Genomic DNA, 540,281 nt, shown 5'->3' on the forward strand with positions numbered 1-540,281 from the left:
GCCTCTGGGAGGGCTCACGCCAAGGAGTACTCCCCCGAACTTCTGCTGCCAGTGTCCTTGTCCCTGTGGTGAGCCACAGCCATCCCCCCCGCCCCTGCCTCTGCAGGAGACCCTCCAACACTAGCAGATAGGTCTGGTTCTGTCTCCTATGGGGTCACTGCCCCTTTGCCCTGGGTCCTGATGTGCATACTACTTTGTGTGTGCCCTGACAGAAACAGTGGAGGCCACACACAGAGTGGAGTCTCTGTTTCCCCCAGTCCTGTCAAAGTTCTGCAATCAAATCCCGCTAGCCTTCAAAGTCTGATTCTCTGGGAATTCCTCTTCCTGTTGCCAGCCTCCCAGATTGGGAAGCCTGACATGTGGCTCAGAACCTTCGCTGCTGTGGGTCGACTTCTGTGGTATAATTGTTCTACAGTTTGTGAGTCACCCACCCAGTGGTTATGGGATTTAATTTTATTATAATTGCGCCCCTCCTTACGTCTCCTTGCAGCTTCTCCTTTGTCTTTGGACGTGGGGTATATTTTTTGGTGAGTTCCGGTGTCTTCCTGTCGATGATTGTTCAGCAGTTAGTTGTGATTCTGGTGCTCTCTCAAGAGGGTGTGAGCGTCCGTCTTTCTACTCCGCCATCTTGAACCAATCTCCAAGGACTTTGTTTATAAAACAAATATAGGCACACAAATGCCTCAGTTTAATTTAGGCTTTCTTGTGATACTAGTTACTTTGGCCCACTGAATTTATTAGTTTGGTTTGGGTACAGCTTATTTGATTATGCACTCAAAATGCAAATTTTCCTTTTGCTTGTTCCTTTTTCCTTTTGAGAAAGTGGACTCAAGCAATGGCTGTCTAGTGTAGGGGAATGCCTTGGGAAATACCTTGACAAATTTGAATTGTTCTGATGGCTTGAATGCCTTGACTGCTGTGCTGATTCCTAATGAAATGGACCAGTTCCTCTTCATGAGTTTTTTGCTTTGCTCCTGTTTACTTTCCTAGACTCTCCTTCAAGCTTCCCTTTATGATTCTTCTTTCTACCATTAAGTTCCTTCCCATCCTTTCCCCATGGTAATTCATGGTAAAGGATTTCCTTTCATCCTCAACATGTTTGATGAATACTTCCTCCATCTTCCTGACCTAATAAAACATGAATAGACCCTGAGGACCTCACTCATCTGCAGGGGTCTCCACACTTTAGTTTCACTCTCTTACTGGTTTTTGAGGATATCCATCATTTATATTTATTTATTTATCTATTATATGTATTTTTTTCTTTACTAATATTTATGCACATCATAAAACATACACAAAAGAGTTTTTAAAAAATGAAGGAAATATTTCTTTAAAATGTTTTGTCACTGGTCATGGTTGTTTTCAGAAGTGAATATGTATCTGCATGTCAAAAAGTGAAAAAATTATTTTGGCTGACTTCTTGTCAGATATATGGTCATTGTTTTTTCCTCTTAATATAAGCAATTGTGTCCTTGTATTGAACAGGAGAAGAGTCAGCTCTGCTATTTTGAAATGCTCACTAGAATTATCTTCAATTCAAGATGTTTTCTAGGAATATTTTAAGCCATCCATCCATTTTGGGTTAGTTTAATTTAAACTATACAATATAATTTTAAAATTTATTTAACTGGATTTATGTACCAGGTAACGAGTTGGCACTGTCAACTTCTCCAAGTTCTGGAACTCCCAATCATCCCTCAAAATACCTCTTTCACCCCCATAGGGATCAAGTGGTGGTGTCAGTGGAACCTGCATATTAACATGGGCAAAGCTTGATTTACTTCTTATTCAATTTAGATAAGTATAACTATAAGTCCTAATATTTTCTTCCCACATCCTCAGAGGGGAATGGCCAGAGGACCATTGCTTTAATTTAATAGTTTAAGAAAAATGTATTGAATGCTTTTTTTGTATCATAGGGTCAAGTTCGAAATGTACAAAAATGAATAAGAAATGAATTTTACAGCCTAAAGCAGAAGGCAGACACACTTAAAGAGATGTATCAATGTAGTGTAGTAGGTACCAACATATTAATGGAGGGTAAAGTGTAAGCTGTGGGTTTTGGAAAGGCTTCCTGGAAAAGATGAAGTCTGAACTGAATTTTGCAGAAGGAATAATGGTTAGTTCAGTGAAGAGAGGTGGGAAAGACTTTTCGTGTAACCAAAATGTGACAGCATGAAACAGCATGTGGTATTCAGTGGACTTTAAGTAACCTGATAGTCCTAAAGTATGAACGAAGAGAAGTGGAGTAGTCAGAAAGGAAGCCAGGGATGTAGATAGGAGCCATGGCCACATATGCCAAAGAGCCTGGACCCTATTCAGCTGGCACTGGGAAGCCAATAAAGCTTCATAGTGGGGAGTTGGGTTTTTTTCTTTAGGTAAGTCCCTCTAGCTACAATATGGAGTGAGCATGGGTATAAGAACATACCACAAAGTCACTATAAACAAATTAATATGTATTGGATGGGAATCAGAACAGAAAACTCAGAAGTAGACTGAAGTACATGTAAGAATTTAATATATGACAAGAAGGATAATTCAATTCAGTAAGAAAAGAATAGATTAGTTCATGAAGAAAATAAAAAGTAGACTACCATCTTATTTTTTAAAAATTTACTTAACTTTGTACACACTTATATAGACATACAAACTAAATTTAAAAATAAATTATAGAAAAACCAAATACTTAAATGTTAAAGAAAAGCAATAAAAATCTTACAAAAATGGTAGGAGATTACATGTACAATCTAGGCATTGGAAAGTGTTTCCTAACCAATGCTGAGAAGAGACATATTTGATTATATGAAAATTAACATAATGCATATGCAAAAATGCCATAGACAAAGTCAATAAACAGTTCTGGAAAAAATGTTACAAAAGCAGATAACGTAATAACTGTTAACATCTATAATATGTTGGTTGGGTTCTTTGAGAAGCATGATGAGTTAGAGGTACAAAAGGTTTATTGGAAAGTAACACAATAGAGGAAAAAGGGAGGGGCAGGATTGGGCAGGAGGAGCCTAGGTACAGACCTGACAAAGTCTCAACCAGCCCAAGGGGCAGCTCTGGAGCAGTGATTGCCTGTTGGAGGAGCCCTGCCACGGTGGAAATGGCCAGGACCCATTGGCTGGAGATTGCCCAGAGAAGAGAAGAGCTTGTCCTCAGCCATCAACGCCTCACTCATTCATTGGCAAGGGGCTTCTTCAAGAAGAATAAGACCATGGGTCAAAAGTTGACGTGGACCCTAAGTTACTGGACAGCTGAAGGCTGCCAGTGAACCATACGCCTTGCAGCTGCAGAGTGAGCCCTTTATTGAAGCAGAATCTGAGTGTGGCATCTCTGTGTTTGACATCTAACTCTCACAAACTGAGAAGAAAAAGGCATTTAATCCAAAGGAAAATTAGTCGAAGCACATGTATAGTTTACTGAAGATTAAGTCTAAATGGCCAAGAAACATTTGAAATGTGCTTAGTAATCTGGAAAGTGCAAATTACAATAATGGAATATAATTTTATACCTATAAGAGGCAGAAATTAATGAGAACTACAACACTCATTGGGATGGAATATAAAGTGTTGTTACTCTTTGGAAAATCTATCTGGCATTATCTAATAAAATAAAAAATACATATACCCTTAGACCCAAAATTCTACTCCTGGGAATCTATCTGATGGAAATGAAATGACTGATTCATAAAGATGTGTGTACAAAAATGATTATTACAACATTGTTTGTAGTGGTAAAATATTAGACATAAATTGAATACCCCAAATAGAGAAATGCCTGGATGAACTATGATATATCCATACCATGGACTATTATGCATTAATTTAAAAGAATGAATTAGTAGATATTGCGGATGAGGTGGTGGGATCCTTACCAGGTATTGTTGAATGAGAAAAGGAAGTTTCGAAATAGTATATATAAAAATGTCTCCCCCTGCTTTTTTTGTAAATCAAACAATGACAAAAGCACACTCTATTTATATGTGTATATCTACATATATGAATGTAAACCAAAACTGAAAAGATGCATACTAGGTTGTTAATTTGAGTTATTTTGCAAGGAGGGAGAGGGTTGAGTGGTTTGAGGAGTAGAGAAATGTGCAACACAGGTAAAAGAAGATTAAAAAATTATATGAAAAAATATGCATATGATCATATTTATGCTGTTATTTCTAAATCTCTTAAGAAAGGCAAAACCAGGCTTATACAGCTTGCAGGGAAGAAATAAATGAGAAAAATATGTCACAGAAATGGAAATGATCATACAAAATTTTATTGAATATACAAAAATTTTTTAGTTTTTACTGGTTTAATAGATGCCAAGATTGTTTATTCGCTGCGCAAATCAAACAGTATCTGACCATATGAACCAATAGCATGGTTGTGGAAAGAACAGGGCTTTCGGTAAATTTATGTGTCTGTATCAGGAGAGTTTAGAGACTACTATAGTAACAAATGACCTCCAAATCTGAGGGACTTACCACAAAGGTTGCTGTCTTGCTCATGTTTCATGTTCATTGCAGATTTACTTCAGCTCTGCATCGTGCCATTTTCAAGATCCAGCCTATGTCTGGTGAACAATTAATACTGTGGCAAAGGAAAATGAGATAATGGTAAGTATATACTGGCTCTTAAATCTTCTGTACACAAGGAGTTCTTCCACTCATCTTTCATTGGCCTAAGCAAGCCACATGCCTGTGCCTGCTGTCAATGGGATGAGGATGTATTAACTCTTGCATAGAGAAGCATCAGTGAACATCTCCCAGAGTAGGATGATCTGCTTTACAACAAAGAGTATTAATGAAGTATTTTTATGTGATCATAATAATGAATGTCGTTAATGATTGGTGAGTGAGCAGAATTAATGATGAGAAATAAGAGAAAATATTTTTTATAATTCATTAAGTGCTTGTTTCTCATCCTCTGGGTGTACAGGTAAGAGACACCCCTTTTGATTTTAATTTAGTTTCAGTCACAGATCACAGACTATTCTTGACATTTTCAGAACACAAACTAAAACCATTTTAATCTGTATTTTGCATAGGAAAAATTCAGGTAGATGGAAGGGTAAGATTCTATTGTATCCACATATTTTATTTCTCTGAAGTTTAGAATTAATAGCAGTAGGTTGATGAGAAATGTAACGTTTATCAAAAATCAGAAAAATATTCCTTCCTTTAGAAGTGATAGTCTGGGGACTTCCCTGATGGTGCAGTGGTTAAGAATCCGCCTGCCTATAAAGGGGACATGGGTTTGAGCCCTGGTCCGGGAAGATCCCACATGCCGCAGAGCAACTAAGCCCATGCACCACAACTACTGAGCCTGCACTGTAGAGCCAACGAGCCACAACTGCTGAGCCCACATGCTGCAACTACTGAAGCCCATGCACCTAGAGCCCGTGCTCTGCAAGAAGAGAAAACACCGCAGTGAGAAGCCCGTGCACTACAACAAAGAGTAGCCCCTGCTCACTGCAAGTAGAGAAAGCCCGCATGTAGCAACGAAGACCCAACACAGCCAAAAATAAATAAATAAAATTAAAAAAAAAGAGAGAAATGATAGCCTGAAAATAATAGTGTTTGGTACTTTTTGCTTAGAGTTTAAGTATTTGCTCCTAAAGAATCTTCCAAATAAATTCTATCTGCAGTTATCAGTTTAGTTATTGAAAACTCAGTTTGGCTAGCAGAAACTTTAAAGAAAGCTCTGTAACCTCTCATTAAACTAATTATAGTATTGTACTATGTTTGTTGTTTGTTATCTCACTTCACAGTTTCAATTAAATTTTAGTCCTGTGCTTTTGCTCAATATTTCAGATGATTCTTGCAAGATGTTTTTTTCCCTAATCTTTATTTTGTTTGGCTGTGTTGGGTCTTCGTTGCTGTGCGCGGGCTTCCTTTAGTTGCGGTGAGTAGCGTCTACTCTTTGTTGTGGTGCGCGGGCTTCTCATTGCAGTGGCTCCTCTTGTTGCGGAGCATGGGCTGTAGGTGCGTGGGCTTCAGCAGTTGTGGCACGCGGGCTCAGTAGTTGTGGCTCCTGGGCTCTAGAGTGCAGGCTCAGTAGTCGTGGCGCACGGGCTTAGTTGCTCTGCAGCATGTGGGATCTTCCCGGACCAGGGCTCGAACCCGTGTCCCCTGCATTGGCAGGCGGATTCTTAACCACTGCACCACCAGGGAAGTCCCTCCCCTAACCTTTGAAAACAATTGTGACATTATCTGAACAGTTTCACCAGGACATTTTATAAAGAGCAGAGAATGGCAAAATTCCCAAGTGCAGTTCAACAGCTGTTGCTCCTCCACTGTGGGTTAAGGGTAGAGGCACTGTGTCCATGGTGACCTATTTGAGTCAGTGAGGGTGGGAACTGTGAGATTCTCACAGAGGTTAATGACAGAGCAAATGCTAGCAATCCAGTTTTCACTAGACATTTGGCTTCTTAAGGGAAATTTATGTTTTTAAAGAAAGGATCCACTCTCTAATTTCCTCATTTTAATAAAGCAGATAAACTTGTACTAAACCAGAGTTATACACCTGAAAACTTATTTGGAGCCAAGAAGTGCTTATGAAAGAGACCATACTTTACTCTTGTCTTACATTTTAATTTAGAACATGCATTATGATTTTGTGCTTATTTAAATATCTCACTCTGCTTCTTCCAAAAGATTTGAGGTAGGCTACAGCAAAGGCATAATAAGGCTAACAAAATAGGTATAAGAGTAATGCATCATGATCAGGACTTCCCTGGTTGTGCAGTGGTTAAGAATCTGCCTGCCAGCAGTGGTTAAGAATCCACCTGCCAATGCAGGGGACATGGGTTCGAGCCCTGGTCCGGGACGATCCCACATGCCGCGGAGCAACTAAGCCAGTGCGCCACAACTACTGAGCCTGCACTCTAGAGCCCATGAGCCACAACTACTTAGCCCATGAGCCACAACTACTGAAGCCCACTCACCTAGAGCCCGTGCTCTGCAACAAGAGAAGCCACCGCAATGAGAAGTCTCCACACCGCAACGAAGAGTAGCCCCTGCTCGCCGCAACCAGAGAAAAGCCCCTGCGCAGCAACGAAGACCCAATGCAGCCAAAAATAAAGTAAATAAAATAAATAAAAAAAAGAATTTGCCTGCCAATGTAGGGGACACGGGTTCGAGCCCTGGTCCGGGAAGATCCCACATGCTGCGGAGCAACTAAGCCCATGTGCCACGACTACTGAGCCTGCGTTCTAGAGCCTGCGAGCCACAACTACTGAGCCCGCGTGCGCAACTGCTGAAGCCCGTGCGCCTAGAGCCTGTGCTCTGCAACAAGAGGAGCCACTGCGATGAGAAGCCTGTGTACCACAACGAAGAGTAACCCCCTCGCCACAACCAGAGAAAAGCCCGCGAGCAGCAACGAAGACCCAATGCAGCCGAAAATAAAATTAAATAAATAAATAAATAAAAAAATCCGCCTGCCAATGCAGGGGACATGGGTTCGAGCTCTGGTCCGGGAAGATCCCACATGCTGCGGAGCAACTAAGCCCATGCGCCACAACTCCTGAGCCCACGCGCCGCAACTACTGAAGCCTGTGCGCCTAGAACCCGTGCTCCTCAATAAGAGAAGCCACTGCAATGAGAAGCGTGCGCACCGCAACAAAGAGTAGCCCTGCTCGCCACAACTAGAGAAACCCCACACACAGCAACAAAGACCCAACACAGCCAGAAGTTAAAAAAATAAATAAATTAAAAAAAAGTAATACATCATGATGAAAGGAAAGGAGTGCATTAGAGAAAGAAATATGACTCTATATTTTCTTCTAGTGGGTCCTGTGATACTGACAAGCATTAATGAACTTCATGTCTTGGCAAAATTGGAGGAAGAATCCCCATCACATGCGGATGAATTAGATTTGGGGTTTGTACCTGGGGTGGGGGAAGAGGAGGAGGAGGAACCTACCCCATATTCACTCCTGTATCACAAGTGTCAGGCATTGGGTGTATGTTTGATTTGAAGAGGTTTATATTATAAAACCATACCTGGAAACAGCTCAAGTTGTTAAATAAAACAAATAAAGAAGAGAAGCAAGTTTTCATAGGGGTATCATTAGTGCCATTCTAGTGGTACTTTTCATAAATGCCTTTGTGGCTTCTGCATCTGTAGGGAACATAACCACGACCTGAGCTCCAACTCCAGGATCTGTGTCAAAGTAAATTAACACATAGAAAATAATTCAACACTGACTCTATTTTTAAAAGACCTTTGCCCTGAACATACAGACTGTTCCCAGATGACTGGCCTGGGGCTCCTGATAGCATATTTTAGCCTCAGGGTCTATGTGGGGTGATTCCTGAGGGGCAGTGGTAATGGACAAACACCTGGCATTCTGTTCTCATGCAGGTAGTACAGGTTTGCAGCAGCCATCAGACATTGAAGAACATTGTCTGTAATTAGAGATTTCTTAAATATTTATTGTCTTTCAGTACTTGGAAGATTTATTAAACTGATGAACCTAGATCTATCCTAAACAATTAGTAGCTTCTCATTTTTTTTTTTTTTTTGGCTGTGCTGCGTGGCTTGTGGGATCTCAGTTCCCTAACCAGGGATTGAATCTGGGCCACAGCAGTGAAAGCCCGGAATCCTAAACAGTAAGCCACCAGGGAATTCCCTGTAACTTCTCATTTTTGTAGGACTGTTATCAAGAAGTGGAGTGTCCTACTTAGAAATGAAAGTAGTTGATTTTTATGTTTTAGTTACTGAAATAGAAGGGATGAAGGAATACCTGTTGAGAAAAGGTAATCTTGAATTTTAAGAGGTTGTATTAAGTTTTGCTTATCTTTCATTGACTTAGCATATATTTGCTCTACTATAATACTTATACTATAAATTACCCTGCAAATTGCTTTTTCTTGAACTAGCAAATCAAAACGACTACAATGTGTATTGGGGAGCTCGGTGACTGAATATAAAGATATATGTGGCTCATTTGAAAATGCTGTACTCATATTAAATGCATCTTTGAACTGGCTCTTAATATCAAAATATTCTTTCTTACGCATATGTGGATCACAGGATAAATGTGTTTCTTCACACACTGATAAATCAATCAGCCTTATACTCCGTCATGATGAAACAGAGGTAATGCTGGTGTTAAGAGAAGAGGTAGTTGTGCCTAATGTGAGTGGTCCCAGATTTGAAGGAGTGGTTCTTCAGAATAACTGAAGTCTCCAGGACCATCCCGGGACTTGTACCCTATGAGAGCCTTGTGTAGTACAAAGAGCCACAAGCTTCAAAGTCATCATCTGGGACTCAAATCCTGGTTTTGTCACTTGAGCAAGTGAATTGACCCTTTTGATCCTATGTTTCCTTATCTGTAAAGAATTCTTCATAGAGGATTATCTGGTACATAGAAAGCAGTGATAAGTTCTCTTCCCAACTGTGATTTCCTGGTAATGTATGGAAAGTCTTACTATTCTCACTGGATTTTTCTTAGGCCCAGGGTTCTGAAGTGACTAACCTGAGCTGGAAGGACTACATTGACATACCAAGCCTTCAGTTCTGGGCTAGGTATTTTCAGATTTGCTGCAGCTGGCTAGGTTCCCATCAGTTGTTTTTCAGTCCAATTCTAGATTTCATGTTACTCCAATTTATAAGCATCCTTCTAATTTTGCAACTACTTGCTTTGGGTCTGCTCTGAGTTTTGCCCTAGGATGGAATTCCAGGATCCTTGACGATAAGAAGTCCTCAGTGACAGAGCCCTTTTTCTTTATCAGAAGTGGTTGTTTTATTCAGCTAGAGGACTGCAAAGGTAAAGATTCTGTCCACAAATATTTATTGGGCACCTACTCTGCCAGGCATGGTTTTGGGAGCTGGAGGTACAGCACTGAGCAAAATAGACAAGTTTTTTATGCACATGGAGATTACATTCTCCATTTCAGTGGGGCAGAGACAGGAGGTCAGCGTGAAAGACTATATAAGTAAACAATTCCATGGATAGGACAGTTTATTTACAGTGAAAAAATCCTATGAGAAAACAAAACAGAATAATATGAGTGACATGGTATGTGTGTGAGGTTGAAGGGGCAACTTGGGACTTGTGGTCAGAGGAGACCTCTCTGAGGTGGTGACATTTGAATTGACAATTTATGATTCTTACATCACTTCTCCCTCTCCCTCCTATTCCCCCAACTTCCAATTTGCCCATGAAGTGGTTGTCACATTACTTGGTGAATGATTGGGAGACAGGAGTTGTGGGTCATAGTAACTTGGAAAGGGTTTTTTTTTAAATGGAGGGTAGGAGTGTTTATATGGCTGCTGATCTTACCGAGTCTGGCTACACCTTGCTCTCAGTCTTGGGAGTGGGGCCACAGAGTAGAATCTGTGTATGGGTAGGAGCAGGTTCAATGGAGGGTTCTTTATTTTTAAACTGGAAACATGAATATCAAGAGAAGCCTTCTGAGCTTATGCTAGAGGACAACAGTATGAAAGACTTGATAGATCAGGGTCCAACTATATTCTCAAGGCAGAATGAATTAGACAACAGTCTGAACAGATGCTCAGAGCAAAGATGCGTGTGTGTGTGTGTGTGTGTGTGTGTGTGTGTGTGTGTGTGTGTGTTTGCCTTCACATGAGGGTGAGAGAGAAGGCTGCTAAGGGAGAAAAGAGATAAGAGAAGATTTCAATTGGCCATCATCTAGTTTAAACACACAAAAAATTTTATACACTGCATGCTATACTTTCTGGTTTATTTTTTTGAAGACCACTGACTGTAAATGTTAGTAAGGTGACACTAATTTTTCTTTTTTTTTTTTGCGGTACGCGGGCCTCTCACTGTTGTGGCCTCTCCCGTTGCGGAGCACAGGCTCTGGACACACAGGCTCAGTGGCCATGGCTCACAGGCCTAGCCGCTCCGCGGCATGTGGGATCTTCCCGGACTGGGGCACGAACCCGTGTTCCCTGCATTGGCAGGCGGACTCTCAACCACTGCGCTACCAGGGAAGCCCCTGGTGACACTAATTTTAATATCAAAAAATAATATCAGGATGGTATACACAAACCATTTACATGGGAAATCCCTGTAAATGACATTAATATCATAGAACAAGATGATGAGTGAGATAACCACAGTTTTACATTTCTCAGAGGACAACCCAAGAATGGAATTTTTATGAGGGTAACACATAAAAATAAAGCTCTGAAAGCAACTGTAGAAGACAGAAATAAAACATAGTAATACCTGAATACCAAAGAAAAAAGTGGTAGGTTAAAATAGGTTATATTTGTGAGTATAGCAAGTAAAAATATTTCTGAAGATGAAGGACATGTATGGCTGTTTTAAGTCTGGGTGACCTTCTACTTCCTCTTGTCTGTGGGTTATAAGGGCAGATCAGTTGAAAGGAAACTAACTGAGTTTCCTCTCCTGTCTTTTACATATGAGAAAGAAAGAAAAAAGCATTTGCTATTATGGATGCAGTTCTCAGAATCTCACTAGAGGGTGGTGTTGGTTCTAAAACCAGAGATTGCTAATCTGGTACATTCATTACCAGGCTGCATTTATATTTAAAGAAAAGGTAAAATCAAGCCTTCTCAGTCTTCCCTAAAAGTTCGTAAATGTCAAGTCTGAAAACTCCCAAGGGCCTCATCCAGTTCTGGCTGCTTGCAGCCCCAGAGGAGCCAGATAAAGTAGTGAAGAGATTACCGGAGGAGTTAAGTGGCAGATTCTAATTTCACCTCTTGCACTAACTAGTAGACAAGAAACTAAAGCTCTGTGGGCCTTCATCTCATCTGTAAAATAAAAGGGTTGCGCTAGATGATCCCTAAATCCCCTTGCATCTCTAAAATTCTGACATTCTAACAAATTCTGGGTCTAAAAGCCTGAAGAATTTCTCATGTTCTTAGTCAAAGGAACAAGTAACATCTCAAATTATAAAATTATTAATAATTAAAATATAATTTAATGTTATAAATAAGGTTTAACAGAGATTCTAATATTAAAAAGCCTTTAAATTAAAATGTCAAATCTTCTGTCCTACTAGGAAACCTCAGAGCCATCCTTTTTTCACCTATCTGAACATTCTGTGGTTAATTTCACTGCCTTAATGCATCATTCAAGGATATCGCTCCTCTTGCTAACTTGCTGGAAATGAGCAAAATATGTTTATACAGGATTATCTAGAGAAAGGAGGTTGAACCATTCATTATCAAATAGGGATGTTTTAGGATAGAGATTAAATCCCCTACCTCACCTTGTGCTTAGCCAACATGCATCATATCTACGCTTTGTGAGGAGCCACTCTCCAGAGGATTTAGTTGGTTTGGCTTCCTATTACTCTCACCTCTTTTTATCTGATTCCATTTCCTTGTCATATTTATTCACATTGCAGAGTGAACTGAAGATGTTTACACGGAAACTGAAGCAAATTATCCAACAACAGGGTCCCAGTAAACCCTAATTTATCTCTGCATGGACTTAACTTCTAAAGGTGAGAGCCTGCAATTAACCCCTGATGGTGCGAAGCTGCACTCCGCGTCACGCCAAAGGCTTTGACCTTAATACTCAACACCCCATTTCCTCCAAATTGCTTTGCTTTGCAAACGAAGGTTTCCTTTCCCCCGCCTCTGTCCCATCCCCGGATTTTGTTGCAACTTCAGGTTCGTTTCGGACATCTAAACTTCCCAAAATACACACGGAGCGCCTCCGGGTGCGCACACGCGCGCTCTCACACCCCACTCGAGTACACAAGCCCGTCTGGGTCGGCTCCCGGTTAGAGAACACATTCCATTCTTCGCGCTCGGGCACACCCCTCCCTAGTGGGGATTGGTCGGGCCGACCCCCCCCTCGGCGAGGCGAGACTCCTAAGAGGCCCAGACGCCTGCCAATCCCCACGGGCTGTCAAAACAAGTCCTTCCCTCCCTGTCACAACAGAGCGGAGTGGAGGTCGTCGCCGCCGCCGCCGCCGCCGCCGCCGCCGCCGCTGCCGCAGCCGCCGCACTTCCTGGGGCCACTGCGCCGCCGTCCGCGGGCAGGTGGTTGGTGCGCCGGGCAGCGGTCGCCGGGCTCCAGCCCCTTTCAGGCCGCGCGCGTCCCGGCCTCAGAGGCAGCCCGGCCAGGCGCCCGATGCCTTTTGTCTGGCGCAGAGCGGGCGTTTGCATCACGTTTCGGACACCTCCCTCTCCTTTTCGCCTCTCCTTCTCCCTGCCGCTCACATCTCACTCCCGCCGCGGTCCCCCCAAGGACTGCCGGCCTCCTGGATCAAAGCCCGCGGACGTCTCTACTCGAGCGATGTCTCCTCTCCAGAAAGTTGCCGCCACCGCCGCAGCCACCGGGCGGTGAAACAAAGTCTGGCGCGGTCGCCTCCCGGTGCATGAGCGCACCCGTGCCCAGAGGCTGGACTCCGCTGCCGGGCGTGCCGCCTCCCCCCGGGGAGCCCGAAACGCGCTCGGCTATGGCCGAGGGCGCAGCCAGCAGGGAGGGTCCAGCGCCGACAGACGCGGCCGGGAGCGAAGACGAACCCCGAGTGGGCCCGGACGCCGCCTCCGGGGATGGCGTGGCGGCGGCCCCTGGGGGCCAGTGGAGGGACCGTCGCAGCGGGGTCGCGCTGCCCAGCGCTGCCGGGGCCCCGGCGGACAGCGAGGCCGGCCTCCTGGAGGCTGCGCGGGCGACCCCCCGGCGCAGCAGCATCATCAAGGTAAGCGAGGCCGCGCGACCCCGGGAGCGTGGGTGTGGATGGTGGACCGTGGATGGGTCACGGGCCGGGGCAGGATGTATGGTGTCCGGAGGCCACGCAGGCTTAGCATTGTTTTCTCCCATCCCCTTCATTACCGAACCTTCCTTCCTTGTCCGGAGGTTCCCAGACTCAGTTCTTGGCTGTGAGAAGCAGAAGTGACCTTTTTTTTCTTGACAGAGGAGGAAAAGTTCCGTTCTGCGTCTTTGCGTTTTCATGGATGCTTTTCCTCATCTTCTCTGAAAGTTTCGCTAAGCCGTTGATATGCGGAGGAAGGGAGGACTCAATATAAATGCAGACCCGCGGGATGGTTGTGCACTGCTCTCCAAAGAGAAGTTAGCTTTTGCCGCACAGTAAAGGAAATGCACAGTTTACCCTCAAGTGAAGCAAAACAAAACAAAACAAAAAACCCCAAACCCTCGAGACTCAAACTGTCCTGAGATCTCACGAAGCGTGAGCTTTCCCCGTAGGCAGGCAGAGTTTTCAGTGGCCCCTGCAGCAAAGTAAAGAGCGATGTTGGAGCCCAGAGTTTCCGCGCTGCAGAGAGCGCAACCGAAAAGCAGCCAATCCACCAAGCAGCACCCCGGGGCCTTGTGGTTACCACCACATGCAGGGAAAACGCTTCTCGACCCCTCAACTACCAGTCAGGGTTTCTCTCCATCCATCTTCCTTCCACCTGGGGCTTGTTTCCTGTTTGAGATTTCATCTTGGTTGCATGACATCGGGTTAAGGTCCCCTGGAAGTCAGAACCCTTCCACAGGCTTTGGAAAAGGGCCTTTTAGCGTAAATGCACGTGGGTAATCTTTGGTACGCGATGTTAAAACCGATCTTGGTAGAACAGTCAGTATGAAACTACTTCCATGTAAAAGTAAGCCAAAGATGATAATGAAGGATGGACTTGGAACTACTTACTATTCAATGTACTTGTGTTAATACATTAAAAACCCTTGCTCAGGTTTAAGCTGTGTATACACCACATAATACGTGTCTCTTTCTCAAGCTCTAAACTGGAGCTCCTAGTGCCGGTGTGGGTAGACTGCTCCCCTAGTCCAGCCAGCCAGCTCCAAGTATAGTCTAGGCTTTTCCCCAGTACTGACACATGGAAGTTTAAAGCCACACAGGGAGATTTCTATATTAAAAGAAGAGTGGGTGGTAGTTACAAATGACTTGTAGTAGTTTCTGTTATTTTGTGACTTTTAGATTATGTGAAAAGAAGTGTTCTATTCTGGGTGTGAATTTGGATAAAAAGGAAATGATCACTTTTTTTCCTTTTAACCCACAGGTCAGAAAGCATATTGTTTTGAATCTTAAAAAAAACATCACAATTAGATAGCACACATTTTGGAATCTAAGATATAGACACTACACGTGTTGTGTGAAAACAAGAGCCTCAAGATAGTTTAAAATATACCATCATAAAAAGCAGTGGGCTTTTTTGTTGTGTTGTAAAAAATGAAAGTAACAGAGCGTAAAGGAATATACAAATTCTTGCAGCTAAGTTTGCACTTTTTAAATTTTAGTTATGTGCTGGTTGATATTCTCAGAAGAGTCCTTGCTGAGTAATGATGCCTCTGTTGTTTTGAAGTTTCTTTTTGTGACAAAAAAGGAGGGAGACAACAGAGTAGCAGCTTGATTCTTTCCCTATTTAATAGTAAAATAAATATTTAATAAATGACCTTTAAAATTAAAGATACCAGAAAATGAAGTAATTATTATTATTATCTTAAGCTAACTCTTATTGAAAAAGTAATATATGCATATGATAGAAACAAATGTTGCAAAGGAGTTTGAAGGGAAAACTCCCAGCCACTCCACATTCCCACTTACATGGTCCACCCCCATAGCTGTTAACACTTTCTTGTGTATCCTTCCAGTAATATTCCATGTATATATAAGCATATGTATCTGTACTTATCTGTGGTGAACTACTGATGCTGCTGACTTATGTAATAAAGTTTCGCTAGAGTTTACAGGCCTCATATCTTCAGATTTGCTCCAAACATTTTGATGTCTAGAGGGTTGTCTAAGGTCATTGTGGTGGGTCTGTTAATCTTCAAGGATAACCTGGTAGGCCATTGGTGGGTAGCGGTCCTTGGGGTCTATTCCCAGAGCCCTTCATTATCTTACAGTGGGGAAAGAGGCAGTTGGTGGACTCTGTGCCACTCCCTCTCTGAGATTAAGGACCTTTCTGTTGACATCTTGAATCTGCTGCCCCATGGTTTGTTCACTTTAGCATAGTAAAAATGAGAATTTCTAAAAAAGGTCTAGATCATATAAGAAATAAGTAGCACATGTTCTGTATTGAGAAAAGATTGCATTCTTCATAGTTTTGCCAAGAGTTCTTTTTATTTGGCACTGAAACATACACAAAAAAGAAAGGCTCTAGTACATTTTATATTAATCAAACTATTAAATGCTGTTCCAAACAGCCTTAGTACAGGGATAATTGATATTCATGATCATAACTCTGAGCCACTGAAAGATTGTGAATCATCAAATATCAAATTATTTTCAGCTCAATTTAGGTATTGTTTCTAGTCTAATTGTTTGACTGCTAATTCTCTATAAACATGGATATTAGATAAATCAGAATAGTGCATTCCTCTATCATGCCAGAAAACAGACTGTCTTGTATATTAATAAAAGGAATGTTTTCAGTAAATTTGCCCTCCCTAATTTGCGAAAATATGTGTTTAGTTGAGAAAACAATTTCATTCTGAGCTGATGAAAACAATAGCATTTATCTTTACACATCTTTGGAAAGTCTTCTTTCTACTATAATTATGTTTCTTCCCTTATATGCCCAGTCCTAAGTTTTAAAAAATTTGTGAGAGTTAAACTAGGTTCTCTTTAACCTGTCCATTTTTTCCCTGTGTTTTCCTGTGTGAGCTTTTGGGCAGCATTGACGTTGATAAATGTTGCATGTTTTTTGGTAAGTTCATTGTTATATACCACAATATTGCAGTAGACTCCATCTTAATTGCTTCTTCATGACTTGTGGTTTAAAATTGCTTCTTCATGACAAGTTAGTTACATGCAAGGTTGATAATATCTAAAAATTATGTACTGTTGTAGGTTCAAATATATTTCTACTTAAGGAATTAGACCATTTAACTATCTGGTACTTGATATCAAATTTATACATTTAAAATATTTAACATTTTAGATTATAGTTTACAGCTCTATAACTCTATAATAGAAATTTTTGGAAACAGAAAGCAGTGTAGCTTATTCCTTATGCCAGATGGCAGGAATTGAGATATAAAAGAGCAGTTGTGGGACTCCCCTGGCCGTCCAGTGGTTAAGACGCTGCACTTCCAATGCAGGGGGCGCGGGTATGATCCCTGGCTGGGGAACTGAGATCCCACATACTGTGCGACCAAAGAAAAAAAAAAGCAGTTGATTTGTCTCCCACTATATGTAATGTATTAGAAGAGTTCTACTTTTTTCCTTTTGATTCTACTTCAGTATGAATTCTTGAGAAGAAATTATCACTTGGATCCCATGGACATAGGTGTGTGGGATGAAGATAGGAGCTGGAAATGAGGTGCTGAGACGTGCACTGAAGCAGCTAGAGTAGTGACTTCCATGTTCATGTCTCTTATTTTATATTATGGCCAGTCTCATTCTGTCATGTTCATTGTGGGGCTGGTGTAGTGAGTTTCTGAGCTGCAGCCTCAAAAATGCACCTTGGGTACCTATTGACCCATGTAAAAGTTATGGCTCTCCTCAAACGGGCAAGGGAAATTTTATTCACTTTTATGAAATGCTGCCTACTATGAGTCAAGTACTAAACTAGGAGCTTTCATACATTATAATCAATCCTCATAGCAAACTCTCTAAAGTAGAGAAGGGAGGCATGGACAGCTACTGATACAATGTGGAGTCAGGATTCATACCCATGTCTGCTTAACATGCTGATTCTCAGATGCAGAAAGCCCATAACCCATGAATACTTTTTTAGGTTAGAAACAACATGAACATCTAAGAATGTGGCATATTCTTCGGCTCCCAGGCTTGTGGGTAAACTATCTTGTCTCAGCTCCACCTCTCCAATTCAGAACACCTGGAAATGGATGACTCTAGAAAGGGATTGCTGTTGCTTTTGTCTTTGGTCGTTTTGTTAGGCCTGTACTGTATTTTAAAAGGTAGAGCAGCTTGGCAGATGTTTTACTTGCTGTCAGTATATGAAAGGTACACCTGTTCTTTTACGCCCGGCCCACTTCTCCCCTGCCCATGCACACAATTGAGTTTGTGAAGGACTGTATTCTCTTTTAGACTGATATATGGGGCATAGGAATATGTATTATTCTAGAGGAGTGATGCAATAGGGGGTATTGTGTGGGAGCTCTGAAAACATTCTGAAAACATTTCTTATAGAGACAGTTATGAAGGGAATTAAGTGTGATTGAAAAATAACTCAAAAATTTTAGACACATTATAAGTTAAATAGGCTTCTGTAGATTGGCGTGGGAATTAATCAGAATTTATAGACCCTTTTTCCTGTAGAAATATGTGTTAAAAATTCCAAATAATCGACTTATGGGTGAACTTTGGCTAAACAACCTGATTGTACAGTGGGGCTGGCCAGCCTTACTGCGTGCAGTTAGTGTGCCTTGGTTGTTTCAGTCGTGGGTGCTCCTCCTGAGGAATGATTCATAAATAGCGTTGAATTTCTTGCGTGGATTTGTTTTATTATCCTAGTAACTTCAGTCAGAGTGTTTACTTTTCCTGAAATTGCCATAGAAACATGGTCACATTTCACCTTAGAAGTGGTTGCTTCTCATTGTGGTGTTTTTCTGATGTGATTTCTTATAGCATCTCTCAAGAGAATTCAGAATAAAATTTTGATAGAGAGCCTTGTCATGTTTTGATGAGAGATTTTAGAAGTACCTGTTGATTAGTGCTTGCTACTACTATCAGAATTTACAAGAATTTTTTTCCTTCTTGGAAAATATATTAAGGTTTAAAAGGTAGACATTAATTGCATAGCCACTGAGAGGTCAAACATACATTGCAATTAAGACTGAAGAGTTGTTTTCCCAGCCTTTCCCCTTTTACAGTAGAGAAAAAAGGTAATTAAATTTTGTACAGTAAAATGTCAATTGAACATTTATTACCAAATAACACCTCAGGCACCACAGGGTATTATGAGAAGACATCAGGGACAGCCGACTTTACCTTTGGTGCTACTGAACAAACAATCCATGAATGCTTCTAGGTAATGCCGGAGCAACTGGTCAGGCAGCATGCTGGGGAGTAATTCAAAGAAAGAATTACAGCAGGTTTCCCTGCTCCCCCAGTGACTGCTCAGCTTTAATAACTCTGAGCATTAAACATAATTCCATTTTCAGTAGCAATGTCTAAACTGAGACCTGTATAAGATTGTACATTAAAAAAATTATCCAGCTGAAGATGACTAAACAGAAGTAAGAGGCAAGAGTAAAGTTCCTTTCTGAGTTTCCACTGGGGTCTCAACGCTAGTAAATGAACCATTGTTTATTAGATGGGGAGAGAGAATAATTTGATTACACTTCCAATCTAAACCTAAGGTAATAAATCAGTAAACCTATTATAGTGGAACCTGTGAGTTCTACAAAATCTCATATTTTGATGTTTTCTAATAATGTAAAAAAGGTTTATTTGTAGTATTATCAAATCTTATTTATCTTCGCATCCCCAGTTCATCTCTGTATCCCAGTTCCTATAAAGGTTATGATAGACAGAATTTATTATAATTAATGAGTATACTAAATTGATAAAAACAATTAGAACCGAATAGTCAAGTTCTATAATGACAACATTCTGTTTTGTTTTAATTCTTGGCCAATGTGTTGTGTATTTCAGCTAACATTAGATGGCAACAAAATTATAGTGTGACAAAGTATTGGAATAGTCCTTTGGATTTAAAATTGGATTTGATTTCTAGTTTAATTTGTAACATTTTATGTGGATGTGTTGAAGAGAGATATAATCTAGTTTATTTTCAACAGTACCATTTTAATTTACCTCACTAATAATTAAACTAGCATTATTTTGAGATAAGTAGGATTGTACATTGTGAGTAGAAAAGAATCATATTTATATTATCATTATCACTCCAGGAAGAAGAAAGGCAAGTTAATTTTGAAAACAATATAATCCATCCAAAACAAAACAACATAACAACTAAACTACTTTAGTAAGTGTGCTTAGTTCCCAAAGATTTCTTAATTTGTATTTGTGAATTTATGATACCTGTTACTGGCAAGGATATTGTGTTTTTCCTTAACCACACAACTTTGTATTCAAAAGTTTAAAATCTTTGAAAGATAATATCTGCTTTCTTTTTTTTTTTAACATCTTTATTGGGGTATAATTGCTTTACAATGGTGTGTTAGTTTCTGCTTTATAACAAAGTGAATCAGTTATACATATACATATGTCCCCATATCTCTTCCCTCTTGCGTCTCCCTCCCTCCCACCCTCCCTAATATCTGCTTTCTTAACTCTTTCACACTGACTTGTTCAAAAGCCTGTTAACAGGTGCTAAATCTATACTAGACTAAGCTCAGGCAGTATGTATAAGTAGGCACACTTGTATCATTGTATAGTACTATGTAATGGTTAGAAATGATAGATTATACTCAGAACACCTTCCCTGTGAGATGTTGAGGAAGATAAAAGCACAAGGAAGTAAAAAAGAGACAAAAGCCAAACAAACAAAAAAACCCCTTTACTGTTAGCTGGGACCAAGATTACAAGGCAGAACTCTAGAAAGCTGGACCTGATCATGTTGTAGGTACTTTTCTCTGAGGCTCAAGTGATTTCAAACCAAAGCAGGCCAAGTAGCCTGTGTTCTTAAAGCCCATATCTTTCATATCAGATCTGACAGCTGATGATGAGGGTGGGCTGCTCAGGAGCTCACCCCATCGGGCTAGAGAATAAGGAGTCAGCAGGAGGAGAATGTGTTTCCCCTCCAAATCTCCCTTGGCTCAGGCTGGGTTAGGGTCTGGCTCAGGAAAAGGGCAACTGTGTGGGAAGCGTGAGTGTAAACTGCCTTGCTCTGCTCCCCTTCAGGTCAGCACGTTGTTGGGTGAGGGGAGAAAGAGGATACCACGCCATGTGCACTCTGACCTTTATCTCCTTTGAAAACTTCACCTCCACAAAACAGATTCTATCAATGTCCTTGAACTTGCAGTCTTGTAACCATTTATCATGACTAATTTTTGGAGGCGGTAGTAGGGGCAGAAGTGGGGGATGAAGGTTGGCAGAGTCTGTGCTCCCCCTGGAGACTGACATGCAAGATGCAAAGACATCTTCAGCACTTAGTGAACTCCCCTTTTAAAATACTTTGGAATTATTGATTCCATGCTATAATTATTATATATTTATATATGTTATTAATAATTAAATGCTTTATTTTGATGTTTAATCTAATAGATAAAACACCTAGTACATCTTGCAGAGATTTTCCTGTTGAGAAATTTTCTTATAGCAAATGCTTATATAAGTTGTATGATGAGTCTGGCATTGTTCAGTTAATGTGTATTAATTCATTCAATCCTCACAATAACCATATGAGTTTAGTATTTTTAATTGTTGTTTCCCTTTTTACAGTTGGAGAGATATGACTTGCCTAAGGTCACACAGCTAGTAAATGCAGAGCCAGGAAATGGACCCAAATGGTCTAGCTCCAGAGGTTGCTTTTAATCTTTATGCTGTACATCCTCTTAAATAATATTGATTTAAACCTTAGCTAGTATGCATGAAATAGCAGACATTATATAGCTACCTTAAAAACTAAGTTTAGCTGACAAATCGAAAAGAAACTATTCTGAAAACAACTTCGGGAAACTCTGATAAGGATTCTTTGATTATGTTTTTTTAGCTTCTTAACCTTTCATGTAAAATACCCATGACTTTACAATAATATCGTACACTACTTTCCCTTGAGACGACTGGAAGTCCTCTTAGTACATTTTTACTCTTTTATCAGAATTAGCATCTTTACCATGTAGCAAGAATTTATGATCCAACTTTGCTGTAAATTACACAGGCTAAGGATGGACTGTTACTTAATCAATGCAAACTGATATGATTTATTTTATAGTTTGATAGTTTTGTCTTCCAGCATCAATAAATCAGTAAGGAGTATCTGAGTCTCTAATCCAAGGAAGTTGGAATTTTGATAAGTGGTAGTGGATATGATGCTTTACTATTAATATTTCTTCCCAATTACATTTGAGGTAGGTGAGTTCATCACACATATGAGGAATATCTGAGGAATTCCATTAAACTGAAAGTCTATTTAATCATTTACTTCCTTTTTTGGGGGGTGGAAATTCCAAAAAAAAATGGGAAATTTAAATATGTGAGTATGTCATGAAATTACTGTGCTTGTGGCTACTCTATTGTGTTGATGGTAGTGAGTCCATTCTGCTATGCAGAGATACAGTACCATGGCCAAATCGTACCCAGAGGTTTGTCCCCATCACTTGGAGACTGGCCAGGTGTTAAAGGCACAGTCAACTCTCGTGTTGAAACACTCCTCATATGTCAGGTTTAATTACCTATGTGCCATTATATTAAATTATTGAAAGGACATAGGACTTTGGCTTTTTCTTTCTCTTCTCTCTCTTTTTTTCTATTGCAGCATTTGCACAATAAGGTGTTTAGTCACATTCTCTTAAAGTGGAATTTTTTCTTTTGGAAAAAACAATAAAGCTTTCCCCAAACATCTGAAATTTACAAGAAATATTTTTCCTAATACCTTCTCATATTCAGTTAGTATGGAATCAACCTGGTTTTGTGATAAATGCAGTGGTATGTATGTGTGTACACACTTAATGCTAGACACATTGGAAGTCAGAAGCCTCAACAGCAGGTGACCTTTTTTTCCCCAGCTTTATGTCCTACAGCTGGGATGATGGTCTTTATCCCAAGACATGTTTTTTATGAAAGTAACTGCGTGGGCTATGAGAAGCCACACTCAGAAATGTTAGCCAAACTCAGAAAAGTTTGGTCAGAAGTTGAGATTTTTGTGGTTTGGGGAGAAGAGAAAGAGGATCAATGTGTGCTAAAGAGAATGGAGTTGGATGGGACCATGTTTATAAATGGAAAAAGTAATGCTTCAACAAATAGCTCTCTACCTAGATCATTCTGCCGGAAGTTGTACATTTGGGAATTCAAATTTTGGGGATTTTGATGGCTTTTTGGTTCTTCTGGAGAGTCTTTTAACTAATTAACACCTCACACCTTAACACACCTAATAGTGAATACTCAGCTTAGGGCCCTTTGAGCCTAGAGATTCCTGAGAAGGATCTAAGAAGGACTGGTCTAGTTTGTTGGTGGGAATGCATGGCATTAAAGACAAGTTTTGTCTATTTTTCTGTTTTTCTAGCCCTAGCCCTAAGAAAGTCCAAGGAAATTCTTCATAGTTGCACCCTTAGCATGGCAGGGTCACCAATACAGAGAAATGGCTTCTGGTAAACAAGATATCATAGCAGTTGGTGTAACAGGATGGAAGTAGTTGTGAGTGCTGGAATTAGCCATCACAGCTTAAAACAAAAGACTCTAAGATTCCATAGACTCAGGGGACCGTGAACTGTTGTGTTCAGCCACCATTTCCAGTCTTACAGAGAGGCAGCCTTTACTACTGCTCTTGTCCACCCCTTTTCCCCAGGCTAAATAAGGGGAGGACTTCGAGGGAGGAGGTAACCTTGGAAGAGGGTTATGGTTTCTGAAGAGAGTCTTTTCCTTCCACTTTCCTCATTTTGGGTGGAAGATCTCATGACCCTTTCTGAAGTTGAGAGAGAAAGGACTCAAGAGAATCATGTATAAAGATTGGGCAGGTAATGGTGGTGGCATGGAACAGTTCCCCTCTCCACCAAGTCTCCCTGTAAGTTGGGACTGATGCTCATCTCTTCTCTGGAAGATACTGAATTACCAGACCATCAGAGCCCTGATGCCATCTTGATTGTGGAGGAAGATGGCCAGGCATCTTGCTGTGCCCCACCCAAAGAACCCATTTGAGCATAGGGACTCTAGTAACAAGAGGCTGGGGCAGGGGCTGGGTAAGTGGTGGGAGGAAGAGGTCAGTGTCCAAGCCAGATCTCTAAAACCAATATGATGAATATGCAGGAAGAAGGGCACTATGGAGAACCATCAACTCCACTCAGAGTCAGCATTTGCATGCCTGCCTCACAGAGGGAACCAACAGTAAGTTCAGTGTTAACCTGAGGAGCAGAGAAAGCCAATCCAGTGGGGCCTTCAACTTCCCTACGATGCCATCTATGGAGAGACTGTGGCCTTTCCTATGCCTCCTCCAGCCCAACCCTAGAAGGGAAGTGTAGGGAGGAAGAGAAAGAGAGAAGCTGGTAGACCTACCCCCAGCCATGGCAACTGCCACCACCATTTTAGCTTGCTTTGGGGGCTATGGGATGGAAAGAGGACCTTGAATTGAACATGAGATTGAAGTTTTAAAATGAATAGGAAAGAGTTTTTAAGGACTTGAAAGAACCCTTCTAATAACTGAAAGAGACTGAAACACTGTGGAATCTGAGTGAGTTCAGTTATTAGCGGTAACTGGAGTACCCAGGGGCAAGGGGATCTGAGATGGCATAGTTGGGAGGGAGCAGTTGTGGGAAATATAAAACTCACTTGTTTGTACTCCAGCAACTTAAGACTGCTTAATTATCCAATTACATTATCATAGAATGTAATCTATCCCATTCTTCCAGGGAGCCACTAGAGAGATTGTTTATGACACCATGGATAGGTTATGGAGGCTTCTTTTACAATTTCATGGTATAGAATAATAACAGGCACAAACATTGTCAAGATCTTACATTATTTTTAATTCTTACAAGAGTCTGGCAAGACATAGCTATGGTTATCATTTCAACCTTACAGAAAAGGAAGCCAAGGCTCTGTGAGGTAGAGAAACTTGTTCCAGGTCTCACAGATATTAAGTCTGTGTGTCTTTGGTAGGGTAGGGGTGGGGGAGGGCAGAACTTTTTCCTCTCTATTTTCTTTATGCCTTAAACCTGCAACCCCCAGTATCCCAAATTTCCAAAAAACAAACAATGATTTAAGAATACGTTGATCTGGTTGCATGGGGCCAGTGTTAAAACTAAGTTAAGGTGGTTCAACCCTGCATTGTTCTGCAGTGAAAGCAACCACCACATCTCCTGTGCTAGGGACACATATTTCAGTTGAAAGTCAGAAGGATCTAAGAAACAACAGTAGATTTGAGGGGATTGTCTTGGCATACCTTCTAGATGGCAGGTTTAGGTTTCTTACTCTTCAAAACCTACATTTTAGAAACCCTAAATTTTAGTTTTCTATTGTTGCTTTGATAAATTATCATAGTGTCTTCAAACATAAACTTACTATCTTACAGTTCTAGAGGTCTGTAGTCTGAAATGTGTCTCGCTTCGCTAAAATCAAGGTATTGGCAGGGCCATGTTCCTTTTTGGAGGTTCTAGAGGAAAATCCTTTTTCTTGCCCCTTTCAGCTTCTAGAATCTGCTGCATTCTTTGGATCACAGCCCCTTCTGTTTTCAAAGTCCAGCAACAGCCAGTGGAGTCCTTCTCGTCTCACACCACCTTTAACTTTTAGTTTTTACCCTGCCCCATTCTAAATCTTCTGTCTCCCTCTTCCATATTTAAGGATCCTTTTGATTAAATTGGGTTCACCCAGATAATCCAAGATAATCTTCCTATTTTAAAGTCAGTTGATTAGTAATCTTAATTCCCCTTTGCCATGGAACCTAACATATTCACCGGTTCTGGGGAATAGGACATAAAGACCTTTGGATACCATTATTCTATCATATCCTGGTTTTAGAACTAGGTCATTGTTGTAGCGATGATTTTTTTTCCCATTCCAGATGAATTGTATTAGATTCTTTAAATACAAATATAATTTGTTACCAATATGAACAGTCCACTGGATTAAGATTTAGGATTTTGATAGTAGTGTTAATAAAAAAACAATTAGTTTATGGATTTTGTGAACATTTCATTTCTAACTGCATCTGCATTTTTACATGATATACTTTTTATACATTAATATATAGAGCTTTAATAGAAAATTAAACTAAAATATCCTTAGAGTTTACCTCATAATAGTTGAATCTACCTCTTTACAGATTTGGAAACTGAGACTTAGGGGGATTACTGACTTCCACAAATCATAAAGCAAATTGGTGGAGAATTGGTACCAACATCTTTCAACTTTTTATGACCTCAACTTAATAAGATTTAAAAAGAAGGAGATTCAGATTTCTGGATTTTATTCTTAGTATATCCTTCACAAGAACTGAAGAATGACTTTCAGGTTCTCACAACATTCTTGTGCATTTGATTTGGTTCTGAGTAGAAAGTACTTCTGAAAACTCTCTGGGAAAATTGATTCAGCTGATCTGTTTTGGGCAGATATCCTCTACTGTCTTCACCGTTAAAAGTCTAAAACTTTATAAATTATAATTGGAAAGAAGAGATGATGCTCCAGACAGAGGAAGATTTTTTTTGTGGTTAAAGATGTGGGTCTTCCTTTTTTTTTTCTTTGAGAGGTATTTTGATGAGTCCTGGTGGCTAGTGTGTAAGACCAATTATTTATTTTACCTGCTTTCAACTTAATTGAATAAGTTTCATTAGAAGAATGCAGCAATGACCGGGGTCATTACCTGTGTTCCTGTATGTATTGTCAGAGGAAAGGAGTTTCCAGCCTGTATGGCAATGCAAGATGTTAAAATAAGAATAAAGCCCACAGTTTCCTCAGTGGTGCATATATTAAAGAGTAATTTCCAGGCAAGCCCACATCATAGAGAATGAACTACTGTACGGTTTCATGGATAGCAAGACCAGCTTATGGAATATTTTCCATTGTATAAAGCCTGTTAAAAGCCAGAAGAGGGAAATAGCATTCTCCACTGACATTGGGATCAACTGAGGATGGGGTGGGTTTAGTGGCATTAAATAAAATTTAAAAAGTTGGAATCATAATTTTAAAAAATCCTGGATGTGGATATTAGATATTTATTTAGATAAAATGAAAACTTTCCTCCAGATATTTTTGTTGTTCTGAACTTCAAGAAAAGTCTGGAGAAACCAAACTGTGACTTACGTCCTTTAACAACTATGCCTAATATGTTATTTTCTTTGAAAAAAATCTGCTTTCTTACAAGGTACAAAACATTGCTCTGAGGCTTTTTATGGACATAAAAGCTCAACTTTGTGTTTATCTGATTATGTCTTAGATCCTTCTGAACTCTTATTCATGGTTCCAGTTTTGACAGTTGAAAATGACTTGAACATTTTAAAACATTTTTAAACATTTAAAGCATTTAAAGTAGATGACTAAGGTAGATTATTTGTCTTGTTCCTATAAGGATCTTGATACTATGACCCTCGAGGGACTGTCTTTGTAGTTTTCTTCAAGCGCTCTTCTTCTTTTATAATTTGGGTGTTTTCCTTCATAAACTATTCTGTTTCTATCTTCCAGAAGTGTATCATTGGTGGTACAAACAAAAGCATTGTTTGCTTTAGATGGCTGGCTCGACCTACATCAGAATTTTAACTTTCACTATTAAAAGTCTTTATTAAAAGAGGAATTTAGCTGAGAATATTTATACACAAATCTCTGAGGCTTTGGAATGAGGGAGTTCATTCTCCATATTTATAAATACTTGCATTTATTGGGAAGCTAAGTTGCTCTACGAAACATATGTTTTCTTGAACAAGATAGAAGTTTATTTCTCTAATAAGTAACATTCCATAACTAGGCTGTTTCTTCTGAATCAGGTAAGTGGCTCCGATCCATAAAGTAATTCAGGGATACAGTTTCCTTTTGTCTTCCTTTTGGCCATCCTTTAGGATGTTGTTTTGTCCCTTTGATTAAACTGGCCCACTACCACATCCCCCTTCTGTCCCATAGGAAGGGGGAAAAAGATAGTGGGGGGCAAGCAGTTTGCTTTTAAGGAAGTTATCTGTAAGTTGCACATATCACTTCTACTTTTATCCCATTGGCCTGTTAGCGATATAGGTATACCCAGCTGGGAAATGTAGTCTGTATCTAGGTAGTTATGTGCTCAGCTTAAAGTTTAGGAGATTCTTATTAGTAAAATGAAGAAAAAGAGACTGTAAGTTTTGTTAAGGTTAAAATAGTTAGTCACAGAATATATTCTTAACTGGAGAAGGAATCAAAGTATTTTGTGATCTGAGGGAGTTAAACATGACTCTGATATGTTTTTAGGTTCCCACTGTTTGATCTGGTAAGGGCTACTGATGAGAATATGGCTCATGTGCTATTAGGTCCTATTCCAATACCTGTATGAACCAGTTAACTTCAAAATTATGTTTCACAGGCATGAACCACACTTTGCATCCTGACTTGCAAATTCATACCATATGTGAAATACAGAGAAACCCCAAACAAGGACAATCCAGGATATCTAGAGTAACTACCGTGTACCATACATGGTGGGAAGGAATCTGATGGACTGTCTTAGGTGAGCATTTGGAGGGTGTCAGGTGCATAACTGCACTAAAATAGGAGCCTCTGTAGATGTGGGGATAGTGGCCTCTAGTCAGCAAGGAGCTCCCTTTCTTACAAGGGAGGCAATTCCATTTTCAGGCTGCTTTTGTTGTTTGAAAAATTCTTATGTTAAGCCCAAATCCAATTCTTCTCTGATGCATTTCCTAGTCAGTCCGATTTCTCCCTCAGGAGCTAGAAAGAGTAAGTGAAATACTCATGTGACAGCTCTTGACATAGTTGAAGGGAGTTATATGGATGTCTCCTCCCACACTCCCACCATAGTAGTGAGCCCTGACATTTATTGAGTGCTTACCATGTGCCAGACACTGTTCTAAGCACTTTACATGTATTAACTAATATAATTCTCACTAGGTTTATGAAGTGGTGGATATCTACCCTATTTTCACAGATGAGGAGATTGAGGGACAGGCAGGTTAAATAACGTGCTCAGATTCACATAGCAAATAAGTGGTATGTCCTGATTTGGCAGTGTTCCGTTTAAAATGTTGTTCCTAGATTACAACATTGGTTACAATACTAGGGGCACTGTGGTCCACTATAGTGGACTGTTTTACCTCCATTTTTCTGGAGGCTGTATTTCTATGAATATAATCATCAGGGGAATTTTCTTTCTGGGGAAAAAAAAAACCCAACATGTTCCATTGACAGCAGTTCAGCAAGTTGTCTTTGTGTTCCAGATGCTGTGCTTCTGAATTTGGGAGGATCTGATGGGTTGAATGGAGCCAGGCTTGATATGGCAGCGGCATTCAGTTTAATATGATATATAAAGGCATTGTATTTTTCTTAAATAGGGGCATAATTGGTAAAAAAAAAAAAATACTAGTTAAGATTTTCTTAATAGCTGTGTGAAACAATAGAGGTAAATTGGGATTAAGAGAATGACTAGAAGTTTCCAGAATTTGGTGCTAAGTCTAGGAGGTAATATAGCACTGCCATTAAAAGGGTAGGCCCTAGAATTGGACTGCCAGAGTTGGAGTCCCGATTCTCTACTTACTAGCTCTGTGATATCAGGCATGCAGCTTAATCTCTTTGACCCTCCTTCAGCTTCATTATTGTAGTAGAACCCACCTCATAAGGTGGTTGGGAGGATTAAATGAGAGGAGTCATGTAGAGTGCTTAGCTAAGTAAGCTAAGCACATAGTAGGCAGTCAATAAATGTTAGTTATTATAATTTGGAAATGGAAAAGATAAAATCTGAGACTAGTATTGAGGTACAAATAGTCAGGACTTTTCAAAGACATAAAGGAATAAAGGAATCATTAAATAAAAATAATTCTTAAGATTTTGGTCACAGAGGACTTTGAAGAGAGTGGTATCTTTGAGTCATGGAGCAAAACCTGTCTTGTGGCTGTTGTGTATAACCTGATTAAGGTTGGGGTGTTCACCTTTCTAAAGTGATGGGAACTCCACTGTCTCTGCTCACGGTCTTTGGAGTTGTAGAGATTGGTTATCATTGTTTTTTCTCTGATTTCTTGCAGCATTACAAAGAAAAATGCACAGAAACTTTGATTTTAATTGATATAGTCAGTTATTAAAAAAGAAAAAACAAACCTGCCCATCCCTACCAAAAAAGTTCTGTAAACCAACCAGCAGTGTTTCTAATTGTTACCCTCTTTACTCCTTCTTGACAAGACAATTGCACAGGTTTTGCTAGAGGGTCAAGTTTGTGCAAAGATGGGTTTCAACTTCCTCAAATTCTAGAGTAAAAGAGTGAGCTATATGTGAAAGTTCAACTCAGTTCAGTGAATGATTTTTAAGTACTTACTGCTTATGACACAGTGCTGTGTGCTCGGCTTTGATTATTCTCTTGTCTAAAAATCTCATAATAATGAACTTTTTTCTTGCTAAAAGTTGATTGAAATTTTAGAAAAAGCTCCCATAACCTCCACCTTGGCATTTACTCAGCCTTAAGGGACACTTAAAACTTGATAAAGACGTCTATTAGAAATAGCTTCCTCATTAATTTAGCTAAACCTTTCACATTTCAATTTCCCTTTACAATTCAACTAAATCTTTGCTTTTATTAAACAGAGACCTCTCACAGCTAATTACTTCCGACTCCTTTTTTTCTCCTGGAATTAGGCTCATTTTGGGAAAGTTTGTGAGTATAAACAAAATGTGAATGAAAACTTGGCTCAAAGTATTAAAAAAATCATGTCTGACTCAGACTCAGGTTTACTGTGTGTTTAAATTTGTTTTCCTTGTTAGATTGTAAATTGCTTAAAAGGAAGAACTCATTCAAACCTCTCAGTTTGTGGTCTCTAAAAGAGAGCGTATAATGCTCTGTAAAAATGGAGACCTTGAGCTGTGTGTCACTTCTCCAGTTGCAAACCATTCAGAAGAGGACTTGGAGAAATGGTGGAGCACAAGATGGAAAAAAGCCTTGGTCTCTTAACCACCATGTGGAAGCTTATCTTCTGACACTTAATGATTGGAGATTGGCTGCCTGGCAACTGCTGACCAGGCTTGACATTTAAAACAGACATAGCTGTGTGGCTGACAGGGTCTTGGTGCTCCAGCCTGGTGTCAGGCCTGAGCCTCTGAGGTGGGAGAGCCAAGTTCAGGACATTAGACCACCAGAGACCTCCTGGCCCCATGTAATATCAATTGGCAAGAGCTCTCCCAGAGATCTCCATCTCAATACTAAGACTCAGCTCCACCCAACAGCCAGCAAGCTCCAGTGCTGGATACCCCATGCCAAACAACTGGCAAGACAGGAACAAAAACCCACCCATTAACAGAGAGGCTGCTTAAAATCATAATAAGGTCACAGACACCCCCAAACACATCACTGGAGGTGGCCCTGCCCACCAGAAAGATAAGATCCAGCCCCACCCATCAGAACACAGGCACCACTCCCTGCCACCAGGAAGCCTACACAAGCCACTGAGCCAACCTCACCCACTGGTAGCAGACACCAAAAACAACGGGAACTACAAACCTGCAGGCTGAGAAAAGGAGACCCCAAACACATTAAGTTAAACAAAATGAGAAGACAGAAATATGCAGCAGATGAAGGAGCAAGGTAAAAACCCACCAAACCACACAAATGAAGAGGAAATAGGCAGTCTACCTGAAAAAGAATTCAGAGTAATGATAGTAAACATGATCCAAAAGCTTGGAAATAGAATGGAGAAAATACAAGAAACATTTAACAAGGACCTAGAAGAACTAAAGAGCAAACACACAATAAGGAACAATACAATAAATGAAATAAAAAATTCTCTAGAAGGAATCAATAGCACAATAACTGAGGCAGAAGAACAGATAAGTGACCTGGAAGATAAAATAGTGGAAATAACTATTGCAGAGCAGAATAAAGAAAAAAGAATGAAAAGAATTGAGGACAGTCTCAGAGACCTCTGGGACAACATTAAACACAGCAACATTCAAACGTTAAGGGTTCCCAGAATAAGAAGAGAAAAAGGGTCTGAGAAAATATTTGAAGAGATTATAGTTGAAACTTCCCTAACACGGGAAAGGAAATAGTCAGTCAAGTCCAGAAAGTGCAGAGAGTCCTATACAGGATAAATCCAAGGAGAAACACACCAAGACACATATTAATCAAACTATCAAAAATTAAATACAAAGAAAAAATATTAAAAACAGCAAGGGAAAAGCAGCAAATAACATATGAGGGAATCCCCATAAGGTCAACAGCTCACCCTTCAGCAGAAACTCTGCAAGCCAGAAAGGAGTGGCAGGATATATTTAAAGTGATGAAAGGGAAACACCTACAACCAAGATTACCCTCCCCAGGAAGGATCTCATTCACATTCGATGGAGAAATTAAAACCTTTACAGACAAGTAAAAGTTAAGAGCATTCAGCACCACCAAACCAGCTTTACAACAAATGCTAAAGGAGCTTCTCTAGGCAGGAAACATAAGAGAAGCAAAGGCCTACAAAAACAAACCCAAAACAATTAAGAAAATGGTAATAGGAATATACATATTGATCTTACCTTAAATGTAAATGGATTAAATGCTCCAATCAAAAGACATAGACTTGCTGAATGGATACAAAAACAAAACCTGTATATATGTTGTCTACAGAGACCCACTTCAGACCTAGGGACACTTACAGACTGAAAGTGAGGGGATGGAAAAAGATATTCCATGCAAATGGAAATCAAAAGAAAGCTGGAGTAGCAATTCTCATTTTAGACAAAATAGACTTTAAATTAAGACTATTACAAGAGACAAAGAAGGACACTACATAATGATCAAGGGATCAATCCAAGAAGAAGATATGACAATTGTATATATTTATGCGTCCAACATAGGAGCACCTCAATACATAAGGCAAATGCTAACAACCATAAAAGGGGAAATCGACAGTAACACGATCATAGTAGGGGACTTTAACACCCCGCTTTCACCAATGGACAATCATCCAAAATGAAAATAAATAAGAAACACAAGCTTTAGATGACACATTAAACAAGATGAACTTAATTGATATTTATAGGATATTCCATCCAAAAACAACAGAATACACTTTCTTCTTATGTGCTCATGGAACATTCCCCAGGATAGATCATATCTTGGGTCACAAATCAAGCCTTGGTAAATTTAAGAAAATTGAGATTGTATCAAGTATCTTTTCCAACAACAGTGCTATGAGACTAGGTATCAATTACAGGAAAAAATATGCAAAAAATACAAACACATGGACGCTAAACAGTACACTACTAAATAACCAAGAGATCACAGAAGAAATCAAAGAGGAAATCAAAAAATACCTAGAAACAAATGACAATGAAAACATGATGACCCAAAACCTATGGGATGCAGCAAAAGCAGTTCTAAGAGGGAAGTTTATAGCAATGAAATCCTACCTCAAGAAACAAGAAAAATCTCAAATAAACAACCTAACCTTACACCTAAAGCAATTAGAGAAAGAAAAACAAAAAGAAAACCCAAAATCAGGAGAAGAAAAGAAATCATAAAGATCAGATCAGAAATAAATGAAAAAGAAATGAAGGAAACAATAGCAAAGATCAAAAAAACTAAAAGCTGGTTCATTGAGAAGATAAACAAAATTGATAAACCATTAGCCAGACTCATCATGAAAAAAGGGAGAAGACTCAAGTCAATAGAATTAGAAATGAAAAAGGAGAAGTAACAACTGACACTGCAGAAATACAAAGGATCATGAGAGATTACTAAAAGAAACTATATGCCAATAAAATGGACAACCTGGAAGAAATAGACAAATTCTTAGAACAGCACAACCTTCCAAGACTGAAACAGTAAGAAATAGACAATATAAACAGACAAATCACAAGCACTGAAATTGAGACTGTGATTAAAAATCTTCCAACAAACAAAAGCCCAGGACCAGATGGCTTCACAGGCGAATTCTATCAAACATTTAGAGAAGAGCTAACACCTATCCTTCTCAAACTCTTCCACAGTATAGCAGAGGAACACTTCCAAACTCATTCTATGAGGCCACCATCACCCTGATACCAAAACCAGACAAAGATGTCACAAAAAAAGAAAACTACAGGCCAATATCTCTGATGAACATAGATACAAAAATCCTCAACAAAATACTGGCAAACGGAATCCAACAACACATTAAAAGGATCATAAACCATGATCAAGTGGGATTTATCCCAGGGATGCAAAGATTCTTCAATATATGCAAATCAATCCATGTGATACACCATATTAACAAATTGAAGAAGAAAAACCATATGACCATCTCAGTAGATGCAGAGAAAGCTTTTGACAAAATTCAACACCCATTTATGATAAAAACTCTCCAGGAAGTGGGCATAGAGGGAACCTACCTCAACATAATAAAGACCATATATGACAAACCCACAGCAAGCATCATTCTCAATGGTGAAAAAGTGAAAGCATTTCCACTAAGATCAGGAATAAGACAAGGTTGCCCACTCTCACCACTATTATTCAACGTAGTTTTGGAAGTTTTAGCCATGGCAATCAGAGAAGAAAAAGAAATAAAATAAATCCAAATTGGAAAAGAAGGAAAACTGTCACTGTTTACAGATGACATGGTACTACACATAGAGAATCCTAAAGATGCTACCAGAAAACTACTAGAGCTAATCAATGAATTTGGTAGAGTAGCAGGATACAAAATTAATGCACAGAAGTCTCTTGTATTCCTATACACTAATGATGAAAAATCTGAAAGAGAAATTAAGGAAACACTCCCATTTACCACTACCACAAAAAGAATAAAATACCTAGGAATAAGCCTACCCAAGGAGACAAAAGACCTGTATGCAGAAAACTGTAGGACACTGATGAAAGAAACTAAAGATGATACAACAGATGGAGATATATACCATGTTCTTGGATTGAAAGAATCACTATTGTGAAAATGACTATACTACCCAAAGCAATCTACAGATTCAATGCAATCCCTAGCAAACTACCAATGGCATTTTTCACAGAACTAGAACAAAATGTTTCACAATATGTATGGAGGTACAAAAGATCCCCAATAGCCAAAGCAATCTTGAGAAAGATAAATGGAGCTGGAGGAATCAGGCTCCCTGACTTCAGACTATACTACAAAGCTACAGTAATCAAGACGGTATTTTATGAGACTTCCCTGGTGGCGCAGTGGTTAAGAATCTGGCTGCTAATGCAGGGGATACAGGTTCCCTTCCTGGGCAGGGAAGATCCCACATGGAACAGAGCAGCTAAGCCCATGCACCACAACTACTGAGCCTGCGCTCTAGAGCCCATGAGTCACAGCTACTGAGCACGAGTGCCACAACTACTTAAGCCCACGTGCCTAGAGCCTGTGCTCCGCAACAAGAGAAGCCACCACAATGAGAAGCCCGTGCACCTCAATGAAGAGTAGACCCCACTTGCTGCAAGTAGGGAAAGCCTGCGTACAGCAATGAAAACCCAACACAGCCAAAAATAAATTAAAAAAAAAAAAGAAGTATGGTACTGGCACAAAAATAGAAATGTAGATCAATGTAACAGGATAGAAAGCCCAGCGATAAACCCAAGCACATATGGTCACCTTATCTTTGATAGAGGAGGCAAGAATATACAATGGAGAAAAGGCAGCCTCTTCAATAAGTGGGGTTGGGAACACTGGACAGCTACATGTAAAAGAATGAAATTAGAACACTCCCTCTCACCATACACAAAAATAAACTCAAAATGGATTAAAGACCTAAGTGTAAGGCCAGACACTATAAAACGCTCAGAGGAAAACATAGGCAGAACACTCTATGACATAAATTATAGCAAGATCCTTTTTTACCCACCTCCTACAGAAATGGCAATAAAAACAAAAATAAACAAATGGGACCTAAAGAAGCTTAAAAGCTTTTGCACAGCAAAGGAAACCATAAACAAGATGAAAAGACAACCCTCAGAATGGGAGAAAATATTTGCAAATGAATCAACAGAAAAAGGATTAATCTCCAAAATTTATAAACAGCTCATGCAGCTCAATATTAAAGAAACAAACAACCCAATCCAGAAATGGGCAGAAGACCTAAACAGACATTTCTCCAAAGAAGATATACAGACTACCAACAAACACATGAAAGGATGCTCAACATCACTAATCATTAGAGAAATGCAATCAAAACTACAATGAGGTATCACCTCACACCAGTTAGAATGGCCATCATCAAAAAATCTACAAATAATAAATGTTGGAGAGGGTGTGGAGAAAAGGGAACCCTCTTGCAATGTTGGTGGGAATGTAAATTGATACAGCCACTGTGGAGAACAGTATGGAAGTTCCTTAAAAAACTAAAAAATAGAACTACCATATGACCCAGCAATCCCACTACTGGGCATATACCCTGAGAAAATCATAATTCAAAAAGACACATGCACGCCAATGTTCATTGAAGTACTATTTACAATAGCCAGGACATGGAAGCAACCTAAATGTCCATCGACAGATGAATGGATAAAGAAGATGTGGCACATATACACAATGGAATATTACTCAGCCATAAAAAGAAATGAAATTGAGTTATTTGTAGTGAGGTGGATGGACCTAGAGTCTGTCATACAGAGTGAAGTAAGTCAGAAAGAGAAAAACAAATACCGTATGCTAACACATATATATGGAATCTAAAAAAAAAATCGTTCTGATGAACCTAAGGGCAGGACAGGAATAAATACGCAGACAGAGAATGGACTTGAGGACATGGAGAGGGGGAAGGGTAAGCTGGGATGAAGTTAGAGTAGCATTGACATATATACACTACCAAATGTAAAATGGATGGCTAGTGGGAAGCTGCTGCACAGCGCAGGGAGATCAGCGTGATGCTTTGTGACCACCTAGAGGGGTGGGATAGGGAGGGTGGGAGGGAGGCTCAAGAGGGAGGGGATATGGGGATACATGTGTACATATAGCTGATTCACTTTGTTATACAGCAGAAGCTAACACAACATTGTAAAGCAATTATACTCCCATAAAGTTGTTAAAAAAAATGGGACCTTAAATAAATAATGACCAATATCAAAATAAATCCTGAAAAGTAAGAAGAGATGTGAACCATAAAATTGGCAGCTATTACTCAATTTGTTGTGAGTAATAGTATGGTTAAGGGGCAATGCTATCTATTTTTTTCTGCAGGCTTTTCTGCTAAGGCTGCTGAGAATCCGAGGAGCATCCCTCTGGTCTTCTTTCTTAGGTATTAAGAAGGGTTCTTATGAGTGAGGTGCAAGTGGATATAAAGGATGTAACATTTTTGGCCTCTCTCTCTCTCTTTTTTTTTTTTGCGGTACGCAGGCCTCTCACTGTTGTGGCCTCTCCCGTTGCGGAGCACAGGCTCTGGACACACAGGCTCAGCGGCCATGGCTCACGGGCCTAGCCACTCCATGGCATGTGGGATCTTCCCGGACCGGGGCACGAACCTGTGTCCCCTGCATCGGCAGGCGGACTCTCAACCACTGCGCCACCAGGGAAGCCCTGGCCTGTCTCTTTATACTCCTTAGATTTAAACACAGCCTCCTTTGTTATTATTATTTTTGGTATTACGTTGTTTTGTTTTTAAAATTGAGATATAATTGACACGTAACATTATACTTGTTTCAGGTGTACAGCATAATTCTTTGATATGTGTATATATTGTGAAATGATCACCCAAGAAGTTTAGTTAACATTCATCACCACATATAGTTACAAATTTTCTCTTTCTTATGAGAACTTTTAAGATCTCTTAGCAACTTTGAAATATACAATATTCTTAACTATAGTCACCATTACATCCCCCTGACATTTATTTTATAACTTAAAAGTTTGTGCCTTTGACCACCTTCATCCATTCTCCGCATTCCATATCAGCCCCCCACCCCTGCTCCTACCTCTGGCAACCCCCAGTGTAATCTATTCTCTGTATCCGTGAGTTCAGGTTTTTTGTTTGTTTGTTCTATTCCACATATAAGTGAGATCATATGGTGTTTGTCTTTCTCTGTCTGACTTATTTCACTTAGCATAATACCCTCTAGGTCCATTCATGTTGTAATAAATGACAGGAACACCCTTTTTATGGCTGAATAATATTCTGTGGCATATATACCACAAATTCTCTATCCATTCATCCATTGATGGGCACTTAGGGTGTTTGTATATCTTAGCTACTGTAAATAATGCTGCAATGAACACGAGGGTGTAGATAGCTTTTCGAGTTAGTGTTTTTGGTTCCTTTGGATAAAAATACCCAGATGTGGAATTGCTGGATCTGCAGCTTCCTTTATTAAGGCCTCTGAAAGAATTGGAATTTTGGCTGGAATCCTTGTGCAAACCAATCATGGATTCAATATGAACTGGAGATAATGTATTGCAGCAGCTATGTGGGGGCCCAATCCTAGCCCCCACCCCCAATAAACGTAATTGAGGAGCCAGTGTTCTTGGAAGTTTAAAAGCTGTAAGCCTTTTCAGTAGAACATATAGGCAGTATTCCCTAAGTTTATCAGCTATAACCTTGATTTTGACAAGAAGGAACTAAATTAGAAAATATTCTATAAACACTGGGGGGACTTCCCTGGTGGAACAGTGGTTAAGAATCCACCTGCTGGGCTTCCCTGGTGGCGCAGTGGTTGAGAGACCGCCTGCCGATGGCAGGGGACACGGGTTCGTGCCCCGGTCCGGGAAGATCCCACATGCCGCGGAGCGGCTGGGCCCGTGAGCCATGGCCACTGAGCCTGTGCATCCAGAGCCTGTGCTCCGCAACAGGAGAGGCCACAACAGTGAGAGGCCCGCATACCGCCAAAAAAAAAAAAAAAAAAAAAAAAAGAATCCACCTGCCAATGCAGAGGACATGGGTTTGATCCCTGGTCCGGGAAGATCCCACGTGCCGTGGAGCACCTAAGCCTGTGCGCCACAACTACTGAGCCTGCGCTCTAGAGCCCACGAGCTACAACTACTGAGCCCGTGTGCTGCAACTACTGGAGTCCGCGGACCTAGAGCCTGTGCTCTGCAACAAGAGAAGCCACCGCAAGGAGAAGCCCGTGCACTGCAATGAAGAGTGGCCCCCTGCTCACCTCAACTAGAGAAAGCCTGCACGCAGCAATGAAGACCCAACGCAGCCAAAAAAATAAAATAAAACAAAACCAGCAAGGAAAGTGTATTTATATATATAACAAAAATTGGGAAATGTTTACATTACCCTTGGTTTATTCTTTTTTAGTCTCATCTCACCAACTCTGAAGAGAGAGACACCACATATTAGACTTTGTGTCCTCTATAGCTCCTACTAAGTGTCAGGCATGTACTTGATTTATTTCTCTCCTGAGATTGAATCGATGACTTATTTTCTTCCATATTCCTGGAAGGATCCTTTATCTGAGTTAATGCAGTCTACCATTTCTAGGTTCACTTTCCTTAGTAGGAACTTAAATCTTTGGGAGACAGCTTGGGCAGGGAAGGGAACACAGACTTCAGAATTTGATCTGGGATCCTGGAATCTCAGCTTTGCTACTTACTGTGTGATCATGAGCAAATTTTTCTGAGCCTCGGTTTCTTCGTTGGTAAAATGGTATTTATAATGGCTGTTCTGCTAATTTGCTGTAAGGCCTGGAGGTGAGGAATATAATAAATATATCTATAGATATATTTGAGATATATTTTAGGCTGTATGTAAAAAAGAGAGGACTTGGCGATCCATTTCACTAGCAGCTCCTCTAATAAAAATACTGCCTATTGGCCAGTAATGGAAAGTCTATAACTGTACAGAAAATTTTAAGACATGGTTTATATACATTCCCAGTAGCTGTGGTCAGTATTTCCTTCTGAGTGGTTTTTCACGCACCCTCCCAACAGCAGTGTACTAGTGTTTTAAGAAGCAGTCCTATTGGCTGCCACCATCTCTTAATCAAACCATGTAGGACATTCATTCAGTCACATTATCCTTCTGTTATCTGAAGATGCCTTCCCTGCAGTCCCTTAGGTTAATGTGTGTAAATGTGGGCCATGTCTGGCATCTGAGGTCTGTCATCTACCTGTATCTCATTCTGTGAGCTACAACTAAAATAAAAACAATGTTAAATCTTTAGGTAATTATACATAAAGGAATTTCTTAGTTATGACAGATCTTGACTCTTTCATTCAAATACTGAGAAATTGAGTTGATACATAATAACACATATGCCAGGGCCGGGAAGGATGTGGACCTCGTATCTCATTATTCAATGTTTTATATTATTAATTCATTAGATATATGTTTAATGTCTCTGTCGTGGAGCCAAGGCCATTGAAATTTGACTCTGCTAACAGCCTTTTTGGCAATGTTCATCAAATTTTTTTTCATGCCATAGTACACTTGGCAAACTTACTTTTAATGATTGATTCATTCATCTGTTCATTGATGCTTCTGTTATTGTGCCAAGACTATACTTTGTAATACGGAAATTCAAAAGTGACGCAGACATACTTTATACCCAATGTATTAAAATTATAATCCCAAATAGAAAGTAGTTGCTGTAAAAGGGTATAGATCTGAGCTAGATGCTTAAAAATGCTTATTGAATAAATGAATGCACCCAGGCCTGTATATGTGTTTGCTGGATATTTCTATACCCCCGCCTTTGCTCTCCTCTGTGTTCCCCATCTCATGAATAGCACCACCATTCCCCCAGTTGCCGTTGCTAGCGATCTGGATGTCATCTTTGTCTCCCTCCTTCTCTCTCCCGTCACATGCGATCTATTACCATATTCTCTTTATTCTATCTCCTGAATAGTTGTCACTGCTACTCTGGTTCTGGCTACTTCCGCGTTTAGCTTCTATTACCATGGCACCTTCTTCGCAGGCTGTCTGCCTCCCACCACCTTCTTTTTCCTAATCTATTATCCAGAAAATAGCTAGAGTCATGTTTCTAAAAGGCAAATCTAACTGTATCACGTCCCTCCTTAAAACTCTGTTGACTTCCCAATGCCCCATGAATAAAGTGCAAATCCCTTCAGGTGGCTCAGGAGGCCGGCTACAACATAGACCCCTCCCCCCACCCTTATCTGTCCAGGTCCATCTCCTACCACTTCCTACTCTCACATTCTGTTCTGTGAGATGATACTATATACAAAGCATAGGGCACTGCCCATAGCTGCTCTATATACGTTAGCTATTCTTATTCTCGACGTGCCGTCTCTGGAAGTGGCACAGCTGGAAGAAAATGTTTTTAGTAGCATTAAACAAGGAGGTTGGAAGGGAGAGAAGTTCATAGTTGACAAGAGGATATAATAAATTTGTGTAGGTGCTGGCAATTTGGATAACGGGTAACATGATAGAGATTAAGAAATTATTAAATCCACTAAACTTTTGAATAACCTTTTTTGGGGGGTTGGTTTTTGAAAAATAAGTCAGTGTAGCATATGAAAAAGGACACTGTTGGATCTTAAGTTTGTTTCCTGAGATTATGATCTAGTTTAGAAAAGTTGCCAGATATTCACTTTTTAAGATTTACATTGTTTTCCAAAGTTCCCCAAATGGCCATGGCACTGTTGTTAAGTGTTTGGTTGGCTACAGAATTTCCTTAAATTGTGATTTTTAGTCAATGGAATATGATGACTCACAAGGAATGTAACTGTTTGCTGTTTTAGCTTACTGATCTTTGTGTGGTCAAAAGGCTACATTTCTCTTACTGTCACAGATTATAAAGTGTGTTTGTGTATAAGGGAGGAAATAAAACTTAATTTAGCTAACATTTAACATCTAGCGTGACAAATATTATTAATAACGAGTTTTAATCATTTAGGTCATGCTTTAGAGATGAATAGTGAAAATTTTGTCACTACTGTTTTTCTGTAGCATTGTAATTGGGTTTGAAGATGTTTTTTCATTAGTTTGGAGTAAATAGATCTTTTGAAAATATCAGTATCTCAGTGATATTGCTTTATTTAATGAAACTTTGTGCAAGAGATTGGTTGGTTTATCTGATGTCTGTTGTCGAATTTCTTTGGAATAGTATAAACACTACATAAAGGATTTTCTTATATTGTTGAGATATTTTGATGATCAAAATTACCTTTGAACTCAAAACTTATCAAAACTGACAGTAAAAAAAAAAACAAAACATTTTATTTAATGGCTTTGAATTTTTAAATTGGAATCAAAATTTTAATTTTTGGCTAATTCAACATATATGTTTGATTAAGTAGAATTGTTATCTAGCATAGAATTTAAAAATTCTTATGCCTGGATGATTATGATTTAACAATGAAGTATGGATTTTGGAAAAACGTTTAGTAATGGTAAATAAGATGTTTAGAATAAATCTTTTAAAGCGTCTCACAACTTTACCATGTTAAGCAAACCTTTATAAAAGTATCCACATGGTGATGTGAAATGCATGTTTATGGGCAGAAAATTGATTGCTCTGATCACTTTTATAATTATGTAAATAAGTCCATAATTGAATATTCTAGTCATTGCCATTTGGGTAAAAGCACATACTGAAAGCTGTTGTGCCCCTTTAGGAAGCATATCAAGAAGAGATGGAAACAGAGTGACTTTAACTGTCTTAAAATAATTCTTTAAATGGTTACCACTTTCTTTCAAAAGTTAGGAATCCTATTGAATACATTATAGTTCTTTACACAGGCTGCCAGCTGATTGTGTAATTACGGGCCATATAGCACAAAGCATGACTTATGATGCTGTTGTTACAGTGTGTTTACTAAATAGAATGAAAAATAGAGAATATAGTATCAGCAGTATTGTAGGTAGGATTGTCAGACAAAATACAGGATGCCCAGTTACATTTGCATTTCAACTAACTCAAAAAGGTATATGCACCCCCCGTGTTCATAGCGGCATTATCATACAATAAAATACATTATTTCCAAGACATGGAAACAACCTAAATGTCTATTGATGGGTGAATGGATAAATAAGTTGTGGTATTTTATGTATATCTATATCTATATCTATCTGTATATATTATGGAATATTATTTAGCCATAAAAATGAGGAAATCCTACCATTTGTGACAACATGGATGGAACTTGAAGGCATTATGCTAAGTGAGATAAGTCAGACAGAAAAAGACAAATACTGTATGATCTCACTTACATGTGGAGTCTGAACAAATACCCCTCCCCCCAAACAAACAAACAAACAAAAACTTACCCAAACCAAACTCATAGAAAAAGAGATCAGACTTGTGGTTACCAGAGGTGGAGGGTTGGGGGAGGGGGAATTGGATGAAGGTGGTCAAAAGGTACAAACTGCAGTTACAAGATAATTAAGTACTAGGGATACAATGTACAACATTTATGACTACAGCTAACACTGCTGTATGATATATAGGAAAGTTAAGAGAGTAAATCCTAAGAGTTATTATCACAAATAATTTTTTCCTTATTTTCTTTTTCTTTCTTTTTATTGTATCTATATGAGAAGATGGATGTTAGTTGAACCTATTGTAATTATTTCATAATATATGTAAATCGACCATTATGCTGTACACCTTAAGCTTATACAGTGATGTAGGTCAATTATTTTTCCATCAAACTGGAAAAAATTTTGCATTTCAGATAAGCAACATATAATTTTTCACTATAATTATGTCCTATGCAAAAATTATTCATTGTTTATCTGAAATTCAAAATTAACTGGGCATCCTGTATTTTTATTTGTTAAAATTGGCAATCCTAGCTGTAGGTGATTGGGTAAAATATAGGTAACAGTAAAGGAATAGATTTTTCTAATGGAACTGAATCTTTCCATAAGATTTCTCCAGAATCAAATGAAGAATATCTTGGTCACCAAGTTGGTAAGTCAATCTGTAGCTTGGATTTGAACCCAGGGAGTTAGTCTTAAGAGCCATACTCTATCACTACCTCCCACATACTGGTGTTTGTGTTAGTGAAATTAAAAGTAATGTAATTCTAGGGCTTCCCTGGCGGTGCAGTGGTTAAGAATCCGCCTGCCAATGCAGGGGACACGGGTTCGAGCCCTGGTCTGGGAAGATCCCTCATGCCGCAGAGCAACTAAGCCTGTGCACCTCAACTACTGAGCCTGCACTCTAGAGCCCGCGAGCCACAACTACTGAGCCCCCGTGCCACAAGTACTGAAGCCCGCGTGCCTAGAGCCTGTGCTCCGCAACAAAAGAAGCCACAGCAATGAGAAGCCCAGGCACCGCAACAAGGAGTAGACCCCGCTCGCCGCAACTAGAGAAAGCTGTGCACAGCAATGAAGACCCAACACAGCTAAAAAAAAAAAAAAAAGTAATGTAATTCTAGGGAGTTCCCTGGTGGCTTAGTGGTTAGGATTCTGGGCTTTCATTGCTGTGGCCTGGGTTCAACCCCTGGTTGGGTAACTGAGATCCCGTAAGCTGCATGGTACGGCCAAAAAAAAAAGTAATTCTAATATCCTACATCTTCCATCCTGTAGTATACTGAAGTTTTGCATTATTAGAGTCATTAAAATACATCTTTGATTTTATGCTAAGAATTGAACTCAGTTAATAAATTGAATTTTTTCTTTTCTAGTTAGTTTTTTTTTGTTTGTTTGCTTGTTTTTTTTTTTTTTGCGGTACGCAGGCCTCTCACTGTTGTGGCCTCTCCCGTTGCGGAGCACAGGCTCCAGACACGCCGGCTCAGCGGCCATGGCTCACGGGCCCAGCCGCTCCGCGGCATGTGGGATCTTCCCAGACTGGGGCATGAACCCGTGTCCTCTGATCTGCATCAGCAGGCGGACTCTCAACCACTGCGCCACCAGGGAAACCCTAGTTAGGTATTTTTGACTTGAGAATTTTCAAAAAACATGTAGATTTTTGCTGTTCTATTTTTAAGCGGTGCTTATTAGTTTAACAAATGTTTTTGTTTGCTGCATGATTAATAATACTTTGCTTTAATTTTCTTGTTAAGACTAAATTACTGTGTTTGCATCATGCAACTGGGAAGCAGCCATGATTTGGAACTGCGCACTCTTCTGCTTGTTTCTTTAGCTTGGCTGGCCTCTGTCTGTTCTGCTGCAGGCATCCATCATCCAGTGATCTTTCCATGCTATAGGACATATTTTTCCCCCCCATGAATGACAGTAGTTGCCCTTTATGACCTAGCCCTCATTAATAATTAGGCAGGTACCACATGTGAGATCTTGCAGTAATTCATGATCTGCATTCATTCATTCATTTATAAATATAAATGCATAAAATCTAACAGTCACAAAAAACTTGAAACTGGTACTATTAAAATATGAAGATGGAGAGAGGACTGAGGTTGGCGGCGTGAACACAGCCTGCAGGGCGTTGGTGCGCCGCGGCTGGCCGGGAGAGAGTCCGGGGAGGGGTCTGGACCTGCCGAAGAGGCAAGAGACTTTTACGTCCCTCTTTGTTTCCTGGTGCATGAGGAGAGGGGATTAAGAACGCTGCTTGAGAGAGCTCCAGGGACGGGCGCGAGCCGCGGCTAAGAGTGCGGAGCCCAGAGACGGACATGGGACGCTAAGGCCGCTGCTGCCGCAGCCAGGAGGCCTGTGTGCGAACACAGGTCACTAGCCACACGCCCTTCCGGGGAGCCTGTGCAGCCCGCCACTGCCAGGGTCCCGGGATCCAGGGACGGCTCCCCCGGGAGAGCGCTCGGCGCGCCTCAGGCTGCAGCGTCACGCCGGCCTCTGCCGCTGCAGGCCCGCCCCGCACTCCGTGACCCTCCCTACCCCCCGGCCTGGGTGAGCCAGAGCCTCCGAATCAGCGGCTCCTTTAACCCCGTCCTGTCTGAGCAAAGAACAGACGCCCTCCGGCGACCTACACGCACAGGCGGGGCCAAATCCAAAGCTGAGCCCCTGGGAACTGTGAGAACAAAGAAGAGAAAGGGAAATCTCTCCCAGCAGCCTCAGAAGCAGCGGATTAAAGCTCCACAATCAACTTGATATACCCTGCATCTGTGGAATACCTGAATAGACAACGAATCATCCCAAATTAAGGAGCCCTGTGGATGAAAGGCTCTTGGTGCTGCAGCCAGGAGTCAGTGCTGTGCCTCTGAGGTGGGAGAGCCAACTTCAGGACACTGGTCCACAAGAGGCCTCCCAGCTGCACATAATATCAAACAGCGAAAATCTCCCAGAGATCTCCATCTCAACACCAACACCCAGCTTCACTCAACGACCAGCAAGCTACAGTGCTGGACATCCTATGCCAAACAACTAGCAAGACAGGAACACAACCCCACCCATTAGCAGAGAGGCGGCCCAAAATCATAATAAGTCTACAGACACCCCAAAACACACCACCAGACGTGGACCTGCCCACCAGAAAGACAAGATCCAGCCTCATCCACCAGAACACAGGCACTAGTACCCTCCACCAGGAAGCCGACACAACCCACTGAACCAACCTTAGCCACTGGGGACAGACACAAAAAACAACAGGAACTACGAACCTTCAGCCTGCGAAAAAGGAGACCCCAAACACAGTAAGATAAGCAAAATGAAAAGACAGAAAAACACACAGCAGATGAAGGAGCAAGATAAAAACCCACCAGACCTAACAAATGAAGAGGAAATAGGCAGTCTACCTGAAAAAGAATTCAGAATAATGATAGTAAGGTTGATCCGAAATCTTGGAGATAGAATGGACAATAGAATGGACAAATTGCAAGAATCAGTTAACAAGGACCTAGAAGAACTAAAGATGAAACAAGCAACGATGAACAACACAATAAATGAAATTAAAAGTACTCTAGATGGGATCAATAGCAGAATAACTGAGGCAGAAGAACGGATAAGTGACCTGGAAGATAAAATAGTGGAAATAACTACTGCAGAGCAGAATAAAGAAAAAAGAATGAAAAGAACTGAGGACAGTCTCAGAGACCTCTGGGACAACATTAAACGCACCAACATTCGAATTATAGGGGTTCCAGAAGAAGAAGAGAAAAAGAAAGGGACTGAGAAAATATTTGAAGAGATTATAGTTGAAAACTTCCCTAATATGGGAAAGGAAATAGTTAATCAAGTCCAGGAAGCACAGAGAGTCCCATACAGGATAAATCCAAGGAGAAATATGCCAAGACACATATTAATCAAACTGTCAAAAATTAAATACAAAGAAAACATATTAAAAGCAGCAAGGGAAAAACAACAAATAACACACAAGGGAATCCCCATAAGGTTAACAGCTGATCTTTCAGCAGAAACTCTGCAAGCCATAAGGGAGTGGCAGGACATATTGAAAGTGTTGAAGGAGAAAAACCTGCAACCAAGATTACTCTACCCAGCAAGGATCTCATTCAGATTTGATGGAGAAATTAAAACCTTTACAGACAAGCAAAAGCTGAGAGAGTTCAGCACCACCAAACCTGCTCTACAACAACTGCTAAAGGAACTTCTCTAGGCAAGAAACACAAAAGAAGGAAAGGACCTACAATAACGAACCCAAAACAATTAAGAAAATGGGAATAGGAACACACATATCGATAATTACCTTAAATGTAAATGGACTAAATGCTCCCACCAAAAGACACAGATTGGCTGAATGGATACAAAAACAAGACCCATGTATTTGCTGTCTACAAGAGACCCACTTCAGACCTAGAGACACATACAGACTGAAAGTAACGGGATGGAAAAAGGTATTTCATGCAAATGGAAACCAAAAGAAAGCTGGAGTAGCAATTCTCATATCAGACAAAATAGACTTTAAAACAAAGACTATTAGAAGAGACAAAGAAGGACACTACATAATGATCAAGGGATCGATCCAAGAGGAAGATATAACAATTGTAAATATTTATGCACCCAACATAGGTGCACCTCAATACATAAGGCAAATACTGACAACCATAAAAGGGGAAATCGACAGTAACACATTCATAGTAGGGGACTTTAACACCCCACTTTCACCAATGGACAGATCATCCAAAATGAAAATAAATAAGGAAACACAAGCTTTAAATGATACATTAAACGAGATGGTCTTAATTGATATTTATAGGACATTCCATCCAAAAACAACAGAATACACATTTTTCTCAAGTGCTCATGGAACATTCTCCAGGATAGATCATATCTTGGGTCACAAATCAAGCCTTGGTAAATTTAAGAAAATTGAAATTGTATCAAGTATCTTTTCTGACCACAACGCCATGAGACTAGATATCAATTACAGGAAAAGATCTGTAAAAAATACAAACACATGGAGGCTAAACAATACACTACTTAATAATGAAGTGATCACTGAAGAAATCAAAGAGGAAATCAAAAAATACCTAGAAACAAATGACAATGGAGACACAACGACCCAAAACCTGTGGGATGCAGCAAAAGCAGTTCTAAGGGGGAAGTTTATAGCAATACAAGCCCACCTTAAGAAGCAGGAAACATCTCGAATAAACAACCTAACCTTGCACCTCAAGCAATTAGAGAAAGAAGAACAAAAAAACCCCAAAGCTAGCAGAAGGAAAGAAATCATAAAAATCAGATCAGAAATAAATGAAAAAGAAATGAAGGAAACAATAGCAAAGATCAATAAAACTAAAAGCTGGTTCTTTGAGAAGATAAACAAAATAGATAAACCACTAGCCAGACTCATCAAGAAAAAAAGGGAGAAGACTCAAATCAATAGAATTAGAAATGAAAAAGGAGAGGTAACAACTGACACTGCAGAAATAAAAGAGATCATGAGAGATTACTACAAGCAACTCTATGCCAATAAAATGGACAATCTGGAAGAAATGGACAAATTCTTAGAAATGCACAACCTGCCAAGACTGAATCAGGAAGAAATAGAAAATATGAACAGACCAATCACAAGCACTGAAATTGAAACTGTGATTAAAAATCTTCCAACAAAGAAAAGCCCAGGACCAGATGGCTTCACAGGCGAATTCTATCAAACATTTAGAGAAGAGCTAACACCTATCCTTCTCAAACTCTTCCAAAATATAGCAGAGGGAGGAACACTCCCAAACTCCTTCTACGAGGCCACCATCACCTTGATACCAAAACCAGACAAGGATGTCACAAAGAAAAAAAACTACAGGCCTATATCACTGATGAACATAGATGCAAAAATCCTCAACAAAATACTAGCAAACAGAATCCAACAGCACATTAAAAGGATCATACACCATGATCAAGTGGGGTTTATTCCAGGAATGCAAGGATTCTTCAATATACGCAAATCTATCAATGTGATAAACCATATTAACAAACTGAAGGAGAAAAACCATATGATCATCTCAATAGATGCAGAGAAAGCTTTTGACAAAATTCAACACCCATTTATGATAAAAACCCTGCAGAAAGTAGGCATAGAGGGAACTTTCCTCAACATAATAAAGGCCATATATGACAAGCCCACAGCAAACATCATCCTCAATGGTGAAAAACTGAAAGCATTTCCACTAAGATCAGGAACAAGACAAGGTTGCCCACTCTCACCACTCTTATTCAACATAGTTTTGGAAGTTTTAGCCACAGCAATCAGAGAAGAAAAGGAAACAAAAGGAATCCAAATCGGAAAAGAAGAAGTAAAGCTGTCACTGTTTGCAGATGACATGATCCTATACATGAGAACCTAAAGATGCTACCAGAAAACTACTAGAGCTAATCAATGAATTTGGTAAAGTGGCAGGATACAAAATTAATGCACAGAAATCTCTGGCATTCCTATATACTAATGATGAAAAATCTGAAAGTGAAATCAAGAAAACACTCCCATTTACCATTGCAACAAAAAGAATAAAATATCTAGGAATAAACCTACCTAAGGAGACAAAAGATCTGTATGCAGAAAATTATAAGACACTGATGAAAGAAATTAAAGATGATACAAATAGATGGAGAGATATACCATGTTCTTGGATTGGAAGAATCAACATTGTGAAAATGACTCTACTACCCAAAGCAATCTATAGATTCAATGCAATCCCTATCAAACTACCACTGGCATTTTTCACAGAACTAGAACAAAAAATTTTGCAATTTGTATGGAAACACAAAAGACCCCGAATAGCCAAAGCAATCTTGAGAACGAAAGAAGGAACTGGAGGAATCAGGCTCCCAGACTTCAGACTATACTACAAAGCTACAGTTATCAAGACGGTATGGTACTGGCACAAAAACAGAAAGATAGATCAATGGAACAGGATAGAAAGCCCAGAGATAAACCCACGCACATATGGTCACCTTATCTTTGACAAAGGAGGCAGAAATGTACAGTGGAGAAAGGACAGCCTATTCAATAAGTGGTGCTGGGAAAACTGGACAGCTACATGTAAAAGTATGAGATTAGATCACTCCCTAACACCATACACAAAAATAAGCTCAAAATGGATTAAAGACCTAAATGTAAGGCCAGAAACTATCAAACTCTTAGAGGAAAACATAGGCAGAACACTCTATGACATAAATCACAGCAAGGTCCTTTTTGACCCACCTCCTAGAGAAATGGAAATAAAAACAAAAATAAACAAATGGGACCTAATGAAACTTAAAAGCTTTTGCGCAGCAAAGGAAACCATAAAGGAGACCAAAAGACAACCCTCAGAATGGGAGAAAATATTTGCAAATGAAGCAACGGACAAAGGATTAATCTCCAAAATTTATAAGCAGCTCATGCAGCTTAATAACAAAAAAACAAACAACCCAATCCAAAAATGGGCAGAAGACCTAAATAGACATTTCTCCAAAGAAGATATACAGAGTGCCAACAAACACATGAAAGAATGCTCAACATCACTAATCATTAGAGAAATGCAAATCAAAACTACAATGAGATATCATCTCACACCAGTCAGAATGGCCATCATCAAAAAATCTAGAAACAATAAATGCTGGAGAGGGTGTGGAGAAAAGGGAACCCTCTTACACTGTTGGTGGGAATGTAAATTGATACAGCCACTGTGGAGAACAGTATGGAGGTTCCTTAAAAAGCTACAAATAGAACTACCATATGACCCAGCAATCCCACTACTGGGCATATACCCTGAGAAAACCATAATTCAAAAAGAGTCATGTACCAAAATGTTCATTGCAGCTCTATTTACAATAGCCCAGAGATGGAAACAACCTAAGTGTCCATCATCGGATGAATGGATAAAGAAGATGTGGCACATATATACAATGGAATATTACTCAGCCATAAAAAGAGACGAAATTGAGCTATTTGTAATGAGGTGGATAGACCTAGAGTCTGTCATACAGAGTGAAGTAAGTCAGAAAGAGAGAGACAAATACCGTATGCTAACACATATATATGGAATTTAAAAAAAAAAATGTCATGAAAAACCTAGGGGTGAAACAGGAATAAAGACACAGACTTACTAGAGAATGGACTTGAGGCTATGGGGAGGGGGAAGGGTAAACGGTGACAAAGCGATAAAGAGGGATGGACATATATACACTACCAAAAGTAAGGTAGTTAGCTAGTGGGAAGCAGCCGCATAGCACAGGGAGATCAGCTCGGTGCTTTGTGACCGCCTGGAGGGGTGGGATAGGGAGGGTGGGAGGGAGGGAGACGCAAGCGGGAAGAGATATGGGAATGTATGTGTATATATAACTGATTCATTTTGTTGTGAAGCAGAAACTAACACACCATTGTAAAGCAATTATACTCCAATAAAGATGTTAAAAAAAAATATGAAGATGAAAAACATTGCAAGCTATCTTGGTTAAAAATCTCTTGAGAATGGTTCAAATGACTTAGCCTGATATTTTATTTTTTGACATCTTTTTGTCTTTTCTGCTCTAGTGGAAACTTTCTTCATAGGGAAACTTGTTAATAATACCAATTGAGAATATTCAAGAGTAAAGAAGATTCTTTGATTAAATAATAGAAAAACAGACCAGGAACTAGTTAAAAAGATGATAAGGGCTTATTTACTAATTAATTAATTTAATTAAACATACCGATGTTGAACTATATCAATAAATAGACTGTCTTTCAGAGTTTTTTTTCTTAGTTTACATTTTATATTTTAAAAACAAACTCCATGAAAGAATCTAATGAGATTATAATGAGTAGTATAAAAAAGTATCAATTACAGTGATACAATATTTGTATTTAAACATGTTTATCATTATTTCAGTATGCAGCTTCAGATTATCTTGAAATTTCTTAGTATGACAATCATACAACTGAAATATCCATGATTTAAAAGCCTTCTGAACTCTGCATTAAAATTATAGAATTTGTAGGAAACCAACAAAATGGGTATGATGTTGAATGCTACTTTTTTATTGTGGTTAAATATACATAACATAATTCACCATTTTAACCATTTTTAAATGTACAGTTTAATGTCATTAAGTACATTCACATTATTGTGCAGTCATCACCACTGTCCATCTTCAGAACTTTTCATCATCCCAAACTAAACCTCTTTACCCATTAAACAGTAACTCCCCTTTCTCTTCTCCCCCCAGTGTGGCAACCACCATTCTACCTTCTGTCTTTGTGAAGGCCATTTTCAATATTGCTAAAAATTGATACCCACTAGTAAAAGGTCCAACATGAGAAGGTGGGAAAAATCGGGGACTGGAGTCAAACCCTTTCTGTCATTCTCCAGTTAGTAATTTGGACCAAATTGTCTGACTTCTGTGAGTATCAGTCTTCCCACCGCTAAAATGAAACTAGGTATTTACTGTGCTGTTGGGAAGATGAGATAATGTATGTAAAGCATCTGGCTTCAGACTATTATTGCATATATAGAATGTTCTCAAAAAAATTTTTTAACATCTTTAGTGGAGTATAATTGCTTTACAGTGTTGTGTTAGTTTCTGCTGTATAACAAAGTGAATCAGGTATATGTACACATATATCCCCATATGCCCTCCCTCTTCCGTCTCCCTCTCACCCTCCCTATCCCACCCCTCTAGGTGTTAACAAAGTACCGAGCTGATCTCCCTGTGCTATGCGGCTGCTTCCCACTAGCTATTTTACATTTGGTAGTGTATATATGTCCATGCCACTCTCTCACTTCATCCTAGCTTACCCTTCCCCCTCCCCATGTCCTCAAGTCCATAGAATGTTCTCAAAATATTAACTCATTTTTTCAGTTAGAAAAGTTTTAAATGACTTCTGCAGGAGCCAGTAAAAATTAGCTTAATATTAGGGCACTGTGAATTCAAATCTACCTATTACCCAGAAGGTTTACAGCATGTTACAAATGACGTTTTTTCTTCACCTGGGAAAGTAGAAATTTCAAATTATTGCATTTTACAAACTGAAGTTTTAAACAGTGGTTTCATATATTTACAGAAATAAAAAGTTTAGCTTTTGCCAGTAGAGAACTAAATAGTTATCAAACTCATGAATTTTATTTTTGGTTGGTGCTTTTTTTTTTTTTTCAATCATTCTCTGGTTCTCCTATTCCAATTATCCTGTTTGTAAACAATCCATGTTCATTTGTCTAACTGACTAATTGTCACTTCCACCTTAGGGCATGTGGAGGAAATAAAAGGAGGTTTAATTTAAGTTTGCCAAAATTTTGTTAACTCTGGTAAGTATTTATAAAGCAAGTCTGTATTATAGGAATCAAGGAATGTGTTAATAACAGCCACCCAAATAATCAAGTTGTGGAAACTTAGCCAAATTTTTAAGTTACCTATTTAACTATTTTTGATATACCCATTGACAATTATTTACTGAGCAATTTCTTATTGTAAAGTATCAAGGATTAGTTTCTATGAGGGATTTTAAAAAGTCTAAATTATGGTCTCTTCCCTCCAAAGAGTTTACAGTCAGTCCTCTTGGAAAGGGTTCCATCTTTGCATTAAGTTTAAGGTTATAGTTCAGTAATTTCAGGGGCATGGACTTTGAGAGAAAGATGACAGTTTAAGCTGTAGTCATGTTGTATCTGAGATGAAGATGAAATATCCTAATTTAAATGAGGCCCTGGGCCTCAGAACAAAAGACTGGAGAATTAGCTACATAAAGGGTTTTATACACATTAATCAAAAAAGCAGAATGTTGACACAATTTGTAAATCTTGCTCCCTAAATAGTAAGTATATTTTAAGTGTTCAACAAAAGGATCAAGTTTCATAATAATTATCAGTTGTTATTTCTTTCTGTGGTCTCCACTTGCTTAGCTATTTTCTCTTCTTAAAGATAGAAGAATCTGTGTTTGAAGGGCATCAGGAATATATTAGGATTGCACCTCAAGCTCAGTCTGCTTCAGGCCACACATCTTCACCACTTCCTCCAGACAACTGGGTGCCAAAAATCCAATTTGGCTGCATTGAGGGTGGGCATTGGAGGATGCGGGGGTGGAGAGCCAGGATTGAGTGGGGCAAATGGAAAGGCTTCTAGCAATGTCCAGGGGATGAACCAGTGATTCACCTAAGTGAGTGAAGAGTTTCAATACACAAAGTTAGAGAATAACATTGTTAGCTAAAACTAGATTTCTGGAAAAATTTTGGGGACTTTATTCCCAAAGCTGTGTTAGTCCTTAATTATCATAGGAATCATTTGGTCCATATTGAAAGTGGAAGAAACTTTCATCCTAATTAGAATACTATGCAATTTAGCATCACCAGGGAAGGAAAACAGTAGCAGTATTTCTGTTTGAAATCGAGGGCTGCTTCTTCCAATTACATCTTTCAAAGAACAAAAAGTCATTAGTGAGTTGAATTTAGCCATGCATTTAATAATTCTTGAATTCTCCAGTTTGTATGTGATGCTTCAGATTTCTTTCCTCAGTAGCTGAACCTGGCCAGTCAAGTTCAAGATGAAAAATATACACAAATATGTATAAAATGGATAACTAATGAGAACCTGCTGTATAAAAAAATAAAGAAAACAAAATTCAAAAGAAAAAAAAAGATGAAAATACTTAACATTTAAACTGGTCTTAAAGGACCAGCATGTTTCTGAAGAAGCCCACTCCAGGGGCTGTGGATTTGTTTGAGCTCTGTTGCTACTCATGATGCATGGCAAATCATCTTTCAGGGTTTGAGTTACCCTTTGGTTCTCTCAAGAGGTCAAATCTGATAAACTGGCTTTTGCTTTCCTCACTTAAAACGGGAGGGCCCATGTGATTCCACATTTGAAGAGCTTTTAGATGCTCCAAAGAAAAGCACTTAACTAACTGATGAATCGTAAGAGTCCTAATGCTTTTAATTGTTAATATTTAAAGTTCACTTGGTAGTGGGAGAAAAATCTAGGCGGTGGATATTTCCTCAGTTTTAGTGTTGGGAAAGGATAAAGCTCAGATTTTCAGGAAATGAATGACTCTAATTTGAGAAATATTGGATCAGAAAGGACATGATCATGCTCTCGGTTTCTTTTAGGAAAAAACTCAAGAATAGAAAAAGTCTTTAAAAAGCCTTCTGTTTGTACTAGGTACTTCTTTACCATTAGAACCTAAGTCTGAAGACACTGTTCAAAGGAAATATAAACATGTGCATCACAGAATGATTGACATTTGACTGTAAGGGGATGAGTTGCAGTGGAGCTTCTGCTAGGTATGCTTCCTATTTTACTTTACAGGGGAGGATGGAAGTTGGCAGCAGAGGAACTGATTTGGTTTTACGTGGCTGTGTCAGTAATGTGAGCCAGAGGTGCCTACATCCTGACCCACAGTAGAACCAGTGGTTCAGTTGTAATTGACCCGTGAATGATTTTCTCCCTGATTCATCTAAAGAGGCCACTTTGAGAATCCTCTTAGGAACCTATTTTGGAAATATGACAGCTAGTAAAATTGTAAAGATGAACAATCCACTGTTTTAGTGCGTAGGCATTTAAGTGGAAGACTATCCAATGGGAAAGGTATTGCCTTCTATATTCACTCGATTTTTGAATCCCTCTAATGCTGTCAATTTTTATAAAAGAAAACTTTAATACCACATTATTTTTTCTTGTATCTACTTTTGAACAGCAGTTGTTCTCAACACTACTGTAAATACTTAAAAAGAAAAACGTTTCACTAACACAAGATTTATTAATTAATATCTCTCTGTCAACAGTGTACAGGGTAGTTTTATAAAAAACTTTGAAAATGACCTTTAGAAATTGTCTAGACTCATGGTTCATGTCAAACAAACTTATATTCTAAATAATAATTCTAACAAGCCACGTCAATATGAAATGCAAGAATACAGTGCATTACGAAGTAAAATGAAGTTTAAAGAAACAGGTTTTATATTTCATATCTCTAGGGAGTCCTTTAAGCTGGTTAGACTATTCAGAGAAATTACCTATATATGATTAAAAATAATTGCATTAGTATGTTCCAAAGCTGCATTTTCATTTCTTTTGTCGTTTTAACTTTTGGAGAGTATAGCTAGAAATACCTATTAGAGATGAAGTCTAGGAAAATAAATGTAAACAGAAACTCAGGCTGAATTTAGTTTTCTTCTCTACAATAACTCTTTAAAACCTGGCAACAGAAGACTGTTTTCTTATCTGCAAAGTATTATAGCAGAAGATGCAAGATAATCTCTAAATACAAAAGATTAGATTTCTAAGGGAAGAACATATCTTAAGAAAAGTAAATGAAACAGTTAGCTAGAGGGGAGGGAAATTTCCTTATTTCACCCTGAAACTCGGTAGCATTTCTGAAACAGAGCTTGAAACATTGGGAAGAATTAAAGATAGCTTGGATCACCTTCTTTGGCAGCTCTTCTGCACCCAATTTACTTTCCCCGTGTGGGGTCAGTAAGGTACTTCACCTTCAAAGATTTTGCAAAACTTCATTGGTTGATTAAAATGCGAATAGTAACCTTTTGGTGAGAAATTTTCAATTTTGTCAGCCTTGGAGAACTGTCCGCATATGCTTTAGGTGAGATAACATGCTTTCAAATCTGAATTTTTTTTTTTTGCGGTACGCGGGCCTCTCACTGTTGTGGCCTCTCCCGCTGCGGAGCACAGGCTCCTGACGCGCAGGCTCAGCGGCCATGGCTCACGGGCCCAGCCGCTCCGCGGCATGTGGGATCCTCCCGGACCGGGGCACTTATCTGTGTCCTCTGCATCGGCAGGCGGACTCTCAACCACTGCGCCACCAGGGAAGCCCTCAAATCTGAATTTTTATGTAGGCTTGCTTACTAACGTATGTTTGCTAACTGAAATCTACTCTTTCAAGCTTCTTTGCTTTGTGTATTGTGGGGAGACTGAGAGTGAGAAAATAAAAGATTTTAGCAGAGCTCAAGCTGCTCAATTTTATTTCAAACAATTTTATTTCTCCCTGATGAAAAGCGAGAGTCCCACTCTCAGCACCATCTTCTGTAGAAATAGGATGAATAAACTCTCCTAAAATGTATGCAAAGTAAAGAAGGATAGGATAGAGGCCATGGTCTCTGGGTCCAGAGAGATATATATCTATCTCCAGATTATCTATCTATCTATCCATCCATCTACCTCTACAGATCTAGATCTCTCTCTCTCTCTCTCTCTGTCTATACAATTCAGCTCAAGGCAGACATTAAGTGGGTGAGTTTTGGTGCTGTGTATATTGGCTACAGTAGACTAATAAGCTATTCAATCTTATTTCTGTGGTTTTAGGTTTGCATCATTTAATATTTATAGCACTTCTATAAGATTAAAAAATTAAGATATAGGGGGAAAAATGACACAGGAGCTCTGATTTCCTGCCTTTGAGGAACAACATATAATATTGTCAGGAAAACAACAAATATGAATAAGATGGAATCCCCTAGATCTCAAGAAGCCGAGAATTAAATCCAATAAAGAACTTAAGATAGTTGGGATAAAAGATAAAATATTTTGTGATGCATGAGTGCCCAGCAATTTACAAAATAATTATTTTGTAATTATTCCTAATTTAATTTGACATAGGTAAGAAAGAAGTAGTGCAAACATTTAGGGTAAGAAAGAAAAGTTGTGCAAATGCAGTGGTTAGATGCTAAATTTGGCAAGGCAGAGCCATATACAGATGAAATACCCTCAAGGATGTTTTATGGGTTTAATATATTGACGATGAAAAATAGGTCTTGTTCTTTAGGGAAGGATCTAGGGAGCTGTGCAGTTGTATTGCTGGTATGAGATTTATGGCTTCTTTTCCACATTTTTTAACTATTAAGTAGTGGGCTGGGTCATTGAGCAAATGTGTGTTCTTTGGTTTGCATGAATGGTATGTACTTTGAATTCTCAAAATAGAACTCCAGTTTATTTTCTCAGTAGTCCCAGTGAGAAAAGCTATATTTCTTAAATATGGTCAGAAAGCACTTGGGGAGGAGTGTTTACTGTAGGAACCTGTGATCATCTGCAGGCACTAACATAAATATGTTTCCATTCCTGAGCCCAGGGGGTAATCTGATAATTAAACCTGGGGAAAATGTAAGTAGGTTTATTTCTTCAAGCTTGTTTTAATATTGTAAAAGCAACAAGTGAACATGGAAAAAAGTTCAACAGTGTAATAGAGTACATAATGAAGAGCAAGTCCCAGAGCCCCAGCACCCCAAAGGCAACCACTGTTACCAGTTTCTAGTGGTCTTCCACACAATGGATGTTTTCTTTTTGTAGTGAGAATGTTTTTATTTTACCTCTGGAAAGGGTAAAGGTAACTATAGTTCCCCAGCAGTGCAGTCAGCAAATGATCTTTTTTTTTTTTTTTTTTGCGGTATGCGGGCCTCTCACTGTTGTGGCCTCTCCCGTTGCGGAGCACAGGCTCTGGACGCGCAGGCTCAGTGGCCATGGCTCACGGGCCCAGCCACTCCACGGCATGTGGGACCTTCCCGGACCGGGGCACGAACCCGTGTCCCCTGCATCGGCAGGCGGACTCTCAACCACAGCGCCACCAGGGAAGCCCAGCAAATGATCTTTAACTTCTCTTTCCAAGGCAACTTTGAAACATGAGTTTTGAAGAGTGGGATTAAGCACGCTGACCCAAGAGATATAGATATTCGGATTTTTGTGAAGACGTGCCCCCAATGATACTGACATTTAGAGCTGGAATTGATAGCTTTTCTCCTCCTGCTAAAACATGGAAGTTGAATGGTTTAGCTCTAATTATGCATTTATGTTTTATTCTGAATGATGCAAGGGAAAATACTCAAACATTTTAGATCATCAAAACACTTTTCCCACTCTCAAGGTTGTCTCTCCGCTGTATGTGTGCTGAAATGACAAGCTGTATTTAAGACAGCAGAAAAGTTGGCAATATTTGTCTTAGAATAAGCTTTCACACGCAGCTTCAAACACCTTTGTGGTTTGGATTGTATTTTGACAGTTGCTAGGTAGCTTGAATCAGAGAGTACAGCTGTGCAATTTAAGATGATTTTTTTTTTCCTATTCTAGCCTCTAAAGAGAGCTCAATGAAATAAAACTATAATCAGACTTCTAAAGTGTTAAACTTGACCAAACTATTTAGAACCCACAAAATAGAACAAAATAGTTGAATCTGGACTGAAACACATATATATTAAAGTATACCAGTGAATTTAAGTCCAATGAAACTAGTTAGGCTCAGTGTAAACAGATGAACTTCTGAAGTTTCTGAACTGTTTTGTTGAAAGGAAAACGTTGGGTTTGGGAGCATGCAGACCTCGGCACAGGTGAGTGTTTGGCACTCATTAACCATTAAATTCCAATATGAGTATGCTGTTTATGATAGAGAGTCAGGGAGAGAGGCAAAGATTTCTGAAAGGAAAGGGTAGAAGAAGATGTTGAAATTCCCCTTACCTGGTAAAGTGGGAACACTCAGGATTTGAAACTTAGAAGTGGGTTCTTGTAAAAGGAGAAAGGAGTTTTCCTTGTGGGTCTTCCTGGAGACAAGGACTAGACTGAAGTACGTTTGACATACATGTGGACAACCATTTGTTACAGACTGTAATGGACTGCTGTAGGAGAGCAGTGTTCACAAAAGAAACAGGGAAGGAAAATTAGCTAAAAACTTGGCAGAAGGCTGTCCAAGGCAGATCTTGGAGAAGGGCCGATTGAAAAGGTTAGAACAAATGGTGTTGGAAATAGACAAGGTCATGATTTTTCTGGGTAAGGGGGACAGTCAAGCCAGCTACCCAGTGTTGTGCTGCTGCCTGGTTTGGGCCTGATTCCTGTGATGGTGTCTGGAAATCCGGACATTTACCTGTAGAAATATAGGGCCATGGAGCTGGGAGATGAAGTGCTGCATGCCCTGGGGATAGAGCAGGAAATCAAGAGAAGGAAAATTCCTTTCTTGAAGTAGAGGGAATGGTCCCTGCAGCCAACATGTGTACTTGCAGATCTGTATGTCTTTGTGTTCTGATACATCACAAGGTATTTCTTATGCTCTAGGTGCTTGATTGAGTTGATGCTGAAGATTTGGTACTGAGGGAATTAAGTAAGCGGGGCTCTGTTCCCAAGGCCACAGTCTGCAGAGTGTAATCTGCCTCCCTGCCTCCTTTAATCCCTGGATGATGGTAGCAGGCAAAAGAATAGCAAATGCAGGGGACGGTAGGTTTGCAGTGCCGTTGGCATTCTGCCATAAATGTAATTTAAAGGCCATAAAAATAATAATGGAGAAGAAATTAGTCTTTTTAAAGGGGGGATCTTTCTTAAGCGTTACCTTGAATTTTAAAGGAACATTTACCCAGCTGTATGATCAAACTAATTAGGAGCTGCCCAGTTAATACAGAGTAATGAAAATTGAAAAATATATCAGTAATGCCTTTTTTAAATTAAAAAAGTAACACAGACAAAAAGTAAGAAATTTGGAGAAACCTAGAAGTAGACGAGTGGTAGTTTAAAGTAAAATATTCTCTTAGAATATTCAACGGTGGGGTGGGGTGGGATGAGGGGAAGAAACTTCACAAACCTTGAGGCAATCAAAAGGGTTCGAAGAGTTACAAAGGAGAGTGGACACATCTCTTTTAAGATGTGTGGAACTGGCCTTAATTCAGTTGGATCAAATGTAGAAATATGTACCAAAGAATGGTCTCTCTGGGGACATCATTAAAATGAGAATAGATTATCATTTGAGAGACTGGTTCAAGTTTACTCAGGTCCTCTTGAAATGGCCCTGACTGTTGAAGCATGTATCTGAAATTGCCTTCTTACCCAAATTTTCATTGCTTCCATTAAACAGAAACGTGGGCGTGTGCTCAGGGACACACACACACACACACACACACACACACACACACACACACACACACACACACACACACACACACACGGCAGCCAGAAAGTCTGGCCACACTTACCAGGTACTGGCAGGCCCTTGGGCAAATAATTTAACCTTTCTGAGGTTTAGCAGGTCCTTCATTATTGACATGACAAGATAGAATCAGATTTTCTCCAAGGTCCTGTTCAGCTCTAACCCTTTGGTTCTAAGGCATTGATATCCTCTCTTTCTGTCTCTGTCTCACTCCACCACTCCACCATTTCCTCTTGCATTCGAGGTAATTAAACTATTGCCGGTTCAGACATTGAGCTAAGTGCTTTTCTGAGCTTATGAACTCAAGGAATGCAGGAATGATATAAGAAAGTGTAAGTCCTGCCTGGAATTCTGAAAATGTGATTGCCAAATTGTCTTCATAAATAGAAGCGTGTGTTCGTGTGAGAGAGAAAACATACAGGAGATGGGAACAAATGAGCAAGCTTACAATTTTTAGTAATATTTGGAATGAAAAATTAGGATTGTGCAGTACTTGTTGAGATTATGGGTTTCATAAAGGGAATTAACCTGAAGGACATTACACTTTAGGAGAGTTACTTTATTGCTTATACTTTTATCTCCCTTCTGATCTTAAAGAAGACAGGCCATACTCTATACAACAACTATACTCAGCTACTCAAGATCTTCATTTTCTGTTGCATGTGAATGTAATGTTTGTTACATGGAGATAGGATTTCTGGAAACTTCAGACTTCGGGAGCAGTTCTGTGTCTAGAAGTACATAGAACAAATAAAACAAAAACTCAGTACAGATGTTTTGGGTAATGAAGAGGTTTGTGAATATCAAGCAACGACAAGCCTAGAACCTGAAGATTTTTTCTACGGCACCGTGATGGAAGTATTGATTAGCTAGTTGCAAAGGAAAGCAACTATGCTTGGCCTCAGGGGGTCTTTATTTGAAGAAGCACGTGAGGTAATTCGTGTTTATGAGAAAACGTGGTGCCCGAATCACCATGTTTAGAGTCACTGTTCTGGGAAGTGTTTTCCATGATCCAAATAATACAAGGAAGATTTTCTAATAATACAGAAAACCTGGGTACAAGTGGGAAGAGACAGAAGAGACAAGAATTGGAGGAAGTGGGGAAAAGCAGCGGAGACAGTGGGGGAGAAAAGACAGCAGCTCCAGGGGGAGCGACTTCACTTCTCTCACCCTCACCTGCAGGTCCTGGTGCAGAAAGAGGCATGGCAGAGGAGACCAGGAGGTTGGGAGGGTGCAGTTTTGAACCAAGTTCAAGGGGCTTTAAACTCACACAAGGTGAAAAAGTAGGAGAACTGGCTCCATTCACATGACTCCCTCTCCCCCATGCTCTCATAATTACATATTAAGATGGAGTTTCTGCACTCGTGTGAGCCCACGTGAAAAGTAGCTTGCGGCCCGGCATTTGGATTTGCCATTAAGAGTGAAAGGTGAATGTAGAACGATTTCCAGATGACATTCCTCTTGTGTATAAATAAGGATGGCTGGCATTTGATTTTGCCGTGTATTTGAAAACTGCAGCAAATGCAGTGAATGAATTCAATGACAGGCTTTGGCCATGTTTTTGATGTACTGGGTGGTGATAGCTGGAGGTAAGAGGGGCATAACAGCATGTAGAATGAGGGCAAAAATGTCATTCAAGGCAATGTGCCTCTCAGTTCTTGGCAATCCCTGCTGCACAGCTGCAGTGTGGCAGGGTGGGGGAGGGGGCAGGGAGGACGGCAGGGAGATGGCACCACTGTAAGCAGCGGCAGCCTGCCCTGAGTCTGTAACCATCCTCTTAAATCGCTTTGCGCTCAGGGTTAATGCATCACATTGCATCTTTTCACTTAAAATGTTTACCTTTGCATTGATTGATTTTTTTCAATATTCAAATACATACAGAGATGTTAATAGGTGCCAGTCATATTATGATTCTAAGGTGGTGGGGTTGTTGGTAGCTTTGGACAAAACTCTTTAAACCTCTCCTATTTCGGTCCTTAATGATGAAACTAATTGTTCTCTCTAGGAAACAGAGCTGGGCTTGAATCCCTATGCAGCCAGTAGGACACATATTAAAAAAAATTTTTTTTATTGTGGTAAAATATACATAACAAAATTTACCATTTTTAAGTGTACAGTTCTGTGACATTAAGTACATTCACATTGTGGTATAGCCATCACCTCCATCTGTCTCCAGAAATTTTTCATCTTCCCCAATTGGACCTCTAAGCAATAGCTAAACAACCTCTAACCAATTGGACACATTAAACAATAGCACTCCATCCCTCCCTCCCCCCAGCTCCTGGCAACCACATTTTATTTTCTGTCTCTATGAATTTAACTACTCTATACCTCATATAAGTAGAATCATACAATATTTGTCCTTTTGTGACTAATTCATTTCACTTAGCATAATGTCTTCAGAGTTCATCCACGAACTCTTACCTATAAGACTTGCCCAGGGGCTGCCTTCTCCCTGCTTCTCCCCAAGCTATGCTACATGCCCCCTTTTATGCTTTTATGGCACGTCTATTACTGCACCTACCATACTGTATGGGGATTATCTCTTCACTCTGTCTCTTGTTTGTAGGTTCATTCAGTACATACATACTGAAATATTGACTATGTGCTCAGTGCTGGGGATTCAGTGGTGACACAACACACATAACATCTATCTGCAGGGAGCTCCATCTGGACCAGTTTCTCAGGGTGTGATGTATAAGACCGCCTGTATCAGAATCACTGGGGAGTTCTGATGACCCACTCTGGGCTCAGACATCTGAATTGGTAACATTCACCTTGGGTGGCTCTTGTGCAGGTTGGTCTGTGAGTTAGGAGATTCCATGAGGGTGGGCCCTGTGTCAGTCCAGCATCTCATCCTTAGCCCTGAGCATGATTCCTGGCGCAAATAGCCATGCAGAAAATAGCTGTTGCAGAAGTAGGGTCCTCTGAACTGAAATGAGGTTGGAAGGACATGCTCCTTATGGGTCCTGGGGTAGGCATGGCCAGCAGTAGTATGAGGTGACGATTAACTCTACCTTTTTCCAGCAAGGGAAGTACCAAGTCAGTTCAGGGCTTTAATCATTTATTGACTTTTTTTTTTTATGCTAAATGGGGCTTCTCTGCTCAACTTCATCTCTAGGAGATTTCCTAAAGGAAAAAGATGGGCCATTTTCACATTAAATTACTTCAGATTCATGCCAATCTTTTTTTTAATTATTATTTATTTGTTTATTTATTTTTGGCTGTGTCGGTCTTAGTTGCCGCACGTGGGATCTTTCTTTGCGGTGCGTAGGCTCCAGAGCTGGTGGGCTCTGTAGTTGTGGCGCTTGGGCTCAGTAGCCCTGTGGCATGTGGGATCTTAGTTCCCTGACCAGGGATTGAACCCGAGTCCCCTGCATTGGAAGGCAGATTCTTAACCACTGGACCACCAGGGAAGTCCCTCATGCCAATATTTTGAATGTTAATGCTTCTTTAGTTCCTAGGGAAAAATCTTTTTGAATTAGCTTTCATTAAGGATTACAATGGTTGAAAAGGTGTATCATGCAAAAACTTGACATTAAGTTCTCTGGATGACATAATTTATACTGACATTTATATATACGTAAATAGTTTATATGTACATAATATAAACTCGTTTGCTAGGATGAAACTTGTCTACTAGGATTCGTAGACGATGCTTTTTTGCTGAACTGAAGAGATGTTTATTTTTGATTATAAGTGTGAAGGAGAAAACGTAGGTAGATATGAATTATTTAAAGGCCTGATAATTAGTAGCAGTCAGGCTCTACTTGAGTTTATTATGGAGTGGCTCAATTGGATGACATCATTTTTTTGGGTATTAATAAAATGCTGTGCTTTCCTCCCTCTTTGGCTTTTTGGTTTAGAACTTAAGTTAAATATCATTCTGAAAATTACTTGTGTTTAAGATAAAGACAGAGTTTTTGCAGCCAGTCCTATGGTCATTGTGAATATTCTTTTGGATAACTGAATTGGTCAGGCACTAGGATAAATACCCCTGTGGTTGCTGAGGCCCTCTTTTAGCTAATATTCTAGAAGCAAATAACTCAATAAACCTCATAACTACTCATGTCAGTAAACTCATTAAGTTTAAGGAAAATGCAGAAGTAATTTTGATAAACTGAGCATTGGACTAAGAGAATAACATCTTTCCTTGCATCAGTGCTTGTGATTAGCACCTAGCATTAGTTTCTTTTCATCTGAAATGCTTACCCTTTCTTTTCTATCCTAACTAAATCCACTCTTCATTTTACCTTTGCCCTCTTTCCCACCACTCTGCTATTTTTTCAGAGCTGAAACCACTTAATCTCCACATGTGGGTTCTGCCCTGTTTTAGGGTTTGGTAACAATCCTGTTCAATAATAGACCTTTTTCTTGTTCTTTGTGACCAAACTTCTCTATTATTACCTTCCACCTTGACTGGTATCCTAGTTATTCCGGGCCTGGGCTCCTACTTGGCTTCTGTAGTCTTCTCTGGAACAGCCTGGTTGGATGGGTTTTAATTTACCTGCTACCACGTCTTCCTAATGCCAAGAGCTTAGTTATTCAGACCTTTATCTAACTCTACTGGTTGTCTACATAGGCTTGCCCACTTGATGTCCTTCACCTGTCTCAAAAAATCTCCCCATTTGGGTATTTTTCATCTTTATGTCCTAGTCTTCCTTAATAGGGCCCATCCTGCTTCAGCTGAGTCCTGATTTGGAGAACCAAAGCCCAATTCAGTGGCTAAATTATCAACATCTGTGCTACTGATCACTGAAAGATAAATGTCTGGTTAACCCCCATGTCTCAACCAGTTGTTCAAATGTGCCATATGAGCACAATAAAATATGTCGTTTCAGAATGTTACTCAGTAAGGGCATATGTTTTAGCCTGACTGCCTCTTTTTGAGCTAAAACAGAATTCAGCCATATCTAAGCAAGGGTCGTCACCAATTTTCTCCCCACTGCATAAGCCTTACTTTCTAAGGTGATTCTGAACTGACCTTTAAAAGCATAGCAGGCAATTTTGATTTGCTTGTTTAGTTGTGCTTTTCATTGTTTTGATACTAGAGAAAACACACATATGCAAAATGGTTTGTAAATGAATGCAGGAGCTCATGGACCCCTTATAGGTCCATAGGCCCATAGGCCATAGTAACACTGTGATGGAACTCTGACTGTTCTCTTGTGATGATTATATAAACCATGTAAAGACAACCTTTAAATGAGATGGAAGTGGATTTTTCTGAGTAAAGGTCTCGCTTGGTGAAAAAAATGAAGTTGAAATAAAGTCATGATTTTATCATCATAAGTTCTTGGATTTATGTTGTTTGGCTTGCTGTTACTACAGTGATAGTTTTATAAATGTTACTTTTATTATTATTTTTTTTTGCGGTACACAGGCCTCTCACTGTTGTGGCCTCTCCCGCTGCGGAGCACAGGCTCCGGACGCACAGGCCCAGTGGCCATGGCTCACGGGCCCAGCCGCTCCGCGGCATGTGGGATCTTCCCACACCGGGGCACGAACCTGTGTCCCCTGCATCGGCAGGCGGACTCTCAACCACTGCGTCACCAGGGAAGCCCATAAATGTTACTTTTAAAAGACAATCTATCAAAAGCTACATATGCATGGAATGAATGTGAAAAATAGCAGAAGTATTTATTTTGAACAGAATGTTATTGTCAAAATCTTTTTTATTTATTGTATGTATACATTCAGTTACAAATGACATAAAAATGAATTTTGACTAGCAACCAAAGAACATACTTTATTTGAATCATTTGGAATTTTATTAAAATTTAAACCTGGCATATTTTAATTGGAAGTTTAAGAATGACAGCTAGTCTAGTGGTTTGTATAATGTATAGGATAAGAAATCCACTTTAAAGGATATTTCACAGATTTGTTGCCAAGTTTCCATAACCAACGTATAGATAAAGATGAAATGAACCCTTAGTTTGACATTATTTGCAATATTTGTGACTTAGCAGTTATTATCTACATTATTCTGTTGTTTAAACTACTTGTTAAAATACATTTTGATGGGGCTGCTTGAAGTGTTTTTGAAGTGGTCCAACTTTGAGAAGATTGTATATAGTATTGAGGATTCTCATACTTTTAAAAATATTTATTGGGAATTGAACACTTTTAAAAAGATCACTTTGATAAGGATAAAGGAGAAAGTCAGTAGATTTATAGAATTTTATAGCTGAAGGGACCAGAAAGGTCACCCAGGCCAACTATATCAGATGGAGGCTCAGAGATGATATGTGGCTAGTTGAGGTCTCTGATCCCTTCTTGCATTTTTTTCCACTGTATCCCGCTGCCTGGTATGCTTTTAAATCGCCACCAGTACAACCTTTGCAGAGAGCTTTAGGTAGTTTCCCCAGCAACTTAATTTTTTCCCAAGGTTAAACCTTACACAGAAAGTTTGTTCTCTGATAGGAATAGGTAAATTGAATAAACTACTGCAGTACCCCTGTTTAGGACTTATAACCTTGAAACTGAGCTGCAAAACAAATGATCAGCTGATTGGATCAGCTTAGTGAGGTGAAAAGCTAGAAATTCCTTGAACACTAACAGCCTATGAAATGTTAAATGAGAAGAAATCTGGTTTCCATGTAGTAATGATTCACCTGTTTTTTTTACTGGAGGTCATTTGAAGGGAGAGGGAACAACAATAAATATAGCTGAATATAGAAGCATTAGAAATTATTAAAATCTGACTTTACTTATTCTGTATAGGCAAATTTAGCTGTGTGATTTTAAGAACTTGATGTAAACAGACCAGGCACAAGGAGACCAGGCCAGGGAATAAATAGAAAAGTGCCTTGGCAAGGGCATAACAGGTAGGAGAGCAAAATAGCTGTACTCAATGTTTTTGGCATTATATAACTTTATCTATGAGGAGGTTGGCATATGGTAAAAGGGATCCTGAAAGAAAGGAGGCTAAATCCTAATGTTCATTGCACCACTGTATACAATAGCCAAGACATGGAAACAACCTAAATGTCCATTGACAGATGAATGGATAAAGAAGATGTGGTACATATATACAACGGAATACTACTCAGCCATAAAAAGAATGAAATACTGCTATTTGCAGCAACATGAATGGACCTAGAGATTATCATACTAAGTGAAGTAAGTCAGAAAGAGAAAGGCAAATACCATATGATATCACTTAAATGTGGAATCTAAAATATGACACAAATTAACTTATCTATGAAACAGAAACAGACTCACCAGACATAGAAAACAGACTTGTGGTTACCGGGGGGAGGGGTTTGGGGGAGGGATGGATTGGGAGTTTGGGATTAGCAGATGCAAACTATTACATAGAGAATAGATGAACAACAAGGTCCTACTCTATAGCACAGGGAACTATATTCAATATCCTGTGATAAAGCATAATGGAAAAGAATATGAAAAAGAATGTATATATATGTATAACTGAATAACTGTGCTGTACAGTAGAAGTTAACACAACATTGTAAATCAACTATACTTCAATAAAATAAATTTAAGAAAAGAAAGGAGGCTAAAAGGATCCCCGATTTAAGGCACTCAGTCTGCATTTTCTTCATTTAATCAGAGAAATGGACAGGAAGCCACGTCCTCTTGCTCCTGCTTCAGAGGGCTGTTGAGCATACCTAATGACATGAGAAATGCTCAGATGGGCTGTTAGAGAACTCCATTTTCCTGGGGATACATTTGGGGATATTGAAGTAGAGGTGTTTTCAATTAATATAAAACTTGGTGTGGAGCAGGTCACAAGGTAAAAATGAAAACATGAGTAGTACCAAGAGCACATGTTTTGGAAACAAAGGAATCTGAGCTCTGATCCTGGTTCTTTAGCTCACCATCCATGTGCCTTAAAACAAGTGACAGCCACTCAGAGTTGTAGCTCCTCTTTGTAAAAAGGAGTAGTAATGTTAACTGTTGAAGTGAATTTCCTATGACATTAGTGAAGCCTAGTTTATGAAGCCGCCTGGGAAGGACAGTATCCATGTGTTCCCATGCCATATGTTTTCAGTTTTTTTTCCATTCTGTTTCTCCTCTATCACTTCCCCTTGTATGAGGTGGCACTGGAGTGGCCATGGACGTTTTTGGGTTTAGTGTTATATATTTATGCTCTTTGTAATTTTGTATTATTATCTTATTTTTGTATTATGTACACTATTTTTTTCCTAAGGAGAACTCCCCAAATTTTATAAACTTTATGCCTCACAAAACCTGGGTCTGCTCTGATTCACTTCATAAGATTCTTACTATGATGAAGTGAAATAACCATGTAAAGCACTGTATTGGTTCTTTATTGCTAAAAACAACGCACCCTCCAAATGTAGTGGCTTAGAACAAGAACTGTTCTATTTCCTCATAATTCTGTTGATCAGCACTTTGGCCTGAGCTCAGCTTGGTGGTTCTTCTGCTGGTCTCCTGGGCTCACTTCAACAGTAGCAGTCAGTTGGAGACTTGGCAGGGACAAGATGGTCTAGGATGGCCTCACTCATATGTATGGCAGCTGTCAGGCTGTCAGTTGAATTACGTTGTTTCTCCTCCCTGGGGCCTTTCCAGTGGGCTAGTTCAGAGCTGATCACATGGCACAGCATTCTGAGAGGGAGAGAGTGAAAGCTGCAAGGCTTACAGCTCCTACAGTGCCACTTGTGCTGCATTCTACTTGTGAAAGCAAGTTGCAAGTTCAGCCCAGGTTTAAGAAATGCAGACATAGGGGCTTCCCTGGTGGTGCAGTGGTTAAGAATCTGCCTGCCAATGCAGGGGACACAGGTTCAAGCCCTGGTCCAGGAAGATCCCACATGCTGTGGAGCAACTAAGCCCATGTGCCACAACTACTGAGCCTGTGCTCTAGAGCCCGAGAGCCACAACTACTGAGCCCGCCTGCCACAACTGAAGCCCGCACACCTAGAGCCCGTGCTCCACAACAGGAGAAACCACTGCAATGAGAAGCCCGCGCACCGCAATGAAGAGTAGCCCCTGCCCCCGCTCACTGCAACTAGAGAAAGCCCGCACGCAGCAACAAAAACCCAACACAGCCAAACATAAAAAAACAAGAAGTGTCGACATAGACTCCACTATTTTTTTTTTTTTTTTTTTTGCGCGGGCCTCTCACCGTCGCGGCCTCTTGCGCTGCGGAGCACAGGCTCCAGACGCGCAGGCTCAGCAGCCGTGGCCCACGGGCCCAGCCGCTCCGCGGCATGTAGGATCCTCCCGGACCGCGGCACGAACCCGTGTCCCCTGCACTGGCAGGCGGGCTCCCAACCACTGCGCCACCAGGGAAGTCCCTAGACTCCACTCTTGATAGAAGAAGCTGCAAAGAATTTGTGGCCATTTTTAATCTACCACAAACTCTGTGCCTGAAATAGAAGATGCTTCTTCCTCTTCCCACCTTGCTTCTTATTAAATAAACATGAATTGAAGAGAGGCTTCCACAGAAGAGAAAAATAGATGAGGATTCCACTGGTGAGTCTGATATCTGATTTTGTAAATTCTTTTTCTTTCCAGTTTAATGAGATATAATTGACATACAACACTGTGTAAGTTTAGGGTATGCAGCATAATGATTTGACTTACACATATTGTGAAATGATTACCACAATAAGTTTAGTTAACATCAATCATCTCGTATAGACTATATGTATATATTTTTTTCTTTCCTGGTGATGAGAACTCTTAGGATTTGCTTTCATAAATATCATACGGCAGTGTTAACTCTAGTTATCATGTTGTACATTGTATCCCTAGTACTTATTTACCTTATAACTGGAACTTTGTGTTTTTGACCACCTTCATCCAGTTCCTCTCCGTGTAAATTTTTAATCCATCATTTAAATTAGATTGAATTTTTAATCCATTCATACCTTAATAAAAATAAAATACTTAGAAGTTTTATGGTATTTTAATAAAATATTTATATATGAGGCATTAAATCTCTTACCTTTATTCAGTTTATATCAAATAGAGAATTTACTAAAGACAATTTGGATTTGTAATAAAAGTGATTAATAATTTAAAATACAGGAAAAAGATATATTTAGCAGTTTATTAATAATGGCTATGACACTCTGCTAGTTTAGTGGAATTGTATACATGGCATTAGAACAATCCAATAAAGCAAACTTCTAGAATTTTCCCCTTCAAGTGATAGTTGTCTGTTTTTTGAGTAATTAAATCAATCAGTCTAATGATAGATGAGTTACGTGCTGTGTTTTATAAAAGCCTGTTAAATGGTTATGAGAGTCACCCAGGTCCTCCTAGTGATGCTATGATCGTAATAATCACATCACAGCTGAAAACAATCATTTGGAGAATTAGTTTCAAACACTTGGTTTTTATATAGTTGACAACAATAAATGTTTCTCTTATGAATACTAACTTGACTTTATGACTATTGAAGAGATAATAAGGAGTGAAAAGAGATATGGAAAATAAAAGGACAAGGAAGTACAAGCTGTTAGTTGTCTTTAGTTTCCTTAGTTGCAAAGGACAGAAAATAGAAAAATGGGAAATTACCAGCTTATTTAAAGGGAGAGTCAAGAGGAAGACGTTTAGGTACAGCTGGACTCAGGGGCCCTAGATGGAAGTCAGGACCCAGTTTTTCCCTCTCCATGAGTTGTGTCTCTTTTATATGTGTTGGTGTCAGTCTCCGGCTTGATTTGGGAGCAATTTGGCTGTAGTAGTTTATATCCCTATATCATTTTAGGCTTAAGCACAGTGAAAAAATGTGGTTGTTTAGGAAAAGCCCCTGAGATTAGCTCTGATTAGTTGTGTGGGGTTTGACATGAGTCATGTGTCTGTCCATCCCCAGATGGTATGACCAGGAGGATAGAATACATTAATTGTCTCAAGCCTCTCTCATGCTTCACATGCTCTTCTTCTGGAGCTAGGTCAGGTACCCTCATTCCAACTCCACTGACTGAGGTCGGGAAAGAGTGGACCCCAAGCAACAATTGGGGGCTGTTGTTGAAATAAGGCGAAGTTATGATGGCAAGTGAAACACAGCTAAGGTCTATTACAAATGTAATGTGCATATTCTTGACAGAGTAAAAACAATAATACATCTTGAATTAGAGATGGTTATAAACAGAGGATATTTTAGGTATTAATTTTTATGTAGTTATTTTGCTCTCAAACCTCTGCTAAGTAGATACAGATAAGAATTTGCACTTTCTGGTCATTATTTCAAAGCATTTGTTAATGACAGTATTCTTTCCGCCTAGTTATTTAGCAGTAATAATGTTCCCATTTTACAGATGGAAGACACTGTATATGATGAAGAGGCTTGATGTTGTTTATAAAATACAATATTGGACAAACTTAAAAGAAAATCTTTTCTCCATTAGTAGACTTTGTAAATTGTGTTAAGAAGTACTCAAAGTATATAGCTGTATATATTTTATTTGCCCCAATCAATTTTTTTTTTTTTTTTTAGCGGTACGCGGGCCTCTCACTGTTGTGGCCTCTCTCGTTGCGGAGCACAGGCTCCGGACGTGCAGGCTCAGCGGCCATGGCTCAAGGGCCCAGCCGCTCCACGACATGTGGGATCTTCCCGGACCGGGGCACGAACCCGTGTACCCTGCATCGGCAGGCGGACTCCCAACCACTGCGCCACCAGGGAAGCCCTGCCCCAATCAATTTTTAAAGATAGTCTGTAAATATTAATCTGATATTATTGCTATCTTTGAGAAGCTTGTTATATAATACTATTTGTAGAATTTGGGGACACAATTAATGTATTACTTTAAAAACCAAAAAAAAAGTCTAATTTATTTTACCTGTTGGTAAAATTCAAGTCAGATATGAATTAACTCCTGCCAATTTGGCCTCTTTAAGAAGTTTAGGGGCTTCCCTGGTGGTGCAGTGATTAAGAATCTGCCTGCCAATGCAGGGGACATGGGTTCGAGCCCTGGTCCGGGAAGATACCACATACCGCAGAGCAACTAAGCCTGTGCACCACAACTACAGAGCCTGTGCTCTAGAGGCTGCGAGCCACAACTACTGAAGCCTGTGAGCCTAGAGCCCATGCTCCACAAGAGAAGCCACCGCAATGAGAAGCCCTCACACCGCAATGAAGAGTAGCCCCCGCTCACCGCAACTAGAGAAAGCACGCGTGTAGCAATGAAGACCCAACACAGCCAAAAATAAATAAATTAAAATAAATTAAAAAAAAAGAAGTTTAGGGGTTTTATGCCATAAGGTATCATGAAATTGCCTTTTTTGGTCATAGATTATAAACAGATGATCATATAATCAATTGTCCAAACCAGGACATTGTTGTGAAGGAGAGGGGATAATTATAGTGGGAGATCAAGAGTAATCTAGACAAATCAGCACTTATAGTCACCTATGTATAAACAATATAACCTTTATTAGTTATAAACTTATTAAATTATCTATATGAGGAGCAGCAAGAGACAATGGAACCCCCATAAGACTATCAGCAGATCTCTCAGCAGAAACTTTGCCACCCAGAAGACAGCAGTATGACATATTTAAAGTGCTGAAAGAAAAGAACTGCTGACCAAAATTACTCTACCCAGAAAAGTTATCATTCAGAAGTGAAGGAGAGATAAAGAGTTTTCCAGACAAGGAAAAGCTAAAGGAGTTCATCACCACAAAACCAGCCTTACAAGAAATGTTAAAAGGACTTCTTTAAGCTGAAAAGAAAGGGTACTAATTAGTAACGAGAACACATATAAAATAATAAATCTTCCTGAAAAGGTAAATATACAGTAAAAGTAGTAAATTAATCACTTATAAAGCTAGTATAAAGGTTGAAAGATAAAAGTAGTAAAAATAACTTGATTACAATAATTAGTTAATGGATACACAAGATAAAAATATGTAAAATGTGATATCAAAAATATAAAATGTGCAGGGGAGAGTAATAGTATTGAGCTTTATAATGGGATCAAACCTAAGTTGTTATCAACTTAAAATAGACTGTTATAAATATAAGTTGTTATATATAGACCTCATGGTAACCACAAAGCAAAAACCTGTAGTAAATATTTGAGAGAGAAAGAGAAAGGAATGTAAACATACCACTAAAGAAAGTCATCGAACCACAAAGGAAGAGAGCAAGAGAAGAAAAAAGGAACACAGAAGAACTACAAAAACAGCAAGAAAACAATGAACAAAATGGCAATAAGCACATACCTAACAATAATTACTTTAAATGCAAATGGGCTAAATTCTCCAGTCAAAAGACATAGAGGGCTGAATGGATAAAAAAACCAAAACCCATCTATATGTTGCCTACAACAGATTCACTTTAGATCTAAGGACATGCACAGTCTGAAAGTGAAGGAATGGGAAAAGATATTCCATTTAAATAGAAATGAAAAGAAAGCTGGAGTAGCTATCCTTATGTCAGACAAAATATACTTTAAAACAAAGATGGTAATAAGAGACAGAGCAAGGCATTACATAATGATAAAGTGGTCAATCTAACCAGAAGATATAACATGTGTAAATATTTATGCACCTAACATAGGAGCACCTAAGTATATAAAGCACATATTAACAGACCTAAAGAGAGAAATAGATAGCAATACAATAATATTAGCGGACTTTAATAGCCCACTTACATCAAAGGCTAGATCATCCAGACAGAAAATCAATAAGAAACCATCGACCTTAAATGACATGTGAAACCAGATGGACTTAACAGATATATATATATATATATATATATATATATATATATATATATATATATAATGTTTCATCCAAAAGCAACAGAATACACATTCTTCTCAAGTGCACATGGAACGTTTTCCAAGATAGATCATATGTTAGGTCACAAAACAAGTCTTAATAAATTTAAGAGGACTGAAATCATATTAAAATATTAAACATCTATTCTGACCACAATGGTATGAAACTAGAAATTAACATCATGAAGAAAACAGAAAAATTCACAAATGTGTACAGATAAAACAACATGCTACCCATGAGTCAAAGAAGAAATCAAAAGAGGAATAAAAAATACCTTAAATATACCTAAATGCCTTTGCTCATGCTGTTTTCCTTTAATTGAAATATTTTCTTTTCTCTTTTGTGTTTCCAAACTCTATCCATTCCTAAAAGCCCAGTGAAAGTCTCATATTCTCTCACTTTGAATGAATGTAGCCCATATTGGTCTTATTCTTCTCTGAGTCCCTATTGCTCTTATTGTCATATCCATAGTTTTGTATGTGTTCTCTCCTTGCTTCCCCCACTCTTCCACCTGCTAGATTGTGATATCCTTGAGGGTAGGGGAACTGGGTCTAATACTTCTTTTGTGTCCCTCTTTAAATATCTGGTATAGTGTTGGGAATACATTGGACAGATCATTTGCTATTCTAGATGGGAGCATAGGATCTGTGAATCCTTCTTGAGTTTACCCCATTATAAATTTTAAAAACAATTTTGACTAAAAAAAGTCCAAATATAGATGGAAATGCTAATTAACACATTAAAATAAATGAAACATGTCAATGGAATCCAACTTCGTGCTTCAAATGAAGTATTTTAATATTTTAAATATTTAATATGGATTAAGATGAGCAGAATTGAATAGCTAGGCAGAAATTTATGATAGCTTTTCTTAGATTAAACACTAAAAATATCTTGAATTTTTGCATTGGTTGAAGCTTCAGTTTTCATTTTTTTTTTAAAAGAATTAGTTATATCTCCTCATACTTTCACATTGAGTTAATTTGTCATTTACTCTAGTAGACAAACAAAAATGAGCTAATTTACCTGAATGTTGGTATGACAGATATTGTCAGCACACACTCTTATTCTTGGAGCCTTTTACTCTGTTCCAGTGGACTTCCAGCTGTCAGCATCTGCATCTCTGTGTCTGAGGGCTGCCCTCAAAGGCCACTTTGTCCATGGTCAGCTGATTAGCTCTGGAGAATTCATATTCCCCCTTCCCCACCCAGCAGACCTCATCCAATTACTCTCTAGGGCTGGTGTATAAAATACCCCACCCAGCTCCCCTGCCCTCAGATAAGATAATTCTGACACTGTTTTGCACCATTTTCAAAGGTTTCCCCAGAAAATTCAGCTTCAGGCACCCACCCTAGCAGCTTATTTGAGAGATCACCGTTTATTAGATGCTTTCCTTTCCTTGTCTCACTTCCCCACTTTCCTACCATTGTTCTCTGCACCTCCTGAATAAACAGTTTATACTTGAAGCCTTGTCTTGGGGTCTGCTTCTGGCAAATCCAAACCAAATCACAACGTTATGCATTATTTTTATTACATTTCCAAGAACTTACTAGATGAACTCCAAGAACCTACTAGATTAACTAGATCATGGTTTAGGAGCTCTCAAGTATTTTACATAAAAGGCATTGCTTTTAAAGCTAAAGAAGGCCCTGTGGGATCAACAGTACACGCTAAAGATCTGGAAGCGTTATCTAGCAAGACTGGAGATGCATTAGCAAACACAGGAAATCTGGTCTTTGGCGGAAGCCCCTGACCTGAGCCTGGAGAGTAAGACTCAAGTTAGAGTGATGAGCCTTCCTTATGCTATGTCAACATTGCTTCGGGTTTGCTGCAGAGCTAGTGGTCCAGAGAGGAGGATTTCTATGACTTCTTTCACTCTTACATTTCCTCCCTTGCCTGACTGATGCCGGCAATGATTTCATTTTATTCTTCCTAAATCTCAGCCAGTGCTATGTGCTTAGATAGTGAATACTTGTTGATTAATGGGCTGCTATGTGCTAAACACTGTGCTGTCAGGAACTATAGCAAATTTTGTTACGTTGGTTACTCTTAGCATCTACAGGTCTCTTTTGGACCATAAGGCCCCTGGTCTTTGTCACTGTTACTTTATAGAGAATTGTCAAATATTCCATTTTCTCTTCAAGGAGTCCTTGGCAAGATTAGCTTTTAATTATTTATTTTGGAAGACCAGTGATAAAATAGTTGTGAAATAAGTACTACTGCTGACCTTTTGTTTCAACTCTCATTAGTTCTTTGCAAGGTCTTGTAAATGGCAACTTCCACATGCTCAGGAAGTCTTCCAGCCGTCACTGGCGGCACTCTGGCCACCCCACTCTGCACCTTGCTTTTCTGGCTGTGGTTTGCTGGGATCCCCAGGTTAAGTGAAAACTACCAGCCTCTTCTCTACTCTGCTCAGGGGTTTCCTGTGGCTCATCTTCCCCAACTAGATGTCCTTATCAGCAGTTTCTTAGAGGTGTCACTTTGTTACTCTGATCTTACAGAAGTACTCATAAAAATTTTTAAGAATTCCTATATGCCATGAATTGCTTTTCTCAATTTGGAATCATACCTCTTTAACTGCTCTTAATCATTTCAGTGACAACTATATGAGTATACTGTGTGCTTTAAACATGACAATGATTGATCCTATAGGTAAAATACAAAATGGTAATTGTAAACAAGGGGCAAGAATTTTTATAATTGAAAAGCCTATCCACCTCATTACCGCTGCATTATTCATTAAAAATGGGCATAATCTTAGATATTATAACTTCTTCTGGAAGTTCTGTGAACCTTTTGTGTCCAGTCAAAACTGCATACTCTGTATATTCTTATGAATATTGCTTCAAGCTAAACAAATGTCCATACATATTTTTTTCCATTTAAATACATTGCTAGGCATTTACCGGCCAGTGAGCTGACTACAGCAGCATCTTTCTCATCAACTGTTGCTTATCTGGCAACCTAAACTAGGTGGAACCTTGCCAGGAAACAGGTATAAAGTTGACTTTATCTCATGAGATGACCTGAGATATCCCAGTGTTTCTGTACTGCCTATTCTTGTGTACTTTATTCACTAAAGAGCCCCTTGAAGACCTCCATGCAACATCTGTTCTTTTTTATTTTACATATGATTTTAACAGGTTTGGTTTGGTTATGTGATTTCTTGGTAGGAGGGGGAGGAGAATAGACTGCCAGAGAAAACATGAAGAAATTATACTTTATTAATACTTAAACTATGGATTAGACTTGGGTTGGGTAACATTTAACTTCTGAAGGGAAGATTTGAATCAGGTTATTAACCATCACCCCTGGCTGGTTAACCAAAGTTTAACCACCCAGGGGTGATGATAGCATTAAAAAAATTAAATAAAAATGCCTGATTCTTGGCAATGATTATAATAATTAAAAAATACTTAAACTAGATAAACTTAGTGGAAGAGTGGATTATAGTTACATTTTAATTGAAAACTGATAACAATTATGTTAGAAGGCTTCAAACTGTTTATTCAGTGCTGATTAATTTGTCAAGCAATGAAATGTACTCTTTACAATGTCCTCTCGTCCTTACATCCTGTCTTTGAGATAGACATTAGTATTGCCACTTAAAAAATAAGAAAACTGAGGCTTACATGAATGAAATGATTTGCTCAAAGCTAAGTTGTAAGTGACTGAACTAGAAAGCCTCTGTTGTGGACGAATGGATAAAAAAGATGTGATATACACACACACACACACACACACACACACACACACACACACACACACACACACACAATGGGATACTACTCAGCCATAAAAAGATGAAATCTTGCCATTTGTGGTAACATGGATGGACTTTGAGGGTACTATGCTAAGGGAAATAAGTCAGATGGAGAAAGACAAATACTCCGTGATTTCACTCATATGTGGAATATTAAATAAAGAAATAACCAAACCAAGTCAAAACAAACAGATAGATAAGTGGTTACCAGAGGGGAAGGAGCAGGGGCAGAGGCGGGGAGGGCAAAATAGGTAAAGGGGATCAACTGTATGGTGACAGATGGAAACTAAGTTTTTGGTGGTTAGCATGCTGTAGGGTATACAAAAGTAGAAATATAATGTGCACATGAAGCTTATAAAACATTATAAACCAATGTTACCTCAATAAAAAATACATTTAAAATTCAATTAAAAAATAAAAGCCCCTGTTATTTCTATCATTCCAAGTTACATCCCTAGAGAACATTGCATAATGTACTTAGTGGAATTATTGTTTTAAGAGTAATACACTCCTTAGAGGGACTTAATAGTAACCTCTTTTGACTCTCCTGAGTTTACATTTTGTCTTTTTTGCTCCTGAAAGGATATGTAGAAATCTTGATTATTTTGGTCTCTATTTATATAAATAACTTTCCCACTTTGTGTCTATCAGTGACTCTAATAGTACTGTTTCTGGCTTCAGGCCTGATGCTGTTTGAATCACTGTCATATATTTGCACTTTGAATGTTTGTGGTGAGGAAATTGTGCAAAGAAGGGACAGCCAGGAAGGCATCAGAACCCCTTTCAAGATAATTGTGGCAACTGCCACCAGTGGTACAGATTGAAAAGAGCAGATAATTATGTAAAAGTAATTTCTTTGCTGAACCATCGCTGACGCAGAGAGCAAAATAATGGGGACAGATGTGACTGATAGAAGTTTTGATGTTATCCTAGTGTTTGGTTTTAATCCCTCCCCAGCCCTTAATACTACTGATTTTTATCTGTCATGTAAAAATAGAGGGAACAACCCGGAGTAGAAGGTGTGCTGTAATAGTAAGTTTCATGGTGAGACTTCTTACATAATTCAGGGATGGCATGAAAGAAAACCACAGCATTATTTTCTGGCTTCTTATCTGATTTAGTAAAATGATTTTGAGAATACCTTTTTTTTTAACATCTTTATTGGAGTATAATTGCTTTACAATGGTGTGTTAGTTTCTGCTTTATAACAAAGTGAATCAGCTATACATATATCCCCATATCTCGTCCATCTTGTGTCTCCCTCCCACCCTCCCTATCCCATCCCTCTAGGTGTTCACAAAGCACCGAGCTGATCTCCCTGTGCTATGTGGCTGCTTCCCATTAGCTGTCTATTTTACATTTGGTAGTGTATATTTGTCCATGCCACTCTCTCACTTTGTCCCAGCTTACCCTTCCCCCTCCCCATGTCCTCAAGTCCATTCTCTAGTAGGTCTGCGTCTTTATTCCTGTCTCACCCCTAGGTTCTTCATGACATTTTTTTTCTTAAATTCCATATATATGTGTTAGCATACGGTATTTATCTTTCTCTTTCTGACTTACTTCACTCTGTATGACAGACTCTAGGTCTATCCACCTCATTACAAATAGCTCAATTTAGTTTCTTTTTATGGCTGAGTAATATTCCATTGTATATATGTGCCACATCTTCTTTATCCATTCATCCGATGATGGACACTTAGGTTGTTTCCATCTCTGGGCTATTGTAAATAGAGCTGCAATGAACATTTTGGTACGTGACTCTTTTTGAATTATGGTTTTCTCAGGGTATATGCCCAGTAGTGGGGTTGCTGGGTCATATGGTAGTTCTATTTGTAGTTTTTTAAGGAACCTCCATACTGTTCTCCACAGTGGCTGTATCAATTTACATTTCCACCAACAGTGCAAGAGGGTTCCCCTTTCTCCACACCCTCTCCAGCATTTATTGTTTCTAGATTTTTTGATGATGGCCATTCTGACTGGTGTGAGATGATATCTCATTGTAGTTTTGATTTGCATTTCTCTAATGATTAATGATGTTGAGCATTCTTTCATGTGTTTGTTGGCAGTCTGTATATCTTCTTTGGAGAAATGTCTATTTAGGTCTTCTGCCCATTTTTGGATTGGGTTGTTTGTTTTTTTGTTATTGAGCTGCATGAGCTACTTATAAATTTTGAAGATTAATCCTTTGTCAGTTGCTTCATTTGCAAATATTTTCTCCCATTCTGAGGGTTGTCTTTTGGTCTTGTTTATGGTTTCCTTTGCTGTGTAAAAGCTTTGAAGTTTCATTAGGTCCCATTTGTTTATTTTTGTTTTTATTTCCATTTCTCTAGGAGGTGGGTCAAAAAGGATCTTGCTGTGATTTTTGTCATAGAATGTTCTGCCTATGTTTTCCTCTAAGAGTTTGACAGTTTCTGGCCTTACATTTAGGTCTTTAATCCATTTTGAGCTTATTTTTGTGTATGGTGTTAGGGAGTGATCTAATTTCATACTTTTACATGTACCTGTCCAGTTTTCCCAGCACCACTTATTGAAGAGGCTGTCCTTTCTCCACTGTACATTCCTGCCTCCTTTATCAAAGATAAGGAGACCATATGTGAGTGGGTTTATCTCTGGGCTTTCTATCCTGTTCCATTGATCTATCTTTCTGTTTTTGTGCCAGTACCATACTGTCTTGATTACTGTAGCTTTGTAGTATAGTCTGAAGTCAGGGAGCCTGATTCCTCCAGCTCTGTTTTTCGTTCTCAAGATTGCTTTGGCTATTCGGGGTCTTTTGTGTTTCCATACAAATTGTGAAATTTTTTGAGGAACAGTGCCTTTTGCAAAACACTGATGTGTCAGTGTCTCAGGCTGCCCAGGAAGGATTCTTTTGCACTATAAACACTTGAAAGAGCAAATCATTATTAGAATTTTCTGTAATAATAGCTGCCAATTATTGAGCAATGTGCATTAAATTAAATGCTTTAATGTATGATTTCATTTAATATTTACAATACTCTGAGAAAGATATTATGGTCTTATTTTAAAGTGTTAAGAGCTTGCCAGTGTCACATAGTAAGTGGTGGGGATTTGAGCCCAGTTCCCTGGGATAGCCTAACCAGAGGACCATTTTGGTATGCAATCTCCAAACACTTGATTCAGCTCAGGCGTAATCTCCCCAGGAAACTTCTTTGACCACCACCCCTCCCCCACCCAAACCACTACAAAGCAAAAACAACAAAATCTATAACTTAAATAAAGTTAGGTTGTCTCTTTAGTGGCCCCTTCCCCCAGTGCTCTGCATACATTTCTGATCAGTGTGTTCGTAACCGCTCAGCTGGTAAGACATCTGGGTCTGCAATGTAGATGTGCGTCCGACAAGGAAATCTGTGCTTTCCCCTGGGTACCCCATCACCCACCACCCCACAGAGACCCTGAGAAGCTCTTTAGCCAGTCAACCCTGTGACCTTTCTAAGTGACTTGCCTTCAGTAAGTGGGAAGCTGGGACGGGTGCTTAGCTCCTTTGACTTCTGGTTTGCTCAGCTGTACCGCAGCTTTATTGCTGTTGATACTAAATTCCAGTCTTGGATTAAAAGATTTTGTGAGCAATTCTTTGACTAATATTTACAATTGCAGGAAGACATAAAATTAAAAAAAAAAGTCAGTTGACCTGAAACAGTTTGTCAGGTTTTTTTCCCCTGGCTTAAGCCAAGAGCTTTCTGCTTAGTTCATCAGGTCCTTCAGTGACCTTCATTTAGTTTTAGGTGGCAGAGTTCCTGCTCCATGTAAGTAGAGGAAGTTCTTTGAGTTAAATATAGCAAAATCAGCACAATACCAATCACCTATTTGATTCCTTTTTACAAATTCTCGAAGGCATTTAAGATTTTGAATCTCTTTGCTGCCTGCTTCTTGCCTCCCGCTTCATTTATATCCTCAATCTCTCTCTCTCCATCCCCCTCTCTCCCTCCCCCTCTCTCCCTCCCTCTTCCTCCCTCTGTCTCTCCTACTTCCCCTCATTCTCCCTCTCCCTCTCCCTCTCTGTTTTACCTCTTTAAACTGTTGGTAGACATCAGTGCCCACCAGAAGTTTATACCAAACATATGATCGGTGCCCCTTGCTGGGAAGCATTGTATCCTCATGGTTAAGGGCTATGCTGCAGATCCACATTTGTATTCCAGCTCTACCATTTACTAGCTTGTGACCCTGGCCAACTTATCCAACTTCTCTAAGCTTCGGTTTTCCCGTTTGAAAAATGGGGACGATGATGATGATAATGTTGATGATACCTATCTCATAGTATGATTGACAGGATTAGATGAGGGAATCCTTATAAAGTGCTTGGCACATAATAATTTCTCAGTAAGTGTTAGGTACTTCTATGACTAATGTTATTATAATAATTATTATTTTATTATTGTTGCTGTTGTCTAAACTGCTTTGTCTATTCTGTTTTGTTTAAAGTGTATACAAGATGGACTTGAAAAAGAGTTCTCATAATAGAAAAGAAGTCAATGACTACAGGATGATTGGCTGGAATACAATTATTTGATAATAATGAACATTGATTAGGCTCTTAATAGATGTTAACACCGTTCTAATGTGTTTCACATGCACGATCTCATTGAATCATCATGTATGGTAAGAGCTATCACTGTTACTCCATTTTTTTCTGATGAGAAAACTGAAGCACAGAGAGATTAAGTAACTTGTTCAAAATTTCTGCCATGCACCATATTAGAGTCACTCCACTGGCTTTGACGGAATACTGGAGGGAGCATTTCCAAACTACTTATTTTTGTTATAGAATTATTCAACTGAAGTTTATGCTTATTCAATAAAAATTATCCACTACAAAATCATTCAAAAAAAACTTTCCTGTTAAAACACACATGTCCTTTGGGGTAAGGGTAAAAAGCCTCAGCATCTGATGGGAGCCTGGAGACACAGAGTGCCCTTTTTCTCTCTGGTAGCTGCCTAGGTCACATAATCAGTGTCAAGTCCAGTGCCTGTGGCCAGTGGAGGAACAGCATGGACCCTGCAGCAAGATGGTGTCATCAAGGTGTGACGGTCAGTTCCTAAACTTTGTGGCAGAGAGGCTTGGAGAAGCTCTTCTGGGCTCTGGCTGCCCACAACCAGGCTATAATTGGCCTCTGCAAAGTAGCAAGCACGTGGGCTCTGCTACTGCCACCCATCTGGCTGTGAGTTTTATGAATATGCAAGTAATGGAACCCTTACTTGTGGCTATCCCTGGGACTGATGAGTCACAACTCATACATCCATATGGTTCACAGTGTCACACAACCAGGGGAGGGAGTGAAGGGAAATAGAGCTTTTAGATTCAGGTAGTTGGCCTGCACTACATCTGTGTCTTGCCACTGTATCAGACCACCTTCCTTGAATAGGAAAGTCTTAAAAAACAAAAAACAAACAAAAACAATAAATAAAAGACCTGAAATTGGTGTCTCAATCTTTGCTAGATTCTTGGCACACCATAATCAGGGCTTAAATTGTGATGCAAAACACAATATATTATATATTATTAAATATAATAATATTATATTATTATATTAATATGAAAATATATTTATTATATTTAATTACTTAATTATTATATTTAATAGGATTAAATATTATATTAATTTGAAAATATATTAACAGAAAATGAAATTATCTGTTTAGAATAACCTCGAGAGATTTTTCAAAAGAGGCCTTAGTCCTACAAATCATTAAGAAAAGTAAAAAAACACCCTCATCTAAAATTTTTAACTGCAAAAAAATTCAAATTAAAAATTAAAGTTATCTTACATAGCTGTTTTAGATGTAGATTAAGTTTATGACTCAATAATTATATTTTTGTATTATGTAGCATAATTTTGTGTTGAGATACAATTTGCATGGTACACTGAGGTTTCTTATGTATTGATAGTATGTAGTATATTTGTGCCTGTTTTAGGGTTTGGAGCATAATTTTATTAGTTTAAATTTATAATAGTAAAAATAACTAAAATGTTCTTTAACAGTAGAATAGATAAAAATGGTTTACATTATTATACGGAATAGTACATAGCAATGAATGAGCGAACTACAGCCATGCACAACCACAGGAATAAATCTCACAAGCATAGTGTTGTCTGAAAGAAGCCAGACACAAACTAATACATGTACTGTGTGGTTGTGTTTATATAAAGTTCAACAATAAGTATAACTAAACTATAGTTGGAATGATCAGGATAGTCAGGGTGTAAGGATACTTGTTACTTTTGGGGAGGCGGAAGGGGTTAGTGATTGGAAAGGCAGAGAGAATATCAAAATGATCTACTTGTTCACCTGGGTGGTAGTTATATAGGTTTATTCACTTTTAAAAATAATTCATTGACCTTCATTTACATTTTGTGTACTCTGTTGTATGTATGATATACTTCAATGTAAAAATGTAAACAATTATTAAAGAAGTCATATTTATTTGATATCTGCTATTTGCTGGCCACATGACATTCAATCGTCATATCATTTCCTCGAGAAATACTATCTGCTTTCCTGTCATTCATTCATGGTTTCCAAGACGGCACTGGGGTTAAATAAAAGGTAGAATTGCTACCATTTTTTTCTCTACTGTGAACAATTTCCAAGTTGTCTAAATATTTTCTAGGTGGCTGATAAATTTTATTCTTGTGCACAGCAGATGTGTGAGACAGGCTGGTATTGCTGTCTCTACTGTTCAGATAAGGAAAATAGACACAAGGAGGTAAATGTTTTGCTGAGCCAGGAATTGGAATGCAGTTCTTTTGACATTCCTCTGTGTTGTCTGATTATAGAGCTCTGCTATAGTCATAGATATCTTAGAATTTCAAAATACCTTGACTCTCCGGGAAAAAAAGATTTCCATGAGCATGAAGAGACTCTAACCATAAAAATATTTTTGTAGATTAAATTTACATTTGTATCTAAGAACTATGGATAAGCACATTGCAGGGGTGGAGAGGGTACTCATGGATGCAAAAAAAATTTCTGAGCACTGGGTATTGTGTCCCTCTTTGGGGAAAGCAGATCCAGGAATATGACTATAATACAAAATGATAAAGGTTTGCACAGGACTTTGTGGGACCACAGAGGAAGGGCCAGTAACCGGCTTCATACGACAGTAATATTTGGGAGGTCTTCTGAAGGAGGGGATGGCTGAATCTAATCTTAAATATATAAGGTTGTATTTAAAACTAGATAGGTTGTTTAGATTTTCTTCATTTTTTCCCTTGTGATATTTCCACCTCCCAATTTTAGGAAACTTTAGATTCTCATAGAACATATAATATTTTTGAATTTGAAGCACCAGATTGAATTTCCAGAGATGATGGCAGGAAGCTCCTTGAAGACAGGGTGTCTTAATAATACGTTCTGGGGCTGATTTTGGAAGGGACTTTTTTTTTTAAAGACAGTTTTTTAGAGTGGTTTTAGGTCCATAGCACAATTGAGAGGGAAGTACAGGGATTTCGAATACACTTCCCTCCCTCATGGATACATAGCCTTCCCCTTATAGCATCCCCCACCAGAGCAGTGCATTTGTTACAACTGATGAACCTATGTTGACACCTCATAATCATCCAAAGTTGATAGTTTACATTAGGGTTCACTCTTGGTGTTGTATATTCTATGGATTTGGACAAATGTAGAATGACATATATTCATCATTATGGCATCAGAATATTTTTACTGCCCTAAAAAAACTCTGTGCTCTGTAGAAGGGGCTATTTTTGGTAGGAGTAATTTCTTCAGTATATACCACATTTGCCTTATTTGTCAGCAGATCTAAAGTGCTGAGCTGTTAGGTTCAGTGTTGTTTGGATGTTTTATTTCGGCCAAACTCTAACACCGTCAAGTCATGCATATCAAATAAATTTGATTGAGCTGTATAGAGCCTTTTGATGGTAATAATTTTAAAAAACAAGTACTATGGATTTCATTTGTAGGCCTTTAAATGAGCTTAAGGTTCCCAGGAAGCAAAATCTCATGTACATTACCTAATACCGACATAGGAAACCTCCCAAGGTTGACATTTTCATTTTCAGATCTGATGTCTGCATCATCTTACTCTTTTTATTACTTTCAGTGCGTGATCTCTTGTTTGTAAACAGACCTAACCAAATTTCAGCAATGAGATTCAGTTACAGAAGGAGAATATAATAGCATCAAAACCTTTATTCAGAAGTAGTATTTTGCATTTCCCAGTAGACATATCCTAGCATGTCTAATGACATTAACTAAGGTGGCTCTCTAAAATATTTTATAATCACTTCTAGAGTAGTTAGATAATAAGTATAATTCCTTGAATCCTGTTTCTTTTTTATAGTAGGAGTACCTTGAAAATTCAAGTGGGAGAGAACAGGGTGTTAGTGATACAGCGAAAGAGGAAACTTGAGGGACCTGTGTTTATTCATGGATTTTGAAAGCTGATCATACCATTTAAAAAAAATAGTAAAATGGAAAATATTGGCCCATCTTACATGGTAGCTGAGGGAAATATCTCTTGAAAGTGAAATTCTCACCCTTTGCCCTTTTTCCAAGTCCCCTAAATATTTGTAACAACCTATTAATGGAGGCCATAAAAAGCACTTATGGTCCAGAAATAAAAAAAGACATATATTTTACTTTTTTTTTCAGTTTTTGAATTTTATTTATTTATTTTTATACAGCAGGTTCTTATTAGTTATCTGTTTTATACATATTAGTGTATATATGTCAATCCCAATCTCCCAATTCATTCCACCACCACCACCTACCACTTTCCCCCCCTTGCTGTTCATACGTTTGTTCTCTACATCTGTGTCTCTATTTCTGCCCTGCAAACCAATTCATCTGTACCATTTTTCTAGCTTCCACATGTATGCGTTATTATACGATATTTGTTTTTCTCTTTCTGACTTACTTCACTCTGTATGACAGTCTCTAGATCCATCCACGTCTCTACAAATGATCCAATTTCATTCCTTTTTATGGCTGAGTAATATTCCATTGTATATATGTACCACATCTTGTTTATCCATTCGTCTGTCAATGGGCATTTAGGTTTCTTCCGTGACCTGGCTATTGTAAATAGTGCTGCAATGAACATTGGGGTGCATGTGTCTTTTTGAATTATGGTTTTCTCTGGGTATATGCCTAGCAGTGGGATTGCTGGGTCATATGGTAATTCTATTTTTAGTTTTTTAAGGAACCTGCATACTGTTCTCCATAGTGGCTGTATCAATTTACATTCCCACCAACATTGCAAGAGGATTCCCCAAAAGGCATATATTTTAACAAGTGAATGGTAACCTATTCTTAGCCAATATAGTAGCCTAATTTATCAGCCCAGCACTTACAGGTTTAAAAAAGATTGTGCTCTCAAATATGAAAGAATATTTAAATATATATAAACAAGAAAAGAAATGCATGTAAATATACTACCTTAATTTCTTAGAGCATATCCTGAAAAAAATGTTTTTGGGAGGTTAACATAAATGAAGCCAGATGAAATTATAGTGGTTTTGCTATGGTGTCCTTAAATAAGGGCCCTTGGATGAACTTCTTCAGGGGGTTCTTGAACCCCTTAAAATTGTGTACAACATGTGGTAAATCAAAGCATTTCTTCAAGGGCAGGGTGGGTCCTCTACTTTTATCAGGTTCTTAAAAGGGTTAAAAACCATTGACTAAACCAATGTGACCAGTGTGTTTTTATTAGAGAGAGTGGGTAAATAGTTGGAAAGTATAACAAGCCTGTAAAATACGTCCATGTATATGGTGACAAAGATGGACACTTACAGTTCAGGGAGTGCAATAATATCATGCCTATCTTATTAAAATATTTGCATAGAGTACTTTATTCCCTTGGTTGTGATGTAAAACTTTAATTTTCCTCTGCGTCATGTTGCCTTGCTCTGGAAACAGTGAGAAATAATATTCGCCATTATCAGAGCTGTGTGTAATTCAGAAGTTGGTACTTTTTTCTGTTTATTCTTCTCCTATTACCAGTTTGCTTGTACCACATCATAGAATGAATGATGGATAAAGCAAGGGCGATCTGGTAGCAGCTAGCATTTGACTTGTCACTGAGGATGAGCTTATTGGATTTTGAATGGGCTACTTCATGCCCCTGAGAACAATATGCAGCTGTTAAGTACATTTTGCTTTTTGTTAAGAGCAAAGAAAACTGTAATTAAGCTCAGCCTATATTTCAGTATATAAATGTGTTTTAATGGATTTCCATTTTCTTGGTACACACAAACAAGATATCCCTTAACTCCATGATGGAAGTGCTTCAGATTTGTAATCTTGGATCTGTGGAAAGATAAAATGTGTTTCTGTGTGTGTGTGTGTGTGTGTGTGTGTGTGTGTGTGTGTAAAATTCATTGAAAAAGTATGGTAGAAGAGTAGTGTTTCCCTTAGGACCAAATTGAAGTCTCCAAAGCATCTTTGATCCACCTTTGACTAGACCCCCACAGTGATCTCCAAGGCTGTGAATTACAAGTTGGTGGAGGGAGAGTCAAGGAAATATTTTACTTCTTTCTTTCTTTCTCCATAGTTTCCCTGAGATCTCAAACTGGCAGCCAGCTGGCTGAATCTGCCCACAGACATGTTTTATTTGGCCCATGCAGTGTTTTAAAAAATTTTGTGCCAACATTTTAATAGGAAGATTTCACATAGTAATCTACATTTCTGGCTTGTCTTGAGAAATCAGAAGATAGGGGAACACTTGGCTGGAGCTGAGAAGCAGCTGTCCCCCTCCCCCTGGGCCACGGCCTCCTTCTGCAGCTCATTCAAATGCCCCCACCCCACCCCCAATGAATTTATGCACTTATTTACCTGCTGGATTACTGGAGGCATCTGAGTTTGAGACTAATTTAAGGCTGCCTTTCAGACCATCTTAGTTTTCTGATTAACAACCACATTTTGTATGAAAGCCATATTCTTGATCCTCGAGAGCCTTATTATTTGTTATTACATTGACATCTGGCCATCAGATCTAATAATTTTCATGTTCGAAGGATTTAGAATTCCTAATTATTCCTAATTTGGGTCCAGGATGGGAAGGGAGTGCAGATAAAGAGAACATAAATACCTAAAATGCTTATCTTTCCTAATACACATTCAGTTGTTGCTGTCTACCAAAACTGGTCTGAAGCTGTAGCTTTAGTGGTGCTTTTAACTAAATTGTGCTTGCTGGTTTTGGAATTTAATCCTAGAATTGTGTGTGTGTGTTAAGAAAAACAGCTGATTCATTTAACAGGCATTGAAACATGTAGACTCCTAGGACATTATACTTTCTTTATGCTTTGAAGTATAATGGGCAAATCCTGAGGAAAATTTAATAGATTTTGGGTTGTCTCTTTAATTCATGAGGCTGCTACTTTCTAATTTCTAAACTTTCAATTACTTTGGTCAGGATGGAGGGAGAGACAAATTTAGGCAGCCTTTCTTTCCAGTTCTTCCAAATTACTCTTCCTGGTAAAGACAGAGAAATCTTGCCAGAACTCATACTCAACTTGTTGGAGGGCTAGCCTTATCTTGTTATCTAAGGTCTATGCAAACCACTTCTAATCCCAGTAGATTCTGCAGTTTAGACAGAGGGGTTGAAACATGAGGTGTTTAGTAATGTTATGAATCTGAAGGTAATTCTTATCTAACTTTTAAAAGGAAAAAATAAAAACTTTTCAAGTGTGGTAATTTGGAGTAATTATATTTCCTTCAAAACAATTTAGTTTTCATATATGCTAAGCTAGCAATGCAATGGAAGCATAATAGCACAAAAGCTCAAGGGATTTGAATGTGGGAATGGGTAAATGTTCTATAATGAGTGAGAAAATTCTTGTCCAACTTTAGGAATAAAAGCTCCACAAAATTATGAATGTTTTGGCAATGCTTATTTATGAACAGAGAAGTGATCTAATGATTATGTAATTAGGTTTCTTCATTTTTTTTTCTTCTTTTTTTTCTCTTAGAGGCAGCCAAAGGACTTTAAGTAAACCACTTTAACTTGCTAAGTTTCCCCCAACAGTGAAATTTTTGGAAATACATTTGAATGTTCTCAGTACAGATTATATATTATTTCTGTGATTTTTGAGACTGATCAGAGGAGACACCCATTTTTATGTGAAAAGTAAAAACAAGATACCTTAAGAAAGTTGAAAAATTTTTATTGCTTTTCTACTTTTAAAGTCATATAGTTTTTACTTGTCTTCAGATGTTCCAATATACAATGGAAAACATAAGAAAAAAATTGAATACCTTTCCTTGTCTATTATGGGAAAGGTAAGAATATGCCTGGTTAAGACTTTATCTAGCACATCTAGGGTTTAGGATGAAAAACATTTATGTATAGATGGAAATTGGAACATTTATAATCTATGCAGTTTGGTCTTGCTTTGTTCCTTCACTCATGAAATATAAGTACATTTAAACTCTGTGCTAGTTTGTCCTAGAAGGACTAAAACATGGACTTTGTCCTTAAGGAGCTTAAATCTCCTTAAAGTCATTCATATTCCTCCCTTATGGGAACATCACTTAGGAAAATATTCAGATTATACGTATCATGGTCAAAAGCGAACATTTACCAGGGCCTGACAGTTTTTGTCTTCTTATAGGAAGTTGCCTTTACCTTATTAGTGCTTGACGATTTACTGGTTAGACTATAACTGTATCTGGTTTATTTGTTTACGCAGATTTATTTCTTTAAAGCTATGCATATCGGAAAATGTCTAAATATGCAGAAGTGTACCTTTTATTTATTTATTTATTTTAAATTTTTATTTATTTATTTATTTTGCGGTACGCGAGCCTCTCACTGCTGTGGCCTCTCCCGTCGTGGAGCGCAGGCCCAGCGGCCATGGCTCACGGGCCCAGCCGCTCTGCGGCATGTGGGATCTTCCCGGACCGGGGCACGAACCTGCATCCCCTGCATCGGCAGGCGGACTCTCAACCACTGTGCCACCAGGCAAGCCCAGAAGTGTACCTTTTAAAGCAAAGTCAATCTGAATCTAGGGCTGTAATAGGGAATTTAAATTTATTTACTTTATTTATTTTTTTTTGTCTGCGTTGGGTCTTCCCTGCTGTGTGCGGGCTTTCTCTAGTTGTGGTGAGCGGGGACTACTCTTCGTTGCAGTGCGCGGGCCTCCCATTGCGGTGGCCTCTTCCGCCATGGAGCACAGGCTCTAGGACCGCGGGCCTCAGTAGTTGTGGCACGTGGACTCGGTGGTTGGGGCTCATGGTCTCTAGACCATAGGCTCAGTAGTTGTGGCACACGGGTTTTGTTGCTCTGCGGCACGTGGGATCCTCCCAGACCAGGGCTCGAACCTGTGTCCCCTGCATTGGCCGGCAGATTCTTAACCACTGCGCCACCAGGGAAGTCCCTGTAATAGGGAATTTAGATTGGAGCACCCTGTGGTTCTCCTTCAGAATTATTTGATTAATAATTTTCTGTCAGCCTGGGAGCCCCCTGAGTGCAGGGACTGTGATAATCTCTGCAGTATCTCCAACTCCTAATACATTTCTTGGTATCCAGTAAATGCTCACGGTACCTTGCCTGACTGACAAATGAGGGGTGATCAGCCACTAGGGTTTCTGTTGCTCAGGTGTGTAGGTCTCAGCACACTGTGAGGAAACTGTGTGACTCTGGGAGAGACAGAGGTTAATGCAACAATCATGCAAATAAACATAAAATTCTTGCCTTACTAATCAGATTTTCTCTCTTTTTTATAAGGAGGACAGCCCTCTTAGTTTTGTGGGCAGAGCACAATTTGTGAAATAGCCCAAGATTTTGCGTTCTAGGTGGTGTCTTCCATCTGAATTCTTGTGCATCTAGTTCAGACTAGCTTCATGGCTTTGCCAAACACCACTTTGCATTGCAGCAGTCTGACTGGAAGAAAGAGCAGTACCTGTGTGTGTGTGTGTGTGTGTGTGAGAGAGAGAGAGAGAGAGAGAGAGACCTAGTTTTCTGTATCACCTCTGCCAGCAACTGTGTGACCTTGGCAAGTCACTTAACCTCTAGGCCTCAGAGTCCCTCCTTTCTAGGTGTTGTCTTGGTTTTACAATGCCAGGGTTGGGATTCTTAACTGCTGTGGCCCCTTTAAATTCCAGTTGGCTATTTGAATGCATATATTAGTTTTTCTATTAGCCTGTATGCTCCTGGAGGTCAGACTGACACATTTTGCATATGTGTGTTTCCAAACTTTTTATTATAGAGAATTTTGAACACACACAAAGCAGACAGATCAGCTTAGTGAAACCCCTAGAATTCATTACCCTGCCCCAACCATCAATCTATGAACACATGGCCAATCTTGTCCCATCACGCCCCATTCTCTTACCCTCCTTTATTTGGAAGCAGATCTTAGGTATGTCATCTAATCTGTAAATATTTTATATTTACATCTTTTTTTTTTTTTTTTTTTTTTTTGCCTCTCAGGCATCTAACACAGAACCTTGTACACATTAGATAATAAGAAGATAAATTCTGAATAAATGAACGAGAGTGGGCTGGGAATGGCACTCCAACACACACCCAAAATTATACACATTTTAAACGTTTAATAAAATTTGTAAAGCTTTAGCTTCTCAGAGTGGAGGAGGAGGAGAAGCCAAGGCTTCCAGCTATTGGAATCCTTATGTGGTTGGAATATTAAAGAGTGCCTTTACCTATTACATGTAATCACCCCATCACTAGGGAGCCCAGCATGCTCCAGGAAGTTAAGGTACATGCCAAAGATTAGCAAAAAGCCACCCAACTTTATGGCTGCATCTTGAGGAACTATCTTAGTGGTAGTAGGGGACACAACCTAAAGGCTTTGCAAACTATGAGTTTTTAATTTACTGAGAACTTGAAAATTCATAGGAAGGGCTCAGCTACTTCTCTTTATTTTATATTTCCTATTACCTGTTTCCTAAGCTTTCTCTATCTTCTCTAAAACAGCCTGTTTACCCTTCTTTCTTTTCTTCTCATTATTTTTCTGACCATGCTCAGGTCTTCAGGGGAATTTGCTGAGAGCATTGAATTAGGCGGAATACATTTTAGTCAAAGTATGTGCTTGCTTTGGAGGTATTACTCCCAAATGTATAGGCAATGTAGTTTGTATAACACCATGAATAAAATAGTAAAACAATCCTCTCCCTATCTTAGTAAATGGCGCCACCATCCACCAGATAGCTCAGTCTAAGAACTTGGGATTCATTCACCATTCCTTTCTTTTCCTTATACCTCATATCCAAATAAACACCAAGTCCCACAGCTCTGAAATATATCCTTAAATCTGAACCATCTCTCCATCTCCACTATTAAATCCACAATTCAAGTCACCATTATCTCTCATCTGGGTTATTTCAGTTGCCTCCTGACTGGTCTTCTTGTTTCTTTTCTTGCTTCTCTACAGAACACTGCCTGTATAATAAACACAATGATTTTTTCAAAAAATAAGTGAAATCATATCACTTTCCTGCCTAAAACCATCCAATAGCTTCCCATTGCAATAAAAATAAATGCCACCTTCTTATCTTGTCCTACAAGGCCTTCCATGGTTTGGCCCCTGTCTCTCTAAACTATCATCCCAGGCGTTCATGCTCCAATCATAGTGGCCATCTTTCTGTCCCTTGAATGTACCAATTATGGGCTACTGTTAGTGAGAGAGTAATAAGGAAGGGGTGGGGTCAAACCAGAGTATGTCATACCTTACAGCAGTAAAATAAAAGGCAATGAGAGAAGTTGTAACATGCACTATAGATAAGCTTAGGTTGAGAACAAGAGCATGAATTTCAGAACCCTTTGTGTTCTCTTTACTGATGATTGGGAGAAAGAGGAACTATGGCCTGCTCCTTCTTTGTGTGGAAGAAGAATAGGTTTCAGTGATTATGATTTTAAAAAGAACAAAGAAGGCAGGAACAAATGACTGTTATCAGGCAAGAGAAGTAACCATAGAAAAGATAATAAATCAGTCATAAAGACCTCCAGTTCTGTTTCAAAGGTAAAGATCAGCCTGAAGCACATTCTTGAGCAGTTTTGCAGGATCCAAACCCTTTCTAGCACTCAACCACCAGAGTAACTGGAGCCTACGGAAGGATGATGCTGACCTTTGCTAACCCCCATGACTTCACTCAATAAGGTGCCTGGATTTTGTCAACCTAGAGTGACCTTTGCCTCATTTTAATGCTGAAATCTCCACCCCAAGGGCAGAGATTGCTGCCACTTTTAAACATTCAATGTTTGTTTGAGCCTGTTGTCACACTGCACAAGCACATCTAGAACCCCACTTCTACACGGGAGATTACTCTCGCCCTTTCATGAAAATGCATATACATCCTTAGCTTAAAACTCCCTGATCTTGCTCTTCAGGGAGTCTGTGCTTTGAGAGCTGTCTCTTTGTCTCCTTACTTGTCACAGGAATAAATGCTTCCACCTTGACTGAAAGTGCTTGGCATGTTCAATTGCTATGTACGTACCCCAAGCGACTGACCCACTGAGTCTGGTAACACTACCTCACACCTTTGCCCTGGAGCAGTATTTCCCATTTTTGTATGGCTAATGCAATATTTGAGTGGCGTCTCAGCTCAAATATCCTTCCCTCAGGTAGGCCTTCACTGACCACCTAGATAAAATAGTTCTTTCTAACCTCATGTCTAAGTTACCCTCTGTCCCACTTTCTAATTATATTTGATTCAGTGTTTGACATGTACCTCCACCCAGCTAGAAAAAAAATTTGGCCATGTGCTGAATTGACTATGGTGTGGGAGAAGAAGCACTCTCATACACTATCAGTGCAGAATGCATTAGTTAAAACCTCTCAGAAGGGCAAATTTTCCAGTATCTATTAGAACTAAGAACTATAGCTTTATGAGGGCAAGGGACTGTAGCTGCAGTAGGCGTTCAGGAACTTATTGAAAGAATGGTGATTCTGAGGATTAAGTCACCAACTGTTTGATCCCAGTTTTTTTTTCCTCCTCCTTTTTTATTCAATGCCCTTTATCTCCTATTTAAAGTCTCCTCTGCTAAGATGTTAACACATATCCTTTAAAGTCAAATTTCTCAAATGGGTGTATCTTAGCTCCTTGGGCAAGGCCTCAGGATTAACCTAATTCATCTTCCTGGAATGTAAATTTTATTAGAAGGATTGTGAGAAAAATACTTTTCTACCAAAAAGTTTGGAGATAGTTAAAGTTTGAGGACCATCTAGGTTTCTTGGGGACGGAGCTCAGTATCTTTGACATTAGGGACAATTTAGTGGAAAAGTTTGAGAAGCAATGATTAAAGGTATTAGCTCTTAGAAGGATATTTGCATTTTAATACAGAATTCTTCGATTCATCATGAAGTGTCTATTGAGGAATTGTGTTTACCAGTAAGCATAGTTTAGCTTGAAGCAGTAGGTGCTGAGTCTTCCTGAACTGTACATTTGCATATTCTCTTCAGTTTGCAAAATGCTTATATTATTATAACGTATATTATTTTATCTAATTGAATTTTTTTAATTGAATTTTTATATCAGCCAAGTTGAGTATAAGCATGGGATCTGCCTGCAGCCCACAAATAATCACTACGCATGCAAAGCATTAAACTTTTCAAATAGCATTAAATTTTAAAATAACTGAAATGTGGAGATGATTGGTTCAATATGACAGAGTAGAAGGACATGCTCTCACTCCCTCATGCGAGAGCACCAGAATCACAACTAACTGCTGAACAATCTTTGACAGGAGGACACTGGAACTCACCAAAAAAGATAACCCACATCCAAAGACAAAGGAGAAACCACAATGAGACGATAGGAGGGGCGCAATCACAATAAAATCAAATCCCATAACTGCTGGGTGGGTGACTCACAAAATGGAGAAACTTATACCACAGAAGTCCACCCACTGGAGTGAAGGTTCTGAGCCCCACATCAGGCTTCCCAACCTGGGGGTCCAGCAGTGGGAGAGTTCCTAGAGGATCAGACTTTGAAGCCTACCAGATTTGATTGCAGTATTTCGACAGGACTGGGGAAACAGAGACTCCACTCTTGGAGGGCACACACAAAGTAGTGTGTGCATCAGGACCCAGGGGAAGGATCAGTGACCCCATAGGAGACTGAACCAGACCTACCTGCTAGTGTTGGAGGGTCTCCTGCAGAGGCAGGGGGTTGCTGTGGCTCACCGTGAGGACAAGGAAACTGGTAGCAGAAGTCCAGGGAAGTACTCCTTGGCGTGAACCCTCCCAGAGTCTGCCATTAGCCCCACTAAAGAGCCCAGGTAGGCTCCAGTGTTGGGTCACCTCAGGCCAAACAACCAACAGGGAGGGAACCCAGCCCCACCCATCAACAGACAAGTGGATTAAAGTTTTATTGATCTCTGCCCACCAGAGCAACACCCAGCTCTACCCACCACCAGTCTCTCCAATCAGGAAACTTGCACAAGAATCTTAGAGAGCCTCATCCACCAGAGGCAGACAGCAGAAGCAAGAAGAGCTACCATCCTGCAGCCTCTGGAAGGAAAACCACATTCACAGAAAGATAGACAAGATGAAAAGGCAGAGGGCTATGGACCAGGTGAAGGAACAAGATAAAACCCCAGAAAAACAACTAAATGAAGTGGAGATAGACAACCTTCCAGAAAAAGAATTCAAAATAATGATAGTGAAGGTGATCCAGGACCTCGGAAAAAGAATGGAGGCAAAGATTGGGAAGATGCAAAAATGTTTAACAAAGACCTAGAAGAATTAAAGAACAAACACCTAGAAGAATTAAAGAACAAACAAACAGAGATGAACAATACAATGAAAATACACTAGAAGGAATCAATAGCAGAATAACTGAGGCAGAAGAACGGATAAGTGACCTGGAAAACAGAATGGTGGAATTCACTGCCAAAGAACAGAATAAAGAAAAAAGAATGAAACGAAATGAAGACAGCCTAAGAGACCTCTGGGACAAATTAAACGCAGCAACATTCGCATTATAGGGGTCCCAGAAGGAGAAGAAAGAGAGAAAGGACCCGAGAAAATATTTGAAGAGATTATAGTCAAAAAATTCCTTAACATGGGAAAGGAAATAGCCACCCAAGTCCAGGAAGCACAGAGAGTCCCAGGCAAGATAAACCCAAGGAGAAACACACCGAGACATATGGTAATCAAATTGACAAAAATTAAAGACAAAAAAAAAATTATTGAAAACAACAAAGGAAAAATGACAAATAACATACAAGGGAACTCCCATAAGGTTAACAGCTGATTTCTCAGCAGAAACTCTACAAGCCAGAAGGGAGTGGCATGATAAATTTAAAGTGATGAAAGGGCAGAACCTACAACCAAGATTACTCTACACAGCAAGGATCTCATTCAGATTCGGCAGAGAAATCAAAAGCTATACAAACAAGCAAAAGCTACGAGAATTCAGCACCACCAAACCAGCTCTACAACAAATGCTAAGGGAACTTCTCCAAGTGGGAAACACAAGAGAAGAAAAGGACCTACAAAAAAAGGACCTATATTCATTACTGATGAATATGGATGGAAAAATCCTCAACAAAATACTAGCAAACAGAATCCAACAACATATTAAAAGGATCATACACCATGATCAAGTGAGATTTATCCCAGGGATGCAAGGATTCTTCAATATATGCAAATCAATCAATGTGATACACCATATTAACAAATTGAAGAAGAAAAACCATATGATCATCTCAATAGATGCAGAAAAAGCTTGTGACAAAATTCAACACCTATTTATGATAAACACTCTCCAGAAAGTGGGCATAGAGGGAACCTACCTCAACATAATAAAGGCCATATACGACAAACTCACAGCAAACATCATTCTCAATGGTGAAAAACTGAAAGCATTTCCTCTAAGATCAGGAACAAGACAAGGATGTCCACTCTCACCACTATTATTCAACATAGTTTTGGAAGTCCTAGCCACGGCAATCAGAGAAGAAAAAGAAATAAAAGGAATACAAACTGGAAAAGAAGAAGTAAAACTGTCATTCTTTGCCGATGACATGATACTATACGTAGAGAATCCTAGAGGTGCCACCAGAAAACTACTAGAGCTAATCAATGAATTTGGTAAAGTTGCAGGATACAAAATTAATGCATGAAATCTCTTGCATTCCTATACACTAATGATGAAAATTCTGAAAGAGAAATTAAGGAAACACTCCCATTTACCACTGCAACAAAAAGAATAAAATACCTAGGAATAAACCTACCTAGGGAGACAAAAGACCTGTATGCAGAAAACTATAAGACACTGATGAAAGAAATTATAGATAATACAAAGAGATGGAGAGATATACCATGTTCTTGGATTGGAAGAATCAATATTGTGAAAGTGACTATAGTACCTAAAGCTATCTACAGATTCAGTGCAATCCCTAGCAAACTACCAATGGCATTTTTTACAGAACTAGAACAAAAAATCTTAAAATTTGTTTGGAGGTACAAAAGACCCTGAATAGCCAAAGCAGTCTTGAGGGAAAAAAACGGAGCTGGAGGAATCAGACTCCCTGACGTCAGATTATACTAAAAAGCTACAGTAATCAAGACAATATGGTACTGGCACAAAAACAGAAACATAGATCAATGGAACAAGATAGAATGCCCAGAGACAAACCCACACACCTATGGTCAACTAATCTATGACAAAGGAAGCAAGGATATACAATGGAGAAAAGACAGTTTCTTCAATAAGTGGTGCTGGGAAAATTGGACAGCTACATGTAAAAGAATGAAATTAGAACACTCCCTAACACCATACAGAAAAATAAACTCAAAATGGATTAGAGACCTAAATGTAAGACTGGACACTATAAAACTCTTAGAGAAAAACATAGGAAGAACACTCTTTGACATAAATCACAGCAAGATCTTTTTTGATCCACCTCCTAGAGTAATGGAAATAAAAACAAAAAAATGGGACCTAATGAAACTTCAAAGCTTTTGCACAGCAAAGAAAACTATAAACAAGATGAAAAGACAACCCTCAGAATGTAAGAAAATATTTGCAAATGAAGCAACGGACAAAGGATTAACCTCCAAAATATATAAACAGCCCATGCAGCTTAATATTAAAAAAAAAAAAAACAATCAAAAAATGGGCCAAAGACCTATATAGACATTTCTCCAAAGAAGAAATACAGATGGCCAAGAAGCACATGAAATGCTGCTCAACATTACTAATTATTAGAGAAATGCAAATCAAAACTACAATGAGGTATCACCTCACACCAGTTAGAATGGGCATCATCAGAAAATCTACAAACAGGGCTTCCCTGGTGGCGCAGTGGTTGAGAGTCTGCCTGCCGATGCGGGGGGATGCGGGTTCGTGTCCCGGTCCGGGAGGATCCCGTGTGCCGCGGAGCGTCTGGGCCCGTGGGCCATGGCCACTGGGCCTGCGCGTCTGGAGCCTGTGCTCCGCAACGGGAGAGACCACAACAGTGAAAGGCCCGAGTACCGCAAAAAAAAAAAAAAGAAAAAAGAAAATCTGCAAACAACAAATGCTGGAGAGGGTGTGGCGAAAAGGGAACCCACTTGCACTGCTGGTGGGAATGTAAATTGATACAGCCACTATGGAGATCAGTATGGAGGTTCCTTAAAAAACTAAAAATAGAATTACCATGTGACCCAGCAATCCCACTGCTGGGCATATACCCTGAGCAAACCATAATTCAAAAAGAGTCATGTACCACAATATTCATTGCAGCACTATTTGCAATAGCCAGGACATGGAAGCAACCTAAGTGTCCATCGACAGACAAATGGATAAAGAAGATGTGGTACATATGTACAACAGAATATTACTCAGCTATAAAAAGGAACGAAATTGTGCCATTTGTAGAGATGTGGGTGGACCTAGAGACTGTCATACAGAGTGAAGTGAGTCAAAAAGAGAAAAGTGGTGCTTCCCTGGTGGAACAGTGGTTGAGAGTCCTCCTGCCAATGCGGGGGACATGGGTTCATGCCCCGGTCTGGGAGGATCCCACATGCTGTGGAATGGCTGGATCCATGAGCCATGGCTGCTGGGCCTGCATGTCTGGAGCCTGTGCTCTGCAACGGGAGAGGCCATAACAGTGAGAGGCCCGCGTACTGCAAAAAAAAAAAAAAAAAAGAGAAAAACTATGATTGTATATTAACTCATATGTGTGGAACCTAGAAAAATGGTACAGATGAACCAGTTTGCAGGGCAGAAATAGAGACACAGATGTAGAGAACAAACGTACGGACACCAAGGGGGGAAAGTGGCGGGTGGCGTGGTGGTGGGATGAATCAGGAGATTGGGATTGACATGTATACACTGATGTGTATAAATGGATGACTAATAAGAACCTGCTGTATAAAAAAATAAATAAAATTAAATTAAAATATAAACAAAAACCAAACTGAAATGTAAGTCCTCCTCCCTAACCAGAATCCTGAGTCCTCAGTTCCCTTGTTTATAGGGGAATTTCTTGGGTATCTTTCCAGAAATATTTTAATATTCTGGCAACTGAGCACTAGCTCCGATCTTAGAGTATGATCTCCTTGCGTTCTTTTTTTCCATTCACAAATGAGGAGTATACAGTAGTATTCTGCTTTTTTTAAAGAAAAAATGTAGAATTTTACATTGGGCTGTTGTATTCTGTTGTATGAGGTACACAAAGTTTATTTACATTATTTCAGATGGGTGTACATGTTCATCGTCTTCAGTATTTTGCTGTAATAACTGATGCTCTCAGGAACATCTTTTACATGATAAGCATTTTTTTCTTTGCCCACATAAATAAAGTAAATAATAACTTTTTAGTAGTAGTATTGCTGTGTGTCAAGGCTGTATGTTTTCAGTTCTGCTACCTATGGAAATTTGCCCTTCAGGAAAGCTTTAACCAGTGCATTCTCCATGATGGTGTAGGAGAGTAAATTTTTCCCTAAACCACGGTCGATTCAGCACACGACCAATTTTTAAATTTGTTAATAAGATAGTGAGAAAATGAAGCTTATTTTTACTTGAAGTCATTTAGTTGACTGAGATTAAGTCTTTTTAATTCAAATATTTCAAAGTTATTTACATTGAATTCTTTGTAAACTCTTTGGTTATCTTTCTCTTCTAATTTTCCTGTGAGTTGTTGGTCTTTTTCTTTTTTTTTATTTGTAAAGACACAAAATATATTAAGATATAAAATTAACCCTCTTCTGTCATATATGTTTTAAATATTTGTTCCCAAGTAACTGTTTAAGGTTTTTAGGAGCAACCTTTGACTTTAAATTAGGTGAAAGTGTGCTTCATTTGAAACAAAGATTTATGAACTGATGGAATGTCACAGAGAGAGCAAGAGATTCAGAGGAAAAGTCAGGAGGTTGTCATAAATATGGTGCTTTCTAGCCTTATGAACTTGGGCAATTAATGTCAGGGAGTCTCATTTTCCTCAGCTGTAGCGTGGGGATGGTTACAACATTTCCTCATAGAGTCATGAAGGTTTGGTAACATCATGCATGTGAAAGTGCTTTATAAATAGTACTAAGTGAATATTAGTTTTTATTACTGATTTGATAAGTGAGCTATTTATTTTTTAAGTGAACTATCTTTTACATTGAAATATAATGTTTTGGGAAATTAGAATTTCTGCCTTGCTTTTTTGGAAAACAAAACTAATTATCATATCTCAGATATTTTTCTGCCTTTAGTTCATCTCATGATTCCTGCTGATTCAATAGTTAGGAAAGGCAAAGTTTTTTCTAGTCATGAGACTAGAGAAAAGAGAAGCATGGTTTAATAATGCTAATGAGTAATAAAGGATGATACTAATATTTGAGAAGTGAAATAATTATGTTAAAATGGTAGAATTATTATTTTCCTTTTTCAGAATTTTAGTGGAAAAAATCTGCAAAAATGCAGTTCTTTTATTTGTAGCTTTCATATATTATAAAAATATGATATTTTCAGGTTGTATATGTGTGGAGAGAATGTGTAGAATTAGAGCTTAAATTTTTTTTGATTTGGGAAAGAACCTAGAATTCATCTAGCCCAATGCCTGTTTCTACAGGTAAGGGAGTCAGAAATTCTGAGAAGCAAAGTAACTAGCTTGAGTAATGTGGTCACTGCAGAACAAAAGGGAGGAACTCATTCTGTCTCCTCCCTTCTGTTTAGAGTCCCTTTGACCTCCTGTGACATTTTGGAAGCATAGGTTGCATGTCTGCATGTTTCGGGTTTATGACAATAGCTACGTTTCTTCTAAACTTGTCAAATGAGCAGTCATGTTTCTTGAACCTAGGGAATAATAAGTTGTAGTCACATCTTGCCTTTTGGGAGAGATTATTTTGAGCTAGTTTAAAAAAATGGCTTTAAAAATTCTTATATTTCAATTTACTGAATTATAATATTCTAGCAAGCCTTTTAAAGTTTTTTTCCCTCTATTTACTTTATGTTTTAATGTAGTAAGGACATTTTAGGAGAAGCTAAGTAGGAAAAGTGTTCAAGCTATTAATCTATAATGATCCATATTTTTCTGTTTCTATTCTTCAAGCAGAGTATATATTCAAAGCGTTCAAAATTGATCCAAACTGTAGTAAGATCCTACTGGTTATGAATGAAATTATTTCTGTTTTTATCTCTTTGTAAATCTCTTTGAGTTGCTTTTGCTTTAAGTTGAAATTAATGAAAAAAATACCAGATTAATTGACATGTTCTTCCTGTTGTTGGAGGTATAATTTTAAGTTGTTTTAGTTATTTTTCTTCAAATCATCTTTGTTTCATGTAAAATATTAATTGAAATGAAATTTGCTTGAAGGTTTTCCTTATACTAGAATGAAAAAGGCTGGAGGCATCCTTTCATTCTTCTCACCTACCCTTCTCATAGCAGAAGCAATGCCCCAATTTGGTGATAGTAACTGAAAGTCATTGACATGTGCAAGGACATCCATTTTTGGTATCATGCTAAATAAAGTAAAACATAGTATTTAACAAATCATCTTGGACAGTGAACATTATGAAAAGTGAGAGAAGAGCCAACAAGGGAAGTGTGATGAGGTTGGAAGCTGATTTTCACAACTGAAAAAATTGACAACAGGTAATTTCTTTAGGCTGAGGCTAATTGATATTGTCAAAATTGTTTCCACTGAAAGCCACAGTTTTTATTAGAAATTTATTAGGTAAGAAGATGTTAAAGGACATTTAAATATTTTTCTAAATCCCAGATAATAAGAGGAACGTTGGTGAGAGCCAGTTGCTAAGGACTACCGATTTCCTACATTCTTCTTCTTAGCAACAACATTGCCGGCCTTTGGATCATTGCCAACATTTGGATCATTGCCAACCTTTGGAAATCCCTGTCCTTGGAAGCTGAATAAGTGAAGCTATCATTTACTATAACGACACTCATTCCATAAGCATTTAAAATAGGAATAGCTTTAAAATGTAAAAAATATTATGCACACTTGTGAAAAATTCAAATAATAGATATAAAGAAGACAATAATGTAATTCACAGTCCCACCAATCAGAGATAACCACTGTTAACGTTTTTGTGTATATTCTTTAAGATCATTTTGTACTATATTTGCAATTTTCTTTTTCTTTTGCTATAAAAAAGGAAAGATTGTGGTATCCTTCCAATCAATATATAATCAACATCATCATTTTTAATGAATGCATAGCATTCCACTGGATGGTTGTACTGTAGTTAATTTAGGTAGTTCCCAAATGATGGCGCTTAAGCTTGTTTCAGTTTCTTTTTATCCTAGTATGAGCAGTGCTGCAGTAAATCAGCAAATATTGGACACCTACTGTGCCACACAATGTGGTAGATGTTAGGGATACAAGGATACATAGTACACATTTCCCATATTCAGGGACTCAAAGGGGAAACAGCCATGGAAACATGTAACTGTAATACTGTGTGAGGTGGACAACAGACCTCTGTGTGGGGCCAGTGTTAGCACTAAGGATGGAGTGCCCCCCTGCTTGGGTGCATCTGGAGGAACTTGACCGAGAATGAGAGACTTAGTCCTGAAAGTTTGGGCGATTGTTTCCCAAGAATCACCTGGGAGAGCTGGTTAAGATCACTCCTGGTTAAGATCACTCCTTGCCAGCTTTATTCCCATAGAGAACGTGATTCAGAGGGTCAAGGGTGAGGCCCCAGGTGGTTCTGTTGCAGGCGGCCTTCCCTTTACACTTTGAGAAATAGGCATAAGGCGGGTGGAACACCACATGATAGCGGACCTTGACTATCAAACTGAGGACTTTAGACTTATGTGGTAGATGATGGGAAGTCACTGAAAATTTTGAGTGTCATTATTAGAACTGTGTTTTAGGTAAACTAATCAGAAGGGCAGACTATTATGGAAGAATTTTCCTAGTTTCTGTACAAAGGTAGTTAGCTCTTCTTTGTTTGCTAGGGATTTTTATCAACAATAAATAGAACTTAATGCTGGTTGGGCAGAGAACAGTGCTTCTCAACTTTTAATGTGCTTATGAATCACCAGGGATCTTGTTAAAGTATAGATTCCTACTCAGTAGGTCTGGGCAGATGGGAGAGCTGACCTGCTTTTCTAACAAGCTTCCAGGTGATGTTGATGGCCATGGTCTGTGGACTACACTGGCATACAAGATGTGCTAGTAGAAGGTTTCAATTAAGTGAGGATTTCCATTTTATTCTTTACATGTGAATGTGCCTTATGGTCTCAGAACTTTGGTAAGCTCATTTTGCAAATCTGTTATACAACAAAGTTATATTTCAATTGACTCCTTTCTCTATGCAATAACACCTGTTTACTTATGATTTACTATGTGAAAGTATAAATGGGGAGCCATCCAATATGTGTATGTAACTGGGAGCCAGTTTTTGAGTTAAATCTTAAGTCTTTTCAAAGAATTGAAAAATGCTCTTGAGTTTTCACAGAATAAGAGGTTTGAATTGGTTAACTGTATTGAGTCACAAAGTTACTATTGGTTATTTCTTGGTATAGTCTTTCCTTCTTTTGTTTGCAAAAAAGTTTATTTGTATCATTATTTTTATTTGTATCATTTTTTTAACATCTTCATTGGAGTATAATTGCTTTACAGTGCTGTGTTAGTTTCTGCTGTATAACAAAGTGAATCAGCTATATGCATATGTATATTCCCATATCCCTTCCCTCTTGCGTCTCCCTCCCACCCTCCCTATCCCACCCCTCTAGGTGGTCACAAGCACCGAGCTGATCTCCCTGTGCCATGCAGCTGATTCCCACTAGCTATCTATTTTACATTAGGTAGTGTATATATGCCAATGCTACTCTCTCACTTCATCCCACCTTACCCTTCCCCCTCCCCGTGTCCTCAAGTACATTCTCTACATCTGCGTCTTTATTCCTGTCCTGCCCCTAGGTTCTTCAGAACCAATATTTTTTTAGATTCCATATATATGTGTTAGCATATGGTATTTGTTTTTATCTTTCTGACTTACTTCACTCTGTATGACAGACTCTAGGTCCATCTACCTCACTACAAATAACTCAATTTTGTTTCTTTTTATGGCTGAATAATATTCCATTGTATATATGTTCCACATCTTCTTTATCCATTTATCTGTTGATGGACACTTAGGTTGCTTCCATGTCCTGGCTATTGTAAATAGTGCTGCATTGAACATTGTGGTACATGACTCTTTTTGAATTATGGTGTTTACAGGGTGTATGCCCAGTAGTGGGATTGCTGGTCATATGGTAATTCTATTTTTAGTTTTTTAAGGAACCTCCATACTATTCTCCATAGTGGCTGTATCAATTTACATTCCCACCAACAGTGCAAGAGGGTTCCCTTTTCTCCACACCTCTCAGGCATTTATTTGTAGATTTTTTGATGATGGCCATTCTGACTGGTGTGAGATGATATCTCATTGTAGATTTGATTTGCATTTCTCTAATGATTAATGATGTTGAACATTCTTTCATGTGTTTGTTGGCAATCTGTATATCTTCTTTGGAGAAATGTCTATTTAGGTCTTCTGCCCATTTTCGGATTGGGTTGTTTGTTTTTTTGATATTGACCTTCATGAGCTGCTTGTATATTTTGGAGATTAATCCTTTGTCAGTTGCTTTGTTTGCAAATATTTTCTCCCATTCTGAGGGTCGTTTTTTTGTCTTGTTTATGGTTTCCTTTGCTCTGCAAAAGCTTTTAAGTTTCATTAGGCCTCATTTGTTTATTTTTGTTTTTATTTTCATTTCTCTAGGAGGTGGGTCAAAAAGGATCTTGCTGTGATTTGTATCATAGAGTGTTCTGCCTATGTTTTCCTCTAAGAGTTTGATAGTGTCTGACCTTATATTTAGGTCTTTAATCCATTTTGAGTTTATTTTTGTGTATGGTGCTAGGAAGTGTTCTAATTTCATTCTTTTACATGCAGCTGTCCAGTTTTCCCATCACCACTTATTGAAGAGGCTGTCTTTTCTGCATTGTTTATTCTTGGCCTCCTTTATCAAAGATAAGGTGACCATATGTGAGTGGGTTTATCTCTGGCTTTCTGTCCTGTTCCATTGATCTATATTTCTGTTTTTGTGCCAGTACCATACTGTCTTGATTACTGTAGCTTTGTAGTATAGTCTGAAGTCCAGGAGCCTGATTCCTCTAGCTCCGTTTCTCTTTCTCAAGATTGTTTTGGCTATTCGGGGTCTTTTGTGTTTCCATACAGATTGTGAAATTTTGTGTTCTAGTTCTGTGAAAAATGCCATTGGTGGTTTGATAGGGATTGCATGGAATCTGTAGATTGCTTTGGGTAGTATAGTCATTTTCACTGTTGATTCTTCCAATCCAAGAACATAGTATATCTCTCCATCTGTTTGTATCATCTTTAATTTCTTTCATCAGTGTCTTACAGTTTTCTGCATACAGGTCTTTTGTCTCCTTAGGTAGGTTTATTCCTAGGTATTTTATTCTTTTTGTTGCATGGTAAATGGGAGTGTTTCCTTAATTTCTCTTTCAGATTTTTCATCATTAGTGTATAGGAATGCAACAGATTTCTGTGCATTAATTTTTGTATCCTGCTACTCTACCAAATTCATTGATTAGCTCTAGTAGTTTTCTGGTACATCTTTGGGATTCTGTATGTATAGTATCATGTCATCTGCAAACAGTGGGAGTTTTACTTCTTTTCCAATTTGGACTCCTTTTATTTCTTTTCTTCTCTGATTGCTGTGGCTAAAACTTTCAAAACTATGTTGAATAATAGTGGCGAGAGTGGGCAACCTTGCCTTGTTCTTGATCTTAGAGGAAATGGTGTCAGTTTTTTACCATTGAGACAGTGTTGGCTATGGGTTTGTCCTATGTGACCTTTATTATGTTGAGGTAGGTTCCCTCTCTGCCTACTTTCTGGAGAGTTTTTATCTTAAATGGATGTTGAATTTTGTCAAAAGCTTATTCTGCATCTATTGAAATTATCAAATGGTTTTTATCCTTCAATTTGTTGATATGGTGTATCACATCAGTTGATTTGCATATATTGAAGAATCCTTGCATTCCTGGGATAAACCCTACTTGATCATGGTGTATGATCCCTTTAATGTCCTGTTGGATTCTGTTTGCTAGTATTTTGTTGAGGATTTTTGCATCTATGTTCATCAGAGATATTGGTCTGTAGGTTTCTTTTTTTGTGGCATCTTTGTCTGGTTTTGGTATCAGAGTGATGGTGGCCTCGTAGAATGAGTTTGGGAGTGTTCCTCCCTCTGCTATACTGAGGAAGAGTTTGAGAAGGATCGGTGTTAGCTCTTCTCTAAATATTTGATAGAATTCACCTGTGAAGCCATCTGGTCCTGGGCTTTTGTTTGTTGGAAGATTTTTAATCACAGTCTCAATTTCAGTGCTTGTGATTGGTCTGTTTATATTTTCTATTTCTTACTGTTTCAGTCTCGGAAGGTTGCGCTGTTCTAAGAATTTGTCCATTTCTTCCAGGTTGTCCATTTTATTGTCATACAATTGCTTTTAGTAATCTCTCATGACCCTTTGTATTTCTGCAGTGTCACTTGTTACTTCTCCTTTTTCATTTCTAATTCTATTGATTTGAGTCTTCTCCCTTTTTTTCCTGTTGAGTCTGGCTGATGGCTTATCAATTTTGTTTATGTCCTCAAAGAACCAGCTTTTCTTTGCTATTGTTACCTTCATTTCTTTTATTTCCGATCTTATCTTTATGATTTCTTTCCTGCTGTCTTTGGGTTTTCTTTTTGTTTTTCTTCCTCTAGTTGCTTTAGGTGTAAGTTTAGGTTGTTTATTTGAGTTGTTTCTTTTTTCTTGAGGTAGGATTTTATTGCTATAAACTTCCCTCTTAGAACTGCTTTTGCTGCATCCCATAGGTTTGGGGCCGTCGTGTTTCCATTGTCATTTGTTTCTAGGTGTTTTTTGATGTCCTCTTTGATCTCTTCAGTGATCTCTTTGTTATTAAGTAGTGTAGTATTTAGCCTCCATGCGTTTGTATTTTTTAGATATTTTTTCCTGTCATTGATATCTAGTCTCATAGCATTGTGGTCGGAAAAGACATTTGACACAATTTCAATTTTCTTAAATTTACCAAGGCTTGATTTGTGACCCAAGATATGATCTGTCCTGGACAATGTTCCGTGAGCACTTGAGAAGAAAATTTATTCTGTTGTTTTTGGGTGGAATATTCTATAAATATCAATTAAGTCCATCTTGTTTAATGTATCATTTAAAGCTTGTGTTTCCTTATTTATTTTCATTTTGGATGATCTGTCCTTTCGTGAAAGTGGGGTGTTAAAGTCCCCTACTATGATTGTGTTACTGTCAATTTCTCCTTTTATGGCTGTTAGCATTTGCCTTATGTATTGAGGTACTCCTATGTTGGGTGCATAAATATTTACAGTTGTTATATCTTCTTCTTGGATTGATCCCTTGATCATTATGTCGTGTCCTTCTTTGTCTCTTTTAATATTCTTTATTTTAAAGTCTATTTTGTCTGATATGAGAATTGCTACTCCACCTTTCTTTTGATTTCCATTTGCATGGAATATCTTTTTTCGTCCCCTCACTCTCTGTCTGTAAGTGTCCCTAGGTCTGAAGTGGGTCTCTGTAGGCAGCATATATACAGGTCTTGTTTTTGTATCCATTCAGCCAGTCTATATCTTTTGATTGGAGCATTTAATCCATTTACATTTAAGGTAATTATCGATATGTATGTTCCTATTCCCATTTTCTTAATTGTTTGGTGTTTGTTATTGTATGTCTTTCCTTCTCTTTTGTTTCCTGCCTAGAGAAGTTCCTTTAGCATTTGTTGTAAAGCTGGTTTGGTGGTGCTGAATTCTCTTAACTTTTGTTTGTCTGTAAAGGTTTTAATTTCTCCATCGAATGTGAATGAGATCCTTGCTGGGGAGGGTAATCTTGGTTGTAGGTTTTCCCCTTTCATCACTTTAAATATGTCCTGCCACTCCCTTCTGGCTTGCTGACTTTCTGCTGAAAAATCAGCTGTTAACCTTATGGTGACTCCCTTTTATGTTATTTGTTGCTTTTCCCTTGCTGCTTTTAATATTTTTTCTTTGTGGTTAATTTTTGATAGTTTGATTAATATGTGTCTTGGTGTGTTTCTTTGTGTTTATCCTGTATGGTACTCTCTGTGTTTCCTGGACTTGAGTGACTATTTCCTTTCCCATGTTAGGGAAGTTTTTGACTATAATCACTTGAAATATTTTCTCAGACCCTTTCTTTTTCTCTTCTTTTTCTGGTACCTCTATAATTTGAATATTGGTGTGTTTAATGTTGTCCCAGAGGTCTCTGAGACTGTCCTCAATTCTTTTCATTCTTTTTTCTTTATTCTGCCCCCTGGTTGTTATCTCCACCATTTTATCTTCCAGCTCATTTATCCGTTCTTCTGCCTCAGTTATTCTGTTATTGATTCCTTCTAGAGTATTTTTAATTTCAGTAATTGTGTTGTACATCACTGTTTGTGTGCTCTTTAATTCTTCTAGATTCTTGTTAAATGTTTCTTGAATTTTCTCCATTCTGTTTCTGCGATTGTGGATCATGTTTACTATCATTACTCTGAATTCTTTTTCAGGTAGGTTGCCTATTTCATCGTCATTTATTTGGTCTTTAAGTTTTTACCCTGCTCCTTCATCTGTAAAATATTTTTTTGTCGTTTCATTTTTTTTTTTTTTTTGATGGGTGGTGCTATATTCCTGCCTTACTGGTTGTTTGGTCTGAGATGTCCAGCACTGGCGTTTGTAGGCAGTTGGATAGAACTGGGTCTTGGTGATGAGATGAGGGCCTCTGGGAGGTGTTGCTCTGATTGATATTCACTGGGATCTGAGGTTCTGTGTTAGTCCAGCGGTTTGTACTTGGAGCCCCCACTACAGGGGCTCGTGCCTGACCTCTGGCCTGGGAACAAAGATCCTGCAAGCTTTGTGGTGTGGAAAAAAAGAAAAAGGAAGAAAGAGAGAAAAAAGGAGCAGTACAATAACAAAGAATAAAAAACAAAATAAAATTAGAAAGATAAAAATATATTAGGAAAAATAAAACTATAGTTGAAACAACTGCAAGAAGGTAAAATTGTTGTATTTTATTAAAATAATTGTAATTAAAGTAAACAACTATTTTTAATTGTTTTAAGGGGGAGAACAAGCCAGAAGGAGAGAACAATAACAACATGTAAAGAACAAAATAAAATTAGAAAAATAAAAGATTTATTAGGAAAAATAAAAATATAAAAGAATCAACAACAATGAATCAACAAGATAAAACAGAACCTCAATCTAAAAGAGGAAAAAAAAAAGCCTTGGCTCTGGGGGTGGAGTTTAGGCAGGGGCGGGGTTTAGGGTGGGGTGGGACCTAGGCAGGTGGCGGGTGATGTTTGAGTCTGGAGTGGGGCCTAGGCGGGTTGATGTTCAAGCATGGGGCAGAACCTCTGCTTACGACCTGCGTGGAAGGGGAGAGGCAGCACGTCCAAAGGAGGGCCTCTGGAGTGTGGATTTCCAGAGTTTGGAGGTCGGGTTCTGAGTGAGGGCATGTGGATGGGGTTTAAGCCCAGATCATTGGAGGGGGCCTCTGAGTGTAGAGGTAGGGCCCTGGGTGGGGGTGTAGGGGTGGGATTTGGGTTATGCATGGCAGGAGGGAGGTTCCTAGGGCAGAGGATTAGGCCCAGGAGCCCAACAGGGAAAGCACTGGCCCTGTTCCCTTCTGTTCTTCTGAAACCCCCCCACCATCTCCTCCAGGGTCTCCCCCATCTCCGCTGGACCTGTAACTATGGGTGGGTCTCACTGGGTGTAGGAACTCCTCCTCTCCCCCAGCCACCCCTCGGGGTGCTGGTGCCAGAGATCTGGCCTTTACTTTTGCTCCCCCTTCCCTCCCTCCCACTCCCTCGGGACCTGCACAGCTGGAGGGGGCTTAGGTGGGCAGAGGGTCAGGCCCGGGACCTCAGCAGGTTCCCGGGGGCCCAAATGGGCAGGAGAAACCTGGCCATGTTCCCTTTTGATCCTCTGCCCTCCCAATGGTTCCCCAATTTCCCCCTTTGGGTGTGGGATTCCTTCCCCTCCCCCAGCCGCCCCTCAGGGGCTCCAGACCTGTCCTGCCTCCACTTCTCCTCCCCATTCACTCCCCCCTACGCCCCATGTCCTACCACTTGCTGGGGGTTCATCCCATCCCCTTAGGTGTCCGTGGTCCCCCACTAGTGCCTGGTAGGTGCCCTAGTTGTGAGGAGACACGAATTCCACGTCCTTTTAGTACGCCATCTTCGGTATAGTCATTCTTTAATCAAATTTCTTAATCAAGTATGACCAACCAACCAATGAATTAAAAAGTAAGATTTAGAATATCTGTAACTTTAAAGTACCTCTTTTGTTTGCCTTGACTACACTTAACCTGTGTCTCCATTAGATTTGAACCCCTTTGGTGTATAGATTCTGTGTTGGCTAGACAGGTAGCATAAATATCCTATAGGGAAGAACAATTAAAAAACCCATTAAGTAATATCTTTTTAGTGTTCTTCAGTGAACTCAGTGCCATAGTATATTTGCTGTAGGATTTGGGAGTAGGAGAGGTGGCAACTAAACATATACTGTACAGGAGCATACAACTTTTACATTCAGGATGCACTTTAGGGTTTATTCAGAGTTGGACCTTTCATTTGACCTCATAACAATCATGTGATATAGGCAGGGCAGGCATCATTATCCCTGTTTTAGAAATGTGAGAAGACTGAGGCTCAAAGAGGTGAAATGATTTGCCTAAGTTCAAAAGCAGTCATTGTCAATACCTGGTTTAGAGTCCAGTGTATTATCCATCTCAGCATGCAAAACTCAAACTCAAAGTGAGTTAGGGGCTTGAATGCTTTAGGTTGGTTAGACTTTAACTGGGTACTTACCACTGACATTGTTTTATCTGTTAGGGAAATGTTTAACTTTAAGCAATAGAAGGCTTGACTTAAAGTGGCTTAAACAAATAGGTGTCCAGTGTTTTCATATAATTAGAAACCTGGAACTAGCAGTTTCTGGTGCTGGATTTGCTGCTGAGTGACCCAGACTCTTTCTGACATTTTGCTCTGCCATTCTTGTACTCTTTGACTTTTGTCCTCATGTTTGCCTCTTCATAGTTGCAAGATGGCTGCCCCAGCTTTGGGCAGAAAAGGATGGAGTGTGTGTGCAGTAGGGGGGATGCAACTTTATCTGTTCCTCTTATCAGGAAAATCAGAAGCTGCCCGGAAATTTCACCAGCTGACTTCTATTTGTCATATTGGCCAGAGACTTGAATCTCCTGTCCCCTTCCCACACCTTATAAAAGAGGCAGGAAGGTCAATACTAGCTTCATCAGCCTTAAAAGTAGAGGAAGACAAGGGAGAAAGGTGGTTGGCAATGGGTGTTGAGTAAGCCAGCCTACGGTGTGTGTCACAGTCTTACTGTAATTCCATATGGAGCAAACAGCATTGGATAAACACCAGTTGAACATCCCTGTACATTCTTGCCACTGTGTGAAATTTGTGATTATTTGTTCTGAGTGCTAGGCAGCTTTTTCCTGATCACCTCCTATGAAAGTCAAATTTGAATAACTTCCATATCACTTATTTTGGTGTAATAACATGGGGGGCTGTTATGGGAGGTTGGGTTGTTTGTTTTTTGTTTAGTAGTTCTTTACCAGCATATCTATTTCATGAGATTATTTGTGAGATAGTTACACAATTACTTTATCATCCTTTGTAAACATTCATTTTCTGCGTGCTTATAAATTAGGAATGAGTAGGAATTAAAATGTGTTTGCTGTCTCTAAGAATGGTTGTCTAGACAGGATGAGCAGGACTTGGGTTGTGTGTTTGCCTAGGGCTGAGTGTTTCTGTGGACAAGCACAGGCCTATTCATGAAGCTACTTGTTTAAATTATAGCAAAATGATAACACATGTTCCTTTTCCCAGTTTAGTGGTGTAGGAAGAGAAGTTTTGGAGTCAGACGCACTTGTGTTATAGTCCTGGGTCACCTCCTGAACCACAATCTCCTTGTTTTTCCTATGAGGATTCATGATGTGACCCACGTGACTGGCAGCACCACAGAGCTGGGGTTAGAGAAGGTACTTGTTGTGTTTTTAGCTCCTTTTTCCCTCTGTAGTTCCTTGCTTCCCCTACAGTACCCTGGCTTGTTGAACTTGGAAGCAGTTTATCTATTTCCCTTGATAAAAAACTTTAGTTTTTGTTTCAGATAAAACAATGTCAGTGGGAAAGGGGAAGTAATTTAGAAATTTTGGCCCAGTGGACTTCCCTTCTGATTAAATACACAGCAATCCTGTGTAATGAAAGAAAGGCAAGTACCCAATTAAATTATCATTATCACTTTGGAGAAAGGATATCTCTACTCAGGTTAAAAGTGCTCCCTCAAAATGAAATCCACTGCTGTCTTTCTCTACCTTTCTTTCCTCTTCGTCCCACCCCAGTAAGCTATCTTGAGCCAGGGAAAGTATAAAAAATGCCATCATAAGGCCATTTTGAAAGGAAAACTCTAATTTGGATGTGTGAAGCTAAAATAAGAATATGGGTAAATCAAAGATCATTTTAATTTTTCTTTTTGTTGTATATTTTTCATATACATGTAACCAAATTTTCATATATAGAAATTCATGTAATTTTTTTTTTTTTTTTTTTGCGGTAAGTGGTCCTCTCACTGTTGTGGCCTCTCCCATTGCGGAGCACAGGCTCCGGATGCGCAGGCTCAGCGGTCATGGCTCACGGGCCCAGCCGCTCCGCGGCATGTGGGATCTTCCCAGACTGGGGCACGAACCCGTGTCCCCTGCATCGGCAGGCGGACTCTCAAGCACTGCGCCACCAGGGAAGCCCCCATGTAATTCTTAATGAAGTCAATAAGGGCTACTTTCTGATACAGATAGTATTGTGATATTTGTAAAGAAGGTTGTAAAATAAAATACTACCATCCTTTTGGTTTGCTAGTTTCAATGAGCAAATTTCATTATGTTTACTTTAAGCAGCATACCTTGAAAGCATTTTTTTTTTTTGCCCAAGTTTGGTCAACAACCAAGAAGCACTTCAGTAATAAGTTGGATCTCACCACACAAATGCCATGTGTATTTAATAGAAGAAAAGTTGGGAACTTTGCAGTTTGGTGCCATAGAATGATCAGGAGAACCAAAATTAACATATGAAATATGGGCTTTGAATGAGAAGACTTGAAGGAGAATGAGAACATCAGTGGAAGTTCTAAGGCATGTGGTTTAAAAGCATATTGGAACTATACCCTGCAATTCCTACTGAGATGATCATCTTTTGGTGATACTGTTGCATATAATGAAGTCTTTTATTGGTAATTGCTGTTCTCATTCAAGGATTGTATAGAACCCTTTGTTTTACAGGAAAAAATACATGTTTGAGATGGCTAGCTGACATTAGAATTATAAAGCTGAGGAACAGAAGAAATCAAACTAGGTCTTAAAAATGGAACCCATGACTTTGACCTAGTTGTCCCAGGCTTTCACTGAACTCAGTGAGGTAGATTATAAACTGTGCACGATTTAGTGGAGGCATCTGTATTCTGCTCATGCTGAATTTTAAATTGTTCTCAGAGATTATTTTATTCGGTGTACAAATATATACCAAAATAAACACAGTGTAAAAATACTTTAAACACTCTTAAACAGATTAAAAAAACTTTCATTGTGGGACGTGTCAGATTTAAATAAGTAGAATAGTATAAATAAAACATAGAGAACCATATAGTGAGTCCTCCTGTATCCATCCCACAGCTTCAACAATTCACAGCTCATGGCCTGTTCTGTTTCCTCTGCTCCTCCTTCCACTGCCTTCTTTTCCCAACATGAATTGTTCTGAAGCAAATCATATCATTTCATCCACAAATATTTCAGTATGTGACTCTAAAAGATAAAAACTATACCCAATATTAAACAGTATGAAATGGCTTTTTTATGTAGTAGAAGTGTAAAATGTGTGAAGGGCGTTTAACATCAGGCATATTAAATTGCACATCCACATGATTTTCACACATCTGACTACTTCCAAGCTCATTTTCTACAAGCTACCGCTTTTGCTGCTTAATGTTTGGTGGTCTTTGTTTACGTATAATTTAGTGAAAATGTTAGAACAGCTTTGAGTTTGTTTTCCTTTCATTGGTGGTTTTTTCCTAGATGGAATTTTCATCTCTGCAGAGTAGCTGATCTTGTTTTACATGGAAATATTATCTGGGAGAACTGTTGCACATGATCTCTGGTGACTCTCCAATAGTGCTCTTCGGTCTTGAAACCACTCCCTGTATTTGACAGCAGATGGAAAGAGGATAAAAATCCCTAAATTTAAGATTTGATATTTAAGGCACACATGGCCATTTTCATTTGGAAAACTATATACAGTATTGCTTTTAGTATTTTCTGATTAAGCTACAAAGTATAGATGAACATTTTCATAATGATACTTTTGGGGATGAGGCAGTGACCTGTTCTTTTGTTTTTTGTTTTGGTTAATCTGTTATATGTAGTATCTGCTTGTGCTAGATTAGAGGATTTGATTTGACATTGGTTGGTTTGCAGATTAATGTATAAGGGCATATATAATAATGAAGTTTTATTTTTGTAGAAGAGAATGGTTGTAATATAGAGTGTTTTTGGTTCAGATTGTGGTTCTGGAGTCAAATTGCCCAAAGGTTTGAGTACCTGCTCCACCAACTAATAGCCATGTGGTCTTGGCCAAGTCACATAACTTCTCCAAATCTCAGTTTCCTTATCTGTAAAATCAGAATAATAAGAGTACTTATCCCTTGTATTTTTTTGTTTGTTTGTTTGTTTTTTTTTGCTGTACGTGGGCCTCTCACCGTTGTGGCCTCTCCCGTTGCGGAGCACAGGCTCCGGACGTGCAGGCTCAGCGGCCATGGCTCACGGGCCCAGCCGCTCCGCGGCATGTGGGATCTTCCCGGACCGGGGCACGAACCCGCGTCCCCTGCATCGGCAGGCAGACTCTCAACCACTGCGCCACCAGGGAAGCCCTATCCCTTGTATTTTTAAAAAATATGGGTTAAATGAGATGAAAACAAAATTATTACTAATTTTGGCTTAAATTCAATAGAGATATTTGTTACTGAACATTTTTTAAAGATACTCTCATCACTATAGTGACCCAAAACATAAGGATTGTTGGTTTCTGGATGTCAGGTGAATGTGCATTATAAATTGAGAAGTATTAAGAGACACATTTGTTACTCTGAGGTCTGTTAGCTGCTAAATATGTTATATGAAAAGTTTCATACACTTCAGGCCTGTGATCTATTCAGATCTAGTACTGCATATACAATATTGCTTCAAGAAGCATTTGATGGCTGAAACCAATCTTCTTTGTCATTTTAGAAGTGGCTCTAGTTTACCTTAAATCCCATTTAGGTTAAGAAGCTGTTGGTATTTCAGTTTGTGCCATGTGTCGTACTAATGAGTCCAGCAGGCTCGCCATCTCCATGTAGAGTAACCAGGCACGTTGGCTGGAGAGGCTTATGTCCACTTTGAGGAGGTGGAGCGTAGCACAGTGTTCTGGCATCTGCTCCTTGAGGACTAGGCCTGGTTGGGCTCTTACTAGTCCACAGGACTTGACAGCCTATCCTGAACCCCAAGCCTTTGGTCAGGTTGAATTTTAGTCCTTGGTTGGCTTGATGGGTCCTTGGGGGCCTTAGCTTTGCCCTGGGATAGATTACCACATCCAAGGGCCTCAATAGATGGGGGACAGTGAGACATGCTGAACAGCGAAACAGTACCAAAATGAAATTGGAGAGACACCTACCTGCTTCATGGAGTTGCCAGATCCCACTCTTGGGTCCTATGAACTTAGAGCTTGTCACTCTCTAAGTATACTTTGTTTTATTTTTGTCAGGTTGGCATTTCACACCCTAGAGATGCTCAATGTGTCATTTGCAAAATTTGAAACATCAGATTACTCAGTCTCTTCTAGTCCATTTATAAAATGTACAGAGAGGCTGATCTTGGCATCACTCCGAGAACACTCATGCTTGGCCCTTCTTCCATCTGAGAAGTACCTCTTCATCCCTAAATTTGTGCTCCTCTCCTGTTTCATGTTTCTGATGGAACATTTCTCATAATACCTATAATTTATTAAAATGAGATAGTGGGACTTCCCTGGTGGCGCAGTGGTTAAGAAGCCACCTGCCAGTGCAGGGGACATGGGTTCAATCCCTGGTCTGGGAAGATTCCACATGCCGCAGAGCAACTAAGCCCATGCACCACAACTACTGAGCCTGCGCGCCACAGCTACTGAAGCCTGGGCGCCTAGAGCCTGTGCTCTGCAACTAGAGAAGTGCACCGCAATGAACAGTAGCCCCCGCTTACCTCAACTAGAGAAAGTCCGCACACAGCAACAAAGACCCAACGCAGCCAAATAAATAAATAAATTTAAAAAAGAGATTGTTTGTGTGTATGTGTGTGTTTCTTTGTTTCCTTCATCTTTGACTCAAACATCCTGGGTTCAAATCTAAGTCCTGGCACTTTTAAATTGATTACATTCACCTCTCTCAGCCTCTGTTTCCTCAACTGTAACATGAGGGTAATGATAGTACTTACTCCATAAAGTTGTGCACACTGCATATTGCACTACAGCGCAGTTAGCACAGTGCCTGCCATATCTTAAGGACTCACAAAATATTACTAGTTTTGTTATTGTCATCACCACACCAACATACTTTCTCTTTAACCAAAATAACACTGCATGTTTCTGTCTCCTTTTTGTCATGTTCCTATTTGCCCTTCAACATTTATTGAGTGTCCAGTGGACAGATCAGGTACTGTTTTCTAGGCCCTGGAAATAGAGGGTTGAGCAAAACAGAGTCTCCATTAAAATCAAATTTCTGTTTCTGCTATTTTGGTAAATTGAATTGGCAAAGATCTCCAGTGACCTTTTTGCCAAATCTAAAGAATTCTTTGGTCCTGCTCTTATTTGATGCTTTGTAAAATTTGAAACTGTTAATTATTCCCTTCTTTAAACTCTCTCTTTCCTTGAATGCTCTAGTACTATACTTTCTTTTGATTCCCTTCCTAACTTTCTGACTTTTCCCCTGACCACTGACCTGATTTCTTCACCTGCCTTTTATTCTTTAGTTTTCTGTTCGATCCATTTATTTTTCTTCCCCTACTCTTCTCAGAGATTTTAAACTGGTGACTTGAGAGGAACTGAATTACTAGCACACTATGTCACATCCAGGATGCTTTAGAGCCAAGTTTTGTCCATATGGAACTATCTGAATACCTATGGTTATCAGCAATAATTAATTCAAGGGGACAGTATAGTTTAGATGATTTTGCATTTTACAGGGCCATTTCTATTGAGAAAGTAATTTAAAAAAATAGTAGAAAGTTTAGGAACCTTAATTAAATGAAGTCTTCAGCTGGTGTAATCTGATGAGCTGTAGAGTTTTCTAATTATCCATTGTTATTCATTGACCATATCAAGCAGGCTCCTGCTTCAGGGCCTTGGCAGTTAGGTATTTTTCTCCCAGGAACGTTTTTCTAGATTTTTGTAGGGTTTGTTCCCCCACTTCACCCTTCACCATGCTACTGAAAATAGTGCTCTCCCCGTAGCACTTTCTAGTCATTTACTGCTTCACTTTTCTTTATAGCACTTAATACTTCCTGATGTACATGTGTCTGTTATCTGTCTCTCCCACTAAAATTAAAATTCGTTCTTGAGAGCAGGAATTTGTGTGGCTTGATCATGGCTATATTCCCAGCATCTAGAATAGTGAATGGCATGTAGTAAGTGGTTAATAAATATTCACTAAGTGACTAAATCAATGCAGAAGAGTTTACTGACTTTGCAGAAGAAATGTTTTAGGATGTATTGAGTAGTACAAATTAAATTCCAAGTTTAGGTGAAATGGAGCTAAAGATCATGATTGCTTTTATAAGAGGAGTAAGGCAAGTAATGATTAACAATAAGTGGAATGGACTCTTGGAGGAAATAAAATAAATCTTGGGGAAATTAAGAAAAGGATAAGAAAAAAGATTGAGGCAGGCAATTTAATGTTATTCGTTTGAATGCACTGTCCAAGAATCTAAATATTCAGAAATATTTGTGCAAAAAATGCTGTGGCTTCCATGAGTGTGTGACAGAACAGTCCTTGGACCTTGGTACAAAATCTCTGAAGAATCTGGGCAAGATAAATTGAGTGTCTGGGATTTCCTCTCAGTTTATATTATTATCTCTTAGTCTCCTATTCTTTTACTGGTGTTTTTATTTTCTATTCAATTATTATTTATTGGTTGCTTGCAAAGTGAAAGGTTTACCGTAGATAACTTTTTTTCAAATCAGGAAAAAACTTCATTTCCTATAACCGGTAAAACCTAAGGGCTTTTCTCTTGCTTGAAGGTACAAGAGAATGTTGGTTGAAGTGGGTATCCTGTACCCACCCCCAAAGTTTCCACACCTACTGTGATTTTTCTCCAAAGATTGTAAACAGTCTTTTTTTTTTTTTTTAAACCCTTTGCTGTCAACCTGTCTGTTACTCAACTTTACCACCTTGAATTTTCAAAAAAAGTCTCTGAATTAGACAAAAAGTGGATTAGGTATACATACATATATGTATATGTATACTCAATACATATACATTGAGAAGTGATGTCTTTTGGGATTGAATCTGTGACTAGTAGGTAATTTGCTCAATAATAAAGGTATGTTTTTCTAAAGTGTACCCCTTTCATGGTAGGGACTACAGACAATAGAAGTTAAGATTTTACTAATCAGAATATGGAATCAGTATATGAGGAGACTTTCAATCTATTTTATTCATCATTACTCGGTACAGATTGAATACTTATTATGTGTGAGACATTATAAAGTATACAAAGTTGAGTGAGAAATAAGTAGTTTATAATCTAGCAGAAAGGATAGGGCAAGTGTACAATCATTGCAATACAGGTGAGCACCATAATAAATGAATAAAATAAAAGCTGATGAGGTGCACCAGACAAAGGCATTGCGGCTAGTCAAGATTCAGAAAAGGCAAGAGGTAGGAAGTGGTGTTTGTGGTGGATCTTGAATAAGATTTTCTGATGAATGGAATGGCAATCCATATGAGCAGAGGCATGGAGGTGGAAAATTATGGGTCATGTTAAAACAACAACAATGTTCCAGAAGAAGCAGAAGGGAATGAAGTCGAGAGCTAGGGTGGAAAATTTACCTGTGATAAGAAGGAAGAATACTTCCAATTTAGAGAGAGAAACAAAGACCTATGGGGTGAATATTCAGAGTAATTTGAGGTGTAGGGGTAAAGGAGATAGTTTCATAGCTTCATACTCATTAGATTAGGGGGCAAGTTCATCTTTTGAGAAGGAAGGGGATAGAAGTTACCTTCAGATCCACTTATTCTAGAATTTTGCTTCAGAGATAGAGGTCTTGAAAGGTTGTGGCCTTGTCCAAGGTGACAGTTTGACACAGGAAACTAGAATCCATATCCTGTGATTTCAACTCCAAGTGTTCTTTCTTGGTAAAAGTCAAAATTCCCCAAAGACCTATATACCAAAAATAATTTTCTAAGTTAAGCATTTCTCATCAAATAAGTAACTTTGATCTGTGAACACGATAATTCAGGCTATAAAAGAAATCAGATGAACCCTTATAAACATGTCTTCTTAGAGGGAAAAAAAAGATTTATCGCTTTCAACTGAAATACCACAATAGAAGCACTATCTATGTGTTAAAGCAAGGATAGCATCCTGGCTATGGCCGAGGAGACTGAGTAGGGCCTTTTCTTTACTGCCACACTGTTTTTGTGGGCCTGGTGTCCAGCTATCCTGGTACAACCAAGAAAGAGAACTCTGGGACTGCTGCTCTTGTGGATCTATAGACCCTGAAATGGATAGTTCCAAACAATATCTTATTTTCAGTTAATTTCATGGGTTTTTCATAATTTGAAGTTAGATATTCGAAATGGTTTCTGGTCATTCATGCCACTTGATCATGCAAGGATGGGGTGGCAACATCAGTAATTGTTGGATTTCAGGCAGCATTTGCAAGTTTGGGGTAGGCAGCTATGTCTCAAGTGTGAATGCAGCATTGTATCATGGGCATCACATGAGCTTAGAGGAGAACAAGAAGTTAAGGTCATAGAGGAGAAGTTTCGGTAGACAGTATAGCCCTATTTTTTTTAATCTCTGGCAGAGGCAGCTCCCCAGTAGTTTTGTGGGCTCAAGGATTGTTTGCACAGATATAAAAATGAACTTACTGGGATGAAGAGCAGGATGGATTTACCACCATTGGCATTTAAAAATGGCAAATGCCAGGCTTTTCCATGTGCACACATATGTGTGTTAAGAGACTGAAAATCTTGAGATAATCCTTGTGTCAGCATAGGGGAAACAGTAGATCAAGTCCTAGGAATAAACCTCTCTGATTCTAAGTGAGTTGAGATCCTTCACAAGAGGGTGTTTGAGGTTCTGAGAGTTCTCAACCTGGATTTCAGTTATGAGATTTAGTTTCAGAGGCAGATTTTAGCATCCAGGGCAGGAAATTGATGATTCTGCACTTGTGTTACTGTTGATGTAAGCAGAAGCTACATTTTGCACAAAATTTGTTTCTAAGATCTGTTGACATGGATCATGAGATTTTATAGGCTGTAGGGTGGTTAACCTAAACAAACATTTATGGAAAGCACCAAAAAGAAATTTTGGTCCATTAGTGGGCCAACTGATGTTAGCATGTTTCAATACGATTTTTTTTTTCTTCATTTCAGTCTTTATTAGGAGAAGTTCTAGGAGTTCTGTAGCTCAGGGTTGGGAGTCTTTCCTCAAATGACCAGATAGCAAGTATTTTAGGATTTACAGGTCATGTAGTCTTTATTGTAGATATTTAAGGCTAGCTACTATTTTAATGCGCAAGGAACCGCAGACAGTATGCAAATGAATGGACTTGGTTATGTTTCAATAAATCTTTGTAAAAACAGGCGGTGAGCCATAGTTTGGTGACCTTTGCTCTAGTCCAATGTCTGTATTTTACTAAATCCCAGAAAAGTGTCTGGCTAAAGGTTATACAATGGCAGTCTTGGGACAGAAATCTAGATATCTTCCTTTCTACTCCATTAAAAACTTTAAAAAGTTTTAATTACTAAATAATTACAAAAGAGCATTCATTAGGTATGTTGAAGGTATAAAAATAACAAAGAATTGAATTTCCATGTAACCATTATAAAGTTAGTTTAAGAAAGGGCACATTATCATTTCCTTTGAAGTTCTGTTTGTGCCCCTCTCCAATCCCTTCTTTTTTTTCTTTCCACTCTAGAGGTATTCACCTGCCTGAATTTTGGGCTCTTTATTCCTTTTTCTTCATGATTTCACCCCATGTATTCCTATTCTTTTAGTAGGGTTTAAAAAGTTATTCTTACATGCTTTTATTTCATTTCTCTAATAGTATTAGAAAGTTTAGAAGGAGATAGCCAAATTTTGCTTAGCGAAGAGTTGCAGATTTCTCTTTTGTTAACTCTTGGCAATATGCTGAGAAGGTCCAGGAAGCCAGAGTAGAGTGCCTACAGTATCTGACTTTTAATTCACCTCATGCCTATTCTTGGGTTTCTCATGCCAGAGCAGGGAACGTCATGAGCTGACAGCCAAGTGTAGGAGGTTAGTGGCTTTCTACTCCCACCCCCATTCCTGAGGAAATTGCTGTGGTAAATTGGGGCCGTTTCTAGGAATGGCAAGTTCTAGTAGTCTGACTGTGATTTTATCTTTGAACTAAATGCATATGATAGTACCATATTTTTCCAAATTCTATTAACTGGAGAAAATTTTTTAAAGAAAAATTTTGTTTGTGGCATATAGTAAACAAAAAGGTCAACCTCAGGCATAATATTTGGTCAACAATCAAAAACATAAATAATGCTAATATTCGTGAATATTAGATATGTGTATATTAGATATGACTATCTTTTAGACAAATACATTTCCTTACTTTCTTGGTACCCGAAACTTTTTTAAAATATAATTTTTAGGACATGCTTTTGGTGACTCTGTATGAAAAACACTTTGAGATCTACTTACACAAATGCTCCAGTTTTTTCATACTTCTGTAGATAATTCACCTCGCTCACTGTAGGTTGTTGCCCAGGGATAGTAAAAAGTTTGAGCTGATCCATCTGCATGCCCCACCTGGTCCCCTCTGTGACTGACTGTGACTGGTTGGTAGGTTATATTCTCTGACCATACCTGGTATGAAAAGAATTGGGGTTTTGCCATGAAGGTTGGCACCATGTTCCAATATCTCTCTCAACTGTCTCAAAATATTTTTCAAATTTCTATCCCAACTACACCTCCCTAGAGGGATGCATATAAGATGTTGCCTAGGTTTTGGACTTGTTCAGTGGATGGGATGATGGTCCCGTTTACTGAGATAGCAAAAATAGGCATCATACTTAGGAGAGAAACTATGATTCAGTTTTGGACTGAGAATTTGAGCAACCCATGGGACATCCATTTGGAGATAAGAAAGAACATCTCAAATATTAGAGCTGGCCAAAATTGGAATAGGAATTTATTCTTTATTGCTAGATATATTAAAGAATGCCTGCCAGATGCTTATTGACTTTTGGTTAAATATTTCTAGCAATAGAGAATGAATTACCCATTCTATCTTGGAAGAGCTAAAATAGTTCAAAAGTTCTTCCTTATATTGACCCTGAATCTGTTTTGTTCTATCCAGTGATCCTTTCTTTGCCTTTGGAGCTATTCATAACAAGTCTACTTTCTCTTCCATGCCTCAAAAGAAATTTATTCTCAAATATTTTCTTCCTTGGGATCAAGGTTACCAGTTCCTCATTTAACATGTTTGTAATACCGATGCTTTCTAAGGTATCTTCTTACCAAGCTATCTAAAACATAAATATTGATTAAACTTGATTAAGGGAATAAGCACTTCCTGCTCATGTCTTCATCTAATGACATTAAATATCGTTAACTCTTTTTAAAAAAACTCTCTATATGTTTGCAGTATAGAAGAGGTGATATTCTCTGAAATAGATGTTTTTCTTTCTTTATATACTCTGTCATATTTTAAAAAAACAGCTTTAAAAATAGAAAATTGATGTAAAGTACATTACACTTTGTTAAATAAAAGATCACTTATAATTTTCTTAAGAATTTATCTCATTGTAGAAAAGTACTTGACTTCTTTGTTTCAAGAGTGAAGATAATGATTATTTAAAAGTCTGTAAAGTTATAGAAGAATATCGTCACACAAAAAAGGCCAAACATGAGACTTTTGCTACTCCTTTGGTGGAAGATTTAATCTTCACAGATTAATGCGGCAATTTCCCATTGCTTCTATTTCAGAAGGTATGCACCCATTTAGTTAACTGATCTCTCTTTTCTTCCCTTGGAAACTGTTTTGAGCTTGGAATTTGTTGTTTAGATCATCATTCTTATGTCAGAGAAGAACTGGAGAGTCTCCTTCAGGTACTTGGCCTAGCCAGGACAAGTTTCCATTTATAGCTGGAAAAACCTTTGTCATCCATTCTGGTTTGAGAGAATGCTATTAAAAGTTCATTCCCGAGTTCTTTTTTGCCAAGGAACAGCAGTGGGCACTGAAAATTCATACCCGGAAAAACCACGGTTTGCTCCAACATAGAGGACTGGCTTTGTGTCCCGAGAACCTTTCCAAGGTATCCTCGGTCACTCCCTTTATAGCGCTTACATGTACATTTGTGGGTGGCTGTTATTGATTCCTTCCTGACCCACTTCCTACTCATGTCCCTGGGAAGCCCCAGAGACAGCTTTTGCAGAGATGAATCAAGGCAGTGCCTAATCTCCTGACTCATAGCCAGAGGCTCCTCAGTTACTCTCTGAGGTTGGGATCTGTTTACCTCAGAGTTTGCTCTCTGAGAGGATATTTGGAATTTTGGATGGTGGCCTGGAATTTTGGAGAGTGGAGTTCTCTAGGGAAAAGTTGTGCTAGTAGCAGTCAGCTTGTAAAGTTTATACTGTCTGCCCTTTGATAAGGGTCATATGATGTAGTAAATGTTCTTTGGGAAAATGAAAAATCCAGTAGACCTTCAGTTCTGGCTTTGCACATACTGTGGCCTCCAGGCATCAGTACAGGGAAATGAGAAGGGAGCTCTATCTGTACCTTTCTTTCGATCCCCACCTCTTGCAGTTCTATTCTGCTTTCAAGCTCATCTTCAAGTTAGAGTGAGACAGAACCATGCTTAAATCTTGGTCCTCACTCAAAGTATGAAACTTTGGTCAAGTTAATTTGTTTTTCTTATCGGTAAAACGGGGTTATTAGGCCTATTGCACAGGGTGTTAGATGGGGACTAAATGAGATTAGACGGGTTAATGTATATAAAGTGGTTAGCAAATCTTCTCAGGAAAACAAGTGTTTTTAGACAAAAGAGCATGAACTTTGGAACCATTCACATATGGGTTCTACCTCGTTCTGTCTGTTCTTTCCCAGCTGCATGATCTTTAATTAAAGACTCCAAGCATTTATGTTGTGTAATCCTCAGCTTCATCCTATGTAAAAATGTATCTTCCTCAGAGGGCTATTTTAAGATTTAAGTGGACCATCTTGTCCTACTTAGGCATCAATTAGTTGGTGCCCAACAAAAGTTAGCTCCATTTCTCACTTCCCTTCTCCAAAAGCTTTTCCCAGGCCATACCTCTACCCCACCACTCCTCAGAAGCAGTTATTCCTTGTCTTACCCTTTCAGTTGTTTTTTGTTTTTGTTTATAACTTTACCCCATAACTTATTTCATTTTGTTTCTCACTGCATGTCTGTCTCTTCTCTACTTGATGGCAATGACTTGGAAACAGAGTCTTCAGACACAGAGGCCTCAGACACTGAACCACATTTCTTTTCTCCCAGCAACTTGGAAAAACCCCCTTGAAGTCTCTTCAACTTGAACTCCAGGTTAATTAAGAGTTAATTTCTTAATTCTCATCTGCCCGACTCAAATATCCTGCAGTATATTACGAGAGAAGTAAATAACTTTGTGTTCAATGTGATGCGTGTTACATTTGGTACTTACTTCAAAGTTCAATAACTTTGTGTCTTTGTTTTTGCTCTGAAAAGTTGTAAGAGGGAAGCTGGAATCAATAAAGACTATTCAGAAATGAAAGCTTTACACTTTGATGTAAAATTAATGGACATGGCGTTCATTTAAAACAAATTAAGCTTGCGCACATTGTAAAATGAATCCTAATCCAGAAAGTTGATACTCTGGGTACAATGCACTTTATTTAAATGCCCCAAGTGGGAGCACGTATTTGTGATATCGATTTACTCATCTTTAATAACAGTTTAGTAATTTGGAAAAGAGAAACCTTTGAGGGAATATGCAAAAATCAGATTTTCTTCAGGAATAGAAAAAAATCATGTTTCCTTCAGAGATGATAAAGATTTAATACAAATTAGATCTGCGTGGCACAGTATATTTTGCCTTTTGAAGATCATCCACTGCTTGCTGGTATCATGAGCATTAGGTAGGCAGAATTCGGGAGTTCCCAATATTGTTAATCATTCCTCTCTTTTCCGTCTCTTCTTTCTCTAGCATCTTATTTAATTTGTGTGAAATGCATATAACCTGAGTCTCATACCTGAGCACTTTTAGAATATAATGTTGGTTGGAACAACAGATCAAAAATGGTGTTCAGTAAAACATTGGCCATCTGCTCAATGACCTGTAACATAGCCTGTGCTTCTTGTCCCAGGCTCCAGTATCTGCTGCCCCTTAGTCCCTGCCAGAACACACAGAGAAGCATTCCAAGCCCCTGTGGAATGCATTCCTTGCATGCATAGCAATCTCTGGAGTCATGCTTTTGAAGAAAATGGAGAGAGGTGCTACAACTTCATACATCGTAACATGTCCAGGGTTATTTCCTGATACCAGACCCTTTAGGTCTCATTAAAAATAGGTTTGAATTGGGTGCCTTGGACACTGCTACAGGGAATATTGAAGCTATTCACTGCCTTAGCTATCACACAAAGTCATGGTTGAGGAAGTGGGTGCTGACTGTGAACCATTAACTCGGTTTTCTGACTAGGCAAGGAATGTTAAAATCTTTCTCTTTTTTTGCCAGACCTTTAGATTTTGGTTTGGGAAAGGTCCATTGACTTCAACAGTGTAATTGTAATTCAACAATGTAAGCTGAAATACAAAGAGGTAAAATTATGGGAGCAAAGCGGAAACTGCATTTAGCATAAAGGATAGGAAGTAAATAGCTTTCCCTGTGTTGTGACTTCATGGGTGTTCCCCACTCCTTCCTTCTGAAGGCAGAGGTGGCTTTTAGTTACCAGGCAAAAAATGCCTATGTGAAAAGACTTGGAAGGTTTTCATGTATGTGTTAATCATATGTGGTACTCCCAAGTGCCACTTTGCCAAGTTAAGAGTCTCATACCCTAATGAAGTTGCTAATTCTGTTCTCTGTCAATAATATGTTCAGCTGTAGAAAAGCCTGCTTCATAGTGAAAGCTTTCTTAGCATAAGTGCAAATAAAATAAAAGCAGCAAGAAACAGCAACCAGTTTATAGGGGTGTTGCAAACTGACCTAAGCCAATGTGTTATATGGGACTGTTAGTGATAGATAACAGCTGCCAGTAGTTAGGGTAGGCAATGGTTAGCTTCTTTACTACACTCCCCTACCAGGTTACAATGACATTAAGACTTGACCAAATTCCATCACACACACAGACATGTTTCAGATATTTTAAGATGAACATTAATTAGACAACTTGTTCTGTAAACTTAATGAAGCTGCAAGTGGCCAGGGAAGAAATGCTTTGTCCACATATGGCATGGCAGATTCCCTCAAGATAAGACAATATTCTTGGGGCAGGATTCAGTTAGCCCTTTCCCAGAATCCTCCAAACCTATGGCTGGACTCAGGATTGTTTAGCATAGCCTTCAATGCCATCTTGGAGGGTGGAGGCGAAGGGTCTCCTAGGTTCCTATGCCCTTTTCATGCTAGGGTGGGAAATGTCTTGTAATATTTTCTAACCAATTCATGTATCTTGAATATCAATAATTTTGCCAACAACAGTCCATTTTTAACATCCATTGTACCAAATAATAAGCTGTATTTTTTTCTTTGTTTTAAAAGTGAAGTATAGTTGATTTACAATACTATATGAGTTTCAGGCTTACAGCATAGTGATTCAGATTATACTCCATTAAAAGTTATTGAAAGTTAGTGGCTATAATTCCCCATGCTATACTGTATATCCTTGTTGCTTATCTATTTTGTACATAGTAGTTTGTATCTCTTAATCCCATATCCCTAACTTGCCCTTTTCCCCTAACAAGCCATTTAAAACTATGAAAATTCACTTCTAACATTCATTATGCTAATTAGTAAACTCATTTCTAACATTCATTATACTAATTAGTAAAGCCTCTGGTTATGATCAGAGATAAAGAGATTTGGAGCATTTGTAGTAGCCACTGATAGTATGACCTTTCTTTCTTTCTTTCCTCCTTTCTTTCTTTCTTTCTTTTATATTACTCTATTTATATTTTATGTTTATTATCTGTTCCCCCACACTAGAATGTAAGCTCTTCAAAGAATTTATCTGTTCTGTTTCACAGAACCCAGTGGTTGTTACATAATAGTTGTTCAATAAATATTTATCATTTGAATAAATGCACTCAACAGAGGATTGTTAAACAATATGGAGGATGAGGTCCTGATAAAAGGAACTGTATACCACATTATCAGATAGTTGTTAAATAATATGAGACTTCAAATTCCTGTATAATATCAAATGGAAGAAAAATTTTGACCAAAAATGTTTAATAAAGATGTCTGTACTAACTAGAATAAAAAGACTGGAAAATATAGGAGCACAGAAAGAAAATTTGGTGACCATCACTATCTGTCACAGGACAGACTGTAAATAATTTTGGTAGAAGGCCCAACTCAGTGGATGTGTAAACTCTGAGATGAATGCATCCCAATGATTATATACCATGCTATTGCAGTAGAGTAGGGTTTAATCAGAGTTTAATCTCTAAACTTTGTGCAGCAAGATGCAGACTCTGGCTCAGAGCTGCTTGAGTGTGAATCCCACCTCTGCCACCAATCAACCGTGTGACTTTCGGCAAGTTACAGATTCTTGCTGACTCAGTCTTTTCATTTGCAAAAGAGGATAACTATAGTACTTAAATCATAAAGTTGTTGTGAGGATTACATGAATAATATTAATACTCTTGAAGAGCGCCTCACACAATAAATAGTGCTACACAAGTGGTAGCTAAGTATGGCCTTTCTGATGAAATGTTCACTAACTATCCCAGGAGGGTGAGTCCCTGATTAAGGTAACTGAAACCCTTTAGCTTAACTTATTAATTCATACATTCATAATGCTGAAGCATTGGAGAGTAAATTGCAGACACTGTGAAGTGGGATGTAAAGAAAAAGAAAAAAATGAATATCTGATTTATATTTTCATGCAAATGTATAGGTCCTAGTTACTTTGTATTATATTTTTAGGTTGAAACGTGTCCTCAGCACATGAAAGAGATACTGTTAAACAAATTTATCAAATAAGAACCCTGTGTGTCTCAGGGTGATATATTAAGTCAGTTAACTCTATGTTTATTGAGTACCTACTCTGTGCAGGGGATACTGAGATGAAAGGACACAGTTCTTGCTCTCAGCCCACTATGACTGGCATAGATGGGGTCACGACACAAGGCGATGGCTGCCCAACTCCAGGAGGCACCGTTCCTTGCAAGTAAACAGTGGACCAGCTAGTGCCTGGAAAGGAGCAACACAGTGGCTGAGCAACACTTGTTTCCTCCTAAAGTAACCTGGAACATGACTCATCTTGTTGGAATTAAGAGTGGGATAAGGGAGAATTTGTTTAAAACATTGTTAAGGACATGGAACTCTTCCCAAGGAGCCAAAATACCATTTAGAGTTCCAAAGATCCTGGATTCTTGTTTTGGCCTCATTCCTTAGCTTGCAGTTCAGGTTAAGAACAATCCCATCTTCCCAATGAGATTGAAGTGATTAATAAACTTGGAGCTCAGAAGGAGTTTAACCTTCAAATAATCTGCTTTCTTTTTTTTATGTTTGGAAGCAATAATGATTCACATGATTAAAGCTGATCTCAAAGATAATCCATTAGAAGAAGTAATGGCAGCATCAACCATGCAAAATAAAGTAGCAGGATTTGTACTACACAGTCCCATTTTATAGAAAGCCAAGAGGTCCAAATCTTACTTCCTGCCCATATTTAAATGGGGAATGAGTTTAGGAGGGATTTTAAGTGTCAAGTGTGAAAGAAAGAGATGGAATAGAAGACATTCTTTCCAGGAACTCTGTGATAAAGGGAAGTTTTTTCCCAAACTTAACATTTTACTTTTTAGAAGGAGGTTAAAAAGAAAAAAAGTCATGGTGACAGCAGGATATGAAGTTCCCAGTTGAGTGGTGCTAAGACTTAAGCAGAGGAAGGTAGAGCATCTTAACAGCACGTGCTCCTCTCACAGATGTGGCTGGCTAATCCTCAGCGAGGATTTCAGGTGTCCTAACGATGATTTCTAGCCCAGCAGCATTCACTTCCATGAGGCACTGACACCCCATTTGTTTCTGATAAGGGAGTGATTTCCCCTCCATCTTAAAGCTCCAGCTCATGTGGCTGGTGGGACGTGGTGGTGGGGAGGCTGGGAGGCATTGAGGGGTCATTCAAAATTTTGCCAGTGACACTTCCTGAGGTATCTTAGCCGCAGTGCTTTCTAGAATTAGCAGAAGATTTTTCAGAGGACAATGGAAGAAATGGCTAAAGTAGCATCAAACAATACAGCAGATTTAGTTGCTACAGTTGAGGAATCTGATAGGCACAGTTCTGTGCTGCTTGTGGTCATGTAATTTCTATGACTTGGAGACGTTGGAATCTTCCTTTGTCCTAAGCATTACATCCTTGAGGCAAAGACTGTGCCTCTCTGTATCTTACCTCTTCTGTATCTTACTCGGTAGCAGTACATTTCCAGCATTAAGTTTCATTATTTTGACTACTCATCTGTTGTTTGTGGAGACGAGTGGTTGTTCCATTCCTGTTTCATAGGTAATGATGATTTTTTTCATAGTTTCCCAAAATGACTGATTTGGTGTCTCATATGAAGTATTTTTAAAAACTGAGAAAGAATATAAATTGTTTTTAGCTTTTTAACCTTTAGTTTCTAGGCAGCATGAATATTCCATAGTGGTTAAAATCACAGGCTTTGGACTCCCTGGATTCAAACAGTGGTTCAGTTGCTTACTAGCTATAAACACGGGCAAGTTTCTTAATGTTCTCAAAGTCTCAGTTTCCCAATTTATGAAACAGGGATGCCGATAGTACCTAACTTTTAGGGCTGTGAAGGGTAAATGAAATAATCCATGCAATGCGCTCCAAGTATCTGGCACTAGTTAGCACTCAAAGCATAGTAACATGATCATCATGGTCATTGTCCTCATAGTCTTATCATCACCAGCTGCAGCAGCTTAGAGGACAGGATGTAGTAGTAATAGTTAACAGGGCAGGCTTTTAGAGAAAGCCAATTCAAATTGCATACCATGTGCTGCCCAAAAATTAGAGTGAAGGGAAAATCAAGGATGGATTCTGATACCCAGTGCCCAGGAAAATAACTTACGATAAAGAGTTATCGCTAAGCAGACACCTCACTAAAGAAGATGTACAGATAACAAATAAACATATGAAGGAGGCTCAAAATTATGTCATAAGGGAACTTCAAATTAAAACAACAATGTGATATCACTGCACATCTTTTAGAATGGCAAAAATCCAAAAAAAAAAAACCTGACAATACTAATTGCTGGCAAGGATGTGGAGCAACAGGAACTCTCATTGATTGTTGGTGAGAGGCTGTCTGGCAGTTTCTTACAAAGCTAAAAATAATCTTACCATACGATCCAACAATTGCACTCCTGGGCATTTACCAAATTGATGTGAGAACTTATGACCACATAAAAACTTAAATGTGAATGTGTATGGTAGCTTTATTAACAATCACCAAAAACTGGAGTCAACCAAGATGTCCTTCAATTCGTGAATGGGTAAACAAACTGTGGTATATCCATACAATGAAATATTATTCAGTTTTCCATGGGGATATGAGTAAACAATTCTGATGTAGCTATACATGTGAGCTGGAAATGAACAATTAAATAAGTGAGTGGTAGATGGTGGGAGCCAATTTTCCCACTGTAGGTGTGAGAGTTTACAAATAAGCCAGGGGAGGAGTCTAGAATAATCCATGTGGTAATGGATTAGAGTTGGAGACATCAGTATGAACTCATGTTTAGCTTAGTATGGATAAAAATGGATACATATAGAGATATTTATAGATTTGTGTATATACATGGGTTAGTATACACACATATCTCCTTGCTCTGACAGCTGAGAGTACCTAGAAACAATGACATTCTAGTAGCAACAAGCACACTTCTTGTACATATCTTGGTTTCTAATACCATTCTCTAATGAAAGGAACCAGGGCTCCTTAGAGAAATAGATGATTCTCTGGGCAGGACAAGTCATTTTAACCTCTATTGGACAAGACAGAATTTGCAAGTCTATAGACAAAAATTATTTTGCATTGCAGTCAGTTACCTACAATTTACAGTGTTGTAAAATAACATCCATAGAATCAAAATCAGATAACTCAGAGGGGTGTTTTCTAGACAATACATAGTTTTCTACTGAAGCACAATTTTTTTTCCTTTAGGGCATTTATCCCATATACCATTTGCCATGATGATCTTTCAACATAACTAAAAAATATTGAGGTTGTTCTTGGAAGTTCCACCTTCTTGCCAATTCTAATGTTCCTTTTGTCTTTGAAAACCCCATTCATTGACTTCCGTTATGGCTGTCATTAGTTCTGTTCTGAAATATTTTGGCTCTCTGCCTTCCTGGCACATAGTAAGATTGCATTTCTCACCTCCTTTGAAGTTTGGCATAGCCACCTGACTTGTGATGACCAATGAAATAGGAGAGGAAATGACTTATGTTTTTTCCTGGAAGAAATTTTAAGAGCTGGTGTGAGATTTGTTACATTCGTTTTTCTTGTCTTGCTGAGTGAGGAAATATGTATCTATCTTCTGTATGCCTTCTGTATGCCTAATTTTCTGAGTGGTTATGAAGAGCTGAACCATTTCCCACCCTTGCCACATGACCTGTGTTGGACTTGTAGTGTGATGAGAAATAAATTTTCATGATGTTAAGGCAGTGGAAGAAAAATCATAACATCTTTAAGTCAGAGTGCTTGAGTTTGAATCTTGGCTACACCATTTCCTAGTTTTGTGATCTTAGGCAAGCCTCTTAACTTCTCTATGTTTTGATTTCCTCATGTGTAAAATGAGAATAATAATAATGCCTATGTCATAGGTCATTGTGATGATTAAGATAATATATGACATGCCTCGACACAAAGTTAATAACAACGGGGTCCTTGTTTATCCTTTTGTCTTTTTGGTTCTGTAACTTAAAATTTATCAGTGGTCTCTCAAATTAAACTTTTGAATGTAATATATTAAGCACAATGCTGCCCAGAATAGTATAGCTATTCCTACAGGGTAGTGTCATAGGGACAGCTGTTCCATAGACTGTCTCAGAATGCTCCCTGGGAGGCTCACTTGTATCATCTTTCTCTCTAGTGCTTTTGATGTTGAGTGGCTTGTGAAACATGAGAAAACTGGATACCACACTATAGTATGAGATGCTACATCAGTGACAGGCAGAGCACAGAGCGCTTGAGGAAGACAGATTTCTTTTCTTGGAATTGGAAATTGTTACTATTTTTCTAGCTCCTGAAATGGTATCCTCATCTTTTCTTTATTATTAGCCAAATGGTTGCTTCATTTTATTGTAATATTTCTACTAAGTGAAGTTGATGAAATGTTTGCAAAATAGAGCAGTGTATAATAAAATATGTAGAAGTACCTAAGTTTGCTCACATAGTTTAACGTATACCCAAATTATTGTAGTTATTATGGACAGTGTATAGTGTAAAAAGATACACTTGTTATGGTTTTTTGCCCTCTAGAAGGGAAATATATATATATATATATGTATATAAACTAAGAATGGAATGAGTTGGCATATTTTCTGTAAATATATTGCAGCTGTTTTCCCAAAGTGGACAAATATCCAGCATTATTTGCAAACCAGTTTGATGTTCATTGGAAACCAAAGCACATAAGCCCTTTGTATTTTGATTTATGAGCAGTTTAATTTCCCAGCTCAATAAAAAAGGATATAGAGATGAAATTGAAGGTATATTTATGCCTTTAGTATCTAGTGATTATATTTCTCTGAAAAGTTGGTTTATATTAAATGATAGCAAGTATTTTAATCCATTTGGGCTGCTATAACAGAACACTATAGACAGGTGGCTTATAAACAACAGAAATTTACTTCTCACAGTTTTGGTGACTGCGAAGTCCAAGATCAAGGCACTGGCAGATTTGATGTGTGGTGAGAGCCTGCTTCCTGATTCATAGATGGTCATCTTCTTGCTATAACCTCACAACAAGGTGAAAGGGGCAAGCGAGCTTTTTGGGGATTCTTTTATAAGGGCAATAATTCATGAGGACTTTGCATTCATAACCTAATGGACTCCTAAAGGCCCCACCTACAAATACCATCACATTGGGTGTTAGCTTTCAACATACGAGTTTTGCAGGGATACAAATATTCAGAATATAGTAGTAAGCCACTCAGATTATGTAAGGCATGTATCATTTGCTGAGTGTTACTTATAATGTCACAAAACTTATGGGATAGAAAAATAAGAGGCACCTGTATTAATTGGAGTCCTTTTCAAAGTTTGGGGCTGAAAAGTTTTTAGCTGTGGTAAGAATGTATGCCTTGATTATAAATATTGGCATGCAGAAATGTACTCATATTTAATTCTGACAGATGTAAGCTTCTGATAAAGGCAATGTAATTTAATTAAACTGATAAAAGTTGAAAATATAAATACAATTTTAATAAATAAACAAGCATTTTTTTAGCCTATGTTTGGAGAAACTCATCTGTACTTACCCTCAAAGATCTCTCTGCTTTGTTGCTTAATTTCTACGCATCTCCACTCTTGTTCCTGCCTCTCTACCTTTGATCACACTGTCTCTCCACATGAAATGCACTTCTTTGACCTTAAGGTCCAACAGAAATTGTATATCTTTTCCAAAATGTCAGCTGACTTCTCTGGCCCACACTGATTTTTCTCAGAATTTCTACAAATCTTGTGGTTGGTTCTTATAATCTAGCGGCTATGCAATCTTGTGTTATTATCTCTGTATTTTGTGTTCCTGTATTTTTTCCCCCTTGCATTTGGGCTGTGTGATTTAAGAAAGCCCCCTATATACAGAGTTCTGGGCACTGATAGAGATATCAAGTGCAGGTTGATGGATGAATTCTTAATTGCTGGGGAATTGAAAGCAGTTATATCACGATACACAAACGTCTTTTCAAGTGACTCTTCCATTGGTATTAACCATGGAGGAAGCTCTGATAGATTCACCTTTAGATTTGAGCTAATTTTAATTGTGGTAAATTCTAATAACAACAATAATAGTAGTGGCTAAGATTCATATAGTGCTTACTCTGCCATGCATTGTATAGAGTATTTTACACATATCACTCTATTTAAGCTTCACAACAACCCCATGAGCAATACTGCGATTGTCAACACTTTACAGACAAGGAAACAGAAGCACGGAGGGCTCAAGCTGTTTCCTGAAGGTCCAAAGAGCTGAGACTGACTCCACAGTCAAGGTCTCAAGCATTAGGCTGACCTGCCTGTCCGCATGGGGCAGGTGGCAGCTCAAATATCTTTCTCATTTTGCGGGTCTTCAGTAGAAAAGTAAGCATTATATTCTGAGGACTTAAGTGGTTGACTGAAAATCCTGAATAGTGAAGGATTAAACAATTAGGGTTTCCATAACAATTGGGGATGGTCTAGAATTGAACATAGAATAAAGTGAAGGGAATATCAGTTTCTAGCTCTGGTTTTCCTATCAATTTGTTGAATAAATTAGGGGAGTAGACCATCCTGAGATGCAACAAGAAATGGCTGTTTTTAAGATGGAAAAAGTGGCTTATCACTCAAAGGATTAAGAATTCCTCTTGACTTTTCCTGATGGACTTTTGTGAATAGTGATATAATTATTAATAATCTCCAATTTATGAATGTACTGGCTAGGAAATTATCAACAGCATATACAGTTTCCCACACTGAAAACATTTAAGTATTTAGAAAAATGTTGGTTTTTATTTGGGTGATAAAGTAAAAAAGATAAAATATATTCTTCAGAGATGTGGAGGATTTATTTATACACTAAAACTGTGTTGAGGAAGTCTGAAAAATCAGTTGACTAAAAAAAAATCAGTTAGCTTGAATTTTGGGTGGGGTAGCTCAGTTCTAGCCAGTGGATTGCTTAATCAGTCATCAATGCTCAGCTTCTGGGAAGAAATTTCTTCCCAAGTGAATATAAGTAGACTTTTTTTTTTTCTTTTAACATCTTTATTGGAGTATAATTGCTTTATAATGGTGTGTTAGTTTCTGCTTTATAACAAACGGAATCAGTTATACATATACATATGTTCCCATATCTCTTCCCTCTTGCGTCTCCCTCCCTCCCATCCTCCCTATCCCACCCCTCTAGGTGGTCACAAAGCACCGAGCTGATCTCCCTGTGCTATGCGGCTGCTTCCCACTAGCTATCTGTTTTACGTTTGGTAGTGTATATATGTCCATGCCACTCTCTCACTTTGTCACAGCTTACCCCTCCCTCTCCCCATATCCTCAAGTCCATTCTCTAGTAGGTCTGTGTCTTTCTTCCTGTCTTGACCCTAGGTTCTTCATGAACTTCTTTTTTTTATTCTTACATTCCATATATATGTGTTAGCATATGGTATTTGTTTTTCTCTTTCTGACTTACTTCACTCTGTATGACAGACTCTAGGTACATCCACCTCACTACAAATAACTCAATGTCGTTTCTTTTTATGGCTAATATTCCATTGTATATATGTGCCACATCTTCTTTATCCATTCATCTGTTGATGGACACTTAGACTGCTTCCATGTCCTGGCTATTGTAAATAGAGCTGCAGTGAACATTTTGGTACATGACTCTTTTTGAATTATGGTTTTCTTAGGGTATATGCCCAGTAGTGGGATTGCTGGGTCGTATGGTAGTTCTATTTTTAGTTTTTTAAGGAACCTCCATACTCTTCTCCATAGTGGCTGTATCAATTTACATTCCCACCAATGGTGCAAGAGGGTTCCCTTTTCTCCACACCCTCTCCAGCATTTATTGTTTGTAGATTTTTTGATGATGGCCATTCTGATCAGTGTGAGATGATATCTCATTGTAGTTTTGATTTGCATTTCTCTAATGATTAATGATGTTGAGCATTCTTTCATGTGTGTGGTGGCAATCTGTATATCTTCTTTGGAGAAATGTCTATTTAGGTCTTCTGCCCATTTTTGGATTGGGTTGTTTGTTTTTTTGTTATTGAGCTGCATGAGCTACTTATAAATTTTGGAGATTAATCCTTTGTCAGTTGCTCCATTTGCAAATATTTTCTCCCATTCTGAGGGTTATCTTTTCATCTTATTTATGGTTTCCTTTGCTGTGCAAAGGCTTTTAAGTTTCATTAGGTCCCATTTGTTTATTTTTGTTTTTATTTCCATTTCTCTAGCAGGTGGGTCAAAAAGGATCTTGCTGTGATTTATGTCATAGAATGTTCTGCCTATGTGTTCCTCTAAGAGTTTGATGGTGTCTGGCCTTACATTTAGGTCTTTAATCCATTTTGAGTTTATTTTTGTGTATGGTGTTAGGGAATGTTCTAATTTCTACAAGTAGACTCTTAAGCTTTCCCAAATTTAACATTTTCAGTTTCCAGTATTTGGGAATGGACCTTAAGCTCTGCAATGCAGTGCTTTATAATTCTGTCAAATCATAAATATGACTTTGAGAATACAAGGCTGGTTTGTTGGAGCCATTCACAGTCAAGGAGAAAGTCTATACCCATATCTTCTCATGTGTGTATTTTATAGAAGAAATCATATGCTGTTTTTGTAATTACAGAAACCTGAGGACATCCATCACGAATGTTAATGGTCTACTGGTTGTACTTAAATTACAATTGTTTCCATTTACTCACTTATTTACTCGCTAACTCACTCACTGAGACCTCCTCTGTGCCTGCAGAACCTCCTACCAAACCCTTCCCTTACCTTTGTCATTAGCCTCTTCTCATTTTGATCTCTCTTCTGACCAGTGGCCTGATTCTCACTTTCAAATGCCCCTGAGTATCACATTTAAAGTCACTTCTTTCATAGCACATTTATCTTTTTTTCTTCTGTATTCCAAACACATTCTGAATCAAATTCAATCTTAATTTGAAGGGCACCTGTCATTGTATTCAAACTATGCTGTCTGCCTGTTAATGGCTTTTGGTTTGTCTTTGCTTTCTCTCTCATCTTTATGAATGCTTATTTGCTGCTTTACAACATGTGTGAACTTCCTGTTCACAGCATGTCAGCAAATAACTTGTCAAACTTCAGTGGGCTCTTGGTGATTTCTTTTAACCTCTAAAGAGTATATGGAGGGCTTCCCTGGTGGTGCAGTGGTTGAGAGTCCGCCTGCCGATTCAGGGGACACGGGTTCGTGCCCCAGTCTGGGAAGATCCCACATGCCGCAAAGCGGCTGGGCCCGTGAGCCATGGCCACTGAGCCTGCGCGTCCGGAGCCTGTGCTCCACAACGGGATAGGCCACAGCAGTGAGAGGCCCGTGTACCGCATTAAAAAAAAAAAAAAAAAGAGTATATGGAGTGAACAGTATCAGGACAGCAATGCTACAGAGCCTCCACACAGCCCCTCTGGGAGAGGTCAGGGTTGCCATCAGATCCTACAATGGAAACTCAGAAATATATGGTGACATCTGAACAGAGAACATGAGAACATGTCAAGTATGGACTGAACCTACTTCTTGATTTTCCAACGCCGTTTTACCTCTCCAAAGCAAAATAACAGATTTCTGTTTCCTGATCCCAGTCTGTCCTTTTAGAACCTCTCCATGTTAACATTCTTCTCTTTGTGCAGTGTTTTCCAAATGTCAGCCATTCACAATCACATTTTTTGTTATAAGCTTTCAAACTCAAATGATAATTTCCTTGATATTTTAAAAATTTGTCAGCCTAAATATATTCATATGACATTTCTTTTTCTAATCATTACCGTCAATAAAAACCTCACTATCAATTGCCACAAACATAAATAAGATGAAAAGAAAACAGTCTTTTTGTATTTTCTACTATTGGCCTCTGTACTTGCTGAACCTGAGCCTATTCTCTTTATCTTGCAAAGGGAGAGCAGGAAGTGTTCTGGTTATCAGTTGCTGCAAAACAAACCACCCAAATTTGGGGCTTAAAATGACATTTTACGACTATTTCTCACATTTTTGTGGGTTGACTTGGGTCATCTGGTTGTTCTCAGTTGGGGTCTCTCATGTGGTTGCAGTTAGCATCTGGAGCGGGAGTCATCTGAAGGCTCAGCTGGGCTGGATGTCATGATGGCTTTCTTATTTATTTATTTATCTATGGCTGCGTTGGGTCTTCGTTGCTGCACGCGGGTTTTCTCTAGCTGCGGCGAGCAGGGGCTACTCTTCGTTGCGGTGCACAGGCTTCTCATCATGGTGGCTTCTCTTGTTGTGGAGCACGGCCTCTAGGTGCACAGACTTCAGTTGTGGCATGCAGGCTCAGTAGTTGTGGCTCGTGGGCTCTAGAGTGCAGGCTCAATAGTTGTGGCACACGGGCTTTGTTGCTCCGCGGCATGTGGCATCTTCCTGGACCAGGGATTGAACCTGTGTCCCCTGCATTGGCAGGTGGATTCTTAACCACTGCATTGTGATGACTCTCTCTGGTTGGGCAATAGATGCTGGCGGTTTGCTGAGACTTCCCTTAGGATTGTACTGTAGGGCCTACACATCGCTTCTTCATGTGGCTTGTCCTTCTCACATATAGCAGCTGGGATCTAAGAGTAATTGTTCAAAGAGGTCTTGGTGGACCCTCCTGGGCTTCTTATGGCCTAGCCTCTGAAGTCTCATAATATCTTAGTCACATTCTATTGGTTAAGAAGTCACTAAGGCTAGTACAGATACAGGGATAGAATGGCAAAGAATTTGTGGTCATCTTTAATCTACCACAGCTTACTGTTAGAGTGGTGTTAAAAACTAGCACCAAACTTAGATGTTCTCTATGTTGCAATCAGAACTGAACCAAAAAGGGAATGACTTTCTCACTATGTAAATCAATGTTATTTAATTCCATCTCCATTCATCTCTTAAACTCATCTTGGTGCTGGCAGTGAGCACCTCCTTACTGTATTCACCCTCTTCTGTGTCTCTTGCCTTTGATATTTCAAGTATTAATTTGGCTGGTATGTTCTCACATTCTCATTCAGAGGGTTACCTTCTGCCTTTTGCTAATGGTAGTATACAAAGAAGAAAGATAGAAAGCCCAGAGAAGCATTGTGATAAACAGAATTAGCTTTTTCAAGGCAAATAGCCAGGTATTATATAAGTCAACTTAGAAGGCATCTTTACAAAAATTCTGGAGATATAGCTACACTGGTTTCCAGATTTAGCAACTTCTCTGGCTCATTAGGAAGGACTATTTGGGAAGAGGGATTCTTAGTAGACATCTTTCTTCATGGGTCAGACTTCTGATTCAAATGTGTGGGTGAGATTTTAAGATTTTTCCCAGGAGTTAAATGGTGTGGTTCCATTCCTAAGATGAAATAATTTGAGCATCAACATATGTGTGCATTATGGAAAATTTTAAGATTATGCAGTTTTTGGGAATAATCCAAACAGATACTTATACTTAGCATTAGTGAATTTATGGCAAGTGCATGTGAAAATTGATAAACAAATAGGGTGTAGTATTTTTTTTTCTCTTTTAGGAAAAGCACAAAGAAAGACCTATTATTTTGTTTTGAAAAATGCACAAACTATTAAACTTAAATTTGAAAACAAAGGTCATTGTTATTGAAATTTGACGGTATGAAATATTTTTTTGTTTTTTTTTTTTGTTTTCATCTTTTTAACCAACTTGGTGAAAGACATCCTAAACGCTACATGAAACACAACAGAATATTTTTTTCTTCCAGTATTAAAAAAAAAATGACACACAAATATTTTTAAGAAACTTCTATATAATCAAGGCAGAGATCTGGAGTAAAAAACACCTCTAAGTAATCATGTTCTTCATTTCTTATAGTTACAGTCAGAAATTGCTTCCTAATCATAATTAAACATTGTGTACCGGTGTTTAAAATGTTCCTAGATGCACATTATTCAAAAAAATCAGTCTGGCCAAATATTTTTTGCCAGAACCAACATTCCTGAGAGCCTGAACTAAAAAACTGGTAAAAAAAGGAAAAGATATCCAGACTCCACAAATGTCTCAGAATTTGTCTTTAAATGGGAGAAAAATTTAAAAAACACACATGGAACTTTCTGAAAGGTCTTTAACAAGCTACCTTGGGAGCTCTACTCAAAAAAAGAAGTTGATGTAACTAAAACAGATGTTTCAGTGCAGCTCCAAAAATCTTTATAAATACAGCTATTTGGAGGGATGGTCCTGGATCAGAAGAAGTTTTATTCCTTGTGTATCTACATTAGGTGTGCATGCCTCATCTCAGTTGTCATAATTATCCCTGTAATTTCCTCCTGAGTAGCGGTCATAACCACCCTGGCTTCTGCCGCCATAGTCTCTGGACCTTCCATATCCATATCCTCCAGGTCGGCTGTCATACCTGCCACTTCCATAGCCCTGGTCCCCACCACCTCTAGAGTAGCTGCGACCACGCCCATAGGCCCCAAAGGCACCCCCTCTTGTTCTCCGGGCCGACTTGCCCGCGTGGTCTACACGGATCTCACGACCATCCAGAGACTCTCCATTCATGGCTCTCATGGCATCTGAGGCATGCTCTGGATTGGTGAAGGTGATGAAGCCAAAACCCCGGGATCGCTGAGTGTCCCAGTTCTTGACGACAACCACCTCAGAAATAGGTCCGAAGCTGCTGAAGTGGTCTTCCAGAGCCTGCTCATCAGTGTTGAAGTTGAGCCCTCCCACGCAGAGCTTCCCTTCTTCAGAGGACATGGCGGTAAATTCAAGTCCTGGAAATTAAGTAAAAGGCCGAAGAGACAGCTACCGCCAAGAAACCGGCTATGAAATATTTTTGAATTGGTGTATTGCTTTATATTTGCATCTAGTTATTATGTGCATATATTTCAAATAAAGGTATACAGTTTCAGAACATTCCTTTCATACAAGTGTCAGTGCTTCCTTTAACCTTGCTCAAAACATTGTGTTGTGGATAAACATGCAGGGTGATATAATAGTTCTTCATTTTGGACAAGCAGTTTCTTCTAATTTACATTATCGCTCAATATAAATGGCTTAACTGTCAAGGTTAAATCTCCTTGGCTCTGTACTCAGTGACATTAAGCAAGCAAATGTTGTTTATTTGGTAGTAAGTCCTAACTGTGAAGAGCTATTAGGAGCTTCCAGGCAGTTAGTTATACAAAACTTCTTTCTTGACCCCATTACATTTTTAAAGAAGCAAGATAGGTACTAGCTAATGCTTGAAATATATCTTAGATAAATATTTGAGATGTTGTGAATGGAATCCATGCTAACATTATTGTCACTGGCACAGTTTTTAGCTCTGAAGTTTTCTGAAATGGATTATTTTTTGAAAGTGCTGTTAACCATGGTTAGGGACCTGTCTGTCTCTGTCTCTCTGTCTCTCTCTCTTTTAAATTACACTGGATCCCACAATTTAAAAAGTTCTTATGAGAACAGTATGATGAAATATTAATGATGGAAATATATATTTGAATTTTCTTTTTTTGTGGGTATTAAATCACTAATGGGTCACTCTACTGATGAGTTTCCCTACTTTTGCTTAATTTCAAGATTAAATTCAGTCAAACATATTTATTTATTTTTTATTTATTTTTTTTTTTGTGGTACGCGGGCCTCTCTCTGTTGTGGCCTCTCCCGTTGTGGAGCACAGGCTCCGGGCGCGCAGCAGTCAAACATATTTATTAAGAGTTGTTAATAACTTAGATGCTACAATAGTAAATGAAATAATAGGATCTCAATTACGTACACATCTGGGCATAACAATGTAAAAATAAATATACCTAGAAAAATATCTGAAGAAAATATACTAGCATGTCAATAATCACTGTCTTAATATGTTTGCATGATATTTTTCCCTTTGGTAATTTTTTCTTTATACCTTTCTTTCATTTTAACTTTCTAAAATGAGAACGTTTTAGCATAGGCATATGTCAAATAACTGAATGAAATCCTGTAATTGCTAATGTTTATGCTTCAGCTGGGTTGTTAGTTTTTAAATTATGTTCATAAATAAATGATTAAAGAAAAGGTATCTAGGTCAGCCATTTTCTAGCTTCATTTGTGCCACAGTGACATTTGTTATACACATCTCGCCCCTATTAGTTTTATACATTTATATTAGTGGTCTTATAAACACTCCAGGTGGAAACAGCTCTGCCTTCTAGGTGATGAGGCAGTATGTTCCTCTACCTATGAATGAAGCTGCTTCCCCTCTTTCACTCTTTGTTCAGTGGCCAAGAAGTCTCCCATTCTTCACTTGGAAGTGACTGCAGCTCTTATTAGCAGACCAGCAGAAGTGGCCTGGCCCATTTCTCTGACTCAGAGTGACTCACTGGGATCCTCAGCAAAATTCCTTCCCCTTGTCTTTTCAGCTTTCAGGAGCTTCAGAAGGTTAGGTAGAAGGGATGTGAGTGATTAAAGGATATTTTATAGGAATAATTGAAAGCTGTGTATTTTATATATTTTGACCTAGGTTAGAGGACAGGAATGCTATGCATTCAGATTCTGGGCAGATGTGAATTCTCACGAATAACCATGAAAAAGATAAAAACAGTGCTAGGTAACCAGCAAAGTGAGTGATACAGAAGACTTTGTACTTCTGCCTCTTCTATCTTTGTTTCTCATTCTTCAACTTGTATGATCCCTTATCCTTTCTCTATCAGTGTGAGGTTGTAGAATAATGGAAAAAAAGAGAAAACAATATACTTAATACCAATCCATTTATTTAATCAAATTTGTTGCCTAAAATTGTCCTATTGCATTTATTTTCTCCTGTAATGCACACATGTGTCACTGAGTGAGAGAAGAGGAAGCCATTCCCATGGGGTGAATCTTCATGGAAGAGTGTGCAGTAATTTGTGCAAATGACTACTAGTCATAAGACTTCTGGATTAAGGAAAAAGCCATTACAACTGCTGTGTATAAGTGAACAATCGAAAAGTAATTAATGTGGTTTGAAATGGACTATGTGCCATCTTTTAACCTGATCATACTTTTATAAGAGAAGATAGTGATCTTTTAGCATATAATACTTACCATATATCTCAACCTCCCATTTTAAAGAGGTGCTTTTGAAAATATCAGTTAAGGAGAATCTCCAATTACTACATTGCTTCAAGAAAACATACTATTTTGATCGTTAGAAACACGACTCCATCAGATCTGCTCTTCACAAAATAGAATACATGCAAATGATGTGACTGAACTCAACCTCAGATGTTTTGCAGTTGAATTATTTGGTGCAGTATCTTGAGAGAAAGATGTTTGGGTTATTTCATATTTGATGACTTTGAATATGTGAAAATTAAGGGGTTAAAAATAAAATGCAATAACTGGATATTTATTTTTCTTAATAGTTTATTGCGTAAAGAGACCTCATTTTTCTACTGTGCCTTATTCTTTGATACTATTCATTTCCTTGTAAGTTTAGGAAAAGTGATGTATGTTCTTAGATCTCCAGTTTATTGATTTGTATCAAACGTCTGCTTTTATCAGTGGTCAGGCCTGCTGAGCTACAAAGTATGAACAGTGAAAGGGACTTTGTAATCCAGTAGGTCATCTGCCTCCAGAATTTTCAGAGAACCATTTTGCAACTGCTAGGACAAATCTTGAGGGGGCATGTGTGCAGTTTTATTAATTGCATTTGTAATTCACAGAAGTTCTTACATAAGGAGAAAGATGGACAAAGTGTTTTTTTTTTTAAAGTTTTTCTTTCTGTCTGGAAAGGGTGTATTTGGTTTATTGTATCTTCTATTATCTCCTTTTCTATAAAAATGTTTTAGTGAATGATGTAGAAGTTATTCTTTATGATACTCATGCTTCATTCTGTATCAAATCTCTGAGTGATCAGGGCTTGTGCACAGCAGAGTTGTGAGGGACAGGTTGGCTGGAGGATGGCAGGGAAGGTAAGTGAGGGGTTTGGGCCAAGTCACATTCTATGTTCACTGTCTTAAACTTCTCACGGGTAAATTCCAGCTGGAGTGAAAATAAGGGCCACCTTGACAGGGAAAGGAAAGTGGGAGGTGTCTCAGAAGGGAAGACATAACCTACGCAGTGTCTATTGCCGGCAGCCAAGCCCGGGATCGCTTTGTCCCTATAAAAGTGTTTAAATCAGGCTGATGGAAGTCATTTTCATTATACACTTTCCTGTTGCCTCACCCACCTCAGAGCAGTGGTCTGGAATTGGTGCTGTAATTTATACTACTCTGAGGATATTTCTTTTTTTTTTTAAAGAGGATAAAGTCATTGAACTGGACTAGAATCACATGCAACTCAGCTATTGCTGTAACGGCAAATTATATGGCTGATCTTTAAGTTACTAATTTCTTCATCCAAATTCTGCCCATTCTTTTCTCTTCCATGCAGAAGTTACCAGTACCTTTACACAAGTGGACTTGATGGGGTTTCTGCCTTCCTATCTAGAGACGGCTTTTCTGAGAATGATTTCAGGGACATTAGGATGGACCCTGTGCCCTTCTTCAACCAATCTACCAACCCACGGACCAATCAATCCTTTTACCATGGGACAGAGCCCTTATTCCCAGGTTTAAATTCAGTGTAAAGTATAGAGGACTATGATAAAACTCTTTCTTGAATGTTTTTATTACTACAAGATCAGTTGAACATGAAAGGTGAAATGGAGAGGCTAAAGGTGTTTTGGGAGGTTACTAAACTGGAGGGCTGTGGTCATTCTACACACTATATATGTGTATTCCCGGTTTTGTTTAGGTTGGACCATCAAATATTCTTCATGGATCAGCATCGGGCTATTTTAGAAGAAATTCTCTTGAGTGGTGAATGAGTAAGACATGGTGTCACTAAAAGACCCAAAGAATGATCAGTTTCTCTGTTTTAGGCTTTGGTGGTCCTTCCCACAGTTTTTCTGTTTGGCCATTGCTACTAAAATTGCAGAGCCCTCTGCTACTTGGTTATCCGTTCCACAGTCACCGTCTGACATGAGATGGGGCTAGTTTCTGTGCTGATCCTGTGGAAGGAGGTTGTGTTGGGAACTTGGGTTTTTTCTTCAGCTTGTGATGGCTGAGGAATTGCCATCCTAAAACACCTCTTTACTGCACTGGAAACAGTTATTTCCCATTTCCACAGACTTGTGCTTTCTTGAGAACTCAAGATCGTGTGTGTGTGTGTGTGTGTGTGTGTGTGTGTGTGTGTGTGTGTGTGTGTGTGTATAGAAAGATGATTTCAATTTCGTTTAATTCAAGAGCCATTCCTTAGTCATCTACTATTAGTAAGACACTCTGCAGGTGTTGGAGGGGTTCAAGGTGAGGCAAGGACTGTGGCCTCGAGTTAACATTAAAGTCAGTGGGGACTTGGGGTTCAGAATGGAGAAGAAATAGAAGACAGCATTTTAAGCATTACACTGTAAGTGCTGAAAGGAAAGGGAGATCACATCTAATAGGGAAGACATCCAGATTTGGTCAGGTCTGCTGGTTTGGGCCTTGTTTTCTCCTCTTTTGGTGAGGCTTAGGGTCAATCTATAAAAAGTAAGAAACTAATAAAGGAAATATTTTAAAGTACCTGCTCCTAGAAACAAAGCATGTGTGAGAGGAGCAGTTACTGGCTCTCTGCTTTTCTAAAGGCTTGCCCTTGATGTAAGGCTATGGAAAGAGAACTTGTAAAAATTTCAACGAGTGGGGTGGGCACCATTTCTTAGCCGATTCTTACTTATTCAGGAGCTCATTATCTAGTTGGAGAATTATCTAAGTTGCCCTCTTTTTCTCCTCCTTTTCTTTCTGCCTCTTGTCTGATATTTGTGTCATTTCTATATATTAATTCCTTCATAGCAGGTAGAAAGGAAATGAAAAAGATTAATCGCAAATCTAGAAAGACTGGTTGAGGAAAAGGCTGTGATATTTGGACACAATGAGAGTAGTAGTTGGTAAATTGGCTATTTATTCTGGTTCATCATCATCATTATGGATAATGACTGTGGAAGTCAATGGCACTGGGCCTGTTGAGTGACTTAAGATCAAGGTGTATCTTGGACAAGAGTGGGAGGAAAGTTCTTTATTTTATATATTGTCCTGAACTATGGCCTACATTATATAATGATTTTTTTGAAGTCCTTATGCTTTTCTTCTTCTTTTTTTTTTTTTGATACAGTATTTAAATTTCTGAGCCTAAAATAGACTTCCTGGAAAAGGAAGCTAGGTTAGAAATGGTTATAGCTGCAGAGATACACGCTGTGAGATGCTTCCAGAAATCTGTAAGGCAGATAGATATAAGCGCATTTTGGCTTGATACACTTAACTCTAATGCACCTCATCCAATTAGAATTTATGGCAACTGTCATTCAATATTAGCAGCTATAGTTAAAAAATGAGTACTTTAAAATGAATGTGTTTATGGTCCCTTCTCTTATCTCAGGAAACATGTTGGTTTGCCAGCAAGTGTTTTTTTCTTTTGTTAGGATCCTTTCTAGGTTGTAAATGGATAGGAAGGGATTTCTTTCTTCAGCTCCTTTAAAAGTAGTATGAGCAAGGGATAATATGATAAAGTGCCTAATGTATCCCCAAACCGACTTTCACTGAGTTCATGGAAGTTTATAAATATGCTGTAGTGAGGGAATGTTCATTAGAGACGAGAAGGAGATTACTGTTCATACCTTTGACTTTGTGAAGGCAGCATATCCACATTCACAATGCCTTCCCCATAACCATAGCAATCAAGTCAGGATGTTTCTCTCTCTTTTTTCTCTCATATTGAAAAGCATTATTAGAATGTTTAATACTATTTGGATGAGTATATTCAGGTAAGAGAGGCATAAGTTTGAATTCTGACCTCTGGATAAAATTTTCTAAGGTCCATTTCTCTCTTTGTCTCACCTCTCTCAGCAGCTACTTCTATCGATTACAGCAGCTACTTCTATCGATTACAAGTACCCATGATGTTCTCTGCCATACTGGCTTCTCAATATTGTAGAGATTGTTTGGACAAAGACATTTTAGAAATAAATGTTAGATATAGAATTTTGAAAACAAACACAAACTACACACAGTTACAATGAAAGGTTAAATAGAAATCAATCAGATGTTTGATATAAGGATTAAAGAACTTGAATTCATTAATCCCAAAGAGAAAGGCTGAGGGGAAGGTCAAAAGAATTATGAATTTTCCATGTAGAGGAATGACTGACTTAGGACTCCATCCTGTTCTCTAACCATTTAAGATGGTATCTGGCACCTGGGCTTACTCTACGCTTTGTAGTTGGGATGGGTCAGGCAATGATCCCCACGGCTGGTGATGAATAGAGAAGTTACTCCCAAATTACCTTTGGAACAGACTTGTTTAAATTTCAGATTTTCACCTTCGACTCTGATATGACAGCTCCAAGTCTGTGTCTCACAGACATCTCAAGTTTTACATGGTTAAATTTCTTGATCTTCCCCTAGAAATATGCTTCTCTTCTAGTCTTCATGAGTAAATAAATACCTGTGTCTTCTTAGGACCTTGGGATCCATCTTTGACACATCTCTCTACATTCAGTGCATCATCAATCTGTGTTGATTGTACTTCCAAGTGAACCTTTGCTGCACCAACTTCCCAAGTCCACCTTCACTGCCACTGTGTTAGTCCAAGCCACAAACTTCTACACCTGGATGTCCGCAGTTTTACCTTCTAATTGATCTCATAACCTCCACATTTTCCTTTCTTCAAGCTCTTTTCCATACAATGGTTAGACTATGGAACAAGCTATGCTGCTGTAATCTAGTATCCCTGAAATAATGTGTTTCAGACAAGAAAGACATTTAATTCTCTCTCAAGTAATATCTAAGCTAGGCAAGTGTCTTCAGCTGCTTGGGCTATTCTAATATCCTCAAAACATGATTTCTATTTTGGGCCCTAAACTCCACTTGTTACTCTCTTCCACCAGTGAGTAGAGGGTTAAGGGCCTGGTGAACACATACCCAGTCCTTAAAGAGGACTGCCTAGAAGCTTGGAGAGTTTATATAACTTCCTGAAGGTTACACAGCTATTTGGTAGTAGAGCTGATTGGATCTGAGGTTTGTGTGACTCAAAAGCCCACGAGACCACTTGTAGGGGGAAAGAAAGAAAACATATAGCTGTTGCACTCCAAATTAACATTGAACCTATTAAAATCCATATTTTGCAATAATTATGTAAAATTTTCAATTATGTAGAGATAAAAATGGCATTATTAAGAGTGAAAAGATAGAGAAATAGAAATAAGAACGTTTGAAAACTATATTTGTGAATGATATGAAACAAATATATCACTATCATAAGAAAAAATAATACCTTCCACTGATGGGGGTGGGAATGGAGGCGAGACAGCACTAATGGCACCCTTTTTTTGTGGGAATTCTTCACTAGGTGGAGCAAAATACTCAATAAAATGAAAAACAATTTTCTATCCAACTTCTCGGTTATATCCATTTAAGCTTTCTTTTTTATTATTCAAACAGAAAGTCACAAAAATTATAATCATCCTCATCAGTTCACTCAGTCCCATGTAATTAACTTTTTTTTCCATCTTGATCTTTTGTTAGCATTTTTATGAATTCATCAGTTTTCCATTAGAGCTCTGAAAATGCTTATTCATTCAGTTCAGCAGTATAGTCAGTTACCAGAAACCTGTACTTGTCAGTCTTTTCCATGAATTCCTTGAAGATGAAACCCTTTTATAGGAACATTTTTGCAAAAGCATCAGAGTACACCTAGAACTGTCTGTAAATGACAAAAGACTTAAAAATGACCACGGTTAAAGATTTTTTTTTTTTTTTTTTTTTTTTTTTTTTTTTTGCGGTACGCGGGCCTCTGCTGTGGCCTCTCCCGCTGCGGAGCACAAGCTCCGGACGAGCAGGCCCAGCGGCCATGGCTCACGGGCCCAGCCTCTCCGCGGCATGTGGGATCCTCCCAGACCGGGGCACAAACCCATGTCCCCTGCATCGGCAGGCGGACTCTCAACCACTGCGCCACCAGGGAAGCCCACGGTTAAAGATTTGATGAAAGTTCATAATAATGCAATTGACAAGGAAATTTAGTTATATCTGAGATAATACATTTTAAAGTAATAACTAGAATTATGACTTATAACATTATACCAGAACATATAAGATTTTTAGAAATTTCATGTAATGTCTGAAATATTTATATTAACATATTTCCATACAAATAACCCAAAGAAGGTTTAGTATTAGTTGTTTTTTTGGTTTGTTTGTTTTTTTATACTGCAGGTTCTTATTAGTCATCAATTTTATACACATCAGTGTATACATGTCAATCCCAATCGCCCAATTCAGCACACCACCATCCCCACCCCACCCCGGTTTTCCCCCCTTGGTGTCCATACATTTGTTCTCTACATCTGTGTCTCAACTTCTGCCCTGCAAACTGGTTCATCTGTACCGTTTTTCTAGGTTCCACATACATGTGTTAATATACGATATTTGTTTTTCTCTTTCTGACTTACTTCACTCTGTATGACAGTCTCTAGATTCATCCACGTCTCAACAAATGACTCAATTTCATTCCTTTTTATGGCTGAGTAATATTCATTTAATAGCTTCAGTAGGGAGATGTTACACAGTGTAATTAGCTGCTCTCAAGTTAACATAAAGTAGAAAACAGGTGAAATCAGACTTCAGGATACCTAAAGCAGTGGCTCTTAATCCTGGACACAGGTTGAAATCACCTGAGGTGCATTTAAAGCTTCCTGATCCCAGCTGAAGCCATGTCCATGAAATCAGAATTCTGGGAATAAGACCTGCACTCGTTTGCTAGGGCTGCCATAACAGAGTACCACAGTCTGGGTGACTCGTGATCATTTATTTATTTACTATGATATATTTTCTCACCACTCTGAAGGCTGGAAGTCCGAGATCAAGGCGTCTGCAGCATTGGTTTCTTCTGAGGCCTCTCTTCTTGGCTTGTGGATGGTGGTTCTTTGCTCCCTGTTGTTCCACATGGTCTTTCCTCTGTACCTGTTTGTGTCCTAATCTCCCCTTCTTGTAAGCACTCCTATTCTTATAAGGATTGGGGCCCATCCTAATAACTTCACTTGACCTCTTTCGAGAACCCATTGCCAAGTACAGTCACATTCTGAGGTACTAGACGTAGGACTTAAACATATGAATATGGTGGGGGTTTGGGGGGCAACTTAGCCACAACAGGACCAAAGGATCGATGTTTTTAACCTCCACCCTCAAGAGATACAACATGCACCCGAATGTGAGTCAGTGCCCTGCTTAGGATTCTCAAACCTGGCTGCATTAGAATCACCAGGCAAGCTTAAGAAAAAGGAGAAAACACCAATGCTTAGGCATCACCCTCAGAAGTTTGATTTCATCTATGTAGAAGGCAGTATTGTTAGTTTCCAAAGGCTCCCAGATGATTTAAATGTGTACCCAGGTTTGATCATTGCTGTCCTAAGATATGTTTAACTGTATAAACGAAAGCATATTTCTTACCTTTCTCTCAGTTTTTTCTTTGAAAATTTGTTAAGAAATACAGCTTCTTTCTATGAAAGATGTATATGTAACAAAGAAGAATTCAGGTCTAAAAAAAGAGCTATATACTTCTAAGGTGGTATAGTTTCAAACTATGGGTTTTGATATTCTTTTGCATGTGACTTACAGTCTTTTTTTTCTCTGCTTAATGGAGGTAAATCAAAGGAACTAGGGCATATCACTCAGAAAGTAAATGAAGTGAAGCAACTGACATTAAAATGATTAACTAAAATGTCATAACTTTTAGTGAAATTTCTTGATGAAAGAAATGATGTTTTTCAGCTCTCAGAAGGAAGCTAGAAAAAAAAAAAGGAGGCTAGATTTTCCTTTCCAGATGATATAAATATATGATAGAAACTCATTGATTTAATCAGGCCAATTTCTGTGTTTTGAAGTAAAGCAACTTATCTGGCATTTTTCATTAAGGCTGTATGACAGCTGGCTGCTTCCTAGAATGCAGTACTGTGACAGAGATTATTTTATAAAGCTGTGGATCAGCTGCCCTTGTAATTTGCTTAAATTAATTATATGTATTTCTTCACTCTCTGGGCTTAAAAAAGGCTGCACTTGGTTGAGGAAACAGTACTATTGTTTCATTTACAAAAGACCATTTCTACTGTGCTATGTTACACACGGACACACTGTCTTTCCCATTGTGCCTTAATACTATTTTTGGTTTCATTTTTTTCAGAAAGTTATTTTTAAATAGTATGATTTCATTTTAACTGAATTATGTAGCTTTAATCAGGCAATTTGGAAGGGGTATTCAACATCAGAAAAAGCATCATTTAAACTATAAAAGTATACAGTTCCAGGAGAGTAGTTAATTTTTATTTGTCCTTTCTCTCTGTTGATTTCTGACACAGAGACCTGATGATGTGAGCTTTTATCTTAAAACAAAACTATGATTACATCTCTGCAGTAAGTAATCACTTTCTAAAGTTGTGTGGTACCCATGTCTTGCTGAAAGCTCTACAGGAATTCAAAGGGCTGAGATTAAACTGGACTTAAATATACCAGTACATTTAGATATTTTATTTTAAAACACTTAAGAATTCAGCCCTAAGAAGTTCACTAGCAAAGTACCCAAAGGCAAAACCAAATCATATGTTTTCCTTTTATTCAAACTAATGACTGACCTGGGACACAAGTGCCCACATGGACTGAGGTAATGATTTTCTTAGTGACAGGAGCTGCTTTTGGTTAAAAACGGATTGAATGGAAAAGAATGAGAAATGAGGTTTTTTGTTTTGATTTTAGTCATTTTTTTTACCACGGAACCAGAGGTGAGGTTTGGTCACAACTCAGTGCCGCTGTAATTCCCAGTTACTGTGTGGATCATAAGCTCTCATAATTCTCCTTTCTCTGTTTCTTCCATTGTTGTGAGAAAATAACAAAACCTCATAGATATGCCTCATGGCAAAGTTTTACATTTTGCCCCTACGAGTGCCTTTAATACTGTTTGGAATTCTTTTATTCGTACCTCGGGGATCCCTATCCAGTGGCTTCCAGATTTAGCTACTCATAGAGATCTCCTGGGGACCCTGTTAAAAATTGATCCCCCCGTTTCATCCTGGACCTGTTGAATGCTCCTGAGGATGGGGCTGGGGAGTCTTTCTGTCTGACTGCCTCCCTGGGTCATTCTTGGTGAGATCAGCCTTTCTCTGGTCCAGGGAATGGTCTTTGGGGACTCCTGGTGGTTCAGTCTAAGAGAATGACTGTTCTTAATTCCTTCCACTCCTGTAAATTCGCATTCCTAATTTCCCCCTAAGGAGATGACTGGGCCTTTCCTTCACTTGAAAACTAAGGCCAGCCAGGAAATAACCCTCATATTCCCTCTGTTTACCTCAGAAACATGTTTCTAGATATCATCTTTCTTTGAATTTCATAGGGAAGGGCTTCCTGGTTGAAAGTAAACTCCTCCATTTTTGCTTCTCAATTCATCCATTTCCATCTTTAGTTTCCCTTCACACCACCATCTAACCTTTAACCTTTTTAAAAAAATTTAATTGCATCGTTTCCCTTTGCCTTTGAACAATCCAGATTTCCCCTGTCTGGAAAATTCTTTCTCCCATGACCCTTGCTACCACTGAAGTAGTTGAATTTCTCAGTCTTTTCCCCGTCAAACTTCCAAAAAGAATGATTTATTTCTTCCTTACCACTAAGTTTTTCAGTTCTTGTTCTTACCACTCTAAACCACCCGCCTCAGTAATTTCCTCTAATTATGAAATCAGTTTTCTTTTCTAGCAGTTAGATCAGTGTTTCAAAGCAGAAAATAAAACTGTGAAGAGAACTATGAAAAGAAAAGGTTTTTCTTCTTCATCTTCTTTAGAAAATGAAATCAGAAATACACAAAGGATGAATGAGTTATCTATTGTGAACATCTGATGAGTAAGTATGGTGGCCCCAGTAAAGGTTCTGGCATCCCCCAAAAGATAAGGTCAGAAGATAAATCTGTCCTGGTTTATCCTTGGCATGGGTTCATCACAGGTTCTCTTGTTTAATGGCCCATAACTAAGACTTTGATAATCGTACTCGGTGATGAATACTCACATATTTTATTGCAAGATGTTTTAACCAGATCTTTCTTGATTTGGAAAAAATTTTTCTGTTGCTACAATGTGGGAATCCCTTTATTATTAGAATATCAGAATAATTTCCACATTCTCTGGGGTTGCCTATAACTTACAAACTATTTTATTTTTCTCTGTATCTAAACTAAGTAAATCAAAACAATTATGATGAAAGTATTTCATGAAAATGATTAAGTCAAATACTTCTGTAAAGCAGACTTAAAACCCCCCAATATTCTTTTCTTCTCCTACTGCCTTGTTCCACTTACTAGACGAACCACTTCAATGTTTTTACCTATTTGTTCTAGTATTTACTTCCTTACTTGAAAAGAATATGCTTCTTGATTAATCAGTTTAATTCCTATTAGGGTATATTAGGATCTTTACTCACTTATACCTCCTCTTCCTTTAAGTTCAAAATCCCATCATGAACAGATAATTTCTAAGCATGCCCTGATCTGAAATGAGTATACTACAAAGCTGCACTGAATCATTTGGTCTATGTAGCAAAGTCAAAAATTTTACTTCTTCCCTATATAATTTATTATGTTTAAATGTTTGGTTAATCTTTTCCCAATATCTTATTATGTCTATGTGAGTGCTTTCCACAGCTGAGTAATCCACAGCGTGACTGCATTTCTTATTTTTGTTGTCATTTTTACCTGGAATAAATAATTGCCTCATTTTTTTCCCTTTGTTTAATTTTCTTTGAATGCTATTTCTTCCAACATCCTATAACAGTTCTGTAAAATATCTCTCACTACAGTGTTCCACGTGCTCAAGCAGTCAGATAATTTACCACTTCCTTTTTTTTTTTTTTTTTTTTGCGGTACGTGGGCCTCTCACTCTTGTGGCCTCTCCCGTTGCGGAGCACAGGCTCCGGACGCGCAGGCTCAGCGGCCATAGCTCACGGGCCCAGCCGCTCCGCGGCATGTGGAATCCTCCTGGACCGGGGCACGAACCCATGTCCCCTGCATCGGCAGGCGGACTCTCAACCACTGCGCCACCAGGGAAGCCTCTACCAGTTCCTTTTCTATTCCTGCTTCTTGGAGCCTCTGTCTGCTGCTCCAGTATGCACTGTCTTCACTAGGCCTGAGGCACAGCTGTTACTCTGGCAGTGCCATTGCCTCTCTCCTGTATTTCCTAAATCCACATCCTCTTCTTTCTCGGTTTTTTCCTTTGTTTTGGTGGGACATATCCTATAGTGGCTTCTTGAGAAAGGTGCTTGGGAAAAGAATTTTTACTCTTTGCATGTCTTACTGGACTACTTCACTGTAGGATGATCAGACATGTTAGCTAGATTTTTCATTGAGACCCACCACCCCTCCCCCCTCCCCGAAAGTATCACTATTTATAAATCTTTTCTCTTGGGCAGTTTAGTTTCTCCAGAGAATGCTCAGTGTCCTGCCAGGGGAACGCAGTCTGAAGGTAGATGTTCTCGAGTTGAACAAAACACAGATTTTCATATATTATCCCTGTTTTCAGCACCGTACCTTTCACTTGACCTCTTTTGTGACTTCTGTGCCCCAATCTGAAACCCCCATGGTTCACTTTCTCTGGAGAGTAAACCTCAGATTTCTAGTGCGTGGTAAAGATTAAGACTTGGGAGCTATGGTGTGCTGATAAATGTTTAACAACTAGCTCTCTGAAAAAATCAGAACAAACCAAAATTCTGATTTGTAGAATTTGCCAGTTCCTGTAGTGTAAATATTCCCACTATGGTTGATTTCAAGCTACCAGTGTGAGGTCATTTCAGAGTTGGCTCTTGCAAGCCAGTAAAAACCAGCTGCAGCCCAATGATTGAGAGCCTAAATATGCCTTCATTTTTAGCAACTGCCCTTACTTTCATCTTCACAGTACCCAGTGTCTCCACTTCCTAAGCATGTACAGAGGCAAATTGGTTTGCTGCTTGTAGTCATTGGCTTGACTTTTCTCCACTCTGCTAAAATGTTTCCTGCATCTGCTTTCCATCTTCAAATGTTAGATTATAGTTACGTCATTTCATTGAAGTTGGAGTTTGTGTTTCCTGTCAACTTTGTGGCTTTAGAATTTTGAGAGAAGAAGGGAGTGAAACTGCCTTTACTTTGCCATCATCAAACTGAAAATTCTATTCATTTTTCTAAATAAAAGCTAGAGTTATGGGACTTCCCTGGTGGCGCAGTTGTTAAGAATCCACCTGCCAATGCAGGGGACACGGGTTTGAGCCCTGGTCTGGGAAGATCCCACATGCTGCGGAGCAACTAAGCCCGTGTGCCACAACTACTGAGTCTGTGTTCTAGAGCCCACAAGCCACAACTACTGAAGCCCCCGTGCCTAAAGCTTGTGCTCCGCAACAAGAGAAGCCACCTCAAGGAGAAGCCTGCGTACCGCAACGAAGGATAGCCCCTGCTCGCTGCAACTAGAGAAAGCCCGTGTGCAGCAACAAAGACCCAACTCAGCCAAAATAAATAAATAAAAACTTAAAAACTAAAAAAGAACTAGATTATAAAATGACACCTGTTGAATATCATATATCATATGTGGAATCTAAAAAGATGATACACATGAACTTATTTACAAAACAGAAATAGACTCACAGACATAGAAAATGAACTTATGGTTACCATAGGGGAAGGGAGGGGGAGGGATAAATTAGGAGTTTGAGATTAACAGATACTACACTACTATATGTAAAATAGATAAACAAGAAGGACCTACTGTATAGCACAGGGAACTATATTCAATATCTTGTGATAACCTATAATGGAAAAGAATCTGAAAAAGAAAAAAAATATATTAAAATGACACCTGTCATTGTTAATAGTATTAATATTTTAAATAATCTTATCTACATCTTTAAAAGTCTAACTTATAGTATAAGATGCTGAGAAATAATTTTTGACTTTGCTACACCAAATTATTCAGTGCAGCTGTGTCATATTAATATTTCAGATCTGGTCATTTTTGGAAATTATAGCAGTTCATGGTGGGATTTTGAACTGAAAAGATGTGAAAGAATGTGGGTTAGTTGAGAAAGATGTCAAAATTTGAGTTACCTTATGTTGGACCCTCATAGGTGCTTTATCAGATATTGCAGTCAAAGGCATTATTGAGTTCTGAGGTAGGTTTTGTTTTGGTGGGGGTGGGAGGAAGTTGGGTGAGGGTGGGTATAGGGACATGTTTATTCAATTTTCAAATTAGAAATACAGAATTAGAATACAAAACGTCCTAATAAAATGTGCACACCTTTTAGATGTTAATAGCACAAACACCCTGTTGCTCTTTCTATTTTGTGGTCAACAATGATCTTTGAGACAAGATAGCATAGTTGTTAAGCCACAGGATCCTCTTTGCTTCTGTCCCAGAATGTGACTCTGCCAGTTGCTAGTCATCAGTCCTTGAGCAAGTTTCTTTATCTCCTGGTGCCTCTGTCTTCTCATCTATAAAATTAAGATAGAATAGAAACTCCTCATAGGCTTGCTTTGAGGATTAAATGAGTTAATCTGTTAGCACTTCTAGTGTGTGAAGCATAAGTGCTCAATAAACAGTAGTTATTATTATTGTTACTCTTGTTGTCATAGTGATCACCAAATTGGTATTGGTTCATACCTGTCTACTTTTCTTATTAAGATGTACATTAACATACATTAATGTCACATTAATGTCACATATGAACACACTTTTTTGGGGCTGTGTTGTTGTGTGTGTTCCATAGCTATTTTGTAGCTTCATCACCCTTCTGATAATTCAATTTAACAGACAGAAATTGAGTGTCAACCATGTATATAATTTTTCTATGCTAAATGCCGAGTTACAGAGTTTCCCAAATGGATTTGTTATTTGGAAAAAAATAATACTAGAAACTTTCCTCAACCTTCACACCAAAATGAACTCCAGATGGATCAAAGATTTAAACCAAAAAAAGAAAGAAAGAAAGAAAGAGCCATAGAAGTACTGGTAGGAGATATGGGTGAATATTTTAATGTATTTGGAGTAGAGGAAGCTTTCCTATTTATTGACATAAAAATAAGAAACTTTAAAGTAAAAGATTGGCACATTTGACAAAATAAAATTTTAAGTTTTGACTTGGGGGAGGAATCAAAACAAAGTCAAGAGTGAAACACAAACTGGGAAAAATATTGACAGCACATATGAAAGATGAATAAACTTAATTGTCAGTCAATTGGAAAATGGCAAACAGCCTAAAAGAAAACTATAGGAACAGGCTATTCACAGAAAAAAAAAAAGTTACAAATGGTATGTATAGAATTGCAAAGGTCCTTACTATAATTTAAAGAAACTTAAATGAAATAAAAGATATTTTTCATTTATTGGGAAAAGTGGTATGGGTGGAGGGTGGGAAGAGACCCATGTGAACACATAACCACTGTTTTCAGAGTCAAGGGAGAATAGCCTTTGGGGGTAGGATTATCTTGGCCTCTGACCTGAGTACCAAGCTGCCTCTCTATCTCTGCTTTCAAGATACCCTCTTGAATGCCCTTCCTCTGTATTTTGTTTCCTTGGAAAAATGCCTTGGCAGGTACTTGAAATGTAATGAGGACTTCGAGCTCTGCATTAATCACAGGTAGCAGTTACCTCACATTCATGTGAACTAAGCATGTTCAACATTAAAAAAGGCTCCCTTCTGAAAGAACCAGAGTTGGCTGGTGCATGGCCATTCTGTTGGATTTTGATGTTGTTTTCTGAGAACTTCTCCTGTAGATTCCCGTGCACATCTTCTTTCCTCTCTAGTGGAAAATAAAACAAGACAGAATAAACCCTTAGGGCTTCTGGGGGAGAAAGAGACTACATTGGTTTGTTTGTAGGTTCATTTATTCAATAAATATTTATTGAATACTTATTGTGTGTCAGATACTATTGTAATCATAGAACATATAGGAGTGAACACAAGTTTCCATGGAGCTTGTATTTTGGGGGTAGGGACAGTCAATTAAAAAATTAAACAAGAATTTCAGATGACTCATAGGAAGAAGATAAAATCAGGTAATAAAGAGTAGAGGGAAAATTGATTTGAGGAGGAGCTTCAAGATGGCGGAAGAGTAAGACGCGGAGATCGCCTTCCTCCCCACAGATACATCAGAAATATATCTACACGTGGAACAGCTCCTACAGAACACCTACTGAACGCTGGCAGAAGACCTCAGACCTCCCCAAAGGCAAGAAACCCCCACGTATCTGGGTAGGGAAAAGAAAAAACAGAGACAAAAGTATAGGGACCGGATCTGCACCAGTGGGAGGGAGCTGTGAAGGAGGAAAGGCTTCCACACACTAGAGGCCCCTTCGCGGGCGGAGACTGCGGGTGGCGCAGGGGGGAAGCTTAGGGGCCGCGGAGGAGAGCACAGCAACAGAGGTGCGGAGGGCAAATCAGAGAGATTCCCGCACAGAGGATCAGGGCCGACCGGCACTCACCAGCCCGAGAGGCTGGTCTGCTCACACCCGCTGGGGCGGGCGGGGCTGGGAGCTGAGGCTCGGGCTTCGGTTGGATGCAGGGAGAGGAATGGGGTTGGCGGCGTGAACACAGCCTTCAGGGGGTTAGTGCATCACGGCTAGCCGGGAGGGAGTCCGGGAAAAAGTCTGGAGCTGTCGAAGAGGCAAGAGACTTTTTCTTGCCTCTTTGTTTCCTGGTGCGCGAGGAGAGGGGATTCAGAGCGCCGATTAAAGGAGCTCCAGAGACGGGCGCGAGCCGCGCCTAACAGCGCGGATCCCAGACACGGGCATGAGATGCCAAGGCTGCTGCTGCTGCCACCAAGAAGCCTGTGTGCGAGCACAGGTCACTATCCACACCTCCCCTCCCGGGAGCCTGTGCAGCCCGCCACTGCCAGGGCCCCGTGATCCAGGGACAACTTCCCCGGGAGAACGCACGGAGTGCCTCAGGCTGGTGCAACGTCACGCCGACCTCTGCCGCTGCAGGGTCGCCCCGCACTCCGTACCCCTCCCCCCCCCCCCCCCCCCCCCGGCCTGAGTGAGCCAAAGTCCCTGAAGCAACTGCTCCTTTAACCCCGTCCTGTCTGAGCGAAGAACAGACGCCCTCAGGCGACCTACACACAGAGGCGGGTCCAAATCCAAAGCTGAACCCCGGGAGCTGTGCGAACAAAGAAGAGAAATGGAAATTTCTCCCAGCAGCCTCAGGAGCAGCAGATTAAATCTCCACAATCACCGTGATGTACCCTGCATCTGTGGAATACCTGAAGAGACAGCGAATCATCCCAAATTGAGGAAGTTGACTTTGGGAGCAACAATATATATATATATTTTTCCCTTTTTCTCTTTTTGTGAGTGCGTATGTGTATGCTTCTGTGTGTGATTTTGTCTGTATAGCTTTGCTTTTACCATTTGTCCTAGGGTTCTGTCTGTCTGGTTTTTTCTTTCTTTTTTTTAGTATAGTTTTTAGTGCTTGTTATCATTGGTGGATTAGTTTTTTGGTATGGTTGCTCTCTTCTTTCTTTCTTCTTTATTACTTTTTAATTTTTTAATAATTATTTTTTATTTTAATAACTTTATTTTATTTTCTCTTTTTCTTTCTTTCTTTCTTTTTTCTCCCTTTTATTCTGAGCCGTGTGGATGACAGGCGCTTGGTGCTCAAGCCAGGCATCAGGGCTGTGCCTCTGAGGTGGGAGAGGCAAGTTCAGGACATTGGTCCACCAGAGACCTCCCAGCTCCATGTAATATCAAATGGCAAAAATCTCCCAGAGATCTCCATCTCAACACCAAAGCCCGGCTCAACTCAACGACCAGCAAGCTACAGTGCTGGACACCCTATGCCAAACAACTAGCAAGACAGGAACACAACCCCACCCATTAGCAGAGAGGCTGCCTAAAATCATAATAAGGTCACAGACACCCCAAAACACACCACCAGATGTGGACCTGCCCACCAGAAAGACGAGATCCAGCCTCATCCGGGACTGGATGAACACAGGCACTAGTCCCCTCAACGAGGAAGCCAACACAACCCACAGACGAACCTTAGCCACTGGGGGCAGACACAAAAAACAACGGGAACTATGAACCTGCAGCCTGCAGGAGACCCCAAACACAGTAAGTTAAGCAAAATGAGAAGACAAAGAAACACACAGCAGATGAAGGAGAAAGGTAATAACCCACCAGACCTAACAAATGAAGAGGAAATAGGCAGTCTACTTGAAAAAGAATTCAGAATAATGATAGTAAAGATGATCCAAAATCTTGGAAATAGAATGGAGAAAATACAAGAAACTTTAACAAGGACCTAGAAGAACTAAAGAGCAAACAAACAATGATGAACAACACAATAAATGAAATTTAAAATTCTCTAGAAGGGATGAATAGCAGAATAACTGAGGCAGAAGACCAGATAAGTAACCTGGAAGATAAAATAGTGGAAATAATTACTGCAGAGCAGAATAAAGAAAAAAGAATGAAAAGAATTGAGGACAGTCTCAGAGACTTCTGGGACAACATTAAATGCACTAACATTCAAATTATAGGGGTCCCAGAAGAAGAATAGACAAAGAAAGGGACTGAGAAAATATTTGAAAAGATTATAGTTGAAAACTTCCCTAATTTGGGAAAGGAAATAGTTAATCAAGTCCAGGAAGTGCAGAGAGTCCCATACAGGATAAATACAAGGAGACACACACCAAGACATATATTAATCAAACTATCAAAAATTAAATACAAAGAAAAAATATTAAAAGCAGCAAGGGAAAAGTAGTAAATAACATACAAGGAAATCCCCATAAGGTTAACAGCTGATCTTTTAGCAGAAACTCTGCAAGCCAGAAGGGAATTGCAGGACATATTTAAAGTGATGAAAGGGAAAAAACAACAACCAAGATTACTCTACCCAGCAAGGATCTCATTCAGATTTGATGGAGAAATTAAAACCTTTACAGACAAGCAAAAGCTAAGAGAATTCAGCACCACCAAACCAGCTTTACAACAAATACTAAAGGACCTTCTCCAGGCAGGAAACACAAGAGAAAGAAAAGACCTACAATAACAAACACAAAACAATGAAGAAAATGGTAATCGGAACATACATATTGATAATTCCCTTAAATGTAAATGGATTAAATGCTCCAACCAAAAGACATAGACTGGATGAATAGATACAAAAACAAAATATGTACATATGTTGTGTACAAGAGACCCACTTCACACCTAGGGACACATACAGACTGAAAGTGAGGAGGTGGAAAAAGATATTCCATGCAAATGGAAATCAGAAGAAAGCTGGAGTAGCAATTCTCATATCAGACAAAGTAGACTTTAAAATAGAGACTATTAGAAGAGACAAAGAAGGACACTACATAATGATCAAGGGATCAATCCAAGAAGAACATATAACAATTGTAAATATTTATGCACCCAACATAGGAGCACCTCAATACATAAAGCAAATACAGCCATAAAAGGGGAAATTGACAGTAACACAATCGTAGTAGGGGACTTTAACACCCCACTTTCACCACTGGACAGATCATCCAAATGAAAATAAGGAAACACAGGCTTTAAATGTTACAGTAAACAAGGTGGACTTAATTGATATTTGTAGGACATTCCATCCAAAAACAACAGAATACACTTTCTTCTCAAGTGCTCATGAAACAGTCTCAAGGATAGATCATATCTTGGGTCACAAATCAAGCCTTGGTAAATTTAAGAAAATTGAAATCATATCAAGTATCTCTTCTGACCACAATGCTATGAGACTAGATATCAATTACTGGAAAAAAAACTGTAAAAAATACAAACACATGGAGGCTAAAAAATACACTACTTAATAACCAAGAGATCACTGAAGAAATTAAAGAGGACATCAAAAAATACCTAGAAACAAATGACAATGAAAACATGACGACCCAAAACCTATGGGATGCAGCAAAAGCAGTTCTAAAAAGGAAGTTTATTGCACAACAATCCTACCTTAAGAAACAAGAAACATCGCAAATAATCTAATCTTGAACCTAAAGCAATTAGAGAAAGAAGAACAAAAAAATGCCAAGTTTATCAGAAGGAAAGAAATCATAAAGATCACATCAGAAACCAATGAAAAAGAAATGAAGGAAACGATAGCAAATATCAATAAAACTAAAAGCTGGTTCTTTGATAAGATAAACAAAATTGATAAACCATTAGCCAGACTCATCAAGAAAAAAAGGGAGAAGACTCAAATCAATAGAATTAGAAATGAAAAAGGAGAAGTAACAACTGACACTGCAGAAATACAAAGGATCATGAGAGATTACTACAAGCAACTATATGCCATAAAATGGACAACGTGTAAGAAATGGACAAATTCTTAGAACAGCACAAACTTCTGAGACTGAACCAGGAAGAAATAGAAAATATAAACAGACCAATCACAAGCACTGAAATTGCAACTGTGATTAAAAATCTGCCAACAAACAATAGCCCAGGACCATATGGCTTCACAGCCGAATTCTATCAAACATTTAGAGAAGAGCTAACAGCTATCCTCCTCAAACTCTTCCAAAATATAGCAGAGGGAGGAACACTCCCAAAGTCATTCTACGAGGCCACCATCACCCTGATACCAAAACCAGACAAAGATGTCACAAAGAAAGAAAACTACAGGCCAATATCACTGATGAACATAGATGGAAAAATCCTCAACAAAATACTAGCAAACAGAATCCAACAGCACATTAAAAGGATCATACACCATGATCAAGTGGGGTTTATTCCACGAATGCAAGGATTCTTCAATATATGCAAAGCAATCAACGTGATACACCATATTAACCAATTGAAGGAGAAAAACCATATGTTCATCTCAATAGATGCAGAGAAAACTTTCGACAAAATTCAACACCCATTTATGATAAAATCCTTGCAGAAAGTAGGCATAGAGGGAACTTTCCTCAACATAATCAAGGTCATATATGACAAACCCACAGCCAACATCGTCCTCAATGGTGAAAAACTGAAAGCATTTCCACTAAGATCAGGAACAAGACAAGGTTGCCCACTCTCACCACTATTATTCAACATAGTTTTGGAAGTTTTATCCACAGCAATCAGAGAAGAAAAGGAATCCAAATCGGAAAAGAAGTAAAGCTGTGACTGTGTGCAGATGACATGATACTATACATAGAGAATTCTAAAGATGCTACCATAAAACTACTAGAGCTTATCAATGAATTTGGTAAAGTAGCAGGATAAAAAATTAATGCTCAGAAATCTCTGGCATTCCTATACACTAATGATGAAAAATCTGAAAGTGAAATCAAGAAAAAACTCCCATTTACCACTGCAACAAAAAGAATAAAATATCTAGGAATAAACCTACCTAAGGAGACAAAAGACCTGTATGCAGAAAATTATAAGACACTGATGAAAGAAATTAAAGATGATACAAATAGATGGAGAGATATACCATGTTCTTGGATTGGAAGAATCAACATGGTGAAAATGACTATACTACTCAAAGCAATCTACAGATTCAATGCAATCCCTATCAAACTACCACTGGCATTTTTCACAGAACTAGAACAAAAAATTTCACAATTTGTATGGAAACACAAAAGACCCCGAATAGCCAAAGCAATCTTGAGAATGAAAAATGGAGCTGGAGGAATCAGGCTCCCTGTCTATACTACACACTATACTACAAAGCTACAGTAATGAGGACAGTATGGTACTGACACAAAAACAGAAATATAGATCAATAGAACAGGATAGAAAGCCCAGAGATAAACCCACACACATATGTTCACCTTATCTTTGATAAGGGAGGCAAGAATATACAATGGAGAAAAGACAGCCTTTTCAATAAGTGGTGCTGGGAAAACTGGACAGCTACATGTAACAGAATGAAATTAGAACACTCCTTAATACCATACATAAAAATAAAGTCAAAATGGATTAAAGACCTAAATGGAAGGCCAGACACTATAAAACTCTTAGAGGAAAACATAGGCAGAACATTCTATGAAATAAATCACAGCAAGATCCTTTTTGACCCACCTCCTAGAGAAATGAAAATAAAAACAAAAAGAAACAAATGGGACCTAATGAAACTTAAAAGCTTTTGCACAGCAAAGGAAACCACAAACAAGATGAAAAGACAACTCTCAGTATGGGAGAAAATATTTGCAAATGAAGCACCTGACAAAGGATTAATCTCCAGAATTTACAAGCAGCTTATGCAGCTCAATATGAAAAGAACAAACAACCCAATCAAAAAATGGGCAGGAGGACTTCCCTGGTGGCGCAGTGGTTGAGAGTCCGCCTGACAATGCAGGGGACACTGGTTCATGCCCCAGTTCGGGAAGATCCCACATGCCGCAGAGTGGCTGGGCCCGTGAGCCACGGACACTGAGCCTGCACGTCCGGAGCCTGTGCTCCACAACGGGACAGGCCACAACAGTGAGAGGCCCGCGTACCGCAAAAAAACAAACAAACAAACAAACAAAAAAAAAACGGGCAGAAGACCTAAATAGACATTTCTCCAAAGAAGATTTACAGATTGCCAACAAACACATGAAAGAATGCTCAACATCATTAATCATTAGAGAAATGCAAATCAAAACTACAATGAGATATCATCTCAGAGCGGTCAGAATGGCCATCGTCAAAAAATCTACAAACAATAAATGCTGGAGAGGGTGTGTAGAAAAGGGAACCCTCTTGCTCTGTTGGTGGGAATGTAAATTGATAGAGCGACTATGGAGAACAGTATGGAGGTTCCTTAAAAAAGTAAAAATAGAACTACCATATGGCCCAGCAATCCCACTACTGGGCATATACTCTGAGAAAACCATAATTCAAAAAGAGTCATGTACCACAATGTTCAATGCAGTTCTATTTCCAATAGCCAGGACATGGAAGCCACCAAAGTGTCCATCGACAGATGAATTGATAAAGAAGATGTGGCACATTTATACAATGGAATACTACTCAGCCATAAAAAGAAACAAAATTGAGTTATTTGTAGTGCAGTGGTTGGACCTAGTGTCTGTCATACAGAGTGAAGTAAGTCAGAAAGAGAAAAACAAATACCGTATGCTAACACATATATATGGAATCTAAAAAAACAAACATAAAAGACATGAAGCACCAGGGGCAAGATGGGAATAAAGGCGCAGACCTACTAGAGAATGGACTTGAGGACATGGGGAGGGGGAAGGATAAGCTGTGACAAAGTGAGAGAGTGGCATGGACATATATACACTACCAAACGTAAGGTAGATAGCTAGTGGGAAGCAGCCACATAGCACAGGGAGATCAGCTCGGTACTTTGTGACCACCTAGAGGGGTGGGATAGGGATGGTGGGAGGGAGGGAGATGCAAGAGGGAAGATATATGTATATGTATAACTGATTCACTTTGTTATAAAGCAGAAACTAACACACCATTGTAAAGCAATTATACTCCAATACAGATATTAAAAAAAAATAAGAGTAGAAGGGTGGGGGTAGTCAGATAAATATATATATATATACATATGATACATATGTACACCCATTATGTGTACACACATGTACATACACATGCATAATAGTGCTTCTTAAACTTTAATGTGTACCAGAATCACTTGTAGGACTTATTTAAACAGATTGTTAAGCCCCTCCCTCAGAGTCTCTGATTCAGTAGAGGCCTGGTGTGGGGCCCAGAATTTTACATTTTTAACAAGCTGTTGGGTGCTGTTGTTGCTGCTGCTGTAGAGACCACACTTTGAGACCCACTGGTGTAGGGCACTGAGTGGTCCTAGAAAACTTCCAAAGAGGTGATATTTGGGTAAAGAACTGAATGATGGATGAGAAGGGACCAATGTTGTGAAGACGATCAGTGGTGGAAGAAGAGGGTAGGAATGAAGAAGAGCTTTCCAGATAAAGCAGAGAAACTGTGGATTGAAGGAAGCAAAGAGGCTAGTGAGGCTGCAGAGTAATGACTGGAGGGGAGAATGGCAGCAGCTGAACTAAGAGAGGAAGATAGACAGTGGGCAGGCCATGGAGGACAGGGGTCCTCTATTCTGAAAGCATACTTAAAAAACAAACAATGCCAGAGCCCACCTCCAGAGACTCTGATTTAATTAATCTGGGTGACAGTTATTTTTAAAAGCTCCTTAGGTAATTCTGTAATATCAAGTAATTCTGATAAGCAGTCAAGGCTGAGAATAATGGAGACAGGCCCTTTGTAGCTGTGTAAAGTTGAGATTTTATTTCAAATGTGATGAAAAGCCATTGAACTGTAGAGGATGTATTTGGATTTAATTTCCAGCTGCTAGAATGAATTTTGTAAGAGGTTAAGAGTGAATGAGCAGACCAGTTAGAAAATGTTACAGTTGTCCAGGTTGAAAGTGATGTTGGCTTCAGTTTGGTGGTAGTAGCAGGGATGATGAGAAATGGGATGCTGGATAGTAGATGGGATTTGGGGTAGAACAGAAAGGACTTGCTGATGGATCCTTGGATATTGGAAGTGAGAGAGAGAGAGAGAAGACTCAACTATGACTCCAAGGTCACCTTTCAACTGAGTGAGAGGTGACACCATTAACTGAGAACATTGGGGTAGAAACAGGTTTAGAGAGAAACTAAAAATTTTTAATTTTGGTATATTAACTCTAAGATGCCTCTTAGGAACAGTTAAGAACCAGATTGTTTTAGGGAAAGGGAGTGGAACTGAGGGTGAACTGATGCCTTGCTCTTTTGACAGGCCCATTGTGATCGCTAGCCAGGATAGTATTAATTTTAATGTGGATTTCACATGCATTTTGGAAAGTGTAACCTCTCCTGTAATGTGTAACTTTTTAAATGGGTGGATAGAATCATGCCAGGAGCTTTCAAGAGGCTTAAACCCATGAGCTTAAGCTGGTGGGCCCATGGTAGGCACTCAATATATATTTGTTGAATTAATCAATGAATGAATGGGTGAACTTACTTTTATACATGAAGCCCATTTGTCATTTTGATGGGCAATGTGTCTTCAGATCACATGGTATAAGGGACACCAAATATCCAGTGGTCAAAGTTTATGTCTCGATTAGATTGTCATAAAGTATTTAACTGGTCAAATGAATCCACGAACTCCAAAAGGGCAGAGGGTTTTTGGTGTAAACAGTGTTGTGTTCCTTGTGTTACTACGATCTCCGAAGATCTGTCTCGTTTCTAGTTCTGTATCGCTGTATTTTTGCTCATTTTCATGAGCTAGTGTTGTCTGTGATTTCAGCAGAATCAGACCAGATTTAGAACATGACTTTACAGAAAGTTCTCCTGCTTCTCTGTATTCCAGGGCCTGCCAGGCACAGTAGGGAGAGGGTTCAGGGGCAAGAGGTCCTATAAGCCAGCTCGGTGCAGTGTGGAATGTGAGATCAGAGCTGACTTACCTGAGATTTCAAAGATGATCAACATCTGCCTGTAAGTATCTCTTCTAATGAACCAAAAGTCAGAATTTGTTTCTGAAAGGAGAAATCAGTTCCACAACTAGAGAGACCAGAGAAGCTGCTGAGAACTCTTCCCAGACTGTGTTCAGATGCCCAGACTTGTGCATGAACAGGTGGAGCCTCTCCCTAGTCATGCTGCCATATCCCTAGATTATGGAGTGGAGAGCCACTCAAGCTCATTTCTCCTTATTAGCTGCATTCAGGGACCAATGATTCCACTTCAGTCTTGTGTAATGAGAGTTAGAAGTTAAATCCATGATCTTAACAGTAGTCACCCAAGTTCTTCTGAAGGGAGAAAAACTCTATCTGTGAATGCCTTGATAATCCATGTAGAGGCATAAAACAAAACTGGAGAACACATTGGAGGCTAGACCCAAGGTAGGAGAGGGGAATGGTTAAGTTGACACCTGACCTAAGGAGGGGAGTTTGTTGTGCTCTTTGAAGGAGGTAAATAGAGAAAGGAGGGAGGAAAAAGAGGCTTGCAGTTGCTGCAAAGTTGGGTGAAGAGACCTGTGGAAATAATCCGGTGTTAGGGTGGCCAAAAGATAATTTAAGAGGAGAGATGTTCAGTGTTCTACTTGAAATTGTTTACTTTGCTGTCATGTAAACTCCTTTTGCACCTCCCTTTGAATAACTGATAAAGTCTCATATTCATGGAAGCTTTATGTGAGTGGAGAAATGGATGGGGAACTCAAGAAAGCTTGAGCTTCACATTGGGTCTACTGGTGGAGAACAGAGAGGGGGCTGTGCAAGTAGATGAAGAGCTGATTTTGAGAATACAAGTTCTGCCCTCATCCTTACCTTACACACATCTAAGGAATCCTCAGAAATTTGGGGCAGAGCTTTGGTGGGAGACCCAAACTCCAAATGACACTTGAGTTGTAAGATTTGGGGTAGCAAAAATGATTTCTCTCAAAAAAATTAAGGGTTCTAGCTCTTTTAACGTGATTTGGCCTCACTGGCTCTTCTTCAACTTTACTAGCTCTTTCATTAAATCTGCACTCCCGACTCACAATCTTTGTACTGTTTCTCTAACTGGTGCAGGTTCCTTTGTCTAATCTCTCTTTGGTTTGCATCTGGTTCTCCTTCCCTTGTTCCTGTGGCACTGGGGGAGACCAGTTCTTCCATTTCATACCTGGGGGCCTATTGTACCCAGTCTAGCACCTGAACCCTGGAGACATCTGGTCACCCAAGAAGAGAGGTCAGACATGACTAATATTCTGGGAGATTGTTTTCCTGAGCATGAGTATGGGTGAGGCATTTGTTTTTCAAAGGTCATGTATTATATGGTCACATGATTTAAACAGGTAAGGATTTATGGCATATCAAGTAATATTAAAAAATCATTTAACTCGAGAGGAAGAGGGCAATAAAAGATTCATTCTCAGCCATTTTGTAAACCCCAGAACCAGCACTTTGAAAATACTCTGTGTACTGCAAATGTCAAAGTCAGCATACATGTTTTTGGAGGAAATAATTACAAATGCTAATATGAGGTAATTAAAAATATTTTAATGTTTCTGTTAGGTCTGTTTTGCTACTTCAGAAGTTGCTATATCTAAGTAGGCAGGATTGTAAGATAGGAATATATTTATATGTCGATACTGGCCTTTTGACTTCATTCTTACAGTTGCTTAATATTCTCTTATAATGAAATTGTTTCCAGTAATAAAACTGCATTGCAAAAACTTCTTAGGTTATCTGAGGCCAAAATTAGAAACCTAAAATAATAAAGAAAATAATTCTTGCCTGAGGGCTTCTCTAAACAAGAGAAGCGTGGCTGTGCAATCACTGTGAATGTACTCCCTCCTGTAGAAGTTGCTACTTAGGAGGTTTATTGTGTTCCAGCTACGAGTCTGGAGGTGGGAATGGTGGAAATAGTGAGCTGGGAAGGTCAGGAATACATTAGGTTACCTGACTTGAATGATTATAAAATTTACGGCCCATGGTTAAGTTTGGTGAAGGTTTATTTACAAAATGAAAGAACATGTATGTTTTCATACCATGCTGATTGTTGAAATAAAAATTGCATGTATTGATATATACCTATAGCGGTCTGCCATTGTTGTTTATACAACACTCCCCTCAGCCTTTCTTCTGGGAACAACAACCCCTTTCCTTTGGGAATGGCTCAAGCTTCCTGTGGGCACCACCTTGTTCTTTATGTGACCCTGCCCCTTCGCTACTCCCATCTTTTCTCTTACTAGGGCCACAATGGACTGGCCAGGAGTGGACATCTGACTCAAGCTGGTCCTTCCCCTGAAGTTTGCAAGTGAATTGAGAAGGAGTCCGTTCATTTTTTCTGGGAAATTTATAAGATGTGAAACCCAGGAGCTTATAATAGCAGATTTACTGCCCAGAGAAGAAAGCCAGTCTATAGTGAGAGGGTCAGACCGTAGAGAGATACATACTTCCTGCAGTTTAAGTGGTCAATCCTTTAATATCGTAGGATACTTTAGTATGCTCCCTATATATTTTCATGCTGCTTAAACTAATCTAAGCTGGATTTCTGTCACTTAGCAAAAAGCATCCTGATGAACATATAGGCACTGTGCATAGGAAAGATTATTAAAAGCTGAAAGACTGTGGCATCAAAGTAATCTTGAGGTTTATAACACTCTGAACTGGTTGGTTGTTGGACATGACTGAGGAACATTGACTTGTGTCATAGAAATCTTATTAATTGAGTGACTAATTGTCTTCTGATAAATATTTAATATTCCACAAGGCTAGTCCAGAAACCTAAAGACTAATCAGTCTCTTTTGGTTAGTTAGGACAGTTGTTCAAACTCATTCTCTCTTTGTGATGAGCATTCATGATTAATACACTAGAACTGATAGGACCCTGTTACTCTGTCCCCTAGCAGAGCGAATAGGTCCTTTCTTAAACCTTAGTCAGGATAGCTTTGAGGCCATTTATTGGCATTATAGCTAAGTAGTGAAAGTTTATGTTCTGTCTTAAACCTCTGCCCTGAGTCAGTACTCTTTTGCTGATCAGCGAAAGAATTTGATACTCTACTTTGCTGAAGTGAAATTCATTGATAATGGCTTATTTTGTTGCCTTCTCCAGTTAGTGCTTACCTTTTAACTCACTGGAGTGAGTTAGTTGTGGATTTAAGATACTATAGTAATAAGAAGGGGGAAATGACTTTTTGTGGAAACAGCACACAGTTATCAGCAGTCGAAGCCATTAAATTTATTGATGCTGAAATTCTTCCCAGGGGTGAGTCTCCCATACAGCATAACCATTCTTGGTAAACAGTGTTTTATATCATACATATATTCTGATGTGGAACCTACATTATTGTTCTTGTATGGATAAATCATACCTCCATATAGTATAATAATAGGTATCATTTGTAGAGAGCTGCCATATTCTAGATACTGCTGGTGCTTTCACACTTTATCTCATTGATTTGATCTTCAGGAAAATGTTATGAAGTAGATATTATCATCATTTTGCAGGAGAGGAAAACTCAGCACAGAGAAGTTAAGCAGATTGGCTAAGGTCCTTTGGCTGATGAGAGAACATAACTCAGAAAACACTCACCAGTGCTGCTTCCTTCAAGTTGGACTCCTTGCCTGTATGAGTTACCTCCTTACTTGCCTTTAGGTGGGGAGTAAGTAGTGGTTGCCATGGTTAATCCCAAGGTAGAAAAAGCCTTTGGCATCTGGCCATGATCATAATTTAACCCAGCTGTGGAAGAGTCTTGATATTAACCAAGAATCACTAAATGGTACACACAGACTGGGTGCAGATTGAGTGTCTGCTGTTTTGATCAGAGGCTAATTCCTTGGGAGTATTGGGAATTATTAGGTGATAACCTTATGGTGATTGAGTTACTGATTGAGAACCTGTGGGTCTTTTAATAACTTATTATAATTTTGATTCCTAGAGGCATGTTAGGGATATTCCTTTTTGAAAGTTCTAAATGGATCATAATACTATACTTGCTTGTATATTAATATGTCAACAATCAACATCTCATCATTAACTCCATTTTAGAGGTATCTGCATTAATGTATTGATATTCTCCTAATAACTGAATTAGATCTATAAGGATCAAAATCATTTCTCAGTGCTTTTATTATCTTTTCAAAGTGTTTTTAACAACACATTGTGTATTCCAGAGTTATTTTTTAAATGTTGTTCTATTTTTCCTAACTTCCTAAGTATACTCCAATGCCATAGTGGAATAAATCTGCATGAATCTTGCCTGATCCACAATATGGAAACAGTACACATGTCCATGGTGGGGAAAAGCTGGAGCAATCTTGCCCCGTGTGTATATGGCTGGACTTTTACTTTTCTGCCTTGACTGTGATCCAGTATATAATACTGGGGTTGACACTCCATCATTTGGATATTTAGAACTGAAGGCTTGTAATAGACAATGTGGAGGGCAGTGAAAAGAATCTTAAACTGGCAGTGTGAAGACTTACACTTTGCCATACCAGCTGTGGGACCTTGATCCTCATTTTTTTTGGCCTTGGAAGGACGTAAATGAGAGAAATGATCTGCAGGTAAATTTAAACCTTAATGCTGGAATTCTGTAATGCTAGATAATTGGAGCTCTGTTTTCTGGTGTCTGATCACAAACCCTTTTGGAAATAGAAGAAAACACCACAAATTATGTTGTTCACTGGGTTGGAATAGAAATTGAAGGCAGGAAGGCCTGCAGAGAGCCTCAGCTTAGTTTCTTCTCAGATAACTTGCCTCCTGTTTCCTTTAAAAGGATGGGGAGAGATTTTAATCTCTATCGATTCAGCATCTGTGGTTTCTTTCATGAGCAAGCATCATAGTGGATGTCAAGAACTATGTGGTAATTTACAATTATTCCATGGCATCATGTAATATGTATTTGAGAATAATTGTTTAGAGGTGCTTTCTTGCTAAAGTATGATTATATTCAGAAAGGAGGAGCTTTGTAAGTGACGCAAACTTCAGAGTTCTATGAATTTCACGTTTAAGCTCATTAACGGGCAGGAGCTAGTTTAGGCATTCTGTGATGTGTGCTGTTCTTTGGTCCTTCCTCTACATGGCAGTTGTGGGAAAACCTCTGACAGGAGATAATGGTAAGTTATCTTAATTTAGAGGCTAAAAAGTATTAAAAGAAAATTTCTCTTTGAGAAGAAACATTAGAGGAATGTTTTAAGAATTTGAGGATGGTATGTTGGGAATTACACTGGAATTGGGAAGTTTCTAATTCCATTGAGCATAAACATTCATTTTCTTAGCAGTGAATATGCTAATTAATATCAGAACACTCCACATATTAGGATCAGGTACCACTTCCGTTAATCTTTTCCTTCCCATATCTGTACTCATTACCTTAATTTAGGCATTTACTGGTACTCTGATGTATTATTGTAGGAGTCTCCTAGTTTTCCTCCTGACTCTCACTCTTTTCTAAAAACCACTTTGTACATTCACAGAAGAATAGACACGATGAAAAGGCAGAGGGCTTTTTACCAGATGAAGGAACAAGATAAAACCCCAGAGAAACAACTAAATGAAGTGGAGATAGGCAACCTTCCAGAAAAAGAATTCAGAAAAATGATAGTGAAGATGATTCAGGACCTTGGAAAAAGAATGGAGTCAAAGATCAAGAAGATGCAAGAAATGTTTAAAAAAGACCTAGAAGCATTAAAGAACAAACAAACAGAGCTGAACAATACAATAACTGAAATGAAAAATATACTAGAGGGAATCAATAACAGAATAACTGAGACAGAAGAACAGAGAAGTGACCTGGAAGACAGAACGGTGGAATTCACTGCTGCAGAACAGAATAAAGAAAAAAAAATGAAAAGAAATGAAGACAGCTAAGAGACCTCTGGGACAACATTAAGCGCAACAACATTTGCATTATAGGGTCCGAGAAGGAGATGAGAGAGAAAAAGGACCCGAGAAAATATTTGAAGAGATTATAGTTGAAAACTTCCCTAACGTGGGAAAGGAAATAGCCACCCAAGTTCAGGAAGCTCAGAGAGTCCCATACAGGATAAACCCAAGGAGAAACACACCGAGACACATAGTAATCAAACAGCAAAAATTAAAGACAAAGAAAAATTATTGAAAACAGCAAGGGAAAAATGACAAACAACACACAGGGAATGCCCATAAGGTTAACAGCTGATTTGTCAGCAGAAACTCTACAAGCCAGGAGGGAGTGGCATGATATATTTAAAGTGATGAAAGGGAAGAACCTACAACCAAGATTATTCTACCCATCAAGGATCTCATTCAGATTTGATGGAGAAATCAAAACTTTACAGACAAGCAAAAGCTGAGAGAATTCAGCACCACCAAACCAGCTCTACAATGAATGCTAAGGGAAGTTCTCTAAGTGGGAAACACAAGAGAAGAAAAGGACCTACAAAAAAACCCCAAAACAATTAAGAAAATGGTCATAGGAACATACATATCAATAACTACCTTAAACATAAATGGATTAAATGCTCCAACCAAAAGACAGAGGCTTGCTGAATGGATACAAAAACAAGACCCATATATATGCTGTCTACAAGAGACCCATGTCAGACCTAGGGACACATACAGACTGAAAGTGAGGGGATGGAAAAAGATATTCCATGCAAATGGAAATCAAAAGAAAACTGGAGTAGCAATACTCATATCAGATAAAATAGATTTTAAAATAAAGAATGTTACAAGAGACAAGGAAGGACACTACATAATGATCAAGGGATCAATCCAAGAAGAAGATATAACTATTATAAATATATATGCACCCAACATAAGAGCACCTCAATACATAAAGCAACTGCTAACAGCTGTAAAAGAGGAAATCGACAGTAACACAACAATAATGGGGGACTTTAACACCTCACTTACACCAATGGACAGATCATCCAAACAGAAAATTAATAAGGAAACACAAGCTTTAAATAATGCAATAGACCACATAGATTTAATTGATATTTATAGGACATTCCATCCAAAAACAGCAGATTACACTTTCTTCTCAAGTGCGCATGGAACCTTCTCCAGGATAGATCATATCTTGGGTCACAAATCAAGCCTCAGTAAATTTAAGAAAATTGAAATCATATCAAGCATCTTTTCTGACCACAATTCTATGAGATTAGAAATCAATTATGGGAAAAAAAACGTAAAAAACACACACATATGGAGGCTAAACAATACGTTTCTAAATAACCAAGAGATCACTGAAGAAATCAAAGGGAAATCAAAAAATACTGAGAGACAGGGCTTCCCTTGTGACGCAGTGGTTGAGAGTCTGCCTGCCTATGTAGGGGACCCGGGTTCGTGCCCCAGTCCGGGAGGATCCCACATGCCACGGAGCGGCTGGGCCCGTGAGCCATGTCCGCTGAGCCTGTGCGTCTGGAGCCTGTGCTCTGCAGCAGGAGAGGCCACAGCAGTGAGAGGCCCGCGTACCACACACACACACACACAAAAAAAAATACTGAGAGACAAATGACAATGAAAACACGATGACCCAAAACCTATGGGATGCAGCAAAAGCAGTACTAAAAGGGAAGTTTATAGCAAGACAATCCTACCTCAAGAAACATCAAACATCTCAAATAAACAATCTAATGTTACACTTAAAGGAACTAGAAAAAAAAGAACAAACAAAACCCAAAGTTAGTAGAAGGAAACAAATCATAAAGATCACAGCAGAAATAAATGAAATAGAAACAAAGAAAACAATAGCAAAGATCAATAAAACTAACAGCTGGTTCTTTGAAAAGGTAAACAAAATTGATAAACCATTAGCCAGACTCATCAATAAAAAGAGGGAGAGGACTCAAATCAATAAAATTAGAAATGAAAATGGAGAAGTTACAACAGACACCACAGGAATACAAAGCATCCTAAGAGACTACTAAAAGCAACTCTATGCCAATAAAACGGACAACCTGGAAGAAATGGACAAATTCTTAGAAGGTATAACCTTCCAAATGTGAACCAGGAAGAAATAGAAAATATGAACAGACCAATCACAAGTAATGAAATTGAAACCATGATTAAAAATCTTCCAACAAACAAAAGTCCAGGACCAGATGGCTTCACAGGTGAATTTTATCAAATATTTAGAGAAGAGCTAACACCCATCCTTCTCAAACTCTTCCAAAAAATTGCAGAGGAAGGAACACTCCCAAACTCATTCTATGAGACCACCATCACCCTGATACCAAAACCAGATAAAGATACTATAAAAAAAGGAAAATTACAGGCCAATATCACTAATGAACATACATGCAAATATCCTCAACAAAATACTAGCAAACAGAATCCAACAACACATTAAAAGGATCATACACCATGATCAAGTGGGATTTATCCCAGGAGTGCAAAGATTTTTCAATATACGCAAATCAATCAATGTGATGCACCATATTAACAACTTGAAGGAGAAAAACCATATGATCATCTCAATAGATGCAGAAAAAGCTTTTGACAAAATTCAACGCCCATTTATGATAAAAACTCTCCAGAAATTGGACATAGAGGGAAAGTACCTCAACCTAATAAAGGCCATATATGACAAACCCACAGCAAACATCATTCTCAATGGTGAAAAACTGAAAGCATTTCCTCTAAGATCAGGAACAAGACAAGGATATCGACTCTCACCACTATTATTCAACATAGTTTTGGAAGTCCTAGCCACGGCAATCAGAGAAGAAAAAGGAATACAAATTGGAAAAGAAGAAGTAAAGCTGTCAATGTTTGCAGATGACATGATACTATATATAGAAAATCCTAAAGATGCCACCAATAAACTACTAGAGATAATCAATGAATTTGGTAAAGTTGCAGGATACAAAATTAATGCACAGAAATCTCTTGCATTCCTATACATTAATGATGAAAAATCTGAAAGAGAAATTAAGGAAACACTCCCATTTACCATTGCATCAAAAAGAATAAAATACCTAGGAATAAACCTACCTAGGGAGACAAAAGACCTGTATGCAGAAGACTATAAGACACTGTTGAAAGAAATTAAAGATGAAACAAACAGATGGAGAGATATGCCATGTTCTTGGATTGGAAGAATCAATGTTGTGAAAATAACTATAGTACCCAAAGCAATCTACAGATTCAATGCAATCCCTACCAAATTACCAATGGCATTTTTTACAGAACTAGAACAAAAAAACCTTAAAATTTCTGTGGAGAACCAAAAGACCCTGAGTATTGAAAGTGGTCTTGAGGGAAAAAAACGGAGCTGGAGGAATCAGACTCCCTGACTTCAGACTATACTACAAAGCTACAGTAATCAAGACAATATGGTACTGGCACAAAAACAGAAATATAGATGAATGGAACAGGATAGAAAGCCCAGAGATAAACCCACTCTCCTCTGGTCAACTAATCTATGACAAAGGAGGCAAGGATTTATAATGGAGAAAAGACAGTCTCTTCAATAAGTGGTGCTGGGAGAACTGGACAGCTACATGTAAAAGAATGAAATTAGAACACTCCCTAACACCATAAAGAAAAATAAACTCAAAATGGATTAGAGACCTAAATGTAATACTGGACACTATAAAACTCTTAGAGGAAAACATAGGAAGAACACTCTTTGACATAAATCACAGCAAGATCTTTTTTGATCCACCTCCTAGAGTAATGGAAATAAAAACAAAAATAAACAAATGGGACCTAATGAAACTTAAAAGTATTTGCACAGCAAAGGAAACTACAAACAAGATGAAAAGACAACTCTCAGAATAGGAGAATATATTTGCAAACGAATCAGTGGACAAGGATTAATCTCCAAAATATATAAACAGCTCATGCAACTGAATATTAAAAAAATAAACAACCCAATCCATAAATGGGCAGAAGTCCTAAATAGACATTTCTTCAGAGAAGACATACAGATGGCCAAGAAGCACATGAAAAGCTGCTCAACATCACTAATTATTAGAGAAATGCAAATGAAAACTACAATGAGGTATCACCTCACACCAGTTAGAATGGGCATCATCAGAAAATCTAGAAGCAACAAATGCTGGAGAGGGTGTGGAGAAAAGGGAACCCTCTTGCACTGTTGGTGGGAATGTAAATTGATACGGCCACTATGGAGAACAGTATGGAGGTTCCTTAAAAAACTAAAAATAGAATTGCCATATTACCCAGCAATCCCACTATTGGATATAAAGCTAGAGAAAACCATATTTCAAAAAGGCACATGCACCCCCAATATTCACTGCAGTTTACAGTAACCAGGTTATGGAAGCAACCTAAATGCCCATCCACAGATGAATGGATGAAGAAAATGTGGTACATATATACAATGGAATATTACTCAGCCATAAAAAGGAATGAAGTTGGGTCATTTGTAGAGATGTGGATGGATCTAGAGACTGTCATACAGAGTGAAGTAAGTCAGAAAGAGAAAAACAAATACCGTATATTAATGCATATATGTGGAACCTAGAAAATTGGTACAGATGAACCGGTTTGCAGGGCAGAAATAGAGACACAAATGCAGAGAACAAACGTATGGACACCAAGTGGGGAAAGTTGTGGCGGCGGGGGGGGCATGTGATGAATTGGGCGATTGGGATTGACATGTATACACTGATGTGTATAAAATTGATGACTAATAAGAACCTGCTGTATAAAAATATAAATAAAACCCAAAAATAAAATTCAAAAAAAAAATGGTGTTGGGGGCTTCCCTAAAAAAAAAAAAAAAATACCACTTTGTATCTCATCAGATTGACCAAACCCAGCTATGGCCAAGTCAAAGCCTTTAGTAGTTTCCTTCTGCTTAGCAAATAAAACCCAAACACTGTAGCATAACAGTGAAGGTCTGTGACAGTCAGGTGAGATTTCAGCCTTGTCCCCCACAACTCTGCAGCCAGTACTCTAAGTCCCAGTAGATTTGAATACTTGCTTTAGTCGGTTGTTCTCTGTTCTCTCCTTCATAGACATCTGCCTGTGCCACTTCTTTACGTATTGTCCTTCCATCTTATAATCAAGTCAAGCCTGACTTTTCAGGTCTTCTCAAAAGCCCTTAACTCCATCCATTATTTCCAATTCACTTCTGTTAGAGAAATCTTTCCTTCCTTTCGCTCTGCTAGAATACTGAAACTCACTTTAAGAATTATGATTAGTCCTTTGTGTTATTATTGTTTCTTATATGTATGTTCTTTATATTATATCCTTTACCTAGATTATTAGTTTTTGGGGTCGGGGCCATATCTTTTTGCTATTTTTGTTTTTCCCTTGAACAGTACCTTGCACAGGTTTGGTCTTGATAACTGCTAAGTTCATGCGTGAGTGAATGAAGAGTTTTGTTGAGTCCCCTTCTCTTGTAGCTTCTTTATTCTTGCTTATTTCATTGATTTTGAAATCTCCCACTAATGTGAAGTTGGTAAGTTTTGTGTGATACTGGGCACGCATAGATGTGTTAGTCTTCTGTTAGGCTGATAAGTTGTAACCACTGCTGTCTAGTCCAGAGTCTAGTTTTTGGATTGCTGATTCTCTCACGTATCCTTAGACCATCTCCTCTACAGGGAACAGCCACCCCACTCTTGGTCCATCTGCCTCTGCTCAACCAGGATGTCCCCTCCTGGAGAGCCCCTCATCCTGATTCAAGCTCTAAATGAAATACTGATATTTTTAATGTCCAAAGCCTTATTTTCCCTTATTTTTCCTTGTTTTCATGGGCATATTCCCTCTGTTCCAAGTCAAATCTTATAGTTATTTTTGGTCTCCATTATTTTTATTTTTCACCTTCAAGTCCTTAATTGTGCCACATGGGATCTGCAAAATTTTCCACATGTTTTAAGTTGTCCTAAAGCAGATGTGCTCTGTTAAAAGACTACTTTTAACTATCTCAAATTCAAACGCAAAGAGATCTCAAGTTTATATTTAGAGCTAAATTATCCAAAAGCCTACCATATTTCTGGCCTTACTCAATTTCCTCTCAAGTGGTTTCTTTTTACTTGTGTGTTAGCTGCTGTATTTGTGCAGGTTCAGTTTATTAGCTGATAACTGCTCTCAGGTTAAGAGTTTGGTGGAATGAAAGATTGAAAGATGAGTGAATTGGGCTTTTTTTTGGTGGGAGGAGACAAATATTCCATGTGTCATTATTTCTAACCTCCTTTTGTAATGTCTGTTTGTATATCCTTCTTTAGATATCTTTCTTTAGGTATGTTTTTTTTAGATATCATCATGAGAATTAGTGAAAGAATGTTGGATCAAAGCCATTATGTCAGTGTGAAAATTTAATTCGACAAATATTTATATTTGAATGCCTGTTGTGGAGGCTGTCTAAGCTAGGGGCTGGAGAGCTAAAACATAAATAAAATATAGCGTCAACCCTTACAGAAATAGAGAAAGAAGAGGAGGTACACTGCAGAAAGACCACACTACCTAAGAAAATCTCTCACTCTTCACACTACGTGGTACACATATACAGCAAACTCTGTTACATGTTATAGTCAGGTGTGGTATTAAGGTTTATTGAATGTTCTAATCTCTAGAAAGTTACCATTGATGTTACACGCAAATTACCAAGTTACAAAGAATTTGCATAAAATGAAACATCTAACTACACTGATCTTTGCTTTAGCAAGTATTTCAAGATCTTAAAGTGCCACTGTGATCTTGCTATAAATATCAATTAGCATGATACTGAAAATGTGCCAGAACACCTGTGATGAGAGAGTTTGGTAATAGCTACCATTAATTAAAGGCTAATTATGCATAAATGTTTACAACCTTTCCTTGTTCAATCCTCGCACCATCTCTGAGATGTGAGGTGTGAAGTATACTCTACATTGAAGCACAGGGGTTAAGTAACTGGCCCAAGGTCACTCATGTAGCTACTAAGTGATGGAGTTGGGCTTCAAACCCAGGCAATCTGGCTCCAGAGACTGTGCTCTTAACCACTAATCTATTTTACCTCTTAATTACTCCAGCGTTCTCAAACTTTGGTGTGCACAGGAACCATCTTGGGGAGCTGCCAAGATGCAGATTCCTGGGCCCCAAACCTAGAAAGCTGGATTCAGTCCTTCTGGAGCTAGACCTAGGAATCTGTATATAAACAAGCCTCTACAGGATTCTGTAGTGCTGCAACTACACTCTGAGAAATACGTGTTATATGTGCTGTCTCCAGGTGTTGTATATACATACACAAAGACATATCTGTAATGCCGTCTTCCACGCCACAAGGACTCCTGCTCCAGTACAGTATACTGGAACATACTCTAGGGAAAGAGAACAATTCATTTAAAAATTTCCCCAAACTAGTTCTGTGACTTTGGCCAAATCAGTTGTATTAGGTTTCTCCAGAAACACAGAATCAATAGAATGTGTATATATTTATTGTAAATAATTGGCTAATACAATTATGGAGGCTGGTGAGTCCAAAATCTGTAGCGTGGACCAGCAGGCTTGATACGCAGGAGAGCTGATGGTGCAGATGAAGTCCGAAGGCATTCTTCTGGAGAATTCTCTGTTGTTCAGCAAGGGCACTCTTTTTGTTCCATTCAGGCCTTCAGATGAGAGGATGAAGCCCACCCACATTATGGAGAGCAATCTGCTTTACCCCAAATTCACTGATTTAACTGTTAATCTCATCCAAAAATACCCTCCAGACTGATACGTAAAATTAATCATTATATCATGTATTCCCCCCAGGTTCCATAGTTTAAAATCCCACTGGTAAAAGTATCAGGGATTGGGCTAGGTGATCATAACTATATAACAGAGGCACCAAACAGGTAACCAATGGGACACACCCTGACAACTGATGGCTTTAGTTTGGCTCACCCAGGGTTACCCCATCCAGTGTTTTTAAACATTTGCATTACTGGTAGTTGCTAACAAATTTCACATGAAAATCTGTATTTTGTGTTTTTAAAAAAATTTATATTGAGGGATAGTTGATTTACAATATTGTGTTAGTTTCAGGTATACAGCAAAGTGAATCTGTTATATATATACATATATACACTCTTTTTTAGATTCTTTTCCCATTTAGGTCATTACAGAGTATTGAGTAGAGTTCCCTGTGCTATACAGCAGGTCCTTATTAGTTATCTATTTTACACATAGTAGTGGGTATATGTCAATCCCAATCTTCCAATTTATCCCTCCCCCCTTACGCCCTGGTAACCACAAGTTTATTTTCTACATCTGTAAATCTATTTCTGTTTTGTAGGTAAGTTCATTTGTAGCCTTTTTTAGATTCCACATATAAGCGATATCATATGATATTTGTCTTTCTCTGTCTGACTTACTTCACTCAGTATGACAATCTCTAAGTCCATCCATGTTGCTGCAAATGGCATTATTTCATTCTTTCTTATGGCTGAAGAATATTCCATTGTATATATGGAATATATATAATATGGAACACATCTCTTTATCCCTTCCTCTGATGCTGGACATTTAAGTTGCTTCCATGTCCTGGCTATTGTAAATAGTGCTGCAGTGAACATTGAGGTGCATGTATCTTTTCAAATTATGGTTTTCTTTGGCTATATGCCCAGGAGTGGGATTGCTGGATCAAATGGTAGCTCTATTTTTAGTTTTTTAAAAAACTTGGTAATCTGGCAACATCGTATGGCCACAGCGTAGCTGAGTCACAGATGCCACCTGTTGGAGGGTTTTGTTGTCTCCTGGATCTCCACCACTGCCCGTATGTCACTCACTTTGTTCACAACATTTATTTCTGTGAGCTGCTGAGCCCCTGTAGGCATTTGAGTTTTGGACCCTTATCTCACTAGCTACCAAACATCTGTGGCAGCTCCACCTCCCTGATTAAAAATGACAGAGGGAGAAGTAGGATTCCTGACATACGTGAAAGCCTTTTCCTGGTTAGGAAATAGCTATTTCTTCATTGTGTGCAGTGTGGTTTATCACCCTTCCCAGGGTTGCCCTCTCTGGGCTTCTCAGATCACTACCTTCTTTTGAATTAATAAAAGGGATGGTTTTATATTCCTGCATACTTTTTTTGGTAGGCAATGATAGAAATTGTGAACTGGGTTCTTCAGAGTTACTTAGTGGGGTCACCAGATACAAAGATGGAGGAACATTGATGTAAGAAGAGAACCTGCTAATTTTGCATGGAGTTGAATTAGTTCAACAAGCAGTTTCAAATGTGAGAATTATCTTTCCTATAGCCAGGCTGGCTTTATAGGAAAACAGAATGGGCTGTTGTTTAAAGTAAGATTTCCAAGGTAAAATAGTTTTATAACTTCTGCAGTTGTTCTCTGAATGCTAAAATGACTTCAGCCAGGACAAAGCCTTTTATTTTGTAATGGGAAAAAGTTCAGCCTTTTATTGCATCATGGGAAAGAAAGCAGAGACCTCTGAGAGTAGCAACACATGGCCTAAATTGACACAGGAACAAAGTGATGATATTAGATCCATATTGCAAATACATTTTAATAGGGGACTAGGGAAAAGAAAAAACCCAGGGGCCTTGTAGGTCTGAAAATAGTAGAGGGAAAAAGGGAACAGTAAGGGAGAGGCTTAGAGGACGAGGATTTTCTTTACTAATGGCTTAGTATGGCTAAGCCAGCTACATCCTTTTTACATGTTAACATGACTATGGCCACTTTTTTTGGGACAAAATATGTATAAATTTTCTTCAGGACCTTGAAAATTAATTCCATCAGGCATATGCTTTGCAAGCATGCTCTATTTTTCTGTGTTTAAAAAAATGCATTTCAGATGTATGGCATTATTATGGTTTCTCTAGAAGTCAGCCTTCATAAAAGTAATTCAGGAATGTTAGAATCTTTGTCAGTTTCTTGGCAAATAGTGTTCGATTATATATTTACACTCCATAGGACACACAATTTTAGAAGTATTCTGGAATGTTTCCAAACTGTATTTTGGAATTCAACATTTAGTTACTCTTTATTAATCCCAATCAATAATAGTTTATAATAATCATAAATGTGTTAGCTCTAAATAGCTGCTGTATTCCATTTCATCAAGAATGTTTTCCTTTTTCCAGAGTGTATATTTGCATATTAAATTTTGTATGCAGAGTTTTTCCCTTGATACTTGGATTCCTGTGGATAATTTGTATGAAGATCTTCCGGAGAGAGAATGCATAGGTTTTAATGTCTAATGTTGGATTTTCTGCTTGGGAGGCATATGCTTACCTATAGATTTTCCATTTTTAGAACATTTCTTATTACTTTTTCTTTCTATTAATTTTGAACATATTAAGGTCATCATTAACTCTAACCAGGTGCTTATTTTCATCTTGATTTGTAGCTTTCTTATTTTTAAATCCACCTAGTAGTTTATTTCTAAATCCCTTTTTCTTTAAATCATAGGAAAAGAAATATTATACTAAGCAAAAGTTTTATGCTTCCTATGCTGTCTTTTGGAGTAATTTTAGTAAATTACTGACTATAGCTCTTGGAAGATTGCTTACTATGCTATTCTGTTAGGAACTATAGTCTTGTTTGGCTCAGAGACAAAATAAGCTTAGGTCCTAGGGCTTTGGCAGTTAATGTCTTTTCCTTCAATCAGCTAATAGACTATGTGAGAGGTAGTTTTGGAAGTGAAACTTTAGACCTCAGGGGGTTATGTTTGATCTACAAGATAGGTAATAATGGTGCTTTCTATTGGCCCAAAGGCTGAGATACTTCCTGTTTCTCCATCAGGTAAAGGTGGAAAGTAACAAGAAATATACTGTTTCAGAAAAATAAATAAATGGACTTGGAGAAAGACTGTATCTGTTTAAAGTAGTAATTCTATTATAATCAGAAACATGAATAATTTGTATTTGAATAATAGAAGTGATTCAACTTGTAAGTTTAATCCTTGGAATTTACATGGCATAGTATAAAGTTTTTATTTTGAAATGAGAGAAAACTAAATTGTAAAAGGCTCTATGTCCTCAGAATAGCTTGCAGATTTTGTTCTTAATGCTTTTATCTTCATTTTTGTCCTCCTTCTCCCTTTAAAGATATATAAACACAAAAGGAAAGATGGTAAATGTATTGATGGGTCATTTAGGATGTCAGTGGAAAGACCACCCCTGAGCAAACTGCTGATGCTTAGGATTGCCATGTGCAGTTTAGGACACTTAAAGAAGAGTAAAACACATGTTTTGACCATGTTACCATTTGATTTCACCACAGGTGGATTGTCCATGGTGGTTTTAAGTCTCTGCTTAGCTTTTTCTTTACCTCACAGCTCTTCTGGACCACCTATCTTTGTGTACTGACTAGTGCCAACTAATTTCTTACATAGCCTTGGCCCTACAGTAGCATCAGTCTGAGACAGTAGCAAACCTGGAAAAGGAGGTTGCTGCTCCAGCTTGGAAATTAGAAGGGGTAGTTAGTGAGTTTAGGATTGACATGTATACACTGCTGTATTTAAAATGGATAAACAACAAGGACCTACTGTATAGCACAGGGAACTCTGCTCAGTATTATGCAACAACCTAATGGGAAAAGAATTTGAAAAAGAATAGATACATGTATATGTATAACTGAATCACTTTGCTGTACACCTGAAACTAACACAACATTGTCAATCAACTATACTCCAATGTAAACTAAAAAGTTAAAAAAAAATTAAAAAAAAAGAAGGGCAGGAAGTTGAGCAGGTATTGACACCATGGAACCCCAGGGAGATTTGTCCCTGCACCCTTATGAAAACCTGTTTTTCTATTATGCAGGAGAACACCGTGTTATGTTAGAGGTTTTGTTCCCTTTCTGCTCACTCATTGATAACTGTCCTAAGTTTAGAAGTAACCTGGGTTTCATTAGATATATACCAGCAATAGGGCCTGTTGCTAATTAGACCTGAAATTATTACCTGCTTAAAGATAGGAAAACCACTTTTCACTTTGTTCATTAATTTATTTTAGGGTTTGTATGTGTGTGTGTGTGTGTGTGTGTGTGTGTGTGTGTGTGTATGACTCTCTGATGACTTGTATGTATATTCATTATCTACTTGACAGTTAAAAAGTTGTTCAGAAAAGTTATGTCTCCCTCATGGCCCTAGATGAAAAGGTAAGAAACTCAGAGAAAATAATTACATCTTCTCTCTTGGTTTATTTTTAATATTAGTAAAATGTCAGTGCTCTTTAAATGCTGAACTTTTAAAAAATTTATTTTATTTTTTTGGCTGTGTTGGGTCTTTGTTGCTGTGTGTGGGCTTTCTCTAGTTGTGGCGAGCGGGGGCTACTCTTCCTTGCGATGCACGGGCTTCTCATTGCGATAGCTTCTCTTGTTGCAGAGCATGGGCTCTAGGCGTGCGGGCTTCAGTAGTTATGGCGCGCACGCTCAGTTGTGCTCACGGGTACTAGAGCACAGACTCAGTAGTTGTGGCACACGGGCTTAGTTGCTCTGAGGCATGTGGGATCTTCCTGGACCAGGGCTCGAACCCATGTTCCCTGCATTGGCAGGCGGATTCTTAACCACTGCATCACCAGGGAAGCCCTAAACGCTGAACTTTGTAATGCACGTGTACTTTGAATTATTTTGTTCAATAGAGAGGAACATGAAAAAAATTCTATGGTTCCTCATGTGGCTCAAAGTCCTGAGCCATCAAAACTGGAAAAGTTATAGTCATTTTGGGTGACTTTCAGTTTCTCCCTTGTTCTTGTAAGGTCCACTGTCTTCCATACACTAATCTCTAACAGCTTCCCACTGGTAATAATATGTGTCTGGTTGAGTAACTTTTAGTGAACATAGCCATTATTGAGCTTAATTGTATTTCATTTATTATTCCAGTGACATTCTATTACCTCAAGATAACTTACAAGTCTAATTTACCTTTGTGGATATTGCTTTTGTGTATTATATTATGCGCTAAAATTTCAGCACTTTGATTATTTTCTGTTTTCTAAAGGCCCCAAAGTCAAGCTGTCTTCCGTTGTCTCTTTTAATCTTTACAAGTATATTGAATTAAGTTGGATGGACCTCTGGTCTTGGGAGAGCTAAGTTCAAGTGGTCACATAAAATCCAGACTACGGAGGGCCCAAGAGGACAAGCCAGAGGTCCGAATGATAAGGTGAATGCACTGCATAGAATGATCAGGGGCCTGCTAATAATGATAATAACAAGAATAGCTATCAGTTTTTGGATACTTATTAGGTTTTGGATTCTTTATATACATATTAAACTAAAGCAATCAGCTGGGAAGGTAGGAATACAGTTTAAACTCTTTTTCTTTGCATTAAAGTGCTGCCAGCATACCACAGTGGCAACTTAGTTTTCCAGTTTTAGTTTCCGTTCCTCACTATCAAAATTACTGTATCTTGTCAGAATGGTCTATTTATGGTTGCCTATAAACACACCTTGCATTTTTTTTAAAGAACTGTTTCATTCAGATAAAATTCACATAACCATACAATTCTCCTATTTAAAGTGTACAGTTCAATGGTTTTAGTGTATTCACAGAGTTGTTCAACCATCACCACAATCAATTTTAGAACATTCTCATTACCCGACCTTCCCACAAAAAGCCACCCTCATTAGCAGTCACTCCCTGTCTCCTCTCCACCCACCCTTCTGCAAGCCACTAATCTACTCTCTATCTCTATAGATTTGCCTATTCTGGACATTTCAAATAAATGGAACCATACTGTATATGGTCTTTTGTGAATAGTTTCTTTCTCTTAGCATAAAGTTTTTGAAGTTTATCCATGTTGAACCAAGTGTCAAAATTTCATTTCTTTTTATTGCCAAATAATAGTTTATTGTATGAATATACCATTTTTTTAATCCATCAGTTGATGGACATTTGGGTTGTTTTAATTTTTGGCTACTGTATATATGCTGCTGTGAACATTCATGTTCAAGTTTTTGTGTGGACACATGTTTCTATTTCTCTTGGGTATATACCTAAGAGTGGAATTGCTGGGCCATATGGTCCCTCTATGTTTATTCTTTTGAGGAAGTAGTAGACTGTTCTCAAAGGCAGCTGCACCATTTTACACTCTCATCAGCAGCAGTTGCTTAGGGTACTAATTTCTCCACATCCTTGCCATTATTATTATCTTGCCTTCTAATTATCTGTTTTTTGGTTATAGCTATGCTAGTGGAGGTGAAATGGTTTCACATTGTGTTTTTGTGTGTGCGTGTGTGTGGTACGCGGGCCTCTCACTGTTGTGGCCTCTCCCGTTGCGGAGCGCAGGCTCCGGACGCGCAGGCTCAGCGGCCATGGCTCACGGGCCCAGCCGCTCCGCGGCATGTGGGATCTTCCCGGACCGGGGCACGAACCCATGTCCTCTGCATCGGCAGGCGGACTCTCAACCACTGTGCCACCAGGGAAGCCCACATTGTGGTTTTTAAAATAATTTTTATTGGAGTATAGTTGCTTTACAATGTTGTGTTAATTTCTACTGTACAGCAGCATGAGTCAGCTATATGTATACCTATATCCCCTCTTTTTTGGATTTCCTTCCCATTTAGGTCACCACAGAGCACGGAGTAGAGTTCCCAGTAAGTTCTCATTAGTTATCTATTTTATACATAGTATCAGTAGTGTATATATGTTAATCCCAATCTCCCAGTTCATCTCACCCGCCTCCCTTTCCCCCTTGGTATCCATACGTTTGATCTCTACGTCTGTGTCTCTATTTCTGCTTTGTAAATAAGATCGTCTATACCAATTTTTTCAGATTCCACATATATGCATTAATATACAATATTTGTTTTCCTCTTTCTGATTTACTTCACTCTGTATGACAGTCTCCAGGTCCATCCACATCTCTACAAATGACCCAATTTCATTCCTTTTTATGGCTGAGTAATATTCTATTGTATATATCCTACTGGATGTGAAATGGTATCACACTGTGGTTTTGATTTGCATTCCCCTGATGACTAATGATGTTGAGCGTCTTTCCATGAGCTTATTTGTCATTTGTATATCTTCTTTGGAAGAATTTGGAGAAAATTTATTCAGATCCTTTGCCTATGTTTAAAATGGATTATTTGTGTTTATACTGATATGTTGTGAAAGTTCGTTATGTATACCAGATAAACATTCCTTATCACTTATATGAATCAATATTTTCCCTCCTTCTGTGGGTTGCCATTTCACTTCTTAATGGTGAAGTACAAGAGTTTTTAATTTTAATGAAGTCCAACATCTCTATCTTTTCTTTTGTTGTATGTGATTCTGTTGTTATAATTAAAAAGCCATTGTCAGCAATAGGAACATACACATTGATAATTACCTTAAATGTAAATGGATTAAACGCTCCCACCAAAAGACATAGACTGGCTGAATGGATACAAAAACAAGACCGTATATATGCTGTCTACAAGAGACCCACTTCAGACCTAGGGACACATACAGACTGAAAGTGAGGGGATGGAGAAAGATATTCCATGCAAACAGAAATCAAAGGAAAGCTGGAGTAGCAATTCGCATATCAGACAAAAGGCTTTAAAATAAAGACTATTACAAGAGACAAAGAAGGACACTACATAATGATCAAGGGACCAATCCAAGAAGAGATATAACAATTGTAAATATTTATGCACCCAACATAGGAGCACCTCAATACATAAGGCACATACTAACAGCCATAAAAGGGGAAATCGATGGTAATATAATCATAGTAGGGGACTTTAACACCCCACTTTCACCAATGGACACATCATCCAAAAGGAGAATAAATAAGGAAACACCAGCTTTAAATGATACATTAAACAAGGTGGACTTAATTGACATTTATAGGACATTCCATCCAAAAACAACAGAATACACTTTCTTCTCAAGTGCTCATGGAACATTCTCCAGGATAGATCATACCTTGGGCCACAAATCAAGCCTTGGTAAATGTAAGAAAATTGAAATTGTATCAAGTATCTTTTCTGACCACAATGCTATGAGATTAGATATCAATTACAGGAAAAAAAACTGTAAAAAATACAAACATATGGAGGCTAAACAATACACTACATAATAATCAAGAGATCACTGAAGAAATCAAAGAGGACATCAAAATATACCTAGAAACAAATGACAATGAAAACACGATGGCCCAAAACCTATGGGATGCAGCAAAAGCAGTTCTAAGAGGGAAGTTTATAGAAATACAATCCTACCTCAAGAAACAAGAAACATCTCAAGTAAATAAACTAACCGTACACCTAAAGTAATTAGAGAAAGCAGAACAAAAAACCCCCCAAAGTTAGCAGAAGGAAAGAAATCATAAAGATCAGATCAGAAATAAATGAAAAAGAAATGAAAGAAATGATAATAAAGATCAATAAAACTAAAAGCTGGTTCTTTGAGAAGATAAACAAAATTGATAAACCATTAGCCAGACTCATCAGGAAAAAAAGGGAGAAGACTCAAATGAATAGAATTAGAAATGAAAAAGGAGAAGGAACAACTGACACTGCAGAAATACAAAGGACCATGAGAGATTACTACAGGCAATTGTATGCCAATAAAATGGACAACCTGGAAGAAATGGACAAATTCTTAGAACAGCACACCCTTCCGAGACTGAACCAGGAAGAAATAGAAAATATAAACAAACCAAACATGAGCACTGAAATTGAGACTGTGATTAAAAATCTTCCAACAAACAAAAACCCAGGACCAGATGGCTTCACGGGTGAATTCTATCAAATATTTAGAGAAGGGCTAACACCTATCCTTCTCAAACTCTTCCAAAATATAGCAGAGGGAGGAACACTTCCAAACTCATTCTACAAGGCCACCATCACCCTGATACCAGAACCAGACAAAGATGTCACAAAGAAAGAAAACTACAGGCCAATATCACTGATGAACATAGATGCAAAAATCCTCAGCAAAATACTAGCAGAGTCCAACAGCACATTGAAAGGATCTTACACCCTGATCAAGTGGGGTTTATCCCAGGAATGCAAGGATTCTTCAATATACGCAAATCAATCAATGTGATACATTATATTAACAACTTGAAGGAGAAAAACCATATGATCATCTCAATAGATGCAGAAAAAACTTTTGACAAAATTCAGCACCCATTTATGATAAAAACTCTCCAGAAGGTAGGCATAGAGGGAACATACCTCAACATAATAAAGGCCATATATGACAAACCCACAGCAAACATCATACTCAATGGTGAAAAACTGACACCATTTCCTCTAAGATCAGAAACAAGACAAGGTTGTCTGCTCTCACCACTATTATTCAACATAGTTTTGGAAGTTTTAGCCACAGCAATCAGAGAAGAAAAAGAAGTAAAAGGAATCCAAATCAGAAAAGAAGTAAAGCTGTCACTGTTTGCAGGTGACATGATACTAGACATAGAGAATCCTAAAGATGCTACCAGAAAACTACGAGAGCTAATCAATGAATTTGGTAAAGTAGCAGGATACAAAATTAATGCACAGAAATCTCTTGCATTCCTATACATTAATGATGAAAAATCTGAAAGAGAAATTAAGGAAACACTCCCATTTACCATTGCAACAAAAAGAATAAAATACCTAAGAATAAACCTACCCAGGGAGACAAAAGGCCTGTATGCAGAAAACTGTAAGACACTGATGAAAGAAATTAAAGGTGATATAAACAGATGGAGAGATATACTATGTTCTTGGATTGGAAGAATCAGCATTGTGAAAATGCCTATACTACCCAAAGCAATCTACATATTCAATGCAATCCCTAGCAAACTACCAATGGCATTTTTCACAGAACTAGAACCAAAAATTTCACAATTTGTATGGAAACACAAAAGACCCCGAATAGCCAAAGCAATCTTGAGAAGGAAAAACAGAGCTGGAGGAATCAGGCTCCCAAACTTCAGACTATACTACAAAGCTACAGTAATCAAGACAGTATGGTACTGACACAAAAACAGAAATATAGATCAAAGGAACAGGATAGAAAGCCCAGAGATAAACCCACGCACATATGGTCACCTTATTTTTGATAAAGAAGGCAAGAATATACAATGGAGAAAGTATCTTCAGTAAGTATACAACTGAAGACAGTATCTTCAGTAAGTAGTGCTGGGAAGACTGGACAACTACATGTAAAAAAATGTAATTAAAACACTCCCTGACACCATACACAAAATAAACTCAAAATGGATTAAAGACCTAAATGTAAGGCCAGACACCATCAAACTCTTAGAGGAAAATGTAGGCAGAACACTCTATGACATAAATCTCAGCAAGATCCCATTTGGCCCACCTCCTAGAGAAATGAAAATAAACAAATGGGACCTAATGAAACTTAATAGCTTTTACACAGCAAAGGAAACCATAAACAAGACATATGACAACCCTCAGAATGGGAGAAAATATTTGCAAATGTAGCAAATGACAAAGGATTAATCTCCAAAATTTACAAGCTCATGCAGCTCAATATGAAGAAAACAAACAACCCAATCCAAAAATGGGCAGAAGACCTAAATAGGCATTTCTCCAAAGAAGATATACAGATTGCGAACAAACACGTGAATGGATGCTCAACATCACTAATCATTAGAGAAATGTAAATCAAAACTACAATGAGGTATCACCTCACACCAGTCACGATGGCCATCATCAAAAAATCTAGAAACAATAAATGCTGGAGAGGGTGTGGAGAAAAGGGAACCCTCTTGCACTGTTTGTGGGAATGTAGATTGATACAACCACTATGGAGAACACTATGCGTTTCCTTAGAAAACTAGAAATAGAACTGCCATGTGACCCAGCAATCCCGCTGCTGGGCATGTACCCTGAGAAAACCATAATTCAAAAAGAGTCATGTACCACAATGTTGATTACAGCACTACTTACAATAGCCAGGATATGGAAGCAACCTAAGTGTCCATCAACAGATGAATGGATAAAGAAGATGTGGCACATATATACAATGGAATATTACTCAACCATAAAAAGAAATGAAATTGAGTTATTTGTAGTGAGGTGGATGGACTGTCATTCTGAGTGAAGTAAGTCAGGAAGAGAAAAATAAATACTGTATGCTAACACATATATATGGAATCTAAAAAAAAAAAAAAGGTTCTGAAGAACCTAGGGGCAGGACAGGAATAAAGATGCAGACATAGAGAATGGACTTGAGGACATGGGGAGGGGGAAGGGTAAGCTGGGACGAAGTGAGAGAGTGGCATGGACATATATACACTACTGAATGTAAAATAGATAGCTAGTGGGAAGCAGTCGCATAGCACAGGGAGATCAGCTCGGTGCTTTGTGACCACCTAGATGGTTGGGATAGAGAGGGTGGGAGGGAGACGCAAGAGGGAAGAGATATGGGGATATATGTATATGTATAGCTGATTCACTTTGTTATAGAGCAGAAACTAACACACCATTGTAAACCAATTATACTCCAATAAAGATTTAAAAAATAAAATAAAAAGCCATTGTCTAATCTGAGGTCATAAAGATTTACTCCCCTGTTTTCTTTTAAGAATTTTATAGTTTTAGCTCTTACATTTATGTCTTTTATCCATTTTGAGTTAATTTTTGTAGGGGTTCAACTTCATTCTTTTGCATAGGGATATCCAGTTTTTTCGGCATATACCTTGAATTTTGGGCCTTTTTTCCCCCCCAGAATACTCTTCTCTCTTCTTGGCTGTTGAAATCCTTTGAGTCAGCCCACCTTCTGCTTCCTATGAGATGTCTTGTGAGCACCTTAACTTAAAGCAATTTCTCTCCTTTTAACTTATCTTTCCATGGATATGTACTTTTCCTCTCTGCCGAGCTAAAGGCAGGGAACTATATCTTATACTTGCTGTGATCCACAAAGTGTTAACTGATTAGTGTTGCCTTATGCCATTGTCAAAGTCAATGAAAGGCTGGAGGAGCAAGAGGTTTTACTTGGTCCAGTAATTCTGATGTTCTTAATAGTCTCAGATGCGACTATGTTTGAGATGCAAGAAGGAATCAGAGGTGTTATACCTAATTCATGGCAATATTCTGTAGATCCTTTTGACCTTATTGAGAATTATGCTAAGTACACTAAAAATTCTATTATATAGTGCATTTTTAAAGAACGATAATATTGACATTTGTTTAAAGCCTTCAGGATTTAGTAAATAGTTATTAATATTTGGTTTTTGTGTGGAAAGAATTTGAGAACAAGGTTTCTTCTGGTAAGAAATTCTATGTGTTATTATCTAAAATGCTTTTACCTTAAATGATTGACAGAATGAGATGCATCTTTAGTAACAACATAGGTAAGTGGATATTCTGCAAATTGTTATTTTTTTTCCTGGATTTTAACATTGATGACACTGCCATTTCCAGGGCTAATACAGAATTGTCTGCCATTTGACTACTATGTGAGGATATGATTTGGGGGATAAGGTTGTATTTGATGAGAAATGCTGTAAGTTATTTTGCATATCAAATATGCTACCTTTAATGATTGACAGAATGGGACATGTCTTATGCAATGCACGGCAAATCAGTAGATATTCTGCAAGATACAATTGTCTTTTTCTGAAGTTTATATTACTGAACCCAGTCACCTAAGCAGACACGTGAAGATAAGTTGTCTTCTATTTTCCATGAGTTATTCCTTGGAAGTTGGCATCCAGCAGTTCTACATTCCTTGATACTTTTTTAAAAAACTAAATTTATTTATTTTATTTATTTATTTTTGACTGCATTGGGTCTTTGTAGCTGCATGTGGGCTTTCTCTAGTTGCAGCGAGTGGGGGCTACCCTTTGTTGCAGTGCGTGGACTTCTCATTGCAGTGGCTTCTCTTGTTGCAGAGCACAGGCTCTAGGCGTGTGGGCTTCAGTAATTGTAGCACGCCGGCTCAGTAGTTGTGGCGCACGGGCTTAGTTGCCCCGCAGCATGTGGGATCGTCCCGGACCAGGGCTCGAACCCGCATTGGCAGGCGGATTCTTAACCACTGTGCCACCAGGGAAACCCCCTTGATACTTTTTAATTCAATAATCTCACAGCTCTGTAATACATAAAATCTTCCCAGATATATAGCTAACACCTCTCCAAATAGCCAGGGAAGCCTACAGGGCAAACGAGAAGGTTTCTCAACCAGTCTCTCAGTAACTTCACAAGATATTGCTTAGGAAATTGAAATTGTCTTTTTGATACTATGTTCAGTTTTTCTTTGCATTTCTTATTCTGCTGGAGGTTCCCAGAACATGGTGCTATGTTAGTCACTGCAGAGTACTTCCCTCCTTCCCCCTTTTCTGAGATACTAGAATCGTCTGGGTGATCTGATGACTGTTTCAGAGATGGCTGTTTTATAATTTCGGAGTGAGTGGTTTAAAAGGACAGTTTCCACAGAATTACTCTCAGAGTGCATGTTTGAGTCTAGTATATATTGTACTGTACATTTTCACAGGGTGTTTGCAGCGGCAACTTGTACTCTATGATAGAGATGAGCTATCTGGTTTCTCAAGGCTGGCCTCTGAGCTAATTAGGTGGGACTGTCTTCCAGCTGTGTAAGGTAGTTCCAGGCAAGTACTTACTATTTCTAGCTGCTACTCCATTGGTGCCAGAAGTCACTTTGCTCTCCCCTGAACTCCTTTGGCATTTTATCTGTCCCACGCTGAGTGCTGTCATTACCTTCCACCCCCTGTTGTAGCTTAACTCTAGCTATCTCCCTCTTTATCTCCCTTCTTGCTTTTCATATTTTTTGACTAAGGGTGTTTGCCTAAGAGATGTGGTAGTCACTAGTGTTGGGCAGCAAATATTTCAGCTCTCAGCTTTCTGGGCAGGTGATAGGACTGCACTTTCCAGTGCCTCTGGCTACATGTCTCCCTTTGGCACAGAAGTAATGCATGTCATTTTCAGGTGGATGCACTTGATAGCTGGTGCTCAACTCCTGCATTTCATCCTTGTTAACTATGATCGTGTGTTGAGATGGGGCCTGACTCCCCTGCTGACATGCAAAGGACGTGTAGCTTGAGCGAGAAATATATTTTTGGTGCTTTAAGCAGCTGTGTTGTTGGGTGGTTTGTACACAGCATAACATGACCTGTTCTGACAGGTGCACTAAACCTGTGCTTCCAATACAGTAGCCCTTGAAATATGGCTGGTCCAACTGGAGATGTGCTATAAGTGGAAAACACACACTGGATTTTGAAGACCTGGTATGCAAAAAAAGTATGTAAAATGTCTCATTAGTAATTTTTTAATGTTGTTTACATGTTGAAAAATATTTTGGACATATTGGGTTAAATAAAATATATTATTAAAATTAATTTCACCTGTGTCTTTTTACTTAAAAAATTATACATGTGGCTTGCATTATCTTTTTGTGAGACAGTGCTGCACTGGACCATAAGCTTATTGAAGACAGGAGCTCTGTCTGTTTTACCCTTACTTTCCCACAACATTTATGAGTAAACTATTTCCCCATTCATATTTCATTTAACATTAAAAAATAATGCAGGGCTTCCCTGGTGGCGCAGTGGTTGAGAGTCCGCCTGCCGATGCAGGGGACGCGGGTTCGTGCCCCGGTCCGGGAAGATCCCACATGCCGTGGAGCGGCTGGGCCCGTGGGCCATGGCCGCTGAGCCTGTGCGTCCGGAGCCTGTGCTCCGCAACGGGAGACGCCACAACAGTGAGAGGCCCGCGTACCAAAAAAAAAAAAAAAAAAAGCAATCTTCAACATGAATCTTATTTGTATTTTGTGTTTAATAATCCTCTCTTTTATTTCCCGTAGCTAAAGAATAAAATCCTTAATCTCTTTAAGCCATCAGAAAATTAAATATGTTTATGTATGTTTATGTTATTTAAAAAAATGTTGCACAATATAAAAATTCTGGGATTATGATCATTAAATATTTGTCCTGATCAAATTTTTAGCGAGGTCACTCTTTATGTCTAGCGTTTTCTTATCTTTGTAAAAATAACCAAGAAGTCCCTGTTTTTTCAGTCATAATTGTGACCTTTATTTATTTGCAAGTGTCATCCATTTATGTTATTTAATATATAGTCTTGCCCTTTATATGAGGCCTTGTGCTACAAATCAAAAAGAAACAGAAAGGGAGAAACAGAGCAGCCCTGAGGACCTTCTGCAATGTCAGGTGTGGGGGACCCCACCCACGTGAGGAGGCAGGGCTTTCAGTTTCTAGATGAGTGAGATAGATAGCAAAATAGGCGGTGAAAGGGGCCCCTGAAGTAACAACACATCTTTAAAAAATAAAGGGTAGAGGAAACACCAAGTAACAAAGATGATGGAAAATATTTTAAGCATCTTTAAATATAAATTATAATAAATTATAGCTATTGGCATAAAAGTGTATGAACTTGGAGTTATGGAAGGACATATACTATGTTGTTCCATTGGCTAAGGAGGGGGGGGAAGAGGTGGTACAGGGGAAGGGAGGATAGATGGACTATAGAATAAGGATGGACTTATCCACAAACCAACCTATGTATGATTTCATTTGCATAAAATCATATATTACGTGTATGCATAGAAAGACATACAACATGTCGCTTACCAAAATCTTAGTGATTATTCTCTCTCTAGATGGTGGCTGGATTTCAGGTGATTTTTACTCTCTTTGCTATATATTTTGAATTTTTTCCCCAAATTAGCATTTATCATTTGTATAGTCAGTAAATAATTTGAACCAGAATTTTTGCTTTTATGAGTAACATCAGGACAAAGTTTAAGGAACCAACCCAGAGGCTGCCTATATTGTTTGCATTCTGTTGAAATAACTGTCAAATTATTATATATTAAAAAAAGAAATGAGGGAGGAGGTTGGTGAAGGGGAAATTGGTGAAGGAGATTAAGAGGTACACACCTCCCGTTATATAATAGATAAGTCATGGGGATGTAATGTATACCATAAGGGATATGGCCAATAATATTGTAATAACTTTGTACGGGGACAATAGTTAGACTAATTGTGATCATCTCATAATATATGCATATGTAAAATCATTTTGTATTACACCTAAAACTAACATAGTATTGTATGTCATCTATAGTTCAATAAAAAAAGAAAAAATTTAGTAAAAAATGTTGTAAACAGAAAAAAAATTTAAAAAGGGTAGCGAATCAGATATGTACTGAGTGAATGCATTCATTTTGGTAATCAGGGACTTTTTAAATGAGCACATTTGTAAGTGTGGTAGTCTTCTCCCTGAATTATTCTCCAATTGACTTCCTAACTGACAAAGGGATATAGCTGGTTCAGATCATGGAAGCATCTTATCTAAAAGTGAACATTTCTTCAGAAAGAAAGAAAATGTTTTGTAAGATTATAGAGCATTTGGGAATTATGCCATGAGGATACATGCTGAATAATGTCAGTTTTCTAGGCAGGCTGCCAAGTTTTGTCAAAGAAAGGCAAATATGAAGTTTGTTTTGCAATATCTGGAAAACTTGGAACTCTAATTTCTTGGAAAATCTTTCCAAGATAAATTTAGTGTGAAGGCATTCTACTTCAAAAAAATTACACGTAGCAAGAGGAAAGGAAAAACAAAGTGGAACAGACGTAAAAAAAAGGAGGTTTTTCTTCCCCCCAAGAGATTGTCACCTTGTTGAATTCAATTACATGTCTGACAACCTCAGAAAGCATCCTCCTAAGGTTAATTTTACTGAAACTCCTGAGCAAGGGCAAAATAAAGAAATTATCCTTCACGATCAGTTCACTTTTTTTTCCATCTTCAAAAATGCGCAAAAGAGGGCTTCCCTGGTGGCGCAGTGGTTGAGAGTCCGCCTGCAGATGCAGGGGACACAGGTTCGTGACCCGGTCCGGGAGGATCCCACATGCCGCAGAGCGGCTGGGCCCGTGAGCCATGGCCGCTGAGCCTGCGCATCCGGAGCCTGTGCTCTGCAACGGGAGAGGCCACAGCAGTGAGAGGCCCGTGTACCGCAAAAAAAAAAAAAAAAAAAAAATGTGTAAAAGATAAGGTGTTATGTATGAAAAGCATTCTGAATTGCTGGGGGATCTTGAGTTATTTAAACTTCCTGGGTTCCATTTTTCTTATTTATCGAACCTAGAGGATTTGGATTGTAAAACCTAGTATGGTCTTTTCTGGTTTTATTTCATTTTTATTTATTTGTTTAATTGAAGTATAGTTGATTTGCAATGTTGTGTTAGTTTCAGGTATACAGCAAAGTGATTCATTTATATATCTATATATCTATATATCTATATATAACTTTTTCAGTTTATTTTCCCTCATAGGTTATTAAAAACTATTGAGTACAGTTCTCTGTGCTATGCAGCAGCTCCATGTTGTTTATCTATTTTATATATAGTAGTGTGTATCTGTTAATTCCCAACTCCTAATTGATCCCTCCCCTTTGGTAACCGTGTTTGTTTTCTATGTCTGTGGGTCTATTTCTGTTTTGTATATAAGTTCATTTGTACCATTTTTTTCTTTTTAGATTCCACATATAAGAAATATCATGTGATATTTGTCTTTGGCTTCCTGGTTTTATTTATTTTTTTAATCTTTTTATTTTTCTGGTTTTATTTTAAAAAGTAAAACAAAATCTATTTTATGATTTGTGACATATTCATATATCATTTGCTATGTATTAGCAAAAATTTTTAAAAAAAGGTCAAATTTTTCTATGGTGTGAAAAGCTTTGTGGGTAACTTTATTGCATTGCCTAGAACTACGACCTTCCTCAAAGTCCCTTCAAGTTGTCAGCACATTTTGAAAGCCTTTGCATGGTTGTCACAAGTGTCATGGTGTTTGACAGGAAGAATCCAACTGATGCTGGTTCTTGTCTGTGTCTACAAGATGGCTGTACAGAGAAGGAGATTCAGCAATATTCCCCATTGCAGGGGCAAACGTCCCTTGCCATCAAGTCTTCTTGGAGCCCCCCTGCTGCTGGTGACTCTGTCTGCCTGGGGTTGGGGGGTGGTGATGCTGCTCAGGTTCTTCAAGAAACACAGTCTGGGTCTTTGTCAAGAGAGTCCTAGCTGCTCTGAGAGGCTCTTAGCCAGAACAGTGCATGCAGGTATGAACTATGAAGCTATACCAGGGTACATTTATTGAGTGGCTACTACATGCCATCTCAGTGACAACAAATATGAAAAAATAAAACAGTATAATTCAATAGAGAAAGACTAGAAGGAGATACCAATTAAGATTGGGAAAGCCTCATTGAGGAGTTAATATTTTCTCCTCCATGAAAAGGAGGAGCCAGCCATGAAAAGGTCTGGTGTTGGGATATTCCAGGCAGAGGAACTAGCAAGGGGAAGGTAAGGATGAGCTCCACATGTTCAAAGAACAGAAGGAAGGCCAGTGTGACCAGAGTGCAGTGTGTGCAGGGGAGAATGACAGGAGTTGAGGTCAGGGAAGTGGGTAGGCATGAAGTCAGGTGTACCTTGTAGGGAAAAGTTTGGATTTCATTGTAAGAGCAATGAACCATTAGAGGGTGTAAGCAAGAGAATGATACCATCTGATTTGTGCTTTTTATGGTTCCTCTGGCTGTTTGGTGGAGAATGGACAGTGGAAGAGTAGGGAGAGTGGTTAGTGAGTTAGTAATCCAGTAACCCAGGTGAGATGTAATGGTGACTCAGGCAAGATTAGTGGCAATTGAGAAAGAGAGAAGTGTTGTGGCTTTGGGACATATTTTAGGGGGCAGCCCACAGGGCTAGTTAATGGATGCTTGTAGGGCAATAAGAAAAAGTATAAATCAAGGATGACTCCTGTGTTTGGGGCTTGAATAACTAGGTAGATGGTGGTGCCATTTACTGAGGAGGGGGAGGTCTGGGGAGGGACTGGTTGGGAAGCATGCCAAGAGTTCTGCTTTCACCATGCTAAGCTGGAGCTGCCTATTAGCTATTGAAGGCGAGATGTTAGAGAGGTCTCTTGGACCTCATTGGAAAGGTCTGGACAGGAGGTTTAAATTTGGAAATCATTGTCCTGGACCTAGTATGAATTGTGAAAAGCTAAATAAAATTGTAAACCAGTCCCATTGTGTCTGTAAACCAGACACAATCTTGAGTGTGTCCTACTTTCAAAAAAAAAAAAATCTCCTTTATGAAATGATACGGTAGTTATTACTCATTACTTAGGCTTTTTGTAGGAGTTGATTATCAGGTAATTAAAGTAACCACTTTTATCTGATAATTAGAATTAATTTACAAGTGCCGTAATAGGCTGACTCACTGAATAAACAAAAGATAAATTTTTTTGCACAAAGTGTGCCTCTGCAACTATGTGTGTGAAGTTCCTCTTCAGGTCTTTTTAGGCTCAGCTGAATTATTGGGAGTTTAATTCAGAATTTTCATTCGTTTCCATTGCTAAACCAATAACTTTTTCCTCCAATGGTACTGTATACTTTGGGAGGAATGCTGTTGGGGGAGATGCTTATGCCTCCCTCACCCTGAGATATCCCTTCAGAAGATGTTTGCACTGGCAGGCCTAGCAGCTTGGAAGCTAGCTGTAGTCGTAGAGAAACCCTTCACCTGAGCAAGTGACCACTAAATGTTACATACATTATCTTGAAATTTTATTCAAACCTCTGCAAAGTCCGCAATTTAATTTCCATTGTAACGATGAGGAAACAGAAGCTTGAGGTCACACGGCTAGTAAATAGTGGAGTCAGGACTCAGACCTAGGTCTGCCTAGTTCCAAATTTATTTATGATTTTTATTTTGCAAGGCTGTTAAACTACCAAAATTCCCCTTAGTTTATTCTCCCTGTTCTGTTTTCCGCTATCAACCCTTATGCCAGCCAAATACCCAATTAGAGGCCACCACATTTCTCTCTAAAAACGCTCTCCCGAGGTACACATGCCCACCTCTGATGCTTCTACTTTCTGTCCATAGATTTCAGCCCCAGCCCCCATGCCATACCTGCCTTCCCCTCCCTTGCCCTTCTGCTGCACTCTAGTATTCTACTAGTTGAACAAACCTCACATTCTTAACCTTTCCCTTCAACATTTCCCTACAGTCTCGCCAAAACTCAGTCTTGGCTTTATTCTAAGTTATAAGTTTCTGAGCCAAATTCGTCACTAGTGGTCACTTCTTCTACTTTCTCTGACACTCAGAGTGAGGAGTGGGGTCAGCAAATTTCCTGCTTCCACCTGTCAATGACCAGACTATTGTTTGTTCACTGTCTCTCAAGAACTTGTGGTGTTTTTTTTTTGTTGTTTTTTTTTTTTTGCTGTACGCGGGCCTCTCACTGTTGTGGCCTCTCCCGTTGCGGAGCACAGGCTCCGGACGCGCAGGCTCAGCGGCCATGGTTCACGGGCCCATCCGCTCCGTGGCATGTGGGATCTTCCCGGACGGGGGCACGAACCCGCGTCCTCTGCATCGGCAGGCGGCCTCTCAACCACTGAGCCACCAGGGAAGGCCCCAAGAACTTGTGTTTTGAGCATCACTCTATCCTTGTATACCACACTTCTTCCATCTTATATTCAACTCATACCTTGTGCTTGCATCTTACACCATTAAGAGTCTGCTTTTGCTCACTTCCTCTTTCCTCTGTCATCTTGAGGAACCTGAACACTTATCTGCTATTCCAATCCCTGTCCTCAGAGAGCTTCAGTTTCTGAACCTTAAGCAAATTTATTTCTATGACACTCTTGCTCCTCGTAGGCACAGACACACTCCTCATGTGAAATGATCTTCTCAGGCCATGTTGGTTATGGTTCTACCTCTTAATCTTTTCTCCTATTGAATCTTGGCTTTACTCTTCACTGAAACAGCTCCTTGCTCCATCTATTGCCTTGACATGTCACATTGGCCTTCCCTGCCTTCCCTATCCATAAGGACCTTTTGGCCTGACATTTAAATTTTTGGCCTTCAGGCTCTGGTCCCCATGTCCTGTTTTATTTGCTTTGCAAATCTCCAATTCTGAGTAGACTCCACCCTCTGATTTCTCTACTCCTTCTTTGACATTACTGAGTTTTAAAAAAACCAAAAAAGTCAAAAACCCTATTTTTTTTACAATAGAGAAAATTTATTTTAACATTTTAACATGTAGTCTCAAATCCCGTGGTTAGTTAAATCAGTGACTCAATAGCATCATCAAAGACCTGGGATCTTTCATCCTTCCTCCACCCTATTGCTCCTGTTAGGTCAACTTCAGCATGACTAATTGTCTTCCTGATTGCAGGACAGCTGCTGCAGTTCCAGGGGCCATACAGAGATAAGACTCAGCAGAAAAACTGGTCTGATTGATCTTACCACAAGTATCAACCCCTCAGTTAGACCTTCTCTGGCTCCATTGCAATCTCATTGCTAATTAGCTCCCAGTTGATTTCCCTACTGGGACTAATCTGAGTCTTTTTCAATCCCAATCTTGTTAAGCCCCACCTACTTTCTTTCTTTTTTTTTTTTTTTTGCCTCAAAATTTTCTCCCATATCTGTTCCTATTGCCCCTCCCCTATTGTCCTACCCATTCACTCCATTTTACCTGCCCTGACAAGTGACTCTTCCTGAAGCATGGTGTTGAGCATGCCACATTTTGTTCAACCCACCTACACTACAGTGGGTCCTTCAAGTTCAGACTCCTTCCTGTGGCATTCAAGGTCCATCAGTCCATCATGACCTGGCCCCATCCTACATTTTCAATCTTAATTTCCATTATTCCTGTTCATGTATCCAATGAGCCAGTCAAACCGGAGATTGGCCATTCCTTCAATGCTACCCAGATTTTCCCACTTCTGTCATTGTTCCCTTTTACTGAAGAGGACTTCCCTTCAGCTCCGCAAATGAAATTACTACACACTTTTGAGTGTAACTCCAGTGCCACTTATTGTAAAAGCTTTTCTGATCTCTCTCATTCCCAGGGGGAAATGGTAGTTTTTCTGAATTTTGAAGTCCATTGTCTTAGGTCATTTTTAATTTTATATGATTATTTTTATATACCTCCACTATCGATCGCTCTTTAGCCCCAGTTTTCAATATTTCCCACTAATATCATTTGAACAATTTTTCAAGTGCTTGGTGTTTTGTCATTTTAGTTGTTGTTTAGACTTTGTTTCTGGCCTATGATCCTTCTTAAGCTAAAAGTATCTGTTATGTGCTTAGAGGACATCCGGCTTTGAGGTCCTTTGGGACTGCGCATAATTTTGCCTGGAAAAATCACAAATGCTGTAGTGAAAACTGTTCCCCTGGGTATTTAGTTCTATCGATAGGAGGTTTTTTGTGTCTCTTCAGTTTTAATATAGTGTTTTAGTTAAGAAATAGCAAAAAAGATTTAAACAAGTATAACCAAGTTAATATTGAGGTACCATTTTATCTGACGTCCCGCAACTCATTGATTCTACCTTTATTTTTAATTTTTTTAACATATTTATTGGAGTATAATTGCTTTACAATGTTGTGTTAGTTTCTGCTGTATAACAAAGTGAATCAGCTATATGTATACATATATCCCCATATCTCCTCCCTCTTGCGCCTCCCTCCCAATCCCACCACTCTAGGTGGTCACAAAGCACCGAGCTGATCTCCCTGTGCTATGCAGCTGCTTCCCACTAGCTAGCTATTTTGCATTTGGTAGCATGTATATGTCAATGCTACTCTCTCACTTTGTCCCAGCTTACCCTTTCCCCTCTAGGTGTCTTCAAGTCCATTCTCTACATCTGCGTCTTTATTCCTGTCCTGCCCCTAGGTTCATCAGAACCATTTTTTTTTAGATTCCACATATATGTGTTAGCATAAGTATTTGTTTTTCTCTTTCTGACTTACTTCACTCTGTATGACAGACTCTAGGTCCATCTACTTCACTACAAATAACTCAATTTCGTTTCCTTTTAATATTCCATTGTATATATGTGCCACATCTTCTTTATCCATTCATCTGTCGATGGACACTTAGGTTGCTTCCATGTCCTGGCTATTGTAAATAGTGCTGCAATGAACATTGTAGTACATGTGTCTTTTTGAATTATGGTTTTCTCAGGGTATATGCCCAGTAATGGTATTGCTGGCTCATATGGTAGTTCTATTTTTAGTTTTTTAAGGAACCTCCATACTGTTCTCCAAAGTGGCTGTATCAATTTACATTCCCACCAACAGTGCAAGAGGGTTCCCTTTTCTCCACACCCTCTCCAACATTTATTGTTTGTAGATTTTTTGTTGATGGCCATTCTGACTGGTGTGTGATGATACCTCATTGTAGTTTTGATTTACATTTCTCTAATGATTAGTGATGTTGAGCATTCTTTCATGTGTTTGTTGGCAATCTGTATATCTTCTTTGGAGAAATGTCTATTTAGGTCTTCTGCCCATTTTTGGATTGGGTTGTTTGTTTTTTTGATATTGAGCAGCATGAGCTGCTTGTATATTTTGGAGATTAATCCTTTGTCAGTTGCCTCATTTGCAAATATTTACTCCCATTCTGAGGGTTGTCTTTTTGTCTTGTTTATGGTTTCGTTTGCTGTGCAAAATCTTTTAAGTTTCATTAGGTCCCATCTGTTTATTTTTATTTCCATTTCTCTTGGAGGTGGGTCAAAAAGGATCTTGCTGTGATTTATGTCATAGAGTGTTCTGCCTATGTTTCCCTCTCAGAGTTTGATAGTGTCTGGCCTTACACTTAGGTCTTTAATCTATTTTGAGTTTATTTTTGTATATGGTGTTAGGGAGTGTTCTAATTTCATTCTTTTACATGTCGCTGTCCAGTTTTCCCAGCCCCACTTACTGAAGAGCCTGTCTTTCCTCCATTGTATGTTCTTGCCTCCAAAGATAGAATCAATTGAGTTGGGTGATGTCAGATAAAATGGTACCTCAATGTTAACTTGGTGATACTTGTTTAAATCTTTTTTGCTATTTCTTAACTAAAACACTATATTAAAACTGAAAAGACACAAACAACCTCTACCTTTAAAATAACTGTGATATCTATCTCCTTCTCTCCATTCCCACTGCTGGTGCCTCACTTCGGACCCTCACCACCTCTGTCTGCCACCAGTTTCTTCCCACTGCTATCTGTCTCCAGCAGACTTGTCTCCACTGAAAATAAAGTGGTGATGCCACTCCTCTGCTTATACACAGTTTTTGTTTCTCTGTTCCTTCTAGAAGTTAAATTCACCTGTGGTACCTCAAGTTCCCTTTAGATTCCCAGTTACCTTCCAGGTTCATCTCTAGCCACATACTCAGCTGTCTCTCCTGTCCCGGCCATGCTGAGAGTTTCACTACTCTAAGAAAAGCCCATGATCTTCTGAAGCCTGAAATATCCTCCTTATTTCTTACCCTGGCCAATTCCCATTGATCATTTAAAACCAGCTCAAATATTGCCTTGTCTGTGAGACCTTTCCTGACATCCTCAGAAGTGGCTTCTTTTCTGTTTTCCTATACCATTCATTCATTCATTCACATATTGAAGTCCAGATGGTGAAAAATGCTGGGATACAATGATATGTAAGTCCTTCTATATGGACTGTAAGATGCTGTGCAGAGAAATGTACAAAAAAATGACAATACAGAGGGAATGGAAGGGATCAAATTGGAGAGATCTCAATGCACTAGAAAGAAATACTAAGATTTAGTGACTGATTAGATGTGGTGAAATGCACAAAGTGGAAGAGAATAGAATAACCCCCAGATTTCTGCCTTGAGTGATACAAGAGGTATGTGAACATCCATGGAGATAGAAATAAAAGGAAAAAGAAGATCAGATGGGAAGTATGAGTGCAGTTTTGTGGTGCCTCTAGGATATGAGTGGATATGTCCAGCATACAATGGGATATATGGATCAAGAGCTCAGATGAAATATATTTTGGGGAGATTCCAACAAGTAAATGGTAGCTGATGTCTGGGAGACTTCTGAACATACAAGGTACTTGATTTATACCTTTCTTTTGTTTCCATACCATATTGTAACATGATGTGCCTTGTTTCCCGCATAAGGACACAGACTCACTTATTAATTTACCTTGTTTCCTGTCACACTGCTTTGTGCATAAAAATTTCATTTCAAATGAGAGAATGAATGTATGAATTCACTCACCTGTGCCTTAATGATGAGTGAGAGAAGAATGTAATAATTTATTTAATAAAAAAATTTATTGAGCACCTTCTATGTACTGGGCAGTGTCCTAGACACTGGAAAGATAGCAGGGAAAATGACAGTGAGGGGATAATAAGAGATAATGTCTGAGGACTTCCCTGGTGGCGCAGTGGTTAAGAATCCGTCTGCCAATGCAGGGGACATGGGTTCGAGCCCTGGTCCGGGAAGATCCCACATGCCGTGGAACAACTAAGCCCCTGCGGCACAACTACTGAGTCTGCGCTCTAGAGCCTGCTCGCCACAACTATAGAAAGCTGGCACGCAGCAACAAAGACCCAACTCAGACAAATATAAAAATAAAATAAATAATTTTTTAAAAAAAGAAATAATGTCTGTTAATAGCTAATACTATGGAGATTTAATTATGTGTCAGGCCTTATTTCAGTATTTAATATGGATTTAAAATGTTAATCCTCATAAAATCCTATAAGATAGGTGGTATTAAATTCTATGAGGGAAATTAAACAGGGTAATATGGTGACAAGTGACTCTATTGGTGGGTTGGTACTTTGGTTAGAATGGTCAGAGAAGACCTCTGAGGTTATATTTGAGCTGAACTGTGAAGGAGCTAGCCATCAGGGGATCTGGAGGAGGGATGTTCTAGTTTAAGCAAATTAAACATTTTCTTTTAATGCTAAAAGAATAAAGACTTTTCTTAAGCATTGAATTTGTTGCTAGCCTTCAAATACACTACATCTCAATCTAACTACAGTTAATCAAACCAGCAGTAGTTCTTCTCGTGCGGTGTAAAGGTAGGGCAAAAGACCTTTCAATGTACATTAAGACACCCACTTAGCTCCTCTGGATGGGGATTAGGGAATTACACTAATGTGTAATGAAGATTATCAGGGAAGTTATATGAAAACAAATGTAAAGAAATGATTCTGATTTTAAAGTTGACTAGGTTTGGAAACACTATTGAAAAGAGCAAAATCATAGAGGTATGCTAGCTTTGCCTGCTTACCTGCTCAGACTAAATTATTAATGAGAAAGTTCTCAAGAACAAGCAATTATAAGTCATCCCTTTTTAATTCATTTTTGCCCTCTTCTGCATAGGTATTTTGCAAATAAATCATATTGACACATAGCTGTTACTCTGTCAATCATTTAGGGCAACCATGAAGATGAGTAGCTGGAACTGTACCTTTATTTCCCTTCCTATTCTCAGATGGAGTTTTTGATGAGACTGTGATGGCTAAACGGAGACAGGAAGTTCATTAAAGACCTGATATGTCTGTTCTTAAAAGGAGTCTCCACTTTCAACAATTAGTTTATCTATAATAATCAATAAAAGAAATCCTTGTAGAAAGACCTCTCAAACTAGGGGCATGATGAAAAATTAGTACCATACTGCAGGAAAGAAGCTGAATAGGGATCTTCTGATTCAGTTTCCCTAGTTTACAAATGAAGAAAGGCCAAGTGTCTTTCCAAAGTCACAGCCTTGAAGTGATGATATTCTGGGTAGCATTTCTTGGTAGACTAGTGTGTTTGCCTAGAACTTTGCATTTATAATCTGATCTGTAGATTTTGATCATTTTAAATTGAAAAAGATAGAATTACAGTTAGTTGTTGTTTTTGCCATTATTGCTAGACCCTGTGTTAGACACTGAAGATAGAAAGAGGATGAAAAGACACTATTTCAAAGGGATCAAAGGCTGGTGAGAGGCCTGGAGGGATGTGGTTAGAATTACCATTGTTCTCTGAGAATAGAATTTTGGCTATTTTGTATGTTGCATTTAAAGCCATCTGCCAGCTTACACTCCAGGTCTGGGTATCTAAGTAATACACAGATCTACAAAATGAACAAAAGATTACGGAAGGATGAATAAAGTGTAATATTTTCATCATGACATACCATTAAATCCCAGCATCTTCTAGTTAAAAAGTTTAACTATGCTTCCCAGGTTTTTTGATTTTATCAGTTGCATCTTTCATATCCGTTCAAGGGAAGCATAACTGGAATACAACTACTAGTTGTATTTATGTTAAACTTCAACTAGTTGGTTATCAAGGCACAAATCTTGCTTTGCTGAAGAACTTTTTAGACTTGTTTTTATTAGTGTAGTGATTAAGCAGATCTGTGGAAAATGGGTACTTTCCAATTTCTTGAAAATGTAAACATGTTTTAATGGTTTGTTTCAACAAGTTTTACTTTCTATGTTTCAGTAATTAAAGGCATATTACTGATTTGAAGACAAAGAAACTCTTAAATTACTTCATTAATTTTAATTTTTTAATGAAGTAAATTACTTCATTAATTTTAATTTTTTTTATTTGTAATGAGGTGGATAGACCTAGAGTCTGTCATACAGAGTGAAGTAAGTCAGAAAGAGAGAGACAAATACCGTATGCTAACACATAGATATGGAATTTAAGAAAAAAAAAATGTCATGAAGAACCTAGGGGTAAAACAGGAATAAAGACACAGACTTACTAGAGAATGGACTTGAGGATATGGGGAGGGGGAAGGGTAAACTGTGACAAAGTGAGAGAGAGGCATGGACATATATACACTACCAAGCCTAAGGTAGATGGCTAGTGGGAAGCAGCCGCATAGCACAGGGAGATCAGCTCAGTGCTTTGTGACCACCTAGAGGGGTGGGATAGGGAGGGTGGGAGGGAGGGAGACACAAGCGGGAAGAGATATGGGAACATATGTATATATATAACTGATTCATTTTGTTGTGAAGCTGAAACTAACACACCATTGTAAAGCAATTATACTCCAATTAGAAAAAAATACATTTACTCCTTATGGTAATTTGTAGTTAGAAAAATTTGGTTATCTTGAAAACATTTGAAACTAATTTTTTTAGTAACTAAAGTGGTAATGTTAGAATGTATTACAAAACCTTCAACAGTGACTGGCTCTGATTTTCAAGGAAGTTAAGGTACATTACTTCCTTAGAAATCAAAGCAGTAGGTTGGAATTTATAAATGAACTAAGATCCATTGACAACATTTTCACTATCAAGAAAATACATTAAAAAACCCATTTAAATATGGTTTATTTACCAGATCCTCAGTAGAAAGAATATCATGTTCATGATTTCTTCCTGCTAAATATTTGAATTGTTTAATAATGGAGTTCTTTCCTTTTAATGATTGTCTCCTGGGTGGTCCATAATATCGACTTTGTTAGGTTTGCAAAATAGATTTCTATTTCAAATTTAAGCACAAGAGAAGGCAAAACATGTTTCTGGTGACATTGTTTGTAGGGAGAGAATAGGAAGTCCCAGTGAAAATTCTAGAAAAATGGTTTATCTTATCTAGAAAAGTCTACTGCATTAGAAATGGGCCTGTGATTAGTTCACTGGCTTCTTCTACAAAAGGGTTTATAAGTAAAATTTTATAGGCTCAATCGAAAACAAAAGGATAGTGAATGGAATTTAGTCTTACTCTTCCTGTTACATGATTCATTCTAGCTAAATTTTTTTAATAATCACTTTCATTATGAACATTCTTTAATGAAAGTTTAATGAGTATCTATATTTCAGATTAGCTCAGGAATTTTTGGAGGCATTCAGAAATCCCTGAGTATACCACATGGGCAGCTGAATGCTTTGGTGGAAGGGCAAGGTAGGGTCAGAGAAACCTAGGAGGAAATCCTGGCTGTCATCCACTAGCTGTGTAACCGAGCTGGTTTATTAAGCTTGCTACGTCTCAGTTTCCTCACTTGTAAAATGAGGAGCAAAATAACCACCGCATAGGGTTACCTTGACAAGAAAGCAAACTCCATTGTATAAAGCATGTTGCAGTGTTTTGTTAGTTTTACTTGGCATCCTTTTTCATAAAAATAATTCTTCAAAAGTTCAATATCATCTGATATTGACTATAGCTCACAGAATGAAGTGAATAAATAGTCCAAAGCCGGGGTTGGGAAGCTGTGGCCTCCCGCCTTTTTGGTAAATCACAGTTCCATTGCAGCACAGTGTGCTCAGTCATTTAGGTGTAGTCTATGGCTGCTTTCCCACCACCACAGCAACACGTTGCGACAGAGAGCTTGTGGCCCATAAAGCCTGCAATATTTACTATCTGACCTTTTACAGAAATAGTTTGCCAACCCCTGATTGCTTAATTGATATTATGGAGTGTCATGGTTTGTACAAATGGGAGGACCCACGTTAAGTGAGGCGCCATGGGAGGGGACCACAGGATTACTTAGCTATTCTCAGAGTTAACCAGAAAAGTCTAAGCATTCTCTGTGATTAGTGGTGGGGTCCCCAGAACAGATGAGAATAACAAATCTAGGACCTATAGAAGGGGACTTGGATAGGACTGAAAACTCTTCTTGTGGTTCAGTTTGAGAGCAGGGACTGATATCAGATTCTACTGTATGGCATCCTTTATCAGCCTGTGGCTGTGGAAATTGTTCAGAGCTCTCATCACACTGTGGATTCTGTCATTATAAACAGGTCCTGTGTATCATTCTAAATCCTGAGTTACAAGATTACCACCAGTCTATCTATCTAGAGACCCTGAACTGAGTAGATTTTGCCTGGTTATTGGAGTGGATGCTTCAGGGGCCAGAACAGATTAAACTCTGTGTGTGCGACAAATTACCCGAAGGTTCGACACCACGTTTAACTTAATTTAATAATTTAAAAAATATTTATTTATTTTGGCTGCACTGGGTCTTAGTTGAGGCATGTGGATTTAATAATTTTGATAGATTTAACATCAGAACAATTGTTGGCCTCTGAGAAGTCTCTCTCCTTTTTTACCGTAAGTGATATTCAGCTAATCTCAAAGTCTGTTTTTTCTCCTGAATTGATCTCTGGGGAGTTAGACAATACAATAATCATTCCTGAGAGCTGTTTAGTGCTTTAGAGTTTACAAAGTGCTTCCATTTACACAATTTCGTTCAAATATCAGCATCACCGTACAAGCTAGAACAATTGAAATTATCCCTATTTTACTGATGATGAAAACTTCAGTTTCCAAAAAGGTAAGCCGCGTGCCTAAAGCCATACAGCTCTAGAGAATGAAACAGAGACTTGAACTGGTTTTCTGACTTCATATCCTGTGTTTTCTCTGCCATGTCATTTTGTCTGATGTTCCCTTTCAGCCAAGTTTCTTGAAACTGGCTGAAATGGGTAAAATATAAAATCTCATTAGTTTATAGAATAATCATACAGAGGGGAACACACAGAGAATTTTATAGAAGTAAGAAAGGAAGCTCGTTTAAACCTGAGGTTGCAAACTGTTCAGCCATAGCTCTCATCTGGCCTGCAGCTGTGTGTGGCTGAGCCTACACAGTACCAGATATACACAGTTTTATTTTAAAAAGACAGGGAATTAGCTGTCAGTTAATATCACAGATGAGTCCTGACTTCCAGCTTCTTTAGATAAGTCAGAAGATCTGGCCATATTGCTCCCACATTCCGACATGGCAATAGGCTAGATTTAAACACTTAAACGCTCGTGTCCTTTATTTATTTATTTATTTATTTTTGCGGTACGTGGGCCTCTCATTGTTGTGTCCTCTCCCGTTGTGGAGCACAGGCTCTGGACTTGCAGGCTCAGCGGCCATGGCTCATGGGCCCAGCCGCTCCGTGGCATGTGGGATCTTCCTAGACCGGGGCACGAACCCGCGTCCCCCACATCAGCAGGCGGACTCTCAACCACTGCGCCACCAGGGAAGCCCCACTTGTGTCCTTTGGAGCAGGATTTGCTCTCCACTTTCCATCAGTCTCTACCACTCCCTGTTGTCCTCCTGGCCAAACCCGCTCCAATCGTCTCTGGTAGTTGTCTGGCTCCTCTGGGCATTTGAGTTTGTGACCCCTGATCTAGACTAAAATACTCACTTTGTGAATGAGGAAATGAGATGTGAAGTAGCAAGGTAATTTGGCAGCATCAAGATTAGAACTTGTTTTCCTTAGACAGAGTCCTTTCTTGAGCTCTGGCACCATGTTTATATTATTCTTCAATACTGAAGAATAACAACAGCAAGGGCATAGGGATTAGTAAAGAAATGATGCACAGTTTTTAAATAAATTGATAATGTTTTAGTGAGGGCCTGCTATACATTTTATATTTATGCCACATGAGCCATATGTCAAATATTTCATTATCAGACCATGGTTTCAGTTCTTGACAACATGGTCATGTAAACTGAATGAATAGAGTTTATTTTCTATATTGGAGAAGTTGGTTGGAGGGTGTATTTTTGAATGGATTTCAGCACAGATACTGAGTTTCAGTTTTAGGAGCATAAGTATGTTTTTCTTCTGTAGATAATGGAAGCATCATCAGGTATGTGATAAATGCTTCCTTTGTGGAAGGCCTCCCGTACGCAATATTTTATGTTAAAGAGGGAAAGAGAGCCTGAGAGATTGGAGAGAGAAGTGTAGGCTGGGGCTGACTGAAACTCTGCCACAAGGAGGAATATGCAGAGGCCGAGTGTGTGTCAGTGGTTTAAAGGAATTGATGGTCGGACCTACTCAGAGATAGGAAAGGGTGTCGGGTATACAAATGGGCTGAGTGAAGCAGAGTGTTTATCACTTATTTTTTCTGAAGTGTAATTTCTAGGATGGATTATATAGTTCAAACCCAAGGGGATAAATTATATCCTATGGAATGAAACAACTAACTGGGGGACTTTCAAAAAATAACTTTAATAAACAAAGACTAGTTGGCATTCTTTTTTGAATGAATCTTTACAATGCATACAACAAAATGTTAGATGAATACATTTCCAGACAGTTATGATTGCTGTTCTTCTTCTTCTTCTTCATTCAATAATTATTTATGACAGTTTGCTATGTGTAAGATACCATACCAAGCAGTGTGAATACTAAGCCATGGAATATCCAATGGTAGAACCACTAGTCCTTGCCCTTGGATTGCTTTCGACCTAGTTGGGCAGTTAAGACAGGAAGGCTGGGAAATTCTGTACAAGACAAGCCCATGTGAGTCAATGTTTTGGCAGTTTAGCGGAAGAGACAGTACTTCTCCTGGCTTGATCTGGAGAAAGACTTTCTCAGGAATGAGGACTAGGGATTTGCATTAGACCTTGAAGGATGAGTAGGATGTGAAACACCAAAGGAATGGTAGAAGTTACTTTAGAGAGAGCTAGCGGCAGAACAAAGGCCCCCAGCAGTGAGCTGTAAGGAGACAAATGTGACTGAAGTACACGAACTTCCTGGCAGAGTGGAAGAGAGAGCTGGACCATTGGAGGGTGCCGAATTTTGAAGGGCCTTGACTCCCAGGCTAGAGAATTTGCATTTCAAAGATATGGTTTCTATAGTTATCAAGGGAGCTGGGTGCCAAGATTAAGTGTACACTTAAAAGTGTCTGGGAAAGGATAACTCTTGGTGGAACTTGTAAAATGCCTCTGCTAATAGTTGTAATTTAGAAGCCCATTTGCTCAGGAGAGAACCCAAACCTTCCTAAGTAGAAATAACTCCCTAGACTCTCACTTGGAGTCCACTTGGAGACTCCCCAAGGCATAACATACAATGTGCAGAGACCAGTGTACCACATGAAGGGCAAATGCACAGGGCATTGCCTACCAGGAAAAGAATACAATTGGAGAATTTTATTTTGCTGAAGATAGTCTGAGTCTGGAATGTTATTTTATTATCAGTCTCCGTAACTGCCTGTGGGAATCACCTTATATTGGAATCCTGATAAAGTGTCTCATGTTACAGGGCACTCACTCAACTACCTTATTTTGAACAGCAAAGTACTATTTGGGGAAAACCCATTAGACTGAAATGACCTCACTCAGTGCTATTTTTATTTGCTCACAGAGGTGTGCTGACATGATGGGTAAAAAAAGAGGCAAAGCAATTTAATACAATTTCTGTTATTATTCCTGGAGGTATAAGTCTGCAATGGCAGGTACTGCATATAATTTTAAACATGCCTTTTAAAGCAGTACAGTAGGTATTTACATTGTGGATATCACAAATGTATACCTCAGGACAGAAGAAAAACAGCTCTCTAACCTAATATGACTGGAAAGTCATGACTTGTAAATGTTGTTTCTAACAATTTAGACATATGTGAAGATGTGATTTTTAGAGAGCTGATTTCTTAAAGTTTGAGTAGAAATGGAGAGTCTGGATAAAATTGTTTCATGAAAATTGCAATATTCCAAAATTAATATATAACTCTATAGGATGCATGTTTTAAAAGATGGACAATTAAATTACTCATATAACCACTAGGTTTGAACAAGTATTTATCATGGAGGGTCATCATAAAGCAAATTAATTTTTGTCACCTGCTGTTCGTTTAAATTTATTGTGCTCCTACTTATTCTTCTTGCTCTTGTTTGAAGTTTAGATGTAGCCTCATGACTCTTCCGGTCACTTCCACGTCCTCTGAAAGGTTATGAAACAGTCTCTGTTTAGTAACTCATGTTCTCAGTCCAGGGTATTTACCCCAGACTTCAAATTTTATCCAAGTTACAGCTTCCCTGTCATCCCAGGGCAGGGCTGTTGCAGGCTGGCCGTCTGCAGTGGGAGATATCGGGACTCTTCTCTCTCTCTCACTCAGTGCTTCTGTTTCTTCTCCTCTTCAACCAGCTTGCTAACCTTGAAGCACGGTGGCATGTGTAATCAGAGAGAGGAAAGGTTGGGCAGGAAAGTACTCACTGTCTTCCGTGGGTTCTGGAAATCTCTCCATCACTGGGAATTGCTCATCTATAATTTTCTTACGTGGGTGACAGCATTTCTCCTGGCTGGTCCCTCACAATGCTTTGCTGGGCTCCTAGGCTTCTGGCCGTACACTTCCAGGTCCTTTAGTTGAGTCCTCTTACTTGCTTATCAGCATTCTTTTTTAAAAAAATTGTGGTAAAATATATATAACATAAAATTTACCATTTTAACCATTTTAAAGTGTACAGTTCCATGGCATTAAGTACATTCATATTGCAGTTGCGCTGTCACCACCATCCATCTCCAGAAACTTTTAGTCTTTCCAAGCTGACTGTGTGCCCAGTAAACACTAACTCCCCATTTCCCCTTTCCCTGGCCCCTGGCAACCACTATGCTACTTTCTGTCTCTATGAATTTGACTGCTCTAGGTGCCTCATATCAGAGGAGCCATATACTATTTGTCCTTTCATGGCTGACTTATTTCACTTAGCATAATGTCCTCGAGGTTCTTCTATGTTGAAGAGCGTGTCAGAATTTACTCCCTTTTAATATTCCATTGTATGAATATACCACATTTTGTTTATCCATTCATCTGCTGATGGATACCAGCGTGCTTCCCACCTTTTGTCTCTTGTGAATAATGCTGCTATGTACATGAGTATACAAATATCTGTTCAAGTTCTTACTTTCAAGGTTTTTTTTTTCCTTTTTAGTATGTTCAAAAGTAGAATTTCTGGGTCGTATGGTAATTTTATGTTTAAGTTTTTGAGAAACTGTCACACTGGCTTCCAAAGCAGCTGTACCATGTTGTGTTGTGTACCAGCAAGGCACAAGGGTTCCCCACCAACACTTGTTATTTATTTATTTATTTTTGACAATAAAAAATCCTAAAGGGTGTGAAGTAGTATCACATGGTGGTTTTGATTTTTGGTTTGCATTTTCCTAGTGACTAGTAATGTTGAGCGACGAACGTTTCATGTGCTTATTTGCCACTTTGTATTTCTTCTTTGGAAAAATGTCTATTCAAGTCCTTTGCCCAGTTTTCAATTGGGATGTGTGTTGTTGAGCATCAGAATTCTTGGTTAGAATCTAAGGAGATCTCATGCTGGCCCCTGTGTGCAGTGTCACCTGGGTCTGGGGAGGACACAGATGGCACATTCCAATTGAGGAACTGAGGAGAGTTCGGTGAAGGGACTCTTCATAGACGTGTGGGCAGGGTTAAGGAACACAAATAAGGGATGTGAAACACCTGTGAATGGTGTAGGGCCATTATTGCTCCTGGGCTTGGGGGACAAAGGAAGGAAGTAGATGGAGAGCCTAGAGAGACCTATATCTGCAGGAGAGGACTGTCTGGCAGGAGGGGTGGACTTCCCAAGAGCCTCTGTTAACTTTCAGCCAGTAGGGAGGGAATGGGGGGAATAAACACACCCTCTTCTCTCTCCTCCCTTGCTCGGCTGGTACGTCCCATTGGGTGAACCTAGCTGGAAGCTTGGTAGATACAGTCTATAGAGGTCAGCCTCCAGGACACAGAGCAGGATGGTAAAAGGTAGAAGCTGGATCTGGGTTGGTAAACAAGATTTCCAGCATATATGTGTGGAGTTCCTTTGGGTGCACAGGACCTTCCACCATCATGGGAGTGCAGTTGCTTCTCAAGCCACAGCCACTCCTTTGCTGCCCCAGGCTGCTTCAACCAGCCTCTTGCCCTTTAGAATTTTCGGGTGTGTGAATCAGTTGCCATTCTACCACATCCAGGAAACACAGGTTATTCTAAGTAATTCTGTTGAGGCTCTTCACCTTAGGCTTGAGGTGAGGGGCAAGTCCTTCCCGGGCCCCTCCCTCTTGTGGGGTGGATGAGGCTCACAGCATACCAATAGCTTTCTCCAATATTCTCCTTTACTGTCTACCTATGCTTTTATGCCCTCAAGAAAAGTGAGGAGAAGGGGTAAACCCACAAAACTACAGGTCTTGGACAGTGTCTCACACCTCATTCTGGAATGTATCAGCTCTGCTCTAGGGACTTCAGCAGAAACTGGGACTGAATGAGTTCAACTTTCACATCCTGTTACAAACATCATATGCAATCTGTATCCCTAAAAGTTTGTGTATTTGGATTAATGTAAATACACTATTTTTCCAAGTCATCTCAATGGGAAATGGGGAAGATTACTTTATACTTGAGGTCCCTTTATATTTGGGGATATAAGATATGCTTTCTTTGGAAGCTTTTCTGATATAGAAACACAAGTCAATTAGAATAGCTCATGATTCCCATGAAATTTACTTAGGTATTAATTATCTTTAAAAAGCTAAAAGCTAAATTAGGAAAATAGAAATATTTCAAGTTGGTAAGGTGTGCCTAAATTAAAGTTCCTACTAGAAATATTCTTGTTCAATTCTTTGTAAGTTCAATAGAGTATCTTCCTTGGAATAAACAATTTCACATCTGATTTGTTTGTACTTTTAAATTTTTTCTAATCATGAAGACCTAATTTTTGCGTTTACTTTAGAATGAGTTTTAAGCCACTTTCTTCTTCACGTGTATGATCACTCCAAGCAAATGTGTTCTAGGAACACATTTCCCTATCTTGTCAGAGTTTCAGTGGAGAAAAGAGGATGCTGTCATCTGCATTCAGAGACAAGGTATTAAGCTGTCATTTCTCAAAGCATTCTCCGAATACTTGTCCCATAATTTTCAGGTTTTAAATGGATTTAGTGGAACTCTGGAGCTTTAACTTGTGACACATACCCATGACTTTAATAAATTACAAATATTAAATTTTGTTCTTTCTGGTGCAGATGTGTTGTCATTTTGCTTTGTTTTCACTTATAACTTACATATCTCTTATAACTCCAGCCTTCTTTCTGTTATTGATGTAGTTTCCTGTACTACCATTTTAGGTAAAGCCTTTCCTGTTCTCCCTTGTGAATCTCCTAAGAATGAACCCATTTTGAGAACCAGTGGTTCTTGGAGTGTGGGGCGGGGGGAAGGGGCCAGGATGGATAGGTGGAGTACAGAGCATTTTTAGGGCAGTGAAACTCTTCTGTATGATATTGTAATGGTGGATACATGACATTACGCATTTGCCAAAATCTAGAATTATACAACACAAAGAGTGAACCATAATATAAACTATGGATTTTAGTTAATAAATGTGTATCAATATTGGTTCACATGCCACACATTGATAAATGTTCCACAGTAATGCAAGATGTTAATAACAGGAGAAACTGCAGTAGGGGGGAAGGGGAGTATATGGGAACTCTGTGGACTTTCTGCACAACTTTTCTGTAAATCTAAAACTGCTTTAAAAAATAAAGTCTGTTAATTAAAAAAAAACTTTTGCTTGTGAAGATCGGTTATGTGCCTAGCAACTTTACCTTTGCAGAATCTCTTTGGTGAGCATACTCTTTTCAGGCTTACATAATACAGTTAAAAAAAAAATAGCACTCCTCTCAAAGAGAAATAATCAGTTGAACAAATCGGTAGTTATCAGAATGCAGACTGTAGCACATCCTGTTTTTCTAACGTCTCTAATTTACTAGTAAAGCAACCCAAATTGCACAGAGGAAAGGAGGACATTGCTTGCTTTTAATGCTGTGTAAATTGTGTTAGGGCCCCATTAGAACACTGGAGGACAGTCTTCAGTACACCAGATTCTAGCATTTTGAAAAAGTCTTGTATGGAGAGCAGGTGGGGCAGGAAGGGGAGAGGGGAGGCAGAGGGCAAGAGGGAAAGAGAGAGAGTCTGTGCTTCCTTCTATTACCTGAAGGAGACTCAACTGTAAAATAATTTTAGTGTCATTTTTTTGTGCTCACTGAATACCAGGTACCCACTCTGTGCCTGGCCGCTCCCACTTCCTCTTTCTGGTCTTGGTGTTGAAGCTCAATTGGCAGCTGAGTGGTTTCTTCTGGTCTGCTGAGGTCAACCTCTAATCATCAGAAGTGATAGGTGATGACATTCCCTTCTTAACCTGCAACAGAGCTGCGTCCACACACACTGCACTGTTCCAGTTCTAAACAGTGGATAGTAGAAACGGTCCTCTGTTAAAGAAGCTTGCTCTCAGCTCTGGATGACCTTTCTCATTCACACCCAAAAGAGGACTTTTCATGTCTGTTTCAGACAGACAACTCCACAGGCCGGGAACTTGAATCTCTTCAGTGCTGTGTGTGAAGGGGCTACCTGGATTCTGAAATTTAACTAGGTTAGATCTAATAGGGTGCATTATAGGTTTGAGGTAGCATGCCATTCCTGATCTCCATGTCCCATTCCCTCAAAGTGGAGCCGTCAGAGAGAAAAAAACAGAAGAAAAGAGGCCTTGCATTAGTCTGACGAAGTTGTACCCCATGCAGTGAAATTTCAGGAGCTGCAAAAAGGGTCTCTTTAGGGCTTTCCTGGTGGCGCAGTGGTTGAGAATCCGCCTGCCAGTGCAGGGGACACGGGTTCGATCCCTGGTCTGGGAAGATCCCACAAGCTGTGGAGCAACTAAGCCCGTGAGCCACAACTACTGAGCCTGTGCTCTAGAGCCCGTGAGCCACAACTACTGAGCCCGCGTGCCTAAAGCCTGTGCTCTGCAATGAGAAGCCTGCTCACTGCAACGAAGAGTAGACCCCACTCGCCACTACTAGAGAAAGCCCGCGCGCAGCAACGAAGACCTGACATAGCCAAAAATAAATAAATAAAATAAATAAATTTATTTTTTTAAAAAAAGGGTCCCTTTGCTCCTTTGCTCCTGTCCCCCCTCCCCTCCCAAAAAGTATACTGAGGGCTGGTTCCTTTAATTCTATAATTAATCATGTGTTTAGTAACACTTGGATCAAGGATGGCCTTATGTTAAAGTATAAATATCTCAAGGGTGTTACTCTTTTCAATCATAGTCTTTATGGTGAATGAGTTGCTGAGCTCAGATATTGATAAGGCAAATGGAGCAGAAAGTCTCATTTGGGTGGGAGTGGTGGAGAGTGATTCTAAGGGACACAGGAAATGAAAACTGAAGTCAATGGAAGAGAAACTGTACTTGTTTATCCAGTTTTACCTGGGAGTTTCGTTGAGAAGAGTTGAGCAGGATGTGTGCGAATTATATGAGTGTGTGTTTGTGTGTGTGAGTCTGCACGTGTGTGAGACGTGTATGTATTAAAGGGTATTGTGGAAGGTTGGGCTAGGAAATGACAGTTGGGAAGAGCCAGACATCTAATGTACTCTTTTTAACTAACATACATCTTCTTGGAATGATGCTAGGTTCCCTGGAGATTTTATGATCATGAGTGCTGAGTCTGTGAGAAGTGTGTGAGTGGTGTGTGTGTGTGTGTGTGTGTGTGTGTGTGTGTGTGTGTGAGTGGTGTATGAGCAGGTTGCATGTGTGTGAGCAGTGTGTGTGTGTGTGTGAATGGTGTGTGTGTGGTGTGTGAGTGGTGTGTGTGTGAGAACAGTGTGTGTGTGTGAGTGGTGTGTGACCAGTGTGTGTGTGTGTGAGTGGTGTGTGACCAGTGTGTGTGTGTGAATGATGTGTGTGTGTGAGTGGTGTGTGAGCAGTGTGTGTGTGTGTGTGTGAGCGGTGTGTGTGTGTGTGAGCGATATGTGAGCAGTGTGTGTGAATGGTATGTAAGCAGCATGTGTGTGTGTGAGTGGTGTGTGAGCAGTGTGTGTGTGTGAATGGTGTGTGTGTGTGAGCAGTGTGTGAGCAGTGTGTGTGTGTGAACAGTGTGTGTGTGTGAGTGGTGTGTGAGCAGTGTGTGTGTGAACGGTATGTGAGCAGTGTGTGTGTGAGCGGTGTGTGTGTGTGTGTGAGCGGTATGTGAGCAGTGTGTGTGTGAACAGTATGTGAGCAGCGTGTGTGTGTGTGAGCGGTGTGTGTTTGAGCGGTGTGTGAACAGTGTATCTGTGTGTGTGTGTAGGCGGTGTGTGTGTGTGTGTGAGCAGTATGTGAGCAGTGTGTGTGTGTGAGCCATGTGTGTGTGAGTGGGGTGTGTGTGTGTGTGTGAGCGGGGTGTGTGTGTGTGTGAGTGGTATGTGATCAGCGTGTGTGTGTGAGCAGTGTGTGTGTGAGTGGTGTGTGTGTGTGAGTGGTATGTGAGCAGTGTGTGTGTGTGTGTGTGAGCCGTGTGTGTGTGAGTGGTGTGTGTGTGTGAGCCGTGGGTGTGTAAGCAGTGTGTGAGCGGTGTGTGTGTCTGTGAGCCGTGTGTGTGTGAGCTGTGTGTGAGCAGTGTGTGTGTGTGAGCAGTGTGTGAGCGGTGTGTGTGTGAGTGAGTGGTATGAGAGCAGTGTGTGTGTGTGAACGGTGTGTGTGTGAGTGGTGTGTGAGCAGTGTGTGTGTGTGTGAACGGTGTTTGTGTGTGAGCGGTATGTGAGCGGTGTGTGTGTGTGTGAGCTGTGTGTGTTTGAGTGGTGTGTGAGTGGTGTGTGTGTGTGAGCCGTGGGTGTGTAAGCAGTGTGTGAGCAGTGTGTGAGTGGTGTGTGTGGTGTGTGTGTGTGAGCGGTGTGTGAGCGGTGTGTGTGTGTGAACGGTGTGTGTGTGTGAGCAGTGTGTGTGTGTGTGTGTGTGAGTGGTGTATAAGTGGTGTGTGTGTGTGTGTGTGTGTGACAGCGGTGTGTGTAGGGAGGCAGGCAGTACATAGTGATGCTTTCATGGGTGTCCAGCACACCACTTTTGTAAAAGCACCGTTTGTCTTTGCTTGATCTCTACCTGCTACATAGCAATGTATTTACTGCCCATGCAAACCACTTCCTCCTGTTATGGTGGCCTCCTATTTCTGTGGGAACATAGAAAATCAGGAGTGTGGATGATATTGCATCGGGAAAGCTTTTATCCCCACTTGGTTTAAACCTGACCAAGAAGTTGGCTGTAGAGCACCTCCACAGACAGCTGATCCAGTGACTTAAAATGAACCTGCGCCTATACCCCAACCCTCCACGATTAAGATATGCTCATTCACCCAATCCAAAGTGTACAACTCCTTCACTTCTATTGCCTCACCCTCTTACAACCTTTATCAAACAGATGACACACTCAAAGGGCTAATTGAAGAAGAGTTTACAAAGATGTGGTGGGAAGGGAACCAACAAATGATGGTGAATCACTCAGGGACTAGCCACAGAGGAAACATTGCCACCCTTAAGCCTAAAAGGGCCAGAGGAGAGAGAGTTTGTTCTTGGAACTCTGGGTGAGGGGCCTCCCTACAGGAGTTGTGGTTAGGGGTAGAAGAAACTCAAGCACTTCAAGACCTTGGCCTGTCTGGGAGAGAGAAGGGGAGGAATCAACATCCTCTCTTCAGCTGGTCCCTTCATTGGCAGAACCCCAAGAGCAGCATGAGGACGAGGGCCCGTAGAGGTGGGCTTCCTGGGGCACAGAGCAGGGCAGAGAAAGATGAAGAATGGTTTGGGAGGGATGAGTAGGAAATAGTACCACCTCAGTTTCCCCATCTATAAAATGAAGATGATGTAGACTGCCAGGATTAAATATAATGATCTATATAAGCACTTATTATGCACTTGCAGCATAATAAGTACCCTGTAAATGTAGGCTAGTAGTAGTAATAGTAAGAGTAGGATATTTTTACTACATTTTAGCTGTACCATCCCTAACTGGCTCTACCTGTACCTTAATAACTAACTTCCATTTCATATCCCAACATTATTATGGAATAGACTTAAGTAAGAATTGTTTGTTTTGTCACAGTCATACCTGTAGTTGTGAGTATATAACTACATGCCTTCTTAATTGATGGAAATGTGCAGAGTTGTAATTTACTTAATATTTCAACTGTACAGAATTCTGTAGATTAGACGCATAGGGCATTGCAGCCCTAATGGATATGCATAGGAAGAAATACTCAGTCTGTTCTTTTCTTAATTTATACCACAATGCAGATTTTGGAAAGGACGGGATGGGCCATGAACTTCAAGTTTAATGGATAGATATGGCTATGAAAGTTATATAGAACCCACTTTCCCTTTTTTCTCCCCTACCTCCTATCTTTGTGTGAGAGTGTATGTATGTGTGTATCCACAGAGTGTGTGAGTTTGAGAAAGAAAACAGAGATATAGATGCCTAAGGTAGTGCAGTTACAAATAGCTAGAAGGTCTATTGAATGGTTAATTATATTTTTGTTTGGAGCAAGTTATTACATGCCCAAATTGACATCTGCACTGTTAAATTACCCAAAGTGTTATCTCCAATAACCTTTGACCTCCCAGAGTTGATGATAATTTCATGCAGAGAGTAGAATCTTTTTTGTGTATCCATAGTGTATCTTAGATTACCTGTAAGAAAGGTGGTGCCAGAATGGTTAAGGGGTGTGTTTCCAGTTTCGTCCCAGTTCAGTAGATTATAATTGCAATGCTCTGCACCCCATAGATACTTAGTGCAGTTATGTCTGCTTAATTTGAAGTTTTTCAAGGAAAAACTGAGATTCAGTTTAACATTAGAGATAGTCCCTTCTCTCCCAGGCCAATTTAGTGAGCTCAGAGTTGACAATGTAATGCTCTAGTAGCATTATGCACTTGTCAAAATTACTTTGACATTTAATATTCATTTGCGGGGTCTTCTGTGTGGTCAGGGAGGCCTAATATAATACACATTGAAGGGATCAGACAAGTCATATGGTTTAAACCCTCATTATATGAACTGGGAGACTGATGCCCACAGGGGCTAAGTGAGTTATTCAGGTCACAACGTTGGTAAGCTAGAGAACAACTAGAAATCACTTTACTTACTCAGTTTTTATTTTGGAGACTTTTGTTGAAAAGAATCATTCAAATTTTCTTTTAAGCCTTCTTTTATGAAGACTGTGTCCTAATTTGCTTATTTAATCAAAGATATTTATTAGTCTTCTATTATGTGCCTATATGCCAGGCACAATGTTATACAAATGTAAAAGCAAAAACTGAGTGCTGTATACATCCTCTCAGTTATTTAATGGTAGGAGAACCCTGTAATAAAGATGCCTTTAACACCAACAAGGGGTGACTGAGATCAGACTCTGCAGGCATGGTGGCTGGTACATGAGTCTGAGCCAATTTTGCTCTCTAAAGACTATTGGACCGAGAGAAGACTAGGGTAATGATAATTTAGCTAGTAAGCCAATTATTAACTTAGTTAAGCTAATTAACTTTTCAGAGCCTTAAGTCTTCTATAGACTCAGCAAACTTTGTTAGTAAAAACTTGGGCTTTGAAGGCAGAAAGGCATGGTGGCTTTTCTGTTTCCTAGCTATGTAACCAACTCACAGAGGAATAATAGCTCTTATATAGGGTTGTTTAGAGGATAAAATGAGGTAACCTGCATTAAAGTATGCGATGTTTATTCCCTTCCTACTACATCTATAAGTTGGGGATAATACTGCACAACCTGTCTACCACACAGGATTGTGATTGCCATGGAGACGATGGATGGGAAAGGGCACTGTAAACAATGAAACATTACACTTATAGAGGGATTTTTTAAAAATCCCTCTAGTTATTTTAATATGTTTTTTTTTGCGGTACGCGGGCCTCTCACTGTTGTGGCCTCTCCCGTTGCGGAGCACAGGCTCCGGACGCGCAGGCTCAGCGGCCATGGCTCACGGGCCCAGCGGCTCCGTGGCATGTGGGATCTTCCCGGACCGGGGCACGACCCCGTGTCCCCTGCATCGGCAGGCGGACTCTCAACCACTGCGCCACCAGGGAAGCCCCAATATGTTTTCTATTGAAGTTTAATATGTATACAGAAAAGCACACACATCATTAGGGTACAATGCCATGAATTTTCACAAAGTAAATATACTCATGTAACCAGAGCCCATATCATAAAATGGAGCATCCTAGAAGGGCCTGTGGCACCCTTTCCCAGTCATTCCCTCACCACAAAGATGATTATCCTGACGTCTAACACCATAGATTAGTTTTTCCTATTCTGGAAATTTTTATAAATGGAATCATACAAAATGATCTCTTTCATTTCTGGCTTCTTTAGCTCCCATTATGTTTGAGAGGTTGATTCATTTGTTCCACGCAGTTGTAGTTCATTCATTCTCATGGCTTTAGAGTATTCTGTTGTTATGAATATACCACAATTTATATATTCATTCTTTAGATGATGGACATGTGAGTTGTTTCTAATTTTTAATAACTTATATGAATAGTCCTGCAATGATCATTCTTATACATGTCTTTTGAGAACATACATGTGCATTTTTGTTGTATATGTATCTTGGAGTGAAATTGCTGGATGACAAGGTGTACATATATTTGATTTTAATAGATACAGACAAATCATTTTCCAAAGTGATTGTACCAATTTACACTTCCATAAATAGAATATTTTTTAACATCAGTAAAATTATGTTAAATCCATAGTAGGATGTTATAGAAATATAGTTTGGATCATGTGAAAAATGGGGATGTGGTTTTCTCTGTTGTTGACATCCTATTTTAGTTTTGCTCTTAAATTGCACGGAATGGAACCTCATTTCTATTAACTTAGCTTGTGGGAAGGGGTTTGCTATTGTAAAGGTTCATTTGCACTTGAAATTAGAAAAAGCTGAACTGTGTAGTTTTAGAAAGGCCATAAAAATTCAGTCTCCATGCTGTGGGATCTTGAGTGTCCTGCTGTTCAGGCTTGCTTCTTCCTGTAAGATATGCTGGTATCCTGAGGCGCAGTCCATCCTCCCTGGGCCCATGTTCAGCAGGCAGTTATCACAAGAACTGCTGTGAGCCAGCATCCATGCTGACTGTTCCAATTGGTTTCTCCCTTGCCATGTGCTTTGTTAAACATTTGATTATCACCTCTACTTAACAGGAGCTATTCTTTGCAATCAATTGTCAGAATTTCCAGCCTTCTATCTGAACTATGTACCATTCCTAACCCAATCAACCACTGGAAGCTACCTGCTCCAGTCAATTCCCAGGGAGCAGATGCATGTACCAGCCAGCCTTCTAGATTCAGGGGTTGAAAGATACCCATTGTTTATGATAGATGCTAGATGAATTACACAGAATCATTAGAAAGTCATATGAAAATTTTAGCAATCATTATTTTGAACTAATAATGAGAATTTTTTTATAGTAAACATCTTAATGCAGACCTCTACTAAGACTCGCCAATTTTTTTTTTGATCTTTATTGCTGAAAAAACAAGGGGTAGAGCTTGCCATTTTGTGCTAACTTAGACTATGCTGGTTCAACTAGTGTTGAAGTAAGGAATCTATTTATTGTGGGGGTCAAGGAAGACAGGTCTAAACAGTTCTGCACTTAATGGTCAAATGAATGTATAATACAGGTACTTCTTATGGAACCCAAGCTATGAAACCCATTCCTGAAACTGCCACATCTTGGAGTTACTTTCTGGAATCTTTTGTTGGTTCAACGGGTTTAGTTGTAACGTGGGAAGCAATAGCCAGAAACTTACGCTCTTGCTTCTAGCTTTTAGATTCTCTCCTCAAGATAGAGTACCTACCTATTTCACCTCATCTACCTTCTGGTATTAGAGATAATTTCTCCTGGGCACCTTCTTGGCCCAACTTATGCTTAATATTTTAAACTAATGCCCACTTTGTCATCATCTAGGTGGTTTGCAGAAGAATATGCAGCCTAGGCAAATAATTTCTTACTTTGCATTCTTTATACAGACCTTTACAAGTATTTCCGCAGCACTTCTGAACTGGAGCTGGAGCCATTACAGTGTTGTGGTTGGACAAAGCTGGGCTTCTAATGAGTCCAGGTTGTTCTTCAAGACCTCTTTCCACCACAGGCACACAACTGAAGATCCTAATCAGAGACTCCATTAGAAAGGACTTGGCCTAGTCTGTAACAATTTATACATGTGATGCTTTTCTGAAAGTGAAGTGATTAATATTAATCAGTGCGTGCATAAGACCAGAAAGTCTTGTTCTCATATTATTAAACTAACAGAGTAATTAAAAATTGGAACTAAAATGTCATTTCACTGCTGTATTCCTATAAATTAAATTAAACTTTACACAATATTTAAGGCTTCAATGTAATATATTTAGCATTCTTTTTAAAGCAAGTCTGGAGCTAGGCCTATTTCTATAAATGTTCTGCTCAGCAGCTAGCCTTTTGTGGAAACAGTAGGTTTTAAACACTTGGTTTATTTAAATTACTCCTCTTTTCACTTTCAAGAAAGTTTGAGAAGCGTTACAAGGAAGTTTAGTCATTCAATTTAGTGGATCATTCACAATGTACCAATGCCAGGGAACATTTAACTGATTAAAATATTCTGAATGAATTTGTCATTTGAGAGTACTCTTTGAATGAATGTCCTTGTTATACTGAGTGTATTCTACTGATATTATTTAGGCTTGCTTCCAATATTAATTCATAAGAGGCTTTGGCTGACTTATCCATAGAATGTGTGTCCAGGTTAAGTCCATGATGTATCTGGTTACAGAATTTTTGTGGTTCTTGAGAGAAATACAGGGATTTAATGGTCAGTATTGTTTATAAAATCTAGGGTGGTAATGTTTAAAGGTTAAATTTAGTGGGAAGATTAATTTTACAACTATGTTTAGGTAGCAAACCTTAAATAGTGGAAAAGATTCTGTAAAAAAATCCATAATATTTATAACCCAAGTATTTAAGAATATATGAGTCTCAGTCTTAAATACAAAAAATCTTAACTTCCAGCATTGCTTATCAGCATAAGCACCTCCTGCATCCTTTTGTATAAGAGGTTTCTTAAGAGAGAATAGATTTGCCATGTGAGACTGATTATTTGAAATCTAAGTTCTGTTTCCAATTTCAGATTCTTAAAAAGGTCTGGCTTGGCCAGTGGACACAAAAGTGCTTACTACTAAATTAGCTGTTGCTGGAGAACATGAAAGGAAATCATGAGGCCATTAACACATCTAGAAATAGTCTTTTTCTAGCCTTCAGTTCCTAAAATAGCTTAGTGAAAATAAAATATTCAGATAAGGTAGGGTACGTAGGTGAGTTTTTAAATTATTTTCTTTTTAAGCTTTCCTCCCTTCCCACCCTCCCTCATTTCCACCACTCCTTTATTTCTCTTTCTCCATGTGTGCTAACTTAAAACTTCACATTTAAGATCTTCCTGGTGCTAAATGATGGGAACAGTGAAGTACACACATTATTTTTGCATATGCAATGAGTGAAAAAGAAGGGAAATTATAGCACATTCACCATTAGATTTCAAAGGTTAAAATGTCCTTCCTGTACCAGCATTTGATGTGACTTTCAGTGGAACACACCCACTCTGTTGATGGGGAAGGAAAATTCTCCTTCAGGGGCTCAAATGGAGACTATGCTTTATTTTCACCCTGAGAGTCCCTCTAGGCCAGTGCTTGAGAAAGATCTTTATTTCCTTCATTTGTTTATTTCTTCAATACAGAATATTTATTGACTGCCCACCTATGTTTGGCACTGACTTCGGTTCTGGGGTCCTGCCCACAAGATTGAAGTGTTAAGGAAGAGGAAGATGTTAATTAAAGACACACATAAATATCAACTGACACAATGGGATGAAAAGCTATGTGTTGCCATGAGAGTGTGCAACATGAGGGAGGTGGTCAGGGAAGCCTGAGACTGGTTAATTGGGCAAAGGGGGCAGAGAAGGTGGCTCCAGGCACATCTCCTGAGGAAGGGGAGGTTAAGGCTGGTGGCCGGGAGAGTGGACTGTCACACACAGCGATGCCAGAAGATGCAGGGGACTGGAGGCTTCTTTTCAGCCAGGCAGATGGTGCACATTTCTTCAACTCAGACTGTCCCTTTTCTAATAAAAAGATGGGAACATCCACATCTGTACAACACAGCCCATGTGTGTGTGTAATAGCAACTTAATAAATACCTACTGAAATAGGAGAGCTGATTAAAGCACTTATGCCAACAGTTGTAGAATGCTTAACACATTCAGAGATGATTCCTGTGTGTCTGGAGAAGAATATTTTAAACACAGAGAAGAGAGAGTCAGTTTAACAGTTTCTTTCCTTCAAAAGAAGCAACATAAAAGGATGGGGGTTGTTAAAAGTAGGAGTGAAATGTTTGATGACAGAAAACATGAGAAAATTACGTTAATGATGTGATTCAGAAGTAAGTTATTGCTGTTGAGAGTGATAATGGCATTGATTTTATGAAGAAGGGCTCTTCTTTTTTCCCATTAAATGTCAATGTGTGTGTATGTGTGTGTGTACATGGGTATGTGCATATTTGAGGCCAAATTAAATTTTTGTAAAAGAGGGTAGGGTTGCCAGATTTAGTACATAAAATATAAAATGCCTAAATTTGAAATTCAGGTAAATCAAAGAATAATTTTTCATATACGTAGGTCCCAAATACCCTACAAGAGGGACATTTTCCTCTAAGAACTTCAGGGCTAAGTTGTCCATTTTCCCATATTTTAAACCATTGCTTATACACTGTTTATTTTTGTATTTATTTATTCTCAGTTCATTCCTGCCGCATATATTTTTAGACTCTGAATTTTCTCAACAGTCTGGAACCTCTGGTGAGTGTGCAGGTACATGATGGAGGACCCCTTTCCTGCTGATTTATAGATGAGGCTCTGCCTCCTTGCTCTGGGCTTCTGTCTCTCCAGTGTTAATATTCCAAGAATGAGACTGGAGCATTTTGCTAACCGTGGTGCCCTTTGGAGCATTGAAACAGAGGGCAGCTTTTGCTACAAAAACCTCGTAGAATGATTGTTGATCTGCCTTCTAAAAACTGAGTTGTACCCCAAAGCCTCTAACCAGTTTCATAAGGCATCTGCTTCTTCTTCATAAGAAGGTCTTTCAGGTGAGCAATGGGAACCCTTGTAGCTTTGCAATGACAAGTAAACAGCTCACTGTGTGTAGATATGATGAAATAGAAATAGATCTATGAAGATAAAGATTAGAAAGTAATCTATACAAATGAAATTTTTTGCTTTAGGTGGGAGAATTTTAAAATGTTTCTCAATATTGATGATGATGTTGATGAATTAAAAAAATAGAATCAGATTAGGAGACATGAACAAAGCTATCATATAAATAATGGACTGTTTTTCTAAAGAGGAAAGTAGAAATTTAAAACTGGGATGTTACTCTGAAGATTGATGTCAGATGAAACACTGTCCATAAAAATGTTTTGTAAACTATGAAGTATTCATACCCCTGCAATTTAAAGGCAACACATTATTAGAATTAATACATTCCCTAAAATGAGTAAATTTTTGTGCTTTAAATGTTAAGACATTTTGAATGAAAATTGTAGACCATCAAAGCCGGCAGATGGCACTGAAGATCAGCTGGGCTCTTATTTCGCTGATGTGGCTTAGAAAAGGGCAATGATTTGTCTTAGGGTCATCTGGCTGATTAGAACCTGGTAGAGAATCCAGATATCAAGATGAACTCTCTACCGCTCTTCCTATTTCACTTAGCTACGTCAGTGTTGAAATTTCCACTATGGGGCTCAAACCTGTGTTGCTGAAACTTTCGTAGAAGGAACGGGTTATTTGTCATATTTCACACATAGCACAGATTATAGTCCAAAGGGATTTCATGGTGTATTAGTTTCCTGAGGCTGCTATAACAAATTTTCACAAACTTGGTGACTTAAAACAACAAAAATTTATTTTTTCAAAGCTCTGAAAGCCAGAAGTCTGAAATAAGATCTCAGCAGGGCTATACTCCCTCCAGAACGTCTAGGGGAGAATCTGTTCCTTGCCTCTTCCAGTTTCTGATGGCTGCTGGCATTCCTTGACTTGTGGCTGCATCACTCCAGTCTCTGCCTCTGTCTTCACATTGCCTTCTCCTCTGTGGTCTGTGTATCTTATCCCTTCTGCCTTTCTCTTATAAGGATACATGTGATGGCATTTAGTACCCACCAGGATAATCCAGAATAATCTCCTCATGACAAAATCTTCAATTTATTCACATCTGCAAAAATTACCGTGTAAGGTAATATTCGTAGGTTCTAGGGGACTGGTATCTTTGGGGGTCACCATTCAGCCCACTACACACAGTAAGGAAATAAAATTCCTTAGAAACCTAGAAATTGAACCCAAAATTTTCCTACCCGCCTCATTTGTCTGTATTCTCTTCTGATAACTACTAGCTGTTAATTACAAAGTGGTTTTGGAGGTCAAGAACCCATACAGAATAGCAGAAACTACCAGTCTCAACAGAGACAACTAACGTATATGTGTGTGATTCAATACATGTATTAAAAATTACATGTATTGTACCAGCAAAAGAGCCCACGGATGTGAAGTTTCACTGAAATGGTGCAAAGAAAAGATGTTAATTAAATATCACTATTTGTATCAGTGGAATGTTAGCCCTCTCTTTATGAGTCAGTTATGCTGATTTCATCGAAACCTTAAAAGTATAGGTTTAGCACCTAGCTGTACTAAAGATTTCCATAACTGTTTTCATCAACCAGTTGTTTAAAGTTCCAATTCCACTCCTCTTTCTCCACAACCATTGATACATCCTAATTTATTTATAATTTACACCCTGACTACCTCCAAAAAATATAAAGTGGCTTATAAAAAAAGGTATATGCAACTAGATATAAAATTTCAAACAATGGTTGAGGGAGACGAAAACAAACATGCCTTCCCAAACCTAGGCTAATATATTCATTGAGAATGAGTACTAATACTTACTTCTGAGCTCCCTGGCAGCCAAGGCAAAAGGAGTCGCCAAGAGCAAAATATAATGCTTATTATTTCAGTGTTTACTTTTACTGCTTCCCCCCTTCCCAAGCTGAGATTGTTATAGAAATATTAGTAATCAGGTCCAGTTTTAGTTATTAACTCCAGAAGCAAATTTAAATTTTGATTTTCAATCATAATAAACTCTTCCCAATTTTTATATGCTCTGTTACGTTTGCTTGAATAATTCTTTGGTCCTGGTCTTGGATTTTATACAGTGATATTGAAAATCAATCTGTGATGGTAAGTGGTATGACTAAACAAGACGTCATCATCCTTTATCTGTGGGCATTTTATTAAGACAGGTGCTTTTCCCTCAAGGTCGTTTTTTGTTTCCAGCTGAATCCCATTAATTGATTCAAGGTACCCTTTGAATAAATCTTACCTGGAGACTCTAACCATGTCCGTGTACCATCCTTATAACTGTTACACTGGGAGGTGGTTTGCTGTTTTATTCAACCACAGCTTAACTGAAAATCTTTTGACTTTCACTAAGAAAATCTGAGAGAGCATTCCATAGATAGTCAGAACGGAAGGCAAATATGGGCAGTGATTAGACCAGTTATAGATAAGTGGGTGAGGAAGCTGTGAGGATATGTGTCAGATGAATCATTACCAGACACCAGAAAACCAGCACAATTGGGGATTTAGACAACTTTGTGGGCTTAATGAATCATTTTATATAGCTAAACCAAATTAAAATGGTATTTTGTGTGAACATTAAACTTTTCTTTCTTGAGGCTGAATACTGTAGGGGATTTGGCATAATAGATTTACTAATTTTCAGCCCAAGTAGTTCACACCTCTTTTGAGATCTTAAAGTAATTTGTGGCCATTTGAGCGTGTGCAACTGTGAAGCAGTGAACTCTGCTTTCTTCGTGGCCACAGCTTTTGCCCCTAATTCCTCTGGCCTGTTTCACCCTGTGTATTATTGCTTCCAGGCTGAACCAGGAAAAAGAATGTTGAGAACTGGTGTGCTACCTATGAGGACGTGCTCTGGTTTAGAGATTCTCCGGCTATCTTAGGTAGAAGAGTCTGGATTAGAAAGAAAAGTGACATGTGTTTCAAAGGAATGGAAATTCTTAGGCTTTAACTATAGTTTATTAATTAAGAGCATAGCTCTGGCTCAAGTGTCAGACTGCTTGAGTTCAAATTCAGATTGCTCCATTTACCATCTGTGTGACCTCCGTCAAGTTATTTTTCCAATCATGTCTCCTCATCCAAAAAATAGACACAGTGATAGGACCAGAAGTTAGTGGATTCTGGTTAGAATTAAATGTACTAATATGTGTAAAGCAGTGATTAGCACAATGCCTGGCACATGATAAGCTCTCAAAGGTATTAGCTCTTTTTTAAAATTTTTGTTGTTTATGTTATCTTCATTATTATTATGTGGGAAAGTTTGTGCTGAATAATAAATGATACTGGATATTGTTTTTAGAGAGAATATGTGATAGCATCTGTAATGAGTGCATAAACAATTCTGCATTCCCCCAAGTGCCTCATTTATTTTAAATGAAAGATTCATGACTCAGTTCAAATGTACAAGTAGATTAGCCTTTGCAAATAATCCATTTAATACTGGCTACAATACGTGGCAATTGTTTTAAAGTCCTTGATCACTGGGAGATGTGCAGAGGACATCTGTCTGTGTAAATTGCCTTCTTTTTTATTTCATCAACTCTGAAAACGTAGGTTGATTGCAGGAATTTTTTTTCCCCCAAAGATTTTTGAATCTTATGTAATTTTGTATAGTTGTAGCCAGTGAAGTTATCCTTATTGCTTTCTCTGGCAAAGTCACTGAGTCATTTTTGTCTTAATGTTTCAGAATTTATTGTCTGCTTTACCCTTGGCACTTACATGTTCAGAGGCTCAGAAGAAAATAAAATGAAGGAATTCTTTGATTTCCACCCCACTAGAAACAGGGTGGCCAAAAAAAAAAAAAAGTGACAAGATATATATCATGTTTTCCTTTTATTTCATTAAATCTGAAATCTTGGGAAGATTATGGCTACCTGTTGGGCATCTTGCTTCTCTTGTCTCTATATCTATCTATCTTATCTAATCTATATCATTTGTTTTAGGGGCACAAAAGAGTTTAGCAGGATTACAAAAGCAGAGTAAAGTATCATTGGCAGATATATTTACAGGAGTGGGAAATGGTAACTACTTAGCAAAAGAAATCCAAAACATTGTTTCATAAAGTATAATTTTTCACAAATTCTTCACGATTTAAATAATCACTTGAAAAATCAGAAAGCAAAATTTATTTGGCCTAAATCTAGTTGGTTTGTAGAAAATCTTGTTTGTTACGGCGAGCAATTAATTAAGAGCTGTTAAGAAATCACTAAGTAAGAGATATATTGACTGTTTCTTGGTATGGAAATGGTTAATTTCTTCAACAAATATTTACTGAGTGGGTTAGATACTGTTTTAAACACTGGTAATACAAATGGTGAATAAAACGATCTACAGTCCAATGGGGGAGACTGACAGTTCCAAGTTAACAAATAAATAAAAATATAATCACATATGTAATACAGGTAGTGCAAGACAATGAGGGGTGGTCACTGTGATGATGGTGGTGGTGCTAGTAGTAACCTACCTGAACTAGTGTGCTCAGAGTATTGTGCTAGACAAATGAAGTCATTGCAGCATGTTTAAAACGTTGGAGCCAAAATTTTGGGTGTAATTTGTGGCCAGTTGAGCATGTGTAGCCTTATATGACTATCTCTCTGAAGGTAAACTTATCTTACAACTTTATCTGACAAGATCTTTTCAAGATTACAATGGATTTTATCTGTTGGAAAACATTTAGGTGAAATGTACAGTGAGCCTGAGATGTGGATTAAAAACAAATTTTTTTTTTATTACTTTCAAAGTTACTACTGTGGCCTGTATAATACCTTGTAAAATAGTGACATGAATGTCTCGCTCAGTGGGCAGGCAGATGCTGTTGGGAAGGGACAGATGAATGGTTCCAGTTGGTAGCAGCACCTTTGAAGTTCTGGCTGATCAATAGAGTCTTACACTTTTAGGATCAAGGTGGGAACAGCTAATTAACAGGAGAGCAGGCTGGAAAAAGAGTAAAAGATCTACACGTTAATGTTACTTGTGTTGTTCACAAAAAGCAAACCGGTTTTCTGTGAGAAAACTGTTTCCCCCTAACTTGAAAGCGTTAAGAATTTGTTCACCCTTGAGCTGTCTTTGATATGCCTCCCTTCAAGTCCCATATGGCTCTCTCCCTTCTAAGAAAGCCTTTAGAAACTGATGCTCTATGCCTCTGTGTAAGCACCAGAGGCTGTGGCCTAGTGGAAACGGTTTGGGGTCAAAAGTAGTTCTAAATTCAAATCCTGGCTGTGACTCTCTCCTGCTGTGTGATTGGAACAAGTTATTTAACTTCCCTGATTGACAGTCTCCTTGACTCTAAAATGGGTGGTAGAAAACCTCCCTTCTAGGGTTGTGTGAGGATTAGTGAGATGGCCATAGGGAAAGCGGCTTGTACAGTGTCAGGCACTTGGTTCTGCTTAATACTGAAGGCTCAACTCTGAAAGCATTTGAGGTTACAAAGCTCAGTGTCAGGTTATTTTCATGTCCTTTCATCTGTGAGCCTCGTTTCCTCCACAGTGTGGTGAGAATCTTGAGGGCAGGAAACAAATTTCATGCTTCTTTTCTGTCTTCCATTGCAGAGTCCTCAGAGCCAAGTCAGCACTTAATAAATGTTTATATTGCCACTTCTGGTCTGTGTTTTGAAATGTTTCTTAAAATTAGGGACCGTGAGGGGTGTGGTGCTTTTCACACCGTGCTCCCACGGATTTTGGTGGGGGGTGACGATGGGGGAAAGAAGGTGGCACCATATGAAACTGACTCTCAAAATCATGATGGTGGGCTTCCCTGGTGGCGCAGTGGTTGAGAGTCCGCCTGCCGATGCAGGGGACACGGGTTCGTGCCCCGGTCCGGGAAGATCCCACATGCCGCGGAGCGGCTTGGCCCGTGCGCCATGGCTGCTGAGCCTGAGCGTCCGGAGCCTGTGCTCCGCAGCGGGAGAGGCCACAACAGTGAGAGGCCTGCACACCGTAAAAAAAAAAAAAAAAAGTCATGATGGTGAGTAGGAAGATAAAGTGTGCCGTATCGCTTGATAAGCTCTATGCATAGCCAAAATTGCATAACGTATTACGAGTAAACCATAATGTAATGTGTGATGCCCGTTTAGCCTGCTCCAAAACACAATGGGAATTCACCTTGATAAAGAACAATAGTCAGGGGGCCAAGACCTTGGATTCTTGCCAGTTCTAAACATCTGCTTCCTCCTGAGGCAGTCTGGAATTATGAGATTCAGCCTTAGAACTGGGCTTGGGAGCAGAGGGCCTGGTTTAAATTAAATCTGAGGAGACCTAGGTTGGCTGACCATGTAGGATGGTAATGCCCTTGTCCCACTAAATCTGCGGAGGTTGTATTCTGTCCTACAGTGGAATATTTCCAGAATTTCTGTCAGCACTGCAGTTACCTACCACAATAAAGGAACCTAGGAAAAATCTTCCACATAGCAGGCCCTCGATACTTACAATGAAAGGAGAGAAAAAAAAGATGCTCTCTTTGTATATCTCTATATTCTAACACAATATAAAGATTTGGACAGACCCATGTAGTATGTTGTAACGATATTTGGCTTGCTGATTTCTCAGCTCTAAGGAAGTCTTTGCTTCTGGCAATAGGGACAGATAATAGTGTTCTTCTCTTTAATGCTTTGGGAATAACATAGTTGTCCAAAATGCTAAACTTTATTCTGCAAAGTTACAACCTGAAACAGATTTTTTAAGTAATTTTATATGTATCCCCTGAGCAATACTGGTCAAATATTCATTCATTAATCAGTAACTGTTTATTTAAGTGCATACTGTATACTGTTCCAGGTTGTGTGGGAGTTTCAAAGATAAATGAGGTTCTACCTTTGCCACTTAAGACATTACAATTACTTGTTACATAGACACCATAATTTCATACCTGGAAGCAATTACTACAATGAATGGTAAATATTTTTACAATAATATCTCCTTTATGTGACATCATGAGAAATTCTGAATAGATGAATTTCCCTAATTAACTTAATTGCATTATTCCTAGAAACTAACATAATTTCTAATGATAGTACCATAAAAAGCAGGGCTACTGAATACAGTTTTCAGGATTTCTTTGTGGTTCTTTTGATTTCCCATTGAGGTGTTAGACAATATTTGGTATTTTAAATTCAACTTCATATACATTTAGTTTCATTTACTTAAGTTTGTTTTCATTTTTAGGGATTGCCTTACTTTTTTCCTTTTAACTTTGTTTTTTAATGATCTAAAACGAGTACATGATTCTGAAATCAAAACTATAAAATATGGGGCTTCCCTTGGTGGCGCAGTGGTTAAGAATCCGCCTGCCAATGCAGGGGACACGGGTTCGAGCTCTGGTCCAGGAAGATCCCACATGCCGCAGAGCAACTGAGCCTGTGCGCCACAACTATTGAGACTGTGCTCTAGAGCCCATGAGCCACAACTACTGAGCCCGTGTGCCACAACTACTGAAGCCCACACGCCGAGAGCCTGTGCTCCACAGCAAGAGAAGCCACCGCAATGAGAAGCCCGCACACTGCAATGAAGAGTAGCTCTTGCTCACCGCAACTAGAGAAAGCCTGCGCACAGCAACGAAGACCCAAAAATAAAATAACTTTATATAAAAAAACTATAAAATTAGGTACATTTGGAGCAATCATTCCTGTTCACTCTCTACCCCCTATTTAAAAAACTAATTTTTAAAATTAATTTTTAGTCTATCATTTGTTTTTTTATTTTTTCTTTTTGAAAATATAAACAAATATATACACATACATATAAAAATAAAAGGCAAATATGTGAATATTTATACATATATCTATTCATAAATCCTTTCCCATTCTTACACAAATATGGTATAATAGATACACTCTTTTTGATCTTGCTTTTTCCACCTTATAGAACCTGAAGATCACTCTGTTTCTCTTCATAGCAGCACAGTGCCGTATTACATGACTACACAATATTTTATTCATTAGGTTGCCTATTGAGAGACATATGGCTTGTCATATCCGACTCTGAATAATATTTCCCAAGTGGGAAAGGAAATGGGCAGATCTGAATGTCTGTCTCGGTGGTGGTGATGTTTCATTGCAGACTAATATTTAATATAAATCAGTGTATGTGTGTGTGTGTGTGTGTGTGTGTGTGTGTGTGTGTGTGTATGTATGTGAGTTTGAATATCATTTTTTCAGTTATGGCGCAACCCTGAGGAAAACACTGGAGTCCTAGAGTTTTGCACCTAGTGCAACTAAAACTGCCAAGACACACTCCCTCTCGAAGGACATATCATGGATGGTCTGGGAAAACTCCTATGTAAATGTTAAGAACCCAGTAAAAGGAGTGTTTGAGGGGTGCTAATTATCACTTAGGACTTTTCTGAAAATCTGAAAAATGTTAGATTGTGAATTTTCAAAGCAGTGATTAATAACCTGCTTAGATGACTGATTTTGGAGCCATTAGACCAAAACTTCTGTTCAGATTGAAAATAAGGTAGGATTGATCATATTTGTGATGGGGTCATTTGTTGTCTGTTTATAGGCTTAGTTTTCAAGGCCGATGTTAGAGTCTTGTAAAAAAAATTCCTGGGGGCTTCCCTGTGGCGTAGTGGTTGAGAGTCCGCCTGCCGATGCAGGGGATGCGGGTTCGTGCCCCGTTCTGGGAAGATCCCATATGCCGCGGAGCGGCTAGGCCCGTGAGCCATGGTCGCTGAGCCTGTGCGTCCGGAGCCTGTGCTCCGCAACGGGAGAGGCCACAACAGTGACAGGCCCGCGTACCGCAAAAAAAAAAAAAAAAATTCCTGGGCACTGTGTCTGAGATCTTGGTAGAGGTGATCATGTGGGTGGTGGTGTATTTACCGGTTTCATGGACTCATGCAGTATTTACCACAGTGTCCTCTTGGGAACAAAGTGTATGCCTGGGAACGGAGTTCCAGGATCAAATCAATTTGAAAAATTCTGGCTTAGACAAGTTTCTTTACAGTAAGGTTTCTTAGAGCCTTTAATAATTAATATACCCATGACTTCTCAGGACAGGGATGTAAAATGCTACTTTTCACAGACTTGTTTCTTTATGCAGCCTATTTTTTCGTGGAGCACATTTTAGGAAAGTTGGATGTAATGGTTAAACTTCTTATAGTTATGAATGTGAGAGTGAGTTGGAGGGAGAGAGAGGATGAATTGAACAGGGTACTGTCATTCCTGTGTTACAGGGGCTGACACTGTGGCCCGGGTGTTAGCGACGTGCCTATTCTGGATTGAAGGCAGATCTTCAGGCTGTACATAATATGGAAAGATTTGAAGATATAAGAGATCTGGAAAGAGTTTAGTAAAAATATCAGTTGCTACATCTAATGCAAGATTTTCCTAGCCTCACTAGGACTTTTCATTTTAAGAATAAAAAATTTTCTAGGCCACGTATAATTTCAGTAGTCACTGCATTTCCCCTTTCTGTACAGAATTTTAGATGAATGTATAGACGTCAGATGGTGGGTCCTTTGCTTCAGATGTCTTGCAATCAAAACCCTGATAGGAGGATTTATTCTGTTTTCAATTTAGCAGAAATAAGGAATTATTTTTATCCTTCAAATAGTTACTTTTTTCACTCTATATTTCCCATTTCCTAATTTTTTTCTCCTGACAAGAATAAAACTAGTTATCCTTCATGTGACAGTGGAAGAGAAGCCACAGTCTTTTTTTGTACAAAAACCTTCTGTACCTCACATCCGTGTTGAACTTTTTCTGTTCAGGGAGAAGGATATTAATTGTCTGCTTTCTCACCAAGTTCCTTAGCTTCTGATGTTCAGAGCTGTTATAAAAGCAAATTTGAAATTTTGTGGAATTATTTTCCTTGATTGAGGTAACAGGGTTTTTGGGTTTTTTTTTGTTTTTTGGCCGTACCATGCAGCATGTGGCATCTTAGTTCCCCGACCAGGGATTGAACCCGTGCCCCCTGCGTTGGAAGCACAGAGTCTTAATCACTGGACTGCCAGGGAAGTCTAGATGACAGGGTTTTAATGTGGCTTCTATCTGGCGTATTCATACAAACTGTTCCATCTTGGAACTTCCTTTTTCTTTTCACAGAACACACATTTTAAGTCTATTTAAAGAGATTTCATTATACATGTATAAATGAATCACTTCGCTGTACAGCAGAAATTAACACAACACTGTAAATCACCTATACTTCAATAAAAATATATATTAAAAAAAGAGATTTCAAACAATGATTTGCGAACATTCTGTAATTAGATACAGTTGGATTCAGATGAATTGAACAAATAAATGAACAACAATTCTTAACTTGGTATATTTACAGCATATCACTGAAGGAATGACTAGATTTACTTTTTTATTTACAGCATGGTCATGAATTTTAGCTGATGTTTGAGAACTCTCTGATGCTGAGACCAAGAGTAATTCATCTTTCTAAAGACTTTCTGTCTTTAGGAAGGTGATAGTTCCTGTCTGGCTTTTCTGATGATTCTCACAACTTAATTATTTTTGGCATGCCCCATTGCTTACTTCATTGTATAGGTACAACACTAAAAAGTCAGAATGATTTTTGTCTTATCAAGCTTAGAAAACGTAGTTGTTTTAGAGGGTAATTTAAGGATTTTTCACAAACACAGGACAATTTTCTACTAGACGGTGTTATTAGAAATTATATTTTTCTTGTAGTGAGGATGAGACTTGCATTCTGTTTGGGATCTAAATTGCTTTGGTGGCAGGCATTTTTGTGTATTGTCATCACTGTGCCTTTGGGGAACCACCAGAGCACAGGAAAAGCAGTATTTTAGACAACTGATAGAGGGATATACCACGTGGAATGATGGCTACACTTGGCATCACCAAATGGACACCTGAGAACCCTTTGCCGAGTATAGGCTAGTGGAAGCCCTCTGCTGTCAGTGCTGATCGTTCTTCCAGCCGCATCCCTTTCTCACTTGGTTTTGTTGAGCTGGAGAGTGGCAAATTCTGCCTGATGATAGTTCTGTCATTTCACTCTGTCCTTCAAAATTTTGGTCCCCAGAAGTACTAATAACTAAAAGGCTTTCCGCAAATTGAAGGAAGGAAGATGAAAGAAGTTTAGGAAGCCGAGAAGGTGATCATGGAGTTTTTCATAGCCTTTTTTGTGCGGTTATTGAATGTTTATGTACAAATGCAACATACTACAATCATATGATGATAATAATAGTAGTAGTTATCATTATTGGACACTTACCGTGTGCCTGACACAGTGTAACTGCTTTAATTCATTATTGCAGTGAATTTCCTTCACTGTTCCATGAGGTAAGTGCATTGTTACTCTGACTGCAGCTTAGAGAGTTTAGTGGAGCAACTTTGCCAAGTTTACACAGTTAGTGCACCGCAGAGGCAGAATTCTAAACAAAGTATTTTCTATTCCATTTTTGTTCTGCATTGACCCAGGAGGCAGGGTAGGTATCTGTACAAGAACTAGTGAATGTTGTAACGGAGAACATACACTTCCCGTGTTCATAGGGCACATGGATTTGCCAGATTTCCTTTTTTTGCTTCGTTTTACATTTTATTCAAAATTAGTAAGCTTAATTAAAACATCATTTTCTTAATAAGGTGACCCAAAATGTTTAAACAAAATCCCATACATCGTACCTTAGTTGCTTTAGTCATGTAATGTTAAATAAATATTTTCTGCTTTTTGTGATTGCATAATTATTAAATTTAAAAACATATAATTTGGTTTTACATGGTGAACCAAGAGAGCGATTTTGGGCTTGTCTCATTTCCTGGGTTGGGGTCATCAGAATCTTTTGAGTAAGTGGGTATTTAGTTTAAAACAACATTTTCAGTATTATAATTGGTTGTTTTTAAATTATGATATCTACTTTATTTAGAAATATCAGCAACATAAAAGGAAGGGGTGACCAATGTTCATTGCAGCACTATTTACAATAGCCAGGTCATGGAAGCTACCTAAATGTCCATTGACAGACGAATAGTTAAAGAAGATGTGGTACATATATACAATGGAATATTACTCAGCAATAAAAAAGAATGAAATTGGGTCATTTGTAGAGACGTGGATGGACCTAGAAACTGTCATACAGAGTGAAGTAAGTCAGAAAGAGAAAAACGGATATCGTATATTAACACATATATGTGGAATCTAGAAAAATGGTACAGATGAACTGGTTTGCAAGGCAGAAATAGAGACACAGATGTAGAGAACAAATGTATGGACACCAAGGGGGAAAAGAGGGTGGGTGGGAAGAATTGGGAGCTGGGATTGACATGTATACACTAATATGTATAAAATAGATAACTAATGAGGACCTGCTGTACAGCACAGGGAACTCCATTTCACTGTACAGTAGAAACTAACACAACATTGTAAAACAACTATACCCCAATTAAAAAAATTTTAAAAATTAAAAAAAAGGAAGGGGTGAGGTTTTGCATTTATTAACTATAAGATAACCATCCAGGGGTACTCTTTATCTCTTCTTGCACATCACTTTTGGTTTACATTATTGTTATTCATATGTATGTCTTGTTTCCCCCTATTGAATTGGAGGCTCTTTGAGGTTTTGTTTTGTTTTCATTTCATAGGTCCTCGATAAATATTTGAGTCACAAATGATTGAATATTTAACTTATTATTAATTCTGTGCCTCTCAATATGTTGGGTGACAATCAGAAACTGATCATTATTGTATCAAAAATAATTTGAGAGCACAAATCCCATAGCATTGTTATGCAAGGATGGTACCTATAGACATAGGTTATCTTTCATTCTTTGGGTATGTGGAATGAGTGTAAAATTTAGTGGAATTGAAGCTTATTTCTGCATGTGTATTCAGAGAGATATAAAGTATTGATTCTCTTCCTTGGAAAAAAAGAAAAGTTAATGACTAAAAATTTCTTTGTGATCTCTATGACAGTTTTATCACATATGTCTCCAAAAAACTAATCATTTTCTAAGAACAAATCTGTCTGTGTGCTAACAGACTGTGAAAATCTATCAGTCGCTTTTCTTTTCTGCCTTTCTTTAAACCAAAAGCCAAAAGAAGTCAGCCTTTAAATATTTGGAAGTTTTTTCTCTGAGATACGGCTGTACTAGGCAAACACTCTGGCATTAACATTTCTAAAGCAGGCTCAAAGTAAATGAGATATAAAAAAAAACAAACTCCTTCCAATCCCTATGTTAATTGTCATTTTAATTAAAGCTCCTGTGTGTTATCGGTGGCAGGAGATTGCCCCAGAAAGATAAAGTAGGACCGTGTCTGTCTTTAACTTTCATGAAGGCAAAGGAGTGTGCAGGAAACCAAATAGTCAGATAAGTTTGCTATTACGTTAAAACAAATAATTTGCTAAGCATCAGGTGAATCACATCATTAGTTGATTAACATCCTTTTCTTTAGATTATTGCATTTCCTAATCTAACTTATGGGTGGATTTCCTGGTTTGGGGGCTTAAACTAGTGTGCTAGCCTCTTCCAACACAGGCTGTTTTATGGAGATAAAGGAATCTGGAAACAAAAATCACTTTTTTTCAGTGGCTTTTGACTTGAAAATCTATTTATTCAGGTTACTACAAGGTTGTGAGATCAAATAAGAACATACTTGAAAGAGCTTTGTAAAATGTAAAATATTACTCGTTATCATCAATTATTATTATCTGGACAACAAAGTAAATTGCCTGTGTTTATTCAACCCCTCCTTCTGACCTACATCGCTCTATTAGGAAACTGGGAATCATCTTTGGAGTATCTGCTGTACATCAAAGTGACTCAGTTATACCTATATCCATTCTTTTTCATATTCTTTTCCATTACGGTTTATCACAGGATATTGAATATAGTTCCCTGTGCTATACAGTAGGACCTTGTTGTTTATCCATTCTATATATACCAGTTTACATCTGCTAATCCCAAAATCCCAATCCAACCCTCTCCTTTCCCCCTTCCCCTTGGCAACCACCAGTCTATTCTCATGTCCCTGATTATGTTTCTGTTTCATAGACAGGTTCATTTGTGTCATTTTAGAGTCCACCAAAACCTATAACTCTTTATCCAACCTCATCTTGTTTACCTTTGTGCAACATTGAAAATCACACATCTCTCCTCCTGTTTGACACTCTCTTTCTTAACTTTCCTGATTCTCCTTTTACATGATTTATTGCAACTTCTTCTGTCTTTCTAAGTCCCAGTCTCCACCCACGCAAGCTGGCTACTTCCTATGATTCTGTTTCCAGCCCTCTTTTTTATATTTTTTGTCTGGCTGGCCATGCATCAGAATTACCTCTCCACACCCACCCCCTATCCCATAACACTGTGTGTATGGAATATACGTTTCTGAAATGTCCCTTTATATCTCAGTGTCTATTTCTAAAAACAAGAACATTCTCTTATAGAGCCACAATTATCGAAATATAAAAATTAACATTAACAATACTATTATCTAACTTAAAGACTTGGTTAAGATTTTGCCAGTTGTTCCACTAATGCCCCTTATAACAAAGGGAAAAAAACCCAAAATTTTTGTGGTCTAGGAATTCAGTCTAGGATCACAAGTTGCATTTTACTCTAATTTTCTGCAGTCTCTTTTAACTTGGAGCAGTTCTTCAGTCTTTCTTTGTTTTTCATGACCTTGACATTTTTGAAGTGTACAGACCAGTTATTTTGGGTTCCTCTGATGTTTCCTAATGATTAGATTTAGATTATATATTTTTGGCAGAAATACCACAGAAACGATGTTATGCCCTATTTAATGTCTCATATCAGGGGCACAAGATAACTTGTGCTATTATTTGTGGTCACTTAGTGAGGTGTCTGTCATATTTCTGCACTGTAAAATTATTCTTTTCCTCTCATAATTAATAACTATTTTGTTATAGCAAACAAAGGTAGAAAGGTAGAAGCCTAAAATGAAAGGTAGAAACCTAAAATGAACCCTTGTGGTATTGGATTGGGATTGGAGATACCAGTATGAACTCATGGTTTTTATATCTATATAGGTATAGATTCTATCTTTATCTATCTATCTATCTATCTATCTATCTATCCATCTACCCATCCTCCTAGCTCTATCCATTTTGAGGATAAAGAAGAAACGATAACGGTAACAATGAGCACAATTACTATCATATCTTGTTTTCTAAACACCATTCTTCAACAAAAATCAATCAAATCTTCCTTGCTGGGGTAGGAAAAGAACAAGATAAGCCTGGAACAGCCTTGTTTTGCCAGAAAATAAGGAAGTGAGCAATGAATGATGGAGATATGTCAAAAGGACTCAAGAACCAACTTGAAGGGCTAACTTCCCAATGAACATAAAAATAAATGGTAGTAACAGAATAAAATAAGAATCTATGAGTCCATACTCAAATAAATAAGAAGGGGAAATTATTTTTTAGAATAGAATTCCAAAAAATAAATGTAAAAGGAATGATGGAATGAAAACCATCTTTTGTCAGCTACTATAGTAATGGTGGTTTGAGGAAAGAATCATCAATGGATTCTTTTCGCTTTAATATTATTAGATTTGCTCTTCCTGATTCTTCCCCACCCTGTCATTCAATCCACAACTTTCAGCACAAAATTATGTCAAATCTGTTCTTAAGCTGGGCTTCCCTCTGCCCATCCTGCCATGTGCCTGAGCATCTAAGATCAGGAAATACCCTGCTTTCCCAGTATTGGATTAATATCTTACCCCACCTATTTAGATTCTTCAGACTTTCTAAGGAAACACTTAGCTTATTTTATATCAGGTTATATCAAGATGAGAGCTAGAGAAATTCCCCAGAAACATCTTTCCCTGTCAGCTCATGTGAGTGCATTTTTTTTTGTGTGTGTGGTACTGCGGGCCTCTCACTGTTGTGGTCTCTCCCGTTGCGGAGCACAGGCTCCGGACGCGCAGGCTCAGCGGCCATGGCTCACGGGCCCAGCCACTCCGCGGCACGTGGGATCTTCCCGGACCGGGGCACGAAACCTTGTCCCCTGCATCGGCAGGCGGACTCTCAACCACTGCGCCACCAGAGAAGCCCGTGAATGCATTTTTAAAATTGCTGTTGGTAAAATCCAGATAGGTAAGAAAGGGCTATCTGTCTGGGAAACAGGTAAAAGGGAATCTGTTGGGGGTTAATAAGACTTTGGGGCCTCCTCTTACATCATAGGATAGATTGGTAGATAATTTCTTCTTCTGCCTTGGAGAAAAATGTTGAGAATTAGCGTTAAGTTGATGGTCATGCACAGCCTTTAGGTTTTTTTGTTTTGTTTGTTTTGCTGTTTACTTTTTCCCCCCTTGGTTTGTAATTCAAAAGAGATTTGAGGTAAGTGGGTATTATCTACTACTCCCAAATTTGCTACTATATTATAATAAAAGCAAGTCTCTGACTAACTACAGCTGCTCACAGAAACATTTATTAAGTAAACACTTACTAGCAAGCAAGCAAAAAAAAGTTTATATAGCTTGTTTTAGAACTTGTTAGGAAGTCCCAGTTCTATTACCTTGCATAAAGGTTCCTTCAAGGCAGACAGGGCAACATTCAGAGGCTGAATTCTGTTACCCTTTTCACAACTATCAGGCAACTCCAAATCCTTTTAAACTCATAGATAGATTCAGGGCCATTTAGAGATCAAAGGTCAAGTTCACCTCCATGGGGAGAGCCTTTCTGGATTCTTCTATTCCGTTCACACTAGAGGGGAGAGTGTCTCTAAAGTATGTTTGCTATTCCACATATTCTTGACCATTTTTAATTTTACTTATGAGAGCCCATTTCTAACTTCTTCACAGTAATTAGTAAGCCACTAGTTTCACCAATTAAAATACTAGCTAACATTTGTTATACTGACGATCCAAGTCTTAGGTGTTAATATGGATAATGAAGTACTTATACTGCCATGAAAATAGGGAGAATGGAAGTGGTGGTTGCTTCTGGAGTGTCACCTTTCCGATAAGATATGGGCTGAATGTGGAGTCTTGTTTAGGGCAACCTACTGCCCCTAGAGTTAAAAACTGAACTAAGTAGCATGCACACAATATCACATGGTCCATGCTGAAGTCTTAAAAAGTAAATTATAGAAGTTGCAGTGGAATTGGGGGAGGAGGAGATGGTCTAAGCACCAGGACATACCCAGGAATTCCAGTTCCAAGAGGTTCTCGATGAAAACAAAGTCTGTGATCAAATGCATTGGGAAAACACTACATTCTATAGGGCCATTTTGGAAACTAAAAAATGCACGTTAGCTATTTAGAGGTCTATGTCCTGCAATAAAGGAACCTGCTTAGCTCTGACCCTGCATTTCCCAAACTTAGTTGACCACAGAGTCCTTTTTCTTCACCTCACTCTTGAAATTAATTTTCCTTCGGCCATACTTTAAAAATCACTTCTTTAGAAATTATAGAAGAAGCTTTCTTAACCAACATCCACTTAACTGACACTCAGCATTCCCTTCCTAAAATTTGGGATTGACAGTCTTTTCTCTAACATGCTCTTCTATCACTTGAGCTGTATGCTTACAAAGAGTCAATTGAGTTGTTTCCAAAACCTGTTTATTCCATTTGTACTTGTAATTAAAATTGCATAACTTAATTAAATATTACATAATCCTGTGACTTGTGAGTGCAAATATAAGGAGTTATTGTTTCTTTGAAAAATAAATTGAATGCTTTGGAAAGACACAAAGCATTCAATTTATTTGCTGAAAGTGTTGTTAAATTAAATGAGAGCAGGGAAACTATCAAAGATTTGGGAAAAAATAAAGTATCTCATGTGTAGATTGCTTTGCAGGTTTCTTTTATGTTGTTAATGCAATTTAAAGAAACTACAATGTATCATTACTCAAAAAAGATTAACTGTATAACTTGAATTAGTGGATTCATTCTGAAAACCTTACATTTAAACAAAATATCTAAGGTACATATATATCCATTTTTATTATTTCCTGCTTTTCCTGAATTTTTTGATTAAGTGACTAATTACAGGCCCTGTGGGTGTCAGATAAAAGGGCTCGTGTTCTAGTGAGAGAGAATTGAAGAGGAGACTTCACAAAGGGAAGTGTATATATTCTCTGTGGTATGTTTTTAAATATTCAACACAGATTTTGTCCATGTCTCTTGAGCCAGGATCAGTTGTCTTTAGAACCTTTGCCCCCCTTGCCTTGCTGCCTTCATGCTTTTGGCTTTATTATAAATCCATGGAATAGCTCAGTGCCCATGATGCCGTTAAACTTCTAAATTTTCTCTGAGAGGAGTCCATACATATACACATATGCATCCTTCTGAGTCCAGTCCTCTGTTTTTGATTTTGTGGCTGGGAACAAATTTTATTTATTACTAATGTACTCTTTCTATATTATTTTGTAGTAAAAGTTCTTGAAGAATGTGCAGTAAATAACATTTGATTTCTATCTGGGTTCTCTTATGCCATGGCTGCCTATGATTTAAGGTTAATGTTATGTTTGCTATTTAAGAATTTTGGGGATCTGTACACATATGTGCTGTGTAAACAAAACAACTGTTTTATTGTGGACCAGGTTTTTCTTTTGAAATGAATAATACAACAATCATTTCTCAGGTTTATTTAAGACTGTATTTGTACAGAGATCTGTAGTTTATAAAAGCAGCGAAACAAGGAAATGCTTTTGATATGTTCAGAACAGAACAAAAAGAGAAAATATTGCCTAATCCTTTCATTAAAAAAAAAATGGGACACAGAGAAATTTGGAATTCACTCAATTTTTATCTTTTTTATTTTCACAAATATCAGAAGCAGAGCTATAAGATAGCAATTTGTCAAGCTGCATATTAAGCTGGTATTTGAATATGAAAAGGATATTTCCATCCAGTGCAATATTTCTTTTTTGAAACATTGAAAGCCCTTCTATTAAGGCAGTAACTGAAAGAATGCTTTAAAAAACTCCAGTGTGCTTCATTTTGACAGATCCTTTGTACATTTTTTGGAGGGTAAGCTGGTCAGGATGTAGTGGGACAAAGGGGGAAGGTGGAATTGAATAGGTGCAAAGGCATAGCTTTTCACTCTCAAGAAGGGACTAGTTGGCATGAATGTTTTTGGGATCTGCTTGTAGTTGTTTTAGATTCAACATGAAAAAATTATTCTAAATTCTAGTGACCTATCTGCCCATATTTTATGCTAAGCAGCATGGATTATTTGCTATCGATGCCCATAGACATTTTAGGGAGCTTTCTTGATGTTATGTTGAAATCTTATTCCTCTAGTCAGTGAAGTAACTTTCTATTTTCCCCTTGTGGAATTGATACATAATTACTTCACAGGATTTCTTTATTAAAGCAGTGATGGAATCTTTTCTTGTTTCTTGGTATACCTACATGGACTGTTTTGTTTATTTTCTAAGTCTCATGAAGGAGAGATGACCTCTATTTTTGTGCTATTGTAATTGAATTCTTAAACCTTTTTCTTGGGGGGCTTTCATGTTTCTGATCATTTTGTCATGGTTACCTGATTATTTTTTGCTTCTTTAGGGTCAATTTACAGGATTACAATACAGTACTTTCAGAGTGCTATATTGTGGGAGCTTTTATTATGTTAGGAAAAGTAGATTATTTTAAATATGCAATCACATCACTCATTCAGCTAACATCTATGGGTCAGATAACTGCTAAGAACTAGAGATATTAAGATAAATGAGAGAATTTTCTGAAAGTTTGCTCAACTTGTAGTTGCTACTTTCTCGAAAATGTATAGTGTACCATATAAACTTGTGATTGAAATGGAGAACCAAAGTTATTTGCTAGAATGGGCAAACATATGTCTTTGTCCAAGTGAAAAACATGGGGGTGACATTGAAATTGGAGTTAGGGAGAGGGAATAGATCAGATATGAACATAATTGTGTCCTAAATAGTACTCAGTATCCAAATCCAAGAGTAATACTTGCAATAATATTTCTTGTGGGTGTACTTACTTTTTTGAATTAAAAAAAATTTATTTATTTATTTTTGGATGCATTGGGTCTTCGTTGCTGTGTGCGGGCTTTCTCTAGTTGCGGCGAGCAGGGGCTACTCTTCACTGTGGTGCGCAGGCTTCTCTGCAGTGGCTTCTCTTGTTGCGGAGCACAGGCTCTTGGCGCGCAGGTTTCAGTAGTTGCAGCATGCAGGCTCAGTAGTTGCGGCACACGGGCTTCGGTGCTCCATGGCATGTGGGATCTTCCCAGAACCAGGGCTCGAACCCGTGTCCCCTGCATTGGCAGGAGAATCCTCAACCACTGTGCCACCAGGGAAGCCCACTTTTTTGAATCATATTTCGTAGTAGAAGTCACAAAACGTGCTGATGTTCCCAGCATTGGGGGCTAGCTGAGGAATTTAGGGACAAATATAGGCAAAATGTGACAGAATTCTTATCAGGTGAGCATAGGCTCACTTGAAAAATTGGCTTTTGGGCTTTGCATTTTGGGCAATCAGCGTAGTAGTCCCTTTTAGTGATTATTTCACAGAAGTTAATATTTGCAGCTTTTTCTCTCTTTGAGAATGCAACCATTGTAATACTATCACATGGTGTTGAGAGCAAAGGAAGTAGGGAAAGGAGGCCTCTTTTCAGCTTTGCCCTAAGGCCTATTGTTGGTCTTCCTTGTCCTGGTGGAGACAGAGGAGATACAGAGAGAAACCTAGTACCCGGCAATGCTGCAGTACATCCGGGCTACAGCTCTCTGGGGGTGGAATTTTAGCTTCTGACAAGGACCTGAGGAGGTTTATGAGCCTTCCTATGAACTATTTTCTCTTCCCAACTTCTGAGAGGCTGTCCCCATTCAGGCCCAAGAAGAATGAGGCAAATGTTGCACAGCTTTCTATTCTGCAGGCTCCATGAGGAGTGGTGAGAAAACATGTCCCCATGGGTTTTCAGTTATCTACGCAGTAAATAGGACAATGAAAAGACAATAGGCAAATTATAAGGACTGTTTAAAAACCTGGTTAGTATGGGGTTGGGGAATTATGTCTCTTGCCTAAGTTGCTCCCAGTTTGAAATCTTCTTAGTACACTTCGAAAGCTGCTCTGTGGCTGACAGCAGTGTTAGTCGGAGATCTCTTAATCCCCATACAGATCAGCATCTCTGTAAAATAAATCACTTGACTTTTTTTTCTGCCTAAGGGGATGGCTTAGGAGACTAACCCTTAGATCTGAAATGTCTGCAGACTGCTTCTCTACTTGACAATTTGAATTGTACTTAGCTTTGCTGGTCTTTTAAGCTTTCAAAGGAAATAGATTCACCACTGAAATGCAAATATAATCATTGTTATTTTCTTGTCTTGTGGAGTATATTTTCACTGAAATAAGTAGGTAATGTACTGTTTTCAAAGTCCCAACCACAGTGTTTTGTTTTGTTTTTTTTACATTCAGTAATTCATGTATTCTTTCTAGGCAATTATAGAATTTTTCAGTCAGTCAGTAATTTACGAAGCATATTTCATGTTTTCAGCACTTTGCAAGGAACGCGGGCATAACAAAAGAAATCTGAGGCACAGTTAATGTTTCTGTGTAGGGTATAGTATTTGTAGAGAAATGAAGTCAAGTCAGAGGAAACAAAGAACAAGAATTAAATGTTCAACTGAGTAGTACTCACCATAGGAACCACATGTAAGTAAATACTGAATATGGATGAATGAATGAATAAATGAATGAATAAAAGTGTTCATTCAAGGAAGAAATCATTATGGACTCCATGTGTCATGGAGTAGATGGGATATGAGCAGAGCCACAAAGGATGAATAGGATTTGGCAAGTAGAGAGAAGTAGAGGAAAAATGTTCCAGATAAAGGGAGCAAAGGTAAAAATGTGAAGGTGAGCATACCATGTTTGGGACCATGAGAGAAGAGACCAGGCTGACCAGAGAACAGGCTTAGTATGCAGGAGGAAAGAAAAAATAAATTTGGGCACCCCTCCTTCTTTGATAAGTGAATCTCAATTTTGTGCCTGTCCTCAAATGATGGGTCATGAGTGGTCTAATCCACTCATGACAATTCTATTTCCTACTTTCCCAGCCTCCTTTGCAGGTAGAAGAGCCCTATGACCTCATTCTGGCCAAGCTGAAGACAGTTGATGGCATTTATGGAAAAGTTTTTTTTTAAATATGATAACATGTTTATGATAACATGCAGGAACTTCCTTTTCCCCTCTTTCCTGCCTCGAATGAAGATGTAAAGTCTAGAGCCATATGGCAACTTTGCTACCACAAAGAAAAGGCTAAGAGTGTTGTCTCTGACACCACCAAACTGCTATATCTATACCAAGAGATGCCTGCTTCCTGACTTCCTGCTATGTGAGAAAAATCAACCTCTGTTTATGTTATATGTGTTGTATAACACTCCAAGTCATGGTTTTTTAAAGTTATTTGCAGTGTTTTAACATTATTTTAAGAAGCCTAATCTGTAATAGTGGGCAAGGTGAATTGGAAGGGGGTGAAAATTGAGGTGGTTGTCATAGCAACATGGGGCTGGGATGAAGAAGTTCTGGACAAGACTTATGGCAAGGGGAATAGGAGGGAGGCAGACATCTCTGAGAAGAAGCCACATAACTTCAGAACAGGAAAATTAGTGGGATAGCCATACTGCTTTGAGAATATGCAAATATCATAAAAATGAATTCACTTTTAAGGCATGTTGAGTTTTGGATGGTGATGGGACATCCAGGTGGAAATGTTCTGTAAACAGTTTAGAAATAGAGCATTTGAATTCAAGGGAGTCTATAGGGTGCCTATGACCTTGGATGTGGACAGAGAGAAAAGCATTAGACAATATCTCCAATTATGAGTTGAGAGGAAGCACAGAGGTCAGTAGTACAGACATGGAGACAGAGAAAGGACATAATACAGGGTTTGAAGATTAAATACGGTGCAATGCCATCAAAGCAAAGGGCACATAGAAAGGTCAAGAAAGATGAGGACTGAGGAGAGAAGTGAATCTGGTAAAAGCAGGACACCAATCATTTCCAAGAGAGGAGTTTCTGCAGACTTGAGAGCCACGTATCAGCTGCCCAGATCTGAGAAGAAGATGGGGTAGTAAGTGGGAAGGGAAGGGAGTAGAAACGGAAGGCGGTAAATGAAGAGCATGCATTGAAGGAGTTGGAGATTGGGAAGTGCTGATTCTTAGCACTTAGACTTAGCAAAAGATGGTTTTAAAAAGGTTGAAAACCAAGAAGGAAGTAGTTAGGGGAAAGGTCCAAACACACAGCAAAGTAAGGCTATCAGTGATGTTGGAGAAAGATTTTATTTTTAGGGAGGTTCAGATGCTCCTCTGAAGTTGGACACAAGGACGACAAAGGAACTGTGGAAACTAGTAGCTGGAAGCAAACATACTTGGATGTGTCTGTCTTCACGGGGTAGGTGAAGTCAGGTGTTAGCAGCTGGGGGGGTGGTGGGGGGAAGTGACGAGGGAGCCTTGGGAGGAATTAACTCTGGAGCAGCTATTGTGAGGATGTGTGTTAATGAGGCATCTGTGCAAAGATCAGCTGGCCTAACCTAGGTGAGATGGCAACAGTCCTTGTCAAGGGCAAGGCTGTGTGATTTTGTGTCTTCCTCAGGCAGGTCCTTAGCAGAGAACCAGCAACTGAGAAGGAGACCCAGCATCAGGTGGAGATTTCATGGGGAGTAGCAAAGGTGAGAGAGTGTAGAACAATGTTCCTGGGGAGGGAAGAGGATGAGAAGTCTAGTGTTCCAGGAAGCAGGAAGACCGTCCAGAGGGTAGAGAACAGATCTGGAAGGTGTGGTGGGGGAAGTGGCAGAGAAAGGGGTTCTGACCTGAGAAGAATAAATGCAGGTCTTGGATGGAGCAGGACCTTGAGATGGAGAGGCCCAGGCATTACCAGTTAGTACTTGGACACAGTGGCTTGTTATAAACAGAGATTTCCAAAAAAAATTTTTTTTTTGGCAAAAAAACACTTGGGTGAAATTACATGCCATTTACTCAAAGTATACTGGTGTATTATTTACTTAGAAATACAATTTAGGCTGAGTACAACTTAGTCACATATCTAATAAGCTTTATGTCACTTTGGTAAGACTTCCTAAATATGAAATAAAAAGCATTGAAGTGCCAGTTCTGGCAGTATTTTACCCTTCCACGCATTCAGCTATAGGCTTGCTGGACTCAGCCTTGGGTTTCTGACAGTGTGGCTGAAACCTGCCATCCATTCACAGTGGCTTCTCCTAGTTAATCTCTGTGAAGGACAATATTTTTAAAAGTCCTTAAAAAGCACACTAATGAGCTAGCAGATGGCGTTTTGCATGAGACCCTAACTGGTCCACACTGTAATTGAACTATATAAGGAACTTTGCTCTCAGCTCAGGAGGAATCCTGTGAAACTCAAGTTTATATTAACTTATGAAGGCGTCGTTTCTGTATATTGGGACTGATTTTCATATATGTGTTATAGCACCAGTTTTATTGTATAAAAACTATGTATAAATAATAAGGGACAAAAGTGATGCAAATTGTGAGGACCTTAGTAGGTTTTTACACTCTTATTTTCTTCTGATTTGTAAAAGTGAGGCATTATAATGGCAGAAAATTTGAAAAATAAGGAAAAGGAGAAAAGAAGTAAAAATTGCTCCAACTCCTGCAGAATACCACTATTTGCTTATTTTTTGGTGGGGTTTTTGTTTTTTGAAACTGGAATCATATTAAACATACCTTTGTTTCCTACTTCAGTAGGTCAATTCACTTCTAATTGTAGTTTCATTTTCTGAAAACTCTCTAAAGTCAGCAAGAAAGGGTTAAGGAGGTAGCACACAACATAAGAGTTAGCAGAAAGCTTAATTTCTGTGGGAAATAGAAAGGCTGGCTAATTTGCTACCTCCACTAACTTTCTACTCAGAAAAATGTGGCTGCACTGACTATAGTCCCCATCGCCTGTGATCTTTAGATGATATGCTTTAACTCTATTATGATTTATACTAAATTCTTTTTAAGATTAACTCTAAGTATAGGTAAAATTTAGTTTTCTACCTTGGTTTTAATTGTTTACTTACAGCCCAAAATGTAGGAGTTAATTTTGGGTGATAAGTCCTTTCATGTTGTCAGATTATTTTCCTTTTAACATTTATGTATGGTTTTTTGCATTATGCTTTCTAGTGGAAATCAGATGTCCATTAGAGTGAATCAACTGACTATTCAAGTCAGATTTGCTTTAATTTTCCAGCGTTTATTGAGCTTTATTTAATACTCTAGTTTTTTGAGGGTTATGAATCTTAGGAATGTAGAGAATATGAAACATATTACATTATTTTAGGTGGAAAGTTAAACCATTTGTAATTTGGATATGTTGTCCTCATTTTCATTACATAGGATACTTTCACTGTTTTTTTAACTGTGGAAATATTTGATGTGTCAGTTCATTTTGCTTTATAGAATTTCCATTTTGAAATTGAGGACAAAAGGAATAATTATTTTGCATTGATTTGTATTTAATAAAAGCACTTGAGAAGTAACTAGGAGTGGGAGAGAAGGGGGAAGATATTCATGGATATGCATTCTGGAGTAAAGAATTTTAATTGCCAGAAATCAGTGGGGCTGCCAAGGACTCAACTGTTAATTTTTTTTTTTTTAATCTTTATTGAAGTATAATTGCTTTACAATGGTGTGTTAGTTTCTGCTTTATAACAAAGTGAATCAGTTATACATATACATATGTTCCAATATCTCTTCCCTCTTACGTCTCCCTCCCTCCCACTCTCCCTATCCACCCCTCCAGGCAGTCACAAAGCACCAAGCTGATCTCCCTGTGCTATGCGGCTGCTTCCCACTAGCTATCTACCTTACGTTTGGTAGTGTATATATGTCCATGCCTCTCTCTCGCTTTGTCACAGCTTACCCTTCCCGCTCCCCATATCCTCAAGTCCATTCTCTAGTAGGTCTGTGTCTTTATTCCTGTCTTAAGCCTAGGTACTTCATGACATTTTTTTTTTCTTAAATTCCATATGTATGTGTTAGCATACGGTATTTGTCTTTCTCTTTCTGACTTACTTCACTCTGTATGACAGACTCTAGGTCTATCCACCTCATTACAAATAGCTCAATTTTGTTTCTTTTTATGGCTGAGTAATATTCCATTGTATATATGTGCCACATCTTCTTTATCCATTCATCCGATGATGGACACTTAGGTTGTTTCCATCTCTGAGCTATTGTAAATAGAGCTGCAATGAACATTGAGGTACATGACTCTTTTTGAATTATGGTTTTCTGAGGGTATATGCCCAATAGTGGGATTGCTGGGTCATATGGTAGTTCTATTTGTAGTTTTTTAAGGAACCTCCATACTGTTCTCCACAGTGGCTGTATCAATTTACATTCCCACCAACAGTGCAAGAGGGTTCCCTTTTCTCCACACCCTCTCCAGCATTTATTGTTTCTAGATTTTTTGATGATGGCCATTCTGACTGGTGTGAGATGATATCTCATTGTAGTTTTGATTTGCATTTCTCTAATGATTAATGATGTTGAGCATTCTTTCATGTGTTTGTTGGCAGTCTGTATATCTTCTTTGGAGAAATGTCTATTTAGGTCTTCTGCCCATTTTTGGATTGGGTTGTTTGTTTTCTTGTTATTGAGCTGCATGAGCTGCTTGTAAATTTTGAAGATTAATCCTTTGTCAGTTGCTTCATTTGCAAATATTTTCTCTCATTCTGAGGGTTGTCTTTTGGTCTTGTTTATGGTTTCCTTCGCTGTGCAAAAGCTTTGAAGTTTCATTAGGTCCCATTTGTTTATTTTTGTTTTTATTTCCATTTCTCTGGGAGGTGGGTCAGAAAGGAACTTGCTGTGATTTATGTCATAGAGTGTTCTGCCTATGTTTTCCTCTAAGAGTTTGATAGTTTCTGGCCTTACATTTAGGTCTTTAATCCATTTTGAGCTTATTTTTGTGTATGTGTAAGGGAGTGTCATAATCTCATACTTTTACATGTACCTGTCCAGATTTCCCTGCACCACTTATTGAAGAGGCTGTCCTTTCTCCACTGTACATTCCTGACTCCTTTATCAAAGATAAGGTGACCATATGTGCATGGGTTTATCTCTGGGCTTTCTATCCTGTTCCATTGATCTATATTTCTGTTTTTGTGCCAGTACCATACTGTCTTGATTACTGTAGCTTTGTAGTATAGTCTGAAGTCAGGGAGCCTGATTCCTCAGCTCCATTTTTCGTTCTCAATATTGCTTTGGCTATTCGGGGTCTTTTGTGTTTCTATACAAATTGTGAAATTTTTTGTTCTAGTTCTGTGAAAAATGCCAGTGGTAGTTTGATAGGGATTGCATTGAATCTATAGATTGCTTTGGGTAGTAGAGTCATTTTCACAATGTTGATTCTTCCAATCCAAGAACATGGTATATCTCTCCATCTATTTGTATCATCTTTAATTTCTTTCATCAGTGTCTTATAATTTTCTGCATACAGGTCTTTTGTCTCCTTAGGTAGGTTTATTCCTAGATATTTTATTCTTTTTGTTGCAGTAGTAAATGGGAGTGTTTTCTTGATTTCACTTTCAGATTTTTCATCATTAGTGTATAGGAATGCAAGAGATTTCTGTGCATTAATTTTGTATCCTGCAACTTTACCTAATTCATTGATTAGCTCTCGTAGTTTTCTGGTAGCATCTTTAGGATTCTGTATGTATAGTATCATGTCATCTGCAAACAGTGACAGCTTTACTTCTTTTCCGATTTGGATTCCTTTTATTACCTTTTCTTCTCTGATTGCTGTGGCTAAAAATTCCAAAACTATGTTGAATAATAGTGGTGAGAGTGGGCAACCTTGTCTTGTTCCTGATCTTAGAGGAAATGGTTTCATTTTTTCACCATTGAGGACGATGTTGGCTGTGGGTTTGTCATATATGGCCTTTATTATGTTGAGGAAAGTTCCCTCTATGCCTACTTTCTGCAGGGTTTTTATCACAAATGGGTGTTGAACTTTGTCGAAAGCTTTTTCTGCATCTATTGAGATGATCATATGGTTTTTCTCCTTCAATTTGTTAATATGGTGTATCACGTTGATTGCTTTGCATATATTGAAGAATCCTTGCATTCCTGGAATAAACCCCACTTGATCATGGTGTATGATCCTTTTAATGTGCTGTTGGATTCTGTTTGCTAGTATTTTGTTGAGGATTTTTGCATCTATGTTCATCAGCGACATTGTCTTGTAGTTTTCTTTCTTTGTGACATCCTTGTCTGGTTTTGGTATCAAGGTGATGGTGGACTCGTAGAATAAGTTTGGGAGTGTTCCTCCCTCTGCTATATTTTGGAAGAGTTTGAGAAGGATAGGTGTTAGCTCTTCTCTAAATGTTTGATAGAATTCGCCTGTGAAGCCATCTGGTCCTGGGCTTTTGTTTGTTGGAAGATTTTTAATCACAGTTTCAATTTCAGTGCTTGTGATTGGTCTGTTCATATGTTTTATTTCTTCCTGATTCAGTCTTGGCAGTTGTGCATTTCTAAGAATTTGTCCATTTCTTCCAGGTTGTCCATTTTACTGGCATAGAATTGCTTGTAGTACTCTCTCATGATCTTTTGTATTTCTGTAGTGTCAGTTGTTACTTCTCCTTTTTCATTTCTAATTGTATTGATTTGAGTCTTCTCCCTTTTTTTCTTGATGAGTCTGGCTAATGGTTTATCAATTTTGTTTTTCTTCTCAAAGAACAAGCTTTTAGTTTTATTGATCTTTGCTATCGTTTCCTTCATTTCTTTTTCATTTATTTCTGATCTGAATTTTATGATTTCTTTCCTTCTGCTAACTTTGGGTTTGTTTTGTTTTTCTTTCTCTAATTGCTTTAGGTGCAGGGTTAGGTTGTTTATTCGAGATGTTTCCTGTTTCTTAAGGTAGGATTGTATTGCTGTAAACTTCTGTCTTAGAACTGCTTTTCCTGCATCCCATAGGTTTTGGGTCATCATTTCTCCACTGTCATTTGTTTCTAGGTATTTTTTAATTTCCTCTTTGATTTCTTCAGTGATCACTTTGTTATTAAGTAGTGTATTGTTTAGCCTCCATATGTTTGTATTTTTTACAGATCTTTTCCTGTAATTGATATCTAGTCTCATAGTGTTGTTGTCGGAAAAGATGCTTGAAACAATTTCAATTTTCCCAAATTTACCAAGTCTTGACTTCTGACCCAAGATATGATCTATCCTGGAGAATGTTCCATGAGCACTTGAGAAAAATGTGTATTCTGTTGTTTTTGGATGGAATGTCCTATAAATATCAATTAAGTCCATCTTGTTTAATGTATCATTTAAAGCTTGTGTTTCCTTATTTATTTTCCTTTTGGATGATGTGTCCATTGGTGAAAGTGGGGTGTTAAAGTCCCCTACTATGATTGTGTTACTGTCGATTTCCCCTTTTATGGCTGTTAGTATTTGCCTTATGTATTGAGGTGCTCCTATGTTGGGTGCATAAATATTTACAATTGTTATATCTTCTTCTTGGATTGATCCCTTGATCATTGTCTAGTGTCCTTCTTTGTCTCTTCTAATAGTCTTTATTTTAAGGTCTATTTTGTCTGATATGAGAATTGCTACTCCAGCTTTCTTTTGGTTTCCATTTGTATGAAATATCTTTTTCCATCCCGTTACTTTCAGTCTGTATGTGTCTCTAGGTCTGAAGTGGGTCTCTTGTAGACAGCAAATACATGGGTCTTGTTTTTGTATCCATTCAGCCAATCTGTGTCTTTTGGTGGGAGCATTTAGTCCATTTACATTTAAGGTAATTATCGATATGTATGTTCCTATTCCCATTTTCTTGATTGTTTTGGGTTCGTTATTGTAGGTCTTTTCCTTCTCTTGTGTTTCTTGCCTAGAGAAGTTCCTTTAGCAGTTGTTGTAAAGCTGGTTTGGTGGTGCTGAACTCTCTCAGCTTTTGCTTGTCTGTAAAGGTTTTAATTTCTCCATCGAATCTGAATGAGATCCTTGCTGGGTAGAGTAATCTTGGTTGCAGGTTTTTCTCCTTCATCACTTTAAATATGTCCTGCCAGTCCCTTCTGGCTTGCAGAGTTTTTGCTGAAAAATCAGCTGTTAACCTTATGGGGATTCCCTTGTGTGTTATTTGTTGTTTTTCCCTTGCTGCTTTTAATATGTTTTCTTTGTATTTAATTTTTGACAGTTTGATTAATATGTGTCTTGGTGTATTTCTCCTTGGATTTATCCTGTATGGGACTCTCTGCACTTCCTGGACATGATTAACTATTTCCTTTCCCATATTAGGGAAGTTTTCAACTCTTCAAATATTTTCTCAGTCCCTTTCTTTTTCTCTTCTTCTTCTGGAAACCCTATAATTCAAATGTTGGTGCGTTTAATGTTGTCCCAGAGGTCTCTGAGACTGTCCTCAGTTCTTTTCATTCTTTTTTCTTTATTCTGCTCTGCAGTAGTTATTTCCACTATTTTATCTTCCAGGTCACTTATCCGTTCTTCTGCCTCAGTTATTCTGCTATTGATCTCATCTAGAGTATTTTTAATTTCATTTATTGTGTTGTTCATCATTGTTTGTTTCATCTTTAGTTCTTCTAGGTCCTTGTTAAATGTTTCTTGCATTTTGTCTATTCTATTTCCAAGATTTTGGATCATCTTTACTATCATTATTCTGAATTCTTTTTCAGGTAGACTGCCTATTTCCTCTTCATCTGTTAGGTCTTGTGGGTTTTTATCTTGCTCCTTCATCTGCTGTGTGTTTTTATGTCTTCTCATTTTGCTTATCTTACTGTGTTTGGGGTCTCCTTTTTGCAGGCTGCATGTTCGTAGTTCCCGTTGTTTTTGGTGTCTGTCCCCAGTGGCTAAGGTTGGTTCAGTGGGTTGTGTATGCTTCCTGGTGGAGGGGACTAGTGCCTGTGTTCTGGTGGATGAGGCTGGATCTTGTCTTTCTGGTGGGCAGGTCCACGTCTGGTGGTGTGTTTTGGGGTGTCTGTGGACTTATTATGATTTTAGGCAGCCTCTCTGCTAATGGGTGGGGTTGTGTTCCTGTCTTGCTAGTTGTTTGGCATAGGATGTCCAGCACTGTAGCTTGCTGGTCGTTGAGTGAAGCTGGGTGTTGGTGTTGAGATGGAGATCTCTGGGAGATTTTCACTGTTTGATATTATGTGGAGCTGGGAGGTCTCTTGTGGACCAGTGTCCTGAAGTTGGCTCTCCTACCTCAGAGGCACAGCACTGACTCCTGGCTGCAGCACCAAGAGCCTTTCATCCACACGGCTCAGAATAAAAGGGAGAAAAAGTAGAAAGAAAGAATTAGTAGAAGTAGAAAGAAAGAAAGAAAGAAAGAAAGAAAGGAGGGAGGGAGGAAGGGAGGAAGGAAGGAAGGAAGGAGGGAAGGAAGGAAAAAAAGAAAGAAAGAAGATAAAGTAAAATAAAGTAAGATAAAATATAATAAACTTATTAAAATAAAAAAATAATTATTAAGAAAAGAAATTAAAAACAAACAAACAAACAGAAAAAACGGACAGATAGAACCCTAGGACAAATGGTGGAAGCAAAGCTATACAGACAAAATCTCACACAGAAGCATACACATACACACTCACAAAAAAGGAAAAGGGGAAAAAATCATAAATCTTGCTCTCAAAGTCCACCTCCTCAATTTGGGAAGATTCGTTGTCTATTCATGTATTCCACAGATGCAGGTACATCAAGCTGATTGTGGAGCTTTAATCCGCTGCTTCTGAGGCTGCTGGGAGAGATTTCCCTTTCTCTTCTTTGTTCGCACAGCTCCCAGGGGCTCAGCTTTGGATTTGGCCCAGCCTCTGCGTGTAGGTCGCTGGAGGGCGTCTATTCTTTGTTCAGACAGGACGGGGTTAAAGGATCCGCTGATTCGGGGGCTCTGGCTCACTCAGGCCAGGGGAGGGAGGGGCACGGAGGGCGGGGCGAGCCTGCGGCGGCAGAGGCCGGAAAGACGTTGCACCAGCGTGAGGTTCACTGTGCGTTCTCCCGGCGGAGTTGGCCCTGGATCCCGGGACCCTGGCAGTGGTAGGCTGCACAGGCTCCCCGGAAGGGGGATGTTTATAGTGACCTGTGCTTGCACACAGGCTTCTTGGTGGCGGCAGCAGCGGCCTTAGCGTCTCATGCCCGTCTCTGGGGTCCGCGCTGATAGCCGCGGCTCGCGCCTGTCTCTGGAGCTCCTTTAAGCAGCGCTCTTAATCCCCTCTTCTCGCGCACCAGGAAACAAAGAGGGAAGAAAAAGTCTCTTGCCTCTTCGGCAGCTCCAGGCTTTTCCCCGGACTCCCTCCCGGCTAGCCGTGGCGCACTAACCCCCTGCAGGCTGTGTTCACGCCGCCAACCCCAGTCCTCTCCCGGCGCTCCAACCGAAGCCCGAGCCTCAGCTTCCAGCACCGCCCGTCCCGGCGGGTGAGCAGACAAGCCTCTCCGGTTGGTGAGTGCTGGTCGGCACCGATCCTCTGTGTGGGAATCTCTCTGCTTTGCCCTCCGCACCCCTGTTGCTGTGCTCTCCTCTGCGGCTCCGAAGCTTTCCCCCTGCGCCACCCGCAGTCTCCACCCGCGAAGGGGCTTCCTAGTGTGTGGAAACATTTCCTCCTTCACAGCTCCCTCCCACTGGTGCAGGTCCCGTCCCTATCCTTTTGTCTCTGTTTTTTCTTTTTTCTTTTGCCCTACCCAGGTACGTGGGGAGTTTCTTGCCTTTTGGGAGGTTTGAGGTTTTCTGCCAGCGTTCAGTAGGTGTTCTGTAGGAGTTGTTCCACGTGTAGATGTATTTCTGGTGTATCTGTGGGGAGGAAGGTGATCTCCGCGTCTTACTCTTCCGCCGTCTTCCTGGAAGCCCTCAACTGTTAATTTTTAATGCATAGGCATTTGCTTAAGAACTGATTTATTTTGACTTAAATGAAACATAAAAACAAATGAAAATTGTCAGTAATAGTACATAAGTGCCTCATTGAGTTTAGCTGCAGTTATCTCTGGAATAAAATACTCAGGGATGAGGTGGGATGTAAAGGGGCACAAAAATCTTGGAAGTGAGCCCTGCCAGGGCACAGGTGTACGTGTGATACAATCAAAAACTTCTTGTGGAGTTGAGTTTGAATTACAGTGTTGACTGGTGGAGTGCTAATATATCATTTGTCTTTTTTGATGTTTTCACAGTTTAAGCTTGAGGTTGACAAACTATGGCCTGTAGGCCTAGTATAACCTGTTACCTGTTTTTATAAATAAAGTTTTATTGGGACACAGCTACATTCATTTATTTACGTATTATTTATGGCTGCTTTCACACTACAATGGCAGAGTTAAGTAGTTTCAACAGAAGCTATATGGACCAAAAGCTTAAAATATTGACTAACTTTTTACTGAAAAAGTTTGTCAGCTCCTAGTTTAAGTCAAACTAGGGCCTTCCCTTCTAGTATTCTTTAAACCTGATAGCATACAATTTCTTTACATCTCAATATAGAATCAAATTACCAAGATGCTAAGGGAGACAGAAAAGAAGTGAAAAACCTGTTCACTTCCTTGCAGAATTCTTCAGACAAGACATATGTAAATGAAATAATCAGAGAAAAATATAACACTTTATAATCAAGGACTAATTGTGTGATAGTAGCAAAAAAAAATCTCCTATATTCTGTATCATAAATGTATATGAATTGAAAGTTATTTCAATCTGGTCAGAGCTAGAGTTCTCAAAAGTGCAGTGTGAGGACACTAATATATGAGATACTTTTTTGACTTTATAACTTAGAAATGGGAGCGCCAGCTTTTTGCCACACAGTTATATGGTGATATGTAGATTATCCAGAGTTCTTAAGGAGTCTGGGGCTTTTCCAGAAATCGTAGAGTCAGAAAGTATGCTGAACTAGGCTTTGTTGCTTATAGGCTAAGAAAGAGGCAGTTACTTTAGGATAGTTCTGTGATCCATGTATAGGGATGCCCCCACGACTGCTTCTGCAGAAACTAATTTTAATAACACAGGTGGGGAGCCTTGGGCTCAAAACATAGTGAATCTCTATCTTCAAGGACTACATGGAGTTGAGAGAAATAACCTGGCACACAACTGAACGTATGTAGGGAGAAGGGTGAACTTGGAAGGGGCACTAGAAGCAATTATAAAGTGATGTGAAACTACGTGCACACATGAGCAACACAACATGTTGTATCTCTAATTTGTTTCATTTGCATTTAGTCTTGTACCTTGACTTTCTTGCGTTGTAAAAAAATCAGGTCCTAACTTTAAACAGTGGGGTGTTTCTTCTCTATATTGAAATGGCTGTTACAGGGCATGGAGATGAAATTCAGAGAGTGGAGTGCCCATTCACTTTGCATAAGTCTTCCATGTGCATGATGGCAGATTAAGAACCTTGTAGAGTAGAATCATTTCATCACACTGTACCAAATACCAAATGCCATAAGAATCAAAAGAAAGGAGAGGTCAGCGTGGTGGCCTGGATTAGCTGTGAAAAAGTTCGTGGAGAATATTGCATTTAATCTCAGTTTCTGAGAAGAGTATGAATTTGGTTTGATAGAGGAACAAGATGGTGACTTTAGGAGTTGAACAAGCATGGTTCCTGTGGAAGAAGAGCTTGGATGGAGCGAATGGTTTATGTCTAGAGTTAGAACACTAGCTGAGTAGGAAGAAGCGTGGGGAGAGGGAGCAGGTGGGTGGTGGCAGAACATAAAGGAACTAGGTGCCATTTTGGTGAGCCTGGTTTCTGTGATTCCATTCCATTACAGGGTTGAGGGTTTAGTGCTCAGAAGAATTACCTGAAGTAAAGCAGGGAGCTCAAGGGGTATGAGCACGTCTGCATGGTTTGGGAGTCACTGGGATTGTTTTGTCTGCTCCTACTTGTGACTGATGACAGATCACATTCCTGGAGGGAAGGAACATCAAGTGCCTCAAATACAACAGCGTAAACCTTTTCTCTTAACCAACAGCCCCTGAAGCTTTCTTGCTCTCTCCTCTAAACCTTTCATAGAAGAATATCTGATGCAAATAGTAAATAAATAAAATTACCTCCTGATTTTATTTCACTATAGAGCTAGTGGGGAATCCTTTGGAGAGCAGTCATAGAGCAAAAGAGAGAAAGCAAAGATAGGACCCTTTCTCTCATTTCCCCAAATGGACTCTCCTGATGAGTGTTGCCTTTTAAAGAAAAGTGGATGGCACAGGAAGCCTTTGAATGCAGTTTAGCCATAAATTCCCCTAAGGGGGAGGGGGTGCTGTCCAACAGCCCGGGACGTGGCAGTAGAGCTGGCAGAGGCTGCAGAAGCAGCAGGGGCTTACAGGTCCAGAATCTCCAGCTCATTAGGATTGCCATAAATCACAGCATCTTTCACGCCTTTTGAGTGAAACTTGGCACCTCCAGTTTACTACTGTGCGGTGGTCATACCGTCCCTGACTTCAACATTATTAATAGATGGCGCCTTCCACTGAACAATGAAAGTGGGTGGGCCTGTGCCAGTAATGATGGACTGGGAGCCTGAAAGATTCTGCTGAGAAGAGAGTAAGAGGGTGCCAAGAAAACCTGTCTTTTTATAACTGAAGACTGGTAGATATGAAGAGTTGCTGGGCACATCTATCACCCACAGTGTCACTGCATCCTGGAAGAGCTTGTATGAAAACTGTGAGGACGACTTTGACAAGGATGAATGCCCCAGCACCTGGATGAGTGTGGGCCTCACAGGCTGGGCTGGTTAGGGAGGAGTGAGGAGGTGAGGGTTGTGATTTGAAACTGGCCTCCTGTTGTGTTCAGTCTGATATGGAAGGTGTTCTGGCTCACCCTTGCCTGGTAAGGCCGTGGAAATGGCTTCAAGGCCTGTTTTTTCTTCTTCTTCTTCTTTTCTTCATGGTTATTATTGTATGTAGACAATGGTAGGTGAGATGTGGAAGAAATAAGAGACTTGAGGAAAACAGACTTTACCAGAAAAGTAAAAATAACTCTTTCCATTATCCAATAACATGACTAATATGTAGATGCTTAAAGATCCTTTATCTCTCTTGCATCCCTGAGAAATGGTGGGTTGTAGGGAGTGGCGGGGGGGAGAAGAAAGAAAAGAAAAAAAGGTATCTTTAAGTGTATAAAAGGAATATCCAGCAAAGGTACTCTTTTGGGAAACTTGGGAGTAATAAAAAGAAAAGAAGAAAACACTTAATAGAACGCTTTTAGTTTAAAGCAGACTGTTAAAGATTGTTTTGTCTGATGTGTGCTGTGAGAAGGTTTTAAAATATAAGTCTCATAACATTCCTTTGACTTAGATGGTGGTTTTTAAATTAAGACTTACTTATATCAGGTATCATTCATTTGGCAATTTGGCTGATATGAAATGATCTGGAATTAAAAATTCCTCTCTGGCCTTCACCCCCAAAAGTCTCTGTCTTATACTATTTTGATCTCCTTGCCTCTTCTCTAATTCTTCCTTTATTTTCTCTCAAATGCTAAAGAACATCTGGAAACTCTCTTTAGAGGCTTCTAGAATCCTAGATGAAGCAGTTTGTTACCCAGTCAACACCTTTGTGGGCTATTTTTGATTTTCTAAAATTGGTTTTCTTCAAGTAGTTACATTTGAAAGTGCTATGCAGTATAATTGTTTGAAGGGGAAACATTTCAACCACAATGTAGAGAAAGTAAGCTAAGTGAGTTCTGTCTCTTTCAAGTTCACATTGCTGGAGTTTCCTGGCTTGAACACAAAATGCAATCAATTTGAGGGATCAGGGATGACAAGAAAGCTCTGAACAATGAACAAAGTCATTGAAAAGGGGACTGAGAAATGGACGACAAGAGGAGCAAACACACCGCTCTTCCATATCGATGGAGACATTAAACATTCAGTGGGTCTTAAAAAATAAACTTTTTATTTTGCAATAATTTTTATAGAAAAATTGTAAAGATAGTATAGGTAGAGCCTGTATACACTTTACCCTGCTCTTGCTAATGTTAACATAGTTTTACATTTTTAATGCTTATGATAAACATGAGTCTATGGTTTATAGATGTTACTACTTTCTTAATTAGGAAAACTTAGAAATAATGAATTTATTCTAATGTTAAGAAAACTTAACATTCTTGTCTACACTTTGAGACTATACCCTATTATGGTGTAAATATTATAGCTGAAGAGTTACTGGCAAGAGAAAGCAGTGAAGCAGGGGAAAGAAAAAGGAGTTTAGAGCTGGAGAGATCAAGGTTCAAATCTTGGCTGTACCATTTGACCCCAGGTATGTTACTTATCCTCTTGAGACTTAATTTCCTACAATGTAGAATGACAGTATCAGTTATTTATTGTGGGAACTAAATATAACAGAGTATATTTAGCTTATGAGCTGGTTCTTGGCCTTTTTGCTACCAGATTTGTTCCTTGTTTCCCACTCCCCTTCTTTGCATGGCAGAGGGTTCAACCCCTGCTGCCTATTTCCCAGCTCCGATTCTGGCCAATGGGAGGCACTGTTAGGAGATGGGCGAGATTCTGCAGCTGTGTTGTGTTTGCTTTGTGGCTCCAGCTTCTGCAAAACAGGCTCGCTGTGGTTCTAGCTTCTTCCATGACTCTGGCCCTTGGGTACTGGTAACACCACTTCCTCCTTTTGTGGGAATGTAGTAACTACCTACTGTGCTAATCTCTGGGTTACCTCCTTGTTTGCTCTTGGTTTCTCAGCTCTTCCAGCACTTGTATATATGAGGCCCTGTGTTAAATTCCCTCTCTCTTGAACACTTGGAGTGGTTTACTTTTTCTCTCAATGGACCTTGATTGATTCAGTCCATTTCGGTAACCTAACTGTGAGCTACAGGGAACTTCAATGAAGCTGAAGAGTCAAAGTTCAGGAGAAATCAGGCAGTTAGGCTAATGGTAACTGTCACTGATGGAGATAGGCCTATGGAAGGGGAGTTGGCTTTGGGGTAAAAGCTATGGGTTTGGTGTAGAGCATGTCAAAGAAGAAACTTCATAATTTTACTGTCTCTGCACCCTTTGCCTTTCCCACTCAAGTATACTGAAGCTTCAGGAGTGTGAGGGAGAAAGGGTAAGGGGAGAAGCTCAGAGGGAAGACAGGAAGGCTGTGTGTGGCCCAGAAGGGAAGGCACTCTGGCTCCTCGCTCAGCCTGGAACCTATCCCTCCAACTCCATTGACTCCAGCCCTGTCACTGTAACCTCTCTGGGGAGTAGAAGGGGAGGCTGGCTGCTCAGAACCCATTCTTTGCCCGTTGGGAAGCAGCTCTTCACCAGAGGGACTGAGATGAGCCAGCTGTTCCTCTTGCCAGTGTAGCATTTGCGAGAAGAGTGCTGTGGGAAGAGATAAAAATTGACTTCCAAATGGCCTGCAGGAATTGAGAGGCATTTTTGGGACCAGCTTTTAGGTCCAGACTTAATAAGCAAAACAGCAGATACTTGGAGTCTTAACTTCCTCATGGGTTAAGATAGTTCATGGTGGGGTTGGTCACCATTGCTACAGCAGGCTGGAATCCACTTCCTCGGTGTGCCAGAGCATTATGGAAGATGATCTCTGAGGGACAGAAATGAGTTCGCATCTTCAGGAACAATGTCTGGATATATTCAGAAATGACCTCAGATGGAAAACAAACATAAAATCATTCTGGCAAATCAGAGACAGCACATTATATGGCATTCATGTTGTGTTTTATGTGTGTGTGCTGGGAAAGAGGAGAAGAGTCTAATAAATGAGGACAAACAGGAAGCCCTTCCCAAACTCTCTTCCCAGATACTTTTCAGTCACGTTGTGCAGGTCGAAGGTTCTGGGAAGAAACAGCTAGTGCTCTGACCTGCCTTCTCCAACTATAATGTCTCCTGTTTTATAGGAACTTGGGACTGAAAAATGCACAAACCAATGAATTTAAACTCTTAAACTCATACCATTCACAAACCTCAAGGACTACTAATTGAAGCCTTTCTCTCTCTCTTTTTCTCTCTCCCTGTGCGTGTGTGTGTGTATGTGAGAGAGAGAGATTCCAGATGTCCTTGGAGTGTCACGTTATATCTCACTTCCACATAACCTCCCGTTAATTAAATAATTGATTCAATTGAACTGAATGTTAAATACATCAATATTCTATAGCTTCCCAAATGAACCTTTTGTTTTCTATGGTCTTTTTCAATTCTGAGTGAAAGATTTGGCTGGAGAAAACCATTCATAGTATGTCCTCTAAAAATATGGTGAGATGAGCATGGTTTTCCTTGGATTGATGCTTGTATTAATAAAGCTTTTTATTCACAACAACCTAAATAATACAAAAGTCATATCAACTGCTGACCTCAGGGAACAAGCAGACTTTTTGATAAGGGTTGTATAGCCACTTTTACATTTCTTCCTTTCCTTTTTCATAAATGATGAAAGCTCCAGTGTTGTCATACGATCACATTTATTCGTAGTGATAAGAATGAAGCTAATCCTTGTTTCATCGCTCTGATCGCAGTCACACAAACACAATGGAACCTGACATGCTGGCAGCCTCTGCTCATTACAGCTTTCCAACCAACCTCCAAGCCCATGGCTGGAAGTCAAATGGGATGGGCTGGTTCCAAGTAGGAAAGAAAAATAATTGGCTTTGGAGAGAAAGGGATTATTAAAATTTCCATATGAAATTTCCACCACTTCTTAGCTTAATATGGAGTGGTAGTTACACTAAGATGCCCCTCCTGCAGTCTTGAAATGAAAAGCATTCAAAGAAATGGAGAAAATTATTACAGACAACACCACTTCAAAAGCATTTCCCTGTCTTCATGTTGTTTATCTCATTATTAATTACCTGCTAATTAAAAACAAAATAACTAGCAACAAATGTTTTCATCAGAGAAGTCTTTTGGTTAAGGCAGTTTTTCCTGTCCTTACAATATCAAAGTGTTTTCCCACCCCAAAGGGATTGATTAGTTTTTTAAATTGCTGTAGACATCAGGGACAAAGTGTAATACTTTGTATGAAACATCAGAGTGGACAAAGGCAACTTTTCTGGCCATCTGGTTTTTAGAGACAAACACTTTGGAGTCCAACAGACCCAGGCTTAAATGCTCAATAGTCTCTCCTTGGCCTAGGCTTGAATCTTCAGTCGTCTTTTCTATGTGATCTTGGGCAGGTAACTTCATCTCTTTAAGCCTCAATTTCTCCACCTGCAAAATAGAGATAAGGAAACCTCCACAAAGATCTGTTGTGAGGGAAAAAGAAAGTGATAGTGTGTAAAAAGCTTACATGACAGAGAGCCTGGCACACAGTAAGATTCAAACCTTAGAAGCTTTTTTTTTTTTTTGCGGTACGCGGGCCTCTCACTGTTGTGGCCTCTCCCGTTGCGGAGCACAGGCTCCGGACGCGCAGGCTCAGCGGCCATGGCTCACGGGCCCAGCCGCTCCGCGGCACGTGGGATCTTCCGGGACCGGGGCCTGAACCCGCGTCCCCTGCATTGGCAGGCGGACTCTCAACCACTGCGCCACCAGGGAAGCCCTGTTTTTTTAAGTTATTGTGCTGTCTGTTTGCTTTTGTGACTATTAAGCATTTGACAGTCTGCTTACTGCATTGCTAAATGTTGTCATAATAGAGTAGCCCCTGAGAGATGGTTGAGGCCTCACAGATTAGATAGAATCATGGAAGTGTTGGGTGTTGCTGACTCTCATTTGGACTTGAGGATACTGCATTCAGCCCTTGTATGGCTTTAGCAGCAATGGCAAAAAATAAGCTCAGTTTCACTCTTTGCTACCCCAAATCCTTGATTTTGGCTTTTTGAATGAAAATAGATTTTATGCTTGAGGATATAACAAACTTGGAGCTGCTGAGGGAGACTGCACCTGGCTTCTCTGGGTGCCCTGGTGAAAACCGAGGGCGCTTTGCCTTTCATTATATTTTTAATAATACTTAGCGAGTAGCAGAATTAAACTTACAAGTCATTCTAATGACTACTTTTCTTAATGGAGATGAGCCTCTTTATCTCTTACTGGTTAATACCTTGTGGTTCTAAATTAGGATGCTTGATGTGATTGTATTCCTCCCAAACATTAAGAACTCATTTTACAATGGAGAGGCTCGTAATGCAAACAGTCAGGGGAGCAAGGTGTTCTAGGCTTTTGATGGCCTTAGGTTAAGGGACAGAACGAGCTGATTGGGATATGGCTGGAACGTGCTTCCTAGTGTGGGGAGAGGAGGGGAGGGAACTGTCATTTATTCACTGAGTACTAGAAGCTTTGTATACATAATTTCATTTCATCCTCTCAGTGCATCTTTAAGGCAGGTATGATCATGCCCAGTTTAGACTCAGAGAGATGATTTGTCCAGGATTACGCAGTGAATAGGAAAGCAGTATTAGAAGGAGAAGAAAATACCAGTTCTGGTTATACAGTGTATTCTGTGAAAATCCAGCAAGATATATATTTAGAATTCATGCACTTTTCTGTGTATATGCTATACTTCAATAAAAGTTACTTATCAAAGCAAATAGGTCTGCCTGGCTCAAAGTATATGCCCTTCTCTCTCTATTGTGCTGCCTCCTAAGAAGCATATGATGGATGGAACTCCACGGAATTTCCTCCGTCAGTCACAGCCGGTTGTAGCCAGGAATAGTGCTACTCCTATTAACCAGACCTGGCTTTGAAAGACTTGGGTATTTCCAAGGAAAGATACACTCAGTGGAGTGCAGTTTCCAAAAACTGAGGGTGTATATTTGCATATGAAGAGAATTCTGAAATGTTGTTCTGAAAATGCATTGAGCTTGTTGCAAAGTTGTTCATAATCATGAAAAATCAAGGGGAAAAAACACTGAAATACCCATCAAAGAAGAATTTAAGTAAACAGCGGTTTATAAAACTGCTTATTTTGAATGATTCTTATGTTGTGGAGTGAAAAATGGTTATGGAACCACATATATAGTAGGATGATATTTTTGTAATTTTTTTGTTTACATAACATATGTTTGCATAAATAAGTGTCTGGAAAGATATTTGCTAAAATATTAAGAGTAGCATCTCTGCAATTTGTGATATTGGTTGAAATTTACTTTTTTTCTCTGTCTTTCCATATTGTTTGACATTGTTTCTCTATAATTCTATTAACAGAAATTTTGTTTTAATATTTAATAAAAGAATGCCTTTAAGCAAAGGCAGCATCCTGAATTAAGTATATCCCTTCTCAAGTTGTCTACTGTGAAGGAGGAAATACTCATTTTACCGTATGAGTTCTGACACATTAAAACAATATAATATAACCTCATAGTCAAACCACAAGGGAGCATTCAGGAGTAAAAAGAATCATTTTGTAAGCTCAAACACGTTCAGTTACCAAACTGGCCTCTTTAAGCATTTAAGAAAATTATTTTAAGGAAATAGTTTAAAATATTAAAAAAATAAAATATTTTAATTATATTCTGTATAAGCAGATGTTCTACATCTCTGTACCAGGTATCATAGCAACCTGAAAAATGGTTGTTTTACTACCCAACTATATTTCTTGTATGGCTCATTTAAAAAAGTTCTCCATCCTCTTTAGATTTTAGTATAATGATTGAGACATATGATTGCTTTATTTTATTTTGTTTTATTCCATTTTATTTCATTCTAGTGACTTTCTTCCTTAAATCAGGCTAACTAAAGACAGAATTGAAATCATACAGATTACATATTCATGCAAAAACAGTTAATAGAGCAGGATATGACTTTCTTTTTTTGTCTTTTTCTTGAAGATTTTCAAGGAACTAGCATAACAGAATCCTGAGTATACTAGTATATACTATTTCATTACTTGTAACCTCCAACACAAATTGTGAGCTCTGGCTAAGTTCCTATAATTTCTACCCCTGAACAATTAGCAGTCTCAACAACATTTTTCCCTTTTGGATTAGCAGGTCCCCCAATTTGGAATGCTGTCCCCCACACTTACTTGAATTTAGCCAGCTCAAGCCAGAAACCAGCTCAAGCCTCTTGGACACAGCAAGGTCTCTTCTTTGAACACATTAACTATGAAAATGGACAATGTGGTCTGACAAAATTCTCTTTCTGTTGTGAATTGATATGTATGAACAGACTTAGAATGTGTAAAAAGAAAACCAAAGGTTTGTATTTAACAAATCTCATTTATTAAAAAGAATGTATGAAATTTGTATGGAAACCAAAAAGACCCCGAATAGCCAAAGCAATCTTGAGAAAGAAAAACAGAGCTGGAGGAATCAGGCTCCTGGTCTTCAGACTATACTACAAAGTTACAGTAACCAAGACAGTATGGTACTGGCACAAACACCAAAACATAGATCAATGGAACAGGATAGAAAGCCCAGAGATAAACCCTCGCACATATGGTCACCTTATTTTTGATAAAGGAGGCAAGAATATACAATGGAGAAAAGAAAGCCTCTTCAATAAGTGGTGCTGGGAAAACTGAACAGCTACATGTAGAAGAATGAAATTAAAACACTCCCTAACACTATACACAAAAATAAACTCAAAATGGATTAAAGACCTAAATGTAAGGCCAGACACTATAAAACTCTTAGAGGAAAACATAGAACACTCTATGACATAAATCACAGCAAGATCCTTTTTGACCCACCTCCTAGAGAAATGGAAATAAACCCAAAAATAAACAAATGGGACCTAATGAAACTTAAAAGCTTTTGCAGAGCAAAGGAAACCATAAACAAGACCAAAAGACAACCCTCAGAATGGGAGAAAATATTTGCAAATGAAGCAACTGACAAAGGATTCATCTCCAAAATATACAAGCAGCTCAATATCAAAAAAACAAACAACCCAATCCAAAAATGGGCAGAAGACCTAAATAGACATTTCTCCAAAGAAGATATACAGATTGCCAACAAACACATGAAAGAATGCTCAACATCACTAATCATTAGAGAAATGTAAATCAAAACTACAATGAGGTATCACCACACACCAGTCAGAATGGCCATCATCAAAAAATCTACAAACAATAAATGCTGGAGTGGGTATGGAGAAAAGGGAACCCTCTTGCACTGTTGGTGGGAATGTAAATTGATAGAGCGACTATGGAGAACAGTATGGAGGTTCTTTAAAAAAGTAAAAATAGAACTACCATACGATCCAGCGATCCCACCACTGGGCATATACCCTGAGAAAACCATAATTCAAAAAGAGTCATGTACCACAATGTTCATTGCAGCTCTATTTACAATAGCCAAGACATGGAAGCAACCTAAGTGTCCATCGACAGATGAATGGATAAAGAAGATGTAGCACATATATACAATGGAATATTACTCATAAAAAGAAATGAAATTGAGTTATTTGTAGTGAGGTAGGTGGACCTAGAGTCTGTCATACAGAGTGAAGTAAGTCAGAAAGAGAGAAACAAATACTGTATGCTATCACATATATATGGAATCTAAAAAAAAAAAAATGGTTTTGAAGAACCTAGGGGCAGGACAGGAATAAAGACTCAGACGTAGAGAATGGACTTGAGGACACGGGGAGGGGGAAGGGTAAGCTGGGACGAAGTGAGAGAGTGGCATGGACTTATATATACTACCAAATGTAAAATAGCTAGTGGGAAGCAGCCGCATAGCACAGGGAGGTCAGCTCAGTGCTTTGTGACCACCTAGAGGGGTGGGATAGGGAAGGTAGGAGGGAGATGCAAGAGTGAGTAGATTTGGGGATATATGTATATGTATAGCTGATTCACTTTGTTATAAAGGAGAAACTAATACACCGTTGTAATGCAATTATACTCCAATAAAGGTGTTAAAAAAAAAAGTACATGGATTAGTCAGTGAGTTGAAGCTGTTTGTGTGCAAGTCACTACAGATGTTAAATTTAGCATATACATATTATTTCCCAAGATTGGAGACTACAGAATATCGTAATATTAAACACACTTCGTTGTAATATTAAACACACTTCCACTCAAATGAGCTACGTGTTTAGTTGGTCTCATGCATTTTCCTGCTGAGCTGCAACAGTAGTTATGGATGTGTCAGAGCACTTCAGTTCCACAGTTCACCCTCATGCTGTCAGTTTGTCCATGGAGACGGCTAATGGGAATGCATGAACACATATACATGCTCTGGAAATCTTGATGGAGTCCATCCTTTCCTCCCTACCCACCCCAAGCTTTCATATAGAACTTTTTGATTAATACATTTGATTATTCATTTTAAGTTATGTTTTGAAATAAATGAAATAGGTTAAATTGATCAGAGAGTTCTGCCTTTGTATTACTGTTTGTTTTGAAATAACAATGTTGAATTTGTTACAAGGTGAGAGGAAGGGAAGAAAAAAGACCTACAGAAACAAACCCAAAACAACTAAGAAAATGGCAATAGGAACTTACTTATGGATAATTACCTTAAATGTAAATGGATTAAATGCTCCAACCAAAAAACATAAACTGGCAAAAACAAGACCTGTATATATGCTGTCTGCAAGAGACCCACTTGAGACCTAGGGACACATACAGACTGAAAGTGAGGGGATGGAAAAAGGTATTCCATGCAAATGGAGATCAATAGAAAGCTGGAGTAGCAACAAACACATCAGACAAAATAGACTTTAGAATTTGTTACAAGGTAGTGGTAGATTTCATTTCCTGAGGTGACTTGAAAAATGTCTTTCTCATGTCACCTTCCTTTAATGTACCATTAAGTGAAATGAACATAAAGAATGTTAATAGGATTGTTTCAGGATTAGTGCCTGATACTGATGTATCTAAAATTGTGGTTAGTAGCAGAAAGCATTTATCAACACTGTTGGGTATAGAAGACCCAGACCCACTTTTGAAAATATATCAGTAGCTGTATGGAACTTTCTACTTTACTTTCTCCATAAGCTACTTTGGATGTAAACGAGTCCCAGTTGGAAGTAAGGACTGCAGATTTGACCCAGTAAGTGTAATGATTAGAATTGGTAATGTTCCATTGTGGAACCCTAGTTCCATCTGCTTATGAAAAAAAGATTACGGGTAATTATAATTAGGAATTCAGTGTGCGGCAGCGGATTAGATGTGAAAGGAATGATTGCTTGAAAGCCACTGATAATGGAGGGAGGCAAAAGGAATGTGAAAATTTCATCTGGGACCTGTGAAGCACACTTTGTTAATTAGTGACTCAATCCATTTATATCCTGCAGGTAGAATTTCTATTATTTCTTGAATACTGCAAAATGCTTGGGCTCCAAATAGTGTTTCCCAGTATAATTTGTACTACCCGCAAATAACAAAGAGATGTCAGCCATTCCCATCCTCTGTAATGACCTCTAACAGTAAAGGATAGTAGAGGTAGCGAGAGGAGCAGCTGTTACTGAAGAGGGGAAAGGGTGAGAAGGGAGCTAAGGGGAATTGGTGAAATATACACTCACTGGTGGATAGTCTGAGTGGGAGACACTGGTTTAGGAATTATCAAACCATTCCTCTCATTCGAATGCATTATTAAGTCAATAGATATGTTGACTCCTAACTTTTTACACTCCATACGTATTGCAGGATACTGAGAGAGATGGCATTTCACCCTTTGTTGCACGACAGTGGTTAGACTTCACTAAATTACAGCTCCTTTCCTCTTCATTTGAGTACATTTAACAGTACTAGTTGTACATGTAAGTAGTTTATATAAGACTGTTGTGATGAATTCTTTCTTTTTTTCTTTTTCTTTTATTGAGATATAGTTGATGTACAATACTATGTAAGTTACAGTTGTACAGCATAGTGATTCACAATTTTTAAGGTTTATACTCCGTTTATAGATATTATAAAATATTGGCTTTATTTCGCATGTTGTACAATATATTCTTGTAGCTTATTTATTTTATACATAATAGTTTGTACCTCTTGGTCCCCTACTCCTGTCTTACCCCCCACTTCTTCCCTCTCCTCACTGGTAACCAGTAGTTTGTTCGCTATATCTGTGAGTCTGTTTCCTTTTTTTTTTTCCACATTGGCCACTTTTTAAAAATTGAAGTATAGTTGATTTACAATGTTGTGTTAGTTTCAGGTGTACAGCAAAGTGATTCAGCTATATATGTGTTACTTATGTTCATATATATATATATTCTTTTCAGGTTCTTTTCCATTATAGGTTATTACAAGATACTGAATATAGTTTCTAGAGCTGTACAGTAGGTCCTTGTTGTTTATCTATTTTATATACAGTAGTTTGTATCTGCTAATCCCAAACTCCTAATTTATCCTTCCCCACACCTTTCCCCTTTGGTGACCATAAGTTGGTTTTCTACATCTGTGAGCCTACTTCTGTTTTGTAAATAAGTTCATTTGTATCATTTATTTTTTTTAGATTTTCCACATATAAGTGATATCATATGATACTTGTCTTTCTCTTTCTGACTTACTTCACTTAGTATGATAATGTCTAGGTCCATCCATTTTGCTGCAGATGGCATTATTTCACTCTTTTTTGTGGCTGAGTAATATTCCATTGTGTGTGTGTATGTGTGTATGCACACACATACACACACACACACACACATCTTCTTTATCCATTCCTCTGTCAGTGGACAATTAGGTTGCTACCATGTCTTGGCTATTGTAAATAGTGCTGCTATAAACATAGGTGCTGTATGTATCTTTTTGAATTAGGGTTTTCATCTTTTTTTTTTTTTTTTTTTTTTTTGGTGGTACATGGGCCTCTCACTGTTGTGGCCTCTCCTGTTGTGGAGCACAGGCTCCGGACGCGCAGGCTCAGCGGCCATGGCTCACGGGCCCAGCAGCTCCGTGGCATGCGGGATCTTCCCGGACCAGGGCACAAACCCACGTCCCCTGCATCGGCAGGCGGACTCTCAACCACTGCACCACCAGGGAAGCCCTAGGGTTTTCATCTTTTTCAGATATATGTGCAGGAGTGGGATTGCTGGGTCATATGGTAACTCTACTTTTAGTTTTTTATGGAACCTCCATACTGTTCTCTATAGTGACTGCACCAGTTTACATTCCCACCAACAGTGTGGGAGGGTTTCCTTTTCTCCACACCCAGCACTTGTTATTTGTGTTCTTTTTAATGAAAGCATTCTGACAAGTGTGAGGTGATATCTCATTGTGGTTTTAATTTGCATTTCTCCAATGATTAGTGATGTTGAACATCTTTTCACATGCCTTCTCCTTTGTGTGTTTCATGTGTATGTCTTCTTTGTAAAAATGTCTGTTCAGGTCTTCTGCCCATTTTTTAAATTGGGTTGTTTGTTTTTTTGATGTTGAGTTGTATGTGCTGTTTATATTTGTTGGATATTAATCCCTAATCGGTCATGTTATTTGCAAATATTTTCTCCCATTTAGTAGGTTGTCTTTTTGTTTAATTGATGGTTTCCTTTGCTGTGCAAAATATTTTAAGTCTAATTAAGTCCCATTTGTTTATTTTTGCTTTTATTTCCTTTGCTTTAGGAGACAGATCCCCCAAAATATTGCTACAATTTATATCAAGGAGTGTTCTGCCTATGTTTTCTTCTAGGAGTTTTATGGTTTCTGGTCTTACAGTTAGGTCTTTAATCCATTTTGAGTTTATTTTTGTATGTGGTGTGAGAAAATGTTCTAATTTCATTCTTTTACATGTGGCTGTCCAGTTTTCCCAGCACAACTTATTGAAGAGACTGTCTTTTTTCCATTGTATATTCTTCCCTCCTTTGTCATAGTTTAACTGACCGTAAGTGTGTGGGTTTATTTCTGGGCTGTTTATTCTGTTCCACTGATACATGTGTCTGTTTTTGTGCCGGTACTGTACTGTAGCCTTTTTGATTACTGTAGCTTTGTAGTATAGCCTGAAGTCAGGGCACATGATTCCTCCAGCTCTGTTCTTTTTTATCAAGATTTTTTTGGCTGTTTAGGGTCTTTTCTGTTTCCATACAGATTTAAAAATTGTTTGTTCTAGTTCTGTGAAAAATGCCCTTGGTATTTTGATAGGGATTGCATTGAATCTGTAGACTGCCTTGGGTAGTATGGTCATCTTAACAATGTTAGATGAATCCTTTCTTAAAGCAAGAAGTCCTTTATAACACAAATAGAAACACTTTATTAAGTTCTCTACATTTGAATGGATAATGGGCTTTTCTCAAAGTTGCCTGCAATTATATGTAATTATTAATCTCTGGGAATCTGGAATTATACTAATTCAAGTTAAGGTATTGAAACAATATGGTTTCAATATACAGATATTCTTAACATGGAACTATCACATAATTATATGTGATGTCTACTTTAAAAAGTGTACAAAGTTGAATATCCTGATTTGGTACAGTGTTATTAAATTTCCTTGACCAGAAAAATCACTTGAGGTGGGGGTGGGATATCACTTGTTAAAATTTTGTGTTCCTGGGACCTACCTCAGACCTACTGAATCAAATGGGTAGGACCTGGCAATACATTATTTTAATGAGTGGTCTTAAATGATTTTTTATGGTCAGGGTATGGGGAATTGGATAAAGGTAGTCAAAAGGTACAAACTATTAGAAAAAAAAACCAACCCAAGTGTCTGAACCCCACCCCAGATTCATTGGGTCTGGAGTGGAGCCTGAAAAATCTGCATTTTTTACAAATTCCCCGGTGATGCTGTTGCTGCTGGTCCAGGCATCACACTTTGGGAACCACTGATGTAGCAGAAAGAATGCAAATTTGAGACCAGATACATCTGGGTTCCAGTCCTGTTTGTTAGCTGGGAAGCTTTAGTGTAGTTACTTAGTAACCCTTAGCTTTCTTCTCTTCTTTCTCTATTTTCAGGTTTCTTGTGTGTACTTAAATAAGTTTTTGCATACATTATGCATATATATGTATATGTATTGTGCTTGCGAAGTTCAGTATAGGCTACCTTGATTAAATATGGACTACAGATGGATACTGAGAAGGAGAAGACAGAAATGAGTGGAAGAGAGGAGGCTGAAAAGGGGGTGAGGGGGTGGTGAACAGTCAGCAAAGTAATAACTGGGCTGTAATAACCACATCTTAGTAAAACAACATAATCTGAGTTCAACTCAAGTATACAGAGTGAATCTAGTAAAAGTCAAGCTAACTGTTAACTGTGTGAGAAGAGAAGGGTCACTTGACTGTATGAGTTTGATAGCATTGATAAATCTGAATGCTTTGTCTGAATAATTACTGTCAAGATTCTGTAAGTTTAGATACTGAAGAGAAGAAATTAATATTGAAATGGAGAAACCAGTCATCTGAGAGCTGTTTCCCATGTCAGTTGGGGATAAAATCATTGCTACCTGCTCTCCTTACACACATGACTAATGTGATATTTGTACATTTAGTTGAGTTCTAAGAAAGAAATATAGTCATCACATTCAGGGATCAAACACCATTATTTAAACATGAATACTTTGTTCCATAGTTTCTCATAAAGTCAAACATTTAAGAAGTATTTTTTTTCCTCATGATATGAGAAGGAAAAGCCAGTTTGAGTACAAAGGTCCAATGCTCATATAGAAGCCATATATTATATGGAGATTGTATTCTCATGGAATTGAACTCCTGGAGTAGCTGTCAAGAGAAAGGGCCCAGGAGTCAGATGCCTGGTTCAAATCTTGCTTATATCTCTTAGGCAGGGCCCTTAGCACAGTGCTTGCACTGTAGTAGATGCTCAATAAGCTAATAATAATCATCATCATAGCACACAGCCATGGAATTTCTACAAGCTTTTATTCAATATTTATCGAGTGCCTACAAGGTGCCAGGCATGGTCCTAGGTACTGGGGACATCTACTCTCAAGGAGCTCTGGAAGGTTGGCAATAAACTTGAGAATGAGGAAGGTACTATAATAATACTAGATGCTAAAGATGGAGCAATGATCAAAACAAAACCAAAATCCTTATCTTTGCGAACTTCCATTACAGCACCTTATATTTAAGTTTGTTCACATTATTCTGGCTCATTACAGCTAGCTTATAATTTAGATTTCCTGACTAGAGTTTTCTGCTTTAACCAGGAAACTGATTTCCTTAATTCGATGATTTAGAGGTTAGTTTGCAACTTAAAAATATTGTCCATTTTAATCCTCTTTTAGGCATTAATAGATTTTGTCCATATTACCAGTGCAAATAACTGTGAACTTTCTATGTGTTTACTCTCTATTTGATGACTTATCCACAATTTAAGACTTAGCTACAATTAAAATATTGTAACTATAATTTTAAAATTTAGGTTTGCTTTATATCTTAGGAATTCCATTATTTATAATCTAGTAATTTCCATTTTCTTGAGGACAGATTTGACTACAAAATCTAGGAAGCTATTGATTCCTGCCAACCTCATCATTTTCATAGTCTTATGTTTGAAAATTTAAGCAAAATTTGTTTCCTGAGCCAAAGGGAGAGTACTATCTTAGTCTTGACAAAATATACCAAAATTATATTAATTATTATTGGTGACTCATATAAGACTGTACTTTCTTCTGTAAGATTGCAACTAATTTGAAGCAAAGACTGAATGAAAGTCTTTATTGCTTTGCAGACCAAAGAACACCCATTTGTCCTCAGGCATGTGAATTGTTGGAACAAAAAATTGCAGGGGACTGTCTGGTATGGGGAAGATTATGGAGGCAGAATCATTAACGGGCTGGGCAGATTTCTTTCTGGCCCAGAGACCAACACCAGTTTCTCTATGACACACAGAAGACACTGAAACGTTGTTTCCCCTCTAGTCTACCCACCTGGAGGATATTTGGCATGATCAGTAGCATACTTTAGATGGATAGATTTGCCTATGGACGTGAATTAACAGAGCTCCACAGAAGCCCCCCACATCAGGGGTCAAAACAGCATAGTGACAGCAAGAAAACACAAGACTAGAAACTAGAAATGCAACATAGAAGACCGGAGGGAGGCAGCAAAGATTTCTTCTTTAAGAATGCAGATGCACACGCACATATTATATACACCCTGCACTGTGGAAATAGTGGAATGCTCAAAATCCTCTAAGATTAGAACAGAGAGAAGCACTCTCTCATCATATGAAGTAATGAGGAACAATTTTTAGGACGTAAGACTAGTATAGAGAGAAATTTTGCATCTTCTGTGGTAGTCCTCTCTGGATTGGTTTAGGTATCACCTTGCCAGAAAACCTTTACAGGAAACTTCTTTAGAAAACTTTCTTCAGTTTAGAAAATGACTTTAGTCCGAGCATACTCTCAACCCGGGATTGGTAAGACTAATCACTTTTCCAGTCCACATGAATAAGAAAGTCAGAAAAATCTATTTCAAATCTTGATAATCTTTTTCTTACAGAATTCTCTCCAATAATTGCTTGATAAATGTCAATTCAGTGAAATGACTTTTATGTTTAGAATCTTGGTAAAAAATTTTTTTCCATATTCTTCAGATTGGTTTTTTTTTAAAAAACTTCTCCAAATATCTGGCTTGTGAATGACTCATTATCTTGTCACCCTGTTTGTGTTTCCTTTGTCATTCATAAAAGGGTTGTATTGTTTGGCTTTATGCAAGGATGCTGATTGAGCACCTGTGAATGTTTGCTTTATTGGCATTGAGAGAGAAGAGAGAAAATTATTTGTTTCACTGACAATGAATTATTGCATCTGTTTGTGGCTGTTAAATAATTTAATAGAATTTATAGGGCCTGTTTTCTCTTGGTTAAACTGCAGGCAAATATCTATCTCTGACTCATCTTGGATACAAATGTAGAAGAAAGCCATCCTCTTAATTCATCTTTTTCCAGTTTAGATGTTGTTAAGACACTGAGTGATCTTATGTTACATCCCTTTTACACTTAAGTTGAATGTCTTTATATTTTATTTTATTTTTAAAAATTTTATTTATTTATGACTGTGTTGGGTCTTCATTGCTGCGCGTGAGCTTTCTCTAGCTGCGGTGAGCGGGGGCTACTCTCATTGCAGTGTCTTCTCTTGTGGCAGAGCATGGGCTCTAGTAGTGCGAGGGCTTCAGTAATTGTGGCTCATGGGCTCTAGAGCACAGGCTCAGTAGTTGTGGCACACGGTCTTAGTTGCTCTGCGGCATGTGAGATCTTCCCGGACCAGGGCTCAAACCTGTGTTCCCTGCACTGGCAGGCGGATTCTTAATCATTGCGCCATCAGGGAAGCCCCTGAATGTCTTTAATTTAAACTTTAGACAAGGTAAAGACTGTTACACAATAAAATTAAAAGGAATGTACAATGATTTCCCATATACCCCTTGCTCCCATACATGTACAGCCTCCTCCATTACCAACATCCCTCACCAGAGTCGTATATATGTCACAATCTATAAACCTACATTGACACATCATTATCACTCAAAGTCCAGAGTTTAAAGTCCAGAGTTTACCTTAGGGTTCACTCTTGGTGTTATACATTCTATGGGTTTGGACAAATGTATAATGACATGTATACACTGTTATAGTATCATACAGAGTATTTTCACTTCCCTAAACGTCTTCTGTGCTCTGTCTATTCATCCCTCCCCCAACCCCAACCCCTGAGAACCACTGATCTTTTTACTGCCTTCATAATTTGCCTTTTCCAGAATGTCATATAGTTGGAATCATACAGTATGGAGTGTTTTCACATTGACTTCTTTCACTTAGTAATATGCATTTCAGGTTCCTCCATGTCTTTTCATGGCCTAATAGCTCATTTCTTTTTAGCACTGAATAATATTCCATTGTCTGCATGTATCACAGTTTATTTATCTATTCACCTACTGAAGGATATCTTGGTTGCTTCCAAACTTGGGCAACTATGAATAAAGCTAATGTAAACATTCATGTGTAGGTTTTTGTTTAGATATAAGTTTTCAGCTCCTTTGGATAAATACCAAGGAGTGTGATTGCTGGATCATATGGTAAGATTATGCTTAGCTTTTTAAGAAGCCACCAAACTGTCTTCCAAAGTAGTTGTACCATTTTGCATTCCACCAGCAATGAGTGAGAGTTCCTGTTGCTTCACATCCTTGTCAGCATTTGGTGTTGTCAGTATTCTGCATTTTGGCCATTCTAATTGGTGTGTTGTACTATCTCATTGCTGTTTTAATTTGCATTTTCCTGATGATATATATAATGTGAAACATCTTACTTTTCATCTGTAAATCTTCTTAGATGAGATGTCTGTGAAGGTCTTTGGTCCATTTTTTAATAGGGTTGTTTGTTTTCTTATTGTTGACTTTGAAGTGTTCTTTGTGTATTTTGGATAATAGCCCTATTTCAAATGTGTCTTTTGCAAATATTTTCTCCCACTCTTTAGCTTGCCTTCTCATTCTCTTATATTACTTTTGTTTTTAAAAACTTGTTTATCACATAATAGTAGTGATTATATCAAATTGCTAATTACATTAAATATCAAAGTGCTAGGTATTATGACTGAAAATTTCAAAGAATTTCATTTATCTAGTGGAAATCCTAAGGTTACTGATTTCACCACAAATTCATGACAACTAGAAGCCAAATCGAACCTCAACAACGCCTGACAATCAGTTTTCTAGTAAGTTATTCTCTGACTTGCCACAGGGATTAAAATTACCCATATCATATACTCATATTCTCTCAAGCAGAGAGGGATATTAGCTCAGATCCTGATGTCTGGGAGTATCTAGCTGAATCCAGAGCAAGAAAAAGTTATCAAGAGCCTTTTTTCTTTCTACCTTTTAGTTCTGTGTTCCTCAGGTTTTCTTCCCAGGAGAGATAAAGTTGGGTGCCAGTAGTTCCAGACTTACATCCCCCCATGTTAGAAGCCCTAGAGGAAAAAGTGTGCTTCTTTCCCTGGGGCTTCTTTTTTCCCAGTGGTTTCATCAAAAGTTCTGCGATGGGTTGAAACAATGATTAATGCAAGAGTGGTGAATGCTTCAGCAGACCTGGGCAAAACCACCCCCAGGATCTAGGTTGAAGGGGAAGGGAGTGGAGCATCAGTTCCATCTCTAGACCATAGACTGTGAATGGGGAAAGGTGATTCCCTGAGGAATAGGAGGGTGAATGGAAGCTGAGCCAGCAAAAACAACCCAAGACTGTTTCCGCTCCTGTCAGACCTCTGATTTTCCTTACCTCCTTCTCTATCCTCAACAAATGACTTTGCCTTATCCTTTAGAGATAAAATAGAGGCACCAGGTGGGACTTCCTTATTTTACTACCACTCATCCCTCTCATCTAATATTTCTGCACTCATCCTCTTTTTCTTTCCTGCTATAATTTCTATTATTAAAGCTATTTTCTCCACATGAGCCCTGGATCTCTTTCTATCCCTCTTCTCAGTTATCCTCCCCACACCCCATTGTCCTTATCTTCAATTGCTCTCTCTTTCTTTCCCCTTGGTACAATAGCAAAAACAAATTTAAAACCTCTTTGATTCATATCTCTCTCCAGCCGTTGCTCTTTCTCTCACCTCCCTTCCTCAGCCAAACTTTTGTGTTCTCTACACATTAATTCTTCAATCTACTGCTTTCTATTCTCTATATCCTCTGCTTCACCACTCCACTGACACTGCGCATTCTAAGACCACCAATAGCATTCGTGTTATCAAATCTAGTGGACACCTCTTTTCTTTTTTTTAATGCTTATTTATTTATTTATGGCTGTGTTGGGTCTTCGTTGCTGCACGTGGGCTTTCTCTAGTTGCAGCGAGTGGGGGATACTCTTCATTGCGGTGTGCAGGCTTCTCATTGTGGTGGCTTCTCTTGCTGCAGAGCATGGGCCCTAGGCGTGCAGGTTTCAGTAGTTGTGGCATGTGGGCTCTAGAGCACAGGCTCAGTAGTTGTGGTGCACGGGCTTAGTTGCTCCACGGCATGTGGGGTCTTCCTGGACCAGGGCTCAAACCCGTGTCCCCTGCATTAGCAGGCGGATTCTTAACCACTGTGCCACCAGGGAAGTCCGTGGACATCTCTTTTCATCTTACTAGACTTCTTACTAGCATTCACCACAGCTGACCACCCCTTCCTTCTTGCAATGTTCTATTTTCTTGGCTGTCATGACAACATACTCTTCTGGCTTCCTCCTACTGCTTTGGCTTTCATTATCCATCTCCTTTGTAACTGATCTCAAAATATACTTTCCCAAAGGTCAGTGCTAGATATGCTTCTCTTTTTATTTTGCCTTTTTCCCTTATTTCATCCAGTTCTATGGCTTCAGATACCACAACTAACTTGACAGTTCCCAATTCCCAAATTTATGTTGAAACCACATTTCTATACTGAGGTCTGGTTCTCTTTTTGCAACTGCATTCTCAACACCTCCAGAACCACTCACAAATCTGCTCTTTTTTTATTTCTACAAATGGCTCCTCCAGTCCCTCTACTGCTCAAACCAGAGATCTGGGGGTCATTTGTGGTAGTCTCTTCTTCCTTTCCCCATTTCCCATTTCAGTTCCAGTAAGTCCTCAAAAAACCCACTTCTCTCTTATTCCCACCCATTTAGTATACTTGGATCTCCTGCATTCACCGTCTAAGGGATCGCTCCCTTAATCGTTCTGTATCCCCAGATTCGTTATCCAGCAGCTAGAGATATTTTCAATGTACGAACTTTCACATTTCTGTCTTAAAATCTCAATGGAATAAACTCCAGATATTTTCAGAAATGCTTTGCCTTCTGCCTACCCTTCCAGCTTCATTTTTTTTCCCCTTCTTCTCTCATTTGCTACACTGGTCTGCATTGCTGTAGTTACCTCAAGATCTTCCCATGTTATTTCTTCTGCATAGAATATTCTTCCCACTCTATTTGCCTGGCAGTTTCCCTAGTTTAAATGCCAGTTCCTCAGGGGACTTGTAGGACCCCACTCCAATCTAAGTTAGCCCCTGTACCTAAAATACGTTCTTTCAGAGCATTCCTTATAATTTTTAGTAATATGTTTATAAGATTATTCTTTAACATATCTTTCTACTACAAGTGACATTATGATACACCTATTACCAAGCTGAGTGCCTACCTACTCACCTGGATGAATGCCTGCACTAAATTGGGGCTCCATAAATTTATGTTGAAAGAATTTAAAATATTCCAAAATTATCTTCCATACTGTATCCTCTTTTTGTGGTCTTTCTTCTTGAGGGGCATTTTTGCCAAGCAAAATGGCACAGTTGGGAGGAGATAACTAGTAAAGTGACAGTCCCCTTTATTCAATATTGGGTGAGAGAAAATAGCTAGAGTTGTAAAACTTGCATTCCTTACCATGGTGAAGGGGTGAGAAAATACGCAGAAAAGTAGAGCAGTAAAATGCAGAGGTAATGTGAGCTTACAGAAAAAAATTCAATCAGGAATAGGACTGTCTGGTTTGGAGTTCAACTCTGCCACTGATTTACATGTTTTTGGCAAGTAATTCAGTCCTTTTGTATCTTGGATTTTCTCACCTTTAAAATGTTGTGGCGATTTCATGAGAAAACAAATGTGGAAGCCCTTTGCAAAGTATAAAACGTCTTAAAAATGTGAGATGCTCTCCTTATTTTGATTTTCATTTATGAATATAAAGTGATTTTACTTGGAGGTGGTTAAACGAATAATGAATTTAGTTAATCTCAGAGTAAGACTAGCTGTCACTCTCTTTCAGTTTATAAAATTACTATTAAGAAACCACCTAGTGATGATAATATGAAAGTAAATGTAGTGAATTCATGATGGATCTACTTTTTAATTCTTTAGAGGCTTTCCTGATAGTACTACTAATTAAATTTAAATATGTTGTGGTGTCAAGTCTCTTTTTCTAAGAGATTAATCAGAGGTTAATCTCTAAGCTATTTGTAAATTACTATGCCTTTTCATTATGAAGTGTTTACTAGAAATGCTGCTTTAAGAAAAGGGTTATAGATTATAAATGGTTTCATTAAGTATTTTACTTCTGTCATTCTACCAGTTTTATAGTAATACATGACTTTAATGTTCTTTTACTGACAATAGAAATGAGATCTAAGAGATGAAACATTATTTTGAAACAAGTTTAATTTAACTGACCCAGCATAGCTTGGAAGCCATGCTGCCCATGATCCTTTTATGATTAAGTACTAAAGAAGAATCCGTAATGTGAATATTTTTCTTTTATTTCTTCACCATGGGATTCACACTCCCTGGGATAAAAATATCTTATCCTTTTCAGAGAACATTAGTAGATGTATTAGAAATTTAGCCTCTCAGGGGTGTGCCAGTCAGTTTCATCAACAAACGGGAATTCAAAGCTTTTTAGTAAAACTAATGACTTTATATAATGACAACAAAAACCCCCACACATTTCAAGTTGTGTTTTAAATATCTTTGTGTTCAGACAAATTGATAGCCTAGAGATCAGTATGTGTTAATTTATAGTCCTATAAAAGGCTATGATGTTCATCCCATTTTTAAAACTGCTAAGATGAGCAAGTCTATCTCAAATTTCATAAGGTTTTGTAAACTTTTCTCAGTGCCAAGAAAGCAAGCCACCTGGCAGTTTTTTAAAACAGTGAGCCAGTGCTTAGGAATAGGAACCGTAATTGACTGTTAGTATCTCAACTGAATTTGGCTCAGATTTACAAGGGATATGAGAGCATTTTTATTCTAGTTACACTGCTTATTGTTTCTTATGATTATATTCTCATACTGCAGATTATATTCTCATGAGGCAACCATCCTGGTGGTAATTGAGCAGATTTAGTGTATTTTAACGTATTGACAACCATTATTTTTTCCTGAAAGTGTAAAAATGATTCAGAAAAATATTGGCTATTTTAAGCATTAGTTAAATTTATTAGTTAAATTTCATTAGTTAAATTTCCTAAGATTCACAAGTTAAATGTAGAGAGTTAAGTGTATTTGGTAGAAGAGTGTTCTAAGTGGCAAAGATGGACAAAAACCACTTTGTGAATTGGGATTAGTTGAGTGTAGATAAGCAACCTCTGTTAAGGAAGGGACTCTATAGCTATAATTAAAGCAATAAAGAAATGTGGATTAGGAGACAATGAAAGACACTTTTTGGGCACTACAATATGTTTTCCAAAGAAAGACTTGAGAGTGTGTTGAGGACAGAATACAAAGGCAAATTTGGGATCCATATCTGGACATGAAAATAGAGGATTAGGCCAAGGCTACCAGAGAAGAACTTTTAAGGCTACACTTTTTATTTAATGAAAACTGTTGAAATTTTGATAATTAGGATGTGTTCTCTGAAAGATTAGAGTTCTTGTAACCTATATGGAATTCTTACTGAATCCAATTTCTCTGAAGCATATTTAAGTCCTAATTTAATGCAGCAGATTTAAATCTCATTATCAGTGGAGTGCGTTTAATTGAAATCAAATTGATTTAAACAACTAGGCAGGAAATCTGAGTTTAATCTCCTTTTCTTCCTCTGGGACCATTCATCTGCTTATATCTATTCTCAAAGCTTAGAGGTAGCAAAAGTTTGATTCAAAAGGAGATATACTATACATTTTCATTTAAATTGATTGTTTAAGTACTCATGAGGTTAATTTTACAGATAAACTACAAAATTGAATTGTGCTTTGGACATTCTTTTCACCAAGCTAATTAAAGTCAATAATTCTAAAGTGTAAGAGTCTAAAATAATTTCCAAATCAAAGACTTATGGTATTTAGGGGATATTTTGTCATACTGTAATAGAGATGCATTGACCTGTCCCAAGAATAGTAAATATTTAAAGTTTTGTATTTAACTAAAATAACATTGGTTATTTTAATATTTTAAAATATTATTTTAATAAAATAAGCTAATGTACTTCATGCCTCAAGTAAGTCTTCAAAGATATATATTATCTCTATAAACTGCAACTTTCGGATAACTAATGAGGTAATTATGGAACTAATGCTATGGAAATATCTTTAATATGTTTTCTCATAATATATACTAATATATGTTAAGTTTAAGTAATTTGAGCAAAACAGAGAAAACTAATTTCATAATTCTGCTTCTTTTCCCCTAGAAATAACCACTATTACCAGTTGGAATATATCCTTCCAGATTTGTTATATATAAATGATGAGGTCTCATAATATGTACTCTTTTATATTATCTATTTTTTAAGGACACATATACACACACACATACACACACACAGATTATAAGATTTATAAGATTTAAGATTTATAGATCTATGTCATCCATTATAAGAGCTTCATAGAGTCTTTTTGCATGAATGTACCATAATTTATTTTGCCAGTCCTTACTGGGGATAAGTGTTTAGTTTATTAGTTTATTTCTAATTTTTTTAATATTACTGACAGAGTAGCACTGAACTGCCATGTACTTTTTTTTTTTATGTGGACCATTTTAAAAGTCTTTATTGAATTTGTTACAATATTGCTTTTGTTTTATGTTTTGGTTTTTTGGACGTGAGGCATGTGGGATCTTAGCTCCCTGACCAGGGATCGAACCCATACTGCCTGGCTTGGAAGGCAAAGTCTTAACCACTGGACTGCCAGGGAAGTCCCTGCCATGTACTTATATCTTTGCCCGTTTGTTCAAATATTTCCTTAAGATAAAGTCTCAAAAATGATATTGCTGGATCAAAGTAGACACATCTTTAACATTTTAAAACATATCATCACATTGCCTTCTGAAAAAGTTGTACCATTTTATATTTAACAAAATTCCCATTTCCCCATAACCTCACATTTTTTAACCTTTGATAATTTGATATGCAAAAGTAATAATTTTATTTGTGTGTTTATAGTACCTATAAGTATTTGTGTTTGAGCATCTTTTCATTAATTTTGAAGTGGTTGTATAATTTTGTGAATTTGTCTTTTCCAAAATTAGTTTGCGAACACTTTTTATAAATCAAGAAATATATATCAAATATTTTTCAGTTTGAGATTTTTTTAAAAATTTGGACAAAGTTTTAATGTGCTCATTTCCATCAGGCTTTTCCTCTATGGCTTGTGGCCTTGATTTATTTGTTAAGAAGAGATCTTCCCCACCCCAAAACTATAGAAATATATGGTTACATTTTTTCTAGTACTTCCATGCTTTGTTTCATCTTTAATCCATCTAAAATAATTTTTTGGCCTGGCATGAAACAGAAATCTACTTATATTTTTTGTTCAAATGAATAGTGAATTTTTCAGCACTAATAATTGAATAATATATTGTTTCCTTCATTATTTGAAATGCCATTTCCACCCCACCCCTTGAAACAATCCCACCAGGCTTTTCATCAGAATTTTATTGTATTTGTCTACCGCTTAGTGGAGAATTTGAGTTTTACCAATATTATCTTTCCAGCAACTTTTATGTTTTCATTTACTTGATCCTTCTTTTTCAACTTTAAATGAAATAAAATTCTATATATAATTTTTGCACATATCTTGTTAAGTTTATTCTTGGCTTGTTTACAATATCTGTTGTTAATTTGAATGTGTTCCTCTCACTTCTACCCATCCCTGCCATTACATTTAGAAGATTATTGTATAAGACAGCTATTAATTTTTTTACATTAATATTTTATTTTGCCACCATCAGTTTTATTATTTCTAATAATTTTCAGTTGATCATTTTGAATTTTCTAGGTAAATAATTATCTTCTCTGCAACTAGTCATGATCTTTCACCTTCTTTACAATATTTTATGCTTAATTTCTTATCCTTGCCTTATTGCTTTGGCTTAAGTACCCAGAATTATGTTAAAATATAGAGTAATATAGTAGCCTTTTGTTTCCATTTTTCATTTTAATGAGAATTCTCCTAAATCTTTACCAGTTTGTATGATGTTTCCTTTAGGATTCTGAAATAGGATTTTGATCATGTGAAGGAAGTTATCTTCTTTTCTCAGTTTAGTGAGAGTTTTCTTTGGAATTAATGTTTATTGCCTTTGAGGAATTTATAGGTAGGATCATATTGTTTTTCTCTTTTAATCTATTTATTTATTGAATTACATTGATGGCTTGCTTAATGTTGATACATTCTTATATCCCTGGAATAAACCTGACTTTTTGAAAAATTGATTACTCTTTTAATATATTGCCATATTTTACTTATATTAATAAATAAGATGGATCTATAATTCACTGCTTTGGAGTTTTATGCTTTTCAAAGTGCTTTAGCATGCTTTATTTCCTTTGATCCTTGAGATAGCTGTATGAATTAGGCAGAAATTATTACATTATTCTGATAAATAAGAACAGTAGATATAGACCTTTTTGCCTGTCACAAAGTCATACAGGTAGGTGGTGATCGTGACACTAAAATCCATTAGCCCCCAACCCAAATGCTGTGGGGAGAAGAAATTTAATTATTTCAGTAATTTCTATAAGTAAGGTGTTTATGGACTTTGAGTTTTATTATCTCAAATAAAAACAGTCCTTACATACTTTCCTTTTACATTTTTCTAAATTCAGACAATAGATTTGTTTCTGCTTTAACCAGGGAGTCTTCACCCTAAATGAGGCTCTGTGCTGAAAATACACATTCTCTGAGTTCTGCCATCTGTTTGTTGTATGTGGACAGATGCCGATATTCAGTTAAAGAGAGGTAATACAGTAAGGATTAAAGTGTTAGTTGCTACTAACCCATTCCAGAAGTTATGGATAAAACTTGAAACCTTTAATCAGATTCATCTTGATTTTCAAGTCAAGTTAGCTATTTGAGTCAAAGATTTTACATCTCTATGGTAACAAGTACTGAAGCCACATATTCTATTATTATCATAAGAGAAAAAAATATTAAGGATGTGTTTTTACATTGCATTGGGTCAGAGAATTGATGTTCTATTTTATATGTGATTCAGGGATCTACCTTATACAAAGTTTAGAGATTGCTCTTAGGGATCTATTACAGAAGAAATATTCAACTGGGAAGCTTAAAATAACTTAAGTATAAATTTTAGAATCTGTAAAACTTAATGCAAATGCAAGAAATGGTCCATTAGTTATGATATACATTTATTTATTAAGTAGTAGACTAGACTTCCCTGAGTGTAGAGAAAAATGGATTTAGACTACAAATGAATTGTATTTTAGGTTTCAATAGAATTATACTTTTATAAAATTGACATTTAATCTTCATGTCCCGAGTCACACACATTTACAAGATGTTTTTATAAAGTAAATGTATTGTTTTTAAATCTCTTGTAAGAATTTTTTCTCTTAATGAGAAACCTAAACATGTTTATTTCTATATAGTACAATGGCACTGATTCTATCTCTAAGAAATACCACTGATAGTTATATATTTTATATTTACTCCAATTGGAATTTATAAATGATGTATATAGTCTGAAATCTTGTCCCTAACAAATGTTGCACAGAACATCATGAATTCCTGGAATTTGACCATTTTTCAAATTCTATTTCATTAATTCATCTTTATGCTCTGTAGCAAGGCTGACTATAACCTTATTTCCACTTAAGCTAATATAACTCTGAATGATTTTCTTTTTTAAAATTGAGATTTAATTGACACATAACATGGTATTTGTTTTAGATGTACAACGTAATGATCTGATATATTTATATATTGTGACATAATTACCAGAATAAGTTTAGTTAACATCTATCACCACACATATTTAAAATTTGTTTTTCTTGTGATGAGAACTTTTAAGATCTACTCTCCTAGAAACTTTCAAATTCTACATGATTTTATTTTTATAAATCACATCTGTTTCTGAAACTCAGCTCCAATAACACCCTATGATAACAAATGGTAGAACTCACATAGTGTTGAAACATATTGGGCATTTCCTTTTCAGTTTTAAATATGTTTTATTCAAATCTAGATGACTGGAGAATACGTTTAAATTCCAAAGTGACTGAAATCAATGTAGATAATATGTTGGTGCCTCATATTTGATGGTAAATATTACCATTAAAAATTGAAAAGTCAAAATGAAGCAGAAACTATTCTGTGAACTGGTTATTTAGCACACAAAGGAAAATGCAAACATTTTTCAGGAACATTTTTGACATGAACTATATTTAATAATGTTCCATTCCTATTGATATTTTAATTTTTCAGATAATGTAGTTTAAGTAAATGTGCAACATTAGTTGGAATGAAAAAAAATTATGCATAGGTTTAAATGCCTCCCTAATCATATATCAATTTCTGATGGATGCCCTAATTAAGTGTTAATTATACAGTTATACCTACGAAATAATTAGGGCATTCTATTTAATCTCTACAACAATACACTGAAAGAGATGTGTTAGCAAGATAGGTATTAAAAGCATACATTGGGACTTCCCTGACGGTCCAGTGGTTAAGACTTCATCTCCCAATGCATGGGGTGTGGGTTCGATCCTTGGTCGGGGAGCTGAGATCCCACATGCCTCACCGCCAAAAAGCCAAAACATAAAATGGAAGCAATATTGTAACAAATTCAATAAAGACTTTAAAAATGGTCTACATCAAAAAAAAATCTTAAAAAAAATAAAAGCATACATTTACATATTCTTCATTACAGACTTTCTTTTTATAGGGACCATGACATGTTGCCTTCTATAAAGAGCACCTCTGATTAATCCTCACACCAGAAACAACAAAGTAGGCTCTGGCGTAAGTTCAGCCAGGATTCCTGAGCCTGCTGTGTAGGGAGTCTTGTGATGAAGGACAGAATCATATCTCAGTCTCCAGGCCCACTTGGTCCTTGGCACCTCTGCTGAGAGTTGCACAGGCTACTGATAAATTTTAAATGTAGTGTTTTTGAGTGTGAGGTGGACATCTGTCTTAGAGGAATAGGATTGATAGCAGCATGTCATTCTTCAGAAGCCACTGAATAATTGTCAGATGACCTTTATTTGTGTCCACTTCATTTTGTTCATATTGGTGCTGCTAAGACACAGTACTGTAACATATTCTCCTGGGACTTACAATAAGCAAAACCATGCATTTCATGTAGCAACTGGATTAGTTGAAAACATCATGTTTTTGACTAGAAAAATGGGAGTGTTGATGTACCTTGTACCACTACTGTATACAAAGTAGTGGACTGTGAAGGATGCAAGAGGATATTGGTGAGATTTAAGTGAGAAACAAGCCTTTCCCAAGAAGGCAGTTGACACTATAAAGGAACATCTATGCTCGTGGACTTGCGGGGAAATAAGAGTTGAAAATAGAAAGTCCATCAGTTAGTGAGGTTTCACAATAAACAATAGAAGGGTTTGTGCCCTCATTCTGTGGGCAAAACAGAAACGGCAAGAATCAATGGCACAATAGAATGATCGGACGTCTGGAGACACGGGCTTCCAAAGTCAATATCGACCTGGTTTCCTCTGTGGCCAGATCTCCTCACCTATATGGACTTAATTTCTGTACAGGTGAAAAAATTCCAAACAGGTGAATAGTCTTTGATTTTACCTATGAGCATTGATCTGCAATGAAAGGTCAGAGATTTTTCATTAGGTTTATGCTTTTGCCTCTTGAGTGAATCACAGGGATGAAGGTATATAGAAAAAAGTTCAAGCAGTGGTAATTCTTCACCTTTAGTCCACTGTTATTGAACAAACATCATAAATAACATTGAAAATATATAAATCAGGATATAGCGTTCCTAAAATTGTGAGCCAGAAAGGATACTTTGGTATGATTTACTGTTATTGTTACCATTCCTTTGAGTTGGTTTCTTCCCAGTTGTGTTAAAAATTTCAAACCAAAGCCTTTTTAGCCTGTGCCACTCATTATGCTCTAGAGAATAAAGAAGCCTCTTGTTGCAAAATGAAACTGATAGAATGTGCCTCTTTAATCTTGATTTTGCTATTCCAGTTATTTTAGGAGGCATTATAAAAACGTTAACCTATTGAAAATCCAGTACTATTGCGGTTAATAATGTGCTTTGCAGTCTATTAGCAGTTACTATGAGAACCTGGCAACAGAACTTTGGTGTGACTAAACCCACTGATGTCATCTTCTGGGTTCCTGCAGCAAACTCTTACTAGCCACACTGTTAGTGGCAAGGTCTTTCTAGAACATCTGGGAATAATGGATTCACAGGTAGGGCTATGTAATTTAAGATTTTTTCTCATGGCATAAAATTATAGTGTAGCTTCATGTGAAAACCATATTTGTTTTCTTGTTAAGTGACAATAATTTAAAAATTATTTTAACTAAGACCTTTATAGATTTTGAACATTTCAAAGCTTAATTTTTTTCTTGTCCAATTTTAAGTATCTAGATAAACGCCCTAGTGGTAAAGCTGTAACTTAACTGTACTTAATTACCAGTACTCCCTTTTAAATATCACCTCACCAGCTCTTGTGCCCCTTTGTGGTTTTGGTTCTCAAACATCCTCAATGTTATTTAAAGCTGTTTTTATTTATTTAGAAGCATTCGTTATATGCTTTGTTTGATTTATTAAATTTGAAGATTTTGTCATTATTCTACTTACAAATTTCATCAGTTATAAAAACCTGTGTGTGATGGAAAGAAAGCATTTATTCCAGGTGCCATTAGTGTTGGGATTAATAATTTTTAAAGCACTAATCACTGGGATGGTGTCTAGTACACAGTATGTGTTCAGTTAATCTTTGCATAAGTGAATGCTGTATTTTGAACTAATGCATGGAACATGCATGATGAGAATTATACTTGCAGAAAAACCCTAACTGGGTAGAAACCATACAGCAGAAGAACTTGAGATAACCACTTTTATTTAGAGTAACGTCTTAATGAATTCTAATGAGTGAATGATTGCAGTGAGATATAGCACAGCAGAAAGCTTCCTCCGTTAAACAAAACAAATAAAAGGTACTAAGAACCCACGCTGAAATAGACTCTTTCTACATTTTATTCCATCTTTGCCTTTAGAAAATCAACAATTTTTGTTTTCAAGTGAGGAGAGTCATTTAAGAGATGTCATTTAAAAGAATGTTTAGAGGGTCTCCGGCTTCCTATAATTCAGTGAATTTCATAACACAGCCATGGTATGTACACAGTGGAGTACGTTTCCTAAAGGGGATGGCTTTAGTGCATTTTATTAAATGGATCACCTTTTATAAATTAAATGTAATGTTAAATACAGACATAAAACTTAATTTGGCGAGAGATATGTGTGTGAATAACTTCACACATTGCCTTTAATGAATCCTCTTGAATTATAAGATGGTGTAGAGAATGAACACTTACTTTATGGATAAGAAAATTCAGCTTCTTACCAACTAGGCTTAGTGAGAGCCACCAGGGAGAGCCCGTGGTTCACAGAGCTTGGGTCAGGCTTCAGCCACTTCTCAGCAATGCCCATCAGGACCTCCACCCCCACTGTCCCACACAGTGATATCAGGTGGGTCACATGGTGCTCATCATAAGTAAGTGACATCACCTGTTTGTGACTTTGCATTAAGTAATTTGAGTTTACTGTGAGAGAATAACTTTGGAAATTTCAATGTGAAAAAAATGGTGTAATCCTACAGTTGCAACCTTCCCTTACTTGAAACTTGAAGGCAACAGATGTAGTGACGATACCACCATCCCCAATTCCTGGAGTTTTGTGGGAAGAGTTAGGCCTTGTGTTGGGGGCTGGGTTTTTTCCAGAGTGCCTAACTGCCAGGTACGGTTGTGGATTTGGGCATAGACGCATTGGACACGATACTTTAAATATAGGGATATATGACACACATTATGCACATCTAATGGATACATTAGACTTGGATTCCATTCCTTGAGCTATCACCAATATAAGTCAATAAAGCCAGCATTGCGAGGGTAGCCTTCTCTTGGCTTATCACTCTCAGTCTCTGCCTGTTGTTTCCTTCTCATCTGGGGCCTCTCTACCCCTCACTTATTATACTGTAGTTATCTTGACCATCTTTCCCACCAAAGGACTTTTGTACCTGCTCTTCCGCTTTCCTGGAACCCTTTGCTCTCAACTCTTTTCAGGCTGCAGTTTGGCTCTCACCCCTGTCACCATCCTCACCATTTTGAAGGCAACATAAGACATTATCTTATTAAAGTTACCAGTAAATATCTTGATGACTGAATCCAATAAGCCACTTTAACATCTTATTTTCTAACACTTGCTCCTTCAAATCTGTTCCTTGGTTCCTGTGAGATTCACGCCCCTGGTTCTCTTACCCCTTAGCCTTTTTTTCCCTTTAGGTCTTCTCCTCTGCCCAGCCTCTTCACCTAGGTGGCCCATACTCATCTATAATCCACCATAACCCGAAGTAAACCTACTTCATTTTCAACTTTACCGCTCCTTGTATTTCCTCTCTTTTAGCAATATTTCCATTCACATCTCATTCAAACCAGAAACCTAGGAGTCATCCTAGACTGAATCAAGAACTTCTGATCTTACCTCCAATTTCTTGATACTTCACACTTCTCACCCTTCCTTTTATTAGCTATTTACCTCAGGCCATCACCATCTCTTTCCTTTGGTGCTGCTTACCTACTGCACCATCTTCAGTTTTGTCCATATCACATCCTTCTAGTGCGCATCCAAAGTGATCTATTTAAGATAAAAGTCAGACTTTATCAGTTTCTTCAAAACTCTTAAATGTGCTAGTTCTTAGCATGAAGTAGGTACCTATCATTGTTTGTTGAATGAATGAATGAAGAATGGAGACCAAAGGCCTCTCAGCATCAACTGTTGGGGCTCATTTGGGTCCTAGATTATATTGTCTACAATCCTTTGAAGGTTTCATGTATCAACTAAACCTTTTCTGAATTTTGCTTGGAAGTTCATAAAACCAGAATGAATATTATTAGTATAGAGTTATAGTTCATAGGTTGTCTATAAGAAAAAGATAGGCTCCTTATGGTGAAAATAAGATCTATGTGCTATATTTTTGCTTGCCTTTTAGTTATAGTCTATTAAATTTTTATGTGGAGACTTTCTTAAGAGAACTATTCAAAAATAAATGTTTCCCCCCCCTCTTTTACTAAAAAAGAAAAGCAAATGTCACTTTAGTGTATCTGCATTTCTGTAGCTGGATTTCTGTATTATGAAATAAGTTTCTTTCTAATCACAGTTTACACCTGCTGTTTTGATTGCCATTCTTAAAGTTTTTGTAAATTTGTTCTGTTTTAACAAAGAATCGTCATTCAGTTAATAACAACTTACCAAAAAAAAAAAAAAACATGGAAGGAATATATTACATTACAATTAGATGTTTAAACATGCTTATCAGGTCAGAGGTAGGGAAACCTGGGTATGTTTCCTTTGCTCTTAAGGTTTTGTACAGTGCTTCAATATGTTCTTTTTTTGTGGTAAAATAGGCATAACATAAAGTTTACCATTTTAACCATTTTTAAGTGTATAGTTCTATGGCATTGGGTACATTCACATTTTTGTGCTGCTTTAGTACACTTTTTTTGAAATTATTATATTGAAATAATTCATTATTGAGACTCAAAACTGTGCTTTCATTGAATAAGCAGAGTTCTCTCTGGGGCTTATGAGTGTGTTCTGATGAAAAATGATTTTGTTTGCTGAGTTTTGTTAAGAAACTTGCAGCATATCTTATCTTGTTAGGCTCAGAGAGCAAATGCCAATGGGAACTTATGGAAACAGGTTTATTAATTCGATTTATCTGAACATTTTCCCCCAAATTTAGTTTAATAAAACATGTTTAGGGAGCTATAAAGCCTTTACTCTTGTGTGGGAATCTCATGTGATCATGACTGGTACCCTACTCCTAATAGTGTATAAGCAACAGTATTGTAGAAAATAATGAAAAATTAAAAAAAAACTAGAACAACATTTGACCATTTTCCCCTAATATTTTGAAATTATTCTTAAGATTAGACATCAACCCTTATATCATGAGGTTAGATAGAAATTATCTTTGATATGCATATATTAGAAACAGTGTTCATAGACAAATCAATGTCTTGTACTGTTTTAATAAAAGACTGAAACATTTGTCTGTTGCTTTGCCAGTTTATGAGACTCTTCTTGATTCTGATGATTAAATCCTTCATGTAGAGTATTGATTAATTTAAGAAGACAGTAGATCCAAATGTAAGGTCTTATCTGGAAATGTTCAGAGAACATATAAACACAGTTTGGTTTATTTATTATATAACTTGATTAAATGTGATCCCTTCTTGTGAAATTATAATTTGGAAACTTAAACACAAAATGTTAGGAGATAGAAAAAATTGAGCTCAACGCCTGATGAATTTTTGGACCCCACTAGAATATTAGGCTAAGCTTTAATTTAGGGGATAGAGGCATCACAATGTGCTGTTCATACTTTTTATTTTGTAAGCTGCTCTAAGAAAAAATTTTGGGGGGAGGAGGAATTTGTACTCTAGCCTCTTCTTTTCATTCCAGAGTGAGGAAATTTAGCTTTGAAATAAATGTCAAGTTCTCATACCTTATAATAATCTCCTTATAATAATGACCTTATGGTCATTGGAGTCAATTCAATCATCTCATGAGCTAGAAACTGGCAAGAGCACACCGGAACTAAAAACAAACTTTGGTTTCTCTTGGAAAGTGCCAGAAGTACCTGTCTTCCTAATATATAGATAACTGCAATGGATTTGCTCTTATTTCATCATCAAATTTTTTTTGGTGTGTTTATCAACAGGAAGATCTATAATCAGTACTTTAATTTTCTTCAGTTGGAGATACCCCCAGTCTGTTTATTAGAATAGTACTCCTTTCCCACCATCAATCTGCTAAGATCATCTTGAGGGAACTACAGAGGGGTGTAGGGCTCAGCAAAGAGGCCTTGGTGGTGAAGAAGCTCAGAAAGATTTGGAGTAGCCCGTCGTCCCCGTCCACTCTAACACAGTTTCCATCTCCCCTTCTGCCAACTTTTCAGAGCTAATGCATAGCTTCACCATTGAAAGAACAGACGTAGAGAAACATCAGAGTCCTGAAACTTTTCCGGCATATTTTGAATATAAATAATCTTGGCTCTAGTCAAACAGCAAACTATTTGTTCATATGTACTATGGCTCTTTCTATATATTATATATATAAAGTATATACATTTGCTCATTTGGGGGCTTGTAATAACTTTGGATTTTGTCCTTTGTGAGACGACAACCTAAAGATTGTTATCTTTTCCACTGGTTCCGAGTTTTAAAGCATTTTAGGTTAAGTTTTATAATCATGTAAAAGTTGCATGTCAAGGCAAGAAATAAGCATTACAAGGCAGGTGGATTCTTTTGTAGGGTAGATATAAAACATTTATTTCTTGAAGACTTATCTTGCTAGGAGAGAAAGTCTTGATATGAGGCAATATCACCACAAAGAAGAGAGGCTTATAAGAGAAAGCTATTCTGACAGCAGTAGTTTTGCTCTCAAAAAATAGTGGCTGAAGTCAAGATTGGCACTTAGACCATGGAGAAGGATGGTATAATACCATGCATAGGGTAGAGGAAATATATACATGCATTCGGAGGAACACTGATGTCCCATTTAAGCTTTGTTAGAAACTATTAGAGGTTTTATAATTCTGTTGACAATCACCTTATTTGGAATATGATCTGCTTATATAAAAATAATATTTAATGTGAAAGCTCTCAATACTTAAAAGTCTAGTGAAATAGTAGCTTTAAAAGCTGAGTCACAGTCTAATTTACCATCACAATTCACAGTTTCCTTCAGTATTTTACTTGTCAGATTAATCCCATCTCAGCAATACCTTTAGGTTCTTGCCTTGATGATGTGGAAAAATACACACAAACATCTGATATTTCTGAGCATGTGGGCTGTGACAAATTTAAATGTGTTCTAATAGTGCATCTGCATATAAACAGCTGAAGATTTATGGTTGTTTTTTAACTTAAAGATGAGGAAATTGATCACTGTGGGATAATTAAAAATAACAACTCTCTGGGAAAGCAGGGGCTAAGTTCTTAAATGCCAGGGCACCAAGAGACAATATCCTCTAATCTAAATTGAGTAATTTATATCTTTGTCACTTGAAGATCAGACATATATTTGAGTTAATGAATCACCCCACCTACATCCCATAACTAAAGCAAATTTTGTTTCTTTTTCACAGGCAAGGTTTTAGTCAATTGAATAATAAATCATCCTGCCTTTTTCTGAATCATAAGATAGGGAGACTCTTACAGGCAAGACCACAATTAAATGATACCCTAGAAGAGAGATTCTAAACTGTTTTAAAAGAATGCCTGAAGGAAACAGCCTAGATTACTTTGGCTACACTTTTCAGTGTTTAAAATAGTAATATCATATGGCTGTTTTTAAACATTTTCAGTTTTTCACTGAAGATCTGTCTTAAATGCTCATAGGTCAGGAATGAATCAACTCTGGATAACCCCCAATATCCTGGTCGGTGCCTACTGAAAGTCCTACAGAGACCAGGTGTATGATGAAATGTTCCTCTCCCTTCAAAAAGGTTAACCTTACAAAGAATATTCATGAACATTTTCTCTTTTGAGTCTCACAGTAATGCTCTATTATATATAATGATTATTAGTTCCTACTTAAAAGCAGACATTAAGATTCAGAGAGGCTAAGTAACTTACCCAAGGTCACTAGTGAGTGGAGTAATACCAACTGGAGACTAGTTATTTCTACCCTAAGGACCATGCCCTTTGCTCTCTATACTTTGCTGTCTCTTTGATATGCTTTATAAAATTGGGCACTTTAAACATGCACTAAGGTACTTTTGGGAAATTTGTTCCTGGGAGAATTATCTGAATTGATAATATGATTGGGAGCATTGTTAATTTGAGTCTATGGTCTGAACAGAAGAAGGTATAAAGAAAAATCCAGTTTTAAGTGGCATTGTTCAGATATTCAGTGCAAATGAATTGGGAGTGAGAGACACAGTGGATGGTCCAGGACTAAGATGAAATACATCGTCTTATGATTATGAGTGTCCAGAGGACTGGACCTGAAATTTAGAAAAGACAATAGGTGAAAAGACCTAGACACGCCCAAGACGGAAATAGCCACAAGAAATTCACCTGCTTAAAATACACTAATCTGCGCAGATGAAGTTTGATGCCCTGTTGTTCAGGGAAGGGCTAAGTGGGCTGAGGAAATTGGGACTCTGTGAGACTAAGATACAAGGACACTTACAGAAATGGGTAAAAGGTAAGATGCAAGTGTTCCCTGTGAAATCTTATGGCAAAAGGCTTTGAAATTTAATTCACATTGGAAGAACCTCAAAAATTAGTTGAGCCATTCATATTTCTGTTTGGTTTTACACAGTGGCTGCTAATAGCATTATACTGAAATGTAGGTGTGAATCTCATAATGTTCATTTATTTTTATTTTTTTATTGAAATATAGTTGATTTACAATGTTGTCTTACTTTCTGGTGTACAGAAAAGTGATTCAGATATATATTACATATATTATTATATATATATTCTTTTTCATAATGATTTATTACAGGAGATTGAATATAGTTCCCTGTGCTATACAGTAGGACCTTGTTGTTTATCTATTTTGTATATGGTAGTTTGTATCTGTTAATCCCAAACTCTTAATTTATCCCTCTCCCATTCCCTTTCCCCTTTGGTAATCATAAGTTTGTTTTCTACATCTGTGAATCTGTTTCTGTTTTGTAAATAGGTTCATTTGTATCATATTTTAGATTCCACATATAAGCCGTATCATATGGTATTTGTCTTTCTCTTTCTGACTTACTTCACTTAGTATGATAATCTCTAGGTCCATCCATGTTGCTACAAATGGCATCATTTCATTCTTTTTTATGGCTGAGTAATATTCCATTGTATATATATCACATCTTCTGTTTATGGACACTTAGGTTGCTACTGTGTCTTGGCCATTGTAAATAGTGCTGCTATGAACATTGGGGTGCATGTATCTTTTCAAATTAGAGTGTTCATCTTTTGCTGGATCCTATGGCAACTCTATCATAAATGTTCATTTAAATTGTTTACCTGTGTCTGAAAAATTGCTCAGGTGAGAGTCCTTTGTCTATTGTTAGCTCTCAATCTGACTTTCAAGTTGCCTTTATTCTTCAAAATAATTTGAGGAAAAAAAGTGATTTTTTTTTTTTTTTAGTTAAGCTATATTGTAAGCCCTTTTTGATGTAATGCATGTTAAGGTAAAAATCTTTTATTTGAACTAGTTTTAAGTATAAAAATTAAACTGTTGCAAAGTGTGTATGAGAAAAACTTTTTAAAGAAATCCAGCTTTATTTCTTCTGTATATCTATAGGGACATGAGCAAGGTTGTCAAAATACCAAGAGGTAGAGGATCTTAGGAAATCTACTTTAATGAACAAATAAGAGTGATTTGTAGTTCACTTAATACTTGATTTTATTTCAAAGAACACACAGGTGTTGGAAAAATAAGTTTTTTTCCTGAACTTAATAGTATCAATTTTCTTGGCAATTTCTCTTTGCTGAAACAGTGAAAAAGTAAAATTTAGGCTAGCTCCCGTCCAAATAATCATAATAGCTGAATGGAGTCTGAGGCGCTCATAGAGTGTTATTGAATTTGTCTATTTTCTTAAGGAAATTGACTCATTATTTTCAAATTGCTTTACAGGATCCTGCAAACCAAAAATGTGGTGGAAGAAAGAAAACCGTGTCTTTCAGCAGCATGCCCTCCGAAAAGAAAATCAGTAGTGCGAGCGACTGCATCAGCTTCATGCAAGCTGGCTGTGAACTGAAGAAAGTACGGCCAAATTCTCGCATTTACAACCGTTTTTTCACTCTGGACACAGACCTCCAAGCTCTTCGCTGGGAACCTTCCAAGAAAGACCTTGAGAAAGCTAAGCTTGATATTTCTGCCATAAAAGAGATCCGACTGGGGAAGAACACAGAAACATTTAGAAACAATGGCCTTGCTGACCAGATTTGTGAGGACTGTGCCTTTTCCATACTCCACGGGGAAAACTACGAGTCTCTGGACCTAGTTGCCAATTCAGCAGATGTAGCAAACATCTGGGTGTCAGGGTTACGGTATCTGGTTTCTCGAAGTAAGCAACCCCTTGATTTTATGGAGGGCAACCAGAACACACCAAGGTTTATGTGGCTGAAAAAGGTGTTTGAAGCAGCAGATATCGATGGGAATGGGATTATGTTGGAAGACACCTCTGTAGAGTTAATAAAACAACTCAACCCTACCCTGAAGGAATCCAAGATCAGGTTGAAGTTTAAAGAAATCCAGAAGAGCAAAGAAAAGCTAACCACCCGAGTGACCGAAGAGGAGTTCTGTGAAGCTTTTTGTGAACTTTGCACCAGGCCAGAAGTGTATTTCTTACTTGTACAGATATCTAAAAACAAAGAGTATTTGGATGCCAATGATCTCATGCTTTTTTTAGAAGCTGAGCAAGGAGTCACCCATATCACCGAGGACATGTGCTTGGACATCATTCGGAGATATGAGCTTTCTGAAGAGGGACGTCAGAAAGGGTTTCTTGCAATTGATGGCTTTACCCAGTATTTGCTGTCACCAGAATGTGACATTTTTGATCCTGAACAAAAAAAGGTTGCCCAAGATATGACCCAGCCATTATCTCACTATTACATCAACGCCTCTCACAACACCTATCTCATAGAAGACCAGTTCAGGGGGCCGGCTGACATTAATGGGTATGTTAGAGCTTTGAAAATGGGCTGTCGAAGCATTGAACTTGATGTAAATGATGGTTCAGACAATGAACCAATCCTTTGTAATCGAAATAACATGACAACACACCTTTCCTTTCGAAGCGTCATAGAGGTGATAAATAAATTTGCCTTTGTGGCTTCTGAGTACCCACTCATTCTTTGCTTGGGGAATCACTGCTCCCTACCCCAGCAGAAGGTAATGGTTCAACAGATGAGAAAGGTCTTTGGCAGTAAACTCTATACTGAAGCACCTTTGCCGTCGGAATCCTACCTCCCATCACCAGAAAAATTAAAAAGAATGATCATTGTGAAAGGAAAGAAATTGCCTTCTGATCCAGATGTTTTAGAAGGAGAAGTTACAGACGAAGATGAAGAAGCTGAAATGTCTCGAAGGATGTCAGTAGATTACAATGGTGAGCAGAAACAAATCTTGCTGTGTAGGGAGCTCTCTGACTTGGTGTCTATCTGTAAATCTGTTCAGTACAGGGATTTTGAACTATCTATGAAAAGCCAAAACTATTGGGAGATTTGTTCATTTAGTGAAACAGAGGCCAGCCGAATTGCAAATGAATACCCAGAGGATTTTGTAAATTATAATAAGAAGTTCTTATCACGCATCTATCCAAATGCCATGAGAATTGATTCCAGTAACCTGAATCCACAGGACTTTTGGAATTGTGGCTGTCAGATTGTGGCAATGAATTTCCAGACTCCGGGTCCAATGATGGACCTTCACACAGGCTGGTTTCTTCAAAATGGAGGATGTGGTTATGTTCTAAGGCCGTCTATCATGCGAGATGAAGTTTCTTACTTCAGTGCAAATACAAAGGGCATTGTACCTGGGGTGTCTCCTCTAGTGCTTCATATTAAGATCATCAGTGGTCAGAACTTCCCAAAGCCCAAGGGAGCTTGTGCCAAAGGGGATGTCATAGATCCCTACGTGTGTATAGAGATACATGGAATTCCGGCCGACTGTTCAGAACAAAGAACTAAAACTGTACAGCAAAACAGTGATAATCCTATTTTTGATGAGACATTTGAGTTCCAAGTGAACCTGCCTGAGCTGGCCATGATCCGTTTTGTGGTTCTCGATGACGACTACATTGGGGATGAATTTATAGGGCAATATACAATACCGTTTGAATGTTTGCAGCCTGGATATCGGCACGTTCCCCTCCGCTCCTTTGTGGGTGACATCATGGAGCACGTGACTCTTTTTGTCCACATAGCAATAACTAATAGAAGTGGAGGAGGAAAGCCACAGAAGCGCAGCCTTTCAGTGAGAATGGGGAAGAAAGTTCGGGAGTATACCATGCTCAGGAATATCGGTCTTAAAACGATAGATGACATCTTTAAGCTAGCAGTTCATCCCTTACGAGAAGCCATAGATATGAGAGAAAATATGCAGGTAGGAAAAATCCCGTACTGTCCTCCCTTACCCCTGAGTCTTCTGACCCCTCGCTCACCAGTGAACATTGTGTTTTACTAATGATCTGATTCCTCAAAAAATTATCACAGAGGATGTGTAACCCCATGTACTGCTGAATTGCCTGTGATAAAACAGATATTTGAAAAATAATGTATTGGGGTATAGTTGATTTACAATGTTGTGTTAGTTTCTGCTGTACAGCAAAGTGAATCTGTTATACATATACATATATCCACTCTTTTTTAGATTCTTTTCCCATACAGGCCATTACAGAGTATTGAGTCGAGTTCCCTGTGCTATACAGTAGGTCCTTATAAGTTATTTATTTTATATATAGTAGTGTGTATGTGTCAATCCCAATCTTCCAATTTATCCCTCCCCCTCCCACCCAGTAACTATAAGTTTATTTTCTACATCTGTAACTTTATTTCTGTAAAACAGATATATTTTATGTTTCTAATGGTGAATGCTATGTTAAATCTGGCCTGAAATCTGGCCTGAACTAAGCCAGCTAATGGAGTATAAATGTAGCAAAATGCTTTATATATCCATTAAATGTTCCTAGTACAAAACTAAATTGATATATGGGAATGTGTATATGAAACAGCGTGAAAAGAATAGAATATAAAATATTATATGTGCATGTAACATACAAAATTTTATATATACAAACACATGCATACTAATTATAAGTATACATGTAAAATATTTGCAGATAAGAACACACAAGGGTATTTGAAGTCATATAAAACAAATGTAATGCCTATTAGATGATGTCTTAGTTGTTTGTGTACAACAATAATAAATTACCCTCCATGAAACAAAGAAGACTAATAAACAAACAACATTCAGCACTTGAACTTGTTGAAAACTATTTAGTCTTCTCTTAGAAATGTGCTTTAATTGAAAGGACATGGATTCTGGATTAAACTCTATCCCTGTGTGATCTTGAGCAAATTATTTCAGATATCTGGCCATCAGTTTTCTCCTCATAAGGTAAGAAAAATAGTAATAATTACATCACAGGATTATTATGAGAATTAAATGAGAGTATATGTAAATTACCCAGCCTTAGCATGTAGGAATTCAGTGTCAGTTTTCTTGCCTTCATTAATGCTTATAATCAGAGATGGCTGCAAACCTTTTTCTTCAAGACTATTTAATATGCTTATTCTAGGCTCATGTTACTAAGAAACAATCAAACGGCAAATGCTTGCTTAGTTCCTGCAATGTGCAAGAAGATGTTGTTTGGCAGAAGCAGTAGGAGTCTATGTATGAGAGCAAAACAGGAGAGGAATATTTTTCAATGTACTTTATCTGTTCCTTTAACTAACATTTTTATAGTAACCTTCACCAAAAGTCCCTACATTCAAAATAGAAAACAAGCTTGAAGAGGTGAAGTAATTTTCCCAATATTGCATTTAATAAATAGGAGTATTGAGCTTTAAATCCAGAATTAACCACCACCAAAACCCGATGATCATTCATGGTTTTTAGTCATGTGATGCTGAACGCCAAACCATGACTTGGTGAAAACTTTATTTTTACATTATTTCACAGAGGAATCCTGGAAGGGTTAAAAATCAATTTTAAATCACCAAAATGGTAGAAAATACTATATTATATAAACCACATACAAATACTTAGATTGTAAACGTATAACTTGTGGTGGGTTGCCTTGGCTGCTGTTTTAAAATTAGGCTCCAAATGTCAGCATTATCTACCTGACTTTTTCTGACATAATTCTATAACTATTATAAACCCCTGTGTTAGATTAGTTATAAGTCATTTCTACACCTGACTTTATATATTAGAAGTAGATTTTATGTAGTTCTATATAATTCTTGGAATATGTCCTTTGCATGTATTACGTGTTTAAAATACATAATAAGGAGAGTTGGCTATAGATAAAATTTTTCCAGTTAGTACTGATAATTTATCTCACCTCAAATTTCTTTTGGTTTGGGATTATTTAGAGCCTAATTACTAGAAAAATGAATACCATCATTGTCACTAAACTCATGAGACACACATTAGGTTAGGTATTGTTCATTGTTAGTAGGCATAATTTCTATTTCAAATGAATCTTTTAAACGCCTGTCACATGGACAAATGTAGCTTTACGTGAAATGTGTTTTATTATGTGTGTCTGTCAGGTGCATTTCTGGTGAGATGACAAAGGAATACCACTGATGGTTATGTGAAAGGAGTATGATGAGTAATAGCAGCCTTCTACCTTGAGGGGAAAAACTCAAAGAAGATGCACTCCAATGTACAACCACTGACATGCTTTTACGATTATCATGATACAAATTTAACAAGATATTCACGATCAGCCAATATTAATTTGTGTGCATTGTCCAGAACATTTCAGATATTCCAGAATATTCCACAGCCCTGCTTTGAAAAGCACTATGTAGCCTTGGGTCATAATCTGCTTTGCTTTGTGGCATATTTGTGGCAGTTGTTAAAAGCTGAGAAAGATGAAGTGTAGTTGTGAATTAGCTCTGCGTGTTATCTCCATGTGTATCTCAACATTTTTGGTTGGTTATAATCCAGTTTGCTTCAAATTTCATATGTATTTAAGGGTACACTTTTAATGAATATACTTTTTTTTTTTTTTTTTTGTGTGGGGTGGGTTTATTGAGGTATAATTGATGTACATTATAAGTTTGGGTGTCCAACATAGTGATTCACAATTTTTAAAGGTTATATTCCATTTATAGTTATTATAAAATATTGGCTGTATTCCCTGTGCTGTACAATATATTCTTGCAGCTTATTCATTTTATACATGGTAGTTTGTACCTCTCAGTCCCCTACCCCTATCTTACCCCTCCCTCTTCCTCGCTTCCCACTGGTAACCACTAGTTTGTTCTCTATATCTGTGAATCTGTTTCTGTTTTGTTATATTCGCTAGTTTATCTTTAGAGTCTACATGTAAGTGATATCATACAGTATTTCTCTTTCTCTGTCTGACTGATTTTTCTTAGCGGAATACCCTCCATCTACAGCCACGTTGTTGCAAATGGCAAATTTTCATTCTTTTCTATGACTAGTATTCCGTTGTATGAATATGTGTATATATCTCACATCTTCTTTATCCATTCATCTGTTAATGGAAACATAGGTTGCTTCCTTGTTTTGGCAAACGTAAATAATGCTGATGTGAACACTGGGGTGCATGTAGTTTTTCAAATTAGTGTTTTCATTTTTTTCGTATGTATACTCAAGAGTGGAATTTTTATATTAGAACAAAAGGTAGGCTTGCATGGAGTATATAACCCTTCTTTTTTTTTTTTTTTAACATCTTTATTGGAGTATAATTGCTTTACAATGGTATGTTAGTTTCAGCTTCACAACAAAATGAATCAGTTATATATACACATATATTCCCATATCTCTTCCCGCTTGCGTCTCCCTCCCTCCCACCCTCCCTATCCCACCCCTCCAGGCGGTCACAAAGCACCGAGCTGATCTCCCTGTGCTATGCGGCTGCTTCCCACTAGCTAACTGCCCTACGTTTGGTAGTGTATATATGTCCATGCCTCTTTATCGCTTTGTCACCGTTTACCCTTCCCCCTCCCCATAGCCTCAAGTCCATTCTCTAGTAAGTCTGTGTCTTTATTCCTGTTTCACCCCTAGGTTTTTCATGACATTTTTTTTTTTAAATTCCATATATATGTGTTAGCATACGGTATTTGTCTCTCTCTTTCTGACTTACTTCACTCTGTATGACAGACTCTAGGTCCATCCACCTCACTACAAATAGCTCAATTTCGTCTCTTTTTATGGCTGAGTAATATTCCATTGTATATATGTGCCACATCTTCTTTATCCATTCATCCGATGATGGACACTTAGGTTGTTTTAATGAATATACTTTTGTGTAAACCTAGAAGTGCTGGGGGGGATGTATCATGTGGTCAGAAGTGTAATTCCATGTTTTCTTCCCCACAGAACGCCATAGTGTCTGTTAAAGAACTGTGCGGACTCCCTCCAATTGCCAGTCTGAAGCAGTGCCTGTTGACCCTGTCCTCTCGGCTCATCACCAGTGACAATACTCCTTCCGTCTCTCTTGTGATGAAAGACAACTTTCCTCATCTGGAGCCTCTGGGGGCAATTCCAGATGTGCAGAAAAAGATGCTGGCTGCCTATGATCTGGTAGGAAATTGTTACTCTCTATTTTTTCTCTGTGTTGGGAGGAAATCATATGGCAGGGGCTCTTTTGTGGAACTCCAGTGAATAACACAGAGTGACTGCCTTTAAAACCTCAACTGGGAGTGGCAGGCAGAGCTGGCCCACTCAGCCCCACCTAAGCCCCAGTGGAGACCTCTGAGGCAATGCTTTGAACCTAGAGCTCCACAGATTAAAACTGGAAAATCTCTGCTTTAGCAAGCAATGAATTATTGATTAAGTCCTCAAAACTATGCACAATTTCTCATCATCTAAATGACTTTAGCCTGCAATGTAACCATTTAATTGCATACCTATAGGAAGTAAAATTATGCCTCAGTACTGCCTTATGATGGTTGAGACAAACTATTTCTCTGGAATTTATATTTCTAAGCTAATACTGTTATCTGATTTTTCTGAATATATAATGGAATTTAAATAGCAAATAAATTTAAGAATAACTGTATTTCTGCATATCCTAATTCCATAAAAAAATTAGGACCAAATGAAAAACTGGAAAATTTGTGACATGGGTGCTAGGTAAAGTGTAAATAACCTTAAAATAGAAAGAGCACTTAAAAATCAATGAGAAAAAAAAATGAGGAAAAAAATCTTAATCAACATCAGTCAGGCTTAAGTTCAGCTTCATGAAACTAAAAATGCAAACTAACCATGGCTTAAAAATACAAAGTTTTATTTTCTCACATAAAAATCTGGAAACCAGCCATGCAGGGTGGCACTTACATAAAATTCTTAAGAACCTAGGCTCCCTCTAGCTTTCTGCTCCACCATCTCTAGCACATCCTCATGGTCCAAAATGGCTGTTGAAGCTCCAACCATAATATCTGCATTCTAACCATCAGGAATGATGAAGAGGAAAAAGAGGGCATTATCCTCTCCCTTTAAGGACGTTTCTCTGAAAAAGCATAGATCACATTTGCCTACCTGGAGTTGACACATAGACACACTTAGCTGCAAATGAAAACGGGAAATGTCTTTATTTTAAAGGGCTATGTGCTCAACTAAAAGTCATCTCTTCTGTTACTAAGAAACAGAGGTAGAGTGGATATTAGGGGACAACAAATAATCTTTGCTTCAGAGGTGAACAGGCAATTTATATATCTCCTCACCCTAAAAAAATAATGAGAATGTAAAAACATATTTAACCTTAAAATAAGTTTTAAATTTAAGATGTTAAAGAAATATAATGAGATACTTCCCCTCTCCATCAAACTGGCAATGTTTTTCTTTTTAAAAACTGTACCTCTGATAAAGAATTTAAGGAAATGGATACTCTTATCCATCTACCTTCAGTGGGAAAATAAATTGATATAATTTGGGGGGAAAATTTGGCAATATAATTTAAAATGTTTATCCCATTTGATCCATGTATTTCATATCCAGGGATTTCTTCTAAGCCAATAGATGTGTACATAAACATTTATGGTTAATAATGTCAGCATAGAGAGATAAGTTAAATAAAATACAGTAAGCCATATTATGGACTCCTTTGAACCATTAAAATTGTATGTTAGAATACTTAATGATGTGAAGAATTCCTCATAATTTGTATGTTAGAATACTTAATGATGTGAAGAATTCCTCATAATATGTTTGGTGAAAGAGTCTGGTTACAAAAAAATATACACTATAGCATTTAAGTTGTATTTATATGTATACACATCTAAAATGCTAGCAGGATATTAATAGTGATTATTTTTAAATAAGGAGAGTGAGTTTTATTTTCTTGGATATGCTTTTCTATATTTTTTCCGTATTTGCCAAACTATTTACAATGAACCTGACTAATTTTCATAATTAAAAATAAATATTAAGGAAGAAAAGAATAATATTTTATCATCCAAAAACAACTAGAAGCGAGACGTTGGGGGTAAATATCCTACACCTGAAAAGGAAGAAAAGCCCACAGAGTATATTCTGCTTATGAATGATTTTACATCTTACAAACTGTACTTCATGGTTGCTGGGGGATAAGTTTGCTTATAACCTAAATAGCATTTTTCATGAAATCAATTTTTTCATCATAATAGTAGGGACTGAAAGCTATTCAGTGAATAGGTATAGTTGCCATCTAAGAGGTGAAATTAGGATACCTGTTGCCATAGAGACAGACAGTGGAAATCACTTATTGTTCCAATTCTCTTTTAAGCTAAGAAAGAAAAATCACTCACTGAGAGGGGAGTCTGGTCCCCTGGAGCTGGGCCTGTAATAAGCAGAAAAGCACCTGGACTGTGGTCGGCCAATTTCCATTTCACATCCCCAAGCGTCCCATGGTGTTGGTACCACACCTGCTGGCCAAATATGAACATCAGCCTTTTCTTATTTGTATTTCTAAAATGAAATTTCTAATTGCAGGTACAGCATGGTTTTCCAAAGCTTAAAATAAAAGCCTATAGTGGAAAGCAGAAATACTTCTTTTTATTTAATTTAATTTTATTTTTTGGCCGTGCCACGTGGCTTGTGGGATCTTAGTTCCCCAACCAGGGAGTGAACCTGGGCCCTTGGTAGTGAAAGCGTCGAGTCCTGACTACTGGACTGCCAGGGAATTCCCATGGAAAGCAGAAATACATCTAATGAAGTGTTCATTTATAGTTCCCTATGGAAATGATTTTTCATTTTGGTAAGGAATTAAGTGTAAATATCCCTATACGAAATGGTAAACACGGCAGATTGTGGACATAATCAAAAATACTGTTAATGTCTCAGCTGGTTATTTCTTTTCTGGGGTGCTGCGGATAAGGACCAGATACATGCCAGGATGATCTTGAAACACCGTTTTTACTTTAGGATTTGCATTGTATTACTTGGCATCTTTAGTACTCTTGGTGTATTCACGTTAGTATTTATTTTAAAGATGTCTTTTAAGATACTCTGCAGATCCAGAGTGATCATTTAAAAATGTAAATCAGATCATATCACTTTCCTGCCTCCAGTGGCTTCCCATTAAAATAAAACTGAAACTCCTTACTGTGGCTTACAGGGCCAATTATGACCTAGCCTTGCCTACCTATCTCACCTGCTTCCCCATGCACTCTCTCCTGCTCACTCCACCCAGTCATGTGGGCTTTCAGACTCAGCTTGTTCCCATCTCCAGGCTATTTTACTTGCAGTTCCCTCTGCTTGGAGTGTTCTTCTCTTGCATGGATAGTTGCTTCTTATCTCTTAATTCTTAGCTCAAATGTCATATCCTCAGAGAAGCCTTCCCTAACCACTGTCTCCAACTGTCACTCTATCACATAACCCTATTTGATTTCCATTATCTTACTTGGCAGTATTGAAAATACTTGACTTTTTGTTTCTGTCCTTTTCCTTTACCCTCAATTTGAGTATACACTCCAGGAGGGCAGAGAAGCTGTCTGCCTTGTTTACTATTGTTAACTCTAGCACCTAAAGCACTGCTGACACATAGTATGTTATCAATTAATGTTAGTTGAATAAAATATAGATAGATGCATCTGTATAGTTGGTGAAAATAATGTAGTTCCCATGCTATCTTTGAATGTGCTTTATGGTAAATCTTTAATCCCCAAAGGTTTAATCCCTTTGTTGTGGCCTCTCCCGTTGCGGAGCATAGGCTCCGGACGCGCAGGCTCAGCGGCCATGGCTCACGGGCCCAGCCGCTCCGCGGCATGTGGGATCTTCCCGGACTGGGGCATGAACCCGTGTCCCCTGCATCGGCAGTTGGACTCTCAACCACTGCGCCACCAGGGAAGCCCTAAATCCCCTTTGTTATATCTCTATGACCCTACTCTAGTCAAATTGTTCCCTGTCTTACACGTATAGTTGGTAACCTATAGACTAAGGCAAAACTATGGAGACAGGAAAAAAGATCAGCAGCTGCAAGGGGCTGGGGGCAGGATAGGGTGAGGGAGGGATGAAGAGGTGGAGCACAGGGCATTTTTAGGCCAGTGAAACTATTCTGCATAACAATATAATACATGTCATTATGCATTACCCAAAACCCATGGAATGTACAACACAAAGAGTTAACCCTAATGTGAACTAATGAACTAATGTGAACTAATGTGAGCTATGAACTTCAGCTAATAATAAAGTATCAATATTGGCTCATCAATTGTAGTAAATATACCACACTAATGCAAGATGTTAACAGTCGGGAAAACTGGGAGTGAGGTGGGGTGAGAGGGTACGAGGGAACTCGCTGTACTTTCTGTTCAACTTTTATGCAAACCTAAAACTTCTAAAACTAAAGCCTAAAAAAGACCCACAGAGACTATTAATAAAAACTTATTTAGGTGACTAAGGCAGAAGATGAATCTAGGGTTTATTGCCTGGTGGTGGTGGTAGGGGACAGGTATTCCCAAATGAGCAGCTTGTGTCCTTGACTTAGGCTCAAGCTGCTTAAAGATTTCTCAAAAATGGTAATGAACTGTATAGATGCCATCCAAGACGAGCTGTTGTAACCACTAAAAAAAGAATACAGATTATGTTTAGAATAAAAAGCAACCTGAAATCATTTCTGAACAGACACACATGTTTGGCCTATTTCAGTATCAAAAGAAACAAATCAGGCAACCAGGTAACCTACCTTTGTTGAAAGTCAACCTGAGTGCATCAGACTCTACTACTTATCATCAGGAAATAAAATGAAAATATTCTAGAAAACATTGACCTTGAGTTCATCTGCACAGATTTTTTTTTTTTTTTTCTAAATTTAGCTTTGCCCTAATGACCTGAGATGGTCCTATTCTTTACCAAACACTGGCTAATTTAATATTTGGAAATATTTCCTCTAGAGGGTTTTGGAAATTCAGTCTTAAAAGTCATCTTATACTGAAATTAAAATGATAGTATCTGTGTTGGTATGAAGGAATCAAAAGCCAAATATATCCATGATAGAGTGGATTTATTTACGTGGCATAATTTCAGAAGACACCCCCCACCCCCATTTCGTATCTTATTTAAGACATATATTTTCTATCTGCTTACTGGTACTTGAAATTTCAAAATTATAATAAATTCCTTAGGGTTAAGACATTTAATCTCTTTAAAAATGCAAAAACATCTCCGTAAGTAGTAACACATTGGGTTATCAGTAATTTGTACCTTTGGATGCTTGTAACCTATCCTGTCCTACAGGCAGTTTTTTACCTGGGGAAAGGAAGAGATCCTAATGACAGAGTGTTCCCCAAGTCTGGGTAAGGTGGGTGTGAAGTTGCTCAAATAATTGCAATTTTACTGAAGAGCATCCCTGTCTACAATCTCCCTCAATGCTCTGAGTAGGGATGTAGCTATGTAAATGCCTGGCTGATATTTAGGGCAACAAAATCAGAGGTGACTTTCCTGATTGATATATCAAATACATGTCACAGCCAGAGGTGGGAAGTGACAGCTTCTGAAAAGCACTAAAGCAAACTGAGAACATTATTAATCAGTAACTCAAGCAAGTAGAACAGGCTCTAAACATTGAAGGTGGAATTGATGTCTCCTTCCCAGGCTAAAGACACACAGAGTAGAGCTGTGGTGTTAGACTCCTTGCCTCAGTGTCATTTTGGTGGCTCTGTGGTCATCAGACAGTTTTTCAGAAACTCCCCAAACCTTAATTTAAAATCAGAATGCCACTTCTAAGTGACTTGTCTCTTTATTGCCCCGCGATTGCCAGGGGAGGTGGGGGGAGTGGGGCGGGGGTGGAGCTCTGGTCTCTGAAAGAGCAAGCCTCACTTCCCCACTCTGGATTTTCACGTTCTCTAAGAAAATATCCACTAATGTAGGTAATGTAGGTCATAGCGTCACTGCTAAGTCTTTTAAGGCTGTTAAAGTAGTATAATTATGTTTTGCAAATAAAAGGTAAGGTTTTCTTTTTTTGTTTAGGATTAACCTTGGGGTTGTTAAAAATAAAAATTAGTTACTGAAAGAATTGCTTAGTGCTAGAGCCAGGAACGGAGATGTTTAATTTTATAAACATTTACTGAGTTTCTCCCCTGGGCAGCCGTCTGTGTTCACGCAGTGGGAAGTACAGCAGCCCCTGTGCTCCAGTAGCTTACAGTCAGGGCAGGCGACCTGGTAAGGTCCAAACCAGGCTTACACATGGATCATTGGTGATCAACTTATGTTCCTCATCATTGAACACAAGGTTGTAACGGTGGGTGATTACATTGGGAAATACATTGCAATTTCAGTAGAACACTATCAAAATTTCTTTGGCTAGGTTAGACATTTTTCCTTCTACAGTGGTGCTTTTAATGCATGGACACTGTACATTATTTTCAAAACCCATCTCTAGCCTCAGCCCTAAAACTTTACTTTAGTCACACTTCTACATTTGATTATAGGACATCACCTAGGTGTCTCAAGAACAAACAATAGAAATTTAATAGGTCAAAAACTGGGTTCATATTTTAGTTCCCTAGGTATTCATTTTTCCTTTTCTGACCCCTGCAAAAGATAACAGCAAGCCAATGGTCCTCAATTCCTCCAAGTGATTTTCAAATGTTCTTTCTCTCTATATATATTAACTCCAATGAGGTCTTTTTTAAAGTTTTTGGCCACACCCCACGGCATGTGGGATCTTAGTTCCCCGATCAGGGATCAAACCCACGCCTCCTGCATTGGAAGGCAGAGTCTTAACCACTGGACCACCAGGGAAGTCCTGAGGTCTTAAAAAAAAAAAAAATTATTGAAGTCTAGTTGATTTGCAATGTTGTGTTAATTTCTGCTGCACAGCAAAGTGACTCAGTTATACATACATACATATATACGTACACACACATATATATTCTTTTCCATTATGGTTTGTCACAGGATATTGAATATAGTTTCCCATGCTGTATAGTAGGACCTTGTTATTTATCCATCCAATATATAAATAGTTTGCCTTTGCTAATCCCTAACTCCCAATCCTTCCCACCCCTAGCTCCTCTCCCCCTTAGCAACCACAAGTCTGTTCTCTATATCTGTGAGTCTGGTTTTGTTTTGTAGATAGGTTCATTTGTGTCATGTTTTAGATTCCACATGTAAGTGATATCATATGGTATTTGTCTTTCTCTTTCTGACTTACTTTGTTTAGTATGATAATCTCTATGTCCATCCATGTTGCTGCAAATGGCATTATTTCATTCTTTTCTATGGCTGGGTAATATTCCATTGTGTGTATGTGTGTGTGTGTGTGTGTGTGTGTGTGTGTGTGTGTATGTATATGTCTTGGCTATCCTATAAGGTCTTTTTATTTACAATTCAACATCAATGAGAGCTACTGCTTCTTTCATCACCGTATTTCTCATGTGTATCCATTTCCTTACATTGATACAGCCAAGGTTCTCAACAGGCTCTCTTCTCCTCCCACCTGAATTTTTCAATAGGCTGACTAGTCCTCCATCTAGTCTCTACCTTTTTTTAATTCAACAATGGGAATAATCATCCTCAGATTCTATTTTTGATTTTTAACTAGCCTTGGAAAGCCTTCACCCACCATGCTGCCTGTTTTGCCACCCTCACCTCCAATTTCCTTCTATTTGAACCTTCTCCTTCAGTCAAGCTGATTTATTTGCCACGTACTTTTCATTCTCCATCCTTTGTATTTCTGTTCTATACCACCTCAAATGACTTCCTAGCCTTAATTCCCTCTCCATCAACCTAAGTCCAGCCTTTTGTCCTAACCTCTTGCAAAACTGACTTTAAGAAAAAACTCATTTATTGACTTTATTCACAGCATTCAACTCATACCAACTATAAAGAATTTTAGTAGATTGTGTGCGATACAGAGATGAATAAACAGAGAGAGGTATCAGCACAAATAGCCATAGTGCAAAGCATGACAGCTCTTTCAACCAAGAGAAATGTAAGTAAAATGAGATGGGAGCATGTGTATTTGCTGCTTGTAACACAGCACTTTCTCTTTTGATGTATCATTTTGTATATGTCTTTAGGCTTTTGATTAGTCAATTCAACAAACACATTTTGCACACACATCACTACTCTGCAAGTTGCTGGAGGAAAGAAATGGTATGAAGAAAAATTTTTGTCCTTGAGGAATGGGAAATGCTGATAGGAAGGCGAGATTTACACTTAAAAAGGGGAAGGACAGAGTCACACAGTGTTCAGACAGTGAACCAGATGATGTTTTATGTCCTGAGCTGGAGTCTAAGGACCTTGAGTCCTTATGGTGGACTTTTCACAGTGACTTGTAATATACTATACCCCCTCCCCGACTTTCACCCTGTCTCACCCAGTGCTCAGCAGAATTTTATTTGCAAATAGTTTTGAAAGAAAAATATTGTCTAAACTTTGTACATTTTTTCTTTAGATACCTGAATTTTTACTTTTCTGTTGTTCTCACCTGTCTAATTTTTCATGCAGAGTCAAGAAGTATTGCCTAACATATTTTGGTCCTCTTTAGTGTTTTAAATTAATGTGAATACTTTTGGGTAGTTAGTGTTTTAAACATAGCAATCAGAGGTGGAATAGTTACAGGGGATTGCAACTGTAAAAAATAAACCCAAAGCATTCTCTGAAGGTGACTGCTGTGCTGAATTATTTAACATTAACATAAAAGTTAAAACTTCGCTATGATATGAGCGACAGATTTTCTGAACATAAAATCAAAGCAACCTAGATAACATGAGTCAAGGGTTATTTAATCTTTTCCTCTGTTGTGTGATTTGGAGAACAGTTGATTATGTTAGCATGACTAGGAATCTAGCAAAAAGAGCCAATCAGTATCTTTTATCACTCTTGCAATGGAATCAATACACTGGCCGGTATCACAATTAAGCCAAACATAATGGTTGGATTAAAATACAGTCTCTTCTCTCAGGATGGGAAAAAATTGTCAACAGTCCCCCAATGTAGTTTTACTTATTGAAATAAGTTTAGATTGAAATTAAGTCAAAGGCACTCTCTCTCCATCATTCTCTCTCCTTATGAAGTTTGTGTGAACCTTTATATTAGTTTGCATTTTAAAAAGTACGTTGGGTTGTGTAGTCATGGAACCCGGAAAAAAAAGAAGAGCCCACTGGCATGTGCTCAACCAGAGCTGGTTATTTAAAAACAAAATGTTGTGCATTTAGTGCATTGAAATTTCTTTTACTCTTGGGTGTGACAATGTCTTGTGATACATTTTCTGTATATTGGGGGAAATGTCAGCATCTTGAGAGTTGGCAGCATTTCCACTTGGTACCAGGGTCCCAAGGACACAGAATATCACAGATGCATCAATAAGTAAGTATCTCAGGGGGGCTCCTTTGTGGAATATTGTGCACGCATCCTCAGAGTTTGCTTTGCATTCCTGAATATTCAAGTTCTTGAAACAGTTTTAGTTTAAGGCAGTGTGAGATCGTCAAATTGGCCTGAAAATTCTGGAGAAAGTTCATGAAGTTTAGTCACCTGGTAATTTTATGAATGAACTAAATTTTAATCATAGTGGGATAAAAACAAACATTTCTAATGATTACTCAAGATATAGCTGACAACTATATTTTGGAAACAGAACAACTGGAGAAAAGAAAAGATAAAATGATCTTTTTATGCAGAAAGCTTCTCATGCAGTAGATCCTATTACTGATGTGGAGACAGAGGTCCTTTGGCCTGCTCTGTGTGAGTTTCCCTGTCCTGCTCTATTATAAATCAGGCTAGGAAAAGTGATTCAGAGCTGGTTCCAGGACAGAGAATACTTACTTCATCACATACACCAAAGGCAGTGGATTTCCAGTAAGCTTGCAAATGTTCTAACCTTATATGTGTTCCTGTTTTACCAAAAATTAGCAGTCTTATAGGATTGGCTTTGCTTAAAACCAAAAGATACCCATCTATCAAGCGTGCTTTTTAACCATCTGATTTAAAATGTTTAAGTAAATTAAAAATTAAAGGAAATTATCTTCATTCTACTTAGCAAATGTATTTGTAACAACAATCAGATATTAAAATGTACCAAGTTTAATAAAATTCAAGTCTTATTTTAAACAATTTGAAAAGATGAGCCACTATAGAACTAAAAACTAAAACCCAGCATTTTGATTAGAAGGAAGATAGAGACAGATTAATTATTTCAGTCTTCTTAATAGGTCTAGAGCAGATTGACTTTTTCTTGACTCACATGTTCTTAAATGATTGCCTTTCCAAATTTGATAACTCCTTCCTGAAAAAACAGTGGACACAAGTAAGTACATTGCTTACTAGGTTTCATAGGAAGAATATCTATACTGGTTCATGTGTGTTGCAAGTTAGACTTGGAGGGGGAAGCAGTCATGGCAAAAATGTTTCATGTTGCTCTACTTGGTCAATTCTAATTTATAAAATGTTATCACCAACCTGCACTTGCAATAGGAATTCTACACTCTAATATAATATTAGCAGCACAGAACAGTTTATAATGTCTGCACCTCAAGAATGCCTGAGTTCTAGTCTAAACTTTTCCACTAACTGGCCATGTGGCTTAAGGTAAGTCAATTGGGCCTGAGTTTTTTCATTTGTAAAATGGGGTTGTCCATGACAGATGGTTGTTAAGGTTACGTCTAGATATAAAGTTCTGTGGTTCTAAGAACTTAGATGTAATTCAGGATAAAATTGGCATCTATGGAAGGTTTCTGAGTCATGATTTGATGAAATCTCATATTTTCAGTACCATTAAATAGTTACATTGACTCTGCAATGATCCTAGGCAATTAGTCAAACTCCCTATTGAGTTGGGAAGACAGTTTTTTTCACACAGGTTAGACAATTTAATCTACCTTCGAGTAAAAGCGTTACTGTCCCCTTCAGTAAAGTTTTTGTTTTAAATAAATGATTTTGATCTTAACTGACAACTTTACACTCCCCAGTTCAGGACACATCTAATGCTTAAAGTAATGCCAACCTTTATCTGGGTAAGTCCTCTATTCTTTTAGATTCAAAGCCGTGGCTAGGAAATAAGATGCATTAGGAGATATTCATGTGACAGAACCAAAGAAAAGCTCTTTGTATTACTATAACAGCAAAGGCAACTGGGAACTCAGGCTGAGACATCAGATATGTAAATCAGGCTGCTGTCAGATTCTATCCACTGAGTCAATCCAGCCTTGGCTGGCTGTCTACTGACTACCCAGCTGGGGGATTATCTGAAGACATGCTTCTCACCTTCTCTCCTTGGCTTTAGCACTTCGTATGTCATTTCCTTCAGGATCTGTAGAGATCTAGGAAGGAGATGAAACTCAAATCAACCATTTTCCCTTCCTAACAACTTAGATAAATTACTTAGCTGGGGGGAAAGGTTGAAGTTGTTGCTTTAAATGTGGTTTGGAATTGTTGGTACATTTCAGCCATCCATCTTATTTGTTTTCTCTATAACTACTAAGAATTGAAAGTTGACTGCAGAAATTAGAATAAAATTATTCTTCTAAATACAATGGAAGCTGTTACCATAGAGAAGAGGATCAAATGCTCTTATGACAAAAGTTTACATGAGCAATGATTTTAAGTTCTGAGAATATTAATTATGAGGTGTTTTAAAGTTATGACTTTTGTTATTAAAGGTTTTAAAGTTATCCTCGGGGATACTCTTCTATGTTGAAGGTTAAATCACACTTGACTATCTCTTTATGAAGTGATCTATTAGACAATGGGAAAAACAAACTTCTTACACTATGGGGTTAACAAATATTTACTTGAAAGATTTTGAAGATAACTTGAATCATAGTGTTTGTTCTATGTTTTGGTCTTGAATTTATTTTGCCTCAAATAAGTAATAAAGTTTTAAAATTTATTTTCTGATACTTGAGTATTATATTTTCCATAGGTATAATCCTACTAAAAGCTGTATGTTTAGTTTTCAGTACTCAATTTGAAAGGGAATTAAGAACATGTAAGGTGGATAGCCTCATCCATGAGAGGGCAGACGGCAGAAGCAAGAAGAACTACAATCCTGCAGCCTGAAGAACAAAAACCACATTCACAGAAAGATAGACAAGATGAAAAGGCAGAGGGCTATGTACTAGATGAAGGAACAAAATAAAACCCAAGGAAACAAACTAAGTGAAATGGAGATAGGAAATCTTCCAAAAAGAATTCAGAATATTGATAGTGAAGATGATCCAGGACCTCGGAAAAAAAATGGAGGCAAAGATCGAGAAGATGCAAGAAATGTTTAACAAAGATCTAGAAGAATTAAAGAACAACAAACAGAGATGAACAATACAATAACTGAAATGAAAACTACACTAGAAGGAATCAATAGCAGAATAACTGAGGCAGAAGAACGGATAAGTGACCTGGAAGACAGAATGGTGGAATTCACTGCTGCAGAACAGAATAAAGAAAAAAGAATGAAAAGAAATGAAGACAGCCTAAGAGACCTCTGGGACAATATTAAACGCAACAACATTCGCATTATAAGGGTCCCAGAAGGAGAAGAAAGAGAGAAAGGACCCGAGAAAGTATTTGAAGAGATTATAGTCGAAAACTTCCCTAGCATGGGAAAGGGAATAGCCACCCAAGTCCAGGAAGCACAGAGAGTCCCATACAGGATAAACCCAAGGAGAAACACTCCGAGACACATAGTAATCAAATTGGCAAAAATTAAAGACAAAGAAAAATTATTGAAAGCAGCAAGGGAAAAATGACAAATAACATACAAGGGAACTTCCATAAGGTTAACAGTTGATTTCTCAGCAGAAACTCTACAAGCCAGAAGGCAGTGGCATGATATACTTAAAGTGATGAAAAGGAAGAACGTACAACCAAGATTACTCTACCCAGCAAGGATCTCATTCAGATTCAATGGAGAAATCAAAAGCTTTACAGACAAGCAAAAGCTAAAAGAATTCAGCACCACCAAACCATCTCTACAACAAATGCTAAAGGAACTTCTCTAAGTGGGAAACACAAGAGAAGAAAAGGACCTACAGAAACAAAGCCCCCAAAATTAAGAAAATTGTAATAGGAACATATATATCAAAAATTACCTTAAATGTGAATGGATTAAATGCTCCAACCAAAAGACACAGGCTTCCTGAATGGGTACAAAAACAAGACCTATATATATGCTGTCTACAAGAGACCCACTTCAGACCTAGGGACACATTCAGACTGAAAGTGAGGGGATGGAAAAAGATATTCCATGCAAATGGAAATCAAAAGAAAGCTGGAGTGGCAATACTCATATCAGATAAAATAGACTTTAAAGCATGTTACAAGAGACAAGGAAGGACACTATGTAATGATCAAGGGATCAATCCAAGAAGAAGATATAACAATTATAAATATATATGCACCCAACACAGGAGCACCTCAGTACATAAGGCAACTGCTAACAGCTCTAAAAGAGGAAATCGACAGTAACACAATAATAGTGGGGGACTTTAACACCTCACTTACACCAATGGACATATCATCCAGACAGAAAATTAATAAGGAAACACAAGCTTTAAATGACACAATAGACCACATAGATTTAATTGATACTTATAGGACATTTCATCCAAAAACAGCAGATTACACTTTCTTCTCAAGTGTGTATGGAACATTCTCCAGGATAGATCACACCTTGGGTCACAAATCAAGCCTCAGTAAATTTAAGAAAATTGAAATCATGTCAAGCATCTTTTCTGACCACAACGCTATGAGATTAGAAATCAATTAAATGTAAAAAACACAAACACATGGAAGCTAAACAATACGTTACTAAATAACCAAGAGATCACTGAAGAAATCAAAGAGGAAATCAAAAAATACTTAGAGACAAATGATAATAAAAACACGACAATCCAAAACCTATGGGATGCAGCACAAGCAGTTCTAAGAGGGACGTTGATAGCAATACAATCCTACCTCAAGAAACAAGAAACATCTCAAATAAACAATATAACATTACACCTAAGGGAACTAGAGAAAGAAGAACAAAGAAAACCCAAAGTTAGCAAAAGGAAAGAAATCATAAAGATTAGAGCAGAAATAAATGAAATAGAAATAAAGAAAAGGATAACAAAGATAAATAATAGTAAAAGCTTGTTCTTTGAGAAGATAAACAAAATTGATAAACCATTAGCCAGACTCATCAAGAAAAAGAGGGAGAGGACTCAAATCAATAAAATTAGAAATGAAAAAGGGGAAGTTACAACAGACACCACAGAATTACATAACATCGTAAGAGACTACTACAAGCAGCTCTATGCCAATAAAATAGACAACCTGGAAGAAATGGACAAATTCTTAGAAAGGTATAACCTTCCAAGACTGGACCAGGAAGAAACAGAAAGTATGAACAGACCAATCACAAGTAATGAAATTGAAACCATGATTAAAAATCTTCCAACAAACAAAAGTCCAGCACCAGATGGCTTCACAGGTGAATTCTATCAAACATTTAGACAAGAGCTAACACCCATCCTTCTCAAACTCTTCCAAAAATTTGCAGAGGAAGGAAAACTCCCAAACTCATTCTATGAGGCCACCATCACCCTGATACCAAAACCAGATAAAGATACTATATAAAAAAAGAAAATTACAGACCAATATCACTGATGAATATATATGCAAAAATCTTCAGCAAAATACCAGCAAACAGAATCCAACAACACATTGAAAGGATCATACACCATGATCAAGTGGGATTTATCCTAGTGATTCAAGGATTCTTCAATATATGCAAATCAATCAATGTGATACACCATATAAACAAATTGAAGAAGAAAAACTATATGATCATCTCAATAGATGCAGAAAAAGCTTTTGACAAAATTCAACACACATTTATGATAAAAACTCTCTAGAAAGTGGGCATTGAGGGAACCTACTTCAACATAATAAAGGCCATATACGACAAACCCACAGCAAACATCATTCTCAATGGTGAAAAACTGAAATCATTTCCTCTAAGATCAGGAACAAGACAAGGATGTCCACCCTCACCACTATTATTCAACATAGTTTTGGAAGTCCTAGCCACAGCAGTCAGAGAAGAAAAAGAAATAAAAGGAATACAAACTGGAAAAGAAGAAATAAAACTGTCACTGTTTGCAGGTGACATGATACTAAACATAGAGAATCCTAAATATGCCAGCAAAAAACTACTAGAGCTAATAAATGAATTTGGTAGAGTAGCAGGATGCAAAATTAACGCACAGAAACCTCTTGCATTCCTATACACTAATAATGAAAAATCTGAAAGAGAAATTAAGGAAAACCTCCCATTTACCACTGCAACGAAAAGAATAAAATACCTAGGAATAAACCTACCTAGGGAGACAAAAGAGCTGTATGCAGAAAACTATAAGACACTGATGAAAGAAATTAAAGATGATACCAACAGATGGAGAGGTATACCATGTTCTTGGATTAGAAGAATCAATATTGTGAAAATGACTGTACTACCCAAAGCAATCTACAGGTTCAATGCAATCCCTATCAAATTACCAATGGCATTTTTTACAGAACCAGAAGAAAAAAATCCTAAAATTTCTATGGAGACACAGAAGACCCTCAATAGCCAAAGCAGTCTTGAGGGAAAAAAACGGAGCTGGAGGAATCAGACTCCCTGACTTCAGACTATACTACAAAGCTACAGTAATCAAGACAATATGGTACTGGCACAAAAACAGAAATATAGATCCATGGAACAGGATAGAAAGCCCAGAGATAAACCCATGCACCTATGGTCAACTAATCTACAACAAAGGAGACAAGGATATACAATGGAGAAAAGACAGTCTCTTGAATAAGTGGTGCTAGGATAACGGGACAGCTACATGTAAAAGAATGAAATTAGAACACTCCCTAACACCATACAGAAAAATAAACTCAAACTGGATTGGAGACCTAAATGTAAGACTGGGCACTATAAAGCTCTTAGAGGAAAGCATAGGAAGAACACTCTTTAACATAAATCACAGCAAGATCTTTTTTGATCCACCTCCTAAAGGAAATAAAAACAAATATAAACAAATTGGACCTAATGAAACTTAAAAGCTTTTGCACAGCAAAGGAAACCAAAAACAAAACGAAAAGACAACCCTCAGAATGGGAGGAAATGTTTGCAAATTAATCATCAGACAAAGGATTAATCTCCAAAATATATAAACAGCTCATGCAGCTCAATATTAAAAAAAAAAACACAAACCAATCCAAAAATGGGCAGAAGACCTAAATAGACATTTCTCCAAAGAAGACATAGAGATGGCCAAGAAGCACATGAAAAGCCAGTCAACATCACTAATTATTAGAGATACGCAAATCAAAACTACAATGAGGTATCACACCAGTTAGAATGGGCATCATCAGAAAATCTAGAAGCAACAAATGCTGGAGAGGGTGTGGAGAAAAGGGAACCTTCTTGCACTCTTGGTGGGAATGTAAATTGATGCAGCCACTATGGAGAACAGTATGGAGTTTCCTTAAAGAACTAACAATAAAATTACCGTATGACCCAGCAATCCCACTACTGGGCATATACCCAGAGAAAACCATAATTCAAAAAACACATGCACCCCAATGTTCATTACAGCACTATTTACAATAGCCAGGTCATGGAAGCAACCTAAATGCCCATCGACAGATGAATGAATAAAGAAGAAGTGGTACATATATACAATGGAATATTACTCAGACATAAAAAGGAACGAAATTGGGTCATTTGTAGAGACATGGATGCATCTAGAGACTGTCATACAGAGTGAAGTAAATCAGAAAGAGAAAAACAAATATCGTATATGAGCATATATATGTGGAACCTAGAAAATGGTACAGATGAACCAGTTTGCAGAGCAGAAATTGAGACACAGATGTACAGAAGAAACGTATGGACACCAAGGGGGGAAAGCGGCGTGCGGTGGGTGTGGTCGTGGGATGAACTGGGAGACTGGGATTGACATGTATTCACTGATGTGTGTAAAATGGATGACTAATAAGAAAATAAACAAGTAAATAAACATTAAAAAAAAAGAACATGTAAGGTTATAGAAAAATGGAGAACCTAGGAAAAAAGACTAGAGACAAAAAGAAAGATTAGATTTCAAAAAAGACAATGTTGGGTTTGAGCAGGGATCTGTTGTGTACATGTGTGGGTTAATTAATACTAGAAAAAATAAGTATCACAAAATAAGATAAGGAAAAGGTGATATCGATGGATAGATATGAAAATGGATAGATGAATCTGGGGATATAAAGTGGGGTCAACTGCTGAGCTGGCAAGAATGAGAACTGAGAATTGGCCAGGGGGTAGTCTGTGATGAGACCAAACTTTGGGGGGTCGTCAGTGGAGTCCCACAAGAGTCAAAGCAGTGAGCATGGGCTAGTGTTTTAAGGAAAGATTGATGAGGTCAACCACTTGAAGGCCAATAGAGTATTTTGTTATTGTTTTTGTTTGCTTACTTTAAGGTAGGAGATGTTGTATGGAAAAGGGAAAAAGCAAGGGAGAGGTAGAAATTGTAGATGAATAAAGAAGGGGTCATTAGGAATGGGTTCCTGAAGGGAAGAGGGAAAGGTGAGCTTGGAAGTCAAGGTAGAAGAGTTAGCTTTGGCGAACAGGACACTTCCTTCTCAGGTTCTCACAAAAAGGCTGTGGCATTTTTGGATGTAGGAAGTACATTTTTGGATGTAGGAAGTACATTTTGTACTCAACACTGAGGAGATATTTAGTAAAATACTGCAAAAACAAAAAAGCTGGCCACAAATCAATAGAGTTTCTTTTCTTTTTTTTTAAATCAGATAATGGTATCATATGTTCTCCACTGAGTGCAAAACCAAGAGAAATGAATGTCAGTCAAGATATTATCAAAGGAAATTACCAATGCTATCCCTTTTTGGAGTTTTTCTTGAAAAGGACATATTTGAACCTGGCTGAAATAGATTGATTACGGTCATGGCCTCATGTTATCACTGATGGGCTGGGTCAGGTGACTTTGGAAAGCTACATTTCAGGCTCAAAAGACTGAATGTGTGAAGGCATGGCCAGGCTAGACAAAATCAGAGGGTGCTGTTTTTTCATGAAAATAAATGGATTCCAGGAAACTGGGATTTTAATTCCAGTTTGATCACTAATTAGTTCCATTTTTTGGACAAGGATTTTAACTCTTATAAGTCTTAGTTTCCTTTTTCACAAAATTAAGGGTGTGGTCCTGACAGCTAAGATTCTCTTAGCCTTAAAAATAAAATGATTCTAAAATTGTGCAGTATATTGGCTATTTTGCTCATGGTAAAGTCACAGAATGTGTTTGTTCTTTATGAAGGTTTCCCTTGCTTGAATTTTATGAAAACATTTTGTATGCTATCTGACTAATTTGGAACATCTGATAACTTTGAAAGTATTATGAAAACTCAATTGATGCTGCATGGGTAGATGCTAAACTTAGCATCTTTCTAAACTTAGAAAAGACTAAATCAGATTCCCTTCATATTAAATCTTTCTTTGCCTGTAAGTTTCCTTCACTTGGAAGATGCAGTAACTCAGGCATATAACCATTTGAGAAATTGTTATTCAGAAGCATTCCACTTCCTCTTGGGAGTTGGAAGAGTTAATGCAGTTAAAAAGTTTGACGCAGCTTAGACCTTCTTGGGTGCCTAGTTTTATGGTTTTAATAGTCACTTTAGCCCTCCAAATAAGTCACTTCAAACTATCATTTTAGGTAGAAAATATCAGTAATTGAAGTTTGGTTGAATTAATTATCATGTGTCATTTAATCATTTGAGTAGACTTCCCTACTAGACTATGAACTCCATGGAGATAGAAATGTGTCTGTTTTTGCTCATCCATGTATCATACCCCTTGTAGTTACTACAGTGCTTACACATAGTGCCTGCTGAGTAGATATTTGTTAAATGAATGAATGATTTGATTTTACTTCTATAGAGTTGTTAGGCACTAAATATTCATGATTCAAATATTCTTTTCCATTTGAAGATTTGTAGTCATAAACCACTTTATATTTGAAAGTGATTGTATAAAACTACAATCTTGTACAACAGCATTTAATTTTGAAGAATGTCTTACTCAAGACTTTTTATGTTCACTTTGGATTCTGCCTTGAACTCTCTTCAGATTATTGAGCCAGACAGATAAAACATGGAATAGTCAGACTAAAAGGTACAACATTTATTAGGAGTAGAAGAGTGGCTGGAAATTCAGGAAGTGTTTGCCTATTGGTGCCTTTCTTTAGTCATTTCTTCAGAAGGGCCCCAGTCCGTTGTCTTTCTGATCACAACTTCTTTACCTACTCTCATCTTCCCCCTTCTTCACATACAGATTTCTCTTTTCTTCATCTCTCCAACAGCTGTCCTATTTTCCCTACTTCACTCAGTATATTAATTACTTCTTGGTCTTTTTTCTTTCTACCCAAATGTGGAGGGCAGGGACACCATTTCAGCATTGTTGCCTACAAGCTCTGTGGAATTGCTGGTGAATATGACCCACAGTTCATTCTTGCCAATGGAGCTGGAGCCCTTCTCAACGAAGGACCAGGACTCCACCATCTTTGCACCACTTAAATCCAATTTGCCGACTTCACCGATGTGTCCTGTAGTTCTTTACCTCATCACTAGGTGATTCCCTGTTCTGATATCTCATTGCTGTTGTTCCAGTACCACTTGCCTTGATGTTGCAGTAACTTTGAGGCGAGGGGATAAAATAAGAGGTGTTCATGAATGTGATCTGGGACTTAAAAAGAGTGTGTATGCATTTATTCAACAGTTATTGATTTGGCACCCATGGTGTGCCAGGCATATTACATAAGTGGAGCAACCATAAGGTAGGTGACTCTAGCTGGTGTTAGAGTGGATGGGGCTTGGAGCAGAGAGCATCCTTCCCTCTCCCATCTCTTGTGGTTATGGCCAGGGTGCCCCATTACTGGCAGTTTCATGTGGGTCTTTATGTTGTCTTTCCAATGTGCCAGTTTAAGGATTTCTGACAACCACCTTTTTAACGCTTATTTTGTGACAGATGATCCAAGAGAGCCGGTTTCTCATAGAAATGGCAGACACAGTCCAGGAAAAGATCGTGCAGTGTCAGAAAGCAGGTAACCTTCCCCCTTGCCCCCATTTCGTTTAGAAACCATAATGATGATTTTTGGCAGACTTTTAAAGTTTAGCTATACTTTGAGTTACACTGAAGCCTTTGTTTAGTACAGAAGAGATCTACGTGATAGTAGGTAGGTGGTCTGTGTGTATATAGAGGGGGTATCTGAAGATGTCTAGAGAGGTGAGGGTTTCTGAATTTACTTTTGTGATTTGGGAACCGATCAAAGCCTTTTTATTACTGATATGGAAACTGTGGTTTCACATTGCCCCTTAAGAAACACTTTATTTTTACAGTTTGAACCATAATCTTGTTAACCTTCTAGGCTTTTGCCTCATTTACTTGTCCTCAGTTTAGATTTGCTCCTTCTTTAAGGGTGGGATGGGTCACATGTCTCTGATGGCACATTGCTCTGTTTATTTACTTTCACTTCATCCACACCCCAGTACTTTTACCTCTCTTGGATCCATGTTCTCCCTGATCCACACACACACACATTAGTGTGCAATAAGGAAGAGGACACTGACAGTTGCTTGATATATATGTATCTGATACACTAAGCACATATGCTATGTTATTTAGTCCTCATAACAACTCTGCAGTGTAGTCATCATTATATCCAATCTAGAGATGAGGCATCTGAGATTCTGAGAGATTGAGCGAATTACCCCAAATCCCATATCAACATGTGGTAGAGGTGACCTTTGAACCCAGACCAAACTTTGAAAATGGTGCTCTTCGCTACTGATCTGGAGGCTTAAATGTTTCCGTTGACAGGAAGCACGAAAATAATAACAATACGAAATACTTATATTATGCTCCTATGTACCATGCACTACTTTGAGAGTTTTGTATGTGTTGACTCATTTAATCTTCACACAGTTCCATGAGGTCGATACTCTTGTTATCACCATTGCACCATTGAGGAGACTTAATGGCAGAGAGTTTCAGGGATTCGCTCATGCTCACGTAGCTAGTCAGTGGTAGAGCCAGAGTGTAGGTCTGGGCTCTGCAGCCATGCTCTTACTATGTACTGGGCTTGTGATGTTAGCATCAGAAAAGTTAATGTGGTTTTAGGCTGCATTAATACAAGCCTAGTCACTAGAACTAGGAAGGTGGTGGGAAAACCCTATGTCATGTGGGCAACTTCAATCCCATTTTGAGAACGATGTTCCTGGATGTCATCCTTAAAGAGAAATTATAATAAGCTGAAACATGTTAGAATGTTTAATCTGGAGAAGGGAAAACTCTAGTAGACTTTATCCAACATCTTTCTTCAAATATTTAAAGGGCTGTACTGTGGAACAGAGATTAGACCTTGTTGTTCTGAGGCTAGCTAGCACCAAGGAGTAGAAGTTTCAGGGAGAGAGACTGGTTTGATATCAGTCACAGCTTTCCAAAGATGGAATGAGCTTTCCAGAAGAAAGTGTGATTCCCATCTCTGAGGTGCTAAGACAAAGGCTTAGGAGAGAAAGATGATGGTGATTTTTTTTATAGTATTCAAGCTTGGGGGAATGGTTTAGCTAAAAATAACTTTAAGGCCATTCCCAAATCTGACACATTTGGGTGTTTCCAGGAATGCTATTTTAAAAAAGCTTTTTATTTTTACTCAACATTTACTAATTACCATTGTTATCTATGTGGGCTCCAGGCCTACTGTCAAGCCATATGGATGGTTCATAAGGCAAAGTAAGATATGTGCATCCTTCACATTTGGTAGCCACTCACACATTACACCATTTTATATAAAAACCAGGCAGAGAACAAACAAGATGGATGCCACCTGTTGGAAGAATTTGCTTCTTAACTTCTCATGTCTTTGTCTATGGCCCCTTGCTGTTTAAAATCTAATTTAATCTAATGCATTGATTATTTTTAGTGTCCCTTTAAGGATAGCCATTTGGTGGTGATGAACAGAATGAGAAGGAGAATTCAATTTTGGGATTTAGAGATTATGAGAAGGATAGAAATGGGAAATTATATTTTTACTGATAATATTTTCACAATAAAATGCCTGTTTTTCTGAAATTTATACGAAGAATTCTCTTATGTTCTCTTTTTAAAGGGATGGAGTTCCATGAGGAACTTCATAATCTGGGGGCAAAAGAAGGCTTGAAAGGAAGAAAACTCAACAAAGCAACTGAGAGCTTTGCTTGGAACATTACAGTACTGAAGGTAAATGAAGTACTCAGGTGCCCCTTTGTCTTTATTTTTCTGCTCATCTCTCCAACGTGTAGAGAAGCGTCAGTGGTTAAATACGGTGACTTGAATTTTTAATTAACACTTGACCTAATTAATTTGTGCTCTAAGTGATGGGAGATGCATACGGGGATTAACACACGGTTTGCCATAATAGGATAATGAGTTTTGTGGTGGAGGCAGAAGACAGCACGACCTAATTCTATTACCTGGTGTTTGTGTGTGTGTGGTTTACTCATACTTCTAGTCAAGTCAATATGGCTGTTCTGGTTTGTGGAAAGAATAACACAAAATGTTGCTGGAGAAGGATCCAACACAAGTGACTTGGAAAAGCTTTAAACTACAGAATATCTGGATTTAGGATTATTTAGGATTATTTGATTTTAGGAAGAGTCTCTATAAATACATTTATTTTTGCAAAAATTTTGGAAGTCAGTTTTTTGAGATTATGATTTGCTCCACTGAAAATTAATTTTAGGACTTCAAAGTAAAGATGCCACTTTTCGTATTTTGTTACATGAATGGACAAATGATTTAGGCAGTTGGAATAGCTTATTCTTAGTAGTGTGATGGAGAAAAACAGCTACAAGCAAAATTAATAATTGCTGACATTTAAAGAACACTGATGCGCCAGGCGCTGTTTTACAAGGTTTATATGAATTAACATTTTAATACTTTCATTAACTCAATACTGTTATTATTCTCATTTTAAAAGTGAGAAAACCAAGGCACTGAAAACTTATGTATATTACCCAAGGTCACTCAGCTAGTAAATGGTGGAGCTGGAGTTTGAACCCAGGCAGTTGGCTCCAGAGCCTGCTCTACAGAGAGCACACGTTTATGTGAAAGTGCTAGGTGAACTGTAATACATATCACAAATGTTTATTAAAAATTCAGTCCACAAATATTTGTTAAGCTCCTACTATGTGCTGGGCTCTCTGCTATGCACTGGGAACCCATGAAGAACAAAAGCGATACAGACCCTGACCTCGTGAGTTAACAGCCTGGGGGCAGGAGGTGGGGTGGGGGAAAATAGGTGTCATTTGCTTAAGAGGCAGGAACTCTAGTGTTACTATAAAGAGGAGCTTGTTTTATAATACCTGAGTACAACATGGCAGTGTGAGCCCTGATACAGACGCTTTCTGTGCAGCGTGTTTTTATGTGGGCTCATTAATGTGCTGATCACTGAGAAAGGAGCTACAGACACAAATATCAAAAAAGTAATACCTGGGCCTCCAGAACTAGTCTACTAGGGGAGACAGACGTGTGACTAATAGCAGCCATTGATTATTCAACACTTCACATGTGACAAGTAGTTCATGTATGTTTCCTCCTTTCCTCTTCACGACAGCTGTGTGACATTGCAGCAACTCATGCTGACCCTCTCCATCTCACAGATGAGGAAACTGAGGCTCAGGAAGGCTTTCGTTTCTTACCTTCAGCTAGTAGATGGCAGAACTGAGATGCTATATCATGCCCATCGTTCTAACCACTACCCTGTCCTCCTGCCTCCTGAAAGACTCAATCCATGTGACTGACTCCAGGCAGCCTAGTACAGGGGTGAGGGCACAGGCTCTGGGTGCAGACTGCCTGATAGCTGTGATGCTTTGGCCAAGTTATGTAGTCTCTCTGAGGGTGATAATAATACCTACACCCCAGGTTTTATAAGAATGAAATGAGATAATACATATAAAAATATCTAAGTCACAGTGCACAAAACTTGACATTATATCTATACCTATACTATTATTGTATATATATGCTATTACTTTTGCCAGGGTGAGGATGACCATTGGGATAAAAGTCTTTTGGTTTTTCTTAATTTAAATTTAAATTAAAAAATCAACTAATTAATTTTTTTAAATTGAGGTATAATTGTTAGTTTCTTTGTTAACTTCTGACTGAAGCCCATTCACTGTTTTCTGAGGTTTGTTTGTGTGTTTGGTTTAGTGACAGGAACTGATTGCTAGATGGGGCCTAGCAAATGCTGTACAGATCATTCTCAGACAGATCTTTTGAAACAGAATCAATCTTCTATTATTTTAGCTCATGTACCAGCTACTAGTGTTTCAGCTTGAGCACTAGGAACTTAAACAAGAATAGTGAACTTCTCCAAACTTCTATTTCCCTTCTCTCCCCCATTGCGTTTAGTGGACGTGTTAATTATGTGCTCTTTCCCCAAGTGCTAAACAAATGACCTCCTTGGAATTTGGATTTTTAGCTGAGGCACAAAGAGACCAGGCTTTTTTGGAGGTTGTGTACTCTAGTGGTGCCTCTCTGAGAAGAACCTCCTCTCTAAGGCTCTTCCTTTATTTCTTGTATCTTGGATCTGAAGTTCTTAGTTCCTTCTTTGTTCTCCAGTCTTCCTATTGATTTTCAATCTCCTAAAAATGCCCTTTTTCTTAAGTTTACTAGAGGCAATTTCCATTGCTTACAACTGGATGAATTAGTAACAACCACATTGGTAAGACATAATCACTGAAATAGTAGGATATGTCAAGGCTCACCTAAAAATTCTGCATTGCTTACTGAAAATGTTTCCTTACACACAATTTTTACAAGTACTCCTCGATATCTAGGGGAAGAGAATGATGATTGACCAATATTTGTTGAACATGTGCGTTCAAGTAGCTAAAATATTTAATTCCAATGCAATTTCCAACAAGTAAGGGAGGATCTACAAAAAATGAGAAATGTGTCCTCAGGAAAATGGTGGGTGGGCAGCATGGAGCGGTAGAAAGGGACATTGACTTTAAAGGAAATTGAGCTGAGAATAAAAAATAAATTCTTTAGTTTGTGTTTTCTGCAATTCAAAATTACATTGATCTGATATTAATATATGACAGAGAAGCTGGAGAAAAATTTGCAGAGACAAAGATGAATAGCTCTGCAATATAACAAACATGAATTATACTTACAGCGTCCAAATTTTCAAAGCTAGAAATGAGGATTTATAATCCAGCATTAGCACTATTCATGGGTCCAGAGTAGGGAATTGCTTAGCAGATCTTTTGCATCTCCCCACACTTTTGTCACATGCCAATAGCCAACTATTACAGTCATTTTCCTCCTCTTCCTTTCTTTCTCTTTCACTTCTGAGCATAAAATTGAAGTCTTTAAATAGCTTCTGTGTTCATTTGGGATGATATGATGATGCAGGTCTCAATGACTCAGTCTGCAGTGTCTTTTCCAGATAATCATTGGACAAAGATAGCTCTATTTCATCCCACCCTCACGAATTAACTGTTCCTTCCATCTGTCTTTTCTCCATGCTGTCCTTCATAAAAGAGTTTTGTTTGGTTATTAGCATAATATTAAAATCTTACAATGAAAATTTTTCCTGTTCTTTACGTCTTCCAGAAAGAGATACTACAACTTCACCTGCACAGCCAGTTTATTGTAGTAAATTATTATCAACCTTGGAAGTATTTTGCTAACGAGAATTCTGAAGGTCTCTTGGAAAAGAGATATGAATTTATACTATATCACTGATAAAACGTAATGTATCATGAAGTGGAATTCATTTAAAATTTTGGACTCTATCCAGAATGATTTAATTCTTTAAGTACAAAAAGAATTTCATTAAAAGGTGGTCACACTTATAAAACCGAAACTAGTAAGAACCTGAGAGTAGCATTTTAGTGAGTTTCCCAATATATATATTTCTAACTTGGCCTGTCGGCTGTTTTAAGGAACTAAATTCCATTATCTTAACATTTTCAGAAGTTTGATGAAAAAATCAATTCTCCAAGCTGGAGAAGTGTCAAATAGAGATATATAAAAAAATTGAAGAAATATAATTAATAAACATTTTATTATAATGGAAAAGCTATGAAGTAGGTGATCACTAGAGCTTACAAATAAATAAAAGGGTTAAGAAGTGGCTGACTTCTTATTTGTTCATGAATTTCATTGATTACTAGTTGAATGACATGTGTTAAATAAATTATGAATAGACGATTTCTTCATCAATGGACACTTCTATTAATTGATGTGTATCTATACTTTCCCTAGATAGATTTCCAGCTTATAATTTAATGCATTTCATTGTATGCCACAAAAAACTGGGTCTCTTTTATAGATTTATGTTCAGTAGATATGACTAATCTTTTTCCACCTAACTTTTTGGCTTTCCATCACTGCTTAAGCTTTGCTCCTTCTGTTTTTATCTTGACAACATTTTCATTTTCCTTGGGAAGAGCAGAGTCTAAAGCTCCTTGGGTACTTGTGTTTCTAATTCAGACAGATTCTCTTGCTCAGTCCCTAAATTTTAGGCCCTCACATCTCTGGGGAATCTTGCTACATAAGGAAAATTACATGGATGTCAGTAATATGCTTTCTGATAGAGCCTGCAAACACATCTGAAGTCTTTGCTCATTGTTGAGAGGCAGGAAAAGAAGGGAAACAAGATTATGGGCTAATGGGAAAAGAAGTATGAGAAGAGGCATCCATTTCTGAAAGACTGAGAGACAGAAAAAATGGGGTCACCCTCAGCAGAAGGACCGTAGATATTTTAAATCATTCTCTGAGATACTGTGTGTGTTGGGGGGATCCAACCAGGCTCTACTGGTGGCCATAGTGACTATGCCCCTGGGGGCTGCTGTGAGGTTATATAAAGAAGGAACATGTCCAGGGTCCTCCTTGTCATCCACTGAGAAATTCTCCAATGGTGTTCCGTCAGCTGCTGGCTGTTGTTATAGCAGAGGCTGGAGAAAGGCTAGGTTTCTACCTGAGCCAACTCTTTCAGAAAAGAACAGCTACTTATGAAGTCTAGAAACAGACCTTCACTGACAACAATGCATTAATAATAAACTATTCTTCATGTTGATGTTACTATCAATTATTAAGAAACATAAAGTGGTCAAGAGTACAGACTCTGGAGCCAGATACTTTCTAGCTGTGTGGTCTTGGGAAAATTTCTTTTTGTCTCTACGCTTCTGAATCAATTAGAATATGCCAGATTGTGCTGTGGTAACAAAAATGAAAATCTCAGTGGCTTAAAACAATAGCTTATTTCTTGCTCACACTGTTTGCCTACCAGGGTCAGCAAGGGTCAGTTAGGAGCTCAGGCTAATGGGGACTCTACCTCAACTAATCCATCTATAATCCTAGAGGTAGGGAAGCACAAATTGGTTTTAAACTTTTCTGCCAAGTAGTGTCACATGTCTCTTCTATTTAAATTTGACTGGCCAAAGTAAGTCAAATGGTCATATCTGACTTCAGTGGAGTTGGGAAAGTATATACTTCCTCAAGGAAGGGAAGCAGATGTTGGTGAATATAATCTAGTAGTGACAGGTTCCTCAGCTATATCCACCTTTAGTCATAGGACTAAATGAATTAATGTCTGTAAAGTGCTATCTGAGATATAAGAAATGCTATGTAAGAGTTTGTAGGCACTCAGTGCTTACAGTGAGCAGTTAAGTGATTTTCACACAACATATTAAGTAATCTTAAGGGTCACCCTGTAAAATTACTATTATTATACTCATCTTACAGATAGGAGAACTGAGACTTGAGAGGTTAAGTAACCTTCCTGTTGGCATACGGGTACTGAGTGACGGAGCAAGGATCTAACTCCAAAGCCCATGCTGTTAGCCCATTATGCTAAGTTGCCAGAGTATATATAGCCCCATAATAATGATGGCTTGTATTAACTGAGTACTCTCTGTGTCTCAAATATTATACTAAGTGCTCTATTATCTTCATCCAAGAGGGTGAGTGTCCTGTTCAGCTAACATGAGTATTCCAGCCACCTTGACAGTGTATTCCTACAATGCAGAACAGTACTTTGAGAGAGTGTAGCTTGGGAACATCAGTTCTCCTTGTTCTGACACTACATTCATCAAGCAACTCTGTTCTCAACTTGGCTTCCCAAGCACACTTTTCCAGTGAAGATGGAATGAGTTGATCAAGTGACATAACTAGTCCCATCTGCCTGGCTGTCTCTTTGTAAATGAGTCAGTTAACTTCCTTTTTTTTAATCAGTCCATCTCCTATGAGCTTGGTTAGCGTGAATCAGCTCCCCAGGGCCTGATCACTGCCGAGTGATTGGATGCAACTGAGCCCCTGGACAGATACCACTGAGGTTAAGAAAACAAAACAAAATAACAACAAAAATACAAAAGCAGAAGGCCAGATCCTGGACCCACCTTGAGAACCCAGGGAAACATGGGGGATAAGTATCTCAGTGAATCATCGAGACAGCCCCCGGTTTCTCTTGGACAGCTCTACTCTTTATTGGCTTTTAGTCTAGCTGTTGCCAGCCTCCGCATCTTGATGAGACAGAGGAAACTTAAGAGCCGTGCTGCCAGCAAAAACTTTGCAAAGACCATACTCCTGTTCATATTCCTTCCTTCGCCCAGCCTCTACAGCCTCAGTTCTTCCTCTCAGGGCCTCCATCTTTCCTGTCAGAGCAGAAGCTGTCAGAGCGGAAGTCCTGGAATCTTCTTCCTTTGAATAACAAACCTGAGTTGATTTAGAAGTGAGGTGAAGTCCCTATAGGTAAATTCCTCAGGTTTCACTAAGAAAGGAGCCTCCTGAGTGGCAAAGCTGAGGAGCCTTTAAGTCACCGATCTTGAGAAGCAAGGTTCAAAGTGTTTAAACAAAGTTTTAAATTCCGTTAAGTCTAAGGAAAATACTTCCTAGTGATACATATAAAATAACAAATTCTTGGGCTGTGAATTCCCGTCTGTGTTACCTTAGAATTATGTAAGGGTTTAGACCTACAGAAAGTTGGACTATGAGTCTAGGAATCTGCAACTGATTAATACAATTTTTAAAAATTATCTTCTCTGGGGCTAGATTTTTCTCACCTAAAAATAAGACGAGACCGTATGACTGCTGGAATCCTTACCCATCTTTACATTTTATGATTGTTTGTTATTTTCAGTCTTTTTCTGTGGCTAAACTACATTACATTCTTAAAGACATTGATCCTTTTGTCACTAAACCTATCAATAACATAAATCTTTCTGCTTATATATCGTCTCTGTTATGTCTTGCTCCGACCACTTTTTTTAAAACCCATGACACTATAAAACCCTAATTATACTCAGTTTCTATCCTTACTTCCCACAGTCTCCCACTATTATCCCTCCTACTGTTACCGAACTCAGGATTAGCTGCTCGCTGCTCAAACGCCAGTAATTCGAGAGGCAAGTGTCAATAGAAAGGAAAGGCGCTTTAATCAGAAAAGCCAGCAGTCTGGGGAGAAGGTGGACTGGTGTCCTGAGACCAACTCTGAAGATTTTGCTCTGCCATGATGGTTTTTTAAGGGAAAATGGGGGGGAAGTATCTCAGTGAATCATCGAGAGAGGAGGTTGGGTCATCGTTCTCCACTGTGTGCAGTCCAGCTGACTTTTCAAATGTTATCTTGCCAGAGTGATCTGCCTGCAAGATTGCTTAGGGGGCTTTGGGGTAGAGGGCTAAACATTCTTTAACTACTTAATTTTTCTTTCTTACTTCTTTTTATCTATGAGAAATATCAACAGGTTAGGCAAGCCATGGTGTGCATTCGGGAAAGTATAAGTCAGGAGTTGTTTCAATTGCTTAGTGATCTCATTCCTATAATTAGGTTCTTTTACAGTTAGAAGGGAACAGAAATGGGCAAACAGGAAAGGGGCAAAAGAGATGCTTTTAATTCCCTGCTGTCAAACATCATCCCATTTTTATGGGATTGGGGTGAAGGTCCATCTTCTGTAACTTCTTTGTGCTGACATAGGGTGCTGTATTCTCAGAGTGAAAGATGTCAACATGGGTCTGTAGCATCTCTTTGCTGACAATTTTAGTTGCCTGCTTACATATATGGGCAGAGCAAGCTACAATTATTTTGATGCCCACAAAGATATAGATTATTATGAGCAATAATGTTAATCCCATTCTCTTGAGGCCAGTTCTTGGAATTGTGCTAGCCATAGATTCAGTACTGCTCAAGATAGAGCAGCTTATGTCATGCCTTCTAGTGGCTGTTACGGTATCTGTAAAATGACTCAGGAATTTGCATCAGACACTGAGTCTGTGACTCTATTGTCCTAATCATTAACTATTCAAACCTGCTTTTTTGTGACTCTGGGAGGCCTGGGAGACTTCAGCTTTTCTACCAACAAGAGGCAGAGGACATAGAGGGGCTTTTGTACTTGGTGGGGGTATGGGGAGACTGCAGGGTTCTGCTTGGTTCCACTACTGCTGTCTTCTCCCTTCCTGACTGATTTTTCCAAATAAGATGGTCTCTACCTACCATCTTGTTGGGAATTTTTTTCTGATTTTTTTTTTTAATTGTGGTAAAATACATAAAACATAAAATTTACCATCTTAAGCATTTTTAAGTTCAGTGGTACTAAATATATTCATAATGTTGTGCAGCCATCATCCCATCCATCTCTAGAACTCTCCTCATCTTGTAAAACTGAAACTCTGTATTCATTAAACAATAACTCCCTGTTGCCCCCTCCTCCCCAGCCCCTGGAAACCACCATTCTACTATCTGTCTCTGCTTTTTGACTACTCAAAGTACATAATATAAATTGAGTAATGCCTTTTTAAGGCTGAATAATATTCCATTGTATATAAATACCATATTTTGCTTATCCACTCATCTGTTGATAGACACTTGGACACTTCCATGTTTTAGCTTTTGTGAATAATGCTGCTATGAACGTGGGTGTACAAATATCTCTTTGAGACCCTGATTCCAATACTTATAGATATATACCCAGAAGTGAAATTGTTCGATCATGTGGTAATTCTATGTGTTTTTTTTTTTGAGGAACCACCATACTGTTTTCCACATCAGCTGTTCCATTTTACATTCCTACCAACAGTGCACAAGAATTCTGATTTCTCCAAATTCTCACCAACACTTATTTTCTGTTTTTTTGATAGTAGCCACCCTAATGGGTATAAGGTGGTATATCACTGTAGTTTTGATTTGCATTTTCCTAGTGATTAACGATGTTAAGCATCTTTTCATGTGCTTATTGGCCATTTGTATATCTTCTCTGGAGAAATGTCTATTCAAGTCCTTTGCCCGTTTTTGAATTGGGTTACCTGGGGTTTTTTTGTTATTGAGTTTTCTAAGTTCTCTATGTATTCTGAATATTAATCCTTTATCAGATATATGATTGGCAAATATTTTATCCCATTCTGTGGTTTGCCTTTTTACTCTAATGATACTGTCTTTTAATGCACAAAGTTTAAAATTTTTCATGAAGTCTTATTTGTCTATTTTTTCTTTTGTTGCCTGTGCCTTTGGTGTCATATCCAAGAAATCATTACCAAATCCAATGTCATGAAATTTTGGCCTATATTTTCCTCTAAGAGTTTTATAGTTTTAGTTCTTAATTTAAGTCTTTGATCCATTTTGAGTTAATTGTTGTATATATTGTAAGGTAAGGGCCCAAATTCATTCTTTTGCATGTAGATATCCAGTTTTCTCAGCACCATTTGTTGAAAAGAATATTCTTTCCCCATTGAATGGTCTAGGAACCCTTGTCAAAAATCATTTGATCATATTTATGTAATGGTTTATTTCTGGGTTGTCTATTCTATTCCATTGGTCTATGTGTCTGAGTTTATGCCAGTACCACACTGTTTTGATTACTGTAGCTTTGTAAGTTTTAAAATCATGAAATATGGGTCCTCCAGCTTTGTTATTCTTTTTCAGGATTGTTTTGGCTATTCAGGGTCTCTTGAGATTCCATGTGAATTTTAGGATAGGTTTTTCTATTTCTGCAAGAACGTCATGGGGATTTTGATAGGGATTGCATTGAATATATAGATTGCTTTTGGTAGTATTGACATCTTAACAATATTGTTTTCCTATTGGGAATTTTTGCAAACAGAGTGATATTTTATTCTTTCTTTTGTTCTTCAAGGCCATCCTGCAGTGAAAATACTCAATAAACAGCATAGAGGTTCTAATAATTAAAGTCAGTTTATAATTCACAGAAGTTCTTCTACTCTGGAATTATAGATTATAGTCTGTTAAACTCCATAGGTTAAGTGCTCTGTAATAAAAAGCAGATTGTACAGAGTGGACCATATAAGTAGTCACTACCTTAACACGTACTTGTCTGTCTGTTCACCTATCCAGCCAGCTAGCTATGTATCTATCTACTCAAAGACTTACCTGTCAACCTAAAGAGTTTTCTACATTGTTAGGTTAAGTGTGCCTAATAGCTAGTGGAAGGAATGTTGTGTATTGACCTAGTATATATCTTCTCTAGGTTACATTTATTTAAAAATTTGTCAGTTTATTTAAAAATGTATTTTAATTATTTGGCCTGTTAAATGTTTTTGAAATAATATTTTAATTTTGGTGAGCAGTTGTGGTACTTGTCATGCTGGAAATGTTTGGTAACTGCAACTGGGAAAGGCAAAACAGTGATGATGCCAAAATTGAGGATCTGATTCTAGTGGCAGCCGGTTTAGTCTCACTCAACTTAGCAAGCCTAGACTCACTTGTAATCTCAGCCAGCTGCCTTACAATGCATGTCATTTTATCATCAGGAAGAAGGTGGCAGGTGAGAGAGGATGAATGGGTAAGTACTAGAAAAACAACTGTGGTCTCATGTGTCAGTACCATTATCTTTACACACAAAAGAAAATATTATTAGACCTTAAGAAGAGTATGCCTTCAGAAGGCATAGCATCTATTCCAGGGGTTTTATAAGCTAAGTTTGAGGTATTTATACTCAGACTAGGGGTTTGAAAAGGTACTCCTAGACACATTTTTAGAACCTTGTTATTGTTTGGCTTATTAGTACAGAATAAAGATCTTTTACTCCATCGCAAGAAGTTGATTTAATTTATTTCCACTTTAACATTTGTAAATAAGAAGGTGCACAACATAAAAGGGGCCTCTAAGCCATAAATTAGCAAATAGTAATTTTGGGCTTTTTTTGGGTAAAACCACATTCATATATTCAGTAAATACCTATAAGCCCCTATTGGGTTCTGAGTTCTATGCCTAAGAATGTACTCATGAATGAAAAACATTCATGAATGAAAACATGGTCTCATGGGGCCATGAGACCCATAGTTGGGGCTGTCATTAATAATCACACACTGCATATTATATTCGTCACTGTGATGAGTGCTGTGAAGGAGAAGTATGAGAATGTGTAATGGGATTTGACCTAATGGGAGGTCAGGGAAGTCTTCCATGAGGAAGTACCAGTTGAACAGGGAGTAAATATCTTTAGCCTTCCATGGATTCCAAAACCCTGCCTTATATCTTGATACTTGAGTGTGGTTGCCAAAACAATCTGAAAATAATGGTGAAAAGAAAACAAATCAAAATAAAAATGTGGTAGACATCCTCAACTTGGTCTGTGGAGTTCTAAACTGCCTGCCTCGCTCATTACCACTCATTAGCATCATAGCTAATTTGTTAGTATATCAAATCTGGTCATGAGTCATATAGTTAATTACGTGTGAATTTAATCATCTATCTCCTAAAAAATGATCTGCAGCAACATTCTCTGTCCATGTGTATCCATAAAATTCATTTGACAGCTTGTAGTTGTAGAGGAGGATGTTTAAAGGTTGGTTTTTGAGAGATTTCTGTGATTTAAAGCTGAAAAGATGCAGAGAGAGCATTATAGAATACACAGTATGAACTGTATTAGTGTTAAAAAAGTAAAGTCTTTTTTTAAAGTGTATAATTAATGCATGTATAATAATAAAAAATCACAAATCTAAAATGTTATTCCAAACAGCCCTTGTCCAACAATATAGGAGGGTTCAGATGGAAAGTTAATGCTTCTTAGCAATAAGCAGGCTGGTTACATGGTGTCTAGATTTCTGCCTGGGGTGGCTGCATCCCAGCTGTGTTGCCTAGGAGTTTAGTATAGATAAAAGCCAGGCTGTTGATATGATTATGGAAGCACAGACCACTTTCCTTTATCTCCAGTAGAACTAAATTTAGTGTCTCTTGGGGGGGTCCATTTTTTTTCGGATGAAAGCTGCACTTCATAATGATTTTGAATAATTCAAAAATGGCAGAATCCAAATGAATAGATGCATTATAGACTTTGCTCCAACTTGTGAGGTTATGGAAGGTCTTGCTTTTCTTGCAGGAAATTTTTTTTTTTTTTTTTGCGGTACGCAGGCCTCTCACTGCTGTGGCCTCTCCCGTCGCGGAGCACAGGCTCTGGACACGCAGGCTCAGCGGCCATGGCTCATTGGCCCAGCCGCTCCGCGGCATGTGGGATCTTCCCGGACCGGGGCACGAACCTGTGTCCCCTGCATCGGCAGGCGGACTCTCAACCACTGCGCCACCAGGGAAGCCCAGGAAAACTTTTTTTAGAGAAAATATGTTTCTTACACACAGAGTCTTAGTCTAAGGTGAGTTTGATGTCCTTACTCTGTTAACTATTTTCTTCAATTATATGTGGAAAGAAAACATTGGTAGCAAAAGTGCTTCATTCTAACTTCTTATATAGCCCTTTTAGGTTTTTCAGACACAAGCTCCTCTTCTTTCCTTGTTACTCTAGGGAGAAGAAGATGGGATACATCTATCTAATTTCCTCATTCTTAACCCAAATCAGAGCAGCGTGAGCTCACTACTCTGAATGTATATGTAAGTGTGGTGTGTGCCTTGTCAGGTAAAGACAAACCCAGATTTAGGTAAAGAGAGATATTATTTAAAAGGATTATTGCAGTATGGGGAAGGGGACCATTGCAGTAAATAGGGAGAATGATCCTTCCATAAAATCTGTACGCTTCTTAAAGGTCAGACAAAAACAATTTTTCTTTTACTGGAAGGGGCAAACAAGGCTAGAAGAACCAGGTCTGGGGAAGGGGTGGCTGAGTGGTATGATCCTGAGAGGCCGTTAAGAAGGGGCTGAATGCTGACTCAGGCTGGGGAAAGGGTCGAAGATCGGGGCCTGAAGGGAGGAGAGAAGCTTAACTTAAGTTTGGCTCAGTCAGGGAATTGTATTTTGTCCAAATTGGTTAATGTATTTTGTCCAAATTGGTTAATGGGTACAAACAGTTCAGCTAATCATTTCCGAAAGGGAACTTGGAGGATCTGTGTCTGGCATAGGTAAACAAGGAGGGCATCCATGAGTCTTATCTAAGTCACATGGGGAAGGGTGGCTCTGGGCAGTAAGCCATTTCCTGGAACGCAAAATGCTGGGGTTTCTTAACCATCCCTGTTTTCCAAGAACATAGGGCTCGGACAAAGTTTAACATTGTCAACATACACACATACATATAGAAATATGTGTATAAGAAATGTTATAGTGCGTGTGTGTGTGTGTGTGTATACACACACACACACACACACATATATATACATATCTGTAAATATTAATGTGTAAAGAACATTTTAGGGTAAGAATAATGAAATTAGATGTTACTCTTTTAAAGCCATATTGAAAAGATCATACTTTCCCTCAATCCAGAAGTGATTATCTTCCAGTTTAGTTAGACTTCTCTTATTTTAAGTAGATCTAGTGTGCTCAAATATACAGCATGTATGAGATTACATATTCATGGTAACAGACTGGCGTTGGGGGTGGAGGGATTTTTTTTCTCCTTTATTTCCCACTTCTTGTAAAACAATTTTCTATTTTTAAATCACTCCGCATATATTAGTGATACTTTAATCATCTGTAATAAGTGGAGGTCCTTTTCACTAACACAGAATAATTAGGAACTGAATTTCCCATTTAAGGAAAAATCCATGGCTTTATGAGAAGATTAGTTACAGATTTTTTGAAAAAGAAATATCTTTGGATTTTTAAAACTAAGTTTAGTTTATTTAGGTTCATAAAAAAATCTACACGTAACTGTTCAGAAAAGTATTTGAATAAGAAAGAAACACTTATCATCATCATCATTATCGTTACAATCATCATATTAATGTTTTGAAAGAAGATAATTTTGGAAAGGAAAAGACTCCCTGTCACAGAACTATGACATAAAATTGAGTCTTAAACTTTTTCATTATCATATGATTTTAGGGAAAGGTTATCAAATTATTAGGTAGAAACTGCTTGCTTTCAGAGACAAAAAAGTATAGGTTTCTTTCTAGCTAAAGAGAATCGTTCACTCTACAACAAAATACACTAACCCCTTCTGATTTGGTTTGTAAATCTGCCACGACAAAGCTATGTCTTCTAAAATTAGCCAAACTCTTTGAGTGTTTATTTAAGATACTATTCTCAATGGAGTTTTGAGTCAATGGACTCAGGGATGGAAAGTTCTTAAATTACTTCACAATGTATTCCAGGATAAAAAGATTGCAATCCAAATCTCTCAGAGGTACCCTTTAATCAACTAGAATACCCTAGATCTCCCAGTTGTCTGCTACTCAGCAGCTGACATTATGGAAAAACTAGCATTAAATGGGTTTGTAAATCCTGTTGCCTGAGAAATATTAATCTTGTGGGCCAAAAAAGAAGTTACTGATCAATTCCTAACAAATCTAGTTTCAGAAAGTTGAGATTTTTTCCTCACACATGCATTAAGAGATGTATTTCTCACATACATTTGAAATACACAAGATGCCTTAAAATTATGGCCTGGGTTTCAGCAGCCACTTCTGATTGCTTTGGGTCAGAAATAGGGGTCTGTCTCACTGTAATTTTCTACTTCTCCAGATTTAATTGAGCTTCACTTTTTTTTTAAAAGCAATAATATAGAGAGAGGGAAGGTTGAAAGTTTTAGAATTACTCATGCTCTCTGATGGGTACATTACTGAATCAGTAGTTTATTCCTTCAGACTGCTTTGATGAGTACATTTTGAACATCATGGAAAAGTCATATTGACGTTTGAGAGCTATAGACAGTTTATTTGCTGGTGAAATCATGGCTAGTTGCACATGACTTCCTCATTCCTTTATCTTCCAGATGGTTCTTTACACTTATTAAAAATGTTGGAGGAAACAGACTCTTTTGTTTATTGTGGACTTGATATCAACCAAGAAACTGATACCCCAGCCTGCTAAAAAATGAAGCTGGCATGTAAATGCTTGTGTATGAAAAGTGTGTTTTAATTGTAGCTATGGCTTAATATTAAGTCTGAATAAATGAGACTAAAGATTCTTAACAATGTATATTGTGTATCCTCTGAGTCAGCCTATAGAGTCTTTTTATGCAATCTGAAACCAGAGAGGGAAAAACCAGCAACTTCCTTCCTCTTCTTTTTTATCTATAACACATTTTTGTCCGGGAGAGGAAGAATACCATCGAAAGAAACAATTATGTGTATATATAGTGTGTGCTGCTGTGTGTGTGTGTGTGTGTGTGTGTGTGTGTGTGTGTGTATGTGTGTGTTATAACATAGCCCCCTGACAGACACTTATATTAAACAATCCATTTACTAACCTCACTCATTGTAAGCTCTGTAATAATACATGTAGATATAATAATAATATTGGAGAAATGACATCTCTTCTGAGTTTTTGGTTATCTAAAAGTATCCTCAGTTCTTGTGAAAAACATAAAAGTGTATAACAATATCATAATTACAAACATTGCCAGGGTGGAAATTCCATTTCTGAATTTTGGAAAGTACTGTCTTAGCCTACTAAATTACAGTTATATCACTCAGACTGAATCATTTCTGTCATCCTTCACTTACCAACCACCAACGTACAGATTATTGGGTTCGTCTCAGAAACATCTTATTCTTGAACTTCCTCTCTGGTCAGAGGGAAAGGGAGCAAATAGTAAAGTGATTACCACTGTTTTTACTCTTTAAATAACTGCTCCTGGGAAGGTCATTTCCTTTGGCTCCTTTGTCAAGGATACCCGGGAAGAGTTTTCACAGGAGACTCTGAACTACAGCTGGCCTCGATAATTAATCACATGAGACTTTATGAATTTCAGTGAAGTTAAATATCAGTACAACTAAAATTATCTTCCTGGAGCTCTTGACTGCACATTTCTACACCAGCATAGTCTCCTTTTTGCAACCCAAGGTTTAACAATCTGATCCTTGAATGGGGCAGAGCTGCTATGCAGTAATATTACCGTACGAGTTGTGTACTACACAGCTCTAGGGGGCGCCATTCCCTTTGAGCCTATGTGAATGATGCCTTCTGGATTTGTCACATAGCTGCCATGAAATGGTCAATGTAATCATTTTTCTGTCTCTAGACTTCTGTTTCCCATGAAGTTTTGGGGGAGTGTCCTTAAGTATTTATTACTTATATTAATTTTATTTATTGCCTACTACAGTGATTTTTCCTACTAAGATTTACATTTAGGAGAAGTCTTTAGTAATTTCCAAGGATCCATGCGCAGTGTGTGTCTTCTTGTGAACCTGCCACTTAATTTGTCTGTTGAAGCACGGTAGAGAAGCTCAACAATCCAGAGTATTAGATACATCAGGTGAGGAAATTTCATTTGTAGCTTAGCTAGGTCTTAACTTTAATTGGTTTTGACAACCAAACTTGGTTGATTCCATTTGTAACTCCAGATGACAGAAACAAGAGGCATTGGAAAAATAATATCCAATCCTCATTTCAAGTCTAATACAAGCTTGTGAGAGAAATTTAATTAATATTTTTTTAATCTTCAGGAAAGAATGCTCTAAATTCATTTAAGAGGATTAAAAAACACAAACAAGCTTTTTTTTTTTTTTTTTTGCGGTACGCGGGTCTCTCACTGTTGTGGCCTTTCCCGTTGCGTAGCACAGGCTCCGGATGCGCAGGCTCAGCGACCATGGCTCACGGGCCCAGCCGCTCCGCGGCATGTGGGATCCTCCCGGACCGGGGCATGAACCCGTGTCCCCTGCATTAGCAGGCGGACTCTCAACCACTGCGCCACCAGGGAAGCCCCCAAACAAGCTTTTTTAACAGCCCAAGTAGACTTGAGTGAGAGAAGTGTTTTTTGATGTTTGCCTGTCAGCCATAGGAACGACTTCTAAGTTCTTGGCCTGGTTAGAAGGTCCAGTGTGATGGGGCCTCTGTACAGCTCTGCACCTCCACGTTTTATGCTCCCACTCTCCCACAGTTCTGGGGCTCCTGGACCTACTGGGCAGTTTCAGGACTCTGTGCCTTCGCACATGCTGTTCCTGCCAGTTGTAACGTTCTTTCTGTCCTCGGTCACCTGCCCAGCCCCGCCTCATCACTCAGTCCAGCACAGGGTCATCTATGACTTTTCTACGGAAGCTTTCCCTGCTTTTTGCTCTCCATGCCCCCATTCTTCAACTTCCAACAAAACCACATCATCTTCCTTTTAGAAGTGCTGTATCTGTAGCTGATACACAATCTCACTCTTGTACGGTAAGGATTTGTTCCCATGTCTTTTCTCGTAAGAGGTTGCGCTCCTTCAGGGCTGGGCCTGTGCCTCACTGTGGTGCTGAGCTTGAGCTGAGAACACAGAGGATTACAGAAGCTAAGCAGCTTGTTCAAGAGAACATAAATGACTAGGAAGCGGCAGAGCTCGATGAGGACCTCCATCTGTGTGACTCCAAAGCTTGTTCTTCACGTCCCCAGTCATGGTGTCCAAGGTCACCACTTGATGCCTGTGTGCCAGTTGGGGAGCTGGGTGTTTCTGCAGTTCTTGGCAGCTCCATTTCCTCATGGGGTTGGCATATTGTCCTCTTGCTTCCTCTTCCTACTGCTGGGGAGTGTCGTTTTCCCTGGCCTATTCCTCTCCATCTTTTCTGACCAGGGCATTCTGTCTTCACAGAACCAGGGAGGCACCCATGGGCACTCGATTGGTAATTTGGCTTTAGCTTTTTCTCTCAGGAGGCCCACTGCCCACTTTTACTTTTCTCATCCCCCAGGTACTCATGTACTCTCTGTCCGGCAACTAGCGACTATTCTCAGGTTGTTTATAGAGTCCCACAGTTTTCCAGATCACTGCTTCAGCTACTTCCAGCCATTTTCCTCAGTTCATGCCACGTAAATGAAGTGTGCACACACGTACACAGCTATTCCGAGTACACATTACAGAATCTTTTTGGTGGGCCTATTCTACATTTTACAACTAGTTCCCCCATTCAGTTTTTTATTATTGCAATAGAAGCAGCGGGTGGTATGTTGTCAGGATGTATTTGCTGAACTGAATTATTTGATTCTAAACCTGAAAAGATATTAAAAATTGCCCTACTACAATAAGACTTTAGACGATTGCCTTTATTTGGTTATAAGAGGATGAAAAAATATACTTTAATTATCTTTGGGTTTTTTGTCTTTTTCCAGCATGGTTCACATATCATTAACAATCCAAGTGCCTGGACTTTAGAATTTTTTATATGATCTTTTTTTAAAATCTGGGTAACTTTTATCTTTGAGTTCCTTCCTCCCTTTGTGAATCATCACCATCTTCATCACTGTCACTCTTTAACTATTTATCAAGAGCTCATCAAACACCTAGGGCTATAAATATGTGAAAATGCCTTGAGACTTTATCTCCTTCCTGGATTTCACTTATGCCCCAAACAGGCAGACCTTCTCCCACTGGTCTTTGTTACGCTTGTGGAAAAATCCTCTCATCTTGAGATCATCATTATTTTTATAATAACTTAGAGATTTATTGAAAAACAGCTTGTGTACACCAGAAAGAAATGGGACATTTTAGGGAATATTCACCTTAAAACTGGAATCAAGCATATGACTGGTTGAAATTGATGAATATGATTCTCTTAGAAATATTTTTCTTAATACAGAAAGCACTTTAGCAACAACAACAAACAATAATAGCTAACAGTTATAAAATGCTTATCCTCTGCTAGACAGTGTTCCAAATGCTTCATACTTATTAAACCATTCAATTCTAATAACAACCAGATGGTGTAGTACTACTAATATTTATGATTTACAAATGAGAAAACTAAGGGACAGAGAGGTTAGGTGATAGCTAACCTTTAACAAGGTCAACTAGCTAATGAGTGGCAGAGCCAGAATTGAAACCCAGGCTGTCTGGACCCAGAGTCCTTGTCTATCTTATGACAAGACTGCCCCACTGGTTATGTGTCTATTTCATATATAACATATGAAAAAGCATATTGACAGCAGTAAAGCCATACATTATAATAATAATTAAATCTTAAACTTAAAATCTATAAATGCAGGGGGGTCTTCAGATGGGCAGAGAAGGGCTCTTGATTCATAGTACAATAGGAAAACTATCCCCAAATTTTAAACATGGGTTTCCAGTGTGTTTGCATATAGATAACACGTTAACTTGAGTCACAGATTGGAGCATTGGGAGAGAGGTCACTGTTACGGGCTGGATTGTGTTCCCCTAAAATTCATATGTTGAAGTCTTAATGCCCATTACCTCACAATGTGACCTTATTTGGAGGTAGTGTCTTTAACGAGGTAGCTAAGTTAGAATGAGGTCATGGGGAGTGCCCTAATCTGATTGGTGGTCCTTATAGGAAGGGGAGATTAAACATAGACTCCCAGAAGAAAGGCCAGGTGAGGACACAGGGAGAAGGAGGTCATCTATAAGCCAAGGAGAGAGGCCTCAGAAGAAATAACCCTGCCTACACATTGATATCAGAGCTCTAGCCTCCAGAACTGTGAGAAAATACATTTCTGTTGTTTAATCCACCCACTCAGTCTGTGCTTCTTTGCTTTGGTAGCCCTGGGAAACTAATACAGTAACTGTCTTCATCAGTTAGGGCTGCTATTACAAGAATACTATAGACTGGGTGGCTTAAACAACAAACATTTATTTCTCACAGTTCTGGAGGCTGGGAAGTCTGAGATCAGAGAGTTAGCAGGTCTATTTCTGGTGAGAACCCTCTTCCTGGTTTCCTCACTTGGTGAAGAGAGAGTGAGCTTAAATCTCTTTACCCTTTTATAGGAGCACCACTCCCATCATGGGGGCTAATTACCTCATCCAAACCTAATTACCTCCCCAAAGTTTCACTTCCAAATACCATCATGTTGGCGATTAAGGCTTCAACAGATGAAAATCCATAGCAGTGACTTAGGAAGAGAAAAATTGTAAGCTAAAGTTTAAGGAATTTTCTAATATAAAACCCATTAGGAAAACACATGCCACAATATTCTATTAATCATTGGCCAAAAATATAATTTACTTAGAATGCATTTTTACATGATGTGGGGTGCCAGTGGTCACATGACTTGGTCTTGATGTGGGCAGATAGGACAGTCTCCTTAGTCATGTGATTAGAAGGATTCCACTGGTTCACGTCTCCCATGAAATATATCCATTATTACTCCATTGGTTCCTGCCTCCCCAACGAGGTGGAGAATTCTACCTGTTATCACTCCACCTGACCCTGACATTGCTACTGGTATCATGGTCATCCTCCAGAAAATTCTTGTTAAAAAGGTCCTGAGTAAAAGGTAGGGGGCAATAGATTTGTTATAAAAGGATGGGCTAGTTTTTGGGTGAATTGACTATTCCTTGCCAGAATTAAAAAGTTGGGAAATGAGATTTTGCAGGAGGTGGTTGTCAAGGAAATTCTAGGCTGAGGTGACTGTGTAGTCAATGGCACCTAGTTTATTCTTTCACTTGACAGGTGCTTTGGATCTCTGCTTTGGGCAAGGCTCTGTGCCACCTGCTAGGCATACAGCTGTGCCCATGACAAAGGCGGCCACTGCACTTAAGAAGTGTGTGTTCTCGTGAGATACGCAAATGTTAAAAAGTGCAAGCCATCATCAGTTATTTAGTTGTAACTGTGGCAAGTGCTATGCCAGGAAAGAGGCTGGAGAGAGTGAAAAATAATTGTACTAAACTCACTGTATTGCTGAAGGTTGGCACCGTCTTTTAGCCTGTGTTGTCCAATGTGGACAACACTAGCCACAGGTATCTATTGAAATGGAAATAATTGAAATTAAATAAAATTATATATTCCGTCCTCATGGCACTAGTCACATTTCAGTTGCTCAGTAGCCACATGTGCCTATTGTCTGGGCTATAGAGTTATACCAGAATTGCAAAGTAAAGTAAGAGAGTCCTTAACTGTTAATTCCTTAGAGAATAGAAGATATCTATATATCTATGTATCTATATCTGTCTATATATATGGACCAAAATAGTCCACTTTTGGCTGCAGGCCAAGGTACAAATCTCATCTTAGGCTGGCCTTCAAAATGAGGAATGGGCTTGGTTTTAAACTAGAGATAGATTTATTTTTCTTTTAATATTATGAATATTGAGGTTTTGCATTCTTACAGTGTTCATTTTTATATTTATGAGCAGTTTGTCCATAGTAACTAGGGGATCTTTAAGATTTTTCTTTTCCTTTTTATTTAAAACACCTGACTGTACAAAATAAACCTCCTATGGTTTATAGAGATGAGAAATGTTGGAAACTGTTCCCTTGAAATAACATAGCAGACTTTGGACCTTCCACAGCCGAGAAAACTAATCTCGACTTCACTACAGCCAAGCTCCATTTTTCCAAGTACATGGGAAAAAAGAAGAGACAGAAATGTGGGTAGAGAAGAAGGAAATCAGCTGTGATGGTTCAGTACCCTTGAAGTTGACACTAGTGGGAGACTTTATTAAAAATGTGCAACCTGAAACGGAGGATTAAAAAAAATAATATGTTATGGAAGGGGATATGCGTTTGCTGTCACACCTAAAGGTCACCCTTTGAAGGGAGCTGAGGTGGCTGCCAGGACCCATTGATTTCTCTCAGTGCTGAAACATCCTCTGGCAGGTGTCAGCCTGGCTGCTCCAAGACATAAATATGGAAAGTTAAAGGGTAAGTCAGAAAGAGAAAAACAAATGTCATATATTAACGCGTATATGTGGAATGTAGAAAAATGGTGCAGGTGATGTTTGCAGGGCAGTAATAGAAACACAGACGTAGAGAACGGACGTGTGGACATGGTGGCGGGGGAAGGGGAGGGTGGGATGAATTGGGAGATTAGGTTTGACATAAATACATTATCATGTGTAAAATACATAGCTAGTGGGAACCTGCTGTATAGCACAGGGAGCACAGCTCGGTGCTCTGTGACGACCTAAAGGGGTGGGATGGGAGGTTGGTGGGAGGGAGGTCCAAGAGGGAGGGGATATATGTAAACATAGAGCTGATACACTTCAAGGTATAGCAGAAACTAACACATCATTGTAAAGTAATTATACTACAATAAAAAAAAAATAAAGGGTAAGGAAGAGTGGCCCAGGGGATCCCGCTAGGAGGTGGTGAGACTGTGTCAGAAGTTGTTCTGAACAGACATGACGTACATTTTTACATAAGCAGCACAACAAACATGCTTCTATGAAACGAACAGGTATTTCCCTTAGAGGAATACAGCTTCTCAAGTCTCTAGGGTAACAAAGTTTTAAGATCCTGTCTGGGTGTATACAGTTCTTTTAATTTGTCTCTGATGAGGTTGTTTTACCTTGTTAAGTAGGTTTTTTTCCTTAATGACCTTAATGCTGCGTTTATTTTTCTTGTACAGTATTCATCTTCACTTTCCCCCTGTGCTCCAGCCATGGCAATCCCTCTGCAATTCTCCAAATATCCCATGGGCATTCCGGCCTTCTGAGGTGATTTTGCTCAGTGGCTAATGTTTCGGATTTTTTTTCTTCAAGTTTCTCAGAAAATGACGAAAGAGGGATAAATAAGGAGTAACATGATGTGCTGTCCCCAGGGATGGTCATGGGGATTTCCCAAGGGGCCCTGTGGAGGGAGCCACACCTACCTTAGTGCTTCTCTCATTTCCATTTGGGTTCCAAACCTGAGGTGCTGACGTTCATGCTGTACTATTAACAAGTTAAAAATGCTAGAACTGTCTCCTAAAAGATAGGCAAGTGAGGGAAACTGGTTTTAGCTAGTATGGTGTGTGTGTGTGTGTGTGTGTGTGTGTGTGTGTGTGTGTGTGTTTAACCCCTTTGTACACTGGTAGTTGTAAAACTAATCTTTTCCCTTCCCTTTCCTGTGTTATTTCTGGTGTTAGTGGGTGTTTCAGGTACAGCAGGATGGGAGAGGGGCAAAGAGAAGTATCTGTGGGGGGGTGGACCTTTCCAACTGCCCTTCAACCCACATAATTTGCTTATTGTGAATATTCATAAATGCATAATGATAACATTTCCTGAATGCTAAATCATGCTAATAACCCCTATCAAGTAGAGGAAAGATCTTTATGTCTTAGAACAATCAACAGATTATTTAAACCTGAGAGCTTTACATCATATTAGATTAAGTTGTGTATGTTAAAATTCTCCAAACAGCAAGTATAAAGATACTGCCTTATACATAAAAGAGGCATTGAGAGCTTCCCTGGTGGCGCAGTGGTTGAGAGTCCGCCTGCCGATGCAGGGAACACGGGTTCGTGACCCGGTCTGGGAGGATCCCACGTGCCGCGGAGCTGCTGGGCCTGTGAGCCATGGCTGCTGAGCCTGAGCTTCCGGAGCCTGTGCTCCGCAACGGGAGAGGCCACAACAGTGACAGGCCCGCGTACCGCAAAAAAAAAAAAAAAAAAAAAAAGAGGCATTGATATTTTAACCCATTTATTGTTATGTAAAACAAATTTATTGTACATTTTAGAATTAGTGTTTTTTCCTTTCACCAAATTGAGAAAGCAAGTAGGCAGATTTTTTTTTTTTGTCTTTGAAGAGGCGTGACTATTCAGATTTTGCTGGGAAAGATATTTTCCATCTAAAAATGGTTGCATATACCGGTTGGTGATACATGGATATTTTTTTATGACATAGTAAGTTTTCAGAATTTATTTGAGGTCTCTCTTACATACGTAGAATGATTGAGGTGCAAATCTACATGGAAGCAGAGGAATTAACCAAATGGTGTTAGAAGGTGGTTTCTAACCGTTGGAACACAAGCTTTTTGTGGACAGACCGGAGCTCCCTACCTAAGCCCAAAACAGGGGAGCCACCTGGTGGACAATGTGAGAACTTCATTTTCTGGGGGTAGTTATAAATGCACAGACCATGTGCAATCCCTGCTTTTTTCCTTTTAAGTTTAGGTAGATTTACTTATATATTTAAATTAGTATGCTTTACATGTTTAATGGCTGGGTAACTTTCCCACTTCATACAAATAACAGGCTCTGATATAAGGAGAAGGAACCATGAAGATCAAGTGAGAACAACAATCAGTCCAAGAAGTAGAGGCTTTTATTCCATTTCATGTTTTGTCTTTTTGCTGTCACAATTCATTGTTCAGCTTAACCGTGTTTACACATAGAAAATGGTTTTTATAAATACTTTCAGCTCCCCTCCAGCTACGTTACTTCCTATCTCTCTCTTCGCCTGCACTGCCAAACTTCTTAACAAGGTTGTTTACACTTGCTGTGTGTACTTCCTTACCTCCTATGCACCCCTTAGCCAACTTTACTCTGTCTTCTTCCCCTGACACTCCATTAAATTGTTCTCATCAGAGTCACCAGTCACCTTCTTGTCACGAAATCTTGTGGATGTGTTTCAGCTTTTATCTCCCTTGACTACTTGGGAACGTTCTACATGGCTGATCACTCCCTCCTTCCGGCATCACCGCTTCCCTGGATTTGGGGGACATCCTCTGGCCATTCCTGGCCTTCTTCTTACATCTCTGGCTTTTTCTTCTCAGCGGTTTTTGCAGGTTACCCCTCCTCTACTCTTCTATGAAATTCTGGTGTTTCTTAGGGTTCTAGCCTAGGCTCTCTTCTCTTACTCCATCCTCTCTTTCTGGGTCATCCTGTCCATGCTAATGGTTTCTATTGCCCTTCTATGCTGTTGAATCCCACATGTATATCTTTGGTCCAAGTGTGTCTTCCTATCCCTGAATGACCTCCACTCCCCACACATCCCTCCCAAGGACCCACCCGGCATTGCACTCTGGGGGTCTCTCAGCCACAGCAAGGCCAGCGCGTCTCAAACTGTGCTCATCTCCACCCACATCTCCTGCCTGCCCTCCACGACACCTCTGCTATCCCTACTTGAATGAACAAATGACAACTCAGAGCAATCCAAGCAAGAATCCTGGGGTTATCCTTGATATTTTCCCCTAAACCTTCATCTCTAAGCAATTACCAAGTATCGCTGGGTCAGCCTCCTAAATATCTCCCTAAGAGATCTCCATCCCCATAGCTATGGCCTTAGTTATTTATCCTCTGGTTAGTGAAAAATCTTTCCTTCTCCATATACCCTTGCCCCCCTCCGAAGCACAGCAGCTTGATGACCTTTCTAAACGTAAGTCTGGTCATGGCCATTCTGCGCACTTAAAGCCCTTCCAACGTTTCCCATGGCTCGTCCTGCAAACTTCTTAACTTCGCCTGTGGAGCCCTTTGTGACCTCCTCCCGTCCAGCTTGGCCTCTCATCACCTTCCTCTTTCAGGCACAACCCCAGACACACCGAACTTTTCCCTCAGTGGTACCAGTTAGGCTGCCATGCTGAGCAGTTATGCAGGCCTTCCCTTCTGCTGTCACCCCCGCTCCCCGGGAGCCTTTGTTCACACACTGCATTGGGCACTTCACCGCAGGTGCCAGGCCTTCAGGGTACCTTTTCTGATGTGGAGCCTTCTCCTGCCCCTCTCGCCTTATCAAGGTTAGGATCTTTGCCACGTGTTTTCCACAGCACCCTGTTCTTCCCCTAACATGACACTTTCACTGCTTCTTTGTCTCTTTCCCACGAGATAGTCTCTCTTACTTAAAATAATGAGGTAATGAATTTTAACACAGCCCTTTTAAATCGAGCCCTAATTAATAAATGATAGACATTGGGTGTATAAGGTGAACTCAGAGAACATCTCATCCAGTCCTCTTGTTTAATAGAAGAGGAAACAGGAGTTAATGATAGTCCCAAGGTCACACAGCCAATTCATAATTTGTTAATTGTCTTTGCACTGCAGACATCAGCCACAATCCCTGTCCTTTGTATCTATTTGACGGATTCTGGTTTTCTCTACAAGAAGCTTAGAAAGCCTTAGCTGGGATGAAAGCATGGTTTAAACTCTGTTTTGGTAGACTTTGGTGTTTTTTTTTTTTGCCTGAGTTACAGGGAACAGGGACTCATTTAGGCTTTTTTCAGGTGAGACTATAAATGACAACGCAAGCAACGCATCTCCTGGGAAGAAGGGAAGCCACAGACTCACAGAACCTCCGGCTAGAAGATCATGACAGATCAAGGAGGCTTTAAGGCACTGTGTTATCTTTTCCTCTCTCAGGAGCAAGAATTCAGAATTTTCCCTCTGGTGCTGTAGCCTTAAGTTCAGCCCTCTGCTCTCTCTTTCTTCCCTCTGTTTCCTAGAATCTCTTTCTGTGAGCAACTAAGGCTTTTCGAATTTCCCAGGCTCACTTTCATCTGATTGGTTTGACTAATTGGTGTCATTGCTGCCTGGAGTCATAGGTCACTGGCCCCCATTGAGTGGCCGCTCTTGGGCCAGTGTGATGCTTGGTTTAACCAGTTGTGGCTGGGGAGATGGGTTTTTAAAGCACAGAGCAAAGCCGTCCCAGCTCAAGGTCAGCCTGACACCGTTTTCTTTAGCAGGGGTCTGTGGACTTGGACAGGGTCATGCAAGGCTTGGCAAATGGTGTTCATGGGGATAATTTAAAGTTCCTCTAAAAATGTGGAGTTTTTTGGTTTGCCTAGCTAAGGCCTAAAAAACTACCAGCTACTGAAATATTGGAATTGAAGTTTCTGATAGTCTGATTTTCACAGTCATCTATTCTGGAAAGAAATCTGAGGCCTGCCTTGGAAGAGCAGCCTGACATTCACAAAATTGAATGGGTTTGGTGAATGTATGGTGAGTTTTTCCAGGCGTATATATTTATAAAGTTGATTTAAAAATAAGAATATAAGAGTGATGGTATTTGACAGTCAGAAGAAATGTTTTGACAAGTGTATGTGATGATTTCGTGGTGCGTATTCCGCTAAGTGTACAGGAGTGAAGCTGAGGTAATAAATGTATGTCTTTCAAGGAAGTGGTACTTATTGCTGTGAACTTGCTGTTGAGTTTTCATGTGCACTCACCTGTCATTCGTGATTTTGCTCTAACCCACATTGGTGGATCATTATTTCCAAAGATGCTAGGAACGTGGGAAACTTGAATGGATTCTGGACTTTTAGAAAAGCTGTAAAAGTTTTGGGACATTTGGGCAATTTAATATGCACCGCAGTCAGATGAAATTACTGAATAAACGTCAGCTTTGTTGGGGGCAATGATAGTGGAGTGGTTACGTAGCATGTCCTTATTTTCATGATATGCCTACTGAGGTATTCAGGATGATGTATACACAGACAGATGGATAGCAGTAGATAAGTTGATTAAGCCAACATGACACAATATGGAAACTTGGATGCTATTATTTTAACTTTTGAGCAGCATAATTTTAAAAACAAACATATAAAGCATGAGGAAAATGTGTGGCTAATAGTTGGGTGTTGTGGATGGCTTGAGTTTGAGATCTGAAACTTGAGCGAGTCTCACATTAGGGAAAGCAGGTCTTGACATTTTCTTGGAGTAACAGTAGTCTAGTCTTTTACCAAATGCCCTACTGGATTTGGGCCACCAACAGTGAGTACCTCATTAATGACTACATCTCTAAACAGTCACTGTGGAGGGAGCTGAGTTGGCTGCTGCTTGATTTAACTGTTAATAAAAGTAGCCCATTTCATTTAATAGCTGCCTTACCCTCATTAAAAAAAAAAAAAAGGTGGAGAGTACAAGGCAGTTGCCCCTTTGACAATGCCTTGCTAATAGCTATTTGGCCATCGCAACCGACACTGAAACTAGAAGTCACGCCAGTGTAAATGGGTGCCTATAGAGCCACTGGGTAGGCTAGTTCTGCACATGCCATGATGCACTCCTAAAGGGGACAGTTTCAGTCTTTTTAAAAGCATTATGATTTGGCAGAGAATAAAGAATAAATGTCCTTGGTGAAAGGACACGTCTAGACCAGATGCAGTACGTCTGTCATTGGGCTGCAGGGAATGCTGTGCGCATAGAAGACAGTGTGAACGGAGCCCCTGGAGTTGTGCAACACAGGGCCAGATGTCACAAGAAACCACTTGCTTACTGAAAGTCTCAGCGCTGCGGCCATTAAGAAGCTGAAGCCATTTTGTGATCAGTTCACCCTGATGTTGGACCTTGGTTATTGCATCTACACTCTTATTCTGGCATTTTTGCAGATTTATTTTTTGGGTGAATCAAGTAGCCAATAATTTAGGCAATGCAATCAGTAATTTCTTAAAGTGAAACCTTACCAAGTAAATTCCAGAATGGATTTTTTAAAATATCCTTCTAATATTAGTAACTGGTAACTAATATTAGTAACTATCCCTGTAGCCTTTGTCTGCTCTGAGGTTTGAGGCATCCTACATCCTTCAAGCCATTGTAAATAATCTTTTTGAAATGGAAATAGCACGAGTTGGTGAAGCAGAGGTTTTTATAGGAGCTTGTTCTGCGTGTGGCTTGTGACACTCAAGACAGTTGTATGAAGTTGGATTTCAGGGTCATTCATTACACAGGGAAAGTTACTTTGAGATGCTAGAACTTTTAAACAATATATTTTTTGTGATGATGACCATCTACTACCAAAGTTTCATCTGAAGTGCAATTAATTACCGTTGTCACCTTGCTAAAGGTTGATATCACTCTTCTGTCCTTTCTTATTAGATCTGTTGACATAGAGGCAGATGATCACGATAATGGGGAAGGAAAGAGCAGAGAGGGGGGAAATCAACAGGCAGTGACTTATTGTTTTATTGAATGGCTCTTTTGTCAGAATGCCTGCAAGAGAATTCTCAGGATACCAGTATCACCACACACACCTCAATTCACAAAGCTTTCTGCAGTTGAATCATATTTTTAGAATTTAGCTCGGGGTTTTCTATTATTCAGCTCACTGGTGCTGAAGCAATTTTGTTGACATTTTCTGTAAGTGGATTAGGTTCACAGTCATTTGCCCAAAGCAGTAGATGGCTTCTTAAACAGAGTACCCTGGCAGAAATCTCTCTTATGGTATCTTCAGAAATATAACAGTCCTGTCACAAAAGATAATGTTTGTCATTCATTTCTTTTGGTGACAGATGATTTCAGTTCATTTTCAGTTTCTCATCTGGCCTAAATGAAACAGCTGTTTAAAACTTTTTATTCCAATAGTGAGCAATGCTTCTGTGTTTTACACTGAACAGTGTTGTAACTTCTAAATTACAAATAAGAAAGTAGACTTTTGGAGGGGGGAAGATTACACGTTCTGGGGTTTCCCAAGGAAAGTTCCCACATCAATGCAATTGTTACTCTTTTTATTTTAAACATTATGAGATTTTTCATAGGGTTAACGGGTGATCAATCCTGAATTTTATTCTCAGCAATGGTTTATTCCCCCTGACTTTACCAACTTGTCTTTTTTAAGCTTCAAAGTGCTTATGTTTCCTCACAATTTAGAAGGTAAAATACAGTAGATATCTATAACATTACTGATATATATATAATGTTACTGATAGTGAAACACTGCATTTACTGAAAGCTTTAAATTTTCAGTTTATAAAATGATAGTAATAGCTAATAATCATTAGCGTTTACCATGTGTGCCAGCCATTGTTCTATATGATTCACACGTATTATCTCTCTTAATCTTGCTTTTAAACCTAGAGATGGGTACAATTATCATAGTCATTTTATAGGTGAGGAAACGGAGGCATTGCATGACCTTGCCCAAGGTCAAAAAGCTAACACTTGGTGGATTTGAACCCAAGTAGTCTGATTGTGCAGGTCATACTATATGTTCACCTGTAGAATAGCAGTATGGTTACAGTTCAAAGCCTCTAGGCCAAATTGTTATTGTATGACAGAAATGTGGAATCCTTAGAATCAGATATATTCCTTCATCACTCCTGGGGTTCTGGTTCTGCTCTCAACTTGTGTGTACCATCCTGGGCAGCCATCTTATGTGGGTGACTTTTAGGGTTCATGAGTACTGCAAGGAGAATCAGTATCCTGGGGATCTGAGAACTAACTGATGAGTTTTTACGTTGTAGCATTCTTCAGAAAGGTTTGACATAAGTACACTACCATGTGTAAAATAGATAGCTAGTGGGAACCTGCTGTATAGCACAGGGAGCTCAGCTTGGTGCTCTGTGATGACCTAGATGGGTGGGATGAGGGGGTGGGAGGGAGGTCCAAGAGGGAGGGGATATATGTATACATATAGCTGCTTCACTTCATTGTACAGCAGAAACTAACACACCATTGTAAAGCAATTATACTCCAAAAAAAAAAAAAAAGTTCAGCTGGTACTTGTAATGGATTGATTCACTTATAATCTTCTTTTTTAGATCTGATCTATAAGCGCTTATGATGAGGTCTTTAAAATGAAAACCAGTCATCTTCTCCACACTTTCCCTAATCATGAATCTTCTATCATTGCTTTTGTATTGCAGTTTTCTGAAAAGTTGGCTCAGATTAAAATTATTAAATTATTCCAAACTCTGTACCCATATTGAAGGCAAAGGTCAGACATCAAAGTATGAGCACAAAAGTAGTATTTATGTGAGTCTATCAAAGCATTTTTGAGGGTCTATCAAAGCATTTTTCTTTTTAAAACCAAGTAAGTCTTAAGCTATTTTTTTCTTCTCTGCATTTCTAAGACCTATTAGATGACATGAGCAATATAGCATGTAATGCACCTAAACACAAAGAAAAATAATGCAGTGAAGAAAAAGCATCTGTTGGTCTTGGAAGCAGGCGTTACTAGTTATTTCCTTCACACTTATTTTCTGTGTGAACTTGAGCAATGTATTTATTTAGCTATCTTGAGTCCATTTCTTCATCTATATATTTATGAAAACATTATAGCTGTACTTCAAAAATTGAAATAATTACTAAGAACTCTTACTTAGCAGAACAAAATGGTACTGTCACTAAATTAAACTTTATTGAGTATTTTCCACTTTCAGTGGTTTTTCCCAAGTATAAATTTCAAGGAAACAAAGTAAATTCTAAGTAAATAAAATATGAGGAAAAATGGGATATATTAGACTATTTTGGTACTATGTCGTAGAGGCAGTATCCTTCCAGAACACTCTCCCATACTCTCTATATCTGTATCTGTAAGACTGTAGAAGGATTGAGGACTCAAGGTGAGCATCAAAAGATCCTTACATCGTATTTCACCGATTGTAAGAGGAAGAAGCTTCTCCATCTTTCAAATTGTTGTTCCGTTGTCGCTTTTATGAGGAAGCCTTGACTGATCCCCTAGAATACCCATTCTCACAGCATCACATTCCTTTCCTTTAAGCACACAGCACAACTTGCGATTAGACATAACTTTCTTTTTGTGATTTTTTTTGATTTTTGCCTGTGTCCCTCACTAGACTTAAGTTTTATGTGGGCAGGAGGGGATCTGTGCTCACCGTGTTATCCCCAGAGTCTAGCCTGATGGTTCTTAATGGGCACAGTACTGACCCCTAGAGGGTGTTTTGGAACATTGTAGAGGTGACTTGGGGGGATTCTCCTGCCATTTAGTGGGACTGGCCAGGAATGCTGGCCGTCCTGCACTGTGCAGGATGGTGCAACATAATGAAGAACTGCCCTGTGTCCTGCAAGACTTTCTCAAGTCCTGCTTGACTACACCCTCTAAAATACAAATCAGAGTACTTTTGTAAATGATGTTTATTTAACAAGAAGTTATGTGAAAGGCCCAGTACATGAGGAAAAGGTAGTTACTGAGAGGGAAGCCTAAATGAATAAAGACATTGTTTCCAAATTATTGAATAATGTATTTCCTCTGGGTATTCTGTCCACCTGATTGTATAATTGCTATACAGTAATGCTGGAACAAACTGAAGTGAGATATTCGTTTTAATATGATACTTTATTATTGATAATCCATGATAAGCATCCCACAGTATCCTGCGAAGTAGAAGCTGATATTGTCAACCACAAGGAAAATGCCCTTTGAGCTACTTTTGAAGATTTGGCAAATTTGGTGGGGTGTATGGACTTTACTTACTTCCTCACTTGTGGGATTATCAGACTTTTTCTCCATGGTGAGACTCTGTACTCGTCTTGACATATTATCCCTATCTTAATTAAGGTTATTTCCTTCCTTCTTTTATTGTATGTAAATAAGTCTGGTCAGTTGCCATTATTTGTTTTTATACTAGTGTCTTTGTAGTACATCTGCATTGTCATTTTCCTGTACCTTGTGTGTGTGGAAAGGCATCTGATCTTATCTCTCTTTTAAATTTAAATGAATTCATATTAAGTAAGTACAGGCATTTGTCTACTTCATTATGGTTTCTTGTGTGCCTGCCTGGGCATTTACATATTGAAATACATATTATTTTATTTTAAATGACCATTCTTATTTCTCCTTATATTATAGCTAGGATACTACATTTACTTAATTTTTAATAATGTATATAGCTAGGTTATATTATTTATGACTTTAATTTTAGAATAATAAAGGAAGCCTTACAAAATATTTGTTTTAAAGGATCTTGGTTTTGATAGGGTTGACAACCACAGGTGAAGACAAAGTCTGGCATATGGTAGATGTTTAATAAATATTTGCTTGATGTATTGATAGGTGAATAAGACAAAAATGAAGACCCAAGTCCTAACTGATAGCTAACAAAGACCACCAGTGTTCCTAAATCAAAGAGAAAAAGCAGTTCATATATCCATAGCTTAGAACAGGATACAATAGGGACAATAAGTGGGAATTGGAGACACTAAATTCCATACTTCTTTTTTTTTTTTTTTTTTGCGGTACACGGGCCTCTCACCGCCGTGGCCTCTCCCGCTGCGGAGCACAGGCTTCGGATGCACAGACCCAGCGGCCATGGCTCACGGGTCCAGCCGCTCCGCAACACGTGGGATCCTCCCGGACCAGGGCACGAACCCGTGTCCCCTGCATCAGCAGGCGGACTGTCAACCACTGCGCCACCAGGGAAGCCCCTATACTTCTTTTTATGATCTGGTCAACAAAAGCATCTCAATGCAATAGGTTTTATTGATGAATTCAGGTGTTACCCATCAATACTACCTGTCATCAGCACTCTTGTTACTTGATTATTATTAATTTTGTATTATTATTATATTATTATTTTTTCAGCTTTATTGAGATATAATTGACATATAACATTATGTAAACTTAAGGTGTTCAGGGTGATGATTTGATATATGTATATATTATGAGATGGTTACCGCAGTAAGGCTAGTTAACAAATCCATTACCTCATGTAGTTACGTTTTGTTTGATGGTGAGAACTTTTAAGATCTACTCTCTTAGCAACTTTCAAGTATACAAAACAGTATTGTTAACTATAGTCACCATGCTGTATATTAGATCTCCAGAACTTATTCATCTTGTTACTGGAAGCTTGTACCCATTTACCACCTTCACCCATTTCCCCCGACCCCCCAGCCCCTGGCAACTACCAACCTACTCTGTTTCTATTAATTTGGATTTTTGAGATTCCACATATAGTCTTTCTCTGTGTGCTTGTCTCACTTAGTATAATGCCCTCAGAATTTATCTATGTTGTTGAAAATGGTAGGATTAACTTCTTTCTCATGGCTGAATAATATTCCATTTTACACACACACACACACACACACACACATATATGTATATAAAATCTCCATATATATATATTACATCTTCTTTATCCATTCATTAGTTTGGTGGACACTGAGATTATTTCCATGTTTTGGCTATTGTAAATAATGCTGCATTAAACATGGGGGTGCAGGTCTCTCTTTGAGATCCTAATTTCATTTCCTTTGGATATATTCCCAGAAGTGGAATTGCTGGATCATATAGTAGCTCTATTTTTAATTTGGGGGGAACCTCCACACTGTTTTTGTATACGACCGTACCAATTTACTTTACCACCAACAATGTGCAAGGGTTCCCTTTTCTCCACATCATTGCCAATGCTTATTACCTCTTGTCTTTTTGGTAAAACCCATTTTAACAGGGGTGAGGTGATATTTCATTGTGGTTTTGATGTTGATATTGAGCACCTTTTCATGTACCTGTTGTCCATTTGTATATCTTCTTTGGAAAAATGTCTATTCATATCTTTGCCAATTTTTTAGTCAGATTGTTTTTTGCTATTGAGTTGTTATATATTTTGAGTTATTATATGCATATTGAGTTCCTTATGTATTTTAGATATTAACCTCTTATCAGATATATGGTTTGCAAATACTTTCTCCAGTTCCATAGGTTGCCTTTTCATCTCCTTCTTTGTTTCTTTTACTGTGAAGAAGCTTTTTAGTTTGTTGTAGTCCCACTTGTTTATTTTTGCTTTTTTTTTGCTTGTGCTTTTGGTGTTATATTAAAAAAGTCATTGCCAAGATCAATGTCAAGGTTTTTTTCCTATTTTTTTGCTAGTAATTTTATTATTTCAGGTCTTACATTTAAGTCTTTAATCCATTTTGAGTTAATTTTTGTGAATGGTGTAATATAAGGCTGCAATTTATTCCTTTGTATGTGAATACCCAGTTTTCCTAGCACCATTTATTGAAAAGACTATCTTTTCCCCATTGAATATTCTTGGCTCCCTTGTCAAATATTAGTTGACCATATATGTATGTGTTTATTTCTAGTCTCTCAGTTTTGTTCCATTGGTCTACATGTCTGTTTCTACTCCAGTATCATACTGTTTTGATTAGTTTTGTAATATAGTTTGAAATCAGGATGTATGATGCCTCCAACTTTGTTCTTCTCTCTCAGGATTGCTTTGGCAATCTGGGGTCTTTTGTTGTTCCATAAGAATTTTAGGATTGTTTTTCTTTTCTTGTGAAAAATGCCATTGGAGTTTTGATAGGGATTGCAGTGAATCTATGGATGGCTTTGGGTAGTATGAACATCTTAATAATATTAATTCTTCTGATCCATGAACATGGGATATCTTCCTGTTTATTTGTGTTTAATTTCTTTCATCAGTGCCTTGTAATTTTCAGTGTACAGATCTCTCACTTCCTATGTTAAATTTATTCCTAAATATTTTATTATTTTTGGTGCTAATATAAATGGGATTGTATTATTTATTTCTTTTTCTGATAGTTTGTTATTAGTGTATAGAAACACAACTGATTTTTTTTGTATGTTGATTTTTTATCCTGCAACTTTACTGAATTCATTTATTAGTTCTAACAGTTTTTTTTGATGGAGTCTTTAGGGTTTTCTATATATAAGATTGGGTCATCATTTTACTTCTTCCTGTCCAGTTTGGATATCTTTTATTTATTTTTCTTGCCTAATTCCTCTGGCTAGGACTTCCAGTACTATGCTGAATAGAAATAGTGAGAGTGGGCACTCTTATGGCACTCTTGTCTTGTTCCTGATCTTAGAGGAAAAGCTTTCAACCTTTCACTGTCGAGTGTGGTGTTACCTGTGGGCTTGTCATATATGTCCTTTTTTATGTTGGGGTACATTCCTTATATACTCACTTTGTTGAGAGTTTTTATCATAAAAAGATGTTGAATTTTGTCAAATGCTTTTTATGCAACTATTGAAATGATCATACAATTTTTATATTTTATTCTGTTAAAGTGATGCAATTATATTATTATTAGTGATTAGTATTTAAATACTATTAAACTACTTTATTTACATATAGTATTATACACACACACACACAGGGACACAATAATGGTCTCCTCTATATTAAAAACTATTTTTAAAAAACATGGTTAATACAAAGGCTTTCTGCTTAAGATGCAGTTAATTACCATTTTGAAGTAAATAGGGTTCTTCATTCCGTCAACACTCAAGTCAGTCAAGATTTCCTGATGAGAAAGGTATTGTAACAAAGCAGGATGTTATTTGAGAAAGACTTGTGGAAAAAGAAAATCTTATTTGTCAGGTCTTAAAACGTATGCTTTCAAATTTAACTTTCAAACATAATTTTCATTATGTTGAATTTTAATAGAGTATGACTTCATATTTTTTTAGAGCCGTTTGTATGGCTGTGCTTATTAAACATGTCATTCTGCTTTATTCTGTAATGTTGTGTGGTCTTGTTGGCATTGAATTATTCTTAAAATTTCTTTGAAGTATCTTCTACATTTTATAAATTATTCTTCTTCAGATCTAGATTCTCAGATATTAAAAATATTTACTTATGTTCTCTTTCCATAATCTTCAGAGATATCTGATTAATTGGAGTTTCTGACCAATACTAAAATGTATCAGTCATAAAACTAACTTAACAAACTTAACTTTATAAAGGGTATAAAATCTAATGGCTCAGGTAAACATGTCCAATGTAATTCACTTTTTGTTCCTATAAAAATGAAATAGTTTAATTGCATTATGTGATAAAGATTTGAAAGGTAGTGTCTTTTCCTTTGTTTTGAGTTCAGAGTTTCAGGAGAAGAGTAACATAAGAAGCTCCAATAAATCAGTACTCTTAGACCAGAACTGCTCTACAACTATTCATCCATATTTCTTGAAAGTTCATAGAGTAAAAATTCAACTTCTTAAGTGGTGAGTAGAATGCAGTTGAAATATTTGGTGGACAAGGTCTTGAAAAATAATAAATCTGAGTTTTAATAACTTTAGGCAATGAGAACTTCTATTTTTGTGCAGTTGAGGTATTTTGTACATTATTTCCCTAATGGCTACATCTTTGTGCCTGTAACTCTTGCTAACATGTTGTATACATTCCCTACAAAACTAGGCTTTCATTCTGGAGAGCAAGGATCCCAGGCCATCTTTGCATCGTTTTACCCAATATTCCAGTAATCTAACCTCAAGAGAAGTGTATCTGTCATGACATCAACACATTTTTGATTTGCTATTTTAATTTCTCAAATGAAGGACGTTGTAATAGTTGTTTCTACCTCCTTGGAGCAAAACATTTACCCCCTTTAGATAATACAGAGATTCCCCAAAAGCATGCTTTTTGAACTGTTAATACGGTGGTAGTACACAGCTCACCACAACATGGTCATGTCCACCAAATGGAGCTGGAACAAATAAAGCGGTGCTAATACCAACATGCTGTCTGTGGCGGACTTTTGTTGCAGTATTATCCAGGGGTGGCTCTAGCTGTGGGTGTGGACGCTCATATGGGACGAATTTCAGGGGAATCAGCCAGCCGTTGAGTGTGTGCTGAAAAATACCCATACACGCCTGCCCGGTGACAGAGCTGCATTTGTTTATATGCGTAGTTGTATATATGTGAGGGCCTTTCCATTCCCAGAGTCTCAATTAGCTGCTTTAAATATTTGTGGTGTACTCTGAGACAACCCACACATTTCCTTCACACGTGACAAGGACACTAGTTATGATGTTTGACCACTCTTTCATACACTAATATCACAAGGGATAGGGCAGTTCATGGGAAAAATGGGTATTTTAAGAGCCATGGATGTCAATGCCTTTTGAAAGTTACCTGCCAGATTGTAGCCAAAACTATTTTCAAACTATAGAAGGAAACTGCATTTCTTAGTAAGAACAGGAATAACACAAATTCTAAATGTCTTTTGATAGATTATAAAATATAGTTATTAGATAGCTTACAAATATATAACTAATAGATAACTCACATTTAGAATTCTAGCCCCTTTTATGGTTTTGATATAATGAGATAATATGTGCAAATTGGTTTACATTTAGTATATTAAGTGTTCAAAGTGTTAGCCTCTGTTTAGTGTTGTGATAGCATATTATTGTCAGTAATAGTTTATGAGTAATAATAAAAACTGTGGTGGTATGGTAGTATATCAGTCCCATTTACAATCTCATTGCATCCGATATTTCTTGATTTCTAGATGATTTATTTTAATTGCAGTTTAATGACGTTGGAAGGATTTGGTTATGAATGCTTAATGTCTCCTTTTAAAAAAATTCATTAATCATTACTAATTTTTAGGTTCAAAAATCTCTGTAGTGGGCTTCCCTGGTGGCGCAGTGGTTGAGAGTCCGCCTGCCGTTGCAGGGGACACGGGTTCGTGCCCCGGTCCGGAAGGATCCCACATGCTGCGGAGCGGCTAGGCCCGTGTTACTTTTTAAATGTGTTGGGATTTCCATGGACTGTGACATTTGGAAGTCAAATAACAGTGGAGGCTGAATTGGTAGTCATTGCTGTTGATACTTTTGATAATCCTGTTGTCCCATCAGCATAAGTCTGCCTGAGATGCTTTCTATTACTCTTACGTTTCTTTGGATTAAAGCAGTCCTTCTCATGTTTTTCCCCCTGAAGCATCCCTAGTACCAGAGGAGAGAAACTAAAAATTCCCATGAGATTGCTAGTATATTGCAATGTTGGCAACAGCTTGACATTTCTTTCAAGTTGAGTATTCAGTGGTCAAATTGTCCATTAATTTTACATTCCAGGCCGTAACAATCCCAGATTTATTTTCCCAGGAGATGTTACAATTTATATACCACCAAGTAAAATGAATTCTCTTGGGCTTCTCTCCTTTCTGCCTCTCTCCCAAGACCTCTGTTTGAGGAGAATTTCTGAGCATATTCTTTAGAAATGCCCTGTTATATTACTCCTTAAATACATACTACACACCAATACCTTTAAGTGGCTTAGCTGATCTGAGTACCTAATAGGTCTTGTGGGAAATGATACACAGGACAGAGGCATTTTGAGGGAGGAGATGTGGTATAAGCTGGCTAGGTAGGAGGATTTTGAGAGGGAGTGTAACAGAGTAGAGAGAGGGCTGCTAGTTGGTCAGCGGAAATCACTGCAAGCATGGTGGGAAAAAGTCAGCCCGGAAAAGGAATGCCAAGATGGGGTTGTTAACAATAAACTTCACCCTCTTTACAATTTTGCCTAGAATGAGTCTTTTCTGCTTCTGCTAACTTAATCCATAAGACTCAAGGAGTTTAACCACAGAACAGAAAGATGACCTCTATGCCTCCTTCTTAAAAAAAATATTGAAAACAACATTTTTACATCAGTGTTTCAATGGAAATTCTTCATAATATAGTCTTTCATTTTTTCTTCTTCTGTTAATAGCTTAATTTCTTTTCCAATTTTTTTTCTGCCTGTATCATGCAGCCAGGGCGTGTTGTCTCCTGGTTATCAGGAGATGATGTCCTTTGTTTTTGTGCACTGGCACAAACTGTCTTCTCCAATTGGCCTTTGTTTTCTAGAGAGACTGACTTCTATTTACCAGAACTGACACAGTCTGACATTTAGGCCTGGATGCCACCTCTCAGAACCGATGAGATGATATTCTGGCTGATTGATTAGATACGTTTTATAACCTGCTGCAGGAAAAGTGACGTGAGAGCATTATTCATTAGTAGTATCAAGCCTGATATTTTTGCATGTTTTACTCCTCTCTTGCAATTAGGGAAGATGCCAATTTTGCTTTTTTTATGCTTTAAGAATGCCTGATGAAAATTTTAACACTAAAAGAAAAGGGAGCACTTAAAAGTAATACTCTGAAAATGAGTGTGGGTATAATCTGTTTATTAATACAGTTTTTTTAAAGGAATCTTTGTGCTTGTAAAAGCAGTAGCAATATACATATCTCTGTAAAAACAGACTCTTGTAGATGCATTTTAAACAAGTTAGTAAAATTTATATTAAAATATGCACACTATCAAGATACTTATTTTAGTAATAGAGTATGTTAATTGCTTTTCATATCACCTTAGAGCATAGTTTACTTGTGATTATTTAAATCACAAATAGCTTTTCTTTCTTTTTTTGAAAACATCTTTATTGGAGTATAATTGCTTTACAATGGTGTGTTAGTTTCTGCTTTATAACAAAGTGAATCAGTTATACATATACATATGTCCCCATACCTCTTCCCTCCTGTGTCTCCGTCCCTCCCACCCTCCCTATCCCACCCCTCTAGCTGGTCACAAAACACTGAGCTGATCTCCCTGTGCTATGTGCCTGCTTCCCACTAGCTATCTATTTTACGTTTGGTAGTGTATATAAGTCCATGCCACTCCCTCACTTTGTCCCAGCTTACCCTTCCCCCTCCCTGTATCCTCAAGTCCATTCTCTAGTAGGTCAGTGTCTTTATTCTTGCCCCTACGTTCTTCATGACCATTTTTTATTTTTTTTTTTAGATTCCATGTATGTGTGTTAGCATACGGTATTTGTTTTTCTCTTTCTGACTTACTTCACTCTGTGTGACACACTCTAGGTCCATCCACCTTACTACAAATAACTCAATTTCATTTCTTTTTATGGCTGAGTAATATTGCATTGTATATATGTGCCACATCTTCTTTAACCATTCATCTGTTGATGGACACTTAGGTTGCTTTCATGTCCTGGCTATTGTAAATAGAGCTGCAATGAAGATTGTGGTACATGACTCTTTTTGAATTATGGTTTTCTCAGGGTATATGCCCAGTAGTGGGATTGCTGGGTCATATGGTAGTTCTATTTGTAGCTTTCAAACCAACCTCCATACTGTTCTCCATAGTGGCTGTATCAATTTACATTCCCACCAACAGGGCAAGAGTGTTCCCTTTTCTCCACACCCTCTCCAGCATTTATTGTTTCTAGATTTTTTGATGATGGCCATTCTGACTGGCGTGAGATGATATCGCATTGTAGTTTTGATTTGCATTTCTCTAATGATTAATGATGTTGAGCATTCTTTCATGTGTTTGTTGGCAGTCTGTATATCTTCTTTGGAGAAATGTCTATTTAGGTCTTCTGCCCATTTTTGGATTGGGTTGTTTGTTTTTTGGATATTGAGCTGCATGAGCTGCTTGTAAATTTTGGAGATTAATCCTTTGTCAGTTGCTTCATTTGCAAATATTTTCTCCCATTCTGGGGGTTATCTTTTCATCTTGTTTATGGTTTCCTTTGCTGTGCAAAAGCTTTTAAGTTTCATTAGGTCCCATTTGTTTATTTTTATTTCCAACAAATAGCTTTTCAACATTTTTTGTAATCTTTAAAACTGTGAGGAAGATGGAAGAATATTTTCATCATTTTTACAGGAGATAAAATGGCCCAGGGGGAAATTGTTGGAGCTAAAAGCAAAACTAAGATACTCTGACTTTTGTCCCTGCCAACGAATGTTGGTGCATCTTATCTTCCTGACTCTGTAGATCCCATCTCTAAGTTCTGTCCGACTGTGCCACCTGGTTAATGATTGTCTTTTTATCCGTGTTGTTTCCATGGGTGACAATGACCGGGAGGCTTTACTGTCCTTTGTTGAGAGTTCACAGTTTGCCTTGAAGGGATGCCACATCATGTAGTGGTTAAGACTACAGATTCTGGAGCCAACTGCTGGACTTTATTTCAACCCCAGCTCCATCACTTAGCAGCTGTGTGAGTCTGGGAAGGAAGATCACTCTGGACCTCTGTTTTCATTGTAAACTTAAAGTAAGAAAAGAGCCTATGTTGTGGGGATGTTGTGACAAATAATGAACCTCTGTAAAGTATGAAGAAGAATGCCTGCAGAGAGTGAGCACTTTCTGTGCTGTATTATTATCATTATCACTTCAGAATTGCATGTTTCAAAGTGGATGTGACTTTTTTTTTTTTTTTTTTTTTTTTGCGGTACGTGGGCCTCTCACTATTTGTGGCTTCTCCCGTTGTGGAGCACAGGCTCCAGATGCGCAGGCTCAGCGGCCATGGCTCACGGGCCCAGCCGCTCCGTGGCATGTGGGATCTTCCCGGACCGGGGCACGAACCCGTGTTCCCTGCATCGGCAGGCGGACTCTCGACCACTGCGCCACCTGGGAAGCCTGGATGTGACTTTTTTTAACGTCCAGAGGGGACTCATTATGCCTATACTCCCCAAGTTCTGCTTGTGTCATGCATATTTTTCTCTTAGAAAGTCCATCTCTATCTGAAAGAGTGTTCATTCTCTAGTCTCTAGTTTTAGTCTAAATTATAAACATGGTGTGTGGAACAGGGCACTGAACCGCGAGGCAGAAGACCTGGACTTAAGTCCCAGCTCAGTCATTAACCAGCTGTGACCTTGGGTCAGTCATGTCACCTCATCAGACTCAGCTTCTTTTCTCCTCATGAGAAGGCTAAACTATACAACCTCCAAGTTTACTTCTAAAATCCCAATCCATGATTGAGGTACTTGGAGGTAAGTTCACCTTAACAAAAGTATTAGGCCAACTTGTACTTATTCATCCCATATATTTAAAGGCTGTTGTTTGAAGGATTTTATGATATAAGGTAGAATTGGCAAGTGCTTGTACAGATTTTGAGGAAAGAAATATTCCAAGGCATTTTTAATGCAATGCATTTTTAATTTTAGGGTCCTCATACATCCTAAAGTAAAAGCTTTCATCAAATTAAAGAGATCAAACAGTGTATGATGAAGTACCTTGCATAAAATAGGTGACTTACCTTTTCTCGAAGTCTCTGCTTTGTAGAGGAACTCTCCAGTAGCTCGTGTAACCTCCAGTTTCAAGGTCACACTCTCAGGCATTGTCGTGAGAATGGAGGGGAGAGACGGAACTCATTCCTCTTTTGTCTGTACACACTGGAAACATGTTCTGGCTTCCCCACACTTACTCCTTCAGCCCCTTGGGCTAGTGTCAGCATATACACTTGATCATTATAACAATGACCTAAAATAAGAAAAAAAATAATTGGAAAAGATCTTTCTCAGACTCTGATATAACTGACAACTGATGATTTCCTGTGATCCTCGTTTGCTTTTTTGTTTTGATTGACACACTAAGCCTCTGGAGCCTCTCTCCATCAGCCAGATGGGAACATTGTCCTCAGGATAATAGAAAAGAACATGGGTAAATAGGAACTTAACAAAAGGCAGGCTGTAGCGATGACCCAATATACTACAAACCAGCTTACCAAGCATAAGGGTGTGTGGTTTACTTTACAGAGATTTGCTTTGTAAGCTCTTTTACACTGAGAAGATGATTTAATTTTCAGTTCTTTGAGGAAGAGCTTCTTCCCTTGTTTTCTCCCAAGCCTAGGAATGCTGGGCTGGGTGGGTTAGGAGTTACAGCAGTGTGCAGTCTCGAACCCTGGTGATGGAAGGGCTGATTGTCCTTGGTACATTCAGATAAGGGTCCCCAGACGGTGTTCCCTCCTATAGGAAATCTCCAGAGGCTCCCAGCAACTACAGAGACAATGGGGAAGGCTCAGGTTGAGGTCCTTGACTTAAAGAGCAAAGACCCTCAATAATGCAAGGAAAGGATGTTGGAAAAGTGGGCTCTCCGGTCTGAGTCTGTTTCCTCACTGAGCAACAGCGTGAAGGATATAGAGTGATGTCACTTAGGATCTGCCTGGCCCATAACATTCTTCTTTGGTGTCTATTTCTGCCTGTTTGTAGGGCCAAGGAGATCTGTTGAAGAATGCCAAGAATGAAGCTATAGAGAACATGAAGCAGATCCAGCTGGCGTGCTTGTCTTGTGGCCTTAGTAAAGCCCCCAGCAGTGGTGCCGAGGCCAAGAGCAAGCGCAGCCTGGAGGCCATAGAGGAGAAGGAGAGCAGCGAGGACAATGGGAAGCTGTGACCCTGAGTGGCAGCCACGCCTTCACCCAGGCTTCCTGCCAAGGACTCTGGTTTTTCCTTCTGGTTTTCTTTCTTTAAGCTTTTTAGAAGTTCACAGAAAGATGCCCTCTCTGGGGTATTGGACATAAACAGATATTTTCACAATGTCAGTATTTTAACATAGTTAATTTATCTAAGTTAAAATCTTTAGTAGCAGTGTTTTAAAATTCTGAGATGTGTGTACACACTCACGTATGGATGTGGGCGGAAGTGTGTGTATGTGTGTGTGTGTGTGAGAGAGCAAGCGAGAGACAGAGATAGAGAGAGAGAGACAGAGAGGGAGAGAGAGAGAGAGAGAGAGAGCAAAAGAGAAGGACTGAGAGAGGTGGGGACGGGAGAGAGAGATTGAGATGCTGTTGAAATCTATTCTGTGTTGCATTATTCATTTAGTAACTTATTACTTTATCATTTTGGGACAAATTTGTTCATCTGAAATTCTAAAGAGCACTTCACTATAACCTGTTGCTGTGTTTAATTTTACTTCTCTACCTTTATCATTTAATTTGGAAATCGTAACACAGCTTATTATTGAAGGAAGCCAAATTTATCATGCATAGATGTTTTAATAGATTAAATATAGATTAGACAAATTCCTAAGAATCACAGTAGAAATAAAAGTGAATGAAGGATAAACAACTGATCAGAATTTCTGGGAAGATCAGCAAAGTCTTCAGTTAGTGAACTCTTTAAAATATTTATTAAATAAAATCAATTTTTAGAAAGTTTTCTGTAGTTGTTTACTTTTCAGTGGAAAAGTTGATCTTAAGTGAATTTATACCCACTTATGTGGTACTCTGAAACACCATGAAAACTCTGTTGAAATTAGGATTTTGATGTGACAACGATATTCAGTTATGAAATTTCAAGGTTGTGATTTATAGGAAGGTCTCATTCTTCCTAACTGGGAATCTTAGCATTCATTTTCTATTACACACATGGGCAGCTAGGAGGTCTTGACTTTCATTGCATTTAATTGAGCACTAAATTTAAATTTAAAGACATTGTTCAAACAATATCATATCATCACCTTGAGCTGATATAAATTCTGTGGGTCAGATAACACTGTGATGATTTAAGGACTAACCGATTACAAAGTATCTATGATATAATTTTAACACATGCAGAAAAACATACACACAAAAGAAGCAAATGACTAATTAGGGTACATTTATAATTGCATCCAGATCATTTTTACCCTAATATCTTCAGAAAGTACTTGAGTGTAATATGTTTGTTACCTCCAACAGAACTAAATGTTCTATGGTTATGAAAATATATCTATTTAAAACATTGCTTTTATTTTGAAAAGCTTCTTAATTAATTTGGTTAACAAATATGCTAATTTGGGGGAACCTAGGGAAGATCATTGTTGAAATTTTGCAAATATAAACATCTTCTATAGCAACTGTGTTAAGTTATTTCTGACTTCTTAACACTATTATGTTCATGTTGCACATTACTGAGAGAGTAAAGATATGAAACAACACTTTTATTGTTCTCTTTTATTGTGAATTAATTGAAAAAGGAATGATAATGAAAATGAGTTACTATATAAAAAATATCTTACAGGGTATGATATTTCCATGGACCAGATATGATGATATTTTTCCCTAGGTTTAAAACTGGGCGCTTGGGAAGACACATGAGCTCATTTGAAGGTAGGTTTCCAGTGGTACTACAATAGCCTGAAAAAATGTCTTTACCCTCCATTATACTTACCCTTCACAGTGGAAGGAATAGTGGAATGCAGATATCTAAGACCCTTATGATGAAAACGAGGTGATATAGACAGAAACAAAACCCTCCTTGCATTAGCCAGTTGGTTGGTTTCACCTGTGGACCTCTTCACCTCCCTGAGTACCATGTGGAGAAATTCATGTCTTTACAGAGAGGTGGGAAGAGAAGCTAAAGGGTGGCAAACTTTCAAAGAATATTCATTCATGTCTTTACTTGAGGGTCAAATCCAATCCTTGAGAGTGGCTTCTCTAGTTTATTCCATTTGTCCTGGGGCTCCACGCACACTTAGGCTCTAGTACCCAAATATTCTTGAGAACATGATATGATTCCACCTCATCTAATGCTGCTTCTGGTGTCAGCGACTCTCTGCTCCACTGCACTGGGTATCCTTCGTAGGTAGGGATTGAGGTGTGGGGCAGAGAGGAGCTTTAGATTCTGAGAGTAGAGAAGTTGCCAGGGAAGAGGTCTTACCTCCTGATGGAATAGCAAAAACAAACATACAACCTTTTTTCATTATTATATTCTACAAGTGTCTGGTTTTTTTCCAAACTTGAACTCCTCTAGAAAAAGCCCCCTTCTCTCCACTTAGCTTTTGGTGATGCTAGGAAGGCAGAGTGGTAGATATTCATTCTATTTTTGTTTATTAATTTTTACATTACCCAGGGAATTTGAGGCGGTGATGGTAGGTATTATCACTGATATTTTGTAGGTGAGAAAGCCAAAGGCCACTGATATAGTAAGTGGAAGAACTGATTTTGAATTCTGGTCTGTCCAAATTTTGTGCAAGAGTATTTATTCAATGATTTTGATTTTTAATTAATTCTCAAAACTTTAAACTAAATTATTAACTCTTTCCGTTACAACCACAAATAAAAAAACTTCATCCTATTTTCTTATAATAAAATGTTAATGATCAATATAAAAATGCGAAAATAGAAAAATATATAAAAAATAAAAATCTCCCGCTATTACATTTAGATTTATACCTCTTAGACCCTGTTTAGCATTTCTTTATACATATAAATGTGCTTTCATTTTTAACAAAAAATGAGATCATATTATATAAACTGCTTTGTAACAGGCTTTTTACAACAATAAAAACAATACATCGTGGAGATCTTTTTATGTCAATAATATATATATGTACACTGGAGCTCTCAGCCTTTGAATTGAATCTAGTCCATAAATGACATATTTTATTTGGTCACTGAATTTTTTCAAAAAATTCTAAACAATAGACAACTTTTAAACATGAGGAGATTTCACATAAAAACTTCAATTTTCTACTTCTTTTAAAATATTAGGTATAGGGCTTCCCTCGTGGCGCAGTGGTTGAGAGTCCAACTGCCGATGCAGGGGATGTGGGTTCGTGCCCCGGTCCAGGAAGATCCCACATGCCGCGGAGCGGCTGGGCCCGTGAGCCATGGCCGCTGAGCCTGCGCGTCTGGAGCCTGTGCTCCACAATGGGAGAGGCCACAGCAGTGAGAGGCCCGCGTACAGCAAAAAATAAATAAATAAATAAATAAATAAAATATTAGGTATACTGACAACACTAGACCCTCCCCCACTTCTTACTTGGCATCAATTGATTTGAGTTGCCCTCTTCAAAAGGCGCATGTGCTATCCAGTTTGCCAAAGAGCCTCTTTACTCATTTATGTTACATCTTGCTCCTGTGGACATCTTAGGTGGTTATCCTTGATCCAAATCATTATTTATAATTTTGACATAGTGTCTTTCTATATGGATTATCATGACATATTTAACCCATCTCCTATTGCTAGACTTATATTTCCTAACTTCTTGTTATATAAGCATTGCAGTGATGAAAATCCACTTTTGCAAAACTTCCATATCCCAAAGTCTTTAGGATGAATTTCTAGAAGTGGAATAATTGGTCAAAGAATAGATATATGTTTTAGGGATTCTGTGATACATTGCCATATAGTCTCTGGAAAACTTGTCCAATTTAATTTCCTACCATAAGTTTATGAAAGTTCTGAAATCTTGGCTAATACTAAATTTAATTTTTTTTTTATTTTCATCTTTGCCAATCTACTAGGTTAAATTTCTTATTTCTCTTTATCTTTATTCTCTAGTGAGATTGAACACATGTTAGTATGTTCATTGACTATAAATAATCTCATAGAGATTGCCTTTGTTTTCTGATCATTTTTGGGTGGGGTGGTAAATTTTTATCTTTTGTTATTTATTTATTTATTTATTTATTTATTTATTTTTTAACATCTTTATTGGGGTATAATTGCTTTACAATGGTGTGTTAGTTTCTGCTTTATAACAAAGTGAATCAGTCATACATAAACATATGTTCCCATATGTCTTCCCTGTTGCGTCTCCCTCCCTCCCACCCTCCCCATCCCACCCCTCCAGGCTGTCACAAAGCACCGAGCCAATATCCCTGTGCCATGCGGCTGCTTCCCACTAGCTATCTACCTTACTGCGTTTGTTAGTGTGTATATGCCCATGACTCTCTCTCGCCCTGTCACAGCTCACCCTTCCCCCTCCCCATAACCTCAAGTCCGTTCTCTAAGAGGTCTGCGTCTTTATTCCTGCTTTACCCCTAGGTTCTTCATGACATTTTTTTCTTAAATTCCATATATATGTGTTAGCATACGGTATTTGTCTTTTTCTTTCTGACTTACTTCACTCTGTATGACAGACTCTAGATCTATCCACCTCATTACAAATAGCTCAATTTCGTTTCTTTTTATGGCTGAGTAATATTCCATTGTATATATGTGCCACATCTTCTTTATCCATTCATCCGATGACGGGCACTTAGGTTGTTTCCATCTCCGGGCTATTGTAAATAGAGCTGCAATGAACATTTTGGTACATGACTCTTTTTGAATTTTGGTTTTCTCAGGGTATATGCCCAGTAGTGGGATTGCTGGGTCATATGGTAGTTCTATTTGTAGTTTTTTAAGGAACCTCCATACTGTTCTCCATAGTGGCTGAACCAATTCACATTCCCACCAGCAGTGCAAGAGTGTTCCCTTTTCTCCACACCCTCTCCAGCATTTATTGTTTCTAGATTTTTTGATGATGGCCATTCTGACTGGTGTGAGATGATATCTCATTGTAGTTTTGATTTGCATTTCTCTAATGATTAATGATGTTGAGCATTCTTTCATGTGTTTGTTGGCAGTCTGTATATCTTCTTTGGAGAAATGTCTATTTAGGTCTTCTGCCCATTTTTGGATTGGATTGTTTATTTTCTTGTTATTGAGCTGCATGAGCTGCTTGTAAATTTTGGAGATTAATCCTTTGTCGGTTGCTTCATTTGCAAATATTTTCTCCCATTCTGAGGGTTGTCTTTTGGTCTTGTTTATGGTTTCCTTTGCTGTGCAAAAGCTTTGAAGTTTCATTAGGTCCCATTTGTTTATTTTTGTTTTTATTTCCATTACTCTAGGAGGTGGGTCAGAAAGGATCTTGCTTTGATTTATGTCATAGAGTGTTCTGCCTATGTTTTCCTCTAAGAGTTTGATAGTTTCTGGCCTTACATTTAGGTCTTTAATCCATTTTGAGCTTATTTTTGTGTATGGTGTTAGGGAGTGATCTAATCTCATACTTTTACATGTACCTGTCCAGTTTTCCCAGCACCACTTATTGAAGAGGCTGTCCTTTCTCCATTGTACATTACTGCCACCTTTATCAAAGATAAGGTGTCCATATGTGCATGGGTTTATCTCTGGGCTTTCTATCCTGTTCCATTGATCTATCTTTCTGTTTTTGTGCCAGTACCATACCGTCTTGATGACTGTAGCTTTGTAGTATAGTCTGAAGTCAGGGAGCCTGATTCCTCCAGTTCCTTCTTTCGTTCTCAAGATTGCTTTGGCTATTCGGGGTCTTTTGTGTTTCCATACAAATTGTGAAATTTTTTGTTCTAGTTCTGTGAAAAATTCCAGTGGTAGTTTGATAGGGATTGCATTGAATCTATAGATTGCTTTGGGTAGTAGAGTCATTTTCACAATGTTGATTCTTCCAATCCAAGAACATGGTATATCTCTCCATCTATTTATATCATCTTTAATTTCTTTCATCAGTGTCTTATAATTTTCTGCATACAGGTCTTTTGTCTCCTTAGGTAGGTTTATTCCTAGATATTTTATTCTTTTTGTTGCAATGGTAAATGGGAGTGTTTCCTTGATTTCACTTTCAGATTTTTCATCATTAGTATATAGGAATGCCAGAGATTTCTGTGCATTAATTTTGTATCCTGCCACTTTACCAAATTCATTGATTAGCTCTAGTAGTTTTCTGGTTGCATCTTTAGGGTTCTCTATGTATAGGATCATGTCATCTGCAAACAGTGACAGCTTTACTTCTTCTTTTCCAATTTGGATTCCTTTTATTTCCTTTTCTTCTCTGATTGCTGTGGCTAAAACTTCCAAAACAATGTTGAATAATAGTGGTGAGAGTGGGCAACCTTGTCTTGTTCCTGATCTTAGTGGAAATGCTTTCGTTTTTCACCATTGAGGATGATGTTTGCTGTGGGCTTGTCATATATGGCCTTTATTATGTTGAGGAAAGTTCCCTCTGTGCCTACTTTCTGCAGGGATTTTATCATAAATGGGTGTTGAATTTTGTCAAAAGCTTTCTCTGCATCTATTGAGATGATCATATGGTTTTTCTCCTTCAGTTTGTTAATATGGTTTATCACATTGATAGATTTGCGTATATTGAAGAATCCTTGCATTCCTGGAATAAACCCCACTTGATCATGGTGTATGATCCTTTTAATGTGCTGTTGGATTCTGTTTGCTAGTATTTTGTTGAGGATTTTTGCATCTATGTTCATCAGTGATATTGGCCTGTAGTTTTCTTTCTTTGTGACATCCTTGTCTGGTTTTGGTATCAAGGTGATGGTGGCCTCGTAGAAGGAGTTAGGGGGTGGTCCTCCCTCTGCTATATTTTGGAAGAGTTTGAGAAGGATAGGTGTTAGCTCTTCTCTAAATGTTTGATAGAATTCGCCTGTGAAGCCATCTGGTCCTGGGCTTTTCTTTGTTGGAAGATTTTTAATCACAGTTTCAATTTCAGTGCTTGTGATTGGTCTGTTCATATTTTCTATTTCTTCCTGATTCAGTCTTGGCAAGTTGTGCATTTCTAAGAATTTGTCCATTTCTTCCAGATTGTCCATTTTATTGGCATAGAGTTGCTTGTAGTAATCTCTCATGATCTCTTTTATCTCTGCAGTGTCAGTTGTTACCTCTCCTTTTTCATTTCTAATTCTATTGATTTGAGTCTTCTCCCTTTTTTTCTTAATGAGTCTGGCTAGTGGTTTATCTATTTCGTTTATCTTCTCAAAGAACCAGCTTTTAGTTTTATTGATCTTTGCTATTGTTTCCTTCATTTCTTTTTCATTTATTTCTGATCTGATTTTTATGATTTCTTTCCTTCTGCTAGCTTTGGGGTTTTTTTTGTTCTTCTTTCTCTAATTGCTTGAGGTGCAAGGTTAGGTTGTTTATTTGAGATGTTTCCTGCTTCTTAAGGTGGGCTTGTATTGCTATAAACTTCCCCCTTAGAACTGCTTTTGCTGCATCCCACAGGTTTTGGGTCATTGTGTCTCCATTGTCATTTGTTTCTAGGTATTTTTTGATTTCCTCTTTGATTTCTTCAGTGATCTCTTCATTATTAAGTAGTGTATTGTTTAGCCTCCATGTGTTTGTATTTTTTACAGATCTTTTCCTGTAATTGATATCTAGTCTCATGGCATTGTGGTCAGAAAAGATACTTGATACAATTTCAATTTTCTTAAATTTACCAAGGCTTGATTTGTGACCTAAGATATGATCTATCCTGGAGAATGTTCCATGAGCACTTGAGAAAAATGTGTATTCTGTTGTTTTTGGATGGAGTGTCCTATAAATATCAATTAAGTCCATCTTGTTTAATGTATCATTTAAAGCTTGTGTTTCCTTATTTATTTTCATTTTGAATGATCTGTCCATTAGGAAAGTGGGGTGTTAAAGTCCCTTGCTATGAATGTGTTACTGTCGATTTCCCCTCTTATGTCTGTTATTATTTGCCTTATGTATTGAGGTGCTCCTATGTTGGGTGCATAAATATTTACAATTGTTATATGTTCTTCTTGGATCGATCCCTTGATCATTATGTAGTGTCCTTCTTTGTCTCTTCTAATAGTCTTTATTTTAAAGTCTATTTTGTCTGATATGAGAATTGCTACTCCAGATTTCTTTTGGTTTCCATTTGCATGGAATATTTTTTTCCATCCCCTTACTTTCAGTCTGTATGTGTCTCTAGGTCTGAAGTCGGTTTCTTGTAGACAGCATATATATGGGTCTTGTTTTTGTATCCATTTGGCCAGTCTGTGTCTTTTGGTGGGAGCATTTAGTCCATTTACATCTAAGGTAATTATCGATATGTATGTTCCTATTCCCATTTTCTTAATTATTTTGGGTTCGTTATTGTAGATTTTTCCTTTGTTGTGTTTCTTGCGTAGAAAAGTTCCTGTAGCATTTGTTGTAAAGCTGGTTTGGTGGTGCTGAACTCTCTCAGCTTGTCTGTAAAGGTTTTAATTTCTCCATCAAATCTGAATGAGATCCTTGCTGGGTAGAGTAATCTTGGTTGCAGGTTTTTCTCCTTCATCACTTTAAATATGTCCTGCCAGTCCCTTCTGGCTTGCAGAGTTTCTGCTGCAAGATCAGCTGTTAACCTTATGAGGATTCCCTTGTGTGTTATTTGTTGTTTTTCCCTTGCTGCTTTTAATATGTTTTCTTTGTATTTAATTTTTGACCATTTGATTAATATGTCTTGGCGTATTTCTCCTTGGATTTATCCTGTATGGGACTCTCTGTGCTTCCTGAACTTGATTAACTTTACTATGTTAGGGAAGTTTTCGACTATAATCTCTTCAAATATTTTCTCAGTCCCTTTCTTTTTCTCTTCTTCTTCTGGAAACCCTATAATTCGAATGTTGGTGCGTTTAATGTTGTCCCAGAGGTCTCTGAGACTGTCCTCCATTCTTTTAATTCTTTTTTCCTTATTCTGCTCTGCAGTAGTTATTTCCACTATTTTATCTTCCAGGTCACTTATCCGTTCTTCTGCCTCAGTTATTCTGCTATTGATCCCATCTAGAGTATTTTTAATTTCATTTATTGTGTTGTTCATCGTTGTTTGTTTCATCTTTAGTTCTTCTAGGTCCTTGTTAAATGTTCCTTGCATTTTGTCTATTCTATTTCCAAGATATTGGATCATCTTTACTATCATTATTCTGAATTCTTTTTCAGGTAGACTGCCTATTTTCTCTTCATTTGTTAGGTCTGGTGGGTTTTTATCTTGCTCCTTCATCTGCTGTGTGTTTTTTTGTCTTCTCATTTTGCTTATCTTACTGTGTTTGGGGTCTCCTTTTTGCAGGCTGCAGGTTCGTAGTTCCTCCTGTTTTTGATGTCTGTCTCCAGTGGCTAAGGTTGGTTCAGTGGGTTGTGTAGGCTTCCTGGTGAAGGGGACTAGTGCCTGTGTTCTGGTGAATGAGGCTGGATCTTGTCTTTCTGGTGGGCAGGTCCACGTGTGGTGGTGTGTTTTGGGGTGTCTGTGGACTTGTTATGATTTTAGGCAGCCTCTCTGCTAATGGGTGGGGTTGTGTTCCTGTCTTGCTAGTTGTTTGGCATAGGATGTCCAGCACTGTAGCTTGCTGGTCGTTGAGTAAAGCTGGGTGCTGGTGTTGAGATGGAGATCTCTGGGAGAATTTTGCCATTTGATATTATGCGGAGCTGGGAGGTCTCTTGTGGACCAGTGTCCTGGAATTGGCTCTCCCACCTCAGAGGCAGAGCACTGACTCCTGGCTGCAGCACCAAGAATCTTTCATCCACACGGCTCAGAATAAAAGGGAGATGAAAGAAAGAACGAAACAAAGAAATAAAGAAAGAAAGAAAGAATGGTAGGAAGGAAGGAAGGAAGGAAGGAAGAAAGAAAGACAGAAGGAAGAAAGGGAAGAAAAGAAAGAAAGAAAGGAAGAAAGAGAAAGAAAGAAAGAAGATAAAATACAATAAGATAAAATATTTATTAAAATAAAAGATAATAATTAAGAAAAAATAATTATTTTTTAAAAAAAAAACGGACCGATAGAACCCTATGACAAATGGTGGAAGTGAAGCTATACAGACAGAATCTCACAGAGAAACATACACACTCACAAAAAGAGGAAAAGGGGGAAAAATAAATCTTGCTCTCAAAGTCCACCTCCTCAATTTTGGATGATTCGTTGTCTATTCAGGTATTCCACAGATGCAGGGTACATCAAGCTGATTGTGGAGCTTTAATCCGCTGCTTCTGAGGCTGCTGGGAGAGATTTCCCTTTCTCTTCTTTGTTCTCACAGCTCCCGGGGCTCAGCTTTGGATTTGGCCCAGCCTCTGCGTGTAGGTCGCCAGAGGGCGTCTGTTCTTTGCCCTCTGACGGGGTTGAAGGAGCAGCTGCTTTGGGGACTCTGGCTCACTCAGGCCGGGAGGAAGGAGAGGTATGGAGTGCGGGGCGAGCCTGCGGCAGCAGAGACTGGCGGCATTGCACCAGCCTGAGGCGCGCCATGCATTCTCCCGGGGAAGTTGTCCCTGGATCCTGGAACCCTGGCAGTGGTGGGCTGCACAGGCTACCCGGAAGGGGGGTGTGGATAGTGACCTGTGCTCGCACACAGGCTTCTTGGTGGTGGCAGCAACAGCCTTAGCATCTGATGCCAGTCTCTGGGGTTCGTGCTGATAGCCGCGGCTCGCACCCATCTCTGGAGCTCCTTTAAGCAGTGCTCTGAATCCCCTCTCCTCGCGCACCAGGGAAGAAAAAATGTCTTGCCTCTTCGGCATGTCCAGACTTTTCCCCGGACTCCCTCCTGGCTAGCCGTGGTGCACTAACCCCCTGTAGACTGTGTTCACGCCACCAACCCCAGTCCTCTCCCTGCGCTCTGACCGAAGCCCGGGCCTCAGCTCCCAACCCTGCGCATCCCGGCGGGTTAGCAGACAAGCCTCTCAAGCTGGTGAGTGTCAGTTGGCACCGATCCTCTGTGCGGGAATCTCTCCGCTTTGTCCCCCGCACCCCTGTTGCGATGCTCTCCTCCGCAGCTCCGAAGCTTTCCCCCTCCGCCACCTGCAGTCTACACCCGCGGTGGGGCTTCCTAGTGTGTGGAAACCTTTCCTCCTTCACAGCTCCCTCCCACTGGTGCAGGTCCCATCCCTATCCTTTTGTCTCTATTCTTTTTTCTTTTGCCCTACCCAGGTACGTGGGGTGGGTTTCTTGCCTTTTGGGAAGTCTGAGGTCTTCTGCCAGCGTTCAGTAGGTGTTCTGTAGGAGTTGTTCCACGTGTAGATGTATTTCTGGTGTATCTGTGGGGAGGAAGTTGATCTCTGCGTCTTACTTTTCCACCATCTTCCTCTCGTCCTTCCTATAATGTTTTGATATCAGAGAATGTGGGCTCCCACTCCTCTTCTTCTTCAGTATTCTCTTGGTTATTTTTGGCTCTTTTATTTTTCATATGGATTGTAGCATCAGCTTGTCAATCTCCCTCAGGCACCTCCTGGAATTTTGGTTGGTATTACATTTAAAGTATGTATCATTTTGGGGAGTTCTGATAAATTACATTATTAATTGTTCCAATCCATTCATGTGGTATATGTCTCCATTTTTAAGACCTTTTAAAATTTCTCTTAATACAATTTTATAGATTTCTGTTTAAAGGTTTTGCACATCTTTCATTAGATTTATTCCTAGGTATTTGATGTTTCTCTTGCTGTTAGAAATAGTAACATTTTAAAATTTAAATTTCCAAATTGCTTATTTGTGGTATATAGAAAATGCAATAGATTGTTTTGTGATGGCCATGTATAAAGTAAACTTGCTAAACTCACTTGTTAATTCTAATTACCTCTATCATTTTGGATTTTATAGGTACATAATCATGTCATTTGCACATAATGAGGGTTTTTTGTTTGTTTGTTTCTGATCCTTATACATTTTATTTATGTATTTTATTTGCTTTTCTTGCTTTGTTGAACTGGCTAAAACCTTCAGTACAATATTCAATAGAAGTGATGTTAGTGAACGTTCTTTCTCATTCCCAATCCATTCCCAATCTCAGGGGAAAGTTTCCAATATTTCATCATTAGTTATGAAGCATACTCTAGATTTTGGTAGATTTTATTGGGGAACTAAAAAAAATTAAATGTAAGTTTTGCCATTTATATAGAGATAAAACTATAATACCCTTAGGAAAAATATAGGAGTAAATTTTGTGATCTTGGGTTAAGGTCATGAATTTTAGGTGTGACACCAAAGAAAAGAGAAAAGGACAAAAGAAGAAATAAGATTAGACTTCATCAAAATGAAAACTTCTGTACTTAAAAGGACACCATCAATAAAGTGAAAAGACAATCCACAGAATGTTTGCAAATTACATATCTGATAAAGGCTGGAATCAGAATATAAAAGGAACTACTACAACATAATAAAAAGACAACCCAATTTTAAAAATGGACAAAGGATCTGAATAGACATTTTTTTCAAAGAAGATAGAAAAAGATGCTTAGCATCATTAACCGTCAGGAAAATTTAAATAAAAAACCACAGTGGGATACCAGTTTACATCCACTAGGATAGCTATAATAGAAGAGGCAGATAATAACAAGTTTTAGTGAGGATGAAGAGAAGTTAGAACCATCATACACTGCTGGTGGAAATGTAAAATGGTGCAGCTGCTTTGGAAAACAGCCCAGCATTTAATCAGAAGTTTAAACATAGTTACCACAGACCAGCAATTCTATTCCTAGGTATACACCCAAGAGAAATAAAAACATATGTTCACACAAAAACTTGTACACAAATGTTCATAGCAGCATTATTCATAATGGCCAAAAAGTGGAAACAATCCAAATGTCCATCAACTGATGAAAGGATAAAAAAAAATAGTACCTCCATACAATGGATTATTCAACAATAAAAAGAAATGAAATACTGATAAATGCTACAACATAAATGATTCTTGAAAACGTTAATGCTAAGTAAAGGAAGCCGGATATAAAGGCCAATTACTGTATGATTCCATTTATGTGAAAGGTCCATAATTGGCAAAGCCATGGAGACAGAAAGTACACCAGTGGTTGGCAGGGTCTGGGGCTGGGTGGAATGGGGAATGACCGCTAGTGGACATGAAGTTTCTTTTTGGGTGATGAAAATATTCTGGAATTAGATAGTGGTGATGGTTGCACAACTTTGTGAATGTACCAAAAACTACTGTGCAGTTTAAAAGAATGAATTTTATGGTATGTAAATTACTAGTAAAATGGTTATTATAAAAAGAAACATAAAATAGAGAATTTATATACTGAACAAAGCACCAGTAAATAGTGGAATAGGGCTTCCCTGGTGGTGCAGTGGTTGAGAGTCTGCTTGCCGATGCAGGGGACGCGGGTTCGTGCCCCGGTCCGGGAGGATCCCACGTGCCGAGGAGTGGCTGGGCCCGTGAGCCATGGTCGCTGGGCCTGCACGTCCGGAGCCTCTAGGTGGTCACAAAGCACTGAGCTGATCTCCCTGTGCTATGCGACTGCTTCCCTCTTGCTATCTATTTTATATTTGGTTGTATATATAAGTCCATGCAACTCTCTCACTTTGTCCCAGCTTACCCTTCCCACTCCCTGTGTCCTCAAGTCCATTCTCTACACATCTGTGTCTTTTTTCCTGTCCTGCCCTTAGATTCTTCAGAACTTTTTTTTTTTTTAAATTCCATATATGTGTGTTAGCATATGGTATTTATTTTTCTCTTTCTGACTTCACTCGGTATGACACTCTCTAAGTCCATCCACCTCACTATAAGTAACTCAATTTCGTTTCGTTTTATGGTTGAGTAATATTCCATTGTATATATGTGCCACATCTTCTTTATCCATTCATCTGTCAATGGACACTTAGGTTGCTTCCATGTCCTGGTTATTGTAAATAGTGCTTCAAATAACACTGTGGTACATGACTCTTTTGGAATTATGGTTTTCTCAGGGTATATGCCCAGTAGTGGGATTGCTGGGTCATATGATAGTTCTATTTTTAGTTTTTAAACGAACCTCCATACTGTTCTCCATAGTGGCTGTATCAATTTACATTCCCACCAACAGTGCAAGAGGCTTCCCTTTTCTCCACACCCTCTCCAGCATTTATTGTTGGTAGATTTTTTGATGATGGCCATTCTGACTGGTGTGAGATGACCCTCATTGTAGTTTTGATTTGAATTTCTCTAATGATTAGTGTTGTTGAGCATCCTTTCATATGTTTGTTGGCAGTCTGTATATCTTCTTTGGAGAAATGTCTATTTAGGTCTTCCGCCCATTTTTGGATTGGGTTGTTTGTTTTTTTGTTATTGAGCTGCATGAGCTGCTTGTAAATTTTGGAGATTAATCCTTTGTCAGTTGCTTCATTTACAAATATTTTCTCCCATTCTGAGGGTTGTCTTTTCATCTTGTTTATGGTTTCCTTTGCTGTGCAAAAGCTTTTTAGTTTCATTAGGTCCCATTTGTTTATTTTTGTTTTTATTTCCATTTCTCTAGGAGGTGGGTCAAAAAGGATCTTGCTCTGATATATGTCATAGAGTGTTCTGCCTATGTTTTCCTCTAAGATTTTGATAGTTTCTGGCCTTATATTTAGGTCCTTAATCCATTTTGAGTTTATTTTTGTGTATGGTGTTAGGCAGTGTTCTAACACCATACACAATTTCATTCTTTTACACGTAGCTGTCCAGTTTTCCCAGCACCACTTATTGAAGAGGCTGTCTTTTCTCCATTGTATATTCTTGCCTCCTTTATCAAAAATAAAGTGACCATATGTGCGTGCATTTATCTCTGGGCTTTCTATCCTGTTCCATTGACCTATATTTCTGTTTTTGTGCCAGTACCATACTGTCTTGATTACTGTAGCTTTGTAGTATAGTCTCAATTCCGGGAGGCTGATTCGTCCAGCTCCATTTTTCTTTCGCAAGATTGCTTTGGCTATTCGGGGCTTTTGAGTTTCCATACAAATTGTGAAATTTTTTGTTCTAATTCTGTGAAAAATGTCATTGGTAGTTTGATAGGGATTGCATTGAATCTGTAGATTGCTTTGGGTAGTAGAGTCATTTTCACAATGTTGATTCTTCCAATCCAAGAACATGGTATATCTTCCCATGTGTTTGTATCATCTTTAATTACTTTCATCAGTGTCTTATAGTTTTCTGCATACAGGTCTTTTGTCTCCTTATATAGGTTTATTTCAAGTATTTTATTCTTTTTGTTGCAATGGTAAATGGGAGTGTTTCCTTAATTTCTCTTTCAGATTTTTCATCATTAGTGTATAGGAATGCAGGAGATTTCTGTGCAATATTTTTGTATGCTGCTACTTTACCCAATTCATTGATTAGCTCTAGTAGTTTTCTGGTAGAGTCTTTAGGATTCTCTATGTATAGTATCATGTCATCTACAAACAGTCACAGCTTTACTTCTTCTTTTACAATTTGGATTCCTTTTATTTCTTTTTCTTCTCTGATTGCTGTAGCTAAAACTTCCAAAACTATGTTGAATAATAGTGGTGAGAGTGGGCAACCTTGTCTTGTTCCTGATCTTAGTGGAAATATTTTCAGTTTTTCACCATTGAGAATGATGTTGGCTGTGGGTTTGTCATATATGACCTTTATTATGTTGAGGTAAGTTCCCTCTCTGCCCACTTTCTGAGGGCTTTTATCATAAATGTGTGTGAATTTTGTCAAAAGCTTTTTCTGCATCTATTGAGACGATCATATGGTTTTTCTTTTTCAATTTGTTAATACGGTGTATAACATTGATTTGCGTATACTGAAGAATCCTTGCATTTCTGCGATAAACCCCACTTGATCATGGTGTATGATCCTTACAATGTGCTGTTGGATTCTGTTTGCTAGTATTTTGTTGAGGATTTTTGTGTCTATGTTCATCAATGATATTGGCCTTTCTATGTGACATCTTTGTCTCATTTTGGTATCAGGGTGATGGTGGCCTCGTAGAATGAGTTTGGGAGTGTTCCTCCCTCTACTATTTTTGGAAGAGTTTGAGAAGGATAGCTGTTAGCTCTCTCTAAATGTTTGATAGAATTGCCTGTGAAGCCATCTGGTCCTGGGCTTTTGTCTGTTGGAAGGTTGTTAATCACAGTCTCAATTTCAGTGCTTGTTATTGGTCTGTTTATATTTTCTATTTCTTCCTGGTTCAGTCTGGGAAGGTGGTGCTTTTCAAAGAATTTGTCCATTTCTTCCAGGTTGTCCAATTTAGTGTTATATAGTTGCTTATAGTAATCTCTCATGATCCTTTGTATTTCTGCAGTGTCAGTTGTTACTTCTCCTTTTTCATTTCTAATTCTATTGATTTGAGTCTTCTCCCTTTTTTTCTTGATGAGTCTGGCTAATGGTTTATCAGTTTTGTTTATCTTCTCAAAGAACCAGCTTTTAATTTTAGTTGATCTTTGCTATTGTTACCTTCATTTCTTTTTCATTTATTTCTGATCTGACCTTTATGCTTTCTTTCCTTCTGCTAGCTTTGGAGTTTTTTTGTTCTTCATTCTCTAATTGCTTTAGGTGTAAGGTTAGGTTGTTTATTTGAGATGTTTCTTGTTTCTTGGGGTAGGATTGTACTGCTATAAACTTCCCTCTTAGAACTGCTTTTGCTGCATCCCATAGGTTTTGGGTCATCCTGTTTTCATTGTCATTTGTTTCTAGGTATTTTTTGATTTCCTCTTTGATTTCTTTAGTGATCTCTTGGTTATTAAGTAGTGTATTTTTTAGCCTCCATGTGTTTGTATTTTTTACAGTTTTTTTCCTGTAATTGATATCTAGTATCATAGCATTCTGGTTGGAAAAGATACTTGATACAACTTCAATTTTCTTAAACTTACCAAGGCTTGATTTGTGACCCAAGATATGATCTATCCTGGAGAATGTTCCATGAGCACTTGAGAAGAAAATGTATTCTGTTGTTTTTGGATGGAATGTCCTATAAATATCAATTAAGACCATCTTGTTTAATGTATCATTTAAAGCTTGTGTTTCCTTATTTTTAATTTTTTTGGATGATGTGTCCATTGGTGAAAGTGGGTGTTAAAGTCCCCTACTATGATTGTGTTATTGTCGATTTCCCCTTTTATGTCTGTTAGTATTTGCCTTATGTATTGAGGTGCTCCTATGTTGGATGCATAAATATTTACAATTGTTATATCTTCTTGGATCGATCCCTTGATCATTATGTACTGTCCTTCTTTGTCTATTCTAATTTTAAGGTCTATTTTGTCTGATATGAGAATTGCTACTCCAGATTTCTTTTGGTTTCCATTTGAATGAAATATCTTTTTCCATCCCCTTACTTTCAGCCTGTATGTGTCTCTAGGTTTGAAGTGGGTCTCTTGTAGACAGCAAATATATGGGTCTTGTTTTTGTATCCATTCAGCCAATCTGTGTCTTTTGTGGGAGCATTTAGTCCATTTACATTTAAAGTAATTATCGATATGTATGTTCCTATTCCCATTTTCTTGATTGTTTTGAGTTCGTTATTGTAGGACTTTTCCTTCTCCTGTGTTTCTTGCCTAGAGAAGTTCCTTTACCAGTTGTTGTAAAGCTGGTCTTGTGGTGCTGAACTCTCTCAGCTTTTGCTTGTCTGTAAAGGTTTTAATTTCTCCATCAAATCTGAATGAGATCCTTGCTGGGTAGAGTAATCTTGGTTGCAGGTTTTTCTCCTTCATCACTTTAAATATGTCCTGCCAGTCCCTTCTGGCTTGCAGAGTTTCTGCTGCAAGATCAGCTGTTAACCTTATGGGGATTCCCTTGTGTGTTATTTGTTGTTTTTCCCTTGCTGCTTTTAATATGTTTTCTTTGTATTTAATTTTTGACAGTTTGATTAATATGTATCTTGGCATATTTCTCCTTGGATTTATCCTGTATGGGACTCTCTGTGCTTCCTGGACTTGATTAACTATTTCCTTTACCATATTAGGGAATTTTTCAACTATAATCTCTTCAAATATTTTCTCAGTCCCTTTCTTTTTCTCTTCTTCTTCTGGAAACCCTATAATTCGAATGTTGGTGTGTTTAATGTTGTCCCAGAGGTCTCTGAGACTGTCCTCATTTCATTCTTTTTTCTTTATTCTGCTCTGCAGTAGTTATTTCCACTATTTTATCTTCCAGGTCACTTATCTGTTCTTCTGCCTCAGTTATTTTGCTATTGATCCCATCTAGAGTATTTTTAATTTCATTTATTGTGTTGTTCATTGTTGTTTGTTTCATCTTTAGTTCTTCTAGGTCCTTGTTAAATGTTCCTTGCATTTGGTCTATTCTATTTCCAAGATTTTGGATCATCTTTACTATCATTATTCTGAATTCTTTTTCAGGTAGACTGCCTATTTTCTCTTCATTTGTTAGGTCTGGTGGGTTTTTATCTTGCTCCTTCATCTGCTGTGTGTTTTTCTGTCTTCTCATTTTGCTTATCTTACTGTGTTTTGGGTCTCCTTTTTGCAGGCTGCAGCTTCGTAGTTCCCGTTGTTTTTGGTGTCTGTCCCCAGTAGCTAAGGTTGGTTCAGTGGGTTGTGTAGGCTTCCTGGTGGAGGGGACTAGTGCCTGTGTTCTGGTGGATATGGCTGGATCTTGTCTTTCTCATGGGCAGGTCCATGTCTGGTGGTGTGTTTTGGGGTGTCTGTGGACTTGTTATGATTTTAGGCAGCCTCTCTGCTAATGGGTGGGGTTGTGTTCCTGTCTTGCTAGTTGTTTGGCATAGGATGTCCAGCACTGTAGCTTGCTGGTCCTTGAGCGAAGCTGGGTGCTGGTGTTGAGATGGAGATCTCTGGGAGATTTTTGCTGTTTGATATTATGTGGAGCTGGGAGGTCTCTTGTGGACCAGTGTCCTGAAGTTGGCTCTCCCACCTCAGAGGCACAGGCCTGACTCCTGGCTGTAGCACCAAGAGCCTTTCATCCACACAGCTCAGAATAAAAGGAGAAAAAGTAGAAAGAAAGAGTTAGTAGAAGTAGAAAGAAAGAAAGAAAGAAGGAAAGAAAGAAACAAAGAAAGAAAGGAGGGAGGGAGGGAGGAAGGGAGGAAGGAAGGAGGGAAGGAAGGAAAAAAAGAAAGAAAGAAGATAAAGTAAAATAAAATAAGATAAAATATAATAAAGTTATTAAAATAAAAAATAATTATTAAGAAAAAAAATTAAAAAAAAACAAAACAAAAATAACCGGACAGATAGAACCCTAGGACAAATGGTGGAAGGAAAGCTATACAGACAAAATGTCACACAGAAGCATACACATACACACTCACTAAAAGAGGAAAAGGGGAAAAAAATCATAAATCTTGCTAAGTCCACCTCCTCAATTTGGGATGATTCGTTGTCTATTCATGTATTCCACAGATGCAGGGTATATCAAGTTGATTGTGGAGCTTTAATCCACTGCTTCTGAGGCTGCTGGGAGCGATTTCCCTTTTTCTTGTTTGTTCGCTCCCAGGGGCTCAGCTTTGGATTTGGCCCCGCCTCTGCGTGTAGGTCGCTGGAGGGTGTCTGTTCTTCGCTCAGACAGGAAGGGGTTAAAGGAGCCGCTGATTCGGAGGCTCTGGCTCACTCAGGCCGGAGGGTAGGGAGGGGCACGGAGGGCGGGGCGAGCCTGCGGCGGCAGAGGCCGGCGTGACGTTGCACCAGCGTGAGGTGCGCTGTGCGTCTTCCCGGGTGAGTTTTCCCTGGATCCCGGGCCCCTGGCAGTGGCGGGCTGCACAGGCTCCCCGGAATGGGGGTGTTTATAGTGACCTGTGTTCGCATACGGGCTTCTTGGTGGCGGCAGCAACAGCCTTAGCGTCTTATGCCCGTCTCTGCGGTCCGCGCTTTTAGCCGCGGCTCACGCCCGTCTCTGGAGCTCCTACGCACCAGGAAACAAAGAGGGAAGAAAAAGTCTCTTGCCTCTTCGGCACCTCCAGACTTTTCCCCGGACTCCCTCCCGGCTAGCCGTGGCGCACTAACCTCCTGCAGGCTGTGTTCACGCCGCCAACCCCAGTCCTCTCCCGGCGCTCCAACCGAAGCCGAGCCTCAGCTCCCAGCCCTGCCTGCCCCGGCGGGTGAGCAGACAAGCCTCTCGAGCTGGTGAGTTCCGGTCGACACCGATCCTCTGTGCGGGAATCTCTCCGCTTTTCCCTCCGCACCCCTGTTGCTGTGCTCTCCTCCACGGCTCCGAAGCTTCCCCCCTCCGCCACCAGCAGTCTCCGCCTGCAAAGGGGCTTCCTAGTGTGTGGCAACCTTTCCACAGCTCCCTCCCACTGGTGCAGGTCCCGTCCCTATCCTTTTGTCTCTGTTTTTTTTTCTTTTGCCCTACCCAGGTATGTGGGGGGTTTCTTGCCTTTTGGGAGGTCTGAGGTTTTCTGCCAGCGTTCAGTAGGTGTTCTGTAGGAGTTGTTCCACGTGTAGATGTATTTCTGGTGTATCTGTGGGGAGGAAGGTGATCTGTGCGTCTTACTCTTCCGCCATCTTCCCGGAAGCCCTCGAAGTAATTCCAAAATAGATGCTTTAGTCTGTTTTTTTTCCCCACGGTAATCAGAATGAATGAAAAAATGTGTATATCTAGTTGTGTGTATGTGCATATGTATATATATGTGTGTGTGTGTGTATAATTGTGTCATTAATTGTGTCATGCTTCTACTTTAAACCCTCAAACAGCTTCTGATTGCACTTAAACCTCAAACTCCCAGAAATGATCCCCATGACTTATGAGCACTGGCCCCTGTATATTACTGCCTGTTATGGACTGCATGTTTGCGTTCTCTCAGAATTCATACATTGAAACCCTAACCTCCAGTGGGATGTATTAGGAGGTGGGTCTTTGGGAGGTAATTAGGTTTAGATGAGGTCGATAGGCTGGAGCCCCCATGATGGGATTGGTGTCCTTATATGAAGAGAAAGAGACTAGAGCTTCTCGTTTCCACCATGTGAGGACACAAGAAGATGTCTGCAAACTAGGAAGAGGGCCTTCACCAGGAAGCAAATAAGTTGGCACCTTGATCTTGGACTTCCCAGGATCCAGAACTGTGAGAAATAAACTGTTGTTTAAGCCACCCAGGCTGTGGTATTTGTTATAGCAGCCCGAGCTAAGACCCTGCCCTTATCTTCTGCCAGTCACTCTACCACTGTATTCCAACCTCATATCCATCAAGCTTGTTCTTGCATCTGCACTCCGTATTTTTTCTTCCAGTGACTGTGGTGTGTGTGTGTGTGTGTGATTCTGATTTCAAATGTCATCTTTTCAGAGAGACCTTCTCTGACCACATAGTCTGAAGTAGTGTCTCCAAATATTCTCTATCCCATTCCTGTTTTCTTTGGAGCATTGTGTTTATTTGTTGATTTTTTTGTTGTTGTTGATTTTTATTATCAGCCTTCTCCAAGCAAAATATAAACACTATAAGAACAGGGATCTCATCTGTCTTATTCACCACGATACTCCTGGCTTCTAGCACAGTGCCTGGCACATAGGATGCACCCTGTAAAAATCTGTTTCATGAATGTTATAAGGCAACTGGCACAACAGTAAAGTAGCTAACTGCATAAGGAAGCTGCATAAGGAAGATTATGTATACTTTGCTTCAGGAAAATCTCTGACTTTTACTAAAGGATTTATTCTGGAGTTCTTTAATCTTCTCTGGGATACTTTTCCAGGTCCCCAAATTCTATATTTTAAAATTTATCTTCCTCCCAAACACATCTGCTGTTACTATGTATCCTATCTCCATGAAAAGAGCACTGATCTCTTATGATCTGAGTTCAGTACATTAGGCTTCCCCTTGTATAGCAAGGGTAGCTGGTGTTTTTCATGTTTATTTAATCATAATGATATAGTCTCCTTTCCCTTTTTTCCAGACTTGGTACCTTGGAATAATGGCTAACATTAGCAAGTTAATTTACTTTACTTGGCTGTAAGAATTAGCTCTGGGCTTCCAGATAACTTGGGCAAAAAGTGTGACAGAGTGAATAATAAAATTCCCATGTAAAGCAAGGACACATAATAATTCATTGGTAGAGAAAAATTTTAACATCTTTGTACCAAACAAAAGTCTTAATTCAATACCATATTCAATAAATATTAATTGAATAATTATTATGTACTAGATACATTTATTGAACTCACATTATTGACCAGCTGTACTACTAGGTACTGTATTTCATTGATCTAAGGCACCATGAATTATAAGGTGCACCATTATTTTATGTCCCATTTAGAAATTTTAAAAAATCCTGTTCATTAAACGATAGTATAACATCAACTAAAAGACATTTACTGCTCAAAAAGAAAAAATATATATATGGGCAAAGATGTGCTTAAAGCGTTTACAGTCAAGTAGAGGAAGCAGAGATATTAGTAAATAAGGTTATAATACAGTTTGATAATGCAATAATAAAAATATATGCAAAATTCTGTACTATCACAGAAGAGGAAATGATGAACTCGAGGGTACATGTGTGGAGGGGGTGTATCAGAGAAGCTTTTCTGAAAAGGCTATTGGGTCTCCAATGGATAAGAGTTTTCTAGGTAAAAACTGTAGAAATAAACATTTCAAGAAATGGTTTATACTATAAAAGAGCTTGATGAGGTCTAAGGTTATAAATGGTTGAGTACTGCTGGAATGCAATGCATGTAGTTTAAGTGAGAAAAAGAAAAGTGTGGAGGGGGTACTGCTAGAGTCAGGCAGAAAGTGGTTGGGAGAGTGCTGCTTCATTTCAATATTTTGAAAAATCATTTGGACTTATTTAATGGAAAGCCACTAGAAGTCTCTAAGCAGAATGGGGCATGATCTGATTATTTGAGTCATTAATTAATACATCAATACAATAATGATTTATTAAGCAACTATGATATAGCGGGCATTGGAATAGGTCTGAAAATTCAGTAGTGAGCAAACTGGAGTTCTTCTATATCCAGTGTATAGTCAGTGGAGAAGAAAGACAGTTGAGTTAAGCCATCATAAATTTTCTTGACACAGTATATTAATACAAAAAAAAGGAAATAGTGTAGTGCAAAGAACACAGGCTCTGGAATTAGATTTACTGGGTTCATATCCAAGTGCCTCTGCTTAATAGAAAATGGAGTTTAAACATCTGTAAAATGGGAATAATAGTGTACACTTCAATAGCTTGTAGAGAGAATTAAATGGGAATAGGCACATAGTAGGCACTTAATAAAAGTGACTTCTTGTAAGTGTCATGATAGAGGAAGGACAGGATGCCAACAGGGCTCATGGGAACCTCCCAAACTAATCTAGAGGGAGTCTGGGAAGATATCCCACAAGGAGGGAAGCCCAGGTGAAGACAAGGGATGAGATGAAGTGAGTGGGGCTGGTACTTAAGAGTGTTCCAGGCAGAAAGTGTGGGGTTGAAAGAGGAGAAATAACCAATATATAAAGAACTATTACAACTCAACAATAAAAAGATAAGTGGTCCATTTAAAAAGCAGGCAAAAGATCTGAAATAGACATTTCTTCAAAGAAGATATACAAATGGCCAAACAAACACATGAAAAGATGCTCAATATCACTAGCCATCGGGGAAATGTAAATCAAAGCCACAATTAAATACGCAATTATGAAGTTGAAATGTTGGGAATAGGAGGTCACTCAGGAAGAATATGGAGCCTGAGAAGAGTTCCAAATCTGGAATCCTAGGAAACCCAGTTACCAGAGTCCAAGGAGGTGCTGAATGATGTTCTGGGCCAGTGTGCACGATGCGGGTGCCTCGTGAATAAGTGCTTCTGTCTCTAGTCCCTCCAGGGGACAATTTTGGGAGGTACTTTCTATGCTGCTCAGGAGATCCTATGAAATCAAGCCTTTGTTGTTCACAGTTACAATATCAATAGCATATATATGTATTTATTTCCCCTTTCTCATTCTTCCTGGTGATTCACTTCTCTTCCCCGGAATCAGCAACTAAATAAACTGCTGTACAGAAATCTTCTCTCAGGCACTGATTTGGGGGGAACCCAAAATAGTTATTTGATATCAGGAATAGCTTTAGAAAGCAGACCTTTAGGATGATATTCTGGAGCAATCACTCACTAGTCAAATAGCAACAAGGACCTATTGCTGATAGTCAGTGGGTGATTCCTGATGATAATCTGTAGCGTAGTGAAACATCACAATAAAAAAGACTCACCTGAGGTAGGTTAGGAAGTGGGATAGGTGAAAGGTAAAGTAGTTGCTCTAGCACCTGAGTGGTATGAGGGTATTGATAATTTAAAGGATTGGGCGCTGGCTGCGGAAATCTCCAAGAATGAAAACAACAGGCTCAGTTCAGCCATCTGTCAGTTCAGAGTGAGGCTTCAAATCCAAAGGGCCTTCATGGCAGCACTTGAAGAGGTTCTCTTCTTGTGAAGCCACAGGGAAGATTTTCAAGCATGTTGCAAATCATGCTTATGTGATAGAGCTAAAGGGGGACTGAGTGCACAGGTGTGACAGTTTCTTCTGAAAAACAAGGACTCTGATAAGGAAGACCTGGGATGGGAACATTTGGATGGATAAAAGCTTGAACCTCCAGAGTCTTCTGAGTTCTGGGTCTGCAGCAGTCACTTCTTCCCCTTGTCGGAGGGTGGAGGAAAGCAGCCTTGTTTTCCCTGGAGCCTGTTCAAAGACCTGGCCTGAGGAAGATGCCTTGAAAGGAGATGCTTTTTCTTCTGAAGATCCACCCTCACCTTGTCTCATTCCTCCAGACCAGTAAGTAGAATAAGAGGGGAAGTAAGTTCTCCAGGAGAATACAGTTTACTCACTGAAAAAAATTGGCTTACATATACTGGTGAAACCAGAAGAACCCATGTGGGTTTGGATCTTGAAAGTATTGGGTCAGGGAGAACAGAACATAAGGCTTGACAGGATGGTGTATATTCACATGGGAGAATTTTTGTGTAACACAGGTTCCCTGGAGAGGGTACAGACTTGGGGCTGGTATAATATGCTGATGGGTAGCTCCTTGAAGTTTGGACACATCAATGGTCTATAGTTTAAAAAGTGGAAATTCCTGGTGGAGTCAGATGTCTCAGGGAGTCCTCTGCTTTCTCTTAGTTCAACAAAAGCAGCTTTTCTCCCACTGCTTTATCACTAGGACTTCCACATAAAGTTTCACTTAATAAGAAGCTTCCATTGCTGTAGAAAAAAATTGGAAAAGCACTAGATTAGATGCTGTCCAAGGACCTTTCCAGCTCCAACACCATAGGACCCTGGTCAGTTAAGCTGTGGAGTCTAACTGCCCAAGGTCAAATACAGGTCTCACCTTTTCTGGGCTTTAAGACCTAGGGAAAGATACTCACCAATTGTATCCACCTAATAGAGTTATTATCTTAAGTGAGAAAAGACACATGGTACTTGGCACAGCATCTAGCACATAGTAAACATTCAAAATTTATTCTAGAAATATAGGAATGTCTAAGAAACAAATTCCTTTAGCTAGATGAGACACAGCGTGGAGTACGTGATGTAGTTACAGCTATACATATTTAAATAAATTTTAAAACCGTGCAGGATTTTTTATATTAAAATATTTAATATCTGCAGTCTAAGTAGAGCCTTGTAGAATAACAATATTAGGTTGACTAGAAGAACCTGCCATTTTTATAGGTCCAAAAATGGTTGGAGATTGGCAGTTTTGTTTGTTTCTACATAATATCTGGAAAAGAGCAACATTTTAGAAAAGGATGAACCTTTATTAGGTGCAGGCTGGCCAAGGGGAGTTGGCCAGTGGTGCCTCACTCCTATGAGGAACAAAGCTGTACCTTGGTGATGATCTCTCACACAGTGTCCATGGGCTGCTGAGCAGGCCAACTTTTGTCTTGACTTCCGAACATGGGTTCCATGATAAAGAACAGAGTCATAACAAGTCAGAAGGGCTTCCTGGTCCTGTTTCTGTTGCAGCAGAACCAGTCAGCTAAGTCCTTGGGAGTCTTATTGGAAAGTCAGATGGTGACAAAATGTGCATGAGACAATGGTGTTGCTACACTCTTACCTACCGGTTCCTTGATGGTGTGAACAGCAAAGCTTAGTGTTCCTTGTCTTGGGGTAGAGTCAGAGGCATGAAAATGAGAACTCTATTGTTACCCCACACATTTATACCTCAGGATTTAATGGTGTTAAAATTTAGGTGATCTGTTGTTATTTTCCCTCATTTTGTTTTTTTGTAGCTTGTGTACCTGTGAAAAATAACAAATTCCAGATAGCAATCTTGTAATGCTTGAACCACATACAAAGTACTTATACATACCTTCATCTTGAATTTTCCCTTCCCCAGAGTTTTTCAGGTAAATATATAAACATGGGATTTGTGTCTGAAAGGCATCCTTTCCACTTAGCTCATGTGGTCCTAGGAAATGTCATAGAATCTAGAGTCATTCCCATGGCAACAGGCAACTCTATTACCAAGGACACTGCTAGCTTTTCTCTTTGAGAAGGTTTGCTCTATATTTGAGATTCAAAGCTATCTTTATTAATATTAATTTTTGGATGCATTTTGAGGCACTGTGCCTACACAAACAACTTATATGGTACATACAGTTAAGATGGGAGGGCAATCAATGCCTCTTTTCCAGGGAAGCAAAATATGGATTATGTGAAAGGGCTTTGCAATGCTGTGTGATTGGAAGTTTTTGTATGGTTAGGCTGAGGAGAAGCAAAAGGAATGGGGATAGACAGAAAACAACAAACTATGCACTACTAACTGGAATATACACACATATACACAAACCTACAGGTGTGCTCACACACACAATCAACAACAAAATACAGTAGACACCATGGGATAATAAATAGCTATTCTGTAAACTTAGAGTAGAAAGGTTTATTTTCAGCCACCTTGACTATGGAATTTGTAATGGAGATGAAAGCCATAATCAGTGCTGGTGTTATTGACCTGGGTCCTTGGACTATTTAATCAATAGAAATTGATAAGAGGCCAGGTGAGAAATTCAGGCAAGGCTTTATTGGGACTCACGAGGGAGCGAGAACAAGAAACAGGTGCCCTTGCTCACTCTGGGCGAGCTGGTCCCTTTGGGGGGTGGATTGGTGAGTTAGGCCCAAGGGGTGGTTTAAGTGGGCTGCCCACCCCTTTGGTGCTGTGTGCAGGGATCACACAGAAGTACCCTGTTTTTGGTCCTGGCACCTCAGAAGTGACAGTTGGTTTGTGCCTTTTTTGTATCTTATTGTTCATAATTACCTCAACTGTGCCTGCATGCAGTTATTTTAAGTCCTTTATAATAAATTTCTTTGTATTCTGTTGCTTGAGGAGACATTTGTCCAGGTGCAGCCCTCCAGTAAAGGGTCCCAGGTCCCAGCCTGTCTCAGTGTCTTTTCCACTGAGTGTATGTGCTATTAAAATATTAGCAGGGATCACCGTGTGGGGTATGATGGTTTTTCTGCGTCTGGACCCTCATTATCTTATTACATTTCCTATGATGTGACTTAAGGGAAGCAAATAATTGGAGACATTACTAGATAAACTCTATTGATTCCATTTCATGCCTTATGAATTGGAAACAATGGGAAAGCCTGCACAAAGGAGAGCCTTGTTTTACGAAAACAAAAACCAACCAACCGACAACAACAACAAAAACCCCAATGCCTCTTCCAGCCTCAGAGGCTAGTCTAGGGTGGGACTCAAATTAAAAAAAAAAAAAAATCTCCAGGTGATGTCAGTGTATGACCAAGACTGATTAGCTTAATTACCTTGGAAATTATTAGCATTTTGTTTGATTAAAAAATGTCTCATTTTGTGTCATATCACCCTAACATATGGGTCTACCTTCCAGTTTTCAAGATATACCAGATGTTTTTAAATATTTCAAGGTGTATAAATATATCATTGAATTAAATGCTAGAATTATCTTACTAATAGGGAAGGTACTACTCCCCTTGGACAGAAAAGGGAAGTGAAGCTTCATGCAACTAAATGACTCCAGTCATAGTTTAGACTCACAGCCTGATTCTAAAGCTGATGTTCTTTTACTGTTCCATACCATATTCATCATAAGTCAAGCAGATTATATTCTAGAAACCTGGCAGCAAAAGGTAAAGGGAGGTGGCAAAATGTGAAGGGCAGTTTTGGGCACATTAAGTTTGACTGTGTCTCTGTATATGAGTTTCCCAAGGATGCTGTAACAAGATATCAGTACCACAAACTGGGTGGCTTAAAACAGATTTATTCTCTGGCAATTATAGAGCTAGAAGTTTAAAGTCAAGGCTTCTAGTCATCTCTGGCGTTCCTTGGCTTGAATCTACATCTCTCCAATCTTTGCCTCTGTCTTTATGTGGCTGCTTCTTTGTGCCTCTTCTGTGTCTCTGTTCCAAATTTCCTTGTTTCTCTGATAAAGACACCAGTCATTGGATTTAGGGCCCACTATAAATATGGTATGATTTCATTTCAAGATCCTTAACTAATTACATATGTAAAGACCCTATTTCCAAAAAGAGTCACACTCTGAGGTCCCAGGTGAATATTGATTTTGGAGGGACCCTATTCAACCTGTTATACTTGGCAAGTGACATTTGGAGACACCAGTCGTTTCTTGATGAGGAAACTAGTACTCCTGTCTCTTGTGAGAAGATTTGCACAGAATGAAAGGAATAGGTGGCTGAGAGGCGGCTTTTCTGGCAGCCCTGGAAGAGCACAGGCAGGTCCTGAGGAACGTTTCTAGGAAACTTGTAGGATTCCAAGTGAGAAACAGGTTACAGAAGTCTTTTGCTCTCAGAGGAATTGACCACTTATGTATTGTAGTATAAGAAGACTTGTCTTTCTGCTGGTGCAAGTTGGTTCTATAGGAATTTACCGGCCATTTGGTGTTTTGCAGGCATTAAACAAGCTTTGGGGGGACATAAAGAAAAAGCTGTGGGCCCTGATCAAAGGAGTTGACCATCTGGAGTTTGAAGTAAATCTGTATTCTGCCACAGGAGCTAAAAAAAAAAAAAAGAGGCTTATAGGAATATCAGTTTACTTGTCAGCTAGTGACAAGGGTTTGGGGTATAATAATACATAAAGGAAATGAGCAAAGACTTTCACCAGGCAAAAAGATCCCCGTTGAGGATCTGAGCTTCACAGTTGCAGAAGGTTCCTTCTACAAAGGATGGATTTGGACCACATGGAGAAGTGAAGTCCCTTGCTCTTTGAAATGTAAGAAGGATTCCCAGGTGTTCGTGCGTGGGAAGAAATCTGTTACTATTCGCAGGAGGAGAGGTGTTTGCTGGGAGGTGACGGAGGTAGAGAAGGTGGAATTGCCTTGGCTAGTTGGAAACACTGAGTCTGCCACAGGACTGAAAAATCCACTGAGACTTACAAACCCGACAAGGCATAATTTCACCCATAGGCAACAAGCGTTAGGTAGCTAACTCAGGCAAAGTCTCAGAGGGAGTTCACAGCAGTTTATCAGCTCAGATACGTATCAATTGTGTTTGGGTCCAATGATCTAAAATTCGAAACCTGAAGTTTTTAGAAAGAGAAAATAAATTTAAAATGTAATTTCTTTCAGCAAAAGCTTGTTGGTTGGTTATCCAGAAGTCAGGCAAATGCAGATTGGTTCTGTGTGTCTCTGATATTCTCATCAGTCTCGAGTCGCTTGTAGTTAAGAAAATACCCAGCCTACCCATGTCTACCATAGTTCCCATGGTATTTCTCTTCACCCTCCCACCCCCTCATATCTCTCTCCTTGGACTGCACCCTGCATCACCTACTCATTTGTATGTGGTTTCATTTGCCTATAGTGGCATCCTGTTTTAAGATCCCTGTTAGAGACTGAGACCAAACTAAATGAAGCAGCAGAAAATAATGGTGTTAGCTCGAGTACAGGTTTTTCCATTAGTGTGTCTAGTTACCATTCAGAGTTGGTGGTGGTTCTATTTTCTTCCTAATTAAAATACATTCAGGACAAGTAACACTGAAAGGATTTGACCAGATTCAGTTTGGAAGTTTTCTGTTGAAGACCCTCAAAAGACGTTCTAAATGTTGAGTGTGCAAGGTAGGGGTTCTTTGATCAGTATTTTGTTCCTTTGCCTTGTAGTCCGTTGGAATGCCTATAGTATAGATGTTGGGATGTTTCCCCATGCTCCCTCAGCTTGTGGATACAAATGGGTATCACAGTGAGCACAAGAATACTTTCTGCCTCTTTCCCTCTCAGCTGACATAGGATCTGCAGCCCCAGTTACTTCTGGGAGTCCACAGGGAACTTCACACATGCTCACAAACTTCTGTCTCATATGGTCTCCCGTTCTAACCCCTCTCCAAGAATTTGTGCTTTGAGAGCACCGTTTAACACCGTTATTGGAACAAACAACAGCATTGTCATGATAGTGCATACAGCAGTGGTTCTGTCAGTTTGTTGTGAGCTTCCTCCTGGAAACCAAAACTTAGTTTGAGTGATATAAGCTATAGTATAAGTGCAGATTTCCTCATCCAAAAGTACTTTGGCTAATTCAAGAAATAAGTGTGATATGTTTTAAGGTGCCAGGTGCATGTATGAATTTCCAGACCTCAGTATTTGATATTTTTACCTTTAAAATATGAAACAAAAACTTATTTGCCTTCTTTAAATTTAAGATAAAAATAATAAGTTCAATATTTTAGATGTTGATTGTATCTGAGGCCAGGTTGAATTTTGTATCAGGAAGAAAGCAGGCTAGCTAAAAGTCACGCTGTTGATTCATGTACCTGTATTTCTCAGCTCTCCTCCTGAAGTTCCATTGATAATATTTTCTTTTATGCTCCTCAAGGTATCTCTAGAACGGTGATGTTAGTATATAATTTATTGCCATGAAGCATTTTATTTACATTTGATCCTTATTATGTTCCTCTGGAATAGAGCCATGGGTGTGGGTGTTGTTTCCTTTTACATTTGAAGATGTTGAGGCTCAGGAAGGTGCTTGGGTGTCCAAGATCATGTAATTTGCATGTGGCAAAGCCAGGCTTTGTAGCCAGATCTCCTGGCTTCAGATCTGGCGCTTCTCCCTAGGTGGCCTTTTGTGGTGTGAGAACAAGTGTCCCTTTCCCTTTGTAGTCAGTATCTGGGCATTCTTTCTAGGGGGATGGTGAGATTTGGTTGCTCTCGGCAGGCTGGCATACAAATGAGAGCACATGACAGTCTTAGATATCTGTTCCTGGTTCTCTGATTTGGAAAAAGAAAAATAACTGAGAGCCTACCATGTGCCAAGCTTCAGGCAGTTCTCACAGCTGCCCTGTAAAGTAGATATTCTCACCGATCTTTACAGATGAATTACAGATTCAAAGAGCTTTAAGTAACTTTTCCAAGGTCTCGCCTCGGGAATAGAAAAGTCAGGATTGAGGTCCAGGAATTCTTGTTCTTTCCATGACGTCACAGTTGTCTCTTCCATGTATTTCGAGGACATTTACCAATAAAAGGAGGCAGAAAACAAGTCATGGAAAGAAAATACTGTCTTCAAGATGAGAGGAGATGGGAGGGTCTTCACGTTATATATGAACCTCAGCAAAGGTTAGACCCCGGGCTAGCCTGACTCCAAGGCAGAGAGGTCACTACCTATACTGTGTGACTTGAGAATCCCTGAAGACACCTAAACAACCTTAAAAACGTTTCCCCCACAAACATGCTGAAAACTGTGTTTTGGAGTCCTTTCATTTTTATTTTTTTTTAAATAAATTAATTTATTTTTGGCTGTGTTGGGTCTTTGTTGCTGCGCGTGGGTTTTCTCTGGTTGTGTCGAGCGGGGGCTACTTTTCATTGTGCTGCGCGGGCTTCTCATTGCGGTGGCTTCTCTTGTGGAGCACGGGCTCTAGGCGTGCGGGCTTCAGTAGTTGTGGCTCGCGGGCTCAGCAGTTGTGGCTCGCGGGCTTTAGAGCGCAGGCTCAGTAGTTGTGGTGCACGGGCTTAGTTGCTCTGCGGCATGTGGGATCTTCCCAGAAGAGGGCTCGAACCCGTGTCCCCTGCATTGGCAGGTGGATTCTTAACCACTGCACCACCAGGGGAGCCCTTAGAGTCCTTTTAAAAATCCATAGGCTTCTGGAAGGATAATACACATTCAGGTTAATTTGTTTAACCAGAGATTAGTTGAGGCACCCCATGGCTGTCTGCTGGACCTCCATGGAGGTCCTTAGGGATAAAGGACACACAGCTGGTGTGTTGGAAAAGGGCTGGTGACTGGGGGTGATCAGGCAGAGCAGGTAGAGGGGGCCGCATGGTGGAAGAGGAGCCGTAGCTGCCAGAGCCCCAAAGCCCCCTCTAGACTGGAAGAGACAAACGGAGGAGAGGAGATCCCAGAGGCCCATTCTTGCCTATTTTACCACTTATTCCACTGCCAGTACTGTTTACACTTGTCCCCTGATTTAATTTCCATGGAAATTCTAGTTTTTCTTCATCATTAAAAGCAATGCATTTTATTTTCATAGACCGGCATTTTAAATGTTCTGTGAATTCTGATTCATTATTTTTCCACACTCTGCAAACGGTATCATCCAACAGCAAAACACTATTACTTGATTAATAAAAGCTCACTTCAGACAGTTCATTTTTGAGAAATACCACCTCACAGTCCCTTGTTTCTATTCTTGATGTCGTAGCATACTAACTTTTTGTATTGGTATTTGGCAAAATCTTACTACTGCAGCAACTGTTCCCTGAAATTCTCCTGTTGTTAATCACAGAGCTGGCAGCCCACGTTCCTCGTGCTGCTTCTGCCCACACTCGTTTTAAGCTCAGAGCACCATAAATAGGATTCTCAGCCCCTGCTGGCTGCCTCATTATCTTCTTCTAGTTTCTTACTGCATCACACCTCTCTGGCTTCTTACAACCCGTCAAACATACCCATAATAAATGTATAGTTTCTCTTTCTGAATATAACAAGCAGTTTCTTCCTGGTAGGGCAGGTAGGTATGTGGTTTTACTCTTTAATTCTTAGCTGTCTCTTAAATCTGCCACCCAACATCTCACAGTGTGACAAGCCTCAGAAAACTTGGGCAACACGTGAAAGGCACAAAAGATAAACTAGTGAACTAGATCTCTTTGTTACTAATTAGGGGACCCAATTTCTTTTCCCATTCCTTGTGTTTCCTGCTTAGCAAAATGGTGGAAGAGACCATATTTGTATTTTGTATACCGGTATTTTTCATAATAGTCCTTTTCTTAAAAGAAATGAGCATATATAACTATTTTGTCACCCTGACTCTACAAGGGCCAGGTGGTAGGACAGCATCCAGCCATGACCTCCGTCAGGGTCAGCCTCATCTGAGGAGAGGGGCTCAGCCAATGTCACACGCTTTCCTGGTCAGCCTGCATCTCGTGACTGAGGCAGGCAGGGGTATAAATTCCCAAGCATCTGGGCCTGACTCAGGACATCTCTGTTGGGCATGGGAGGAACTCCATAGCTCCCCACCAAGTTGGCCAAAGCTTTGCCAAGACTTCTGTTTGATTATCCCTCTGCTCCATCCTGCTTCTTTCCCTCTGCTTTCACAGGTATTGATCCCTAATAAACTTCTTGCATTCCAACTTAGTATCTGCCTCCAGAAACCCCAACCTGTGATAGACACTGTTTATTTTAAATAAATCCACACTCCTCTGGCTTCTTGGAGTCTCAAAACTAGAGATGCTCGGGCCTCTCTCAGGATGTCTACGGGGATCCACCTGAGCCGGGTGAAGCAGTCACTGCCAGATGGGGCAGACTGAAGACAGATGGTGGGGGGGGGGCAAGTCCTGCAGGCTCATTCATGGGGAGGCGTGTGGCTCTGGATCTGATGACGGCAGAGGAGTCCTGTGAAGAGGCAATTTGTGTCTTCCTACCACCCCCAGGATTAGAGCAGTGGGGATTAAAGGACCGCAGGCTGCTATTACAGCCTGGTGTTGGAGTTTAGGGCTTTTCATGACTTCCTTTCCATCATGAGAACGAAGGTAGCACATTGTGGTGAAAAGTGCAGGCACTAAACTGGAGCTGGTCTGGGTTTTTAATAGCTTTATTGAGATATATTTACATACAGTAAACTACACACTTGAAGTGTTTAACTAGATATACACCCATGAAACCACAACAATCAAGACAATGAACATATCCATCATCCCTAAAATTTCATCTTGTCCATTTCTGATTCCTCCTTCCTGCCCTTCCCTGCCCCATCCCGTTTCCAGGCCACAGCTGATTTACACTTTGTCATTATAGATTGTTTTCTGTTTTCCAGAACTTCATGTAATTGGAATCATTTGGAATGTACTCTTTTTTGCCCCCTCTGGCTTCTTTCACTCAGCATAATTAGTTTGAGATTCATTATGCTGTCTGTTTCAATTATTCATTTCTTTGTATTGTTGAGTAAAATCCCGTTGTATGAATTTACCAGAGTTTATCCATTCATATCAAAGGACATTTGAGTTGTTTCCAGTTTTTTGTGTGTTTTTTTTGGCGAGGATGAACAAAGCTGCCATGGACATTTGTGGGCTGGTTTTCGTGTGAGCATTTGCACTCATTTTTTAGGGAGAGATCAGCAAACTTTTTTCTGTAAAAGGACAACTAATAAATATTTTAGGTTTTGCTGGCCATATAGTCTCTGGCATAACTCCTCAATTCTACCTCTAACGTGTGAAAAAGCCATGCTCATTACATAAATAAGGATGGCTGTGTTCCAGTACTCTGTTTACAAAAAATTGTGACACCTGATCTCAGGCAAATATTTAAAAGTGGAATTGATGGGTCAGTCATATGGAAAGTGCATGTTTATAAGAAGCTGCCAGACTGTTTTCAAGAGCGGCTCCACTATTTTGCAGTTTCACTAGGAACGTATGAAAGTTCCAGTTGCTCTGAATCCTTTTTGACACTTCATATGGACAGTTTTTTGTTATATTTAAAAAATTTTAGCCACTCTAATAATATGTTCAGTGGTCTTTCATCGTGGTTTTAATTTACGTTTTCTATTGGCTAATGTTTTATGTGCTCATCAGTATATTTTCTTTGGTCACATGTTCAAATATTTGGTCAATGTTTTAAAAATGGGCTGTTTTCTCTTTGAGGTTTGAGAGTCCTTTATTGTGGATACACGTTTGTCAGATATATGATTTACAAATATTGCACTCACTAGCTTGACTTTTAGTTTCTTACCAAATTTTGTAGAGCAAAAATTCTTAATTTTCATGAAGTCTAATTTACCAATTTTTTTCTATTACAGACTGCTTTTGTTATATCTAAGAATTTTTTTTGCTCAAAGCTCATGAAGATTTTCTATATTAAATTTTTTTATAGATTTACATTTCACACTTAGATTTATGATCAACTTTGAATTAATTTTTGTATAAATTGTGAGGTACAGACTGAGGATCCAGCACCATTTGTTGAAAAGACTACCCTTTCTCCATTGAATTGCCTTTGCGTCTTTGTCTAAAGTCAACTTACCATATTTGTGCAGGCCTATTTCTGGATCTATTCATTGATCTGTGTATCTATTTTTTCATCAATATATTACTGTCTTGATTACTGGAACTGTATACTAAGTCTTAAAATCGGGTAGTGTGAGTCCTTCAACTTTGTTCTTTATCAAAATGGTTTCGGCTGTTGCTTTGCCTCTCAATATATATTTTAGAGTTGGCTTGTCTGTATCTGAAAAAAACAACTGGGATTTTGATTGGCATTGCATTAAATACATGGATCAACTAGGGTAGAATCAGCAGCTTAACTATGTTGAGTCTCCCGATTCATGAAGAAGTTGTTTCATATTTATTTAGGTCATATTTGATTTCTTTCATCAGCATTTCATAGTTTTCCACATACAGATACTGCACATGACTTATTGGATTTACACTTAAGTGTTTCATTGTTTTGGAGCAAATGTAAATAATATGTCTATATTTTTAAATATCAAGTTGTTCATTGATAGTATATATAGAAATATGATTGGTGTTTGTATGCTGATTTTGTATTTGTGACCTTGCTGCACTTAGTTCTGGGAGTTTAGTTATAGATTCCTTGGGATTTTCTGCATCATAAACAATTGTCATATGTAAACAGAGGTTTCTTTTTCATACCTTATCACACGGCCAAGGACTTGCCATTTTTTGATGCTGAATAAGAGTGAGTAGTGTGGACATTGTGCCTTGTTCCTGGTCATAGAAAGCATTGAGGCCTTGACCATTAAGAGTGATGTTGGCTTTAGAATTTTTTTTTGTATGTACCCCTTTTCAGGTATCCATTCCTAGTTTGTGAGAGTGTTCATTGTTGTTTTAATCATGAATGCATGTTAAATTTTTTCAAATGCTTTTTCTGAATAAATTGGTACTATCATGTGGTTTTTCCTTTTTTTAAATTTAATTTACACTGATTTTTTTTTTGTAATACTGAATCAGCCTTGAATTTCTGAGATAAACCCCATTTAGTTGTGATATAGTGTTCTTTTTACATTTTGCTGGATTTAATTTGCTAATATTTTGTTAAGGATTCTTGCATCTATGTTAAGGCAGAATGGCCTATAGTCTTTTTTTGTCCATCTTTTGTTTTGGTAATGCTGCTTCATAATATGAATTATTTTCTGGAAGAGATTATATAGAATTGGTGTCATTCACCTACATTTTTGAAAGATTTTCGCTGGGTAAAGAATTCCAGGTTGCCCTTTTTTCTTTTAGTTCTTTCAAGATGTTTCTGTACTGTTCTCTAGTTTGCACAAGAAATATTCTGTCACTTTTACCTTTGTTCCTCTTTAAATGACCTGTCTTTTAAAATCTGTGTACTTTCAGGATTTCTCTTTATCACTGGTTTTGAGAATTTGATTGTGATGTACCTTGTTTTCCTCATGTTTCTTTGCTCAGAATTTGGTGAGTTCCTTGATCTGTGCCGTTATAGTTTTCATCAAATTTGGAAAAAAATTGACCATTATTTCTTAAAATATATTCTGTCCCCTCTGCCACTTTAGGACATGAATTATCCATATATTTAGCTCCTTGAAGGTATCCTACAGTTCATGGATGCTTTTTTTTTTTTAGTCTTTTTTCTCTTGGTGTTTCATTTTGGATAGTTTATATTGCTATGTCTTCAAATAATCTTCGTCCTGCAGTGTCTAGCCTGCTACTAATATCATCCAGTGTGTTTTTCGTCTCAGGTACCATTAAATAGTTCAAATCGGGTCATCTTTCTGTCTTCCATGTCTCTAGTTAACATGTTTAATCTTTCCTCTAATTTACTGAAAATATGGAATACAGTTATAGCAACAGTTACAATGATAAAACAATATAATACTGTTTTACTGTGGATCAGTTTTGGTTGATTGATTTTTCTAATTCTTTTTTTTTTTTTTCTTTTTTTTGGCCACACTGTGAGGCATGTGAGATCTTAATTCCCAACCAGGGATCGAACCCACACCCCCCTCAGTGGAAGCACAGAGTCTTAATCACTGGTCCCTGATTTTTCTTATTGTTATGGGTTGTACTTTTTTGCTCTTTTACCTGCCTGGCACCTTTCGATTGCATGCCAGACATTGTATATTATACCTTTGTGGATGCTAGATACTTTGTATCCTTTTAAATATTCTGCAATATTTATTCTACAGTATTCTGCAATGCAGGTAAGTTACTTTAAAATGGTTTGATCTTTTTGTGCCTTGCCTTTATTCATTAGAGTGTTTAGTCAAGGGTTACATCTTCCCCACTACTTTAGGCAAGAGACTTAGTTCTCTAAGCAATGTTCCATGAATTATGAGGTTTTTCCACTCTGGCTATTGAGAGCAGGTGCTATTCTTGATTCTGTGTGATCTCTGGGCACCGTTCCCTCCAATCATTTCCATATCTCTGCCATCCCTCCTAGTCTCACCCCTGCCAGACTTCAGGTGGTTTCCTCAAATGCATGTGCTGATCAGTACTCAACAGAATACTTGAGGGAGCCTCTCTGCAGATCCTTGGGGTTTTTCCCTCTGTGTACCTATCACCTTTCCAGTACTCTGTCCTCTGAACTCAAACCACCTTTTGCGCCCTAGATTCCCAACTCTATATCCTCAACGCAGGGAGACCACTGGACTTTGCTTGGGTTCCCCAACCCTGCAGCAAGGCCTATAAACTTTCTCTAGGCAGTAAACTCAGGTATTCATAAGGCTTATCTCATTTATTTCCCATCTCTCAGATATCACTGTTTTCTTTTTTGCCTAATATGCAATGTCATGGGAGCCTTTGTTTCATATATTTTGTTTGGTTTTTTAGTTGTTATGTGTAGGAGGATAAATCTGGTCTCTGCTATTTCATATTGGTCAGAGGTACAAGTTGAAGGTCTGGACTCCATTCCTCTCCTATTTCCTTATCTTCTCCAACTCGCAGGTCTTGAATCCTTCCATACTCTTAGATGTGGAATTCAAAGGACTTTGTGGAAACAGCCTCTGGCCCACACCCCCTGAGAACGTGTGTCTGGCTGAATTTGGCAGGTGCCAGCCCTGCTGCAGTTCATACCTTTCTAATTTGGCCTGACACTGTGGGCTCTGACATTAGCTCTGTGGAATGGCTACCGGGCTCTATTCCCATCCAGGGCTGTGTTTCTGTTGCTGACAACCCTGTATGTTAGCAGGTTCCTATTTCGAGCATATTTTATTGGAATGTAAAGCTCTACTTTCTATTTTTGTGTAAATATTTTAATAATGTTTCCTAGTCAGAGTACCTCAAGGATGCCCTGACTTTACTACAGTATGTCTCCAAATTTTGCAAGAGTAAATTTTTTAAAAATTGGCCTATAACATAAAGAGAATTTGAAGTAGAAAATATGCTGGTGCTGCCCCTGGTCTAAGAGAGGGACTCTAGACCCTGTCCCCTTATATGAACATAAGTGACTATGGCCTTCGCTGGGTACCAACCTCAGGTTCTCCTGTAATAGACACTGGCTGTTCCTGTGGCTCTGGGGCCCAGGATGACAACTGTTCTCCTGGAACGTGTCTTTAACTACTGTTTCAGGAGAGCACAGGGTGCCCATGAGCTAAACAGCAATATTTTAATGAGTGCCAAGCTTACTAAAGAACTCTAACAAAATAAAAGTAGAATAATAGAAGAAACAAAGACAGCAGTGTATTATTCTGCTAGTGTTGCCATAATAGAGTACCACAGACTGAGTGACTTGAACAACAGAAACATATTTTCTCACAATTCTGGAGGCTGGTAGTCCAAGATCAAGGTGTTGGCAGGGTCAATTTCCCCTGATGTGCAGGTGGCTGTCTTCTCTCTGTGTTCTCACAAGGTCTTTCTCTGTGTGAGGGAAACCCTGGTGTATTTCCTGTGTTGTAAGCTCTTCTTATACGGACCCCAGTCAGATTAGACTGGTATCCACCCTAGTGAACTTATTTTAACTTAATCATCTCTTTAAAGGGCCTGTCTCCAAATATATTCACATTCTGAGGTACTGGGGGTTAGGGCTTCAACATATGAATTTTGGGGAGACAATTCAGTTCCTTACAAGCAGAATATTGATTGTGGTTCTGTATGATCAGTACATGGGATTTCATTTTATATTGTATTTTTCTCTACTTTTGTGTTATGTTTGAAAATTTTCCCAATTAATAAAAGTTAAAAGAATTACTAATGAAGGTAAAGGGACTTGAGCTAACCTGGGGAAAAATTCTGCCCAAACAAATATTTCTTTGTATAATACTCTTTGAAAATATTGCTTTCTATTTATTGTCCTCTTGTGAAATCAACACACATACACACACACACCCCACTGTAACCTTAAGCACTATAAGTTCTTAGGGCACCATCCTCCTACCCTGTCTAGAGCCATATCTCAACTGTTGCAAAATAACTTTGACAATAATAAGTAACAATGGGAATTAGCACTTGTATAGGGTTTTGAAAAGGCACTGTGCGTATTTTTCATATATTTCTTGAGTCCCCCGAGAGGCAGGCAGTAGGAGTGATACTGTCCCAAGGTAGGAGTGAGGAGAGGAGCTTTGAGTCAGTGACTCACCAGGTCACTCAGGGTGGAGTTTGCAGTACTAGATCAAGTCTGATTCCAGCCTCAGCATCTTCCCCATGGATGTGCTTCCTTTGTGATGAAACAAAGAGTTATAGCTCCCCCATTATTTTGCCCTCTCTATATTGCAAGAAACTCTGATTGAATAATGATACCTCTGGAGATGACACTTTTTCATTTGCTGCCAGTTTTTCTCAAATGTTACTGCTTCAGATTGGCACTTTTTTTTTTTTTTTTTTTTTTTTTTTTTTGCGGTATGCGGGCCTCTTAACTGTTGTGGCCTCTCCTGCTGCGGAGCACAGGCTCTGGACGCGCAGGCTCAGTGGCCATGGCTCACGGGCCTATCCGCTCCGCGGCATGTGGGATCTTCCCGGACCGGGGCATGAACCCGTGTCCCTTGCATCGGCAGGTGGACTCTCAACCACTGCGCCACCAGGGAAGCCCACAAATTGGCACTTTAATCCATCAATACCAAAACCTACTTTCATGTTTAGCTGATTTCATTTAACTTCTGATGTGCTGAGCCTTAACGATGTTTTTATCTTTTTGGAAAGATTGAATATATGGAATGGACACACAGGACAGTTTTATGTTTTGTAGTATATTTTGCTTTTTAATGCAATAGGCATTATCGCCTTTTAAGTATCACCTTTGTTAGAATACTGCTTTCTCAGGTCTATTAATTATCCTGATATGAACTGAAATACTGTTCATTTCAAGGGAGGGCTGGGCTATAAATAAGGAAAATCTCTTTCATGAACTTTTTACCTTCAAATCTTCCCTCTGATAAATTCTTTCATCATTTTAGTTCAAGAAACAATTTTATATGTACTGCAAAAATTCAGAATGCTGTTTTCCCCCCATGGACTAAAATACCAATTCTCCTATCTCACATAAATGTGTGCAATAGAATGAACTATTAGACAAAGGAAGATGAAAACTGTATTTCTCCTTTCTGTGGACTCACTATCTCCTCTCACTCCCCATCCCAGCAAGAAGAGACCATCCTTGGTCCCTGGAGGCTGAACTCTGTCCTTTCCCTCTGCTCTTGCCCAACTTGCATGATGGCCAGGCACTGGCTGTGGCACTGGACGCTGAGTGCTGAGGCTCAGCAATGAGGGACTCTATGGCCATGGGACGTGGTGCCTATACATGTACTCAGACAGCACCAGGCACAACACAGCAGTGCTGGGTAGCAGAGGGAATGAGAGCAGTAATGACATCCCCCATGGATGACCAAGTCTCTGTCCATTTATATCATATTCATTCACTCATTTGTTGTCTGTCTCTCTCCCCTGGTAAACGTCTCCTTGAGTATTTGTTTAATGTATAAGTGATTCAGTGAGTTTTTCTGGGAGCCATTAAAGCTCCCAGATCCTTAGGTGATACCAGGGAGGGCTCCAAAGCATGTTTAGTTCCAATTTATTGCCACCGTGAGGTTCCTGTTTGTGTCTCAAGCCTCAGCAGCACCCTCTCTCCTGTTGCATCAGTACAGACCCTTTGAGTGGTCCTGGCCCTCTCTCCACTATGCCACCTCAACACATGAATTCTTCAGAAAACACTTGTGTGCAAAGACATTTGTTCACAGCTTCTAGATCTTTGTATCATTTGGAATGTTCTTGGCTGTGTTTTGGTTTTCTATTGCTGCCTAACAGAAAACCAGAAAACTGTTTTAAAACAATTTATCATTATCTCTCATGGTTCTATTAGTTGATGGAGCTCACCTGGGTGGTTCTTAGGCTATTTCATATGGTTGCAGTGAGATGACAGCTTTGGTGGGAGTCATCTGAATGCATGACGACTACAGGAATAGGAAACTAACACAAGAAAGAAGATAAATAATTATAACTAGTTATAACACAAAGTAGAAAAAATTGGTGTAATGTATTTAACATGTAGCTCAAACTTTACATGTAGTTCAAAGTCCTTTCCACTTCTGTTGTCTCATACGTAATATGTTAACTATATTGTGAGTTATAATTAGACAAGTAGACAAATATAGAAGGTGGCTAGTTTAAGAAAGACACTTACAGGAGGGATTATTAGAGCACAGTTTTGAAGGAAGAATATGATTTCCATAAATGTAAAAAGGTGGGAGATAGGAATCTCCACCCTGAGGGAGCAGCATGGCAAGATTCTAGAACATTGACGTGTCTGGTAGGGGGAAAATGATCTAGGAGCTAGAATAAGGGATGAGGGAGATAGTTTATGAAGTGAAACTTTTGAGACTTACTGATTGAAGAGGGAAGTAAACTGGAGAAATTTCTTCACAATTACAAAGTCCTGGCTAAATCTGACATGTTCAGAGACACAGATCTGACTACAAACCATGTCTTCATACATGTGCCTTTTATCACATTACTAAGTTGGCAAGTTTACTTCTTATTCAAAATGGCAGCACCTACACCCTGACTGGAAAAGGTTCCTTTTTCTCAGTTCATCAGGAACAGGTCCCTGAGCAATATAACAGTGTCACACATTATTCGTGACCTGGGCTGGATACTAAGCCCAGCACAGAAGGTGAAGATCATGAAGCATTAAACACCCTTTGAAAATCCCTTAGGAATCTGTCACACTGGAGATCAACAAACCATCTCTTACAGGTCCCGCAAAGCTTTGGAACAGATTTCTGTTTCTGTAATTGAGTACTGGATAAAAAACCTGTGTTTAGATGCCTTACTCTACAAAAAGTTAAATGTTTGAATGTGGGTACCAAGAGGCTAAGGGAACAGTGGATTCACGTCTCTCACTTGGAGACGCTTAGTTCAAGGAAATGTATGTGGCTATTTCTTCTTCACGGATTCTTGTTCTCTACCCCTTCCCCTCCCCTCCCCTTCCCCTTCCCCTCCCCTCCCCTTCCCCTTCCCCTCCCCCTCCCCCTCCCCTCCCCCTTCCCCTCCCCCTCCCCCTCTCCATCTCGCATCTCTTATAACCACCCCTCCCTACCCTTCAATCCCTGCTCCCTCTTGCTCCCTGTTGTGGAGCAGAAATAGGTGAATGTGTGGAAGTTAAGCATGTGTATGATATTCATCTTGTGATTGTAGGATCCTGCCAGGGTTCCCAGACATCCTTCTTCCCTCTAGAGCCTGGGCTGAGTATGCTCGAGGGAAATCTTGGAAGCCTCCTTATCTCTCCACCTCTTGAGTCTGACAAGCAGCCAGCTTCTCCCTCTCTGTCCTGCTCCACTTCCTCTTAGCTCTCCAGAACCACAAACAACTCACAGACTGAAGGTATCTCTAGCCCCCAAATGGGGCTTCAGCTGCCAAAATGGCCACTAGAGACCCTAAAGCAGCTTCCCAGGGTTCTTAAATCGGCTTCCCCACTTGCCAAGCATTTATTGAACTCTTCATGGAGCTAAGCTCTAATAATGTGGCAAGGACACTCTTGTAAACAAGGGTTAGTCACGGACCATGACTCTTCTGAAAAGTAAGAGTTTAATCCCATGCCACCAGCTTTAATATCCTATTGTATATCTGATTGTTCTGTGTATCCCTTAAATGCTTATTGTGGATATAGATGATTTGACTACTTTTGTCTCTTAACCTTCCTACTAGTTTCGTGTGTGGATGATTTCCCACCTTTACTGTATGTTGCCTTTATCAGTGAGCTTTTCGTTTTGTAATTTTCTTGTTTCTAGTTGTGTTTTTTTCTTTTTCTTTCAGTTATTGGATTCTTCCTCTGTTTGGTTCTTTATATTTTCTAACTCTCTGTTTAAAAAAACTTCTAACTTCTCTCTCTGTGCGTTCGTTCTGCTCCTGAGTTCTTTGATCTCCTCGACAATCATTACTCTGTACTTTTTCTCAGGTACTGCCTATCTCCACTTCACTTAGTTCTTCTTCTGGGGTTTTATCTTGTTGCTTTGTTTGCAACATATTCCTCTGCTGCCTTATTTTATCTAAAGTTGCCCTTTGTATTTTTATGTATGTGTTAAGTTGGTTAGGTATCTCGACTTGGAGAAGTGGCCTTCTGTAGGAGACGTGCTATGCATCCCAGCAGTGCACTCCCCTCTCATCTCTCAAGCTATATGCTCTATGGGTTCCCCCTAAGAGAGCTGCGTGGGTCCTTCTGTGGTGGTGGGCTGACTATATGGGTGGTCTGGTAGGCTTCGTTTGCCCCTAGTCCGGTTGGTTGCCAGGCCCTGCCTTGTGCAGATGTTGCTGGTTAGCAGGGCCTGGTCATGAGGTGGCTGGCTGCAGACCCCTAGGGGGCCCCGGGGCCAGTGCTGGCTCCCTGGTGGGTGGGATCCAGAAGACCTGGGTGAAGCCGGGTCCTAAGATTAGTGCCGGACTACTGGCAGGCAGAGCTGGTGTCAGATTGCCGGGGGGGCATAGCGGGGAGTGGTGGTTTGTGACACAGTTGGGTATGCGATCTGGGGTGTCCTGAAGCTTGCATTGGCATGCTAGTGGGCAGGGTCGGGGACCAGCTGGTCCCAGGGTAGGGTCTGGCCTGCTCTGGGGATTGTGGTTTTCTTGTGTCTGGTGTCTGCCCCTTGGTGGGTGAGGTGGTGTCTAGAGGCTCGTGCAGGTTTCCTGTCCGGAAAGGCCTGTGCCTGGCCACTGGTGGGCGGAGCTGGATCTTGGGCCTCTGGTGGGCAGGGCTGTGTCTAGGGGCGCGTCTAGAGGAAGGTCTAGAGGCAGCAGCTGGACTCCGGAAGTCTTTAGGCAGCCTCTTTGCCGAGGGGTGGGCCTGTCCCAGCCCAGTTAGTTGTTTGGCCTGAGGTGTCCTAGCACCGGCCCCTACAGGCTGAGTCTTGGCCTGTAGTGACAGGGGGGAACCCGCGATGGCGCCACCCTCACCAGAAAGCTCCCAAAGGTGGCCGCCGCCAGTGTCTACGTCCTCGGTGTGAGCCGTAGCCAACCCCGTGTCTCCTGGAGACCCTCCGTGACCAGCAAGTAGGTCTGGCCCAGGCTCTTCTCAAATTACTGCTTTTGCCCTGCGTCCAGGTTTGCATGAAGTTTTGTGTGCACCCTTTAAAAGCCAAGTTTTTATTTCCCCAGGGCTCCCAAAATTAGGCCTCGCTGGCCTTCAAAGCCAAACGCTCTGGAGACTCATCTTCCTGGTGCAGAACCCCTGGACGGGCAAGCCTGATGTGAGGCTCAGAGCTCTCATTCCCGTGGCAGAGTATCTGCCCTCTAATGATTCTCCAGTCTGTGGGTTGCCCACCCTGGGGGGGTATGGGATTTGATTATATCACGAGCCTGCTTCTCCTACTCCAGTCGCCTGGTGGTTCCTTCTTTGTCTTTAGTTGTAGAAGATCTTTCCTGGTAGCTTCCGGTTTTCTTCATCGATGGTTGTTTGGCAGATCGTGGTGACTTTGGTGTAGTCACAAGAGGAGGTGAACCCAGGGTCTTTCTGCTCCACCGTCTCGGCCGATCTCCCCTCATGCCAGCAGTCTTTGCACCCTAAGACACACATAGAAAAAACATATTTGTATCACACACCTGCAGTGCTATATGGTAGCTTTCTCTAGACTGCTATCCTCCCAACCTCACCAGGACCAACTCTGTGAATTTTAGGGAAGGAGAAAGAAAGAAAGAAGATTCATGCCAGCCTCCGTCTCCAGGCTGGGCCTTGTCCTGAAGCCCCGTGTTGCCCATCTCTGTGATGGTCTTTGGCATATGTTTTCATTATAGGTTGTTTACTTTCTGTTCTTTTAATCCTCTAAGAGTAGACACACCCCAGGCCATTTCTCCTGTCTGCATACCACCTTAATCTCTGTCCCCTGCCCTGTTGCAGGGTGTCCACCCTTGCCTATCTCGCGGGACCAATAACCATCATGGGGGGAACACACACATGCTGGTGGGGGATACAACATGGGGAGGCTAATGTCTGTGTAGGTGGGAAGGAATTAGGAGCTGTTGGAATCCATTATCTCCCATTTTCTTCCATGATGATAGAGACATTGGACACTACCACTGTTTCAAGCTAAGACTACTACAAGGTTTTCGTCCTCCTTTCTTGTAGCACTTGCTTTGGGAAGTGAGAAAATGGTCCACGTTCTCTCTTCAGCCATTCATGCCCATTTCCATTGATGCTGCAGGCCAAGCAATAAATAACTCTCTGCCTTTCTCTTTGTCTGCTTTCTCAATATCCTCTGGCTTTTAGCATGTCTACAATTGCCTCTGGTCTAAGTTACTAAAAAGAGACTTTTTCTCAGCATTCTAGGTCCCCCACAGAGCTTATTCTTATTGTAAAATTACACACCCATTGCTGCTGTTGTAGTTGTTTATCATATTTTGTCATCTGGATTATTGCAATAGTTTTCTAAGTGGTCCTCTATTCTCATTAGCCTCAACTCCCTCTCCCTGTATGAAGCCATCAGCAAAAACTGGCTTTCAGGAAAGGAAATCTGATCAAGTCAGATCCCTGCTTAAAATCTTTCATGAACTTTCCTGGCTTGCAAAATGAAGTCTTCCCTCATTTAAGTCTCTGTGTAAATAAATGCCTTATGAGAGAGGCCTCCCCTTACCAGCCTATCTCAAGTAACTTCCACTCCTGACTCTGTGTCTCCTTACACTGGCTTATTCTCCTTCTTAGTACTTATCACCACGTGCTACATTATATGTTTATTGCCTGTCACCCTCCACTAGGATGTAAGCACCATAAAGAGTGTCTGCCTCTTTTATTCACTGCTATGTGCCGGCATGTACTAGGTGTTCAATACATAGTTGTTGAATGAAAATTAAAAATAGTTCTCACAGTCAGTTTACCACCCACACTGAGAGTCTCTAGCTCTGCTGCATGCTCCCCCCACCCCCTTACTGCCTTCTGCACACACCGAATATACCATGTACTTTCAGATATCTATAGTTCGGGGCAAATTTTTACCTTTGCCTGGGCTTGTCTTTCCTTCCTCAACATCCCCAATCCAACACTTATGTGGGTTCCCACCATCGAAGGTGAAGCCTGACATCACCTCTTCTCTAAACACCTCTTGCCACCTACGCCTCAGTCTCACCCAAACACCCTCACTTCTCCCACCTGGGCAGAATATTACTTCCTTTCTGTTCCTTTGGCACTTGGAACAGAGTTTTCCTTTCCCGTGGAACACTGCAGTTATCTGGTTGTTTGGAAGGCAGCAGAGAGTGTTGGTTACGTGTGGGATCTAGACTTGGATTGCTAAGGTTTAAATGATGGCTTCACCATTTCCTGTGACTTTGGGCTTGTTGTGTAATCTGTTTTTCAGTGTGCTCAATTATTAAAATGAGAAGAACAATGGTAACTATATAGCGAGGAAAGTATGGCACATAATAAGCGCTCAATTAATGTTATCAGTGATAATGATGCTGTTATTCTCCTCTATGACTGTGAGGGCATCTTGGGCAAACATTATTTTCTTTCTTCGTGTCTACCAAAATTTCTGTCCTCAAGGAAACTAAATCAATACTCTTTCTTTCTCTCTTTTATTTTCTCTCTCTCCTTCTTCCTCCCTGTCTCTCTTGTCTAACACAAACTATTATTATCTACCCTGGTTCAGGAATCATGTTAGATGCTATTTGCATATTCATAAAAAAAGAGTTCCATTACAGGCAAAAAGTATGTTAATAGAGGCAGAAACAAAGTTCGGTATTTTGAAAATTGTCTTTGTGGATGAGATACCACATAGATAAGTTTTGAAAGAAAACTAGAATAGAGATTGAAGTCATTTAGAAAGTGAAAACTATTATTTTGTAGTAATAGTTTAAAGGACATATTTAACATGAAGTGACAAAAATATTATAGACAAATACAATTTCATTTTTAATATCTTGGGTCTCTGAAGAAATCTCACATGATTGTAATTTAAGACCTACTGACTCTGAGTATGTGTTGGAATTTATTTTTGATTCTAGTTAAGGCTAATTTCAGACAACATTAAAGCAGCCATTGGATAACATGGAACTTCTGGTTCCCTTTCTTTGTACTTGCGCCCACCTAGCTTTCAACTTAATCTATCCAAGTAGTTTTACGACCTTTAGAAAATGTGTTCCGCAATGTCTCCTTATTTATTAAAATCTTTAATGATTTGGTTTTTATTTCTCACATCTTTAATGAGTGGGAATACTTTTTAAATCTACTGTAGACTCTTCCTTATAGCTCAGCATGTCTTGTGTGTGTGTGGTTAAAAAAAAAAAAAAAAAGACGTGGTAATGTCTCTGCTACATACTAGCAACTTGATCTTCGACAAATTCATCAACCTCTCTAAACACTGATTTCCTTATTTGAAAATTGGGGCTAATCATACTTACCTCACAGAATTAGCTTTTTGGAGAAGTAAATCTACTCATAAACATAAAGTGCTTAACACAGTTCCTGACTTGAAATGCAAACAGTTCAAGAAAGCTTGAATCCTCATTGACTGTGGGAAACAGTGTTACGGCTCAGAATGGTGGTATCAACTGTTTATCCTTCATAGATGACTTAGTTTTATTGACTTTCTTATCTAGCCTCATTCCAACCCTCCTTCTTTCCAGCTGGCTTCAGTAACATTGTCAGAAAAAACTAGAGACAGACCTCGAGGGGAGGAGGGAGAGCATGTTCATAAAAAGCCCAAAAGTTCTTTGCATAAGTGATGGGCCCTAATTTTGTTCTGCCCTCATCTATGATGTCGCTTATTTGTAAATTTTTGGAGAATAGGCACCATATCTTATTTGGATTCCTTATTACCTTCACCTCATTTTCCAGCAGGACATATATTAGAATAGTAACTACAATCCGCATCTACACAATGTTGTTTTTCTTTGTGTTTTTTTTTTTTTGCGGTACGCGGGCCTCTCACTGTTGTGGCCTCTCCCATTGCGGAGCATAGGCTCCGGACGCGCAGGCTCAGCGGCCATGGCTCACGGGCCCAGCTGCTCCGCGGCATGTGGGATTCTCCTGGACTGGGGCACGAACCCGTGTCCCCTGCATCGGCAGGCGGACTCTCAACCACTGCGCCACCGGGGAAGCCCATACACGTAATGTTTTAAGGACCCTGTTGTGAGGGGAGTGCACTGATAGGGTATCTCACTAGCATGAGAGTCACTTAAGCCTCTTAGCTTCAGCAGTGTTGTGCAAAGTGGAGGAGTCAGGACTGGAGGGAGGGTAAAGCAATGCCATTGCCGGCTGTCTCCTGTTCCCTTCCTTCCTTGCTTACCAGTAGATTTTAGGAAGAGTGAGAATGAGGAGGAGACAAACCGATAGGTGCCAGCAGAAAAGTTATTCTAGGCATTTCTATAGATTCAAAAAAGAGTAAATGAGTGAAATGAAATAAAGCTGCTAAGAGGACAGAAACATGTCTTTCTTCCATCTCCAGTCCTGGCTTTATCTCACACACTTGGATACATACCAAAGGCAGGAAGCTTGCTCTTACATGGTGAAATCTCTTTGGTTAAAATAGCCAAAATATTTTAGTGTGTTATTCCCTCTTAGTTAGCTAATTGCTAGAATCACAATTTCTTAATAGTTTTAATCTAACGTCGGTGGTAGAGTGTCAGTGATATTATGCAGACTCAGTATATTTAGCAGGGTTATAAATGATAGAAATTTGCAGAAGCAAGTACCAAAGTTTGATCACAAAGCCCATATCATTACTGTAAAAAGAGCAGCTGGGCAAGCAGTGCCAAGGAGATAACCTTGTGTGATCTGTTGTGTACATAAGCTGATCTGTATCCAGCAGTGCTTTCAGGTCTTTAGGTATCAGATAAGACTTATTCGGAAGGAGTAAAGTGTACTCTCAGTTCTGTAGTACAGGGAACAAACATGGATAGCCAAAGAACTGAGACCTTTCTCAAAACTGATCATTGCTGTGGTGAAGATTACTAATTATCCACTAAAACGGTTTTTGTTTTTCTACTGAGCATGTGGCTGGACTACATTTCCCATGCTTCCTTGCAGTTGGGTACACCCATGTGATCATCATGGTAAGTGAGTCGAAGTGAATCTGCCCGCTTCACCTGGGACCCAAGGCAGCTGATGATACTCCTCTATGTGCTCTTCTCTTCTCTGTTCCCTTCTCCTCTCTGTTCCCCTCTTCTCTGGAATGGTCAGTTCTGTGTGTCAACTTGGCTAGGCTATAGTCCCCGGTTACTCAATAGAACACTAATTTAGGTGTTGCTGTAAAGGTATTTTGTTGATGTGATTAATATGAGTTAACTTTAAAAGAGCTTAGGCTCAGGATGGGGCTGATCCAATCAGTTCAAAGGCTTTAAGAGCAGAATTGATATTTCCTTGAGGAAGAAGAAATTCTACCTGGGAACTAACGCTTCAGTTTCTGTCTGAGAATTTCCAGCCCACCCTTTGGGAGAGACTGTGCTATGGATTTTAGACTTGCCTAGCCAGCACCCATAGTCACATAAACCAATTCCTTGCAATAAATCGCCAGATATATATATATTACCCTACTGGTGCTGTTTTTCTGGTGGGATCCTGCCTGATACATCCTATATGTCCTTTTCTCCTCTGTGCACCTCCTCTCCCATGTTCTCTTCTCCTTTTCCACTGGCTTGAACCTATGGTGATCCAGTTTTGTCCCTGTAGATAATGACACTATCCCTAAGAGTGAAGGAGCATGGTGAAGGGAGGTACTTGGGTCCCTGAATGTCCACATGGAAAAGAACTGCCCTGCCAACCTGGACAACCGACATCAGAACTGTTATATGAGCGGAAAATGAATGTTTTTGTTTTTTAAGCCATTCTCCTTCTGAGTCTCTTTGTTACAGCTCCCTACCTTTCCCCCCAACTAATACGATTACCATTTCAAAAGTACTGTTGCTTTTTGCGTTCCTATTTATGGATATTAACATGGCTGAGACTCTGATATCAGTCTTTACATGGGGTATTTACATAGGTTTTGTCTGTGGTCAAACCAAACTTAGTCTGTCAGACACTCAGCAATGCTTGAGTGCTAACTTATACCAAACAGTCTGGAAATACCCCAGCATAAAAATTAGATGACGTCACTGCCATCACTGAGTCCAAAGCAGTAGCAGATGGAAGCTGAGAGTCCATAACCTGTTGAAGGAACAGGAAGATGTTCAGCATGGTAGAGGACTGAGTACCATACAGGATGGGCCCAGAGAGATATGCAAGAAACAGATCGTATAGGGCCTTTTAAGCCATGGGAAGGTATTTGGGCTTTATCTTCAGCATAGTGGAGGAGTAACGTGATTCTATTTGCAGTTTTCCAAGATTGATCTGGTGGCACTGTGGAGAATGGATTAGAAAAAAGCAAGAGTGTAAGCAGGGAAAGCAGTTAGGAGGCCATGGCAGTAATCCAGCCAGGGCATAGAGAAAAGTGGTTTGATTCCAGAGATCACTTGATGATTGGCCCTGCCTGATACAGGAGAGGAAGGACTCAAGATTGGCAGATTTCCCTTTGAGGTAATTAAGCCGATGAGGTAATCACTAAGGGATCAGAGCTGGAGGAGGAGGTGGGGGGGGAGGGGGAGGGGAAGAAGAAGATGAGCTTGCTTTGTGTCTGCTTGAGTTTGACAAAGCTATGGAAGCAGTTAGGTAAATGGGTCTATATCAGTTCAGGTAAATACTGTTAGCTGCTGAAACAGATAACCCCTTAGTAGTTTAACACAATACAAGTTTATTTCTCACTCAAAAGTACAGTGTGGGTTGGAGTGGCGGGATCTAATCTGCTCCATAAAATAATTCAGACTCTTTCTATCTAGGTCTTTCTTCCAGATACCTGGCATTCTTTCATTTACCTGGCAGAATAAGTACTGCACATGGTGGGGCTGGCGGTTATGGGTTAGCCCTAGAAGTGGAAAATATCACTTCCTCTCATTTCTACTGTCTAGAACCCATCATATAATCACTCTGAACTGCAAAGGCGGCTGAAAAATACACTTTAGCTCTGTGCCCATAAAGAACAGGAGAATTCAGATATTGGTGAACATCAACAGTCTCTGGCAAGGTTTCTGAACCTGAGAACGAATGGGGCAGAAATATACAGTTAAACAGTTATTTGGTTAAAAATAGTATTTAAAATAATGAATGCAGAAGAAATTGCCAATGTAAAATATATAGGAATGGGCAGAGGACTTAGGATAAAAATGTTGAAGAATATTAACCTAAGGAATGGACAAAGAAAGAACTCAAAAAGGACATTGAAAAGCAGAGCCAGAGATGTCAGAGTATAGTGTCACAGAATCTAAGTGAAGAGAATATTTCTAGGAGGAAATGATCATCAATGTCAAAGGATTGTCTGTAAGGTATGGATTAGGGAGGACATTCCTGCCCTTGGCCGGAGGTATTAGGGGTGGAAACTATACTTTAGAAAGTAGTAGAACATTTGGGAGTTTATAAGGCAGAAGCAGTGAAGGCAGCAGATTAGTGAACTCTTTCTAGAAAATAGAAGCAGCAAACACATAGAAAATACTTTTTAAAAAGATACCTGTCATATTGTGATTTATAATAAGAAATATTTATTTGGTCTTTGTTCCTGGCACAGAGCTCCTAAAACCCTTGGAATTTCCTAAGTGGTGAGAGCCAGAAGATGTCTTTTGTTATGCTAAGGGAGATGACTTTGGGACACCCACCCCCCACCTAAGGATGGGGGCTGGTTGCCAGGAGAACCAGCCATGTGGTTAGAAGATGAGAACTTTCAGTTCCAGCCCCCTGACCTCTGGGGAAGAGACAGCAGCTGGAGGTTGAAATCATGCCTATGTAATGAAGCCTTCAAAAAAACCCCAAAGGAGGGGATTTGGAGAACTTCCAGGTTGGAGAGCATGTGGAGATCTGGGGAGAATGGTGTGTCTGGAGAGACCATGGAAACTCCCCAACATTCCCCACACCTTGCTCTATGCACTTCTTCCATTTAGCTGTTCCTGAGTTTTATCCTTCTATAATACACTGGCAATCTAGTAAATAAAATGTGCTTCTGAGTTCTGTGAGCTGTTCTAGTGAATAAATGGAACTCAAGGAGGGGGTCATTGGAATCTTCAATAGGTGCTGAGTGAGAAGCACAGGTGGCAACCTGGACTTGTGATTGGCATCTGAAGTGCTGGGGGTGAAGAGCACTTGTAGCACTAGCCCTTAACCTGCAGGCTGCTGCTCTCTCCAGATAGAATTGACTTGAAGTGTTGGAGAACTGCTTGGTGTGAGGAAAACAAACCCACATGTTGTAACTGGCGCTCAGGATTGTAGTACCATTTACCGTCGTATTAAATATTTAGCAACAAATCTAACAAAGAATTTGCTCAGCCCTCTCTTTCTGTTCTCCATCTGCAGTGTCCCATATGGGTCTAGAGGGTTTTGATTTATAGAAGGGCATGCAAATTAAGTTGGTTCAATCAGAACCAGTATGGAACTTTGGTGGAGTTTTTGGAAAAGAGCAGTTCTTTCTTAGGGGATAGCAGAGACTGTTGGCTGTATGCTTGGGGCTTCATGCCATGAGTGGAGGACTTGTCTTGGAATAAAGTCAAAACAGAGGAAGCTGAGAGATGGGCAGAGACCTGACATTTGAGCTCCTGGGTCCATCCAGTTTAAAAATCTACTCTCGAGCTGTTCAGTTACACAAGTCAATATGTTCCATTTTATTTCCCCTTAAGCTAGTTTGAATTGAACTTATGCTCCTTGCATTAAAAAGATCTTCACTTATAAATGCATCAATAAGATTTGGCTGATATAAACAGGGGACAAAGATGGAAGGGAATATGTTCCTTCCTGAAGAGAATTACAACTTGACTGTCAGACAGCTTTGTGTATTGACAGTGTAGGTTGATTTAAAAGAACAACAAAAATTGCCTTTCATCTTCAACTATCTCGATGCCAGCCCATTTTGGATATATGCCATCCTGTGATTAGGAATTTATTATTTTAAGATAGTCCTTTCCAAGTGTATTTTATTCCTTTATATTTTTATTTCATTTCACTATTTTATTTTGTTAGGTTATATTATTACTTTGGGTTTTCATTTTATTCACTACTTATGTTTTAACAGAAGAAGTGTCTTGAAATTAACCTGCATAGGGTCCCAGTGTATATATTGAAAAATATATGTGATACTTTTTCAAACTGTGATACTTTGGTAACCAAGAGAATGATGAGGCCTAAAACACCTCCATCTAGACCTGGAGCCCATAACATATAGTTTGAAAACCACTGGATTAAGGCTCAGAAGTCTCTTAGGTCTGTTTTTTTCTTATCAGTTAAGCATAAATTTTTGTCTTATAGAATTTAAATATACATAATAAAAGTAAGTTTGGGGCTTCGCTGGTGGCGCAGTGGTTGAGTGTCCGCCTGCCGATGCAGAGGACTCGGGTTCGTGCCCCCGTCTGGGAAGATCCCACATGCCGCGGAGCAGCTGGGCTCGTGAGCCATGGCCGCTGAGCCTGCGCGTCCGGAGCCTGTGCTCCGCAACAGGAGAGGCCACAACAGTGAGAGGCCCGTGTACCGCAAAAAAAAAAAAAAAAAGTAAGTTTGAAGTCAGCTCTTATTACCTTCCCCAGAAGACATTCCTTACCTTACTCATACATGCGCCTGGTCCCACTCCTTGATGAAGAAACCACTTTCAACATTTTTAGCTATTGCTACTGATATTAATTCCACATTTTAAAATGAAATGCTTAAATCGCCACTTCCTTTAGTTCTTAATTATAGACATCATTTGTTGAATTCTACTAGTGGACAAGAATTTAGCTTCTATATAACCATCACTTCTAATCCTTTTCCACCCATCTTCCCAATATAGTTACAACACAGTAACTTAACAGCTAGTATTTGTTTGAATTATTTTGGCTATTTAATTCTCTGCTAATCAGATACTGTACTCTTATTATATTTTTCATAACTGCTTGCTTTCCCTGGACTTAATAACGGTTTCAGTTTTTTTCCATTTGCTTAGTTTTCAAAATAAATTATGCCTGTTATTAATTAGGCCCCAAATTCAAATAGCTCTGTCAACTCCTGTCAATATAATTTTCCAAATGGTCAACGAACTGGTCATTTCTCCCTCCTTCCCACTCTGCTACCACCTGATCTCTCCCTGCAGAGCCATCTCTTCTCTTTTTCCGGTCTATAGTGGATGCTCTTATGACCTACTGCACAGTTATCTGGGGACTTCTTTCACCATTCTCTTAGAATTTCTCTCTGTTGATTGCCTGTGTGTTGAATCTCCTGTATACTGGATCTCATATTGTTTCTTTTCTAAATTCATTTGATTTGTACATAGCTTCTTGGTAGTTTTCTGTAGGAGGTTCACAGAAATTAATTTAAAATCTGTACATGTTTGACAATGTTTTTATTCTATCTGTTACTCAGTTGATAACTTGTCTGAGTATAGAATTTTAAGTTGAAAATAATTTCCCTCAGTCTTCTGGCATTGCTTCATTGTCTTCTAGCTTCTAAGGTTGGTAATTAAAAGCCTGAATAGACCTGTTCTTTCCTTGTGTAAACATTTAAAATCCTCTCTTTATTTCTGGGTTTTGGGAGACAATTCTCCCTGTGTCTCTTGTATTTCTACATGTCTTGTGAACTGAGGCACTGATAGCCTTTTGTTCTGAATTATCTTTTCAAAGACATTTGTATAGAAAACAGCCTTGGAAGATATAGTGTCTCTCTCTTTAACAGAGGGTGTATTTGGTTGTCATCCAACATATTAAGGCGGTGTTGCCCTCTGTGCAAAGTTTGGGCAGCTTTGCTTGTAGCCTACTATAAAAGAATTGGGTTTCCCAAGCTCAGGGTTTCTCAGCTGTGACATAAACCCACAGCATGTGCAACATCTACCTGGGTTGCTCTGTGTTTCCCCCATGGGACTTATGGAGTGAGGAGAACCATGTGAATATGAAATGCATCCTGCTTGTTGTATAGTAATAAAGTCTTTTGTCTCTAATCCAGGAGGATCTCTTCTTCTGCCAGAACCTATGAAACTCTGGCAGGCTTATTTGTTTGCTTACAAATTGGATAAAATTTCAGACCCTTCATAGTTATTGACACTGGTGATTGGCTATGAGCCTTTTTCATTTATTTTAGGGGCCCTTGGTGAGGTATTTTGTGTTCTCCAGAAATACAGAACCAATAAGGTAAACATATACATATACACGTGTGTGTGTGTGTGTGTAATACAGAATTGGCTCACACTATTATGGGGGCTAAAAAGTCCCAAGATCTGCATTTGGCAAGCTGAAGACCCAGGAGGGCTGATGTATAATTCTAGTCCACTTCAGAAGGCCTGAGAACCAAGATGGTCGATGGTGTATATTCTACATAAAATTAACTGCCACAAATCCAGCCCTTGTCAACTTGGCACCCAATGCATCTTCTTAAACCATATTAATCCCCAAGTAAAGATAATAACAAGGTCATAATTCCACCTAACATGATACAACTATCCTGCATACAACCAAAATGCACGTACCCCTTTTCCAGAAGAGGAGGAAAAGTCCATGAATGAAGTTTACTCTTTGATGTCCTGTAACTTGAGTACTATGATATAAAGTAAGTACATTTTATTATACTGTACTTTTATGGTACAATATATTACAGGATAAGGGAATAAGAAGGAAGAAAACAAAGATTTTGCTTAATATATACACACACATATCTATAACAAAATAAGGAGAAAATACTTATGACAGTTACAGTCCTCATTTCTGTAACTGGTCATGTGGTTGTAGCTGGTATTTATAACTATCTTCTTCTACTATCCATTCTATATTCCTTTACCCTTCAGCAAGCATCTCAGTTGGTTGTCATTCTTTACCTGGTCGGGTAACACAAACCTTCATTCCTGAAGGGTGTGGGCCTAATAGTGGGACACACTATTAGGGGACTAATAGTCCTGCCTAGATTGAGCTATTGTAGTTTTCCATCGACATTAATTAACTCCATTGACATTAAGTTTTCCATTGACATTAATCATAGGGCATAGTGATACTAAGAGATGTCTTTAGTGGTCTCCTGTATTCCAGACATACGCAACATTACCTCCATTAGGGAGTAGTAGTCTCGGGTCCTCTGTGGTAGTCTGGATCAATCACCCCAGCCAGGATAATAACTCCCTTCTTTGCCTGTTGATTCAGAGACATGAAGAGCCCGAAGTGGCCAGGTAGCAGTCTTAGCTCCCAGTCCAGTGGAATAATTGTGTCTCCTGAAGGGAAGCATCCCTTGTTTTGGAACTGAGACCTCTAAGCCAGCAGAGCATAGAGTCATGGAGACAGGAAGCACAAATTTTGTGGGTCACTAGGGGTAATAGTGAGTGGTACCACTCCCATTTCTACCCCTTGATTCTTAACTATGAGAGAAACAGAATCATTTCTGGATACTGATTTAGAGCATATACAACCTTCTAGAGAACCTTGCACCAGCCCTGCAAGATATTACCTAGCTGGTGCTGTAACCAATTCTTCAAAAGGCTATTCCATGGTTCCATCAGGCCAGCTACTTCAAGATGGTGGGGAATATGGTAAGACCAGTGAATTCCATGAGTGTGGGCTCATTGCTATACTTCTTTTGCTGTGAAGTGAGTTCCTTGATTAGAAGAAATGCTGTGTGGAATACCATAACAGTAAATAGACATTCTGTAAGTCCCTGGATGATAGTTTTGGGTTGCGTGTAGGGAAGGCAAATTCATATTCACAGTAAATGTATGTCCCAGTAAGAGCAAAGTGCTGCCTCTTCCAGGATGGAAGTGGTGCAGTATAATCAACCTGCCAGCATGTAGCTGACTGATCACTCCAAGCAATAGTGTCATGTTGAGGACTCAGTGTTGGTCTCTGCTGCTGGAAGACTGGTCACTTAGTGGTGGCCATAGCCAGGTAGGACTTGGTGAATAGAAGTCCATGTTGGTGAACCCATGCATAACCTCCACCCTTGCTACCATGGTCACTTTGTTCATGAGCCCACTGGGTGATGACCGGGTGGCTGGGGAAAGAGGCTGACTGGTATCCAAAAAAATGGGCCATCCTAATTTCTTGATTATTAAAATCATCCTCTGCTGATTTCACCCTTTGGTGAACATTTACCAAATGCTTTATGGGACACACATATCTTCATGTCTTCTGTCCGTTCTGAGAGGTCTATCCACACACCTCTTCCCCAGATCTCCTTGTCACCATTTTTTTCCCAATCATATTCCTTTCAAATCCCTGACCATCCAGTCAAACCATTGGCCAAAACCCACAAATTGGTATATATCAATAATTACACATCTGGCCAGTTCCCCTTCCAAGCAAAGTGAACAATGAGGTGCACTGCCCCAAGTTCTGCCCACTGAGGTGATTTCCCCTTACTACTCTTTTTCAGGGATGTCCTAGAAAGGGGCTGTAGTGCTGCAGCTATTTGCTTTTGAGTGGTACCTGCATATTGTGCATACCTGTAAACCAGGTGCCAGTCTTTTCTTCTGTCAGCTGATCATAGGGAACTGCCCATGAGGCCATAGGTGCAGGCTGGGAGAGAAAAGGCACTGGAGCAGGAGTGTGGACCGTGGGCACTTGGACTATTTCTTTATGTAACTTGTGGCTTCAGGGCCTGCTTGGACCTGATTGGTCCTCCAATTTTTCTTTTAATCTGTTGTATGGTATTCAAATGTCTTTGTCTTTATGTCCTATTTTCTAGGGTTCCTTGAATTGATCTTCCAGTACTTCTTTATTTTCTAAATTAAACTTTTTCTTTTGAGATAATTATAGACTCATATCCAGTTGTAAGAAATAATACAGGGAGATCCTGTCTTTGGCCTCTTGCCTGGCTCTCCATTTAAGATCCCCACATATCATAGGCACAAAAACTAAATATATTAGAGAACACATGATACCTCTCACTCCAGACTTATTACAGAGCCAGTACAGTGAATTACAACCACAAGCATGCATTCTAAATATCTTGAATAAAAACAAATTTTTGACAATACTCTTGAGAAATGTTTACATTCACTTTAACTTACAAACTTACTTTAACTTACTTTATCCAGTTTTGCAAAACTGTACTACTGTATCATAACCAGGATACTAAAACAGTCAAGTAGAGATCTTTTCCATCCCTACAAGCATCCCTCATCTAGGCCTTTTAGGTATATATAGCCACACCAACTTGTCTTCCCCACCCCATCCCTAATTCCTCACAACCAGTAATCTGTTCCTCGTTTGTATAACTTTGTCATTTTAACAGTGCTATAAATGGAATCATACATTATGTAACCTTTTAGAATTGGCTTTTTTCACTTCGCATAATTCCCTCCAGGTTCCTGTAATTTGTTTAGTTTATCAATTGCTGTTCCATATTATAGCTGAGTAGTATTCCACAACATATTTGTCTAATCATTCAACTGTTGAAGGACATCTGGGTTGTTTCCAGTTTTTGGCTATTAAGAATAAAGCAGCTATGGAAATTCATGTACAGATTTTTGTTTGAACGTAACTTTTTCATATTTCTGGGGTAAATGCACAAGAGTGCAGTTGTTGGATTACATGTATGGTAGTTGTATATTTAGTTTTATAAGAAACTATTAAACTGTTTTCCATAATGATGTGTCATTTTACTTTCTCACCAGCACTGTATGAGTGATCTAGTTTTTCTACATCTTCATCGGCATTTGATAGGGTCACTATTTTTTATTTAATGCATTCTGATAGGTATATAGTGGAACCTCATTGTGCCTTTAATTTGTATTTACCTGATGTCACATGATGTTGAATATCTTCTCAGGTGCTTATTTGACATCTGTATGTCCTCTTTGGTGAAACGTTCATTCATATTTTTTGCCCATGCTCTAGTTGAATTGTTTTTTACTGTTGAGTTTTTACCAGTGTGTATTTGTACTTTTAATTTTTGCTTTCTCTATTTCCAAGAGAGCCTTCTTACTGAATTCCAATAATAAAAAACATCCCGATCCATTTTTTAGGAATACGTGGCTTCTTTTATCTTTCTGAGATTACTAATCATTTAAAAATTTTAAAGAGAATTTTGACATCTGCATTGGTTTTTCTTTTCTTTTTTCATTTTTATCCTTGAAATTCCTTTCTTTGACTTGCTTTATACTCTTTCTTCATTTCCCTATTGAGGCTTTCCTCAAATGGTGAGTGCTTCAGGTCTGCTCCTAATATTGTGGGACCCAGCCCAAGACTACAAACGGAAGCCCATATATCATGTATCTAAACGTCTAGAAATTAAAATTCAAGCTAACACACTGTTCAATTTTCCTACATTTACAAGCATACTTTCAAAACAATGACTATAATAATTTTTAAAAAGTATGCAAAGCTGATTTTCTTATGCCTGGAAATCATTACAACATCAAAGACAATTGAATTTAATTATTACAGCTCATGTCTGAGTCTTCTGTAGAGCTGTAGATGTCTGGACAAGCAATAAAATAGATATAATTTATGAATGTTTAATAACACATTCTCTAAGTAATTTTTCTTGCCTTTATTTCAGCAAACTAATTATGTTATAAGCAAGACTTTTACATGATTTATGTTATTGATAGTAATGATCTACAGAATTAAAAATAGCCATAATTGTATTCAGAGTGTATACAATTTGAACACATTTTCATTAGAAAATGTAAGTTAAAGTGAATGTAAACATTTCTCAAGAGTATTGTCAAAAATTTGTTTTTATTCAAGATATTTAGAATGCATGCTTGTGGTTGTAATCCACTGTACTGGCTCTGTAATAAGTCTGGAGTGAGAGGTATCATGTGTTCTCTAATATATTTAGTTTTTGTGCCTATGATATGTGGGGATCTTAAATGGAGAGCCAGGCAAGAGGCCAAAGACAGGCTCTGCTTGGGTTTTCCATTCATACTTGAGCAGGGCACTAAAAAGACATTTTTCTTTGTTTAGCAGTGGGGCTTGTCAACCTGTGTGTTTCTCTCTATGGTGAACAGACATAAATCTGGCCCTTTGTTGGATTCCCAGTTGTCAGTACTTGGACGTTTTCTCTTTGGGTGTGTCATTTTCTCCAGAGGAGAATTCTCCAATCCCCTGTGGCTGCTAGAATTTGCAGGTAGAGTAGGTGAAAGGGTGGGAGTGGGGCTCGGCGGGGTGGGGGTCAGGGAAGGATGGGGGACTCTTACTCAGACTGCCACATAATCCCCCTGAGTTCCACAATTTACATACCCATCCTTCACTAGTTCTGGTTACATTTCTTGCGAGCAAAATCTGGGGAGTCCATGAGGAGACGTGGAGTTTCAATAACTTCACATACAGGCTCTCAACCAATCCTCCTGGTTAGGGCAATTCTCCACACCCACCCCTTCCCTGGTACTTCTTAGTCCTTGCTTTTGAGGCTGTGGATGGGGAAATCAGCTCACTGCCTCTTGGCACCCCCTCTGCTAGGCTGGTTTCCTGGGCTGTGTCATCATTTGGTCATTTACTCCTCCACCCACATAGTATCTCCTAAATCTCACTGCCATCTCTAGTTCACTGTGGCCTTCCCTCTCATTCCATTCTTTTGTGCATTGGTACTTTTTGAATATTTTTGTTCTGCTATTCCATGGAATTTTTGAAGGAACAGAGATAAATCTACCATGTTTACCTGAAAGTGATATCATCTTTTCAAATTTTGAATGCCCCTCTAAAAGGTAGCATATTTTAGTTAAGTCATGTTTGCTTGCATGTGCCACGGTCCAATTACAACCCATTTAAGCGAATACTACTATCTAACCAGTAATAGGAAAATTTATTGGAAGGTGTCAGTTAAGGTTACAACAGCAAGTAGAATTCACCCAAATGGTTCAAATGAACATTAATGAAAGGGATGCTTACAGGACATGGTTAAAGAAAGAAACAAGGGGTGGTGAGGTACCTAGAGATCGGCAACAGTGGAAAGCAGGTACCACTTCTAGTGCTAAACACCTCTAGTGTTTCTAGAGCCTGGTGATAGTTGAAACCTTGAGGGAGGGATTGTCTGGGAGGAGTTGTAGTTGGGGCGATTGTAACTACTAGCAGAGAAGGCACTGAAGCATGGAGGAAGGGAGAGGGGAAGAAATACTCTGATGACCTGCAGGTGCTTCCATTGGCTAACTCCAATGGAAGCCAGGCAGCAGGAGACCCAGAGTGATGCAGTGTACTTTGGTGAGCTGCTGGAGCCCAGAGCACGTAAGAGAAGGGAGGGAAGACCTGGGGGAAGAGCTGGTAAGTGAAGTATAACCAGTACGGAAAAAGAATGGAGTATCTTGTAGAATCAGTGAAAGCTACTAGACTTCAGAAAGGGTGGGAACCTGGTCAGTTTCAGGAAATTTAACGATTCATTGAAATCTATTGTTAATATTTTGCATCGATACGATTCAGCTCCAAATACTTAGTCTTTATATGTCTTAGTTCAAATTCTTGACAAATTTTTATTGGCCATCAGACAGCCAGTCTAGTCTCTTTCCCTTATCAGGTGCCACCAATGATCCAATTAGCTATGTCCAGTGGCTTATGTCATGTGGTTTGGAGATGGCTGAAGGTGTTCACTCCCTTGGGTAAGAAAGCATTTTAGAGAGAGGACCATAAATGGGAAGGCACCCCAAAAGGTATCAGCTACTCAGATATAAGAGTAGTTATCCTACGTTGCATGAAGACATTAGCATACTGTCAGAGCTCTGTCCTTAGGACAGAGGTAAGGTGATTAATTTTAGGCACCGTAACTAAGGGTCGGGAACAAAAGTACAGAATGTGTGTACAGAGATGGTAGAAATATTGTGTCTACTTCACAACCAGGATTATTGTTAAGGGTAAGCAGGCTGTGCATAATGCAACTCCAGGCACACCATTCTGCAACAATGTGGATGGCACTCTCCTGGAATTTTGCAAAGTAGCAATCTTGTTCTCAACTTGGCTTAAGGACTTTTTCTACCATGAAATCACTTGTGTGGCATTCGTAAATTTTGTACCACAAGGCTAGGGGGATCCTGGAACCAAGTTTTACCTCTTCCCATGTCTACCACCCATGAAAAGTGATGAAGCCAAATAGAGCCTTACATAGCTTAACAGGGATAATGTCTATAAGAAACACCAAAAGGCAATAGAACATAAACAAGAGGAGTCAAGACCCAGCCATTTGGGAAAAGCACAGTACTTTTAAAATACCGATTGGGATTGACATATATACACTACTATGTACAAAATAGATAACTAATGAGAACCTAATATATAGCACAGAGAAACTCTGCTCAATAATGTGTGGTGACCTAAATGGGAAGGAAATCTAAAAGAGAGTGGTTAGACGCATAAGTATAACTGATTCACATTACTGTACAGCAGAAACTAACACAACATTGTAAAGCAACTATACTCCAATAAAAATTAATAAAAAAATAAAAAATCAATTGGGAGCTTTCCTATGGTATGATGAAATACCACTACATTCCTGTCTACTCACTATATACTGTCTCTATAAAAGGAAGAAAATTCACAAAGATTTTTCAATGACTGATAATTTTAGTAAAATTACTTGGGAAGGTTGTTTTAGCTTGTCAAACTCTTATAGTGATAATAGAATTTAAAAAAACACTGTAGAGCAGTGGTCTCTATCTTCTGGTCCCCCGGATCAGTAGCATCAGCATCACCTGGGAACTCAGACGTGCAAATTCTCAGGCTGGCAAAAGTTTGAGAACCACTGCATCAGAATCACTTGATGGACTTGTTAAAACACAGCTTCTCCCCATCCCCCCAGCCCCCTGCATCTCCTCTGCCCCAGAGTTGCTGATTTAGCAGGTCTGGAGTGGGGCTTGGTAATATGCTATTATTGGAGAGAAAGTTTTCTTAAAAAATAGTTTCCACCCAAAGATTGGTAAATGTATTAGGGAAAGTTTTCTGGACTAGTGAAACAGCACATGTTTCATATAATCCCTAGGAGGATACTTTCTAGACAGTTGGATTGTCTACATCAAAATACAAAGATTCTAAATTTGGCAAGATTCCCCATTTCTAATGTTATTTGCTTTGGGATTGTGAAGTCTTCAGAAATCTTTTATCAAACATTAACATGGAAAAACTTCAAGAGCTCACAGAGTTTGTTTCAAATTTAGAAGAAAAATCAGATAAGACCCTGTATGTTACACGTGTAAATAGTCACTATTAAAATTAACTGAATTTGAAAATTGATTTCTAATGAGTATAAAATAAGCAACCAAGTTCACATTTCAGTGTCATTTGAGAATGTTCTACCAGTATCCTAGAAAAAGAGGAAATTAAAGAATGGTCTGTACACATCTTACAAAATGTAATGGTACGATACTGTTCCTCGGCCCAGCAACTGCTATCTATGTGCATTAGAGGGCTGTGCTTTTACCAACACAGATGCACCAAGCCAGTGAAACGACTTTGGAAGAACAGTGGGTCTTTGGGGACATTGGGTATCACCACAGCATCCATTACTAATCTGCTCTAATATCATAGTAGATAAAAGTTATGTTTTGTAGTCATGGAGAACAGCCATGATACACATTTTCCTCCCTTTCATAATTTAATTACTGTCACTGCACATTATTATCAGCCATTACCACAGATTCCAGAATGTGGAAAGTCATTGGAGCTGGAGCAAAGGAGCCAAGTGAAAACACCTGCAAGGGATTTCAAAAGTGATTACAGTTTAGTTGCTGTATCGCGAGTGAAAAATACAGAGGATGAAGCAAAGAAGCATCTGTTCTCCTTTCCTCTGGCTCTGTGCAATACTGTGTCATGCATTTGCCTTGTGACTTCCATCGGCCCTGCTCCCTCAGAGCACACTGTATTCATTCATACATATGGTCATTCAACAGACACTTGTGCCTGATAAATATTTACTAAGGAAAGAATGATCAATGTCTGTTAGCAACAGTTTTAGGAGCAGATGCTGTTTTTGGAACTTGGTAGTCATCACACGGATGATAGGAGTATAACACATTTCTGTGCTAACGCCTGACAATTGTATGATTTTTCTCAAGTTCTTAAGGAGATTTCTTGCATAATATTTTATGTCACCCTAGCCCCAAGCTTGGGATTGGACCAGAAAGCAATGTTCCCCGCAGTGAAGCAACAGAAGCCTATGCTGAGTGACTTGACCCAGGTCTCAGGGCTAAGCAGTGGGGTGGGCACTCATACGTAGGTTTTTCATTCTCAAGTTCAGCAATTAAGTTAAAACAGATAATAAAAGCAGTGCTGTTAGGGTTCACTTTCCCTTTCCAGAAAATCGAGTTAAGCTTTTCCCTTCTTCATTTGGCAAATGAGAACAGATTTTTTTTTTTAAACCAATTCCTTTCCCAAGATACAACTGGCTGCAGAATTAAGGACAGAGGTGAGAGGAGTCTAACCTTGGTGCCCAAAGTTCAGGTACCTTCTAGGCGTTGGGGCCCCTGGTGCTAGGTGCAATGGTTAGGGAATTGTAGCCATTCAATGGAGGTTTCCTCCTATTGGCCACTCTGTCCTCTTTTCTAGCCTCAGCTGCTCGGACCCAGGCCCAGGCAACCTACCAGGAATGTGCTATTTTTTTTTTTTCCCCGGTACGCGGGCCTCTCACTGTTGTGGCCTCTCCCGTTGCGGAGCACAGGCTCCGGACGTGCAGGCTCAGCGGCCATGGCTCACGGGCCCAGCCGCTACGCGGCATGTGGGATCTTCCCGGACCGGGGCACGAACCCGTGTCCCCTGCATCGGCAGGCGGACTCTCAACCACTGCGCCACCAGGGAAGCCCGGAATGTGCTATTTCTATAAAACAATGTGTGCTTTCGTAAAACTAGCTTTAAATGCTTCTCCTCCTTCTGTACATGTTGAAAATTGCTGTTTCTAGCTGGAAAGAGACTGCATAAAATGCCTTGTAAGAATAGGGGCACGGTATACATCCTATCCAGTGGTACGGCTGTTGGTTTTGTCGCAGGGGAATCCGAAAAGCTTCCTTAAGATTCCTCAGATTCCATAGTTAGTTTCATATAAGCTAAAATAAAGCTAGACAAAGTGTATTCAATTTTAGCTCAGACTATAAAGTAAAACAAAAATAAGCAGAACATGATTCAAGGTTTCCCTTGAGGTGCCTGCAAGTCTTGCACAAAGTATATTGGTATAAATAAAGTTATATTTGTGCCTGGTGATGTAGATAGGTTATATTTCTAAACACTTTGTGTATATAGCTAGTAGGAGATATCATTGCATGTTTATTTTTAAGAAATTTTATTTTTAACATCGTATTTACTGATCACGAAGCATGCTAGACATTAGTTTTGTTTCTAGGAAAAAAAAGAAAAGCAAAACACTGTTTATTCTGCCGCAGAAATGCAGATTACTCTTCACAGGTCCTGACAAGCTCTGTCTAAGGCATCCCTTTCAAGGTAGATAGTGATGCGGTGTTTTTGGTCAGGGCAGGGAACAGAACTACTTCTACTTAGTTTAAGCAGAAATGGACTTACTACAGGGCTATACACGGTTTACAGAATTGTTAGGAAGGTTAAAAATTGAGCCTCAAAGAATTGCTTTAAGAGCTTAAAGGCTGACAAGAAACCACAGAACTAGGAAGCTGCTGGGGCCCAAATCAAGTGGCCCTGCCCCAATCAGGAGGCCGCTGCGGTCAGGAAGCCCAGCAGCAGAGCAGGCATCTTCGGGACCCGCTTGCTAACAGAACCAGCTGAAGCAGCAGGATGCCAGCCTCTGCCTCCTTGCTGCCCTCCAAATGTCATGAAAGTCCATCTGACAGAGTAGCCTCAACCAGATCCAGAGCCCTAGATGCAAGGGAGCCCAGGAAATGGGATGTTTGTTCTTCAGCTTTCCAGCATTGAACTCCATAATGTGCACCCATCACATTTTACCTGTCTGCTTCCCTAGTGTGGGCACTGAGATTGCTTGCTTTCTGCAACCACGAAACTACAATGAAGATTCTTCTGGACTGTGTGATATTTTTTCTGGGAGATATATATATATATATATACCCAGGGGTTAGGATAGCATGGTTAAAGGGTATATGCACACTATTTTTTGGCTAAGTACTACCAGAATATCACTCTCTAGAATGGTTCTACTAGTCTAACTCCCAAAAGTTTAACATATAAATAACTTTACATTTATACATACTATCATCATGTGAATAGATTCTTTCTACTTCCAAGGAAGAGCCTGTTTATATTTAAAAGCCAGGCAGCAGATTTTTATTAAGTATTTTGTCTGAAGCAGCATAAATAGAAGATAAATCAGTGGACTAACAGGATAGTTCCTTGAAATTTTATGTTCTTTCATAAAAATGGGCAGTAGAGAGAGCACTGCAGGCTCTTGTGTTCAAAGAATCTTAGAATCTTTGATCAAACCCTGCTTGTGAGACATTAGGCAAGCTCACTAACTCTCTTCAAGACTGATTTCTTTGAATATCAGTAAAATGGTGGTAATGATACTAAGGATGTCGTTGAAGAATTGGAGTTCATGGATAAGAAGCAGTCAAGACAATGGCTGGCACATAGCCGTGGTGCAGGAAGTGTCGGTTATTCCGATGAGCACCCACGGGCTTATCCTTACAATAGCTCATGTACATCTCCCAGGTGAATGAATTTTGTGGTAAACGGAGACCTAGATTGTTGACTACAATACCTGTTTCCTCTGGCTGGGCCCTCCTCGGGGCTGGAAGAGTTACAGAGCTAAAGCTAAAGTGTTCCTTGCTGCTCTCTTGGGGTACTGGGAATGTAAAGGAGATAGAACACCCCCCCACACATGTTGTGCTTTTTCACCTTTACCGGTGACCCGTGACTGTGGAGAAACACCCAGAGGAGAGCGGAGGGTGGCAGCAGCCCTTGAGTGCAGGCTTCAGCTCTCAGAGTGGAGGTTCCAGGTCCATGGTTGCTCCAGCCCTTCTCCAACACTGTTTCATGCACAGGTCTGTTCCTGATAAGATAACTCCCCTCTGGGTTAGGGGCCAACCTCTATCTTCCATAACAACCTACATTCCTTCTCCTTGGAACATAGCTTAGCATTCTATACTGTACTTGTCTTTTGCTTATGAATGACGCTACATTTGTTCAATTATTTGGCCGTGCCCATGCTCGTTCTTCCTTTCTGGAAAGTCCTGAGAACTTCAGGTGACTTTTTTTTGCATGATTTCTGTATCAGTTCAGGTGCAGTCCGCAGGTAGAAATCAGATCAGCTATTTAAACAGAGTAAATTGAATATAGAGAATCATTAACTAGGTATAGTGTATAGTTGTTAACTAGGTAGTGAAAAGGCAGGAAGAGGATGCTGATGTATCTCAGAGGTAACAACTGCAGGAGGCAGCTCTCACCCTTAACTAAAGCTGGAGGTAAAAGGTCAAGGTGGAAATTACTAAAAAGCAGAAGCTCAGAGGAGGGGCCTAAGGAGGTGCCTCTCAGGTCCCTGGAAGGGGGCTGCTCTGGTGCTGCTGGCGTCGGTGCAGTGAGGCTGGCCCTACAGTTGTTAGAAAGCCTGCAGGCTGCATTCAGCTGCTGCTATCGTGCTGGGAGGAACTGGTAGGCCGGAGTGACCCTGGAACTCCAAGTACACAGAAGGCAGTGGAGGCCAAGGCGGAGCAAGCTCTACCCTCTCCTCCAGCCAGCGCACTCCCTCTAGTGCCTCCTATCGACAGAGTCCAATGGAGTCGGCCAGCAAAGAATAGACTGGATTTACAGAGACTCAGTCCCATTAGCCTCAAACAGAATATAAGAGGGTGACTTTGGAGCTGAGACACAATAGCACAATAACTGACACGTTTCTTAAAATACTTTATGTTACATTTAAAAAATTAGGGGCTTCCCTGGTGGTGCAGTGGTTGAGAGTCCACCTGCTGATGCAGGGGACGCGGGTTCGTGCCCCGGTCCGGGAAGATCCCACATGCCGTGGAGCGGCTAGGCCCGTGAGCTATGGCCGCTGGGCCTGCGCGTCCGGAGCCTGTGCTCCACAATGGGAGAGGCCACAACAGTGAGAGGCCCGCGTACCGCAAAAAAAAAAAAAAAAAAAAAAAATTAGGACACATCTGAGTGTCCATCCACAGATGAATGGATAAACAAAATGTGGTATATACATACATTCAGGAGAACATTATTCAGCCTTCAAAAAAAAAAAGAAGGACTTCCCTGGTGGCGCAGTGGATAAGAATCTGCCTGCTAGTGCAGGGGACACGGGTTGAGCCCTGGTCTGGGAAGATCCCACATGCCACAGAGCAACTAAGCCTGTGCGCCTCAACTCCTGAGCCTGCGTGCTGCATCTACTGAAGCCTGCGCACCTAGAACCCGTGCTCTGCCCCAAGAGAAGCTGCTGCAATGAGAAGCCTGCGCACCGCAAGGAAGAGTAGCCCCTGCTCACCACAACTAGAGAAAGCCCGCGGGCAGCAACAAAGACCCAATGCAGCCAAAAATAAAGTTAAAAAAAAAAAAAAAAGGAAATCCTGCCACATGCTACAACATGAATGAAGCTTGAGGACATTATGCTAAATGAAATGAGCCAGTCACAAGAGGACAAATACTGTGTGATTCCACTTATAAGAAGTATCTAAAGTAGTCAAACAGAGAAACAGAAAGAATGGTGGTTGCCAGGGATTGGGGGAGGGGCAAATTGGGAGCTGCTGTTTAATGGGTATAGAGTTTCAGTTTTTACAAAGATGAAAGGTTCTGGAGATCTGTCGCACGATGTGAATACCCTTAACACTACTGAACTGAACACTTAAACATGGTTTAGATGGTTGATTTCCTGTTATCGTTTTTTTTTACCACAAATAATAAATTTTAAATATTATAAAAACATTAGGACTCCTAAGTATTGGCTATTTCTAAGCCATTTTAGGTCTCTTTACTAATTTCTCGGCTTGATTTCCATAGGTTTCTCCACATTGCTTCCTGGAGAATCCTTGATCCTCTTCCCATAGTGCTTTGGGATGATTTTTGATCTCTTCTTCATTGTTACTTTAATAATAATCATAATACAAATGATAAAAGCAACTATTTATGAAATATGGTTGCAAAATAAGACACAGCCATCTTGCAAAAAGACTGCTTCACAACAACTTTTAAGATCTTATATTAATAGAATGGTCCGAAGTAAAACAAATTGTTTAGGAAACCAGCAAAAACATTTTAATTAGGTTTACAGGACACAATGAAATTTCTTTGTTGAAATCGTGTGTAGTGGAGCCAGGTTTATACTGTTCCATGGGCCACTCTCTGTTAAATTGCCTGCTGGAGCAACCTCTGCCATGCTGCTCATAAACTTTTACAGTAAGTATTCCATTATTGGACACTGGGGTGGAGAGTGATGGAGGGGAATGTAATAGTTTTAGCCTTAAATTTAACCTTCCAAATATGTCGTAGACATACAGTGCAAGATGAGCCTGTAAGTCATGAGGGTGTTCACCTCTCTCGAGGCCGGATTGCATTTAAACCACTCCAGACAGATGAGGGAAGTGCCCCTGAGGAGAAGGGAGAAGTGATCCCACAGCCTCCCTTAGTAACTCATCCTTATGTTTGACAAATGTGGCCACCGGGGTCTTTGTAGTCAGCCCATGTCTCATCTGCTGCAATTTCCTCCTCCATCTTCCCCCTTCTGGTTACATCATTAATAGAGATTGGAACCAGCTGGCCCCCTTCTTCTGTAGAAGAGGCTCTTATAGATGTGAAAAGGACTATTCAGTTTCTCTTCAAGTACTTTGCTGAACAATACTTTCCTTTAACTTTGCCCCATACATTTTATTTTTCAGATCCTTCAATGATCTTTGTTTTTTTAATAAATTTATTTATTTTATTTATTTATTTTTGGCTGTGTTGGATCTTCATTGCTGCACGTGGGCTTTCTCTAGTTGTGGCAAGCAGGGGCTAGTCCTCATTGCAGTGTGCGGGCTTCTCACTGCAGTGGCTTCTCTTGTTGCGGAGCATGGGCTCTAGGCACATGGGCTTCAGTAGTTGTGGCACACGGGCTCAGTAGTTGTGGCTCGTGGGCTCTAGAGCGCAGGATCAGTAGTTGTGGCGCACGGGCTTAGCTGCTCTGCAGCATGTGGGATCTTTCTGGACCAGGGCTCAAACCCATGTCCCCTGCGTTGGCAGGCAGGTTCTTAACCACTGCGCCACCAGGGAAGCCCGCTCCTTTAGTGATCTTTTCGATGCTTCTCTGAATCCTTTGTAATTTTACCATACTGCTCTAAAATTGTGGGATTCCAGTTTTCATGAAACTCTAATACATTTCTAAACATTTTTTAAATGAATGGAAGGATTACTCATTCCTGTATAATATTCATTTAAAAATAAATATCATTATTAAATCACCTCCTAAATCTTCATGGTGTTTCTGACAAAAAAGGAAAAAAATTCACTCTCACCACTTTCTGCAAAGCTATAAGCCCTTGTCAAGTCGGATAGAAAATTAGCTTCTCTTTGAGAGATTTTTAATCTATATAAAAAATAAGATAGAGATAATGGAAAATATATAAATATATATTGGTAGAAATGAGGATCAGTTCAGATGAAAATAATTCTGAGAGATTTTGCCCATATCACAAAAATATTTTGTCATTCTCTTCTTAAAAAATATGTATAAAGAAGAAAGTTAAAAACACCTAAAATCACACCATTTTGAGGTATCGGGATTTAACATTTTAGTGATCATCTTTTTGTTTCTCTTTATATTTATTTTCATATATTTATAATTATCTTAAATGTGAGCATGTTATTTTTATTGGTCATATTTTGAAAACATTTTTCTGTGTGTATTCTTATCTTCACGTGATCTCCCTCCTCCCCCCAAATAACTGATGTATTTATTCTTCCATTTCTTTCCATGGATATGTAATCATATTCTAGTGTGTATTTAAAGACTTGTCGTTGTTTTAAAGAAAATGATGGAGTCTTCTTTACATCTTGCTTTTCTCACTAAACAAATATTTATAGAAATTTCTGCCAGGCAACCTTTATAAATTTAACTCATTTATTTTCATGACTGCATAGTGGTATGAATGTAACTCAATTCAGCCAGTCCCCCATGTGTGTTTGTAATATTCGTATTAGGTTAGATCTTCAGAATGTTGTTCTATAGCCATTAATATATCAGAACAGGAGTACAAAAGGCATTAAATAGCTATGGCAATAAAATAAAAGCAAAAGAATCATATACCTTACACAAAAATCTAGAGAAAGAGTTACAAAGGAAATAGAGAAACAGAAAGAATAAATTAATAAAGATAAAAATAGAAAATAATGAGAACACAAAATAAAAAGAGGGAACTAATGAATAAGTAAAAAAAAAAACTTCTTTGGGAAAAAAATCAACAAAATAGAAAAAACACTGGTCAAACTAACAAAGAAAAGAGGAAACTTAGATATACAAAATTAGAAATCATGAGATGGATGTTCAGAAGAGAGAAACCTTTAAAAATTATAAAAGACTACTTTTCACAACTCTGCAAATAAATTTGAAATAAGTAATTTTCTGGTATAATACAATTCACCAGTAGGTATAGAATCTATAAATAGATCAATTAACATAGAAGAAATAGAAAAATCAAACAGCACTCCACTCTAAAGGCCAGATGGTTTCACACAAATGTACTAAAACTTTAAAGATCAGTTAATCCTAATCCTAGTAGTATTTAAACTGTTCCAGAGCATGGTTTGAGACAAGAAAAAACCTTCTGAATTCTTTTTATGAAGTAAATTGATCTCCAAATCTGACAAAATTTGCACCAAAAAAATAAAGCTACCAGTCAATCTCATTATGACCATCAATTAAAATGTTCTAAATAAAATGTTAGGAAAAAGAATCTAACAGCTCATTAATAAAATATTACATTATGACCATATAAAGTTTTCTTGCAATGTAAAGTCTTGACATTAGAAAATCAGCTAATGTAATCTATCATTTTAATAGGAATAAAGATAAAAATCATATGATCAACTCCATATATGCAGAAAAATAATTTGGCAAGATTCAACACTAGTTCATTAAAATAAAAAATGGTGGATACTTTCTAAACAAGAATATATATATATATTTAAAAGAATGTCTTTTATATATGTCTAAAAGAATGTATGTATATATCTCCACCTAAAGCCAGTTTTACCAAATGAGCAAGCATTAGAGAATTTCTTGCTAAAATGGCCAGGAAGGCAAACATTTCCACAACGTATTTGTAACAATAGGCAATGAATTTAGACAAGATAGAGTAATTAGAGGTATAAGAATTGAAATGAAGAAGTAAGGGCTTCCCTGGTGGCGCAGTGGTTGAGAGTCCGCCTGCCGATGCAGGGGACGCGCGTTCGTGACCCGGTCCGGGAAGATCCCACATGCCACGGAGCGGCTGGGCCCATGAGCCATGGCCGCTGAGCCTGCGCGTCCGGAGCCTGTGCTCCGCAACGGCAGAGGCCACAACAGTGAGAGGCCCGCGTACCGCAAAAAAAAAAAAAAAAAAAAGTAAAACTACCTTTATTTGTGGATAATATTATTATATAGCTTGATTCCCAAAAGAAATAGTGAAAAACTACTCTAAACAAAAAGAGAATTTAGTAAAGTAGCAGTTTATGAAACCGTCATACAAAAATTAAACAAAATTCAGTTCTACAGGTAAATATATATTCAATGATCAGGAACATTCTTCTTGCCAGTGCTTCTCCAGATTCTAGAAAAGCTTATTTTCTAAAGGAGTTCTCAGGAAGTGCTGATGGGAATAATATCCTATTCTTACATGTTCACAACAGTTTTTTGTGTGTGTGGTGTTTATACTTAAAGGTCAGTTTGAATGGACATAAAATACTTGGCTCACATTTTCTTCTCTTGAGCAACGTAGATATATTACTCAGTTGTCTTCTGGTGTAAAACATTGCTGTTGTAAAGTGTAATATCAATCTGTTTTTTTCCCCTTATAAGTGACTTGGTCTGTTTGCCTGGATCCTCTCCCTTTTCTTTTTAAAATGCTCAGTAGTTTTACTAGGCAATGTTTTGATGTTGACTGCCTGATTTGATTTTTTTCCAAGTATGCAAAATGCCCTTTAAATATGTAGATTCAAGTTTTCTTATATTTCAGAAAGCATCATTGAATTACACATTGTTTGGTGACGCCTATGTATGCGGAAGCTTCTTTGCCTATCTACTATATTGATTGCTTCTCTCAAATCTTTATAATTTTTTTCTTCTTTTCCTTTCGCTTTTAAAGTTTTTCTTCCTTTTAATCTCTCTCTTTTTTTTTTTTCGGTACACGGGCCTCTCACTGTTGTGGCCTCTCCCGCTGCGGAGCACAGGCTCCGGACGCGCAGGCTCAGCGGCCATGGCTCACGGGCCCAGCCGCTCTGCGGCATGTGGGATCTTCCCGGATCAGAGCACGAATCCGTGTCCCCTGCACTGGCAGGCGGACTCTCAACCACTGCGCCACCAGAGAAGCCCCCTTTTAATCTCTTATTTCTTTTATGGCATTATGATTTGCTTTTGTGTTCTTTCTAGTTTGTCTTAATTCCCGACATGCCTTATTATGAGTTCTAAATTTTCTCCTTTGTCAGCTCTCTTTTGCTCAATCACCTCATTTCTGAGATTTTTAAAATTTTGATTTATGCTGTTCTTTTATTGCTTCTATAATTTTCTTATATTCTTTTAGCTTGCTTTAAATATGGACCTTCCTGGTGGCACAGTGGTTAAGAATCCGCCTGCATGGGCTTCCCTGGTGGCACAGTGGTTGAGAGTCTGCCTGCCGATGCAGGGGACACGGGTTCATGCCCTGGTCCGGGAGGATCCCACATGCCGCGTAGCGGCTGGGCCCGTGAGCCATGGCCGCTGGGCCTGCGCGTCCGGAGCCTGTGCTCCGCAACGGGAGAGGCCACAACAGTGAGAGGCCCGCGTACCGCAAAAAAAAAAAACCACAAAAAAACAAAAGAATCCGCCTGCAATGCATGGGATGCGGGTTCGAGCCCTGGTCCGGGAAGATCCCACATGCTGTGGAGCAACTAAGTCCATGTGCCACAGCTACTGAAGCACGCGCGCCTAGAGCCCGTGCTCTGCAACAAGAGAAGTCACCACAATGAGAAGCCCGCGCACCGCAACGAAGAGTAGCCCCTGCGAGCCACAACTAGAGAAAGCCTGCGTGCCGCAATGAAGACGCGACGCAGCCTAAATAAATAAATAAATAAATAGACATCCACAAATTTCCGAATGTCTTTATTATTTGCAGCAATATTGTTCTGCTCTTTACTCATTTTCCGCTTATCATAACTTTATAGGAAATTCACTTGCAGTTGTCTTTTGTTGCTAGTGTTTAAGGGGGTGTGCTTTCCTGAATTTCTCAGGAGAGGAGGCTGAGGAATCAGTATAGTTTGCCTAGTTTTGTCACTCTGGGGCTCTCTTTTGTTCTTATCATGAAGTGTTTAAAATATTACAGGCTTGTACTTTCAGAGATCTGTCCTCTCTCCTGCCCCTTTTCTTCCCTTTCACCGCTCTGCTCCTGCTGCATCCACTGTTGGAGTGTCCACCTCTAATATAACTCACTCATCCTTTTAGTATGGCCCATAGATGAGGTCTCATCCTGCCAACTCGGACAACCCAGACTCCTGGTGGAGCTGCAGCTTCCTCCAAGATTTAGCTGTGACTCTCATTTAAACGTCACTTTGGGTGGTCACTTCTCTAGCCCTCTGCTAGCAGGTGACACATTCCCGCTCCACAAGTTGGCCACTGGCGCTCTCAGCTCTCTTTAGTGCCTTCCTGCTCCATGCTGTGGGGAACTGAGGAAGACAGGTTGGGGTGGGAGTGGTGTGGGCAATTTCCTTAGGTCCTCTGTCTGTTTATACCTGCCCTCATTGCTCTGGGAGCTCAGTGTTTCTCTTGATGCACCACTCATTCTCCAATATCTGTTTTCACCCTGGTTGGGGTCAGGAATAGAGTTCTTTTAGATAACTCCCCGTGTTATCTCTGTATTCTGAGCTTTTTTTCCCTCTGTGTGTGAATACTGTGTGTGTGTGTGTGTGTGTGTGTGTGTGTTTTCTATTCTGAATGCTCCAGATTCTCAAACCTTGAGTTGCACACATGTTTGGTCTTTCGAAAGGCCTGGTTCTTGCAATGGAAGGTCTGGCTTTTGTTCTTTAAGTTTTCTGTGATTGCTCCTGCTAGGCATTTAATAATAATATTTAGAAATGTGTCTACCTGATTTTTTCTTGCTGTATCTCGCTTTCCTCAAGAGCAGAGCATATGAAAAACTGTCATTGTTATTGCCTAAATGCTTGGGAAGAGGGTCATGAATATAAATGTGTCCTAGAGGTTGTAAAAGAAAATTGTCCCAAATCGGATCTGATCTGGGACAGAACTTTTGTGTGATGTAATTCACAATCTCCTTTCAGGGAGAAAATAGCAACCCTGATAAAATGTTTAAACTAGTTCCTGAGGAACTTTAATGGGATTAAAAATCTGGGAGCCCAGTCACCTACATACCCAGTTGATATCTGTCAAGAATTTAGTAACCTTTAACCAACCACTCTTTTCTTTTTGATTTGAGTCTAACCAGTGGTAATCTAACCCCATGCATCTCGATCAGAGGTATTTTTTCCCCCTAGGGAACATTTGGCAATGTTTTTGGTTGTCACAGCCTGGTGGAGGGAGCGGGGTTTTCTACTGGCATCTAGTGTGTAGAGGCTAGGAATGCTGCTCCCCTACCCCGCAAATAAAGAATTATCAGGTCCAAAGTGTCCATAGTACTGAGCATGAGAAACACTGATCTAGCCATTCTCTTCCTGTAAATTCTCTATTGAATCTTTGAATTGGTCTGCTATAGGCTTTTTCCCTTGAAGCAAGATTTATTAAAATGTTTATATATTCTCATCACTAGTGTGTTTAACAATTTTTGTTTTTTTAAATGAGGTATAAACTTCAGTTACTTCCTAAAATATGATCCCACTACACTGGGTATCAGGCAGCTAAGAACTACTCTGAAGCTCATGAGGGCATAATTCCCAGGTCAGGCAGGAAATCTCCATTTTTCGCTTTAAACAAGGACTTCTGTTGTCAGAGCTGGTAATAACCTGTCCTGACCTGGCTCACCATGCTGATGTTGACTATTGAGACTAAGCCCAACAGTATGATGTTCACTACTATCTCCTAATTCTTTTTTTTTTTTTTTTTTAACATCTTTATTGGGGTATAATTGCTTTACAATGGTGTGTTAGTTTCTGCTTTATAACAAAGTGAATCAGTCATACATAAACATATGTTCCCATATGTCTTCCCTGTTGCGTCTCCCTCCCTCCCACCCTCCCCATCCCACCCCTCCAGGCTGTCACAAAGCACCGAGCCAATATCCCTGTGCCATGCGGCTGCTTCCCACTAGCTATCTACCTTACTGTGTTTGTTAGTGTGTATATGCCCATGACTCTCTCTCGCCCTGTCACAGCTCACCCTTCCCCCTCCCCATAACCTCAAGTCCGTTCTCTAAGAGGTCTGCGTCTTTATTCCTGCTTTACCCCTAGGTTCTTCATGACATTTTTTCTTAAATTCCATATATATGTGTTAGCATACGGTATTTGTCTTTTTCTTTCTGACTTACTTCACTCTGTATGACAGACTCTAGGTCTATCCACCTCATTACAAATAGCTCAATTTCGTTTCTTTTTATGGATGAGTAATATTCCATTGTATATATGTGCCACATCTTCTTTATCCATTCATCCGATGACGGGCACTTAGGTTGTTTCCATCTCCGGGCTATTGTAAATAGAGCTGCAATGAACATTTTGGTACATGACTCTTTTTGAATTTTGGTTTTCTCAGGGTATATGCCCAGTAGTGGGATTGCTGGGTCATATGGTAGTTCTATTTGTAGTTTTTTAAGGAACCTCCATACTGTTCTCCATAGTGGCTGAACCAATTCACATTCCCACCAGCAGTGCAAGAGTGTTCCCTTTTCTCCACATCCTCTCCAGCATTTATTGTTTCTAGATTTTTTGATGATGGCCATTCTGACTGGTGTGAGATGATATCTCATTGTAGTTTTGATTTGCATTTCTCTAATGATTAATGATGTTGAGCATTCTTTCATGTGTTTGTTGGCAGTCTGTATATCTTCTTTGGAGAAATGTCTATTTAGGTCTTCTGCCCATTTTTGGATTGGGTTGTTTGTTTTCTTGTTATTGAGCTGCATGAGCTGCTTGTAAATTTTGGAGATTAATCCTTTGTCGGTTGCTTCATTTGCAAATATTTTCTCCCATTCTGAGGGTTGTCTTTTGGTCTTGTTTATGGTTTCCTTTGCTGTGCAAAAGCTTTGAAGTTTCATTAGGTCCCATTTGTTTATTTTTGTTTTTATTTCCATTACTCTAGGAGGTGGGTCAGAAAGGATCTTGCTGTGATTTATGTCATAGAGTGTTCTGCCTATGTTTTCCTCTAAGAGTTTGATAGTTTCTGGCCTTACATTTAGGTCTTTAATCCATTTTGAGCTTATTTTTGTATATGGTGTTAGGGAGTGATCTAATCTCATACTTTTACATGTACCTGTCCAGTTTTCCCAGCACCACTTATTGAAGAGGCTGTCCTTTCTCCATTGTACATTACTGCCACCTTTATCAAAGATAAGGTGTCCATATGTGCATGGGTTTATCTCTGGGCTTTCTATCCTGTTCCATTGATCTATCTTTCTGTTTTTGTGCCAGTACCATACCGTCTTGATGACTGTAGCTCTGTAGTATAGTCTGAAGTCAGGGAGCCTGATTCCTCCAGTTCCTTCTTTCGTTCTCAAGATTGCTTTGGCTATTCGGGGTCTTTTGTGTTTCCATACAAATTGTGAAATTTTTTGTTCTAGTTCTGTGAAAAATGCCAGTGGTAGTTTGATAGGGATTGCATTGAATCTATAGATTGCTTTGGGTAGTAGAGTCATTTTCACAATGTTGATTCTTCCAATCCAAGAACATGGTATATCTCTCCATCTATTTATATCATCTTTAATTTCTTTCATCAGTGTCTTATAATTTTCTGCATACAGGTCTTTTGTCTCCTTAGGTAGGTTTATTCCTAGATATTTTATTCTTTTTGTTGCAATGGTAAATGGGAGTGTTTTCTTGATTTCACTTTCAGATTTTTCATCATTAGTATATAGGAATGCCAGAGATTTCTGTGCATTAATTTTGTATCCTGCCACTTTACCAAATTCATTGATTAGCTCTAGTAGTTTTCTGGTAGCATCTTTAGGGTTCTCTATGTATAGGATCATGTCATCTGCAAACAGTGACAGCTTTACTTCTTCTTTTCCAATTTGGATTCCTTTTATTTCCTTTTCTTCTCTGATTGCTGTGGCTAAAACTTCCAAAACAATGTTGAATAATAGTGGTGAGAGTGGGCAACCTTGTCTTGTTCCTGATCTTAGTGGAAATGCTTTCAGTTTTTCACCATTGAGGATGATGTTTGCTGTGGGCTCTCCTAATTCTTAAGTTCCTAATTCAGCTTGGCTCACAACCCATCAACTTGTCTCCTGGTGGCCCAAGTGCTCAAATTTATTTTTTGTTCTCATGCAACTCTCTTTGTTGCGTCTCTTTGTCGCCTGTCTTTCGTATCACCAAGGGGTTGCTGCTCTGTGGACACTGCTTCTCTTTCTGACCACATGTTGCACTTGTAGAAACTAGTCTTCTTACCCTCTCCCACCACCAGGAAGGCCAAACAGGAAGATCAGCTGGTGAGATGGGGAGCGGGAAATACAAAGTGCGTTTCCATCCTGCCTGTGGGAGAACACAAGATAGCTTGTGAAAAAGACGATCATCTCTGAGTTTTGCCAGATACCTAGGAGAGGAGTGAATGTACCTGATCTTTATTTTTGAGAGGCAGATGGAGGTACTGGTAGTAACACGTGGGTTCACAAGATAAAGAAGACAAGGAGGAAAAAAAATTCTACAGAATTGTTTGAAAAGAGACTTAGTAGGGTCTTTTTCTTTTATATTTTCATGTGAAAGAAGAAGTTTTTTAAGAGACACGGCTCACCTAGCAGAGACCCTGTGTTTAAAGCAAACCAACATAGTCTTTCTAAAAGAATGATGAGAAAACAAAAGCCAAATATTCATGCATTCAAGGCTATAGAAAGTTGATGTGGAAGCTGGGAAAGAATATTTTAATAAGAAAATGCTTTTCTTCAAAGTGAAAGGAAAGGTGAGAGCATTTGAAAAAGTTTGAGATTCTGAACATATACAACTTATTAGACATCTTCTTCCACAGTATTCTCAACTGAAAAATTAGGTAGATTTCTAGGTATTCGAGATTAGTGCCTTGTACTCTTGGCTCATATCTTGCAGTTCTACTTTTTTTAGAAAATCAGAGTGCTGATTTTCTTCCAAGCACTCTCAAACAGCCAAAACTGCATGTAATCATCTAAAAATTCTCCTGTGTCCTGGCCAGCGGGCTCCTCTTCAATTTGCCTCTGATGCCTGTGCTCACTTTTCAACTCACTTCCCCTCACATGTCATATTTCTTTCTAGAAATAAAAACCTTGGTAATTCTTTCTGACACAATTTAAGCTACATTCTTAAATCTTAGTTATCTGTCAGGATTTTTTTTTTTTAATTATTAGACTTGGCCCAAACCTCCAAGTCAATTCTGAAGGTGTTGTTATATGTGATGACAGTGACATGGCTTTGAAGGAATGCATGTTCCTATCGTGTTCCTTAAGGTGGAATGTGTTTTTGTAAAAGAGAAATTAGGATATTTGACTCCATGCGTACCAAAAATGGCATTCACTTGATGAAAATGAAAGAAGAGCTATTATCTCCCCTAAAATGTGATATAGTACCTGGCACTGGGAATACACTGATGAACAAGAGAGCACAGTCTCTGTTCTCAGGGACTTGAGTCTGATGGGCAATCCCAAGCTATTGTAAGATGTGTGGAATGGGGTCTGATAGGGGAAATAGAGGGGCTGATGGGACTACCGAACAAGGGCTTTAATGTAACTTATGGGGGAACTGGGACTCTTCCTTGGGAGAAGAGACATTTACGTTGAAAACCAAATTGACCTCTCTCAATTTCTCCATTAGTAAAATGAGAGAAGTGATGCAGTTAAGGGCCCATTATTCAAAACAGGACTTGGGCTAAGCCCAGAAGATTTATCTGTGTGTGTCTGTGTCTGTGCATGTAAATTTTAATATGGACAAGTCTTATCTGAGAGCTAAAAATTAATAAAGCTACAATATGCCAAAACACCTGTGGAGAAGTGAGTAAATGGTTTACCCTACTTGAACCCTTCACTCCACTCTGGGATCTTTGGCCCAGGCAGCAGGCTAAGTGGACCTGGGTTCCTTCCATCCTCCTTTGGAAGTGAGGGTGATAGTGAGGCAAATGGCTTTCTGAAAGTGTCTAAAGTTAACAACTGGAAAATTCCATTTAGTTTTTTCCTTGGGGAAGAGAGGCAGAGAACCTGTGGTGTCATTCCCAGTGGGAGATGTATGTATGCTTATTAAGAAGCACTTTCTGAAATAACTTTTGGTAGATCTGTGCCTGGTTTTGAGTTGTGATCCTCAACCCTGGCTGTACCTGACTAGTATTTAGAACTGTGGATGCTCCAGGTCCACACAAGACTCGTCCGCTCACGGTTTCTAGACTTGGGCCCTGGTATTGGCATTTTTAAAGTTTCCCGGTTGATTTTAACAGGCAGCCCGGATCGATGTGCATTGTACCAGGGAGGTAGTATGCCAGGCAAAAATTGACTTTTAGTTCACTCAGTTTCTCAACCTATCTGGAGGCATTTGGGAATGTATTGGGGGTGTTAGTAGTTACTAGTATCTACTGGACAGACAAGCAGATGGCCAGAAACTGCAGACAGTAGGCAGCGTCAAGAGATTATGAAAACTCTGTGAGAATGGCAGAGGAGAGCACTCTGGATTCCACCCCATCTCCCCTCGCACCCTCAGTATCTTGGGGTGTTCCTGGGGATTTGGAAGCTTGGACATGCTGCTGTGTAACTCCCTGTCTATGTCTTCCTGTGTACTGAGATTTCACCTTTAAGTACATTAAACTTAAAACTTCATCCATCAGCATCTTGCAATTGCTTACTGCCAGCCTTGTGATAATCCTGCAATTAATACTTTACTCTTACAGAGAAAGAAAATATTTGAACCATTAAAACTGTGGCAGAATGAGATGATCTTCCCTGTAACTACTTCTTTACTTCCGCTCCTCACACCTGGAGGAGATGGGAGCTTTGCTAAGAGTAAGGAGTCCATCTGTGAGGACAATAATATATTCATGTTTTATTCTAAGAGGCAGCTAATAGCAGCAAAAAGATTTGTTTGTTTTTGTAAATATTCCACTCTAAGGAGTGTGACTATTCCTCATGATGGGTTGTACCTACATGCCCTCTGGACAATGTGGGCATGAGTAACAATATAGATTTTTTGAAAGCAGCAGTGATTTATTGACCAAATGTTTGCAATACAACTTCCCGCTTTAATATTTAATTCCTAAAAATAATTTGTAATCTTAAAAAAATAACTTTAGTAATATATAGTCATTGAAGAAAATCAGAAAATATGAACAATTAAATAGAAAAAAAACTATCATAACCTAGAAAAAAAAGACTAACATTCTTCCATGTAGATGGACTTCTAGAAGCATCCCTGTAAATGTACATTTACCTACATTCACATGTTCATTGGCAGGTTCTCTGTACCAGGCTTAGAACTAGTTGCAGTCAGATATCAATACATCACTTCCTATGCTCTATATATAAAGAATGGTATGACCATGGCAAATAGCTTCCCCCATTATCTCATCATCCAGGTTTCATTGAGGTTTGGCCAATGGGTGGCCTTGGTGAGAGACTGGAGGGCAGGAGGAAGGGAGAAGCCAGGGTATTTCCATCTCCCTCTCTCTGCCTTGAGGAGCATCTCCTCCAGCTTCTGTGAGACAGGATGATGGAGGTCTTAGTTTCCATCAGTCGACCTTAGCTTTTGGGCTATACTGTCACCACATTTCCCTTTGTCCCACTAGTCTAGGGTCTGGGTAGTAGCTTCCTGCTCTTGCTAATTTGTCATCTCATCTCCCGATTTCTCAACTCTTTCATCTCCTGTGTATCCAATTCTCTGATTTCAGTTCCCTCTATTTTAAATGTTAGTGGCTGAATGCTGATGATACAGGTTGATAGTGAAATAAAAATAATTTTACTCTTATCTAGGAGATACCAAAATTGGACACTGCATTTCATCACAAGTGGTCCTAAGTAATCAAGTTGATTAAAGACTATGAACTTTGACCCTTACTGGAACTAATTGAAGATGCTTATTAATGAGCAGTGGGGCTTATTGTTATCAACTGTTTACAGACAGATGGAGTTGTTCCATTATTTCCCAGAGGATAATTTTCAGTGCTTAATAAGTATAAGTACCACTAACACCTACTTTCCCCCCTGAGCAAACTACTCAGTGATTTCCTCACTGGCTTAGGTTTCCTTGTGTGCCAAGATAATGAACATAAGTTTGCTTCTTTTTTTTTTTTTTTCCTTTTAAAACACTGGTGGTCTTTGCTTTATTATTTGATTCTAAAATACTATTTTACAACATGCTTCTTCCTCTATATACTATTTCATGAAAATGTTACCATGTCAAATGTATTTATAACATTTCAACGACATAATTTTCTCAATCACTGTTAAACATTGTTTGTTTTCAATTTTTTTGCTTGCTGTGATTAACACCCTAACAGTTGACTATCTGAAACTATTTTCAGTCATTTTCTTTAAGTTGTAAACTTTTTGAGCAACTCTCTACTAAAGGTTTCAGTTGAGATGCAAGCTGCAGAGAAAGAGCTAACAGAAAAGCTAAATAAAAAATAAACAGTAGTGGGTTATCTTCAGTGACCTTTTCCTTATTCATTTTCCCCCTCCTCCATTTTGTTCAGGTGTCCAGCCCTGCCAAGTTCAGTCCACATGTTTTATGGGAAGTTCATCCCACCCAGGTTCCAGGGTGGGCCTATGGTTAAGCCTATTCACCTTGCCTGGGGTAGGTTCAAAAATTGTCATATGACCCAATCTGTGCCAATAAACATGAAGCAGAGACTTGCTATGGATTATGGGAAAGTGCCTCCTCCCTCTTCTGGGAGTTTTCTTATCTTCCTCTGGATGCTGTTGTAGGGACCAGAAGTGCTACAGTCATTTCAAATCCAGCCTAAGTAGGAAGCCACACACAAGAGGGCAGAACAGCAGGGAACCAGAGCCATAGATGATACTAACCCTGAAACCTGCCCAATCCCCTAGATGTATGTCTTATATAAGCCAAGAAACTTACATTTGAAGACAGGTTGAATTAAGTTTTCTGTTACCTCTTGCTCAAAGCATCCTAGTTTGTGCAGCAAATTAGTAAAATAAGTACTCGAGGTAAGTGTTCTAAGTCCTAATATTTAAAAGGAAGAAAGGAAGAAAAGGAAAAGAAGATGAGAAAAAAATCTGATTATATGTCAACCAATTTAAAAACCTTATTTTTACATCTGACCAAAAAATGGAGGCACATTTATTATTTCAGAATAAATACCCATATTTTTTTAAAAGCGTGATTCCAACATAAATGTCTGTTGATATTTTTATTTATGTCAGCAAGTAAGATGAAAGTGAAGTAGCTGTGATGTACGTTAGGAGTTCATTGGCTTATCAAAGAGATGACAGACTTTTTGCTGAATTGAATGATAGTTTTAGAATACTGGAAGAATATTTTCTCTTTTTTTGTGTGTGCCCTGTACAATTTAATGACTACCTTATGTTATGGCATTCTTTTAAATTTGATGTACATTAACATTTTATCTATCACTTCGTTAAGTGTAGACCATGGGTTGACAAGCTACAGCCTATGGGCCCAGTCTGGCTGCTCCTGTTTTTGTAAATAGTTATGTTGAAACATAGCTGTGTTATTCACTTACATTTTGTCTGTGACCACTTTCTCTCTATCACAGTAGCATTGAGTAGTTGTGGCAGAGAGTGTACGGCCTGCAAAGCCTAAAATACTGCCTGACCTTTTATAGAAAGTGTTTCCCGGATCTCAGTCTGGATGATCAACGAAACAATAAATCAAGCCCTGATTTGTAGCATTTTCTCATTTCTGTGGTGTAAATACTACCATCATGGCTGATTTCAAGCTACCAATGTGATGTTACTGGATTAGAAGCTGGAATACTATTTTATAGTATTTTCACCATGCAGCTATCCTAGACCTAACCTCAAGAATATAGGTAATAGTAAAATGTAGTAGAATCATTAAGAAGTGATGAGTTTTGATTATATATACCCATTATTTGTCATATAAGTTATTTAATTGCAAGTTTATTTAATTTTTAATGGTTTCGAAGGCCTCCAAAACCCTAGCAGGACTTGATAGGAGATATTTTCCTCTTGAAGGCAGTTAGTACAAACTGGAGTAGGTACTCTGCTACTTTAAATGCAAAGACAGAAACACAAGACTTCAAGGAACGTGAAAAATCAAGAACACAAGATACCACTAAAAGATGACAGGACTCTTTCAGGAACTGATTCCAAAGACATGGAGATCTGTGATTTACCTGATAAAGAATTCAAAATAGCTATCTTAAGGAAGCTCAATGAGCTACAAGAAAACACAGACAGACAATTCAACAAAATCAGGAAAACAATACATGAATAAAATGATAAGTTTAACAAAGAGAAAATCATAAAAAAGAAACCAGAATTCTGGAGCTAAAGTATAGAATGAAGAAAATGAAAAATGCAGCAGAGGGCATCAGCATCAGAACGGTCAAGCAAAATGAAGAATCTGTGAATTAGAAGACAGGACCTTTGTAATTATCTAATCAGAAGAGAACAAAGGAAAAAGAAAGAGTGAAGAAGGAGGCATGTGATCTATGGGATATCATCAAAACAAAACAAAACAAACAAACAAAAAAACAACCTGTGAATTTGTGGAGCAAAAGAAACAATCTGGAGTTCCAGAAGGGGAAGAGAGGGTAAAGAGGGAAGAAAGCTTATTTAAGGAAATAACGGCTGAGAACTTCCCAAATCTGGGGAGAGATTTGGATATCCAAGTTCATGAAGCTCACAGGTCCCCCTCAAAACTCAAAGAGGTCTTCTCCGGGACACATTAAAGCAAAACTATCAAAAATCAAAGACAGAATTTTAAAAGCAACAAGAGAAAAGCTTAAAAGGGGACCCTCATAGGGTATCAGTGGATTTCTTAGCAGAAACCTTATAGGCCAGGAGAAAGTGGAATAATATATTCAGACTGCTGAAAGAAAAAAAAAAAACTGCCAAAAAAGAATATCTGGCAAATTTTGTCTTCCAGAAATGAAGAGAGAGAGACTTTTCAGACAAACAAAAGCTAGGGGAGTTTCCTTACCACTTGAGCTGCCATACAAAAAAATGCTGAAATGAGTTCTTCCAGATGAAATGAAAGGATGCTCGAGACTTGCCCTTAATTATCCCAGTATCTCTCTCCTGCATGTAGTCACCAGGGGCACTTGTTAAAATGCAGATTCCTGGGCCTGAGCCAGGCTCACTGAATCCGAAATTGTAGGCATAGGGCCTGTGAACTTTTAGCAAGTACGTTTGATCAGATATTAAGAAATCAGCGTGACCTTCCATGTGACATTGAACAAAGTCTTTAGGCCTCATTTGCAGAATGAGGGGCTTGAGTTCTATGATTTTATGTAACACATTAAGGTTGGTTGTTTTCTCACAGTACGGGAGACTCCAATGTGAAGGAGGCAATAGCAATAATTATGCCTTTAACTCTGTTGTTTGTTTTAAAATACATGCATGCACCACTTTGCACCGTAAGCATTGTAAAACATGCTCTTCTCTTGCCATGTGTTTTTGGCAATGACAGGCATTCATGGCAGGACGACTGTTTATACAAAGCCTCTTTGGCATCAAATGGAGCATCATTAAATCCAGACATGTTCTGGATGACAGCGTACATACTGCACCTGCTGCGTTAGCTGATGGAACAGTGGGGAGGCCTCACTGGGCAAGTTAAAGATGAGTGAACTACTTGATGGGTGCTGTAGCAGTGGTTCTCAAGATAGTCACAGTGGACCGGGCAGGTGGCCTGCTTCAACTGAGTGCACCAGGTGTAGACTCTTACCACAGGCTTCTGCTGCCAATGATGTGCCCAATTGACGACATGGGACATAATCTACACCAAGACTCTCACCCAGCTTGTGTTTACCGACACATTTTCATTCTTCTTCTTTTTTTTTTTTTTTTTCTTACAGGAACTTCACAAATTGCTTGGTGGCCAAAAGTTTGGTAATTTCTGTAAACATTTCAAGATCAGAGAGAGTAGAAAGGTACCCACAAATTAATGTGGTAGCTCAGAAGTAAGAATTGGAGTACACAAGGACACAACATTATGTTCCTGTTGTGATATTTCCAAATAGATGAAATTACTTCTTTAATGTCTTTTGTAATAGGATGTGGGTCATCTTGCCAAGCCATCCTTCATGAGGTATTTAATTTTCATGTTTCACTTCTTACTTGTGTAAGACTGTACAACCTTTCCTTCTACTTCTGCTTGTTTACTGGGTGTTTTAGCACAAACACCTTAATTTATAAATAGCAAAACCTCTTTGCCTGCTGCAAGTGGAAAATCAGTTGCCACAGGGAAGACAGATGGTGGAGGCAGGCAGGAAAGGACTTGGACTCCTAGGTTGCTCTTATATTACTGCCAGCTTGCACTCAAACTTTTCCAGACAGAGGCTGTGGAAAAGACTTGACGTGTGTCCTGGCCAATGAAGATTTCACAACATAATCTCCTCGTATCAAGGCTGAATTTCTGCAGATCAAAGCAAAGTATGGGAACCAATGGGAAATAGGCCATCATCTTTCACTTACATGAATACTTCCCATTGCCCTCTTCACTAAGATTCAGAGAATTTAAGAGGAAGTAAGATTGATTGAATTCTGAGATCCTTACTAAAAGGAACTTCCAGCTAGAAAGAACTTTCTACAGTAGTGTTAAAATTAGGAACAATTTCTAAATAGGGCTTCCCTGGTGGCGCAGTGGTTGAGAATCTGCCTGCCGCTGCAGGGGACACAGGTTCGTGCCCCAGTCCGGGAAGATCCCACATGCCGTGGAGCAGCAGGGCCCGTGAGCCATGGCCACTGAGCCTGCGCGGCCGGAGCCTGTGCTCCACAACGGGAGAGGCCACAACAGTGAGAGGCCTGTGTACCGCAAATAAATAAATAAAATTAGGAACAATTTGTAAATAATAATCTCTAAAACAAACTAGGTACATTAGTTTGCTAGTGTTGCCATAGCAAAATACCACAGACTGGGTGGCTTAAACAACAGGAATTCTCTCATAGGTCTGGAGGCCGGAGAGTGCAAGATCAAGGTGTCAGGTTTGGTTTCTCTAAGGCCTCCCTCTTTCCTTGGCTTGCAGATATATGGCTGCCTATTCATTATGTCCTCACATGGTCTTTCCTCTGTGCACACACATCCATGGTGTCTCTCTTTTTGGGTGTCCAATTTCCTCCTCTTATAAGGACAACAGTCAGATTGAATTACAACCTGCTCTGCCTCATTTTAACTTAATCACCACTTCAAAGGTCCAATCTCCAAATATAGTCACCTTTTGAGGTACTGGGGTTTAGGGCTTCAACATATGAATTTTGTTTTTTCTTTTTTTTTTTAACATATTTATTGGAGTATAATTGCTTTACAATGGTGTGTTAGTTTCTGCTGTATAACAAAGTGAATCAGCTATACATACACATATGTTCCCATATCCTCTCCCTCTTGCCTCTCCCTCTCACCCTCCCTATCCCACCCCTCTAGGTGGTCACAAAGCACTGAGCTGATCTCCCTGTACTATGTGGCTGCTTCCCACTAGCTATCTATTTTACATTTGGTAGTGTATATATGTCCATGCAACGTATGACTTTTGGGACACAATTCAGCCCATAACACTAAGTAACCCAGATTATTAGCATTCCATGAAGAGATGGAGCACAGGAATGATTTTAATTTTCTATCCAATAATACTTCTGAATTGTATATATATTTTGGTTTTGCTAATAAGCAAATGCTACAGGGTTAAAAAAATGAATAGCTAGTTGTTTAACCCCATCTATCTATCTATCTATCTATCTATCTATCTATCTTTCTATCTATCTATCTATCTATCATCTACCTTACTCTGGCTCCGTGGGTTGCATCTGTTGACAAACTTCAACCTTATTCCCTTTATTCAGTGACTTCCCTTTTTCCAATTTCTTAAACAGAACAATTGCAAGTAATTCCCTTGCATCCAATAATTGTTCTTTCATCCCACCTCAGATGTCCTTTCCCATGGTCACACCTCTGACCTCATCCAAAGCATGAATGCACACTTCTGAAATCTTGATTTCTTGCATCCACTAGCCTATTTTAGGTATCCCACTCAGCAATTCTTTGACCTCATTGAGACCTTTAGCCCACTGGTCTTACCACAGTCTAATTATCAATCAGCCCTCCCACTCCACTGTGTCTTCTCTTCTTTTCTTATCCAACTTAGAGTCTAAGATCCATCGCTAGAATTACCTTTTCTCCATTTCTCCCTTCAGGGTTACAATCTTGGTAAAACCAAGCTTTCTACTTCCTCCATTCTTTTTCTGCCTAGCAGCTGTAGAAAAGGAACACTTTCTTGACTGTTCTCACTTCAGAGTCATGGTATGTGGTAGAGAGAATAATGCTCCCCACCAAAGATGTACATATTCTAAACCTTAGAAACTGAATATGGGACTTTGCCTATGTGATTAAGAATCTTGAAATGAGCACAGAAAGCAAACTTACGGTTACCAAAGGGGAAGTGGGGGAGGGATAAATTAGGTATTTGGGATTAACAGATCCACACTATTATGTCTAAAACAGATAACAAGGTCCTACCATATAGTACAGGGAACTGTATTCAATATCTTACAGTAAGCTACATGAAAAAATATGAAAAGGAATACATATATATATATGTATATATATATATGAAATGGGGATTATTCTGGATTACCTTGTGGGCCCGATGGAATAACAAAGGTCCTTATAAGATGGAGGTTCAGAGAGGGTGATGTGATGACAGAAGCAGAGTCAGAGTAGTAGTTGTGGCAATGGAAACATCAGTCAGAGAGAGAGGGAGGGACACACACACACACACACAGATTTTAAAGAGGCTCCACTGCTTCCTTTGAGGATGTGGGAAGAAATCAGAATTAAAGTTTTTTATTGAATGCAGGTGGCCTTTAGAAGCTGGAAAATGCAAGGAAACAGGTTTTACCCTAGAGTCTCCAGAGGGACGGCCGACACCTTGATTTTAGCCCAGTGAAACTCATGTCATGTTCTGAGCTCCAGCACTAAGATAATAAATCTGTGCTGTCTTAAGTAACCAAGTCATCTGTAATTCATTACAGCACCAATAAGAAACCAATACATAGAACAAATACCAAATGCCCACTGAACACCATCTGGCAATTGTATTATACCTCCTAGTTTACTTGCTTTTCTACTTTCCAAAATGAGTATTTCAAGGCTACCTTCTTCTCAAATCTCCTCTCACAGCTCTTCCCACCCTAGCAGCTAACATTGCCTTACATTTCATTAAGAACCTGGCTCCCATTATAATCGATATATGTACTTACTTGCTCAGCTACATATATGTAATCAGTCTCTCAACCCCATTGCCACCTCATTGATCCTGCCACATCCTTGGCCCCTGGCTGTGCCACTGTTTACAAGAGAAGGGAATGGAAGTGAAGAAGAGGAAGAGAAAAATCAACATCCTACATTTGAATGTTAGCTGAGTATCTGCTTGTGATGTAACATTATATATCTGTAGTATGTAAACTAAAGCTTCTTTGTATAGCTATCTAAAGAACCATTCTTTAATTTTTAAAAAGTGTGTTTTATTCTTATAAAATTACAGCTACACGTTTACTACAACTGGTGGTTTTGTGTAATAGTATCCCTTTCCAAGCAAAGACATTACTAAAAATAATTGGATGTAACCAAAAACCAATCAGTAACTTGAACTCTTTACCATAATGACCAGTGTAAAACAACATTATAATTCCATCATTAAGAGGAGTGTGAAGAAACACTTTACTTTCCAATTTCTTGACTACACAGAAGTCTATTTGGTTATAGACAAAAAGGTGACTCCATAGTGTTTAGAAGTAGGCCAAAAGAAGGTTACATTCCTGAGACTGATCTTTAGACCAAGGAGTTGATCTCAGGGAAAGAAAGGTAAAGAGAATTAGATGCAGAAAAATAAATACTAAAGGTTTTAGAAAAGAAAGATGGAAAAAAATTGGGAGGCAAGAATTTTATGATTGTCTTACAGAAAAATCATTTAGACAAGTCTTGAAAGTGAATTCAAGAAAGCTCACAAGAGCTATGAGCCCAATGAAAAGAGACTATTTCTGTGTGATCAAATTAAATTTGTTACTATTTCAATGCAAATTCTGAAATGGGAAACTAGAAAAGCATTTATATTAGAGACATCAAATCCTGGCAGTGGAAGCTGAACTGGTCTCAAGAGGAGTAACTATAGAAAATCATTCTGAAAAAGTATTTATTTCCTCTGAAAAGGTGTGCTTGAAAGAGAGGATTCTGCCTTTGACCAAGGATAGAAGTAGGGGTAAAGATAGGAAAAGATTCAGGAGATAATTACACTATTTAAATCAAGACCATTATATTTTATTAACTGACAACACACACTGAGCATCTGCCATATGCCAAGCATTATATTAGGTACTAGGATGTATGTATTTAGAATTATTAGACGATTAATTAAGGCACTCACAGTTACTTGAGTATGTATATTGCATTCCCTGGCAGAACTTGCATTCATCCTCAGAGTCAGACATGCCTAGGTATATTTGTAATACTTGTGAGGAGATCTGATCAGGCATAGATTTGCATGAGTGATCAAGTTGCTGATGTTAGCATTGATTGCTTTGCAAGAGTACTGCTTCATGTGTTTATTCAAATAAATAAAACATACATAAAGTACCCTAGATGTGAGCACAGCAGTCATGAAGAAGCAGGGAATTTTCTTTACAGTACTGGATTATCAGAGGGTATGTTATTAGCACATAGTTAGTGTTAGAAAATGTTAAGGAACCCCATCTTCCGTTAAAGGCTTTTGTACCTATACTTCACTAGTGAAATTTAGTTATCTATTTCAGACAGTTCATTAGATCAAACCTCACTGAGCCCTTTCTGGTTACTGTATGGGGGGTCAAGAATACAGAGACCCATGAACCTTGCCATTTCCGGAGGAAATCAGAGTCTAGTAGTGGCAGCAGCCATGTGGGCAGATTAATTACTGTAAAATGTGATAAGTACATCCAAGAAATAAAAGCAGAAGTGGAACTGCAGAGGGGGGAGTGACCAATTGTCCAGGATATCAGAAAAGGATTTACAGAGGAGGGGGTGTTTTGGTCTTAAAAGATGAGTAGTCTGACTAGGTTAACGGAGTCACTGAGTTAGAAAGAGCATGGCATATCCAAAGAGTCCTGTGGCATGGAGTAGGTGTCAGGGTAGGGGATGAGGCTAGTCTGAAAACACTTGTCCAAGATAATGGGACTGAGGCTGAGCATATCCAGATAGGCAGGTAGACTTTTTTTTTGCATCTTTGCTAAAGATGAGCAAAGTCTATATTCAGAACTTTCAAATAATGAGTATTTTTGAAGTGCATTAGCCTAATTAACTATTAGGAGCTAAAAGTTTGATGTGAATTTTGGAAAATGGTTATAATTAGCTTCTCCTTCCACCTTTCTAGTGAGCTTCCTTGATTCTTACCTGCTGAATACATAAATACATTTTTGGAAAGAATGTGAATTACATTATGGGTATGCTCCTAGCCTTAGAGAGGCAGAATTACATCCACAATTCAACTGAAAATAGTAGAAGGTGCACTTATAAGTCTGCTGCTGGGTTACATTAAAATTTAATAAGTGTTTATTAATTCCCATTGATGTGTAAATATATTCTAAGAAAATTCAGAAATATGCATTTTTAGTTTGGAATAAAAAGTCAGGGCCAAGTTTCAAATCTAAGGTAAGAAGAGCAACGGTGGGAACACAAAGGCAATTATTAGGCCATGAGGTATAAGTAATCTTTTCCTTTTTATTTTGAATCTTATTTATTTTTTTATACAGCAGGTTCTTATCAGTTATCCATTTTATACATATTAGTGTATACATGTCAATCCCAATCTCCCAATTGATCCCACCACCACCACCACCTCACTTTCCTCCTTTGGTGTCTATACGTTTGTTCTCTACATCTGTGTCTCAATTTCTACCCTGCAAACTGGTTCATCTGTACCATTTTTCTAGGTTCTACATATGTGCGTTAATATACCATATTTCTTTTGCTCTTTCTGACTTACTTCACTCTGTATGACAGTCTCTATATCCATCCACGTCTCTACAAATAACTCAATTTCGTTTCTTTTTATGGCTGAGCAATATTCCATTGTATATACGTACCACATCTTCTTTATCCATTCGTCTGTCGATGGGCATTTAGGTTGCTTCCATGTCCTGGCTATTGTAAATAGTGCTGCAATGAACATTGGAGTGCGTGTGTCTTTTGAATTATGTTTTTTTCTGGGTATTTGCCCAGTAGTGGGATTGCTGAGTCATATGGTAATTCTACTTTTAGTCTTCTAAGGAACCTCCATACTGTTCTCCATAGTGGCTGTATCAGTTTACATTCCCACCAACAGTGCAAGAGGGTTCCCTTTTCTCCACACCCTCTCCAGCATTTGTTGTTTGTAGATTTTCTGATGATGACCATTCTGACTGGTGTGAGGTGATACCTCATTGTAATTTTGATTTGCATTTCTCTAATGATTAGTGATGTTGAGCAGCTTTTCATGTGCTTCTTGGCCATCTGTGTGTCCTCTTTGGAGAAATGTCTATTTAGTCTTCTGCCCATTTTGGATTGGGTTGTTTTTTTAATATTGAGCTGCATGAGCTGTTTATAAATTTTGGAGGTTAATCCTTTGTCCGTTGATTCATTTGCAAATATTTTCTCCCATTCTGAACGTTGCTTTTAGTCTTGTTTGTAGTTTCCTTTGCTTTGCAAAAGCTTTTAAGTTTCATTAGGTCCTATTTGTTTATTTTTGTTTTTATTTCCATTACTCTAGGAGGTGGATCAAAAAAGATCTTTCTATGATTTATGTCAAACACTGTTCTTCCTATGTTTTCCTCTAAGAGTTTTATAGTGTCTGGTCTTACATTTAGGTCTCCAATCCATTTTGAGTTTATTTTTGTGTATGGTGTTAGGGAGTGTTCTAATTTCTTTCTTTTACATGTAGCGGTCCAGTTTTCCCAGCATCACTTAATGAAGAGACTGTCATTCCTCCACTGTATATCCTTGCCCCTTTGTCATAGATTAGTTGACCATATGTGCATGGGTTTATCTCTGGGCTTTCTATCCTGTTCCACTGATCTGTATTTTTGTTTTTGTGCCAGTACCATATTGTCTTGATTACTGTAGTTTTGTAGTGTAGTCTGAAGTCAGGGAGTCTGATTCCTCCAGCTCCGTTTTTTTCCCTCATGACCGCTTTGGCTATTCAGGGTCTTTTGTGTCTCCATACAAATTTTAAGATTTTTTGTTCTAGTTCTGTAAAAAATGCCATTGGTAATTTGATAGGGATTGCATTGAATCTGTAAATTGTTTTGGGTAGTATAGTCATTTTCACAACATTGATTCTTCCAATCCAAGAACATGGTATACTCTCCATGTGTTTGTATCATCTTTAATATCTTTCATCAGTGTCTTATAGTTTTCTGCATACAGGTCTTTTGTCTCCCTAGATAGGTTTATTCCTAGGTATTTTATTCTTTTTGTTGCAATGGTAAATGGGAGTGTTTCCTTAATTTCTCTTTCAGAATATTCATCATTAGTGTATAGGAATGCAAGAGATTTCTGTGCATTAATTTTGTATCCTGCAACTTTACCAAATTCATTGATTAGCTCTAGTAGTTTTCTGGTGCCATCTTTAGGATTCTCTATGTATAGTATCATGTCATCTGCAAACAGTGACAGTTTTACTTCTTCTTTTCCAATTTGTATTCCTTTTATTTCGTTTTCTTCTCTGATTGCCATGGTTAGGACTTCCAAAACTATGTTGAATAATAGTGGTGAGAATGGACATCCTTGTCTTGTTCCTGATCTTAGTGGAAATGCGTTCAGTTTTTCACCATTGAGAATGATGTTTGCTGTGGGTTTGTCTTATATGGCCTTTATTATGTTGAGGTAGGTTCCCTCTATGCCCACTTTCTGGAGAATGTTTATCATAAATGTGTGTTGAATTTTGTCAAAAGCTTTTTTTGCATCTGTTGAGATCATATGGTTTTTATTCTTCAATTTGTTAATGTGGTGTATCACATTGATTGATTTGTATATATTGAAGAATCCCTGCATCCCTGGGATAAATCCCACTTGATCATGGTGTATGATGCTTTTATTGTGTTGTTGGATTCTGTTTGCTAGTATCTTGTTGAGGATTTTTGCAACTATATTCATCAGTGATATTGGTCTGTAATTTTCTTTTTCTGTAGTATCTTTGTCTGGCTTTGGTATCAGGGTGATGATGGCCTCATAGAATGAGTTTGGGAGTGTTCCTTCCTCTGCAGTTTTTTGGAAGAGTTTCAGAAGCATTCCTGTTAGCTCCTCTCTAAATGTTTGATAGAATTCACCTCTGAAGCCGTCTGGTGCTGGACTTTTCTTTGTTGGAAGATTTTTAAGCACAGTTTCAATTTCATTACTTGTGATTGGTGTGTTCATATTTTCTATTTCTTCCTGGTTCAGTCTTGGAAGGTTATACCTTTCTACGAATTTGTCCATTTCTTCCAGGTTGTCCATTTTATTGGCATAGAGTTGCTTGTAGTAATCTCTCAGGATGCTTTGTATTTCTGAGGTGTCTGTTGTAACTTCTCCTTTTTTGTTTCTAATTTTATTGATTTGAGTCCTCTCCTTCTTTTTCTTGATGAGTCTGGATAATGGTTTATCAATTTTGTTTATCTTCTCAAAGAACCAGCTTTTAGTTTTATTGATCTTTGCTCTTGTTTTCTTTGTTTCTATTTTATTTCTTTCTGCTCTGATCTTTATGATTTCTTTCCTTCTGCTAACTTTGAGTTTTGTTTGTTCTTCTTTCTCTAGTTCCTTTAGGTGTAAGGTTAGATTGTTTATTTGAGATGTTTCTTGTTTCTTGAGGTAGGTTTGTATTGCTATAAACTTCCCTCTTAGAACTGCTTTTGCTGCATCCCATAGGTTTTGGGTCGTCGTGTTTTCATTGTCATTTGTCTCTAGGTATTTTTTGATTTCCTCTTTGATTTCTTCAGTGATCTCTTGGTTATTTAGTAACGTATTGTTTAGCCTCCATATGTTTCTGTTTTTTATGTTTCTTTCCCTGTAATTGATTTCTAATGTCATGGCATTGTGGTCAGAAAAGGTGCTTGACATGATTTCAATTTTCTTAAATTTACTGAGGCTTGATTTGTGACCCAAGATATGATCTATCCTGGAGAATGTTCCATGTGCACTTGAGAAGAAAGTGTAATCTGCTGTTTTTGGATGGAATGTCCTATAAATATCAATTAAATCTATCTGGTCTATTGTGTCAATTAAAGCTTGTGTTTCCTTATTAATTTTCTGTCTGGATGATATGTCCATTGGTCTAAGTGAGGTATTAAAGTCCCACACTAGTACTGTGTTACTGTCGATTTCCTCTTTTATAGCTGTTAGCATTTGCCTTATGTATTGAGTTGCTCCTATGTTGGGTGCATATATATTTATAATTGTTATATCTTCTTCTTGGATTGATCCCTTGATCATTATGTAGTGTCCTTCCTTGTCTCTTGTAACATTGTTTATTTTAAAGTCTGTTTTGTCTGATATGGGTATTGCTACTCCAGCTTTCTTTTGGTTTCCATTTGCATGTAATATCTTTTTCCATTCTCTAACTTTCAGTCTGTATGTGTCTCTAGGTCTGAATTGGGTCTCTTGTAGACAGCATATATATGGGTCTTGTTTTTGTATCCATTCAGTGAGCCTGTGTCTTTTGGTTGGAGCATTTAATCCATTCACATTTAAGGTAATTATCGATATGTATGTTCCTATGACCATTTTCTTAATTGTTTTGGGTTTGTTTTTATAGGTCCTTTTCTTCTCTTGTGTTTCCCACTTAGAGAAGTTCCTTTAGCATTTGCTGTAGAGATGGTTTGGTGGTGCTGAATTCTCTTAGCTTTTGCTTGTCTGTCAAACTTTTGATTTCTCCATTGAATCTGAATGAGATCCTTGCTGGGTAGAGTAATCTTGGTTTTAGGTTCTTCCCTTTCATCACTTTACATATATCATGCCACTCCCGTCTGGCTTGTAGAGTTTCTGCTGAGAAATCAGCTGTTAACCTTATGGGAGTTCCCTCATATGTTATTTGTTGTTTTTCCCTTGCTGCTTTCAGTAAGTTTTCTTTGTCTTTAATTTTTGCCGATTTGATTACTATGTGTCTTGGCGTGTTTCTCCTTGGGTTTGTCCTGTATGGGACTTTCTGCGCTTCCTGGACTTTGGTGGCTATTTCCTTTCCCATGTTAGGGAAGTTTTCATCTATAATCTCTTCAAATATTTTCTCTGGTCCTTTCTCTCTCTCTTTTCCTTCTGGGACCCCTATAATGTGAATGTTGTTGCATTTAATGTTGTCCCAGAGGTTTCTTAGGCTGTCTTCATTTCTTTTCATTCTTTTTTCTTTATTCTGTTCGTCAGCAGTGAATTCCACCATTCTGTCTTCCAGGTCACTTATCTGTTCTTCTGCCTCAGTTATTCTGCTCTTGATTCCTGCTAGAGTATTTTTCATTTCAGTTATTGTATTATTCATCTCTGTTTGTTCTTTAATTTTTCTAGGTCTTTGTTAAACATTTCTTGCATTTTTTCAATCTTTGCCTCAATACTTTTTCCGAGGTCCTGGATCATCTTCACTATCATTATTCTGAATTCTTTTTCTGGAAGGTTGCCTATCTCCACTTCATTTAGCTGTTTTTCTGGGTTTTTATCTTGTTCCTTCATCTGGCACATAGACCTTTGCCTTTTCATCTTGTCTTTCTGTGAATGTGGTTTTTGTTCCACAGGCTGCAGGATTGTAGTTCTTCTTGCTTCTGCTCTCTGCCCTCTGGTGGATGAGGCTATCTAAGAGGACTGTGCAAGTTTCCTGATGGGAGGGACTCACCATGAGGTATATATAATCTAAGATGGGTTGGTGTTGGCCGTGAGTTAACTGTCAATTTTTCTCTCAATTTTTGTTTATCTGAGAATGCCATACTTTTTCCTTCATTTTTGAAGAAAAGTTTTGTGCAATATAAATTCTTGGTGGACATGTTTTTTTCCCTCTCAGCAGTCTGAATATATCATTCTACCATCTTCTTGTCTCAGAGGTTTTTGATCAGAACTTAGCTGTTAATCTTACTGAGAATCCCTTGTATGTAATGTCACTTTCACTTTCAAGATTTTCTCTTTGTCTTTTGACAGTTTGAGTATGATGTGTCTAGGTGTGGATCTCTTTCACTTTATTCTACTTGGGTGTTGTTGAGCATCTTGGATGTTTTCATCAAATTTGGGAAGTTTTTGACTATTATTATTATTATTTCTCCAAATATTATTTCTGCCTCTTTCTCCCTCTCTTCTCATTCTGGGCATCCTATTATGCATACATTGATATGTTCTTGGTGTTCCATAGATATTTGAAGCTCTATTCAGTCTCCTTTCTCCTTTTTCTTTTTTGTTCCTCAGATTGGATAATCTTAATTAACCTGTCTTGAAGTTTGCTGATTCTTTCTTTTGCCAGTTTAAATGTGCTGTTGATCCATTCTAGTGATTTTTTCATTTCAGCTATTGTACCTTTCAAATTCACAGTTTATATTTGATTTCTTCTCCCTTTATTCTCAATTTGGTGAAATGTTGGTCTTATAATTTCTTTAGTACTTTTGACATGGTTTCCTTTAGTTCTTTGAACATATCTATAATAGCTGATTTAAAGTGTTTGTCCAAATGTTTAAAGGTAAGTCTGATGTCTAGGTCTTATCAGGAAAACTTTCTATTGACTTCTTTATTTCCCCTGTGTATGGGGTATAATTTTCTGGGTTTTATTTGTTGATTTGTTTTGTGTGTGTGCCTTATAATTTTTTGTCCAAAATGGGACATTTTAAATAATGTAACGTCACAACTCTGGAAATCAGATTCTCACCTTCCCCACTGTTTGTTCTTGCTGTTTTCTTGCTCAGTGACTTTCTTGGGCTAATTTTGTACAGTCTCTCTTCCTTGTCACTGTAGCCACTGAAGTCTCTGGTTGGTTTTCTTTGTGGTAAGTTAAGGATTGGACAGAGATTCCCTTTATTGCCTTGAACCAGTAAGTCTCAGCCTTTGCTGAGGAGCTCTGCCTGTGTGTTGGGGCATGGCTTCAATACTTCAGTAGTCAGTTTACAACTCTGCATTAGCCTTCTCTTCCTGCTTGTGCATAGCCTCAAGGTCTGTCAGATGTGAGAAATTAGAGTTGTCTCAAGTCTTTCCTGGGCATACACATCAGCTCCTGAATATGGGTATGGCCTATATTCCCAGGAACATATAAAAGTTTTTCAAAGCTCTGTGGACTTCTCCTTCCCCAGTTTTTCCTTTCATGTTCTGTGGTCAGCCTCTTGTTATCCTCAGCAGGAGCTGTGATATTATATAATTGCTGCTGATGGTTTTCATCATATACCTTGGGGATAGAGTTGTTCTCACAGAGTGAGCTCTGAGTCAGGTCACATAAAGACCAGCCCTGAGATTGGAGCTTTTCAGGAAGCTGACAGACAAGTCAAATAGTGACAGTTCTCTGGGAGTGGGGCTTTTGAGGCATTCCACACCCATTTTGTTCCCTCCGGTGGCTGCTAGGCTGCTGGTATTTACAGCTACCATAGCTACAAGGCTGTTGTTTTTCAAGGATACCATGGAGCTGGGGAGAGGAGAACATGATTAGGACAAGTTAAAATGCCACACACTCGCTGTTTGTACTGACATTCACCTATTTTTTCTTGAATAAAACTCTTTGCATTGTTGCAAGTCTTTAGTTAATATCTAGGGTTCTGAACAGGTTGATTTTGACAATTTTTCCCAGTGTTCTCTTTGCTTTTAGAAACTAGCAGATTTTCAGAGGTTCTTACTCTACCATTCTGGAAGTCATCCATCAGGCTGCAACCTTTAAACTAGATTTTGTGGTAAGTTTGGAGGTAATCAAAGGGAAGTTTAGCTCAGAAAAACATACAACTGCCGCTGGATGGGATGACTTTCAGGATCCAGACTTCTTGTACTGGGAAGTCTTACCAGTACTTCCATGCTTAGTTATAGTATAGATAGGGTTGTTTCCCAGACTGTTTTCATGTATCTGGCAATGGCTTAATCCTAATCACCAGGAAAGCAACAGAATTTGTCTCTTACTTGTGGGCTTATTACAAATTGCCATGAAGCAAACAATAGGTAATAAGTTTTTACCCTCACCAAAGTCAAAGGGTTTCCTCTCCTGTTCCTGGGACTATCTCTTTTCAGGTGATTGACAGTGGGACATCCACTGCCTTCAAGGAAAATCTCAACCCTGCATGCAGGGTGTAGGTATGACCTCATACTCTCGCCTTAGTAAGTTAATCACCTGAGAATGTAATGGTACAAAGTAGCGTGTTCCTCAAAGTCTGGGTTGTCTCATGTGAAATAGCACAAGGAGAACATTAACAGACTGTTCCTGCTTGAAAGTCATTAGGTTCTGTCGAGTTTCTTTTGACTCCTTTTTCCAATTGGACTAGAAGAAGCCTATATAAATCCTTTTCCCAGGTTTCTTGATTTCAGCTCCTCATCTTGTCTAAGATTTTGTGCTCAAACAGGAATTCAACTTTTTTCACACAAACTAGGGAAAAGTTTTAGGCAGAGTGCACACTGAATTCCAAAGGAAAAAGAAGCATTTTTCTTTCCCCAACAAAACAACAATATCTGCAGAGACTCCATTTAGTTTATATCAGCAACAGAACTGTTATTTGCTCATTCATAATGACAGTAGAAAGGTTCAGACTTGTCCCTGTAGAGTGGATTCATATTTGTTTTTAATTTTTATCACTAAGGGTGCTTATTTCAGCAAGACTTGAAATAGCAAGTCTCAGAAAAGAATTAAAGTTACTCTCTTTTGCAAGATGGAATATTTTCGCAGATTTTAAATGTCAATTTTCAGTTATTTTTACAGTTTCTACGCATAAGAATTTCAAAATTCTTTAGGATCTGGTTTTAAAGAGGTCATCCTGCTGCAAGTGCACTATTTTCAAATAATTAATCTAAACACGCACAAACACAAGAAGCAGGGTGACCCTTGGTTGAAAATAAAATACCGAGAAGTTTGTCTTCCGCAAAATCACAGACAACTATTTGTTAGAAAGCGACCTGACTGGGGAAAAAAAGAAACTACCATCCCTTCTATTTCTATTTGGAGGGAATTTAATTTCCCCACAATTGTAAATTCTAGGTTGAGTGTTTGATTTTATAAGATCTTAAAGACCTGACAGATAGAGACAGAAGTATGAACTACTGCAATACAAGTTGGAGTCTTTGGTATCCAGGCAACAGTCATATAAAATTCCCTTTACAAAGAACAGAGAGAACTTGAAATTGAACTTAGTAGGGGATACTGCAACAATGCATTTAGATGTCTAGTTGAGGGCAGTCAGCTTATGAGCAAACAGGTGACGGTTCCTTTTATAGTAATAAGCAGAGTTGCCAGCACAGATTGAGCACAGTCCTGTCTGCCCTAACTCCATCTTCTGCCTTCCCTGATGACTTAAGCTTTGGGACGTCTTGTCCTGAATGGTTAGAGAGAAGCTCCAACAGAAGCATTTAGTAAAAACACAAAAAACCTAATTTTAGAATTGAGAAAGACCGGTTACATTTTTGCCTTACTCAGTAATCTATTTCACATGAACCGAATGGAAAGTTTTGTTCTGGTTCTATCAAAAGTGATGAAGTGCTTTGATTCTGGACTCATCTTCACAATTCCTGCTTCCTCATCTATCATTTCTGTAAGCAGCACTATAATTAGTTATGGCATACTAATGTCCTCAACCACAAAGTGGGAATTAATATCTGAGATGCATGTGTCTGAAGAGCAAATGAATAAAACATATGCAAGTCTTATTAAGGGTTGCTTTGTTTTCTGTCACACTTCAGTTGCCTGGCTTAAGGAAATAAAATACATAAATCACAAATGTATTTCTGATCATAGTTGTCATAGTGAAGAAGCCATGGTAAATGCTTAATAAATATCTGTTGAATGAGTAGGTGAAATAAGCATCAAATCATTGCATTTTCTAACTGGAATTGTAATACTCGTAGAATTCCGATATAAAGTCATCTTTCTTAAAAAACAAAACAAAACAAAACAAACCCCACAAAATAGCCCTGAATCCATCACCCAGAAAAACCCTTGTTTTTTTAATGAACCCTGAGAGAGCAATTATCTCCCTTGTTTCCATTATGAAAAGTCGCTGGCAAATGCATCTCTTGAGAAATTTTTTAAAAGTTTACTTTCAGAGCAGTATACTAAATTTTCTAAGATCAATAACACTAGGAATCTTGTGAAGACTGCAACATGGAGTAAACTTGTGGCTAACTTCCCCAACAATTAACTTATCTGCCCTCTACAGGACATACAGGGTGTGTAGGAGGTGGTCGTGGGGGGACTTACTGGTGGTAGTTGTTGGCAGAATGGTGTTGACTTACTCCTGCCAGTGAAAACAAGCGATTATCTTATTTTCTGAGCAATGACAACTCCTTTATATACTGTCAGGAGCAGTATATAAAGAACTAAAAAGAATAAAATAGATAAATTTCATTTATGGATGCCAAAAGTATCTTTAGGGAATGGTTCACTTTCTTATCATTAAGAATTAGCATTAATAGAAAATCTGACAAATTTCATATTGAATTTTCTTGGGATCTCATATTATCTTCCTCTAGAGGCAAAAGGATTAGAGTAGATGATGTAAAGTTTTGAGAAGAAAGGCTGTTTTCCAGGGTCAACCAACTGTAGGTGTCTCAATGATTTTTCCGTTCCAGTCACCCTGGCCTTCAGCTCTTACACTTTGATGCTCTTTCCTGCCACAGGGACTTTGCACATGCTTTTATTAGAATACTCTCCCTGCTCCCTTTACCTAGTTTACTGCTACTCTTCAGATCTTTTAGGACAGCCTTTTTAAATGCCTAAATGTTCCTCTTCTTATCATAGTTTATTTTATATTTGTGATATTAATTGATTAATGTCTGACTTGTCATTAGATTGTTTGCTCCACAAGGGCAGGATTGATGTCTGTTTAGACTTCACATTGTATCCCCAGTATAGTACTTGAACTGAGTTCTCTATAACTCAGAGAAGGAAATGATTAATTCTGCCTAGAAGCCAATAAAAGATGAAATAAGTATGAAGCACAATACAGACAGCATATCAGTTTCACCTGGTGGAATATAGTGTGCCAGATAAGCAGGGTATTCCAATTGTGGGAACCACATAAGAAAAGGAATAGAAGCAAGTAAGTATATGATGTATTCAGAAGTCAGAACATGGATGTAGAGGAGGGAATGAGTAGAGATGAGCTTACAGGGGTAGATTGGAACCAGATTGTTTAAAGCCTTGGGCTTGTTAAAGAGTTTGGATATTTTTTAGGCAGTGAGGAGCCATTTGAAGACTATTAAGCAGTAGAATAACACAGTCCCATCTGTGTTTCTGATATAATTCTGGCAGCATTGTGGAAGGCAGTAGAACTAAAAATAGGTTTATAAGTAATGTGCTCATTGCTTTTCCCCTATTTACACAGTAACCCAGTTTTTAGCCTTGACTTATATCCTGTTTGTAGAAGAAAAATCCTTAAGCCTGAAGAAGCATCTTCTGATACTATCTTTTTTTTTTTTTTTTTTTTTTTTTATTTGCGGTACGTGGGTCTCTCACTGTTGTGGCCTCTCCCGTTGTGGAGCACAGGCTCCGGACGCGCAGGCTCAGCGGCCATGGCCCACGGGCCCAGCCGCTCCGCGGCATGTGGGATCCTCCCGGAACGGGGTACAAACCCGTGTCCCCTACATCGGCAGGCGGACTCTCAACCACTGCGCCAGGGAAGCCCCCTGATACTATCTTAAGGAGAGTTTTGTTGTAAAGCAAAAGGGCAAAGTGGCCATCAGCCACTGTATCATGTCATGCACCATTAAGCATCCAATAATGAAATCACTTAACAAAAGTAATTAACTTAATTCACGGAACTGTAAAATTCAGGTATTGTTTGAACATTCTCAAAAACTGACCTTTAGGAAATGTCGCAGAGAAATAGCCTAGAGAATTAATGTTACACATCTTCCAGCACAGGTCCAGGTCAGAGGGAGAAATCAACCGATTCTAAGAGAGTGATCAGCAATATGCTAGAAATAACAGGCTATGGAAACCCATAATATATCTTGCCATTACTAGACCTCTTGAAAAATGTCAACATTTAAGTGCCAGGGACATAGTTTTTACTGAGAACCTATTATGTGCCAGATGCTGTTCTGTTTTAACATGAGTAGCCCATGTAATCCTCATACTCTTTTTTTTTTTTATTTGTGGTATGCGGGTCTCTCACTGTTGTGGCCTCTCCCGTTGTGGAGCACAGGCTCCGGACGCGCAGGCTCAGCGGCCATGGCTCACGGGCCCAGCTGCTCCGCGGCATGTGGGATCGTCCCGGACCGGGGCACGAACCCGTGTCCCCTGCATCAGCAGGCGGACTCTCAACCACTGCGCCACCAGGGAAGCCCTAATCCTCATACTTTTGTGAGACACTATTATCAACTCTATTTTATATAGGAAAACATGGAGATACAATGAGGGTGAGTAATTTGTCCAATGTTTCATAGGTAATAAGTGACAGAGATGGATTCAAACCAGGGAGCCTCACTCCAAGGCCTAGCTCTTCATAATTATCATCCAGAGCTGTGCTCAGCTTTGGAAAGTCTCCTCTGTCCTCTTATAGTCACACCTTTACTCATCCTTTATTCCTTCCAGCTAAAGAGAAAAACATTGATTTAACCAGATTCATGTTTCACTGGTTATCACATAAAATCACATGAATTTTGCCTGGTAAGGTTTTATAAACACCTGATTTTGTTGGTGATCATTAAAAAAAACCAATTGGCTTGGGGCTTCCCTGGCGGTCCGGTGGTTAGGACTCTGTGCTTCCAGTGCAGTGGGTGCGGGTTCCATCCCTGGTTGGGGAACTAAGATCCCACATGCAACGGGGAGTGGCCAAAAAGTGAAAAAAACAATTGGCTCAGTCTGGTCCTGGTTCAGGAGGTAAGAAGTACTGGAAACACAGGCTATTGGAAATTTTGACTCTCAAGATGTCTGCAGGGACCCACAGCTCTAACCCAGAACTTTTCCACCTCCTGGGTGTTGTCTTAGAGTTAATGATATCACTCTTTAAAAAACGTTTTTTGGGGGAAGAGTACAGTTAAGTTATTTTTTCCTAGTGCTCTATTCCTAGAAACTATGCTGTAAAAAAGACACAAATAAATCTGCATTTCCTTGTGCTTTGCTTTAACATGTCACTCATCTGACAAAAGCTCTATAATAACAGGTATGTCTGGACTGGGTTTTATGCAGTATTCTTTCTTGGTGTTGTATCTGAAAGTATTCTCACCGAGATCCTGACAACTCTTGGTGGCTTTGATACAGTAATGTTCAGAATTTTTGTAACAAAGGGAAAAAAATGTTTAGAGTACTAAGTGGCATGAGGTATTTTGATAGAGCCCATGTAAGTTTGATAATGAGAATATTTGGAATAATTATTAATATGTTATAATATTAATAATATTATTAATTCCAAAACTCTTGGTTATATGATGATACCCTCTTGATCATGACAGCCTCCTGATTTTATGCATGCCTTAGTTTCCTAAAATAACTATAGTCTAAAGAAATCAATAGGAGCTATTAGGATCCACTCTATTTTTATGTTACAGACTCCTAGGGCCTCAGGGCTAATGTAGGTCAACTCCCTACCCCTACCTGGCCACTATTCCCCTTCACTCTCATCCCCTACAATCAGGGGGACAGCTACTTCACAGTTTGTGAACTCAAATGCCTTAGACATCAGACCATGATATAATGAGTGTGATATTTATAAATGAGTAAAGCAGGCCTGAGATCCCACTCTCCTCTGAACCAGCAGTACTCAGTTCTACCTTTTGTTTTTCTACTTTTGGTAGAGACACGGGTACAGGACAAAGTGAAGAAAACCACAGTGTAATTAAGGTGATAAATGGCACTTGACATTTTGCCCTTAGAGAGGGATGACTAACCTCCACGCTGGAATATTGGGCTCCACACTGCCCTCTGCTGGCCCTCCTTCTCTCAGCCAAGCCTACTGTTTTCGGGGTTTATTTCCTCATTCTTGGCACCAAATTCTGTATCAGTTTGATTTGCAATAGAAAACAGAATTTGTAATAGAAATTACAAATTTGTAACAGAAAACAGAATTAAACTGGCTTAAATAAGAAAGTAGTTACATGGTTTAAAAACTAGAGGTTGCATTCCAGAAGTTGAAAGTGTTCGGGTGGGGTTTGACCAGGGCTCTCTGTGTCTCTATGTTTTGTTTGACTCTGTCCTCCTTCATGTGTTGACTACATTCCTGTGTTGACTACATTCCTATACTGACTTCTCTTAGGTACTCAGATGGCTGCAGCAGCTTCAGGGATCACATCAGTATGTCATATTGTCCAGGACAAGAAAGACTTCTACCTCAGCCATCAAACAGAAGTCCTGTACAGTCACTCATGAGACTGGTCACTGTGGCCACGAGGACTAGATTACACTTATGACACTTTGGGCCCATCTCTGGAGCTGCAGCCTTGGCCAGTCACACTAAACTATGGCTGCTACTTACTTGGGAAAGAGTGAAAGGATGCAGAGGAGCTCTAGGCTTTAAGGTTCTCCCAGATCACCACCCAGGGAGAAGAGAAACAGTCCCTCAGGGTCCATATACCTTGACTCTACTTGGGGATTTGGTCTTGTCTGACCCGCTTTGGCTCTTGGACCAACCACAGTTTGGAAAACCACTCTTGGTAAGGTTTGGGTCACATGCTCACTATGTGGCCAAATGTCAGGAAAGGCCCTGTAATTGACATTTCCTTCCATATCAGATGAATCAGGGAGATCATTTCCCCAGTGGAAGGAGGACAGCCAATGGGTAGAAACAACAGATGCGCACTCTACCTGATATTCATGTTTTGTGCTCTTCAATAAGGAGCTGACATCTCCCAGAGGTGATACCACATACCCAGGCATTATTAAGGACAGAATCATAATATGCACTAGTATATTTTTAAAACACTATGAGAACAATGCATGGAATTTATCTCTCGGTGTTTCTAACAGTTTACACTGTGGATATATTATAGACTGCAAGCTTACTGAGCACAGCTCGTGAATCATTCTACGGTGCACATATTCCTTAACATATTCCAAATTTTAGTTCTTAGCACAATGTTCCACCCTACCCTTTTCCCCCCTGTAGCATACAAACAAAGAGCTCATCAGAGAATCAAGAGACAGAAACTGGCCTCTCATTTTAATTCATTCACTCTTAAGAATTTCTCTTTGCCTGGAAGGAAGGGTGAACATCATGCAGGCTCTGGCCACTGTGTCATGTTAACTCACCCTCAGAGATCCTTACTGAGTGGTTTTTGAAAAGCTCCCCCAGGTTATCTTGATAATTAGCTATCTTTGGAAACCTCTGTGAAAGGATGCTCTGTGTTCTCCCCACGAAGATGTTTACAGCCCGGTGCACAGATGATGTAGTGCTGGCCTCCTCATCATGGGAAGTCAATGAGCCTTTTATGGAAGACACTTAGAAAAATTCTCTTTGATGGGGGCCTGCATTTTCTAGCATCACCATGTGACCATATCTGCTTCCAATGGAAATGGGAGCCACTAGCTGTTCTCTCCTTCTCTAGCCAGGTTTACCCACATTTGTGTCCCCTTCCAAGACTCAGATTAGACCCATGTCAAGGAGGTACACATGAGGCTTTGGCAAAGTTCCTACCTAAACCTCCCTCTTTGTTTAGGGGTCTTGCTCATTTGCTTTTTTTGTTTGTTTGTTTTGTTTTTGCGGTACGCGGGCCTCTCACTGTTGTGGCCTCTCCCGTTGCGGAGCACAGGCTCCAGATGCGCAGGCTCAGTAGCCATGGCTCACGGGCCCAGCCGCTCTGCGGCATGTGGGATCTTCCTGGACCAGGGCACGAACCCGTGTCCCCTGCATCAGCAGGTGGACTCTCAACCACTGTGTCACCAGGGAAGCCCTGATTTGCTTTTTATGTTTCTAAAAAACAGAAGCCTACTTTTCCCCTCCATGACACAGCTGATATAACTGAGTGATGGGATGTCATCATGTGGCCATAGTTTCTGTCCCGTGGAAAGTAATAAAAGAGATCAGAGCAACTCCCATCTTCTCACCTGGAACACTGTCTAGGTAGGTTTGTGTTCATATAAATTTAGCTGCGATGGGCTTCCATGGTGGCGCAGTGGTTGAGAGTCTGCCTGCCAATGCAGGGGATACGGGTTCGTGCCCCGGTCCGGGAAGATCCCACATGCCGCGTAGTGGCTGGGCCCATGAGCCATGGCCACTGAGCCTGCGCGTACGGAGCCTGTGCTTCGCAACGAGAGAGGCCACAACAGTGAGAGGCCTGCGTACCACAAAAAAAAAAAAAAAAAATTTAGCTGCAAGTTGTGGGCAACTTCTCAGCCCTGTGATCCCAGCAACTGAGTGATGAGACGAGTTCTAAAGCTCGGGACTCTAGATGGTTGAAAGAATCCCACCTTCAGGAGAAGTGGGGGCAGAGGCAGGAGGAGTGGCGTCTAGGTCAGCACTGTCCAATGGTGATACAGTGCAAGCCACAAATGTCCACCACGTAGGTAATTTTAAGTTTTCTAATCACCACATTAAAAGAGTAAACATTACCTGGCTTTGGGTTTGATAAGGATTAAAGGGAAAGTGCAATCTTCTGACTGATCTCTTTCTTGATAACATGAAACTTTTGCTTCACTTTAATTAAATAAAGAAAAATCAATCACAAAAGGTCTGGTCTGGAGAAAGGAGTTTGATAGATGCCAAGACAGAGCTCTGGTGCTCCCTCCATGGATCACAGAGCAAAACTGTAGATGGGAACAGACCGTATGTTGTTCCCATAGCTTGCAGTGGGGGCCACTGTAGGATGATTTACTGATGAACTGGAAGTGTAAGGGGAAGAGATAAATTACACAGATTTGAAAGTTAAGGCTTACAAAGGTTTGTCTTATAAATCTGTCTGAGCTGTAGGAAGTTAGATAATATTTAGAATACTGTGTATTTGTATTATTAGGGCATGGTCAGATAAAAATACTTGTTTTCAACTCTAAGTGTCATTGAAGGTTATTTTTTAAGGATTTAAATCTATACATACAAGGAAGAGCAGACTCCCTACACAGTTAAGAGGAAAAATAACAGTCTCTGTGCTGTGATAATATTATCCCTGTCACGCATGTTTTGGTGGTATTGAATGTCTAGGTTTGTACAAATTAGAATTCTCAACAAAGATTTGCATGAATTCCATAGCCAAACTTAATTAAAACTGAAATATTGAGCTTGATACTGATTCAAACATCTAGAAATTGCCTAAACTTAGTTTAGCAGTGATGGCTATATTTTCAGGTGTCATTGAAAGTGAACATAAGCAATGTACTTCTACATTCTTGAAAGGAGAGTTGGCAAAAAATATTAGGTGTTTCCTAAATTAACCAAAAATTCCCGAAAGCTATCTGCCTGTTCAGGGAGAACATGCAAATGGACAAGTTTCAAAATATTGACTAAAGGTACTATGGGATGAAAGAAAAATAACTACTGAGCCTAAACATGATTAATTTTCTAACACTCTTTTGGTTGTTGTGTTATAGGAATACATAGTCTGGGAGATTTAGAGGATCGTAAGTCTGTAAGAAATAGCAAAGTTAAAGAAATGGTACATCATTACTTTGTGTTTTCCCAGTGTTCAGTGATTAGAGTGCTAGCTGATGTGAATGGCATTTTTCTTCAAATAAATGCCCATATGCTACCAGAACAACATCATTTTTTGATAGATATAATTCAACTGCTTGGTTCATAAACAGGTGCAGACACTCCGAGACACCCTTCCATTTCTTCCCTTTCCTTCGCCAAGACCTAGATTTGCAGTGCTTTAGGTATTAGTGATCACAGAGTAGATGCTCCTTTCTTATTTCCATCCTAAGCTCTGGTATAGATTGGTAAGTATATAATATACAGCTCTTGCTTTTATTAAATGGAAAATATTTCAGTTATTCTTCTCGCTCAGAGTATTTATTGAGCACGTACTCTGGGTCAGGAACCACGCTGGGTGCTGGAGGATACAAAGATGAATAAGATGAAACCCTACACTTGAGAAGCTCACAGTCTAGTTGAGGGTAAAACACAGATGTGTCATAATTACAATGGGATATGAAAAGTGTAATAGCAAAGGACTTTGGAAATATTTCATACCCGTCAACACCAACTACTGTTCTTATTAGCATACTTTAAGGGGATAACATCATATTTCTTCATTAGTCCATTCTAAAGCCCCATGGTGCATTAATTTGTACAAGTTAATAAGTGAAAAAAGAAAGTGGTCACTATAGGAGTTTGTACCCAGATGGGAAGAGGACTCATTGGGGGGCATCAGGCAATACATAATGGAGCAAGTTTAGAAGGGGTGATAATGTGAACAGCTCTGGACAGCCACGGAGTGTTTTTATTTATTTTAATGTAATTTATTTTTTAGAGCAGTTTTAGGTTCACAGCAATATTGAGCGGAAGGTACAGAGGTTTCCCATATATTCGCTGACCCCCTACATGCACAGCCTCCCTCATGATTAACATCCCTCACCGGAGTGGTACGTTTGTTACAACTGATGACCTATCTTGACACACCATGATCACTCAAAGTCCTAGTTTATATTAGGTTTTGCTCTTGGCATTGTACATCAAATAGTGTTTTAAGAGAGCTAAGAATTAGGGGGGATAACCAGGCAGGGCATTGAACAGAAACAGGGAGGTGTCTGTTTCATAACATTAACTAAGATTGGCCCCGACTTGGTCCTTTTGTTTTGTTTTCTTCCCACCTGCTCCTCAAGCATTAAGGAAAGCTTCATTAGAGTCAGGGAACAGGTCTTGTAGAGAGCAGTGAGTGGAGTGGCTGAACACTCATTAATATGCATGGTCCAGTGCAATGATGAATATGCTGACTTGGGGTCTTTTAAGTTGACTAAGAACAAGTGGAGCCAGGGCACAGCTCATTACTCTAAAAATTAATCATTAAAGGAAAAGAATTAAGTATGCATCTTGGATTACTGGTATAAACTATTTTTCAGGGTAATCAAATGGATGAGGGAAGGGTTTCCCATTCAGAATTTCAGCAAATAAATGCAGAAGGAATAATAGCATTGGAAAAAGTTATCATCTTTCAAGTTCTCATGAAATAACTGATGCAGATAAGATCGTCAACAGATGGTAAAACCATTAGATGAAGTGTTGATGGGGAACAGACCTCTCTGATCAATCTAGCCTCAGTAAAAGTGAGAAAACCAGACAGGGGCGCCTCCTGTTATGATGCAGGATGAACACACAGCACCACTTTATGAGGTATGTGTGTCAAAAAATCAGCCATGAGGCTAACTAACATGAATTAGGTTATTGAATTAGGAGTCTAACTTTCAACTCATAGAAAACACTGAGGATAGAACACTGAGGATACGCAACAGCTGGTGAACATCTGGTGAAGGTCATGAAGGGTATGGTATCTTTTCTATATTAACTGATCCAGTTTCAAGTTCAAATAGACTTTTCCCAAGGTATGAAACATTTTGAGTAACCTGACTTTAGAAAATCTGTTAGTTGTGGTGGTACAGTACAGTAAATTCCAAATTTTACAAACTGAAAAATTTGAAAGATTTGTAGGCAGATTCTCTGGCTGATGGAGGAAACCTTGGAGAGTCTGCTCATAAACTGACTTTTTGGATTCCTGGTTTCTGGTCATAAATCAGTGTAAGGATGAGGAAGAAACGTGATGCATATGTTGAGGAGTAAATTGGTTATCCCATCCAGTTGGCCAGATTAGTTTCCTGTCAATGTGCTAACCTAATATTTCTGATGAAATTTCAGCAAGTAAAATAAAGAGATGGACTGCTTAAAAATGACATGCCCTCCCCCCCCAAAAAATAAGTTAAAACAAGTATTCAAACTTAACAGTTGATCTTGACACTGGAGCAATGGTCCAATGGGGTCTATCAATTAGGATATGTTTCAGCTTTAGTGATGGAGAAATACCAGTAGCTTAGACAAAATAAGGTCTGTTTCTTTCTTAGAAATAAGGAGTCTGGAGTTAGGCAACTCAGGGCTGTTATAGCAGCTCCATGGTCATCAACATCCTGGTCTTTTTACTTTTTGCCCCATGTTGGTTTGTAACCTCATGGGTTCCCTGGGTGAAATTCGAAACTGGTCCTGTACAGGTAGGGCAAGGAGAGACTAAAGCAAGAGGCAGAACACTCCAGCTTGGTAGGTGGCAGGTTTAATAATCAAGGGGATTTACATACGAGGCTTATCTTGGGTGGCTGCAAGATGAGTAGATCTCTGCTCCTGCCTGTCAGTTTATATAGATGTCTTAGTAACAGGGTTCAGTCATGTACACAGTCTAGATGGCCTCAACAATACATTGCTCTCTCAGGGCTGCACCCTTGAAGTGGCTCCTAGAGTGGGAATGGTGGGCAGAACGTACATTCCAAGGACAGGGGTGGGGGTGAAGAGCCTTGATTGCCCAGGCCAGCTCGTGGGTCTAACAGTGGTCATGTCCTTGTGATGACCTCCTCCAACACTCCATCATCCTAGCTGCATCTCTATCTGTTCTATCTGTGATCCAGCCAGCTGGAAGGAAGAAGGGAGAAAGGACAAATGTTCCTCCGCCCTGCTGTGTCAATTCCCTGTAAGCATCCTTCCTAGAAATTCCATGTAGGAATTCCATTCACATTGCACTGACCACTGGGTGACATGGCCATATTTAGATGCAAGGAAGGCTGGAACTGCAGCCTTTTAGGTGGGTGCATTGCTGAACTAAATAAAACTGGAGTTCTGATGTTAAGAAGGAAGGGCCACATGGATTGAGGGATCTCTATCAATGAAGACAGCAGACATTTAAGAGAAAATTAAAATCACTGTTCAAATAATTTCATTTCTGCAAAATGCTATGAAGTAGAACATTCTATGGAAGACCTGATTTTGTAACATATTTTGTGTTATTTTTAACAGTATGCCAGATTGCATGATTAAAAGAGTGTAAATCTGTTACATGTTTTTGGGGAAAGACCATTGGCCCTTGTTAGTGTGTCTAATTTTATATGTGTGTTATATCCCTTTTGATGACTTCATGGTCCGTTATTTTGCTACAGGCTTTTGTGTGATTTACTGAAAAGTGTGTTGAGTTCCCCATTAACTTCACCATTTTTTCTTTTCTCATCCTGCCTCCATGTATGGCCTATTAGGCCAGAACAATGACATTTCCAAATCAGAGGTTGCTTAATAGTTGAGTAGCACCGTCATACTTTCTTGTCTAAGAAATCATAATGGAGGTTGGCAACCCAGCAGTGGTAGAGTCTGCAGCTTGATTTATTTTGCATCCATTTCTGTCATAGGTCATTTCTCTGGGGAAAGTGCATGTGCAGGAGGAAGTCTGTGTAGACTTTCAGTCTTTGAAATCTCAGGAATACAGCCTTCCCTAACCATATTCTGCAAAATTCCATTCACGATTGAGATAGCTCAGGATTTTAAGTTATCCAAGAGGGCTTCTGTAAGAATACATTCCTAGGGAACGGAACTGTGCAGAGCTCTCTTGCTCCCAAATGCTCCGTATCACAGCAATATATTTTGTAAAGTTTGATTTATTATGTCAAAGCTGTGTTATTCTTCTAAGCCAATCTCTTTTTTAATTCATATATCATGGCTTTATTTGAAAGAACGAATTGACTTTATAAACATGGGTAATGAAATACCGTCTACATACCACATTGCAATGAGTAAAAACGGAGGCTTTGGAGTGTGAAGACTAGAGAGACTAAGTCTGCCCCCTTCAGGCTTTGTGATCCTTGGCCACTATAACTTCTCGGAGCCCCAGTTTGCCCCTTGTTTACTTCTAACTAGATTCTAGTTTGATGGCCAGACGTTACTATGTGCCAATCACCATCACAGGCACTGGGAGACGACTGTGAACGAGATAAAGGCCGTTGTGGCCTTATAAAAGTTGAAGCTGAGGTTGCAGATCCCATTGCTTTCATAGGTTGCAGTTGCCTGAAGAGGAGGGAAGTAAAACAATCAAGGAGAAATGGGAATTGCTGTTGAATTTGAGGCTCTAGCTCATCAAAAGGTATTTAGATTAAAAAAAATTTGAAACACTAGATAGGCCTAATGACACACCTGCTATAGGGAGACTTTTTAGCAGTCTACTTTATAGCCCCAAATTAAGGATAGTGGAATATAAACAATGTCGATACAATCACAGGTAACTTCTCTGCTCGGGTGCTCTTCCCTAGAGGTTAAGAGCAGGGTTATGGAGGCCACAACATATGTTTGGATCCCAACTTTTCCATTTGTCCAGCCATGGTCACTTGCCCAATTGAATGACTTTGGGACCCTGGGCAAATTACTTAATCTCCATGTGTCTCAGTTTTCTTTTCTTCAAAATAAGAAAAATAATAGATTTAGTGACCTTGCATTTAACTGGGTTATGCATGTAACTAATGCATGTAAAACAGAACATGCCTGGCACATAATATGTACTCAACGAATATTAGCTCTTATTATGTAAGTGCATAGAAAAAGGACTCCCTAAGAAAGCTTTAAAGGGTGAGTTAGAGTTAGAAACAGTATGGGTAAAACACTGGCAGCTAGAGAGTGCCGGCTTTGTAGCTATACCAGAAGGGGCAAGTTTGATGAGAATAGCTAGACATAAGTATAAATGGATTATTGAGACATTTCTACTCTTTGGTGGGGTTATGCTGTGATGGTTAATTTTATGTGTCAACTTGGCTGGGCCGTGGTGTCCAGATATGTGATCAAGCATTATTCTACCCATAGGTTCTTCAGAACCATTTTTTTTTTTAGATTCCATATATATGTGTATATGTATAGCTGATTCACTTTGTTATACAGCAGAAACTAACACATCATTGTAAAGCAATTATACTTCTATAAAGTTGTTAAAAAATTATTCTAGATGTTTCTGTGAGGGGTTTTTAGATACTATTTAAATTGAAATCAATGGACTTTGAAAAAAGCAGATTGCCTTCCATAATGTGGGTGGGCTTCATCCAATCAGTTGAAGGCTTACATATTGATAGAACAAAAAACTGACCTTCCTCAAGCAAGAGAGAATTCTCCAGCAGTCTGCCTTCAGATTTCATCTGCAACTGGCTTTTCCTGGTTCTACAGTAAACTGCCTTTGGACTGAAACTGCAACTCTTTCTTGAGCCTCCAGCCTGCCAGCCTCCCCCGTCAGAGTTTAGATTTGTCAAGCCTTCTCAATCACATGAGCCAATTCCTTAAAACATCTCTCTCTCTCTGCGCGCGCGCACACACACACACACACACACACACACACACACACACACACATCCTATTCTGTTTCTCTGAGGACCCTGAGACAAACACTTTGTTTGGCAAGATAATGGCCCCCCAAAGATGTCCACATCCCAATCTCCAGAACATGTTACATTACATGGCAAAGGAGATTTAAAGTTGTGGATGGAATTAAGGTTGCTAACTGGCTGACCTTAAAATAGGGAGCTGTGATATTGTGATTTTAAATAAAGAGATATATATTTGGTCTTAATCCCCACCTCTGGCACAGAGCTCCTAAAACTGTTGGAATTTCCTAAATGATAAGAGTGATAAAGGTGGCTTGATATTTATAACAAACCCCTTTCAGCCACTACTGGGTTTGTTAATGAAGTGACTTTTGGAAAGCATCTAAGGATGGGATGTGATTAGAGAGTGCAACCCCACCTCTGGGTAGGGGAGAGGGGCAGAGATTGAATCAGTTGCCAATGGCCAATGATTTAATCAGTCATTCCTATGCAATAAAGCCTCTGGAAGAAACACAGAGGAGGGCGTTTGGAAAGCTTCCAGGTCGGTGTGAAAATTTGGGGGGAGTGACACCCTGAGAGTGTGGAAGCTCTGTGCCCCTTCCTACATACATCTCTTCTATCTGACTGTTCCTGGGTTGTATCCTTTTATGACAAACTTGTGATCTAGTAAGTGAAATGTTTCTCTGAGTTCTGTGGCCACTCCGGCAAATCAGTCTAACCCAAGGAGAGGGTTGTTGGAACCTCCAATCCATAGCCTGTCAGCCAGAAGCACAGGGGACAGCCTGGACTGCAATTGGCATCTGAAGTGGGGAGAAGGGCAGTCTGGTAGGACTGATGCTACTCCTGTTAGATAGTGTCAGAATTGAGTTGAACTGAGGATAGTCAGCTGGTGTTGGAGAATTGCTTGGTGGTGTGGAGAATATACACACACTGGAATTGTCAGAATTGGAAGGGCTTAAGCTGGATTATCAGGATGGGCCCAATATAATCACAGGGGTCCTTAAAAGTAGAAGAGGGGCATGGTTGAGTTCAGAGTCAGAGGGAGATACGAACAGAGATGCAAACCAAGCAGTGACTTTTCATGAGGCATGGAGGGCGGGCGTGGTCAGCTCTCCCACCCTTTTCTCTCCTCCTCTTCCCACTCCTTGCCCTCTGGGGTTGGGGTAGGAAAATGATTGGCAGAGGCTGAGATTTCCTTGCTTGATGACTAGCTGGCCTCTCCTCTGTCTGATACTGACTGCCAATTGGATGTGTCTGTGGGACAAGCAGTGTCCAAAAATGTGTCTATATGTGGTTCCTGGGCCAATGGGAGATCTTGCTTGGGCTCTGAACTCTTCTTCCATACTCCCCAAGCCCCACAGTATGTGGTACATTCCATCACCTCTTGCTCTTGGGTTTTACTTAACCAGCAATGAGACATCTTAGTGAAGTACTAGCAAGACTGCTCCCACCAGCCACCTTCCTTTTGGTCCACTTACCACCAAGAAAGAAGTGGATTCTTGCACCGCACAAGGTGGAAATTTGCTCCAATATCAGCAATATCAGTGGTTCCAGGGTCGAGCAACTGGACAGCTTTCAGACAAGAAAGGAGGAGGTTGTCATTAGGACTTGACTTACAGGGTGAAGACACCCCCATTCCTTGAGAGTTATTCTCTTGGCTTTGGGGATGATAATAAATCCCTTTTACCCTCCTCAGAGTTAGCTTAGTGAAGGTATGGTCTTTTCACAGACATTACATTCCTCCAGAATGCAACCTTTCTCTTCCCTGAGACTTCTTGTTATTTGGCTGTGGTGATAGTGGTGTCAGGGCTATGGGAAGAAATGGCAGTTTCTGGCAGCCCCAAGGGGAGCTGAAAGGCCTTAAACACTGGCACTTCTCTGGGTCTCTAAACTTAGAATGTGGAGTAGTTAGTCCTTTGAGGTCTTATAATTCCATGAAAGTTGGGGAAAAAAATCTCACTGGGCATTTGACACCATCCTTTATTATAGGCTAGAAAGGTGGTGTGGAGTCAGAGCTCTTTGGGTCTCCCAGTTCAGCCAAGGTGGGTGAAAGGAAGGGCCGGCCTTGTAGGCCATGTTAAGGAGATGGGACTTCTTCTTAAGAGCAATAAAAAATCATTAAAGGATTTTAAACAGGGGAGTGGTTTAATCTAGTGGTAGGATAATCTTTTAAGATTTTTCTCCCCACTCCCTTTATTTTCTCCTTTCTTTACTTAATTCTGGTAGCCAGGTCCTTTTTATCTTATCCTCTCAGGACTTTCGCTGGGGATGGAAGGTGGACAAAGGATTTTAATTATGAGATGCATTTCTAGGTTTTAAAGAAGCTAAGCTCACAGAAGAAACAACACCTGTTTTGAGTGGGGAGAGGGGAGAGGGAGCCTTTGACGGTATTGAGGGAGAAAATAATTTCACCAAGTTTGAGAAGGTCCTGCAGTTAGAGGGTTCTGGAAGTAGCAGGATCGTACCTGTGTTCCTGACCCTACTAAGAGCTGATGTGTGGACCTGCCTTGGCGGTGAGTGGATGAGAGAGGTTCCAGGGGAGGTTGACTAAGCACGGGGGCTCCTAGCCCCGCCCCAGGGCACAGGAACAGCAGTTCCTCAGACTCTGAGTGACAGGAAGGCTTGGGCCCTCTGCATTTCAGCAGTGAGCCTTGTTGGTTGAAGAACAAAGAAGTTTTCAGTCCTGCAGGGACTGTGTCTGAACTAAAGGAAGGAGGATCCACATTCATGAGATTGGATTTCTTCAAAATATGTATGACTTTGGACTCAGAATGTAATTTAAACATGATTGATTTAAAGAAACATGATATTTCCTGTCCGTCTGAGTTTATGGTTATAAATTTGAAACCGTGCAACTCAGATTGGGACTTGAACCCTCATTGTTTTAACTAAGATCACACACCTGGTCTCAGGACTTAATGAAGCTCAGGTTCTTGATGTCTCATCTCAGAAAGAATTCAGTGAGAGACAAAGTGTTAGGTAAGAAGTGGATTTATTTAGAGAGAAACACATTCCACAGGCAGAGTGTGGGCCATCTCAGAAGGCGAGAGCGGCCCCATTGTATGGCGTTGTCGGTTTTTATAGGGGTGGTTAACTCCATAGGCTAATGGGAGGAGCATTCCAGCTATTTTGGGGAAGGGGTGGGGATTTCCAGAAATTGGGCCACCACCACTTTTTGACCTTTTGGAACTGTCATGGCGCCTGTGGGTGTGTCAGTTAGCTTGCTGATGTGTTACATTTGGCGTATGCTGAGGCTCAAGATCTAGTGGAAGTCCACTCGTCCGCCATCTTGGGCCTAATCGGTTGTAATCAGTTTTTCTTGTGTCCTAGAACTATCTCATTCTTTTAAAGGTTGTGCCCTGCCCCCTTCCCTCCTGTTTCAAATTCATATGATTTATGGTCAGATATACATTTTTGAAAGAATTTTGACTACAATGTGGGTTCTGGAAGGCAAGGTGAGATAAGGGAATCCTAAGCCATAATCCTGTTCTGGTCAGAATCTATTCACGTTTTCAAGTTTTATTACTATACACTGAGCATTGACGACAAGAATACACACTTGTATGTCAACTGATGTTTTCAATTCTCTGTTCTTATTTTGATAATATTAGTATTGATGATATTAGTGTTGGAGCCTGCCCTAGACTATAACTTTATCAACTTACTAACAAAATATTTTTGTGTGAAGTGAACCTTTTGACATTGATTATGTCTTCTTCTATTTGATGGTTTAAAACATTGTGAAGAAAAATGTTCCAACACATTCAGGAAATCAGATGGTTAAACAGTTTTTGAAAGAAGAATCTTTCATCAGGTAAGAGTGGCTTGGGGGTGGCAAAAGGAAGGACATTACTTCACCTGCATTGGAGGGTTCTGAATTAGTCACCAGACTTTGGGCAGAGTTAAATGGAAAGGGGTTAGAGCTCCTGGAGTCCTAAGAAAATATTAGGGGCACAATAGTACTTTCTTCAAATATCATCAGATTAAATTTTGTACCTAAAAAGCCAAGAGTAAGAAAGGATCTCAGGGCAGCTGACAGTGGAAAGAGTATACAGCAGGGGTCCCCAACCCCCGGGCCGCAGATCACTACTGGTCAGCGGCCTGCTAGGAACTGGGCGGCACAGCAGGAGGTGAGTGGCAGGCGAGGAGCGAAGCTTCATCTGCCGCTCCCCATCGCTCCCCATCGCTCCCCATCGCTCGCATTACCATCTGAACCATCCCCCCCTTCCCCCACCATCCGTGGAAAAATTATCTTCCATGAAACCAGTCCCTGGTGCCAAAAAGTTTGGCGACTGCTGGTATATATCACTTAGGATTCCTTCTATTACAAAAACAGAAAACCCACCAAGAGTGGCTTCAACAATAAAACATTTAATTATCTCACAAAATCAGAAGCCTGGAGGCAGGCAGGTCAGAGGAAATGTTTCATCTGCTCAGTGGTATCCACGTGGCCTGGGCTTTTCCATTCTCTCCCTCTGCCAGCTCCAGCCCGACAGACTTTTCGTCCTTAGGCATGTTGTCTGATGACTGCAAGGTGGTCTCAGCAATGAGGAAAGTCATTTTTGTTCATTTTTCCTTTCTTTGTTCCCAGTACCTAGTACAGTAGGTCTACATAACTTTAACACAAAGTAGCTGCTCACTAAATATTGTTTGGATGAGTGCTTATGTTGTTTCTAAAGAGAAAGTTATCTGCTGGTTTTGTAATTAACTTTCTAATAGAACTTTACAACTAGCTTAAATTACAGTTACCGCTTTCTGACAAATGACAATAGTGAGGTAGATACGGGAAAAGGGATTACCTAGCATGATGTAGGTAGTTAGCAGTAGAGGACTCAGCCAGGGTGGGGCAGGACACAGCATCTAAGCTTTTCTTCTCCCCTCTGAAAGTCCTGCTGTGAGTGTGAACAGACTCTGTGTGGAGGTGGGGTGGCCTGGCTTTTCTCTAGTCCCCTTCGAGTCTCCTGTTATGGCAGGAACTCTGGGCCTAATTTCCTTCAAGTCTCAGCCTTAAGTTCCAAAACGCTGGTTCCTGCAAATCACAAATCTTGGCTTGCAAGATCATTGCCGCTCTGTTCAAAGGAAGGAAGGCAACAGTGAAATACGGGAGGCTGGGAACCACGATGAGATCTGCACAGTTTAGCCAGTTAATTGGGATCTTCTAGACCTAACCCGTGACAGACTAACTGCATCCTAGACCCTGTAATCACTTAAATAAACGAAGAGCTTCATAACTCGGCAAACCAATGAATTAATCAAAATCCAGAAGAGTTGAAAATCTGCCCGACAGCTGTCCTGTCTTCTCTGACAGTGCTGTGTAGTCTGTTGCAATGGTTGGAGCCCAGATAGTGCTGCTAATGCTGGTTAGAGCACCACATTACACAGCCCAGAATTCTAGGAGGAAATTCCTATGGGGCCAAATCTGTTTCTAGGGAAAACATTTAGTTACTATAACCCATAGGAAATCAGCGACTCCCACCTCCCAGCCTGAAGAGTGTTTTGGGGATTGTTATGAAGACAGATCGAAAGCCAAGCTACTGTGAATTTTCTTACTAGTGTTCATCCCAGCTGCTAACCAAGCAGAGAAAGACGTGTGATTGGAGGCTGCCCAGCCCCACTTGCTTTGTCTTTAACAAAGTTCTGACTTGCTTACTGTGGAGTCTCTGTTTTAGTTTTCCCCCCAATTTTTTCTGAAGCATTTAGGAGTGAAAGGGAAAAGTACTCTAATGAGATGAGTCTGCAGATGATAAAAACTTGGGAGGAATTAGGAATAGTTTAGCAGATGTTCTTGAAATGCAATTTGATCTTGATAAATGAAAGACATGGACTGAAACCAGTAAAAGGAAATTTAATAAAGTAGCTCACACAGGGAGAAATGAAAATATAGTATTCAACTGGGCAAAATCTAGCTTCAGTAATACTGCCAAGTAGGCTTTTGGGGATTCGTCTATTAATGAAATGATTATGAAATCATGTGAGCGTGTTAAAAGGGCAATAGGTATATTGTTTTACATCAATGGGAATATCACTAACAACATTACTTTAGAAAGACCATTTCACCATATGTGAGACAATTAAGTAGCTGTTGTAATTGAAGCAAGAAGAATAGTAGATTTGGAAAATAGCCCCCAAACGACTCATGTTGGTGGACTGAATATTCTCTGATGTCCAGAAAAAGAGGTAAGAGAAAATATCAGAATTGAGGATGACACAGTGTCTCTCTACTTGAACTGCCTTATTTGCAGAGACAAAAGGACTTTTCTCTTTGGATTTTGCTTGTGTCTCTGCAACAGTCTCCTTTCCTCTGCCTCAGCTGTTGGGTTGGAGATACTGTGTAATCAATAGAAGTATTCTGTGACTATCTTAAGACTGTTGTAGAACTGATCAACTGAATTCTCCCCTCTACTCTCACCCTGGCCCTTGGACATCAGGTACACAGACCTAGATTAATCATAAATGTGATTCATAACACACTCCTAACATAGATCTATTTATGGCTACTTTTAGTATTCAGTTATTTTTATTTTTTTCAAGGTAGTAAATATCTGTAAACCCACCACTTGAAACACAAGCCAGGAAGTTGCAGTAATCTCCATCTGAACTCCAGGCTCCACTCCAACGTCTCATCACCCTGCCTCCTTTACCTGAGATGACCATCACCTAAAATACCACGTTCATCATTTTTCCATTTTTTCTCCACGTTTTACATAGTTTTATTGCACCTATTTAGAATTCCAAAAACTACATTTTTAACATTATAAAGAGTATCATAGTACATGTAATTGTTTGGGATTTACTTTTGTTTACTTATATTGCTGAGATGATCCGTATCATTGTGTGTTACCGAAGTTCCTTCATTTCTACTGCTGTGTTATATTCCACTGCATGACTGTACCATGTTGTATTCACCTTTTCTCCTATTGATGGATATTTGGGTTATTTCCAGGCTTTTGCTACTGTGGAATACTGTAATGAACATTCTAGTAGATTCACTCTGCTAGAGCAAAGAGTTTCTCCTGCATCATTTTTATCATCATTCAAACACGTTCCAGTGTCTCTGTTGCTAAATTCACCTGTCAGTACCCTCACTCCACATTCTCTTGCAACTGCTGTTAGACCTCTGTGGTCTCCTTTCCAGCCAAGACTCTTCTCAAAGTTTTATACACACAGTTTCTACTCCCTCAGTGTCTACTTACTCTTCAACACAATCTATTCTGGCTTCTGCACCTACCACTCCACCCAAACTACTTTTGCTAGGGTTATCAATGACTTTAATGTTGCCAAATCCAATGGACATTTCCCCACAATCTTATTAGAGCTGTTAACCATATTTGACTCTGTTGAGCATTCCTTCCTGAAAATGCTTTCTTGTTTTAGCTTCCATGTCACCACATTCTCCTGGATTTCCTTTCTGTCTGTAATTTGGTCCTTTCTCCTCCACTTACTACTAAAGATACAGACTGGAATTCATCAGAGCTTAGGTCTCTTCCTCTCCTCACTCTGTACTCTCCCATGGGGTGGGGCCCTATTTATGCCTATTGTCTTAGCAAAATTTGTAATAGTCTCCCTTTTCATTCTCAAAAGTGTCCCAGTTTGAGTGACAAAATATGTGTTCTCCCTACCTCGATTCTTATGACACCCAGTTGACCCATGACTTATTATTTATCAAATCTTCTGCTATCATCTTTCTTGGGATATTTGACAAGTTAATGTTTCTAAAACTAGACTTTTGCTTTTCCATCCAAAACTTATTTCTCCCCAGAGTCTCTATCTTAGAAAATGGCGCTTCCACTTACTTAATTGTTCAAGCTCTAAACTCTAGAGACGTTGTTGTTCTTATACCCCGTTCCTCAGCCCATGTGTCTCCAAGACCTGTCAATTCTCACCCCATTACTGTAGTCAGAGCCACTACCCCTCTTGCCTGGGAGCTGCAGAGGGCTCATAACTGACAACGGCTTCCACTCTTGCTGGCCTCTCTCACCCTCATCCATTCCCCTACTCTGATATTTTAAAGATATAAATCAGATCATGTCATTGCCTGCTTCAAACCTTTCATGACTTACCACTGTACTCAGAATAAAACCACACTGCATTCTCTGACCTCAGAGGCTTGGCGTGCTCTCTTTCACCACTACTGATCTGGTCTCAGCCTGGGTCACTGTGCTCCTCATACAATCTCTGGGCTCTTCCACTGCAGCAGGCTCCTCCCTGTTCCAGTTCCTTGGCACATAGAAAGCCCTCCATACCCAACTCACTCCCACTGCCCAAGGTGTCTTTCTTCTATAGATCTCACCTGAAGTATCACTTCTACTGGAACGTGGCATCACTTTGCATGCGTGTGTGTGCGGGTAGAATTAAAAATCACTTTGTTTCAATTCTGAAGGAATACATTTTACTTTTTTTAATTTAGAAAATAAAGTAAGCAAAAAAAAAATCACTCACAATCCCACAGCTCAAAGATAAATATAGTTAACGTTTTGGTGTGTATTTTTCCAGACCTTTCCTCTGTCCACATAGCATATCAGTTGCTTAGATGGCCCCAAGTCCTGTCATTGGTGAAAGTCATTCTGTCCTGTACATTTCACATATAATTCACACCAGGACTACTCCTTCACGTTGGAACACTTATTATGCTTCTCAGTATCTTTAGGGATTCTCAGGTTGGGCAAATGTTCCTCCTGCTTACATCTTGCTTCAATTTCTGGCTTCCACTGCTGTCTTTATCTCCCTCGTGTCTAGTCTCTTGTGTAGACTCAGATATGGAAAACAACCTCTTATCCTTGATTCCGTGATTCTCCTTCCTGGGGTGGGGGGCAGTAAGATGTTCTAGAAGAGCACATGCTTAACACACCTCCACAATCAAAAATCCTTTAGCTAGTTCAGCCTGAACATGCTTCCCTATCTGAGCGGGTAAGTGCCGCCTGCACTGCTCGCTGCTTCAGTCTCTCTCTCAACTCACGCCTCTCCTCACACAGTCCTCCAACTGCCCCAGATCTGGCGACTTTCCTTATAGGGAACAATTCAATGTTCTGTCTGTTTTGATGGTTCTTTCCAGACCTTTTTCTGGAAGGTCTCAGTTTCCACTCCTAAGCCTATTCAGACATCTTTCCCAAACAATGGGTATTTTAGGCTGGTGAGGGACCTTGCCACTCCTCCAGTGGGCAGAAACAATTCTGATGAGCTATTGTTTTAAACAGCAGGATTTCCCCCGCTCTTCCTGGCACACTGAAATGCCTCCCTGCCCCCTCTCCCCACTCTAAATGGGATCATACAATATATACTGGTTAGAAATCTGCCTCCTTTACTTAACAATAGATGGTGAATATCTTCTGTCTGCTCTATCTGCATAGTGTAGACCGTGAGTAAAGCAGAGCATTTGATAAGCTATGGTGGGCAACATGCCCTGGAAGGTTGTTAGAAATGCATATTCTCGGGCTCCATGGCAAACCTAACCCATTCACAACTATATTTTGAACCCTAGGACATTCATGTGCACATAGAAGTCTGAGACACACTGTAGAACAACACTTATATGGCTTTAATAAGAACAAAATAGCATTTCTTATTTTTTCTTCATTGGAAAATCTATAAAAGACAATTCTGGACATTTATATGGCTATTTAATTTGTGCTTTGACACAGCTAGCTTTACTGATTAAATATGACATCGTTGCCAAAATGCAAAATGTTTTGCTAGAATGTGATGTCTTCAACAGCTTTCCTTTAACTCTCTAAAGGGAACTGTAGAGTCCGTGATTTTCACAAAAAATTCAAATAGCAACTTAGTGGTTTTTAAATTAATAGAAAATGATCTCTTATCTTTCCAAATATTATAAAATTCTAAACAGTTTTTAAAGCAATTTATAAATATCCATATTTAAGACTAAAGTCCCTTTCGCTCTTGATTCCTTGAGAATGTAATTACTTGAGTATGAGCTCTTTAAAGAGGGACTACTATAACTCATAGTAAGGGTGGAATATACTTATTGGGTTAGGTCAATGGAGTTGAAAATTCCCAATGGAATATACTTATTAGGTTAGGTCAATGGACCATTAGATATGGTCTAATTTGAAAACCCAAGTAAAAACAGGGGAAAAAAATTTCACTCTTGGTTCTCATGTTGCAGAAGATTATGTTGAAGCGAACTCCTTTTCCCTTGAAAACAAGTAAGCTAACTTCGCAACATTACTTATGACTTGTTTCATTTTAGAGCTTTTAGAAAACATTAATTTAATTAGAAAGCTACTTGTTGTGCTGGAATAGCCATATGAAAATCTTGGTTTCTAAAACACCTCCAGTGAAAAGTTATCTAGCACATTTTTCTATTCACAGCTGAAAAGTTTCAGTTTCCCAGCTGGCAAAAGCATTAAGTGTGTGTATGCTTCCAATTAGAAGCAAGATTTTCCCGATGCACGGTCCAAGGTTACACAGTGGTCCTCAAGAGGATTTGTGGAGCCTGTTCCCTCTCTCTTCTCATTTTCTGCTGCTGTTATGTGTACGGTTTGCAGAACTTTGGCTGCTGAGCAAGATGTAAAAATTTCTGAACATTAATTTATTAGGAAGTAACCATTCAATCCGAACAAACAGAATGCTGCAGTTACGATTTGTTTCCTTGGGAATAACTTTCAGGAAGTCAGAGAGTTAAAAACCAGAAGGGTATTGTTTAACAAATGGAAGCTATTTGTTCCCATGCCAGTGGGAATTGTTTTATAATGTTCCTTTCAGAACAGAACAGAAATAAGTAATACATTCTGAAATTTTTCACCGCGTAAAATACACAGTTACAAGTTTTCACAAGTTGTAAAGGGAGGAGAGAAAAGCCAAAGTAAAGACTAAAAAGTATTCCTAAATCAAACCTTCTTTTAGAACAAAGAAGTCACTCCTAAACAGGTCATGAGGATATTCAAATATTGTGCTTAGTATCAGAAAAAAATAGTCATTTCACACTTCGGCCTCAGTCTGCCAAACACACTCTTTTTATGTTATGATATATCATATATCACTTTGAAATACAGCCCTGACGTTGGGTGCACAAGCTGCTTTCACATCTTTACAAGACGTCCAGGAACAGTTCTTACAGCAGAAATCAAAGGAACTTAACCTGACATTAAACAAGAAATATATCTGGAAAGAGATTAACATATTTCCAAATGTTCAACACAGAGAAAGGACATTTTGCACAAATGATATTTAAGATGGCAGCAATTTATTTTTTTCCTGTATGTATATGACATGCAGGTTGAATAACAAGTCTACCCACTCATCCTGTGAAAACATTCATTGGATAAAACTCACAGAGACCAGTTAGTGTTAATATTTATTGAAGTACAAAGAACCAAGTCTTTAAGAATATTCTAATGTCTGTCATGTAAAGTTTAAAATTGATATGACCTCTGTTTTTATTCAATATCTTTGTGATTTTAAAGTATTATTTATATCAAAATGTAGGTGGACCCTGGTGGCACAGTGGTTGGGAGTCCGCCTGCCAGTGCAGGGGATGTGGGTTCGTGCCCCGGTCCGGGAAGATCCCACATGCCGCGGAGGGGCTGGGCCCGTGAGCCATGGCCGCTGAGCCTGTGCGTCCGGAGCCTGTGCTCCGCAACGGGAGAGGCCACAACAGTGAGAGCCCCGCGTACCGCAAAAAAAGAACAAAAACAAAACTGAGACCCTGCTTCCAATTCTTTTGAGTATATACCCAGAAATGGAATTGCTGGGTCATATGATAATTCTGTTTTTAATTTTTTGATGTACTACCATACTGTTTGCCACAGTAGTTGTACCAGCAATGCACAAGGGTTCCAATTTCTCCACGTCCTTGTTAACACATGTTACTTTGTTTTCTCGGTGTTTCTTTAAATTACATTTTTTAAAAAAATGATAGCCATTCTAATGGTGGTGCAGAGTTATATTTTTAAAACAAAAATTAGATAATGTCTTCCTGCTTAAAACTCTCCATGGCTTTCAATTGCTCCCTACCATATTCAGCGGGCCTGAACATATCTGGCCCCTGCTTATTTTTCTAACCTCATCCTGTGCCTCCCCCTTGCCTTCCTAGGACACACAAAACCCTTCCCTCTCTCAAGAATTTTATATTGTTCTTCCCTCTGCCAGGACTGCCTACTCATCCACTTTGCGTAGATGGCTGCTTATTCTTTGGGCCTCTAACTCCATAAGGGTCCCTGACCATCATTTGCAAGGATGTCTCCCCTTTTTCTTTCCCCCAGCGCCTTGTTCTTTCCTTTCTAGCATCTATCACCATCTGTAATGATTTCGTCTCTTTGCTTGTTTCCTCCCCGCTTTCAGTAGAATGTCAGTTCCGTGAAGGCAAAACCAGTGGCTTTCTTTACTGTTGCTTCCCCAGAGTCTAGTAGGCTCCTAAGAAGGGCTCAGCAAGGAGTTAATAATCAAATTGCAAAAAGGTCATGGAAATTCCTCATATATTTGAAACTTTTTCCTTCTACAAATGAAACATATGTTCAGTTTCCCTGATTTGTCAAATCAAAAGCCTTCGGAGACTAAATTATTGTCTAAAATCTTGTAACATTTTCCTTTTCTTGAACATGTGTTTAATATGAACTGAATTACAGAGTTTAATATTTTTGTTACTACCCTCAAAACTGCTAAACAGCTTATAGCCAGATTGGCTGATTTCTAACAACTGGTGATTACCATCACTTCCATTAAAAAAAAAAATCTGGCTGATACATTTAAAAGGTAACAAATTCCAAACGCCATTTAATTTAAGCACTTTTGATTCAAGAAAAAAAATGTTAGCTATAACTTTTATTTGAAATCATGCCTGTTTTGTTCCATTGTTATTCAGTAAATAAGAAAACACCAAGTAATTTGCCAAGACAGGTTTTAAAAGTAATTTGAAGGGTAGGTGGGAGGGAATTAGAGAGGATTTAATCTCTGCTTACCATATTGCTCACCTTGAGTGGGAGATGAGAGGCACCAACATCAGTTATAGGCTTTGTAAATTAAAAGAGTAAGTGCATTTCCTAGATTCACTGAGCAAAAAATGTTTCCTATATGGATAATTTTAGAACAATCTCTTCGTACATTTACAGGCTGGTGTCTGGATATAGGTCGTCTTTATTCATTCTGCTCAGCATTTAATGTGTCCTTTGATCTGAAAACTTCTCCCTTCTCACCTTCACTGTATCTATTCTTGTCTTTTATGGCTTCTTTTGACAGTCTGTCTAGCATCTATTGTTTTACCTTTTCTCACACAATTTCTTTTCCATTTTTTCTTTGTATCTCTTTTGTTATACGCACCATACCATAGAGACATCGTCACTCTTTCTAAATTAATGGTTTTCAAACTTTTATGTGCATCAGAATCACCTGGGAGGCTTATTAAAAATAAATTGATGGACACCATCCACAGAGTTTCTGATTTTGTAGCTGTAGAGTGACGGGACCAAGAAAGTGCATTTCTAACAAATTCCCAGTTGACTCTGACGCTACTGGTATGGGGATCACAATTTGAGAAATAGTCTTCTATACCCTTACAACTCAAATTATATCTGAGGATCAGCATGGCACTCCTAAAAAGCTGCTTGGTGATGAAGCTACTGGTCTTTGGTCCATACTTTGAGTAGCAAAGATTTAGAACAGTGGTTCTCAAATTCCGAGACCCAGGCCAACAGCATTAGAATCACCTGAGAATTCATTAGAAACGTAATTTCTCAGGCTACATCTGAGAGCTACCAAACCATAATCTGCATTTTAACAAAATCCCCAGGTGATCACTAAGCACAATAAAGTCGATAAGCTCTGTTCTAAATCACCTCTGTTCTAAATCACCTGTAGTGAAATTAGTCTTCACCAATTTTATTATATAGTGCATTCGTTAAATTTATTTCAGATAAAATTTTAATGTTATGTACTCTTTTAAAAGCTTTGATTACTCATTTTTTTATCATAGTCAAATCTTGATTATGGATGCAATATCATATCAAAATATTCTGAGGTGGCTAATATTCCTTCCAGGTTTCCTTATTTGGTTTGTTAATCTTGTACCTTGTATTTGTCAGCTGTCCTGTGGTAACAAGTAATCCCACAAATCTCAATGGCTTATAAGAACAAAAGTTTATTTCTTGTTTATCTGTTAGGTTTGCTAAAGGTCAACACTGGTTCTACTCCTTCTCCACGTCTTTATATCCCAAGAGGCTGAAAGAAGGGACTTAATATGGGCCATGCCTTTCTTTTTGTTTTTTAGAGAAGATGTTGGGGGTAGGAGTTTATTAATTAATTAATTTATTTTTGCTGTGTTGGGTCTTCGTTTCTGTGCGAGGGCTTTCTCTAGTTGTGGCAAGCGGGGGCCACTCTTCATCACGGCACGCGGGCCTCTCACTATCGCGGCCTCAATTGTCGCGGAGCACAGGCTCCAGATGCGCAGGCTCAGTAGTTGTGGCTCACGGGCCTAGTTGCTCTGCGACATGTGGGATCTTCCCAGACCAGGGCTTGAACCCGTGTCCCCTGCATTTTCAGGCAGATTCTTAACTACTGTGCCACCAGGGAAGCCCGACCATGCCTTTCTTGAGGCAGAAAGAGAAGAGTGAGAGGGCTGATGGAAACATACAAGGGCCCTTAAAAGTTTTGCTTAGATATGGGGTCCACCTTATTTGCTCACGTTATTGCCAAAGCAATTCAGAAGGATAAATGCAATGTCAATAGAATGAGAAGTTTGCTTTTCTCACAGGAGCTATGTTAAGACTGAATGTTGCATCTCCCATCCCCCAATTCATGTTGAAATGTAATCTCTCACGTGATGGTATTAGGAAATGGGGTCTTTGGGAGGTAATTAGGTCATGAGGGTGGAACCCTCATGAATGGAATTCATGGCCTTATGAGGCAATGAAAGGACCAGAGCTCTCTCCTTCTGCCATGTGAGGACAAAGCTGTCAGCACTCTGTACCTGGAAGGGGGCCCTCACCAGACTCTGACCACCCTGGCACCCTGATCTCAGACTTCCAGGCTCCAGAACTGTGAGAAATACACTGATGTTGTTTAAAAGCCACCGAGTCTGTGGCATTTTGTTATAGCAGCCTGAACTAAGACAAGCCACTACCAAGTCACGCCGTCAATGAATAGTGTAATATAATCCTGCTACAAGAAGGGGGAGTAAACAACTGCAAACAATAATACAATTTACCACTTTTACGATACTGGTTTCCTTCAAAGGTCTGATATGTAATGTAATATGTAATGAAGTAATGAAGCAAATATCTATATATATATGTTATATTCACAATATGGCATAAATATACTAGGTACGCACGTGCGCGCGCGCAGACACACACACACACACACACACACAGTGTTCATATATTTATATATATAACCAACCTCTGTTGGTTTGTATAGGCAGTTGGCATGGGTTTCCTCTAAAGCTGTATAGGTCTGTTTCCCTTCTAGTCTTCTTCCTTGAATGGGATGGATAGTAATTATCACAATATATTCTGTTAACTGTTTTAGGTCTTGTGTGAGGTGAGCGTGAGGGTTCATTGTGTCCCACCCAGAGACTCAGCGCAGACACACAGCAACCACAGAAGAGGGGTGCTCCTCACTGGCCAGCAGTGAGGAAGAGAAGGAACCCCTGACCAGCCCCACGTAGCCCCTCATGCTGATGGGCAGGGGGCATCCCGGGGTGGGCTTATGTTTTCTTACATTTTCTCACTCATTAGTATTTCTGTTTGGTCTTTTGTGATGGCTAATTTTATGTGTCACCTTGGCTAGGCCATGGTAGTTAGATGTTGAGTCAAACATTATTCTGGATATTTCTGTGAAAGTATTTTTTAGACGAGATTAACATTTAAACCAGTAGACTTTGAGTAACGCAGATTACCCTCCATAACATGGGTGGGCCTCATCCAATCAATTGAAGACCATAGGACAAAAAGGACAAATCTTCTTCAGGAAGGGGAAATTCTGCCACCACCTTTGGACTTGACCTCTGACATCAACTCTTCCCTGGATCTCCAGCCTGCTGGTCTACCCTACAGATTTTGGACTTACCAGCCTCCATAATCATGAGCTAGTCCTTAATTACTTAAATACATCTCTCTAATTCTCTCCCTCCCTCCCTCCCTCCCTCCCTCCCTCCGTCCCTCCCTCCATATATATATATATAGTTTCTGGTTCTCTGGAGAGCCGTGATTAATGCATGGTCTTTTTATCAGGGTTTTGGAAGTTAGAAAACTCAATCTGAAAAGATGTCCCAGAATCTCTCTGTCTGCACTTGGACTAATGGATGGAGCTTTTGTGTTTGGTTCCACAGTAGATGATTGTATCTAACTGTATCGGAGAAGCGGGTAGTGGGACATTATCTTCCAGGCACTTGGTCCTGGGCTCTGTGAAGAAAGATGGTGGGCTGGATAGTGGGGAGGCATCCAGCAGTCTTTGCTGTGGATGGAAAATGACCTGCCTGTCAGGCTTTTCCTTCTCTCAGCATTCACCTTACCCAACACAGGTCTAAGCAATAGGTGCGCTTCTATGTATGAGACATAATCTTTACAACATTTAGTGTGTGTCTTAGTCCATTTGGGCTGCTGTAACAGAATACCATAAGCTAGGTGGCTTATAAGCCATAGAAATCTATTTCCCACAGTTCCAGAGTCTGGGAAGTCCAAGCTCAAGGGGCCAGCACAGTCGGGTGCTGGTGAGCATGCCCTGCGCGGTTCACAGAAGCTGTCTCACGTGCTGGTAGGAGTGAGGGGTCTCTTAAGGGGCTCTTTGATGAGGGCACTCATCCCATCCCTGAGGACTCCACCCTCGTGGCCTAATTACCTCCCAAAGGCCCACCTCCAAATACCATCACACTGGGGACTGGGTTTCAACATATGAATTTTAGGGGACACAAACATTCAGTCTGATGGTGTGTTTCTACAGTGGACCAGGCTCTAGAGAGCACGTGTGGAAACTAGATACAGTAATTTTAACTACTTAGAGGAGACGTCTCTGTTTTCTCTCCCAACCTTCCCATCCCCCTTTTCCTTCCTCCCTGTGGACACACACTCCATTAGCATCTCAGCTTTAGCAGGCAGTGGCTCCGTTTCCCTGCGTGTGTGGGAAGGCAGGCCTTGGGACACAGAAATCCCCCTGGCAGGGAGGCCTATAGTCATGCTGAGCTCTGCTGCTCTGGGCTCCATAAGAATGAAAGAAATGTCTTCTCATATTCCTAAAATACTCTCCATTTGTCTATTTAGATGCCAAGTACTAGGAATTTATTATGTGAGCCTTGGCCAAGTCCTTGGATTTAGTAAAAGATGGATGGGATATGTAATGTCCATGCTCTGAGGACTTACCAAGGAGGTTCTTACCCAGAAAATGCATGGCACTCATTGTGTGCTTCGGAAAACTAAGGCTGGGCCAGTTTTGTGGTTTGTATTCTGGACAATCAGTGCATGAAACAGACGAGCAGAGATTATTAAGTCATCTTTGTGGCTTAGCATTACTGGCACTTGACGATCGTTTAAAATCCGAAGCCTTTACTTTTCAAGTGCTCTCCAGGGTTGGAAAGCAAAAGCCATAAACTTTAGGACGTTTTGCCTAGCTCAGAAGAAAGTCATTTAAAGCATATAATCAGGTAGATATTTACCATTTGATGTTGTAAAATTGGGAAATGAGTTCTCCAAGAATGTCCACCGAACTAACCCTCCCTTTAGAGTCAACACCTGAAAAGGGGAGACACATCTGTCCAGATCTGATTTCAGCCCCCAAGGCTGTGTAAGGCCTTGGGGCCTGAAACTCTAATGGAAGAGGCAGGTTCCATTTGAATGTGTGGTAAGATGTACCTTGATAAGTACACTTGATTTAAAAGTGACAATATCAGCCTATTAGAACTGTATAAAACATCCTTCACAGTGTAACTCATTTCCTTCCTAAGGGCGCTATTAAAGACGGTGCATTGACAACAATTTAACAATGTAACCAGAGGCCAACTTTATAACACAGTTGTAAAAGATATAAAACATTTAGGCACATTGTAACATTTAACATATTATGAAAATAAGGCTTGCCTTTCATGATATTCAAAAACAGACATTCCGGGGAGAAAAAGCTTGTGCATTCTTCATTTTTTTCATGTATTTACAAGTCATTGCAAGAAGAAAATAATTAATCCTCCCCGCTTCTTATTTTTAAATGAACCATGCCCCAGCTAAGGGAGGCGGGGCATTCTCTCTGTACCATTTAAGATAAAAGTCTTAAAGCCCTGAGTATAGCTGAGCAGGTCTCCCATCTGTCGCAGTAACATCTGAGAAGAGGGGTGTCTCCTGATGAATGAGGCGTGGTAGGGAAGACTCTGCAGGGAATGGAGGCGGGACAGCTCCTTCTTTCTCTCAGGGATAAAATGACTCTATAGACTAAGCTGATGAAACCTCTAACCCTGAAACTTATCTTTCCCCCAGAGTTTTGTGTAAGGCATCGTGGACAGGATTACTGTCATTCAAGATTCAGCTTTCCTTTCACCTCTTCCAAAAGGCCTTCTGACCCTCCTACCTGGGCACCCCCTCCTCCGCAGTGTCTTCTATTATATAACTCTGTTGGCTATTCCTGGTAGAACTTCTCACTACCTGCAATGATCTTATTGTTTTGTGGCTTTAAGGACCATTTATTTCCTGAACAGGTCCTTATACCTCCAGCAAGGACCTCTCCCCAGGACAGATCGTATGTACAAGTGCCAACCTGACGCCTCCGCTCGGATGTCCAAAAGTTGACCTTCTGATCCACCCCTCCACCCTGCTCCTCCCTCATTTTCACTTGTCGTGGTTCATGGCAGCTCCGTCCTTTCAGTGTTTTAGGCCAGAATCTTTGGAGCCTTCCCCCATAACCCACTGCTGTGCCCCCGCAAATCCTACTGGCTTTGCCTCCAAAATCTTCCTGAGATTTGACCCCTGTCATCACTTCCACCCTTTCTAGTCTGGGGCAGGTCATCGGACTCCCTAATATTTTCAAACACTTGTTCAAACGTTCTAACCCTTCTCAGAGGGTCTCGCCTGACTGCTCTATTAAAGTTGCAAATCTCCATCACCCCGCCCTCGCATTGCATTCCCTAGGCCCCTTGCTGTTTATTCTACCATATTCATAATTCATGAGTATGCATAACACCGGACACTTCCCAGCTACACCTCTGGACCCAGCTGCTACACCCTCCTGGATTCATTAGCCTCTGCTTTCCTGCTCGGTGCTGGTGACTGTCCAGGAAGTTCACCTGGCACTACCACATCCTGAGGGTCGTAGAGGGGAGGACTTGATCTTGCTAGACAGCAGACTCATCGAGCTCTGCCACCACCTGGCAGGGTGGCACAGTGGGGTCACTGCCCTGGGCAGCAGGGCCCCCTGAGATGGCTGCTCTGGGGCCCTCATGCCCAACTCAGGCACAACCAGAGAGAGCTTTACCCCACCTCTCGCACTGTTGTGCCTCTGGTGTTTTTGTGGCTGCAGAGGATGGAGACTTCTCAGGAGATCTGTGCGGCACTCACCAGACTCTATCTCGCCCGGCCGGGTTGAGGTTCAGGCTGCAGCAGGGCAGGTGGACAGCCCTGTGGCTCACCCTATGCTGGGCTCACATGCTACAGAGGCTGCTGGTTATGTCTTGGGATCCTGCCTCTCTGGCAGCTGCCTGGAGAGGCTGGAGGGCACAAACTGTAAGGCAGTGGGGTTGCCAGTTCATGGGGCAAACTCTCTAATACATCACAAGAGCCTGTGGTTAAATTTTTCTCCCTTTCTGTTTTGTTTACATATCGCTGAGTAACAAACTACATTAAGGGCTTAAAATAACAATCATTTATTTTGCTTTTGAATCCTTAGTTTGGCCAGGGGTTATTGGGAATGACCTATCTCTGCTCCACTGGGGCTGGAGGATCCAGGTTCAATACTGTTTGCTCACGTGGCTGGCGGGTTGGTGCTGGCTCTTGGCTGAGAGGCTCCGTTCCTCTCCATGTGGGGACTCTCCACAGGACTGCTCGAGTTTCCCATAGCAAGGTCGCTGGGTTAAAAGAGCAAGCATTCAATTTCGTTTCTTTTTATGGCTGAGTAATATTCCATTGTATATATGCACCACATCTTCTTTATCCATTCATCTGTTGATGGACACTTAGGTTGCTTCCATGTCCTGGCTATTGTAAATAGTGCTGTAATGAACATATTGGTACATAGTGAGATGGGTGGACCTAGAGTCTGTCATACAGAGTGAAGTAAGTCAGAAAGAGAAAAACAAATACCATATGCTAACACATATATATGGAATCTAAGGAAAAAAAAAAGGTCATGAAGAACCTAGGGGTAAGACAGGAATAAAGACAGAGACCTACTAGATCATGGACTTGAGGATATGGGGAGGGGGAAGGGTAAGCTGTGACAAAGTGAGAGAGTGGCATGGACATATATACACTACCAAACGTAAAATAGATAGCTAGTGGGAAGCAGCCGCATAGCACAGGGAGATCAGCTCAGTGCTTTGTGACCAGCTAGAGTGGTGGGATAGGGAGGGTGGGAGGGAGGGAGACGCAAGAGGGAAGAGATATGGGGACATATGTATATGTATACCTGATTCACTTTGTTATAAAGCAGAAACTAACACACCATTGTAAAGCAATTATACTCCAATAAAGATGTAAAAAAAAAAAAAAAGAGCAAGCATTCCAAGGGCCAGGACGTAGAAGTCTCCAATCGCTTAAGGCCTGGAAACTTGTACAGGGTCACTTCCACTATATTCTCTTAGTCAAAGAGTCAAAGGCCCATCCAGATTCAGGAGAAGGGACTCTGGCTCTCAGTGGAAGGAATATCAGAGAAGTTGTGGCTATTTTTTTATTGAAGAATACTTGATTTATAATATTAGTTTCAGGTATACAACATAGTGATTCAATATTTTTATAGATTATACTTCATTTAAAGTTATTACAAAACAATGGCTGTATTTCTCTGTGCTGTGCAATATATCTTTGTTCCTTATTTATTTTATGCATAGTAGTTTATACCTCTTAATCCCCTACCCCCACCTTCCTCCCTCCCGTCCCTCTCCCCACTGGTAACCACTAGTTTGTTCTCTATAGCTGTGAGTCTATTTCTGTTTTGTTATATACATTCATTTGTTTTATTTTTTAGATTCCACATATAAGTGACAACATACAGTATTTGTCTTCCTCTCTCTGACTTATTTTACTAAGCATAATACTTTCTAGGTACATCCATGTCATTGCAAATGACAGAATTTGATTCTTTTTATGGCTGAGTAATATTCCATTGTGTGTAGATATATACCACATCTTCTTTATCTACTCATTCGTTGATGGAGACTTAGGTTGCTTCCATGTCTTGCCTATTGTAAATAGTGCTGCTATGAAGAACGGGATGTATGTATTTTTTTAATTAGTGTTTTCATTTCCTTTGGATATATACCTGGGAGTGGAATTGCTGGATCATATCGTAGTTCTGATTTCAGTGTTTTGAGGAATGTCCACACTGTATTCCATAGTGCCCACATCAATTTACGTCCAAGTTGTGGCTGATTTAAATCTGCCATACTTCTTCCTTTAGATGAATTGTTCTGAGACACGCTAATTCACAAGCTTTGCATAAGACTGAGTCATTGGCTCTGCTTTCTATGAAGCTAGAGCCACCTTGTATTTGTTTTTCTTCTTTCCCTGCCTCATCCTCTTTTCTCTCATTCTTGCTTATCTGGATTTAACTCTTAAAGAAAGTGTCAGCCCTAAGCTTTTGCTTCCATTCTGTTCTGTGTTCTAGGGAACCCAGTGCAAATCACATACTATATACTTTCCTTTTTAGCTTTGTTTATTGTCTATCTCCCTTCCTAGTATGTAAGCCCTTTAGAGAAGTTGTGTGTGTGTGTGTGTGTGTGTGTGTGTTTTGTTTAGGGTTGTATCCTTAGCGCCTAGAGTAGTGTCTGGATCATTGAAGGTACTCAGTAAATATTAGTTGAACAAATGGATATTTATCTGAATGTTATCTTGATTATCTAGAAATTCATCTCCATGAAGGCAGAGATCTCACTATCTCAACATTGTTCTCCAGCTCCTAATAGTGTGTGGCACTTACTAGCTCTCAATAAATATTTTGAAATGAATACATAAGGGAAACCGGGAGAGAGCAATACATAGAATGTCGTTGATGGAACCATAGTCATTGCAAACCAGGGATATATCTATGGAAGTTTCTAGAAAGGCCCAGGAACCAGGACAGCTCAGAGGAATACAGGCAAGATCATCACACTTGAAAAATGACAGTTCCATCACAACTTTCATATCATTTGGGGGATGTTATTACATAAACATTTCAAAATTGAATTTTTTTAAACATTTTTATTGGAGTATAATTTCTTAAAATGGTGTGTTAGTTTCTGCTTTATAACAAAGTGAATCAGCTATACATATACATATATCCCTATGTCTCCTCCCTCTTGCATCTCCCTCCCACCCTCCCTATCCCACCCCTGTAGGTGGTCACAAGCACCGAGCTTATCTCCCTGTGCTATGCAGCTGCTTCCCACTAGCTATCTATTTTACATTTGGTAGTGTATATATGTCCATGCCACTCTCTCACTTCGTCCCAGCTTCCCCTTCCCCCTCCCCATGTCCTCAAGTCCATTCTCTACATCTGTGTCTTTATTCCTGTCCTGCCACTAGGTTCTTCAGAATCTTTTTTTTTTTTAGATTCCATATATATGTGTTAGCATACAGTATTTGTTTTTCTCTTTCTCACTTCACTCTGTATGACAGACACTAGGTTCATCCACCTCAAACAAATAACTCAATTTCATTTTTTATGGCTGAGTAATATTCCATTGTATATATGTGCCACATCTTCTTTATCCATTCATCTGTCGAAGGACACCTAGGTTGCTTCCATGTCCTGGCTATTGTAAAGAGAGCTGCAATGAACATTGTGGTACATGACTCTTTTTGAATTATGGTTTTCTCAGGGTATATGCCCAGTAGTGGGATTGCTGGGTCATATGGTAGTTGTATTTTTAGTTTTTTAAGGAAGCTCCATACTGTTCTCCATAGTGGCTGTATCAATTTACATTCCCATCAACAGTGCAAGAGGGTTCCCTTTTCTCCACACCCTCTCCAGCATTTATTGTTTGTAGATTTTTTGATGATGGCCATTCTGACTGATGTGAGTTGATACCTCATTGTAGTTTTGATTTGCATTTCTCTAATGATTAGTGATGTTGAGCATCCTTTCATGTGTTTGTTGGCAATCTGTATATCTTCTTTAGAGAAATGTCTATTTAGGTCTTCTGCCCAATTTTGGATTGGGGTGTCTGGTCTTACATTTAGGTCTTTAATGCACTTTGAGTTTATTTTTATGTATGGTGTTAGGGAGTGTTCTAACTTCATTCTTTTACATGTAGCTATCCAGTTTTCCCAGCACCACTTATTGAAGAGGCTGTCTTTTCTCCATTGTATATTCTTGCCTCCTTTATCAAAAATAAGGTAACAGTAGCTGCATGGGTTTATCTCTGGGCTTTCTATCCTGTTCCAATGATCTATATTTCTGTTTTTGTGCCAGTACCGTACTGTCTTGATTACTGTAGGTTTGTAGTATATTCTGAAGTCCAGGAGCCTGATTCTTCCAGCTCTGTTTGTCTTTCTCAAGGTTGCTTTGGCTATTCGGGATCTTTTGTGTTTCCATACAAATTGTGAAATTTTTTTTGTTCTAGTTCTGTGAAAAATGCCATTGGTAGTTTGATAGGGATTGCATTGAATGTGTAGATTGCTTTGGGTAGTATAGTCATTTTCACAGTGTTGATTCTTCCAATCCAAGAACATGGTATATCTCTCCATCTGTTTGTATCATCTTTAATTTCTTTCATCAGTGTCTTATAGTTTTCTGCATACAGGTCTTTTGTCTCCTTAGGTAGGTTTATTCTGAGGTATTTTATTCTTTTTGTTGCAATGGTAAATAGGAGTGTTTCCTTAATTTCTCTTTCAGAATTTTCAGCATTAGTGTATAGGAATGCAAGAGATTTCTGTGCATTAATTTTGTATCCTGCTACTTTACCAAATTCATTGATTAGCTCTAGTAGTTTTCTGGTAGAGCCTTTAGGGTTCTCTATGTATAGTATCATGTCATCTGCAAACAGTGACAGCTTTACTTCTTCCTTTCTGATTTGGATTCCTTTTATCTCCTTTTCTTCTCTGATTGCTGTGGCTAAAACTTTCAAAACTATGTTGAATAATAGTGGTGAGAGTGGGCAACCTTGTCTTGTTCCTGATCTTAGTGGAAATGGTTTCAGTTTTTCACCATCGAGAATGCTGTTGGCTGTGGGTTTGTCTTGTGTGGCCTTTATTATGTTGAGGTAAGTTCCCTCTGTGCCTACTTTCTGTAGGGTTTTTATCATAAATGTGTGTTGAATTTTGTCAAAAGCTTTTCCCGCCTCTATTGAGATGATCATATGGTTTTTCTCCTTCAGTTTGTTCATATGGTTTATCACATTGATTGATTTGCATATATTGAGGAATCCTTGCATTCCTGGGATAAACCCCATTTGATCATGGTGTATGATCCTTTTAATGTGCTGTTGGATTCTGTTTGCTAGTATTTTGTTGAGGATTTTTGTGTCTATGTTCATCAGTGATATTGGCTTGTAGTTCTCTTTCTTTGTGACATCTTTGTCTGGTTTTGGTATCAGGGTGATGGTGACCTCGTAGAATGAGTTTGGGAGTGTTCCTCCCTTTGGTATATTTTGGAAGAGTTTGAGAAGGATAGGTGTTAGCGCTTCTCTAAATGTTTGATAGAATTCATCTGTGAAGCCATCTGGTCCTGGGCTTTTGTTTGTTGGAAGATTTTTAATCACAGTCTCAATTTCAGTGCTTGTTATTGGTCTGTTTATAGTGTCTTTTTCTTCCTGGTTCAGTCTGGGAAGGTTGTGCTTTTCAAAGAATTTGTCCATTTCTTCTAGGTTGTCCATTTTATTGGCACAGAGTTGCTTGTTGTAATCTCTCATGATCCTTTGTATTTCTGCAGTGTCAGGTGTTACCTCTCATTTTTCATTTCTATTTCTGTTGATTTGAGTCTTCTCCCTTTTTTTCTTGATGAGTCTGGCTAATGGTTTATCAATTTTTTTTTATCTTCTCAAACAACCAGATTTTAGTTTTATTGATATTTGCTATTGTTTCCTTCATTACTTTTTCATTTATTTCTGATTTGATCTTTGTGATTTCTTTCCTTCTGCTAACTTTGGGGTTTTTTTGTTCTTCTTTCTCTGATTGCTTTAGGTGTAAGGTTAGGTTGTTTATTTGAGATGTATCTTGTTTATTGAGGTAGGATTGTATTGCTATAAACTTCCCTCTTAGAACTGCTTTTGCTGCATCCCATAGGTTTTGTGTCATCGTGTTTTCCTTTTCATTTGTTTCTAGTATTTTTTGGTTTCCTCTTTGATTTCTTCAGTGATCTCTTGGTTATTTTGTAGTGTATTGTTTAGCCTCCATGTGTTTGTATTTTTTACAGATATTTTTCCTGTAATTGATATCTAGTCGAATAGCACTGTGGTAGGGAAAGATACTTGATATGATTTCGATTTTCTTAAATTTACCAAGGCTTGATTTGTGACCCAGGATATGATCTATCCTAGAGAATGTTCCATGAGCACTTGAGAAGAAAGTGTATTCTGTTGTTTTTGGATCGAATGTCCTATAAATATCGATTAGGTTCATCCATCTTGTTTAATATGTCATTTAAAGTTTGTGTTTCCTTATTTATTACCATTTTGGATGATCTGTCCATTGGTGAAAGTGGGGTGTTAAAATCCCCTACTATGATTGTGTTACTGTCAGTTTCCCCTTTTATGTCTGTTAGTATTTGCCTTGTGTATTGAGGTGCTCCTGTATTGGGTGCATAAATATTTACAATTGTTATATCTTCTTGGATTGATCCCTTGATCATTATGTAGTGTCCTTCTTTGTCTCTGTAATAGTCTTTATTTTAAAGTCTATTTTGTCTGATATGAGACTGCTACTCCAGCTTTCTTTTGATTTCCATTTGCATGGAATATCTTTTTCCATCCCCACGCTTTCAGTATGTCTGAGGTGGTCTCTTGTAGACAGCATATGTATGGGTCTTGTTTTTGTATCCATTCAGCCAATCTGTGTCTTTTGGTTGGAGCATTTCATCCATTTACATTTAAGGTAGTTACTGACATGTATGTTCCTATTCCCATTTTCTTAATTGTTTTGGGTTTGTTATTGTAGGTCTTTTCCTTCTCTTGTGTTTTCTGCCTAGAGAAGTTCCTTTAGCATTTGTTGTAAAGCTTGTTTGGTGGTGCTGAATTCTCTTAGTTTTTGCTTGTCTGTAAAGATTTTAATTTCTCCATCAAATCAGAATGAGATCCTTCAACATTGAACTTTAATAACCTTTGGAGAAGAGAAGCCAGATGCAACCTTTGTGGCCCAAGATGCCTCAAGTGCAGTGGCCCAGTGGGGCTGTTCTGGTGCCCATCCAAGGGGCTTGACATCTCTCCTTCATGCCCTTGGCATGCCTGTGTCTTCCAGGAACATGTGTCCCTAAGCGTATTACCTTGACCTCACCCACCCTGCTTTGGCTGAGTTGAGTTGCCCTTGGTGAGTTTTGGTTGTCTTCGTTGTGTATGTGGATTTGTTTCTTTGTATTTCCCACTCATTCAGTTCAAGTCAACGTTGTCTTTAAAGTTGAGAGCGTATATGCCAGGTACTATTAGGCTTTTGTGCCTCAGTCAAGGCACCACAGAAACATGGAACCATCCAACAGAGATCATTCAAGGAGAGTTCACACACCAGCAGCTGTTTCCAGAGCTGTGAGTGAAGGTGGCCTACAGAGGCCAGCCCAGTAGCTGGAGCCAACAATCAGTTCTCCCCTGACAGCTGCAGCACCTTGGGCAGAGTACAAATGGAGGTCTGCAGGTCACAGATGAGAATATTCCAAAGTTACAACTTAAGCTAACACACCATTGAATAAAATTTGTTCCATCTTCCTACTTCACTAATGTGGTACTTGTCTAAAGAGCTGGAAGGCCGGGTCTGCATGGAGATTTATCACATTCTTCTCAGTTACAGACCATGGTGCCAGAACATGGTGGGGAGGGACAGCCAGCCTGTGTCCCCTCCCCCTCTTCATCCTTCCCCCAACTCTGTGCACACAGCAAATACCTTTGCCAGCTCTTGTACAGACACCCTCGCCATGTGTCCAAGCTCTGTTCACAATTTCACAGAAACCTGCCTGTTAGCCATCAGGGGTCTAAGGATGGGCACACCAGGGTCACAGTCCCCCAGTTACCCTGAGACAGAACTGGGGCTAAGACCTGCATAGACCTTGACAGCTGGCTTGGGTCTATTTGGGTGGGGAATTTTGGGTCTGAGTTCATAGTATGTTCTGTAGGTAGGGAGTTCAATAAAGGCTGGTCTGGGATCCCGCTTGCCTGCATCTGCTAGTAGCAGAGCTGTACCAACTCCAGGTGTGGAGGGAGGTGGGAGATCTGTAGACTGTGCTCTTTGAGCAGGAGTAACCTTCTTTCTGGAGAGAGTCATCTGCAGATAACCTTGCAGGGAGGGGGAAAAGGGACATAGTCTCCCCCTTATACCACAGTTCCCCACTGGTTACCCCCCAGCCAGAATGCAGAGGGCTGCCGAGTCATGGTGATGGAGCTCCCAGGTCAGACATCAGGAGAAAAGTGCACAGAGCGAATCTGGAGGGGCAGAGCCAAGGTAGCAGGCACAGGTTGCATCAGTGGACAATGCAGACCACTGTCCCGCACCTCAACCACAGGAGATGCTTTACCAGCACCAGAAAAAAGAAGGTGGCAGTGCCCACGGCTGGACGTTGCCTGGGCCTCAGGGAAAGTCCCTGGGGAGGCTGGGATCTGCTTACTCTTGACCATGCTTTTGAAAAGTTGAGGTGGGGGAGAGGCACAAAGGGCATCAACTGCAGTACTAATGGGCGTTGTCATCTGGTTAAGTCCTTGAAACAGTCCTTCATAGGGCATTATTGAAAATTATTTCATTTTATGACTTTTCATTTTTAAGAGCACTCTGCTAATTAGCATGAATAATCATGCACACCAACTGATGTTTATTGTGTACCTGTTTTGTGCAAGGCACGGTGCCAAGTCCAGTCACAGGCTGTGCCGGGAGGAGCTTGTAATCTAAGTGGAGAGACTTGGACTCCGCTCTCAGTTTTCCATTCTCTGAATTCTCCCCTTTCTCTCTTCCGTGCCATCCCATCTTCTTGGTGCCTCTGGGCTCTAAGTAAGACAGAGTCAGAACTAAGGGAAACTTCTCTGTGTGAGAGAAGGCAACTGGGAGAGAATAGAAGGGAGACTTTTTAAAAGAGGGTGAGAGGTAGCTCAGAATGCAGTGCCCAGTGAAGCAGATGGAGTTCCAGCGGGAGGTGGTGGAGGAAGAGGGGGAGGGAGAGGAGGGGGGGAGGGGGAGAGGGGAGGAGAGGGGGAGGGAGAAGGGGAGGGGGAGGCCAGTGAGTAAAAAGACCTTGAAGGAGTGAAGATAAAACAGGTAGGGGGGTAAACAAAGGACCGTCTCATCTTTCATGCATGCATTCATTTCTTGAGTATGCTTTTCCTTGTTCTTTCAGAAACCATGTATATTACTGAGCTCCCGCTTCGTGGGGCTGAGGTCTCTGATGTGCACTAATGCTTCCGGTGTCTCCCATGCTGCTCATTCCTGGTGTCTTTGTACAATTATTTTGTAGGCTTCTAGAAACAATCTTATTTTTCAGGACTAAGGTGAGGAGAGTGAGACGAGGCGCTCACCTGGGGCACCAAAAACCTCAGTAATCAAGACAAATAATATTTTAATGTAGTAGCTTAAAAAATCAAAATCAGTGGGAAAAGTCCAAGATGAACAAAATCTCAGAAATGCTAATAAAGGCAGCATCCGTATCCTAGGGCTGAAACAACAGAACAGTTTTGTCCCCATCAACAGTGATTATAGGTTCCTTATAATCAAGGTCAAAGGGAAGAGGCGTAGGGAAAGACACCAGCCAGGGCAGCCGTAATTATTCATAACGTGTTAATTGTGCACGCTCTGTTGGAGCAGCTGGTCTGAGCGCTCTGGCTGCCTTAGGAATGATTCTGTGGTAGGTTTGTGCTGACATCTAGTGGTCAAATGTGATATAAACCAGACTCACTTCTGGAGTCTCTTTTGGGGGAAACGCTATTTAACCAGAAAAGATACAGGGCAAAGAAACAGACAAATACCAGGAACTCTCCGGATCAGTAGGTTTTTGAAGTTGTGCTCAAGTTCAACCCGTTGTTTGGTATATGTTTTTTTTCCCCTTTATTAAATACAAATTGAATTCCTTCTATGTTAAGAAGTGGGCTGGACGCTGGGTATGGAAGGGTGAATATTTCGCCCAGGAGAGCTCTTTCAGGGAGTCTGAATAGGAAGGGATTGTACAATTCATCTACCAGCCCATTTTACTAAACGCAAAACCAAAAAAGACGCCCGGAGAGAGTTGTAGAGAGTGAGGGATTTGTCTAAAGTAACATAACTAGTTAGTAGAGAACGACTTCTAATTCAGTTGGGTGCACTTTCCATGGCATACTGTTTCCTTTCTCAGAGAAAACTTGTCCTCAAGATGCTGAAACAAACATTTTAAAGCTCCTCTTATATTCTTTGTGGGACGAGTATTTGGAGCACATTTCAGAAATGGATTAGAGAAGGAAGTCAGCTGCATTTCTGCCAGCAGTAACTCCAGCTGAACTTAAATCAATCAGTTTTGCTTAGAAACACGCTCTACCAGTACCCTAAAGTCAAGACGATATAAAATTTATGACTCATGTTTGTAATTTACTTAATTCACACTAGAAAAGGAGAAGCAGTAACTTATGTCTTGTCCACGTGCCAACAGCTGCCTCATTCTCTTCCTTTGTACCTGAGCTGCTGCCACTTCAAGTCTCAAAAGGACCCTCCCTGGCTTCAGGAGATTACCACTAGTCCCTCCTTCTACTAATCTCTTAAAATAACTACATTTTTCTAGGTATAGAGCATTAAATATTCACTAACAACACATTGTATTGGTGCTTCTAGGTCAAGATAAAATAATACACTCTGATAAAGCAAAAAAAAAAAAAGACTGATTAAGGGCTATGTTGCATACATGTTTAATATATCATGTATTCAATTTTTATCATGAAAAATTTCGAGTTTGCAGTGAACCCCAACGTATCCATCACCCAGTTTACCAACATTAGAAGCACCACAAATCGCAGACATTTCACTCTTAATACATTATTAGGAATTCCTTAAAAATAGGGAGCTTTTCTTACCACAATGCCATTATCATACATAATACAATAAACAGTAATTCCTGGGTATCATCCAAAATTCGGTCCATCATTAAATTTCCTCAAATGTTTCAAAACCATCTTTTCTACTGCTGGTTTATTCAAATCTGGATTCAAAGAAGGTCTAAACATTACACTTGACTGTTATGTCTCTTAAGTCTCTTTTAGTCTAGGCAATCCTCTCTCCCCCTCCCCCAACATCCTCCCCCTCCCCCATCGACTTATTTTTAAAAAACAGGCCAGGTGTCCTGAAGAATGAACGTCCCCCATTCTAGATTTGTCTCTGCTTCCTTCCTTATGGTGTCATGCAGTTTGTCCCACGCTCCACTATGATTATTGTGAAGGGATGTGAGTTCTAGAAGCTTTGTTACATTCAGGTTCTTTTTTTCCCCTTTTCCCCTTTTTTGCAAGAATACTTCATAAGTGGGACCTGCACCTCACGCAGCAGCGCATCAGGGTTGACCACGTCTGGGTATTTCAGTTCTGGTGTGCATATGTATTTCACCCAAATTATATTAAAAAATATATATCTAACAGAAAATTTGAAAGAATAGCACAACACATACACTCTTCATCTAGTTTCATGCATGGTGGCATCAACTGCTATATATTTTTTTTTCTTTATTTTTTTTTGGCTGCATCGGGTCTTAATTGAGGCACGCAGGATCTTTCGTTGCACCGTGCGGGCTCTTCGCTGTGGCGTGCGGGCTTTCTCCCTAGTTGTGACGTGCAGGCTCCAGGGCGCATGGGCTGTCTAGTTGAGGTGCGCAAGCTCCTTGCGTGACGTGCAGGCTCCAGGGCGCAAGCGGTAGTTGTGGTGCACGGGCTTAGTTGCCTCGCGGCATGTGGAATCTTAGTTCCCCGACCTGGGATCGAACCACGTCCCCTGCGGAAGGCAGATTCTCTACCACTGGACCACCAGGGAAGTCCCTCAACTGCTATATTTTTGCCTTGTTTGCTTTATCTCTTCTCTCTTTTCACCCCTAAGTAACTGTATTATCAACATCATCGCCAATAAATTTAAGTGATACAGTAATATTATCCTATATACAGTCCAAGTTATAATTTCTCCCATTGTCCCAATAATGTTTTTTGTAGCTTTTGTTTTTGGCTCTGTGTCCAATCAAAGATCATGTTTGCATTTGGCTCCCTTGTCTCCTAACCTCCATCATCATTTCCCTTCCCTCTTTTTGTCTTCCTAGCATTGCCATTTTTGAAGCACCCAGGCCAATTGTTTTATAGAATTCCTTCTGATTAGATTCAGGTTAAGCATTTTCGGAGAGAATAATTATGTGGGTGATGTTACATGCTTCTCATTGCCCGAGATCTGAAGGCCACAGTGCCAGTTTGTGCCATGACTGATGAGGCCAAGTTAACCCTTTGATTAGGTCGTTATATCAGTTAGGGTTCTCCAGAGAAACAGAACCAATAGGAGATATATATATATATATATACACACACACACACACACATAAATAGGAGAGAGAGATATATAAATAGGATATATATATATTATATATATATATATAAAATTGGCTAAAGCAGTTACAGAGGCTGAGAAGTCCCCAAGACATGCAGTCAGCAGCTGGAGACCCAGGACAGCTAGTGAGCTAGTGTCATTCCAGTCTGAGTCTGAAGGCCTGAGAACCAGGAGAGCCAATGAAATAAGTTCCAGTTGGAAGTCTAGCAGGCTTGAGGTCCAAGATGAACCAATTTTCTAAATCAAGTCCCAAGGCAGGAAAAGACGAATGTCCCAGTTCAGCAGTTGGACAGGTGGAGTGGCCCCTACCTAGGGAAGGTCAGCCCTTTTGTCCTAGTCAGGCCTTCATTGGATGAGGGCCACCCTGTTAAAGAGAGCAATCTTCTTTACTCAGTCTACCAATTCAAATATTAATCTCATCCCAAAACACCATCACAGACACACCCAGAATAATGTTTGACCAAGTATCTGAGCACCCTGAGGTCCAGTCAAGTTGTCGCAGAGAATTAACCATCACAGCGGTGTCCACCAGGCTCTCCACGTATGGGTTCCTTCCCCAGCAGGGATGAATGAGCACGCCATGTGGTCACACTCTGTGCCTGTGAATATCCTGCTTCCGACCTTTTACCCAATGGAGTTCTAGATTTTTTAAACTGCTGAAAGGTACGGCAAAGTGCTTGGGATAATTGAAAAGATGGAGGGAACCTCCTTCAACGTCAAGAACTTCCTACAGAGTTAGGGTTCAAGGTGAAGGTCCAGACTAGAGAGCTAAGATCCAGATCAGAGATGTATGTGGATCTGACAGGGAGCTACCATCTAGGGCCAGGTGAGGGCAGGTGCAGGGCTGTCCTGACTGGCAGCAGGTACTCACGTACACCCAGTCAGGCAAACATTGGGGCGAAACTCCCAGTTTGCTCCCCTAACTCTCCCCAAATTGTTATTGTTTTAAACCACTATGTAGGATTTTTCACCAACCAATCTTCACTCACACATCACTTTATGGCCTTTGAAATGCTTATGTCATCTTAGGAGTTTTCTTTATCTCTTTCCCCCCTCATAACCTCACCTCCACTACTACAGCTTCTAACCATCTTACTGGTTTTTTTCTTCAATTTTTAAAATTTATTTATATTTTTAAAAATTTTTTGGGCTACATTGGATCTTCATTGCTGCGTGGGCTTTCTCTAGTTGTGGCGAGCGGGGGCTGCTCTTCATTGCGGTGCGTGGGCTTCTCACTGCGGTGGCTTCTCTTGTTGCGGAGCATGGCCTCTAGGCACACGGGCTTCAGTAGTTTTGTCATGCGGGCTCAGTAGTTGTGGCTCGCAGGCTCTTGAGCGCAGACTCAGTAGTTGTGGCGCACGGGCTTAGTTGCTCTGTGGCATGTGGGATCTTCCCGGACCAGTGCTTGAACCCGTGTCCCCTGCATTGGCAGGTGGATTCTTAACCACTGCACCACCAGGGAAGTCCTTATGAAGTCCTTATGTAAAACACTTTATGTTTTACAGCATTTGATACTTTTAAAAGAGGAATTCCACACTCTTTATTTTATCCTCATGATATAACAAGGAGCTTTTGTTGCTAATTTATCTTCCGTAAACTGAAGCAAAAGCAAATAAAGTAACTCACTGAAAATTCCAGAGCAGCAGCCCCAGTTTCCTGAACATGGGTCTAGCGGGCCGGCCCCAACAGAGGCTGGGCCACAGTGATGTTTCTGAGGGTATCTTCCTGCTCTACTGCTGCATTTATTACAGACTTTCATTATAGCCCTTCCTTAGGCTCAAGAGGACTTAGTTACTTTTTCAAGCAGTATCCGTTTCATGTAGACGTTTTGACAAGTTTGCTCACCTCTACCTCCTCCTCAAAAAGCAAAACTAACTTTACTATGTTTTTCTCTATTTGTTGCTCTAATAGGTATTGATTTGGAGGTATTGGAAATAGAATCAGGGTGAAGATTAATTCCAGGTTAATCTGCTTGTAAACTCTAGTGTACAAGAGGTTCAAGCTAATATACATGACTTTATCTTCAAGAAGGGAATTAAATTTATCAGAATAAGTTATATTTACTATAATGCAAGTAAATATTGCAATTCTACTTTGTTTTAGAGTGAACCGAGAGTAGATAGATTCCTCTCCATCAAAGGGCTCTTTGAGCGTGGAAAGGGATACAAAATCTCTTTGTGTAGTACTTTATTTACTGATTTTAACTATCTAGATATCAAACGATTAGCATTTTAAAAAGTAACCAGGTGTATTAAATATTCATATACTACTTACAAAATTTATTTTAAAAATAAATTTCATCCAAGATTTAAATCATAATTGTACACATAATCAAACACTCTAAACAATTAATTAAAATACAAGTTTAACAGATCAGCCTCTTTTTAAAAGACTGAAAACCATTAAAAACAGACTAAACACAAACAAGGTTGAGTACTAACCATTGTCCTGCCCTTAAGACTCACTGACTAAGTCTATTAACATCCTCCTTAGAATTTTATAATTATCTGTGGGTGATCTAAAAGTGTTAGCTCCTAGGGGGTGAGGAAGTCATTCTGCTTTGTGAGCCCTTTTCTCTGGACCATCTTTCTGTTTTATCATTTTGCAGTACACTGTTGAAACTTCCTTCTATTTGGTTATTTCGTGGGACCATCAAGTGGTAAACAGTGGGTCCCCAGGATGCTAATCAGTCCTTCCTGTTCTGGGTAGAGTTCCTTCTATTTCTGTATTAGCTCAGTTCACTCCCAATTATTTTCTTCCACACTTCTTTCCTATTTATTCAGATATATATATTATATACACACACACACACACACACACACACACACATACATATACTAGTATATTTATAAGCTAAAGTAGCAGCAAAATACATGTGTGTGTATATATACATATGTACACTGATTATACATATACAACCCTTAATGAAATATTGACAAACATATATCTTGTTTCATCCTGTTGTATTACAACTTCCTTTTTATACGTTTTAACTTTTTTTTTTTTTTTTTTTTGTGGTACGTGGGCCTCTCACTGTCGTGGCCTCTCCCGTTGCGGAGCACAGGCTCCGGACGCGCAGGCTCAGCGGCCATGGCTCACGGGCCCAGCCGCTCCGCGGCATGTGGGATCTTCCCGGACCGGGGCACGAACCCGTGTCCCCTGCATTGGCAGGCTGACTCTCAACCACCGCGCCACCAGGGAAGCCCCGTTTTAACTTTTGACTCTGATTTTGATCATGAAATTTTATAGATCGAATCATTACAATTAACCATAATACCAAAAGCAATTTTTATTATTTAATTATAATTTAATAGCAGTAATTACTATTATTATTTAATACTTGAACTATTAAAACTTTTCAGTGAGAACCACTTACGTGGGATCCTTTCATCATTTGTCACTGTTCCTACTATTCCTGGCGTTCCCCTTGTTTTCTGATGCCCACAGGATGAGCCTGACCCATCCTGAGTGTTTTCCTCTAGCCCATCATCTCTGACTTCTCCTTCCAACATCTCTCTCAGCCTCAGCCACCTGCCATGCTCACACACCAGCTCCCTGATTACCCTGTGGCCACAGGCAGTCCCGCTCTGCTGGCTGGCTGTTCAGCCACCTTCCAAGGCAGAATGAGAAATAACTTTGCCTGCAGTTCGTGTGGATCTCCACAGTTACTCTTACTGGCTCCGTGAAAACCTGCATGTTTTGCAAGACTTGCATTTCCCTTTGCAACCAATTTTCAGTATTTTAGCACTGTTTTGTTCACCATTTACAGCAGCAGACTGCCAGGCGGGAATAAAATCATGAACAAAGACTTGACTTTATGTGTTGGATGGGGTCAGCCAGGAGGGCTGTTGCAGTGGGGACTCAGTTTTATTAGTGGTCAGATTATAAGCAAATATTTAATGTTATGAGGACTTTTGCTCTCCTAAGCAATATGGCAACTACGAAAGTTACATAATCCATGCTTAGATAACAAAGATCTGTTGTGTTAAATAAACATGGCGGACTAAATTCCAAGACTTTGAACCTAACCCACTACTCTAAACATAAAATTAATAATCTGCCTGATTGGCCATCTGGAAAGGTTGAGCAGCAATCTTTCTCCTCTCTCTGAGACTGGAGATTGCCCAGTATGTGAGCTTGGAAAGGCTCACAACCTTCTTGGGCTTCCCTGTCTGCACCTGGTCTCCTCTTGCTGGTGTTCACCTGTTACTGGAGCAGGCAACTTTCCATCTCTTGAAGATGTGACCCGCTGAGTAAGATGAAAGCAATAGTGGCTATTGGGTTCTTTTTGCCCCTGGTATTGGAATAGGCTCGATGAGAGTCATTACTCAAAGAATTTTACATTTTTGCCTCTTAAAAAGGGGATTAGGAGGCTGGTTCCTCTAAGAAGAGATAGTGGAAACTGGCCATCTTAATTAACAAAAGGGCTGATACACAGGCATTTTTGCTTTCACTTTTTTTTTTTTTTTTTTTTTTTTGCGGTTCGCGGGCCTCTCACTGTTGTGGCCTCTCCCGTTGCGGAGCACAGGCTCCGGACGCGCAGGCTCAGCGGCCATGGCTCACGGGCCCAGCCCCTCCGCGGCATGTGGGATCTTCCCGGACCGGGGCACGAACCCGTGTCCCCTGCATCGGCAGGCGGACTCTCAACCACTGCGCCACCAGGGAAGCCCTGCTTTCACTTTTGAAAGTATTGGTGGCCCTTAATATAAGGATTCCTCCCTTGGTAACAACCTTCGGGCTTTGATAATCTGAAGAAAAATGGAGCTGCCCCCCAATTCTAGAGTTCCTAGAGAGAGAACAAGTTCCCTCCTTGTAGATTATGTGTTTTCCTGTAACTCATGGTAAAGTGGTCCTCTGAGGATTTCTTCTTTGCCAAGCATCTCCAAACTCTACATCCCATTGGTTTCACCCTAATTGTTACTTATTTAAGATATAAGAAAATGCAATCCTTATGCACCATATTCTATAAATTTAACTAATAAAAATGTTTTGTAAGAGCCTTTTGAAGTCCAAGAGAATGTTGGAATAATTTTTATGAGACTTTAAAAATCTTTCTTCTTAGGGACAGGAAATTCCATTTTGCCAAGAATAAATGAACTCAAATAGCCAAGGGATTGGGCTCGACTTGAGATGCCAAACCCGCAGTGTTTCACTGGCTTCCTCCCTGGGTCAAGCGTGTTTTCTAGTCAGCACTAGAATCTAAAGTTTCGGACAAACATGTTAGTACTTATAAATAATTATTTTAGTATGCCAGTTACTCTTAATGTAAAAAGTTTGGCTTTTTTGAACCAATTTGATTCTACAGGCAAGGAAGAGAGAGATTATTGATTTTACAAGTCATCTCTTTATTAGGGTTTGTTAAAGTTATGTGGAAAAAAATTGAATTGAATTTCCTCTTTGGTATTTCCTTGAATGTTCTTACTTTCTGCCTTCATATGAATTTAGGATAATTTAATTTTTTTTTTTCATGACCAGGTTCTGAAACATTTTCTAGGAATATTTCCTAAAAGGAAAATTATGGTAAACAACGTAATTAATGTTGGCAACCATAAAAACATTAATGGAAACTTCAAAAAAAGCATCGTATTATATCATATGAGGGCTCATCATTCCCAAAGAAAGTTTTCTAAAAGATGAATATAAAATAAAATCAATAGCAGATTCTACCATGTTAAGACAAGTTGATGTGAAAACTTGCCACTCCTTTTCTCTGCTTTTTGGCAGTTCATTTCCTATCAGTACAAGCTTTGCCGGTTTTCTCTGTTTATTCCCCGTCTGTTTGTGTTATCCCTGAACTGCTACCATTCCTTCTATTTCAGTCTTGCTTATTATTATTGTTATTGTGGTCATTATTGTTATCATCATCATCGTCATCATCATCATCTTGTTTTGCCACTTTCCAGGCTCTACGTTACTCTGGACCTTCCTTTCACAAGCTCAGGCCCAATGGCTTCTGTCTTTCTTCACCCCAACTCCCTCCATCAGTCCATACCCTCTTGCCCCCTTTTACCCTGTCCTCTTCCACATCCCCTCATTCCTTATCTCCTTTTAGCCCTACACACACCTCAGGGTCTTTGTCCCAGCCAGACAATCACCAAATAACTAGCTGTGGGCTTCCTGACCACCCCTCAAAGACAGATGTGCCATCTTGCCTCTGGCTCCAACCAGGGCTGTGCACCGGTACTTACCCCACACCCTCCCTCCCCGTCAGTAGTCAGGATGCAGCTTGCACTTGGCATCCCGTGCATTAAACCCACTTCTATCTTGTAATTACTCAGGGAGGGCCAGCTGTGTGGAGGGCCTAGGGGCCGGGTGCTTTGTACGCAAAAATGAATAAAAAGGGACTGATATTTGTAATAGGGTGCAATGCAAACAAGCCCCCAGAAGAGGCGGTGATGAATGCCGCTGCAAGAAGTTGGCAGGGAAGAGGAAGTGATGTTTGCGGTGGCTTTGCCCTGGATGGACAAGCGATGCTGAGCAGACAAGGGGAAGACCATTCCAAGAAGAAGCAGGGTGTGGAATGGGAAACAGCAAGATATATATGTACGTTACACATATGCATGCATATATATGTTTGTGTGTTATATATCCATGTATGCCTTATATATATTATTTTATTGTATCTGCATTGTAACACACATACATATATATGCATGCATATGTGTAAAATGCATAGGTATGCATGTGAGTGTATGTACATGTGAGTGTATTAGCTAACAAAACCAATAGGATGTGTATATATAGAGGCATTTGTTTTAAGGAATTAGGGCAGGTTGTATCTGTTTGGCTACCCCAGATGTCTTGCCTGACAGGAGCTCTGGAACTCAGGAGGAGATGGTCACACAGCATGGTGGCTTTAGAGCCAAGTGCGTGGTCAAACCTCCTTCCTTCACCTCATTTTTGCATGAGCTTGAGTAATTGTTTAAGCTCTGTGATTTAGTTTCCTTTGCATAAAATAGGAAATATAATACTACTTACCTGTTTTGAGGCTCCCATAAAATAATGCTTGGAAAGCCTGGAACTTAGGAAGTGTTCAGCAAGTTTTAGCCCATTTGGTACTCAAAAAATACTATTGAATGAAACCCCAATCTGTCTCCCATTATCTTACCTGTACCCATTCAAAACCAACCTACAAGCTAAATCCCCCCAACTTCACTCTGCCTCATGAACTCTGTATTAGTCAGTGAGATATATATATATATATAATTTATATATTATGTATTAGTTATATATATAGACATATGTATTAGTGTATTAGGGGTGTATATATATATATGTAACATAAAATATATATATGGTATATCTTTTGTATATGTATCTTATACAAATATATATGTAAAAAAGAGAGTGATTTATTTTAAGGAATTGGCTTATGAGATTGTGGAGGTGACAAGTTTGAAATCTACAGGGCAGGCTGGCAGGCTAGCAGGCTGGAGAAGCAGGCAGGTGTTGCTGTTGCAGTCTTCAGTCTGAATTCTGCATTGCAACAAGTAGGGTTCCATGTTGTAGTCTTAAGGAGAATTGCTTCTGCTTAGGGAAGCCTCAGTTTTCGCACTTAAGGCCTTCAACTGATTGGATGAGGCCCACCTACATTATGGAGGCATTCTGCATTACTCAACCTCTACTGATTTAAATGTAAATCACATCTAAAAAATACCTTCACAGAAACACCTAGGCTGGTGTTTGATCAAACAGCTGCACGCCGTAGCCTAGCCAAGTTGACACATGAAATTAACCATCACGGACTGCTTGCTTTACTTCCTGTGCTCCCCTGCAAAAGGGGGAATTCTGGTGCGTCCCAAAATTGGATGAGTTTACACATTTGTGTTTGGCTCTTATTATGTACTTGGCCAAACTAAGGTTTTTATTTATTTATTTTTTAGTTCTGTGTAGTTTAAAATGTCATTTCATGGACATTGTCTTATTTGATATTCTCAGCCATCTTGAGAGATACAGAGATTCTATTAACCCACTCTGCAAGGGAGGAAATCAAAGCTCAGAGCAGTGTCTCAACTGGCTGGCAGGGTAAAGGCGTGCTCCGCATCCTTAGCCCAGGCCTTGCCCCACAACTTGCAGGCCTTCTATGACATTACAAAGTTGCTCTAGTCACTTGGAAATAAAAATAAGATGGATAGGACATGATTCCTGTTCTCAAAGAACTTGTAGTCATACCCAGCTAGCTAAAAACAATCCAACTTTAATTTTCATAAGGACAAGTATACAGTTTTCTGAACTCCAAGGGTGATGGAATCCATGCTAGATGGGAATGGGGAAGGTTTTTACAGCACCAACACAGACTTGGAAGATCCAACAAGTCTCATTTTCAGACCCATTAGGATGCCTTCAAATTCTCTGTACCACTCCTTTGCATTATTACTTGTTTATCCAGATGGTGAAAAGTTTAATGATTAAAGTACTTGGCCAAAACTCCTATCTGGGGGGAAAGGAGTAGCGGAAAGCTAGGAAGGAAGAAAGAGGGAACCATTATTAAATGAAATCCTTACATGTTCCTTTTTGTTTTAAGCATGGAAAAGACAATTTTAAAAAATGATGAGGGTGGTATCCTCTGAAGATAATATCTATATCACAGTGTTTGACTTATAAAAGAGTAGGAAATTCTATGTATGTATGTGTATATGGATGTATGCATGTGTGTGTGTGTATATGTGTGTGCGTGTGTGTTATGTCTCAGAGGGGCTGGGGGTGAAGAAAGGACCTAGGACTCTTGGCCACGGTAAATTGTCCTCCAAAATCCAGATCAGAACTTCCTAGGTCTGTCTTGGTGATTTTGCACTTCTCTCTGATTTCAGACTAACTCTCAGGGTCTGAAAAAATTAAAACCTATTCCCAAGAATGAGGAAATCATTAGTATAATTGTTTTTAGGTCTGTATTACATTTCTTAACTGTATTGATTAATGAACTGCATCTTTTTACTTATACCCTTTTCCTTGAGTATTTATTATGTGCTGTCTCATTAATGATCAGTAAAGTAAGAGTTATCCCCATTTTACTGGTGCTGATACTGAGATTCAGAGAAATGAGCGGATTTGACCCAGGTCTCTGCCTAGTATGTGTAGAGTTATGATTGAAGCCCTAGCTCTCTGCCTTTATGTTAAATGTACTTATCCAGCCTCACAGCTGCTTCTGATGATATCAGCTTCAAATTGCCTCTGTTCTCAACGGTTGTCAGTCTCTCTCATGACTTATAAGGTATTTATTTTGCCTTCGCATCTTCTGGAAGCTTCTGAAATAGTCCTTGTCAGTTTGCCAGTCCCCTTGCCTTTGGAGTTAAGTTTAGTGAATTCACTTGGGGAGTTTAATGATTCCTGTAGGAGAAATAAAGACCATGCCCCAGAAGAACATGGTTATGTATCTGAGTACAGTGTAAATATAGATTTTTATGTGTGTGATTTGAACTAAATTTTAGTAATGAGAAATAGAGGGTATGTTCAGATGGTTTGTGATATAGATGCCAATTCACATTTTATGATGTATACACCAAATAAGGAAATACCAAGGTGGATGCCTTATTAGATCTGAATTGGGGAAATTCACTTTAATGTGCAATGGGACCTTTTGTACTGTAATCACCAACATACTAAATTAGTCTGCACGAGGTCGTGTTTTGGCAATTTGCTTAGGCTCATTCTTTTTTTGATGAGAATAGCAACGGTGGCATTAACAATTGGTATCTCAGACAAAACTGTACAGATGTAGTCGTTGCAGATAACATAACTTATGGTTTCATTTGTAAAAATACTTTGCATAATCCTTTCCAGTGGAAATCAGTATAAACAATAATTTTAAAGGCTACTTAGAGGAGAGGTACTTTAGAACTAAAAATGTGAAGGATTAACAAATCAATATGAATACCTGTTAATTATAAAAGCGAATGAAAAAGCTTTACTCTGTAATAATCTACAGAAAAGACAGCTCCATAGTCAGGGATTCACATAGTACAGAAATGTTTACTTGAAATTTTATAACATAATACATATTTTAAGTGAGTAGTATTTTTATAACTGGTGTAATTCATGTAGAGGAGGGAAGTTTTATTTCTACTGAGTGTTCTCTTGCAATTTTTAGGGTTTGAGTAAGAGAAGCAATGCAATAAATTGCTCCAAAATTCCATGAACGAACCTGTCCCAAATGGACACAAGAGGGCGCCAAACCTCTATGCCAAACATGCAGCAGCTGCTGGCGGTTTAATGGAGGAAATAAACTCTGGCAATAAAAACGAAGCCATGTTTATTTTATTCTGGGTAATATATTATGCACCTGCTTGTTTTATTTTTTAGACTGATTCGTGTCAAATGACTTTCCAGAAATATGACACATATACTGGATCCAGGCAAAACCAATCTTTCAACATGCAAGCAGTAGTATTATTTTGTACAAATTACATTCCATGATATAATGAAGTTTTACTTTATTGTACTCACTCTAAAGGGAATTATGAGACTGTAACAAGTTGCTGCGTGCTTTTTCAAGTATTTTTTTCTCTGTAACTCACTAAGATACAGTTTTTGGCCATGGGCTATTTCACACACACACACACACACACACACGCACAGCATGTTAAAACGCCTTTTTTAGAGGCAGAGAACAGTGGACCTTTGTCCATAGGGTTCAGGGGAAAATTTAGGGCTGAAACTTCTGGGAAAAAAAGAACAAAAAATGGTACCTGAAAGAACTGGGGTTTGCTGTAGATGGGGAAGAAAACTAAGGCATTTTTTGCCAGGTAAATATTTGGTTTGTGTATTAGTTTGCTAGGGCTGTCATACCAAAATACCACAGTCTGGCCTGCTTGAACAACAGAAATTTATTTTCTCACAGTTCTGGAAGCTGGAAGTCCAAGATCAAGGTGTTGGCAGGGTTGGTTCTCCAGAGGCCTGTCTCCTTGGCTAGCAGGTGGCCGTCTTCTCTGTGTCCTCGCATGGCCTTTCCTCAGTGTGCACACAGCCCTGGTACCGCTTTGTGTGTCCAAATCTCTTCTTACAAGGGCATCTGTCAGATTGGGTTAGGGCCTACCTATATGATTTCATTTTGCTTTAATTACCTCTTTAAAGGCCCTATCTCCACATACTGAGGTATTGGGAATTTCGGGCTTCACCATGTGAATTTTGGAGGACACAATTCAGCCCATAACAGCTTGGTGCCTTATTTGTATAAGTTTAGTGTGGAGGTGGGTAGTGGTTGCTCTTCTGTCTGAGTGTATTTACTGACTGGCTTTGACTGAAACCACTGCTGAGCCATAGGTACATCAGATGCTCAACATGCATTTGTTGAATGCGGGAATTTCTGCCTTGAAAGGCTACCCATTTTACTCTGCTCAGGCTTGCCTGAAATCTTCAATCGCCTGACAGGTAGTAATTAACTGCTGAAAGACACAAATACTTCCTTTTAAACATTGACATTATGTCCACCTCGTGAAAGAAAAGGATAGAGGCAAATAAAGAGAGTTCAGGAAATGCTAAAATTTCTTTGAGGTAATTTCATTGAAAATTAACAAGTTGATTATTGTGAAAACAGATTCCAATTTACACATAATGGCCAATCATCTAGCTCTCCTGGCCTTTGATGAAACCCTTCCTACCCAGAGCGATTTGTTACCCCGCTGGAATGGTTAGCCAGGGCTTCTTAGGTTAATTTGCTTTTCAGACTTCAGCCGCTTAAAGATGGTACGTTTAACTCAATTACGAGCGTTCGTCTTGTGCACAGCGCTGTTTCTTCTGCCCCAGCAGCCCCATCCCGACACTTCTGCTGCTGTGCCCACCTCTTTTGTAAGTTGCAGTAACCGAGTTCTTCGCAATTGGATACCTTGTGCAGGATCTCCAAAACTCGAAACTCGAGCAGAGAGGCCAGTCGGGACAGACATCAGGGACTTCCGTTTCCAGGAGTCGTTCTGCTGTTTCCGGAGGAATTTCTGGCCACAAGGACAGAGTGATGTCTCCTTGGTGGACCAGCTTCAAGTGGGTCAGAAGGCTGGCCTCACGGGGCAGCTTCCATGGGCACTGCTTTGCAGGACGCGTTCCTTTGGGGCTTGGACAGCAGTCATACAGCTTGGCTCAAAGGGCTTGGTTAGGGCGCAGCAGGGAGGGAGATACCTTCGACTTGTTCACTACTTTTAATAACATTCCCTCCCTTGAAGCATGTTTCTGTTTCTGCAGACAGCTGATGGATTATCTGTTGATTTTCTAATTTCTAACATTCTATAATTGGAGGGGTGTGGGCTAAAAGATAAGGCATGTAGTTGCTTTGGGATTCAAAACAAACTCCTCACCCTTCAAGCCTCCTCTTTAACCTTCTAGCCTTTCAAAAACGATTGTGTCTTCCTCTTGAACTTCCCCCTTTCATGCTACTATGTGATAAACTTCTTGGTACTTTCTTTCACAAAAGACTTTTTAAAAAATCCTTTATGCTGGCAGGGAATTAACTCATGAATAAATGGATAATAATAACGGCTGACATTTTTGGAGCGCTGACTATTTGGCAGGCACTGAGCTGAGGGATTTGCTTGCGTTATCTCACTTGATCCTCTCAACAGCTTTATGATAAAGCCCAGTTCACCAAGGAGGAAACTAAAGCTGCAGGGTTTGAGGAGCTCATCCTAGGTCATAGGATTAAGAAGCGGAAATGTTGGACTCTCCAGTGTAGGAGAAGGGAAACTGGTCTGGAAATGAAAACTCTTGATTCTGAAACACATACAAGATAGATGGTCAAAAAACTAATGTTTGTTACTTTCACTTAACAAAGGTGCTGTTAAGTACTTACTTAATACCCTGAGGGTAACAAAAGGGACTCAACTGCCCTTGGGGAGATTTTTAATCTAGTTCAATGGTTCCCAAACTCTGGTGCACTTTGGAAAGATCTGGGGATCTGGAACGTATGCTAATGCCTGCTAGACCGCCAGGAGTCATCTTAGGTTGTTAGGATGGGGGTGTGACCTGAGCATCAGGAAGTTTAAAAGCCCCCCAAGTGATCATAATGTGCAGTCAAAGATTAGGAACCCTTGGTATCACTGAAGAGAGAAGCTGTAATACATTGTGAAGCGGGAGATAAGACATGTGCCATGGTGTGGCTGAGTTATAATTTCCACAGGAATTTTCATAATTCCTTTGCCATTGAATTCAGGCTAACAGACCCTTAGATCTGCTTTTTTCCTGTGTCCCTCACTTTGGTCTGTATAGCACATTCCTTTGATTCGCAAAGGCTCAGGAACAATGGTGTGTGGGTTCCTTTTTTTCCAGCATGGGGTTAAACAGCATCTCAGCCCGGGTTTCTGAGACACCACGTCCGCTGCTGCATTTCCCTTGCAGTACATTTCACTACCCTATGTAAGCTTTTGTTCATTTTCACTTGTTTCTTTTTGCCCACTTAAATTTTCTTGTCATTTATACTACTCATCTGTCACTCATTGATCTCTCTGATTAGAATTTGATAAGCTCAGTACTTAAAAAACAACTAGTTTTCTTTTTTTTTTTTAAAGAAGAACAAAGGCTCAAGTGTCTTTTGTGCCCTTAATTGGTTAGGAAATTTACACACCCTCTGCCCTCCTTTCTATAAAACTGTATTCCATCCATTTGTGACATTTCCTGTGCCCCTTGTTGGGACCTGATCACCTCATCATTTTTCAACTAATAGCTGTTGACCACCCTGTCCAAAGCACTGCCATTCCTCTGTGCTTTTTAAATCGTTAGGAAGATACAGAAATTTCTTTGCATGTTACCATTACTCCATTTGGTGTTTAACTCTACTGAACATATTGAAAGGTTGAAAGAGACATTACTATTTTGGTTATTTATCTGTTGCCGAATGTACATGAAAAGATGTAGCTTTTCTTCCAACGTTCGTTCCTCAACGGTAGCTAGCATTTTATGGCTATAGAGATTTTTAAAGCAATTATAGCTATTCATGTATTTTTTACTGATTGTTAAATTTTACTAATTTGGATGATGTTAGAAAAACACAGTGGTGGTTTATATGAGGACTCATGAGACGATAGTTTGGAAAAAAATACCAGAAAAGGAGAGTAAAACTTAAAGTATGAAATGAATTCCAAATTGATGTCACCTATAGACCTGGAAAGATTAGATACAAGAAAAGCAGAAGAGACACACGCAGAGCTGCTTATAGAGAAACAATTCTTAGGATGAAATGAGTTGGTGGGTATTGTCTAAGGTTAAGGTAAAATGCCAGAAATTAAAGATGAGAATGGGAGAGTGGGAAAGAGAAATTAAAAAATAATTTAGCAGCTAGAGACAATCAAAGAGTTTCCTATTTACAAAGGTGTACATATCAAAGGAAAGGACACAGGGAGTTAAGTTGCTCCATTAATAGTTACAAAGGCACAATATCACACTTATCAATAAAAGTACCATATTTGAAAACCTGGCCGAGATTATTCATTATCCAGATAACGAACTTTCAGTGGTTTGACAACAGTAGCACACAGGAATCGCTTTATTTGTCAAGCCAGAAGATGGCACTGTTGTCAATGTTTGCAGGGAAAATACCCTCCAGGTCTGGAGAGCTGGTGAACAAAATGCATCAAACTGGTTTCTGTACGGTTCAGACCAAAAGAATGTACTTAAAGGAGGATTACGTGTAGGTTTCTTTTTATCTGGGTTTTCTGTAAAGTACAGCAAAATATTCCAAAGCCATTTGAAACACAAGAAAGGTGTTACAGGATAGATGTTTTAGATCCACATGCCTGTTACTTACCTTATGGCTGTGTAGTTACATCTTTATATTGGCATTCTATTTTGGTTAGGTTTTTAGTTCATTTTCCCCATAAGGGAAAAACCTATTTCTAGCTGATTAAGGGTAAGTGATGGACTCACTGTATTACACTTCTAACTTAGCATTATTGGGAAGCTATAGAAATACTCGTGTTGCTCTTGTTTCAGAGGATGTTAAAAACCTCTCTCTTATTGGAGATCACCTTGTCTTCCAGCTGTGGCTCCTTACCTTACTGTAGTAGGAGGTATTTTCATCATGCTTGGGACAAAAAGCTGTACAAGGAAAAACATTTTGATTTCATTTAGAGTAAATCTGAAACAAAGCTTGCCTCACTGCGGAAATTCCTTTACATTAACACGTTTTTTGGTTTGTTCTTTTCAAAATTAAAAAAAAATTACATGAGTATCAAGCAAGTTAGACTTGAGGGTTAATTCCTGGACCTCAAAAGGGCAATAAGAGTGAAACTGTCACACTAAATTTTTCCTTTCATTTAACTGTGTGTGTGTGTGTGTGTGTGTGTGTGTGTGTGGCTTGGGAACAG

The 540,281-nt window shown here is 39.0% G+C and overlaps 2 protein-coding genes across 2 annotated transcripts; one reads left to right on the top strand and one right to left on the bottom strand.

The window, feature by feature from the left end:
- Positions 1–12,961: 12,961 nt before the first annotated feature.
- On the top strand, positions 12,962–379,531 carry PLCL1 (phospholipase C like 1 (inactive)). The gene is made up of 6 exons (XM_004262885.3): positions 12,962–13,657; positions 305,891–308,365; positions 312,347–312,550; positions 332,442–332,517; positions 334,582–334,691; positions 377,825–379,531. Exons 1-6 carry the CDS (start codon positions 13,334–13,336, stop codon positions 378,005–378,007), a joined length of 3,372 nt encoding a protein of 1,123 aa, XP_004262933.2. The 5' UTR covers positions 12,962–13,333; the 3' UTR covers positions 378,008–379,531.
- LOC101287686 (RNA-binding protein 3-like) lies at positions 141,808–142,853 on the bottom strand. The gene has a single exon (XM_033430648.2). It carries the CDS (start codon positions 142,775–142,777, stop codon positions 142,313–142,315), a length of 465 nt encoding a protein of 154 aa, XP_033286539.1. The 5' UTR covers positions 142,778–142,853; the 3' UTR covers positions 141,808–142,312.
- Positions 379,532–540,281: the final 160,750 nt, after the last annotated feature.

This window comes from Orcinus orca, chromosome 7 (assembly GCF_937001465.1).
Source record: "Orcinus orca chromosome 7, mOrcOrc1.1, whole genome shotgun sequence".
NCBI classification, from domain to species: domain Eukaryota; kingdom Metazoa; phylum Chordata; class Mammalia; order Artiodactyla; family Delphinidae; genus Orcinus; species Orcinus orca.

Coding starts and splice junctions, on each gene's coding strand:
- PLCL1 (XM_004262885.3), top strand. CDS start 13,334: ATGAGCGCACCCGTGCCCAGAGGCTGGACTCCGCTGCCGGGCGTGCCG. Junction 312,551..332,441: donor TGCTGGCTGCCTATGATCTG/GTAGGAAATTGT, acceptor ATTTTGTGACAG/ATGATCCAAGAGAGCCGGTT. Junction 332,518..334,581: donor CGTGCAGTGTCAGAAAGCAG/GTAACCTTCCCC, acceptor CTCTTTTTAAAG/GGATGGAGTTCCATGAGGAA.
- LOC101287686 (XM_033430648.2), bottom strand. CDS start 142,777: ATGTCCTCTGAAGAAGGGAAGCTCTGCGTGGGAGGGCTCAACTTCAAC.